Consider the following 576,716-nt stretch of genomic DNA (forward strand, 5'->3'; position numbering starts at 1 on the left):
ACGTCTCTGGGGATAAGAATGGCTCGGCACAGGGAAGGCACCTTTCACGTAGGAGATTTATTTCTTTTGGGAAGAAGGGCAAGAATGGAAGGAGGTCAGAGTGACCTTCCTACTTCTGCTGTTGTGTCAAACTTCTTCAGTTTAAGATATTCAATATGTCAAGTTGCCATTCTTTGGGGTAGCATGTCCTGAACCCCATGTATATTGCCTGAATCACTGCAGGTATAAAATTGACTTTCACACTTCGCATTTCAAAAATAAGTTGCCTGGGCATACAATTCTCAAAAATATTCAAGACTGGCACTGTGTACTGTCCTGGTAGTAAGAGTTGCGTACTGGAGAACTCACATGGATCAGTCAGATTAGTAACTGATTGTGGAGGGAATGAAGATGAGAGTAGAGGAAAAAAACAGAGACCTCTTCCTATTTTTTTTTTTTTTTCTGTTCCCCTTCCTCTCCACCCAAAGATACACAGTAATAGGGATAGTAAGAAGGAGAGAAAATCAATAGGGAGATGCTTAGAAGTCTAAAGGACACATCAGTTGTTTTGGGAAGTAGGTGAGAAAGAGGTCTTGCCAGGGTGATTCTTGAGTGTGCTTCCCACTTGGGCTCAAGGTGAATGCAATGCTTTTGAGATTATCCACCTATCGCACTGTTTTCCAATGAAAAGAATTTGCCTATTTGTTTCTTTTGAACTGGGAGCATCTCAGGGGGCATAGTGTTATGTTCAGCTTTGTACCTTCAACGCCTGGCACAAAAATGAAATGAAAACAGCAATGATAGAATTAAGGGCCATTTACATAAAAACAAACACAAAAAAAAAGTCCTTTCACATCCAGGGTGTTTGCTCTTTCTGAAAGCTTTTTAATGAAAAGAAACAGACAACACAGGGGAGGCTGAATCTTTAGGATGCCCCAGAATGCTTAATCACTGGTTCACCAATACCTTATTGTACAAGGCACTGGGCTGGGTATTAAAAACACACGAATGAATGTATCTTTCAGCCTTGGGGTGGCTCAGAGACCAACGAAGAAAACAAACGCATCTTCTCCAGTTATCTTCCCTTGAGGGCAAAGCCTGCTTCTGAGAGCACCCAGATTTGTAGAGGAACTTCAAAAGGCAGGCACTAGGCCTCATTGATCTGGTGGGACAACTAGCGTGGGAGTTTGCTGAATTAAGGTGGGGGTGGGGGGAGTCACTGTTGTACCAAATGAACTTTATAACCAAGATGGTGAATATTTAAAGTTCAGTTTTATTTTTAACAACATTCAGAAGCATCCATACTATTCCAAGGTAACATGCGACCCACGTCTTGGCTAAGACCAGCGGTCCTCTAAAGTTGACCTGGAATGCAAAATAAAATTTATTTCTATTTGGACTAAACGTATCCAAATGAGAGCATGAGAACAGTCAAAGATGGGCAAGTTTTAGAAATAACGGGGCCCCTGTGTTGAAGTCTGTAAGCGGGGAGAGGCTGCAGAGCGGAGACCGCCCTTGCCAGCGGAAGGTGACCTCCCCCGGTGGGGAGGGAAACAGCGTGTGCACACTTGAGCCCTTGTCCTTGAAGGGGATTGAGCGAGCCGAGGGGAGGGGTAGGCGGTGATCGAGTTTCCAATCACAATAGAGGAGACTAAGAGGCTGCGGCGCGCGTGGGCCCCGCCTCCTCCTCTCCTTGCAGATCCTGCGCCAGAGGAGACGCGCGCCGCGAACGTTGTCTTCTGCGCGGGCCCCTCCAAGCGGCTTCTCTCCGGTAGGTTTCAGTCCGGGCCCCCGAATCCGGGCTCGCGGGCCCCCGGGTGGGACGTGCAGGGGAGTCCTTGCGTAGCAGCACTGGGGAAAGGACCAGGAAGGACTGCTTTCCGGGGCCTTTAGCTCCGAGCATCAGGACTTGGGCCCTGACTCGCCCCTGGGGTTTGGGGCGGCAGGCCGTGCCCTCCGCTGGGGACCCGAAGTGCAGCGAGGAGGCTGCCCCTGAGCCCCGGCCTTGTCCTCCCCGCCACAGAGGTCGACCTCCAGCCTGGGCTGGATCAGGGGAGAGACTTGTTGCGTTTGCAGCTAAAACCGGGGTTCTGCATGCCCTTGATGGGTTTACGTTGGCCGCATTCTTCTTACCATCCCCCGCCCACGGCCCTGCTGGCCGACCCGGGGCACGTGCTTGAGGAACTGAGGAACTGGGGGCGGGAGAGGGAACCGAGTACCCTGTGAGGCCTGGCGGATCTCGAGCCTGGGTGTGGGGATCTACCACCAGGGTAATGGACAATCGCCCCCGCTTCTGCGGGGAGGCGGGTGGAGGTTGGTCCGCAGGTTTGGCCCTGCGCTCCAGTTTTTGCCCCGCTACGGATGCAGGCCTGCTTGGAGATGCAGGCCTGTTCTTCTCCGGCCTCTTTTCCTGATGCTTCGGGTGTTTTGTTTACTTGGCCAGCCTTGGGTGTAGAGAGGAAGGAAGGTTGGAATTTTCCCTAGAGATTTTCTCCTGGGAGATCAGGGGCGGCTGCCCTCCCTTGTGACCTGCGGCTTCTGGCCCAGCCGCCGGCAGAAAGAGGTGGCCTGCTGGCGGCGAGCTACGCCAGCTGCGATTAGGGCACGTGGTTAGTGGGGGAATTAGATGGCAACACCTGGCTTTTTAAAAGGTGAAAATCGAGGGATGGTCTGCAAAGAGGGTCTTTGTTCCTGAACTTAAGGCCCTGGTTGCTTGGCTCATTTCTGATGTTTTACATCCGCAGGGAGGTGGGGGATCGCCCTCGCTCCCCCCAGCGGGGGGCGCTGGGCCTAAGCGGGGTGGAAAGGACCAAGAACCGCCGATTTTGACCCTATTTTCCAGGTTTTCCCCCTGCAGCCACCACTCGGATCGTGGCGCTGTCCTGCATATATAATAGAAAACATTTTCTAATATAACTGTTAAGGAGAAAAAAAAAAATTAAAGCACTTTTCTCCAGCAAGATCTGAAAGAAACTATGTGCTGGCTTGAGCCTCTAACTGGTTTCTGAAGTTTCCAGAAATTACTTTAGGTCTGTACAAACGACTCATCTGTATATAGCAGCCATTTCTGGATTTTTGTTTTCCAGGGCTTGCAGGCTTCTATCTGTAGGCATCCCAAACCAGTTAACGAAAATAGACTTCAAGGAGAAAAGTGCAGCAAGAGAAGGTGCAGTGTTCTGATTCTGGATTCTGCTCAGAAAGCAGGACGTGTGGGACTTTCTTTGTCAGGCCGGTTGAGGAGGCAGTTGTCCCAGGCTGCCAATTTTTTTCTTTAGCATTCGTGAGAAAACTGCAGATGAGCTCTGCAAAGTAATCTCTACATTTCGTTCCTACAGTTGAGGGGTGGGCAGTATTTTTTGGTGGGAAAATAGCTACAGGACAATAGTCGTTACATAGTTGTGTCCAAATTCACGTACTTCATTCCAATTCACAGCCTTCCGAACTCAATGTACATAGTCACTGAACTAGTAAACTTAGGTTACTTAGTCCATTGCAGGTGAGAAACAAAAAGGGGACTAGAAAGCAGGGTACAGTTTGAAGTAGGTACAGGGCTGTGGATGACACAGTCTAGCATAAGAAGTAAAAGGAAAACTAAAATCATATTGGGTGACAATTATAAGTGATACTTAAATATGCAGAAAGGGCTTAATTATGACCTGCACCTTCTCTGTTTAAGAAGGCAGGGTAGTAGGTTTTATGTACTAATTTGCCATGGAATTTGGGAAGGTTCTTTAACAATTTAAGTAACTTTTTGCCATTTTAGTTATCTAAAAAATGGAGCTGATGATCTGATGGCACAGATAAATTTGGTGTTAGTATATGGAATGTTTTCCAACAGGTTTTCTTCCTCCCCCGCTTTTTTTTTTTTTTTTTAATGGTTGGAAAGTAACAGATTCAAAGGTTGATATTCTATTGTGACTCCCTGAAAGGAAAATGTATTACATGTGTGCCCACCTTCCAGTTAGCTTCCAAGGTACACTGAATGGAATTTAGAGTAATATTTCTGAAGATTCTGCATCAACATTCACACCATTTTCATGTCACTGTATTTATAAAGTAACCTTTATGTCCAGTACACTGTGACCAGTTTTAAGTGAGACTTAAAGTAGAAGAACCAGTCCCTATCTTCAAAGAGTGTTAATAACCATTAGTAATAGAAACTATATCCATAACTGGTTATTAATTCTTGTACACTGAGCTGAAATACAGGTTAGTACAGGGCCCTAATTTAGTTTGCATAGTTACATATAAGTTCTTTATGAGGGGAATGGAAACAAGTAGGCTAATCTAAATGTAATATTCATTTCTTTCAGCCAGTAAATGAAGAGCCCCAAGACAGAATTGTTATAACATGTTAAGTACTAGCACAGAATCTTAGGCGGAAGAGAAGAACCCAAATTCGCGTGGCTTCATGGAAGTTCTTGTTTTAATTAAATTCTCCGTTAGGCGGGTTGCGTGGCTCTTTAAAACGTATTTTATCTTGGGGAGTATTGTTAGGCTCATTTTCAACTGTGCTGTGGTTCAGAATTGCAACAGTAACATTTTATGGATTATTCCTGTTTGGGTTTTATATGTGGGTGTATGTATAATGTTTTGATTCTTTTCTTGCAGGGCACAATGGCAACTCTTAAGGAAAAACTGATTGCACCAGTTGCAGAAGAAGAGGCAGCCGTCCCAAACAATAAGATCACTGTAGTGGGTGTTGGACAAGTTGGTATGGCCTGTGCCATCAGCATTCTGGGAAAGGTACATTTTAAGAAAACCAGACACGATCATTTCAGTTTATGTATACAGTCTCTTTAGGCACTTCAGGATTTTATTCTATCTTTAAAAGATTTTTTTCCTGAACGGTTTTGTTTTATTAAAGATTTTATTTATTTATTAGAGAGAGTGAGTACACATACGTACGAGTGGGAGAGAGCAAGAGTAGGGTTGTGGGGGGAGGGAGAAGCAGACTCCCTGCTGAGCAGGGAACCCAGTGTAGGGCTTGATCCCAAGACCCTGAGATTCTTACCTGAGTGGAAGGCAGACACTTAACCAACTGAACCCCCCAGGCGCCCCATTTCCTGAACAATTTTAAGTAAATTATAGACATCATGACACTTCACCTTTAAGTACATGAGTGTGTATTTACTGAGAACACTGTCCCTATATGACAATACAATTACCACACTCAGGGAAGTTGACATTGATATAATACTATTATCTAATATACAGTACCTGGAGTTAAAATTCTCCCACCTGTTTTATAGTTTCTTACAACTGTTTCCACCCCAGTCCAAAATCATATCTTTTATATACTTGCCCCCTCTCTTTCATTCTTCTCTAATTTGGAGCTGTTGCTCAGCTTATTTTGCCTCCACATCATTGACTTTTTTGTAGAGTGCAAGTCAGTTATATAGAACGTCACTCTGTGTTGATCTGATGTTTCCTTGTCCTTAGGTTCAGGTTAAATGTTGGGGTGGGGTTATGACCAGGCAATGGCATCACATCAGAGGCATGTGATGTTCAACTTTTTATTCCTGGTAGTGCCCAAGACGCCCTGGGTTGAAGTGGTGAGTGCAGGACTTCTCCACTGCAAAGGTCACTTTACTCTCTCTCATTAATAAGTAATCTGCACAAGGGCTCTGCAGGCTTGTGAAAATGACCTTCTAAGTCCTTCCGAGTACATTTCTAAACAGACTTAAATTCTGGCATAATCAGCATCAGATATTAACACTGATGTCATACCGTTACCACCTTCCACTCCTGCAGACTTTCTTCCCTGTATACCTCCTTCCCTGTATACCTCCGCAGACTCCCGGCTTGCCTTCCATACACACCCCATGTAGGTCACGCCATCGCTGTTTTTAGTCTCCAAGGACTTCTGAGGAAAGAGGCCCTTTATTGTTTACCTCACTGAATTGATTCTTGATCTTTTTGAAGGCTGCCTTAAATGTAGGAACCCTGCCCCCCTAAAAAAAATTTGCTATTTTGCCTTCAGTAGAGGACACTGCGCCTTTGTGCCATATCTGAAGGCTGCCTGAATAACGCCTCGCCAGGCATGTTTCTGTTTGCAGAGCTTAAATTCTCAAGGAACAGATTAAAAGCTATCAGAGAAATCAACTAAAATACATAGTATGCACCAATGAAGGTTTTATTCTTTTGCATTTTTTTTCTAGTTTTGACTAGGTGCTTATTTGTAATAGCTGCTTCTCAAGTCACAGGGAATTTAAGTAATTACAATTTAGTGTTCACTGTTCATGCCAACGAGAATGAAAAATCTTCCAGCTTGCGTTTCTTTCAAAACATTTATTGACTATACACCAGATGGAAGTAAGTGTTTAATAAAACCCTTTATATTAAACAACAACCTCAGAATAGGCGGTGTTCGCATCTTGTTTTCAGATGAGGTGGCTGAGCTGTGAAGAGATTAACCAACCTGCCCACAGTCACATAGCTGAAGTGGTAGAGCTGTATTTTGTTTTTTAATTTTTTTTTTTTTGTTTGTTTTAAGTAAATTCTGCCCCCAGTGAGGGGCTCGAACTCTTGATCCCAAGATCAGTGTTACCCTGAGCCAACAGGGCACCCCAGTAGAGCTGTATTCTGAACCCAGGCTCTGAACTCTTAACTATGGGGACTCCAGTTTCCTTTTATTCTAAGCTAGTATTTAGGCAGTTAAAAACATCAGGGTAGGGGCACCTGAGTGGCTCAGTGGGTTAAAGCCTCTGCCTTCAGCTTAGGTCATGATCGTGGAGTCCTGGGATCGAGCCCCACATCGGGCTCCCTGCTCAGAAGCGAGCCTACTTCCCTTCCTCTCTCTCTGCCTGCCTCTCTGTCTACTTGTGATCTCTATCTGTCAAATAAATAATAAAATCTTAAAAAAAAAAAATCACATCGGGGTATTAGTGAAATGCTAGCTAAAGATACTTCTTTTCTCCTGCTCATCTCAAAATTTAGACATTGCAGGAAAGTACATCTAAGTTACCAGGATTCTGTAAGGAGTACCTCTGTGGTTTTCATTTAAACTTAAAATCATCTTCGGTAAATAAGCTTGGGGCTGTACTTGCGTTATGTAATACTTTGGCCTAGTTTGAGTGCTAAAGAACAGACCCTTCTGCTAACACATTAGGAGTCTTCCAATTTAGATGCCGTGAGGGAATGACTGCCTTGCTCAAAGACCATTTTATGAATTAAAAATGTTTAAGTCTTATTTTAATGGGTGAAGATTAAAGTGCTTCAAAATTGTTACTAATATTTGGGAATTCTAAACCCTGTTCGTTTAACAGAGGAAAGAAAATACAGTGCCCTGCTCTGTGAGGTGTTTGTATTACTCCTTTTACTCCTTCCCAAAAGCTGGTGGGGTGTTTCATCTATGTATTACCGCTGGAAAGAAATAGTAGGAAGATAGAGCTGGTAAGTTCCTGATCCAGTCTTTGAGTCCGTCACTGGGCTGCTATGCTTCACAGAGAATGCACATTGCTTTCTCCCCAGGAAGTGAGCCAGCCTCGGGCATCAGAGACGAAGGTTCGGAGGCCCACACTCAGGCCTCAGAAGGCTACTGAGGCCCTCAGTGCAATGTCCCATCACTACAAAAACTCAGTTATCTTTTGCTTCTCTTTCCTACTCTCCCCAGTGTCATGGCCTTCCGATGAACTCTGTAGTAAGCTTCAGTAAGAACTGTAGCCCTTGTATATAAACTTTCCACTAGTTTCACAGGACGCATAGACATGTGTACATCAAAATTGAGATGTCACAGATGTCTCCTGTCTGTCAGAACAAGGTGGTGTTGGGGCGCCTGGGTGGCTCAGTGGGTTAAAGCCTCTGCCTTCAGGTCAGGTCATGATCCCAGGGTCCTGGGATCAAGCCCCACATCGGGCTCTCTGTTCTGCGGGGAGCCTGCTTCCTCATCTCTCTCTGCCTACTTGTGATCTCTGTCAAGTAAATAAATAAAATCTTAAAAAAAAAAAAAGAACAAGGTGGTGCAATGGGGGCACCATTCACATAGTGCCAGCAGCGCCTTACCATCTCTGACTTACTGCTTGCCGTCTGTCCTCCTCCTCCGAAGTACCTAGCTCATTTCTGCTTAAAACCCATTTCCTTACACTTTCACCTGGACTGTTCTACCCTAGACCACCTGAGTTGACTTCCTCCTCCATATCACGGCTTTGTAGGCAGGCAGTCACTGCTCACTGTCCAAGTAAACTTCCTTCCCGGGAACTTCACATCACCCTGCGTTATGGTCTCTGTAGCACTGCCGCTGTCAGAGGTCGTCTTCAGTGGTTCACTTAATTCCCATTCCCTAGTCCCATGAGAGAAGGGACTTCCCTGAATTTGTTCATTGCTATGTATGTTCCTAATTAGTAGAATAATGTCTGGCGCACTTAGTAATAAGCATGTGTTACATAAATAGATGCTTCTACTATTCTTAATCACATTTTGTCAGGTTTTGATCATAGCTTTTCCCTTCTCGTGGCTTCTGTGCCACGTGTCACTCCTGCCCTACCACCCATCACAGGCTCCGCACTTGAGCTGTCGAGAGAGGGCTCTGAGTAGCCGCCTCATCGTGTCGTCAGGGTTGGCAGAGCTGCCGTGCCCTTGGCCACTGTGTCCAGCTGTCTTTGAGTCTCTGTCCTCACTCAGGTCGGCTAGCCATGTTCTTGTGGTGCGGGCACAGCCTAGGGAGTCTCTTCCGAGCAGTGTAACTGCAGACGGGTGGGGAAGTAGTTTTAGCGGTGCAGGCGGGCCTTGGCTTAAAAGTAAGACGTCATTGACACTTGGTCTCTGTACAAGAATTGACTGTGTAATAAACTGGGCCGAAAGCCCAGGAAAAGGCCCAAACAGTGTTTAATAATACGATAGAAGTGGCATTCCACTCATCACTGAATAAAAGGTTCTTGTCTGTTTAGTTTGTTACTTGGAAAAAGCTGACACCTTTTCTCTCCACAAAAGTTCATGCTGATGAGATGCTTGAATATAGAAATGCAGCGATCGGGGCGCCTAGGTGGCTCAGTGGGCTAAAGCCTCTGCCTTCGGCTCAGATCATGATCCCAGAGTCCTGGGATCAAGCCCCACATCTGGCTCTTTGCTCAGCAGAGAGCCTGCTTCCCCCTCTCTCTCTGCCTGCCTCTCTGCCTACTTGTGATCTCTCTCTCTCTCTCTCTCTCTCTCTCTGTCAAATAAACAAAATCTTTAAAAAAAAAAAAAAGAAAATGAGGCGATCAAATGCTAAGGCATTGGTGGCAGTCATTAATCGGCCATGAGGGTAGGGAGGCAAATAGGGCCACCTCTGGTCCACAGGGGACTTCAGATTAGAAGATATTTTTGTTGTACGTTAAATAAGTGGTCAGGCTCAACAGCCATGTTCTTGCCTTCTACCTGACCTTGTTCTCACTGATTAAGAAGCAGTAAGAACAGCAGTTCAGCCTTGCTGTTCAAACAATTTTAAATACGTTTACAGCTTAAGTGGCTTCACAGGCTTTACAATCCGGGTACTCCTGCTTTTTCACAGTTCATGTTCTGCCACTTTGCTTTTACTGAAGACCCCCCACCCATTAGTTGCTGTTTTTGCTAACCAAAAGAAATCCCCAAATTTTACCTTTTATCTCAAAAAGGTAAAAAGTGAAAAGCGGCCAGAGTTTATTTTGTTACAGAGGCAGCACACATCCCAAGCAGTGAGAGTGGTCCCACCAGATTTCCTTCCCCAGGAAGGAACCACACCTGCTCAGCCTCTGGGCATTAGGCTGCAGGAGCTTTGAGCTGTGTGAGCATCTGGGCTTTACCTCAGTTTACTTTGTGCCTCTGTTAGCAAGATGTGTCCTAAGGTTCAGAAAAGCCTAAGAGAGGGGCGCCTGGGTGGCTCGGTAGATGGAGCATCTGCCTTTGGCTCAGGTCATGATCCAGGGTCCTGGGATCGAGTCTCACATCTGGCTCCCTGCTCAGTGGAGAGCCTGCTTCCCCTCCCTGTGCTTGCCGCTCTGCCTACTTGTGCTCTCTCTATCAAATACATAAATAAAATCTTAAAAAGAAAAAAAAAGTTAATTTGCTTTCCTGTGGTATCAGCAATGAACATGTAGAATTTGATTTTAGTATATGTGCTGCGGAAGTGAGCACAAACGTGGGGAATTTGAAATTAAAAACATAATACTATAAAAAAGAAAAGAAAAGCCTGAGAGACGTTATTGGGATCTGAGAATTCTCAAAAATTTCCCATATAAGTTAATGGTAATTGATGTTTCTGCTTTACACCATTTCTGCTTACAAAAGGTTTAGTAGGAACATTCTACTTTGGGATAGCGGGGGAAACCTGTGTAGGAATACAGAAGGCGATTTATTTCAGTCAAACACCAGTGCTGACGCTTAGTCACACATGTTCTGGGTTGCCTGCCTCCACACTTGGAGGATAGTCCGCTGTGCAGAAGCAGCTAAATTCAGTGCTACAATTCTTTTTTTCAAGTGTTGGATCTCTTCCTTCCTTGCCAACTGAGGGTGCACTTGTCAGCCAGTCCTCCACACCCACTGGCTGAAACAAAAGACAGGATCTCAGATCCTGTGACATCCTTTTCCACTTAACCCCGGAATTGTTTTGCCACGCTGACTTTAGCAGCACACATGTTATGTGACTAAAATAAAAGGGATACTCCTGCTGCTCAGTAGCTTGCCAGAACATGATGGCTATTACTAAGTTATAATGTACTCACTGAAGGTTTAGAAAACACAAATAAGGTTTATGTGATCTTGTCAGACTGTAGAGGAACCAAACCATTAAAAAGTATCAAGTTTTTAAATAAAACTTGTGAAAGTTGGGGCGCCTGGTTGGCTCAGTGGGTTAAGTCTCTGCCCTCGGCTCGGGTCATGATCTCAGGGTCCTGGGATCAAGCCCTGCATCGGGCTCTCTGCTCGGCAGGGAGCCTGCTTCCCCCTCCCTCTCTGCCTGCCTCTGCCTACTTGTGCTCTCTGTCAAATAAATAAATAAAATCTTAAAAACAAACAAACAAACTTGTGAAAGTTAATGCCAGTATTGGATAGGTGTAGAAATGAGGAAATGGTTGCTAAATAATTCCCAACTCACAAAAAAATCATTGCAGAAGTTTGCAAGTAAATCTGTTGCTTGGAAGTAAGAGCACATTGGGAAGCTTGAGTCTCAGAAACTCACCAGCAAGACTGTTGTAACTCACTTTTTGAGACTAGCAGGCCACTGGGATTCGAGGTCTGGGCGGTGCTCATTCCTTGGCTCCCACAGGGAGTGGGTCTGCTTTGGCTGGCAAACTACAGAAGGTCAGGTTTTTGTACTGGCTTCTGCCTCTGCTGGTCAGTGCCTTCCAGATAAACTCCCGTTACACCCTAGGCTACTCTACCCTTTTCCTTCACACTGTTTTTTTTTGTTGTTGTTGTTTTTAAGACTATTTTTTAGAGAGAGAGCACGCATGTGGGAGCCACAAGCTGGGGCATGGGAGAGGGAGAAGCAGGCTCCCCACTGAGCAAGGAGCCCAATGTAGGACTCAATCCCAGAACCCTGAGATCATGACCTGAGAGTGGAAGGCAGCCGCTTAACTAACTGAGCCAAAGTGACTTCTGAGCCCAATTACCTACTTTTTTCCCATCAACAGTACTCTCCTGTATAGCTGATCACACTGTCCTTAGAAGAGGTATCCTCATTTTTAAGTGGGCATCAGTATTGATATATCCTAGTAAGCTAATTATTTTGCTAATAGCCCTAAAAACAGTAAAGGCAAGGACTCTAGTGATACTTCAGTGAGAGGGATAATTACTTTTTATAAATTTTGCAAGTTATGGGTTTCCATAAGATAATGGAATTTCAGAGCTGAAAGCTTGTTTGGGTGCATCAAGACTGACAACCTGCACCCTCCCCTATTTTTTACAAGAAGTATTTGGTAAAGAGAGTGCTGTAAATGAGTGATAAAGGGAGAACCCAAGGCTCTGTTTTCTGCCAGTCTTCATGTAGGGATATAGAGAACATATAAACATAAAATATGTTACATATTAAACATTTTATAGCTTATGTAAAATTAAGACTAGATCAAGATTAAATAGTGTATTTGTTGATCTAGATTTTTACTTTGAATGAGTGACAGAGGATGACAACTGCAATAGAAAACGAGAGCCCAGAGAATTAGGCTGATCACAGGAGAATGACTAGTCCCAGATCCCACCATCCGTAGGATACCCCTTCCTTTCCCCCATCAAGACATGCACATTGGTTCAACCCAGTCTGAGGAGTTAGGCTACAGATGGGGGTTCAAATCCTGCTATTGATAGCTTAAACCAAATCTACCCTCTGAAAAACCCTCCAAACTGGAGATGATTTCAGAGATGGATACTGGGTCTGGGTGAGTCTTCACCACCCCTCACTCACTGGAAGACTTACATATCCTGAGACCACCACTGAACTGTTGGTTTCATGAGGGGTCTTTGTCTGCATACTCTTAAGTGATTTGTATCATGATATTGAATCCTAGTTGAGTACTAGAAGGTGAAATTTAGAAAAATCTGTGTGTTAAATATTAATAGTTCATTCAAGACTTTGTCATGCAGTTGTTTAAAGGGTTCAGCTGATTCCCTGGTCAAACTCTCAAGGTTTTTAATACTTGGTGCTTAGCCATTTAAAAAGGGTCTCTGTTAAGGGGGCATCTGGGTGGCTCAGTCCCAACTCGGTCTCATCTCAGGTCCTGATAGAGTTGTGAGTTCAAGCCCTGTGCTTAAATAAATAAATGGTCTCTGTTGGGTTGTGAGTTGAGGTGCACCGGAGTGGCTTAGGGTACTAACGCCTGTTATTGTATTTCTAGTCCCTGGCTGATGAACTTGCTCTTGTGGATGTTTTGGAAGATAAACTCAAAGGAGAAATGATGGATCTACAGCATGGGAGCTTATTTCTTCAGACACCTAAAATAGTGGCAGATAAAGGTGATCTAATCATAGACCTCGCTTTCACGGAAAATTAGTTTTACATCTTGGTGAATCTAGTGTTGGCAGTTTTTCTTTCCTTCTCCCTCCCATTCATCCTTGAGGACCAGCGCAAGTGTTACCTCTATAAACTTCCCATGTGACTTCCACACATTTGACACATAATATTTTAGGAAGTTGTATCATACTGCTTGTTTACCTATGTTTGAGAACAGGAATGTTATAGAAACTTTGAAAAAACTAAATAAAACTCATACTCTAGCTGTCTCTGTTCTGGATGAGCACGTTTACATGGTGGTACCACCATCAGAGCAGGGCTGTGTGGAAAACGGACCTCAAATGTGACCTCAAAATAAATTCCACTACGGAATGGCTGAAATGTGGACCTCAAAATAAATTCCACTACTACTACTAGTGGCTGCTGTTCATCGAGTTATTAGCATTCTGGGTGCTATGAAATTTTTGAATGTCACATTTTACCTCATATTCACAACAAACCTATGAAAGGTAGGTCCTCCACATAGCATTGATGAAAGGTCTGAATAACTATCAAAAGTCACTTAGAAATAGTTTATTATGTGACCCATTCCACAGCTATTGTCTCTGATGGTCACGTCAGGTTATAATGTCTGTATTTGGGAAGTGACACTTCCTTGAAGAAAAAAATACTCTCCAGAGAAACTCAATTGCTAAAATGATTAGGCTTCCTTAAAATATTGAGTATTAGAAAATAGTTTCTGGCGGAGAACAAACACTGATGTGCCTTCCTTCCCCTCTGTAGATTGGATTAACAAAGCCTAGAAGTGTCCTTTAAGGCCCTTTTTTTTTTGTTGGAGGAGTTCCTGCTGGACTTTGGACTCACTGTTTACGTTTTATCAAATTACTAGCAATCTAATATTCTAAAGTCAATGGCATTTTTAATTTCTTAGCCAGAAACATAATTTGGGGCCTTTTTTACGTTGGTCCATTCTCTGTGCGAGTTTTATGGTTGGATTATTTCTGTGTAACTCAAAAAGGAGGAAGCTATTTCTCTTGAGAAGAGCGTTATACTTTAAAACCTTATAAAATGGGAATTCTTGGAGCATGTAATGCCTGTGTAAGTCCGAGAAGCTTACAGGTGTTTAGGTTTCTGGAGCATATCATAGATAATATATTTTGATAAGAGTTGTCTTTACAGTACCTTCCCCCCCCTTCTCTTTCAAGATTACTCTGTGACTGCCAATTCTAAGATTGTGGTGGTGACTGCGGGAGTCCGCCAGCAGGAGGGAGAGAGCCGGCTCAATCTGGTGCAGAGGAATGTTAATGTCTTCAAATTCATTATTCCACAGATAGTCAAGTACAGTCCTGATTGTATCATAATTGTGGTTTCCAACCCAGGTATTTGATTGATAAGAATTGTCTTAAGGTTCACTGCTGTGAAGTTAAATGCTTTGGGTATCTGTTTTATTTTGTTTGGCTTTTAAAGATTCTGTTCTAGGATTTGCTAGCAGAAGCAATTCTTGTGTCTTCTGTTAGTAGCCGCAAAAGAGTGGTGTTTGCAAAAACGAATGGCAGAGTTCTGGGCCAAATGTTTGAAAATGTGAGAAGTTATATATAAAACAGTTGCAACTGTTTGTCTCATCAGTTTGTTGTAGAGCCTAGAAGCTTTTTAAATTTTCTAGGAAGATTATCCTGAGATGTGTAATGAAACATTTAAATGTGGCTTCAATTTGTAAGAAACATTGTAGCGTTTCTGATCTTCTTTTGGCCAAGAAGTGTATTCTAGGGGTGGTGAATTTGAGAATAGTTTAAAAGCTGTTAATCAGTCCAGTTTTAAAGATAGAAGTAGACTGTCCATAGACAAATAACATGCTAATGCCAAATGTTATAACTTAAATGTTGCCTTTTTTTTTTTTTTTTCCTAAATCAACATTTGCAGAATAAGCATTAAAACTTCTGGTTAGAAAGAATTGCATTATTTAACCAAAATAGTCAGAATTCACTCTATTTCACACTTCTTTTGTCTGTAATTTGCCACCAAACAGACCATTTATCAGTGAGCATAGTAGATACATTGATAAAGTGGTAAAACTGTTTCTGACACTTCACATAGAGGAAAGATTGTGAATCAGAACGAGGGAGATCTTTATAGTTTATGGAATATTGAGAATTGGGGGCCAGCAAGGACAGATTATTTTAGTAGTGTTCTGTGCAGTCCTGGATTGGGGGTTACTAAATAGCTCAGTCTTGTGTATAAATATGTAGTGATAGGTAGACTTGGAAGGAACAAGAACGACAAATAGCTGGTATATAGGAAGTTCCTGCATCCTGGGACTAAGACAGACATCATTAGCTCATTATACAACTTTCCAGGTATAGCTTCAAAGTCTCAACTCCAGAGAGTCAATGCCCACTGAATCAGAGTTGCTAAGGAAGAGGTTTATTATACCCAATCCAAAATGACCTTAAAATATCTCCACACATCTGTGTGTGGAGGTGGAGATGGCAAGATTAACCTCTTGCCTGCCTTGTGTGCACATTTTCTCCTTTTCATGGTTTAGCCTAGAAGTTCTGTCTCCACCAGCAAGTTTTACTCTTTGAAGTCTTAGGGCTGTGGCACACCAGAATAAAGGTTCTATCATAGAGGTCCTTTCATTAAATAACTAGAAAATGTCAGTCCCTTGTATTATCACAATTGCTTACTGAATAGTGCCTTGTGCCCCGGGAAATTTATAGTAGTATGCCTTAGTAATTTAGTAACCCATGGCTTTTGGGTTATGATGATAGTCATTATCATCATGGAACATTACCATCAGAGGAGCATGTGTGACCATTGGTTCTCTTATCTCCATTATCTCTGAACTCTGTAAAGTCAAAGTATTCAGTCTTTCCAGCTACATCTCAGACTGGAAAAATTGGGGAGAAGGAAGACAGGACACTTGCTAATTGACACAGCAGTTGAAATCAGTTTTGATTTACTCACATGTATTACTTCTAACCATTTTAGTGGATATTCTCACATATGTTACCTGGAAACTAAGTGGACTACCCAAGCACCGTGTGATTGGAAGTGGGTGTAATCTGGATTCTGCAAGATTCCGCTATCTTATGGCTGAAAAACTTGGCATTCATCCCAGCAGCTGCCATGGATGGATTCTGGGAGAGCATGGTGATTCAAGTGGTAAGGGAAAAAAAATCATAATCTAATGTGTACTTATGGTATTATTCTTGTTATTCTGAATTTTTTAAATTTTAATTTCACATACTTCACATTACAAATAAGCAATTTGGGGGAGAATACTCTGATAGCGACTAGGTAACTATCTATATAGTCCTTATCAATTTTTTGCCTGCGAAGTTTAGAATCCATTGGTACTTCTTGATTAAGTAAATTACTACTGTGATAGTTGTCAAACACAATATTCAGTCATTTCTTCTATATTTATTATATTCTGCTGTAAAAGAAAGCTTTCTCTTCCTCATTTATGTATTCATTTGTATCAGTGTGCACCCAGATTTTTATTTTATTCCACAAATGTTCTTTTACCATCTTTGTAATGCAGAAGTTGCCCCAGATTTGGAAAGTAATAGACTTTTCAAACTGGCTCCTATGTCTTTTTGACATTTCCCAGCATTTTTTGAGTCCTTTTCTCTGGGACAAGGAAATGTGCCACATTGGTGTTTTACTTCCCATTTCCCTGTAATAGAAGCATCTCTTTCTCCAGTGAGCCCTGTTTCCTTCTGAGGGGAATGGTATTTAGAAACCAAGATCTGGGCATAGGTGTGCTCATGCTTCTTGTATAGGTCTTTCCAGGGGACATAGGTATTATATCCATCATGTATAGTGAAGGGAATAAATTGGGTAACAAAAGCTTTTCCATAACCGGTATCCACTACTCTTTAGTGTAAAATATTGCTTTAAATGAAATCTGATTTTGGGGCACCTGGCTGGCTCAGTTGGTAGGGCATCTGTCCGACTCTTGATCTCCGAATTTTGAGTTAAAGCCCCATATTGGACCATGGAGCCAATTAAAAAAAAAAAAAAGATAAAGTAAATGAAATCTGATTTTTAATATGCCATTAATAACTGTCAATCATTTAAGTAGTAAGAGACCATTTGGTAAATACCTCAGATATTTTCTTTAGGAATTTAAATCGAATTGTTAGTCATTAATTATTGTAGAAAGACCAACATTAAAGTTACATTGCACTTCTGTTTCTTTTATAATGCTTTGTTTTGAAACAATTAAGGGGCCCCTGGGTGGCTCCATTGATTAATCACCCGATTCTTGATTTCAACTGAGGTGATGATCTCAGGGTTATCGGATTGAGGGGGATGGAGCTCTACCCGGGCCCTGTGCTCAGCAGGGAGCCTGCTTCTCCCTCTCCCTCTGCTCCACCTGCCCTCTACTCTCTCTCACTAATAAATAAATAAAATCTTAGAAAGAAAAAACAGAACACTATTTATTTAAGTTAATTAAGTCTCTTTTCATTTAAGTTAATATCTCTGTTCTGTGGCACACCTGGCTGGCTCAGTCAGAAGAACATGACACCTCTTGATCTTGTGAGTTCAAGCCCCATGCTGGGTGTAGAGATTACTAAAAAGTAAACTTTAAAGAAATTTAAAAAAATAATAATATTTCTATTCCAAACAATTTATATAAAAACACTTATGAACAATTCTGATTGTATCTTATAACTCTTAAGCCTGTTTATTAAACTAAAATACATTGAATAAGCTAATGGTATAAAACTGTAATTATCCAGAACACTTGAATAATAACGATAATCTTTATTTTACTAAATTTGTATCTGCCCTATATGCAAAGAAATATTTTCTCCCTAAAAGGTTTAGGTGTAAATATTCTTTTGATATTAATGAGCATATGTAATGTGATTTTAGGAAAGAGTTTGTTATGGGTATAAGAATTTGGTCTTACAAACTGTTGAATTTGTGCTATTTTATACAAGAGTTCCTTATATCCAAGGATTTGTTTGAATTTATGTCCTATATAAAAAACTCACAATATCTAGTGTGCAGCGAAAGGTCAGTCAATGCTAGTTACTACAAATGTACAATAATGAGAACCACAGATATGGAGATGATTTTACATGTCCTCTGGTTTAAGGCTTGCATTATAGTGAAGAAGGAATGAGGAAAAGCAGGCGTAGTGGCCAGTGGCTTGTTAGAGATCCATTAGCTACTTAGTGGCACAACTACAACTAGAATCATGTCTTTGGACTCCTGTCCAATCTTCTGTTTACTCATCACTGTGTCATTTTTTTCCAATACACCTTTTTTCCTATTTCTACATTGACCTGTATGGAGTGAAAGAGAATTAAATTGTGCTCAACCCTGACATAATTATGTAGAGTTCATAGTTTCATCAAAAGCCGTAGAAGTACCTTAGTTTTCTCAACAATTAGCCTGAATTCCCAAGACTTGTGGACTTTCAGAGGAGTCTTACTTGGACATGGGCAGCTCTGCCTGTCGTAGCTGGTTTCAGCCATACTAGACTCTATCCCATGCTTTTGCTCTTATTTCCTGAGTTCACAGTGCTCTCCTCCAAAGGCCCCTGTGGGCCATACTTAGTTTTTAAGGTCCAGTTCAAATACCTATTTTTGTAGCCCTTTCTGACAACCCTTCACCCCTAATTAAAGTAGATTCTGAATTTACGTGTTTTTTTTTTTAATTTATGTTTTATAATGCTTTCTCCATGCGTCTGTGGTAGCTCATCCCATTGCTTAGTTTCCTTTGCCCGTTTCCCAGTAAATTCTGAACTTGCCCACAGCACAGACCATGCCCTTACTCATTTTTTATATGCCTGCATCTTCAGTATATACTTCGGTCTGGCTTAGAAGGTGTTAAGAATAAGTAAAGGTGTTCTGATGCATCATGCCCTCCAAAAGATACAGCTGATGACTGAGAACACCTTTGCTGTGCTTCTGGAGGCATTCTTGGAAGGAAATATTTGATCTGTTTAAGACCAGAAAAATTCACTGTGGTTGTTACATGGAGTTTGTTTCGAGAGATAGACTGGACTTAGGGTACAGAGAAGAGATAACTGGAGTGTATTTGGACCTTACCCCAGAATTTTTTTTTTTTTTTACTTCGCTCCAAAAGAAAGGGCTTTATGTAAGAAGAGTGAGTAGGAGTGAAGTTAAAAATTTCTCAAATTGAAAGTTTAAGATAGTTCTGAACTGGAAGCCCTTGTGATTTTACAAACTAGGGGAAGGCAAAGAATTTCACATTCTCTGTAAGTACGACGCAACAATTCTATTTTGCACCAAAATGGTTGAAAGTTAAAATGTCCGCTGTATGGCTGAAGGCACATGCCAGCCTCTGGGGGAAAGCGGACTGGGGCAGCTGTCTCTGGAGCTGCTCTAGCCGGTATTCAGTAACTTGCCTCGGGGGTGAACTCTGAACTTAGAGAATAAAGGATTTTTTAAAATAGTGTCAGAAACATATGACATGTTTTGGACACCTGGGTGGCTCAGTCGTTGGGCATCTGCCTTTGGCTCAGGTCATGATCCCAGGGTTCTGGGATCAAGCGCCGCATCGGGCTTTTGCTCAGCAGGAGCCCTGCTTCTCCCTCTCCCACTCCCCCTACCTGTGTTCCCTCTCTTGTTGTGTCTCTGTCAGATAAATAAATAAAATCTTAAAAAAAAAAAAAAAGAAGAGAAATGTATGACATGTTTATCCTTTTTCTCCAGTGGCTGTGTGGAGTGGAGTGAATGTGGCCGGCGTTTCTCTTCAGGAACTGAATCCAGATATGGGAACAGACAATGACAGTGAAAATTGGAAGGAAGTGCATAAAATGGTGGTGGAAAGGTAAGGGGCGGGGGGCCTAAGATGATTAATTTTATCTTGATAAAATTATCAAAATTTCCATGACTGTCTGCTCAGGTGAGCTCTTAGTATAGTAAACATGCAGGGCGCCTGGGTGGCCCAGTGGGTTAAGCGTTTGCCATTGGCTCAGGTCGTGATCCCAGGGTCCTGGGATCGAGTCCCACATCAGGCTCCCTGCTCAGTGGGGAGCCTGCTGCTTCCTCTGCCTCTCCCCCAGCTCATGTGCTGTCTCATTTTCTCTCTCAAATAGAGATAAATTAATTAAACATTTTAATATATGTATATAGTAAACATGCAGCTGTTCTCTTCTGAAGCAGGTAAGACTAACTTACTGGTCAAACCTACCATGCAGGTCTCTGTGGGGAGAGCAAGCGTTTTTCTAGAGAAATCCTACTATATAGGGAACAGGAGTAAAACATGGAATTAACAAGTGAGAATGGCTTTCAAAATGCCTCTTACGGATAAATAAGGTTGACTTGTCTAGAACCTAGACACTCTTAGTCTCATAATTGCCTAAAATAAGTACTTGCTGATTGATTACTGTGTTGAAGCTGTGCCGTATTTACCTTTCCACACCTAACTGAAGATGTCTCCCTCTTTTTCCTTTTTTCACTCTTACTTACTAACCACCCTTTCCTGTGACCTTTGTGCTTACAAGGTGTCATTGTGGAATAGACTAAAGACTAAGGGCTTGAATTCAAATCATAACACTGGCACTTAATAAATGCCATTTAACTTCTAAGTTGATTCTCAGTTTTGTTCCCTCTGAAGTCATATGGTATTAGAATTATTACAAAAATTGAGTAAAAACACAGAATAATGCTGGTGAACATTCAGTAAATGTCAGCTATTACTATTTTGCAGATAATTATTGCAAGACTTCCTCAAACATGGAATTGTTTTCGCTTAGTTTAAATGTAATGATATTTGTTTTCTGGAATTTGACCTGTGCATGAAGGAAAAGATTGTCTAAAAATGTGAGAGGCTCCTTAGCATTTTATTGACTTAATCCCTTTATTTTACAAATGAGAAAACTAGGGGTCACTCATATAATATTATAACTTGGTCAAGGTCTTATAGCCAGTGATTGCATTAAATTCCAATTTCCTAAATTCTCATTTTGGTTACTCCTGTGACCTTTTAAGGACCAGGACCTTTGTGGGTTTCAAGGTGTGAAATTTACTTTCAGAAAATTGCCAGGCAGGTATTGTTCTCACTCTGCTGTTATATTAGTTGGTATCGTATTTTAGGTGACAGGGTAAGTGGGACCTTGAAATCAAGGTATATTTTTGTCCTTAGAATGTGAAGGTCCACCCTGCCTAGGTGAGTGGGGTGGGTATCTTTATGATAATCAACCAACAAAGAATAACCAGCCCCTAAAAAGGAAATAAGCCACTGAAGGTGTTATCAACAGAGATGTGAAAAGGATTTAAGTTCCCTGGGTTGCTTTCTATAAAAGACCAACCCTAGGGGGGCCTGGGTGGCTCAGTGGGTTAAGCCTCTGCCTTCAGCTCAGGTCATGATCTCAGCGTCCTGGGATTGAGCCCCACATCGGGCTCTCTGCTCAGCAGGGAGCCTGCTTCTCCCTCTCTCTCTGCCTGCCTCTCTACTTGTGATCTCTCTCTCTGTCAAATAAATAAATAAAATCTTTAAAACGAAAATAAAAAAAGACCCTAAAGGCCCTCTTTGGGGGCGCCTGGGTGGCTCAGTGGGTTAAAGCCTCTGCCTCTGGCTCAGGTCATGATCCCAGGGTCCTGTGATCTAGCCCCGCATCGGGCTCTCTGCTCAGCAGGAAGCCTGCTTCCCTTCCTGTCTGCCTTTCTCTCTGCCTACCTGTGATCTCTGCCTGTCAAATAAAGAAATAAAATCTTTAAAAAATAAATAAATAAAATAAAGGCCCTCTTTGGCAACCTTCTCGAAACCGCCTCCCACTCTTGAGGGTTTTTTCTTTACCTTCACGTAATAAACTTCTGTTGCTTTACTCACACACACACACATACACACACACACACACACAATAAAGAATGTGATGGTCCTTTTATTTTCATTGTTTCCTGATTTCATTAATAACTTTGGAAATATTCATGTTTATGAATATGAAGATTGGTTCAGAAAAAGTATGTTTTTACCACTGTGACTTAATAAATATGCATGCATATAATAAGTTATTTTAAGATTTATTTATTTTTGAACGAAGTGAGCATGGGGAGGGTCAGAGGGAGAGAGAGAAACTCCAGCAGACTTCTTGTTGAGCGCACAGCCCAATTCGGGGCTAGATCTCAAGACCCTGAGATCACGACCTGAGCTGAAACCAAGGTCGAATGCTTAACCTACTGCACCAAACGGGCCCCTCAAAAACCTATTTAAATTTATCACAGCAGTCATGTAGAGTCTACTGGGTAGTGTTTCCAGTTGCACGTTTTAGATACCATTGTTGTCCTCATTTTACAGAAGAGGACACTGAGATAAGAAAGGCTTACTGAAGATGACACAGTTTAACGAGACAGAGCAGAAGTCAAGCCCAAAGAGTCCAGTTTCTATAACTATTGAGTGTGATTTCAGTGACTTCTATGATTTCTTTCTTTCCTTAGTGCCTACGAAGTCATCAAGCTAAAAGGATATACCAACTGGGCTATTGGATTAAGTGTGGCCGATCTCATTGAATCCATGTTGAAAAATCTATCCAGGATTCATCCAGTGTCAACAATGGTGAAGGTACGATAAACGTACAAGTATCATCTCCAGTATTCTTTTCTGGGAATAGATTTCAAGAAGGACAAGGCGGTCTCAGTCTACTTTTTTCTGAATCTCAAAATTTTGTGGAAGCTTCTCTCTTTTCTCCCTTGTATACTGTGGCAGATTAAATATCAACTGAGTCTTTTTTGACACATTTTCAAAAGTATAATAGCTTTATTTCAAGTTGGGGCATTAATCTATAGATTGTCTTTGATGCAGTACTTGATATCTTAGTAAATTTAATTCAGTTTAAAAGCTATGAAGCAGGGGCACCTTGGGTGGCTCAGTCAGTTAAGCATCTGCCTTCAACTCAGGTTATGATCTTGGGGTCCTGGGATCAAGCCCCAGTGGGGCTCTCTGCTCAGGAGAGAGTCTGCTTCTCCTCCCTGTCTCCCTGCTCATACACATGCTCTCTCTCAAATAAAATCTTTAAAAGTAAAAGCTATGAAACACTTAGGTAGAAATTCATTTTTTTCAATAAAATTGATTGTATTAAAATATTGTATAAGAAAACTGATTTCCATAAGTCAATGGCAAGGGTGAAAATGTAAGGGGAAAATGCAGTAGATTAAAAGAAACGTGGAAAAGAGAAAGATATAGAAGTATTTGGTGGTAAAATGTGATGTCAGGTATTTTTGGTTTTGTTGTTTTAAATAACTATAACAAAATTTCATAAAGTATGTATAGCAAAAATTGGATCATTGCTCAGTCTTGGAGTACATATTTGGAATTTGCTTATTTATCTCTACTTTGGTTTATGTACAAAAATTTTGGAATTAAAAGTTTAGAAAATAGGAGCGTCTGGCTGCCTCAGACGAAAGAACATGCAACTCTTGGTTTCAGAGTCATGAACTCGAGCCCCAAGTTGGGTGTAGAGATTACTAAAAAGAAATAAACTTTTTAAAAAAGGTTTGAAAAATATATTTAACTTGTTTAAAAATAATTAAATAATCCAGCTAATTGTATGGTTAAATTGACCCTGTGAATAAATTAATTGCTTTATAGAAACTGATAAAGTGGGAAATTATACTATTTTTTTAGCAACTCTTGGATGTTACAGAAATCTTGCCTTTGAGTGGCTTCCAACTACTTTTTCTGGACTTACTGGACAGCTACCATCTGAAATTCCCTCCTAAACTAAAGAATTTTTTAAAATTTGGATTTCATGAAAAGTAACCCATTAAGAAACACATTGGTAGTATATCTAAGCAGAGAGAGATGTGTCAATAAGTTCAATAAAAAACTTACTACTTTCTTTAAAATTTCTAGTTTATCATAATGTATATTTGCATATTCTGTGTATAAAATCGTATTCAGAATGTAAGTATTTGGAAAATAAGGGCCTGTATGTGTTGAAAATCAAAGAATGAGTTTGTGCTCAACTGTATTTTCTACATGCCTCTTTGCTTGAACATGGTATCAGTGATCATTCTTCCTGTGATTTTATTTTTCCTTTTTTTAAAAAAGATTTTTTATTTATTTATGAGAGAGAGTGCACACAAGCAGGGGGAGAAGCAGGCTCCCTCCTGATCAGGGAGCCTGATGCGTTCCCAGGACCTTGGGATCCTGACCTGAGCTGAAGTTAGACGCTTAAGTGAGCCACCCACGCACCACTGTTTCTTAATCGAATTGTTACTTAATCGAATTTCTTAATTCTTAAGCATTAAGGATTTCTTAATCGAATTGTTTTCTCTTGTTCTGTCAGGGGATGTATGGCATTGAGAACGAAGTCTTCCTGAGCCTTCCTTGTATCCTGAATGCTCGGGGCTTAACCAGTGTGATCAACCAGAAGCTGAAAGATGATGAGGTTGCCCAGCTCAAGAAAAGTGCAGATACCTTGTGGGACATCCAGAAAGACCTAAAAGATCTGTGACTCCTGGCTTCTAGACTGTAGAAATTTAAAACTACAATATGATTAACTGTGAGCCTTTAGTTTTTCATCCATAGACATGGATCGCAGTTTGCTTTTATCTTCCTAAATATGTGAATCTGGGCTCACAGAATCAAAGCCTGTGCTTGGTTTAATGCTTGCAATATGAGCCCTTGAACAAATAAAATTAACTATTGTAGTGTGCTTCTATTTCTGGGACTCCTTTTTTAGTGATCTGAAAGATTTCCGTCAATATTTCAAATTAATTCTCCTCCCCCCATAGAATGCCGTAAATTCTATCTATTCCATTTTCTGTATTCATTCCTCCAAATAGCACAGCCATTCTTCGTCACAGTATATGCCATGATCTTGTTATTGTTGTCCTGAGAATATGATTACCCTTTTAAAGACATAATTTTTTTAGAGCAATTTTCGGTTTACAACACAATTGAGAGGGAAGATACAGTAATTCCCTATACACTCCTTGCCTCCACACCTGATGGTTTCAGTGTCATTCACCAAATGGTACACTAGTTACAGTCCATGAAACATTATTATCCAAAGTCCATAGTTTATGTCAGGGTTCACTCTTGGAGATGTACATTCCATGGCTTTGAACAAACGTATAGTCACATATTTCCACCATTCTCATGTGCAGCGCATTTCACTCCCTTAAAAATTCTGTGGTTTTCACTTTAAGGCTGCAACTGAAGGTGGAACTAGAGGCAACAGATGGCATTTACAAGAAAGTCCATTTTAATTCCCAAAAAGGAAGAACCTCTAGAACAGGTTTTCTAGAATTGGAATTAACGCTGTTGGAGTTACTTCCTCTTGATAATGAAGAAAAGTAAAAGTTGGGGCTGAATTATCCAGAGCCAGGTACTGGGACACAGCATAATGTGGGAGTTAAGAGGGGAACTTAATGCAGACTTCCTTTAATGAAGAGTTTCCAACTTACCTATAATGTTCAGGGGTCAGTGTTGAAAGTATAGGAATTGTCCAATAAACCTGGGTTTCAGTGCAGGTTTGATCAGATAACTGAGTTGGGGCAAGCTACCCAAGCCTCAGTTTCCTTACCTATGGAACAGTGATAACAATGGAACCTCTTTGATGAGTGTTGTATAAATTGAGAAAATATAAAACTCGTAACACAATGCTTAGTCATAATATTAACTAACATTCAGATAGTGCTTACTGTTTCAGGGCTTTACATACTATTACCTCATTTTAATCACCCTATCATAAGAGGTAGTGTTTGTCAACCTTGATGCTGTTGGCTCTTGGGGCCAAAATCATTCTGGACTGCCGTATGTCGTATGATGTTTAGCAGTGTCCCCAGGGTGGGCCCATTAGATGCCACTAACCCCTCCTCCTAGCTGAGTCAAACACAAACATCTGCAGACCTGCCCCATGTCCCCCTGGGGAGCAAAACCACTGCTCTAAATTATTTGGTTCCTCCTTGTATAGGTAAGGAAACTGAAACATTGGTCAGTAGAGGGTAGAAGTCACACAGCTAATAAGTAGCAGAGATGGGATTCAGTACAGATACTATAGCTTCTTCATCCCTGATCTCGAGCACAGTGTACTACATTGCAGTAAACGTTGGTTACTGTTACATTTTTATATCTTTAGGATTTACTAAATATCAAAATCATTCTTTCATTTAATATTCCAGCATGTTATGCTATGATGGTATTATTCTGTATTCTAGAAAATGAGACAAAGACAGCTGTCAAGAACCTCTCTCAGTCACATTTCCAAACTGACTCAATCTTGGTGTAACGCTCCACATCTAGATGTAAGCGGGAAGGTTTTAGAAGGTGGGGGAGAGACCAAGGATTCCCCAAACCGAGAAGTTACTTTGAGGCCAGAATATGCAGTAGGTGACCCCGTAGAGTTTACAGTTTTATTCAGGGTACTCACTGCCGGGGGAGAAGGCGGAGAATGGTCCATTGAATGGTCCATTTCCACTGTGTAGCTATTCTCTGCAAAATCCAGACCTTAGTCCTCTGACGTTATAGAACAAGGGATATACAGAAGAGCACTGTAGTGAGATCAAAGGGTTCTCATACACCTAACTGAAGCTAACCTTAATTAGATCTCCAGGCACCGCCTGTGCTTCAGGAAGAGGAAAGACTTCGTTATCTCTAACAGATTCCTGGGAGACCAAAACAAGCCTCCCCATTTTGGACTTGGTGGGCATTTCTGAGGTATATATATCAGTCTCTAAGGGGCCTGGCATGTGTAGCCCCAAGAGGCCATCGAGCCAACATGAACGAGATGGAGGGCCAAAGATGGAGTCAGTCTTGTCTGCCCTCCTGCAAAGGGTATTCATTGTTCCAACTTCTATGTGAATGCTGGATTTGCAATAAGCCAGTAATTTCCAAGCTTGAACTCAGGGACCAGTTTAAAAGTTTTAAAACTACATGGGGTGCCTGGCTGGCTCAGTCGGTGCAGTGTGTGACTCTTGATCTGAGGGTTGTGAGTTCCAGCCCCACACTGGGGGTAGAGTTTACTTTGTCAGGGATGGGTAATGAGTACCTGTGTTGAGTGAGGCAGGGGTCTCAATTCTCTTTTGCCAAATAAGGATGTGGAGAAAAATATATATATTCTTACTATCATACAGAGAAATAAGACATTTTAATGGCAAGAGAATGGGAAGACTGTAATCTTAAATTTATCAACTATCGTGGACCAAGAGCAGAAAAGCAAAACTGTTGGGATGAGGAGCCAAGAGCTGGAAGAAGTCTGGGGTCCTTGGGTTTTGTGGAGCTGTTACACTAGCTATTCATTGCTTTTACATTACAAGGACACACACTCCTTGCACTGTTATTTTGGCTGTCTCTCCCAGCTAGCCAAAGTTCATTCTTAGTGACACACTGGGTAAGACTTGACTGGGAACAATCAACCATAGGCAAAGTAATCTTTTGTCTAGTTGAGATACACACGAATTAATAGTAATAAACCAAGGTGCTATAAAATAAAAAAAAAAAAAAACTGAGTCCTCACATATTCAACTGGGGCGCCTTAGTTATTGTTCTCTGAGGAAACACGGAAAATGAAACTGTTAACATTCTCTGGGAATAGAGTAACACCTGCGTGGTTAATACAGAGATTCAGATATCCCGTAGGTCAATAGCCCAAATGCAAATATAACGGTTTGGGGACTGACATAGTGTACTCAAAAACGAGATGTTATCCCGTATAATTTTAACATGGGAAGTACCCTCCTTCCAAGCTCTTTTACAGAGGAGAAGCTGAGACCCAAGTACTAATCTGATTTGCCTAAATGCAACGAAATTATTTTGTGGATCTATTGGTGAGTTGGTACTCCTTCAAGCTGCCTAAAGCAAAACAAAAAGGAGGGAAAATTTATTTGTCTACCTCACTGAAAAGCCTATAAATAAAACTGGCATTAGCAAGACTATGTTGAGAAACAACAGAAGAAATGTCACCAGGTTGTCAAGTTTCTCTCCAACTCTCCGCTTAATTCTTGTCTTTTCTATTTAGATTCTCAGGTTTTGTGGTGAATTGTCTACAGCAACTCCAATCTCAGATCCTCTTGTATTCAGCTCTAGTAGAGAACTGTACCTACTGCTTTTCTAGAAACTCCAGAAAAATATTTCTTTGCACCTTATTGCATTTTACTGCATTTCACTAATGAAATACACATCCCCGAACCGACCTCCTGGGCCTGGGAGGTGCAGTGCTCTCATTGACTAATGACTTGGCTTTTCTGGAGCCAAAGCCATTAACTGAGAGAGGTGAAAGGGGTGGGTCCCAGCAGAAATTTAAGTTATGATTACCGTATTACCACTGGGGGAAATATGTGCTAGATGAAAAATAAAATAAATGTCTTCCAATCTTGACACAATCTCTAATCCTTTCCATGATCCCATTACTGTCCCCCAGTAACTATCTAATAAATGCTTTCAGTTTTATCTGGATTCTGCCTTAAAGTTTTTAGGTCAAATGCAGACCTTTTGAGGGAAAAGCCACTACATTTTTCATTCTAGAATCTGGTTCAGTTTGGTTCCTGTTATTGAAACTCCCACATAGAAACATGAGTCATTTCTTTAGAGGACTGTGAGGTCAAAGGAAAGGAGGAACCCTTTATGTAGTTATAGAGCAAACAGGTCTATGTGAACAAAATTAAGCAGAGAATTAGCACAGAGGAAGTCATAATACAATAAATTAGCCAATAAACAGATGTTTATTGGAATATATTCTGTGTTTCACGGTAATATATTCTGTGTTTCACGGTAATCTGAATCTAACATTGAGACGTGTGTTTCCTTATTTCTAGAACCCATAGGAGTTAATGATGAAAGAACCACCATTCTTTTTAAATATCCTGTGTGACTTCTTGCTCAGATAATAGTGGACAGAATTTACATTGTTAAAACTAATAGATTTAACTGGCTGATATGGAGGAAAAACAAATTCTTACATCCCTAGAAGACAGATTTAATTAAACTTATTTTAATGCAACCAAGAAATTGCATTACTAAGGCTCAGAGAAGAACAGATATATAGGTGATGAGATCATTCTGGAATCTGGTTTGGGATAAAAACAATGCTCTAAGAAACAGAAAACCCTGAGGTTTTGAAGGGTTTAAAGGGAGGAGGGAATTAGACCATGATGACAACTCACTTCTCAGGTTATCTCTTGTTTGCTCTAGTGACATGGTATTTGCCACTCACATTACAAAACACTCACGGTTGCCAGGCAAGTCCTCCTAGCAATGAGGAACTAGAAGGCTGCTTGGAAATTGTGACTCCCACCTGACAGCAGGCAGCTGGTGCTTTCAATTCATGCCGAGTCTTAAATAGTCCTTTCTAATCAGCTACATAATTCTAAGAACAATGCACAGGATATTTTTAACAGTAGACAAAAATAACACACATATTAACCAAGGACTTTGCAAGGAGACATCATGAGGTTACTTAAGACTTAAAGATTTATTACACTTTGTTTCTTTCACTAATAATAGTGCGGGGGAATGGGAGAGAGAAGTATGCTGACACAAGCAGGCTTTTCTTGAAAGTTAGTTCAACTTCATATTAACAGAACATATTTTTAGGTTAAAAGACCCATTTTATTTATTTTTTATCAATTTATTTAAAAAAATTTTTTTTTAAAGATTTTATTTATTTGACAGAGACACAGTGAGAGAGGGAACATAAGCAGGGGGAGTGGGAGAGGGAGAAGCAGGCTTCCCACAGAGCAAGGACCCCGACACGGGGCTCTATCCCAGGACTCTGGGATGATTACCTGAGCCAAAGGCAGACACTTAATGACTGAGCCACCCAGGTGCCCCAAAAGACCTATTTTATACTTAAATATTATGTATACTTAAAGAGCCACAAGAAAACATTTTTTCTCAATGTTAATTTTATTTAATTTTTTTCTTTTTTAAAAAAGACTTTATTTGACAGAAAGAGACAGCGAGAGAGGCAACCCAAGCAGGGAGAGTGGGAGAGGGAGAGCAGGCTGAGCAGGGAGCCTGACGTGGGGCTGATCCTAGGACCCTGGGATCATAATCTGAGCCGAAGACAGATGCTTAATGACTAAGTCACCCAGGTGCCCCTCTGTGTTAATTTTAAACACGTTGTAAGCTCATTAATATGTTTACGTCTTATTTTATTTTGTTATTTTGTTTTATTTTATTTATTTTAGAGAGGGAGATAGATAATCTTAAGCAGGCTATGCACCCAGCACAGAGCCTGACTCAGGGCTGAATCTCAAACCTTGAGATCATGACCTAAGCCGAAATCAGGAGTTGGATGCTTTACTGACTGAGCCACCCAGGCGCCCCTATTAATGTCTCATTCTAAAATTAAATGTCAAAAAAAAATTAAAATTAAATTAAATGTCACTTGGGGCGCCTGGGTGGCTCAGTGGGTTAAGCCTCTGCCTTTAGCTCAGGTCATGATCCCAGAGTCCTGGGATGGAGCCCCAATTCGGGCCTCTGCTCAGCAGGGAGCCTGCTTCCTCCTCTCTCTCTGCTGCCTCTCTGCCTACTTGTGATCTCTGTCTGTCAAATAAATAAATAAAATTAAAAAAAATAAAATAAATGTCACTTAAAAACTTTCCTCCATGTCTCAACTTGTATAATAAATAGTGATGTCATTCAAACTTTAATAATAAAAATGTAGACACATAAAACCCTTTTATTTTTATTTTTTAAGATTTTATTTACTTATTTGACAGTGTGCATGCATGAGCTATCGTGGGAGGAGGGACAGAGGGAGAAGAAAAGGGAATTTGAGGCCAACCCTGCACTCAGCTCAGCAAAGATCCCTGCACTGGTCAATCCCACAACCAGGAGATCATGACCTGAGTCAAAACCAAGAGTCAGATGCTTAACTGACTGAGCCACTCAGGTGCCCCTGACACATAAATCCCTTTTAAAGATAAAAACAAGGGCACCTGGGTGACTCAGTAGGTTAAGCATCTGCTTTGGCTCAGGTCATAATCCCAGGGACCCTGGATGGAGCCCTGGATGGGGTTCCCTGCACAGTGGGGAGTCTGCTTCTTTCTCTGCCCCTCATACCGCTCATGCTCTCTCTTTCTCTCTTTCCCCTTATAATTCTTTTTTTAACCCTGCCTCAGAATTGTGCTATCTCCTTGTTCTTGTATACATTATTGTAAACTGTTTGAAATATTATATAAAAATGTATATCGTAAGTAAATAAAACTGCCTAAAAACCCACAGCAAATGAAACCTCCAGACTTAATATTATGCTCCAGATATTATGCTAGAAACTAGGAATCACAGATGAAAGCAAGACAATTCCACCTTTGACAGGCTTGTTGAGAAGAAACAGATGCAAACAGAAAACTGTTATAAAATGCAGTGTGACAAATGTAGCCAGGAATAAGCACAGGGTATTAAAGAACATTGAGGAGGACTGTCTACCGGAAGCTAGGACAGTGGAGCCTAAGGAACCGTTGGTGTGGTGACACCTGGAGGATGAAAGAGGAGTTGGCCAAGGGCAGAATGAGCAGTCCACAGACTGGGCCTGCCAGAGGGGACAGTACCAGCACAGGAAGGGAAGCAGGTCACAGCGTGTATGGGGGCTTTGAGACACAGCCTGGTGTTGCTAGAGCATCCGATTCCTGGTTCTGAGTGTTAGATGAGACAGGAGCCAGGGGCCGGGACCAACTTGCAACGGAGATAGTTCCTAGAGGAAGTTGTAGTGGTGCAGCTCACTGAGCATCTCAAAATCTGCAGAGAATGCTAACAACGTTTAGGCTATTTGAACAGTAACGATCTTTCAGGGTTTTTGGATTTAAGAATAATATAGTCATTAAACTGTCTAAAAAAGATATTCATTGACACAAATATATCCTATAAGAGATAAAGAATTTCTCCTCTCCTTTCCTCCATTCCTTAACCTGAGAACTGACTGCTGTGATGTTAGTATGTATGGGGACATTTGACACAGGAAAGAAAGCCACCATTTCCAGAAGGAGGGATTCTCCCTGGGAAGGCAGAGCTCCTGGTCCTGAAAGGTGCTTTCAACTTTCTTTTATGGTAGGTTAGAAAGCCTTGAATGTGTCTCCACATTGTTCTTTCCCTTCCTCTTTTTATCCTTTGCTCAATCATTTCCAAATCTTCTATATTTTTCCCTAGAAGAAACCTTCAGTATCTTTGTAATTGCGACGTTTCAACATTTTACTCATGCTTGATGACTGAAACTTGCCTAATCTTGCTTTTAAGTGCCTAAACATGAAGAGTTCTACCTGTGCCTCTAGATATAGATATATTCATGAATCTAGTCATTAATTTTGATTGAACATTTATGTACCAAGCACTGTGATAGGCTCTCAACAAAGAGTGGAAAGCAACACACATGAAGCCTAGTGGGAGAAAAGACATGAATCAAATAATCACCCAACTAGTTACATATAATTACAAACTGCATTAAGTATTATGAAGGAGAATAGCAGGATACTCACAAGAACTTTTAACTGAGGAACCTGACCTATTCTGGGAACCACAGAAACTTCCCTCAGGGTAGTTGCATTGGATCAGATGGTGAAAGATAGGCAAAGCATTCCAGGAAGAGAGCACAGCATGTACAAAGGCTATGAGGTGCAAACGGTCATGGGCTCTTCAAGCAACTGAAAGACAGTCAGTGTGGTTTGGGCTTAGAGGGGAAAAAGAGAGAGATTGAAAAAAAAAAAAAAAAAAGAAAGAAAGAAATTGCTGCAAAAGTACACATTAACGGGGTGCCTGGGTGGCTCAGTGGAGTAAAGCCTCTGCCTTAGGCTCAGGTCATGATCTCAGGGTCCTGGGATCGAGCCCCGCATCAGGCTCTCTGCTCAGCAGGGAGCCTGCTTCCCTTCCTCTCTCTGCCTGCCTCTCCGCCTGCTTGTGATCTGTCTGTCAAATAAAAAACAAAACAAAACAAAAAAAAAGTATACATTTACTATATTCTGCAAAATCCTGGAAACTAGGTCTGGGATCTGAATATTTAACCTAAGAGAATTTGGAGGCAATTGTGTGTTTTGAGTATATGACTTGATCAGATTTGTATCTTCAAAAAGCACTATAGTTTTCAAGTGGCAAGAGTGGGATCTTGGAAACCATTAAAGGAGATGATTATAACTTAGCACCAGGTGGTCATAGAAAAGTAGAGAAATGGAAGAAGTCTGGAGATATCTGCAAGGCTACACTGAGAGCACTCAAAGCAACAAGCCATGCTTAGGCTGAAGTCGTCAGGGGTGATTCTAGAGCCGGGCTGCCTGATACGAATCCTAGCTCTGACACTGGTTGGCTCTATGACTTTAAACCATTTCATTAATCTTAGCCTTGATTTTTCATTACTGTAAAATGGGCAAACATACTGGTAATTCCCACCCAGGATTGCTGTGAAAACTAAATACTTAAAAGACATAAATCCTCTAGCACGCTGGTTGACACATGCAAGTTCTCTAGGAATGTTTGATATTATCAAACATTGGGGAGGGGAGTGTAGATGGAGAAGAGGAGTCGTCTTAGAAATGTATCTATTGCCTTCAAACCTTCCATTAACAAATGGAAGAAAAGAAGTAGAATTCATAAAGTAAAAAAAAAAAGACAAAATTAAGAAAATTTACTGAGTATGAGAAAGGCTGTATTTCAGATGTCAATAGTAAATATTGTATTAAAATATCAAGAGTAATGTCATTAAAGTCAGGAAAACATTATAGTTGCTTGTCGTTGCTATTTAGCAATGCTTGGTATATTCTAGCTATTGCAACCAAACAAAAAGGAAATGGGTTAAAAATACTGGGAAAGAACTATTTTTAGATGCTTGCCTCCTAAAAAAATGAAACACCATTAAAAAACCTATCAGTGCTATGAGACAATATAATAAGATGGCAGATACAAGATAACTATATAAACATCAATGGCTTTCTTTTATACTAGAAAAATTCAAAATGGAAGTGAAAAAATCTTATTTCACTTATATCACACTAATGATAAAGTCTTGAAAATACGTATGAATAAATTAAATAAGAAAAGTAAAACAAAAGTAAAATCTCACATGAAAAAATTATAAAAATACTATTATAAATACTATAAATATAAATAATATTATAAAATACTATTATAAATTATAATAAAATAACTTCATGTTATAAAATATGCTGATGAAAAGGCTGAACACAGACATACTTCATATTCCTGGGTGAAAAAACAACATGTTAACAATATCTGTCCTTCCCAATATGAAATTACTTGAACTCCAAGCAGAATCTGAATGAATGGATGCTTTTGTTTTTGCTTTGGTGGAGTGAAAGGTTTGAAGGGAGGGTGGTTGTTTTGGTGGTGGTGGATTTATCCTAGTGCAATAGAATTAGATGAAGCATTAAAAGTACAGTAGAAACATGGTTCTAGTTTCCTATTAAAATGATCATGTCAACTGCTACATGGAAAATGGATTGTATGTGTTTGTGGCAGGGGGAAGAGCCAGCTTAATGTGGGGAGCCTAGTTAGGAAGAGTGAGAAGGCTAAGTCAGTTAACAGGTTAGAAATGGACCATGGTGACAACAGAGGCAACAGAGAGAAATGGGTTCTTGAGATGTAATGACCCCCAGTAGAGAGTTACCATGAGACAGATTGCCAAGGAGCATTAAAGAAAGCATCAGTAAAACTTGGACATCTCAAAAGAAGATGCAGAAATGATGAGAAGACTTTTCTCTCAACCACAACTAGCTAAGGGCTTTCAGCATTCCTTGCGAAGAAGAAACTAGAAATTAGTAATGGAATTATCATTTGCTTTTGCTGTGTAGATTATGCTTCAGTGAAATGCTTAAAACTTGTTCATATTATGGGGCGCCTGGGTGGCTCAGTTGGTTGGGCATTGGACTCTTGATTTCAGCTCAGGTCATGATCTCAGGGTCGTGGGATTGAGCCCCGAGTTAGGCTCCACGTTCAGTGTGGAAACTGCTTGAGATTCTCTGTCCTTTTTCCTCTGTTCGCCCCCATTCCATGCACGTTCTATAAATAAATAAATCTTTAAAAAATTGTTCATGTTATTAATGGCATTCCTTGGGAACTACTTCCGGTTTACAAGAACAACTTGTTTTCTAGTCAAAGTGCAAGTGAAATTGCTAACTACATAAAGTAATATTTCAAGAGTGTAGCACTTGAGAAATAACACTAAATTGATCTCATGAGAGAGAAGTTTTTAAAAACACTTTAAATGTGGGGGCGCCTGGGTGGCTCAGTGGGTTAAAGCCTCTGCCTTCGGCTCAGGTCATGATCCCAGGGTCCTGAGATCGAGCCCCACATCGGGCTCTCCACTCTGCGGGGAGCCTGCTTCCTCCTCTCTCTCTCTGCCTGCCCCTCTGCCTACTTGTGATCTCTGTCTGTCAAATAAATAAATAAAATCTTTAAAAAAAAACACTTTAAATGTGAATGTAATCTAATCTTAAATTTTACAACCTGGTTTTCCCGCAGAATTGTGTTTATATTAGGTCTAGGTGTTTTGTGTTAGGTCTAGGTGTTTATATTAGATGTCTAGGACTATTATGACTTTTCCTTTTGTTCTGACACCATCACATCCAGGATTTGTGTCTATTGAGAATAAGCATTTATGCCTTCTACAGACAAAAATGGAAATTCATAAGGTTGATAGAGCTAAATAGAAAAATACAGGATCTCAAGGAGATATTTGATGAACATTCATGATAACCCAGCAGAAACTGATTTAGTGCAATGGCCCTACTACCCTTAGAGTTTCTTCCATTATATTTTAAAAAACAAGTAAATATTACTAAATCAACTGTTTTCATGATACCATTTTGGAAGGAAAATAATTCAACACCACCACATACATTATTTGATGTGTTATCCTTGTCATATTTAGCATTAACATTATATATATGTATGTTCGATATGCTTCTGCATAGTATATACACCCGTGTTTAATATGAAATCACTATGTAAAAATATTTGGCAATGCTTTACATGCTGAATGTGGTGGTGCTGTGCAAAAGCTTTTGATCTTGATGAAGTCCCAATAGTTCATTTTTGCCCTTGCTTTCCTTACCTTTGGTGATGTTTCTAGAAAGAAGTTGCTGTGGCTGAGGTCGAAGAGGTTGCTGTCTGTGTTCTCCTCAAGAATTTGGATGGATTCCTGTCTCACATGGAGGACTTTCTTCCATTTTGAGTCTATTTTTGTGTGTGGTGTAAGGAAATGGTCCAGTTTCATTTTTCTGCCTGTGGCTGTCCAATTTTCCCAACACCTTTTGTTGAAGAGACTGTTTTTTTTTTTTCCCATTAGACATTCTTTCCTACTTTGTCAAAGATTAGCTGACCATAGAGTTGAGGGTCCATTTCTGGGCTCTCTATGTCTTTTGATCTATATGCCTGTGTTTGTGTCAGTACCATACTGTCTTGATTAGAGCTTTGTAATATAACCTGACATCTGAAATTGTGATGCCACCAACCTTGGTTTTCTTTTTCAACATTCCTCTGATTATTCAGGTTTTTTTCTGGTTCCATATAAATTTTAGGATTATTTGTTCCATTTCTTTGAAAAAAAATGGATGGTATTTTAATAGAGATTGCATTAAATGTGTAGATTGCTCTAGGTAGCATAGATATTTTCACAATATTTGTTCTTCCAATCCATGAGCATGGAACATTTTTCCATTTCTTTGTGTCTTCCTCAATTTCTTTCATCAGTACTCTATAGTTTTCTGAGTACAGATTCTTTGCCTCTTTGGTTAGTTTTTTTCCTAGGTATCTTATGGTTTTGGGGGCAATTGTAAATCGGGTCCACTCCTTAATATCTCTTTCTTCTGTCTCGTTGTTGGCGTATAGAAATGCAACTGATTTCTGAGCATTAATTTTATATTCTAACACTCTACTGAATTCCTGTATGAGTTCTAGAAGTTCTGGAGTGGAGTCTTTAGGTTTTCCACATAAAGTATCATATCATCTGCAAACAGTGAGAGTTGCACTTCTTCTTTGTTGATTCAGATGCCTTTTATTTCCTTTTGTTGTCTGATTGCTGAGGCTAGGACTTCTAGCACTATGTTGAATAGCAGTGGTGATAGTGGAGAGCCCGGCCGTGTTTCTGACCTTAGGGGAAAAGTCCTCAGTTTTTCACCTTTGAGAATGATATTCACTGTGGATTTTTCATAGATGGCTTTTATGATATTGAGGTAAATAGCCTCTATCCATACACTGTGAAGAGTTTTGATCAAGAAAGGATGCTGTACTTTGTCAAATGCTTTTTCAGCATCTATTGAGAGTATCACATGGTTCTTGTTCTTTCTTTTGTTAATGCATTGTGTAACATTGATTGACTTGCAGATGTTGAATCACCTAGCAGCCCAGGAATAAATCCCACTTGGTCATGGTGAATGATCCTTTTAATGTACTGTTGGATCCTATTGACTAGTATTTTGGTGAGAATTTTCACATCTATGTTCATTAGGGATTCTGGTCAGTAATTCTCCTTTTTGATGGGGTCTTTGTCTGGTTTTGGGATCAAGGTAATGCTGGTCTCATAAAATGAGTTTGGAAGTTTTCCATCCATTTCTATATTTTGGATCAGTTTCAGGAGAATAGGTATTAATTCTTCTTTAAATGTTTGGAAGAGGGGCATCTGGGTAGCTCAGTCATTAAGTCATTAAGCATCTGCCTTTGGCTTGTCATTCTGCACGGGGCTCCCTGTTTGGTAGGAAGCCTGCTTCTCCCTCTCCCACTCCCTCTGCTTGTATTCCTTCTCTTGCTGTCTCTCTCTGTGTGTCAAATAAATAAATAACATCTTAAAAAAATAAAATAAATGTTTGGTGGAATTCCCTTGGGAAACCATCTGGTCCTGGGCTCTTGACTGTTGGGAGATTTTTTATTACTTCTTCAATCTCCTTACTGGTTTGGGGTCTGTTCAGGTTTTCTATTTCTTCCTAGTTCAGTTTTGGAAGTTTATATGTTTGTAGCAATGCATCCATTTCTTCCAGATTGTCAGATTTGCTGGTGTATAGTTGCTCATAACATGTTCTTATAATTGTTTATATTTCTTTGGTGTCATTGTGATCTTTCCTCTTTCATTCATGATTTTATTTATTTGGGTCATTTCTCTTGTTAGAAGTCTGGCCAGGTGTTTATCAATCTTATTAATTCTTTCAAGGAACAAGCTCCTAGTTTCGTTGATTTATTCTACTGTTCTTCTGGTTTCTATTTCATTGATTTCTGGTCTGATCTTTATTACTTCTCTTCTTCTGCTGGGTTTAGGCTTTCTTTGCTGTTCTTTCTCCAGCCTCTTTAGGTGTATGGTGAGGTTGTGTAGTTGAGAACTTTCTTGTTTCTTGATAAAGTCTTGTATTGCTATGTACTTTCTTCTCCGAATTGCCTTTGCTGTGTCCCAAAGATTTCAAACAGTTATGTTTTCATTATCATTTGTTTCCATGAATTTTTTCACTTCTGAAGTTTCCTGGTTGACCCATTCATTTTCTGGTAGGATGCTCTTTAGCCTCCATGTATTTGGGTTCTTTCCAACTGTCCTCTTGTGGTTGAGTTCTAGTTTCAAACCACTGTTGTCTGAAAATACACAGGGAATGATCCCAAACTTTTGGTACTGGTTGAGACCTGATTTGTGACCCAGGATGTGACCTATTCTGGAGAATGCTCCATGTGTACTGGAGAAGAAAGTGTATTCTGTTGCTTTGGGATGGAATGTTTTAAATATATCTATATGTACATCTGGTCCAGTGTGTCATTTAAAGCCTTTATTTCCTTGTTGATCTTTTGCTTAGATGATCTGTCCATTTCAGTGAAGGGGATGTTAAAGTCCCCTACAGTTATTGTATTATTGTCGATGTGTTTCTTTTGATTTTGTTAATTGGTTTATATAATTGGCTGCTCCCATGTTAGGGATGTAGATATTTAAAATTGTTAGATCTTTTTGTTGGACAGAGCATTTAAGTATATTATGGTGTCCTTATTCATCTCTTACTGTAGTCTTTGGCTTAAAATCTAATTTATCTGGTGTAAGAATTGCCACCCCAGCTTTCTTTGGATGTCCATTAGCATGCTAAATTGTTTTCCACCTCCTCCCTTTCAATCTGGAGGTGTCTTTGGGTCTGAAATGAGTCTCTTATAGACAGCATAAGGATGGGTCTTGTTTTTTTACCTGATACCCTGTGTCTTTTGATTGGGGCATTTAGCCTATTTCCATTCAGGGTAACTCTTGAAAGATATGAATTTGTAAGGTGTCACCTTGTAAGGTGACTGTTAATGTATATTTTCTCTGTTCCTTTCTGATCTGTTACTTTTAGGCTCTCTCTTTGCTTAGAGAACCCCTTTCAATATTTCCTGGAGGGCTGGATTAGTGTTTATAAATTCTTTTAGTTTTTGTTTGTCCTGGAAGCTTTTTATCTCTCCTTCTATTTTCAGTGATAGCCCAGCTGGATATAGTCTTCTTGGCTGCATATTTTTCTCATTTAGTGCTCTGAATATATCATGCCAGTCCATTCTGGCCTGCCATGTCTCTGTGGATAGGTCTGCTGCCAATCTAATATTTCTACTATTGTAGGTTATAGACCTCTTGACTCTAGTTGCTTTCAGGATTTTCTTCTTGTCACTGAGACTTGTAAGTTTTACTTTTAGATGATGGGATGTTGACCTATTTTTATTGATTTTTGAGGTTCTTCTCAAAATCTTCTGGATTTTCATGCTTGTTCCCCTTGCCGTATTAGGGAAATAGTGTACTATAATTTGCTCCAATATAACTTCTGCCCCTATCTCTCTTTCTTCTTCTATCTGGGATCCCAATTATTCTAATATTGTTTCATCTTATGGTATCACTTATCTCTTGAATTCTTACTTCATGGTCCAGTAGTTGTTTATCTCTCCTTTTTTCAGTTTCTTTTTTCTCCATCATTTGGTCTATTATATCACTAGTTCTCTCTTCTGCCTCATTTGTCCTAGCAGTTAGAGCCTCCATCTTTTATTGCACCTCATTAATAGCTTTCTTGATTTCAACTTGTTTAGATTTTAGTTCTTTTATTTCTCCAGAAAGGAATTTTATTTCTCCAGTAAGGGATTCTCTAGTATCTCACATGCTTTTTTCAAGCTCAGCTAACATCTTTATAATCATCATTCTGAGCTCTAGCTCTGACATTTTACTAATGTCTGTATTGATTAGGTCCCTAGCCTTCGTTACTGCCTCTTGTTCTTTTCTTTGAGATGAGTTTTTCCACCTTGTTGTTTTGTCCAGAGAAGAATTAATGAATGAGAGAATGAAATACTAAAAGGGTAACAAAAACCTGAGAAAAATATACTAACCAAGTTGGAAGAGACCTGAAACCAGGGGGAGAAGAATGGAGGGGAAAAAAAATTATATATATTAGACTGGTGAATAGAAGAGAGCCATACACTTGATTTGGGGCATATTTTGGTCTGTTAGAAGAAACTGCCTCCCAAAATTTTAAAGAAAGAAAAACTTAGATATATATAAAAATAAAGGTAAACACAATGAAGGGATAGAATATGACTGTAAATATGAAACTTGTAAAAGGTTTTAAAAAGGGAATTGATAAGTTGGTTAAAAAAAGAAAAAAGAAAGGATAGAATGTGATCAGACTGGAGCCTAGAACAAAGCCATGTGCTAGGTTGAAGGTATATTTTGGTCTGTTAGAAGAAACTGTATCCCAAAATTTTAAAGAAAAACTTACATGTATACAAAAAATAAGGTTAAATACAATTGGAAGGGATAGAATATGACTATAACAATGAAAATTTAAAAAGATTTTTAACAAGGTTGATAAGATAAAATAGTTAAAATAAGTTAAAGCAGGAAAGAGGAAAAATTCAAAAAAATAGAAAAAGAAAAAAATAATGAAAATTAAAAAAATTTAACTTTGAAAGACTAAAGGATCATGGGGGAAAAGCCATGAATTTTATGTGTTGCTTTCCCCTAGCTCTAGAGTTCTGCAGTTCTCATTGATTGGTGAACTTGGTCTTGGCTGGATGTTCTTGCTGATCTTCTGGGGAAGGCACTTGTTGCAGTGATTCTCAAATGTCTTTGCCTGAGGTGGAATTGCACCACCCTTGCCACAGGCCAGGCCAAGTAATCTGTTCCAGTTTGCTCTCAAAACCTTTTGTTCCCTGAACACTTTCCATACAGCTTTGGAGGACGGGAATGAAGATGGTGGCCTCCCAATCTCCAGCCCAGAGGAGATGAGAACTCAGGGCCCCATTCTTCAGTGAGCCCTCAGAGAAAAGTAGTCAATCCCTTCCATCTCCCTGGTCTCTGGTCATGCTCCAAGCTCACCCAGCCTGTGACTGAGCATTTCTGTCTCTGGCACATGGCCCCGTTTGGAGTCTCCAAACCCAGCAGATTCCTGCCAAGTACTCCTATGCTGCTACACCTGGGGGGAGGAAGGTGAGTCTCCCCAGATCCATCCTTTGTTGGGCCCCTCCTCTAAGAGTAGTGGCTTGTCTGTGCCTCGTATCATGGTTTAAGGTAACCCCAAGTTGAGAGCCATTCCTCTGTTCCATCTCTGTAGCTGGCTTCCCTGCTCTGATACCTGGGAGCTCTGCCATACTCAGAGACCCCTGGTCTTTCTGTGACCCCAAGGGTCTTGAGACCACACGGACCCAGCGAGGACTCCACCCCTTGCCTAGCCACCAGAGTGACGTCCTTCAGGGGAACAGACTTCCAAAAGTTCTGACTTTGTGCTCTGCTCCTCTCTCACTTGCTGGTTAAGTGGCTGACAGAGGCTCCCTCTCTCCACGGTCTATCTTCCCAAATATCACCTCAGATTCTTTTCTCTGCATGTCCTACCTTCCAGAAAGTGGTTGCCTTTCAGCTCATAGAATTGTTTCTATCCTTCTCTTTGATCTCCTGTTGAGATTGTAGGTGTTCAGAGTGGTTTGATAGCTATCTAGCTGAATTCCTGGGACCAGGAGGTCTTCTACTCCTCTGTCATCTTGCTCCTCCCACAGGGACTGTCCATTTGGATACAATGTTAATTTAAGGATAATTATTTCCTCCTTCTTTGGCCACTTCCTGGTCATCAACTGCAAATGTACACAGAAAAAATTTAAAAGTCAAGATTCTTATATTTCTAGAGATGTGACAGTGTAAATGAGTGATGTAGCCCCAAGAAACTAAGGTCTAAAGTGGCAGCTAAAAGGACAGATTTACCCAGTTCCAGCAGATTGTTGCCATACAGGTAGGAAAATAAGGTTTAGGTTTTGTAAATTTTAGAAATTTTTAGAAAAAATAGAGATCTAAAGTTTTATGTGAAATCTCCCTTGTTGAGAAATAATATACCTTTTGTGTTTGTTGTATTGTCCCTACCACATAAAACCAATGGCACCATATCCTTGCCTTTGCCCTAAGAGTTGAACTTTCTGGAGCAATATACCTTGTCCTTCCAGGTCAGTTTACCCTGCTCATTCTGTACTCCCTCTTCCTGAGATCTCACTACTCCCATGGCTTTAGTTATTAGCCAAGTCCCAGATTTCTCATCTGAGCTTCTGGGTAGGCAGAAATATCTAACTTTCTGCATCTGGCTGGTATCCCAAACTCACCATGTCTAAAATGGAAGTCACTATCTAATCTCTCAAATAAATCCATTCTTCCCCCATATTTCTTATTTTAGTGCACTACATGACAAACTGCCTTGTTTGATAGGTACCAAACTATACTTACTTTTCCACACCCCATCAATTCCAAGAAGTGCCAATTGTTAACACACATCCCATTACTCACTTCTCTCTAAATTCACTGCTATTACTTAGTGCAAGTTGTTACCGTCTTTTGCATAGAGTATAAAATTTTTTAAAAAAGATTTTATTCATTTATTAGACAGAGAGATCACAAGTGGGCAAAGAGGCAGGCAGAGAGAGAGGGAGGGGGAAGCAGACTCCCCGCCAAGCAGACAGCCTGATGCGGGGCTCGATTCCAGGACCCTGAGATCATGACCTGAGCTGAAGGCAGAGGCTTAAGCCACTGAGCCACCCTGGCACCCCTTGCATAGAGTATATTGGAGATATTTTTACTTAAGTTGGGGTCTGTAGCTGTCATACAAATGGGAAAATGTATGTCAAACCTCAGGCACAGGGTGCCTCGGTGGCTCAGTTTGTTAAGCAACTGCCTTTGGCACAGGTCATGATCCCTGGGTCCTGGGATCAAGTCCTGCATTGTGCTTCCTGCTCAGCAGGGAGTCTGCTTCTCTCTCTCTCTCTCTCCCTCTGCCCCTCCTTCCTGCTTGCTCTCTCTCTCTCTCAAATAAACAAAATCTTAAAACAAAACAAAAACCCAGAAAAACAACAACATAAAAACCTCAGACACGTTCAGCCAGTGAGATACTCAGACTATGGAAAACCGAATGTAGGAACTGTCGTTTCCTAGTTTCTTCCCATCGGGGCATCCTCTCTCCTTTTTACATGGGTTCTCAAAAGCTATTTAAATTGTTCTCTCTTGTTCTTTCTATTTTCTCTTTGTCTAGCTGATACAGTTGCATTTCTAGAAGTTAAATGTTCATGTGGTGCACATCCAAATCCTGCAAACATATCTTTAGTCTTGACTGTTGCAAAGAATGCCCCAATGACTCAGGAATGCAGATCTCTTTTTGAGTTAGTGCTTTCATTTCCTTCGGATAAATAAATACCCAGAAGCAGAATTGCTGGATCACATTGTAGTATTACTTTTAATTTTTGGAGAACCTCCATACTGTTTGCATTCCCACCAACAAGGTGCTAGGTTTCCCTTTTCCTGCAGATTTTTAGGGTTGCCTCTTATTCATCCTTTGTGTCTCAATTCAAATATCATTTTCGCAGAATGATCTTCCCAGCACTCCTAGCTAAGGCACTCATTTCACTGAATGGCACTATCACTTTACAGTTTTTCTTCTTCAGAAAGAGCAACACCTGAAGTATTTTTTATTTGTTTACATGATGAATGTCTACGTGTCCACATGAAGGCAAGCACTTGTTTACTGCTTATTAAAATACTTTCCATTTCCAGAGTAACAGCACATAGTAGGTGTTCCATAAATACATTAACCGACTCTTTCTGAATATGCAGGTGCAGGCTAATTAAGTCTTCAGTATCCTAAAGACTTATAAGAAGATTACACACTGTCAAAGCAAATGTGTGCTTTTCTGAATGTATCTAGTGACCTCTGCTGGAATTTTAGAGGACAATATTCAGGAATATGGAAAGCAGATAATTTTTTTTTCTGATTCCTCTCCAAATCTTATTACAGAATTTATCCCCTTTCTCCTCTCTCTCTCTCTCTCTCTCACACACACACACACACACACAGAGGAAAGAAGAGGATTCACCCACATAACATGGATAGAGGAGGATATATCCTGTAAACAGATCTCAGATGATTCAATTTATTTCCCTCTTCTTGACTCAAAGGAGCAATTTGGAAAATGCCATTCGTTATTTAAAAGAATTGGTAAAGGGTATCTTCCTGTTGGAAATTATAGGATCGAAAGTGTTACATAGGTCATTGAGGTCATTGAGGGTCATTAGGAGATGAGGTGTTGCTAAGAATGCTGGTGCTTGAGGCAAAAACCCCGAATGAGAATTGAGGACCAGGAATTTCAAAAAGTCAGAGTAATAGAATGGGAGTGAGTAAAACAATCATCAGGTAATCTGATTAAATTTTGAAAACAGGTTTTTAAAAAAAATTATCATTGACCAGTCAAGATTAAATTCTTTGTATGTTATACTAAAACACACACTGGAATTTATACATTTTCATAGGGAAATTTTTAAGAAAATTAATTAAGAGGAGGGGAACCAAGATCTATGCCTACCATTAAAATTTAGATTATAAATATAGACTATAGTAACTAGGAATAATTTTTTTTAATGCTCTAGAAACAGGAACCAAAAGCATACTTAGGAAATCTAAAGGGATTTAAAGCATAGAAACAGTCCCAGCGAATTCTTCATGGAATCTAAAGTGGTCTGCAAACTTAATAAGGGGAATTGCTGATCTTGGATCATTTTGGAAGTGATGAAATAAACACTGATGACTGCATGAGTCTAGGAGTTTGGTCAAAAGGACAAGGGCTAAAGGTCTGGATTTGTGTCATGCTCAGCCTATGAGGATTCTACCACCCGAAGGTGTGCTTGCCTAAGCCCCGAACCTGAGGATTTTACATGTGATTGAGTTGCTCAGGTTGATACTGATTGGAGATACTGTCCTCCCTGGACCTGCCCAGAAAGACTGTAAAGAGGAGCTGAGAATTCGTGCTTAAACTGAGAGTTCTCATTAGAACTCATTAGAATTCATTAGAAGCACATTAGATTTCCTTGGACTGGTTTACACACACCTAAGAGAAGTTCCCCAGCCTGAGATCTTCCTCCCTGAACCTACACAGCTCTCAGCGAACTGCTCCTGGGATCCCAGTGTACTGAATAAAGGATTCAGAAAAGCTTCAGAGGACTGCAAAAAGAATGCTCCGAGGCCGATCTCTATCTGTGACATCTCTGAGTGGACTTCCTCAGTGGGAAGTTGAAGAACTTCCTGTGGAAGATTTACTGCTTTTTGAAGTCGCTTGGGAAGTAACCAATAAAGGTTTGTACTGCCCTGGAAGGTGGCTATTTGCCAGATTGGTGAAGAATGTAGATTAAGATGTCCCAGGTGACTTTAGTGAGCATGAATTGACAGGGAGAAGGAATGTAAACTTACTGAATGTCAATTCTGGTTAGGTTTAACCTTGTCTGTTTCAACAGGCGGCTATAACTTAGATGTGGCTGTGTGTTGGAGGGAGAGAACGTTGAAAATACTACTTGTTGCCAGGGAATGTGCATTTAAGCTGAAATTTGAAATACAGGTTATGACAAAACAGGAATAGAGAGCTAATATTTCATTTTTCGATTTTATGATTTCTCTCAACAAAGAAGCATAACCATGTACTTTATTTTAAGGAGAACCATATGCGATCGGGACCAATGACAGACTTTAATGTCATATACTGTAAAAGGTTATATGACATACTTAGTAATATTGCTAATAATTCACAATTAGCTTGGAATTACAGTTTTAACTTAGCATCTGCTCAGAAGGCATTACATCAAGCTCCTATAAGAAGAATGAGAGTATTTCAGACTTAGAGGAATTATATTTGGCATCTGTTCTAATTTTCACCTTATGCTAAGTGTTCAGAGTTCTCACATGTACATAGTCACAAAATTCATAAAATCTTTTTTAAATAAAATTCATAAAATCTTGAAATCCCAAAAGTGAAAATTGATCCTGCTTATGTACACATGCAGGAAGGAAAGTGAGAGAACAAAGCAGTCTTCTACTCTGTAGTTTAGTGAGGTGGAAACAAAGAGAGCAGAAACCTTATTATAGAGAAGTGTTTTACGAAGAGCTGTATCTAATGTACTTTTTCCTATGGTGTTTAAATATGTCCACAGTTCCAGGGAACAGAGTCGTCTTTGTTATTCATGGATCCCAGAGTAAGACTTGAAAGAAGGTTTTCTCTACAGAGTAGGCAGGAACTCAAGGATGTAGCTTGTCAGTGGAAAAATTGGGGGGATTCTTTAGCACCAGGAATCAGTTCAGAGGACCTCTGTGTGTGTTCCAGCACCTAAACAGAGTTCTTCTCCTTCCTTCTTTCTTCCTTTTCTCTCCATTTAGCAAACATTAATGGAGCATTGTTTGCCGGTGCTAGGAGTACACTGGCGAGCACTGTTATCCCATGGGGTTTATACATCCAGGTCCTGTGTGGGCTGATCTCAGGGCCTAGAATGGTGACTGGTGCACAGAAAATGCTCAGTGGATTTTTTTTCTTTGCAATGAAGGAATGAATACATTTTGCTTTCAGCCCTCACTGCCTTTGAAACTTATTTTCTTTCATTTCCCCTACAAGGGAAAGGAAATTTTTTTGTGTGGAGAAGGGAACAACAAAATTTTACCCAGCTGACAACATCTCCAACATGTCTTTATTTTAATATCTATTACGGTCGTATCTTTTATAAAGTTTTATATAAATGGACAATTATTGTGTTCATCCCTGACAATACATTGACACTCTATACATAGCTTTTTTTTTTTTTTAATTAACTTTGAACTTTTACTACCCTGCAGTTCATGGCAGTGATAGGAGGCATCTTAGAATCCAACTCCTCTATTTCAAAAATGAAATGGATGACTAAGGCATTAAATGATCAAGTAAATGGAAGGGTTGGAACTAGCATTTAGGTCTTCTTCAAGGTCACTTCTCTTTTTTACTACCCACAAGAATTAAAAATTAATATCACCGCCTAAGGAAATGTCCTATAGATGAAGGAACATAGGACTTGCGATCAAAGGCCATAAATTTCTAAGACTTTGAAAGAACATTCTTTAAACTGTCTGAATATCAAATTTCTTCATGAATGAAATAAATGTACTGTGATCCAGCCATCTTATGATGTTTTGTGGCAAGCAAGGAAATCTATTCATATCCAAGAAAACAAAAGATTTCTGACAGGGAAAAAAAAATCCATTCTGCTAGAATTCTGTCAGTATAAAATAGACATGTGTATAATATAAAAATGAGAGTCACAGTTAAATTACTGGATATTAATTCTCAGACTTCAAAATAACACTTTCTACTTGTTCATATTACCCTTGGCATTTATTGCTTTTATTCATTTATCCATTTATTATTGCTATTTATTGTTATTCAATAAAAATTCATCAGGTGTTTATTAGGTGTCAGGCACTGGGAAATGAAGAAGATAGAGTTTACAACACGGAATTGATTCCCAGTCTTCCAGAATTTACAAACTTGTAGGTAGACATTGAACACACAATTATAGTCAAATGTGATAACAATAAGAATAAGAGAAGGAGGGACTCTAGTATATACATTGAGAACCCATAAGAGATTCTTAACCATAGGAAACAAACTGAGGGCTGCTGGAGGGAGGAAGAGTGCAGGGATGGGGTAACTGGGTGATGGGCATTGAGGAGGGCGTGTGATGGCATGAGCACTGGGTGTTGTATGGAACTGATGAATCACTAAATTCTACCTCTGAAACTAGTAATACACTGTATGTTGATTAATTGAATTAAAAAAAGAAAAAGACTACACGTTGGGGGCTGGGGAGGGGAGGTTTCTACCTAAATCAGTGTTAGGGAAAAACACCTCTGTGGGGAAGAGACAGTTGAGCTGACACCTGGAGGAGGAAAAGCCACTGGGTAAGGCTGAGGGAACAGGGATAAGGAGGAGACAGTGTTCTCCTCCTTTGAGTATCCTCCTTTGAGTATCCTCCTTTGAGGGAGGGCTATATGCCAATAGGCAGAGGCGATAGAGTGTACTCTGTTCAAAGATCTGAGGGAAGCTCAGAAAGGGGAAAGGAGTGGAGGGTGGCTGCAGATGGGAAGGACCAGCAGGGGGTAGTTTGTGAAGTTTATGGTTAATGATGGGAAGTTCTAAGTAGTAAGAAGTGCTAAGTGGTCTGGTGTGTTTTGAAAAACACTATTACTAGTTGCATGAGAGGATAGCAGGAAAGAAAGAGACAAGTTAGAGACTGTTGCTTGGCCTACGATGAAGAGTTTTACCCATATGTCAGAAAAAAAAGTTCACTTTTTCCTTTGTTTGCGACTCATTACAATGATTTCTTCTCCACAGACCTGCCCAAATCACAGTAGACTATGGATCAATTGTTATGTTGAGGACATCTGAGATTATTAAAAGACTTTAATGGATATTGTCACAAATAATGATTGGTAATTTAATACATTTGAACAACTCTGAAATGTAGATGCTGAATGAATGCTTCTTTTTTAAAATGTACTAAAAATAGGGGTGCCCGGGTGGCTCAGTCAGTTAAGCATCCAACTCTTGATTTCAGCTCAGGTTATGATCTCAGGGTGGTGAGATCTAGCCCTAAGCCAGGCTGAGCACTGGGCCTGGAATCAGCTTGGGGTTCTCTCTCTCCTTCTCCCTCCGCCCCTCCCCTTACCATGTATGCTCTCATGTGCTCTCTCTCTCTCTCTCTCAAAAAAACAAACAACAACAACAAAAATTAAAAACAGTTCATTTTCGCCCAAAGCCAGCAAGTAATATGATACATATAATACTTTTACTTTCTCCCTTCTCAAACCAGACACCATAGGTCTGGGTCACGTGGTGTGAACAGCGTATGGAAAAACATGAAGACTGCCCTTAGAATGGTGAGGTAGAAACTGATTATAATTGTGAGTCTGCTCTTTTTTTTTTTTTTTAAGATTTTATTTATTTATTTGACAGAGAGAGATCACAAGTAGACAGAGAGGCAGGCAGAGAGGCAGGCAGAGAGAGAGGGAGGGAAGCAGGCTCGCCGCGGAGCAAAGAGCCCGATGCGGGACTCGATCCCAGGACCCTGAGATCATGACCTGAGCCAAAGGCAGCGGCTTAACCCACTGAGCCACCCAGGCACCAGTGAGTCTGCTCTTCTGAGGCAGAGGTTCTGAAGGTGGGACCTGGATAAAAGCGGGCTTCGAGGAGTTTGTAAACCTTTAAAATTGTATCTGAAAATGGTATGTGTAAGTCCTCTTTTCAGGAAAAGGACTGAATGCCTTCATTAGATTTCCAAAACCCTCCATGACAGATATGAGAACCTGCTTGCTAGTTATCTAAGCCCTGGGTTCCTTTTTTGTTAAGAGGAAGTGCCAAGAGCCAAAATGAAAACCTATTTCCCATAAGTATTGTTTCCCAAATGGCTTTTCTCGAGGGTAGAATAGAAAGGATTCCACCTTCCCCAAGACCTAAGATAACTGGTTTTTCTGCGACACTGCTCATTTTCTTCTTCTGTCCCTCCCACCCACCGCTTTCAAAAACCCATCACTATATTGCTCCAGACAGTTATCTACAGTTTGGCTGTTTACAGCCTGTGGACTCTCGAGTCAGACTTCCTGGACTGGAATCCCAACTCCATCATTACCTGTGTGATGTTGGATCAGTCTCATAGCCTCTCTCTGCCTCAGTTTGCCCATTTAAAGTAAAGGTAATAATAGCACGTATCTATAATGGTGTTGTGAAAACTAAAACAAATACCAACTGTAAATCACTTAGAACAGGGCCTCGCATTTAGTAAACGCTCTGTCGGTGTTAACTTATCATTATTTCTTCATAAACTGTATTCATCAAAGGAGGAAGTTGGGTCATTCGTTTTCATACTGCCTTTCACTTTGACCAATTCCATGATTCTGTTTTCAAATGCAAAACCAGAAAGGGGGGGAAAGAGGTATGGATCAGGATTACAGTAAGTAGGGGTGTGGTCCCTTTGCCTGGCATGGATTCGAGGTGGCCATGTCAGTGGCATCCCGAGCCTCACCACAAGAAACATAATCCACGCAAACACTATGCTCCACACATCCACAGCTTCAAGAGGAGCCCTGTGTCCTCACTTCCTTTTCACTCAGATGATCCTGTCAGAGCCCCTCCTGTCGAGAACATTTGCATTTACCATTGTGGTACAGACAGGGTGGGTGGATATTGGCTTGTTCCAAGCTGTCATCTCCCACTGACCAAGACTGTTGATGCTTTATTTTGAAGCTACAGACCCAGCAAAGTTCTGGACACATCAACATTTGTTGACCATGGTCGTCGTTCCTATCAGGTTTGCTGCCTCAGAGAAGGATGTCTAACTGTAGGATGACTACCCTTGTTCCGCAGGTGTCTTGAGATGGGAAGGCCAGATTAGTAGCTCTGTATACTGAAGTCATATAACCTCCCAATTCTGTAATCTTTAAACATTTTTAAAAAGTAATGAAGATTGTCCCAGTTTATATATAAAATACAGTTGATCCTTGAATAACACAATTTTGAGTGCATGGGTCCACTTCTATGCAAACTTTTTTAATAAATACAGAACAGTAAATGTATTTTCTCTACATTAGGATGTTTTTGAACAATATTTTCTTTTCCTAGCTTGTTTTATTGTAAGAGAAGAGTGTAAAATACATATAGCATACAAATATAGGTTAATTGTTTATGTTATCAGTAAGGTTTCAGGTCAACAGGATATTAGTAGTAATGTTTTTGTGGATTCAAAAGTTATATTTCGATTTTTGATTGCATGGGAGATTGGCACCCTAACCATTCCTTGTTCAAGGGTCAAACGTAAATCCTTATTATATATAATATATATAGGGCATAATAATATACAATATCTGTGTGTGTGTACACACACACACACACACACACACACATACACACTTTGGCTGGTGTCCACATTCGATACTACTTTGGAGTCCCAATTTTAGCAATAACAGCAGTGTTTCTATATGAAAACTTGGAGTTTTAGCTATCTCCATGGCATATGCCATAGGACCTCATCTTTCCTTTCTTATGAAAGACCTGATACTTTGCCCTCACACAAAAGATAGCTCCCATGTTGTTTCAGGAAAATATAGATCAATAAAATACAAAGTCCATGTTTGAAAGTGAAGGGTAAGTCAATTCAATGTAATTCAATGACCTACACTGGTAAAACAATAAATCATTAAAAAATATGGGTTGGGGAACCTCTGGCATATAGTCCAAATTTGAAAATAGGAATGACTCTATTTCTGTGCCATCACACTCACCTATAAATAGCATGCCAGGAGAGGAGTTTTGGGTAAATGTGGTATATAGACAAAGTAAAGGCTGAGGGAAATACAAATATGGGGAGACAGAGAGAAGTTACAATGAACCTTGAGCATATGAAATAGTGGTAAGATGACCTCCCCATGGAAAGACTATACATGAAGTAGTCTAGGGGGGAATGCTTCATTTACTCTGAGGTCTCAACCAATATAGGATTGACTATTTTTTTTTATTTTATGTTTTTATTCCTGATACACTGAAAGAGCATAGCCATAGCATTTATGAACCCTTTAAGGTTACTTGGTGACTATTTCTATCAATGTCAAAGGCCTCAAATGGGAAAAAGAAGCAGCAAATTAACTAACAATGTTTAATTTTGCATCTCAATTCCCACATCTAATCATTTTTTTTTTTGAGTAAAGAATTTCTCTTCTCCTTTTTGTCCTTTAGCAAATAAAAATGTGTTTGCATTTGCCCTAGTGTATTTGAATTTGAAACACATAGTCTAACAAACAAGGATATCCTAGTATCTCTGGGCAAGATACATAGTTGTAAATAAAAAGAGTTTTAAGAATAGAAATGTGAATAAAGCAAAAATAAATGCATGCCATCAGAACCCAATAACATAGCCCCTTTATAAGATGAAGGTGAAGGAAATAAGTCTACAGAAGAAATTATTTGAAAATTTTGTGTTTTTATGGATCGTGAGTATGGATAAAGCTTATGTGTATATAAATACATTGGTAAGATGTGGCTCGTACACTTTAAAGAAAAAAATACTTAGTTTTTGCAAATTTTTTCTCTAAATCTGTTTTCTTAACAAATGTTTTTGACAGTTCATGACATTTTCTGAAATTTGGAGAACTATTTAGGCATACTTGATTCTGGCTTCAATTTATGTAGCCTCAGATTCATTGCTGATTGGGTAATTGAATTATTTCTGTTCTGGTCTTTTCTGGAAGCCTCTGGGAGATAGATCATCTTCATGTGTCCCATGCTATTTTCATCACCTGCCATCTGAGTTGTGATTGAAAGTTCTTATTGTTCTTTGTTCAAGTGACAGTTTTAAGTTTCTTTAAAGTTTCTGTAGCCATGCAGTCTTTTTTTAGACATGCAGTTCTTAAAGACAAGAAGTTTATGTAGGCTCATGTGAAAATTGTTTGCATGAAATAATTACAAGTTGGGAATTCTATTAGAGCTACCTTTTTATGAGTTAATGAATCCTATTGGTATTTATATAACAGTACCAACATTTGCATTTTGTGTCTCATGTCTTAAAAGGTAGTTCACCAAAAAGTATACTTTGAGTGGTTCAGGCTTAAAGAAAAATTTGCAGATGGCAAATTCTACCTTTTGGCCATAGAATGTGACTATTAATAAGATTTATCATTTATGTACCCCTGGGGCAAATAATACATTATATGTTAATAAAAAAGATTTTTCATTTAAAGTCTAAATTACAGAAATGATTTAAGAGATACAATTGCTATCGAACCCTATATCCTGATGAATTGAAATAACTTATGAAAAACTGGAGTAAAAATAGAAAACTTTTAAAAAAAATATACAAGTAATAAAATCACTCTAGGAATTAGAGCCAAAGATTGGTGTCAGGATTTGTGTTGGCTCTGGGATTTCACACAGCATTTTTTTTTTTAAGATTTTATTTATTTATTTGACAGACAGAGATCACAAGTAGGCAGAGAGGCAGGCAGAGAGGGAGACAGAGGGAAGCAGGCTCCCCGCTGAGCAGAGAGCCCGATGCAGGGCTCAATCCCAGGACCCTGAGATCATGACCCAAGCTGAAGGCAGAGGCTTAACCCACTGAGCCACCCAGGCGCCCCTCACACAGCTTTCTTGCGTTGTTTCCTCACCTATATCTCATGGACAGAGTACTACTCAAGAAATTGATTCAGACTGCTTCATATTCTCATACAAGATGATCGCTTAGAGCCAGCACAAGATATCCTGCCTGAGTTTACCGAAGGTCTTCTGCTCGGTCCTCCCTATTCCTCCTGCCTAGTTGCTACATCTCAAACCTTCCCTTTTGAATGCCTATTATCCTCCCCTTGTCCACTGTGCGCTCAACTTGGGGCCTTGGCTCTAACTCATGTCTTTGCCTAAAAAGTTCTTCTTCATAACTGCTTGCCTAATTTCTTCACCCTTTTAAGTACTTACTTGAATACTACTTTGCACTGAGCCTTAGTCTTTAACACTACTGCTACAACCTCCCTTTTGCCTCCAAGCTAAGTAATATTTTATCTCTGCTGAACAAATGAGCTAATTGAGCCTTAGACCGGTTGATTTAACGAGTTCAATTTAGTTGTTCCCAATTTTTCACCATTATAATGCTTCCATAAATAACCCAATACACATGTCTTTTGACACTCTTCTTATTTCCAAGAACAATATTCTAGATGTAGACATGCTGGAACCCAGGGTGCACATAATTTTGGACTCTGTGTTTTAATAGTCATGGCAGCAATGCCAGAGGGGAAACGAGACACCACATGAAAATATGTATGCGAGGGTGCCTCAGTTGCTCAGTCGTTAAACATCTGCCTTTGGCTCAGGTCATGATTGCAGGGTCTTGTGATTGAGTCCCACATTGGGCTCCCTGCTTGGCCAGGAGCCTGCTTCTCCCTCTCCTTCCTGCTTTCTCTCTCGATATCTCTTCCTCTCAAATAAATAAATAAAATCTTTAAAAAAAGAGAAAATATGAATGTGAATCATTGGGCTTGACATGAGGGTTGGGCCAAGCATTCCCCCCTCAAAATCTATCATTTCTTTTCTCTTGTCAAAAGGTACCTTGTTGGGTACCTTCCAAGGTAAGTGGCTCTTTAGCTTGAAAGTTTTATTCATAATTTAGCAGTGGCTGTTACTTGGACATACGCTAGCCCCTTCTGGAGCAGTGTAGGAGAAGGAGTAAAAGGTAATTACAGAGGCTGAGGGTGTGTGTTCTGACAACAGCTGTTGGAACCCACTTTGAAACTTCAGTGCAAATAGAGCTTTAGGTCAAGTTCTGCTTTCTTCTATCATCTCTTCAGATTTCCTGGAAATACTTGTATTTCTTGGCTGCTGCCAACCTGCTGTTCTATGAAATACATGAACTGAACCAAATAATAACTATTTGTTAGTGTCCTTTAAAAAATTTCTTCTAGAAAGTTAAGGAAACCCTTGTACTTGATAAATCCTAAATGCTAACTTAAAAATGAGAACTCGTTTCCATGCCTTCATCGCTTACTAACTATGAAATACTAACCTGAATGATAAATGGAATCTTTTCTTTTTAACAGTTGGTGGCATCTATACTGTGATTCAGACGAAGGCCAAAACCACAGCAGATGAATGGGGAGACAATTATTTTCTGATTGGACCATATTTTGAGCATAATATGAAGACTCAAGTAGAACAGTGTGAACCTATAAATGATGCTGTTAGAAAAGCAGTGGACACAATGAATAAACATGGCTGCCAGGTAAGGGACACTGACTGAAACTTCACTCTGCAGGACTAGTAGACTGTTATAGGAGAACAGACCACCATTCACATGAGCTCACAAGAGAAGACTACCTACCTAGGGAAAAGAAGCAGGTTTGTGAGAAAGAGGATGAATTTGACTGGAAATAGGTTACATTTGAGGCATGTTATAAAAACTGTCAAGAAATGTCTAATAGGATAATAGTTTGAAGCTCAGCAGAAGGTAGAGGATAGACTTGTTTTTGGGAAAGTCATTTGTATTTAAATTGTAGTTGACGTTATTGGCATTGATAACAGTATTCAGTGGAAGTTTATAGACAAAGAGCAAATGTTTTGAGCCAAACCTTTGGAAATGTCAACATGTTAGAACATCTACCTTGGAAAAAAGAACTCAGAGATTGCACAAGTACAAACACAGCTAGTGATATAGAATCAAGGGTGGTGTGCAAATCCTAATCCTCAGAGCCTGTGAATATGTTAACTTATATAACAAAAGGATTTTGTAGATTTGGATCATGAGGTGGGGAGATTCTCCTGGGTTATCTAGGTGGGCTCGATGTAATCACAGGAGTCTTTATAAAAGAGAGGCAGTAGAGTTAGAACCAGAAAGAAGATGTGCCAATGGAAGTAGAGGTTGGCCTGATGAGCTTTGAAGACAGATGAAGAGGTCACAAGTCAAGAAATGCCTGTAACCTCTGGAAGCTGGAAAAGACCAGGAAACAGATTCCCCTAGAGCCTACAGATGGACTGCAACTCTGCCAACATGTTGATTTTAACCCCAAAGACCTATTTCAGATTACGGACTCCTAAACCTGAAAGATCATAAATTTGTGTTGTTTTAAGCTACTAGGTTTGTGTCTTAATCTGTTGCCATCACAATAGCAATAGGTCAAAACAAGGGAGGAGAGAGTTTCAAGTATGAAGGAGAGATTAAGTCAATGAAAGGTTTAACCAATCTCAATTGGGGTTAGCAATATTCAGGTCATTCATGGTAATCTTATGAAATATAGCCTTGAGGGAGAAGAGGGTTAAATCAGATTACAGTGGATTGGGGAATGAGTGAATGGTGAGGAAAAGGTACAGAAGTTGTGGCAATAAGATTTTTCTATGAAGAAAAAGGATCATTAAGTATGATTATAGGACTGACTGAATTAATGGTTGAATTGATGAACAGTTGCATTTGAAATGGGTAGGAAAGGAAGCAAAGCCAGAAAGGAGGCAATGATATAGGAAAAAATGGAGGGTTCCAAAAACTAGAGGTCTTGATGACAGAAAAAGGAATATATATTCTGGGAGAAACAGAGTGAGAGAAGTGGAGGTATAGATGTTGTAGTCAAGTAACAGAATTCTCAGGCTGAATATCTCAGAGAAAGTATAGTCTCGGTTTTGACAAGGATAACAGTGTAACCATGAGCTTGTGTAGCTGGAATGTCATGGACATGAAGTTCTTTGAAGTCAATAAAGTCAGAAAACTATGAGGTTAACTGTGTAGGATAAAAAATTGGATATTGAAGTTGCCCAGAAAAAGGTGGAAAAGTAGCCAGATGATTAATAGGACAAGGAAAAGTAGTGTATTTGGATAATATAAATTTCAAAGATATCTTTATACACAAATAAGTTTCAGCGTGATTTTAAAAGATCTAAACTTTCAGGGTGTCTGGGTGGCTCAGTCATTGAGCGTCTGCCCTTGGCTCAGGTCATGATCTCAGGCTCCTGGGATCGAGCCCCACATCGGGCTCCTTGCTCTGTGGGAGGCCTGCTTCTCCTTCTCCCACTCCCCCTGCTTGTATTCCTTCTCTTGCTGTCTCTCTCTGTGTCAAATAAATAAATAAAAATCTTTTTAAAAAAATCCAAACTTTCTTTATACTCACCCCAGGAATAGTTTCTGGGGGTGAAAACATGAGAAGCCTTCATTGAGATGTCCATGTGAGTAGCAGTGTCTACAAGGTCTATGCAAAGCCTAAGATGCAGGAGATTTAAATGAAGGGAACTTGAGGTCCCAGAGGGCACCAGGGAAACCTTTCATAGTGAGTGTAGCATAGAGAACCTAAGAAAGTAAGAGAGGGATGCATGTTGTACTACTGGGATGAAAGAGTGAGACTTTGGAGGGGGCTTGTATTTGAAGCTCATGAAAGAAGACAGAGATGAAAAGCATAAAGGTCTAAATGGTTTCAAAGTTCTAAATGGATTTCTGATGTAAGGATATTTCCGTGTCATAGCCAAGAACTCACTGGAAGTCAAAAGAAGCTGGCTTACATTCTCCAGTGTCAGTATTGATTCTCTATGATTTCAGCTCACTGTATCATATGTCATACATTAGGCAGTTAGTAACTATTCATTGAATGAATACATAAATCAATGAATGTCTTAAAGAGAAAACAACTGAAAAGGAAAACTCAGTCTGGAAAGGGAAGAGTGCCATGATGCTTATTAATTACAGTGGAAGCAACCGACAGATAATGGGGTCTTTCAGAGTTGTTCAAGGCTAGATGGCAGAGATATCGCCATATATTTCTGGGTCCTGTGGAAGAGAATAATGATCAAAAATGGGCTTTCAAGTTCCCCAAATTCAGCCTTGGGTAGAGTCACCGGGTCAATATCTAAACAATGTGGACATGTTCAGTTTACTAGAGAGGCCCAGATACCAATGAGAAGATCTTAGCTTTTGGCAACTTCCAAAAAGGGTTTGAAGTGACTTATGGAGTTGTATACCATGTAATTGGAGAATAAACCTAAATAAAAGTCAAGACAAAAGAATGAGTAAATTACTATAGAAAAATAGAAACCAAAAAGAAAGTTAAAACTTGGATGTACAACTGATTATGTAATTACAATTGGGGAAAAAAATGATATAGCTAACACATTAGAACTTATATAAGAAAAAACAGGAATAAAAGAATTCAATTTGAAGAATGAAACAGGATTAGACTTTGAGCTGTTAGATTAATCAACTGAGCCACCCAGGCATCCCTGAGCTGTTAGATTAAAGAGATAAAGTAAGTTGGGCAATATATTTAGTTAAGACACCTGGCAGCACCCATGTTGGGAAACACTTTGTGTCACTTTTTTTTTTTTTTGATAGGAGGAATGAGAGAAATCATATACATTTGTTTATAGAAATGAATTTTTCTAGTGTGAAATAGAGTCCTGTTACATAAAGTAAAATAACTGACACTGTAGACATTATATCCAACTACAAATCAAAGATACAGAGCAGTTCATCTTACAGCTCTATCACAAAAACATGCATGATATTAAATCCTAAAACCATGAGCTCTAGATCACAGGAGGGGAATAAGAAAAAGAAAGACAAAAATTGGGCCACCTGGGTGGCTCAGTAACTGAAGGTTCACCTTTAGCTCAGGTCATGATCCCAGGGTCCTGGGATCAAGTCCTGCGTCAGACTTCCTGCTCAGCTAGGAGCCTGCTTCTCCTGTTTCCTCTACCCCTCCCCCTCACCCCCATGTGCTGCCTCTCTCACTCTCTCATGCTCTGTCTCTCAAATAAATAAATACAAATCTTTTTTAAAAGGACAGAGGTTACATAATCTAGATACTTCATTTTTAAATGACTGAATTTACTGAAGGATAAGAACTTGGAGGTTAAAAAAAAAAAGAACTTGGAGGTTTAGGTGATTAGATGCAAGGTCATTCCATGTTCAGGCTCAAATAACATCTGATATCAGATGTTTTGTGTTACCACTACAGTTTCCTGTATAGCTTGCATAGTCCGCTGTTGAATTCTAAATAAAGTTTATATGCTCTAAGCACATATACCGGTTTTTCTCTCGCATTGCCTGGTATTACTGCAAAGCTCTGTGTTCTTTACACGGCAGGTGCACTTTGGAAGATGGCTGATAGAAGGGAGTCCTTACGTGGTGCTCTTTGACATAGGCTATTCAGCCTGGAACCTGGACAGGTGGAAGGGTGACCTCTGGGAAGCTTGCAGTGTCGGCATCCCTTACCATGACCGAGAAGCCAACGATATGCTAATATTCGGATCTTTAACTGCCTGGTTCTTAAAAGAGGTATGGTTTATTGTATAGTCATACAACAGATGAGGAACGTAATTGTACCTGTGCTCAGCAATGACCCCATGGTTTTTAGATCATGCTAAAGGGGATGATGCTTTGTGATCATCCTAAAACATCAAAAGAATCTGAGAAAATGTTCAGTCTTCCTCTAAATCCTAGCTCTTGGAACAGGTTAATATCGTGCTTATTAATATATACCTCATATCAGATTTAAATAGAATGATGTGTATAAAACAACCAATTATATTCCCTGATACATAGATGGTAATATATATACAAGCAAAAACCAGTATATGTCATGCACTAAAGACCTGAATTCTAGATGTATGGGAATAGAAAATAGCTTGAAATATTTGGTTTTGTTTATGCATGAGTACTTGGGCAACTGCAGTGGCTTTTAGGTATTTTCATCATTTTCTAAGGGCTGAGTGATCTCAGCAGTTGCTAAGGATCTGTAGAAGTGAAATATCCACCCCCCCAAAAACCAACTTTCCCAAACCCCAAAAGACCCCAAGAACGTTAGATATCTATCCTTGTGAAATGAACCAAGCCCACACTCTCATGAGTTCTCAAAGGAGGATTTCTTTGCATTCCTTGCATTACTTCAAAATGATTGTACTTAACTTAAACATCAGACGGTGAAGGAAGAGCATTTCTAGCAAAGTGGGGGTGTAGTCTGAGGACAAATCACAGAACTGTTGGCAGCGCATCCCCTTGACCAGCCTTTCTTACTGGTACAGTCTTATTCCTGCAGCCACAAAAGGCTGCCTTGAAGTGAAGGGGAAGGTGGAGGGGCAGTCCCATTGCTTTGTGTTGGTGACTTAGGAGAGCAGGGTGAGGGTGCTGAAGAGATCTGGCCTAAACAATAAGCAGTCTTGTTGTAGCATCAGTTGGTGGAACCAACTCTTCCTATGCAAACTGCCTCCTTGAGCCAAGGCCCTCGGGGATGAGGCCAGCCTGTGTGTGTGTGTGTGTGTGTGTGTGTGTGTGTGTGTGTGTGTCCACGCTCTCTCATCCTTTCTGTTAAAGGGAACTAGAGAGGAGAGAAGCAAGAAAGTGAAAGTCCCAGTGTTCTCTGAATTAAAACTGTTACAGAAACAGACATTTTCTTTGATTCAAAGGGCAAATAAAGACATTAACACCCCAAGGCTCCTGAGCAAGCCCTGTTTCTGTAATTACCTCTTGGCTGCTACTGGTCTGTGCACTTGTTAGTTACCATGAAAACTTTTTGAAGAACAAGTACTTTAAACTACAAAGGTTCTAGACTAAGTCAGTGGTTCTCAAAGAGTATTTTCATGTACCACCAGCAGCAGCATCACCTGCAAATTTTTAAGACATGCAAACTCTTGCCCCCAGCCCAGAATTAGATTGCTTGGTAATGGGACCCAGATGTCTCTATTTGACCAGCGTTCCAGGTGACACTGATGTCCTCCAAGTGTGAGAACTGCCTTCTTGTGTGAACTCTTGATTTCCCAGTCCTTGAATGCTCAGACTCCTTGAATGCACATGTTATTGCATGATCAATTCTATTCCCACACTGAGGGAATAAGCTGTCATAAGGAAAGTGGAATGTAAATACTAAATTTCTGGAAGGGTGAAACAAGGTAACTTAAAGGCAAGGAAACTGACCCCCTGCCTGGTTTTAGAACTAGACCCAGATTATACCTGCGTCCTCAGTGTGTGACTAAATTAGGATTTGCTTCCAAGCAAGTTATTCACCTCTTTCTTCCCAGTTCCGTATTCTTAAAATAGTATGTTAAAGTGGTTTTGACTTCAATTACAGAAGATCCAAATAAGACTGACTTAAAACAGGAAGTCATGTTTTATTTATTTCAAAAGAAGCTTGTAAGTGGGTAGTCCCCCTTGATCAGCTGCTCAGTGATATCTTCAAGGGTGTTATTGCTATTATTCATTTGTACATTCGATGAATATTTATGGAGTGCCTACTGTGCATTTGTTCTATGAGGCCCCTCTGTAGCTACAAAAGTAAGTCTGATTCCTTCCTGAAAGAGAGGATTATGCCATACAAGTATATGGGCTTTATGAGCATGCAGTAAATCCAATAAAACAATTCTGCTTTCTAAATCTGCATACTTCATGCTTACCTCTCTTTAGATTTTGCTAAACTTTACAGGCACAAACGATAACTTTCCTTCACCTGTGGGCCACAGTCAAGATCAAGCTTTACCAACAACTGTTCTAAATGCTTCTTTTCGGATGTAGGTGACAGATCATGCAGATGGCAAGCATGTCATTGCCCAGTTCCATGAATGGCAGGCAGGAAGTGGACTGGTCCTTTCTCGAGCTCGGAAACTTCCCATCGCTACAATATTTACCACTCACGCCACACTGCTTGGGAGGTATCTCTGTGCAGCAAACATTGATTTCTACAACCATCTTGATAAGGTAAAGAGTCCTCCCTCTCCCCCGACCCCCACCACTTTCTTTTCTGATCCTTGACACAGAAGGATGAGGAGTATTGATCTTTTCATTTCATCTGCCAGCCAGATGGCAGAAATGCCCTTTTAACTAATCAATATTCATGACAAAGCCTCCCCTGAAGTGACAGAGAGTTGTTGTGGTTTAACTTTGTCAGAGTGCAGTAGAGCATAGCGGTGACAGACCGGATGTATGTCTACTTTGCAGCAACCGATCCAAAATCCCAAGATCCAAAGAGGCATGGTGGGTGGAAGGGGGTTGCACTCCTGTGTATCCTAAAGCTGAGGAAACACCATGTGGAGCTGGGTTCACACGTAGCCCTGAGTGGCAGCTACAGACCAAGGCTTCTAGACATACAACTTGCCCTGTGGGGCTCCCTCTCTCCTTCAAGTGAAAACATGGTGAGATTTCTCCTGTAACTGCAAGGTGTAGGTAGAGTCGGTGTAGGGGTCGAATAAGACAGCTATTTAAAACAGGGATGTGGGTCCTTGGTGACCAAAGAGTCGGGTTTCCTTATCTTAGAAGACTGCTGAACTCTATGACCAAAGTCATTCAGTTTTCACTTTTTCTTTTATTTGCTGACAGTTAAATCAGATTAATAAAAATATATCTTTTATATCACCATGTCAGTAACACCAACAAAGCATTTGAGTACCAGAAAGTCAGGGTTTTACAGATTTGGTATCTATACTGACAATCAAATCAACTTAGCATTTGAGGGTTCCATTTACTATCAGGAAAATGAGGAAGTTGGAAAGTTGATTTCTAAAGAATTTCCCAGTTTAGAAAAAAGTTCTAGGATTCTAGAAACAGAATATGTGCATGTGTGACTGTGTGTGTGTGTAAAACATGAACACTTACATAATAATAGTGGAAAGAGGTCCTACTATCCCGAAGATCCTTTGAGTGAAAGAAAGTTCTTTCTAACAAACTTCAGCATTTGCAAAGCAGTGTGTGGTCCTAAAGAGAGCTTTCCTGTAAAAAGGTCAGCCTAACCTAAAGGTCAAATTGTAAACATAAGATGTACATTTAAAATAAAGTCACCAAGGAATTCAGAAATCAGATCAGGGAAATTTCCTAACGGTGTATGATAGTGGTAGACGAATAAGGCCAAACCAGTGATCTGTGATAGGCTCAGCAGCTTTGTTTCCCAGAAAAGAGCAGACTTTGATTTTTTGTGAAAGAGAAAATATTGGAGAGGCACATCAAATATTTCACTTCAGAATACCTAAGACCATTATACGGTAACAATGAATAAAAACAACTAATAAAATTCATCAGATATTATTAGCCGTTTTCAAATAACAAATGGGGGCACCTGGGTGGCTCAGTGGGTTAGGTCGCTGCCTTCGGCTCAGGTCATGATCCCAGGGTCCTGGGATCGAGTCCCACGTCAGGCTCTCTGCTCAGCGGGAAGCCTGCTTCCCTCCCTCTCTCTCTGCCTGCCTCTCTGCCTGCTTGTGATCTCTCTGTCAAATAAATAAATAAAATATTTAAAATAAATAAATAACAAATGATTATAGTGTCTAGTTACATATTAAACAATTTTATCCTTTGGCTCCAAGGTCAGTATTTACAATGTATTATTTTCAAATATTTATACCTTACTATCTTCACCATGTATCTCCCCAACTTAAAGCTCTTCTCTGGTTGAAATATATGAGCTTAGTCAGCCCCAGTCCACCTTGCTCGTAAAATATCCTGCCCAGCAGGGAGACTAGTAGATCAAATGTAGGTAGGAGCTAGATTTTGAGTGAAACTCATAATCATTTTTCACAGAAAAGGCCCCCATGATCATTTTCTACAGCATACCCCCCCGCCCCATGATCACAGTAGGTTTAGCATCTGGATGTTATATAGTAACAATGAGTTATATGCATGAAATTCTTTTAAAAGTTCAACAGAAGAAATGAGTCATAATTTAGTCTTTGATGCAAGAATCAGTTGCGGTATGTTTGGGCTCAGGCAAATAAACCTGGGGGAAGAATAGGAACAAGAATGAAAGCACCCAGCTTTATAAAAACAGAAAGAGTAGTATTTACCCAAATACTAATTGTCAACTGAAAACACGTTTTCTAAATAGCCAACTCACAGGACTTTGATTTAAGTTGGTTAAGCTGTTTAAGTTCTTAGTTAAATGTGTTAACTAAAATAGCATATCAAGCATTTTCAATCAGCATATGAATCTTCTGAGACTCTCCAAGAAGGTATTTTTTAAAAATTATTTATTTATTTATTTATTTATTTGAGTGGGAGAGAGACCCATGTGAGCAGGGGGAAGGGCAGGAGGAAGCCAGGTCTCTGCTGAGTGAGGAGCCTAATGAAGAGCTCAAAGCAGGGCTCCATGTGGGGCTCCACACAGGGCTTGGTTCCACAACACCGAGATCCTGACCTGGGCCGAAACCAACAGTTGGGCCTTTGACTGACCCAGCCACCCAGGCACCCCTCCAAGATTTTTGGGCAAATTCATTCTATGAGTCCAGACACTGACTGATTTTTTTCCCCTCAGCTATCATGGCTACATAACTATAGCTTTAAAAAAAAAAAAAAAAAAAGGGCCATTGACTTTCTTATGCTTTGGCCTCTCTTTCCTTGATGGCATCTGGCTTTCCTGGATGGAAATGTAAGGGATCAAAAAACTGTGAAAGAACCCATAGACAGTTGCTTGATGGATTTTAACTCTTTCATCTGACCAAGTTTTGAGCTCATCACCTTTGGCCATAGGGTAATCCTCCTCTGTCACTGGATTGTGCTTTATTGACTAATATATACTTTGCCTCATTTTTTATTCTTTTGTACACATTTTCCTGAATTCAACAAAAAGTAATGAGATACATGAAAATATAGGAAAGTAAGATCCTTTGTCACAATAACCAGGACCAGATATGTCCTAGATGTTGGAATTACTGGGCAGAGATTTTATAGTTTTTTTCTTAAGATTTTAATTATTCATTTGGAAGAAAGAGAGCACACGTACGGTGCGGGGAGGGGCGGAGGGAGAGGGAGAAGCAGACACCTCACTGAGCCAGGACTCTGGGATCATGACTTGAGTCAAAGGCATCCCCCACACAGAGATTTTAACAGACTATCATATATATGTGGGAAAGTGGACAACATGTATAAATACCGGGGTTGCTGTAAACCACAGTTTTGGTCATGTATATGGCAGGCCTGGGAGGTAAGGGGCCCCACGGGACCAGGAAAAGGCATATGCCTGTCTTTCTGGGAAGCTTTCTTGGGTTCTCCAGGCCTCTGCTGTCCTCCCTTTATATATCCGCATACTTGGTTTTCTCATTTAGAAACCCCATCTTCTTATCCCTATATATCCATATGTTAAATGCCATCCCACATATGAAATCTTATTCCTCTCACAATAACAGCAGCAGCCATATTAGTAATGATAGCTAAAGTTATGGGGCCAGGTACTTTTCTAACCATCTGATGCGTGTTATCTCTTTTCATCTTCATAAAAGCTCTGTAACATAGGAAACATTTCATACTTTTTCCAGAGTTAGCGTTCCTAAGCATAGGCTGCCTTTATCATATGTTTAAATAAACCCTTTCAGGGCTTTCCCTTGTATACAAGACAAAGGTTAACTTTCTAGCTTGTCTGTCATCTTATCATGTCTCCTACATCCTATACCCAACGCTGTAGTTCCATCAGGTGTAATTTCCTGCACATGCTATGTGACTTAATATACCTGTTCCTTAGGGCAGCTAATTTTTCAATCCAAATAAACTTTCCCCAAATTAAACTTTCATGTCCCAGTCCAAATGCCATTTTATTCATCCAGTCAGTTTGGAGGTACAAAGATTAATAAGTCATGGTCCTTGCCCTTGAAAATCTTACACTCCAGAGGTGATGCTGACAATGCAAACACTTGCATAGTATGAGATAAGTTTCTCTATCTCCCCAGAGAGAATCAGTCCCACTCTGATCCTACACCTTCCTCAGGCACTTACTCATTCCTGCTTAACTTTAACCTGTATTCTCACTAATTTATAAGCTCTTTGAAGGCCACAGAAACAATAAATTACTCAACAAATGTTGGTTGGATGAGAGATGTGGTTGAATAAATGACACCAGCCAAATAGAGCTTTTTGGAAAACATCGGCTGATTAAAGGATGCCACATAGAGCCATTCTTCAAACATTTTCAGAGAAATATTACAGCTATTACAGTCAAGAAAGAATGCTCTAGGACTTTCTTCTTTGCAATCTTTAGAATCACCTAGTGAGTCTTTTTCAGTACTTTCTTCTATAGAGCTCAGTCATTGCTGGGCCTGTCTTGCTGGTCGAGCTAGAGTCTAAAGAGTATAAAAGCAGCAGAGTGCACAAGCTTGGAGTCAGACTGATTTGGGATCATTTCAGGGCTCTGCTAAGACAGTTAATGAGAATGTGATCTTGGGCAGGTGTCCTAACCTCTGCAAGCTTCAGTTTTCCCTCCATGAATAGAGGACAAAATACAAGCCACAGTGGTTTATGAGGATTAAATATGATACATGCTTAGAAAAGAGCCCGATGCATAGTGTTGAGCTTCTAATACTCTTCATTATGAAAAGCACCTGCTAATATAATGCCAAAAACTTTATATGCTTTTCTCTCACAAACACTGTTAGTTTCATCTGCAGTATATGATACATAACAATGTTCAGCAACTGAGCAAAATGGCAAAAGCTCACAACAGCTTCCAACTATTTAATTAATTGTTTGGTGCTTGGCATGTTGGTTTTTAAAGGTTTGTTTTTTACAGTTAAGATACCCAGAATAAAGGATGATTGCATAATCTAACATACCATCCAATTAAAGTAACTGTACATCCCCTTGAAATTATACGGTTCTTCAAACATATACAACCCTAGAAAAGCATTTGTCTCTTCTCTTTGTTGGATATCTTTTCAGTGAATTAGGAGTGATAATGATTATCCTTATTTTCAGTATTGAGCCAAATGTCAGTTTTGTTTCTTTGTTATGGGAGAAATATGATAAAGAACAGGGTGAAAGGAATTAGTTCAATATTTATAAGATGTAAGGTAAGTAAATATAATTAAAATACAAAAAAATTATGAATTCTAGTAATTATAGTAAAGTAGAAATATTTAGAAGTTTAGCAGTTTAGAAGCAGAAATGAATAGTAGTTTTTTTTAAAGATCTTATTTATTTATCTGCCAGAGAGAGTGGGAGAGAGAGAGTGAGAGTACAAGCAAGGGAGCAGAAGGCAAAGGGAGAAGCAGGTTCCTGCTGAGCAGGGAGCATGATGTGGGACTCAATTCCAGAACCCTGGGATCCAGACCTAAGCTAAAGGCAGGTGCTTGACTGACTGAGCCACCCAGGTGTCTCTGAACAATATTTTTTAAAGCATAAGTGGCTGTGCATTTTAGTAATAGATTTAATAAAAAGTTATCATTACTTTATTGTGGTCCTAAGACTTTACACAGCATTGAGAAAAAACAATATATGATTTTGTTTTGCTTATATAGAAGGATCAATACAGTTGATCCTTGAACAACACAGGTTTGAAATGCGTGGGTCCACTTGTACCTGAATTTTTTTTAATAAATATTGTACAGTCTGGTAAATGTTTTCTCTTCCTTATGATTTTCTTACTAGCATTTTCTTTTTTCTAGCTTACTTTATTATAAAAATACAGTATATAATACATGTAACATATAAAATATTTGTCAATCAACTGTTTTGTCATTGGTAAGTCTTCTGGTCAACAATAGACTATTAGTAGTTAAGTGTTGGGGGAGTCAACAGTTAAATGTAGATTTCTAACTACATAGAAGATTACTGCCCCTAACCCTGTGTTGGTCAAGGGTCAATTGTATGAGAAAATGTATATCAAAAGTATATGTGCTTTTGCTTTTGCCTTTTTCTTTCTTTCTTTCTTTCTTTCTTCCTCTTTCTTTCTTTCTTTCTTTCTTTCTTTCTTTCTTTCTTTTTCTTTCTTTCTTTCTTTCTTTCAGTTTAACATAGACAAAGAGGCTGGGGAAAGGCAGATTTACCACCGGTATTGCATGGAGCGGGCCTCTGTCCATTGTGCTCATGTGTTCACCACGGTATCAGAAATAACAGCAATAGAAGCTGAACATATGCTGAAGAGGAAGCCTGGTAATTATCTCTGAGTTTGTCACCTGCCTTTCAGTCCTAAATGACATTAGAGTCTAAAAGTCTTGTTTGAATCAAACAAAAAGCATAAAATAATAGAGGAAAAATTGCATTCACTATTACAATATACCCAAATCTTTACACGTTTTAATTGTCAATGTCAGTAGTTCTGTAGTAACACCAATTCTAAGCTATATCCAGAACACGGTAGTATTCAATCTGTGCTTGTTGAATAAATGAGCTATCCCAGAAATGGGCCTATGCCCTACGGTTGTCACAAGTGACCTGGTGTGTGTAAGCAAGGTAACTTTTCTATTTGAAGGAAATGAAAGTTCAGAAAATATCAGAAATTTGTATGAGATTCTCCCAGTCCTACATCTTATGACATTGCTTCACTGGTTCTGTTTAGTACAAACCTATTGTTTTACCTCTCCCACGACCTTGAAAGCTTTTCTGGGAACTATCCCCAGACCCATCCAGAGGTCGCAATGCCAAGAGGCTTGTTCAGAAAACATGACCCTGTCACTTGGCCAAAGCTGATTGGTCCAGAGGTAGATACCCAGCATAAACCAACCAATAAGAATGCTCCCACAGGAGGGAGTCTAAGCAGATGAGTCCGCAGGGAGGCACTCTTGAAGGGTAGGTGTGTCAGCTTTGCAGCTGTTGGCAGTGTTCATTTTTCTTTTATGTTGCATGGGATGCAAAGAAGGCTAAACTGGGTCACCTGGGTGGCTCAGTCAGTGAGGTTCCCTACTCTTTTTTTTTTTTTTTTAAAGTTCCCTACTCTTAATTTCAGCTCAAGTGTTGTGAAATCTCCCAGTGGGGCTTCCTGCTCAGCGGGGTGTCTTCTTGAAATTCTCTCTCCCCCTTTTCCCCTGCCCCTCCCCCACGCATGCACACCCACACACACTCTTTCTCTCTCAAATAAATAAATAAAATCTTTTTAAAATTAAAAAAATAAAAAAGAAGGCTAAACTACAATGAAATACAATGAAAAACAAAAACAGACTGAGAGGGCTCTAGATTCTGCACAGTGATTTAAACTAATGGTTTAAACTAATTCCGGAAGCCTAGGTAAATCTTTGCCATGAGGCACTCTAGCATTCCATGAACAAATTCTTCATTATTATAGGTAAGCCAGTGTTAGTATCTAGTTACCCAGTGTTAACACTGGGTCTATTATTTGCTACCAAATAGTTCTAATGAATATATCCTCTTTCTTTAATCCTTGTGATCTTGTCTCTATTTGTCTTTCTTCCAGATACTAGTTGAATGTCTGGAGGAGGTATTTCAAGGTGCTAGATTTTTTTTTTTTTAAAGAAGAATCCAAGAAATTTGAATAATGACAGCATACAGGTTCTATGTTCTTCTTTTGTCTTTCCAAATACTCCCTAGGGTTCACTTGGATTCTCACTGTCGTGTCCCTTACAGAAGTTTACTCCATCAATATGCTATTTCTTTCTTGCATCTTTCTTGTTTCTTGTCTACAGTATCTTTTCTGTGCTTACAAAATGCTTTGTTTTTTTTTCCTATTCTAAAATAAAACTTTCTCTTGAGGCTACTCTTTTATCGAATGTCCACACAATCTTATCCTTCCTCCTGCTGCCAAATATAACTTCGTTTGTGAAACACTGGAAAAATTCCAGAGGAATTAAAGTCATAATAAAGTGATATTAATATACATTCTTGGCTTCTATATCTTTTGGACAAAACAGCTGACTGTCACAGTGGATAAAGGTGTAGACCTCAGAGCCAGACTGCCTTAGTTTTATTTTAATTTATTTTAAAGATTTATTTATTTATTTTAGAAAGAGAGTACATGGGGTGTGGGGAGCGGTAGAAGGAGAGAGAGACTCTCAAGTCAACTCTGAGCTGAGAATGGAATCTGACACAGTGCTCAATCTCATGACCTTGAGTTCTAGACCTGAAGGAAATTAAGAGTCCAAAGTTTAGCCAACTGAGCCATCCAGGTACCTCCAGGCTGCCTTGGTTTTAAATCCTACCTCTCTTACTTTGTAATTACTTGATCTTGGGCAAATAACTTAACCTCTCTATACGCTAGATTCTTCTCCTATAAAATGTGGATAGCAAAATAAGTTACTTTATATGATTTTATAAAAATGAAGCTAATATTTGTCAAATACACTAGAGTCTAGAACAAAGCACTATATAATGTTATGGAAAGGGAAATACATTGTAAGAGGGGATTGTCTACTGTCCTATAGGAATCATTCACATGAGGGTTTTCACTAGAAACTTTGGCAACCTAAAATTGACTCTGCTGTGGAGTATAGAATTTGCCCAGTTACTTAGTAAAAAATCAGAAGAATCGGCAGTTTGCTATTGCTATGACCAGGAAGCCTGGGTTGATTTTCTGGAACCATTTCAAAAGATAGCTTGTTAACTCTAAAATATCCTTTGAAATAATGGCACACTTACAATTCTAGCTCAAATCTCCATTGTAAAAATGCCCATTGCCATGTGTTAAATTTTTTTGGACATAGCTTCTTTTTTTGAATTTCATTTGTTTTTGCAGCAACCCATGTATTCAAGTCACTAGGTAGTTCACATCTTGTACCCTGAGGAGTCTCTGTCTTATTACAGGCTGATTATTCTGGAAAACCAAAAATGTCTTCCTGCTTGTGTAAAATCTTCTGGGAATTAGAAATAAAGGACTGCCTTTCCAATTTTCCAGATAGAACATTTTTCACACACTTGGCCAAACAAGATGCTAGGAGGTAGTTTCATGCACACCATGGCTAGAGACACAACATGTGGAGGCAGACTGCATGGGATTCTACTCCTACCGGTATTTGTGTTCTCTGACAGATTCCTTAACAGCTCTGGGCCTGTTTAGGCGTCTGAAAATGCAGATAAGAACATCTACCCCATTGTTTCTTGCAAGGATTAGATGAGTTATATTTTAAAGCGTTTTGAGCATTTAGGGCAATAGTAAGCCACCAAAACTTGAAAACTATCGCACTCATTATTTGTGCTTTTAATTAGATATTTTGTTGTACTAGTAATGTTATTTTGGTCACACACCCCTAATTTCCTATTTTGGCAATTTATTGTGATGTTTTATGAATTTTTAGTTGTATGATAGAAACTAGAAATGTTAAGGAATGTCTAATTTAGTTAATTAATTAATTTATTTATTTTTAAGTTTAATATATTAAAGCACACTATTTTGCTACAATGGTACCCTCTCTCAAAAGATTTTTGTGATGATTTTTTTTTGCTTTTCCAGATGTAATTACTCCAAATGGCTTAAATGTTAAGAAATTTTCAGCAGTGCATGAGTTTCAAAATCTACATGCCATGTACAAGGCCAGGATCCAAGATTTTGTTCGAGGTCATTTCTATGGGTATGCTCTTCTTTATTTAAAAAAGCCTATGGCATAGAGAAAACAAAATTGTTATAGTAAATGTTTATCTTTCGCAGCCCCCTTTGAACTTTAACAGAATTCGTTTGTACATTTTGTTGCTGTTGCCTTATTTCATTTGAAACTGTTTTGTTTTGTTTTAGTCATCTGGACTTCGATCTTGAAAAGACTTTGTTCCTTTTCATTGCTGGGAGATATGAGTTTTCAAACAAAGGAGCTGACATCTTTCTAGAAGCCTTATCCAGGCTAAATTTTCTGCTGAGGGTAAGAATGCTATAGAACACTGTGCAATACTTTTACAGGAGGACTTCCTTCTGTGGGAAGTACAGAACTTTCTGGCTACTTAAGAAGTTTCTAACAGATATATGATTGTGAATACTTAAAATGACAACCTTCTTCTAAGAACAGCTCCAGCCTTTCAAGTTACATATTGGGATCACCACTTTGTCCACTCGTGTATCTGTCTATGTTATCAGGTATTTTTTAAGAGAGCCATGAGTTTATTGTGTTCGGTTTTAAGATGACATTATAACATTCCTTCTCCTGTCCCAAGAGTTAACCAGTTGAGAGATACATATGAAGAAATCAAGCAAATGGAGAACAAGATTCACCATTTTAAAAACCAATAAAGACGTAATGGGAGATGTAGTTTGTTAAAGGACACCCATAGGCTTCCTGATATTGAACCTGCTGGTAGACCTGGCTAGCTCATCTCATTGCTGTGCTCCCCCAATCAAAGAAGGCCTGCAGAGGAACCTGCACCACACTGCAGGCAACCAAGCAGTTGTTTTCTGTATAAGAGGGAAAGCACACACAAATGCTATTCCTCTCCCTACTCACCAGCCACACGTCCTCCCTGAGATTAAGGTTTGAACTATGAAACCAGGAGATGTCCCACATCATGGAAACAAGGAGGGGAAAAGAGGTTCCCACTTCCATGTGGAATCCATCAATTTTTGTTCAGGAAGGTGGGACTTGATATAGGTTCCAATTAAGCCATCAATAAAACCTGTGCCAATAGAAGGAGCTATACAAAATGGTACCATGTAATAGCTAGTGATTAAATTATATTCTAATCCTATCATGTAAAAATATAGAATAAATAACAGTAAGCTATAGGAGACCAGTGTAGAATTTCAATCCTACTGAGATACCAAGACAACCTAAACTTTCCTGAGCTTGTACTGTTCTCCAGTTAATTTTTTTTCCCTTGGACATAGACTTATTTTTGCTTTAGAGCAGACATCTTACCAAGTATCCTGAAGGATTTACTGATACCACTTAATAAGGAAATAATAATTAATAAAACCCAACTCTGTAAAATAAGACTGAAGACCATAGAGAGTATTCTAGAATAGGCTGGAGTAATCTTATTCCATAATATTTCTGGTATGTATCTATTCAACAAGCTTTATAGATGGACTCAAAGTTATATTAAACATGTATCATGTTTAGGGATATTATTAATCAATTTTTCTATACATTTATTAAATAATCACTTTAAGTATGAAGCAAAGGCCAATTACTATTCTAGATATCAAAGATCATTACAATTACTTGAAGAAATTAAAAGAAAGCATTCTCTTTCATATAGTATATTTATTTTTTCATAACATGTTGGCTACTCTGGAGTGAGTTTCCTAGTCTCTGACTTCCACAGATTATCTTAACAGACTGTCAGGCCTCTGAGGGGCCACAAAGTATGAGTGCCCACACTTAGGAGATAGTCATTTCCAGAACACATGAAAATACGTATGTGCGCTGTTTTAAGTAAGTTTATGCTTCCACTCTCATAGCTGTTTGGGTATGTCATTTCCTTCTGAGATGTGCTAGGGAAGAGGAAGAGAAAACAGTATAGAATAAAAAAACACCAGTTTGAATCTTAGCTTTGCCAATGATCTGTTATAGGAACTCAGACAATTGAAGCACTCACACCACTCTTTCAGTTAGTAAAATGAAGAGCATGCTAGCTCCTGTGCATGGATATTATGAGGCTTGGGTTAAGTTAAGCTTTTAAAGCATCCGGAACTGCCTGCCACCAGACGGGCTGGGCATATGCTTGTTCCTGTGCTTTAGGACCAGAAAAACAAAATGCAGCATTATGACAAGACTTTTAAAGGAAAAGTGTAAGTCATCTATTTGTGCAAATTATTGTGAGTAAACTAGAAAAAAGAAAATGAAACAAAACTAAATCCCTATAAATTTTCCAATCTGAAATTTTAAAGAACTAATTTTGGCTTTGTAACATTAACTCACATTCATGTGACCTTTTTCTTAACACCAAAAAAGCACTGTGATACCACTAGCAATTGCTATGTATTTTACCTGCTTAAGGAAAATATTTTATGTATGAATTTTCAAATTGTTAATCAAAAGATCAAGACTAAAAACCAGATTTAAATTAATATTTCTGAGTAAAGCTTCAGGAAGGTGGGTTTAATTTCTCTGTAAATCATAAATATTGTTTTTATTTAAAGATAATTTAAAACACTTTTTTTTAAGTTTAAGGTCCATCTGTTGATGTTTCCTTTTACCTTTGGTAGTTGACTTGTTGTGTTTCCTAATCCCCCACTAGATGCATAAAAGTGATGTCACAGTGGTGGTGTTTTTCATCATGCCTGCCAAGACAAATAATTTCAATGTGGAAACGCTGAAAGGCCAAGCAGTACGGAAACAGCTATGGTAATCTCATGCCTTGTAAATGCTCTCAAGCAATAAGTGCCAACAGATTTTTTTAACATGCGTAATTTCTGATTTATGTCCTTAAACTTTTTTCTTTAAGATATAATTACTATAACACATGGGCACCTGGGTGGCTAAGTTGTTAAGCGTCTGCCTTTGGCTCAGCTCATGGTCCCAAGGTCCTCGGATCAAGCCCCGCATCGGGGCTCCCTGCTCTGCGGAAAGCCTGGTTCTCCCTCTCCCACTCCCTCTCCCACTCCCACTCCCTCTCCCACTCCCACTCAAGAACACAAGAGTGCTTGTGTTCCCTCTCTCACTCTCTCTCTCTGTCAAATAAATAAATAAAATATTTAAAAAAAAAAACCATTATTATAGCACAAAGGGTACCTGGGTTGCTCAGTCAGTTGAGCTTCTGCCCTTGGCTCAGGTCATGATCCTGGGGTTCTGGGATCAACCCTCCACGTTGGGTGGGGGGGGGGCAGTCACTGCTCAGCAGGGAGTCTACTTCTCCCTCTCCCTCTGACCCTCCCCCTCTGTTTCTGCTCTCTCACAAATGAATAAATAAAAAATCTTTTAAAAAAAGATTATTATAGCATAAGTGCTGCTTGGTTCTCTTCTCATAGACTACTATGTCAGATTATGTAGTGCCTATCAAACTGTGTTACTATAAAAACATTGGAATGAGCCACCATGGAAGGATTAAAAACTCTGTGGAAATATTTAAAGATAGGTTGAATTTATTTTTAATTTTATTGTGAAAATTTTAAAATGAAAGCTAAAGTAAAGACGTTTAGTATAATGACCCCCTCCATGCCCATAGCACACATTCAACAATCACCAATGAATTTGCCATCTTGTTACATCTATATTTCCATCCACTACCCCACCCTGCCCTTCACCCTGGCCTGAGTATCATCAGGCAAAAAAATGTTAAGCTCTGTCGGGGGCTCAGGATGTTCTGCTGCCTCAGCTCTGGAGGTCTGAACTCAAGCTAAATGGGCAACTAGGAAAAACAGGTTTCCACAAAAGAAACCTGTTAATGTCGAAGGATACACTGACAAAACATCAGCATGGTCACGGCAAACAGATTTTAAATTGCAACAATGTTTAATTTATAAATCTTCCAATTCATACAGGGACATTGCACATTCTGTGAAGGAAAATTTTGGGAAAAAACTCTATGATGCATTGTTAAGGTAGGTGCTGAGACTATTTAACACTTCAAATATGTTAGGGCTTCATTATTGAAATTTAACAACTTATACACTATCATGTATTTCTTTTGTTCTGAATAAAAAGGAATTATTAGCCTTTGAATATGTATTATATTATGGGAATGGGTTTTGTTTTATCCATCGTCTGACAAATACTTATAAATGGGTTGCACAAACGCCAACATATTCACATAGGCAAATTAGGTTCTAATTCAATGGGACTCTCATTAGGGGTTAATATGTCCAAGTGAAACTGATGGAGATTTTGTAAAACTTATAAGTCAAAATATATATTGACTTTATATATTAAATACCTATATTTATTTATATACTAAGTTAAAATATTTGTTAATATTAAGTAATGTTAAGTAACCTATATTTACTTAATGAATAATAAACATTTAAATACATAATAAAATAAATGAAATATATAAATGTATTAAAAATTCTAAATAATTAAATCAAATCAAAATATATTATAAAATAATAATAATATATATAAAATATATGGATTTTATTAGAATATGAAGAGAAAGCTGGTTGTTTCCTGATTGTGGCAGGCATGCATCATTTCCTTTTACCAGTAAAAATATCAAATTATAGATGGACAGTTATGGCCACTTGTGAACATACTCAAGAGTAGCCAAATATGATGAAAGTGTCCTCCTGATGGTCAACATTAATGCTTTAAAAATGAGTTTTAAGGGACATCTGGGTGGCTCAGTCCTTAAGCATTGGCCTTTGGCTCAGGTCATGATCCCAGAATCCTGTCTGCTTTTCCTCTCCCACTACCACCCCCCCCGCTTGTGATCCTGTTCTCACTATCAATCTCTGTCAAATAAATAAAATCTTTTTTAAAAAGAAGTTACAATTAAAAAAATTTAAAAAGGAATTTTAACTTTCTTCTATCAAAATTATTCTTTTATCAAACTTCTTCATGCTCTGGGAATTTGTCTTTGAGTGTCATCAGGAAACCATGTTTGCCTTATATTTATTTTTAAAGTGCTTAGAACACTATCTGACTCATGGAGACATTGAATTTGTGCCAGTTATTTTTATTTTTCTTATTAATATTATTTTGCCCCACAGAGGAGAAATTCCTGACATGAATAATATTTTGGATCGAGATGATGTAACAATTATGAAAAGAGCCATCTTCTCAACTCAGGTAGTGAAGAAAAGAGTGCCCAACATTCCCAAGATTGTTAAAATCAATTTAGATCAATATTTTAACTTATTGGAATGGGCTAGTTTGGGAAATGTATAAACCCAGCAGCTAGAAAATCTTTCTTATGCATTTACCTAAATGAGAACTTTACTTGTTTTTTGGGGGTGCTTTTCAGTGCTCTTTTAAAAAATTTCATGAATTTATCTTGTATCCACTTGAAAATTCCTTCGGAACCCATACATCCATTTGAAAAACTGTATATTGCAATGACAACAAAATAGTCCCTACAATCTTTGAAAAGCATAGCATTTTGAGTCATGATCAAGAAAAGGTGAATGTTTCTCAGCTGAGAGGACTTTTCGTAAAAATGGAAGATAGGCATGCACCAACATCTTGTCATAACAGTGAGGCATCAGGTACCATCAGAGGACAGGCCTGCTAGAAGGATCCAGGAAAGGAGTTAATCTTGAGTCACAACTTCAGGACACCTTCATTCCAAACAGGCCTTAAGAGTGGTCAAGAAGTCTAGGCCTTTCATGTAGTGGCCGCAGGTGAGAAACAGAAATATCATGTGTTCATAATTCCCAAAGGAAGTTCTTCAAGCCTTTGCCTTTTTCTGAAACCTGCACAAAACTTAGTCATCATCATTAAAATGTCTCCAAAAGATGGTAGGCATAAAGGTTGGATGACATGTTGCCAATGACCTATTGTTGAAATTAGTCACACTTATTAATTCATCCCACAATTGACATTTTCTTTCGTCTATGACTTCAGCGACAGTCTTTGCCTCCAGTGACCACTCACAACATGATTGATGACTCCACTGATCCCATCCTCAGCACCATTAGACGGATCGGACTTTTCAACAGCCGCACAGACAGAGTCAAGGTAGAACTAATTGTTTACGTAAGGCACTTCAAAATGACTTAGTATATACTTTTTTCAGAATTTATCAGAAGACTCCTGTATTTGTTTTGATACCTTTCAGAAAGATTTCAAATGATATTTCTAAAAAAATTAATTCTGTTTCCTGTTTTGGGTAATTAAAATATAAAAGATAATGACTATTTTAGTATCATTTGTAAGATTGTACAATATCAACAGTAAGAATAGGAAAATTGTTTAATTTTTAATGATACAAACATATTCTAAGAATTGTTTTTTAGATTCACTAAGAATTTAATGAATACCTGAAATGAAAATGAATTGTCTTTGCTTCTTCTTAATAAAGTTCAACTTTAAGGGGATAATACGAGAAGCTTCCAATTTCAGACAGTGTGGCTCATGGTATTTTTATGGAATTTTCTATAGACCAATTCATTATGTTGACACTTGAGTTTCTAAATGATTAAGCACAATGTGAGTTGTATGAATAAGACCTGATTTCTGCTCTTGTGGAGCTTAGTCTCTCAGGTGTGTACTGAGGGGGTACTATGCTCAGGCATAGTGCTAGGTGTGGGCATAATGGTGAACATGTAAACAGACAGTTGCTTATCTCTACTCAATCCCATTCAGCAGTACTTAAGATCGGGTTGTCACAAGCTTTTGCCAATCTTTTCAAAGGTCCCACTTTTTCTTCTTTCTTTCACCTTTAGCAGATGACCTGAGAATTCAGTGTACAAACTCCTTAGGTGCCCCTCAAATATAGATCTTTTACCTATTCTCACTTCTTTTCCTTTGGGTTCTGAGGATTGCTCTGGGATCTCATTCCCTCTGACATTCTTGGGAAACTTACCCTGTTAACCTTCCATTATACTGCAGGTTTACTAGCTCCTTCCCTTACTGTCTACCAATATTCTTTAAATTTTCTCGCATTAGAGGGACACCTGTGTGGCCCAGTTGGTTAAGGGACTGCCTTCGGCTCAGGTCATGATCCCGGAGTCCCAGGATCCAGTCCCGCATTGGGCTTCCTGCTCAGCGGGGAGTCTGCTTCTCCCTCTGACCCTCCCCCACTTCATGCTCTCTCTCTCAAATAAATAAATAAAATCTTTAAAAATTTTTTTTTCTCACATTACAAAGCAAACAAACTTTGCTTTAACCTGGTCTCCTCTTGATGTTTTTGAATGTTTTGGTCCTTTCTATTCTTCCCCGCAAAATCTCTTGGAAAAAAATAGTCTATTTGAAATTAATTCCTCCTGCTGCATTTAGTATTCGGTATAGGCATGAGTAGATGTGGTGGAGGGAGACAAGTTAGGGACCCTCTGCCACAGAACAGGTGAGAGATGATAAGGGACCCTTACAAAGGTCATGCCAGAAGTGCTAGAAACAACAGAATAATGGGAGAGGCAGCTGCATATAGAAAAGATCATACTTTGTAACCAAAGGTCATTGGGATTGAAAAAGAGGGCGAAGGCAAGGATGATAACCTTCAGGCTTCAGTATTTAGTCAGTACTATCTAAAAACTAAGAAAAGGCTTTATCAGAGTTGGCTTGAGGATCGCATCAAGAATTGAGTTCAGTTCTTGGTAGATTGTGTTTGAGTTTTATGTGAGTTATTCAAGTTAAGATGTTTCATGGGTACTTAGAAAACATAAGACATTCATGAAGGGAACTATCAGTGGAGGGGCAGCGGGGGATGCCGGGGAATGATGACCCTGCCATGCTGAAAGACCAGACTGAATGAGAAAAGAAAAGTGTGGATCCAAGAGAGTCTCAAGATTTAAGAGGAGATTAGAGGAGGAAAAATCAGTGCAAGAAAGGAGCAAGAATTAGAAGAGAAAAATATCTCAGAAATCAGGGCAGGGAAAATTTTCATGATGGTAGATAACAATAGCTCCTAGTACAGAACTAAATGATACAAGCTGACTTTTTTTTTTTAAGACTTTATTTATATGTTAGAGAGAGAGAGATTACAAGTAGGAGAGAGGCAAGCAGAGAGAGAGAGGGGGAAGCAAGTTCCCTGCTGAGCAGAGAGTCTGATGTGGGGCTTATCCCCAGGATCCTGAGATCATGACCTGAGCCAAAGGCAGAGGTTTAACCCACTGAGCCACCCAGGCACCCGATAACAAGCTGTTTATAAAATGTCCCTTGTGGTGTTATCCCATCCATTTTAAACATGTTCTCCACACACGCATGTGTACATACATACATACACACATATTTGTGTACATTTCCCTGTGACATAGAATTATGGGTGACTTTTATTTTCTCATTTGTGTTTCTACATTTCCAAAATTTTTACTCCCAGCACACATCCTGTAATAGGCTACACATTTTCCCCTGGAAATGCAGGGACATATCTCTCAAGGGTGCATCATCCTTCACATTTTCCCCCACGACTGGATCTGCAGAAACTTACCTCCCTTCAGAGTGTATCAGCACTAATTTGATCTCATTTTCATGTAGTTTAGACCAGTCCTTGTCAATTTTTTTTTCTCTTGGAAAGGAAATAGTAATGGAAAGAAAGTCTATTATTTTCCTGTTGCTTTCTGTTTTACAGAACTTTGTCACACCTATATTTTTTTTTCTTTTTTTTAAATTTTATTTATTTTTTCAGTGTAACAGTATTCATTCTTTTTGCACAACACCCAGTGCTCCATGCAAAACGTGCCCTCCCCATTACCCACCACCTGTTCCCCCAACCTCCCACCCCTGACCCTTCAAAACCCTCAGGTTGCCCCAACCTCCCACCCCTGACCCTTCAAAACCCTCAGGTTGTTTTTCAGAGTACATAGTCTCTTATGGATCGCCTCCCCTCCCCAATGTCCATAGCCCGCTCCCCCTCTCCCAATCCCACCTCCCCCCAGCAACCCCCAGTTTGTTTTTGTGAGATTAAGAGTCATTTATGGTTTGTCTCCCTCCCAATCCCATCTTGTTTCATTTACTCTTCTCCTATCCCCCTACCCCCCCATGTTGCTTCTCCATGTCCTCATATCAGGGAGATCATATGATAGTTGTCTTTCTCCGATTGACTTATTTCACTAAGCATGATACGCTCTAGTTCCATCCACGTCGTCGCAAATGGCATGATTTCATTTCTTTTGATGGCTGCATAGTATTCCATTGTGTATATATACCACTTCTTCTTTATCCAGTCATCTGTTGATGGACATCTAGGTTCTTTCCATAGTCTGGCTATTGTAGACATTGCTGCTATAAACATACGGGTACACGTGCCCCTTCGGATCACTATGTTTGTATCTTTAGGGTAAATACCCAGTAGTGCAATTGCTGGGTCATAGGGTAGTTCTATTTTCAACATTTTGAGGAACCTCCATGCTGTTTTCCAGAGTGGTTGCACCAGCTTGCATTCCCACCAACAGTGGAGGAGGATTCCCCTTTCTCCACATCCTCGCCAGCATCTGTCATTTCCTGACTTGTTAATTTTAGCCATTCTGACTGGTGTGAGGTGATATCTCATTGTGGTTTTGATTTGTATTTCCCTGATGCCGAGTGACGTGGAGCACTTTTTCATGTGTCTGTTGGCCATCTGGATGTCTTCTTTGCAGAAATGTCTGTTCATGTCCTCTGCCCATTTCTTGATTGGATTGTTTGTTCTTTGGGTGTTGAGTTTGCTAAGTTCCTTATAGATTTTGGATACTAGCCCTTTATCTGATATGTCGTTTGCAAATATCTTCTCCCATTCTGTCAGTTGTCTTTTGGTTTTGTTAACTGTTTCCTTTGCTGTGCAAAAGCTTTTGATCTTGATGAAATCCCAATAGTTCATTTTTGCCCTTGCTTCCCTTGCCTTTGCCGTTGTTCCTAGGAAGATGTTGCTATGGCTGAGGTCGAAGAGGTTGCTGCCTGCATTCTCCTCAAGGATTTTGATGGATTCCTTTCTCACATTGAGGTCCTTCATCCATTTGGAGTCTATTTTCGTGTGTGGTGTAAGGAAGTGGTCCAATTTCATTTTTCTGCATGTGGCTGTCCAATTTTCCCAGCACCATTTATTGAAGAGGCTGTCTTTTTACCATTGGACATCCTTTCCTGCTTTGTCGAAGATTAGTTGACCATAGAGTTGAGGGTCGATTTCTGGGCTCTCTATTCTGTTCCACTGATCTATGTGTCTGTTTTTGTGCCAGTACCATGCTGTCTTGATGATGACGGCTTTGTAATAGAGCTTGAAGTCCAGAATTGTGATGCCACCAACTTTGGCTTTGTTCTTCAATATTCCTTTGGCTATTCGAGGTCTTTTCTGGTTCCATATAAATTTTAGGATTATTTGTTCCATTTCTTTGAAAAAAATGGATGGTATTTTGATAGGGATTGCATTAAATGTGCAGATTGCTTTAGGTAGCATAGACATTTTCACAATATTTATTCTTCCAATCCAGGAGCATGGAACATTTTTCCATTTTTTTGTGTCTTCCTCAATTTCTTTCATGAGTACTTTATAATTTTCTGTGTATAGATTCTTAGTCTCTTTGGTTAGGTTTATTCCTAGGTATCTTATAGTTTTGGGTACAATTGTAAATGGGATTGACTCCTTAATTTCTCTTTCTTCAGTCTTGTTGTTGGTGTACAGAAATGCAACTGATTTCTGTGCATTGATTTTATATCCTGACACTTTACTGAATTCCTGGACAAGTTCTAGCAGTTTTGGAGTGGAGTCTTTTGGGTTTTCCACATATAGTATCATATCATCTGCAAAGAGTGATAGTTTGACTTCTTCTTTACCAATTTGGATGCCTTTAATTTCTTTTTGTTGTCTGATTGCTGAGGCTAGGACTTCTAGTACTATGTTGAATAGCAGTGGTGATAATGGACATCCCTGCCGTGTTCCTGACCTTAACGGAAAAGCTTTCAGTTTTTCTCCATTGAGAATGATATTTGCGGTGGGTTTTTCATAGATGGCTTTGATAATATTGAGGTATGTGCCCTCTATCCCCACACTTTGAAGAGTTTTGATCAGGAAGGGATGCTGTACTTTGTCAAATGCTTTTTCAGCATCTATTGAGAGTATCGTATGGTTCTTGTTCTTTCTTTTATTAATGTGTTCTATCACATTGATTGATTTGCGGATGTTGAACCAACCCTGCAGCCCTGGAATAAATCCCACTTGATCGTGGTGAATAATCCTTTTAATGTACTGTTGAATCCTATTGGCTAGTATTTTGGTGAGAATTTTTGCATCTGTGTTCATCAAGGATATTGGTCTGTAGTTCTCTTTTTTGGTGGGATCCTTGTCTGGTTTTGGGATCAAGGTGATGCTGGCCTCATAAAATGAGTTTGGAAGTTTTCCTTCCGTTTCTATTTTTTGGAACAGTTTCAAGAGAATAGGAATTAGTTCTTCTTTAAATGTTTGGTAGAATTCCCCTGGGAAGCCGTCTGGCCCTGGGCTTTTGTTTGTTTGGAGATTTTTGATGACTGTTTCAATCTCCTTACTGGTTATGGGCCTGTTCAGGTTTTCTATTTCTTCCTGGTTCAGTTGTGGTAGTTTATATGTCTCTAGGAATGCATCCATTTCTTCCAGATTGTCCAATTTGTTGGCATAGAGTTGCTCATAGTATGTTCTTATAATTGTCTGTATTTCTTTGGTGTTAGTTGTGATCTCTCCTCTTTCATTCATGATTTTATTGATTTGGGTCCTTTCTCTCTTCTTTTTGATGAGTCTGGCCAGGGGTTTATCAATCTTATTGATTCTTTCAAAGAACCAGCTCCTAGTTTCATTGATTTTTTCTATTGTTTTTTTGGTTTCTATTTCATTGATTTCTGCTCTGATCTTTATGATTTCTCTTCTCCTGTTGGGTTTAGGGTTTCTTTCTTGTTCTTTCTCCAGCTCCTTTACGTGTAGGGTTAGGTTGTGTACTTGAGACCTTTCTTGTTTCTTGAGAAAGGCTTGTACCGCTATATATTTTCCTCTCAGGACTGCCTTTGCTGTGTCCCACAGATTTTGAACTGTTGTGTTTTCATTATCATTTGTTTCCATGAATTTTTTCTTTTCTTTTTTTTTTTTTTAAAGATTTTATTTATTTATTTGACAGAGAGAGATCACAAGTAGGCAGAGAGGCAGGCAGAGAGAGTGAGAGGGAAGCAGGCTCCCTGCCGAGCAGAGAGCCCGATGCGGGACTCGATCCCAGGACCCTGAGATCATGACCTGAGCCGAAGGCAGCGGCTTAAACCACTGAGCCACCCAGGCGCCCCCATGAATTTTTTCAATTCTTCTTTAATTTCCTGGTTAACCCATTCATTCTTTAGAAGGATGCTGTTTAGTCTCCATGTATTTGGGTTCTTTCCAGCTTTCCTCTTCTGATTGAGTTCTAGCTTCAGAGCATTGTGGTCTGAAAATATGCAGGGAATAATCCTAATCTTTTGATACCGGTTGAGACCTGATTTGTGACCCAGGATGTGATCTATTCTGGAGAAGGTTCCATGTGCACTAGAGAAAAATGTGTATTCTGTTGCTTTGGGATGAAATGTTCTGAATATATCTGTGATGTCCATCTGGTCCAGTGTGTCATTTAAGGCCTTTATTTCCTTGTTGATCTTTTGCTTGGATGATCTGTCCATTTCAGTGAGGGGAGTGTTAAAGTCCCCTACTATTATTGTATTATTATTGATGTGTTTCTTTGATTTTGTTATTAATTGGTTGATATAGTTGGCTGCTCCCACGTTAGGGGCATAGATATTTAAAATTGTTAGATCTTCTTGTTGGACAGACCCTTTGAGTACGATATAGTGTCCTTCCTCATCTCTTATTATAGTCTTTGGCTTAAAATCTAATTGATCTGATATAAGGATTGCCACCCCAGCTTTCTTCTGATGCCCATTAGCATGGTAAATTGTTTTCCACCCCCTCACTTTCAATCTGGAGGTGTCTTCGCGTCTAAAATGAGTTTCTTGTAGGCAACATACTGATGGGTTTTGTTTTTTTATCCATTCTGATACCCTGTGTCTTTTGATTGGGGCATTTAGCCCATTAACATTCAGGGTAACTATTGAGAGATATGAATTTAGTGCCATTAGTAGCCTGTAAGGTGACTGTTACTGTATATTGTCTCTGTACCTTTCTGATCTACTACTTTTAGGCTCTCTCTTTGCTTAGAGGACCCCTTTCAATATTTCCTGTAGAGCTGGTTTGGTGTTTGCAAATTCTTTCAGTTTTTGTTTGTCCTGGAAGCTTTTTATCTCTCCTTCTATTTTCAATGATAGCCTAGCTGGATAGAGTATTCTTGGCTGCATGTTTTTCTCGTTGAGTGCTCTGAATATATCATGCCAGCTCTTTCTGGCCTGCCAGGTCTCTGTGGATAAGTCTGCCGCCAATCTAATATTTTTACCATTGTATGTTACAGACTTCTTTTCTCGGGCTGCTTTCAGGATTTTCTCTTTGTCACTAAGACTTGTAAATTTTACTATTAGGTGACGGGGTGTGGACCTATTCTTGTTGACTTTGAGGGGGGTTCTCTGCATCTCCTGGATTTTGATGCTTGTTCCCTTTGCCATATTAGGGAAATTCTCTCCAATAATTCTCTCCAATAGACCTTCTGCTCCCCTCTCTGTTTCTTCTTCTTCTGGAATCCCAATTATTCTAATGTTGTTTCGTCTTATGGTGTCACTTATCTCTCGAATTCTCCCCTCATGGTCCAGTAGCTGTTTGTCCCTCTTTTGCTCGGCTTCCTTATTCTCTGTCATTTGGTCTTCTATATCACTAATTCTTTCTTCTGCCTCATTTATCCTAGCAGTGAGAGCCTCCATTTTTGATTGCACCTCATTAATAGCTTTTTTGATTTCAACTTGGTTAGATTTTAGTTCTTTAATTTCTCCAGAAAGGGCTTTAATATCTCCAGAGAGGGTTTCTCTAATATCTTCCATGCCTTTTTCGAGCCCGGCTAGAATGTTCAGAATCGTCATTCTGAACTCTTGATCTGACATATTACCCATGTCTGTGTTGATTAGGTCCCTAGCCTTCGGTACTGTCTCTTGTTCTTTTGTTTGTGGTGATTTTTTCCGCCTTGTCATTTTGTCCAGATGAGAGAATATGAAGGAGCAAATAAACTACTAAAAGGGTGGCAAAGACCCCGGAAAAATGCGCTGTAACCAAATCAGAAGAGACCCCAAATTGTGGGGGGGAGAAAGGGGATAAAAACAGCTTCTGAAAAAAAAAGAAAAAAAAAAAAAGAAAGAAAAAAATTTAAAAAATAAAACAAATAAAAAATATAAAAAAGAAAGAAAAAATATATATATTTAGATGAACTAGTCAAAAAATGTTAAAAAAGAAAAGGGTAAAAGTTTAAAAAAAATTTAGCAGAAGAAGAAAAAAGAAAAAAGAAAAAAAAATTGAAAAAAGAAAAAAAAATTGAAGTAGCCGCAAGACTAAAGAATCATGGGGAGAAAGCCATGAGTTCCGTGCTTTGCTTTCTCCTCCTCTGGAATTGCTCTGCTGTCTTAGGAATTGAATCTGCTTTCTCCTTGATAGATGAACTTCGTCCTGGCTGGATATTTTGTTGATCTTCTGGGGGAGGGGCCTGTTGTAGTGACTCTCAAGTGTCTTTGCCCGAGGCGGGATTGCACTGACCTTACCGGCGGCCGGACTAAGTAATCGGCTCGGGTTCGCTTTTGGGAGCTTCTGTTCCCTGAACGCTTTCCGTAGAGTTCCGGAGGACGGGAATGAAAATGGCGGCCTCCTAGTCTCCGGCCCGGAGGAGCCGAGAGCCTGGGGCCCCACTCCTCAGTGCGCCCCCAGAGGACAGCACCCAATCACTCCCGTATCCCCAGCCTCTAGCCGCGCTCCGAGCTCACCCAGCCCGTGACCAGTTCAAGGTAACCCGGAGCTGAGAGTTTAGTCCTTGGCTCTGTCTCTGAAGCCGGCTTCTCCGTTCTAATACCTGCGAGCTCTCCGACACTCCGACACCCCCGATCCTTCTGTGACCCTGCAGGGCCTGGGGCCACGCTGGCCCCGCGTGGGCTTCACCCTGGTTTAGCCCCTGGAGCAATGTCCCTCAGTGGAACAGACTTTTAAAAGTCCTGATTTTGTGCTCCATTGCTCCGCCGCTTGCCGGGAGCCGGCCCCTCCCCCCGCGGTCTATCTTCCCGTCGTTTTAGATTCACTTCTCCGCCAGTCCTACCTTTCAGAAAGTGGTTGATTTTCTGTTTCTAGAGTTGCTGTTCTTCTTCTCTTCGCTCTCCCGTTGGATTTGTAGGTGTTTGCAATGTTTAGATAAGCTATCGAGCTGATCTCCTGCTACCTGATGTAGTCTCAGGCTGCTACTTCTCCGCCATCTTGACTCCTCCCCTGTCACACCTATATTTAAATCTGCAGCTCTTCCTCTAATGATCTGTCAGGTGCCTGGCACATGATTTGTATCATAAATATAGACAGAAAAGGGGACATGGAGCCATGACTATGGTTCATGCTTCCTTTATTTTGGGGGAGGACTGAGTTTAGAAGGTCTCCTGAAATTGGCAGCTCTGAACAAAGTATGCTTTGCTGATCTGTGTGTGTATGTGTGTGTGTGTTTTGAAGTACAGTAACAGTGAAGCCATTTCTCAGAAATGGACAAGTACATTATTTCCTAAGTACATTAAAGACTTCATTCCTCTGTGTCTTTGCTGATGTTACTCTCTCTTTCTGAACTGCCCTTATCTCAGCCATCCTAATAGCTCCTTTGGGATCCAACCTAGAAGTCATCCCCTCCTTGTGTTTGTCCTTAATGTGCATTCATCTACTCCAGACAGAGCAATCACTTTCTTTTCTGGATTCTCAAGATGCTCTATATCTACTACAAATATAGGAATCATCGCATCAAGTTATTTGTATTTTTAAAATATGTACGTTCTTTCCTCCAGTGAGACTGTGAGTTCTTTGAGGTAATGATCATATCTCATATATATTTTCTCAGTATTCATTCTCTGAAAAGCAGACACCAAGACAGGATTAGATGTGAAAACACTTATTGGTAAAAATGCCTGTGCAAGATAGAGACTGAAAGCAAAATCAGGCAGGGAGGGATAGTTTACACAGTGGAAAGAGGAGGAAGGAAGTTTGAGGAGGGAAGACCCACAGACTGCAGCCCAGTGCTAAACACCTCTCAATCTTTTTTTTTTTTTTTTTACAGAGAGTCAAATGTCATTAACAAAAACTAGAATCAATAAAAATTAACAAATGCATGAAAAATATACACACCTATCAGCACTATGTGGTGACTTATAAAGGGAAAAAGCTGACCACTAACATGGCTGGTCAGCTAGGGGAAGGAAACACACAAACAGAAACACGTGCACTCCTGTGTCCACAAAAAAAAAAAAAAAAAATCATTTTCAACAGTACAATCAATCTATAGCTTAGGTAGATTCCAAATTATTTTCCAACGCTTTCTTTCTTAACACAAAAGATGCCTCTGTGGGTGTGGGTGTGTGTGTGTTGTGGTTTACTGTAACTTATTTTAGGTATATTAGCATTACTACATACATCATTTCCCTATATCTAAACCTTTCTTTTATGTTTTACTTTCGTGTGGTTCATTCACCAACCAATCAGTTTCAAGTTGGTGGGCAGACAAGTGCCTTCTTCTATGAGCAATCACAAGCAATAACTTTAATAGGGATTCCTATTAGAGTAGGGGTTTTCCAAACAAAAGTTGTCCAAAAGAGTCACTGGTTGTGCAGAAATGAGCTGGCACTAGAATCCATCCCTGCCAGGTCTAAAGGCTGGAACAACTGCTGTAGCTGCTCAAGAGGGGAAGCAGTTGGGGCTGTCAACCAAGATCCGTTGTCTGCCTTTAAATCTCCGCCCCTTAATCAATTTGCAAATTTACTTAATCTACCTCAGTCTTCTCATCTGTAAGATAGTGGTAAGATAGGCCTACACTCACAAAACTGTTGTGAGGCTTAAATAAGTAATAGATGCTGCAATTAGTGCAGACCATGGCACGTGGTGAGCACATGATAGATGTCAACTTTTATCTGTACTTAGCCCGGTACCTAGCATGTGCTGGGTACTCAATAACTTTTAGAAGACAGGTGTAAACAGTTTGATGAGAGTAGAAAATGGAGGATTTCTCTCTGCCTGGAGAATTGGAGACATGTTAGCTAGATCCGGTCTGGTGAGCAGGCGTTTATCACACATAGAACAGCTCATCCTGCAGAAAGCCAGCAGCAGTAGATAAGAAAGCACAGAGATACAGAAGTACATGGCTTCTGCACAGTGAATGGAGAAGGGAGTTTGTCTCACACAAATCATGTTTATATAGATAAGCTCATAAAGAGTTTGAGACTTTCACTGGTTATTATCATAAAGCAAACGCACGCACAAGAAATAAAAGAATAACCCCTTCACAACAATATATGCTCCAAGCACTGAGATAAGTCTTGGTCAATTCAGAATTATGTATTTTATTTACGACTAGTATCCTTTAAAAAGGTTAACACTGACTCATTTGATCACCTGCGTATTTACATAATTCTATCCAGTGGTTCTTAACTTTTAAATTAACAAGCGCCTTTATATGAATGCAACCACTTGATCCAGGAAATGTTACAGATTGTTTCGAAGTTGAATGTATCATCAATTCTGCCTTGGCAGTGGACATAGTGAGAAAACCCTACAGTGCAGACTCCAGCTTCTGACCTGGTGCCAGCACTCTGTGAAAGCAAATTAACTTCGAGGGATCTTAATTCCCTCACAGGATAAATGTGGTTAGACAGCATTTTGGTTTTGATTTTTTTTTTTTTCTTCCTGATCCAGGATCTGCTGTGAGTCAGGTGCTTTGCTGGGGGCTTTGTATATAGGATCTCACCTTATCCTCTCGGTAACCTTGGGCTGACCTCTAACATCCTTTCCTCCGCCCTGGCCTCTGTCTTTGGCTGTTCAGGGCCCAGAGTAGCTGCTTTCATATTTTAGTTTTGCTGTTCTGTTTGGCTGAAACAAAATGAATGAGCCATGATATTCTCATGTTCAAAAATGGGCTTTGGAGAGTACAAATTTTCCCAGGCTTGGAAAAGCCAACATAGGCACAATGAATTTTGAATCCCTGTTTGCTGATATCTGCCAGGGACATAGTGGGCTGCTGATTTGATGATTGCCTGGACACAGGATCTGTGCCTTTGTCTCTTTTCCTTGTGCAGTACTTTGCACGTGATAATAAGAACTCAAATCGTGTTTTATGGAGGAAAATATTTTATCTATTTTTACTTTGGGATTTGTGATTCTTGTGATTGAGTGAACTATCATTTTTAGATACTAGTTTTGGATATTTTACCATTTTACTGCTTAAGTTTAACCTAGGTCCCATTTGTGGGTCTCCTGACATGTAACTAATGTATATAATTTCTTTATAATATATTTCTAAAATTAGAGTAATGAGAATATCATGATGTTGCTAGGATTAAATGAAATAATATATGAGAACATTATTTATAATATATAAAGTATCATATAACTGTTATCATTGTTGTTATATATCCAAATTGGGGTTTTTCTTCACAGTAATCTCTTTGGAAAAATATAGTTATTCTTTTATTATATTATATATGTTATATTATGTATATATATATAATTTAATAATATATATTTTATATGTATATTATATGGCAAATACTATATACTATATAATATTATGTCCTATATTATAACATATAATATATACAGTATACATATATAGTATATATCATATATTATGTATTTTGTATATGGTGTATATTATTTATATGTGTACAATATAAATACTACATTGTATATTGTATATACTACATATATACATAGTATATACAATGCTTTTAAATCAGATTTTATTGATTTTTAATAACTACTTAACTATGAGGAGAGGCTGACAAATTACCTAATAATGGTTCAAGAAAAACTTCAATAAATAGGAGAAATTGGAGAATTCTTTCATCCAGGTGACCACTTAAGTAGCTGTTCTACAGCTTTCCAATGATAGTCATTCTCTCTCTTGTCTCTGTCTTTACATAACATTACAGGCAGTCTAGTCTCAATACCGGCTCATACCAGCACATGAGAGCTCAGAAATTTTGTGAGCCAGTTTTTAAAATAGCCATTTTTTAAAATTAAATTGTATCAACTTAAAAATATAAATCAACTATATTAAAGTGAAAGGTAATGCTCAAAACTCATCACATCCTAATTGTTAATTCTACATTTTATGATGATCTATACATTTAAAGTTATGTATGGCTATTATACCCACATGGTAGGTATATTCTATAAGGGTGAGCTACTGCTTTCCCCATCTCTAGTTCAGTGACATCACATTGGTAACGTGAAACCGACCATAGTAGGAGTATCTAGAGAGTGAAAATAGGTGAACACTCTACATCATGGGTTGTGTTTCAAGTCATTACACAAAATTGTGAGTGGCACAAAAATACAAGGACACATTTTTCCTGTATTCAAAAGCTAATATCCAACTGAGGAAAGAAGTCACTATGCCACTGATGAACCTATGAAGTTCTGACGTGTATCTCTGAAAGGATCAACATTCACCTCACAACTACGTTCAGTCCTCAGTTGAAACCAGAAATTGGTTCTGAATACAAGATTTTGTCAAAAGTCAACAAAAGCATTTGAGAGCATTTAACCATCTAAAATTTATAATAAGGAGTGTATTACATATATTTCAATAGACTTCATTCTTTAGAATAGAAAAGTTTTCGGTTCACCGTGAAGTTGAGCACAAGTACAGACAGTTCCCATGTACCCCTGCCCTCCCACACATACAACATCCCGCACTGTCCATATATCATACCAGGATCTTATATTTGTTACAACTGAGGAACCTACATTGACACACTATTATCCACCAAGATTCATAGTTTAGAGTAAATTATGCTCTTGGTGCTTTACCTTCTGTGACTTTTGATAAATGTATAATGACATGTATCCACCATTACAAAATCACACAGAACAGTGTTATTGCCCTAAAATTCCTCTGAGCTCTGCCTATTCATCCCTGCCCCCATCCAAGGACTGATCTTCTTTCTGTCTCCATAGTTCTGCCTTTTCCAGAATGTCATATAACTGGAATCATATAGTGTGTGGCCTTTCAGATTGGCTTTTTTCACTTAGTAATGTATATTTAATTTTTCCCATGTCTTTTCTGGCTTGATAACCTGTTTCTTTTTAGCACTGAATAATATTCCATTGTCTGGACAGTTTATTTATTTACTCACCTATTAAAGGATATCTTGATTGCTTTCAAGTTTTATCACTTATTAGTAAAACTGATACAAACATCTGTGTAGAGGTTTTTGTGCACACATTTTTTACCATTTGGAAATTGTATGCTATACTTTCTTTATATCAATAAAATGTATAGTAAACTTATGTACAAATATATACTTATATTTTAGTTTTTTCTTCTTAAGCATGTACCAGAACACCATTGCTTAAAGGTCATGGTAAATACTTCGGCTTTTACTGAGTGAAATGGAAGCTACTGAAGGATTTTGAGCAGGGGAGTGTCTGGCACTTTTGAATGTTCACTCTAATTGTACTGAGTAGAGACCTTGGCAGAATAGAAGCAGGGAGATAGGTTAGGAGGTGATTACCTCCGGGTGAGAGAGGATGCTGACTTTGGTGAAGGCTTCTAGTCTGACCTAATCTAGATGAGATTCCTAGTGCATCTCTGTCCCTTAGTTCCATTTCCCTGGGCTACCTTGTGTCTGGCACAATGGAGGTCAGCCTGTTACAAAGCTCCCCTCTTTCCTGCTCCAGATAGGAGCAAATTGAGAAAAAAGACAGCAATCAGCCATTAGGAAACAAAATAAACCTTTTATTGTGACGGTAACTGGTGGACTCCATTGGTACAGTGTGTGTGTGTGTGTGTGTGTGTGTGTGTGTGTGTGTGTGTGTTTAAGATTTATTTATTTATTTGACACAGAGAGAGACTTCTCACATAAGCAGGGGGAGCAGCAGGCAGAGGGAGAAGCTAACTCGCTACTGAGCAGGCAGCCTGATGCAGAGCTCCATCCCAGGATCCATCCCAGGCAGACACTTAACCGACTGAGTCACCCACGTGCCCTGAGAGCATGTGACTCTTGATCTCAGGGTTGTGAGTTTGAGCCCCATGTTGGGTGTAGAAATTATTTAAAAAATAAAATCTTTTTTGGGGGGGCGCCTGGATGGCTCAGTGGGTTAAAGCCTCTGCCTTCGGCTCAGGTCATGGTCCCAGGGTCCTGGGATCGAGCCCCACATCGGGCTCTCTGCTCCGCAGGGAGCCTGCTTCCTCCTCTCTCTCTGCCTGCGTCTCTGCCTAGTTGTGATTTCTCTCTGTCAAATAAATAAAAATATTAAAAAAATTAAAATGAAATAAAATCTTTTAAAAAATACCTTATTGTCAATACAGTCTGGGTTGAGGGATGTAGCTTAGCATGGGAACAGAAATGGTCGTATTAACTCCCTTGACTCCAATCTAGGCCTTGGAACCTGAGAGAAAGTTAGTCTACGGAGTAGAAAATACACTGAATGGAAAGAGATGAAAAAAGCACCCAAGCTTATCTCTTTTTCTTTTTTTCTCCTCTTTCTTTCTCCCTGAATGTAGACCACAAGGATTCTACATATCAAAATACCAAACCGTAGGAGATTTTTTGCTTTATTTTCTTCTCTTCTTTTTTTGCTCATTAGAATTCTCCTTTTTAGGTGATTTTGCACCCAGAGTTTCTATCCTCCACCAGCCCCTTACTACCCATGGATTATGAAGAGTTTGTCCGAGGTTGTCATCTTGGAGTATTTCCCTCATACTATGAACCATGGGGCTATACTCCAGGTATGTGGCATGTATAGATTATGGAATGTTTTAAATCTTATTAATCTATTATTTTATGCACATGGATATAATATTCAAAGTTGATATGTAATTTCTACTAAAGTTAAATTATAATAATATATTGTATTACAAGAAAAAAATGTGTTATAAAGAGTATATATTATTGAGTTATCTCTCCGAGTCCCAACTATTCATATAAAGGAGAAATTGAGTGCAGGTAGGTTTAAGATAAGAAACAGTGGTCCAGCAACAGTGTTCTCTAAAACTTATTTCAAAATTTTTAAAAATTAATGGATGTATTTAATTTTTAATAGGTACCACAGTCACATAGTTAAAGAAACAAATAGTATAAGAAAGTAAACAATGAGAAGTCTTCACACCATAGTCACTCCTAAAGGAGGTACTTTTAAGATAAAATGTCAATTCAGTGACAGGTATTGTGACCCTGACATCATTCCATTCAGACCCTCCACCTCTTCATCTGCCTTTTTTTTTTTCTCCCCAATGGTAGATTCCCAGATGGACTACCTATATTCTTTTTGTCCCCTCTGAGTATGTTTGTCACTGGTATCAAGAGCGATCAATTTGTATTTGGACTGAAATGCCTAACTAAAAAGGAAACAAATACTTCAAAATTTAAAAACAAATACTTTAAATAAATGCCAGTGGAAAGAATATAATATTGATCTTTCTATCTCATATTAGTAATCTGAGATTTCCCTTTTTATTTAAATATAATGCCATTTATAATTTTAAAACAAAAGGTTCAGAAAACATTTTTATGCATAATTAATAAATTTTGCTTTCTGATCTCAGCGTCGTCCTTGCCCAACTAAGGGGTAGCTGTAGTCAAGGTTAGGGAGATCATGGTTGAAATATGAAGAGGAAGAATTTTTCTAATCTTTGTATTCTGATCCCAGAATTTTAATATAGTATTTAAATTCTATATAAGTAGGATCTTTACATAAGAAGCAACATGAAATCGCTGCATCTTTTGACATAAGATCCTGTTCTGTTGCTCCAGGTTCCACCAAGAATAGTTTGCCAGCAGCTGTAAAAATATTAAAACTTCTGGGGAAAATAGATAAAATATTATCTCCTCTTGAAACATGACACAGAAAAGCTATTGATCTAAAAAAAGAAGAAAAGAAAAGCTATTGATCTAATTCTTCTAGCTCTCTCTTTCCTAGTTTTAAAAATTGTTACGGGTATCAGTTGTCACTTTTATAAACATGGTGTCTTCTTACTTATGAAATACCCTCAGATTATCTTAAATTGCTTATAATTGAGTGTCTATCTTTAAGATACATAAAATGCATATTTCATAAAATGAACTTAACATTTTGTTATTGACTTGTGTTCCTATTATTTCTAGTAAGTAACATAATTTATTATCAAGGAAGTTTCAAAAATAGAGAAGCATAAAACCAAAGCCCGAGTGACTGAAGGATGTGGGAGACCATTATGTTGGGTAAAGAGAATGTTCTATAACTTACAGCAGACTTTCCACCAAATGCTTTACCCAAAATGATAGAGGAGATACATCTAGTATTTTAAGATAAAGACCAGCAAAAGTGTTATAAAAGATAAGCAGGTGGAAAAAGAAGTTTGAGAATGAGTCATTTTCTGTTTTGAATTAACCAAAGGAAGTTGACCATTCCTCACCTAACCTGTAGTTACAGAAATAACAAGACCTCTGGTGGACTAAGTTTGGTGTTGGCATATTAGATGATTCTAATTTTTTTAGAATAACTTTTTATTTGATGCTAAGTTTAACACACTCCAGAAAGTATTCGTTTAAGTCTGTGTTTTGAGAAAATCCAATGAATATAAATACTTATTCCATTAAATTCATTCAACGAAGATTTGCAGGGAGTATGGGTACCTAGTATTTCATTACAGTAATGAGTATTTAATAAAAATAAGTTTCTGCAAAATTCCGTGGAATTGTAGGCAAAATTCTTTCTACATATATGCATAAGGATTTTTCTGGGGATGAGTTCTAGATTTTCATCAGATTCTCATGTTGATCAAGAATCCCCGTCCCATTTTCTCCTCCACCAGTCCCTCCAGAAACTAGGAAACCACATCTCCCTAGAGATAAGTCATGAGGCAATACTTGCAGAGCAGAAGAAAAGGCCACTCTCTAAACTGCATTACTTCTTGATTAGTGGGGAAATCTTTTTTTTAAACCCATCCCCACCAGCCAACCAAGTTTAATTCCATAATCATATATAAATTCCTTATAAAAATGCAAACATCCTTGTGAAAAGTAATACTTCTTAAAAAAACATATCCACTATTCTATGAAAAACAGGTTTTGACTAGAAGGGGAGAGAAGACTAGGGAAGGTATGGGTACATTGGACACTTGGGGAAGTGGAGAGATTTGTGGCAAGGGAGATTAATATCATGAGAAGAGTTGCTCATGTCCAAAACCCACAAACTCACCACATGCTTAGACACAGCTTAGAATGGAGAAAAAAACACACACACACACACAAAACAGCTGGAATGAGAGAGGCAGGATAGAACAGCAGTTCCAAAGAGGAGCCCTGGAGCCAGGCACCTGGCTTCAAATCCCAACTCTACCCCATTCCCTGGCTGTGTGACATTGGGCAAATTATTTAACCTCTCTGTGCCTCAGGTTCTTCATCTGTAAGATGGAGATAATGGCAGTTTCATTTCACCGTAGTTGTTGAGATTAAATGAGTTAATACCCATGAAGAGCTTAGTACTGTGCCTGATACAAAATAAACATCGCTATTATTAGGCAGATGTGGGCTTCTCCCCCATCTCTGTGCATAAGTGGATATAGGAGCTGTTCTGAAGCCAAGCCCTTGTCTGTTTCCCCCGGCAGCTGAATGCACCGTGATGGGTATCCCCAGTGTGACAACCAACCTTTCTGGCTTTGGCTGTTTCATGCAGGAGCATGTGGCTGATCCTACTGCGTATGGTGAGGTTTTTCATCATTCACCCGGCTTAGGGAGAAGTAACCTCTAACAAAGCACAGGGTCTTTAGGGAGCCTAACTCTAGAGCTATCTTGATGATTAAAGTAATGTTTATACTTCTTGTTTAATGGAAAATAGATTTAATGATGTGATTCATAGAAAAGATAAAAATGCTATTAATATTAAGTATATTGGTGTTATAGTAACTATGGCCTTAGAGTACATAGATTGGTCAGTGTCATTATTTTAAACGTCTGGGCCAAGTTAGCAAAATTCACTAGAAATTGTTTAAGATGGCAGAAGAATTTGCATACCGCCATCTCTGTGTCCGTGTTGCTTAGCACCAAGAAAAGCGAGATAGGATGGATCATCTGCCTACACATTGCCAATTTCCTGGTGTTCTGCAGTCTCCTTGTCACAGTTCTCTTTCCTCAGGCTAGAGCTGTGGTTCTCAGCCAGGGCTGCATGGTGGGAAAACTGGGGAGCCTAAAAATCACTGGTCCCCAAAGATTATGGTTAATGAGCAGTACCAGGGAGAATCATAGATCCAGGGTATTCCCTCTACTGTCAAATTTCTTTAGCAAGATCCATTTTGTTGCCTGTCTGTTGGTGACAGTTGTAAACCCATAGAAGATCACAGAAGAAATACAGTACTGGAAGGGAAAAGATAAAACAGGCAGTAGGGGAGGGGCGCCTGGGTGGCCTAGTGGGTTAAAGCCTCTGCCTTCAGCTCAGGTCATGATCCCGGGGTCCTGGGATCGAGCCCCGCATTGTGCTCTCTGCTCGGCGGGGAGCCTGCTTCCTCCTCTCTCTCCCTCTCTGCCTGCCTCTCTGCCTACTTGTCATCTCTATCTGTCAAATAAATAAATAAAATCTTAAAAAAAAAAAAAAAACAACAGGCAGTAGGGGAGTCAGGGAGTAGATAATGCGTGTGGTGGTCTGTGATGGAACCTAACGAATGGGAGAAAGATTGTTCTAAGGTGAGCCCTGTGTTTACCCGGGCTTTGGTTTTTGTGCTCCTCAGGTATTTATATTGTTGACAGGAGATTCCGCTCTCCGGATGATTCCTGCAATCAGCTGACTCAGTTTCTCTATGGATTTTGCAAACAGTCACGCCGCCAAAGAATTATTCAGAGAAACCGAACTGAGAGGCTTTCTGATCTTCTGGATTGGAGATACTTGGGCAGAGTAAGTTAAGTTTGGGATCAAGAGAACCGCTTTAAAAATCCCACTAGACTGGGGTCCTTGGGTGGCTCAGTTGGTTGGGCACCTGACTGTTGATCTCATCTCAGGTCTTGATCTTGGGATCGTGAGTTCAAGCCCTGCGTTGGGATCTGTGCTGGGTGTGGAGTTTACTTTAAAAAAAAAAAAAAAAGAATATCTCACTGGACTATAAAAATATAGATTCTAGTCATCAACTGCAAAGTCAACTCTGTGACATAATTGTTAAACTCTCATGTGATGTTTTCATGTACTTTTTAACTTAAAACAAGCTGGCAAAGTCCTAAACCCAAATTTCATATTTAGTTTGAGCTTTTAACAGCAAGTCTATCAGATCTAGCTGGGGTATTACTAATCTTTTGTCAGTGGTTAACTTGATGCATTTCAGGTATTGTTTCATGAATATGAGGAAAACATCTAAAGAAACATTTTTATTTTGTTTGACCCTAAGCAATAATGTGACCATATTCCTTAAGCATAGTGAAAGTGTGAATAATATTGTTTTTAAATGACAAGTACAGGAAATACCTCCTTTCAATTATAAAACAGATTTATAAATACCCAGATGTCATGTATCTTAGGACTGGATGATTTAATGAAAAATAAATTGACTTTGCCTTCAGATCATGTATCTGCTTAGATGCCACTAAACTCTCCTTGACAAATGATAGATGCTGCCATTTGCCGAGTCCCCATACACAGTAATGCCAGTGCTCATCACAATCCCGAGTGATTCACTGCACTGTCTACATTTTACAATGAAAGCAGAATGATAAGGCTCTTAAAAGTTATGTTTCTTTCTTTTTTCTTTAAGATTTTATTTGTTTATTTGAGAGAGAAAGAGAGAAAGAACACAAGCAAGGGGAGGGGCAGAGGGAGAAGCAGGCTACTCGCTGAGCAGGGAGCCCAATGTGGGGTTCCATCCGGGGACTCTGGGATCATGACCTGAGGCAGAGACCCAACTGACTGAGCCGCCCAAAGGCCTCAGAAGCTATGTTTCTTATCTAAGGTTTCAAGCAGGATTTAGATCCAGTTTGTGATTATTCAGGGCCCAGCTTTCCCTCTGTCATACTGGTTCTCTGTAAAATGAAGCCAATGTTTTCAGTCCTCTTAGCACTGAATTCAGAGCTTTCAGTAAGAGCAGTATAGCTGTTCTCTTCAAAATTTTGTAATATTTCTTTTACTTATTCTCTGGAAAACAATAAAACTATAAACTATCAGTTTTTTTCTGATTCCTAAAATTAGGGTGAATAGGTTCTGCCACTTTAAGAATGTGTTTTATAACTAGGAGAATAAGATTTTATATAAGTTGGTTCTTGAGATAATTTTTTTTAACCATGAGATGGTTTTTCTATCACAGTATTATCAGCACGCCAGGTACCTGACATTAAGCAGAGCTTTTCCAGATAAATTCCATATGGAGCCTACATCACCACCCACGGTAACTATTTTATGTGTTGTGTATTTATTTCAGAAGTTAAATTTCTTATGCATGCTAAGTCCTCCCAATACCTTTTTATTTAGAATTAGTTAAGGACAGAAACTTTTATATTTTTTCATAATGTTGCCTTAAAGCAAGGAATTAAAAAAAAAAAGCAAGGAATAGAGGAACTAACAAATCAGATCAAGTCAAAGCCCTTGATTCTGAGTTAGCCTAATTTAGAGGCTGAGCCAATGGTCAGCTAATTCATGTCACTGGAGAAGCACTTTCATATTAAAACTCTCCCTGCCTTGGTACTTGAAACTGCTGTGTTAGACACACATTCTTTTGAGAATTATTGAGAAATGAACTGGCCTGCTTTCACAGCAGGTGAATTCGCTATTCAAGGAAATGTTTGAGTATCAGTTGACTCCTTGGCAAGTGAATTCAGGAACCCCAGGAGGCAGTGGACTAGATGAGTATTTATGTTCCAGTCAGCGGTGTCCGGCAGGGAGTCTTCTGAAGCTCTCTTAGACATTTATATTTATGAGACGAGCATAGCCTACTTGTCCCACATTCACTTAGAAGGATATAAGATAGGCAACGCAGCTTGAAGTAGGACAGCATCAGACATTTCTCTTCAGTGCAATCAGTCCTTAGAGCAGTCTGTGCAGCAGTCCAAAAGCTATACTTTACCCCGCTCCACCCCCACCAGGCGAAAGCTTAGGTGCAAAAAGATAAGACCCTTGTCATTAGGTATGAGATCTATCTTAGCTTAGTAGTTTCGTGCCCCACAGGAGTCAAGATGTCATGTAAATCTCCACAGATCAGTGTTCATGGCCTCCACAAGGAATATGTACAAGTACCAGTCATCCAATTTAGGGATTCCCCAAAACTGCTGAGTTCAGATGCAACTTGTCAATCAGGAGTCCCTTTTACCATAATCAGTTTCTTAATAACACAACTTATATTCCATCTATATCAAGTGTCAAGGGCAACAGATCTCAAAACTTAGGCCAGGGTAAAATTCCCTCATGCAGAAGGTGATAGGGTTTTGAAAACTCTTCAAAATACTAATTCCAGCTTTCCTATTCAGGATTAATTGCTTAGCTTGATTAGAGGCAGTTGCTGGACTTGATAATTCAGCTATATTCATTCACTTGTTCAACTGATTCAATTAATAAGTATTGAGCTCCTACTCTGAGCCAGGTCCTAAGTGAACAAATCAACTTCCCCAACCTTTTTTTAAATTGCTTTTGGGGCCAATATCTGAACCTTGAAATGATCGTATAGGTATGACATGGTAATAATGAACACAAGTAGTTGAAATACAGACTGGTAAGTGCTGCAACTATTTCATACAGTTGTTCTCCCCAGTCAAACATGTGCTCTCTCCAAGGGAAAGAATCACATTTTTCTTCTTTGCTTCCTCAGTGGCATTATGGTGCCTGACCCATAGTTGTACTTCACACTCATTGATCAGATGATCTATCTCCATGAATCTTAAGTGGAAGGGCAATTTTATTAAAACCTAGTGACATTTGCTCATGTACTGAAATAAAAGTAACTGGTAGAATTTCAGGATCAGCCAAGTGGCCTGGCTTCAGGATTCGTTCTAGTGGTAACTGTCCATGGTATGTCCAGATGCCCCTGTTCTGTAATTTTGTTGAGCAGACCTGCAAAGTGGCATGGGGACTGACAGTACCAATGGTGTAACATGACAGTTGATATTAAAAGCTAGGGAGTGATCACAACCCTGGTACACATCTTTGTTCTATCACTTACATGCTGCATGATCTTGGGCAAGTCATCTGGCCTAACTCTCAATTTTCTTCTATAAATGGGAAAAACACATTTATTGGTGTTATTACAAAGATTAAATAAGATTATATATATACATACATACACACATATGGCACCTGGCACATTTCAGTGCACAAGAAAAGAAAGCTATTTATTTAATGAATTTCTCTTAAGCTTGGTGGTACCACAATCAAAAGGAATCAAAGATAGTAATAGCCCATGAACAGACCACAAAAAAAATCCAACTATGTTTTGTATCAAATGCACATGCAAAGTGTTTACATCATTATAATGTTCGTGACTTACTTTTGTCTTTGGCAGACGGAAGGATTTAAATACCCCAGGCCTTCCTCAGTTCCACCTTCTCCTTCAGGGTCTCAGGTCTCTAGTCCTCAAAGCAGTGATGTGGAAGATGAAGAGGAGGATGAGCGATACAATGAGGAAGAGGAGGCTGAAAGGGATCGGTTAAATATCAAGTCGCCATTTTCTCTGGGCCGTGTTCCTCGTGGGAAGAAAAAGCTTCATGGTGAATACAAGAACTGAATTCCATGCTTGTTGCTCAGAGCTAATGTAGTAAGAACAGAATAAGAGTCATCATTTAAAGAAATGAAAATGCTACAAATTTCATTTTCTTCTTCTAAGTGTGACAAAGGGATTTATTCTCCACCTACCAAGGGGAAAAGATTAAGTGAATGGCAATTTGGTAATTTCTATTAAATCCAAGTTATTTTCCCCTACTCCCTTCCCCCAGTAAATTTAGGCACGAGGAAGAATGTTCATTAAAGGAGGAAGACTGGAAGTGTTTTTATAATGTTAATTTAAGCAATAAGAATTTTCATTTGCTAGTATTTATTTTTAAATTATCATCACCACAATCCTGTGCTTAGTATTTATACAGTGCCATATCTACCAAATAAACCTCCCATTTTTCCTGCAAAAGATCCTGATCTGAGCCCCGGACATGCCCTACATACATATTTTAAATAATTCTGTCTTTAGTGATTATGTTCATGTTTCACATGATTCAGAACCATGAGTTTCTATCTTTGCACACAATCAAAATCCATAAGAAAAAAAGCTATCTTAAATTGAGATCCTGATACATATTAACACATATTTACAAGATCATTCCTCAATGATCAGTGGGAAGATGTTACCATATGTGCTATACCATCTGACTGTAACAATTTTTCTGTTCTTTAAAAGGAAAGCTTTCTGGAAAACTTGGTCAATCTTCTATAACTGATAATTGTTAAACCCAAATGAACTAATATATGGATATATAACTTAATATCAATATCAATGTATTAAGCTTTTGTTGATGTCTTATTTATAATTCTTTAGATATCTAAATGAGATAACCTGTATAAAACACCTGCTATGAAATAGTGTCTTATAAAGGATTATATTTAAAGCTGTCCTTCAAAAAATTAGCAAAAAGAAAATACAGAGTCTTCCTAATTATAATAAGGACAGTGTCTCTAAACATCCATGATGTGCTTAGAGACATTGTTGCATGATTGTAGTTTAACATATTTATGTTTTAAATATAATGAAATCTAAATAGGCAAAAAACAAAACAAAAAACCCTCCTTCCCTCTTGGATTGTTCTTTTCCACAACTTGAGTATTGTTACACTTAGATAATAATGAATACCTTGATTGGCATACCAGTTCACCTGAGTCTGCAGAGATTTTTAAAAACTTTTAGTCTGGGATGCCTGGCTGGCTCAGTTGGTGGAACACACGACCCTTGATCTCAGGGTTGTGAGTTCGAGCCCTGCGTTGGATGTGGAGATTACTTAAAAATAAAATCTTTGAAAAAAAAGAAAAATTTTTAGTCTGCCCAGTGCTGGATTATTGATGGCGACAAGGGAAGGGTAACAATGGCCATGTGTGAGGTGGTTCAGGACTAGTAGAAGATGTTAATCCAGCTCCCCTACTGCCTGTCCCATTGTTCAGAAAAAGTAGATGATTGGTGGATATAAGCCTCAAATCAGGCCAGAGTGGAAGATGGTTGCGAACTCACCTCATTTAGAAGTTCAGAAAGGAGAGAAATAAATTACCTAAAACCTAATCCTTGAAAAATGTCTGTTAATGCCAATTAACCCAACATCTGCAGAACAGTTTGGGAAAGCCTGCCAAGGAAGTCAGAAAATATGACATGGATTTGTCTTTTATTATAAATGCACATTTGCAGAAGTGTCAGGAAGATCACATGATAAAAAGGGGTTTCAAAGTTACAATAACCATGAAAATATATTCCTAGTAAAGTGACACAATGTGTGTATTCAAGTGATACCCTTTGTTGGTACCTGGTTAGTCCACTGTTATTGAAAACACGAGGTTTCCTCAGCAAAATGGCTCGGTAAAACATATATATATATATATATATATATATAAAAAACATATATATATATATATATATATATGTTTTACCGAGCCATTTTGCTGAGGAAATATATATATATATATACATATATATATATATTTAAGTATTCTCTACGCAAACGTGGGGCTCATACTCGTGACCCCGAGATCAAGAGTGGCATGCTCCTTTGAGCCAGCCAGGAGCCCCAGAAAAATAGCTTTTTAATATAAAACTTGAAAATCCAAGTGCTTTTTTTGAACAGAAGAATAGTTCTCTGATTAGAAATGAATACAAATGATAGAGCAGATGGAAACTCATGGACTTGCAAACACTGGGTGTTGAAGGGTGTGTTTCTCCCCTGCACTCACCCCTCCATTCAGACAGTTGCTGCCACTGGACTCCATCCCCTTGCTCCAATCCTTCCTCCTTCCCAGGTGAGGAGCAACAGGTAAGGATCGTTCATAGATGACTGTGTCTAGCACAGTGCCTTATACATAGTAGCTGCACAAATGGATGATCTCATTGGGAGAAATAAAGGTACAAAAATTGGTGTTTTTAAAGAATGTATGTATGCATAAGTTGGAGTAAAAGAACTATAGAAAATAGTTAATGTGTGCCTGACCAGCCCCCAGAAGACTTTTTTTTTATGCATTGTCCCACCTGCCTTCCATGTTCAAGAGTTAGGGTGAACAGAGCAGGTTTTACATGTACTGATGAGAATATAAAGTGTTACAAGTGCTCTGCTAATAGTTTCCCAGGGCACAAAGAGGACTCAGGAGAGGGACTGGTCTAGGGCATGTGGGGAGGTCCAAAGGGTTAGGATACACTTCTGTGAATTCACATTACAAGTGCTGGCTTCACATGGTGGATATAAGGATCAGATCACAGTAGAAATAAACTCCTACTAATGGAATTCATAGTCCAGTAGGAGGGGACCAATGGGTTACATATCCAACTTCCCTGTTTCCTGTGGCTGAAGCAAACAGTGTAACTCAAGGTGGATAGGATATAGACTTTTATTTCTCATAACCAGATAAAGGGGAAATGCCAGTTGGAGGCTGATTTTAACAGTCTAGGGCCTCTGCCTTCTCTCCTCTCTTGGGATCATAATGGTGCTGTTGGGGTGGAGGGAGGGAGAGGAGGCATCCACTGGGGAGACCCGGGGAAACAAAGTAATTGAGAGCCCAAGCTGGAAGGCAGAGAGCCACAGGGGAGGAAGGATTTGGACACAAAGAGCCTAAGAGCAGCAGGAGCTGCGAACAGAGGGGCCACCAGTCCCACCTGGAGGTATTTTAGTACCTGGTGTGCCTTGCGGGGAGGTATTTCCCATTTTTAAAAATATAAGGCATACAATTTGTTCATTTCAATTTTGAAAAAGAAATATAGAGAATTGCAAAGATAGTCCAAGAGGGACAGAATGTTGTAGCAGGTGGGCATAGAGGACTGTATAAAACTACTATGCTTTTTTGTTGTTGTTGTTGTTTTTGCAACTTTTTTTTCATTTGCATGGGAGGGGGGAATTGAGTGGGAGGAGGGGCAGAAGGAGTGGAGAAGCAGACTCCCCGTGAGCAGGGAGCCTGACTCTGAGCCCCCCAGGTGGCCTGCAACTACTATGTTAATCAGCACATCTGTATGGCAGAACAACATGCAAGGAATTCAAGCACCTATCAATAATACTTGATATTATATACAATGCTATTAGTCTTCTAATATGATACTGTATTATTTTAATAGTTCTTGGTCATTTAGAAAGTTTTTAAAAACTTTGTTTTAGTGTGAAACACTTGAGATTGTTCTATTTAGTTGTGGGTAGAATTATTTCATATGTTGTTTTAAAATAGTCTTGGAATAAGCATAATGTTTAAATAGCCAGTATGTACACCTCTATGTCAGATGAGTAAAATCTCAATAAACTGGACATATGCACTATCTAGAAAATCCACTTAAATCATAATAAATGACAAGTGCCTATTATGATACCACTTTTTTTAATGTTAGCATTTTATTTTTGGAAGAGCAGTGTTACAATTACTTGAATATAGTTTCATTATTCAATTATGATAACAAGATACAGACAAATCGTATAAGCAGGGTTTTGACTTCATAACATAGTGAAATTGTAATTCCCAGGTACAGATCCATTCACATAAAGATAACCTTTAGCTACTGAATAATAGCTATATACTGATAACAATAAGAATTAACAATACTTTCCACTTATGACATTTATCAAAAACAACTCTCAACTAATTAGGTCAAAAAAATGAACATGTTGATCATATTGTAACTCCAAATAAATAGGTTATTATGTTCACTGTGGATGTGTGTGTGTGTGTGTGTGTGTGTGTGTGTGTGTATTTTTTCAGATTGTTTTAAAAGTTTTCAGAAGGAGCAGATGAGGCATATCACCGTGTACTGATGTTATCAGGGTGCCTTTATATAATGTTTTAATGTAAAATAAAGCCTAGAGTTCTAGTCAATTACAAGAAGCAGTCTTTGAGTCTGTTTAGCTGTGAAACATGAGTTACCTCTGAAAAACTGGTTTGTTCCTTTTATACAATGTACCCAGGAGCAGAGCTGTCTCCATCTGCTTATTTCCCAGTAACTCCCTGAATTCAGGGAGATCCCCAAAGAGCACAAAGGGGAGCTCCCCACTATGGAACCTTCTACTGGCCTAACAGGTCCTCTGTCCCCCCCTTTCAGCAACTACAGTGAAGTGTTCTTATCACGGGCTTCTTCCCAGTCACCTCCCTTCCCCTTCCCTTCTTAACAACTTACTCTAAAATGAACTAAAAGAAGACACTCTGCTCTTTCCCCTCCAGCTTTCTCCCCTCAACCCCCATGGAGACTGGGGGAGAGGGGGGAGGCAGAAAAGAGAGAGTACTGCTGAGTACAGGACAATGCAAGGGTAAAGGAATGAAAAAGCCAACAACTAAGACTCACTACATCAAGACAGATACTTGTAACAAATAGAAAACACACTCTAAATAGTCTCCAGTCTTATAATTACAAATGGGAGTAAGATACATGGTGACCTAAATAGGACCTGAAGCCCTGAAAGAAGGCCATGATGTTCCCAGCTAAGAACCCTACATTCCTTTGCTTCTGGAAAGGATAAAACTGGTTATGCATGTTCCTAACATTACAACTGAAGTAAAAAGGGTCCAAGGGCTTTATTTACATGGTTCATGTTTTCAACAAGAATGGAACTATATTTAAATGTAACTTGGTCTACTTTCACCAGTTTAGTAGACTGTCTTCTAGGACTCTGGTTTGATCAAAGTTTTCTTCTCTAGCTGTAAGAAAAAAAGAAAAAGTACATAAAATAAACACACTTCTCTGTGTTTTAAAAGGGGAAAGGATAAGATCTAGAGAACCTTAAGAAATAAACATTTAGTTTCCTAAATTATGTTAACTCCTACACTTTGCTACTGAGAATCAAAAAAAAGTGTGCTTTGATTGTTTTGATTTAAAAATCTTCCTCCTGAGCTCAAGACACATAAGGGAACTCACATTTCACATCTGATTCTCCAGAATGAATGAAACTATAACGTGGTATGCTTGGTAGAAATCTGAAAAGGCCTCATGTCCTGCTCTAAGTGTGCCCCTTCAGGTCTTTAAAACCCACCACAAGAACCATTCAATTGCATCAAGGTACTGCCTCCTGTTAAGTTACTGTTTCCTGTTAATAATGCATCTTACTTGGGAAACATGACACAGGAACACTTTTGCTCATATTCTCTTATTAGGTGAGCTAGACTAGACCTGGGGAAGAAATGAGACAAAAGGAAAGGACACTTGTTAGCTGGATGGGATTGGAAAACTTTAGTACATGAGGTATCACTTAGAGGCAGAGTGAGTAAGCAGTCAGACTATCGCAGGTTCCTGGGACTGTAACAATGAGTAGAAGAGCTAAAACCTCCCAGAGGTAGGGAGAGGAGGTTGCCAGAGAATGCCTCTCCTAACTTTCTCTAAGGTTATCTCTACATAAAACCACATTCCTTTAGTTAGTTACAATATAATTTTCATGTCTGAGTTACATTTTAACCTGAATTGCTGGCACATTTTAGAATACGACAGATGATGGGCTGTTCTTTAAGGAAAAAAAAAAACAACAACTCAGTAAGAAGTGTATCTTTTTACATTGGTCACTAAAATAAAAACTCACTATATAAAATAAGAGCCTCCTAACGCTTAGGGACTCTAGAATGAAAATAGTAAAGGTATTTAAAATAGTAATGAATATATCATATGGAAATTAAAAACTTTTCCTTCAATTTAAACTAGTAGACTTTGTTTCCTTATTTCATCATCAGAACCAAACTACTCTGGAAACTTTAATGATCAAAAAATTACATTTATTTTCCAAAAAAAAAAAAGACTTGAAATTGAGACCTATCATCACACACATTCTTCCCTAAAGTTTCTTTTTTTAAATTTAAATTTGAGTTAGTTAACATATAGTACAGTATTGGTTTTCTGGAGCCCTCCTTAAAGTTGCTAATGAAAATCCTTCTTCCCCTCTTAAAATTAACTTCTCCCCATTCCATTTTAGTTCGCTTTTTTTTTTTTCTGGATCCATACCTCTTTCCAGCAACCAAATCTAAAACTTCTCTTTTGACCCATCTTCGCCAGCACTCTCTTCCTACTGATTTCAACAAATAGTAAATAGTACTATAGTAATAGTACTATTACTATCCTATACTATATAGTTACTATTTCAACAATAGTAAATAGTAAATAGTACATTTACAAATAGTAAATGCACTGAATGTGGAATTTAGAATAGAGTTCTAGTCAATTACAAGAAGCACCTTGGCTGTAGCATCTTCTACCCATTAGCAACCATTTCTTACCTTTTCATTGCAAGAGCTCTGAGAGCCATGCTGGCTAGTACCTGCTTTTTTCTTTTCACAAATTCCTTCTAAACAAGGTTTCAGGAGGGGCATGGCAGTAGCAAGCAATATCACTGGGCAGGAACTGAGCAGAAATCTTGTGAACTGCTGTTCAATGACCTCTCATAGCCAGCACGATCTTCCTTTCCTGTTGACTTCTGCTCTCTCATTAACCATTCTGCTACATGTGCTGCTTTAATCACTCTTTCCTTGAAACTCTCCACCCTTGCTTTCTGGAAATGCTGTTGTCCTGGTTCTCCTCTTGCATTGCTGCCTTCTCCTTGGAATGCCCCTTCACTGATAGGATGGTCCTCCTTTTCCCTTCATCTCTCGGTATTCTCTAAGGCAAATCCTTTATTACATGCCTTTCTCCTGCTCTATTTGAGGCCTAGAAGAGATTTCCATTTTCATGATTTCAGTTTAGTAACTGGCTCTGAATTTCCAGTTGTTCCCATATCAGGCTGATCATCAGAATCATTTGGGGGAACTTCTCAAGGATACAGATTCTGAGATCATTCAACTTTCACAGAATCATAATCTCTGGGTCTAAGGCTGAGAAAACTGTATTTTGAGTAAGTCCTCCGGTTAACTCCAATGGAATCAGTCCATAGGTGGATAGTTGAGAACCGCTAACCTACGCACTTTTACTCACTAGACTATTTCTGTTACCTCAAACCGAACCTTAATTATATCCACATAAATGTTCATTCATCACCAGTATCACCATTTCAAAATGTGTTGGACTCTGGATTCCCTTTTATACCCTCAGTAAATTGCTATCTATTTTATCTATTCTTCCTTCCAGGATCCCTCAGACTTGAGCGTCCCCATCAATTCCCATGACTGACAGCACCCCCCTGCTCACTCCTGTGGTTTCCTGTCACGTTCCTTGGCTTCTCCCTGATTCTCTTCTACGGGTCTTTCCTCTTGGACACAATGCATTTGAGAGCTGGCATGGCATAATGGAGAGAGTTGTAGAGTCGCATGGACCTGAGTTAAAATCCCAACATCCCAACATCAATAATGGTGTGACCCTGGGAAAGTAAACACACTTCATGAACATTCAGTTTTCTGAGCTATGAAGTTTCACATCCATATCTGACACACAGCGGACCTTCCTATATTGTAGCTATTGTTACAGTTCTTATTGTTATTCCCTGTGCCATGATCAGACATCCTCCTTCACCACGTCGTCCCTCTGCTGCCAATCCAGAAGGCATCTTCCTGATTCTCAAAGAGTAAATTACTTTTGTTCTTCACCCCAGTTCCAAAAAATACCTGTTATGCAATAGTGGGCAAGCTACTTAATCTTTCTATGCCTCTATTTCCTCACCTGGAGGGTGGATAATAATGTGCTTACCTCCCAGGGTCACCATTAGGGTTAAATGGATTAATGCATATGATGTGCTGAGAACAGTGCTTGACTCCCTGCATTACGGTAAGCCCACAACAACTATTAGCTCCAGGTAGTGGTAATAAAAGCAGGTGATCATTGTCCTAGCTCTAACATAACCACTCCTCCTGCATTCTGCTATTCCACTGACTGCTCACGCTATCTTTTTTTTTTTCTGAGATTTTATTTATTTATTTGAGAGAGCGCACATGGGAGCACAAGTGGGGGTGAGGGACAGAGAAAGAAGCAGGCTCCCCGCTGAATCCCAGGACCCCGGGATCATGACTTAAGCTGAAGGCAGATGCTTAACTGACTGAGCCACCCAAGCACTCCTCACCCTATCTTTTTGCTACAAAGGTCGTTCTCATTCTTGCTTACCCTCAATCTGCTTTCTTCACTGCCTGCTCTGGTAGCTGGTACCTCGCAGGCGTAGTGCACATAATCCCGTCTACCCCCACAGGAGCCCCAGCCTTGCTCTGAATTCAGAAGACACCCAATGCCAGTCTCTTGGATTTGCTTTTCATTGGTATCTTTTTCACAAGAAAACTATAAGCTTGAAGCCAGAAAGTATCCTTTGCTCTCTTCTCCTTGCAGGGCCCTCCCCATACAAGGCACTGAGGATGTATATGTCTTCTCCATTAGCATAAGTGTCAGAGCACTAGGCCAGCAGCAACCTGTGCTTTGACCACCAGACCACTTGCTATATATTTTTAAAACACTTAAACATTTAAATTATGTCACAATATGGCATCATTACAATTTTTGAGAGGGAAAAATTCTGGGTCTGTTTATTATGCTTTGATGACCTCTATTGTTAATAGTAACTAAAATTATGTACCTTGTTTCAACCGGGTCTCATAGCAATCCTGCACATGGGTATCATTATTCCATTTACCAATATGAAACGAAGCCTCAGTGTCATCCAGCTTGTAAAGCAGCAGAACCAGGATTTGAACCCTGTTATGTCCTCCAAAGCACTGGCGTATATAGCAGCAAGATGCCTTAATTCAACTTGTGATTTCAATAAGACATGGACAAAATGTCCCTATTTGAAAAGTACACCTAATCTTCATACAGAAGGAGCTGTACAATGGAAATTACACAGGCTTAGAATCAGAACTGGCCCATATCTATTAGGATGTACCACATAACAATGCTATATATGCAAATAAAAATATTTCATTTTCAGCAATTTCATTTGGTTCTAAGTGAAATAAGGTTACAGTAGGCTCTGGATTATGAAATTAGTATGCAATTCCCCAGCATCATCAAAGAAATGTTTTTATGTTCCTGGGGACTCTCCTTAATGAGAAATGTACTAGTGTTTATATAATAAACATGTCTGAGTTTCTGGAGTCAGGGGACAACTGTTAATTATATTTAAAAATCTGAATAAAGGCAACTTTGTTGTATTGAACACAGAATCCCAAAAGTAATCAAAGCTTCCCTGTGCTGCAGCTGAAAGAAGTCCCTATACTTGTACCTTCTTGTGGTTTCTGCAAAGAAGCCAAGAGCAGAGCTGCTGCCTCTCCAAGAATTAGTAGCTGGGGATTTGGGCTGCGTCTTTCTGGAGAAACAAAAGCATGTACAGATTCTATTACCATTTAAGTACCCCCTATTCTGATATGCTATAAATAGAAAAACCTTTATGAAATAGATTTTTGATCTCTCAGCAACCCCCCCCCACCCTTTATACAGAAGACTGATTTTAAAGAATTGAAACATTTTACACTTCCTGTATATGTTACTTACAATTGGTTATGGTGTGTATTACAGGTATGGAAGAGAATTTAAACTACAGACTACAGAGAACAACACGAATGGAGGGTGGATTAAGGTAAAGAACCCTGAATGATTTCACCCTTCAGAGCTTAAAATGGAATGTCTGGGCAGAAACATTTAGACGTAATGGGTACTCCTGGGAGCCTGGGCTACTTCCTCTCTCCTTCCGTCCAAAGCTGTTAGAAATAATAATCTGCATTCCTGGCCACACATAAGGCTCGCTCGTATCAGCCCTGGCCCTATTCTTAATGGTCCCTACCTATTAACTATTTCTCTCTCTCTGTGTGTGTGTGTGTGTGTGTTTAAGATTGTATTTATTTATTTGACAGACAGAGATCACAAGCAGGCAGAGAAAGAGGGCGGCATGTGGGGAGCAGGCTCCCCGCTGAGGAGAGAGCCCATTGTGGGGCTTGACCCCAGGACCCTGGGATCATGACCTGAGCCGAAGACAGAGGCTTTAACCCACTGAACCACCCAGGTGCCGCATAACTATTTCTGCTTTTGAACGGCTTTATAGCCCCTTCTGGTAATGTAATAGGGGCGTACATTTGATGTTTCCACGTAAATCAGTACTTTAATAACAACAAAAACATTTAAGAGGAAACCGTTTAAACATCTTGGCATAAACGGGGAGGTACATTTTGGGAGTAGTTGCACGGTTCTCGCCCCCCCCCCCCCTTTACTCCTGTTAGGTGAACCCCCAGGCCTGGCCTGTCCTCGGATAACTCCCCCTGGACCTCTGCACTCCCGGCGGCCAGAGGGCGGTCCGAACAGCCCAGACCGAGTTCGGCTTTAGTGAGAGGCGCCGCGGCTGCCAGCTTAAGCTCGGGCCCTGGCCGGCTCTCCCCCAGGGCGGCCCCGGAGTTGCTTCTCAGCCGGAGCGAAGCCGCTGTGAGCCGGGCGCAGGGCGGAGCGCGTCCGCCTGCTGGGTCCTGCTGCGGGTCGCCGCCCCAGTCTCCTCCTCCCTCGCTCACTCACCCGGCGGCGGGCGGTCGGAGAGGTCCTTCTTCCGGCTCTGGTCCGAGATGAAGCGACGCCCCTCTGCAAAGGCGAGACGCGGGGCTCAGCGCCTCCCAGGTGCTCAACAACCGGGGTTAAACTTGGGCTCGGCGCCTAGAGTCCGCAGGCTCGGAGGGGTGGGGCGGCGCCGCCACGGCAGGGGTCGCGGAGGACTGCCTGCTTTCCCGCGTTCCGCCTGCAGCCCCCGCCCTGCCCGCCCCCTGCCCCTGCGCTGCCCGCGCCCTGCCCCTGCGCTGCCCGCGCCCTGCAGCGCCCTGTCCCCGCGCCTGCCCGCGCCCTGCCAGCCCCGGCAAATGGGTTCTGAGCAGTGGTTGGGTTCCAGGGTCCTTGCGGCATTTCCCAGGCAAGAGCCAGCAACCCTCCAGTTCAGAATGGAAAAGTTCTAATAATCAGGGAGTCTTTCTCTTCCCTGCCAGATCTCCCATCCCTTTTCTTTGACGGAGACCAGGCTGACCTCGATTATTTAAGGGAACACACTCGATATTACTCTCTCCCCACACATCTGTCCCATGGATTCATGCACCCCGAAGGTTCCTCCTTTATTGTTGTAGGAAAAACAAAGTATTTGGAACATACGTGCACCCTTCAGATAGAGCATAGACTGAGGAGTCCAGTTCCGTCTCTCAAAGAGTCCCTACAACCCAGGGAGAAGAGAAAAGCAGTTAGTAAGACATTGTAGCTCAGTCCTCTGTTAGAAAAAAGAAAGGAAGAGAGGGAGGAAGGAAGGGAGAAGAAACAGAAGGAAGGAAGGGAAAGTAAGGAAGGAAAGGAACAAAAAAGAAACAACATCCAGGAGCCCCAGTTTTTGCGTTTGATTACCTGTGGCGCACTACTGGAATTTCCCAAGAAAGAAAACACTAAGAAAAGAGCCAAGGTTGTTGCCACCAGACTTCTGAGTCTCTATAAGAAAAGAGCAAAGAAAGTAATTTCTGTGCCTATGGGATCTTCTACTTCTGTGACACCTGGAAAATTACGAACTTCTTAACTTTTCCATGTGCTCTGTTTTAATTATACTCAGTATGTAGAGGAGAGGGGGATTACCGAGGCTGCCTTCTAGTTAAACCACAAAAGAATTATCTTTTAAAAAAATTTTTTTAGAAATATGTTACTTTCATTACTTTGCCCAAAATGAGTAATCTTTTTTTTAGCAAAATCATATGATTCTGATATTTTAAGGTGTATTGTTTCAATATCATTTGGCCTATAAAATGCTTATTAAAGGTAAAATAGGCAAAAAGCTATAAAACTTTTCGTAAACAGCTTAAAATTCTCGAGTAAATAAAACTTTCACTTACCTTCATGTTCAGCTCCTTTCCAGAACCTGCAATAACTGTAACTTTACCTACCAGTTTTCTAATCTTGTTCTGAGAGTGGGGCTTTTAAATCTTAGTGTCAAGGATCCCTCCTGATCTTCACTTAGAGTTAAGGAGTCCATAGGGATTTCTTGTCAGTATTCAAGATTGAGAGGATCTGACAGTTTTTCCAGGGAGATTCATTTGCAGGAAGTAAAGAAATGATTGATGAGTGCACATCATTTATTTAGATACTGACCACCTCAGCCAGGAGATATTAGGAATATATCAGCATCATTGTTTTCACTTTTCCTGCTAGCTTCCCAATTTATTATTAGTAGTAGAGAAAATGATTAACAAGCCTGAGTTGAATCAAAAGTAAACAAATAAAGTAAGCAAACTTGTCTTGGGTAGCTTGTTATCAAGCTGATGACTGACTAAACATGAATCTTTGCGTAGAAATAAAAAGGTTAGGGAATCTCAGTGGAATTCTACATCATTCCTTCACTTCTGTACCCATTCAATTATTTAACAAACATTTATTGAATCCCTACTATGTATCAGACATTTCTCCTTCTAGTTGAAGGGACACAGCCATGCATTAAAAAGACACTGTCTCTGCTGTGATCAAGCTTATCTTCTAGTCAGGGGAGAACTTCTGTAAAACTAGTCAACAGGTAAACAAGGTAATTTTAAGATGTTTTAAATGTTTTATAAAGCAAAAATAAGTGAGGTGATGTGATAAGTAGTGGGATACTTTAGGGAAGGTAGAAGTTGAGAGGTTTCTGGAAAAATCAGGTAGAGTCAGACATGAGATGAATGAGTGAGAATTAGGATAATAGGAGGAAAAAAGAAAAATGAAATCTTGGATGGCAAAGAGCTTGGCTTGTTTGAGGAATAGGGAGACCAATGAGTGGTCATGGGGTGACAAGGGAGAGTAATTTGAAATGAGGTCATAGAGGAAGAAATGATTCATATGGAAACATGATTATAAGCAAAGGATGATGATGGCTTAGACTTAGGAAGGACTTGCAGGGAATTGAGAGCTGTAGATGAATTTGGGATTCTTGTTGGAGGTATAAAATTTAGAACCTGTGGATAAATGGGATATGAATGTATAAGAAAAATAAATCAAGGATGAGTCTTGGGTTTCTGGCTTAAACACTGGGTATGATAAAGCCATTTACTGAAATTGGGAGACTTCATAATGAGCCAGTTTAGAAAGATGAATTAAATTGAATATTAAAATTTAAATATACATTAAGGATCTAAATTGAAGTGTGAAGTAGGCAGTTGGAAATGCAAAACTCTACAGAGCTCAGCAAAGAGGCCACCAGCCTACAGCTTTTTTTCTAAAGGCAGAAATGGTCAAATTTAAGAATTGTAAGAATTTTAAGACAGGAAAGGGATTGGGATTGAACAAGAACAGTTTGAGAGTGAATGGAATTAAAGAAGCGAATCAGGAACAGGGCTATGAAAACAAACTTGCAGAGATGAGCAGAGAGAGAGCCAGCTAAGCAAGTTGAAGTGAAGCTATCAGAAAGAAAAGAGAAATTCCTGGAGACCATGAGGCCATGGAAACCAGCAGAATATTCAGCGACCCTGAGAGGTTATGGTAGATGAGCGCCAAGAAGTGTGTACTGGATTTGGAAATAAAATGGTTTTTGAGGACATAAGCTACACTGGAGAGGGTTGAAAGTGAATAGGATATGAGGAAATAAAGACAAGTGCAGATAGCATTTTAAAGTTAGCTTCACTACATTTCACTGAAAGGGGGAAAGGAAAAATGAATTTTTTTTTAAGGTAAATGCTTGAGTGTGGTGGAAGTATATTATTATTTTTTGACCTTTCAGTAACAACTGAACTCTTTCATTTTTAGGGAATTTCTAAAATTCCTTAAATTATGAGTTATGGCATTATGAATCTTGGTGGGAGGCAGAGCCTGACTTCTGTTCTACAAGGTGGAAATGTCAGACACTCATTTTCCCAGCCTCCCCTGCAGGTAGGGTGTTAGCATGTGACACAGTCTTCACCAATCAGACAGACCCACTTGGATGGGAAATCTGGAGCTAGGATGGAGGAAAGTGGGACTCAGGAGAGACATTTTCTGATGTAGCAGTGGTTGTGTTAGGCTTGAGTTTGCAGGGGCAATACTGCCTATGGTGCTTATGTCAGACTGCAGGATGGGAAAACCATCTGCAGTGTCCTACTAGAATCAGGTTAGTTGATTTTTCCTAATGACAACTAACAAACCATTTGCAGAACATGTATGCTGATGGTGATGATCAGGAGAAGGAAACACTGATGATGCTGAAGAGAAAGTTACTGCAAAAAGGAATGTGTAGAAAGCAAGAGGGAGAGGATGCCAAGTATATCAATACCCAGGTGAAACGGTTACATACATAGGCAGATACTGAAGGACCTGAGTATCCACTATAGGCTAGGGTACTCTAGGTAAGAAAGATAATCCCTTTCCTCTAAAAGTTAGAGTAGTGCTCCTCAGGAATTAATATGCATATCAATCACCTGGGAACCTTGTAAAGATGCAGATTCTGACTTAGTACAGGTAGGGTGACATCTGAACTTTGGCATTTCTTTTCTTTTCTTTCCTTTTTGTTTTTCCAAAGATTTCATTTATTTGAAAGAGAGAGAGCATGAGTGGGTGGGAGGGGCAGAAAGAGAGGGAGGAGCAGGCTCCCCGCCAAGCAGGAGCCTGCCTCAGAGCTTCCTTCCCCGGGCTGGGGGATCTTGACCTGAGCCTAAGGTAGGAATTTAACCATCTAAACCACTGAAACTCTGCATTTCTAATAAACTCCCAGGTGACGCTGATGGATGTTAAGCCACTGATCATAGGACATTTTGAGTAGTAAGGCTTTAGAGGATTTAGGTGATAAAAATGGAACTTCAGAGTCTCTGTGGCTAAGAGAATGGTTACCATAGAAATATTAAGGAGTATGGGGAGAGAACAAATAAATTTGATTTGGGATTGAAGTTTGAGGGGCTGATGATATCTATCTTCAAATAGATGTAAGAGAGATTGCAATTTGGGTGCTTGATATTTAGACTTGCTAGCCTGTGAAGACATGAGGTTTGGTTAGTAAATGAGAGTGAAATACAGAAAGTTGTCTGTACGTAGAAACTTGTGGAATATTTACTCCTTTTATTTTTTTTAAGATTTTATTTATTTATTAGACAGAGAGAGAGAGAGATCGCAAGCAGGCAGAGAGGCAGAGAGAGAGAGGGGAGGAAGGAGGCGCCTCGCTGAGCAGAGAGCCCGATGTGGGGCTTGATCCTAGACCCTGAGATCATGACCCAAGCCGAAGGCAGAGGCTTAACCCACTGAACCACCCAGGCGCCCCTATTTACACCCTTTAAAGCATAAGTCAAGCCAGAAGGAGTCAAAGTCATTACTATAGTGTTTCCCACAATCCTAGAAGACAGGAAAGAATAAAAACCATGGACTAATAGGTTAACACCAAAACTGGATAAAATCTTAACATTTCTTTAAATATCAGACTTCAGAATTTTAGAATTTAATTTCAAGGGATTATAGCAACTTCCAAAAAAGGGCAATAAAAGAAATAAAATTATACATGGGTTTGTTTCAAACGAACTTGTAAGTGAAACTCAACTGCTAGGTCACCTAACAAACAAGCAAAATACCTATTTCCCCCTCTCCGTACCAAAAACACATAAACATTTTAGAAAGGGGGACAGGAAAATGAATCACCGAAAAAACCACGTTTCGAATTTACAATTTTAAGGAAAAGGCATAATGTGGTTTGTTTATAAAAGCTTAGCTAATGAATTCACGAGAAGATGCTTTACGTCAAAGCTGCCATTTTCAGCATAATATGCACAAATGAGAATGGTTTTGACATATTATCAATATTGTAGTCTTATCAAAAGCAACATGCTAGAATGCATTTGTCTAAAATGGCATTGCCTCCTAATACGATTTTATTAAATCACAACACTCTAGGACTTAAACAGGTGCAAACTTAGAGATGGGCGAAGAGAAGCTCTTGACGGATAAAACCACTGAATTTTGTTCTGCTGATATTATGACCAGGCAGTGGGCACTGGACAAATTAAGATACACCTTTTTTTAAAGGCATATTCAATGGAGACCATTTTGCCTGTATCAGTTCTTCCAGTTGACTGAATTGTGCCCAGGTCCATTTACACAATAATGGTCATTGTTTAAATTGTTATTTTACAAGGTTAGTGATAATTGTGTTCACATAGAAAACACTCCTATCTCAGGTCACTACCTGGATAATGGCTGTTATGATAATAAAAGATCCAAATTACTCCTTTGATGACAGAGGATTTGGGTATAATATGAATGAGGTCATTGGTTCATTCTCCTAACTTTGCTTTATTCTATGCTAGGGTGGGTGGGTCTGCCCTATAGGCCGGCCAGCTGTCTCACAAATAGAAGTCACTTTCTCAAAGGCCTACCTGACATTCAGGGGCACAGAGAAGGCCTGCTCTGCAAAATAAAACTTCCCACTCATTGGTCAGCGTCTACAGTCTTCCTCCTCGAGGCTTTGAATCTTGAAAATCTCTCTTGTAATCAAATACTTTAAACAAGTGGAAAGTTCTATGAGAGGACAAGGATGGACCAGCTGTTTTGCTATAGTGAGTCAAGAGCGGTATGACAGAGGTGACCTTTTGATTAGAGAGCTAGTAGAGGTAAGGTTGTGGAGAAGTGTGCCAGTCGTTGAATTTGGGGCATTCTACTTCTGTTTCCTAGTTCCTCCATGGGGTACAGGTAGCAGAAGGGTAGAGGTTGGAAACTTTCAGCACAGAGGACAAAGTTAGAAATCTGTTAAAAAGATTTAAGACTTCTGGCTCACCAGACAATAGTCAAGACCTGCAGTTCAAGTACTGGATTCAACAAATACTTATAGGGTACTTTAAGTGGTACACATGGCTAGTGATTTTTAGCCATACCAAAATTTATAATCAAGACAGCGAAGTGGTTTTGTCTGTCACAAATACTTATATTATTATTAATGTTGTTAGCCAATTCTTTTCATTTTGAGAAAAAATAAACATTTTTCCCATTATTTCTAAGTTCACTGCCCACTTTTTTTTAAACCTGAAATCCATTTCTATTTATGATTACATTTAAACAATTTAGAAATGGAAAATATGACCATTTTATTTTTAAAAAAAGGGAAACTGCATATAAGGCTAATTTTAAAAAAATGAGGTAACCGTGCAATGCTAAATTAATTTTTTGAATTTCATTATAGAGATACATTTCACCATGGTTAAGGACTGAATATGTATCTTCCCCAAATTCATATATTGAAGCCCTAACCACCAATGTGAGGGTATTTGGAGGAGGGGTTTTGGGGAAGCAATTAGGATTATGAAGATGAATCCCCTTGCCCCATGACAGGATTGATGTCCTTTTAAGACAAAGAGACTAAAGCTTTCTCTGCCTTATGAAGATGTAGCAAGAAGGCAGTTGTCTGAAAGCTACAAAGAGGGTCCTCACCAATAACCAAGTCTACCCTCGCCTTCTTTTTGGACTTCCCAGCATCCACAACTGTGAGAAACAAGTGTCTGTTTAAGCCGCCCAGTCTACAGAATTTTGTTAGAGTAGCCCGAGCTAAGACAACCACCAATTAATAGAAAAGTACCCTTTTATTGAGAGGTAAGACAAGTGTATTTACAATATTCAATTTTTAGATCATATAATCTGACTGTGAGACTTTTTAAAGCAGCAAAATTACAATTTATAAGGGGAAAAGAAAAACATTGCAAGTATGTTTTTGTTACAGAAAATACATTTGAACAATGCCAGGTACACTTAAGGCTAAGTAGTATTAGACCTTTCCTCCATCTTCATAGCGATAATCAAAGTATATTTTTGTCACAAAGACAGAAGGCTAACTTTGGAAAGAAAGAAACTATATAATGTACAGTGCTTTCTGTCAGAAGACTAGTATGTTTAAAAACAGAGCCTCATCAGTGGTTCTGAGAAGAAATATACAATGCTGCCAAGCAGCCCCAAACTCACATTTGAAATTAACTGTGGACTCTTTGAAAACTGAAAACTGCTCTAGCCTCTCAATCTTACTAAGGACTGGGAGATTATCAAATCCTTTACACAACTTCTAATAACGATTCTGAAGCAAGATTTTGAAAAAGAGATCTGTTACAGTGCAAAGAACATTTTGATAGAAATTCATGTCTACAAAGGAGTTAAATAATACAGATGTTCCTTACATTAACAGATACAGTTCTTGTTCTAAAAAGATAGAATTATCTAGTCACTGAAAATAATATGGATCAGTCAAAAATATGTATAAGAGTCCTACAGGGCAACTTGTATAAGTCGATCCCCAAAATATGTATATATTTGACACTCTCCAAATGAGGATATTACTTTTTTGAAGAACATTAGACACAACACTAGATCTCTTATTATTCCATGAACTATTGAGGTAGGAGTCTCATTTCATCAATATCATCTAGTTTCACAGATTATGTCATAAGTCAAATGCCAGTACCAAAAGGCAGTAATCCACAAGACTGAACCATTGAACTATATACCAAGTCTTATCTTCTTTAGACAAGCAAGGATGGGTGTTCTCTGTGCATCAAGATTTAACTAAAAATAACATAAGCTGTGATATATTTTGTAGACCTGTTTGAAAGTAAAAATCACAAATTTCAGTTATGATTCTGTGCGTTAAAAAGCTATGCAACTGTTAAAAAAAAGTAAATAGTGCAATCATTAGTGGTAAAACAAGTAGTACTCTGTTAAAACGTGTTCTTACATCTACCAGAAAAGCAGCCACCTCAGAAAACTAATGAAGAAATGGCCATTGTTTCTTTCTGCCAGACAAGCATCAATGGTAGAAAAAAAAACACATTTTTTTAGTGTCATGTTTTTAAGAAACTATAGTCTGTTTAATTATAATAAACTAACTTTAGCATGTGAATTCAGATATTTTTCTCCATGAACTCAAGACAAAGAGTGATCTTATGAAGGATTCATCATGCATATTGATTTTGATGTCAGGAAAAAGCTAAAAATAAAGGAAAACTCAGCTTTACATGAAAAGCCCTTAACAAATGTAAATTTAACATTTTAACATGTTATATCTTAAACATTATCAATAGTTATTTAATTTATGAAAAGGAAAATGATAAAATCACTACAAAAGTAAAAAACAAAAACCAAAAAACAACAAAACACAAAAAAGAAAAACTACACCATGACGGAAAAATCCATTTGACTTGCATCATTTGGTATCTTAAATAAAAGACTATTCAATGAAAAAAGGTATGTAACAGACTACTTAATGGTTTTTGTTAGATGCTTACATGTAATGAAGGATACAGATAATTAGATCAGACTCTCAAGAAGTATGAGTAGTTCTGGAGTGTTTAGTTATAAAGAATGACCTTTGCATATTCTGTCAGTGAATATCTAGTTCAGATTTTCATCTGGCTTTAAAATATTAAGAATCAGAAGAACCACAAATGTTTTATTTTAACCATATGTTTACAAAAAAAAGTGATTAATACATCAAAACTGGGTTTTCCTTAGTTTTAATACATTAAATGACATAATCCAATCTAACTCATGCATCACTTTCAGACACACAGTGCAACTGGAAATACTTTTGCCACTCCAATGGATATTTCTAAAAAGCAAATGCCTACGGGTGCTCCTGCGCCTTCAAAAGAAGAAAAGAAACAGGCCCCACAGTTCTCCAAGGATGGCTGTGTTTCGCGTATTGTGGATAAACAATAAAAATCGCCTTCAAGAGTTTCAATAAGTATTGTAACATAGATTCATCTCCTTTAGTTTGCTTGCTGACTTCTTAGCTCACTTGATTAGAAGCCTGTTCTCATGGCTTCTTTGTTAACTGTTATTGGTACTCTGTAGACTACACGTTTTAAACTTCTGTAAAGAACATTACAAGCTATTTCATGTAATTTAATTTTGTGCTGAATATTCTTCAAAGGATTTTATAAATAATACAATATTTTAAATGAGTCTTCAATTCACTTGTTGTTATACCATATTGTTGCTTTCTCCAACTTTATCTACAAACTGCAAGGAGAAGAAAACAGGTAATTAAAAGAAAGCCCACAGCATTATAAAAACATTGTATCAACATTTTAAATGTTGATTAAAATACCCAGCTATATAAGATTCGTGGAAATTTAAGGTGTGACTGACAATGGTTAATCCAGTACTACTCACCACAATCTCCTGACATGTAAATGTGTATAAAAAAATTTTCTTTGCTAAGATTGTTTTTGCATGACATGTTATGCATATGACTTTAAGGGTACAACATGAGAAATGCAACACAATGAATAAAAAAATTGGATAAAATGAAGTTAACACTGCTAGCTTAACAAAAAATAAAAAAAATAAAATAAAAAGCTGAAATGTCAGCCATTCATGCATTAATGAACCCAATAAGATATTTCAACTGACCATTACTGAGGATCTCTTCTGGGCCTATGTAGTCTTTGAACAAACAGATTTAACTCCATTAAGTTCAGTAATTAACAACATCTATTGACTAAAAATACTTTAAATGTGTATTCTGGACTTCAGACTGAAAGTGGCAATGACATTAAAAATAGATGTAATGAGGCAAGCATAAATTTATAGTTACTGAATATAAATTTTAACACACGTTAATGTAAGTGGTTATTTACTTTGGCTACTCCACCCCAAATGTAAAGCAACTGGGCCTTCTTCAGCATTCCAGATGGTGATGCAAATATTAAAACAAAATAATTAGTGGAGACATATTAAAAGTTATGTAACCCAAGTGGTCATAATACTATCAAAATCTAGCAATCATTTAGCCCTTCCTTTCATTTCACTATTCACATTTTTACTGAACCATTTATTATAATGAAGTAATAATAATAGGAAACATAATTTATAGTACTGGCTGTCCACTTACGCAGATACTGAAGAATCCTTAAATTAAGGATATGAATAATGTTTACAACTGTATAACTAGAAGTTTCGGTAAATTCAAAAGCCATTGTAAAAATTCATAAGTAAAAATAACATTGACTACAGTATGAGTTTGGAGATTAATGTAAATGAAATCTGGACATAACCCCCTATCAGCCCAAATTCCAACATTTTGTATCATTATAAATAGGTGATTGGCACGTCAAAACTAAAAGCTGCTTTGAAAGTACCATGGATTCATTAGGATTTTAAAGCAAATTTAGGAGGAGAGAAAGCATAACGTTCTCTCCTCAAAGTAACTTCAAATATCTAGGTTGTCTAGGCTATAAGATTCTGACTATAAAATTGACTTGAGGTTGGAAATGAGATTTTGTCTTAAAGCAAAACCCATTCTTCAGTGGGTTTAGCTCTCTGAGAGAGAGCTACATCCTTTAGCTCTCTGAGAAACCAGTTAAGGCTACGGATTATCTCTCTACAAACATCTACAAACGTCTGTAAACAACTTTACGAAGTTGATGGCCCATCTTGAAGGAACAGATTTGAGGTCATTCAAACTGTGGAGAGAGCTGGAAACAGAATTTTATCATCTGACTTACAGTATAATTGTGATTGATTTAATTGTCTTAATGCACGCTATTTGGTGATACAGTCTAAGAAAGGAAATCTTATTAGAAATAATGATGTCCTGGGGTGCCTGGGTGGTTCAGTGGGTTAAGCCTCTGCCATCAGCTCAGGTCATGATTTCAGGGTCCTAGGATCGAGCCCTGCATCGGGTTCTCTGCTGAGCAGGGAGCCTGTTTCCCTCTCTCTCTCTGCCTGCCTCTCTGCCTACTTGTGATCTCTGTCTGCCGAATAAGTAAATAAAATCTTAAAAAAAAAAGAAAAAAGAAATAATGACGTCCTTTTTAAATAATGACTTCTAAGATTAGAAATCATATAAAGTACCGTGAACTCTCAGAGAAAGGTGGCATAGCATATCAGTCTGAGTTACATTTTAAAAAATCAAGAATATTAAAAATGGATATAGTGAAACAAAATTTCAGGTTTCTTACAGTTAGCAATGATTATTTTCTCTGGTATTCATGGTAACCATGATCTATGGTGATGTAACAATTTATATCATAATAAAAACTTATCAATCAGGTATTGATTATTGTATTCCTTGAGGAGCATCAAAGAGTATTATTTTGATGGTTTAAAAATTTTATTTTTAATACATGATAACTTACTGATCTAATTCCAGGTAAATTCAAGAGGGATCCAAGGACTGGCACTCTTCTAATAAAGCCAATGACCACAGGAAAAAAGCCCCTAGGAAGAAGGAAAAAATGGTTTTCAGAACTTACAGATTCTTATGACCAAAATCAACTGCTAACCAAGTAAAAAGAAAAGATCTAGTTAAACTTTTGAATGTTCTGGAGATTTCAAATTTCAAATGTTACCTTTAGTGGTAATGTTTCTTACCTCTCCCCAGATTTCATCTCTTTATTATACTTCTATAGTATTGTGCTTATACATCTGTAACACATTACTACTATACCCTGCTGGTCTTTTTATAGTCTATTTCCCATTATCAGAAATGAGACATTCTCTAAAGCAGATTTGATACTTACTTTGGTTTTATGTCTCCCGTGAATGACACAGTATTTGGCAGATAAGAAGACAAAGGATATGGTTCGCCTCCGAGGGGAGGCGAACCATAAGAGACTATGTACTCTGAAAAACAACCTGAGGGTTTTGAAGGGTCAGGGGTGGGAGGTTGGGGCAACCTGAGGGTTTTGAAGGGTCAGGGGTGGGAGGTTGGGGAACAGGTGGTGGGTAATGGGGAGGGCACGTTTTGCATGGAGCACTGGGTGTTGTGCAAAAAGAATGAATACTGTTACACTGAAAAAATAAATAAAATGAAAAAAAAAAAAAAGAAGACAAAGGATATATGTGTCTTGAATAAATAATTAAACCAACCTTATTTAAGAGGTATTTCCTCACATAGAATACTGTTGTTTATTCACTTAGTAACTAGCATTTGTAAAACACTGATCAAAATCTACCATACTGTGTTTGGTAAAAAAATTTTCTAATATGTGTATGTACTAAAAGAATTGTCATCCAGTGGCAGTAACTATGCAGTATCAGGTTCTATGAATTAAAATACTGTATGTATGTATGTATCACTGTTTAGTTGCTAAAAATAACAAAGTGCTTTAAATGCAAAGTGCCTTCAATAGAAAGATAATGCTTTAAATTCCCAATAAAAACCAATTTTATCATGTTGAAAATACAAGACAGTGACCCTACTGGCAATCATCTACATTTAATAAATATTTTTATAGTTGACTGAATTATCTAATAAGAGATTCAATAAAAGATTCAATGTAAAAAAAATCCATTTGAGAAAATTATGGTCTTTGTACTCATGCTGATGCAAATGTCTAGGTTTTTGTAATAATTAATTATCTGGTATACTAGTTTATTGAAAGAGAAAAAGTAAAATAAAATAATTGTCTTACCTGAACAAGAGAAAGAATCCATAGATTTCAAAGATCATGCCTATCAAAGGCCAACCAATAAGGACTACAAATACTCCACCCAGGAAAAATCCTGTAGCTTTCATTTTATGTTTTTGGAAGAAGAATCTGAATGTTCTTTCTAAACCAATGACAAAAGCCAAGCCAGCTACAAATAAAACCTAGAAGAGAAAGAAGATGCAAGATAGAAAAAGTAGTTAAACACACTGCATAAATTTGAAAAGCAAGGTCAAAGCAGCACATCTGGCTCTCAGTGGGGGCAACTGGCTGGAGGAAACTATGATGCACGCCAAGAGGCAGAATTAAGGAGTGGGCTAAGCATGGGAAAGCTGGAGTTGGATTCCACTCTTCTCAGTCCTCTTCTATCTTGATTAAATGGAGAAAAAGAATATCAAAGAAAGATCAGATGTTACCAAAAGGCAGGTGCATATGCAGTGGTTTCCCAGATAAGCGAGATGGAGAGGGCTTTAGTTAAGCTGAGGAGTGGCAGAGCAAAAGAGGAAGGCAGCCTATAAACATGCCACCCGGAAATACACTTCACCATGGGCTACAGGAGTTCCTGTGGATGGGAGAAATACTGACATGGCCAAGCTGATAGAGGAAACCATGCAAAGCCAGGAAGAAGATTTTAGTCTTACTTATCTCAGAATCTATGGTGGCAGCAGAAATAAAAATTAAGCTGATGTTCTCAAATATACACATATTTTGTATGTTTTCAGATAGCGAGCAAAAATGGTCATCTATTAAAAGCTTGCTTTTCCCCAGGTTTTAACCCTAATACTTGCTTTTGTAACTATCTTTAATGTTTGAGCCTAAACAGTTAAGCTTCATATTCTAAACAGTTAAACTTCATATTCTCAGAGAGCAATGGTGCTTATATTATTAACTAAAACATCAATTTTGAATAGTTTTGTTAACCTTATATTTTCTAATTTCCAATTAAAAGCTCTATGATAATGTATACTTCGAAGATATTTAACACTATTCAGTAACTTTGTTGTCTTCTTAAAAGGGTTATGATTTATTTCTAGAACTCCTGCACAACCTTCACACATGGACAACAAAGTACACATTCCAAATAAACAATACACATACTTTTCTCAGCAAATCAACTCTTAATATACAGGTATATTAAGAGGTTTAAGTGGTTTTTAAAAAAATCTGTTTATTTTATGCTACTGAACCAAATGTTTCAAGTCATATGTTCTAAGTTAGACATATTAATAAATTTACCAAGATATGGGGGCTACCAAGTCATCTACTTTGAACTCTTATCTAAAGGCAGCCTTGATTTAATCTATTGTATATTACATATCAAACACTCAACAGGGTAGTCATTCAAAAACCTCTTTAAAAATGAAATCTTGCCATTTGCAACGACGTGGATGGAACTAGAGGGTATTATGCTTAGCGAAATAAGTCAATTGGAGAAAGATAACTATCATATGATCTCCCTGATATGAGAAAGTGGAGATGCAATGTGGGCGGTTTGGGGAGTAGGAAGGGAGGGAGACAAACCATGAGAGACTCTTAATCTCACAAAACAAACTGAGGGTTGCCAGGGGGAGCGGGGGAGGGAGAGGGTGTTGGGGTTATGGACATTGGGGAGGGTACCTGTACCCCTGGGGCTAATAATACATTATATGTTTATAAAAAAATAAAACAAATAAATAAAAAAAAAACTCTTTAAGTGTTTATCTTTTATTTAAACAGGTTTTGTTGGTTTGTTTTGTTTTTACAGATTTTATTTATATGAGAGAGAGAGAGAGCACAAGCAGGGGGAGGAACAGGCAGAGTGAGAGGGAGAAGCAAGCTTCCCACTGAGCAGGGAACCCCTGATGTGGGGTCCATTCCAGGAACCTGAGATAATGACCTGAGCCAAAGGCAGGTGCTTAATCAACTTAGCCACCCAGGTCGAAACAGGTTTTATTACTAAGGCAAACAGAGAAGACAATAGGAATCTTAACATGAGTAACAGTGAATTATTTCCCCCAAAATTTAATAGCAGGCAATAATTCATTTGTAATTCAAGTTTCCTTTTGACTTCAGTTAAAATATATGTTGAAAAACTCACATTTCCAATAGCCAGTAGAGCTTTGTCAAAAAAGAGAATCATTCCAAAGAACAGGAAAAACACTCCAAATCCTGTTAATCCCATTCCAATTTCTGCAATATAAGTTATATAGTTAAGGGCAGAGAAAAATATAAGTTACGTTAAGATCCCCGTAAACTTAGAAAATTTTTCAGTTTTTCTTTTGGCTGATATAAGAAAGTAGTTCTCAGCATTGCAGGTTAACTTTATGACATTCATTAAGATCTATAATAGATTAAACTAATAGCAGCAAATAACCTCAAAATTTAAGATATAAATGGAAATCTCTAATCCTTACATGACAGATAGCACTTCTCACAAACATACGCATGACAGAGAAAGATCGTCACGATTCTAAACCTTTGATTATATACTTTTTCCCTCCCGAGAACGCCTCTGGCATCAAACATAACTATATGGGTTTTCTTTTACTATTTATCTCCTTTCATATTCTAGGACTATTACTTATATGCACAATATCTACAGTTACCTCCTTCCCCTCTTAAATTAATCCCTTCTTTAACCTAGTAGAAATGCTATCATAGGTCAGCACAATATACTTCACTCCACGACACACTGCTTCTCACAAGGGCAGGATTTTGAGAAGCACATGGTTGTCTCCTCAAAAGTTAATTTTCAGGACGTAGGCATCAATTTTAACTTCTTGATGATATGTTTTTATCGTCTATAAATTATCTAACCCATGAATACATTCACACAATTAGTGTCTAAGTACTAATATCAGCTCTCCAAACGTTTCAAAGAACAGTTTTACTTAATATTAATGTGCTGGGGTTTTATTCTTTTCATTCAAAAACAAAGAATCAACTCCTAGATGACAGCATCTCTTCTAGGTATGGAGTGTATAGTGGTGATCGAAGTGTAAGCATTGAAGTTTATGTTCATCCTTATATAAAACCAATGATTTTATTACCTTTACATTCTCTTGGCCTTATCTTTTTATTCTGAGGATTCTTAACTTTCTAAGATTATAGTTGTCCTTTTCTGTTAATGCTAAAAGCCTAAGCCACTAAGTCACCTCTTTGATCATTTTAGTTTTGATTTCAGGAAATACTTACCAAATCTTATTTTATCCAGATATATACTATCTACATGAAATAATGAAACAGAGCAGAAACCACCATATTTTTAGAAACCCAATTTTAAATACACTATTTATGGTTTCTGATCTGTTACTTAACTTTTTGGCTTTGGCTCCAGAAAGCCAAGATCTAGGTCACAGCTACGCAAAAAAAATTTTAAGCCATGTAAAATGTCCTTGTAAAATGACAGAGTTGAACACTTCTATCATTTATTTTTCTACATCCCCGACCTCCTCAATTTACAGTTAACTACTGCCTTCCATTCCAAAAACCTTTTCCCCCAAAGTTAGCCTAAAAGAATTCAGGTACTGGTATATAAATATATATATTTATATATAAATATAAATATTATAAGTGTATTCAACAGACAAAGATAAGTGTACTCAACAGACAAAACCCTACGAAAATGTGAGGCTAATGCTTTTATGCTTAAATCCCTTAAGAGAACTGACCAAAATGACCGTTGAGCTGTGATAATTTACTGGAAGAAAATATGGACAAAAGAACAAGTAAAATTCCATTGTATAACTTTTTAGTAGTTAGGATTTAGTCACTGGCAGTTGAGTGATTTAAATAGGACTAATTTCTACCTTTTCATAAATTATCCTAATGATTACATGAAAACTTTGAGGTTTTTTTTTTTTTTTTTTTTTTTTTTTCCAAGAGTTTATTTTAGAGAGAGAGAGAGGGAGGGAGACAGCCTGGATGGGAGGAGGGGCAGAGAGGCAAAGAATCTCACACAGACTCTGTGCTGAGTGGGGAGCCTGACGAAGGGCTCAATCTCATGACACTGAGATCATGACGTGAGCTGAAATCAAGAGTTGGATGTTTAAGGGACTGGGCCATGCAGGCACCCCCAAATTTTTGAGATATTTGTTATCAGACAGGAAATTATATGGAAGTACACTTGCTATGTACTGAGAATTTGCCATGAATTATCCATGATGGGGCACTTTACATACTTTATATTACTTAATCCTTCCCATACTACTGCAAGGTGGGTGAGATTACATCCTTTTAGAAATGGAGGAAATTGAGGTTTGGAGAAACAACTTTGTTTGCCCAGAGTCACACTTCTGGTTGAGGATTTTAACTCAGTCCCTATGCTGAACTATTACATCATACTGCTTCTTATTCTTTTTTTTTTTTTTTTTTTAGGTTAAATATGTTTGATTAAATGAAACTCAAGGGCACTGAAGCATACTGGACATCTGGGGGAAGCACCGTTAGGTGATTCAAGTTTAAAAGGATTAGTTGTTATCTAACAACCAAGTAGGTATTAGTAGAAGTATTAAAAATTGACTGCAGTGAAAAAGACAGTATCTGGATATGGTTTCACATTCACTGCAATGTTTATACAAATATGTTGCAATTCCTTTAACAAAGCTGTGAGGTGAAAAGTAGCACCAGCCCCATATTTCACAGACTCAGAGATTTGTAACTTATCCTTGCTCATAAAATCAGCAAATGTATGTATGTGTATGCATGGTGGGGAGCGGCACAGCGGCTGGACAGGAAGAGTGGTGGTTGTGGGGAGTCAGGCTAGAATTCAAACTCAGTTTTTGGACTGGACAGCTTACAACTGTAACATGGGCACCACAACATTTGTACTATTTCATCCAGTGTAAGCCCAGGAAGAGACAGTTGCCTGTAACATATTTGCCAGAACTCGCACTGGCATGATGTTGCCAAGTATTTCCTGGTCTAAGGGGGCCAAAAGTCTCTAACTGGACTCACTGTGCCCTTTTTCATCTCCCGAATTCCCATTTTCCCTGTCTATGCATTCATAAGCAAAGCCCTACACAGAGTTGCCTGCTCAGCACCAGAATCATACCCAGTAAAATAAATTTAATTTTCTCTGGCGCAATTATCAAACCTGCATTCCTTTTGCCTATTTATGAGAACATTTTTCTTAAAAGAACAATTTGCTAAAAGCAGTTTAATACAATTTGTCTAAAATGAAAAAAAAATCTTTTTGTGGAAATTTTACAAGGAAAGATGCTTAATCCAATAGCAATGACTGTTAGCATTTTGATATCTTAGTTGAAAATTTTAATATTAGCTTTCTCTTTCCTACTATGTGTTTTAAAAAACAGAAAATTTCATAATAAAGAACTGGACTGAATATCAACCAAGCTGAACAACTCAACTGAACATCATGGTAGAATTCCACGCAAAGTGACATAATGAAGTAAAGATCTAGAGGCAGCATGGGAACTAGGCTACTGTCCCCCTCAATAAATCTTGTGTTTTTATGGAGGGGGGTGGGGAGAGTGTTATTACAGAATCCCTTAAAACAATTATGAATTGCTTTTTTTTTTTTTTTTTTTCTGTTCAGTGCTTGGTCACTCTCTTCCAGAACCAGAGTCCCAGAATAATCTTGGTAAATCACTTGAATGATGGTCAATTTCTGTAGTTAAACACACACACACACAAACACCATTTGAAATCCAAAGAGCTTTTGGTTCACTAACCATTTAGTGTTCCAATCCACTGTCCTACCAAAACATTTGGCAAATAAGAAACAAAAAAACATAATTTCATCTTCTTCATTGCTTTAATGGAGGAGGATGCTCCCTATTCTGCCCACATTCCAATCCAATCCCTTTGTTCTGGATTTTGGAAGAATGTAAATCAGGCACTTGTCCCTATAAGAAGTCTTTAACAGAAGAAAATCTCTATGCAAAGGATACATAGTTCATATTTTTAATCTATGTAATAATCAGACTCAGAAAGGAGAAGTAATAATACTTCACAGATAGATAAGCTGTGTAAAGATTAAGTACTTTCTCTAATTAGTAGAATTAGAAGTAAGTTTTAGCAATTTATGGATACAATTCTAATTTTCTTGGACAACCTAATTTTAAGTTTGGGTTTCAATCGAGAGAAATAGGATGCTATCACAAAGACAATAGACTCTGAATAATCCTACACAATCTCTCAAAAAAATCAATGCATAATTTTATAGATAAATACCTAATGTTGTATCTATTTTTGCTATGAAAGAGCCACAGTATTCCAGGACAGCTCTCAAATAAATTTTATACCCGGTTTTCTTAGATGCTAGTAGGGTCAAGTGGACACAAAGGTTTCTGAGCCAGCAGACCTGGGATCAAGTTTTCTTTCTGTCATTTTCCTTATGACCATACAATGAATTTCTTTTCAGCATCTTTTAATTTATAAAAGAGCTATACTTCTTCCTGCCTTATAGGGCTCTTATAAAAAAGTAATGGTTTATATTGAAGCACTTGGTAAAATGAAAGAAGATGCCTTCATACAATTGCTAGTTCCTATTATAACAGTAAAAGAAAGAAAGAAAGAAAGAAAGAAAGAAAGAAAGAAAGAAAGGGACTTTATGTGTTTTCTGATCAGAACAGGCCAACAGACCAAAACGGGTACCCTTCCTAGGCCAGTGCAGGTGGCTCCAAAGTGCAGACCCATCCAACCACAGGAATGAGAAGAGCCTGACTGGGTTGGTAGAGTATATGAGACCTGAGAAGTTCTGTCAAGTTCAAGTCAGCCATGACTTCCACCCAAACCTTAAGACTCCACTTTAAAGTAGGGTATTTACAATGAAATTCTATTTATTTATTTATTTATTTTTAAAAAAGATTTTATTTATTTACTTGACAGACAGAGATCAAAAGTAGGCAGAGAGGCAGGCGGAGAGACAAAAGGAAGCAGGCTCCCCGCAGAGCAGAGAGCCCGATGCCGATGCCGGGCTGGATCCCAGGGCCCTGGGATCATGACCTGAGACAAAGGCAGAGGCTTTAACCCACTGAGCCACCCAGGCGCCCCTGAAATTCTATTTTTAACAGACTATTTAGTTCTTAAAATCCTGAAAATCAAACTAAGTTAAGCAGAATAATAAATGAAGATCATAGCAGATAAAGCAATGTGAGACAAAAAGACTATCAGATCATTAAAGGATAGGACCCACACGGTTGGGCAGATATGTAAATATGAAAATGATTAAGGTTGACAAAAGGGTAGAAATAAGAGTGTTATAACGAAAGAAACGGAAACAGATAAAACGCTAACCTTAGACATAAGCTAGGCCTTGAGAACTCTGTGGTAGGCAGAAAGAGATGCTAAAATAATAAAACAAGCCACAAAGCACAATACACAATATTAAGGAAAGAAATCGTTTCACTGAACACAAGGTGGCTTTTTTACTACAGTGGAAACATTAGGTGGTAGAAGAGTGAAGTCGTTTCAAGGAATCTTTGGAAGGTCGTTTCCAGAGGTGGCGAAAGGCGAAATACTCGAAATATTTAAGTGTGACCATATATACATATATATGTGTATGTATTTAAAAGACCCAAACCTATACTAGGTGACACTTAAAATACCGCCTCCTGAACAACCGGCCAGTAAAGGACCCCCAGCCTGTTATGTGCACAAATATTCCCAAGTGTGAACCACGGGCACCGCGCATCAAACTTTCTCTTGTGACCACCTGCAGGAACAAAGCCCCCATCTCACTGGGAGTGAGAACAGCGGGACCCTGGTGCAAGGCTCAACAAAGACTTCTCCCTCCCCAGATCCCACTGACCCTCCTCCCACGTCGGCCACTGCAAATCCAGCTCCCGCCCCCTCAAGGCACCCCTCCTAGTCCCGCATCCCTTGCTCAGTCCCGCAGGCCGCCGCCCCCAACACGGAGCTTCATTCATTGACCCGGAGAGAGGGGCTGGGGGAGACGAGCTCAAGGAACGGGTGTAAGAGGATCCGGGGCAAGTCCTTACTCTGGGTGTCTGTTAAGGAGATCATGGCTGCGGTAGTGAGGGCAGCGGCTACCGGACCTCTGGGCGCCCAGGGCGTGAAGCAAAGTCGGGAGAAAAGAAGCCGGGAAACAGCCCAGGGGAGAGCCGCCACGTCTTCCGGAAACACGCAGCCTCCCCCACCCCAGCTTCAAGAACGCTTCCCATTGGTTAAGCCCGCCCCCAATGTGAACCAATCATCCGTAGTCTTGTTCGATGACGCACATAGTGGTTGCCCCTCTTCACCAATTAGAGAAGGGAGTCACTTGTTATTGGTTGAAGAAACCTTACCGGAAGGGCGGGTGCTCGCAGCTGGAGGAAAAGGAAGGCTGGTGGCGGGAAGTTTTCACGGGAGAGCGGCAGAAATCGGTAAGTAGTGGTCCGGGGGGCCGGCGGGGGAGGTCGGAGAGCGAGGCAGCTGGGCTGGGTGGGGTGAAGGGGTCCTTTAATCCCTGGGGAAAAGTTCGGGGTAAATGTGCTCTGAGAGGGCTCATTTTGCCTTTCCCTCCCTGAGGGTGAGGCCGGTGTGTCGCGGGTCACTTCCGCTCACCGATACATCGGTGGAACTTGGTCCTTGAGGGGCGCGTCTGACTGCCTCCCCCTCTCCCCCCAGCCTTGTCCACGCAAGAAGCTAGGTTACCGGAGTCTGTATACAGGCAGCACCACCGGGGGACGCTCGAGCATAGGGGAGCTGTTGTTTTCTAAAGGCCGGTGCTGGGGAGAGGGGGGCGGGCGTCTGCTGTAGCCTGTGGTTCCTCATCGGTGTTTGTTCCAGGCCCAATGACGGGCTGTGACTCCGTGAAGTATTTACTGTGGCGCTGTTGGGAGTTCGGAAATAGCAGACGGAACACCAGTGGGTCCCTGAAGTAGTCATTAGTAAACGTCTGTTGTGCACCCACCACAGAACAGCTGGGGAACCGGGAGCGCTCAAGCCAAAACGGGAATGAGGATCAGGGGTATGTTGTTCCAAAGCAGCTTAGAGAGTAAGCAGTCTCGACAGTGATTAGAATAGTAACATTTCCTGAGGTGACAGGGACTTGGTTAGTGGTTACCTCATATCAACCTTGGGAAACGGCTTTTGCTTGCATTTTCCAACGGTATAAACAAGTAATTGTCTAGCTGAAGTTAGTCTTAGAAAATAAGCTCAACTGAGCTTTGTATGACCAAACTGGTTTTGTCTGCTCTGGGAATTTTTAAGACTGGTTTGCTTTTTATTTTAACGATTCCCTCTTTTTGGTTATTCTCATCAACCAGTGTAGAGTAATTTTCAGGTTCCTTTGTTGATGTATTCAGGCTGAAGAGTCACATATTTGCTGTTGCCATTAGTTGAGTCATTAGGCTCAGGCATCATGTCACCATCTTCATCATTTATGTGGTTATTGTTGATTTCCTCCAGTTGTCTGATCTGATGGATACCATTTGGCATGGGAGTGGCCGCTGACCCATCTTTAAAACCCTTGAGAGTATGCAGCACATTAGAGAGGTAAATATGATTTAAGGAGAAATTCCCAGAGGATATTCCCCAGAGGTGATTGCGCTGAGTGACCAGATAGCATAGGCACATTGTCCTCCTCACATGCACTCTTTTGGGTCCTTTCTCTGAAGTTTATATCCAGTTGTCCAGCTTTAGCTTGCATGGCTTTGGGAAAAGGGCCATTTTATTTTTATAGTGATTCCAAGTCAGAAGAGTGGGAGGAAATTGGAAATGTTAGTTTGTAGACTTCTAGCCAGATTTTGGAGGAAACTAGAATTTAGGATCCAGCCCAGTTTATAAGTAGAAAATAAAACCTGAAGGGCAGTTACCAGCAGTAGAATCTGATAGCCACAGAAGTGTATTACTGAAATATAGTTTTTCTCTATAATCATCCCAGTTCTATCAAGATAACTACAGTTAGACTAATTTGTTTGCAAACTGAGTCTAGTTTCAATAAATTTGGCCTGAATATTTATATAAGTGTAGCAGAAATGGTGATGATATAAGCTCTTTTAAATCTACTTCGCTGGAACTTTTCATAAAGAATCTTAAAAAGAAAAAAAAAATTAGATTGAATTTTTCAAGGCTCTTTGGGCTAAAGCAGCCAAGCTAAGAACTTGTCTAATATTGTCCTATTACAAGGAAGTCAGATTGAGTTTATGTAAATATATATAGTCATGAAAAATAAGAATATTTAATAAGGGTTTCTAAATTCTGGCAGTATCAGGTAGGGAGAAAAAGGTAAATGTTTCAACTGTTGATGACAGAAGTAGGTTTTACTGAATCATCATTATAAGCTATCGATAGCCTAAAGGAGAAAAGAGAGACTTAAATCTGGAAAACAAAACACTGAAGAACCATCATTGTTTTAAATGAAGTCATAAAAAATTATAATCATCTTCATTAGTTCCTTGAGTCTCCTGTAATTCTTGTTTTGATTCATCTTGGATTAATAATTTTATGAATCAGTTTTCCACTAGACTTTTAGAAATTCTTACTCAGTTCAGTGTCATGATAGTAAAATTAACAGAAACCTCTACTTGTCAGAGTCTTTTCCATGAGTCTCTGGAGATAAAGTACTTTTGTGGGAACAGTTTTGCAAGAACTTAAGTCCATTTGAATCTTAGCTAGACCACACATAAAATTCCTTTTTCAGTTCCTTTTCCATGAGACTTCTACAACTTTAAAAAAAAAAAAGATTTTGTTTGGGGTGCCTGGGTGGCTCAATTGGTTAGGCAACTGCCTTCAGGTCAGGTCATGATCCTGGAGTCCCTGGATTGAGGCTCCCAGCTCCATGGGGAGTCTGCTTCTCCCTCTGACCCTTCTCCCCTTTCTCTCACTCTCTCTGTCTCTCTCAAATAAATAAATAAAATCTTAAAAAAATTTTATTTATTTATTTGAGAGAGAGAGAGAGCGAGAGCACGCAGAGCAGGAGGAAGGGGCAGAGGGAGGAGAAAAATACTCCCCACTGAGCGGGGAGCCTAAAGACATGTGACTAGATGCCAGGACTGTGGGATCAGGACCTGAGCCAAAGGCAGTTACTTAATTGACTGAGCCACCTAGGCACCCTCTACAATTTTTTATATCCATCCAGTTTTTACTTCATTTTTTTCCCCTTCTCATTCTGGAATTATCATTTTACTTTCAGACAAAATTACTTTCCTTTTTCCCTTACCAAAACAACAGCATATATTTTCATATATTTCTTTGTCCAAAAAACACGTTATATTTTCTTTAACTGCTTTTCATATACTGTTGTTTTCTTTCATCCTTATTATTTCTAGGAGCTTTAATTACATATATTATTTAGAATTCTTAACTCTTATAATCTTTAGTTGCTAGTAAAAACTAAGAAGTAGGGGCGCCTGGGTGGCTCAGTAGGTTAAAGCCTCTGCCTTCGGTTCAGGGCATGATCCCAGGGTCCTGGGATCGAGCCCTGCATCGGGCTCTCTGCTCAGCAGGGAGCCTGCTTCCTCCTCTCTCTCTGCTTGCCTCTCTGACTACTTGTGATCTCTCTGTCTCTGTCAAATAAATAAATAAAATCTTTTAAAAAACCAAACAAAACAAAAAACCAAAAAGTAAGCAATTTTGGACTGACAAATTTATAAATACACAGTTACAAAAACTTTTTAGAGACATTCATTTTTTTAATAGTATAGTTTTTAATGTGGCAAAGGACATGGTTATTAATAGACCCAGGGATCTTTTTTCTCTCTGCAAATATTAAAAAGTCAAAAGTTGGTGTGTTCTGATGAATTGTAGGCTACTAAAGCATGAGTGACTCTTTCAAGACTGTGTGAGCAAGCCAGGGTAGGGTAAAAGTATTGGCAGGTGCCAATAGAATATAGTGATTTCTTATAAATGAAGGGATAGTTGCTGTAGCTTGAATTTATTCAGAATTTATTTTGCTAGAAGATGAAGAACTAGATTTAGGTTACCTTGTAGCAGATGATGCAAATGAAAGTAGAAATTAAACATAAATAAGAACCTTGCATAGTAGCACAAGGGAGGTGCTTAATAAAAACCATTCAGTCTAAGGTAAATTTGCGTCAGTGTGGTAGTACTGATTGATAACCATGACGGGAACCCATTCAGAGAACAAACTTACATGGGTTTAAATGGCATTTCCAAAACACTGATTTACTGAGGTCAATTTTAGTTGGCACCCAGACATGATAAAAAGTATATTGGATCACATAGCAATAATTATTTCCTTTTTAACTTTTTTTAATCCTTATTAGTTTTAGGGAAAAATTATTAGTTGTCTTTAGTAATTCTCTTAGCCTGCTAATGATTCATTTTAACAAAAAGCATTACCGCAATCTCCAAACTCCAGCAGGCAAAAATATCATTGGTTTATATTTATTACAGTTATAGGTGTGGTTATATTTTACTCCTAGCAAGTGATAGGTTGTGTTTTTTTTTTTTTTTCCATTTTTGGTGGTAATGTATAGTTTTATTTCAGTATAAGTTTAAAGTTAGTTCTTTAAATAAAATATTAGTAGTACTACAATACTGCATAGAAAAAAAAAGCCTGAAGTAGGTAAACTTATGTTTGGTATTTTATGATTTAGTATATTATCTCATTTGGAAGTGATTTAGATATTCAAGGAATATTCATTATTTAGTTTAACTTGGTACAAACTTTTCCTGTTTACATTTCTTTAAATTATTATTTTTTTTTATTTATTTATTTGACAGCGAGAGACAGGAGATCACAAGTAGGCAGAGAGGCAGGCAGAGAGAGAGAGAGGGAAGCAGGCTCCCCGCGGAGCAGAGAGCCCGATGTGGGACTCGATCCCAGGACCCTGAGATCATGACCTGAGCCGAAGGCAGCGGCTTAACCCACTGAGCCACCCAGGCGCCCTAAATTATTTGTTTTTAACAATTATGCTTGGATTAGACATTAAGCAGATAACCATCATCCTAAATTATTTTTCTTTTTGACAGATTTTGAAGACATGCTTGCTTTTATTAAGCCAACAAACTTAAACTAAGTTTTACTTTCCACAGGTTATGTCAAGTCCTGTGAACTTGAAAAACGTTTGGGTTAGTTTTTGTTTCTGAGGGTTTCAAGAATACTTTATGAGTGCTTATTTTTCTTTAAGACAGTTATATAGAGCTTCTTACACATTAGTTTTGGCGATACCATCTGGACTTAGAAAATATCACACATGTATAATGTGTATACATAGACATACAGAAACATACAGATAGATGCAAATGGATCTTATAGCTTTTGTTTAGAGAAATTTAGTCATGAGCTGATAGCCATAATAATGCAAAACTCACTAGTTCATAAAAGAACAGTTGGATCCCAATTGTATTTCTGGCAGAGGGACTAAGTTGAGGTTACTGCTTGTATAGCAGAGTGGATTTTTTTCCAGTGAAGTTTCTTTTGTTTACATGATGTAAGGATTTTTTTTTAATTTTTAATTTTTTAAAGTATTTTATTTATTTACTGGCACAAACGGGGGAGCAGCAGCGGGAGAGGGAGAAGTGGGCTCCCTTCTAATCAGGGAGCCTAATGTGGGGCTAGGACGTGAGCTGAAGGCTGATGCTTAGCTGACTGAGCCACCCACGCACTCCTATAAGGATCTTTTAAAGCTATTTTTGCAGTTATTTTGTCTGCTTATCAATCAAAGGATGCATTCTATTGTCACTGAGAGATTGAAATCCTCTCTTTTCAAAGACACAGCTCAAGATCCACTTCTCTAAGTTACAGTTGCTTTATGGTGGCCACTACAATTCCACAAGTTCACCCATTTTCCAAAAAGACATAAAATCCTGGTCCATAGACTAGGTGGAACCCATCTTTGGTTTTATAAATTCCCTAAGAGTTCTTAACTATGAGGAACCCTATTTTCTAAAAGCTGTTCCAAAACACAGGGAACCAACCATGTGCTTCCCTTTCCTCCTCCCTTTGGAACAAAATAGGATGATTTACCAAGAAATTTCAAGAAACAAAATGTAGGTATGCAAGTTAAAGTCAGCTCAAAATGGAAAGAACAGAGCTCAGATATAGGAGAGACCTCCAGACTCTAGGGTCACTGAGAAAGCAGTGAACTCAGTGGACTCTGTGGGTTCCATCACCATAGCCTCAGAATTGAGGGGGACGATGGGAGGGGGTGTCTTGTTTGAATCCCATTTTTATACCATAAATTGTCAAAAATTTGGAAATAACAGAAGTAAAACCAATGAATCATTGAAGTGTAGTAATCAGTAAAAGTTTATTGTGCACTCACCAAAAAGACAGTTTGCAAACCAGGAGTATTCAAACCAAAACATGGAAGCTCAGAGGTATATTGTTATAAAGCAGCTTATATAGTAAGAAGTTCCTACCCTCAAGCCTCCTCTCCTTCCATTTGCTCATGTGTGCTCTTAAATTTTAGCCATTTAGAGGTATTTGAAGTTTCTTAATTGCATATCCTGTGTTTTCCCTATGTCTGACCTTTTCATGTTCTCTCCTGAAATCTAATCCCTCTATAAAATACCAGTTCCTCTTTTTTTTTTTAATTTTTTTATTTGTTTATTTACAGCATAACCGTGTTCATTGTTTGGCATAACACCCAGTGCTCCATGCAGTACGTGCCCTCACTATTACCCACCACCTGGTTCCTCAACCTCCCACCCCCCCAACCCCGTCCCTTCAAAACCCTCTGGTTGTTTTTCAGAGTCCATAGTCTCTCATGGTTCATCTCCCCTTCCAGTTTCCCTCAACTCCCTCTCCTCTCCATCTCCCCATGTCCTCCGTGTTATTTGTTATGCTCCACAAATAAGTGAAACCATATGATACTTGACTCTCTCCGCTTGACTTACTTCGCTCAGCATAATCTCCTCCAGTCCCGTCCATGTTGCTACAAAAGTTGGGTATTCATCCTTTCTGATGGAGGCATAATACTCCATCGTGTATATGTACCACATCTTCCTTATCCATTCATCCGTTGAAGGGCATCTTGGTTCTTTCCACCAGTTCCTCTTTTAAGATTAACTGAAATTGTAACTCTTTAAGCAAGTATTCAATAAAATGTTGAATGATTAATCGGAGTAATTATGTGGATGGATTTTGCCCAATGTGGGGCATTTGAATCTCTTATTTGTAAGATAGGTTTTATCATCCCAATTTTACAGGTAAGGAAAGAGGCTAAGAGGAACAGGTTGTTTAACTTTTCTAAGATCATACGGTAATTTAGTGTGAACACTGTTTAGCCCCTTTGTTTTTTTTTGCTAATCACTTTCTATGTGGTATTTAAGTGTTATTGATGTTATCACTTGTTAATGTGATTTTTGGACACTTCTCTGAAATCTAGAGAATTCTTCATAAAAACCAGTGTGGGAATAATCATGTTAACCTTCTTTTAAAAGTCACTACAGTAGGGGCGCCTGGTAGCCCAGTTGGTTGAGCATGTGACTTGATCTCAGCTCAAGTCTTGATCTGAGGGTCTGAGGGTCTGAAGTTCAAGCCCCCTTGAACTTGGGCTCCCACTGGGTGTGGAGCCTACATTAAAAAAAGAAAAGCATAAAAGTCGCTACAATATATAATTTACTTTGTAGTATTTTTCATGCTTAGTAGTGAAAAATTATTGTTGGTTAGGCATTATCAATATAGTATAGTTTAAAATTTTTTCTATGATTTTTCTTTCATTTTTAGAAAGACATTTGGATCTCCAATTCAGTTTTAGAATGGCATCCATTTCAGGTTAGTGGAAATGATTACATTTTATATAGTACATTTGGTTTTGTTTTTAAGTGCATGTTCTTTGAAAAAAATTGTTTTTCTCTGTATTTTCCTCTCAGTTTTGCTGTGAACCTGTGATTTAACAGGAAAGTCTTAACAAAAATAAAGAAACATAAATCATAATAACGTTTGTTTGTATGAATTTGACTACTCGACTGATTTGAATACTCATGTAAGTGGCCTCATACAGTATTTGTCCTTTTGAGTCTGGCTTATTTCCCTCAGCATAATGTCTTTTAGCTTCATCCATTTGTAACATTTTTCTTTTTAAGGCTGAATAATATTACAGTGTATGTATGTATCCCCTTTTGTTTATCAGTTTGTCAGTGGATATGTGGGTTGTTTCATCTTTGGCAATTGTGAATAATGCTGCTATGAGCATTGGAGTACAAATGTGTTTGATTCTGTTTTCACTTCTTTTGGGTATATACCTAGAAGTAGAATTGCTGAATCCCATGGTATTTTTGTTTTTAATTTTTCAGGAACTGCCATAATTTTTTCTATACTCACTGTTCCATTTTACATTCCCACCTGTTCCCACCCGCAATGCAAAGGGGTCCAAGGCATGATATGTTTTTTGACAGAGTTATAGGAGCCTAAGAAATCACAAAGTAGAAAATATAAATCACTCCGAATCCCTCTATTCAAATTAACATAGATGTATTATTTTCAACAAATATTTTTAGTTTGCAAAGATTTTTTATTTTTTTAATGAAGTACAATTAATGTGTGTTATATTAGTTTTAGAGTATGACATATTACCCAATTCTGTCCATTAATCAGGGCTTAGCATGGTAAGTGTCACTATCGGTCACCATACAACATGGTTATAATATTAATGACTTTATTCTAAAGTTGTACATTTCATCTTTGTGACTTATTTATTTTATAACTGGAAGTTTGTACCTCTTAATCCGCTTCACCTATTTTCACCATTCTCTCTACCTACCTCCCATTTAGCAACTACCAGTTTATTCTCTGTATTTAAGAGTTTTTTTGTTCGTTTGTTTGACGATTTTATTTATTTATTTGAGAGAGAGAGAGAGAGAACGTGCACATGTGGGCATATAAGCTGGGGGGAGGGGCAGAAGGAAATGAAGAAGCAGACTCCCTGCTGAGCAGGGAGCCAGATGTGGGGCTTGATCCCAAGATCATGAGATCATGACCTGAGCTGAAGGCAGATGCTTTACCAACTGAGTCACCCAGGTGCCCCTGTTTGTTTGTTTTTATTATTCCACATGTAAGTGAAATCATATGGTATTTGTCTTTCTCAGCTTATTTTATTTAGCCTTGTACTTCTTAGGTACATTCATCTTGTTTCAAATAGCAAGATCTCATTCTTTTTCTTGGCTAAGTAATATTCCATTACACACACACACACACACACACACACACACACACACACACACGTATGACTCTTAATTTATCCATTTGTGGATCCAGGACATTGGATTGGTTCCATATTTTAGCTATTTTAAATAACACTGCAATGAATGTATGTTACATCTTTTTGAATTAGTATTCTCATTTTCTTTGGGTAAATATCCAGAAGTATAATTGCTAGATTATATGATATTTCTATTTTTAATTTTTTGAGGAATCTCCATACTATTTTTCATAGTAGCTATACCAGTTTACATTTCCACTGCAGAGTGTGAAGCCTCTTTTTTCTTCACATTCTTGTCAACACTTGTTACTTCTTTGTTTTTGATATTAGCCGTTTGAATTGGTGTGAGGTGATTTTGTTTTTTTGTGATGTTGATTTGCATTTCGCTGATGATTAGTAATGAACATCTTTTCATGTGTCTTTTTGCTATCTCCATCTTTGGAAAAATGTGTTTTCAGGTATTCTGTCTATTTTTTATTGGATTTTTTGGGTGCTAACTTGTGTAAGTTCTTTATGAATTTTGCATATTAATCCCTTATAAAATATATCATTGGCACATATATTCTATCATTTACTTGGTTGCCATTTTGTTTGTTTGTTTTTTTTTTTTAAAGATTTTATTGATTTATTTGACAGAGAGAGAGATCACAAGTAGGCAGAGAGGCAGGCAGAGAGAGAGGAGGAAGCAGGCTCCCTGCAGAGCAGAGAGCCCAATGCGGGGCTCGATCCCAGGACCCTGAGATCATGACCTGAGCCGAAGGCAGTGGCTTAATCCACTGAGCCACCCAGGCGCCCCGCCATTTTGTTTTATTGATGGTTTCCTTTGCTGTGCAAAAACATTTTATTTTGACGTAGTCCCAGTAGTTTATATTAGCATTTGTTTTCCTTGCCTGAGAAGACATATCCTTAGATATGTTGCCAAGGGTAGTGTCTAAGAGATTGATGTCTCTGTTTTCTTTTGGGAGTTGTGTGGTATCACGTCTCACATTTAGGTCTTTAGTCCATTTTGAGTTTGTGTATTGTGTAAGAAAGTGGTCCAGTTTGATTCGTTTGCATGTAGCCATCCAGTGTTTTGAACACCATTTATTGAAGAGACTGTCTTTTCCCCATTGTATATGCTTGCCTCTGTTGTCATAGATTAATTGACTGAGTAAGTGTGGCTTTATTTCTGGGGTCTCTTGTCTGTTCTATTAATTTGTGTCTGTTTCTGTGATAATAGCATACTGTTTTGATTACTTCAGTTGTATATCTTGAAATCTGGGATTGTCCAGCTTTGTCCTTTCTGAAGATTGGTTTGGCTATTCAGGGTCTTTTGTGGTTCCATAATTTTGGAATTATTTGTTTTGGTTCTGTGAAAAATACTGATGGGATTTTAGTAGAAATTGCATTGCATCTGTAGGTTGCTTTGGATATTATGAACATTTGGATAATATTCTTCCAGTTTTTGAGCAGAACATATCTTTCCATTTATTTGTGTTTTCTTTGATTTCTTTTAACAGTGTTCTCTAATATTCAGTATATAGGTCTTCCCCTTTATGGTTAAATTTATTCCTGGGTATTTTATTTTTGGTGCAGCTGTAAATGGGACTGTTTTCTTAATTTCTCTTTCTGCTACATTATTATAAGCATATAGAAGTGCAACAGATTTCTATACATTGGTTTTGTATTATGCAGCTTTCCTGAGTTCACTTGTCACTTCTAATAGTGTTTTGGTTGAGTCTTACAGTTTTCTAGTGGTATGTCACCTGAAAATAGTGACAGTTTTACATATTCTTTACCAATTTGAGTGCCTTTTTATCCTTTTTTTTTTTAATTGTCTAATTGCTGTGTCTAGGACTTTCAGTACTATGTTGAATGAAAGTGGTGAGAGTGGACATCCTTCCTTGCCTTTTCTTTTTTTAAAGATTTTATTTATTTATTTGAGACAGAGAGAAGAGTGCGAGAGCAAGGTGGGGGGCAAAGGGAGAGGAACAAGCAGACTCCTCACTGAGCAGGGATCCTGATCATCCCAGGACCCCAAGATCATGACCTGAGCCAAAGGCAAGTGCTTAACCCACTGAGCCACCCAGGCACCCTGCCTTTTCTGGAAATAGAGGAAAATCTCTCAGTTTTTCACCATTTGAGTATAATGTTAGTGTGGCTTTATATTATATGACCTTTATTATGTTGAGGTATGTTCCCTATAAATCCACTTTGTTGTGAGTTTTTATCGCTGAATGGATGTTGAATTTTGTCAAATGTTTTTTCTGCATCTGTTGAGATAATCGTATGTTTTTATTCTTCATTTTTTTAATGTGATATATCACGTTGGTTGATTTGTGAATATTGAACCCTTATTGCATCCCTGGAATAAGTCCCACTTGATTATGGTGAAAGACCTTTTAAGGTATTGTTAAATATGCTTTACTGATACTTTATTCAAGATTTCTACATCTGTATTTATTGGGGATTTGGTCTGTAGTTTGTTTTCTTTCTTTCTTTTTTTTCTTTTTTTTTTGTAGTGTCTGTGTGGCTTTGGTATCAGGATAATGCCAGCCCTGTAGAATGTATTTGGAAGCTTTACTTTCTTGTCTTTTTGAATATTTCAGGAGACCAGGTATTGACTCTTCTTTAAATGCTTAATAAAAAAAAAAATGCTTTGTAGAAATCACTTGTGAATTCTGCTCTTAGATTTTCCTTTTTTGGTATTGTTTTGATTACTGATTAAATGTGTTACCTAGGGGCGCCTGTGTGGCCCAGTGGGTTAAAGCCTCTGCCTTTCGCTCAGGTCATGATCCCAGGGTCCTGGGATCGAGCCCTGCATCGGGGTCTCTGCTTGGCAGGGAGCCTGCTTCCTCCTCTCTCTCTCTCTCTGCCTGCCTCTCTCCCTACTTGTGATCTCTATCTGTCAAATAAATGAAACCTTAAAAAAAAAATAAATGTGTTATCTATAATTGGTTTGTTTCTATTTCTTTCTGATCAGTTCAGAAGGTTTTAAGTCTGGGAATTTATCCATTTCTCTTAGTTTGTTCTATTTTATTTGGTTCTTTCCCCTGCCCCTCTCGCTCTTGCCTTTTTTTTTTTTTTTTTTTTTTTGATGAGTCTGGCTAAAGGTTTATTAACTCTTTGTCTTTTCAAAGAACCAGCTCTTTGAAAGCACTAGTTTTATGGATTTTTTTTTTTTTAACCTTTCTTTCCTTTTTGAGGGGGGGAGGCAGTCTCTATTTCTTTTATTGCTCTTATGGTTTTAATTATTTCTTTTTACTAACTTTGGTCTTCATTTTTCTTTTTCTAGTTCTTTTAGATTAAGGTTAGATTGAGATTTATCGTGGTTTTTGAGGCAGGCCTCTAGCACTATAAATTTTGCTCTTAGAACTTCTTTTGCTATGTCCCAAAGATTTTGGACCTTTGTGTTTTTATTTTTGATGGTCTCAATGTAGCTTTTGGTTTCCTCTTTTGTTTCCTTGTTGAACTGTTAGTTGTTTAGTAGCATGTTGTTCAGGCTCCATGTGTTTGTGGGTTTTTTCCCTATTCTCCCACCCTCCTTTTTTCTTGTAATTGATCTATGGGTTCATACTGTTGTAGTCAGAAAAGATGCATAGTAAGATTTTAATCTTCTTAAATTTATTGAGGCTTTTTTGTGACCTTACGTGTTGAATTATCCTGAAAAACGTTCCATGTACACTTGAAAAGAATGTGTATTCTGTTTTGGGATGGAATGTTCTGTATGTATGCTAGCTCCATTGCTGTAATGTGTAATTCAAAGATACTATACCCTTATTGATTTTTTTGCCTTAATGCTTTGTCTCTTGATGTCAATGGGGTGTTATATTCTGCTACTGTGATTGCATTACCATCAATTTCTTTCTTTATTCTCAGTATTTGATTTATGTGTTTAGGTGCTCCAGTTTTGGGAACCTAGTTATTTATAATTGCTATATACCGTTTGTTGTATTGATCTCTTTATCATCATGTAATTCTGTTCTTTTCGTTTGTTTTTAAGACTTATTTATTTGAGAGCGAGAGACAGCGTGCGCACACACACACACACACACACACACACACGCATGTGTGATCAGGGGAAAGGGCAGAGGGGGAGAGAAAAGGCTTAAGCAGATTCTGGCTGAGCACGGAGCTGACTCAGGGCTCAATCATACGACCATGAGATCATGACCTGAGCTGAAATCAAGAGCTGCTGCTTAACCAAGTGAGCCACCCAGGTGTCCCTGTTCTTCGTTTTATAATATGCTCTGTTTTAAAGTATATTTTGTTTGATAAAATCATGTATGATAAAATTATTCCAGTTTGTTTGTTTCTGTTTGCATGGAATATCTTGTTCCATCTCTTTACTCATAGTCATTTAGTCTTTTTAGGTCCGAGTAAGTCTCTTGTAGGCAGCATATAGGCATATAGATGGGGTTTTTTTTTTTTTTTTTTGGTATACATTTAGTCACCCTATGTCTTTTGATTTGAGAACAATTAGATCAGTCACATTTAAAGTAATTATTAATAGAGATATACTTATTGCCATTTCATTACTTATTTTCTGGTTGTTGTGGTTCTTTGTTCTCTGTTCTTTTGCTCTTTCCTGTGATTGATGATTTTCTTTAGTGTTATACTTAGCTCTCTCTTTTTAAAATTATTATTATTTATGTATCTACTAGAAGTTTTTGTTTTGTGGTTACCCAGAGGTTCATATATAACATCTTATGTGTATAGCAATTTTTATTAAGTTGATGGTCATTTAAGTTTGAACACATTCTAGAAGAACTTCAATTTTACTATCCTTCCTCACATTTTATGTGTGTGTTGTTATATGTTACATCTCTTTATTTTGTGTTTCCCTTAATTTTTTTTATTTTTTTATTTTTTTCGGGTAATAATTGGGATTCTTTTTTTTTTAATTTAAAAATTTTTTTTTATTTTTTAATAAACATATATTACTAGCCCCAGGGGTACAGGTCTGTGAATCGCCAGGTTTATACACTTCACAGCACTCACCATAGCACATACCCTCCCCAGTGTCCGTAACCCCACCATCCTCTTCCTACACCCCTCCCCCGGCAACCCTCAGTTTGTTTTGTGAGTTTAAGAGTCTCGTATGGTTTGTCTCCCTCCCGATCACATCTTGTTTCATTTACTCTTTTCCAACCCCCAAACCCCCGACGTTACATCTCCAGTTCCTCATATCAGGGAGATCATATGATAGTTGTCTTTCTCGGATTAACTTATTTCGCCAAGCATAATACCCTCGATTTCTATCCACGTCATCACAAATGGCAAGATTTCATTTCTTTTGATGGCTCCATAGTATTCCATTGTATATATATACCACACCTTCTTTATCCATTCATCTGTTGATGGACATCTAGGTTCTTTCCGTAGTTTGGCTATTGTGGACATTGCTGCTATAAACATTCGAGTGCATGTGCCTCTTCAGATCACTATGTTTGTATCTTTAGAGTAAATACCCAGTAGTGCAATTGCTGGGTCATAGGGTAGCTCTATTTTCAACTTTTTGAGGAACCTCTATGCTGTTTTCCAGAGTGGTTGCACCAGCTTGCATTCCCACCAACAGTGTAAGAGGGTTCCCCTTTCTCCGCATCCTCGCCAGCATCTGTCATTTCCTGATTTGTTAATTTTAGCCATTCTGACTGGTGTGAGGTGGTATCTCATTGTGGTTTTGATTTGTATTTCCCTGAGCCGAGTGATGGGGAGCACTTTTTCATGTGTCTGTTGGCCATCTGGATATCTTCTTTGCGGAAATGTCTGTTCATGTCCTCTGCCTATTTCTTGATTGGATTATTCTTTGGGGGTTGAGTTTGATAAGCTCTTTACAGATTTTGGATACTAGCCTTTTATCTGATATGTTGTTTGCAAATATCTTCTCCCATTCTGTCCGTTGTCTTTTGGTTTTGTTAACTGTTTCCTTTGCTGTGCAAAAGCTTTTGATCTTGATGAAGTCCCAATAGTTCATTTTTGCCCTTCTTCCCTTGCCTTTGGTGATGTTCCTAGGAAGAAGTTGCTATGGCTGAGGTCTAAGAGGTTGCTGCCTCTGTTCTCCTCAAGGATTTTGATGGATTCCTTTCTCACATTGAGGTCCTTCATCCATTTGGACTCTATTTTCGTGTGTGGTGTAAGGAAATGGTCAAATTTCATTTTTCTGCATGTGGCTGTCCAATTTTCCCAACACCATTTGTTGAAGAGGCTGTCTTTTTTTCATTGGACATTCTTTCCTGCTTTGTCGAAGATTAGTTGACCACAGAGTTGAGGGTCTATTTCCTGGCTCTCTATTCTGTTCCCATTGATCTGTGTGTCTGTTTTTGTGCCAGTACCATACTGTCTTGATGATGACTGCTTTGTAATAGAGCTTGAAGTCTGGAATTGTGATGCCACCAACTTTGGCTTTCTTTTTCAGTATTCTTCTGGCTATTTGGGGTCTTTTCTGGTTCCATATAAATTTTAGGATTATTTGTTCCATTTCTTTGAAAAAAATAGATGGGATTTTGATAGGGATTGCATTAAATGTGTAGATTGCTTTAGGTAGCATAGACATTTTCACAATATTTGTTCTTCTAATCCATGAACATGGAACATTTTTCTATTTCTTTGTGTCTTCCTCAGTTTCTTTCATGAGTACTTTATAGTGTTCTGAGTATAGATTCTTTGCCTCTTTGGTTAGGTTTATTCCTAGGTATCTTATGGTTTTGGGGGCAATTGTAAATGGGATTGACTCCTTAATTTCTCTTTCTTCTGTATTGTTGTTGGTGTAAAGAAATGCAACTGATTTCTCTGCATTGATTTTATATCCTGGCTACTGAATTCCTGTATGAATTCTAGCAGATTTGGAGTGGAGTCCTTTGGGTTTTCCACTTATAGTATCATATTATCTGCCAAGAGTGATAGTTTGACTTCTTCTTTGCTGATTTAGATGCCTTTAATTTCTTTTTGATGTCTGATTGCTGAGGCTAGGAATTTTAGTACTATGTTGAATAGCAGTGATGATAATGGACATCCCTGCCATGTTCCTGACCTTAGTGGAAAAGCTCTCAGTTTTTCCCCATTGAGAATGATATTTGTGGTGGGTTTTTCATAGATGGCTTTGATAATATTGAGGTATGTGCCCTCTATCCCTACACTTTGAAGAGTTTTGATCAGGAAGGGATGCTGTACTTTGTCAAATGCTTTTTCAGCATCTATTGAGAGTATCATATGGTTCTTGTTCTTTCTTTTCCCTTAATTAATTTTTTAGATAAAATTGATTTTACTACTTTTATCTTTTAACTATACTAGCTTTATAAGTGATTTCTCTATTATCTTACTGTATGTTCAGTTTCACTCATAACATTTTTTCCTTGTAATTATGACTTGCTCTTTCCCACTTGAAGAATTCTGTTTAACATCTCTTATAAGGCCAGTTTAGTAGTGATGAACTTTTTTTTTATCTTTCTTTGTCTGCAAACTCTATTTCTTCTTCACTTCTGAATGATGGTTTTGCTGGGTAGACTATTCTTGGTTTTAGGTTTTTTTTTTCCCTTTCAGCACTTTGAGTGTAACATGCCACTCTCTTTTGGCGTGCAAAATTTCTGCTGAAAAATTTCTGATATTCTTATGGAGTTTCCCTTCTATATAACTTTTTGCTTCTCTCTTGCTCCTTTAAAAACTCTTTCTTTATCTTTAATGTTTGCCATTTTAATTATTATATGTCTTGATGTGGCCCTCCTTGTGTTCATCTTTTAAGGGCTCTCTTTGCTTCTTGAACTTGGATGTCTGTTTCCTTCCCTAGGTTAGGGAAGTTTTCAGCTATTACTCCTTCAAATAAATTTTCTGCCCCTTTTCTTTCTCCTCTGCTTTTGAGACCCCCTATACATGCAAATGTTATTATGCTTGAGGTTATTGTAGAGGTCCTTTAACCTATCCTGTGATCTCTTGATTCCTTCTACTATATCTTTTTATTTCAGTTATTCTGTTCTTCACCTCTAATTGGTTTCATTTTGTATTTTGTATCTCTTGTTGTTCTCACTGAATTCATCCACTCTTCTTTCCAGTCCAGTGAGCGTCTTTATGACATTACTTTGAACTCTTTATTAGGTAGACTTGGTATTTCCATTTCATTTAGTCCTTTTTCTGAGGTTTTGTCTTGTTCTGTTTGGACCATATGCCTCTGTCTCATAATTTTGACTTTTTGTTTGTTTCTATGAATAAGGTAGAACAGCTACTTCTCCTAAACTTGAAGGAATGGTCTTGTGTATGTATGATTATCTGCTGTGCAGACTGTGTGTCTGATGACTTTCATCGGCTACCTGAGCTTTGGCTGGTGTGGGCCAGGGCTTCTGGGGCAGCCTGTGCTGGTGCTGCCTTTGGATAGCCAGAGCTGAACTGGACATTGGCTGGACAGTCCCAGGCCTCTCTGTACAGATGGTGCCCTGGCAGGAGAGCTGAAACTGAAATGGGTACAAGCCAGGGTATTTATATTTATATTGGGGTATTTAGTATAGGTGGTGCCTGGAAGGTGTGGCTGGACCTGAAGTGGACATGAGCTGGTTATACTGAGGCACATGCACATGTGGCATCTTGGCAGGGCTCCTGGAACAGAGGCAGAGTGTGTGTGTTGGGGGCGGGAGTCCCAGGACATTCCATTAGGGTGTGCCCTGGCAGGGCAGTAGTAGCCAGGGTGAGGGCAAGCCAGTGTTCCTGTGGCACTCTGTGTAAGTGGTGCTCTTGTAGGGTGGCTGGAGTGGAAGAGAGCATGAGCCAGGAAGTCATGGGGTGGTGTGCACTGTGGTATTCCAGCAAGTCATATGGAGCCAATATGGTGCAGGTCTGGATTGTTCAGGGTGCTTTGTGCCTGTGTCACTTTGGCAAGACGGCTTTAGCTGTAGTGACTGCTGACCAGAAGTATCCTAGCATACATTGCACTATGGCTGTCTTGGTAGGATGTCTTGGAATGATGTGGGCTAGGGGCCCAGGGCTCACTGAGGCAGTAGGTCAGCTAGGGTGCCTGGACTGTGCTCCCATTCACATAATCAAGGTCGAGGGGAATGTAAACTCTGGCACTCACCAACTCCTCCAATCCAGAGAGATTTCCAGCAGCTTTTCTGCCATTTGGTGAAATTCTAGGGCTTGGATCCTTTATATGCTAGTTGTTCTTTTAAACTGTGGCCCTTTTTCCTGTGTCCCAGGAGATCCAGGGCTGGTGTGGCCTGGGGCTCATTGAGGCAGCAGGCCAGCAATGACATCTGAAACCTGTTCCTGTCTGTGTTGTCAAGGTGAACTGGGAACGTAAACCATGGAACTTGCCGGCCCCTCAGATCTGGAGAGAGTTCTCAGAGCTACCCCGCCATTTAGTAGGGTCCTAAGGCTGGTTCCTTTATTTTCTAGTTTCCCTCTCAAACTGTGCTTTTTTTCTGTGTCCCAGGGCAGATGAATCTGCTTACAGCCCCTCAGTGCTATCCTCTCACTGTAGTTCTACAACATTCGAGGAGGGTGGGGGGGGTGGTGTTTCCTTTGTTAGGGTGTGTCTGTCTGTCTTGTTCTTTATGTGGTCTTTGTATCTTTTATTGTAGTGAAGCTGTTCAGTCTATCCCCCGTTCTTCTTTAGGAGGAATTGCTCTGTTAATTTGTTGTGTCTCTGGAGGAGATGAGTTCAGGCTCTTCTTATGTTGCCATCTTGAATCAGAAGCTGAGAGCTATACAATCTGGAACTGCGGAAATAACCGCAGAGTGGATTAAAGAATCTCCTGAGCCCACTGTGTGATGGACCTGAGGAAAACAGCACTGATCATGTGACTTGGATAAGTCCAGTCCCTGTTCTCACTGGTCGATCACCATGACATTTTAGTTGTCCAGGAACTATCAGTTAAGAGTTAATGTCCAATAATTTCTGAGAAGTTATTTTCCTTCCCCACTACACAGTTACCCTGATAAGTTGCTCTAGAGAACAGTGGTGTGAAGATTTACCACATAAATTTTTAGTTGTATAATAGAGGCCTTCCTCAAAGGGGTCCAATCTCCACTTTATTAAAGGGACTCTGGGTCTATATATTGACTCATTTCTGGGAACTGGTTGAAGACTGTGACTCTTGTAGTGATTCGAGTCAAACTTATGTGTACTGGAATCAGGGCTTTGTATTCTGCATTTTTAAATCAATTTGTTTCAAGGACATCATGGTCAACTAACCAATTCTGAGTTGTCTGTGGTTCAGACTCTTCTGTTTACTGCTTCTGCTATGTTGCCTATTATAGCAACCACATGTACCTTTTCTCTGGTTGTGAACTGAATGCTACCATTAAGTACCATACCTTGGAATCCATCATTCTCATTGATTCCCCCACTGTCATTCCTAGCTTACAGACAACAGCCTTGAAGAGCTCTTCAGGGATGCCAGAGTGGGGAGGCCCTCATGAATATATGAATATATTTCTCAGCCTTGGTGAAAGGAATGTCCTCTGGATCATCCTGGGGGACAGCAGGAGAGTGGATGGTCATTCTGCCTGATAATCTCCTCTAGCATTCCCATCTCCCGAAGCCTCTGGATCCCCTCCTTTAGTGTATACCCAGGAAGTTCTAGCCCTTCAATATCATTGGAATCTACACCTGTGGTATTCCATCCCAATTTTCTGATATTCATCTTTCAGCCAGGTTTCTGCCAACCAACTAAATTATTAGAGCCACTCCTGGCCACTGTATTTAGTGCACTAAACCAAAGTGGATTTTTTAAAAAAAGATTTTATTTATTTATTTGGCACAGAGAGAGAGAGAGAGCGCACGAGCAAGCGCACAAGAGGGGGGAGCAGCAGGTAGAGGGAAAGCGAGATCTCAGGACTCTGGGATCATGACCTGAGCCAAAGGCAGATGCTTAACTGACCGAGCCACCCAGCACCCCTAAACCACAATTTCATATTGAGTCCATATCTGTAAATTTAGCTTCATTTGATATCTTATTTTGTTTACTCTGATTTAGTACCCTTAGGAATCTATTCTCACACATATTCCCTACTTTTCTGTTGATACAGGGATACCTCAGTGATATTATGAGTTTGTTTCCAACCATTGCAATAAAGCCAGTTTCACAGTAAAACAAGTCAAATAATTTTTTGATCTGGTACATGTAAAAATTATGTTTACACTATCCTGTGGTCTGTTAAGTGTGCAGTAAAGTATCTTAAACAACAATGTTCACAACTTAATTAAAAATACTTTATTGCTGGGGCGCCTGGGTGGCTCAGTTGGTTAAGCATCTGCCTTTGGCTCAGGTCGTGATCCTGGGGTCTTGGAATCGAGCTCCACATTGGGCTCCCTGCTCAGTGGAGAGTCTGCTTCTCCCTCTCCCTCCGCTCCTCCCACTTGCTTATGTTTTTCTTTCTCTCTCAAATGATTAAAAAAGAATCTTTAAAAAATGTTTTATTGCTGAAAAATGCTAGCTATCGTCAGAGTTTTCAGTGAGTCTTATGTTTTTGCTAGTGGAGGGTCTTGCCTTGATGTTGATGGCTGCTGCCTGATCAAGGTGGCGGTTGCAGTTTCTTAAAATGACACAACAGTGAAGTTTACCACATTAATAGATTTTTTTTCCTTCCATGAATGATTTCTCTGTACATGTGATAGCATTTTTGCCACAGTAGAACTATCAGAATTAGAGTCCGTCCTCTCAAAACCTGCTATTGCTACTTTATTATCTAAGTTTATGTAATATTCTCAATCCTTTGTTGTCCTTTCAACAGTCTTCACAGCATTTTCACTAGGACTAGATTCCATCTCAAGAAACTATTTTCTTGGGAGGGAGACAAACCATAAGAGACTCTTAATCTCACAAAACAAACTGAGGGTTATTTGGGGGGGGGTGGGGGAGGTAGGGATGGAGTGGCTGGGTTATGGACATTGGGGAGGGTATGTGCTATGGTGAGTGCTTTGAAATGTGTAAGCCTTATGATTCACTGACCTGTATCCCTGGGGCAAATAATACATTATATGTTGATTTTTTAAAAAAATCAATGACATAAAAAGTTAATTGGAATACACATTTAAAAAAAAAGGAACTACTTTCTTTGCTCATTTAAAGTTTTGTCATGAGAATGCAGCAATTCAGTCACATCTTCAGGCCGCACTTCTAATCCCAGTTCTCTTGCTGTTTCCACCAGTGAAATCTTGAAACTGTTAAGTCATCCATGAGGGTTGGAATCAGCTTCTTCCAAACTTCTGTTAATGTTGATATTTTAGCTTCTTCCCGTGAATCATGAATTTTCTGAATGGCATCTAGAGTGACAATCCTTTCTAGAGGTTTTCAGTTGATTTTGCCCAGATCCATCAGAGCAAGCACTATCTGAGTCAATTATAGCCTTACAAAATCTATATTATAAAAAATAAGTCTTGAAAGTAAAAAATTACCCCTATTATTAAGTTGGCTGTCCTATATGGGTGTAGTTTGTGGTTCCCCAAAGCAATTACAGTTGTAGTATCAAAGAGTACTGATCACAGATTACCATGACAATTGTACTAATAGTGAAAAAGTTTCAAAAATTGCAGAAATTACCAAAATGTGACATGAACTGAGCAAAGAGTATTAGAAAAATGGCGCCTGTAGACTAGCTTAACATAAGTTGCCACAAACTTTCAATTTCTTGAAAAGCTCGGTATTTGCAAAATGCAGTAGAGTGAGGAATGTTTATATATATATTGGCAAGTGCAACTCTTGGTGTGTTTCATATCTTTTCATGAATCAGTCATTTGTACATTATTGTCTAGGGCTTCCTAGGTCTTGAAGCACTGAGAGGTGGCAGGGCAGATTCTTAGTAGGCCTTAGCAGTCCCTTCCTTACAAGGCCACTTTCAAAAACAACAACAGCAACAAAAGCAACAAAAACTATCATAGGCATTTGGACAGGAGGAGACTGAGAAAGAAGAGGAAGGGCAGGAGAGACTTGGCAGAATTTAGTATTTTAAGGTCCCCTGCCTGCCCCATTGGAATCTGCCCAGATGTTCCCTTCGCAATCGCAGAGTCTCACTTCTTCCTAATCAGTGCCCTAAGTTTAACATAAGAGCCTGTGCAAGGCTGGGAGTTCAGTCTGCATTGTAATTCAGCCCCTACAAAATGTTGGTATTTGGTAATCTTGGTCCGGTAGCTACAGGAGATAAGGGGTTCTTTTAGGACGGTCATAGAGACTTTGAGGTCCCTTTATGCAGATCCTGCATTTCTCTCAGGTTCTTCAGTATATTCAGGAGCAGGCAATCAACCCTATTATTCTCAAAAAATGTTCTGTGACAGCAAACACTTGGTCACCCAGCGCCTTTCGCTCTCTAGATAACTTAATTACTGGTGTCTAGATTATAATTCACATAACTTTGTCTACTGTGCATCATGGAATACCACTGTCCCTTTTACCACTACAAGGGTCATTAATGCCTCTAAATCTTTAAATCAGAGACTATTCTAGGTGGCATAGAAGCAATTGAGAGAACCTACTTTTAACTTTCTTTTCCTCTGGAACAACATTTGGTGTTGGTTAGGGTTCATTCAGAGAAGCTGAATCATTGTGAGTGATATAAGGGATTTATAGGAATCAGTTCCTACATGATCATGGCATGTGGTTAAGCAGTCCATTACTCGTCCTGAAGTCAGCAGTGCTAGCAATAGAGACGAAGATGGAGAGCAAGTGTAGCAGGGTGAAAAAGAGCTGAAACCAGTGAGCACAAAGTGGAACCTGTCTGGCTCTCCCTTGGACTCTGTTGGTCTGTCATTGCCTTCAAAGCTCTGATTGCCAAGATGCTGGTGTCCTGCAGAAGAGCTGGCACATTTGCCATAGAAAATTGTACAGGAACATGGCCAACGATCCAGGGAAGCTGAAGAAGCTGTGGGCCATCCTGCTGCCCCAGAGAGATTCAGCAGGAGATGGAGAAACTGGCTTCTGCCACCTGCCAAGAACGAATGAGCCCCAGCCGCACCTGACATTATGCCAACCATCTGAATGTAATGTAAAAGGTGGTTTCTCTTTCATTTTTACCTTCCAAGTCCAAGAGTTCACTTGTGGCCACTCCTAACCCAGAATATTTCAGGGAAGGCAGTTCAGATAGTTGGTATAATACAAAGCCACCATAGTATCCTACTTTAAATCATAACCATGAGGTTTCATCTTATGAAAATTTCCAGCCTTCAAGCTGGATTAATGCAGATTGATGTTTTAGAAAGCACCAAGGACATCTTTAAAAAATTTTTAGTTTCTATTGTGTCAAAAGTAATCTCACTTTGGCTTTAATACTCAGATTGCATAGAAGGTTGCTTTATAATTTAGTTATGATGGAATTATAATGTCATTTACAGTAGTACACTTGATTTCTCCTTTAATTGTTATATCAGCTTGTTTCTAATCCCGACTCTTTATCATGCTAACATACGAACCCAGATATGTGTGTTTTTGTGAGATAGTATCTGAGTAGTTAGGGGATTACTTTGTTTTTTATTTATTTATTTTTTAAAAAAGATTTTTATTTATTTATTTGACAGAGATCACAAGTAGGCAGAGAGGCAGGCAGAGAAAGAGGAGGAAACAGGCTCCCTGCCGAGCAGAGAGCCCCGACTTGGGGCTCGATCCTAGGACCCTGAGATCATGACCTGAGCTGAAGGCAGAGGCTTAACCCACTGAGCTACGCAGGCGCCCCTAGGAGATTACTTTAAAATGCTTTCTTTTTGTTTCAAAGTCTGATCACTTTACTTAAATGACTTAGAAGATTGTTGGACCACTGTCCCACAACACAGTAAAAGTAACCATGATCTTTAATTAAATGCACAACTGTGTGCCGGGTACTATGTTAAGAACTTTTTATCTCACTTAATTCTTTAAAACAGTACTATGAAAGCTAGATATTATTATCCCCATTTTCCAGATGGGGAAATTGAGGCTCACTTAAGTACTTAGCCTGAGCTAAGAAGGGGACCTAAGATTTAACTCAGGCCTGTGTGACTCCCAACACACATGCCCTTAACTACCCTGCTATACTACTGTAAGTGTCTGTAATTTTAATGGTGAGGAATATCCAAAAATCAGTAGGGAAACCTAAAACTAATTATTTAGTCATTGTATCTTTTTTTTTTCCCTTCCTTATAGGTCTAACTGAAGAATTGGATTCTATAACCAATGAGCTACATGCAGTAGACATTCAAATTCAGGAGCTTTTGGAAAGGCAACAAGAGCTTATTCAGAAAAAGAACATCCTAACAAACCGAATAAAGCAACATTTAGAGGCTCCTGATGCTGGGGAAAGCAGTGAATGGGATTCTTCACCTGCTGCTTGGAATAAAGAAGGTTTACTCTGTTTTCTTTGCTAGTTTTATTTCTAACTTATTTCTTTATGTAGGAGTTAAGTCATGGTTCCTGGATCAGTGCTTTCCATCGGCTTAGAGGGAAACTGGCCACTCTTTAAGGGGTATGGGAAGCCAGTAGGCAAACCATTCTTTTTTTTAAAAAAATATTTTATTTATTTGACAGAGAGAAATCACAACTAGGCAGAGAGGCAGGCAGAGAGAGAGGAGGAAGCAGACTCCCCACGGAGCAGAGAGCCCGATGTGGGGCTCGATCCCAGGACCCTGGGATCATGACCTGAGCCAAAGGCAGAGGCTTTAACCCACTGAGCCACCCACGCGCCCCTAGGCAAACCATTCTTACTCATGTTCTTTTTGAATGAAACTTTATTTTTCAGACTTCATTATTTTTTTTCCAAATATAGTTCTAACAGCATCAGTCAATGCTTGGAAAAGATTTTTAACTAAATTTGTAAAATTTTAACTAGAAGAAAATTAAACCATTAAGAAAAAAAAAATAGATTCAGACTTCTTGCCAAAGTCTAGTTCATTTTCCTGCCCTAGTGAACACAACTTTCTTGATTCAAGATCTTGCCAACCATCATGTTTATCACTAGCTGTCACATTCAAATGGAATACTATGACTCAAAATTGCAATGCTTTTATGGGCCTTGTTTTCCAGGGATTCACTTCTAAACAAGATATTTACATAAATTCCATGTAATTGTTAACTTGATGATATTTGAGATTTTTATGATACTATGAATTCCCTGGTCAGCATTCAGATTGTTGTTGTTGTTTTTTTTAAAGATTTATTTATTTATTTGACAGACAGAGATCACAATTAGGCAGAGAGGCAGGCACAGAGAGAGAGAGAGAGTGAGAGGAGGACGCAGGCTCCCAAATAAGCAGAGAGCCCAGCGTGGGGCACGATCCCAGGACCCTGGGATCATGACCTGAGCCAAGGGCGGAGGCTTGACCCACTGAGCCACCCAGGCGCCCCAACATTCAGATTGTTTTTTGAATATCTGTCAAGTACTTTCCTCTTATTTGTAGGTTAATTCTCAACTGGCAAATGTTTTCATTTTTTTTCTGGTGTACTGTTTCTTATGTATCATTAAATGTATTTTTGCTTAGCTTTGTGAGCTAAACTAATCTCAAAATTGTCAGTATAAAAGTTAAATCGTTAACAGTATTTAAAGTCTTATATAAATTCTTACCTGTTTTTCTCTAGTATAAAAGCGGCCATTCATGTTTGTATCTCATTTACAATCCTAAATAGTTCTAATATATGTAACCTATTTTTCTCTGTCTAGATTTTCCCTGGTCTGGTAAAGTTAAAGATGTTCTGCAAAATGTCTTTAAACTGCAGAAGTTCAGACTGCTTCAGCTTGAAACTATTAATGTAACAATGTCGGGAAAGGAGGTATTTCTTGTTATGCCTACAGGAGGTGGAAAGAGCTTATGCTATCAATTACCAGCATTATGTTCGGATGGTATGTATTAATAAAGATTCATTTAAGTTGAAGAAATGCCAATTCTCTTTTAATTCTTTAAAAAAAATAATTTCTAATCATACCTGTATAAAAACCAAGTGCATTGTTATTTTATCTTTATGTTAATAGACATTTTGAAGGGTTCATTTAAAGAGAGACTGTTAAAGACTTTGAGTGGAATTAGTTATTTTATCTTGTTCTTAAGACATAATTAAAAATCCATGGACCTGGATTCTAGTACCAGATCTTTATTGAGTATTGGCTGTGGTATTAAGCGCGGGAGGTAAGAGTAGTGAGCAAAATGGGCAAAGTTCTAGTTTTCATAGAGCTCGTGGTATAAAGTAGTGCTTTCTCAAACTGTAACGTGTAAGAATCACTGGTCATGTGATTAACATGCAGATTCTGAGTTTGTGTGGGATGTTTGTGTAGACGTCTTGCATGTCTAACAGGCTTCCAGGTGACACTGATGCTGCTCTTTGGGGACTAGCAAGGGTATAGAGCAGGGGTCAGCAGACTTTTCCCTTAGTCAGTAAATGGGATAGGTGTGGTCCATATGAGGCAGCTACCGAACTCTGCCATTGTAGCATGAAAGTAGCCTGGGACAGGATGTAAACTAATGGATGTGCCCAGTGTTCCATTAAAACTTCAATTACCCAGACAAGCAGCTAGTCCTTAGTGTATTGACCCCAGTTTAGAGAATAGGTTATTGTAAGCAATTGCAATAAAGGTTTTGTGATAGAGATTTTAATAGGGAATTAAGTTAGTACAAAGATCTGGCCTAGGGGCTGTTAGAGAAAGCTGTCCTGCCAATGTGGCAAAGAATGTCATTTAAGAAATTCTTTAAATTCTTTAAATGACATTAAGAATGTCATTTAAGACAAAGGGTGGCATTTAAGTTACAAGTTGAAGGATCAGTAGGCAAAGTTGGAACAGGGGAGTAAGGAAGAGTGTTCGTGCAGGGGAGCAGTATTTCTGAGCCCAAAAGAAAGAACATGCATGGTAGTGGGTATTCAGTAACCTGGAAGAATTTCAGTGTGGCAGGCAGTGAGGGGCAAGACTTGTGGAAAGAATCTTGAAAGATACTATAAAAACTTCCTTAGATTAGTGGGAAACCATTGAAGGGTTTTATATAGGTAAGAGACTAGTTAGGATTGTGCTTTAGAAGATAGAGGAATTCTAGAAATAATTAGGAGGTAGATTCAGTAGGACTTGTTTTCATTTTATGTATGGTGGTGGGGGTGGTAGGAGAAGGGATAGTCTAGAATGATGTCCAAATTCTAGGCTAGGATAAATGGTGAAGTTGTTCACTGAAATAGGATACATTTGGAGAAAGAACTTCTGTCGGAATGGAGAGAGAGGGAAGATGAGTTGAGGAAGTAGAACTAGTGAATGGGACATTCTTTGCAAAGAATTGTTATGCAGGGAAAAAGAGGGGGCCCTAAATGTTTTAAAGGATGTTTTAAAGATGAGAGGGCTTGCCAGTGTTTAAATATAATGAGAACGTACCACTATTGAAGGAGAATGTGAAAATACAGCAGAGAGAGTATTTGAGATGGCAGATCCTGATAAAATCTGAATCTGAGTCTATTTTTTAATTGGTCTGCTCTCTGTCTCAGGTTATTTTAAGGAACAATCTATGGAGACATAAGTTAATGTAGAATAACTCTTAACAGCTGTGCACAATTTCAGTAATAAGAGAAAGGGAATATACTATCAGCATTTCATTCCATCAGTAAACTGTTCACTGATTTCTACTCAGCATGTATGAATCTGGTACAGTAAGTAGAAGAATATTCAAGTCACTATCATTTGTAATTATACAGATTGCTGTGTTTTCTTTGGAAAGCCTGGGAATAACTTTTTCCTCATATAACTGGACAGTATTTGACTAGATTTACAGTATTTTGCTAACATACCCAATAATGATAAGTAAAAATGCAGAATGATATGTTTTTATTTTTATAATATTGAATAGGGAAGAGATTTCTTCTAATCTTATATATGCTTATTTGGCTAATGGTCATTTATTTATATCTATCTCTTCTATTAATGAGGATGAGAAATAGGTAGTATATTGCTGTTGTGATGCCCTCAGGTGAGTGGTTGAAACTTATTCTGGAGGTAGTGTAAAATTTAAAGTAGATACTTTCTCTTTTAGGTTTTACCCTTGTGATTTGCCCATTGATCTCTCTTATGGAAGACCAGTTAATGGTTTTAAAACAATTAGGAATTTCAGCTACCATGTTAAATGCTTCTAGTTCTAAGGTATGCTTCTGTGGCTCTTTTTTTTTTTTTTTTAAACTCTTCACTGATGTAGGAGCCTTGGTTTCTACTGAGTTAGTTATAAAATTATAAAATAACTATATCTGAAGTTACAAACTACTGTTGATGGGCCAGTGTTAGCCCATTGCCTATTTTTATATGGTTGTGAGCTAAGAATGGTGTGTGTGTGTGTGTGTGTGTGTATTCATCTTTTTATTTATGTTCTAGTTAACATCAGTGCAATATTGGTTTCAGGAGTAGAATTCAGTGGTTTACCACTTACATGCAACACCCAGTCCTCATCATAAGATATGCTCTTCTTAATAGCTATCACCCATCTAGCCCATCCCCTACACACCTCCCTCTGTCAGCCCTCAGTTTGTCAACCCTCAGTTTGTTCTCTATGGTTAAGAGTCTCTTATGGTTTATTTCCCTCTCTTCCCCCTACCCTCAGTTTGTTTTCTATGGTTAAGAGTCTCTTATGGTTTATTTCCCTCTCTTCCCCCTCCCATCTGTTGTTTCTTTTCTTTTTTTTTTTTTAAGATTTATTTGTTTTAGAGAGAAAGTGAGTGCAAGCAGGGGGCGGGGCACAGGGGGAGAGAGAGAGAGAGAGAGAGAATGCTTCAATAGACACCCTGCTTAGCACAGAGCTTGATGCGGGACTCGATCCCACGACCCAAAGATCATGACCTGAGTGGAAACCAAGAGTCAGATGCTCAACCAACTGAGCCACCCAGTCACTCACCCCTGTTTTGTTTCTTAAATTCCATATATGAGTGAAATCATATGGTATTTGTCTTTCTCTGACTGACTTATTTTATTTAGCATAGGACACTCTAGCTCCATCCGCATCCTTGAAAATGGCAAGATTTCATTCTTTTTATGGCTGAGTAATATCCCATTATACATATATGTACACACACAGACACACACCCACACACACCATCTTTATCCGTTGATCAGTTATGGACATTTCGTCTCTTTCCATAGTTTGGCTATTGTTGATAATGCTGGTATAAATAGCAGGGTTCATGTACCCCTTTGAATCTGAATTATCCTTTGAGTAAATACCTAGTAGCACAGTTGCTGGATTATAGGGTCATTGTATTTTTAACTTTTTGAGACACCTCCATACTGTTTTCTACAGTGGCTATACCAGTTTGCAGCCCTACCAACAGTGCAAACTCCTCCACATCCTCGCCAACACCTATTGTTCCTTATGTTGTTAATTTTAACCATTCTGACAGGTGTGAGGTGGTATTTCATCATGGTTTTGATTTGTGTTTCCCTGATGATGAGTGATGTTGAGCATCTGCATGTGTCTATTAGCCATCTGGATGTCTTCTTTGAAAAAATGTCTGTTTGTGCCAACTACTCATTTCTTAACCAGATTTTTGGGTGTTGAGCTTGGTAAGTTCTTTATAAATTTTGGATACTAACCCTTTATCAGATATATCATTTGCAGATATCATTTCCCATTCCATAAGCTGCCTTTTAGTTTTGTTGATTGTTTCCTTTGGTGTGCAGCTTTTTATCATGATGAAGTCCCAGTTGTTCATTTTTCCTTTGTTTCCCTTGCCTCTGGTGTTGTGTCTAGGAAGAAGTTGCTATGATTGATGTCAGAGACTTTGCTGACTGCATTCTCCTCTAGGATTTGGATGGTTTCTTAACTTACATTTAGGTCCTTTATCCCTTTTGAATTTATTTTTGTGTATGGTGTATTGAAGTGGTTCAGTTTCATTCTTCTGCATCTTGCCATCCAGTTTTCCCAAAACCATTTGTTGAAAAGAGTGTCTTTTCTCCATTGATACTTTTTCCTGCTTTGTCAGAGATTAGTTGAACATAGATTTGTGGGTCCATTTCTGGGTTTTCTGTTCTACTTCATTGATCTATATGTCTTTTTTTGTGCTAGTACCATACTATCTTGATGACTACAGCTTTGTAATATAACTTGAAATCTGGAATCATGATACCTCCAGTTTTGGTTTTCTTTTTCAGGGTTGGTTAACTATTTTGTGTGTGTGTGTGTGTGTGTGTGGTTCCATACAAATTTTAAGATTGTTTGTTCTAGCTCTGGGAAAAATGCTAGTGGTATTTTGGTAAGGATTACATTAAATATGTAGATTTCACGGGATAGTATAGACATTTTAACAATTTTCTTCCATTCTTCCAGTCCATGAACATGGAATGTTTTTCCATTTCTTTGTGACGCTTCGATTTCTTTTTAAGTCTTTATAGTTTTCAGAGTACAGATCCTTTACTTCTTTGGTTATGTTTATTCCTAGGTATCTAATAGTTTTTGGTGCAATTGTAAATGGGCTTGATTCTTGATTTCTTTTTCTGTTGTTTCATTATTGGTGTGTGGAAATGGAATGGATTTCTCTACATTGCTTTTATATCCTTTGACTTTGCTGAATTGATGTATTAGTTCTGGCAATTTTTTGTGGAGTCTTTTGGGTTTTTCTACATAGAGTATCATGTCATTTGCACATACTAAAAGATTGACTTCTTTCTTGCCGATTTGGATATCTTTTATTTCTTCTTCTTGTCTGATTGCTGAGGCTAGGACTTCCCTTACTATGCTAAATAGTAATGCTGAAAAGTGGATATCTGTCTTGATCCTGACTGTAGGGGAAAACTCTCAGCTTTTCCCCATTAAGGATGGTATTAGCTGTGGGTCTTTCTTACATGGTCTTTATGATAGTGAGGTATGTTCCATCTACCCCTACTTCATTGAGGGTTTTTATCAAGAATGGATGCTGTATTTTGTCAGATGCCTTTTTTACATCTGTTGAGAGGATCATATGGTTCTTATGCTTTCTTATGTTAATGTGGTGTATCACATTGATTGATTTACGAATATTGAACCAGCCCTGCAACCCAGGAATAAATCCCACTTGATCATGGTGAATAACTCTTTTAATGCACTGTTGGATTCAATTTGCTAGTATCTTGTTGAGAATTTTTGGATCCTTGTTCAGGGATATTGGTCTGTAATTCTCCTTTTTAGTGGGGTCTTTGGTTTTGGAATCAAGGTCATACTGGCCTTGTAGAATGCGTTTGGAAGTTCTCCTTCCATTTCTGTTTTTGGAGTAATATGAGAAGAGTAGGTATTAACTTTTCTTTTAAATGTCTAGTAGAGGGTGCCTGGGCAACTCCGTGGGTTGGGCCTCTGCCTTCAGCTCAGGTCATGATCTTGGGGTCCTGGAATTGGGCTCTTTGCTCGGCGGGGAACCTGCTTCCTCCTCTCTCTCTCTGCCTACTTGTGATCTATCTCTCTTAAAAAAAAAAAAATATCTGGTAGAATTCTCTTGGGAAGCCATCTGGCCTTGGACTTTTGTTTGTTGGGAAATAGTTGATTACTGATTCAATTTCTTTGCTGGTTATGGGTCTGTTTAAATTTTCTGTTTCTTCCTGTTTCAGCTTTTGTTGTTTGTATATTTCTAGGAATTAGTCCATTTCTTCCAGATTGCCTAGTTTGTTGGCCTATAATTTTTCATAAATTCTCTTATAATTGTTTTTCTGTAGTGTTGCTTGTGATCTCTTTCATTTGTGATTTTGTTGATTTTGTTTTTGGGTCCTTTCTCTTTTCTTTTTGATAAGTCTGTCTAGGGGTTTATCAATTTTATTAATTCTTTCAAAGAACTAGCTCCTGGTTTTTTGTTGATCTGTTTGTTACATTTTCATTTGCTTCTGTGTACTTTTTAATTTCATCTTAAATTTCCTGGTTGAACAATTCATTCTCTAGTAGGATGTTCTTTAACTTCATGTACTTGTGATCTTTCCAAATATTTTCTTGTTGACTCCAGGTTTCATAGTGTTGTGATCTGAAAATCTCAGTCTTTTTGTACTTGTTGAGGGCTGATTTTGACCTAGTATGTGGTCTGTTCTGGAGAATGCTCCATGTGCACTCTAAAAGAATGTGTGTTCCGAATATATCTGATAAGTCCATCTGGTCCAGTGGGTCATTCAAAGCCATTGTTTCCTTGTTAATTTTCTGCTTAAATGATCTGTCCATTGCTGTTAATGCCCTCTACTGTTACTGTATTATTGTCAATGAATTTCTTTATGTTTGTTATTAATTGGTTCATATATTTGGGTGCTCCCAAGTTGGAGGCATAAATATTTATAACTGTTAGATCTTCTTGATGGATAGACCCCTTAATTTATGATATCAGTGCCCTTCTTCATCTCTTGGTACAGTCTTTGGTATAAAATCTAGTTTGTCTGATATAAGTATGGCTCCTCTGGCTTTCTTTTGACATCCATTAGTGTGTTAGGTGGTTCTCTATCCCCTCTCTTTAAATAAGCAGGTGTCTTTAGGTCTAAAATGAGTCTCTTGTAGATGGGTCTTGTTGTTTTATCCATTGTGATACCCTGTGTCTTTTGATTGGAGCATGTAGTCTATTTACATTCAGAGTGATCATTGAAAGATATGAATTTAGTGCCGTTGTGTTACCTGTAAACTTGGTGATTTTGGTGGTATTTGTTCCTTTCTAGTCTTCCTGCTTGGTATGTATGTATATAAATAAATAAATAAACAAATACACACAATTTAAAGTTTTATCTATTTATTTGAGAGAGAGAGAAAGAGCATGCATACACGGGCGGAGAATCAGAGGGAGAGGGAGATGGGGAGCACATTTCCCACTGAGCGTGGAACCTGACATGGGCTCACTCCCACAATCCTGGGATCACAATCTGAGCTGAAACTAATAGTCAGACACTCAAACAGCTGAGCCACCTAGGCACCCCTTGATTATTATATTTTTGAATGTTTAAAACAAATTAAAAAAATGAAAGTACTTTGTGAAGTGTGAAAATTATATGAAATTTAGATTTCAGTGTCCATAAAGTTCTATTGGAATACAACCTGGCTTGTTCATTTACATGTTGTCTACCACTGTTTCACAGAATAATGGCAGAGTAGTTATGGTGGATATTATATGGCCAACAAAACCCAATATTTACTATCTGGCACTTTACAGTAAACATTGGCTGACCTGTTTTATATTTTCTATTAGAAAATGGTAAGCAAGAATTTCTAATTACGGAATGTAATTAAATACAAATGGTGCATTACTAGCAAGGTATGCTTTCCCTGTGGAATTACATCTGTTTGGAAATGGACTCTTACCTTCATCTGTTGAATAGCCTTTTTCACCTATTCTTTTTTAAAAAGGATGTTACTGAAATTTTGAAAAGATAGAGAAATAGAATCATAATGCAACTGCCAACTACCCATTAGCCACCTTTAACAGTTAACAACATAGGACTAATCTTTTTTCATTTGTATACCCACCTTCTTCCCTCCTGCTTTATTTATTTGAAACAATTCCCAGAGATTTTATTATTTTAGTTGTAACTCCTTCAGTATGAATGAGAAAGATATAATTACAATGACATCATCACACCTAAAAAATTTAGTGTTGATTCATTAACATCATCAAGTAAAAATATTCTCATCAAAGCTTACTCTTTTTTTGAATTGTGTTCCAGAATAGATTGATGGATTATGCTGTGTTTTGTTGATTTTTCTGTAGGTTCCCCTTTTTCTTATTTGTTTCCCATGCAAATTTAAATTATTTGTTGAAGAAATTAGGGTCTTTGTTTTGGTTTTGATTTTCTGTAGTTGGCCTTTTTCTTTTCTTTTTCAACAGTATATTTCCCATGGCATGACTCAGGAGGTACATCATAACCTGGTTATTTTGTATGATGTTAAGCTCGGTCAGTGGGTTCAGTGATATCTGCCCATTACAGAAGTTCTCTGTCCCCTTTTCATCTAATGGCTTTAGAGCTGTGGATTATTGCCTGACTTAAACACCTCTAATTAGGGGGTTACAGAGTGATGATTTCTCATTCTGTCACTCTTATATCAGCTAGACTTTTTCTATAAAGAACTTTTTCTTTATTAACTCTTGCAGATTATAAATTTTTGTCAGAAAGAGTTGCTTTCCTAGCATTCTCCAAAGGTGGTCTGTAAGATTTTATTTTAAGTATCGTTATAAACTTATGGACATTTAACATATTTGATAGATCTTAATCCATATTATTCTTTATTATGCCCTGTCCTTAGGCAGTGAGCACCTCTTCAGGTTGGCCCCTGAATCTTTTTTCTTCACCTTGTAGTTTCTGACTCCTTGCTTGCTTTTATGAGAAGTTACTCCATGCTTATTTTGCATATTTCCTTCCAGACCTGGTGTCAGCCATATATCCAGGTAGCCATGGTTCCTTTAGTTTTTCTCATCTGCTTCTGTTTTATTTAAACTCTCATGTCCAGGCTGCTGTCCCATTCAATAGAGTGAATGTGGAGAACATTGCTTTCTACCACTGTATTTCCTTAACCTTGAAAAAGAGAGTAATAATAATAGAAAATAGCTGTAAATTGCTGATAAGTAGAGGTTCATGCCACATCACTGCTGTTTGAAAAACTGGGGAGGCAAAAAGGGAAAGGATAGGTTAAGTCCAGTTTTCTGTTTGCTTCCACTAGCAGTTTATAGGCTGTGAATACAGCTTCTTTTCTCAACCTTGCTTCTCCACTTATTCTGCCAGAAGTTCTGGAGAGTCAGACCTTTTTTTTCTTGGTTAAAGATTTTGTTTATTTATTTATTCATTTATTTGATAGCGAGAGAGCGGGAATGGTGGGGAGGAGCAGACAGAGAGGGACCAGCAGACTCAGCACTGAGCGCATAGCTGATGTGGGCTTGATCCCATGACCCTGAGATCATTACCCAAGAGTCAGACACTCAACCGACTGAGCTACCCAAGTGCCCCAGAGTGTTTTCATTTTTATTTTTTGTTCTTTTTTTTGTCAAATGAAATTATTCTGGGCGCCTGGGTGGCTCCTTCAGCTCAGGTCATGATCCTGGAGTCCTGAGATCGAGTCCCATATGCTGCTCAGCAGGGAGTCTGCTTCTCCCGCTGACCTCTCTCCTCTCATGCTCTCTTTCTCATTCTCTCTCTCTCTCTTTCTCAGATAAATAAATCTTTAAAAAAAGACACACCTCCCCCAAAATGAAATTATTCTTTTATCAATATTTGGATACAAGTAAACATCTAAAATGCTTTTTACAGTTGACTTGAAGTTTAGTACTGGGACATAGTCTCAGTTTTAATGAACTCAGCATCTGCTAAAACAGTCCAAAGCTCTTGTTTTGAGTAACAAGCATCTTCATTTATTGCTTAGTATGCCAGTCTGCAAGCTTAGTTCCATCATTGTGTCTGTTTTTGCTTTCAACAGGAGCATGTGAAATGGGTTCATGCTGAAATGGTAAATAAAAACTCCAAGCTAAAGCTAATTTATGTGACTCCAGAGAAAATCGCAAAAAGCAAAATGTTCATGTCGAGACTAGAGAAAGCCTATGAAGCGAGGAGATTTACCCGGATTGCTGTGGATGAAGTTCACTGCTGTAGCCACTGGGGACACGATTTCAGACCTGGTATGTATGATATATGTAGAATACTCCGTGATATTAGGGATTATTTTCTTACTCACTCACATGAAGGAAATCCCTGGTTTCATTAAAATTATTTCCTCAGCCAGTTATTACTCATTTTCTCTTGCCTTAGTATAAGGGGAGCCAAGAGGCAGTCTTCAGTCTCTTTACTCCTCCCGCGCTTAGTCTGATTGCGTTTATCCCGTGAAATGCATGTTTCTTAGCGACATGATTCTCTCCCATGGTTAGCCATAAAGGTTTAGTGACACCCAAGTTCTCTCTCGCATCCATTGAGGAATCCATATCTGCTTCAGAGCAGTGTTCTTTAATCATCAGAGTCTCCAGCATCCACTTCCAGGTCTGTACCCAGCTACCACCACAGAATTACAGTGCTGTGGGATATTTTAGTAACCCTGCCTTTGTTCCTCCAACCTATTCCTGCCATCATAGCCAGAAGCAGATCACCCAGACTTGTTCTGCGCAGAATAACCTTAAATTTTAAGAAATGCAGCTCATGATTTCAATGTCATTTCTTTCTGAACTTGCTTTCACATGGATATAGACCCCTGGTATCTCCTTTAATTCCTCCTCCTATTTGTCCATGGCTCCAGATGCCACTTGATGGTCCCTCTCTCCATCCAGACTCTGCTGTTGCCACTTCGGTTTCTTGTGGATTGCTTGGCATTTTACCTGCCTCAGGCTCTCTGGCAGACTGAGCTGCTGGACTCCTCCTGGCTTCTGCTTCCCCCATTCCTGCTGTTACAGTACTAAATGCTGGCAGGAAAAAAAATTGCATGGCTACATTCATTTCCACCTCACATCAGCTCTCATCAGATTCCACTGTGCTTTTACTTATTCCTGATGTGTCTCCTGTAAGCATTTCTCCCAGCAAGCTTTCTGTGCCTTAAACTTCCCTTTAGGTCCTACCTCCTACTGGTCCCCAGGAAATAGATGCCAACTTGTCTGGAGGTCTCCTCTTTCTCCTTCCAAACATTAGTAATCTTGTTTTTTCTTCTTAGGGTAAAAGATCAGTTCTTATAATGGTTACCATGACTCCTCCCACTTCATCCTTTCTTGCATTCTTAAGATCTCGCTCTGCCAAAGTCTTCACTCCTGCATCTTTAAAAAAATTTTTTTTAATTTTAAAATTTTTTAAAAAGGTTTATTTACGAGAGTGAGAGAGAGAGAGAGAGAGAGAGAGTGTGTGTGTATGAGCAGGGGGGGAGGGGCAGAGGGAGAAGCAGGCTCTCAGCTGAGCAGGGATCCTGATGGGGGGACTCAGTCCCAGGACTCTGGGATCATGACCTGAGCCAAAGGCAGACGCCTGACTGACTCAGCCACCCAGGTGCCCCATCTTTTTTTTTTTTTTTTCCTTAAGATTTTTATTTATTTATTTAACTTGAAAGAGGGAGAGAGTGAGCAAGCAAGTAAGTAGGAAGGGGAGGAGCAGAGGGAGAGGGATAAGCAGACTTTGCCCTGAGCCCAGAGCGGATCACTGGGCTGGATATCACAATCTTGAGATCATGACCTGAGCTGAAATCAAGAGTTAGACACTCAACGAAGCCTCCAGGTGCCACTCCTGAATCATGAGATTCCCTAAAAACAAAGATAGAAACTGAAATAGTCTTCGACCTTTCCCACCCCTTTAGATGTTGTCCTATTTCTGCTCTTCCTTTCACCTCATCCTCTAAACTCACCATCTGTTTCTTACCTTCCTTCCCTTCTGAATTCACTGAGTCACTTATGCCTCCACCACTCTGCTTACAGGTGACTGTGGCCCCTCACTCTTCACTGGCTTAATCCTTGGGGCTTATCTGCATTCCTCTTCCATTTCCTGTGTTCACCTCTCTCCTCAACACTTGTCCTTCCTGTGGTTACTGTGAGGGAGGCTTTGATGTGGTTCCTTTCCATTCTTACTGCCATTGTTCTCCTTCCTTTACTGCCACCCTAAATGTTAGTGTTCCCTATGGTTCTTATCTATTTTCACCTTTTCTTATACTTTCCCAGACATGGTGGACTCGTGGCCTGAAGACACAGTTCTCTACCTTCAGAATTATTTGGGGCACAGTTATTTTTTTCATTTTGACTTAAATGCCTTAAGCAGTATATATACTGCCCTTTCTACTAGAGACCCCACCATGTTAATCAGACTACTCCAAAGAGTTGTTATCTGTAGCTACTAGGTTTCTCACCTTTGCCCTCTATTTCCAACCTCAGTGGTCTGATCACTTAGGATGAGAACCTTTGCTTGTGTGTTACCATCACTTGCATTGCCTCTGTAGATTAGTTGCCAGCTGTCATCAGTTGTTCCCATATCTAGTCTTCTTCCTCTTCAGCTGCAATTTATATTCCTAATTGTTTATTGGAAATGTGTACCCATTTTTTAAAAAAATGTTTAGTTGAGGCATAATTGACATACAACCTTGTATGAGTCTTCGTTGTATAAGATAGTTGTATAACTAAAAGTTTGTACTTTTTGACACTCCCTTCACCCATTTAGCTTTGACACTTCCTTCACCCATTTTGCCCACCCCCATCCCTCACCTCTGGCAATCACCAGGGTGTTCTCTGTATCTTTGAGGTTTTTTGTTTTTGTTTTTGTTTTTCTTTTTTTAGAGATTCCACATATAAGTGATATATTAGTGTTTGTCTTTCTCTGACTTACATCACTTAGCGTAATGCTAAGTTGTTGCAAGTAGCAGAATTTCCTTATTTTTAAGGCCAAATAGTATTGTATTGTACATCTATGTGTATATATACACCATATTTTCCTTATCCGTGTATCAGTGCACACTTAGATTGTTTCCATGTGTTGGCTGTTATAAATAATGCTCCAGTGAACATAGAGGTGTAGACATCTTTCAAGATAGTGGTTTGCTTTCCTTTGGATAAATACCCAGAAGTGGAATTGTTGGGTCATCTGGTAGTTTTATTTTAAAATTTTGAGGAACCTCCGTACTGTTTCATTTTGTTTTTTCTCTTTTTAAAAGATTTATTTTAGAGAGAGAGTGCACACACTTGCACTAGTAGAGGGAGGGACAGGGAGAAGAAGGAGGCTCCCCACACAGAGCCTGTTTCAGGGCTTGATCTCATGACTCTAAGATCATGACCTGGGCTGAAATCATGAGTTGGATGCTTCACTGACTGAGCCACTCATGTGCCCAATGGTACTGTCTTCTGTAGTGGCCGTACCAATTTACTTTGCTACCAACAGTGTACCGGGGTTCTCTTTTCTCCCACACTTATTTCTTATATTTTGATAACAGCCATTCTTACAAGTGTGAAGTGATATTTCATTGTGGTTTTGATTTGCATTTCACTGATGATTAGTGATGCTGAAAATCTTTTCAGGTACCTGTTAGCTACTTGTATGTCTTCTCTATAGAAAAATGTCTATCCAGATCCTTTGCCTGTTTTTCAATCGGATTTTTTGGGTTTTTTGCTATTGAGTCAAGCAAGTTCTTTGTGTAGGTTATGTTAACTTTTAATCAGATAGTTATAAATATTTGCTCCTAGTCCATAGGTTTCTTTTTCATTATGTTGATGGTTTCTTTTGCCGTACAAGTGTTTTCTAGTTTCATGTAGTCCCACTTAACACATTTTTGCTTTTGTTGCCTTTGCTTTTGATGTCAAATCCAGTAAATCATTGCCAAGATTAGTGTCTGGAGCTTATTCCCTATGTTTTCTCTGGTAGTATTATGGTTCCAGGTGTTATATTCAAGACTAACCCATTTTGAGTTGATTTGTGTATGATATAAGCTTCTAGTTTCATTCTTTTGCCATGTGGCTGTGTAATTTTCCCAATACCATTTATTGAAGAGTCTGTTGGTTATCTCCATTGTATATTCTTGATGCCTTTGTCATAAATTAATTGACTGTATATGGGTGGGTTTATTTCTGGGTTTTTAATTCTGTTTTGTTGATCCATGTTTGTATTTTAACACTAATACCATACCATTTTGATTACTATAGCTTTGTGATATGGTTTGAAATTAGGAAGTTAGATGCTTGCTTTTAGCTTTGTTCTTTCTTAAGATTGCTTTGGCCATTGGGGTCCTTTTGTGGTTCTGTATACATTTTAGGTTTGTGTTTCTAGTTCTGTGAAAAATGCCATTGGACTCTTGATAGGAATAGCGTTGAATCTGTTGATTGCTCTGGGTATGTGGATATTTTAACAGTGTTAAGTCTTCCAGTTCATAGACACAGAATATCTTTCCATTATTTGTGTTATTTTCAGTTTCTTTTATCAGTGTCTCACAGTTTTCAAGTGTATAGGTCTTTTATTTGCTTGGTTGAATTTATCCATTGGCATTTTATTCTCTTGATGCAACTGTAAATGGAATTGTTTTCCTAAATTTTCTAATAGTCTATTATTAGCATATAGAAATATAACAAGGGTGCCTGGGTGACTCAGTCAATTAAGCACCTGCCTTCGGGTGAGGTCATGATTCCAGAGTCCTGGGATTGAGCCCCACATTATGCTCCCTGCTCAGCTGGGAGCCTGTTTCTCCCTCCTCCTCTGCTGCTCCCCCTGCTTATACTCTCTTTGTCTCTCTCTGACAAATAAAATATCTTTAAAAAAAAAACCTGATTTTTTTGTATTAATTTTTTTTTAAAGATTTTTTATTTATTTATTTGACAGAGAGAGATCACAAGTAGGCAGAGAGGCAGGCAGAGAGAGTGAGGGGAAGCAGGCTCCCCGCCGAGCAGAGAGCCCGATGCGGGACTCGATCCCAGGACCCTGAGATTACGACCTGAGCCGAAGGCAGCGGCTTAAACCACTGAGCCACCCAGGCACCCCTCTATTAATTTTTTGTTCTGCAAATTTTCTATGTGTAATTGCATGTCATCTGCAAATAGTGACAGTTTTACTTACTCTGTTTCAATTTGGATGCCTTTTATTTTTCTTGCCTAATTTCTCTGGCTAGGAGGAATGTTCAATAAGAGGAGTAAGAGTGGACATTCTTATCTTGTTCCTGAATGGGAAGATAAGGTTGGAAGTAATAAGCTTGAGAGAAGGGTCTTTGTGGAGCTGACATTCCAACCTCAGAGGAGGCACAGCTCCCTGGTGCTGGTGTCTGTTAGTGGAGGCAGAGGTTGGGGGGAGCCTGTGATGAAGCAGGCTCCCCAAAGCTTGGAAAAACAGTCAGCTGTATTCAGCTGCTCCTTTGAAGACACAGTGCTGCTGCAGGGATGAAGAAGCCTTCTGGGGTGAGGTTCTTGAGAACACAAGCAAGCCCACAGGAAGCAAAAAGGAAGGAGCAAAACCCTTCTTCCTCCCCCAGCCTCATACTCTGTCTTTCCACTGCCAGCTGGCAAAGCAGAAATGGAGTGTGCAGATTCCCCGCTCCAGCGCCGCAGAGCAGGGTATAGAAGGGTTCAGTTGGAGCTGAGGACAAATAACGTAATAGTGGCACATCCTGCTTGGTTTATCCTGCTTCTGCAGAACCAGACCATCACCAAGTCCTGTCCACTCTTCCTCTGAACCAAATGTCAAGTTTGTCCACTTCTCTTTGTCTACTGCTGTCTCTTAGATCCACTTGGGCTCCTTTCCACTGGCCTACTACATTGTCTCCTTCACTAGTCTGTGATTCTAGTCTTAACCCTTTTGTAGTTCATTCCCCACATAGCAACCAAAGTGGTCTTTTCTACATACAAATCAAACCCTGTACTTCCGCTCCTAAACTACCTGGCAGATTGTCTTCATATTTAGAATAAATTCCATATTCTTAACTGGGGTCCATAAGGCAGTATGTGTCTGTGCCCTTTGTCTCTGTCCAATTTCCTCTTCTTCCTTACTCTCTCCTTATATTGCTACTGCCCTGGGCTTACCACTAGGAGCCCTTCTCACTCTCTGATAATAACATACTTATTGGTTTACTCTGTTTTGTCTGGTTTCTTTGCTTGAATTGTACTTCCATTTGCATAGCATCCTTGTTTTGTTTACCACTTAATCCTCAGTGTCTGGAGGCATGCTTGGCACAAACGGATGAATCTTGGACTCTTTCCCTCCCTTTCCCTTCTGCTGCTCCTCGCTCCACCTCTCCAGGGCCCATATCCCGGTAGTCACCAGAACCTGTGGGGTTCTAGTACTTGGGCTTCTCTTCAGCCTTTTCTTTCTGCTCTATTCTCATTGTCATGCCTTGTTTCCTGTTCTTACTGGGTTTCTGGTCTGCTGCTGCCATCTTTGAACTGATTTCCCTTTCCCTAGTCTTTGTTTTTTTCCAGCCCCTACCATGCACTGCCACCAAAAGATGAGTCTATTTATATCCCTTATGTGCTTTAAAAATTACATAGTGACTCATTTCCTAGTTCCTCAGAATCAGTGAACCATGTTGTTCCCAGTAGTACTTAAGCCTGACTTTCTGTGCTCTTTAGTGTAATGGTTTCAGTCGAGGGGTAGGCAAGGAAGCAGAGCTACTGTGAATGGCAGGTGATCAGGGATTTATTTTGGGAAGTAGACCCTGTACGATGGTGTGAGGAGTAGGGGATGTGAAGGATGGAGAAGCAGAGAAAAATCCCTGGTTTCCTGAAGCACTGGTGTGGGAGAACAGTGGCGCTTATAGGGGAATCCAACTGGCATGGCTTGTGCCAGAGGGAGCCACAAAGGGAAAAGCTCATGAGAGGTCTCTGGTAAAGCTCTGGGTATCTGTCAGTGCTTTGGGTCAGTGCTGCCAAGCATCTCGTGGGACCTGTTGCTGGGCAAGGCTTACATTTGGGAAGAAGAACTGAAAGAAGACTGGAAAAAAAGTAGGACAGGCTAGAACTGGCTGTGCACCTCTGCATCTGTCCCTTATCCTATCTGCCTGGAGAGATCTTCAGAGAGTCATGGCGGCTGGTTCACTTCTGCCTGCCCCACCTTGCACACGGTCCTCTTTTGGGCCAGCTCTCACCTGGAGCCAAACAGGGAATGTGGTTCCCAGCTTCCTGGAGTTGACAGTAGGTGCACCCAGCTCGACACTGTGGGTTATCCCAACAGACCTGCTAGCTGTTGTCTGACTGTGCCGGGTCATTTCATGCTAGTGTCTTTGCAGTTTATGTGTTGAGTCTCTGCCTGGTGGTTTCTTCTGCCCTTCCTAGTGAGCTTCTGCTTGTCCTTCAGGACCCAACTCAAATGTTACTTCCTTGAAACCTTCATGACTTCCCCAACAGCAACCTTCTCTGTTTTCATAGTAGTCCTCTAGCTTTGCATTTAGCAGTTTCGACCATAGTTCTTTCCACTTTCTCCAAGTCGTTCAAGTACTTTAGGACAACTCATTTAGTGATGGAAACATTCATGAGAAATATAATAAATCCTATAAAAACTAGCACCTTCACCAAAAGTTTTCTGATCTGAATTTGCCACACTTGGAGGATAGTGGTGGGAGAAAGGGCTTGGCTGATGGCCTCTTTTGTCAAGTTGGAAGAGATTCACAAGCTATGGCCAGTCCCACTGCCTCTTGAAGCCACTGGTCAGAGGTTGTGGACCAACACACAACTGACTGGAAATATTTTAGTATTCCCTCTCTTTAGCAGCAAGTTCTGCATGCCAGAACAGTGTTTCTGAAGAACCAGTTAGAAGTAGCCTGCTTACTCAGAAAGCCCAGGTAGCAACTGCAGATTAGATTTTGGGAACCAGGGAAAGAAAATCCAGCAACCATTGCTTAACTACATAATGGTAAGGAGTCATTCACTCCTTAAGGGTAGAAAGTGGGCCACTTGGTGTTTTCTCTTTTCCAGATTACAAGGCACTTGGTATCTTGAAGCGGCAATTCCCTAACACAGCACTAATGGGGTTGACTGCAACCGCGACAAGTCATGTTCTGAAGGATGCCCAGAAAATACTCTGTGTAGAAAAGTGTTTTACTTTCACAGCTTCTTTTAATCGACCGAATCTTTATTATGAGGTGTGTAACTCCTATGTCAGTTTATTACTTTCATGAAGGATTGCCACGGAAGTGACCTTTTCATTGTGTTTACTTACGTGAGTAACAGTAACTCTTAAAAGTTTTTAAAATCAGGAGGTCATTATAAGCAGATCAGTTATTAATGCTTTCTTTGTGTATCTCTGTTGCTGCATAGTCCTTTGCTGGGTTAAATAAAAGACATCACCTTGTGAAATTGATGCACATTCTTGTGCAGGGGTGGAGGGAAGGCATAGATTGACACCAAGGACCCTAATGACATCTCTTAAAGTTACTTAGAAAATAATACAACATTAATATGCCATTAAAGATTTGTCAATACTCAATTTAGATTATATAGCTTAACAGCTGTTTTTTTTTTCTTTCTTTCTAATCCTTTTAAAAGAATAGATAATATTTTTCTGAGTTTTCACCAAAGTTATTTATGTCATGGTTTATGTTTTTATAAAAGTAGCATCAGAAATAGGGGTCCCTGGGTGGGTCAGTCAGTTAAATATCCAACTCTTGATCTGACCTTAGACCTTGATCTCGGTTGTGAGTTCAAGCCGCATTGACCCCACACTGGGCATGGAGCCTATTTAAAACAAAAAACAAAAAAAAAACCCCAGAAAATAAAAAGGTCTCCATCTTTTACAAGTGCCTCTTCTTCCCTGGTAAATTCAAAACCAAGAATCAAGAAGAGTCAGGAAGGTGAATATAAGAATAAGAGAAAAAGCACTGTGCCCATAAAAGTATGGCACCCTGAAAATTGTTAAGTAAATAGCTACATGGATGGTACTCATTCATTTACTTTGTAATAAGTTAGTTTTTTCTTAGATTCGGCAGAAGCCCTCCAACACCGAAGATTTTATTGAGGATATTGTAAAGCTTATTAATGGGAGATACAAAGGGCAATCAGGTAATATAAAAACAAACCATCTTTGAAGATTGGGAACTTTTGAAAAGTAATTAATATTACACTGATCTACTGATAAATTATTTGCAGCCAAAAATATTAGTGCATGGCAAAAGGATACTTGATAGGATAAATTAATTTGCTTGGTGATCTTAGAAATTGGGTGTGTCATTTGCTCATGGGACAGATTATAAGGGTCATAAAACTTTATTTTTGTTTATTTGCACCTAATTGCTTTAAATAGTGGACCTAATGATATAATGTTAATTATCAATAGCACATATTTAGTAACTATACACTGTGTAGAAAAGAGAAGGTTAAACAGTGATTTTCTGAAGGGATGTAATATACAGTCCTTTATAGTAAAGGGTACATTAAGGAATAAATAGTATGTATTGAATGAGTTAACTGTAGATGGAGTTGAGAGTATTTGTCTACCTGTTCCAGGATTAATGCATAGACAGGTGTTACTGCAGCACAGAGTTTGTGAAAAGTAGCATTTCAAAGCTGTTCTACAGATTTTTAGGGGATATTAATGGGTGAAAGGAGCTCCAGGGTCAAATTTGAGAAAGGCTGCAACTCTGTATCCCTGCTAGAGCTTCCCAGCGTGTATCAGTCAGCACATAAGACGTTCTTGTCAGCCCTGCAAATAGAGAAATCTGTTACCTGTGTTCAGTGCAGAGCCCCAGTCACTTGTACTTGAAACTTTTTACATCAGACTTGAGAGAAAAAAGAGGTAATGGGAACAACAACACTGGTGGCCCAGGGCTTATCTGTGCTTTAGAGCAAGCTGCTGATCAAATCTTGAATTATATGAGAAAACCATTATGTGTTCAGGACCTTGGAATTTTTCCTAAATTTTTTTCTTCCATGCAGTATATTAATCAGTATCTTAAATGTGTGTTAAAAATTATATCTAACATTTGAACGTATTTTACTACAGGAATCATATATTGCTTTTCTCAGAAAGATTCTGAGCAAGTTACAGCTAGTTTACAGAAACTGGGAATTCAAGCAGGTGCTTACCATGCCAATATGGAACCAGAAGATAAGACCGATGTTCATCGGAGATGGTCAGCCAATGAAATTCAGGTCAAGTATATATCTTCCATAGAAGCCTCGTTAACATTTTAAAATATTTTAATTTGATTTAATTAACATAAAATGTTAAAACATTTTAGGTAGTAGTGGCCACAGTTGCATTTGGTATGGGAATTGATAAACCAGATGTGAGGTTTGTTATCCATCATTCAATGAGTAAATCTATTGAAAATTATTACCAAGAGAGTGGACGTGCAGGTATGTACAACTCCTATCCAGAAATAAATTTTAATAAAGCTTTTCTAAAAAACACACTATAGATGAGGTTTAATAATTCTGTGTTTTTAATCTTCTTTATTAGCTAGTATTTTACAAAAAAGTCATTTTTGCATTTTTAAAATTTAAAAAAATTTTTTTTGCAGTTTTGTACTTATTTGTACTTATGTACTTAAATGCTTATCTTACTTAGATGGGAGCATTATGAGTTGTTTGCTATGTTTGCTAAGATAATTTGAGACCCATCTTTGCCTTCTGAAGTCTTAATTAGTGGTTTCAAGTTTATAACTTCAATAACTAGATTTTGTTATAAAGCTGATTGTTGGTAGGTCTCTTTGGTCATTTTTTTTCCTTTTATAATTTGAGGGCCACTGTTAAAAATTAACTTTCATTTCTCTGAAATTTCTAGATGTGATATATGTAGACCGTGAAGCATTGTCAGCTGATTTTATACTTATTTTTGCATATTTTGAAATTTTCAAGTAATTATGCAATTTCAGGATTTCTTACACTACAGGTCGAGATGACTTGAAAGCAGACTGTATTTTGTATTATGGCTTTGGAGATATATTCAGAATAAGTTCAATGGTGGTGATGGAAAATGTGGGACAACAGAAGCTTTATGAAATGGTGTCATACTGTCAAAACATAAGCAAGTAAGCCATATAACCTTTTTATAACTTGTCATTTAAACATAAGCACTATATGAAATTACTTTGAGTACTTGCTCAGTAAGTAAATACACTGCTGGAATATCAAGGACAAACCTGTAAAAGCAAATGTCAGTACATGAACCCTCATGTACGTGTACGTGCCTTAATTCAAGATGAGAGATTCTCTCTCCCTGATAGTTCTCCAAAAGTATATTTTATTGGAGTTTTTTTTATTTTAAAGTAAAACAAGCATATTGAGATGATAATTTTAATTAAAGAATAATTGACATTCAATATTATATTAATATCAGGTATAAAACATAGTGAATCAGTATTCATATACATTATTAAATGGTCACCACAGTGAGTCTAGTGACCCTCTGTCCACCTACAGAGACGTTACAGTATTAAGGACTATATTCCCTCTGCCGTATATTACATACCCTGGTCATCTTTATTTTATAACTGGAAGACTGTACCTATTAATCCCCTTAATCTTATTTCATCTATCCCCCTTTTACTGAAAGTTTTGATATAAATGAGCCCAAGCCTTTTCTGTCTGGCTCTGGAATATAGTTACATGCTTTACTAATTTTGAAAAGGTATACACAGTAGGCATTTTGAGAACTGAGCTTGGTAGCAGGTACCATCTCACCAGCTGATGGGCTGATGAAATAGCTGAGAGCAGGGTGAAGTTTCTCCTTAAGAAATAAATTTAAATCTATATAGGGTGGTTTTAGTTAGACCATATAATTCCCTCATGGCTTTTTTTCAGTATTAGTCATTTTTATACTCTTATTGCTCAAACTAATAAGGACTCAAAAGTTTTGAACCGATAAACAGTTATTGGACTGTGACAGAAAATGTCATTTCTTTCCTATAGATGGTGCAACAATCTAGTTAAAGAAATATGAATGTGAAAATTTCCTTAGATATCCAGTAGACTCCCAAGAAGCGTCTTTTGGGTTTTAGTGTCACATACAAGAAACTACTAAAATACAAGAAACTGCTTTGCTATCAGGAAAATTCTCTTAATTTTTGCACAGTATTGAATCTTAAAGGGAATCTTAGACAACTTTTAAAAGAAGTATTTATCAAATACATATGGAAAAAATTATATATGGTAGGCAGAAGAATAGTCCTCCAGATAATAGGGTATGACCCTGGGTTGTTTGGATAGGTCTGGTATAATCACAAGTCTCCTTAAATGTGGAAGGAACCAAGGAAGGTCAGAATGATACTTGTTGGCCTTGAAGATGGGGGGAAGGGAGGCATCAGCCAAGGAATTCATGCATTCTCTAGAAACTGGAAAGCACAAGGAAACAGATTCTCCCTTAGAGCCTCCAGAAGAAGTCCATCCCTGCTGACACCTTGATTTTAAGCCAGAGAGACCCATGTCAGACTTCTCTAGAAATACAAGATAATTTGTGTTCTTTTAAACCACTAAGCTTGTGGTGATGTTACGACAGCATTAGGAAACTAATATAAGTTATAACTCTGTGTTTTGAAATAGGGATTTAGTAGGCATTTACTTACTAGGTATTTAATAATTTGTATCTCTAAATGTGTTTGCAGGTGTCGCCGTGTATTGATAGCTCAACATTTTGATGAAGTGTGGAATTCAGAAGCTTGCAACAAAATGTGTGATAATTGTCGTAAAAACATTTGTGAGTTCACAGTTTTTCTAATGAAGTAGATTTGACATACAGTGTTACATTAGTTTCAAGTGTACAACACAGTGATTCCTTAAGTTTTTGCACTGTGCTGCCCACTACAAGTGTAGCTACTGTCACCATGCAATGCTGTTAGACTACCATTGACTATATATTCCTTGTGCTGTACCTTCACTCCATGACTTACTCTTTCCATGACTGTAAGCCTGTGCTCCCACTCTCCTTCATCCATTTTACCCATCTCCCTCACCTCCCTTTCCTCCTAGCAGACATTGGTTTGTTTTCTGTATTTGTGAGTCAGTTCTCCTTTCTGTTTATTCCTTTGTTTTGTTTCTTAAATTCTACATATAAGTGAAATCCTAAGGTATTGTCTTTGTCTGACTTATTTCCCTTAGCATAATACCTTCTGTCCATTCATATGGTTGCAAATGACAAGATCTCATTCTTTTTTATGGCTGAGATATATATATATTATATATATTATATATATACCACAAAGACCTGTCAGTGGACTTGGTATATGTGCTGCCAAAGCGAGCACTGTCAGTGGACACTTGGGATGCTACCATATCTTGGCTATAAACATAGTGATACATGTATCTTTTCAAATTAGTGTTTCTGTTTTTTGGGGGTAAGTACTTGGTAAGGGAATTACTGGATCGTGTGGTAGTTCTGTTTTTAATTTTTTGAGGAACCTCCGTACTGTCTTCCACAGTGGCTGCATCAGTTTGCATTGCCGCCAACAGTGTACAAGGGTTCCATTTTCTCCACATCCTCACCAACACTTGTTTCTTGTGTTTTTGATTCTAGCCATTCTTACAGGTGTGAGGTAATAATCTGACTGTGGTTTTGATTTGCATTTCCCTAATGATTAGTGATGGTGAGCATCTTTTCATGTGTTTCTTGGCTGTTGGTAGGTTTTATTTGGGAAAATATCTATTCAGGTCTTCTGCCCATTTTTAATTGTAGTATTATTATTATTATTTGGTTTTGAGTTGTGTAAGTTCTTTATATATCTTGGATACTAACCCTTCATCAGATATGTCATTTGCAAATATCTTCTCTCATTCAGTAGATTGTCTTTTAGTTTTGTTGTTGGTTTTCTTCACTGTGCAAAAGCTTTATGGTTTGCTCTGATCCCAGTAATTTATTTCTGCTTTTGTTTCCCTTGCATGGGGAGATAGAGTCAGAAAAATGTTGCTATGGCCGATGTCAGAGAAATTAGTGCCTATGTTCTTTTTTATGATTATAGACCTTACATCTTATGGTTGTAGGTCTTACCTTTAGGTCTCCAATCCATTTTGAATTTGTTTTTGTATATGGGAAGAAAGTGGTCCAGGTTTCCCGACACCATTTAGTGAAGAGTATCTTTTTCTGTATATTCTTCCATCCTTTGTCATAGATTGACCAGATACTAAGTGTGGGTTTACTTCTGGGCTATTCTTTTTTCCATTGATCTGTGTCTATTTTTGTGCCAGTACCATATTGTTTCATTACTGATTTGTAGTATATCTTGAAATCTGGGATTTAAACTAGCTTTGTTTTTTCTCATGATTTCTTTGACTGAGGTCTTTTGTGGTCCCAAAATTTTGAGATTATTTATTCTGCTTCTGTGAAAAGTGGTGTTGATATTTTGATAGAGATTACACTGAATTTGTAGGTTGCGTAGTAGGTATTTTACCAGTATTCTTCTAGTCCATGAGCATTGAATATCTTTCCATCTGTTTGTGTAATCTTCAGTTTCTTTCATCAGGGTTTTATAGTTTTCAGAGTATAGGTTCTCTTGCTTCCTTGGTTAAGTATATTCCTGGGTATTTTATTATGTTTGTTGCAATTATAAATGGAATGGTCTCTTTATCTTTCTGCTACTTCGTTATTAGTGTATAAAAATATAACTGATTTCTATGGATTAATTTTGTATCCTGCAACTTACTGAATTCATTTATTCTAATAGTTTAGTGGAGTCTTTTAAGTTTTTCCATGTGTAGTATTTGTCACCTACAAATAGTGATATTTTAACTTCTTCTTTACCAATATGGGTTTATTTCTTTTTCTTGCTGTGGCTAGGACTTCCAGTATTATGTTGAGTAAAAGTGGACATCCTTATCTTGCTCGTGACCCTGGAGAAAAAGCTGTTTTTCACCATTGAGTGTAATGTGAGCTCTAGATTCTTCATGTATGGCCTTTATTATGTTGAAGTACATTCTTTCTACACCTATGGAGTTTTTATCATGAACAGATGTTGAATTTTGTCAGATGCTTTTCCTGAACCTATTCAGATAATACATGGCTTTTATTCTACCTCTTGTAAATGAGCATCACATTGATTGATTTGCAAATATTGAAACATCCGTGTATCCTGGGAATAAATACCACTTCATTCTGGTGAATGATCCTTTTAATGTGTTGTTGAATGTGATTTGCTAATATTTTTTTGAGAAATTTTGCATCTATATATATAGGTTATATTGGCCTGTAGCTTTCTTTTTGTGTGTTGTCTTTGGTTTGGTATCAGTGTAATTATGGCCTCATGAAATGTATTTGGAAGCTTTCCTTTTTCTGCTTTTTGGTACAGTTTGTGGAGATACATGTTAGGTAGAATTCATCTGTGAACCCATCTGGTCTTGGATCTTTGTTTGTTGGTAGTTTTTTGATTATCACTTTTGCATATTGTTACTAGTACTTAGTCTGTTCAGACTTTGCTTTTTCCTGATTCAGTTTCAGAAAATCATGTCTCTAGCAATTTATCCATTTCTTCTAGGTTATCCAATTTGTTAGCATCTGATTTTTCATAATATTCTCTGACAGTCCTTTGTATTTCTGTGGTGTCAGTTTTTACTTTGCTTTCATTTCTGATTTTATATGGGTCCTCTTGTTTTTTCTTGAAAATGTGTGGGTAAAAGTTTATCAATTTCATTTACCATTTCAGAGATCCAGCTTTTTAGTTTCCTTGATCTTTTCTTTTTTTTTTTTAATGTCTATTTCATTTCTTTCTGCTTTGATTTTTATTATTTCCTTCCTCTACTTACCTTGGGTTTTGTTCTTTTTCTAGCTCCTTTAGGTATAAGGTTAGATTGTTTATTGAAGATTTTTCTTGAGTTAGTCTGGTATCAGTAATAAATTTCCCTCTTAAAACAAAACAAACAGCTGCTTTTGCTGTGTCCCAAAGATGATTTTTTTATTTCAAATTTATTTTGACTTCTAGTTTACAGACATCTCCAGAGATTTTAGACAGTTGTGTTTGCATTTTTATTTGTCCCCATGTATTTTTTTAAAGTCCTTATCTGTTGACACATTCATTGCATAGCAGCATTTTAGCCTCCACATATTTGTGTGTTTCCTAGTTTTTTTCCTGTGATTGATTTCTAGTTTCATACTGTTATAGTTGGAAAAGTTGAATGAGGATTTCCATGGTCTTAAATTTATTGAGACTTATTTTGTCCCTTAATGTGTTAGGTCCCAGAGCATGCTCCATGTACACGTGAAAAGAATGTGTAATCTTCTCTTTTTGGATAGAATGTTCTATATGTATTATGTCCATCTAATCTAATGTGCCATTCAAAGACAGTTTCCTTGTTGACCTGCCTGGATGATCTATCCATTGATGTAAGTGGTGTGTTAATGTTCCTTTCTGTTATTGTGTTACTGTCAGTTTCTCTCTTTGGTTATATTTATGTATTTACATGCTCCTATGTTGGGTGCATAAATAATTACATTTCTTAAATCTTCTTGTTGGATTGGTTCCTTTCTGTTACAGTCCTTGTTTTTTTTAAAGTCTGTTTTATCTGATTGATGTACTGCTACGTGGCTTTTCTTTTTGCTTCCATTTTGCCTATGTTTTTCCATCCCTTCACTTTTAATCTGTATGTGTCTAGGTCTGAAGTAAGTCTCTTATAGGCAGCACATAGATGAGTCTTTTTTTTTTAAAGATTTTATTTACATATTTGACAGAGAGCAAGAGAGCGAGAGCAAGCAGCAGCAGATGGAGAGGGAGAAGCAGACTCCCCACTGAGCAGGGAGCCGGATGTGGGACTCAGTCCTGGGACCCTGGGATCAAGACCTAGGTGGAAGGCAGATCCTTAACCAACTGAGCCACCCAGGCACCCTGAGTCTTATTTTTTAAATTAATTCCAGCATCCTATGTTTTTTGAGTGGAACATTTAAACCATTTACATTTAAAGTAATTATTGATAGCTGTGTATTTACTGCCACTTTGTTGATTGTTTTCTGATTGTTTTTGTAGTTTTCTTGCTTTCTTTGTGATTGATGACTTCCTGTGGTATTATGTTTGGCTTTCTATTGTTACTTTTTTTCCACATTTAAGTTTGCCTTTTTAGTTTATTTTATTTATTTATTTATTTATTTTTTAAAGATTTTATTTATTTATTTGACAGACAGAGATCACAAGTAGGCAGAGAGGCAGGCAGAGAGAGAGGAGGAAACAGGCTCCCTGCAGAGCAGAGAGCCTGATGTAGGGCTCAATCCCAGGACTCCGGGATCATGACCTGAGCCGAAGGCAGAGGCTCTAACCCATTGAGCCACCCAGGCGCCCCTGCCTTTTTATTTTTAAAAAATTTTTAAAAAGTAATCTTTATGCCCAGTTTGGGGCTCAAACTCACAATCCTAAGATCGAAGGTTGCATCCTCCACTGACAAGCCAACTGATAGCCCCTGTTTTTTAAAAATTTCTTATTTCTTTTCATTTATTTGAGTTAATACAATGTTACATTGGTTTCAGATGTACAACATAGTGATTCAGCAACTCTGTAAGTTATGCTCTGCCCATCACAAGTGTAGCTACCATCTGTCACCATGCATCACTGTTACAGTACCACTGATTATATTCTGTATACTGTATTTTTTCCCCTTTATTTTACCTATTACACGTGTTGGGTTTATGGTTGCCATGAGCTTCATATATAACATTCTAAGTATAAAGCAGTGTATATTAGATGATGGTCATTTAAGCTTGGACGCATTCTAAAAGAACTTTTTCATACCCCCTCCATTTTATGTTTATGTATATGTTGCCATGTTTTATTTTTTTTTTTTTAAGATTTTATTTATTTATTTGACAGAGATCACAAGTAGGCAGAGAGGCAGGCAGGGGATGGGGGGTGGGGAGGCAAGCTTCCCGCCGAGCAGAGAGCCCCCTGGGCTCTATTCCAGGACCCCAGGACCACAAGCCAAAGGCAGAGGTTTTAACCCACTGAACCACCCAGGCGCCCCTATCTTTTTTTTTTTTTTTTTTAATGGTAATTTCCTACATCTCATTGTGGCCTTTTCTTTTCCACTTAAAGAAGTCCCTTTAGCATTTCTCGTAAGGCCAGTTTAGTGATGATGAACTCCTTGATGTTTTGTTTGTGAACTCTCTCTCTTCTTCAATTCTGAATGATAATCTTGCTGGGTATTCTTGATTGTAGGTTTTTTTCCCTGTCAGCACTGTGAATGTATCATGCCACACTCTTTTGGCCTGTAAATTTTCTGCCAAAAAGTCAGCCAGTAGTCTTACATGGTTGTTCTTGTAGGTAACTTTTTTTTTTTTTTTAAAGATTTTATTTATTTATTTGACAGAGAGAGAGAGATCACAAGTAGGCAGAGAGGCAGGCAGAGAGAGGTGGGTGTCGGAGAAGCAGGCTCCCTGCTGAGCCTGATGTGGGGCTCGATCCCAGGACCCTGAGATCATGACCTGAGCCGAAGGCAGAGGCTTAACCCACTGAGCCACCCAGGTGCCCTTTGTAGGTAACTTTTTGTTTCTTTCTTTTACAATTTTCTCTTTGACCTCCACATTTTAATTTTGTGGTGTGGACCTTCTTGAGTTCATTTTGTTAAGGGGCTCTATGTGCTTCCTGAATCTGGATGTCTGTTTTCTTCCTTAGGGAAGTTTTCAGTTATTTCTTCAAATTTCTGCCCCTGTATTCTCTTTCTGGGACCCTTATAATATGAATGTTCACTTGATACTATCTGACAGATCCCTTAACTTATCCTCATTTTGAAAAATTATTATTGCTGGTCAGCCTGGATGCTATCCATTAACTGATCTTCCAAATCATTGATCTGTTCTTCTGTATCCATTAATCAACTGTTGAGTCCCTCTAATGTATTTTTTATTTCAGTTGTTGTACTCTTCAGCTCTGGTTCTTTGTATTTTCCAGCTCTTTGTTGAAGTTTTTAGAGTTTTTTTTTTTTTTTTTCTTCAGTCCAGGAAGCATTTTTAAGATCATTAAAGTCTTTGTCAGGCATATTGTTTATTTCCATTTCATTAAGTTCTTTTATTGAGATTTTGTCTTTTTTGTTTTGGAGCATATTCCCTTGTTTCCCCATTTTTGCATGACTTTGTATTTGTTTCCATAAATTAGCCAGTAACTGCTACTTATCCCAAATTTGAAGGAATGGTCTTGGTTTGTAGTTGTCCTGTGTATGTAGATAGTATATGCCTAGTGAGTTTTGTTGATGGACTACAGCTGTGGCTGGCATGGGCTGGAGGTTGCAGGGGACTCTGTAGTGGGGTTGCCTTGGTGGGATGGTTGGAATTTAAGTGGGTGTGGGCTGGAGCATTCCTGAGTCTCTATGCATAGGGCACCCTGGCAGGGTGGCTGAAACTAAAGTGGGTGTAAATTGGGTTATTCTTGCATGCAAAGAAGGTGCCCTGGTGAGGGCAGGTAGAGCTGTGGTGGGTTGTTGTCTGGGGAGGTCCCTGGGTACTTTGTCCAGTGGATGACCTGGCAGGTCAGCTGTAGCTGTAAGGGTGTGGGCTGGAGCATTTATAGGGCTCTCTGCACAGATGGTTCCCTGGAAGGACAGCTGAAATGAATTCAAGCCTGGTTGTCCTGGCAGGGCAGCTAGGAGTTTCCCTAGAAAGCTGTCTGAAGCCAAAGTGGTACAGACCCAGAGCTGTCCTTGTGGGACAGCTGGGGTTGGTGTGGGTTGGGGGCCCAGGACTCACTGAGGTGGTAGGCTGGTTAGAACACCTGGACCCTGCTCCCATCTATGCTGTGAGGGTGGTGAGGGAACGTAAACTGTGGCACTCACTGGACCCTCCCACCCAGAGACCATTGCAACAGCTCCCTTGCCAGTTAGCAGGGTTCAATGGCTAGCTCCTTTATATTCTGGTTGCTCTTTTAAGCCATGGCTTTTATTTTCTGTGGCCCACAGTAGACATATCTGCTCCTGGTACCTCATTAAACTATTTTCTGCACTGCAGCCTGCAGCATCAGAGGTGGGGTCACCCTTTGTTATCACGTCTCAATCTCTCTTACTGTTCTGTGGGTGGTCTATCTTGTTGTACAGAAGCTGTTCAGTCAGCCCTCAGTTGTTTTTCAAGACGAATTGCCTATAAATAGATTTGGTGTGCTGGTGGAGGGGAGTTCAGGATCTTCCTGTGTCACCATCTTGGACTAGAACACTCCCTACTTCATTGTTCTTTAAACTTAAAAGGCTAATATATATAGCAAGGACTACAGGAGGGCAATAGTAGGCCCCAAAATGGATTAAGTGAGCTGTGAATAGCATTTTCTAGATTTAAAAGTAACAACTCAAAAGTTTTAAAGCAAAGGTAAATAAAAGGAAAAGTGCTGTGTGGATGTACATATCTTACATTGCTATATTATAGGCATGTTAAATTTTTAAGAAGTGAAGGAAGGTTTAAATTCTGAGTGGTATAATGCTATTATAAGAAAAGGCTACTCACTGATTGGGAAGAGAAATTTAATGCAAAGGAGAGATTATGGTCAATCATTTCTGATCTAGATAATGGCTAACCATTCAGACACTAATTTAGCAGTGTTGCTAAACTTTGGTGCTGCATTTTAACTTTTTTCATCCTGTGTTGTGTCTGAAGAGTTGGACTGACCAGTTCCCTCATAGTTTTGATGTCTTGGGTGAAGGTCAATGTAATTTTAACTGCAGCTAGAGAACTTGTATGAATATTGCATTATACTCACCACACTGACAGTCTGATAAATATATATATATATATAACAAAGTACTAGAATCAATAATTAGGAATCTGACCAGGACATTCTGTCTCTAAATCAGAGTACAGAGGAAGCCATGGTTTTCAAAATATTGCTTAATGAGCACAAACGGAGTAAATACAAAAAAACAGATTGATTCTCTTACAAATCTGTCATGTCTGGCACACACTCTGGTTCATAGAGCATACCCAAGGCCTTCTGGTGACCAGCTTATTTCCTTTAGATTACTGCAAATTCAGTAATGTCTTACAGAGACTATAACTTAGTTCGGTGACTGACTTAAGGAATAGCCTAGTTCTAATGCAGAATGAAACAGGGTGGGTGGCTGATGTTGATGACTCATTTTAAACCACTTCGACTAGCCTGTGCTTGCTCTGATTTCTAAATCCCAGTTGCTGGTGTCATTATAGCATGTGAAAGGAAGAATGTCACGGCACACTGCAGAGATCTAATCAAGATCCTGAAGCAGGCAGAGAACCTGAATGAAAAGCTCACACCACTGAAACTGATTGATTCTTGGATGGGAAAGGGTGCAGCAAAATTGAGAGTGGCAGGTGTTGTTCCTCCCAAACTTCCTCGTGAAGATCTGGAGAAAATTATTGCACACCTTCTTCTACAGCAGTATCTTAAGTATATACAAATCCATTTCTTGTCCTTTGGTGGTGTCTTTATGATTGTTTCTCGTAACTGCAACAGAATAAGTAGTTTTCCGGTTGTTTCATGTAAAACTGTTAAATGCCATATAAAATTTATTTAATAAAATCCAACTTCAACTGATCACTGCCAAGTAAGGAAAAAATGCAGTGTATAGAAAGTATTTGTTTTGTGCAAGTTTCATTCCCTATCAGTGTATTAAAATTAGTCCATTTATGGTTTTTTTTAATAAATTTTTTTTTTCTGAAAACCTTTCTGATTTTTGGCCTTTATCTTCCACAGAGAAGACTACAGTTTTACAGCGTATGCTACCATTTCATATTTGAAAATAGGACCTAAAGCTAATCTTCTGAACAATGAGGCACACGTCATAACCATGCAAGTAAAGAAGCCCACAGAGAGCTGTTTCAGGGTAACTGCCTGTTAATTTCTACCTACTGAAAAAAAAACAACAGAGCTTAAGGGATACTGTTCCTCTCCAGTGGAACACAAGAAGAGAGAAGCAGTTTTCTTCTTAGAATCTGAGCATGGAAGAGAGAAAACATACCTTTGCTTTCTGTAGAGCTTATAATATAATTATAGAGTAATAATTTAAGCTAGTCTACCTTTTAATATAGACTAGACTTTCCAACCTTTTAGAATGTGAAAAATCCATTTTAGTGTTGTCTAATTTGCGATATACTCTACCCTGGTTGATCAACACTGGTTGAGAAGTCGGCCTGTGCAGCAGAGGTCGAGAACCAATGACTCTCACATATTAAATAACTCTCAAGCCTGCAAAAGCATGCCACGTACCACTGTGTCTCTGACAGCATATCCTGTCAGGATAGGACTCATATGAAGGAGCAGTGAATGGGTTTATTAATCTGGAAAGAAAATGGGAGAGCTGAATTTTGACCAGAGTGTTTTGCTTTGTTTTTATTTGTAGATGGAATCACCTCAAACTTGTCATTCTTTTGAAGGAGCTGATAAAAAAAGGGAAGAAAAAAATTCAAGTAACTTCCAGAAGTCTGCAAACATGCTTCAGCAATCTAAGCATACAGGGACTAAGAAAAGAAAAATTGATGATGCATGAATGTTTCTAAATTTTCCAAGAAAATGGTTTATGCATGCATACAACATTATTTTGTAGTTAAAAGCTTAAGACAATTTTATTAATATTTTATACATATGGAACTTACCTCCAAAGTATTGAAGACTTGAAAATTCAAGATCATGAATTATGTAAATTTACAGTATGGAGAAAAATAATTTTAATGTAAAATATTTAGGAAGTGAGTTGGGGGAAATTGGAAGGGGGCACGAACCATGAGAGACTGTGGACTCTGAGAAACAAACTGAGGGTTTTGGAGGGGAGGAGAGTGGGGAGTTGGGAGGGCCTGGTGGTAGGTATTAAGGAGGGCACGTATTGCATGGAGCACTGGGTGTGGTGCATAAGCAATGAATTTTGGAACACTGAAAAAAAAATTAAATTAAAAAAATAAAATCAGATTCCCCCTCTCAAAAAAAGAATGAGTTCACATATCTTAAATCCTTTATCCCTTGACATACCTTCTGATAGCAGTGTTATATGGAATATTTTACATAGGCCTATCACAGAAAGGGAATGATTTCCACTCCTAACAGCTATAGAATCCAAATGTAAAAGGAATGAGTTATCAATACAAATGATATTAACAAGGAAGCTATTGCTATATCTCTTAAGTAAAAAGTGCCCTGTGATTGGGGACCAGCATTAACTTGGAGACTAGTTAAAAGCACTCAAACAGACCAAAAGATGTTTAGGGGCAAGTGGAGGAACTGGGTAGTCATTGGCTGGGCCTAAGCCCACAGACCCAGGACGGTCACCTCCAGAGACCACCCGTGCCAGAAAGAGTCTGGTGGGAGTGTCCAGTGTTCCCTGAGCCCACGGCTTTCCGCTGCTTGCACCGCTGCTGGGGCTGGGCGCACTCCTGCCTAAGCCTGAGAGAACCTGGCATGAAAACTGGTTGGCATCATTTGGCCCCACAGTCTTTCATGACCTGTGCAGCCCACAGGATCTGAGTGCACCCAGCCCATGCCTGAGAGAACCCTGCACAGACTACAGTTAGGATCCCTTGGCCCACAGATTTCCATGAACTCCAATTCCACCTGTTGCAAGTGCACCGGGCATAGTGTGGATCTCAGACAGCAGTCCCGGCAACTGTAGTCACCTGGGTTCCAGCTCGCTGGGACCAATATTGCTTGGTGTTTTAGTGGCACAGGGGTGCAGACACAAGTGAGGGCCTTGGGCAACCACTGGGATGGTGGCTGGGGGTGCCCATGGCCTGTAGGAAGCTGTGGTGTTCAGTGGAGTTTGCAGAGAGGAGTCTGTGTGTTCTGGACCACCCAGAGGGGAACAGTCTGCGTCTTCTCTCTGAGGCGGAGGTCTGGGTGCAGACAGATTTTGCTCTGATCCTCCAAAAAACTGCAAAAAGCCGCCAAAGAACAAAAACCTCCAGAGAGCAATAGCCTGAAAAACCGATTTCCACAAAGCCAAACCCCTTGACGGGGCAGAGCGACTCAGCCCAAGCAGGACTGACTGAAAAACAACCTGGCAGGCCCCTCCCCCAGAAGACAAGACAAAAGAAGAGGACAACCACCCCAGGGTCCCCAACAAACTGTAAAACCCCAACATCAGGGGAAAACAATATATTAAGCTCCCAGTATTGCCCCCAAACCTATATATTTCAGAGATACAACTTTTATTTTTTTATTTTTTTTAATTCGTTCTCATGATTCTTGTTCTTTGAATTTTTTTAACCTACTTACCATTACAACTAGAGGTTTAATACAACATTTTCCATAATTTTTTTTTAAATTTATTTATTTGACAGACAGAGATCACAAGTAGGCAGAGAGGCAGGCAGAGAGAGAGGAGGAAGCAGGCTCCCCGTTGAGCAGAGAGTCTGATGCGGGACTCGATCCCAGGACTACAACCTGAGCTGAAGGCAGAGTCTTTAACCCACTGAGCCACTCAGGCACCTCCCCCCCATAATAACTTTTTAACTTGAACTTTTTTCATACATATACCTGTGTTTCTTTTTCTTTTTTTTTTTTTTTTAATACATATAGATATAAGCTTCAAGGTCACTGTTTTCCCCTATTTGATACTGTCCATACATATAAACCAGTATTAATTTTCCTGCATCTCTGGAAAGTTGAGTCCCTTAACAAAGATAATAGGATTCACCCAGGAAGAAGTGAAATAACCTTCCTCTCCCACATTGAGGGTTTATAACTATCTTCCCATCTTATTCTTCTGTTAGTGTTTCTGTGTATTTGTTTTTGTTTTTGTACTATATAAATCTTATTCTTGGGGTTCATTTTGGCTGGACTTTTCTTTCTTTTTTTTCTCTTTTACTTATGTTGGTCTTTTTAGTTTGTTCGTTTTTGTTTATGTATCTTATAAATCTTACTTTTGGGGCTCATTTTGGCTCGGTTTTTGCTTTTTCTCTCTTTGGTGGTGACTTCCGATTAATCCAAAACATTCCAAGGTGCACTTGCCTAGATCGTGAGTGATATATTCAGCTATACATCCCCTCAACCACTCTCACCAAAATGATGAGAAGGAGGAACACCCAATAGAGGAATAATTCAGAGACTGTGCTCTCTTCCACAGAACTTTTGGATATAGATATAAACAGTATGTCAGAAAGGAAAGTGAGGGTAACAATTATCCAGGCAATGGCTAGGTTGGAGAAGACCATTAGTGGCAACATAGAAATTCTAAGGGTGAAAGTGAGGGCTGATCTGGCAGAAGGATAAAAATGGTATCAGTGAGGTCTGGTCTAATCTAAATACTCTTAACAGCTAGGTAACTGAGATAGAAGATTGAATTAGTGATCTAGAAGATAAACTGGCAGAAAAGGAGGATTGGGAGGAGGCCTGGAACAAACAGCTTAGAAGCCATGAAAACAGAATTAGGGAAAAATGACACCATGAAAAATTCAAACATCAGAATTATTGGGATCCCCAAGGGAGTGGAGAAAGAGAGAAGACTAGACGATATAGCTGAATGAATTCTGGATGAAAATTTCCCTAGTCTGGGGAATAGTGTTTGTGTCCTAGAGGCAGGAAGGACACCCCCTAAGGTCAACTAATCTAGAAAGACCTCCAGACACTTAATTCTGAAATTCACGAATCATAATTTTAGACAAGAGGTCCCAAGGACAATTATGGGGAAGAGATCCCTTAGGTACAGAGGAAGGACCATGAGAATAATGCCAGACCTGTCCAAAGAAACCTGGCAAGCCATTCAGAGCACCAAATGAGAAGAACATGCAGCCAAGAATACTATATCCAACAAGGCTGACATTCAAAATGGATGGAGAGATAAAAACCTTCCAAGACCAGCAAGGTTTAAAAGAGTATGTGACCACCAAGCTGACACTATAAGAAATACTAAGGGGAGGGGGGTTCTATAAAAGAAAAAGAACCCAAGAATGATACAGAACAGAAATTTACAGAGACAATCTATAGAAACAAGGACTTCACAGGCAACATGATGTCAATAAAATCTTTCAATAATCACTCTCAATATGAATGGCCTAAATGCTTCCCAGAAATGGCAAGGGCTACAGACTGGATAAAATGACAGGACCCATCCATATACTGTTTACAAGAGACACATTTGAAACCTAAAGATACATCCAGACTGAAAGTGAAGGGGTGGAGAACCATCTTTCATGCCAATGGGCCTCAAAAGAAAGCTGGGGTAGCAATTCTCCTATCAGATAAATTAGATTTTAAACTAAAGACTGTAGTCAGAGATACAAAAGGACACTACATCATTCTTAAAGGGTCTACCCATCAAGAAGATCTAACAACTGTAAATATTAATGCCCCCAATATGGGAGCAGCCAACTACATAAGACAACTGTTAATCAAGATAAAGAGTCATATTGATATGAATACATTAATAGTAGGGAATCTTAACACACCACTCTCAGTAATAGATCATCCAAGCAGAAAATCAATAAAGAAACAAGAGCATTGAATGACACATTGGACCAGATGGACCTCATAAATATATACAGGACATTCCACCCTAAACCAACAGAATACTCATTCTTCTTGAGTGCACATGGAACTTTCTCCAGAATTGGCCAGTTACTGGGTCACAAATCAGGACTCAACTGATACCAAAAGATTAAGATTATACACTGCATATTCTCAGATCACAATGCTTTGAAACTGGAACTTAACCACAAGAAAAAGTTCAGAAGGAACTCAAACATCTGGAAGCTAAAGACCACCTTGCTTAAGAATGCTTGGATCAACCAGGGAATCAAAGAAAAAAACAATTCATGGAAACCAATGAAAATGAGGACACTTTGGTCCAAAACCAATGGGATACAGCAAAAATGGTCCTAAGTGGGAAATACATAGCCATCCAAGCCTCCCTCAAAAAAACCAAAACCAAAAACAAACAAAAAACAAACAAACAAAAACAACAACAACAACAACAACAACAAAAAAACAAAGGAAAAAACCCAGAATACAGCAGCCCTCTTTACACCTTAAAGATCTGGAGAATCAACAACAAATTAAGCCAACCCCACACACAAAGAAGGGAAATAATAATGATTAGAGCAGAGATCAATGAGATAGAAACTAGAGATACAGTAGAATACAACAATGAAATAGAAGCTGGTTTTCTGAAAGAATCAATAAGATTGATAAAACATTGACCAAACTAATCCAAAAGAAAAGAGAGAAGACCCAAATTAATAAAATTATGAATGAAAGGGAGAGATAACGACCAACACCAAGAAAATAGAAACAATCATCAGAAATTATTATCAACAGCTATATGCCAATAAGTTTAGCAGCCTAGATGAAATGGATGCATTCCTGGAAAACTATAAACTTCCAAAACTGAATCAGGAAGAAATTGACAACCTGAATTGATCAATACCTAGTAATGAGATTGAAGCAGTGATCAAAAACTTTCCGAAAACCAAGAACCCAGGACCTGATGGATTCTCTGGGGAATTCTACCAAACTTTCAAAGAAGAAATAATACCTATTCTCCTGAAGCTGTTTCAAAAAACTGAAGCAGAAGGAAAACTTCCAGACTCTTTTTATGAAGCGAGCATTACCCTGATCCCCAAACCAGGTAAAGTCCCCACCAAAAAGGAGAATTTCAGACCAATATCCCTGATGAATATGGATGCTAAGATACTCAACAAGATCAATAGGATCCAACAGTACATTAAAAAGATTATCCACAATGACAAGGTGGGATTTATCTCTGGGTTTCAAGCATGTTTCAACATTCAGAAATCAATCGATGTGGTAAAACAATAAGAGAAGAGAGAAGAAACACATGGTCCTCTCAATTGATGCAGAAAAAAACATTTGACAAGGTACAGCATCAATTCCTGATTAAAATTCTTCAAAGTATATGGATAGAGGAAACATTCCTCAACTTCATCAAATCTATCTATGAAAAACCCACAGTAAATATCATCTTCAATAGAGAAAAGCTGACAGCCTTCCCTTTGAGATCAGGAACACGACAAAGATGCCCACTCTCACCACTCTTGTTCAACATAGTATTAGAAGTCCTAGCAACAGTAGTCAGACAACAAAGAGAAATAAAAGGTATTCAAATTGGTACTGAAGAAGTCAATCTCTCTTCACAGATGACTTGATACTTTATATGGAAAACCCAAGATTCCACCCCCAATCTACTGGAAATCATTCAGCAGTTCAATAATATGGCAGGATACAAAATCAATGTACAGAAATCAGTTGCTTTCTTATACACTAACAATGAAAATACAGAAAGGGAAATTAGAGAATCGATTCCATTTACTATAGCACCAAGAACCATAAGATACCTGAAATCTAACCAAAAGGTAAAGGATCTGTACTCAAGGAACTACAGAACACTCTTGAAGGAAATTGAAAAAGGCACAAAAAGATGGACGACCACTCCATGATCATGGATTGGAAGAATAAACCTTGTTAAAATGTCTATACTGCCCAGAGCAATCTATACTTTCAATGCTATTCTGATCAAAATTCCACTGGCATTTTTCAAAGAGGTGGAGCAAACAATCCTAAAATTTGTATGGAATCAGAAGAGACCCCGAATTGCTAAGGAAATGTTGAAAAAGAAAAACAAAACTAGGGGCATCACATTGATTTCAAGCTTTACTCCAAAGCTATGATCACCAAGACAGCATGGTACTGGCACAAAAACAGACACATAGACCAGTGGAACAGAGTAGAGAGCCCAGATATGGACCCTCAACTCTATGGTCAACTAATCTTTGACAAAGCAGGAAAAATTATCCAGTGGAAGAAAGACAGTCTCTTCAAGAAATGGTGCTGGGAAAACTGGACAGCTATGTGTAGAAGAATGAAACTCGACCATTCTCTTACACCATACACAAAGATAAACTCAAAATGGATAAAAGACTTCAGTGTGAGGCAGGAATCCATCAGAATCCTAGAGAGGACAGAGGCAGTAACCTCTTCGACTTCGGCCACATCAACTGCTTTCAAGATATGTCTCCAAAGGCAAAGGAAACAAAACTGAAAATGAACTTTTGGGACTTCGTTAAGATCAAAAGCTCAAAAGTTTCTGCACAGCAAAGGAAACAGTCAACAAAACAAAGAGGCAACCCACGGAATGGGAGAAGATATTTGCAAATGACAGTACAGACAAAGGGCTGATATGCAAGATTTATAAAGAACTCCTCAAACTCAACACACACAAAACAGATAATCATGTGAAAAACTGGGCAGAAGACATGAACAGACACTTCGCCAATGAATACATACAAATGGCTATCAGACACATGAAAAAATGTTCATCGTCATTAGCCATCAGGGAGATGCAAATCAAAATCACATTGAGATACCACCTTACACCAGTTAGAATGGCCAAAATTAACAAGACAGTAAACAACAAGTGTTGGAGAGGATGTGGAGAAAGGGAAACCCTCTTACACTGTTGGTGGGAATGCAAGTTGGTACAGCCACTTTGGAAAACAATGTGGAGATTCCTTAAGAAACTAAAAATAGAGCTACCTTATGACCTTGCAATTGCACTACTGAGTATTTACCCCAAAGATATAGATGTAGTGAAAAGAAGGGACCTCCGTATCCCAATGTTCATAGCAGCAACGGCCACAGTCGCCAAACTGTGGAAAGAACCAAGATGCTCTTCAGCAGGTGAATGGATAAGGAAGATATGGTCCATATAAACTATGGAATATTATGCTTCCATCAGAAAGGTTGAATACCCAACTTTTGTATCAATATGGATAGGACTAGAAGAGATTATGCTGAGTGAAATAAGTCAAGCAGAGAGAGTCAATTATCATATGGTTTCACTTATTTGTGGAGCATAAGGAATAACACATGGGGAGATGGAGAGGAGAAGGAGTTGAGGTAATTTGGAGGGGGAGAAGACCCATGAGAGACTGTGGACTCTGAGAAACAATCTCAGGGTTTTGGAGGGGAGAAGGGGTGGTAAGTTGGGTGAGCCTGGTGGTGGGTATTATAGAGGGTACGTATTGCTTAGGGTACTGGGTGTGGCGCATAAACAATGAATTCTGGAACACTGAAAAGAAATTGAAGAAAATTAAAATTAAAAAATAACTTCTTGTGAAAAATTCATAGGAGGTTAAAATTGAGTGTATTGTTCTTAAGATATTTATTTATTTAGAGAGCCAGTGGGGAGGAGGAGCAGAGGGAGAGGGAGAAGCAAACTCCCTACTGAGCAGGGAGCCCAACATGGGACTTGATCCCAGGACCTTGGTTCAGGGCCTGAGCCAAAGGTGATGCTCAACAGACTGAGCCACCCAGGTGCCCACAAGTGAGTGTTTAATACAATCTCACAGAACAGGGCAAATTCTCCAGGCCCCTGGCAGCTGACAACCCAGATAGCACAGGGTGTGCAGAGAACACAGTATGGTCAGTGAGGAGACTGTTTGCTGAAGTAAGTTGACTTTCTGTCCTGGAACTCAGAGAGGGAGGAGACAGAAGGAATTGTTTTGGTTTTGAGCTACTGAGCTAGGTGGCTTGTTTCTTTTCTTGTTGCCCATCACACTGTCATACCTATGGACATAAAAAAGGTAGTGAATATTTATTTGGTTACTTTGGTGATGTTTACTGAATGTCAGATTTCACAAAATAGCCTTCCTGCCTCCTCTCCCATCTCAGTCATGGATCCTGGGTTGGCTGCTGCCCTCATTTCTCCAGTGTTTTTTACAGAGAAGCCTATTCCTCTCCTTCTTGCAGGTGGTTATGAAGGCCCTGTCCCTTTCTCTCTCATCCTCTCTGTTCACAGCACCCCTGTTGGCCTAGTGGGTAAAGAGAAGGGGTGGACTGTACATTTTTGGCCATCAGTACTGCTGAATGGATGATGCAGAATGAGGAAAAAGGGGGCCTACGAGTTTTGAGACTGAGAGACCAATATTTGTATTTTAAACTCAGGTGATACATAAAAAAATGCGTCTGTAATTGCAACAAGGCCCTCTAGTCCATGAATTAATGTATCATAACTCAAGCACTGCACCCAACCTGCCTGTGAATTATTGGACAATACCGTCATGCCCTGTTGTGTTTTACCACCCAATAGATATGGTCCATTATCAAAGGAACGAGACTGAGACAAAGTAAAAGTTATGCAAAGCTTTATTCTATGCCAAGCATTAGAAGTCAGACTGACCGGCCAGGGCCACCTCCAAAGAGAATGACCACCCCTTGGTCTTACAGGCTAGTTTTATAGGGCACAACCACAGACCTCTACATATGTGGCTTTGGCTGATTGGATGTCTCCTACCTGTCTGCCCTTATTTTAGGTGTGTGTTTTAGCAACGGTTACCCTTCCCTGGAACCGATACCAGTAACTGCTGAGGTGTTTATTAAACAACAAAATGGCTACCTAGGCAACATGGAGTCACTCTGGCTAAGCAGACTCAGGCAAGCCCTAGGGGTTTAACAGGTTTTAAGTGGAATCAGCCCCAACACCAATTAGTACACAAAGCTACATGACTTTTGAACTCAAATGAGATTATGTCATGTGATGTATAAAGAGAATGTTGGGGTGCCTGGGTTGAGTCTGACTCTTCATATTTGCTCAGGTCTTGATCACAGGGTTGTGAGTTCAAGCCCCAGCTTGGGGTCCATGCTGGGCATTGAGCCTGCTAAAAAATAAAGGTTAAAAACAAAGCAGAATGTTGGGAGTATTTGGTACTTTTACTGGGTGGAAAATAGGATTGATTTTTCTATGATGTCTTTTGGTGTCATTTCTATATTACTTGAGCTGCAACAAGTTATGTGTGACTTTGGAGTTTCAGCTGATTGGTTGAACACCATTGTTCAGTAAATATTTATTGTTTCCCTAGGAATTACGGAAGGATAGCATGTACTGAAGAAATATGAAGCAGCAGCTTTGAAGCCTGAGCAACAGATCTCAGCAGCCCCAACCCAGCTTGGCTTAACTCAGCCTCACTGATCCAGATCAAACACTCTTGGCTCCTTGGGCTTGCTCCAGCTCTCTGATCCTTAGAATCTTCTTCAATTCCAGCTAGAATGCTGCGTCAGGCACTTCGCAGATTTGGTCACAAGTTGGTACACAAATGTCTGCTGGAGCAAGAAGTGCTTGAGTTTCCATTTGGAAGAAGAATGAGCAGTTTGGATTTAGTGGCCCTGGGACACCCAGGCCACACAGTGGGTGTTGGTGTGTACTTACTGGCTAATGAGGTAGCAAGTAATCAAGCAGGACCATCTACTGTGATCTGCTTTTTGGTGGCAAGCCTGCCTTCATTGTTGGTTGGACTGTGCTATGCGGAGTTTAGTGTCCGGGTTTCCCATTCTGGCTCAGCGTATCTCTACAGCTATGTTACTGTAGGTGAACTCTGGGCTTTCATCTCTGGTTGGAATCTCATCCTCTCCCTTGTTGCAGATGCATTCGTTGTGATCCAGTCCTGGACATTAATTTTTGACAACTTGATTTGGAACTGAGTTTCTGATTCCCAGCATGAGAGTATCTCACACCACGTTCCCCAAGTCTTTGCAGACAATCTAGGCTACTTTGCGGTGGTCTTTCTGTTGTTTCTCACAGAAATTCAAAGTCTGAATTATAGTTGGTTCTTCAGAATTTTCAAAGTGTTCACATTGGTGAAAATTTTGGTTCTCAATTTTGTCATCATCTCTGGCTTCATGAAGGGGGACCTACACAACTGGAAGCTCACAGAAGAGGACTACATACAGGCTGGACTCAATAACACTTCTCAGTTGGGCCCTCTGGGCTCTGGAGGATTTGCGCCTTTTGGCTTTCAGGGGATTCTCCATGGATCAGCTACCTGTTTCTATGCATTTATAGGTTTTGGCATTATTGTTACCAAAGTCAAAAAATTACACAATCCTGAGTGTTCCATCCCCAGGGGCATTACAATTTCACTGCTCATCTGCTTTTTTGTGTATTTTGCTGTCTCTGCTGCACTTACACTCATGGTTCCTTACTACCAGCTTTGACCTGGGAGCAAGCTTGCCTGAAGCACTTCTCCATATTGGCTGGGTCCCTGCCTACTACATTGTATCTTTTGCAATTTTCTGTAGTATTTTTGTAGGCATCTATTGGGGCTTTATTTTCCCAATACAGTGGGTGATACACTTGATGGCAGAAGATCGTCTCCTGTCCCCAGTGTTTTCTAAGATCCTTACTGCCACATACGCCTCCATCATGTTCATTATTATCTTTGTCATTATTGCAGCAATTATGGCATTCTTCTTTGGATTCGCTGATCTCATGGATCTCAGGTCAGTTGGCACACTGATACCTTATTCCCTGGTAGCTCTTTGTGTTCTCATCATCAGGTATTGGCCTGAGAGGAAGAATGAGGAAAATGAAACACAGATGCAGGAGACCACACCTTCAGCAGAGAAGCTGACTCTACAGAGACTATTTTTTCCAGGCAGCCCCACCCCCACTCCACTCTCTGACTTGGTTGTCTTGTGTTTGCTCCTTACTGCTTGCTCTGTTGCTGACTCTTCTCTGCCTGGTGCTGGCCCACTGACCAGGTCTGCTTTCTGGAGACCCAATACCAGTCACAGTGGTTGTGCTGCTTCTGGTGTTCACCACTGGAGTCACTGGGGTCATCTGGAGACAGCCACAGATCTCCACTCCCCTTCCCTTTAAGGTCCCTGCTCTGCCTCTTCTCCCACTCCTGAGCATCTTTGTGAATGTTTGCCTTATGATGCAGATGTCAGCTACCACCTGGGCCCGGTATGGTATCTGGATGTTGACTGGGTTTTTTATCTACTTGAGCTATGGGATCCAGCACAGTTTTAAGGCCCCAAACTATAGACCTTGAACTCATCACTGCAAGTACATATTTGGATTGACATCATCACACCTGAATGCAGTCTGGTCCCCCTACAAAATAATGGAAAATATTCTCAAGCACTTGGAAATCTAGGGCCTCAGTGAGATATTGGTGGGGGAACACTAATAGAGCACTGTATTTATCGTACAGTGAAGGTTGTGTCTTTGCTCTTTCTTCTTCCTCTTCTCCTTCTTCTTCTCCTCCTCTTCCTCCTACCTCTTCTTCTCCTCCTCTTTCTCTTCCCCATCCCCCTTCTCCCCTCCCCCTCCTTCTCCCCCTCTTCCTCCTTCTCCCCTTTTTCCTCCTCTCCCTTCTCCTCCTCCTCCTTCTTGTTCCCGTTCTTCTTCTCCTTTTCTTCTCCTCCTCCTCCTTCCTCCCCTCCTCCTCCTCCTTCTTCTTTCTGCTTTTTAATTGTGTCTATAGCTGCTTACTGGCTTTTACAAAATTAGTATGAAAAGAAACTTGAGGAGCTCCTGGGTGGCTCATTCAGTTAAGCATCTATCTTTGGCTCAGGTCATGATCTCAGACCCTGGGATTCAGGGTTTCTTGCTCAGTGGGGAGACTGCTTGTCCCTCTCCCTTTGCTGCTCCCCCTGTTTGTGCTCTCTTTCTCTGTCAAATAAATGAATAAAATCTTCTTAAAAAAGAAAAAAAACCTTGAAAAAGTTTTTTCCTCTTTTTTGGTTAAATATCCACTAGTGAAGGAGTTGACTCGCTGGCTCAGTCAGTAGAGCATGACAGTTGACCTCAGGCTGGTGAGTTTGAGCTCCACATTGGCTGAAGATATTATTTAAGAAAATATCCAGTAGCAGTGTTACTGGATCATATGGTAGTTCTCTTTTAAATTTTCTGAGGAACATCCATACTGTTTTCCATAATGCCTGCATCATTTGACATTCTCACCTATAGTGAGAATGAGGGTTCCCTTTTCTCCATATCTTTGCCAACACTTGTTTTTCTTGTCTTTTTTATTTTAGCTGTCCTAAGAGGTATAAAGTGATATCTGATTGCAGATCAGTTTTAATCTGATATCAGTTTTAATTCATATTTACCTGATGGATTAATGATGCTAAGCATCTTCTCATGTATCTGTTGGCCATCTGTATGTCTTCTTTGGAAAAATATTTACTCAGGTCCTCTGCCTATTTTTTAATTGGATTATTTTTTTTTCTATTGAGTTGTATATGTTCTTTATGTTTTTTGAATATTAGCTCCTTATTAATATATCATTTGCAGATATCTTCTCCCATTCCGTAGGTTGCCTTTTTTGGTCAATGGTTTCCCTTTCTGTGTGAAAGAGTTTTAGTTACATGAATTTGAAAAGACATATGGAGCCCTGTGTTTTTTTCAGCACTATTTACAATATCTAGGCTTGGAAGCAACCCTAGTATCCACTGATAGATGAAAAGATAAGGAAGAATGGGTCTTGCTATTTGAAAAACATGGAGGGACCAGGTGGGTATAATACTAATTGAACTATATCACTCAGAGAAAAATAAATGCCATATGTTTTCACTCTTATGTAGACTTCAAGAAATAAAAAAAAATAAAAAGAAGAAAGTAAAAGGAGAGACAAACAAAAAACACCCCAGACCATTAAATTCAGGGAAAAAAAATGGTGGTTGCCAAAGAGGATATGGGTAGGGGAATGGATGACTTAAATAAAGGGAATTAAGAGCACTCTAATCTTGATGAGCACTGAGAAATATGTGGAATTGTTCAATTCTATTGTACACATGAGAGTAACAAGCAACATGGTGTGTTATGTTTCATTTCAAAGAAATGAAAGAAGCTAGAAAAAGACCAAAAAATATGAAATATAGCCCCTTCACATAAGAAGCTGATATCCTAACACAAGGGTAAAGTATAGCTATAACATAAAATAGAACATGTTGTCATAAGTAATGTACAAATCATGTGTCTTGGGAATTCAGAGTGGAGGATGATCGTTTGTGGTGGGAATAGAAGTGAGTGTTGATTGTTGAAATCAGAGAAGACATTGTACAGGAATGGCATTTGAGCTGGCTCTCTTCAGGGATGAGATTTGCCACACATGTGTAGCAGGGAGAGATAAATGGTAGGCAGAGAGAACAACAAAGGAAAAGCACAGGAAAAGGAAGCTATGTTCAGAGTGCACTGAGCGGGCTATGTAGCTTGAGTCTTGGCTGTGTGAGGGGACAACAGAGCATGCACAGGTGACTGGAGCCAGAGTTTTCTCCTGGGCACAAAGCACTTTGCTTTGAACCCACCACCCATGCTAAAGATCCTGGGATTGTTTCTTCTACTTGGCCATATCTGCATTCTTGGACTTTAAAGTTTCTCTGCTATTATCTGCTTTGGTCCACCTGCTTAGAAAGCGCACAGCGGAGAGCCACGGGTCCTGGATTCCCTTCCTGTTTCCACCACTAACTAGCAATGTGGCCTTGAGGAAGCTGCTTATTTCCTTCCATGCTCTGCTTATTTATCTGTAATAGGAGAGGTCACAACTGATCATTTCTAAAGTTCTGTTTCCTTAAAAAATTCTAGGATTTCCTCTGGTTCTTTGATCTTGTTATTCTCTTAACTAGGTCTCCTTCCTACACATGATCTGAACTTGCATCCTGCCTACTTTTCACTACAACCCATAGTTGGAGCTGTAGAGGTCCAATAAATAACACCCCAATTCCTCCTCCTGTGTTTGGAACCTATTTATAATGATGACATAGAGACAGACGACTAAACCATCACCTGTAGATCTGCAGCCTACTTGGCTCGCTAATTTGTCATCCCTGCCTTTGACAGACTTCTCATCACAAGCAGTGCTGAGTGTCCCTGGCCTACCACCACAGGAGATGGACTTCTTTAATTACTTTTTCTCCTGTATGAGCAGGTTGGATTGCATATGTCCAGTAGGCAGTAGTTCTGGACAAAAAAAGAAAAGCAACAAAACATTGGAAGAACTAACTGGCTATGCTCAGTGTTATGTCTTCACTGAGTTAATCAAGGTCCCAGTGAGAGAGGGCCCTGTGGAGAGTGGCCAGGAATAGTATCCTGCTCAGTGGTGCTCAAACCTCAGGGGTCACCACGACTCCTGGAGAGCTTGTGGAGATGGATTGCTGGGTCCCTGTCCTCAGTGTTTGGAATTCAAGGGGTCTGGGTGGGGCCCAGAACTTGTACTTCTAAACAAGTTCCCAGGAGATATTGGTGCCTCTGGTCCCACTTTGAAAACCAGAGCTCCAGTTGAAGCCTCTTCATGTGTAAAGTTGAAGTGAGGGAAACAAAAGTGCCCTTTGTTCACTCACCTTCATTTAATGAAACATGCGGGTTAAAAATACTGTCGTTAGTGCTTTCTAGTGGGCAAATCATAATGAATAATTTCACAAGTATTTGTGTATCAAGTTTACAATATGTACACTTCAAATATCTTACAACTCTATATGTCAACTTTACCTCAATGAATCTGTGTGTCTTTCTTTCTTTTTTTTTTTTTTTTGTTTCTGATTATAGATCATACATAAGGAGTGTATCTTGCTCACTGCCCCAGAGCATCCAGCTTGGGGCCAGGCACATAATGAACATTTAATAAATTCATCTTAAATTGAATTGAGCTTTACACATTTCTTTGGCACAGAAAATTCTCCTTCCTTTCAGACTAGCAGTATGCTGATCCTTTAAAACTATCTTCTGAGAGACTTCCTTGGCAAACAGCATGTCTCCCCATCCAGAGCTGTCTGTACCCAGCATCTAGAGCTATACCCAGGTGCCTATATTTTTGCCTTTGTGTGGCTATGCCTGAGTTATGGTAACTGTCCTGTCTGTTCCATCCCTGTGGAGTCTTGCTTAGGAAAAGAAGTAAGTTCTATATTTCCTCTGGATCCAACAGTAAGAACAGTGTTGTTCATTCAAAGAGCAACAGGGAAAATACAGCTCTGAGGCAGGAGAATTCCTGACATGACATCCTTTGGTCCTGCTCCATCTCTTCCCATGGGATGTGGGGAGGGGCTAGAAGGAGTGAAATTGATAGAAGACCCAACCAGTTCTACCTGACTCCAGGGAATCCCTGAGGGTGAGACGGGCTCCAGTGTGGGCACAACACTGGCATTCTTCTTGATCCAGTCACTTTTATAACTATACAGGAGGGCCAGTGTTTTTCTATTGTCTTTATGCATGGGGCTTGCCCCGGGAGGGAAGATACTTTCTTACTTGCTGAATTTCTCATCTTCCCAAAGGATGCAGGTGTCTGCAGGAAAGCCTGCCAGAGGCAAGATTACCCATATACTTACCTATTCCTTTAGGTGGTTCTTTGGCGGACTGGTGCAAAAACCTTGTGAGAATATCTATGATTCTTTGGGGAGAGAGAATTGACACTGTGCATGAAGAGAAAAATGGATTGCAATAGGAGGAATTCAGAACTAGATATACATTAAGACATCATTACTTTGGAAGAGGAGGTCTGAGTATAAACTGAGAAAGAGGTATTGGCCAAGAGACACTTTCTGGAGGAGGCTGACTATGGAGCAATTTGGGAAATAAAAGCCAGGGGAGTTGGAAAAGAAATGGGACAGTAATTCTGGCTACATGGACCTTTAGGAGTCATGAAATGTGGGGCGCTTGGGTGGCACAGTCGTTAAATGTCTGCCTTTGACTCAGGTCATGATCCTGGGGTCCTGGGATGGAGTTCTACATCAGGCTCCCTTCTCAGTGGGAGGCCTGCTTCTCCCTCTCCCACTTACCCTGCTTGTGTTCCCTCTCTCACTGTGTCTCTCTCTGCTGTTAAATAAATAGAAGGTTAAAAAAAAAAGAGTCATGAAAGATGAGAGTTTTGTGATGGATATGTTTTCACATTTGAAGGGATTTATGAGCCAGGTTTGTATTGTGTGTTGTGCTATGGAGAGCTTCCTGAATCAGGAAGGGACGAGACATGATTCTCCCAGCTATCTGAAGGATAGACAGACAGAAGGGTGGGGACAGTTAGACCCCTATTGGGAGACAGTTGTAGCACCTGCTACAGTCATCTAGATACTGCTCTTCAAAGTGTGGTCCATGGACCAGCAGTCAGGGTGTCACCTGGGATTTTGTAGAAATTCAGATTGTCAGGCCCCAGCGCAGAAGTGCTGAATCAGAATCCCTATTTTTAACAGGCTCCCAGGTGATTTGTATGGTCTTTCAGATTTGAGAAGCACTGATCTGAGATGATCGATGATAGGTATCTGGCCTCGGACGAGCACTACGGAAGGTGTGAAAACTTTGGAATTGGGAACACAAAAGGAGGGGCTTGGGCTGGAGAAGTTGAATTTAGGGATGAGGGAGAAGTGTGGTATCTGACTTCCCTCCTATCTCCAGCCCTCCCATGGCAGTCACCATGCCAGGGTTTAGCAGTCTGCCTGCTGCGGGCCTGCAGAGCCGTCTCTCGAGTCTGCCTGGTCCTCAGGGGCCCTCTAGGGCAAGCATTGGGTGAGTGGAGACTGCTGCCAATTCTGTTTCCCCTCCTTCATATGATGGCCTGAAAGGGACTAGGAAGGTTATATTTGTCATGCACCACCTCAGGACTGTACTGTCCCCTAGTCAAATGGGTGATAACTTGAGGAGGCTATGGAGTTTGGGAGGATTGAATTAGGAGTTCTTAACTATCTGTCCTGGAAATTAGGATACTTCCATCTTTCAAATGCTTTCAGGAGAGACAAGATGTCTACCTAAGGGCTTATACTCTGGTAGAGACCAAATTAATGCTTTTTAAAAGGATCTTTTGATGATTTTTGGTGGGTTAATAACAAACTACATGCGACCTATAATTCCAGAGACCCGTACTGATGGACAGTGGAACAATGTTATCAGGTGGGCATTTGGGAATTTTTTTATGCTTTTGAGGATTTGTGTAGCTCATCCCCTATAAGAATAGGTGATAAAAGAAGCCAATATTAAAGGAAAATAGATGGAGATTGATATAAGGAAGACTTTTCTGAGATGAGAGGGTGACAGAAAAGATGGAAGGAGGGCACAGGCTCTGTGGCTGTGTGCATGGCTGTCTCACTTGGGTGTGGAATGCTTCCGATGGACTCCTGCCTAGAAACAAGGAAATGTACACAATGAATTCTCAAAATATTTGTTATCCCATGAATTCTCCAGTTAACTTCTTAAATGAGAGGATGCGGTGGATGTGTGGTGTAGGTAGGTGGTGAGGCATGGGGATGATGAATGACAGAAGAAAAAACACAATCTTATTAGAGCACTGAAAGCTACTATCAGTTCTCCTAAATCTCCTAAAGAACATATTGAACACTAGGACTCAAACAGAGTTTTAAGCTTACAGGTGCTTCCTCTCTCCATGTATTTAACTTGTGTCATAGGAGATTTTAAAACCTCCTAAGGGAAAGGAACATCTCTCTCATGCATTACTTCCTTCTATGTCCACAATCCCACAGTGATGATGATGATTATATAGCTACCATTTGTGAGTACTCCAGGCACTTTACATAATCACCTATTTCATACAAAGTTGAATGAAGTGAGTGTCATTGTGTTCATTTTACAAAAGTGAAACTAAGGCTCAGAGAGGTTCAGTAATTTGTGCAGAGTGAGTAGTGAAGCTTGGATTTGTACCACGTTTGAGCAGAGTCTTGTACCTGTAACCCCTGAGCTATACTCTGCATGGAGTAGTGGCTACGAAAGGATTAGGGGATCATTGAAACTTGATGGCATAGAGGTAATTGAAAGACAGTGGATAATTCCCAATAGTGAACAATGAGAAAACAATTTCTATGTGTTTTGGGGCATGTGGTTCAGAGATACATTTAGTGACACATACAGCTCATAGTCAGACAATATCTCCTGGACCCCACCCTGTAGTCAGGAGCCTGGAAAGGGTTCGAGGCCAGGGATATATAGTCATAAAGTTACTCATTGAAAGTCATATGTGTGCACCAAATGTATGGACATTTGTGTTTGAAATTTGAGTGGAAATACGCATCAAGGAGTGGGGTATTTTCCTCTCAGTATGTCTACAAACACAGGCATTTTTTAAAAAGACCTTTTAGGTATGATGTGTGATATGTGTGTGTGTGTGTGTGTGTGTGCGTGTGCGCGTGTGTGTACGCATGCACGCACCCGCAGGAACACAAACCCTAAAGGTTTCAACCAGCACTAGGAAAGGAGGAGTCTTCCACTCTGGTCATGGTTGGTGTGTTTCTTCCAAACTTTGATATTTATTTTTCATCACCTCTCAAGGAAACCCTAATGAGTTTCTTTCTAGGAAGTTCATGGCTAAGATGCTGGGCTGCCGTGGAGCCCTATCCATCTGCTACAGTCAGAAGAGGTTCAGAGAGAAAGAGCAACAGCAGCCTCAAGGAAACCCCTCCTGTGTTTTACCCTCTAACCTCATACACAGCTACAGTTACAGGCACACCCCCCACATCAACACCTCATCTCCCCTAGAAGACCCTCAGGGAAGGTCCTCAGAGAAGCCCTTGTATTTACCTCTTCCCTTCCCTTGGAGCCACCCCAGGAAGAGGAGAATCAAAATTTGTACTAATTAAGGAATCTGGAGTGGAGATTGTGAGAAGCTGGTCATTCATGGAACTAATTTCATAAAATCCAGTGAGCTCTGACAGAAACAACGATGGTAAGAAGAGTTGAATGTCTCTGTTTCCTTCTGTAGAAAACCTGAAGCGAAGGTTCTGGAAGCAGGAGGCAGGACCCGCAGGTGGTTTGAAGGCAGAACAGCCCAGGAAGCCCCTTCTCCACTTGCCAGTGCCAGTTCTTGGGAGACAGTTTTGTGAGGGATTTTTTTTTTATTAATTTATTTTTTTCAGCGTAACAGTACTCATTGTTTTTGCACAACACCCAGTGCTCCATGCAATACGTGCCCTCCCTATTACCCACCACCTGTTCCCCCAACCTCCAACCCCCAACCCTTCAAAACCCTCAGGTTGTTTTTCAGAGTCCATAGTCTCTTATGGTTCGCCTCCCCTTCCAATTTTTTTTTTTTAATAAACATATAATGTATTTTTATCCCCAGGGGTACAGGTCTGTGAATCGCCAGGTTTACACACTTCACAGCACTCATGATAGCACATACCCTCTCCAATGTCCATAACCTCTTCCTCCTCTCCTGACCCCACCTCTCCCCAACAACCCTCAGTTTGTTTTGTGAGATTAAGAGTGATTTATGGTTTGTCTCCCTCCCAATCCCATCTTGTTTCATTTATTCTTCTCCTATCCCCTTAACCCCCCATGTTGCATCTCCATGTACTCATATCAGGGAGATCATATGATAGTTGTCTTTCTCCGATTGACTTATTTCACTAAGCATGATACCCTCTAGTTCCATCCACGTCGTCGCAAATGGCAAGATTTCATTTCTTTTGATGGCTGCATAGTATTCCATTGTGTATATATACCACCTCTTCTTTATCCATTCATCTGTTGATGGACTTCTAGGTTCTTTCCATAGTTAGGCTATTGTAGACATTGCTGCTATAAACATTCGGGTACACGTGCCCCTTCGGATCACTGCGTTTGTATCTTTAGGGTAAATACCCAGTAGTGCAATTGCTGGGTCATAGGGTAGTTCTATTTTCAACATTTTGAGGAACCTCCATGCTGTTTTCCAGAGTGGTTGCACCAGCTTGTATTCCCACCAACAGTGTAAGAGGGTTCCCCTTTCTCTGCATCCTCGCCAGCATCTGTCATTTCCTGACTTGTTAATTTTAGCCATTCTGACTGGTGTGAGGTGATATCTCATTGTGGTTTTGATTTGTATTTCCCTGATGTGGAGTGATGTGGAGCACATTTTCATGTGTCTGTTGGCCATCTGGATGTCTTCTTTGCAGAAATGTCTGTTCATGTCCTCTGCCCATTTCTTGATTGGATTGTTTGTTCTTTGGGTGTTGAGTTTGCTAAGTTCCTTGTAAATTTTGGATACTAGCCCTTTATCTGATATGTCATTTGCAAATATCTTCTCCAGTTCTGTCAGTTGTCTTTTGGTTTTGTTAACTGTTTCCTTTGCTGTGCAAAAGCTTTTGATTTTGATGAAATCCCAATAGTTCATTTTTGCCCTTGTTTCCCTTGCCTTTGGCGATGTTCCTAGGAAGATGTTGCTGCGGCTGAGGTCGAAGAGGTTGCTGCCTGCGTTCTCCTCAAGGATTTTGATGGATTCCTTTCTCACATTGAGGTCCTTCATCTATTTGGAGTCTATTTTCATGTGTGGTGTAAGGAAGTGGTCCAATTTCATTTTTCTGCATGTGGCTGTCCAATTTTCCCAGCACCATTTATTGAAGAGGCTGTCTTTTTTCCATTGGACATTCTTTCCTGCTTTGTTGAAGATTAGTTGACCATAGAGTTGAGGGTCTATTTCTGGGCTCTCTATTCTGTTCCATTGATCTATGTGTCTGTTTTTGTGCCAGTACCATGCTGTCTTGATGATGACAGCTTTGTAATAGAGCTTGAAGTCCGGAATTGTGATGCCACCCACTTTGGCTTTCTTTTTCAATATTCCTTTGGCTATTCGAGGTCTTTTCTGGTTCCACATAAATTTTAGGATTATTTGTTCCATTTCTTTGAAAAAAATGGATGGTATTTTGATAGGGATTGCATTAAATGTGTAGATTGCTTTAGGTAACATAGACATTTTCACAATATTTATTCTTCCAATCCAGGAGCATGGAACATTTTCCATTTCTTTGTGTCTTCCTCAATTTCTTTCATGAGTACTTTATAGTTTTCTGCTTATAGATTCTTAGCCTCTTTGGTTAGGTTTATTCTTAGGTATCTTATAGTTTTGGGTGCAATTGTAAATGGGATTGACTCCTTAATTTCTCTTTCTTCTGTCTTGTTGTTGATGTACAGAAATGCAACTGATTTCTGTGCATTGATTTTATATCCTGACACTTTACTGAATTCCTGTACAAGTTCTAGCAGTTTTGGAGTGGAGTCTTTTGGGTTTTCCACATATAGTATCATACCATCTGTGAAGAGTGATAGTTTGACTTCTTTGCTGATTTGGATGCCTTTAATTTCTTTCTGTTGTCTGATTGCTGAGGCTAGGACTTCTAGTACTATGTTGAATAGCAGTGGTGATAATGGACATCCCTGCCGTGTTCCTGACCTTAGTGGAAAAGCTTTCAGTTTTTCTCCATTGAGAATGATAGTTGCAGTGGGTTTTTCATAGATGGCTTTGATAATATTGAGGTATGTGTCCTCTATCCCTACACTTTGAAGAGTTTTGATCAGGAAGGGATGCTGTACTTTGTCAAATGCTTTTTCAGCATCTCTTGAGAGTATCATATGGTTCTTGTTCTTTCTTTTAATAATGTGTTCTATCACATTGATTGATTTGCAGATGTTGAACCAATCCTGCAGCCCTGGAATAAATCCCACTTGATCGTGGTGAATAATCCTTTTAATGTACTGTTGAATCCTATTGGCTAGTATTTTGGCGAGAATTTTTGCATCTGTGTTCATCAAGGATATTGGTCTGTAGTTCTCTTTTTTGGTGGGATCCTTGTCTGGTTTTGGGATCAAGGTGATGCTGGCCTCATAAAATGAGTTTGGAAGTTTTCCTTCCATTTCTATTTTTTGGAACAGTTTCAGGAGAATAGGAATTAGTTCTTCTTTAAATCTTTGGTAGAATTCCCCTGGGAAGCCGTCTGGCCCTGGGCTTTTGTTTGTTTGGAGATTTTTGATGACTGTTTCAATCTCCTTACTGGTTATGGGCCTGTTCAGGTTTTCTATTTCTTCCTGGTTCCTTTGTGGTAGTTTATATGTCTCTAGGAATGCATCCATTTCTTCCAGATTGTCCAATTTGATGGCGTAGAGTTGCCCATAGTATGTTCTTATAATTGTCTATATTTCTTTGGTGTTAGTTGTGATCTCTCCTCTTTCATTCATGATTTTATTTATTTGGGTCCTGTCTCTTTTCTTTTGGATGAGTCTGGCCAGGGGTTTATCAATCTTATTGATTCTTTCAAAGAACCAGCTCCTAGTTTCATTGATTTTTTTTGGTTTCTATTTCATTGATTTCTGCTCTGATCTTTATGATTTCTCTTCTCCTGCTGGGTTTAGGGTTTCTTTCTTGTTCTTTTTCCAGCTCCTTTACGTGTAGGGTTAGGTTGTGTACTTGAGACCTTTCTTGTTTCTTGAGAAAGGCTTGTACCTCTATATATTTTCCTCTCAGGACTGACTTTGCTGTGTCCCACAGATTTTGAACCGTTATGTTTTCATTATCATTTGTTTCCATGAATTTTTTCAATTCTTCTTTAATTTCCTGGTTGACCCATTCATTCTTTAGAAGGATGCTGTTTAGTCTCCATGTATTTGGGTTCTTTCCAGTTTTCCTCTTGTGATTGAGTTCTAGCTTCAGAGCATTGTGGTCTGAAAATATGCAGGGAATAATCCTAATCTTTTGATACCGGTTGAGACCTGATTTGTGACCCAGGATGTGATCTATTCTGGAGAAGGTTCCATGTGCACTAGAGAAGAATGTGTATTCTGTTGCTTTGGGATGAAATGTTGTGAATATATCTGTGATGTCCATCTGGTCCAGTGTGTCATTTAAGGCCTTTATTTCCTTGTTGATCTTTTTCTTGGATGATCTGTCCATTTCAGTGATGGGAATGTTAAAGTCCCCTACTATTATTGTATTATTATTGATGTGTTTCTTTGATTTTGTTATTAATTGGTTGATATAGTTGGCTGCTCCCATGTTAGGGGCATAGATATTTAAAATTGTTAGATCCTCTTGTTAGACAGACTCTTTGAGTAGGATATAGTGTCATTCCTCATCTCTTATAGTCTTTGGCTTAAAATCTAATTGATCTGATATAAGGATTGCCACCCCAGCTTTTTTCTGATGCCCATTAGCATGGTAAATTGTTTTCCACCCCCTCACTTTAAATCTGGAGGTGTCTTCGTGTCTAAAATGAGTTTCTTGTAGGCAACATACTGATGGGTTTTGTTTTTTTATCCATTCTGAAACCCTGTGTCTTTTGATTGGGGCATTTAGCCCATTAACATTCAGGGTAACTATTGAGAGATATGAATTTAGTGCCATTATTAGTCTGTAAGGTGACTGTTACTGTATATTGTATCTGTTCCTTTCTGATCTACTACTTTTAGGCTCTCTCTTTGCTTAGAGGACCCCTTTCAATATTTCCTGTAGAGCTGGTTTGGTGTTTGCAAATTCTTTCAGTTTTTGTTTGTCCTGGAAGCTTTTGATCTCTCCTTCTATTTTCAATGATAGCCTAGCTGGATAGAGTATTCTTGGCTGCATGTTTTTCTCATTTAGTGCTCTGAATATATCATGCCAGCTCTTCCTGGCCTGCCAGGTCTCTGTGGATAAGTCTGCTGCCAATCTAATATTTTTACCATTGTATGTTACAGACTTCTTTTCCCGGGCTGCTTTCAGGATTTTCTCTTTGTCACTAAGACTTGTAAATTTTACTATTAGGTGACGGGGTGTGGACCTATTCTTGTTGACTTTGAGGGGGGTTCTCTGCATCTCCTGGATTTTGATGCTTGTTCCCTTTGCCATATTAGGGAAATTCTCTCCAGTAATTCTCTCCAATAGACCTCCTGCTCCCCTCTCTCTTTCTTCTTCTTCTGGAATCCCAATTATTCTAATGTTGTTTCATCTTATAGTGTCACTTATCTCTCGAATTCTCCCTTCGTGGTCCAGTAGCTGTTTGTCCCTCTTTTGCTTGGCTTCTTTATTCTCTGTCATTTGGTCTTCTATATCACTAATTCTTTCTTCTGCCTCATTTATCCTAGCAGTGAGAGCCTCCATTTTTGATTGCACCTCATTAATAGCTTTTTTGATTTCTACTTGGTTAGATTTTAGTTCTTTAATTTCTCCAGAAAGGGCTTTTATATCTCCAGAGAGGGTTTCTCTAATATCTTCCATGCCTTTTTCGAGCCCGGCTAGAACCTTCAGAATCGTCATTCTGAACTCTTGATCTGACATATTACCAATGTCTGTGTTGATTAGGTCCCTAGCCTTCGGTACTGCCTCTTGTTCTTTTGTTTGTGGTGATTTTTTCTGCCTTGTCATTTTGTCCAGATAAGAGGATATAAAGGATCAAATAAAATACTAAAAGGGTGGCAAAGACCCCAGAAAAATGCTCTGTAACCAAATCAGAAGAGACCCCGAATTGTGGGGGGGAGAAAAGGATAAAAAGAGGTTCAGAAAAAAAAAAGAAAAAAATTTAAAAAATAAAACAAATAAAGAAAAAATATAAAAAAAGAAAGAAACAATATATATATTTAGATAAACTAGTCAAAAAACGTTAAAAAAGAAAAGGGTAAAAGTTTTAAAAAATTTAGCAGAAGAAGAAAAAAGAAAGAAAAAAAAATTGAAATAAGAAAAAAAAATTGAATTAACTGCAAGACTAAAGAATCATGGGGAGAAAGCCATGAGTTCCGTGCTTTGCTTTCTCCTCCTCTGGAATTCCGCTGCTGTCTTAGGAATTGAACCTGCTTTCCTTGATAGATGAACTTCGTCCTGGCTGGATATTTTGTTGATCTTCTGGGAGAGGGGCCTGTTGTAGTGACTCTCAAGTGTCTTTGCCCGAGGCGGGATTGCACCGCCCTTACCGGGGCCGGACTAAGTAATCCGCTGGGGTTCGCTTTTGGGAGCTTCTGTTCCCTGAACGCTTTCTGTAATGTTCTGGAGGACAGGAATGAAAATGGCGGCCTCCTAGTCTCCGGCCCAGAGGAGCTGAGAGCCCGGGGCCCCACTCCTCAGTGCGCCCCCAGAGGACAGCACCCAATCACTCCCATATCCCCAGCCTCTAGCCGCGCTCCGAGCTTACCCAGCCCGCGACCAGTTCAAGGTAACCCTGAGCTGAGAGTTCAGTCCTCGGCTCTGTCTCTGTAGCCGGCTTCCCTGTTCTAACAGCTGTGAGCTCTGCGACACTCCGACACCCCCGATCCTTCTGTGACCCTGCGGGACTTGTGAGGGATTTTTATGACAAACTTTACTTTACATTTGACACTCTTGTCCAGAGAAGGAGGAAATACAGATAATTATTGATACAGAGTATCAGAAGATCTAGGAAAATTAACTATGGAGATGGAAGGAGGAGGGAGTTCTCCTTTTCCCCAGGTAAGCAAATTAATTAAGTTAATTTGTGTAGTATGTGCTTTTCTGTGCTTTGGTCTCTTCTCAGCAATGAGATTAAGAAATCCTTTCATGCCCTTCAACAGACTAATGGATAAAGAAGATGTGGTCCATATATACAATGGAGTATTATGCCTCCATCAGAAAGGATGAACACTTACTTTTGTAGCAACATGGATGGGACTGGAGGAGATTATGCTGAGTGAAATAAGTCAAGCAGAGAAAGTCAATTATCATATGGTTTCACCTACTTGTAGAGCATAAGGAATAACAGGGAGGACATTGGGTGAAGGAGAGGAGAAGCAGTTGGGGGAAATGGGAGGGGGAGAAGAACCATGAGAGACTGGACTCTGAGAAATGAACTGAAGGGTTTGGAGGGGAGGGGGCTGTGGGGTTGAGAGGGCCTGGTGGTGGTTATTAAGGAGGGCACGTATTGCATGGAGCATTGAGTGTGGTGCACAAACAATGAATCTTGGAACATTGAAAAAATAAACTAAAATAACAACAACAACAAAAAAGAACTCAGTGGGGGGAAAGAGGAGATCAGAGACATACAGATAGAGCTATAATGGGTGCTTTCTCCCATTTGAACCATTGTCTGTTCAATAAGATCAGGTGAAGTGGAGAGAAATGGACCCTGAGTTGGGACCCATGTCATGGCACCTGTCTTCTGTATTCAAAGCCTCCAGAGTCTACAGCCTTCTCTTAAATTTCCCTGGTTCTTGCATTTTACTCTCTCATGAGGAACAGAAGTTTGATATTTCACGATGCCCAAAGTCAAGAAATCCTTCCCAGTAACAGTGTCTTTCCTTGGAATTCTGTCCTCGCAATCTCTGACTACTGAAATCCTATACAATCATCAAGGTGCACTATAAAAGTGACCTCTGCCTACGTCTCCCTGGGTTATCTGCCTCTGAAGAAATTGATTTCATTTGATATCTTCTAATCCTTTGTGTCACTCTCACCATAGCTGTCTCTCTGCACTGTGTTCAACTGTAGTTACCCTGTGTCTTCTCTTTCTCCCTCACTCACCTGTAAGCTTCTGGTGTGGGGAGACTATGCCCTGTATATTTTTATATTCTTTCCACTGTCCTTAATACAGAGCTAAAGAAGTGCTAAATAGCATTCATGTGTTGTATTAAATAGAGGGAAAGAGCCCATGAAGAGAGATGCAGAAGGAGAGGTATTATGAATACTGATGAAGGATAATTATTGTGATTGTAGGTCTGCACATGATACTTTCAGATATGGATCATCTTATTAGGAATTGTTGATCCCCCAGTAGATTTATTCCATATAACATATCCATTGTTCATTCTTCCTCTCATTCAAATATAGAGCTTTTCCAAGAAGGTAACAGACAATAAGCAAGAAAACAAATGTTCAGTAATTCGAGAGTGTGAGGAACCCCAGAAGGATATAAACAGGGTCTTGTGATCAAGAATAACAGGGAGTTTTGTTTAGATAGGGAAGCTAGGAATGGCTTTTATGTCACTGTCATGTATTTACCCTACTACGTTTATGAGTCAATTCAATTTCTAACTTGAAGAACAATTACAATAAAATCAGGAGAATATAAGTGTTCCTACAAGGGTGTGTGTTTGTCAACCCAAACTTAGGATTGGTTCCTCTTTGGTCCAGTTTCCAACATCTCCCCTGCCTTGGGAAGAGGGGAAGTCAGGGCCCTCCCCTTGCCTCAGGATGGACCCAGACCCCTCTTCTCCAGCCTGCAAGCAAAACAGGGGTTGAGACCTTTGATCTTGCTAGAGACTTGGAGACAGATCAAGGCAGAGACCTTTGAAATAATATCCCAGGATATGAGGAGCTGGGGAAGAGATGAAGACAAAAGTTCACAAAGAGAGAGGCTAATTGCTGTCACACAGACTCCCTCTCACCTCCCACCTCAGTCTTAGTGGGTTCTGGGCTCTATACTTCTTGGAGGAACTGCTCAGAGTTTTAGGGCTTTTGGGGAGGGGGAAGATACCCCTAGTGCCTTAAGAGAAAATCTCCAGCCCGCAGTCATTCCTGGATCCCAGCTCAAGGCTGAAAACAACCCAGACGGTGAGGAGCAGGCTGTCCCCCAGAATCCCAGCAGCCTCAGCTAGTTCGTTCATTACCAGGGTCTTCCTTTGACTACTTTCCTGTCCCCCCTTCCTGGCACAAGTTGGTAGCATTAGTTTCTTGCTCTCGCAGAGCAGGGCAAAGTCTTGAGAATGAGTAACAGGAATCTGAAACTGGTACCTGGAGCTTTTACACCCACTAATGCTTTCCTGAGCCTGCTTTCTCTTGGGATAACAAGTTTGGGTTATACATACTGTAAGTATATTAAGAAAGATTAGTTAATCATCATATGAGCTAGGGATATTGTCTAAACCTTAGAGACCACTATGTTGACTCTAGGAACCCAAGAGACTTAAAGATGTCACCTAAGATTCTGCCAGAATGGGGGCATTCAGGCTGGTGTGCAAGGTGAGGGGTCTGAGATCTGGAAGCCCTGACTGAAGAGAGGGTGTGTCAGGTTGGTGGGGTAGGGCACAGTGGCTGGACTCTTGGGGGGTGGGTGTCCTGGTGTCCTGAGCTGGGTGGAGGAGGGTGGAGGAGGGCACCCCTCAGCCTAGGGAGGATCAGGCTCAGGCCTTGTCTTAGAACACATTCTCTCCAGGTGGCCCAGAGGGGAAGGGAAGAGAATGGGGAGGAGCCATTTCAGACCAGTCCAGCCTCATTCCTTCCCCTCACCCTCCCTTACCAACCTAAGCCCAGCTCCTCAATGGACCATTTCACACTTAACTACACACCTGCTGTGTGCACAGAGCTCCAAAGTGTTCTCTGGCCATTCACAACCTGGTAAACAAGTACTGCCTTCCCTTTGCAGGCCAGGCAGATATTCAAGACTCCTCATCACCTGGATTGACCCTCAGGTCCAGAAGGCTCCTCTGAAGCCTGGGATCTGACACCTAGGTATTTGGGACAAGCACGGAGAAGCTGAAGAAGTAGGGAGAAGGGGAAGGTTGGGAGAGAGCCCCACAATGTTCCCGGACAGTAGGATTACTTACAGCAACAAGAAGGATTAAAGTGGAAGGAGAAGAAGAACTTCCCAGGAGCAGACAGCACTGCTTGTTTTCTGAAGCAGAAATTCTGGGTCTGATATGAGGAGGACAGCATGAAAGGGACCCACAGAGGGAGATCCTCTCCCAAGTAGTGCTGGGTTTCAGCAAGATGTGCCGGGGGTGGGGGGTGGGGAGAGAGGGAGACTGCATAGGGCAAACAGGCAGAAAATGAGGTGAGACTCTGGGAGCAATCTTTGGCTTCCACATGGAGACTGGAGTCCTGTCACACACACCCAGGGTCTTTTCTAACCACGCGCCCTCTGCTGGGCTCTCAGCTGTCACTGCTCTGCAGGGAGAAAAGACTCACAGGCTGTGCAGAGTCCTTTCTCTTCTGCAAACCTGTGCTGGGAGTGAGGGAGAGTCTAGCTTCAGCTGTAGTGGAGGCCGGGATGGTGGGATGACCAGATGGGAAACAGTCCCCATTTGCCTCTGTCCTCTCCTGAGACAGAGTGGGCTTGGGGTGACCAGGTCATCAGGCCATCCTGAGATCCCAGGGCTGCCAAAGTCCCTTCCAAACTGGGGCAGAGCAGTGCAGAGCTGTGGGCTGACCAAGCCCTGCTCCCTCTAGGGCACTCAGGAGGGGGCGGGGCTCACCATGGTGGGTGAGATTTCCCCAGGTAGGACTGAAGGTTTCCTCTGGACACCATCTTCCTTTGCACATCAGTCCATCACTCTGCTGATGGGGAAATGTTTCTTCAGCTCGGCACGTGACCTGGTCTGCCTGCAGAAAGGCGGCGGTGGGGAGGCAGGCAGAGAGCAGGAGGAGAAGGGAACAAATGTCCTTCCTTTCGTTGGGCTCTGAGCCCTGCTCTACTCCCTAGATTCTGAAGGATGGGAGAGGAGTGAAAGCAGATGTGGAAATGACTTGAAATGGGGCAAAATGGTAGGATACAGCTGGGTGGAGAAATGGAGGTAATGGGAAGGTGGAGCCCAGTGGGAGGTGGAGTGTCTGGGGAAGTGAGCCGGGGGTGGGGGGGAAGGGAGGCAGGCTGAGTAGGGTGAAAAGTTGTCCAGGTGGGAAGGGACAGAGTGGGAGGTGGACAGGGGAGGGGTCAGAGGGAAGAGGGTGGAGAGAGAGGGGAGGTGGAGACTCCAGGATGGGAAATGGCAGATGGAAACTCAGAGATGGTCAGGGCGACCAGTTGTCTGGAAGGAGGACTGGGAGAGGATCCCACTGGGAGGGGGGAAGCAGACAGCAGTTGCCCAGCAGTCAGAGCCTTGGAGGATGTAGGTAATAAGGCTGTGGCGGGAAAACCAAGGGTCTTTGTGGGTCCTTGGAGGGTTCCAAGAAGGTGAGGTAAAACCTCAGAACCACTTCCCACTTATTCTGAGAACTGACTCTGGAGGTGAAGTGAGGAGGCCACTTGAGCAGCAGGGGTAGGGGTGAGATCTCTGCTCCCCTTTAGTCTCAGGCTTATCTGGGTGGAGCTGGGCTGGGCTGCTTCCAGCTCTGAGCACAAAATCTAGCAGGGTTTCCTCTGAGTGATGGTTTAGTGTTCGTGGGGTGATGCAATCTCTCTCGACTGCTTAGCACAGCAAGCCTTGTCCTATAACTATATCCTGCACTGTGTCCATAAAGAATGTTTTAAAATTGGTGTAATTCAAGGGGCGCCTGGGTGGCTCAGTGGGTTAAAGCCTCTGCTTTCGGCTCAGGTCATGGTCCCAGGGTCCTGGGATCGAGCCTGACATCAGGCTCTCTGCTCAGCAGGGAACCTGCTCCCCCCCACAACCCCCCGTCTCTCTGCCTACTTGTGATCTCTGTCTGTCAAATAAATAAATAAAATCTTAAAACAAATAAAATAACACTGGTGTAATTCAGAGAAGTAAAGACCATTTTCCATGGGACAGCCCTGTGGAGGCTGATGAACCCTTCAAGTCCATCTGATGCACAGGCACAGCCCTCCACTGGGAACATCAGGGCTATGGTCAGCAACAGTAAAGGTTATTATGGGAAATGTGACCTGTGAAGGGGAAAGAGACATGATGGCAGGAGAGGAGGGAGTGATTGGGGCTGGTGAGTCAGATGGAGCTGGCCTAGATCAAGTTTCCCCAAGTGTGGGCACCTGGTGGTCTGAACCTCAAGGAGATGGGGTTTCTATTTCAGGGATAGCAGGACTGGAAGGGTGTTGGGGAGATGCTCACCACAGGGATGGGGAATGGAGTGGGTGATTTTCGTGGGTGCACACATTGCTGATGGAAGCTACACCTGTCTTAATCTCACACATTAGGTAAATTTTGTTAATCCTACTTTACAGGTGATAAAACTGAGGCTCAGAGAGGTGATGTCAAGGGCCCAAGTAGCACAGCATATGAAGAGGCAAAGGAAGGATTTTAACTCAGGTACTTGGTTCCTCATCTCTTGCTCTCCCCCTCACCCTACCACTGGGCAGAAGGTCTTACTCTTCTATGTGTCTGCCTTGGCTACAGGCCAGAGGGCGCGTGTGGGGTGGGGGTGGCACTTAGGTTCTCTGAAGTGTTTGTTGTTTGAAGGACTGAGTTATCTCTGCAGGTTGCACTCCCACAGTGTGGGTCACAGTCCTAGAGACCCTGGTGACAGGAAGGGGGATATGGCAGAGGAGCTCTTGTGTGGGCCAGGAAACTGGAAATAGCTTTCCTGTGGGTTTCCCTGCTTTTCCCCAAACATTCTAGATCTCTAGGATCTAGAGGACTGGGCTCTGGGTCCTTAGAAGAAAGGACTAGAGTGGTATGCATGTGTGCACAAGTGTATTTGATGAGTGTATGAGACTGTGTAAGTCTGGGTGTGCATGCCTGTCACTGTAGGAGTTTGTATGTGTCTTTGTGTTGTATACACATGAAAATGTTTGTGATGTGTGGGTGTGTACATGTTTGTAATTTGAGGGTATGTGTATGTGTATATACATGAGTGTGAGCATGTGTGTGTGTGTGTGTGTTTCATTCTAGGGGAGCCTGAAGACCCATAATGGCAGATATCTTTGATTTGTGCACATTTCCAGTAGGTTCCAGGCTGTGCTATGATGTGGGGGCAGGGGGAGGCCAGGAGAGGAAGGCTGTTAGTGCTGGGGTGTGAGGGAAAAGGAGTCTGAGCATTGGGTGTCTCTGCCCTGCCAGGCACAGGGGATGGCATCAGGGTGTTGGGTCAGAGACTGGATGGAGACCGGGTCCTGAGGCGTGCACTCAGGGCTTCACTGGAAGAGCTCAGAGGCCTGCTCTGACCAGAGAGGGCCATAAAGAGGCAGGGCCAGGGTAGGAGGGAGGCCAGACAGTGGAGGGTTCAGGCCTGCTCTCTCCCCATCCCCACCAGGCTGCAGCTCCTAACTCTAGGCTCCACCCATTCTGCCTGAGGGACTGAGAGTCCCCAGAAGTCCCTGTGTGGTCCCTCTGAGGCTGGGCTGACCAGAATCACACTGAAAACCTCTGTCTCTAGTTGGGACTACCCAGACAGGTCCAGAACAAGTCCTTGTCTTCTAGAGGCATCTGGTGAGGCCATGTGTGCATTCCTACCGAATGTGACAGCAGCTGAGGCTGTCAGACCCCTAGTGCTGGGAAGTTCTCACTGAGTCTAACTCAAGCAGGTACTTCCTGCTCCAAGTATGAACCCAGCACCTCCACTCCCCAGCATGGAAGGAGTTTCTTCTGGATGGGAAGTGGGTCAGAGTGTACAGACACTTAGAGGGTGTGGGGTAAAGCCCAGTGGTTCACAGATGGTCAGAGCTTTCCTGGGCAGAAGGGCAGTGATCAGTAGGTCAGTTTCAGAGAAGAGAGCTCAGAGATCACCAGTTTTCCCCGTTTCCCCTGTCACCCCAGACAGTGCCAGGGGACCTGGAAACGGGCTGTGGTAGGAGGGAGCAGATGAGAACGGGGAAAGGGCTGCCCTGTCTGCAGCTGGGAAGTAGCCTCTGGAAACAGGGCAAAGAGCAGATGATGAATGAGAGAAGTTCCTCTCGAAGCTCAGGAAGTAGGAGGAGAGGGTCAAGGCTGTGGGGCTCTGAGGCCCAGAGGGTGTGTGTGCTCAGGGTGGGAGTGCGCACAGCATGGAGTGTGTGGCCTCATGTCTGTGCTCCGTGGCTGACAGTCCTCTGTGCCCGGTTCTGGGTGTAAGCATATGTCACGTGGGGAAGGGGGAGCTCTGACATGGATGTTTAAACCCAGGACTGTGAGATGGCACCCCCTGGGGTCTACGAAGTATGCTTATTTTGAGGAGCAGAGGTCAGCACCAATGGGAAGACCCTGGACTGGGGATCAAGAACACGTGGGTTCCAGCTCCGGCTCCGTTTCTCATCTGGGCCCCTGTGAGCCATCACCAAGGGCGTGGGGATGTCACCTGTTCTCCAACCATAAAGGAAAAACCAGGTGGCCCTTCTGTGCCAGCAGCCCCAGGGCTGGGGGCCAGAAAAGGGAAGGGGGCTGGAGCAGGGAATGGCATTTCAGGGTCTGAAGGAAATAAGGCATGCCAGTGGGAAGGGCGGTGGGAGGGGATTTCTGTGTTTGGAAATTCCTGGGATCTTGCAAGAGCCCCAGACCCCCAGCCCAGGTAGCCCAGCCTTGTCTCAGCATCCAGAGCTCAGGGCTGGCTCTGCAGAGAGCACTGTTCTCCTCTGCCCTCTTGTGGCCTCTGAGCCCTTCGCAGGCCTCTGCTGAGAAGCTTCCCCCTAAGTCCTCAGGGCCTTGTCCCTTGACCCTCTATGGTCTCCCAAGTCCATCTTCCCCCCACCTCTGGTTTCTGGAGGTATCAGCATCTCCTGAAGGCTGGGAACGTCTTCCTGAGATTTCACCCTCTTTGCCATTGACCAAAGTGTGAAGTTGTGATTTGGGGGATGGGCGGTAGAGACAAAGGGTTGAGATGAAGAGATTGAGCAGAGAGAGCAAATTCTCTTCCCCTTGGGCTCCATCTACAACCTTAGTGCCCAGGGTCATCTGGAGTTTTCAAAGAAAATGGAAGGGATATGACAGTCCTGGAGAAAATGGGTTGGGAGCAGACCAGGCATTATGATTCTAGGCTTTTGTGAGTTCACACTTGAGCTCAGTCCATTAGCCTCAGCAGGGGATGGACTGGCAGGAGCCAGGGGGGAGTAGATAAGGATGCTGGAGGGAGATGGCCTATATGAGAGGTGCTGGCAGGACTCCTTATCTCTGGCTCTGGAGTCCTGTCCCCCGACCAGGCTGCCCTTGGCCCTCCCCTTTTAGTGCTCAGTGCTCATTAGTGACTGCCTGTCTTTAGAGAGACCCCCAGGGGACCAAGCTGTATTGGATGGGCAAAGAGGGGGGAAAGGATGAGGGAGGGGCAACAGGTAATGAGATAGGAGGAGGGGGTGAGATAACTGGGATTTGAGCTGGGGTCCCATGATCACTGAGGTGCTGGAAAGGCTTGGCAGGAGACACTGTCCTGGGGGCAGATACTGAGGGGCTGAGGGTGAGTCAGTGCGTGTGGGGGTGGGGAGGAATATTGGAAGGGACTGAGATCCACTGATTTAGGGGCTTATTTGGGGACACCTGGTGAAATAGGAGCCAATGACTTTATGCAGAGCTTCCATTGGGCAAGGAAGGGTTACAGGTGCCATGAGGGGGTAAAGGAGGGACGCACATAGTTTCTGTTCCCCTTCCTGTACCTGCAGACCTGTCAGAGCTCCCTCCTGGCCTGGGTGCCCCCTGTGTGTCTGTCTGAGGGGTGCACGGACCGTCTGGCACTTCTCCTGTGGGATGCAGAGTGAGCTCCCAGACTCTCTGTGGTGCACACAACCCCCCTCACCCCTCAGCGAGCATCTCCAGTGAGCCCAAACTCTGTCCTCACTCCTCCTCTCAGAATGCCCAAGACACAGAGAGAGCTGACTGAGGGGACCTGGAGTGCCCTCCCAGAATTTTCCGTGGCTCCCAATGGATGCACTGGGGCAGGTCAGGGCCAAGCCTCAGGGCTTGACCAGGCAGCATAGCAGGCAGAGAGGAGACCTGCATCCGGAGTCCTGGAGAATGTTCTGTGAGGAGCAGAGTGCTGCAGTGGAGCTGTGCTGTCCCCTAGATGGTCAGCCATCCATCCTCCACACAAAGGGCTGCCTACTGCGTCCCCTCTGAGCCCTCACCCCCAGCCCACGCTCTCATAAAGGAGGTAGATCTAGGAAGAAGAGGAAGAGAAAGACACAGTGGCTGGGACAGAAAGGACCCATATTGCAGCCAGGTCCTACAGACTGGAACCAAGAAGGCAGAGCCAATCTGAGCACCCTGGAGAGTCCAAAATACCCATAAACAGTCAAGAGAGACAGACAGTGGGCAGTGTAATGGAGAGACCAGGAGCAGTACCAGAGACAAGGGAGAAGGAAGAGAGGAGCCTCCAGAGATCAGAGCAGAAGATGCAAGACAGATGCAGAGAGATATGCAAGGTTAATGGTAGCAGAGACAGGGACTCAGAGACACAGACGGGACACAGGCTCAGAGGAGCCATGGACCCAGAGCCCAAGACAGATTTGTGGACACGGGGCCAGGGTGAGTAGACCACCAGAGAAGTGTGCACAGAGAGGTGTCTGTGTGTGTGTAACCCTCCAGTTCAGAGCTCTAGTCACAAAGCCAGAGTCTTCTGGTGCTGAAGGAACCCCCCACATCCCCTCCCTCTGCAGCCCCTGCTCTGAGCAGTAGGGGGCGGGGTGGGGGGACAGAAACCAGATGCAGGTTAGAGACAGACAGCAGGGAAAGAAATGGCAGAGCCCAGACTGAGATCAGTGGGAGAGAAGCTGAGAGTGAGGAAGGGAGCAGAGAAAGGGACAGAGAGGGACAGAGGTGGAGAAGGACACTGGTGTTGGCAGGGGTGCAGGAGAGACAGGGGAGGGAGGGTGCCTCTCACTGCAGGAGAGAGAGGAGGACAGGGAGAGGCAGGGCTGTGGAGAAGCAGATCAGGGGCAGGGGGGAGGCAAGCAGGTCTCCTGTATTCCCAAAGTGCTGGGCTGGGTTGACACAACCCTGGGGTGAGGTGGGGAGGTGGTCATGCATGCTTCTCAGGGTGACTTTGTCCCTCTCTCCTGGGTTCAGTACAGTGAACTTGTCTCCCTGCCTGCCACCTTCTTTCTAGTGGTGCTGACAGTGACCTCTGCAGGATGTTGGTTCATGCTGGCTTCCTCTGCGGGGATCCCTTCCCAGCCTGCAGGGCTGCTCTGAGCCTCCTCACCAGGGCCACATGGGTGTCCTTTAGGGCAGGCCCAGTGTTCTCTGAAGCTGGAGAAGGTGGTGAGCACCCCACTGGGAAGCAGTATTTCCAGGGGAAAACGAGGTGGATGTGGGAAGACAGTGGAGGATGTGCCTCGTCCCACATGGCTCTGGAGGTCATTGTGAAAGTGACACTTGCAGCCTGTGACACAAGGGGACATTCCGGGTGGCTGCAGCAGCCCTGGTGTCATTTCTCTGTGTGTTTGATACAACCAGGTAGCAGATCTTGGGAACATATCCAGCCTAGTACTGGGGGTGGGGGGAGGCCTGGCATTTGCCTGAAATATTGGGTCAAGGGGTCCTGCCCTTGGGGAGCTCACAGTCCCCTCCCTGCCCACTCATATGCAGAGTAATCCGGTGACACTTACCCAGCACACACCCACAGGTACATAGGACTAGGGTGAATTCAGAATCAGAGCCGGTGTGTTCATCAGGGAAGGCTGCCTGGAGGAGAGGAGTCAGGAGGGGGTGTAGAAGGGAAACCCAGCAGGGCAGGGATGGAGGAGAAGAGGAGGAGAAGCTCTCTCTGTTGCTTCTGAAGCAGGACAAGCCAACCCTATGCCAGGCAGGAGACAGATGAGCTGGGCGGGAAACAACAGCTGGACTGGGGCACCAGGATGAAGGGGAGAGGAGGGATGCAGATGCTCACAGCCAGACTGAAGTTGCTGGAATTGGAAATGAGGACATTGGAGGGAGCTGTGAGATGTGTTAGGCAGTGATGTGTGTGTGCACAGGTGTTTGGAGAAGTGTGTGCCCAAGTGAGCATGATATGTGTTTGTGTGTGTCTCTGTGTGTGTGTGCTTGCGCGTGCATGTCTATGTGTGTGTGTGTGTGTCTCAGGTCCTGGCATTGATCTACCCTACATTCAAGGGAACTCCTTGTGTTTTCTAAATTTCTTCTGCTGCAATTGAGCCCACCTCTATGGATGCAGTTTCAAACATCCAGGATGTGGTTAGGTGTGTTTCATAAAAGATGTGTGTCCATGGGGAAGGAGGAAGCTAAAAGGTTCAACTTGGAGAAGAAATGTAATTACGAGCTCTTGGCTGTTATTATGTGGAAGACCTGGATATTCTGAACGTTATTACACTTGTAAGTGTGCACGGGAATGGGATGAACCTGGGGGGTTTTGCTCCCAGGTCTTCTCTGCAGGACTTCTCTGGAAGGTTGCCTCTCCACCCTCCCTATCCACAGATGTTCTGGGGTCTGAGATGTCGCAGGAGTCAGGACTAGGTCTGCTCTCAGATCACCCTTCTGGCTGTCCCCCTCCCTGTGCCCCTCCCTCACTGTCTGGGGGTCTCTCTTCCCATCATATCTGAGTCTCACTCTGTGAGCCTGTCAGTGTCTCCTCCGCATCTCCTCCTGTCTGTGTCCTGTGCCGCCTCCCTCCCCAACCCTTGGTCCCTCTCTGCAACCCTTCCCAGCTTCTCTTATCTCTTATCTCCCTGTATCTCTGGCTCACAATGCTGCCCCCTCCACTCTCTCTTCCTCCCCCAACCTCAAGGTGCAGACACTTCCTGTGACATCACCTGGGTGGGCTCCACCTGCCAGTTCCCCCATTCTGTCCCCCTCCTCCAGGAGAGACTTCTGGCCCCAACTCTGCATCCTTTGCATTCTCTCAGGCCTGGTCCAGCATTTTCCTTCTTTTTTAAAAAATTTAGATTTACGGGGCACCTGGGTGGCTCAGTGGGTTAAAGCCTCTGCCTTCGGCTCAGGTCATGATCCCAGGGTCCTGGGATCGAGCCCCACATCGGGCTCTCTGCTCAGCCGGGAGCCTGCTTCCTCCTCTCTCACTGCCTGCTTCTCTACATACTTGTGATCTCCGTCTGTCAAATAAATAAATAAAATCTTAAAAAAATTTTTAGATTTATTATAATAGGTCCATGCAATAGGAAGGATAAAGGGTGGGAACATGCAGGGGACATGGGAACAAGATGACATGGCCAGGGACACAGCTTGTCTCCTATGAACTGAATGAAAAGAAAAGGTCAGGGATAGAGTTTGGGGGAGTGGGGATGGGGGTCACAGAAGGTCTAGGCTGTCCACTTCCAAGAAGGTCCTGTAGTGACTAGATTCCCCGTTTACCCTAAAATTCTGTCTCTTATCCCGCCTCTGGCTCTAGTGACTCCTTATTTTGTCTAGAGCCTGAACTCAAACAGCCCCACCTTCTGCAGATTGTATCCTTGTCTTCCCTGCTTCTCTCTTCTCCAATCTTACCACTTCCCCATTTGGGACAGAATCTATGATTCCCCTCCTTCCTCCTGTCTCTCCCCTGGTAAGAATCAAAAGCAGTAAGTCCCTGGAGAGTCGCAGACAGTAGTGGGAGGGGTGAGGAAGGAGGGGAGCAAGGAGCATCATGGAGAAGGCTCACAGACCTGGAATGGCAGGGCACAGGGTACAGAGAGGAGAGGGGTGAGGGCAGTGGTCACTCCTGTCTTCTGTACCCCTGCCCACAGTCCAGGGGCTTCAGCACAACCGAGGGTACAGGTGTGTGGGGTCAGGTCTGCCAGGCCCCTTTCACCACTGCTCTCCTAGGACAGAGCTCAGGGGTACGTTTGCTGCAGAGCTCACAGACAGGGTGACATCCTGGCAGAGCACCTGCGTGTGGTCGGAAACGGAAGCCGTGCTTGGCGTCTTGCCACACACGTGACACTGCACCTTCTCCCCGTGTGGTACCGGGTGTGCTGCAGTAGGTCCTTCATAGCAAAAGCTGTCACACATGTCACATGTGAAGGGCCATCTGTGGAGGGCACTGTGGAGCGTGACTGCTGAGAGGAAGCTCTGGCCACCTTGGGAGCGGCTGTATGGCTTGTGCACGGTAGCTCACAGGGTCCTCGTGCTTGCAGCGCCGCGGGCACACCAGGAACAGGCAGGACTCCTAGTCCAGCACCCCAGCTCCTGTATTTTCAGATGGAAGACACCGCGGAAGGCTTGCTGCACCTCTCACAGTTGTTCTCCCCCAGGTGCTCCCTCCTGAGATGCTCACTGTCACCTGTCACCTGCCATCTGTGGTCCCTGTGCCCCCATGGCCTCTCCACTCCCTACAACCCCATCCGCCCATCCCTGGTGTCTCTGCTCAGCTGGGGATACTCAGGAGGCTCCAGTGCACCATAGTGGGCATCTCCATAGCAACCGGGGGACCTGGCCATCCTTGGCTCCCGGGTGGATGGCCTCTACCTCCTGAGTTTGTAGCTGTTCTGGAACTCCTTGGTGCACAAGGCACACGTGTAGGGCCCCTTGCTCTTCATCTTCTTCTCCCAGAAGGATGACACCCTGGTCGTGGCAACCTTCGAGGTTGTGCCTGCAAAGGCTGCAATGCTGGCTGCCTTGATGGTGGTAGCAGAGATAGACTAGGCCTGTACAAGGGCCGATAACACGAGTGGGGGAGGCAATGGGAGCTTCAGAGTTTTGTGTCCACTGTGGGGCCGGCTGAGCCAGGGGCACAGCTGCAAGGGCAGCAGAGATGACCACGGACTCCTGAGCAGCAGGGAGAACCAGGAGCAAGTGCACCCTGAGAACCTTGGCCTTGGTGCTGGGGTGTGGTTGAGGGTGCTGGCACCGCCTGGAATGGACTCTGGGAACAGGCCTGAGAGGCCAAGAAGGGGGTCTGAAGCTCAGCTCCAGCTTACAGGGGTCTAGGCATGCTCCTGAGGGGGCTAGAAGGGGTTCAGGAGGCTTCCCTCTCCATGGAGCCTTAGGGTGGGCAGTAGCCTGTAAGGGAACAGAGGGATCAGGGCCTCTGCTAATGTGGGGTCTCTGGGGCTCAGTGGGGGCTGGAGGCATGTGGCCTGTACTGTCAAGGCTCAAGGCACCACTCCTGAACCGCTGGTCTGTGTCATGCCTAATGCAAGGCCCTAGGACCTCTAGGCTGCCAGCCCACAGCAGTGGCCAGTGGGAGATACTGAAAGAAGAGCCTGGGCCAGTTCTTTTCATTACCTGGTGACTGAGGGCCCTGGGCTTTCCCCCAGTCTCCTGCCCTCTACCCAGCAAGCAGCGAATAGCACAGGGAGAAAGGAAAAGGGATTGATCTGGGGACCAGATGTATGGGTAGACAGACCTTCCCCTGCATCTGCCCTTGATGCCCTCAAGCAGGTGCACATCTGGGGAAATCCCAGCTGAGGCAGGGGACACAGCCTAGGACTGGTGGAATAGACACAGATCAAATACCCAGATGCCCCTCCCCTACTGTTCTGTCACATCAGCCATTCCTTCCAGTCCTGCCTGTCTCCTTTGCCTCTAGGAATTCTGGCTCTGTATTTTTGACTGGGCCACTCATCCCCACCCCACATAACACCTGCCTAGGACCCAGGACCTTGGAAAGCTTTTTTACTTTTAAATTCACATAACACCTGAACACAGGAGTAGCTCAGTTATTGCCCTTGGTCCATGTCTCCTGCAGATGTGTTTGGACAGGGTCAGTGTGATTGGTGGGTTTTCCTCAGTTGGAGATTCTTCCAGAGATCTGAAGCGCTTCTTTCTGCTCCAAGTTCAATGCTCTGTTTTAGTACAGTTAGCATAGACTCTGTCCCTTTAGGAACCAGCTGTTGACCTCCTCTCCCCTCCCCCCACTCCACCCCAAGTCTTTGAGGCACAGAACTGAGGGTTTAGAGGCATGTCAGCAGTGACAAGTAGAGACAGTTCTGCCCCTTTCCTTGTGACCCATGGATTGTGGGCCCATCACTTGTGCATTCAGCCCTGGGTCTCTAAGCAGTTCCTGCCTTCTCCACCTCTGAGAAGTCTTGCTTCTGTTTGAAGATTAACATTCTGAAAGAGGAAGCACCTTCCTTTGATCACTGTTTCAGGGTCCTGGGGTCTCTTCATTATGATCGTCTACAGCAGGAAGCTCTGCAGGCAGGACCACGTGTTTACTTCCTCCAGTGCAAGGCTGATGCTCATTCAGTCAGAATATGCTGTGAACGCTGAGTGACTGTCTCAGGAAATCCGTCGTGGTGAAGCTTAAGACAGGTCCCTTTTAGTCTTACTCCTGGTGTGATTGGAAATGTGGCTGAGGGGCCAGATTGGATGGTGGTGGTAGAGGAAGCTGTAGAAGACGCTGGGAGATGCATCTGGGTCAGGGGAGGCACTTCTGTGCTTGATTACAGGACTGCTGAGTGGGCTTTTTCACTGGATCTGGGACTGGTCTCCAAATCTCCACAGGCCGGGCTCCACCAGGCTCCCCATACTCGCCACTTGCCAGCTAGACCTCCACCCCATCCAGGACCTTGGAAAGTTTTTTACTTCTAAATTCACAGCTAAAAATTCACACAACAAAGTCCCATTTAAGCCTCAGTGCACCACCTCATCCATGCAGGGCCCCACTGGTCTTCCGTTGCCGACCTTTATCCTTCCTCTAGGATTCCTGCTAAACCACCTCCTTCCTACTTTCATATTCTTCCCAGTCCCCGTCTGCACTTTGGCCCCAACTCCCTGAGGCCCAGCCTTGTTAGTGCTCACACTCCTGAGGCTAATCCTCCAAGAGGACCTTTCCTCCCCAGGGCCTCAACTCCCTGAACGCACCCTTTGAGCTCTCCTCCAAGTCGTGACTCTGCTTGGCCAAGCTCCTTCCCTGTCCCTGCGTTTGGTTTGCATTTTCTTCCTGTTTCTCCTCTGAGACAGAGAAAGCCCATGGGTAAGTGATTTCTCCTATCTATAGAGTTGGCAGGAAACTGAGAAAAGTTGGAGGAAAACTTCCTCCAGGGAAGAAGATGGCTGGGCTAGGAATGCCACTTCCTATAGAAGCCCTGGGGGGTTGAGCAGAGGTTATTTTATGGCACTAGAGCTAGAGTTTGGTTGGGGGTTGTTAGACCAGCACCATGAACATTTGGGAACAGCAGGTAGGTTTGTTTGGGTCAGAAGGATTTGGAAACCTACACATTCTCCTCCAGCCCAGAAAGGTTCTCAGCTCTGATGAGAAAAATATGAGTTAGGGGAGGTTATTTCTTGGTGCTTCCCCTCCAGCTTCCTTCCAACCTCTTTGCCCTGCCCTCCTGTGTGGCCTTTCCTTGCTCACCTAGTGCAGAGCTTCCTTTCTTCATCTTTGTCTTTCCCACAGGGCCCAGCACATAGTATGCTTAGACATGTTCATGGAATGAATGAAGATTTTTTTCATTTGTCTTTGCTGCCTCCTTCATGTTTTACCTCGTTTCTCACTGGATAATCTGAAAGTCTCTGTGTCTTATCTTCTTAGGGAGGACTTTGGTGTGCACTTTGCAGAATAGCAGGTCCAGTGTGATAAGGGGTCCCTCATCATCAGAGAGGATTTGAGGGTTTTCTTCCTCCAGGCTCAAGGAGCTAGATATCTATTTTTATACCAGTTGAGAATATCCCCTGCCTTTCTTTCTTACCTAATTTTAAAAAGTTATGGTGGGGATTGATTATAGACTAGGTCCAGCTGTAGGACGAAAGATTACCAATGTCCCCTGGGGTGTGGCTGCCTTGTGCTCATTATAACTCTGAGTCACCAAGACGTGGTTTGCTGTTATCACAAACATATTTTCAATCCTTTTTATTTTGAAGGCTCTTGGACCTTAAACGGTTCTCCACCCTCCCCACCTCCAGACTGCCACGTACACTGCAGGCAGCACCCCAACCCCAGAAGCCCAGACAACACTGCACATCCATGCAGGACACCAGTGTTTTTTATTACATGTGGCCAATGTTGATTTCTTTTTTTTTAAGATTTTTATTTTATTTATTTGACAATCAGAAATCACAAGTAGGCAGAGAGGCAGGCAGAGAGAGAGGAGGAAGCAGGCTTCCTGATGAGCAGAGAGCCCAATGGGGGGCTCAATTCCAGGACCCTGAGACCATGACCCGAGCTGAAGGCAGAGGCTTAACCCACTGAGCCATCCAGGTGCCCAGCCAACGGTGATTTCTAGGTTATCCTTCTCTCGCCCTCTAGTAGTTCTTGGGCTGCTTCTCTCCATTATAAATTGATATGTGTTACATGCTTTCAGAAGGCAGATTCATCTTAACCTTAGTTGAAGCAAAATATGTGGAAAGGCCAATTTCTTCACCAAGTATATTCCAAATTGAAAAATATGATTTTGGATGCTATTCATTTGGCTTATCATTGTCCCTTTTTTCTTTGATGATTGCAGAAATCACAAAACAGAATGGGGATGGGAAAGAATTAGGAAGAAGGATGCACAACACCCTGTAAGAAGTGGTGTCAGAGGCTCTTAGTTGTATATTGTGTTGCCTGAGCCGGGGTGAGGCAGGTGGGTCTTGGTGGAGAAGTTGTGTGGATCTATATTTGGAGAAGAGCTCAGGACTTTGAGGTGAATACAACTTTCATATGACTGAGATCATCTGATATCTTTCTTGCAGCAAAACAATTAAGTTTCCAAGGGTGATGGTGGTGTGGAGCAGCCACCGAGGGCTCTTTCAGAACAAAGCCAAGCCTGGTGAGACAGGATGGAGAGATAAATATAGCTGAGTACTCTCATAGGATGATAGAAGGACACACTTAAAGATATGAAGAAAGATATCCAGAGAGACAGTTGGCCTTTCCTAAGCTGACTTGTGTTCAGTGTATTACTGAGAGGGTATATTTGGAAGAGGTTCATGGAAGGAGGAGACATGGGCTCTGACCACTCACAACTCCTAGTCTAACAGCAGACTCAGAGTATGGTGATGGATGGGACCACTGGATGGATTTCTGGATTCCGTGCTTACAAGGAAAGGAAGGATTTGGGTGAAAAACAAAGCTGTTTAGTAAGGTTTCCTGGAAAAAATGACTGTGGATCAGTGCTCTCCTACATTATAGCCATAGTTTGGAAAATGAGATGGACAGGCAGATGGATTATGTTCTACTGCTTTCTCCTGAGGACTTTTATTAGGTGCTCTGTGTTGGCAGGATTCAGGATTGAGAAAATGGAGTAGAGAATCATAGGGGGAACTAGAAAAGAAAATGATTATTACTGTTGACATATGGGTATCCATTACTTTCTAATCCCTTAATTGAATGCCCTTCCTGGCTTTCCCAGCTCTTTCTGTTTCCTGTTTGGAAAATCTCATTCTGGTTCTTCCTGGTAGCCCATCTAGGTTCTGAAGACCTCTAGAAGCATAAGCTCAGGCTTTTCTGATTTCAAGTTGATTTCTTATTTTGCTGTGATGGAAATGTGAAGAATTTCCAGAACTAGATTCTGACTGAAACTAATCCTATAAATGTGTCAAATCATGAATGAGGAACATTGCATTTCACTATGTCTTTTGTAATGTTAATCCAGAGGGATTAAGAAAAGGCACCTGTTCACAACCATCCCAGAATGATACTGGTGAGTATGAAGTCTATACAGCCTCTAGAGAACCTCTGGCTGTCTGATTGCTTACTCAAATAACGGTGCAATGATACTAGCCTACTGATGCTGTCAGCAGGGCCTTCATCTGATTTTGTAGGGGGGAAGTAAAATGTTTGGGTCTATATCTACATTGATTTTTATCTACATTAGTGTGGATGGATTTGGTCTACATACAGTTAGTTTGGAGCATGTTGGTCTCCATCAGGATGGGTTTTTAGTGACTTGGCTTTCAGCTTCCACCAGTCTGGGATGGGATTTGAGAAATGTAGTCATAGGGGTGGTAATGTAGGTATGTGAGTTGGAGGAGGTGGCTATGTTTCCTCTTGATCTAATGAGCAGACAGTTTGGGGGCTGCCATGCTTTCACGTTCAAGTCTTGGTTGCACCTAGTAAGTATTACTTGCAGAATTTGGGTTTCTAGCCTCATGGAGAGAACATGAAACAGGTTCTAGTCTAAGGAGTTTTTACTTCAGAAAGGGAGACAAAGGATTCTTCCAGGTAACATGCAAACAGAATGTAGTCCAAAGTAAGGTCCTAGGTGGGAGTATGCCTGGTAAGTGATCCGTTTGGTGAGGTTGTTTCTGGAAGACTCCTGGGAGATAAGTTGGGATATTTATTTTCTTTAGCATGAGCTGAATTTGGTTACTTCAGCTTTTTTTTCAAACTTTCTGGAAAGTTATCTGACCTTTACTTCTCTTTCCCTAAGATGAAAGTTAGGCATTTATTATTACTGCAATGGTTTCTCTCTTCCTTTTCTGCACACACCTGGACTGAGAATTATTATTACTATCATTATTATTAATATTACATATTAGAATCTTGATCTGTATTAGTATCTGTAGCAAATATTTAACTGGATCCGTCTAGTTGGCAAACTTGATTTGCTGGCTTGAGGTGTGGTGGAGTTTGTTTTGTGTTTTTGGTGGGGGGTACTCAAGAAAGGCTTAAAGAGGCTGTATTTATTGGATCATGACCAAGCTGAAGACACTGCTTGAACTGATGTTTTCTGAGGAAAGAGTTATACACAATGTCTTGATGGGGGTAATTCCAGCCTCTTCCATGCGGACTTCTTAGGCTGACCCACAGTGCATAGATTTTTACTAGTCTTGCCAACACTGGAAAATGTGATCCTTAGTACTCTTACCTTTCATCAGCCAGTAAGCCATGTGGGATCTTGACATGGCCTTGACTTGACTGTTCATTTCTTACTAAAGAATATCCTTCCTGTTTCACAGTTTATGTATCTTTTACTTATTTGGACAGGTGGGGAGGTATTCATGAAATGAATTGTAAGTTCACTAAACTGTAAGTTCTCAGAGAGAATTCTGTATATGCCACCACCCTCTTGCACAGTGTGTAACTGAGTGTGTGATGATTTGGCGGTAATGCTGGTGGTGTTGATAAATTGAGGAAGAGAAACGGTACTTTTGCTTCAGTTCTTTTGCATAAAGAATCTCTGTAGTTCCTGAATTTTCCTTTGTATTCATTTATACTTAGTTGAAATCTGGATTTTAACAGATTGAACCCAGTCTTTGTCACTTAGAAACTTGTGTGGTTTCTACTTGATAGACCATCCAATTTCTCTGTTTAGACGGTGTAGTTATTACAGACAGTGCAGGCAAATGGTAGCAAATACAGAAACATCTTTTCTCTGGGAGTTTACGCTACAAGGATACTTCCCTATCCTCCTGAGAAAAGTGAAATCCTATTCTACACCCATTTAATCCTTTCACTATTGTCCCACTCTCCCTTCTGCAGATGAACCTTACTTGTAGTTATTGCAGTGGAGAACCACGTCATGTCGCCCAATGTCAAAGCAGTAGGTAGTCTGTTTTCCAAATAAAGTAAAGCAGTGGAAGGAATAAAACTCCACATTGTCCATCTGTTCATTTGTCACACATCAAGAGCGTGACACTGGAGCAAATCACAAACGTCACAGATAGTGCACTTTGTCTAGGCTGCCTTGGGTTACTTCCCTTGTGCTTCCACTTTCTTGTGGTGAAAGAGACTTGGATTTCAGTTCTTGTGTCAGACTCTGACTTTGCCAAACTGGCCTGTAAACCCCCTGGAGGTACTTCCTTGGCTGTGTGCAGTTAACTCTTTGTACCCCAGGCTTCAGCTGGGGAAGGAAAGGCAAGCTGGAAGCATCATCAGGTAGAAACTCTGCTCCTGGGCTTCACTCACCACCTCCTACTCCTGCCCTCCTCTCTAACCTGGATCTCTCCCAGTGCAGAGTTCTAGCCCTGAATTCTGCCACCGGACATCAGTGAGGGGAGAGCAGGGGGCAAGTGGAACATACTGGAGAGATCCAATCCTATCTGTAGGTGTGACCAAGCCATTTCTGGAAGTAGTGTCATGTTGAACAGGGTTTGGAAAGAGTGTTTTTAGGGAAAGAGGGACAGTCTGTGTAAGGTCTCATGTTCATGCCAGCAAGATATGCGTGTGTGGGGAAAGATTTGTCCTGTTCAAGCAGAAGCCCCCAAAAAAGTGGTGAGAATGTGAAAAGAAAGTCTTAGAAATATGATCTTAGAAGTTTGGATTTGATAGAGAGCTGGAAACTGCCTGTTTGGGAGTGGCTTTGTGTGAGTGTGTGTCTGTGTGCGTCTTTTTGAGACTTGAGGAGAGTGTCATTTTCCAGAAGGTTGGTAGAGAGTACTCCCACCTCAGTTGTGTGGGGCACTGTCGTAGACAGGAAGAATGTGATAGGGCTTTATTGTATTTCAAGGTAGGGGAGCACTCTCTGATGGCTACTAGGTGAATCTGACTGAGAAGTGAGAGCATGTTGTTGTTAGAGTTACTAATTTTATGGACCAAGAGGGTGGACCAAGTAGTATAGCAGGTGCCTGGCCCTGGATATGCAGTATTTGCAAACCGTAGGAACCTACTAGTAGAGGAAGTATGAACAAAGTCCTAAGTGTCTATGTGATTTCATGTGAGCTGAATTGAATTGAGGACTAGGTTGGTGATCTCCAAATATCTGAAACCAATGATTTCAATTGGAATTCCTTGGATTTATTCAAAACTTTTATGTAATTACTTGGAATGAAGTCCTTAATAAAAATCAACAAAGAGGTATAATGATACCTGATGTCCATTGGTCCTTATGATTATTTCAATGAGTGATCAATAAATATTTTTATTTAATTTTAATTAATTCATGTATAATATAATACTGGTTTCAGAGATACAGGCCTGTGATTCATCAGTCTTATATAACACCCAGTGGTCATTACATTACATGTTCTCCTTAATGTCCATCACCCAATTTCCCCATCACTTGATCCCCCTCCCCTCCAGCAACCCTCAGTTTGTTTCCTATAATTAGGAGTCTCGTATGGTTTGTGTCCCTCTCTGGATTTTTCTTGTCTCATTTTTTTCTTTCTTCCCCTCTGGATTTTTCTTGTCTCATTTTTTTTCTTTCTTCCCATATGATCCTCTTCTTTGCTTTTAAATTCCATATATGGGTGAGACCATATGATAATTGGCTTTCTCTGATTGACTTATTTCACTTAGCATAATACCCCCTAGTTTCATCCATGTCATTGCAAATGGCAAGATTTCATTTTTTGATGCCCACTCTGTGTGTTTGTGTGTGGGTGTGTGTGTATACATACACATAGACATACCACATCTTCTTTATCCACTCATCTGTTGATGGATATCTAGATTCTTTCCATTGTTTGGCTATTGTGGACATTGCTGCTATGAACATGGGGTACAAATGACCCTTTGGATCACTACATTTGTATCTTTGGTATAAGTACCTAGTAGGGCAATTGCTGGGTCATAGGATAGCTCTATTTTCAACTATTTGAGGAACGTCCATACTGTTTTCCAGGGTGGCTGCACCAGCTTGCATTCCCACCAACCGTGTAGTAGGGTTCCCCTTTCTCCACATCCTCATCAACATCTTTTGGTTCCTGTCTTGTTAATTTTAACTATTCTGACTGGCATGGGGTGGTATCTCATTGTGGTTTTGATTTGTATTTCTCTGCTGATGAGTGATGTTGAGCATTTTTTCATGTGTCTGTTGCCCATTTGTATGTCTTCTTTGGGGAAATGTCTGTTCATGTCTTCTGACCATTTCTTGGTTGGATTATTTGTCCTTTGGGTGTTGAGTTTTATAAGTTCTTTATATATTTTGAATACTAGCCCTTTACCTGCTATGTCATTTGCAAATATCATCTCCCTTTCTGTCAGTTGTCTTGGTTTTGTTAACTGTTTCCTTTGCTGTTCAAAAGTTTTTATCTGATGAGGTCCCAGTAGTTCATTTTTGCTTTTGTTTCCCTTGCCTTTGGAGAAAGGTCTAGTAAGAAGTTGCAGTAGCCAAGGGCACAAATGTTGCTGCCTGTGTTCTCCTAGAGGATTTTGATGGATTCCTATCTCACATTTAGGACTTTCATCTATTTTTGAGTCTATTTTTTGTGTATGGCCTACAGAAATGGTCCAGTTTCATTCTTTTGCATGTGGTTGTCCAATTTTCCAGCACCATTTGTTGAAGAGACTGTCTTTTTTCCACTGGATATTCTTTCCTGCTTTGTCAAAGATTAGTTGGCCATAGAGTCAAGGGTTCATTTCTGGGTTCTCCCTTTTCTATTATTGATCTATATGTCTGTTTTTGTAGTGGTACTATACTATCTTGATGATTATAGCTTTGTAACAGAGCTTGAAGTCCAAGATTGTGATGTCATCAGTTTTGGTTTTCTTTTTCAACATTCCTTATGCTATTTGGGGTCTTTTTTTTTTGGTTCCATATAAATTTAAGGATTATTTGTCTCAGTTCCATGAAAAAAGTTGATAGTATTTTGATAAGATTTGCCCTGAATATGTAGATTGCTCTAGGTAACATAGACATTTTAACATTTGTTCTTCCAATTCATGAGTACATAATGTTTTTCCATTTCTTTGTGTCTTCCTCAGTTTCTTTCATATGTGTTCTAGAGTTTTCTGAGTACAGATCCTTTGTTTCTTCAGTTAGCTTTACTCCTGGGTATCTTAATGTTTGGGGTGTGATTGTGAATGAGATTGACTCCTTAATTTCTTTTTCCAGTCTCATTGTTCATGTATAGGGAATGCTACTGATTTCTGTGCATTGATTTTATATCCTCCCAGCTTACTGAATTCCTGTATGAGTTTTAGCAATTTTGCAGTGGAGTTTTTTGGGTTTTACACAGAGTATTATGTCGTCTGCTCAGATTCAGAGTTCAACTTTTTCTTTGTCAATTAGGATGAGTTTTATTTCTTTTTGTTGTCTGATTGCTGAGGCTAGGAATTCCAGTACTATGTTGAACAGCAGTGTTGACAGTGGACATCCCTACCATGCTCCTGACCTTGGGGGAAAAGCTTTCAATTTTTCTCCATTGAGAATGATATTCACTGTGGGCTTTTCATAGATGGCTTGTATGATATTGAGGTATGTCCTTCTATCCCTACACCATAAAGAGTTGTAATTAAGAAAGAATGCTCTTCTTTGTCAAATGCTTTTTCTGCCTCAATTGAGAGGATCCTAGGGTTCATCTCCCCCTCCAATTTCCTCTGACCTCCTTCTTCTCTCCTTCTCCCAATGTCCTCCGTATTATTCCTTATGCTCCATGGGTAAGTGAAACAATATGATAATTGACTCTCTCTGCTCGACTTATTTCACTCACCATAATCTCCTCCAGTCCTGTCCACATTGATACAAAGGTTGGGTATTTATCCTTTCTGATGGAGGCATAATATTCCATTATATATATGGACCATATCTTCTTCATCCATTCATCTGTTGAAGGGCATCTTGGCTCTTTCCACAGTTTGGTGATTGTGGCCATTGTTACTATGAACATTGGGGTACAGATGGCCCTCCTTTTCACTACATCTAGATCTTTAGGGTAAATACCCAGTAGTGCAATTGCAAGGTCATATGGTAGCTCTATTTTTAATTTCTTAAGGAATCTCCACACTGTTTTCCAAAGTGGCTGTACCATCTTTCATTCCCACCAACAGTGTAAGAGGGTTCCCCTTTCTCCACATCCTCTCCAACACTTGTTGTTTGCTGTCTTGTTAATTTTGGCCATTCTAACTGGTGTAACATGGTATCTCAATGTGGTTTTGACTGGAATCTCCCTGATGGCTAATGATGATGAACATTTTTTCATGTGTCTGATAGCCATTTGTATGTCTTCACTGGAGAAGTGTCTGTTCATGTCTTCTGCCCATTTTTTGACATGATTATCTGTTTTGTGTGTGTTGAGTTTGAGAAGTTCTTTATAGATCCTGGATATCAACCTTTTGTCTGTACTGTCATTTGCAAATATCTTCTCCCATTCCGTGGGTTGCCTTTTTGTTTTGTTGACTGTTTCCTTTGCTGTGCACAAGCTTTTGATCTTGATGAAGTCCCAAAAGTTCATTTTCACTTTTGTTTCCTTTGTCTTTGGAGACACATCTTGAAAGAAGTTGCTGTGGCTGATATCGAAGAGGTTACTGACTATGTTCTCCTCTGGGATTCTGATGGATTCCTGCCTCACATTGAGGTCTTTTATCCATTTTGAGTTTATCTTTGTGTATGGTGCCATATATATGGATGGAGATATATATATATGTCTCCATCTTCTTTATTATTAATCAGTTGATGGAAATTTGGGCTCTTTCTATAATTTGGTTATTGTTACTAATGCTGCTATAAACATCAGGGTACAGGTTCCCCTTTGAATCAGTATTTTTGTATCTTTTGAGTGAATACCCAGTAGTAAAATTGCAGGATGAAAGGGTAGTTCTATTTTTAACTTTTTAGGAACCTCCATATTGTTCTCCAGAGTGGCCGCACAAGTTTGCATTCCCACCAACAGTGTAAGAGGGTTCCCTTTCTCCACATCCTCACCAACACCTGTTCTTTTCTGTGTTGTTAATTTTAGGTATTCTGCCAGGTGTGAGGTGGTGTCTTATCATGGTTTCAATGTGTATTTCTCTGAGTGTGAGTTATACTGAGGATCTTTTCATGTGTCTGCTAGCCATCTGAATGTCTTCTTTGGAAAAATGTCTGTTCATGTTTTCTGCCCATTTCTTGATTGGATTATTTATTTTGGGGGTTTAGAGTTTCACAGGTTCTTTATAAATTTTGGATACTAGCCTTTTATCAGATATGTCCTTTGCAAATATCTTCTCCCATTCTGTAGGTTGTCTTTTAGTTTTTGTTGATTGTTTCCTTTGCTGTGCAAAAGTTTTTTTTATCTTTATGAAGCCCCAGTAATTCAGTTTTTTTTCCCTTTGCTTCTAAAGATGTGTTTATAAGATATCGCTATGCCTGAGGTCAAAGAGTTTACTGGCTTTGTTCTTCTCTAGGATTTTGATGGTTTTCTGTCCCACATTTAGGTCTTTCATCCATTTTCACCTTATTTTTGTGTATAGAGTAAGAAAGTGGTCCAGTTTCATTCTTCTGCATGTTGCTGTCCAGTACCCCTAACAAAAATTGTTGAAGAGACTGTCTTCATTCCTTTGTATATTTTTTCCTGCTTTGTTGAAGATTAATTGGCCATAGAGTTGTGGGTCCATTTCTGGGTTTTCTATTCTGTCCCACTGATCTAGTACCAAACTTTCTTGGTGACTGTGGCTTTGTAATATAGCTTGAAGTCCAGAATTGTGATGCCTCCAGCTCTGCTTTTCTTTTTCAAGACTACTTGGGCTCTTTGAGTTCTTTTGCAGTTCCATTCAGACTTTAGGATTCTTTGTTCTAGTTCTGTGAAAATGCTTGTCGTATTTTGATAGGTATTGCATCCAATGTCTAGATTTCTTTGGGTGATATAGACATTTTAATGATTTTTTTTCCAGTCCATGAGCATGGACTGTTTTTCCATTTCTTTTTGTCTTCCTCAATTTTTTCATAAGTATTGTATAGTTTTCAGAGTACTGATGTTCAAAAATCATAAGATACCTGAAATAAATCTAGACTTATCGATTTTATCATTAGGTTTAGGTTACACATTTTGGGCAGGAATATTATATAAGAACATTGCTAAATATAATTAGTACCATGTAGGCAGGGAACACATCTTTTTCCTCTCCATTGTGTACATAGCATCAGTTACTAGGACTGGCATTTAGAATGTGCTTACTATTTATTGAATAAATGGATGATGAATGACATTAGACTTTCACTGCTACTTAGGTCTATTATTTTTCTACTTGAGGACAGGCGAATGATCAGTCTTCTCCTATATTATAGTCCCATTTTTATAATACCTCTTTGAAGGTTGAAGGTAACCCAAGACCTCTATTAAGAGCCCACAGAAGGGCACCTGGGTGGCTCAGTGGGTTAAGCCTCTGCCTTCAGCTTAGGTCTTGATCTCAGGGCCCTGGGATCGAGGCCTGCATCAGGCTCTCTGCTCAGCGGGGAGCCTGCTTCCCTCTCTCTCTCTGCCTGCTTCTCTGTCTACTTGTGATCTCTCCTTGTCAAATAAATAAATAAAAATCTTTTTAAAAGAAAAAGAAAAGAGTCCACAGAAAGGGGAAGTAATAAGAGGAATATAATATGAGGCAAACTGTGGAGTCTCTTTGCACTAGGGTGGGTGGTGATCATATACATTGAAAGTGGAGGATCAATAAGCTTGTCCTCAGCTGGAAAGAAACAGCAAAAAGAAAAAAGGACTCCATGGCCTGTTGCCTTACTGAGAGAAATTATTTATTTTGGTTTCTAGATTTTACTATCCTTCCCTCCCCTGCCACTGGAATCCTAAAATGTCATAATGGGAATTCATTTTTATCTCTCCTCCTTTCCCAGGAGGGACAGCCCCATGATTCTGTCTTCTACCCTCCATCTCCCACAAGCCCCCTCCACACACATAAGCATATATTTTCTTTTTTTAATATTTTATTTATTTATTTGACAGACAGAGATCACAAGTAGGCAGAGGCAGGCGGGGGGTGGGGGGTGGGGGAAGCAGGTTCCCCAGTGAGCAGAAAGCCCAATGCAGGACTCGATCCCCGGATGCCTGGATCATGACCTGAGCCAAAGGCTTTAAACCAATGAGCCACCCAGGTGCCCCTAGCATCTATTTTCTAATATTTATGTTTGGTGGTTAGACAGCCATTCATGCCAGATTATTTGTAGTTGAGAAACTATATAACTCCTTGGACTTCTTATTTGGATGTAGATTTCATCCTTGTTGCCCAGAGAGGTGAGCTTATGAGAGTATTTTTTGCTTCATAGAAACATGTTTTCAGATTTCCCTTTGAGGATCTACTTCTCTCTAGCTCTGAGTATTTCAGACATTTCTGGCAGTCCAGAACTTTGGTTTGGGACTGGATTCATCTATTTAATTCTGCACTTGTGAGTGCTTGATTCACACGGTTTCTGTCTCCTTTCTGAGAGCCTACCTATCTGTGTGTCTTTGCAGTCCTAAATTTCACCAAGTTCCAGATAAAAGCACTGTCTATCTCCATGTCAGCTCTTGATTATCCACAATACTGGTGGGAAAAACCTAAAGTAGTGAATGACACTAAAATGACTTTTGTTTGATTTTCAAGTGATGGAGTCCTGATTGGAGATAATCTAGACTATGAGCAGCTCCAGTTAAGGCAATCAGTCATTGTCTTATGAAATGAATATGAAAATCAGTATGCAACATGTGAAACTCTCAGTTTCTCTAGGGCTTCCATGACACCCAGAGTAACAGGCAAAGTCCTCACAGTGATTCTCAGGCCCTCTGTGAAGGATCTGGGTTCCTGCTTTCTCTCTAACTTCACTCCCTACTACTTTCCCATTACACACTGTGTCCTCACCCCCCAGGACTCCTTGTTATTTCTCAAAACCAGCCAAGTGCCACTTCACTCCCATTAGGATGGTGGCTATTAAGAAACAGGAGGATAATGAGTGTTGGCAAGGAGGTGAAGAAAATGAGATACTTGTGCATTGCTGGTGGGAATGCAAAATGTGCAGCCACTGTTGAAAAACAGTAACGTGACTTCTCAAAACTTACTTATATAATTACCATGTGATCCACAATCCCACTTCTGGGTATATATCCCATGGAAATGAAAACAGAAAAAAGATATTTGTATACCATATTCATAACAGCATTATTCATAACAGTCAATAGTTAAAATAACCAGCATGGCCATCAGTGGGTAAACAGATAACCTGGATGTGAGGTATACACACCATAGAATATATATTCTCCCTTAAAGAGAAAGGATATTTTGATATCTGCTACAACAAGGATGAACCTTGAAGACATTATGTCCAGTGAAATGAGCCTGTCACAAAAAGATGATATTGTATGATTCCACTTACATGGGTACCTTGATTAGTTAAATTCATAGAGACTCAAAATAGAATGGTGTTTGAAAGGGGCTGTGGAGAGGGAAGAATGGGGAGCTACTGCTCAATAGTACAGAGTTTCAGCTGCAGAGGATGAACAAATTCTGGAGATGGCTGGTGGTGAAAGTTGCACAACAATGTGAAGGGGAGTCTGTCTTGGACCACCCATTTTAAAGTCACAGCACTCACTGTTAGCACAGCCTAAAATTTGCTTGCTTTCCTTTTCTCTGTAGCACTGATTGCCAATTTAATAACACAATATATAAACTTGTTACTAATGTGTTAGTTAGTTTGTTAGTTTGTTTGTTTATTTTGCTTCCTACTGCAAAAATATAAGCAACTTCAGTGGAGGAGGTTTTCCTTACTTTATCCATAGTACTAAATAAATAGGGAGAAGTTTATTTGTTGAATTAACAAATGACAGACCATGTTTGGATACACTCTTCTAGAGAGGCACAAACGAAAAGAGAAAATTGGAAAATTACATATTTCTTTTTTTTTTAAAGATTTTATTTTTATTTGACAGACAGAGATCACAAGTAGGCAGAGAGGCAGGCAGAGAGAGAAGGGGAAGCAGGCTCCCTGCTTGAGCAGAGAGCCCGATGCGGGGCTCGATCCCAGGACCCTGGGAATATGATCTGAGCCGAAGGCAGCGGCTTCACCCACTGAGCCACCCAGGTGCCCCGGAAAATTTCATATTTCATTTGATTTTGTGAATGATTTTTTTTTCGCTTGAATTAAGACTCAGGCCCAGTTTCCATGGTGGCTTTCATTCTGTGTACTGTTTCCTATATTTTCCTGAACTGTTTCCATGATGGAGGTGCTGGTTACATATGAACCACACAGGATTATTTCAAACTCTTGCCCTGAATGCAAAGCATCTATTCTTGTGTTCCTGATTGTCTCTTACCAGAATCCAGGGCTGCTTGAGTTAGGACTTGAGAAATTCTGGGAAACTCCAGCTATCCAAAAGACTTCATCCTTGCTTGTTTTGGAGCCATTGGTTTGGATGGCTCTGGAACTTCTTGTCTTGAAATTTTAAGGAGGATGAGAGTATTTATACACTTTAGGAGTATGAAAGAGCTGTGCTTGGATATAGAGGATTAAAATAATCTCTGGAGATGTTGCATTTACAGTCCATGTCTCTGAAACTTTGAGAACTTGAAAACACTTATTTAATGGCACCATTAGCCTTCCTCTCAAGACTTTATCAAACTTCTTTCAAAACAATTGATACCCACACTATCTTTGAAGCTATTCAATAGAGGCCACAGGCCAACTTCCTGAGTGGCTGGAGTATTAACTCCCTGCCATAGAAACCAGTGGCAGTTACTGCCTTGGAAAATGTTTTGAAAAGGAAATGTCCAGAGTGAGGTCAATTCCATTCTTAGAGACAGAGGAGGGAACATAATGACCTCTAAAGTCTAAGGAGAGTGGATGGGGCTGGCTGGGAAAGCAAGACAGCCTGCTCTTCTGGGAGTGGATTGTTGGACTTGACAAGAGTTCTTCCAGGAAACATGGGATGGATCTTTTGTTTTGGAGTTGGAAGGAGCTCAGAGACTGAGAGAAACACAAGGAGAAGGTGAGAGGGAAGGGGGATCCAGGGTCATTATGGAATCCATACAAGCTGCTTCATATGTTCCCTGGCCCCTGTCTTCGTTTCTTTAAGCCCCTCCCCTGAGCAAGCACCTCTTTAGGGAGAGACTGTTTCCCATGAAACTGAGATTCACAGACCCAGGCTCCTCATTAGGAAATGTCCTCAGGACACTCTTAAAATACATGATGGTGCATGTTCTAGTTTCCTGTTTACACCTTTCTTTGGCCCTTTCTCTCTTTCCAAAAACAAAACAAAACAAAACAACAGCACTTTTTCAAGGAATCTCCAGTTATAGTAGTTATTCAATACATCTATATATTCATTTTCTTTGTTCTAAATGTCTCTTTTGGTTGCTTGTTACAATCATGAGCAGATCCTTGTCCCATGTAGGGAGGGTTGGAGATGAGAGTGTCAAATGCAGAAGGAGGAGGTATTTAGATCCTGGCCCTACCCTCTGGAAGCTCTTAGACTATAAAGGAATGTAAGGAACACACTCAGGTCACCAACTGACAGATAGGGAAAATTAGTTTCAGCTGGCCATGAGGATGGGCAGTAAGTGCTAGTGGGAAGGGGAGGAAGGCTGGAGATGGGGATCGGTCAGGGTGGCTTAGCAAAGGCTTCCTAGATGCAGGAAAGGTTGTAGAATAGGGCTAAGAAATGCTGCAGGGTCAAGACTGGGCTGAAAGGAGTGTGTAGTCCTCCCTGGCAGGGTAGGTCACTTATCCTCGCCACTGGCTCATCCCAGGAAGGATAAGTCAGGGTAAGTCGGGATGTGAGAAGCTGAGTTAAGAAGGAGGTGATGTAAGGAGATTAGTTAAGAAGGGCAAGAATTAGGGTGGGGCTCTGACAGCTGGGTCAGAGAGCTTGAGCTGAATATAAACCATTGGCATAACTGTAGATTATTGCAAGAGAATGGGGATATCTGAACATGGCATTTGAAGATAACGTTTCTCTGTGTTGTTACAAACTGGATTTGTGGTAGGCTCTCTCAGGCTTTCCAAACATGGGTATCCTTTCTCTTCTGTATATTTGGTGTCCATTTGTTGTTCTGCCTGCACCTGTTGGAGTCATAAAAAATGATTATTTAATTCCCAGATGTTTTGTTCTTTGGGTTTCTTCTCTGGTATCTTAATACTTTGTCTGTAGGCCCACTTTCCCTCATCTTTAGAAAAGGTGTGAAGAGCACAAGGACCACCCTGTACAACACAGTTGAAGGAAATATAAACTATCAAGCATTACCAGTCTCTGATCCTGCCATTCAGATGGTCCTCCACTAGGATTCCTGCTCAGTGTCCATGGATGCACTTTAGAAGATTGTATGACTTTTTTTGAAGTGACCAACCTCAGAGGGATCTGTGATCCACAAATCTTGAGAACCACTGTGTGTCTTTGTTGAGTGGCAGGTGGCTGTAGATGGTTCCCAGAGAGAAAAATGTGACAGAAGTATCTTTAGTGCCAATTACAAGAACCTCCATAGACAGCTGAAGGAGCTGGAAGAGAGAGGAAGTGGATTCAGTGGGAACTAGTAGTGGGGGTGGCCCATCTTTCCTGTTCTTCACCCTCTTTTAGCAGGTATTCCTTCTTTGTATTCTCCATATCCTGGCAATTACAGGATTCCACTTCCATTTTCAATTTCAATAAACTGAATGTCTCTCATTTACCAGGTTCTGTACCAGGTGCTCTAACAACATTGTCTCCTGCAGTCTTGTGTTGAACCTGCAGTGCACAGAATGGAGTCAGTCCCTCCCTCAGTCATAGCATGTTTGTACCATTGCTTCCTGTCAGGCCCCTTTTCTTTCTTTTTTTTTAATTTTAATTTTTTTATTATGTCCAGTTATCCCCTTTTCAATGCATTTTATTATCCTGTTTCATCCTTATCTCTATTTGCATTTCCCTTCCTCACTAGAGGCCCTTTCTTTAGTTATTTAACAAATGCTGTTCCAGTCCACATTCTATGTTTGTTTTAAGTACATTCACCCATTCAACCACTACAGGGTCCAATTGTGTATGCATTCTGAATTCCACTACAATTGTGCTTCAGGTGGTGCCTTGGTGACACTGCCACCAGCAGTGTGTATTAGTTTGTATCTTCTTAAGGCATTCTTGTGAATTCTTGTGGAATTTATGGGGAGTTCTTATGGAACTCTCATGAGGGAGTTTAAATAAGGTTCCTAGTGGGTGAGTCATGGAGATAGTAGAGAAATTACCTGTGTTCATTTCATTGCGAGGAAAGGCCAGTGCTCACATCTAACATTTCTGACCAAGTGTTCATTGTTTTTCTCCCTATAGTACTCAGAACTGCTTGTTCCAGTTGATGCATCTGTAAACAAAGATACTGTTATTATTATTATTATTATTGTATTGTATCCTATTTGTATTATTGTATTGAGCCTTTTAGTTCTAGATTCCAGATTCAACTCTGTGAGCCTAGGACCCCCATGCGTTAGCACCAGCATGGATAAAGATGTCTAATTAGAGTCCTTAGCATTTGAAGGTAAATCATATGGAATAAGACTTTTTCATTGTCTTGTGAGAGAGAACCAAGAAGCTCGAGGTTTTGTGGATGATTTTGAGCCTCAACATTTATAAAGACTGGTTGACAGTGGAACAGAGTAGAGATCCCAGATATGACCCTCAACTCTATGGTCAAATAATCTTCAACAAAGCAGGAAAAAATATCCAGTGGAAAAAAGACAGTCTCTTCAATAAATGGTGCTGGGAAAATTGGACAGCTATATGTAGAAGAATGCAACTCAGCCATTCTCTTACACCATACACAAAGATAAACTCGAAATGGATAAAAGACCTCAGTGTGAGGCAGGAATCCATCAGAATCCTGGAGGAGAACATAGGCAGTAACCTCTTCGATATCAGCCACAGCAACTTCTTTCAAGATATGTCTCCAAAGGCAAAGGAAACAAAAATGAAAATGAACTTTTGGGACTTCATCAAGATCAAAAGCTTGTACACAGCAAAGGAAACAGTCAACAAAACAAAGAGACAATCCACGGAATGGGAGAAGATATTCGCAAATGACAATACAGACAAAAGGCTAATATCCAGGATCTATAAAGAACTTCTCAAACTCAACACACACAAAACAGATAATCATGTCAAAAAATGGGCAGAAGACATGAACAGACACTTCTCCAGTGAAGACATACAAATGGCTATCAGACACATGAAAAAATGTTCATCATCATTAGCCATCAGGGAGATTAAAATGAAAACCACATTGAGATACTACCTTACACCAGTTAGAATGGCCAAAATTAACAAGACAGTAAACAACGTGTGTTGGAGAGGATGCGGTGGGAATACAGCTTGGTGCAGCCACTTTGGAGATTCCTAAGAAATTAAAAATAGATTAAATAATAAAAATAATAGTAGTAATAATAATATAGTAAAAATAAATACATTTTAAAAAAGACAGTGTTTGGCTACTTTGGATCAGATTTCAATATTAAGTACTTGGTAGATGATATTAAGTCCGTATAGTTTGGGAGGCATTGAGCAACGCATTTACAGATACCATTTAACTTCTTCCTCACAACTGACCTGTGAGGTACTTACTTTTTTTTTTAAATTTTTTTAAAATTTCTTTTCAGTGTTCCAGAATTCATTGTTTATGCACCACAGCCAGTGCTCCATGCAATACATGCCCTCCATGATACCCACCACCAGGCTCACCCAACTTCCCACCCCCTGCCCCTCCAAAACCCTCAGATTGTTTTTCAGAGTCCATAGTCTCTCATGGTTCATCTCCCCCTCCAATTCCCTCCCCCAACTCCCTTCTCCTCTCTATCTCCCCATGTCCTCCATGTTATATCTTATGCTCCACAAATAAGTGAAACCATATGATAATTGACTATCTCTGCTTGACTTATTTCACTAGCATAATCTCTTCCAGTCCCATCCATATTGATACCAAAGTTGGGTATTCATCCTTTCTGATGGAGGCATAATACTCCATAGTATATATGGATCACAACTTCCTTATCCATTCGTCCATTGAAGGGCATCTTGGTTAATTCCACAGTTTGGCGACTGTGGCAATTGCTGCTATGAACATTGGGGTACAGATGGCCCTTCTTTTCACTATATCTGTATCTTTAGAGTAAATACCCAGTAGGGCAATTGCAGGGTCATAGGCTCTATTTTTAATTTCTTAAGGAATCTCCACACTGTTTTCCAAAGTGGTTGTACCATCCTCCATTCCCACCAACAGCGTAAGAGGGTTCCCCTGTCTCCACATCCTCTCCAACACTTGTTGTTTACTGTCTTGTTAATTTTGGCCATTCTAACTGGTGTAATATGGTATCTCAATGTGGTTTTGATTGGAATCTCCCTGATGGCTAATGATTATGAACATTTTTTTCATGTGTCTGATAGCCATCTGTATGTCTTCATTGGAGAAGTGTCTGTTCATGTCTTCTGCCCATTTTTTGACATGATTATCTGTTTTGTGTGTGTTGAGTTTGAGGAGTACTTTATAGATCCTGGATATCAGCCCTTTGTCTGTACTGTCATTTGCGAATATCTTCTCCCATTCTGTGGGTTGCCTCTTTGTTTTGTTGACTGTTTCCTTTGCTGTGCACAAGCTTTTGATCTTGATGAAGTCCCAAAAGTTCATTTTCACTTTTGTTTCCTTTGCCTTTGGAGACATATCTTGAAAGAAGTTGCTGTGGCTGATATCGAAGAGGTTACTGCCTATGTTCCCCTCCAGGATTCTGATGGATTCCTGCCTCACATTGAGGTCTTTTATCCACTTCAAGCTTATCTTTGTGTATGGTGTAAGAGAATGGCTGAGTTGCATTCTTCTACGTATAGCTGTCCAATTTTCCCAGCACCATTTATTGAAGAGACTGTCTTTTTTCCACTGGATATTTTTTCCTGCTTTGTCAAAGATTAGTTGCCCATAGAGTTAATGGTCCATATCTGAGCTTTCTACTTTGTTCCACTGGTCTACGTATCTGTTTTTATGCCAGTACTATGCTGTCTTGGTGATCACAGCTTTGGAGTAAAGCTTGAAATCAGGCAATGTGATGCCCCCAGTTTTGTTTTTCTTTTTCAACATTTCCTTAGCAATTCGGGGTCTCTTCTGATTCCATACAAATTTTAGGATTGTTTGCTCCAGCTCTTTGAAAAATGCCAGTGGAATTTTGATCAGAATAGCGTTAAAAGTATAGATTGCTCTGGGCAGTACAGACATTTTAACAATGTTTATTCTTCCAATCCATGAGCATGGAATGGTCTTCCATCTTTTTGTGTCTTCTTCAATTTCCTTCAAGAGTGTTCTTTAGTTCCTTGAGTACAGATCCTTTACCTTTTGGTTAGATTTCAGGTATCTTATTGTTCCTGGTGCTATAGTAAATGGAATCAATTCTCTAATTTCCCCTTTCTGTATCTTCATTGTTATGTATAAGAAAGCAACTGATTTCTGTACATTGATTTTGTATCCTGCCACATTATTGAATTGCTGAATGAGTTCCAGTAGTTTGGGGGTGGAATCTTGGGTTTTCCATATAAAGTATCAAGTCATCTGTGAAGAGAGAGAGTTTGACTTCTTCAGTACCAATTTGAATACTTTTATTTCTCTTTGTTGTCTGACTACTGTTGCTAGGACTTCTAATATTATGTTGAACAAGAGTGGTGAGAGTGGACATTCTTGTCGTGTTCCTGATCTCAAAGGGCAGGTTGTCAGCTTTTCTCTATTGAAGATGGTATTCACTGTGGGTTTTTCACAGATAGATTTGATGAAGTTGAGGAATTTTCCCTCTATCCCTATACTTTGAAGCATTTTTAATCAGGAATTGATGCTGTATCTTGTCAAATGCTTTTTCTGCATCAATTGAGAGGACCATGTGTTTCTTCTCTCTTCTCTTATTGATTTGTTTTACCACATTGATTGATTTCTGAATGTTGAAACACACTTGAAATCCAGGGATAAATCCCACCTTGTCATTGTGGATAATCTTTTTAATGTACTGTTGGATCCTATTAGCTAGGACCTTGTTGAGAATCTTAGCATCCATATTCATCAGGGATATTGGTCTGAAATTCTCCTTTTTGGTGGGAACTTTACCTGGTTTGGGGATCAGGCTGGCTTCATAAAGAGTCTGGAAGTTTTCCTTCTGCTTCAATTTTTTGAAACAGCTTCAGGAGAATAGGTATTATTCCTTCTTTGAAAGTTTGGTAGAATTCCCCAAGGAATCCGTCAAGTCCTGGGACCTTGTTTTGGGGGAGGTTTTTGATCACTGCTTCAATCTTGTTACTAGATATTGGTCTAATCAGATTGTCAATTTCTTCCTGATTCAGTTTTGGAAGTTTATAGTGTAGGGGCCTGGTTAGGCAGAGGGAGCCATTTGGTTGTAATCTTAGATTGACCCCGCCCCTCCCAGAGGAACTTACTTGCAAACCCTGTATATAGGGGCAGGCCAGGCCGGATGGAGACATCCAATCAGTGGGGCATGTATATATTTAATGTGGTGAATTGAAATTCAATTGGTCACCCGTATTGCCGACAGAGCATGACTGTGCAGTTTTCCCTGTGTGTTGCAATCTCATTGGCCACCTGTGTGTGGGCCGGGCTCAACCACCTCTATAAAGGTTAGTCTGTGAGGCTGGGTTGGGGGAATAGTAGTCAGAGTAATAGTCATCGGGAGTGGTGCTGCCCCGAGCGGCCTCACCAGGAGAGTAGTTGTCGGGGTTGTAGTCATTAGCGTACTCATCGGGGAGCGGCCTTATCCTGGGAGGGGCCTCATCGATAGCGGCATCATGGGGAGCAGAGTCTGCATTGTCAGGGTTGTTGTCCCCATCGTTGTCGCCTCTTCTTCGTTGGGAGCAGCATCGTGTGGAGTGTCAGGATTGTCAGGAGCGTCATGAGCGTTGCCAGTGAGCGGCCTCACCAGGGAGCGACCTCGTCCGGGGAGTAGCCTCATTGGGGTCGTCATTGCCTCTTTGTAAGAGACGGCCCCTACTGTTCAGTTTGATTTTCGATGCTTGGTGCGAAATAAAGCTTTGCTTGACTTTCGCTTTACATCTGTCTTGTTCCTTTGATCACAGACCCTAACAATAGTTTTCCAGGAATGCATCCATTTCATCTAGATTGCTTAACTTATTGGCATGTAATTGTTGATAATAATTTCTGATGATTGTTTCTATTTCCTTGGTGTTAGTTGTTATCTCTCCCCTTTCATTCATAATTTTATTAATTTGGGTCTTCTCTCTTTTCTTTTGGATTAGTTTGGTCAATGTTTTATCAATCTTATTGATTCTTTCAGAAAACCAGCTTCTATTTCATTGTTGCATTCTACTGTATCCCTAGTTTCTATCTCATTGATCTCCGCTCTAATCTAGATTATTTCCCTTCTTGTGTGTGGAGTTGGCTTAATTTCTTGTTGATTCTCCAGTTCTTTAAGTTGTAAAGAGGACTGATGTATTCTGGATTTTTCCATTTTTTTGAGAGAGGATTGGATGGCTATATATCTCCCCCTTAGGACCGCCTTTGGTGTTCCCATAGGTTTTGATCTGAAGTGTCTTCATTCTCATTGGTTTCCATGAATTGTTTAAGTTCTTCTTTGATTTCCTGGTTGATCCAAGCATTTTTAAGCAAGGTGGTCTTTAGCTTCCAGGGTTTGAATTCCGTCTGAACTTTTTCTTGTGGTTGAGCTCCAGTTCCAAAGCATTGTGATCTGAGAATATGCAGGGAATAATCTCAGTCTTTTGGTATTGGTTGAGCCCTTATTTGTGACCCAGTATGTGGTCAATTCTGGAGAACGTTCCATGTGCACTCAAGAAGAATGAGTATTCTGTTGTTTTAGGGTGGAATGTTCTGTATATGTCTATGAGGTCCATCTGGTCCAATGTGTCTTTCAAAGTTCTTGTTTCTTTATTGATTTTCTGCTTGGATAATCTGCCTATTACTGAGTGGCAAGTTAAAATCCCCTACTATTAATGTATTCATATCAATATGACTCTTTATCTTGATTAACAGTTGTCTTATGTAGTTGGCTGCTCCCATATTGGGGGGCATAAATATTTACAATTGTTATGTCTTCTTGGTAGATAGAACCTTTAAGAGTGATGTAGTGTCCTTTTGTATCTCTCTTTTGTACAGTCTTTAGTTTAAAATCTAATTTATCTGATATGAGAATTGCTACCCCAGCTTTCTTTTGAGGCCCATTGGCATGAAAGATGCTTCTCCATCCCTTCACTTTCAGTCTGGATATATCCTTAGGTTCAAAATGGGTCTCTTGTAGACAACATATGGATGGGTCCTGTCGTTTTATCCAATCTGCAACCCTGTGCCATTTTATGGGCACATTTAGGCCATTTACGTTGAGAGTGATTATTGAGAGATACATTTTTTTTGACGTTGTGTTACCTTTGAAGTCTTTGTTTCTATAGATCATCCTCAAATTTCTGTTCAATGGTATTTGTTAGGGTCCCCCAATAATGGATCCGTGATCAAAGGAGCAATACTGATGCAAAGTGAAGGTCAAGCAAAGCTTTATTTCATGCCAAGCATCAAGAATCAAACCGACCAGTTGGGGCCATCTTTTACAAAGAGGCGACAACCCTTCTCAGCCTCACAGACTAACTTTTATAGAGGTGGCTGAGCCTGGCTTATACACAGGTGGCCAATGAGATTTCAATACACAGGGAAAACTGCACAGTCATGCTAGGTCAGCAATACCAGTGGCCAATTGAATTTCAATTTACCATAGTAAATATATGCACGCCCTACTGATTGGATGTTTCCACCTGGCCTGATCCACCCTTTTATCTGGGCTTTGCAAGTAAGTTCCTCTGTGGGGGGGCAGGGTCAATCTAAGTTTACAACCAAATGGCTCCCTCTGGCTAACCAGACCCTTACATTCCCCCCTTTTCTTTGGAGATTAGTAAAATCCTTGACTTTTCAGCGAGTTCTATGTTCTCCTATTGTAAGGGGTTATATTGAGCATGTAAGACTAACATTTTTATCGCTCTAATTTTCTTTTGTACAAATGACATAGGGCGTTTATAATGCAGGGGCCAAAAAATAACATTAGTGGACAGTCGGCTGATGAGTTAGCCATTCTCCACTTTGTATAACATTTTTATTTTTCCTAATTCTGTTTGTCTAATTTCCCACCTATACTTTTTTGTCTTATTAGTTGAGTCAGAAGCTCTTACACAAACAGGTAACTATAGGGACAACAATGAACTCATGGTATTTTGAGTCTTAGCTTTAGTCCATTGTCAGCGGGGTCCACTGGCTGCAGCTTCCATCTCTGGGGGGCATCCTTGTCCTTGGCTCATTTGACGTGACCTGCCTGAATATAGGCCCTGATGCCTTCTACTTTTATTGCCATGGGGGTGGTCAGAATTTCAGTAAATGGTCCCTTCCAGCGAGGCTCCAAATTTCCCACTTGATGGTGATGTATCCAAACCAAGTCCCCGGGTTGGTAAGGATGTGGTTCCACCTCCATCTCTGTCTCAGTGTGGGCAGTTTGGATCCCCGTGTAGGCTCTTTATAAGACAGACTGTAATGCCTGCAGTGAGTGGAGTACAGACTGATCAGTCCTTTCTGCTAGGGCAACCTCTTGTAGCCAAAGGCAGAGCAGGGGGGGTCTCCCAAACATTATTTCAAATGGGGTCACCTTGTTTAAGTAGGGTGTACACCGTGCCTTGAGGAGGGCGAAAGGAAGGAGATCCACCCATCCACCGCCAGTCTCCAGAATTAGCTTTGTCAAGGTTTCATTAAGAGTCTGGTTCATTTTCTCTACTTGCCTGGAGCTCTGGGGCTGGTAGGCACAATTTAGTTTCCAATTAGTGCCCAGGGCCTTGGCCAATGCCTGTGAGACTGAACTCACAAATGCAGGGCCATTGTCTGACCCGATTGTGAGAAGCAGCCAAACCTAGGAATTATTTCTTCTAGTAGCTTTTTGGCTACCACTCCTGCCATCTCATCTTTGGCGGAAAAAGCCTCTACCCAGCCTGAAAAGGTATCTACAAAAACTAACATATACTTGTACCCATATTTTCTGGGTTTCATTTCTGTAAAATCTATTTCCCAATAAATTCCTGGTTCCTTACCTCTTTCTCTTTTCCCTCTTCCCATTCTAGTTCCTCCCACATTAACTGCCTGGCACTGAGCATATCTATCAACTACATCCTGAACCATACGCCCTAATTTAGAAACCTGGAACTGCTTACCTCTAAGCTCCTTGAGTTTTGTGTCCCCAAATGAGTATCCTGATGTATCTGGTCTACTAACTTCTTACCTAGTCTTCAAGGAAGAATTATTCTTCCTGCTTTAGTCTTAGCCCAGTTCTGTTCATAGTCCAATTTAGCCCATTTTTGTAAATACTTTAAATCTTCCTCTAAATAGTCCGGTTTTTCTGGTAGGGCTGGAGCCAGGAGTATAACCAGCTCTTGCACTGTTTCTCAGGTTGCTTGCTTTGTGGCTTGATCTGCTAATTGATTTCCTTTTGAAATCAGATCAGTCCCCTTTTGGTGTCCCAGACAATGCATAACGGCCACCTTTTGGGCCCCAATAGCCTGGAGGAGAGCCAATATTCCTCCTCTGTTTTTAATTCCTTTTCCTTCTGATGTTAATAGGCCCCTTTCTTTATAAATAGTCCCATGTATATGGAGAGTAGTAAAGGCATACCTGCTGTCCGTATAGATATTGGAGTTTTTACCTTTGGCCATCTGCAGTGCCTTGGTGAGTGCAATCAGCTCCGCTTTTTGCACCGAGGTTCCGTGTGGCAGGACTGCCATCCAGAGTTCCTGCTCAGGGGAAACCACCGCAGCCCCCGCATACCTCTTTCCATCAACCATGTAGCTACTCCTGTCTGTGAACAGAGTCATCTCTGCATCCGTAAGGAGAATGCCTCTGAGGTCCGGCCTTACTCCTGTGACTTGGGTTAGGACCTCACCGCAGTCGTGAGGGTGGTCAGCCAGCCCCTCTGGCAGCAGCATGGCTGGATTTAGCACCACCAGGGGCTAGAATGTCACTCTTGGTTTGTTGAGGAGGAGGGCCCAATACCTTGTCACTTGGGCGTTCATCATCCATTGGTCTGGTGGAGTCCAGAGAAGGCCCTCGATAGTGTGGATGGTGGTCAAGATGAGATTTTTGACTCAAAGTCTATTTACTTATATCCTTGGCCAGGAGGGCTATGGCAGCAATTATGCGGAGGCATGGGGGGAACCCAGCCGCTACTGGATCTAGTTTCTTGCCAAGATGGTCTACTGGCTTTTGCCAAGGCCCCAGAGTCTGAGTCAAAACTTCTTTGGTCACCCCTGCTTTTTCATCCACATACAAGTGGAAGGGCTTGGTAACGTCTGGGATGGCCAATGCTGGGGCACTCAGTAAGGCTGTTTGTAATTTCCAAAATGCTCCTTCTGCCTCAGCTGTCCACTCTATCATAGTGAGCCCCCCTTTTGCCAGTTTGTAGAGAGGTCGGGCAATCTCTGCAAACTGCGGTATCCACAGCCTACTGTAGCCCACCATCCCAAGAAACTCCCTCACTTGTCAGGACATGGTGGTAGGGGTATTGGGTGATCACCTGTTTCCTGGACTCAAACAGTGAACGCACTCCCTCATGGAGATCAAAGCCTAGATAAGTGGTGTGGCTCTGACAGAGCTATGCTTTCTTTGTTGACACCTGATACCATTTTTCCTGCATAGTCTGTAAGGGAGCTCTCATCCCCTGCAAACACAGTCCTCAGTGGCTATTAGCAAGTCATCAACATACTGTAACAGAGTGACTCCCAGGTTGGAGGTTCTGTACTCACACAAATCCTCATGTAGGGCCTCATCGAAGATAGTAGGTGAATTCTTGAATCCTTGGGGAAATCTTGTCCAGGTAAGCTGGTCTTGGAATACTTCCTGTGGGTCAGACCTCTCAAAAGCACCAAAAGGGGCTGAGATTCCCTTGCTAAAGATATGCAGAAAAATGCATCTTTGAGATAAATAATGATGAAAATTGGGCTCCCGTGTCCACCAAAAAATCAATTGATTTCCCCCTACTTCAACTTTTACCCGAGGTTTGGGGAAGGGCTCCGAACCACAGCCCCTTCAGTCTCTGGTGGCCAGCATTGCCATCTTTCTTTTGGGGCACTCCCTGGCCCAATGTCCTTTATCCTTACAGTAAGCACACTGATCTGAATCTAAGTCTTCCCGCCTGCCTTCTCTGTGCTTAGGCTTTTCCTTCCATTTGTCATCCTCTACTTGCCTTTTCCCTTTCCATTGACCTCTTTCTCCCTGTGTCCTCCCCGCCTCATATAATGCCAAAACCTTAACCAGTTCTTTTTTTCTGTTTTTCATCCTCTTGTGCATCCTTGTTGTTAAGCACCTTTTCTGCTATTCCCACCAACTCAGTCAGAATCTTCCCTTCAAATCCTTTAATTTTATGAAGTTTCCTCCTTATATCTGGGGCTGACTGGCAAAAGCAAGATTCACTGCCCTCTGATTTTTGGGTGCCTCAGGGTAGATCAGGCTATACATTTTATAGGTTTCAATAAGCCTTTCTAGGAAAGCTCCTGGAGACTCATTCTTATGTTGAGTCACCATAATTTACATCTCTGTAAGTTACAGATAACTTAAGAAAAATTTTCCCTAGTCTGGAAGAGCAAACATTACAGAACCAGGAATGCTCAAAATAAGACAAAACATCAAGAGACACAACATTACAATCTTTCAGTTTGTCTAGTCCTATGTTACTAATTCTGGCCTAGTCCGAAGGCAGCTATTGCTTCTAGAAATTCCCACCCATTTCAGTTCCAGGATTCCAACATATCAAAGACCTGCACCTGTCCTGAAAGTCCTTCCACATGAATTTCCTTTAAGGCGGAAGCCATTTTACAAGAGAATTCTTAGAAGTCAAATTTATGAATCAGTTAAGCACAAAACATGTTCACCAACAGATTTCAAAAGCACAAACCCAGTTCCAGCACCAACATTCTAGCATTTTTATCCCATTTGGTTATGACCTAGATGTCTAACAAATTTAATTCCATTTGTCATTCAAGCAAACCTTCACAGTTTCAGGTTACCACAGACTTTGAGAGCTACTTTAACAATTACCCATTAAAACCCTGAGACAGGCAATTAATCATCAGTTTAGTCATTTCTTTGTTAACAGATGTTAACAAACAACACGAGCTTATTTGACCTTAAGTAAAAACTTTGAAGTTTCACATTTACTGCTGTTAACTCAAAAGACATGTTCATCCAAACAAACTTAAGAGAAAGGGTTCCCAGTTCCAGAGCTCATCAGCTCCAAGAAAGGGGCAGATGCCATGCTTTCCTGCCAGCAAGGGGGAGGGGCTAGGCAGTCCACATTGGGCCAGAGAAGACAGGAACTTCCCCCAAACAAAGGGAGTTTCAGCAGCTGCTTGGGAATATTCCTTAAAGTCTCTGTCTTGAGTTAGACTAACCACAGTTGGCTCCAGTTATAGCCATTAAAAGTCAGAGTCCCCTCACTCTCTGCTTGCCCCATTTCTTAAAACACAGCAAACAACACAACAGACTTCAAAAAGACAAGAAAAAGATAACCACAGGCCCAGCGGTCCTTACCCAGAACCTGACACTGGGAGGGACTTTCTTGACCTTCTGACCGCCTAGGGGGACTCAAACCCCCCGACTGCCCAGGGGGACTCGAACCCCTGACCACCCAAGGGGACTCAAACCCCCTGACCGTCTAGGGGGACTTGAACCCCCTGGCGATCTACCAGTGGAGGGAAGGGGCGTCCCCACATCCAACTCCAGCCCTGGAGAGCATGACTGCATCCAGCTTTTCCCCAGGGGCCATACCCTGGAGCTCCACAACTAGACAGACAGACAGGATCCCAAGATCTTACCTCCGGAGGCTTTTTCCCAGAAATTCTGATGCTGGCTCAGGTCTCGTCGTTTGATCCTGGATGAGCCCCCAATGTTAGGGTCCCTCAGTAATGGGTCCATGATCAAAGGAGCGATAATGATGCAAAGTGAAGATCAAGCAAAGCTTTATTTTGTGCCAAGCATCGAGAATCAAACCAACCTGTCAGGGCTGTCTCTTTCAAAGAGGCGACAACCCTTCCCAGCCTCACAGACTAACTTTTATAGAGGTGGTTGAGCCTGGCTTATACACAGGTGGCCGATGAGATTTCAATACACAGGGAAAACTGCACAGTCATGCTAGGTTGGCAATACTAGTGGCCAATTGAATTTCAATTTACCATAGTAAAAATATGTGCGCCCTACTGATTGGATGTCTCCACCCAGCCTGGCCTGCCCTTGTATCTGGGCTTTGCAGGTAAGTTCCTCTGGGGGGGCAGGATCAATTTAAGTTTACAACCAAATGGCTTCCTCTGGATAACAAGGCCCTTACAGTATTCTTGTTTTTTTTTTTTCCCTCTTTTATAGAACCCCCCTTAATATTTCCTGCAGTGTTGGCTTGGTGGTCACATGCTCTTTTAATCCTTGCTGGTCTTGGAAGCTCTTTATTTTTCCATCCATTTTGAATGTTAGTCTTGCTGGATCAAGTATTCTTGGCTGCATGTTCTTCTCATTTAGTGCCCTGAATACATCTTGCCAGCCCTTTCTGGCTTGTCAGGTTTCTGTGGACAGGTCTGACATTATTCTGATGGGCTTTCCTCTGTATGTAAGGAATCTCTTCCCCCTAGCTGCTTTCAAGTGCTCCTGTCTAAAATTATGATTCATCAGTTTCACAATCAGGGGTCTCAAGGTCTTTCTAGATTCTATGATTGTAGGGGCAGTCCTTTCTGCCTCTAGGACATGAATGCTGGTTCCATTTGGCAGTTTGGGAGATTTTTCATGGAGAATTTGTTCAACCATATCCTTTAGTCTTCTTTCTTTCTCCTCCCCCTCAGGGATTTCAATAATTCTGACGCAGGAATGTTCCATGGAATCATTTATTTCCCTAATTCTGTTTTCATTGCTTCTAAGCTGTTTGTTCCTCTAAGCTGTTTGATCCTTTTTCTCTATGAGTTTGTCCTCTAGATCACTAATTCTATCTTCTGCCTCAGTTACCCTAGCTGTTAGAGAATTTAGATTAGACTGGAACTCATTGATAGCATTGTTAACATCTTCCCCGGTGGCTTTCACTTCTGCCCTAATCAATTCCATTTTGTCATTAGAGGCTTTCTCCAACCTAGCCATTGCCTGGATAATTGTTAACCTGAATTTCCTTTCTGACATACTGTTTATGTCCATATCAAATAGCTCTGATGGAGAGGTCACAGTCTCTGAATTTTCCCTCTGGTGGGCATTCCTCCTCCTAGTCATTTTGGTGAGACATGGCTGAGGGGATGTGTAGCTGAATGTATCAACCGTGGTGCAGGCAAGGTGCACTCTGGAACGCTTCTGAGCAATTGAGAGTCCCCACCAAAAAGAAAGAAGAAAGAAAAAAAAATAGAGAGAGAGAGAGAGACAGGGGAATAAAAAAGAGAGAGAGAAGACCCAGTCTGAATGGGCCCCAAAGGTAAGATTTATAAAGTATACAAACAAAAACAGACAAACAAAAAGACCAACAAAAGTAAATGACAAGGAAAAAAGAACCCAGCCAAAATGAACCCCAAATATAAGATTTATATACTACCAGAACAAAAACAAATACACAGAAGCACTGACAGACGAAAAAGATGGGGGAGGGTGGTTATAAATTCTCAGTGCGGGTGAGGAAGGTTATTTTGATTCTTCCTCGATGTATCTTGATATATTTGTTAAAGGACTCAACTTTCCCGAGATAAAAGGGGATTAAAACTGGTTTATATATAGGGGTAGCTTTGATTGGGGAAAGGGGGTTACCTTGAAGTTTATCTCTATATGAATATTAAAAAAATAAAATAAAATAAAATAATAAAAAACAGAAAAGCAAAAGAAAAACACAGGTATATGTATCAAAAAAGTTCAAGTTAAAAGGTTATTATGGAATTTGTACTGAACATCTCATTGTGATGATAAATAGGTTAAAAATTATAAAAAAATTGAAAAAAATGAAAATAGTGGGAACGAATTAAAAATAAAAGTTGTATCTATGAAGTAGTGGTTGTGCGTTTTTGTTTTTGTTTTTGTTTTTGGTCTGGCGTAGGGTCCTGTTGTGTGATTTTTCAGGCAGTCTTGCTAGAATTGAGTCCTCCTGCCCCATATAAAAGGGCTGGGCTCTGAGGAAACCAGTTTTTCAGGCTTTTGTTCTCTGGAGGTTTTTTTTTTTCCCTCCTCTCCCCTTGTTGGCTTTTAGCGGTTCTTTGGAGGTTTAGAGGAAAGCAAACTGCACTGAGATCTCCATCTCAGAGAGACAGCTCAGTCTCTTCCCCCCTTGGTGCGCCAGAGTACACAAATTCCCCCTATGCCACGTCCCCAGTCAAGGCCTCAGGGGTCGCAGGAACTCCTGCTTGTACCCAAAACCACAAGAAATACTAGTCCAGAGAGCTCATCTCTGGTGGCTACCTCTGCTGTAGCTGTCTGGGCAAGTCCAGACCTCCAGAGAGGTCCCAACCAGAGACAGTACACTGAGATTTTCATGCTGGTCTGGGCTGGGAGTGTTCAGAATCTCATGGTTCTAGAGAGCACCAGCTAGTACCTGCACGGACCTCTGTCAATGGAGGGTGTGGAGACCCTCAGACTCCAGTCACGCAGAGCATGTGCAGAGTGCAAAAGGCTGTGGTTCTAGAGAGCGCCAGCTGGCATCCACACCAGACTCTCTCATGCACGCCACCACCCAGATGCTCTCACAGGTGCTAGCAGCTCAGGAACCAAGACCTGGCTTCTTCACTGCACTCTCTCTGGCTCAGTGCCATCCGTGGCCATCCTGGGTCTGTGGGCTAAAGCCCCTGTTCCTAACCGCCCAATTACATCAAATTCCCCTTAAGATCTTTTGCTCTTTTTGAGTCCTTTCAACCAGAGTCCAAGTTAATGCTTATCCCCAATCACAGGGCACTCTCATATTGGGGTATTACTTTCCAATGGGTCACTTCTGGTGGCTCCATCCCCTTTTTGTTTATCTTCCAATATCAGTTCAATATTCCCACTCTGCTTTACCTGTCCACTGGCATCTTCTGCCTCCATAGAGATCCAGAAGTGCGTAATTCAAATCTCAGGCTGATTTCACAGGTGATCAGATTTCTTTGGTAGATAATCAGCTCACTTTAGGGGACCAGTTGAAACAGCACCTCCTACTTCTCTGCCATCTTGTCTCCTCTCTGAGGTACTTACTTTTACTCCCATTTGACTGTTGCACAAACTAAAGCCCCTAGAGGTAAACTAATTTAACCAGTCACTGGGTGTGAGACTGAGGTGTGATTTGAACCTGAACAGTCTACCTACAGAGCTTTACTCCTAACTACTAAACTGCACTGCCTTCCTGTGAAGGCACCTTTTAGAATCTCTTCCCCCTTGAACCTGAGGACAATCTCTTGTCAGTTGGGTGATTTAGAGCAGTCATGGGAAGTACAGGGCCTGTGGACAAGAATCTCCAGAGGGAGAGGATCTAAAGTTGGAAAATGTCCCCAGGTATCTACTTATGCCCTACTCTGTCCCTCAAAGTGAGAACATCTGACTTATGATATCCTACCTGGATTATAGGGCCTGAACATGATGCCTTCAAAACAGTAGGGATTCTCTAACTGGGTGTGGGTGGTTGGTTACCCCAACCCCCCGGGAGCCTAATATTTTTAAACAAGTGTCCTCAAAGGCAAATGATTCTTTATCACCCAGTGTGACTCATATCTGCCATGAATGATGGGCAGTCAAGGTTTTATCACCGTTGGTTTTCCTTTCATACTATCCATTTTGCTCCCCTTCCACAAGGAACGTAATACCATGTATATCTCTACATGAGCCTGAATTATAAGGGTTACTTGGCTACAAAGTATGTATTTCAATGTCCAGTATATAAGAATTCTGGATTATGGCCTCTGTCAGGTTTCTTTTCTAAGCATGGTCATTTCTTCAACAAATACTTACTGAGTACCTTCCACACAGTCTGATGGAGGAGACCAGCACCTGACCTGGAATTTGGATACATTAGGATCAATGACATGTGGGGGAAGCCAGGTGCTAGGAGAGCACATAGGAAGGGCAGCATAAGGGTCAGGGGAGAATTTCTGAGTAAACAACTGCTGAGCAGTGAACTGAAAGAGAAGTGGGGGTTAGCTAAGTGAAGGGGCCAAGAAAGCAGTAGAGGCAAGGGAACAGTGTGAGTGTCAAATTTCACAGGTGGAGCAGGAACTGGGCAGGGGATGGGGCTGGAGGAATAAGCACAGATCATATTATAAACAAAGGAAAGGGTAAGAAAGAAGGGCAGTGTGGAAGCACAGAAAAGTTTGAAGCCTGGTGTAGGGCTGGGAAAACCTCAGACAGTTAAAAAGATTCCATGAGTTAAGAATGGACACTTGTTGGGGCTCCTGGGTGGCTCAGTGGGTTAAAGCCTCTGCCTTCGGCTCAGGTCATGATCCCAGGGTCCTGGGATCGAGCCCCACATTGGGCTCTCTGCTCGGCAGGGAGCCTGCCTCCCCCTCTCTCTCTGTGCCTACCTCTCTGCCTACTTGTGATTTCTGCCTGTCAAATAAATAAAATCTTAAAAAAAAAAGAATGGACAGTTGTTATCTATCTCCTGTGCTTGTTTGTAAATCATAGCATTGGAACTGGTGAGTGGCAAATAAGGAGTCTAGATGGATTTGTAGACAGAAAGTCTGGCCCATAACCCAAGGGTTCTCTTTCATCATTTATAGAGTAGACTTTCCAATTTTGACTGGTATTTCTGCCTCTAAAATCTTCTGAGATCATTTCCTAAATTTCTCTTAAGACTGAAGCATGAGTAGGGTGGACAGTGGGGGGTTGCATGACTTTGTTTACTCTGTTCTCCACTTCTCATTTCTTGGACATATCTGTGAATTGTTCATCCAGAGTCTAGCTCCCCTTGTGGAGGGGCCATTTGAAAAGAAGTAGGAGAGAAGGAGTAAGAGGGAATCACACACAAGAGTCCTTCATTAAGAAAACTTTCAGACAACATTTTTAATGAGTTAAAAGTAACTCCCTGTGAAAAATTCATAAGAAGTCACAAGTGAATTTTAATACAAGCTCACAGGGCAGGACAGATTCTCCAGGCCCCTGGCAGCTGACACCCCAGATGGCACAGGATGAGTAGAGACCACAATGTGGCCAGTGAGGAGATTGTCTGAACAAATGAGTTCACCTTCTCTCCTGGAACCCAGAGAAGGAGGAAACAGAAGGAATTTTCTCCGTTGAGAGCAACAGAGCTAAGGGACTCATTTCTTTTCTCCTTACCTATCACACTGTCACACTGTGGACATAAAAAAGGTAGTGAATTTTTGTCTGGTTGTTTTGGGTGAGGTTTATTGAACATCAGAAATCACAACATAGCCTCTCTGTCTCCTCTCCCTTTTCAGTCATGGATCATGGGTTGGCTGCTGCCCCCATTTCTCCCAGACAGTCTGGTCCTCTCCTTCTTGAAGGTGGTTATGAAGGTCCTGTCCCTTTCTCCTTCCTCTTCTCTGTTCAAAGCACCCAAGTGGGCCAAGTGGATAAAGGGAAGGGGTGGATTGTACATTCTTGGCCATCAGTATAGCTAAATAGATGATGTAGAATGAGGAAAAGGGGGCCAAAGTGATTCTAACCTTGGGTAGCAGATTTTGGGGCTGAGAGTTTTAAGACAGAGAGAACTAATATTTGCACTTAAACTCTGATGATATATAAAGAATGGGTCTGTAATTGCAAAGAGGCATCTAGTCCATGAATTAAGGTGTCATAACTCATGCTCAAGCAGTGGGCACACATCCCGCATGTGAATTCTTGCACAATATATTAATACCCTGTTGTGTCTTACTACCTAATTAACCCAGGAAGTTATGTGACTCATGAACTCACAGAGGATTATGTTATGGGGAGCATGAAAAAGGAAAATTTTGTGGTGCTTTGGTGGCTCAGTTTGTTGAGACTCCAACACTTGGTATCGGCTCAGGTCTTGATCTCAGGGTTGTGAGTTCAGTCTCCATGTAGGGCTCCATGCTGGGCATGGATCCCACTGGAAAATAAATTAAAAACAAACAGAATGTTGGGAGGAATTTAGTACTTTTATTGGAGGGAAAGCAGCATTAATTTTTCTATGGTGTCTTTTGGTGTCAGTTTCTGTGATAGTTGGGCTGCAACAAGTTACATGCAATCTCAGTTGATTGGTTGAACACCATTGTTTAGTAATTATTTATTGTTTCCATAGGCATTCTGGAAGGATAGCATGTACCAGAAGAATCCTGGAACACTGAAAAAAAAATAAAATAAAATAAAGATAAAAAATAACCAGTAAAATTTTAAAAAGAAGATAAAAGAAGAAGAATTATGAAGCAGAACTCTAAAGCCTGAATAAAGGACCCCAGCAATCCACACCCAACCTGGCTTAACTCAGACTCACTTAAGTAGATCCAACATTCTTGACTCCCTGGGCTTACTACAGCTCTCTGATCCTTAGAGTCTTCTTCAATTCCAGCTCAAATGCTGCGTCAGGCCCTTTGCAGACTTGGTCAAAAGCTGGTGAGCAGACGCCCATTGGAGAAAAATGTGCTTGAATTTAAATCTGGCAAAAAACTGAGCACTTTGGATTTAGTGGCCCTGGGTGTGGGCCGCACAGTGGGTGTTGGTGTGTACTTCCTCGCTAATGAGGTGGCCAGTAATCAAGCAGGACCATCCATTGTGATCTGCTTTTTGGTGGCAGGTCTAACATCACTGTTGGCTGGGCTGTGCTATGCGGAGTTTAGTGCCCGGGTTCCCCATTCTGGCTCGGCATATCTCTACATTTATGTCACTGTAGGTGAACTCTGGGCTTTCATTACTGGCTGGAATCTCATCCTCTCCTTTGTTGTTGATGCATTCGTTGTGGTCCAGGCCTGGATCTTAACTTTTGACATCTTCATTGGGAACCGGATCTCTGAGACCCAGCATGAGACCATCTCACAGTATGTTCCCCAAGTCATTGCAGACAACCTACATTACTTTTTTGTCATGTTTCTGTTTTTGTTCATGGAACTGCAATATATAAGTCGGCGTGGGTTCTTCAGAGTTTTTGAAGTGGTTACATGGATAAAACTTTTGTTTCTCAGCTTTTTTATCATCTCTGGCTTCATTAAGGCAGACCTGCACAACTGGAAGCTCACAGAAGAGGACTACATACAGGCTGGACTCAATGACACCTCTAGCTTGGGCCCTCTGGGCTCTGGAGGATTTATGCCTTTTGGCTTTGAGGGCATTCTCCGTGGATCAGCTACCTGTTTCTATGCATTTATAGGTTTCAGCATTATTGTTACCAGAGTCAAAGAATCCCACAATCCTCAGCGTTCTATCCCCATGAGCATTGTGATTTCACTGCTCATCTGCTTTTTTGTGTATTTTGGTGTCTCTGCAGCACTTACACTCATGGTTCCTTACTACCAACTTCAACCTGGGAGCACCTTGCCTGAAGCATTTCTCCATGTTAGCTGGGCCTCTGTCTACTATGTTGTAGCTTTTACAATTTTCTTTAGTCTTTTTGTCAGCACCTATTGGGGCTTTACGTTCCCCATACATTGGGTGATAGCCATGATGGCAGAGGATTGCCTCCTGTTCCCTTTTCTTGCCAGATTTGTTTTCAAAACATATTCCCATATCATGTCCACTGTGATCTTCATCATTATTGCAGTAATCATGGTATTCTATTTTAGACTCACTGATCTTCTGGACCTCAGGTCAGTTGGGACCCTGATATCTTACTCCTTGGTAGCTTTTTGTGTTCTCATCATCAGGTATCAGCCTGAAAGGAAGAAGGAGGAAAATGAAGAAGAGCTGCAGGGGGAGAATGGGGGAAATGTAGCACAGATGCAGGAGGAGACTGCACCTGCAGCAGGGAAGATGACTCTACAAGGACTATTTTTTCCAGGCAGCCCCACCCCCACTCCACTCTCTGGCCGGGTTGTCTGTGTTTGCTCCTCACTGCTGGTTCTGCTGCTGACTCTCCTCTGCCTGGTGCTGGCCCACTGGCCAGGTCTGCTTTCTGGAGATGCAGGGCCGATCACAGTGGTTGTGCTGCTCCTGGTGCTCATCATTGGGATCACTGGGGTCATCTGGAGACAGCCACAGAGCTCCTCTCCCCTTCCCTTTAAGGTCCCTGCTCTGCCTCTCCTCCCACTCCTGAGCATCTTTGTGAATGTTTGCCTTATGATGCAGATGTCAGCTGGCACCTGGCTGAGATTTGGTGTCTGGATGCTGATTGGGTTTGCTATCTACTTCAGCTATGGGATCCAGCATAGTCTGGTAGCTTAACCCTTCTTATGGACCCAAAATCTTGATCTTGAACTCAGCAATACCAGTATGTATTTGTCTTGACATCATCTCACCAGAAGGCAACCTGGTCCCCTACACAATAATTGGGTGTACTCCTGAGAACGTGGAAATGTGCGCTCCTATGAGATATTGGTGTGGGAACACTAATAGAGCTTCATATTTAAGGTACAGTGAAGGATGTGTCTTTGCTCCCCCACCTTTTTTTTTTTTTTTTTTTACTTTCTATTCTTCAAGTGTGTCTATAGCTGCTTATTGGCTTTTACAAAATTAGTATTAAAAGAAACTTTAAAAAAGTGTTTTCTTTTCCTTTGGTTAAATATCCACTGGTAAATGGGGGTACCTAGCTGTCTCAGTTAATAGAGCACGATTCTTGTTCTCAACATGTCTTATTCTCGGGCTTGTGAGTTTGAACTCCTCATTGGCTGTAGAGCTCACTTAAAAAAATATCCAGTAGCAGAATTAATGGATCATATGGTAGTTCTTTTTTAAAAAATTTTAAGAAATCTCCACACAGTTTTCTATAATGCCTGCACCAGTTGACATTACCACCAACAATGCATGAAGATTCCTTTTTCTCCATATCTTTGGCAACACTTGTTTTTCTTGTCTTTTTTATTTTAGCCATCCTGACAGGTATAAAATCACATCTGATTGCACTTTTCAATTTAATTTAATTTAATTTTTTCAGTGTTCCAAGATTCATTGTTTACGCACCAGTATATATATATATATATATATATATATAGAGAGAGAGAGAGAGAGAGAGAGAGAGACAGCACCCAGTGCTCTATAGAATACGTGCCCTCCTTAACAACCACCACCAGGCTCACCCAACCCCCCACCCTCCTCCCCTCCAAAACCCTCAGTTTGTTTCTATGAGTCCACAGTCTCTCATGGTTCATCTCCCCCTCTGATTTCCCCCAACTCACTTCTCCCCTTCACCCAATGTCCTCCGTGTTATTCCTTGTGCTTCACAAGTAAGTGAAACCATATGATAATTGGCTCTATCTGCTTGACTTATTTCACTTAGCATAATCTCCTCCAGCCCCATCCATGTTGATACAAAATCAATGTACAGAAATCAGTTGCTTCCTTATACACTAATATGAAAAATATAAAAAGGGAAATTAGAGAATTGATTCCATTTACTATAACACCAAGAACCATGAGATACCTTGGAATAAACGTAACCAATGAGATAAAGGTTCTGTACTCAAGGAACTACAGAACACTCATGAAAGAAATTGAAGCAGACACAAAAAGATGGAAGACAATTCCATGCTCACAGATTGGAAGAATAAACATTGTTAAAATGTCTATACTGTGTAAAGCAATCTATACTTTCAATGCCATCCTGATCAAAATTCCACTAGCATTTTTCAAAGAGCTGGAGCAAACAATTCTAGAATTTATATGGAATCAGAAGAGACCCTGAATTACTAAGGAAATGTTGAAAAAGAAAAACAAAACTGGGGATATCATGTTGCCTGATTTCAAGATTAACTACAAAGCTGTTATTGCACTTTATAAAAAGAGTTTAATATGTTTATTTTTTTTGTTCAGTTAGCAGACATATAGTAATCATTTGTATTTCCCTGATGATTAGTAATGCTAAGCATCTTTTCATGTGTCTGTTGGCCATCAGTATGTCTTCTTTAGAAAAATCTCTCTTCAAATCCTGTGACCATTTTTTAATTGGATTTTTGGTTTTTTTTTGTATTGAGTTGTATAAGTTCTTTATGTGTTTTGAGTATTAACCCCTTATTGACATGTAATTTGCAAATATCTTCTCTCTAGTAGGTTGTCTTTTTTGTGTGTGTGTGTTATTGATGGTTTCCTTTTCTGTGCAAAAGTGTTTTTGTTTCATGAATTTGAAAAGATATATGCACCCCTATATTTATGGTAGCATCATTTACAATAGCCAGGATATGGAAGCCACCTAAATGTGCATTGATAGAAAAATGAATAAAGAAGATGTGGTCTAGAATGGATAAGGAAGATGTGGTACATATACACGATGGAGTATTATGCCTCCATCAGAAAGGATGAATACCCAACTTTTGTAGCAACATGGACGGGACTGGAAGAGATTATGCTGAGTGAAATAAGTCAAGCAGAGAGAGTCAAGTATCATATGGTTTCACTTATTTGTGGAGCATAACAAAGAATATGGAGGACATGGGGAGATGGAGAGGAGAAGGGAGTTGTGGGAAATTGGAAGGGGAGATGAACCATGAGAGACTATGGACTCTGAAAAACAACCTGAGGGTTTTGAAGGGGCGGGGGGTGGGAGGTTGGGGAACCAGGTGGAGTGTAATAGGGCACATATTGCATGGAACACTGGGTGTGGTGCAAAAACAATGAATACTGTTACATTGAAAATAAATAAATAAATTAAAAAAAACACAAAACAAAACAAAACAAGAAGATGTGGCCTATATGTATATCCAATGGACTATTACTCAGCCACAAAGAAGAATGGAATCTTGGAATTTGTAATAGCATGGATGAACTGCATGAGTATAACGCTAATTGAAATATATCAGTCTGAGAAAAACAAATGCCATAGGTTTTTACTCTAAAGTAGAATTAAATTAATAAGAAAATTAAAAAGAAAAAAGAAAACAAGAGAGACAAACAGCAATACCAAAAATAAAATAAAATAATGAAAAATCACAACACCCTGGACTGCTAAATAAAGGGAACAAACTTGTGGTTGCCAAAGGAGAAATGGGTAGGGGAATGGGTGATTTAAATAAAGGGAATTAAGAGTACACTTATCTTGATGAACACTGAAACACATGTGGAATTATTGAGTCATTGTATTGTGCACCTGTGAGTAATACATCAACTCTGCATGTTCATTACACTTACATAAAAAAAAGAAACTAGAAAAAGATAAAAAAAATGAAATATGGCCTCTGCACTTAAGAAGCTTATATTCTAATACAAAGGGAGTGTTGTTATAAGTAATATACAAATAAAAAGTCTTGGGAATTCAGAGTGAAGGATGATCATTTTTGGCTGGCACAGGGGTGAAGGTTGATGGTGAAAGCAGAAAATACTTTGTAGAGGAATGGCTTTTGAGTTGGCTCACTTCACGGATAGAATTTGCCACATATGGGTGGTGGGTAGAGACTGTAGGCAGAAAGAACAACACTAGGAAAAGCACAGGAAAAGGAAGCCGTGTTCAGAGCACACTGAGTGGGCTGAATAGCTTGAGCCTTGGCTGCGTGAGGGGACAACAGAGCATGCACAGGTGGACTGGAGCCAGAGCTCTCCCCTGGACACAAAGCACTTTGGCTTTAAAGCCACTGCCCATGCTGAAAATCCCTGGGTTGGAATTTTTTAGCACAATCTTCATTCTTGGACTTTAAAATTCTCTACTGTTGTCTGCTTTGGTCCACCTGCTCAGAAAGTGCACAATTGAGGGCCACATGGCCTGGGTTCTCTTCCTGTTTCCACCACTAAGTAGCATTATGACCTTGAACAAGGCACTCAGTTGTTTCCATGCTCCATTTATGTGTAGCAGGAGAGGTCACAACTTGTCATTTCTCTAGTTCCATTTCCTTAATAAATTCTAGGATTTCATCTGGTTCTTCTGTCCTGTTATTCTCTCAACTAGGTCTCTCTACTGTACATGATCTGAACCTGCATCCTGCCTACCTTTCACTACAACCAACTGTTGGAGCTGTAGAGATACAATAAATAACACCCCACTTCCCCCTCCTGTGTTTGGAACCTACTGATAATCATGACATAATCAGACATGATTAAACTATCAGTTGTAGATCTGCAGTCTACTTGGCTTGCTAATCCTGCATGACTAATTAGACAGATTTACTCCTCATCACAAGTAGAGCTGAGTGTCCCTGGCCTACTACCATAGGAGAGAGACTTCTTTAATTAGGTTTTCTCCTGTATGAGCAGGTTGTATTGCATATGTCCAGTGAGCAGTTTTGTTCTGGACAAAAAAAGAAAACCAACAAAACACAAAAGATGCTAACCGGCTATGCTCAGTATTATGTCTTCACTTCGTTAATCAAGATCCCAGTGAAAGAGGGCCCAGTGGAGTGTGGCCAGGAATACTATTCTGCTCAGTGGTGCTCAAACGTCAGAGGTGCCATGACACTTGGAGGGATTATGGAGACAGATTGCTGGGCCCTGTCTCCAGTGTTTGGAATTCAGGGGGTTCAGGTGGGGCCCAGAGCTTGTACTTATAACATGTTCGCAGATGATGTTGATGCTGTTGGTCCAGGGACCAAACTTTGAACACCAAAGCTCCAGCTGAAGCCTCTTCATGCATAAAGTTGAAGTGAGAGAAACAAAGGCACCCCTTGTACACTCACCTTCATTTAATGAAATATGTAGATTAAAGTACCATCGTTAGTGCTTTCTAGTGGACAAATCATAATGAATATTTCACAATTATATGCATAACAAATTATCACCATGTACAATTTAAATACCTTAGAACTTTATATGTCAACTGTATAATAATTCAGAAATTTAAAAAATAGCATAGCACAGTTATCTGTGTCTTTCTTTTCTTTTCTTTCTTTCTTTCTTCCTTTCTTCCTTTCTTTTTTCTTTTTCTCTTGATTATAGACCATAGGTAAGTACTGTATCCTGTTCACTCCTAGAGAGCATCAGCTGAGGCCAGACACATAATGACCGTTTAATAAATTCATGCTAAATTGAATTGAGCCCTACACATTTCATTGGTACAGAAAATTCTCCTTCACTTCAGGATAGCAGTGTGATGCTCCTTTAAAACTGTCCTTGGGAAACCCTTAACACACATTTGTCTCCATCCAGAACTCTCTGTGCCCAGCGTCTAGAACTGTGCCTAGGCGCCTGTAGTTTTGCCTTTATGTGGCTATGCCTGATTTCTGGTGTCTGTCCTGTCTGTTCCATCCCTGTGAAGTCTTGCTCAGACCAAGGAGTAGGGTCTACATTTTCTCTAGATCCAACTGTAAGAATAGTGTTGTTCATTCAAAGAGCAACAGGGAAAATACAGCTCTGAGGCAAGAGAATGCCTGACATGACATCGTCTGGTCCTGTTCCATCTTTTCCCATGGGATGTGGGGAGATGCTAGAAGGAGTGAAATTAATAGCAGACCCAACCAGTTCTACCTGATTCCAGGGAATCCCTGAAGATGAGACTGGCTCCAGTGTAGGCCCAAGAGGGATCCTTCTTGATGCAGTCAGTTTTATGCTTATAGTATAGGAGGGTCAGTGTTTTTCTATTATATTAATGTATGGGGTGTGCCCTGGGAGGTAGGGAGGAAAGATACTTTCTCACTTGCTGCATTTCTCAACTTCCCACTACCAAGTAGGTGACTCAAGGGAAGCCTGTCAGAGGCAAGATTACCCATATACTTACCTACTCCTCTATATGCTTCTTTGAGGAACCGGTTCAATAACTTTCTGAAAGAAGAGGAAGCAAGATGGCAGAGGAGTAGGAGACTCAAATATAATCAGGTCCCAGGAGTTCAGCTAGACAGTTATCAAACCATTCTGAACACCTATGAACTCAACAGGAGATAGTAGAGAAGGAGAGCAGCAATTCCAGGAACAGAAAATTGACCATTTTCTTGAAGGTAGGATGTGCAGAGAAGTGAATCCGAAGTGGCGGGAAAAGAGACCGAGTGGGGAGGGGCCAGCTCCTGGCAAGCAGTAGAATGGTGGAGCATAAAATTGGAACTTTTAGAAGTCTGCTCCACTGAGGGATGTCACTCCAGAGGCTAAGCAGGGGGTGGAGCCCTCCTGGGGACAGTGTGATCTGCAGACTCATGGGGTCACATAAAGACCAAGGGTGTCTGAGAGTGGCAGAACTCCCAGGTTTCAGAGTGGGGAGTCTGGCTACAGAGATGGAGCTGAGGAGGGGCTCTCAGCTTGGGGTTACCTTAAACTGTGATCCAAGACACAGTTGGGCCACTGCTCTTTAAGCAGGAACCCCACAATTGGCAGATCTGGGGAGACACCCTCCTTCCTCCTCCAGGATGAGCAGCGCAGGAGAATGCTGCAGAAATATGCTGGGTTTGGAGACTCCAAATAGGGCCATGCACCAGAGAAAGAAATGCTCAGTCACAGGCTGGGTGAGCTCGGAGTGTGGCCTGAGACCAGGGAGACAGGAGGGATTGATTGCTTTTCTCTGAGGGCTCACTGAGGAATGGGACCCTGAGATCTTGGTCCTATGGGCCAAAGATTGGGAGGCTGACATCTTCATTCCCATCCTCCAAAGCTGTAAAGAAAACAGTGAACCCAAGCAGATTGCTTAGACTGACCCCTGGCAAGGGCAGTGCTGTTCTGCCTCAGGCAAAAACATTTGAGAATCACTGCAACAGACTCCTCCCCCAGAAGATCAGCAAGAATATCCAGCCAAGACCAAGTTCACCAATCAATGAGAACTGTGGAATTCCAGAGCTAAGGGAAAGCAACACATAGAGTTCATGGCTTTTTCCCATGATCCTTTAGTTTCTCAAAGTTAAATTTTTAAAATTTTATTTTTTTCTTATTCTACTTTTTTAAACTTTTCCTCTTTCCTACTTTAGCATTTTAAACTATTTTATCTCAGCTTATCTTATTTTATCTTTATCTTATCTTACCTTTTCTAAGAAATCTTTTTAAATTTTCATTGTTATAGTCGTATTTTATCCCTTCACTATATTTAACCTTATTTTTTTTTGTATACATATAGGTTTTTTTTTCTATTTTGGGATACAATATCTTCTAATAGATCAAAATATACCTAAATCTAGCACATGGCTTTGTTCTAGTCCCCAGCCTGATCACATTCTCTCTTATTTTTTTTTCTTTTTCCAACCAACTTCTTACCTTATCAATTCCTTTTTTATAATCTTTTTAAATTTTCATCTCCTACAGTCATATTCCATGCCTCCATTGTGTTTACCCTTATATATATATGTATATATATATGTTTTTTTTCTTTAATATTTTGGGGGGTTGTTTCCTCTAAGAGACCGGAACACACCCCAAATCAAGTGGGTGACTCTGTTCTATTCACCAGTCATATATATATATATATATTTTTTTTTTTTAATTTTTAATTTTTAATTTTTTTCTCCTTTCTTCTGCCCCTGGTTTTGGGTCTCTTCCAATTCGGTTAGTGAATATTTTTCTGGGGTCTTTGCCACCCTTTTAGTATTTTGTTCCCTCATTCATCTATTCTTATCTGGATAAAATAACTAGGTGGAAAAACACACCACAAAAAAAAAAAAGAATAAGAGGCAGTATCAAAGACTAGTGACCTAATCAATACAGATGTTAGTAATATGTCAGAACTAGAGTTCAGGATGATGATTATCAAGGCGCTAGCTGGGCTCGAAAAAAGCCTGGAAGATATTAGAGAATCCCTTTCTGGAGAAATAAAATCTCTTTCTGGAGATATAAAAGAACTAACATCTAACCAAGTTGAAATAAAAAAAGTTATTAATGAGGTGCAATAAAAAAATGGAGGCTCTTACTACTAGGATAAATGAGACAGAAAAGAGAATTAGTAATATAGAAGACCAAATGATGGAGAATAAAGAAGCTGAGGAAAAGAGAGACAAACAACTTCTGGATAATGAGGGGAGAATTTGAGAGATAAGTGATACCATAAGATGAAACAATATTAGAATAATTGGGATTCCAGAAGAAGAAGAAAGAGAGAGGAGGGCAGAAGGTATATTGGAGCAAATTATAGCACAGAATTTCCCTCATATGGCAAACAGAACAAGCATCAAATTCCAGGAGGCACAGGGAACCCCTTCAAAATCAACAAAAATAGGTCCACACCCTGTCGACTAAGGGTAAAACTTACAAATCTTAGTGACAAAGAGAAAGTCCTGAAAGCAGCTCAGGACAAGAGGTCTGTAACATACAATCATAGAAATATTAGATTGGCAGCAGACCTATCCACAGACCTATCTACAGAGAGCTGGCAGGCAAGAAAGGACTGATATATATATATATATATATATATATATATATATATATATATATCATGGCATGATATAGTCAGAGCACTAAACAAGAAAAATAGAAAACCAAGAATACTATATCTAGCTAAGCTATCACTGAAAACAGAAGGAGAGATAAAAAGCTTCCAGGACAAACAAAAACTAAAACAATTTGTAAACACCAAACCAGCCCTCCAGGAAATGTTGCAAGGGGTCCTCTAAGCAAAGAGGGAGCCTAAAAGTAACATAGACCAGAAAGGAAGAGAGACAATATACAGTAACAGTCACCTTATAGGCAATACAGTGAAGCTAAATTCATATCCTTCAATAGTTACCCTGAATGTAAATGGACTAAATGCCTCAATCAAAAAACACAGGGTATCAAAATGGATAAAAAATAAGCCCCATCAATATGTTGTCTACAAGAAACTCATTTTAGGCCCAAACACACCTCCAGATTGAAAGCGATGGGGTGGAAAACAATTTACCATGCTAATGGACATCCAAAGAAAGCTGGGGTGACAATCCTTATATCAGACAAATTAGGTTTTAAGCCAAAGACTATAATAAGAGATTAGGAAGGACACTATATCATACTCAAAGATCTAACAATTTTAAATATCTATGCCCCTAACATGGGAGCATCCAACTATATAAACCAATTAATAACAAAATCAAAGAAACATGTCAACAATAATACAATAATAGTAGGGGACTTTAACACCCCCTTCACTGAAATGGACAGATCATCTAAGCAAAAGATGAACAAGGAAATAAAGGTCTTAAATGACACACTGGACCAGATGGAAATTACAGATGTATCCAGAACATTCCATCCCAAAGCAACATAATACACATTCTTCTCCTGCACATGGAACATTCTCCGGAATAGATCACATCCTGGGTCACAAATCAGTTCTCAACTGGTACTAAAAGATTGGGGTCATTCCCTGCATATTTTCAGACCACAATGCTCTGAAACTAGTACTCAGTCACAAGAGAAAAGTTGGAAAGACCTCCAGTACATGGAGGCTAAAGAGCATCCTACTAAAGAATGAATGGGTCAACGAGAAAATACAAGAAGAATTTTTTAAAAATTCATGGAAACAAATGAAAATGAAAACACAAGTTTTCAAAATCTTTGGGATGCAGCAAAAGCAGCCCTGAAAGGAAAGTACATAGCAACACAAGACTTTCTGAAGAAACAAGAAAGATCTCAAGTACACAATCTAACACTAAACCTAAAGGAACTGGAGAAGGAACAGCAAAGAAAGCCTAAACCCAGCAGTAGAAGAGAAATAATAAAGTTCAGAACAGAAATCAATGAAACAGAAACCAAAAGAACAGTAGAACAAATCAATGAATCTAGGGACTGGTTCTTTGGGAATTAATAGGATTGATAAACCCTTGGCCAGACTTATCAAAAAGAAAAGAGAAAGGATGCAAGTTAATAAAATCATGAATGAAAGAGGAGAGATCACAACCAACACCAAAATAATACAACCAATTATAACAAAATATTATGAACAACTATATGCCAGCAAATTTGACAATCTGGAAGAAATGGGTGCATTCCTAGAGACATATAAACTACCAAACCTGAACCAGGTAGAAAAGAAGACCCAAATAGACCCACATCCAGTAAGGAGATTGAAGCAGTCATCAAAAATCTCCCAAAAAACAGGAGCCCAGCCAGATGGCTTCCCAGGGGGAATTCTACCAAACATTTAAAGAAGAATTAATACCTATTCTCCTGAAACTGTTCCAAAAAAATATAAATGGAAGGAAAACTTCCAAACTCATTTTATGAGGCCAGCATTACCTTGATCCCCAAACCAGACAAAGACCCCATCAAAAAGGAGAATTACAGACCAATACCCTTGATGAACACGTTGCAAAAATTCTCACCAAAATACTAACAATAGGATCCAACAGTACATTAAAAGGATTATTCACCACGACCAAGCAGGATTTATTCGTGGGCTGCAAGTTTGGTTCAACATCCACAAATCAATCAGCGTGATACACTACATATGATGAACCATATGATACTCTCAATAGATGCTGAAAAAGCATTTGACAAAGTAGAGCATCCTTTCTTGTTCAAAATCCTTCAAAGTGTAGGGATAGAGGGTACATACCTCAATATCATTAAAGCTATCTATGAGATACCCACAGTGAATATCGTTCTCAATGGGGAAAAACTGAGAACTTTTCCCCTAAGGTCAGGAACACGGCAGAGCTGTCCACTATCACCACTGCTATTCAACATAGTACTAGAAGTCCTAGCCTCAGCAATCAGAAAACAAAGAGAAATAAAATGCATCTGAATCAGCAAAGAAGTTAAGCTCTCACTCTTTGCGGATGATATGATACTTTATGTGGAAAACCCAACAGACTTAACTCCAGAACTCCTAGAACTCATACAGGAATTCAGTAAAGTGTCAGGATTAAAATTAATGTACAGAAATCATTTGAATTTCTATAAATTTCTATAAACCAACCACAAGACAGAAGAAAGAGAAATTAAGGAGTCAATCCCATTTACAACTGCACCCAAAACCATAAGATACCTAGGTATAAACCTAACCAAAGAGGCAAAGGATGTGTACTCAGAAAACTATAAAATAGTCACAAAGGAAATTGAGGAAGACACAAAGAAATGGAAAAATGTTCCATGCTCATGGATTGGAAGAATAAATATTGTGAAATATTGTGAAAATGTCTATGCTACCTAGAGCAATCTACACCTTTAATGCAATCTTTATTAAAATACTGTCATTTTTTTCAAAGAAATGGAACAAATAATCCTAAAATCTGTATGAAACCAGAAAGGACCCTGACTAGCCAGAGGAATGTTGAAAAAGAAAACCAAAGTTGGTGGCATCACAATTCCAGACTTCAAGCTCTATTACAATGCTGTAATCAACCTTATGCTCCACAAGTAAGTGAAATCATATGATAATTGACTCTCTCTGCTTGACTTTTTTTACTCAGCACAATCTCCTCCAGTCCCATCCATGTTGATACAAAAGTTGAGTATTCATCCTTTATGATGGAGGCATAATATTCCATTGTATATATGGACTATATCCTCTTTATCCATTCATCTGTTGAAGGGCATCTTGGTTCTTTCCACAGTTTGGTGACTGTGGCCATTGCTGCTATGAACATTGGGGGTACATATGGCCCTTATTTTCACTGCATCTGTATCTTTGGGGTAAATACTCAGTAGTGCAACCACAGGGTCATAGGGTAGCTCTATTTTTAGTTTCTTAAGGAATCTCCGCACTGTTTTCCAATGTGGCTTCACCAACTTGCATTCCCGCCAACAATAAAAGAGGGTTCCCCTTTCTTCACATCCTCTCCAACACTTGTTGTTTACCGTCTTGTTAATTTTGGCCATTCTAACTGGTGTAAGGTAGTATCACAATGTGGTTTTGATTTGAATCTTTCTGATGGCTAATGATGATGAACATCTTTTCATGTGTCTGCTAGCCTTTTGTACGTCTTCTTTGGAGAAGTATCTTTTCATATCTTCTGCCCATTTTTTGACATGAGTATCTGTTTTGTGTGTTGAGTTTGAGAAGTTCTTTATAGATCCTGGATATCAGCCCTTAGTCTGTAGTTTCAATTGTGAATATCTTCTCCCATTCCATGGGTTGCCTCTTTGTTTTGTTGACTGTTTTCTTTGCTGTGCAGATGCTTTTGATAGGAGAAGGAAAGGAAAAGTTAATTGAGAGAAATTAGCTGAGGAGATGAACCACAAGAGAGTGTGGACTCTGAGAAACAAACTGAGGGTTTTGGAGGGGTTTGGGTGGAGGGTTAAGTGAGCCTGGTGATGGGTATTAAGGAGGGCATGTATTGCATGGAGCACTGGGTATGTTTCATAAACAATGAATCTTGGAACACTGAATAAATAAAATAAAATAAAAACATAGTTGTAATCATCAAGACAGTATGGTACTGGCACAAAAACAGACACATAGATCAATGGATCAGAAAAAAAAGTCCAGAAGCAGACCCTCAATTCTATGGTCAACAAATCTTTGACAAAGCAGGAAAGAATGTCCAATGCGAAAAAATACAGTCTCTTCAACAAATGGTGTGGGGAAAATTGGACAGCCACATGCAGATAAATGAAACTGGACCATTTCCTTACACCACACATGAAAATAGAATCAAAATGGATGAACTACCTCAATGTGTGACAGGAATCCATCAAAATCCTTGAGGAGAACAGAGGCAGCAACCTCTTTGACCTCAGATGCAGCAACTTCTTCCTAAAAACATCACCAAAGGCAAGGGAAGCAAGGGCAAAAATGAACTATTGGGACTTCATCAAGATCAAAAGCTTTTGCACAGCAAAGGAAATAGTCAGAAAAACCAAAAGACAACTGACAGAATGGGAGAAGATATTTCCAAATGACATATCAGATAAAGGGCTAGTATCCAAAATCTGTAAAGGACTTATCAAACTCAACACCCTAAGAATAAATAATCCAATCAAGAAATGGGTAGAAGACATGAACAGACATTTAGGCAAGGAAGACATCCAGATGGCCAACAGACACATGAAAAAGTGCTCCACATCACTCGGCATCAGGGAGATACAAATCAAAACCACAGTGAGATACCACCTCACACCAGTCAGAATGGCTAAAATTAACAAGTCAGGAAATGACACATGTTGGTGAGGATGCAGAGAAAGGGGAACCCTCCTACACTGTTGGTGGGAATGCAGTCTGGTACAGCCAATCTGAAAAAACAGTATGGTACAGCCAATCTGAAAAAACAGTATGGAGCCAATCTGAAAAAACAGAAAAAAAATCCTCAAAAAGTTGAAAGTAGAGCTACCCTATGATCCAGCAATCACACTACTTGGTATTTACCCTAAAGATACAATGTAGTTATTTGAAGGGGAATGTGCCCCTGGAATGTTTATGACAGCAATGTCCACAATAGCCAAACTATGGAAAGAACCTAGATGTCCATCAACAGATGAATGGATAAAGAAGAGGTAGTACATATCTACAATGGAATACTATGCAGCTATCAAAAGAAACAAAATATTGCCACTTGCAATGATGTGGATGGAACTAGAGGGTATTATGTTGAGTGAAATAAGTCAATCAGAGAAAGACAGTTATCATATGGTCTCTCTGATATGAGGAATTTGAGAGGCAGGGCGGGGATTGTGGGGAGTAGGGAAGGAAAAAATGAAATAAGATGGGATCAGGAGGGAGACAAACCTTAATCTCATGAAACAAACTGAGGGTTTTCTTGGGGGATAGGGATAGGGTGGTTGGGTTATGGACATTGGAGAGTATATGTGCTATAGTGACTGCTGTGAAATGTGTAACCGTGATGATTCACAGACCTGTACCCCTGGGGCAAATAATATGTCGTATGCTAATTTTAAAAAACCCTCTGAAAACACCTAAAATTCTCTGAGGAGAGAGAATTGATACCCCTGCATGGGGAGAAAAATGGACAGAAATAGGAGGACTAATAATTGAGGCATCATTATTCTGGAAGGGAAGGTATGATTTGAAACTGAGAAAGAGGTATTTGTTACAAAACACTCCCTGGACAAGGTTGTCTATGGAAAAATTTGGGAAATGAAAGCCAGGGGAGTTGGTGGGGTGCCTGTGTGGCTCAGTGGGTTAAAGCCTCTGCCTTCAGTTCAGGTAATGATCTTGGGGTCCTGGGATTGAGCCCAGCATCATGCTCTCTGCTCAGTGGAGAGACTGCTTCCTCCTCTCTCTCTCTGCCTGCCTCTCCACCTACTTGTGATATCTCTGTCAAATAAATAAATAAAATCTTAAAAAAAAAAAAGCCAGGGGAGTTGGAAAGGAAATGGGACAGTAATTCTGGGCTACATGGACCTTTAGGAGCCATGAAAGAATGAAACTCTTTTGAGGGATGTGTTCTTTCACACTTGAAGGAAATTTATGAGTCACATTTGTATTGCATATTGTGTATTGTGTATTGTGTATTGTGCCATGGAGTGACATTCTTGAATAAGGAGGGATGAGATATGATTTGTATTGCCACTGGAGGGTAGACAGAAGGAAGGGTGTGGACAGATGTACTCTTCCTGGAAGACAGTTGTACCAACTGCTGCAGTCATCTAGATCCTGCTCTTCAATGTGTGGGCCATGGACCTGCAGCCAGGGTGTCCCCTGGGAGCTTCTTAGAAATATAGAATCTCAGGTTCCAGTGTGGACCTGCTGAATCAGTATCTGCATTTTTAACAGGCTCCCAAGTGATTTGTAAGGTCTTTTAAGTTTGAGAAGTACTGGCCTTAGATGTGAGATGACAGGTGTCTGGCCTCAGATGAACACTATGGAAGGTGTGAAAACTTTAGAACTGGGACACAGGAGGAGGGGCCTAGGTTAGGGAACTGAATTTGGGGAAGAGGGAGAAATGTGGCACTCGACTGCCCACCTATCTCCAGGACTCCCATACCAGTCACTATGGCAGGGTTTAGCACTCTGCCCATGGTGGGAAAATAGCCTGTGGGGCCCTCCTTCAAGTCTGCCTGGTCCTCAGGGGCCCTCTGGGCAAGCGTTGGATTGGTGGTGACTGATGCCAATTATATTTCCCCTCCTGCATATGATAGTCTTAAAAGAACTGGGGAGGTCATAATAGTCATGTCCCAATTCAGGGTTGTACTGTCCCTTAATCAAATGAGTGATAATCTGAAGATACTAATTGATGAGGTTATGGAGGTTGGGGGATGAGATAGGAATTCTTAACTATCTGTCCTAGAAATTAGGCAACTTTCATCTTTTGAATGCTTTCAGGAGAGAACAGATGTCTACATAAGGGGTTTTACCCAACCCGATAGGGAACACATTATGCTTTTTAAGGGATCTTTGATGATTATTAATTGGTTAATAATAAATAGTATGAGACCTATAGTTCCAGACACCTGGACTGATGGGCAATGGAACAATGTTACCAGGTGGGCAATGGAGAATTTTATTTTCCTTTAAAAAAAATTTTTTTTTTTTTTGAGAGAGAGAGAGGACAAACAAGCTGGGAGGAGCGTCAGAGAGAAGGAGAAGTAAACCCCCCACTGAGCAAGAAGCCCAAGATCCATAAGACCACAACAAGAGCCAAAGGCAGATGCCCAACCAACCAAGCCACCCAGGTGCCTCCATTGGAGAATTTTCTTAGCTTTTCAAGGGTTTGTGTACCTCTTTTCTTATAAGAATATATGATAAATAAGGGCCAATATTAAAAGAAAATAGATGAAGATTGAACATAATGAAGAATTTTCTGAGATCAGGAGGTGATGAGGGAAATGGGAAGGCTAGGCTCTGTGGCTGTGTGCATGCCTGTCTTACTTGGGTGTGGAATGCCTCAGATGGGCTCCTGCCCAGAAACAGGGAAATGTACACAATGAACTCTCAAAATCTTTGTTATCCCATGACTTCTCCAGTCAACTTCCTAAATGACGGGCTGGGTGTATATAGGTATATATAGGTGGTGAGTAATGGGGATGATGAATGGCAGAAGAAAAAACACATCTTATTAGAGCACTGAAATCTGCTATCAGTAACTCTCCTTGATTTGGGAGAATATATTGGAATTAGGGCTCAAACAGATTTTAGGTTTACAGGTGCTTCCTCTCTCCATGTATTCATCTTGTGTCATAGGAGATTTTAAAACCTCCTAAGGGAAAGGAACATCTCTCTCATGCATTACTTCCTTCTATGTCCACAGCCCCATAGTGATGATGATGATTATATAGCTACCATTTGTGAGTACTCTAAGCACTTTACATAATCACCTATTTCATACAATGTTGAATGAGGTGAGTGTTGTTGGGCTCATTTTATTTTATTTTTTTAAAGATTTTATTTATTTGACAGACAGAGATCACAAGTAGGCAGAGAAGCAGGCAGAGATAGAGAGAGAGAGAGAGAGAGAGGAGCAGGCTGCCCAGTGAGCAGAGAGCCTGATGTGGGGCTCGATCCCAGGACCCTGAGATCATGACCCGAGCTGAAGGCAGAGGCTTAACCTACTGAGCCACCCAGGCAACCCTGTTGGACTCATTTTAGAAATGTTGAAACTAAGACAAAGAGAGGTTAAGTCACTTGTACAAAGTGAGTAGCTTGGATTTGTACCACGTTTGAGCAAAGTCTTGTACCTGTAACCCATGAGCTATACTCTGCATGGAATATCAGCTGAGTGAGGGACTGCTGATCAGTGAAACTTGATGGCATAGAGGTAATTGAAAGACAGTGGATAATTTCCAATAGTGAACAATGAGAAAACAATTTCTATGTGTTTGGGGGCATGTGGTCAGAGACACACTTAGTGACACATACAGCTCATAGTCAGACAATCTCTCCTGGGCCCCACCCTGTAGTCAGGAGCCTGGAAAGGGAACAAGCTGGGAAGATGTAGTCATAAAGCTCCTCACTGAAAGTCATGTGTGTGCACCAAATGCATGGATATTTGTGTTTGAAATTTGAGTAGAAATATGCATCAGGGAGTGAGGTATATTCCTCTTGGTATGTCTACAAACATGGGCATATTTTTAGACTTATCGGGTATGATTGTGTGTGTGTGTGTGTGCGCGCGTGCGCGCGCACGTGTGTGTGTGTGTGTGCAGGTACACAATCCCTGAAGGAGTTCAACCAGCACTAAGGAACCAGGAGCCTTCCAACCCTGGCCATGGTTGGTGTGTTTCTTCTAAACCCTGATATTTATTTTTCATCACCTCTCAAGGAAACCCTAATGAGTTTCTTTCTAGGAAGTTCATGGCTAAGATTCTGGGCTGCTGTGGAGCCCTATCCATCTGTGACAGTCAGAAGAGGTTCAGAGAGAAAGAGCAACAGCAGTCTCAAGGAAACCCCTCCTGTGTTTTACCCTCTAACCTCATACACAGCTGCAGTTACAGCCACACCCCCCACATCAACACCTCCTCTCCCCTAGAAGACCTTCAGAGAAGGTCCTCAGAGAAGTCCTTGTATTTACCTCTTCCCTTTCCTTTAAGCTACCTCAGGAAGAGGAGAATTATAATTTGTACTAATTAAGGAATCTAGAGTGGGGATTGTGAGAAGCTGGTCATTTGTGGAATTAATTTCATAAAATACAGTGAGCTCTGACAGAAACAATGATGGTAAGAAGAGTTGAATATCTCTGTTTCCTTCTTTAGAAAACCTGAAGCAAAGGTCCTGGAAGCAGGAGGCAAGACCTGCAGGTGGTTTGAAGGCAGAACAGCCAGGAAGCCACTCCTCCACCTGCCAGTACAGTTCTTGGGAGGCTATTTTGTGAGGGATTTTTATGACAAACTTTAGTTTATATGTGACATTTAACAGCATCTCTGTCCAGAGAAGGAGGAATTTTGTTAATCCTGCTTTACAGGTGATAAAACTGAGGCTCAGAGAGGTGATGTCAAGGGCCCAAGGTAACACAGCATATGAAGAGGCAAAGGCAGGACTTGAACTCAGGTCCTTGCTGCTGAGCTCTTGCTCTTTCTCCCCCACCACTGGGGAGAAGTTCTTACTCTTCTATGTGTCTGCCTCAGCTGCAGGTTGGGGGTGGGGCTGAGTTGGGGGTGACAGGTGGTGCTCTGAAGTTTTTGTTGTGTGAAGGACTAAGTTATCTCTGTACTCCCGCAGTGTGGGTAACAGTCCTAGAGACCCTGGTGGCAGGAGGGGGGATAGAGCAGAGGAGCTCCAGTGTGGGCCAGGAAACTGGAAATAGCTTTCCTGTGGGTTTACCTGCTTTCTCCATATGTTCTAGATCTCTAGGATGTAGAGGACTGGGCTCTGTGACCTTAGAAGAATGGACTAGAGTGGAGCGTATGTGTGCACAAGTGTGTTTGATGAGTGTACAAGAGTGTGTAAGTCTGGGTGTGCATGCCTGTCTGTTAATGAGTTTGTGAGTATGTGTCTTTATGTTGCATACATGTGAGAATGTCTGTGATGTGTGGGTGTGTATATGTGTGCAATTTGAGGATATACATCTGTGTATAAGTGTGAGCGTGTGTGTGCATATGTGTGTGTGTGTATGTTGTAACTAGGGGAGCCTGAAGAACCATAGTTGCAGGTGTCTTTGATTTGTGCACATTTCCAGCAGGTACAGCTTTGGGGTAGGGGGTGGGGGAGGCTAGGAGAGGAAGGCTGTTAGTGCTGGGCTATGGGGGATGAGGAGCCTGAGCATTGGGTGTCTCTGCCCTGCCAGGTACAGGGGATGGCATCAGGGTGCTGGGTCAGAGGCTGGGTGGAGACTGGGTCCTGAGGCCTGCTCTTAGGTCCTGAGGCCTGCTCTACAGTGGAAGAGCTCAGAGGCCCTGCTCTGACCAGAGAGGGACATAAAGAGGTGGCACCTGGGTGGGAGGGAGGCCAGACAGTGGAGGGTTCAGGCCTCATCTCTCCCCACCCCCACCAGGCTGCAGCTCTTAACACTAAGCTCCACCCATTCTGCATGAGGGCCTGAGAGTCCCCAGAAGTCCCTGTGTGCCCCCCGATGAGTCTGGGATGACCAGAGTCACACTGAAAACTTCTGTCTCTGGTTGGGACTACCCAGGCAGGTCCAGAACAAGTCCTTGTCTCTTGGAGGCATCTGGTGAGGCCATGTGAGCATTCTTACTGAATGTCACAGCAGCTGAGGGTGTCAGAGCCCTTGTGCTGGGAAGTTCTCACTGAGTCTAACTCAAATCCACTTGTGGCACTTCCTGATCTATGAGTATGAGCCCTCCCATCCCCCAACATGGAAGGAGTTTCTTCTGGATGGGAAGTGAGTCAGAGTGTAGGGACACTGAGAGGATGTGGGGTAAAACCCGGTGGTTCACAGATGGTCAGAGCTTTCCTTGGCATGATGGCAGTGATCAGCAGGTCAGGTACAGAGAAGAGAGCTCAGAGAGCACCAGTTTTCCCTCTGTTTCCCCTGTCACCCCAGATAGTGCCAGGGTTACTGGAAAAAGGAGGGAACAGAAGAGAACAGGGAAAGGGCTTCTCTGTCTGCAGTGGAGAGGAGTCTCTAGAAACACAGGGCAAAGAGCAGATGATGAATGAGGAGAAGTTCCTCCTGCAGCTCAGGATGTAGGAGGTGAGGGGCAGGGCTTTGGGCCTCTGAGGAGCAGAGGGGGTGTGTGCTGAGGGTAGGGTGTGCAGAGCACAATGTGTGTGGCCTACATGTCTGTACTCCATGGTTGACAGTCCTCTGTGCCCCAGTTCTGGGTGTAAGCATATGTCACGTGGGGAAGGGGGAGCTCTGACATGGATGTTTAAACTCAGGGCTGTGAGCTGGCTTCCCACTGGGGCCTAGGAAGTATGTTTTCTTTGAGGAGCAGAGGTCAGCACCAATGGCAAGACCCTGGCGTGGGAATCAAAAACACATGGGTTCCAGCTTTGGCTCCAGTCCCCCGCTAGGCCCTTGTGAGCCATCACCTCTGGGAGGGGGAATTTTACCTGCTGTCCAACCATAAAGGAAAAGCCAGGTGGCCCTTCTGTGCCAGCAGCCCAGGGCTGGAAAGAGGAAAAGGGAAGGGGGCTGGAGCAGGGGATGGCATTTCAGAGGCCAAAGGTAATACAGGATGCCGGTGGGAAGGGTGGTGGTCGGGGAGACCTACGATGAAGTTTCAGAACATAGGTGAGGTCAGAGCCAATCCTGGAATATCGCAATCCCGGACCTGTAGATCTGCTTCCTTCCAGACATTGGAAGGGATGGTAGGGTATGGTTTTAGCTCTCCAGAAGTTGAAGAGAACAAGCTGTACCCCTCTACAGTAAGAGCAAATCGGCTACTCAGTTTATACATTAAGTCTCATCCAAGTGATGGAGTGGGACAAAATGGAAGGACTAGAAAAGCATGAGTGACCAACCGACTTTTATATTTACCGGTTAAGGACATTGTCTGATGGCATGTTTTAGTTTTCCCTTCTATGCCAACAACTTGAAAGTTAGAAATACAAGTAGGGCCAGAGTACTGAATAAGGACAGAGTAAGTGGCTTCTGTATCAATAAGAAAATTGAGAAACTTAACTCCCACATCCAGGGTAATCCAGGACTCAGTCATCTTGATGTCAAAGGGAGCCGGACTGGCCTCAGGGCCCTGTCATGGCAGTTCCTCCAGCTTCGACTCTCAGGCAAGGAGGTGAGTTTCTGTCTTCCTCTCTCTCTGGAGATGAGGAAAGTCTCTCTTCCAATGTCCTGTTTCTTTACAGACAGGACACTGCCCTAGGGGAAAGCACTGGATTGGACATTCTCTGCTCCAATGTCCGATCTGGCCACATGTCAGCATGGGGACTTACAGCATTTTCTGTCTGTTGCCGGCCTTTTCTTTTGCCCCTGGTTACTCCATGGGGAATCCGCAATAGCAGCAGCCATTATTGGAGCCTGTATCTTACCCTGTAATTTAGTTCTCCAGTCCTTTTCCTTGCCTTAAGGCCATATCTCTATTATTAAAGACTTCGGTCGGTACTTCTAATAGGTGCTAGATGGAAGTTTGAGGGCGTAAAGCCATTTTAGCTAGTTTTTGGTGGATGTCAGGTGCCGACTGGCTTATAAAATGCATATTTAGTATGGTTACTCCCTCAGGTGAGGCTGGGTCTGAATTTATATATTTATAGATGGCCTCTACCAATCATCCCTGAACTAGAGCTGGATTTTTGTCAGCTTCTTGCGTAACTTCCTGAAGTTTATCAAAGTCTGCAAGTTTAGAAAATACCTTTTTCAGTCCTTCTATTAAACAAGGGATCATATAGTTTCCTTTTTCTCTCCCTGGACGATCCTCCTGATAGTTCCAGTGTGGTTTGGTGCTAGGGACAGCAGCACCCCCAGCTGGGTAACGTTCCCTATCTCCCATACCCAGTTCACCAGCGAACTCTTGTGCTCCCTCCCAGATTCGTTGCTTTTCCTCAGGGGTGCAAAAATGAGTTAAAAAGATATATATATCCTTCCAGGTCAAATCAAACATAATAGATACTTCTTGAAAGCCTTCAATAAGTTGAAAGCGACTTTCAGAATACCGTCCTAATTGTTGCTTTACCAGAGCCAGTCTCCCATGGAGAATGGGACATGGACCCTAATTGGGCTCACTTCACCATTAGCCACTTCCTAGGAGTATCCCACAGTTAGGTGGAGCTCCTGGAAGATAGGGAGTCCCACTCCTGGTACAACCAGTGGGGCTGGGAGCAGAGGGGTCTTGGGCTTTATAAGGAGGAGGGAAAGCAACAGAGTCAGTGTCCTCTTTCGTCAGACTGGCTGGCAATTCCTCCAACATTCCAGGTTCATTAAGAGGAATTGAACTATTTAGACATTCATTATCCAATATGTCCAGGGGTGGGGGTGGGTCTGTTAACTTGGCTGAGGGTTAGACATACTCTATCAGAGGCCACAGGTCTGGATCCTGATTTAGGGCCATAAAAGCTTGGATGTACCGGACGTCAGTCCATTTGCCCTTCTCCTTGCAAAGGAGGTCTGATAGATTGACTTGAAACTTAAAGTCCCATTTATCGGCCACTTTTCCTCACCTCCTAAGGAGTACTGAGGCCATTCAGTGTTACAGAAGAAGCTCCTTTTTTTCTTTCTTAAATCTTGCAGCTTGAATTGATTCCAGTGTGTTGAAAGGTATCCCGAGGGAGAATCCTTTTCCTAGGAAAGTAAAGAAGGTCCATTACCAAAACCCCCCGACTCCTGGGTGGCATCCCACACAGGGTATGTCAGAGGTTCCAGTGTTAAAAGCGATCAGAGGTGTTACTCAATAGAAATCACTATTGGGCACCATCCTGCCTTCCCGTGAAGGCATTCCTGCTGTAAAAGGCCCTGGATGGGTACCGGCATCCCTCCCCTCCCCCTCACATTCTAAGCTACAGATGGGTGTTTGGTGAATGGACTAAGGTACTGTGCCATCCTATACTCTGGAAGTTGTGTTATTGCCCTGCCATTTTTAAACCATGGAAAATACTAGATACATTTTACAAGGGGAAATTACCCAATTTTGTAGCTTTAAGTAGTTAGTAAAGGGCACTGACAGGAAACAGTAAAGATTGAAGCCCATCATGGTCTAAGCAACATTCCACACACGTGATCTTACAGCCAGCTTCCTTAGGAAAGGGTCTCCAGTTGGATTTTATTTCAGTTGGGTACTGGTTTCGGCCGGCTTTCAATGGAGGGCCCATGGCCAGAAGTGGCCAGACCAGGGATGTGGAGGGGATCACATTAGATCAACCAGAAGGAAACTTCGCATGGGAGTCTTAAGATTGGCAGCCATCCTGGTGACTTAGGTGGCTGTCCCGTGCCCAAAACAGACAAGTTTGTATAAGAACAGGCATAAAGAGAGGACATCAGTTTCTGGATCTTACTACCATTCTGGCCAAGGTACTGACTTCCAGCCAAAAGGCAGGCTTTCTCCTCCCCCTAGAGTAGGCATGGGTAGAGGATTGCAGCCTCAACAACTGACATGAAAGTGTTCCAATAAGACCATACTCCTTGAAAAGCTCCTGAAATGAGAGTAAAGGAAGAGGAGAGAAAGTACTCACCAATTTTGTGCCAAAGCTCAGAGTCCAGGTGTTAAAACTCATGCCCCATGTTCGGGCACCATATAATGAAGTTTTACAAAATAAGTGAGGTTTGGTGGGGTGAGATACAGAGCTGATGACCAGGAAAGAATTCTTGAGACATCTTTGGTGCAAAATGCTGGTTTATTAAAGCAAGGTGACAGGATCCCAAGGCAGGAAGAGTTGCTGCCCAGGGGTTGTGAGGGATGGAGAGTTATACAATGGGGTAAGGCAAAAGAAGGTTTCAATAGAACTTTCATATGCTAAAGAAGACCTACAGGATACCTGATACCAGAGGCCTTGTCATTGTCGAGGTTCTTTTTCCCTTCTTCGCAAGATAGATAGTTGGGAGATTCCTAAAGAATATCATACAGGTCCGACTAAGGAGTTGGGGGTGGGGGGAGTTTGTGGGTTGTCAGCCTTTGCTTTGTCCTCAGCCAGTCTTTTGCTCCCTCATCACTACATTCAGAAATTCCTGGGATCTTGCAAGAGCCCCAGACTCCCCAGCCAGGACAGCCCAGCTTTGTCTCAGCACTCAGGGCCCTGGGCTGTTCTGCAGGGAGCACTGTTCTCTGCTGCCCTCTTGTGGCCGCTGAGCCCTTCGCAGGCCTCTGCTCAGAAGTTTTCCTGAAGTCCTCAGGACTTCGTCCCTTGCTCCTGGTGGAAATTGCATTTATCAGGAAGAGATCTTGGGTCTCCAAAGTCCATCTTTCCCCAATCTCCTCTGGTTTCTGGAGGCATCAGCATCTCCTGAAGGCTGGGAACGTCTTCCTGAGATTTCACCCTCTTTGTCATTGACCAAAGGGTGAAGTTGTGATTTGGGGGAAGGGCGGTGGAGACAAAGGGTTGAGATGAAGAGATTGAGCAGAGAGAGCAAATTCTCTTTCCCTTGGGCTCCATCTACAGCCGTCGTGCCCAGGGTCATCTGGAGTTGTCAAAGAAAGCGGCAGGGGTATGGCATTCCTGGAGAAAATGGGTTGGGAGCAGACCAGCCATTATGATTCTAGGCTTTTGTGAGTTTGCACTTGAGCTTAGTCCATCAGACTCAGCAGGGAATGGACTGGCAGGAGTCAGGAGGGAGTAGACAGGGATGCTGGAGGGAGATGGCCTGTGTGGCACGTGCTGGCAGGACTCCTTATCTCTAGCTCTGGAGTCCTGTCCCGCAACCAGGCTGCCCTTGGCCCTCCCCTTCTAGTGCTCAGTGCTCATTAGTGACTGCCTGTCTTTAGAGAGACCCCCAGGGGACCAAGCTGTATTGGATGGGCAAGGAGGGGGGAGAGGGCAAAGGAGGGGCAACAGGTAATGAGATAGGAGGAGGGGGTGGGATAACTGGGATTTGAGCTGGAGTCCCATGATCACTGAGGTGCTAGGAAAACTTGGCAGGAGATACTATCCTGGGGGCAGATACTGAGGGACTCAGGGTGAGTGAGTTGGGGTGGGGGTGGGAAGGAATATTGGAAGGGACTGAGTCCCACTGATTTAGGACCCTATTTGGGGACACCTGGTGAAATAGGAGCCAATGACTTTATGCAGAGCTTCCATTGGGCAAGGAAGGGTTACAGGTGCCATGAGGGAGTAAAGCAGGGAGCCATATACTTTCTGTTCCCTTTCCTGTACTTGCAGACCTATCAGAGTTCCTCCCTGGCCTGGGTGCCCCATGCGTGTCTGAGGGGTGCAAGGAGCCACTGGGCACTTCTTCTGTGGGATGCAGAGTGAGGTCCCATGCTCTCTGTGGTGCACACAACCCCCTCGCCCCTCAGCAAGCATCTCCAGTGAGCTAACCCCTGTCCTCACTCTTCCTCTCAGAATGCCCAAGACATAGAGACAGCTGGCTGAGGGGACCTGCAGTGCCCTCCCAGAATTTCTAGTGGCTCCCAGTGGATGCATTGGAGCAGGTCAGGGCCAAGCCTCAGGGCCTGACCAGCCAGGACAACAGGCAGGGGGGAGACCTGCATCCGGAGTCCTGGAGAATGTTCTGTGTGGAGCAGAGTGCTGCAGTGGAGCCGTGCTGTCTCCTAGATGGTCAGCCATCCATCCTCCACACAAAGGGCTGCCTGCTGTGTTTCCTCTGAGCCCTCACCCCCAGCCCACACTATGATAACGGAGGTGGCTCTGGGAAGAAGAGGAGGAGGAAGACTGACACAGTGACTAAACAGTAAGGACCAGTACTGCATCCAGGTCCTACAGACTGGGACCAAGAGGGCAGAGCCAGTCTGAGTGCCCTGGAGAGTCCTAGAGACAGACACGTAGTCAACAGAGACACACAGCGGTCAGTGGAATGCAGTGATGCGGACAGAGACGGGGAGACCAACCCAGAAACAGGAGAGAGGAAAGAGAGGAGCCTCCAGAAACCAAAGCAACAGATCCAAGACAGATGCAGAGAGATATGCAAGGCTAATGGTAGCAGAGACAGGGACTCAGAGACACAGGCTGGACACAAGCTCAGAAGGTGGGAAAGCCATGACCCAGAGCCCAAGACAGATCTGTGGACAGGGGGCCAGGGTAAGTAGCCAGAGAAGTGTGCACAGAGAGAGGATCCTATCTGTATGTGTGTGTTTGTGTGCGCATGCGTGTGCCCACGAGCAGAACCCAGCAGTTCAGAGCTCTAGTCACAAAGCCAGAGTCCTCTGGTGCTGAAGGGACCCCACAACCCCCTCCCTCTGCAGCCCCAGCTCTGAGCAGTAGGGGTGCTGGGGGACAGAAACCAGATGCAGGTTAGAGACAGACTGAGCTGGGAAAGAAATGGCAGAGCCCAGACTGAGATCAGCAGGAGAGAAGCTGAGACTGAGGAAGGGATCAGGGAGAGGGACAGAGGACACAGAGGGACAGAGGTGGAGAAGGAAACTGCTGGAGGCAGGTGTGCAGGAGAGACCGGGGAAGGGAGAGCACCTCTTACTGCAGGAGATAGAAGGGGGTAGGGAGAGACAGGGCTGTGGAGAAGCAGATCAGGGGCAGGGGGGAGGCAAACAGGTCTCCTATCTCCCCAGAGAGCTGGGGAGTGAGTGAGCTGACACAACCCTGGGGTGAGGTGGACAGGTGGTCATGCATGCTTCACAGGGTGACCTTGTCCCTCTCTCCTGGGTTGAGTACAGTGAGCCTGTCCCCCATTGTGCCACCTTCTTCCCAGTGGTGCTGACAGTGGCCCCTGCAGGAGGCTGGCTCATCATGGTTCCCCTATGCGGACCCCTTCCCAGACTGCAAGGCTGCTCTGAGCTTCCTCACCAGGACCACATGGGTGTCCTTTAGGGCGGGCCCAGATTCTCTGAGACTGGAGAAAAGGGTGAGCACCCCTCTGGGAAGCAGTATTTACAAGGGAAAACGAGGTGGACGTGGAGGATGTGCCTCCTCCCACATGGCTCTGAAGGTCATTGTGAAGGTGACACTTGCAGCCTGTGACACAAGGGGACATTCTGGGTGGCTGTAGCAGCCCTGGTGTCATTTCTCTGTGTGTTTGCTACAAACAGGTAGCAGTGTTCCCAGGAACATCCTCAGCCTAGTATGGTTGGGGGTGGCGGCTGACATTTGTCTGAAATACTGGGTCAAGGGGTCCTGCCCTTAGGGAGATGACAGTTGCCTCCCTGCCCACTCATATGCAGAGTAACCCAGTGACACTTACCCAGCACACACCCACAGGTGCATAGAAGTAGGGCACATTCAGAATCAGAGCCAGTGAGTTCATCAGGGAAGGCTGCCTGGAGGAGGGGAGTCAGGAGGGGTGTAAGAGGGGAGGAGAAGCTCTCTCTGTTGCTTCTGAAGCAGGATGAGCCAACCCTAAGCCACATAGGAGGCAACTGAGCCGGGAAGAAATCAACAGCTGGACTGAGGCACCAGCATGAAGGGGAGAGGAGGGAGGCAGATGCTCACAGCCAGGCTGGCATTCTTAAGTTGCTGGGATTGGAACTGAAGCCCCTGGAGAGAGCCCTGAGATGTGTTAGACAGTGACGTCTGGAGAAGTGGGTGCCCATGTAAAACATGATCTCTGTGTGTGTGTGTGTGTGTGTGTGTGAGAAGTCCTGGCATTTATCTACCCTACCTTCAAGGGGACTCCTTTCCAAAGTATATTCTAGATTTCTTCTGCTGAAGTTGAGCCCATCTCTAGTGGAGGCAGTTTCAAACATCCAGGATGTTTCAGTGTGTGTTTTAGTGTGTTTCATAAAAGATGTGTGTCCATGGGGAAGGAGGAGGCTAAAGGTCCATCTCTGAAACAAAATGTAATTGCTAGCTCCTGACCATTATTACATGGAAACCCTGGACATTCTGAACTTTATTACACTTCTAAGTGGGCACAGGAGTTGGACAGACCTGGGGGGTTTTGCTCCCAGGTCGTCTCTGCAGGACTTCTCTGGAAGGTTGCCTCTCCACCCTCCCTCCTGCTGCTACAGAGACTCCTTGGGCTCTAGGTGTCAGTAGACATCTGGCTTCTGGGACCTTCACATATCGCTGCAGGGAAGGGGACAGAGAGAACAATCCCCTTTAGATTGCTTCAGTTAATGTTCTTAGGTCTCCCCTGGCCCTGAGAGGATCTGGGGGAGCTGGTCAGTGCAGAATTCCAAGAAAGCCTGGGGGAAGAGGCAGGGTCCACCTGACATGCTAAGTCTTAGGGTTCACACTTGGCTGGTTGTTTCATCCCTGGTCCCTTAAAGCCTAGGTTTCAGCATATACATTGATCTCAAGGTTACTATTCTCTGCCTCTGTTTCTCCTTTTGTGGGTTCATCTGTGTATTTGTGGGGGCCCTTTAGTGAGGAGCTGCTTGAGTCATGGATGATGACTGCTCAGAAGGTGTCTACACTGTTGACCCCAAGTTAACGGACAGTCACTAGTAGGTTATTTGCTCATACTGTGCGTTGTGCTTCTCCAGCTCTCCATGCAGACCCAGTCCCAGACCTCTCCACCTTTCCTCCCTCTCCTCCGTGGGATCCCTAACCAGTCTGTCCCATCACCATTTCCAGAGCTTGTCGGCCTCCCTTGCCTGCCTGCCTCAGTTTCTCTTTCTCCTTGGCCCCCACTCCCCTGCACTGGGCGTGTCAGGCTGCATGAACCCTGAGAAATGAGGGCCACGCTCAGGTCTTTTTGCATGGCAGCACTGTGGGATGAGAGGAGGCAGTGTTCACACCCATGCAGGTCTCTGGGACCCTCAGGTGGGTACTGGGAGGCAGCCCTGCCCTCTCAGCTTTCTGGGCCCTTCCAACAGCAGCAGCGGCTCCTGAGAGGGGCCTGGACTCAGCAGGAGCCAGGTGAGAGGGAAGAGGCTCCTGGAGCAAATAGGCATCCCCCTTCCTGCCTGACTCTCCCCTCCTGCTGCACTCCTGCCTCCTTCTCTCTCTCTGCTTCCCTCCTCCTTCCCTCCTCCCTGCAGCCCTGTCTGCTTCCTTCCATCTCGGCCTCGTTCACCTTCATCTCTGTCAGCACATCTGTCTACCTGTGTGTCTGTCTGTCTTGTCTGACTGCAGATATTCAGTGGTCTGAGATGTCCCAGGACTGGGTCTGCCCTCAGTTCTCCCTTCTGGCTGTCCCTCTCCCTGCACCCCTGCCTCAGTGTCTGGGGGTCTCTCTTCCCATCACATCTGTCTGAGTCTCACCCTGTGAGCCTGTCAGTGTCTCCCCTGCATCTCCTCCTGTCTGTGTCCTGAGCTGCCTCCCTCCCAGACCCTTGGTCCCTCTCTGCCCTCCTTCCCAGCTCTCTCCCTGCTTCTCTTATCTCTGTGTCTCTCAGCCACTTCCACTGTGTCTACCTCACACCCCTGCCTTCTCTCCTCTCCCTTCCTCCCCACTCCCAAGGTTCAGACACTTCCTGTGACATCACCTGGGTGGGCCCACCTGCCAGTTCCCCTTATTCTGTTCCCCCTCTCCCAAGGAGGGACTTCTGGCCCCAGCTGTGTATCCTCTGCATTTCCTTAGCCCTGCACTGCTTATTGCAGTAGGTCCATGCAATCGGAGGGATGAAGGGTTGGAACATGCAGGGGACAGGGCAGGGCCATAGCTTGTCTCCTGAGAGAACTGGATTGAAAAAAAAGGTCAGGGATGGAGAGCGGGGGGACAGGGGATGGGGGTCACTGAGGATCTAGTCTGTCCACTTCCAGGAAAGTCCTATAGTGACTGGATCCCCCTATTTACCCTGGTGCCTTAAAATTCCATCTTTTGTCCCGCCTCTGGCTCTAGTGGCTCCTTATTTTGTCTAGAGCCTGACCCCAAACATCCCCACCTTCTGAAGGTTGCATCCTTGTGTTCCCTGCTTCTCCCCTTCTCCAATCTTATCACTTTCCCACTTTGGGACAGAATCTGTGATTCCCCTCCTTCTTTTCCTCCCTTTCCTGGTTAAAAAGAAATGCAGTAACGCCCCAGGAACTAACAGACAGTAGTGGGAGAGCTGTGGAAGGAGGGGAACAAGGAGCATCATGGAGAAGGCTCACAGACCTGGAAGGGCAGGGCAGGGGTAGAGAGAGGAGAGGGGCAAGGGCAGTGGCCGCTCCTGTCTTCTGCCATCCCTGCCCACTGTTCAGGGGGCTTCAGCACAACCGAGGGGACAGGTGTGTGGGGTCGGGTCTGCCAGGCCCCTTTCACCACTGCTGTCCTAGGACAGAGCTCAGGGGTACGTTTGCTGCAGATCTCACAGACAGGGTGACAGTGCACCTGCGTGTGGTCGGAAACGGAAGCCGCGCTTGGCGTCTTGCCACACACGTGACACTGCACCTTCTCCCCGTGTGGTACCGGGTGTGCTGCAGTAGGTCCTTCATAGCAAAAGGTGTCACACATGTCACATGTAAAGGGCTGTCTGTGGAGGGCACTGTGGAGCGTGACTGCTGAGAGGAAGCTATGGCCACCCTGGGAGAGGCTGTAGGGCTTGTGCACTGCGCCTCCTGTCCTGCGCGCACTCGCGATAGTTCACGGGGTCCTCGTGCTTGCGACGCCGCAGGTACACCGTGCACGGGCAGGGCTCCAGGTCCAGCGCCACAGCTCCTGTGGTTTCAGATGGAAGACACCGCGGAAGACTTGCTGCACCTCTCACAGGTGTGCTCCCCCAGGTGCTCCCTCCTGAGATGGTCACTGGCACCTGGCACCTGTCACTTGTGGTCCCTGTGCCCCTGAGGTCTCTCCGCTTCCCACAACCCCGTCCGCCGCTCCTCTGATGGCTCCGCTCAGCTGGGGACTCTCAGGAGGCTTGGGCTCACCAAGGTGGGCATCTCCATAGCAACCAGGGGACCTGGCCATCCTTGGTTCCGGGTTGGATGGCCTCTGCCTCCGGAGCTTGTAGCTGTTCTGGAACTCCTTGGAGCACAGGACGCACGTGTAGGGCCCCTTGATTTTCATTTTCTTCTCCCAGACGGTTGAGAGCCTGGTCATGGCGACCTTCGAGGATGTGGCTACGAAGGCAACGGTGGTGGCTGCAGTAATGGTGGTGGCAGAGATGGACGCCGCCTATACAGTGAGCACAACACCAGTGAGGGCAGCAGGGGGCGCTTCAGAGCTGCTCTGTCCACTGTGGGGGAGGATGGGCGGGGTGGGGGGGTGGTACAGCTGAAGGGCAGCAGGGCCTCAGACTCCTGAACAGCAGGAGTCCGCTGAACAGCACGGAGAGTCAGGAGCAAGTCCACCTTGAGGGTCTCTGCCTTGGTGCTGGGGCGTGGTTGAGGGCGCTGGCACCGCCTGGAATGGACTCTGAGAACAGACGTGGGAGGCCAAGAAGGGGGTCTGGAGCTCAGCTCCAGCTTGCAGAGGGTCTAGGGATGCTCCTGAAGGGGCTAGAAGGAGTTCAGGGGGCCTTAGGGTGGGCAGTAGATTACAAGGGAACAGAGGGATCAAGGCCTCTGCTAATGTGGGGTCTCTGGGGCTCAGTGGGGGCTGGAGGCACGTGACCTGTAGTGCCAAGGCTCAAGGCACCACTCCTGAACCGCTGGGCTGGGCCGTGCCTAATGCAAGGTCCTCGGGCCTCCAGGCTGCCAGCCCACAGCAGGTGGCCAGTGGGAGATAGGGAGAGAAAGGCCTGGGCCAGTTTTTTTCATTACATGGTGATTGGGGGCCCTGGCCTTTCCCCCCACTCTCCCATCCTCTTCCTAGCAGGCAGCAAATAGCACGGGGAGAAAGGAGAAGGGATTGATCTGGGGACCAGATATACAGATAGACAGACCCTCCCCTGCACCTGCCCTTCTTGCCCTCAAGCAGGTGCACGTCTGGGGAAATTCCAGCTGAGGCAGGGGATACAGCCTAGGACTGTTGGAACGGATACAGATCAAATACCCAGATGTCTGTCATGACAGACTGTCATGACAGCCATCCTTCTAGTCCTGCCTGTCCCCTTTGCCTCAGGAATTCTGGCTCTGTAGTCTTGACTGGGCCACTCATCCCCTACCCCACATAACACCTGAAACACAGGAGGTGCTCAGTTATTGCCCCTGTCCATGTCTCCTGCAGATGTGTTAGGACGGAGTCAGTGTGATTGGTGGGTTTTCCGCACATAACTGAGGGTTTAGAGGCGTGTCAGCAGTGACAAGTAGAGACAGTGCTGCCCCTTTTCCTTGTGACCCATGGACTGTGGGCCCATCACTAGTGCATTCAGCCCTGGGTCTCTAAGCAGTTCCCGCCTTCTCCACCTCTGAGAAGTCTTGCCTCTGTTTGAAGATTAACATTCTGGGAAGGAGCAAGCACCTTCCTTTGATCACTGTTTCAGGGTCCTGGGATCCCGTCATTATGATCGTCTAGAGCAGGAAGCTCTGCAGGCAGAGACCACGTGTTTACTTCCTCCAGAACAAGGCTGATGCTCATTCAGTCAGAATATGCTGTGAACGCTGAGTGACTGTCCGGGAAATCTGTCGTGGTGAAGCTTAAGACAGGTCCCTTTTAGTTTTATTTCTGGTGTGACTGGAAACGTGGCTGAGGGGCCAGGATGGGTGGTGGTGGTAGAGGAACCTGTAGGCAGCTGGGTGGGGGGAGGTGCTTCCATGCTCCTTTACAGGACTGCTGAGTGGGCTCTTTGGGAAATCACCACAGGCTTGCCTCCAACAGATTCCCCACACTCTCCTCCTAGCAGCTAGACCTCCTCCACACCCAGGACCTTGGAAAGTTTGTTTACATCTAAATTTACATCTTGCTGCCAACAAAGTCTCCAGCAAAACCCCATTTAAGCCTGCAGCCCACTACCTCACCCCTGCAGGGCCCTATTGGTCTTCCAGTGCCGACCTTTATCCTTGCTCCAAGATTCCAGCTAAACCACCTCTGTCCTACTTTCATATCCTTCCCAGGCCCCTTCTGCACTTTGGCCCCAACTCCCTGAGGCCCAGCCTTGTCAGTGCTCACACTCCTGAGGCTCCTCCTCCATGAGGACCTTGTCTCCCCAGAGCCTCAACTCCCTGAGGGCACCCTGTGAGCACCACTCCTAGTCCTGACTCTGCTTGGCCAAGCTCCTTCCTGCTTCCTGGGTTTGTCTTGCACTTTCTTCTGAGTCAGAAGAAGCCCACGGTAAGTGACGTCTCCTGTTTGTAGAGTTGGCAGGAAAGCTGAGATGAGCCGGGGAGGAAGAAGCCTGGGCTTGGAATGCCAGTGGCTATAGAAACTGTGTGGGGTTGGAGCAGACGGTATTTCATGGCACCAGAGCTAGACCTTGGCTTGGTGTAGACCACTACCTTGTGAGTTTTGAAGGGCAGGTAGGTTTGCTGGGGTCAGAGTGATATGGAGGCCTACACTCGGTTCTCCTCCATCCCAGAAAGGCTCTCAGCTCTGATGAGCAAAATATGAGTTAGGGGAGGTTATTCCTTGCTGCTTCTCCTCCAGGGTCTTTTCCATGTCTTTGCCCTGCCCTCCTTTGTGGCCTTTCCTTGCTCACCTGGTTGAGAACTTCCTTTCTTCGTCTTTGTCTTTTCCACAGGCGCACAGTATTCTTACACATGTTCCTGGAATGCGTGAAGATTTTTTCATCAGGCTTTGCATGAAGATTTTTTCATCAGGCTTTGCTTCTTCCTTCATGTTTTACCTTGCTCCTCACTGGAGAGTCTGAAAGTCTCTACGTCATATCTTCTTAGGGAGGACATCGGTGTGCACTTTGCAGAATAGCAGGTCCAGTGTGACAAGAGGGTCCCCCATCACCAGAGACCACTTGAGGGTCTTCCTCCTCCAGGCTCAAGGAGCTAAATTTCTCTTTTTACAGCTGCTGACATTATCTCCCTGCCTTTCTTATCTAATTTAAAAAATCTCTGGTGGGGATGGATTATAGGCCAGGTCAGGCTGTAGGAGGAAAGATTACCAAGGTTCCCTGGGGGTGTGGCTGCCTCCTGGTGATTAAAACTCTGAGTCATCAAGAGGTGGTTTGCTGTTATCACAAAACATATTTGCAACTCTTTAGTTTCAAAGACCCTTGGAACCTTAAACTGTTCTTCACTCTCCCCCTACCCCGCTGCGATGCACACTGTGTGCAGCACCCCAATATCAGAAGTCCAGACAACACTTATCCATGCATCACACCCGTTTTCTTGTATATGTGTGGTGAATGTTGATTTCTAGGTTGTCTTTCTCTTTCCCTATAGCAGTTCTTACTTCTCTCCATTATCAATTGATATGTGATATGTGCTTCCAGAAGGCAGATTCATTTTAAGCTTAGTTGAAGCAAAACATGTGGAAAGGCCAATTTCTTCACCAAGTATATTCTAAATTGAAAAATATGATTTTGGATACCATTTATTTGGTTTATCATTGTCCCTTTTTCTTTGATTATCGCAGAAATCACAAAGCAGAGTGGGGGTGGGAAAGAACTAGGAAGAGGGATTCACAGTGTCCCTTAAAAAGTGGTGTCAGAGGCTCTTTGTTGTAGATTATGCTGCCTGAGCTGGAGTGAGGCAGGTGAGTCTTGGTGGAGAAGTCGTGTGGATCTGTATTTGGAGAAGAGCTCAGGACTTTGAGATGAACACAACTTTCATATGACTGAGATCATCTGGTAATCTTTCCTGCAACAAAACAAAACAAAACAATTAACTTTCCAAGGGAGACGCTGGTGTGGAGCAGCCACCGAGGGCTCTTTCAGAACAAAGCCAAGCCTGGTGAGAAAGGACAGGGAGACAATCAAGTCCTTTCACAGGAGGACAGAAGGACACACGTAAAGATATGAAGGAAGGTATCCAGAGAGACAGTTGGCCTTTCCTAAGCTGCCTTGTGTGCAGTGTATTACTGAGGGTGTGTTTTGGGAGGAGGTTCATGGAAGGAGGAGCCGTGGGCTCTGAACACTCACAACTCCTAGTCTAAGAGCAGACACAGAGTATAGTGATGGATGGACCGCTGGGTGGATTTCTGTATTCTGTGCTTACAAGGAAAGGAAGGATTTGGGGGAAAAAACAAAACTGTTTAGTAAGTGCCCCAATAATGGGTCCATGATTAAAGGAGCGAGACTGATACAAAGCGAAGGTCGAGCAAAGCTTTATTTCGCACCAAGCATCAAGAATCTAACCGAACGTTCGGGGCCGCACCTCTTAGAGGAAAGGGAGACACTTCTCTGTTTCACAGACTAGCTTTTAAGGGCAAAGGCCATGCGTTTGGGCCTGGCCACGCACAGGTGGCCAATGAAATTGCAACACACACAGGAAACTCCACAGTGATGCTAGGTGACCAATTGAATTACAACTTACCTTAGTAGACATTTGAACCAGCCTATTACACCTTGATTAGGATTGGCGCCAAAAAGGCTCCCAGAAGGGGGGGGGGGGTCCCTATTCCTTGGTAACCAGGGAGACAGTATGCAACCCCCCACTGATCGGATGTCTCCACCTGGCCTGACCCACCCTTGTATCTGGGCTTTGCTACCAGGAGCTGATTTCCGGGACTTGTTTCCAAGTAAATCCCCTGGGGAAGGGGAGCAGGGGCAGTTTCTAAATAGGTCCTTACAGTAAGGCTTCTTGGAAAAAAATGACTGTGGATCAGTGCTCCCCTACATTATAGCTATAGTTTGGAAAATGAGATGGACGGACAGATGGATTACGTTCTACTGCTTTCTCCTGAGGACTTTTATTAGGTACTCTGTGTTGGCAGGCTTCAGGATTAAGAAAGTGGAGTAGAGAATCATAGGAGGAACTAAAAAAGAAAGTGACTTTTACTGTTGACATCTGTGTACCCATCACTTTCTGATCCCTTAATTGAATGCCCTTCCTGGCTTTCCCAGCTCTTTCTGCTTCCTGTTTGGAAAACCTAATTCTGATTTTTCCTGGTATCCTTTCTGAAGACCCCTAGAAGCAGAAGCTCAGGTTTTTCTGATTGGTAAAGTTGATTATCTTCTTTTGGTGTTATGGAAATGTGAAGTATTTCCAACACTGGATTCTGACTGAAATTAATCCTGTAAATGTGTCAAATCATGAATGAGGAAAGCTGCATTGCACTCTGCCTTCTCTGACATAATCCCAGAAGAATTAAAAGGCACCTGTTCACACCTATCCCAGAATGACACTAGATAAGAGAGTCCATTCAGCCTCTAGAGAGGCTCTGGCTATCTGTGTTTACCCAAATAATGGTGTAATGATACTAGCATACTGTTGTTGCCAGCAGGGGTTCCGTATATTTTGTGGGAAGAAAACAAAATGTTTTGTTCTCCATTTACATAGATTTTGCGTTGCATTTTGGTGGATAGATTTGGTCTACATACAGCTGGTGTGAAGCATGTTAGTCTCCATCAGGATGGGTTTTAGTGACTTGGAATTTAACTTCTGCCAGACTGGGATGGGATTTGAGAGGTGTAGTCGTAGGGGTGGAAAGGTAGGTAGGTGAGTTGGAGGAGGTGGTTGTGTTTCCTCTTGGTCTAATGTGCAGACAGTTTGGAGGCTGCCATGCCTTCAAGATCAAGTCTTGGTTGCACCTAGTAAATATTATTTGCAGAATTTGGGTTTCTAGCCTCATGGAGAGAACACGAAGCATGCTCTAACCCAAGGAATTTTACTTTAGAAAGGGAGCCAAAGGGGCACCTGGGTGGCTCAGTCATTAAGCTTCTGCCTTTACTTAAGGTCATGATACCAGCCTCCTGGGATTGACCCCATGTTGGGCTACCTGCTCAGCAGGGTGCCCGTTTGTCCTTCTCCCACTCTCCATGCTTGTGTTCACTCTCTTGCTGTCTCTCTCTGTCATAAATAAATAAAATCTTAAAAAAAAAATAAAAAAGGGAGACAAAGGATTCTTCCAAGTAACAGGCAAACAGAATATAGCCCAAAGTAAGATCATTGCTGGGATGATGCCTGCTAAGTGATCCATTTGGTGAGGTTGTTTTCACATGGCTCCTGGGTAAGTGAGGATATTTATATTCTTTAGTGTGAGCTGAATTTGGTTACTTCGGCTTTCTTTCCAACCTTTCTGGAAAGTTATCAGACCTTTATTTCTCTTTCCTTAGGAGGGAAGTTACACATTTATTACTGCTGTGGTTTCTCTCTTCCTTTTCTGCACAGACCAGAACTGAGAATTACTATTACTATCATTATTAATAATATAATATCTTAGTATCTTTTTTCCTTTTTTTAAAAAAAGATTTTATTTATTTATTTGACAGAAAGAGATCACAAGTAGGCAGAGAGGCAGACAGAGAGAGAGGAGGAAGCAGGCTCTCTGCCAAGCAGAGAGACCAATGTGGGACTCCATCCCAGGACCCTGGGATCATGACCTGAGCCAAAGGCCGAGGCTTAACCCACTGAGCCACCCAGGCCCCAATATCTTAGTATCTTGATCTGTATTAGTATCTGTAGCAAATATTGAACTGGATCTGTCTAGTTGGGCAAACCATATTTACTGGCTGAAGGTGTGGTAGAGTTTGGTTTGTATTTTTGGTGGGGGGGCATAGAAGGAAGGCCTAAAGAGGCTCTATTTTTTAGATCATGGCCAAGCTGAAGGCAAGCTTGAACTGATGTTTTCCTGGGAAACAGTTATACACAATATCAGTATGGGGTAGGAGCACCTGGGTGGCTCAGTCGTTAAGCATCTGCCTTTGGCTCAGGTCATGATCCCAGGGTCCTGGGATCAAGTCCTGCATCAGGCTCCCTGCTCAGCGGAAAGCCTGCTTCTCCCTCTCCCCCTCCCCCTGCTTCTGTTCCCTCTCTCACTATCTCTCTCTCTTTCAAATAAATAAACAAAAACTTAAAAAAAAGATGGAATAATTGCTGCCTCTTCCAGGCAGACTTCTCAGGCTGATCCACAGTGCACAGAAGATTCTCACTAATATTGCCAGCCCTGGAAAATGTGGTCCTTAGTACACTTATCTTTCATTAACTAGTAAGCCATGTAAGATCTTGACATGCCCTTGCTTTTACTGTTCACTTCTTATTTAGGATACCCTTTCTGGTTCATAGTTTATGCATCTTTTACTTATTTTGGCAGGTGAGGAGGTGTTCATGAAATGTGCTAAAATGTAAGTTCCCAGAGAGGAGAATTCTGTATACGTCACCATTGCCTTGCACTGTGTGGAAATGAGTGCATGATGATTTGGGGGTAATGGTGTTGGTGGTGATAAATTAGGGGAAGAAAATGTTGCTTTTGCTTGAGTTCTTTTGCACAAAGAATCACTATGGTTCCTGAGTTTCTAATTTGGAATTTGCCGTTGTATTCATTTGTACTTAGTTGAAATTTATCTTAAAGAGATTGAATCCAGTCTTTCTCACCTAGAAATTTGTGCAGTTTCTACTTGAGGGACCATCCAATTTCTCTGTTTAGACCCAATCCAAAGTACACTGAACATATCTGTGTAATTATTTATAGACATTACAGGAAAAGTGGTAGCAAATTCAGAAATATCTCTTCTCTGGGAGCTTACACTACAAGGATACTTCCCTATCCCCCTGAAATAAGTGAGCAAGTGAACCGAAACAGTGAAACAACTGCATGGCATTCCATCCTTTGACTATTGTCCCACTCTCCCTTCTGCAGGCTACACTTACTTGTAGTTATTGCAGTGGAGAACCACGTCATGTTGCCTAATGGGAGGAGAGGGAAGACATAGGTAGAGGGTGACCTGGTCACAAAGATAATTGGCTCAAATACTCCTTTATTAGCCGTGCCCTGGAGTCTTGGTCTAAGACGAGGGTGCTACAGGGCAAAGAACATGGTCATTGAAGTAACAAAGAACCAAGGCCAAATTCTAGCTTTTCTTTGTACTGGCTACATGAACTTGGGCTAATTGTCTAACCTCTCAGTCTATAAGTAGATAATAAAACTATGTCATTGGGTTGTTATGGGGGTTAAATGAATAACATCTGTGCATTACTTGCAGCTCATCAAATTCAGGTTCCCTTTCACCCCTCTGTCCATGTAACCCTAAATATTGCACATATACCCAGTATCCCTATTTGCTAGATACCATTTTTTCTTTGCCTCTAGCTAATGTTCCCCCATCCTTCTAGAGTTCAAGGTTTGGACCCTGGTGTCTCAGTTTGTATTAGTCCCACAAAATGACGGTAAGTGAATAGAGTTTTCATAACCATACTAATGTGAGCCAAGGTTGTAGTTTCTTTCCAGGAATCTTTGCTTGCTGACAAATTTGGTTGTAAATCAAAGCCAAGGGAGTCCTATCTTCCAATGCACTCCTCTGATCTAATGTTCCTGATTTGAGGCTAGATCATTCTGGTGGGATTTGGTTCCAACCAAAAGTGATGGCAATCTTGTTTATAAAGGATATTTAGGGAAGGGGAAACTATAACCTTTACTACTGGGACATTGTTGTTTTCCTCCTATCTTTTAAGTTTGACAAATGTCAAACCTATAGAAAATTGCAAGAAGAATAGCCTTAACACTCCTTTATCTTTCAATGGGATTGAGCAGTTGTTAATATTTTGACACATTCATTTGCTCTTTCCAATGTGTGTGTGTGTGTGTGTGTGTGTGTGTGTGAAATATGGTCCTTATGCAAAATTTACTAATTGTTCAAATTTTTATGGTAAAATGTTTCTTCCTCATCCAGGTGAAATCCAGGCCCTGCACTGCCTCTCCTTGTCATATCTGTTTGTTCTCTTTTAATCTGCAACAGTTCTTCAGCCTGCCATTTCTGACATTACAGTTCTGAACAGCATAGGTCAGTTGTTGTGTTTAATTTTATTTTTCAGTGTTCCAAGATTCATTGTTTATGTACCACAGCATAAACAATGCTGTATTGCTCCATGCAATACGTGCCCTCCTTAGTCAATTGTCAGTTGTTTTATAGAAAGTCAACTTTCTGTGGAAAACTGTTCTATAGACTGATTATTTTTTTATTTCAAGTTTTTATTTAAATTCTAGTTAGTTAAGACATATGGTAAAATTGGATTCAGATGTAGAATTTAGTGATCCATCCCTTACCTCTAACACCCAGATTTCATCACAAGTGCCTTCCTTGAAACCCATCATGCATTTAGCCCCCCCCACCCACTTCCCTCCAGCAACCCTCAGTTTGTTCTCTACCATTAAGAGTCTCATGATTTCCTTCTTTCTCTGTTTTCATCTTATTTTATTTTTTCCCTTCCCCTATGTTTACCTGTTTTGTTTCTTAAATCCCACATTTGAGTGAAATCACATAAAGTATGTGTCTTTCTGTGACTGACTTATTTCCCTTAGCGTAATACCCTCTAGTTCCATCCACATCATTGTAACTGTCAAGATTTCATTCTTTAAGATGTTGGAGTAATAGTCCATTGTACATAAATACCACATCTTCTTTATCCATTCATCAGTTGATGGAAATTTTTGTTCTTTCCATAATTTGGCTATTGTTGATTATGCTGCTATAAACATCAGAGTGCAAGTTCCCCTTTGAATCTATATTTTTGTACCCTTTAGTAAATACCTAGTAATACAATTGCTGCATAGAAAGGCAGTTTTATTTTAGCTTTTTAAGGAACTACCATACTGTTCTCTAGAGTGGCTGCACCAGTTTACATTCCCACCAAGAATGCAAGAGAGTTCCGTTTTCTCCACACCCTAGGCAACACCTATTGTTTTTTTGTGTTGTTAATTTTAGCCATTCTGGCAAGTGTGAGGCAGTATCTCATTGTGGTTTTGATTTGTATTTCCCTGATGATGAGTGATGTTGAACATCATTTCATGTGTCTCTTAGCCATCTGGATGTCTTTGGGAAATGTCTGTTCATGTCTTCTGTCCATTTCTTGACTGGATTATTTATTTTTGGGGTGTTGAGTTTGACATAATCTTTATAGATTTTGGATACTAACCCAGATATCAGATACCTCCTTTACAACTATTTTCTCCTATTCCATAGATTTTCTTTTAGGTTTTATTTTTTTAAAAGATTTATTTATTTATTTGACAGACAGATATCACAAGTAGGCAGAGAGGCAGGCAGAGAGAGAGGATCTCTCTCCCAATGTGGGGCTGGATCCCAGGATCCTGAGATCATGACCTGAGCAGAAGGCAGAGGCTTAATCCACTGAGCCACCCAGGCACCCTCTTTTAGTTTTTTTTTTTTTTTTTGGAAGATTTTATTTATTTATTTGACAGACAGAGATCACAAGTAGGCAGAGAGGCAGGCAGAGAGAGAGAGAGAGAGAGAGGAGGAAGCAGGCTCCCTGCTGAGCAGTGAGCCCAATGCAGGGCTCAATCCCAGAACCCTGAGATCATGACCTGAGCTGAAGGCAGAGGCTTTAACCCATTGAGCCACCCAGGTGCCCCTCTTTTAGGTTTTTTAAATAAAGATTTTCTTCATTTATTTGAGAGATAGCGAAAGAGAGTACACACAAGGAGCAGGGGAAGGACTGATAGAGAAGCAGACTCCCCACTGAGCAGGGAGCCTGATGCAGGGCTTGATCCCAGAACCCTGAGATCATGACTAGAGCAGAAAGCAGCTGCATAACTGATTGAATCACCCAGGTGACCTATGTATCTTAGTTTTGTTGGTTGTTTCCTTTGCTGTGAAGAAATTTTCATCTTGATGAAGTCCCAATGGTTCACTCTCTCTTTCCAAAAAAACAAAACAAACCAAAACCAAAACCAAAACCAAAACAAAACAAAAACCCCAAACAACCCTTCTTCTTGGAATCAAGATATAGTAGTTTAAAATGCATCTATATATTCATTTTCTCAGTCCTAATTGCCTCTTTCCTTTGCTTGCTACAACTATGTAGTTGTAGTAGTGAGGGTTGGAGATGGGAGTGTGGAATCCAGAATGAGGAGGCATATAGATCCTGGCCTAGCCCTCTGGAAGCTCTTAGACTATAAAGGAATGTAAGGAACACACTCAGGGCTCCAACTGACAGATAGGGAAAATTAGCTTCAGCTGGCCATCAGGATGGGCAGTTAGTGCTAGTGGGAAGGGGAGGAAGGCTGGAGATGGGATCAGTCAGGGTGACTTAGGAAAAGGCTGGAGATGGGATCAGTCAGGGTGACTTAGGAAAAGAATAGGACTGAGAGAGGCTGCAGGGTCAAAATTGGGCAGAAAGGAGTGAGTAGGGAATCCCTGTCAGGGCAAGTCACTTACCCAGGACACAGGCTCATCCCAGGAAGTCAGGTGGTGAGGAGCTTAGTCAGGAAGGAAGTGATGTATCTGAAGGTAGGGGGAGAACTAGGGTGGGGCTCTGACAGCTGGGTCAGAGAGCCTGGACTGAATATAAACCATTGGAATAACTGTAGATTATTGCATGAGAATGCAGATATCTGAACATGGCATTTGAGGACAAGGTTTCTCTATGTTGTTAGAAACTGGATTTGTGGTAGGCTTTCTCAGGCTTTCCAATTATGGGTGTCTTTTCTCTTCTGTATGTTTGGTTGTTCATTTGTTTGTTCTGCCTGCACCTGTTGGAGTCATAAAACATGATTATTTAAGTCCCAGATTTTGTTTTTGTTTTTGTTTTTTATTTGTTTATTTACAGCATAACAGTGTTCATTGTTTTGGCATCACATCCAGTGCTCCATGCAGTACGTGCCCTCCCTATTACCCACCACCTGGTTCCTCAACCTCCCACCCCCCCCGCCCCTTCAAAACCCTCTGGTTGTTTTTCAGAGTCCATAGTCTCTCATGGTTCATCTCCCCTTCCAGTTTCCCTCAACTCCCTCTCCTCTCCATCTCCCCATTTCCTCCATGTTATTTGTTATGCTCCACAAATAAGTGAGACCATATGATACTTGACTCTCTCTGCTTGACTTATTTCGCTCAGCATAATCTCTTCCAGTCCCGTCCATGTTGCTACAAAAGTTGGGTATTCATCCTTTCTGATGGAGGCATAATACTCCATTGTGTATATGTACCACATCTTCCTTATCCATTCATCCGTTGAAGGGCATCTTGGTTCTTTACACAGTTTGGCGACAGTAGCCATTGCTGCAATAAACATTGGGGTTCAAATGGCCCTTCTTTTCGCTACATCTGTATCTTTGGGGTAAATACCCAGCAGTGCAACTGCAGGGTCATAGGGAAGCTCTATTCTTAATTTCTTCAGGAATCTCCACACTGTTCTCCAAAGTGGCTGCACTAACTTGCATTCCCACCAACAGTGTAAGAGGGTTCCCCTTTCTCCACATCCTCTCCAACACACGTTGTTTCCTGTCTTGCTAATTTTGGCCATTCTAACTGGTGTCAGGTGGTATCTCAATGTGGTTTTAATTTGAATCTCCCTGATGGCTAGTGATGATGAACATTTTTTCATGTGTCTGATAGCCATTTGTATGTCTTCGTTGGAGAAGTGTCTGTTCATGTGTTCTGCCCATTTTTTGATATGATTATCTGTTTTGTGTGTGTTGAGTTTGAGAAGTTTTTTATAGATCCTGGATATCAACCTTTTGTCTGTACTGTCATTTGCAAATATCTTCTCCCATTCCGTGGGTTGCCTTTTTTTTTTGTTGACTGTTTCTGTTGCTGTGCAGAAGCTTTTGATCTTGATGAAGTCCCAAAAGTTCATTTTTGCTTTTGTTTCCTTGGCCTTTGGAGACATATCTATGAAAGACCCACAGCAAATATCATCCTCAATGGGAAAAAGCTTGCAGCCTTCCCATTGAGATCAGGAACACGACAAGGATGCCCACGCTCACCACTCTTGTTCAACATAGTATTAGAAGTTCTAGCAACGGCAATCAGACAACAAAGAGAAATAAAAGGTATCCAAATTGGCAAGGAAGAAGTCAAACTCTCTCTCTTCGCAGATGACATGATTCTTTATATGGAAAACCCCAAAGACTCCACCCCCAAACTACTAGAACTCATACAGCAATTCAGTAACGTGGCAGGATACAAAGTCAATGTACAGAAATCAGTGGCTTTCTTATACACTAAGAATGAAAATACAGAAAGGGAAATTAGAGAATCGATTCCATTTACTATAGCACCAAGAACCATAAGATACCTGGGAATAAACCTAACCAAAGAGGTAAAGGACCTGTACTTGAGGAACTACAGAACACTCATGAAAGAAATTGAAGAAGACGCAAAAAGGTGGAAGACTGTTCCATGCTCTTGGATTGGAAGAATAAACATTGTTAAAATGTCTATACTGCCTAGAGCAATCTATACTTTTAATGCCATTCTGATCAAAATTCCACTGGTATTTTTCAAAGAGCTGGAGCAAATAATCCTAAAATTTGTATGGAGTCAGAAGAGACCCCGAATTGCTAAGGAAATGTTGAAAAAGAAAAACAAAACTGGCGGCATCACGTTACCCGATTTCAAGCTTTACTACAAAGCTGTGATCACCAAGACAGCATGGTACTGGCATAAAAACAGACACATAGACCAGTGGAACAGAGTGGAGAGCCCAGATATGGACCCTCAACTCTATGGTGAAATAATCTTCGACAAAACAGGAAAAAATATTCAATGGAAAAAAGACAGTCTCTTCAATAAATGGTGCTGGGAAAACTGGACAGCGATATGTAGAAGAATGAAACTCGACCATTGTCTTACACCGTACACAAAGGTAAACTCGAAATGGATAAAAGACCTCAACGTGAGACAGGAATCTATCAGAATCCTAGAGGAGAACATAGGCATTAACCTCTTCGATATCAGCCACAGCAACTTCTTTCAAGATATGTCTCCAAAGGCCAAGGAAATAATTCCCAGATGTTTTGTTCTTTGGGTTGCTTCTCTGGTATCTTCATACTTCATCTGTAGGCCCACTTTCCCTCATCTTCAGTAAAAAGTGGGAAGAGCACAAGGATCACCCTGCACAACACAGTTGAGGGAAACATATTATCAAGCATTACCAGTCTCTGACCCTGCCATTCAGATGGTCCTCCTCTAGGATTACTGCTCAGTGTCCATGGATGCACTTCAGAAGAGTGTATGACATTTTTTTTGCAGTGACCAACCTCAGAGGGTTCTGTGAATCAACAAATCTTGAGGACCACTGTTGCGGTCCTTGTTAAGTGGTGGGTGAATGGGATTGGTTCCCAGAGAGAAAAACATGGCAGAAATATCCTTAGTGCCAACTACAGGAGCCTCCAAAGACAGTTGAAGAGGCTGACTGAGAAGAATTGGGAAAAGAGAAATGGATTTAGAGGGAACTAGTAGGGGGGAAGCCCCATCTTTCCTGTTCTTCACCTTCTTTCTAGCAGGTATTCCTTCTTTGTATTCTCCATATCCTAGCAATTACAGGATTACACTTCCATTTTCAATTTAAATCAGCTGAATGTCTATTATTTACCAGGCTCTGTACCAGGTGCTCTAGCAACATTATCCCCTGCAATCCTGTGTTGAACCTGCAGTGCACAGAGTGGAGTGAGTCACTTCTTCCGTCATGGTATGTTCACACCATCTCTTCCTGTCGGACAGCCTTTCTCTCTTTTCTTTAATTTTAATTTTTTTTATTATGTTCAGTTAGCCCCTTTCCAATGCATTTTATTATCCTGTTTCATCCTTATCTCTATTTGCATTTCCCTTCCTCACTGGAGGCACTTGCTTTAGTGTATTTAACAAATGCTCTTCCAGTCCATGTTCTATATTTTTTTAAGATACATTCTCCATTCAACCACTACAGTGGCCTATTGTCTATGCATTTTTAATTCCACTAAGATTGTGATTCAAGATGGTGCCCAGTGACACTCCCACCCACAGCATGTGATAGTTTGTATCTCCTTATGGAATTCCCATGTTGATACAATGAAGGAAGTCAAATAAGGTTCCTAGTGGATGAGGAGATGGAGGCTTAGAGAGCTTAAGCAAATTACCTGAGCTCATTTCGTCATGAGGAAGGGCCAGGGCTCACATCTAGCATTTCTGACCAAGTGTTCATTGTTCCTCTTGCTATAGTAAGCAAAGGTGTTATTACTATTATTGTATTGAGCCTTGCATTTCTAGATGCCTGATTCAACTCAGGAAGCCTAGGAACCACCATGTGTTGACACCAACATGTATGAGGGTATCTAATTAGAATCCTAGCATTTCAATGTGAATCATATGGAATAAAACTGTTTTCATAGTCTCGTGAGGACTAGTTAACAAGCTTGAGTTTTAGTGGATGATTTTGACCCTGCTTATTTATAGACTGGTTGTTTTCAATATTTGGTTACTTTGAGCCATTTTTGATATTAAATACTAGGTAAATGATATTAAGTCTGTATTGTTTGCTAGGCACTGAGCTATATACTTACAGACATCATTTCACTTACTTCTCACAACTGCCCTGTGAGGGATTTACTTTTACTCCATTTGACTATTGTGGAAACTAAAGCCCTGAGAGGTAAGCTAATTTGTCCAGAGTCACCAGATTGGAGGTTGAGGTGTGATTTGAACCTGAACAGTCTACCTGAAGAACCTTACTCCTAGATACTCAACTGTGCTGCCTTCCTGTGAAGGAAGATTTTAGAATCTCTTCCCCTTGAACTTGAGGAGAGTCTCTTGTCAGTTGGATGATTTAGAGCAGTAATGGGAAGTACAGGGCTTGTGGACAAGAATCTCCAGAGGGAGAGGATCTAAAATTGGGAAATGTCCCCAGGTATCTACATTATGCCTCCCTCTGTCCCTCAAAGTGAGAAGCTCTGACTTAGGATATCCTATTGGATTATAAGGCCTGAGCTTGATGACTTCAAAAAGTAGGGATTCTCTAACTGGGTATGGGTGGTTGGTTGCCCAGGGAGCCTGATATTTTTAAACAAGTGTCCTCAAAGGCAAATGATTCTTTATTTCCCAGTGTGACTCTTACCTGCTATGAATGGTGGGCAGTCAAGGTTTCATCACAGTTGGTTTTACCTTCTCACTATCCATTTTGCTCCCCTTCCACAAGGAAGGTAATACCACATGTATCTCTACATGAGCATGATTTATAAAGGTTGCTTGGCTACAAATTATGTATCTAAATGTTGAGTATATAGGAATTCCAGATTATGGCCTCTGTCAGGTTTCTCTTCTCAGCATGGTCATTTCTTCAACAAATACTTACTGAGTACCTACCTCACAGTCTGATGGAGGAACTAGCATCTGACCTGGAATTTGGATACAGTAAGATCAATGACACATGGTGGAAGCCAGGTGCAAGGAGAGCACATAGGAAGGGCAGCATAAGGGTCAGTGGAGGATTCCTGAGGAAGTAACAGCTGAGCAGTGAACTGAAAGAGAAGTGTGAGTTAGCTAAGTGAAGGGGCCAAGAAGCAGGAGAGCAAGGGAAGAGTGTAAGTGTCAAATTTCACAGCTGGAGCAGGAACTGGGCAGGGGATGGGGTTGGAGGAATAAGCACATGTCATATTATGAACAAAGGGAAGACTATGAAGGAAGGGGAGTGTAGAACCACGGAAGGGTATGAAGCCTGGTTGTGGGCTGGGAACACCTCAAATAGTATAGAAAGAGTCCATAAGTTAAGAATTGACACTTATCATCTATCTCCTGTGCTTGTTTGTAAATCATAGCATTTGAACTGGTTAGTGGCAAATAAGGAGTCTAGATGGATTTGTAGACAGAAAGTCTGGCCCATAACCCAAGGGTTCTTTTTCATCATCTATAGAGTAGACTTTCTGATTTTGACCAATATTTCTGCCTCTAAAGTCTTCTGAGAACATTTTCTAAAATTCTCTTAAGATAGAAGCAAGAGTAGGGTGGAGAGTGGGGGTTGCATGACTTTGTTTTCTCTGTTCTCCACTTCTCATTTCCTGGGCATAGCTGTGAATTGTTCATCCAGAGCCTTGCTCCCCTTGTGGAGGGGCCATCCGAAGAGAAGTAGGGGAGGAGGAGTAAGAGGGAATCACACTCAGGAGTCCTTCATTAAGAAAACTTTCAGACAACAGTTTGAATGAGTTAAAACTAACTCCTTATGAAAAACTCATTGGGATTTACAAGTGAGTGTTTTAATACAAGCTCACAGGGCAGGACAGATTCTCCAGGCCCCTGGCAGCTGATATCACAGATGGTGCGGTGTGTGTATGGAGTGCCGTGTGGCCAGTGAGCAGAATGTCTGCAGAAGCGAGTTCACCTTTTCTCCTGGAACCCAGAGAAAGAGGAAACAGAAGGAATTTTCTCGGTTGAGAGCAACTGAGCTGAGGGACTCATTTCTTTTCTCCCTGCCTATCACACTGTCATACTGTGGACATAAAAAAAGCAGTAAATTATATGGTTTCACTTAATTGTGGAGCATAAGGAAGAACATGGAGGACATTAGGAGAAGGAAAGGAAAAGTGAATTGGGGAACACTGGAGGGGGAGACAAAACATGAAAGACTGTGGACTCTGAGAAACAAACTGAGGGTTTTATAGAGGAGAGGGTTGGGCAGGTGGGTGAGCCTGGTAGTGGGTATTAAGGAGGGCATGTGTTGCATGGAGCACTGGGTGTGCTGCATAAACGATGAATCTTGGAACACTGAAAAAATAAAATAAAAATTTTTTTAAAAATGTAAATTTTTTTATTCTTTTTTTTTTAAATTTCTTTTCAGCGTAACAGTATTCATTGTTTTTGCACCACACCCAGTGCTCCATGCAATACGTGCCCTCCCCAATACTCACCACCTGGTTCCCCCAACCTCTCACCCCCAACCGCTTCAAAACCCTCAGGTTGTTTTTCAGAGTCCATAGTCTCTAATGGTTCAACTCCCCTTCCAATTTCCCTCAACTCCCTTCTCGCTCCATCTCCCTATGTCCTCCATGTTATTTGTTATGCTCCACAAATAAATGAAACCATATGATAATTGGCTCTCTCTGCTTGACTTATTTCACTCAGCATAATCTCTTCCAGTCCTGTCCGTGTTGCTACAAAAGTTGGGTATTCATCCTTTCTGATGGAGGCATAATACACCATCGTGTATATGGACCACATCTTCCTTATCCATTCATCCGTTGAAGGGCATCTTGGTTCTTTCCACAGTTTGGCAACCGTGGCCATTGCTGCTATAAACATTGGGGTACAGATGGCCCTTCTTTTCACTAAAAATGTAGTAAATTTTTATCTGGTTGTTTTGGATGAGGTTTATTGAATGTCAGAATTCACAACATAGCCTTTCTGGCTATTCTCTCTCTTCAATCATGGATCATGGGTTGGCTGCTGGCCCCATCTCTCCAGTGTTTCCTTACCAGACAGTCTGGTCCTCTCCTTCTTTAAGGTGGTTATGAAGGTCCTGTCTCTTTCTCCCTCCTCTTCTACGTTCATAGCTCCCCTGTGGGCCAACTAGGTAAAGAGAAGGGGTGGACTATACATTATTGGCGATCAGTAGAGCTAAATAGATGATGCAGAATGAGGAAAAGGGGGCCAAAGTGATTCTAACCTTAGGGAGCAGATTTTGGGGCTGAGAGCTTTAACATAGAGAGGCTAATGTTTGTATCTAAACGCTGATAATACATAACTAATGGGTCTGTAATTGCAAAAAGGCATCTAGTCCATGAATTAATGTGTCATGCAGTGGGCATGCATCCCACCTATGAATTCTTGCACAATACATTCGTACCCTGTTGTGTCTTACTACCTAATTAGCACACAGTGCAACATGATTATGAACTCAAATGGGTTTATGTCTCATAGTTTGTAAAGAAGAAAAATGTTGTTGTGCCTTGGTGGCTCAGTTGGTTCAGACTCTAATAATTGGTTTTGGCTCAGGTCTTGATCTCAGGGTTCTGAGTTTGGGCCCTGTGTTGAGCCCCATGCTTGGCATTGAGCCTGCTGAAAAATAGAATTAAAAAAACAAAACAAAACAAAACAAAACAGAATGTTGTAGGTATTTGGTACTTCTTCTGGAGGGAAACCAAGATTAATTTTTCTATAGTGTCTTTGGAGTCAGTTTCTGTGGTACTTGGGATGCAATGAGTTACATGTGGCCTTTGATTTCTGGTGGGTTGGTTGAACACCATTGTTCAGTAAATATTTATTGTTTTCATAGGCATTCTGGAAGGATAGCATGTACCCAAAGAAATATGAAGCAGCAGCTTTGAAGCCTGAGCAACAGACCTTGGCAACACCATCCAACTTGGTTTAGCTCATTGTCACTTAACCAGATCTAACACTCTTGGCTCCCTGAACTTGCTACAGCTCTCTGATCTTTGGAATCTTCTTCAATTCCAGCTAGAATGCTGCGTCAGGTGCTTTACAGGTTTGGTCAAAACCTTTTACACAGACGTCCACTGGAGAAAGAAGTGTATGAGTTTAAATCTGGCATAAAACTAAACACTTTGGATTTAGTGGTCCTGGGTATGGGCCGCACAGTGGGTGTTGGTGTGTACTTCCTGGCTAATGAGGTGGCCAGTAATCAAGCAGGACCATCCATTGTGATCTGCTTTTTGGTGGCAGGTCTAACATCACTGTTGGCTGGGCTGTGCTATGCGGAGTTTAGTGCCCGGGTTCCCCATTCTGGCTCGGCGTATCTCTACATCTATGTCACTGTAGGTGAATTGTGGGCTTTCATCACTGGCTGGAATCTCATCCTCTGCTTTGTTGTTGATGCATTCGCTGTGGTCCAGGCCTGGTTCTTAACATTTGACATCTTGTTTGGGAACCAGATCTCTGAGACCCAGCATGAGACCATATCACAGTATGTTCCTGAAGTCATTGCAGACAATCTAGGCTACTTTTTTGTCATCTTTCTGTTTTTGTTCATGGAACTGCAATATATAAGTCGGCGTGGCTTCGTCAGAGTTTTTGAAGTGTTTACATTGGTGAAGCTTTTGGTTCTCAGCTTTTTCATCATCTCTGGCTTCATTAAGGGGGACCTACAGAACTGGAAGCTCACAGAAGAGGACTACATACAGGCCGGACTCAATGGCACCTCTAGCTTGGGCCCTCTGGGCTCCGGAGGATTCATGCCTTTTGGCTTCCAGGGGATTCTCCGTGGATCAGCTACCTGTTTCTATGCATTTATAGGTTTCAGCATTATTGTTACCAGAGTCAAAGAATCACACAATCCCAAGCGTTCCATTCCCATGGGCATTGTGATTTCACTGCTCATCTGCTTTTTGTTGTATTTTGGTGTGTCTGCAGCACTTACACTCATGGTTCCTTACTACAAGCTTCCACCTGGGAGTACCTTGCCTGAGGCATTTCTCCATATTGGCTGGGTCCCTGCGTACTATGTTGTAGTTTTTGCAATTTTCTGTAGTATTTTTGTTGGCATCTATTGGGGCTTTATGTTCCCCATACGTCGGGTGATACACATGATGGCAAAGGATGGTCTCCTGTTCCCAGTCCTTGCCAGGTTCACTTATGGCACATATGGCCGTATCGTGTCCACTCTGATCCTTGGCATTATCACAGCAATCATGGTATTCTTCTTTGGACTCACTGATCTTCTGGATCTGAGGTCAGTTGGGACACTGGTATCTTATTCCCTGATAGCTTTTTGCGTTCTTATCGTCAGGTACCAAATTGAGAGGAGGAAGGAGGAAAATGAAAAAGAGCTGCAGGAGGAGGATGGGGGAAATGAAGCACAGGTACAGGGGGAGAATGGGGGAAATGTAGCACAGATGCAGGAAGAGACTGCACCTGCAGCAGAGAAGCTGACTCTACAAGGACTATTTTTTCCATGCAGTCCCACCCCTACTCCACTCTCTGGCCAGGTTGTCTGTGTTTGCTCCTCACTGCTGGTTCTGCTGCTGACTCTCCTCTGCCTGGTGCTGACCCACTGGCCAGGTCTGCTTTCTGGAGATGCAGGGCCAATCACAGTGATTGTGCTGCTCTTGGTGCTCATCACTGGGATCACTGGGGTCATCTGGAGACAGCCACAGAGCTCCTCTCCCCTTCCCTTTAAGGTCCCTGCTCTGCCTCTCCTCCCACTCCTGAGCATCTTTGTGAATGTTTGCCTTATGATGCAGATGTCAGCTGACACCTGGCTGAGATTTGGTGTCTGGATGCTGATCGGGTTTGTTTTCTACTTCTGCTCTGGGATCCAGCAAAGCCTGTCACTTAACGCTACTTATGGACCCAAACTTTAGACCTTGAACTCAGCAGAGCCGGTATGTATTTGGCTTGACATTATCACACCTGAATGCAGTCTGGTCCCCTATACAATAATGGGGAGTACTTCTGAGCACATGGGAATATGGGCTTTTATGAGATATTGGTGCAGGAACACTAATAGAGCTTCATATTTATGGTATAGTGAAGGATGTGTCTTTGCCGCCCCCCCTTTTTTTTTACTTTCTCCTCTTCAATTGTGTCTATAGCTGCTTACTGGCTTTTGCAGAATTAGTATTAGGAGAACATTGATAACATGTTTTTATTTTCTTTAGTTAAATATTCACTAATGAAGGAGATGCCTTGTTGGCAGAGTCAGTAGACCATGACTCTTGCTCTCAGGCTGTTGAGTTTGAGCTCCACATTGAATGTAGAGATTACTTAAGAAAATATCCAATAACAGAATTACTGGATCATACGGTAGTGCTGTTTTAAACTTTTTGAGGATCTTCCACTCTGTTTTCTGTAAGGCCTGCACCAATTGCCATTCCCACCAACAGTGCATGAAGATTCCTTTTCTTCCGTATCTTAAGCAACATTTGTTTTTCTTGTCTTTTTGATTTTAGCCTTCATGACAGGTATGAAGTGACATCTGATTGCACTTATTTAAAAGAGTTTGATATATTTTATTTTTTTATGTTCAGTTAGCTAATATATAGTAATCATTTGTATTTCCCTGATGATGAGTAACACTAAGCATCTTTTCATGTGTCTGTTGGCCATCTGTATGTCTTCTTTGGAAAAATATCTATTTAGGTCCTCTGCCCATTTTTAATCTGATTTTTTTGTTTTTTTGGTATTTACTTATAGAAGTTAATTATGTATTTTTAGTATTAACCCCTTATTGACATATCATTTGCAAATATCTTCTCCTATTCAGTAGGTTGCCTTTTTTTTTTTTTTTTTGGTTATTGATGGTTTCCTTTTCTGTACAAAAGTGGTTTTGTTTCATGAATTTGAAAAGGTATATGCACCACTGTGTTTATTGCAGCATTATTTACAATAGGCAGGATATGGAAGGAACAGAGGTGTGCATCAATAGAAGAATGGATAAAGAAGATGTGGACTATATGTACATCCAATGGACTATTACTCAGCCATAAAGAAGAATGTAATCTTGTCATTTGTAACAACATGGATGAACTGGGTTGGCATAATACTAATTTAAATATGTCAGTCTGAGAAAACCAAATGCCATGTTTTCAGGCTTATGGAGAATTAAAGAAATAAAAAAAATCAAAACAAAAAAAGAAAAAAGAGAGACAAATAAGAGACAAAATATAAATAAATAAATAAATAAATAAATAAATACAACACCCTAGACCCCTAAATAAAGGGAAAAAACTCGTGGTTGCCATAAGGGAGATGGGTAGGGGAATGGGTGATTTAAATAAAGGGAATTAAGAGTACACTAATCTTTATGAGTCCTGAGAAATGTGTGAAATTGTTGAATCATTGTATTGTGCACCTGTGAGTTATACATCAACATTGCATGGTCATTATATTTATATATTTAAAAAAAAAAGATAAAGAAGCTAGGAAAAGACCAAAAAAAAAAAAGATGAAATATGGCTTTGAAATATGGCTTTTGCATTTAAGGAGCTTACTAGAGCGTGTTGTCATAAGTAATATAAAAATAAAATGTCTTGGCAATTCAGAGTGGAGGATGATCATTTGTGGCTGGTACAGAGGTGAGGGTTGATGGTGAAATCAGAGGAGACTTTGTAGAGGAATGGCTTTTGAGTTGGCTCACTTCAGGGATGGATTTGTCACATCTGGGCAGCAGGGAGAGATTGCAGGCAGAGAGAGCACCACGAGGAGAAACACAGGAAAATGAAGCCGTGTTTAGAGCACACTGAGTGGGCTGTGTAGCTTGAGCCTTGTCTGTGTGAGGGGACAACAGCGCATGCACAGGTGCCTGGAGCCAGAGCTCTCCCCTGGACACAAAACACTTTGACTTTGAGCCCACTATCCATGCTGAAAATCCCTGGGTTGATACTTCTCTTAGAAACATCTGCATTCTTGGACTTTAAAGTTTCTCTACTGTTGTCTTCTTTGGTCCACCTGCTCAGAAAGTGCACAGCTGGGGTGCCTGGGTGGCTCAGTGAGTTAAGCCTCTGCCTTCAGCTCAGGTCATGATCTTAAGGTCCTGAGATGGAGCCCCACATCGGGCTCTCTGCTCAGTGGGGAGCCTGCTTCCCTGTCTCACTCTCTCTCTGCCTGCCTCTCTGCCTACTTGTGATCTCTCTCTCTGTCTGTCAAATAAATAAATAAATAAATAAATAAAATCATTAAAAAAAAAGTGCACAGCTTAGAGCCATGGGTCTGGGGTTCTGGTCTTCTTTCCACCACAGTTAGCAATGTGACTCGAGGAAGCCACTCAGTTCCTCCCATGCTCTGCTTCGTTATGTGCAGCAGGAGAGGTCACAAATGATCCCTTTCTCAAGTTACATTTCCTTAAAATATTCTAGGATTCCTCTGGTTTTTCTGTCCCGTTATTCTCTCAACTAGGTCTCCTTACTGCAAATGATCTAACTGTATCTTGCCTACTTTTCACTACAACCCATTGTTGGAGCTGTAGAGGTCCAATAAATAACACCCCATTTCCCCCTCCTGTGTTTGGAACCTATTGATAATCATGACATGGTGACAACTGACTAAACTGTCAGCTGTAGATCTGCAGCCTAGTTGACTTGCTAATCCCACATCATTAAATTAAACAGAACTACTCATCACAAGTAGTGAGTGTCCCTGGCCTACCACCACAGGAAAGAGACTTCTTTAATTAGTTTTTCTCCTGTATGAGCACGTTAGATTGCATGGGTCCAATGGGAATTTTCGTTCTGGACAAAAAAGGAAAAATGACAAAACATTCAAAGAAGCTAACCGGTCATGCTCAGTGTTGTGTCTTCACTTCATTAATCAAGGTCCCAGTGAGAGAGGACCCTGTAGAGAGTGGCTAGTAATAGTATTCAACTCAGTGGTGCTCAGACCTCAGGGGATACCATGACTCCTGGAGGGCTTGTGGAAAGATATTGCTGGACCCCTGTCCTCAGTGTTTGGAATTAAGGAGGTCTGGGTTGGGCCCAGAACCTGTACTTCTAACAAGTTCCCAGGAGATGCTGATGCCACTGGTCTAGGGACCACACGTTGAACACCAGAGCTCCAGATGAAGGTTCTTCAGGTGTAAAGTTGAAGTGAGGGAAACAGAGGTGCCCTTTGTACACTCACCTTCATTTAATGAAGCATGAAGATTAAAATTCCATTGATAATGTTTTCCCATTGGGCAAATCATAATGTATCATTTCATAATTATATGTATATCAAATTAGCACTGTGTATACTGTAAATACATCACAATTTTATATGTCAACTGTACATCAATAAATCTGAAATTAAAAAAAATAGCATAACACAGTTGTCTGATTCTTTCTTTTCTTTTCTTTTTCTTTTTTTTTTTATTGCCCCTGATTATAGATCTTGGGTAAGTAGGATATACTGTTCACTCCCAGAGCATCCAACAGGGGTCAGGCACCTAATGAGCAATTAATAAATTCATGTTCAAGTGAATTGAGACTAACACATTTCATTGGTACAGAAAATTCCCCTTACTTCAGGCCAGCATGTGCTACTCCTTTCAAGTATCTTCTGGGAGACTTCCTTGGCAAGCAGAATGTCTCTTCATCCAGAGCTGTCTATACCTCGCATCTAAAACTGTGCCCAGGCACCTGTGGTTTTGCCCTTGTGTGGATATGCCTGAGTTATGGTAACTGTGTTGCCTGTTCCTTCCCAGTGGAGTCTTTCTTAGGACAAGGAGTAGGTTCTTATTTCCTCTAAATCCAACAGTAAAAACAGTGTTGTTCATCCAAAGAGCAACAGGGAAAATACAGTCCTGGGTCAGGAGAAAGCATGACATGACCTCCCCTGGTCCAGCTCCATCTCTTCCCATGGGATGCGAGGAAGGGCTAGAAGAAGTGAAACTGATAGAAGGCCCAAGCAGTTCTACCCGATACCAGGGAATCCCTGAAGATGAGGCTAGCTCCAGTTGGGCCCGAAAGGCATCCTTCTTGATGCAGTCAGTTTTAAGCTTTGGTATAGGAGGGCCAGTGTTTTTCTATTGTATTAATGCATGGGGTCTGCCCTGGGAGGGAGGGAGGGAAAGTACGTCATTACTTGCTGAATTTCTCATGTTCCCACCAGGAAGTAGGTGACTTTAGGGAAGCCTGCCAGAGGCAAGATTACCCATATACTTATCTACTCCTGTAGATGCTTCTTTGAGGTACTGGAACAGAAAAATTCTGAAAGCAGCTACAATTCTTGAGCAGATAGAATTGATACTGTACATGGGGAGGAAAACGGGCTGAAATAGGAGGATTAAAAACTGGATAGGGATTGAGGCATCATTATTCTGGAAGGGAAGGTATGAGTTGATACTGAGAAAGAGGTATAGGTCAAGAAACACTTCCCGGAGAATGTTGTCTATGGAGTAATTTGGTAAATAAAAGAAAGATGGGTGAGATGGAAGAGAAAGGGGACAGTAATTCTAGTCATATGGACCTTTAAGAGTCATGAAAGAATGTATTGTGTATTGCTGTATACAATACAATGTTGTGTATTATGCCATGGCATGAGATTCCTGAAACTGGAAGAAAGAGACATGATTCTCACAGCCATCTGGGGCATTGACAGAAAGATGGGGACAGATGGACTCTTCCTGGGAGACAGTTGCAGCAACTGCTGTATCATCTAGATCCTTGCTCTAGTAGCATGGTTGTCACCTGGGAGCTTGTAGAAATGCAGATTCTTATGCCCCAACCCAGACCTACTGAATCCAAATCTGCATTTTTAACAGGCTTCCAGGTGATCTGTGTGGTCATTCAGGTTTGAGAAACACCAGAATTAGGTATGGGATGACAGGTGTCTGGCCTCAGATGGGCACTATGGAAGGTGTGAAAACAAGAAGTGGGGCATCAGTTAGGGAATTGAATTTGGGAAGAGGGAGAAGTGTGGGGTCTGACTGCCCACCTGTCTCCAGGACTCCCAAGGCAGTCACGATGGCAGGGTTTAGCACTCTGCCCACAGTGGGGAAAAAGCCTTCAGTGCCCTCGCTCAAGTCTGTCTGGTCCTCAGGCCCCCTTTGAAGCAAACATTGGGTGGGTGGTGACCACTGCCAATTCTATTTCCCCTCCTTCATATGTTGGCCTGCAAGAGCCCAGGGAGATCATATTGCTCATGCCCTGACTCAGGGTTGTACTGTTCTTAATCAAATGAGTGATTACTTGATGATATGAATTGAGGAGGCTGTAGAGGTTGGGGTATGAAATAGGAATTCTTAATTATCTGTCCTGGAAATTAGGCAACTCTCATCTTTCAAATGCTTTCAGGAGAGACAAGGTGTCTACATAAGAGACTATACCCTAATAGGGACCAAATTATGCCTTTTGAGGGATCATTGATGATTTCCAGTTGGTTAATAATAAAGTATATGAGACCTTTAACTCCAGACAACTGGACTAATGAGCAGTGAAACAATGGACAAGGTGGGCATTGGAGAATTTAATTCTTTTTTTTAATTTTTTGAGAGAGACAGAGAATGAGAATGACCAAGTGGGGAGCATGGTCAGAGAGAGAGGGAGAAGCAGACCCCTTGCAAAGCATGGAGCCCGATACCAGTCTTGTATCCAGGACTTCCTGACCATGACCCAAGCCAAAGGTAGACGCCCAACTTACTGAGCCACTCAGGTGCTCCCATTGAAGAATTTTCTTAGCCTTTCAACGGATCTCGTACCTCATCCCTTATAAGAATGGGTGAGAAATAGAAGCCAATATTAAAGGAAAATGGATGGAGATTGAGCCTAAGGAAGAATTTTCTGAGATCAAAGGGTGACGGGGGAGATGGGAGGGCTAGGCTCTGTGGTCATGTGCATGGCTCTCTCACTTGGGTGTGGAATGCCTCAGATGGGCCCCTACCCAGAAACAGGGAAATGTAGAAAATGAATTAACAAAATCATTGTTATCCCATGAATTCTCTAGTTGACTTCCTAAATGAGGGGCTGGGTGGATGTAGGTGTATGTAGGTGGTGAGGCATGGGGATGATGAATGACAGAAGAAAAAACACAATCTTATTAGAGCACTGAAATCTGCTATCAGTTCTCATAACTCTCCATGGATTTAGGAGAATATATTAGACATTAGGACTCAAATAGAGTTTTAGGTTTACAGGTGCTTCCTCTCTCCATGTACTCATCTTGTGTCATAGGAGATTTTAAAAACCTCCTAAGGGAAAGGAACATCTCTCTCATGTATTACTTCCTTCTATGTCCACAACCCCACAGTGATGATGATGATTATATAGTTACCATTTGTGAGTACTCCAAGCACTTTACATAATCACCTATTTAATACAAAGTTGAATGAGGTGAGTGTTGTTGTGCTCATTTCAGAAAAGTTGCAACTAAGGCAAAAAGAGGTTAAGTCATTTGTACAAAGTGAGTAGTGAAGCTTGGATTTGTACCATGTTTGAGCAAAGTCTTGTACCTGTAACCCATGAGCTAAACTCAGCACAGAGTATCAGCTGAGTGAGGGATTACTAATCACTGAAACTTGATGGCATAGATGTAATTGAAAGACAGTGGATAATTCCCAATAGTGAACAATGAGAAAACAATTTCTATGTGTTTTGGGGCATGTAGTCAGAGACACACTTAGTGACACATACAGCTCATAGTCAGACAATCTCTCCTGGGCCCCACCCTGTAGTCAGGAGCCTGGAAAGGGGACAAGCTGGGTACATATAGTCATAAAGCTCCTCACTGAAAGTCATGTGTGTGTACCAAATGCATGGATATTTGTGTTTGAAATTTGAGTAGAAATATGCATCAGGGAGTGAGGTATATTCCTCTTGGTATGTCTACAAACATGGGCATATTTTTAGACTTATCAGGTATTGTGTGTGTGTGTGTGTGTGTGCACGCGCACGCGCACACGCGTGCAGGTGCACAAACCTTGAAGGAGTTCAACCAGCACTAAGGAACCAGGAGCCTTCCATGGTTGGTGTGTTTCTTCTAAACCCTGATATTTATTTTTCATCACCTCTCAAGGAAACCCTAATGAGTTTCCTTTTAGGAAGTTCAAGGCTAAGATGCTGGGCTGCTGTGGAGCCCTATCCATCTGTGACAGTCAGAAGAGGTTCAGAGAGAAAGAGCAACAGCAGCCTCAAGGAAACCCCTCCTGTGTTTTACCCTCTAACCTCATACACAGCTACAGTTACAGGCACACCCCCCACATCAACACCTCCTCTCCCCTAGAAGACACTCAGGGAAGGTCCTCAGAGAAGCCCTTGTATTTACCTCTTCCCTTCCCTTTAAGCCACCCCAGGAAGTGGAGAATTACAATTTGTACTAATTAAGGAATCTAGAGTGGGGATTGTGAGAAGCTGGTCATTCATGGGATTAATTTCATAAAAATGCAATGAGCTCTGACAGAAACAACGATGGTAAGAAGAGTTGAATGTCTGTTTCTCTCTTTAGAAAACCTGAAGCAAAGGTCCTGGAAGCAGGAGGCAGGATCTGCAGGTGGTTTGAAGGCAGAACAGCCCAGGAAGCCCCTCCTCCACCTGCCAGTGCCAGTTCTTGGGAGGCTGTTTTGTGAGGGATTTTTATGACAAACTTGAGTTTACATGTGACATTTAACAGCATCTCTGTCCAGAGAAGGAGGGAATACAGATATTTATTGACATAGAGTGTCTAAATATCAAGGAAAATTGACTATCGAGATGGAAGGAGAGATTTCTCTCTTTCCCCAGATACACAAATTACCTAAGTTTATTTGTGTAGTATATGCTTTTCTGCCCTCTGTTCTCCTCTGGGTAATGAGATTAAGAAATACTTTCATTATTATTAAATAACTCAGTGGAGGGAGAGTGGAGATCAGAGATATACAGACAAAGACATAGAGGGTTCCCTCTCTCATTGGAACCATTGCCCCTTCCAAAGATCAGGTGCAGGAGAAGTGGGGAGAAATGGACCCTGAGCTGGGACCCAGGTCCTGGCACCTGTCTTCTGTCCTCAAAGCCTCCAGATTCTGCAGTTTTCTCTTAAATTTCCCTGGTCCTCGCATTTTACTCTGTCATGATGAACAGAAGTTTGACATCAAACGATGCCCAAAGTCAAGAAATCCTTCCCAATAACAGTGTCTTTCCTTGGAATTCTGTCCTCGCAATCTCTGACTACTGAAATCCTATACAATCATCAAGGTGCACTATAAATGTGACCTCTGCCTATGCCTTCCTGGGTTATCTGCCTCTGAAGAAATACATTTCCTTTGATACATTCTACTCCTTTGTGTCACTCTCACCATAGCTGTCTCTCTGCACTGTGTTCAGGTGTAGTTACCCTGTGTCTTCTCTTTCTCCCTCACTCACTCACCTGTGAGCTTCTGGCATGGGGAGGCTGTGCCCTGTATATTTTTATATTCTCTCCACTGTCCTTAATGTAGAGATAGGGAAGTGCTACATAACTTTCATGTGTTGTATTAAATAGAGGGAAAGAGCCCATGAAGAGAGATGTAGAAGGAGAGGTATTATGAACATTGACAAAGGATAATTACTGTGATTGTAGGTCTGCACATGAAGCTTTCAGGTATGGATCATCTTATTAGGAAGTGTTGATCCCACCAGTAAATTTATTCCCATATAATATATTTATTCATTGTTCATTCTTTGTCTCATTCAAATTTAGAGCTTTTCTTGGAGGGAAATAGAAAGAAGCAAGAAAACAAATCTTCAGTAATTCCAGAGTGTCATGAATCCACAAGGGAATAAACAGGTTTGTGACAAAGAATAACAGGGAATTTCCTGCAGATAGGGAAGCTAGGAATGGCTTTTATGGTCACTGTCACATATTTACCCTACTACAATTATGAGTTAATTCAATTTTTAACCTGAAGAACAATAACAATAAAATCAGTAACAGAAGGAGAATAAAAGCCTTCCCACCAGGGTTTGTGTTTGTCAACCCAAACTTAGAACTGGTTCCTTCTTTGGTCCAACTTCCAGTACCCACCCCCATCCCCTGCCTTGGGAAGAGGGCAAGTCAGGGCCCTTTCCTTGCTCAGGATGGACCCTGTCCCCTCTTCTCCTCTCCAGGAGTCTGCAAGCAAAACAAGGGTTAAGAGCTTTGATCTTGCTAGAGACTTGAAGACAGATCAAGGCAGAGGTCTCTGAACTAATGCCCCAAGATATGAGGATCTGGGGAAGAGATGAGGACAGAAGTCCAGAAAGAGAGAGGCTAATTGCTGTCACACAGACTCTCTCTGCTTCCACCTCAGTCTCAGTGTGTTCTGGGCTCTCTATTCCTTGGGGCAGTAGGTCAGGGTTTTGGGGCTTTAGGGAAGGGGAAGGTATCCCCTGAATGAGTTTAGAGACCAGTCATTTCTGGATCCCTGCTGCAAGGCTGAAGAGCCCCTGTGCTGTGAGGAGCAGCCAGTCCCTGTGGTATCCCAGCAGGCTCAGTTAGCTCTTTCATCACCAGAGTCTTTCTTGGACTACTTTCCTGAACCCTCCTCCTGCCACAAGTTGGGAGTATTAGCTTCTGTCCCTTGCAGAGCAGGGGACCCATTTAGAAAGGTTTAGGAGTGGGTAAGGGGAATCTGAGACTGATACCTAGAGCTTTTTCACCTATCCCCTGTACCCTTTCTCACCTGCCTAAACCCAGCTGCTCAGTGAACCATTTCACACTTATGATACTGCTATTGTATGCACAGAGCTCCAAAGTGTTCTCTGGCCATTCGCACCCCAGGAACCGATACATTCTCCTTGCAGCCCACGCAGATGCTCAGCACCCTTTTCCTTGAGCTCCAAGCCCAGAAGTCGCCTCTGAATCCTAAGATCTGACACCTAGGTATTTGGGACAAAGCACAGAGAAGGTGAAGAAGTGGGGGATGGGGAAGGTTGGGAATAAGCCCCACAGTTTCCATGGACAGTCTGATTACTTAGCAGCAGCAAGAAAGACTAAAGAAGGAGAAGAGGAAGGACTTCCTGGGAGCAGACACCGCTGCTTGTTTTCTGGGGCAGAAATCCTGGGTCTGATACAGGGAGAGATAGCATGAAAGGGACCGTAGAGGGAGAACTGATCCCCATCAGTGTTGGGGTTCAGCAAGATGCAGTGGGGGGAGGGAGACCACATAGAGCAAACTGGCAGAAAATGAGGTGAGACTCTGTGGGGGAATCTTTGACTTCCAAGTGGAGGCCCGAGTCCCTTCCTGCACGCAGGGTCATTGCTAAACATGCGCCCTCTGCTGGTCTCCCAGGTCTCACTGCTCTGCTGGGAGAAAAGACCCAGAGGCTGGGAGGTGGGGTTGTCTGTGGATGTGAGCCAGGAGGGAGGGAGGAAGGCTGGGTGGGGGTAACTTTGTCTAGGTGGGAAGAAACAGAGTGGGAGGTGGAGGCACCAGGATGGGCAATGGCAGATGGAAATTCAGAGATGGTCAAGGCGACCAGTTTTCTGGAAGGAGGACTGGAGAAGGATTCCACTCAGAGGAGGGGAAGCAGAGAACAGTTCCCCAGCAGTCAGACCCTGGGAGGATGTAGGGAGTAAAGGCTGTGTTGGGGAAACCAAGGGTGTTTGTGGATCCTTGGAAGGTCCCAGGAAGTTAAGTGTAGGGCTTCCACAGCCCCTTTCTGCTCACACTTGAGGCCTGACTCTCCTGGGAGTTGAGGAGGCCAGTTGAGCAGCAGGGATGGGGTGAGATCCCAGCTCCACTTGGCCCAAGACACCTGCAGGGGGTGCCCATCTAGGTGGGAGCCATGGGGCTGCTTCCCAGTCTGAGAACAGAATCTAGTGGAGTTTCTTCCAAAGGATCATTTCATATTCATGGGCGACACAATCTCTCCCTTGACTGCTTAGTACAGCAAGTCCTGTTCTATAACTGTGTCCCACACTGTCTGTCCATAGAGAATGTCTTGGAATTGGTGTAATTCAGGAACATTAGGGATGACTTTCTGCAGGACAGCTCCTTGGGGCTGATTAACCCTTCATATCCATCTGCTGTGAGGGCTGAGTGCTCCATCCCAAACTCTTTCTCCATGGCCAGCTGCTTTAAAGGTCATTAGAGAAAGGGCTACCTGTAAAGGGGCAAGAAGCACTAGGGGACTAGGAGTGGTGCGGGTGGGGACACAGCCTAGGGAGTCAAATGAACTGGCCTAGTCAGAGATCAAGTTTCCCCAAGGGTGGGTACCTGCTGATCTGAGCTTCAAGGAGATGGGGTTTCTGTTTCAGGGACAGCAGGACTGGAAAGGTGTTGGGGAGATGCTCACCACAGGGGTGGGGAATGGAGGGGGAGACTTTCTATCCGCGGCCACATTGCTGATGGAAGCTGCACCTGTCTTAATCTCACATTAGGTAAATTTTGTAAATCCTACTTTACAGGTGATAAAACTGAGGCTCACGGAGGTGATGTCAAGGGCCCAATAAACACAGCATATGAAGAGGCAAAGGCAGGACTTGAACTCAGGTACTTGCTACTGAGCTCTTGCTCTTTCCCCCACACACTGGGCAGAAGGTCTTACTCTTCTATGTGTCTGCCTCAGCTGCAGGCCAGGGGTGGGGCTAGGCTAAGGGTCGCAGGTTGTGCTCTGAATTGTTTGTTATGTGAAGGACTGAGTTATCTCTGCATTCCTGCAGTGTGGTTCACAGTCCTAGAGGCCCTGGTGGCAGGAAGGGGGATAAGGCAGAGGAGCTCCCGTGTGGGCCAGGAAACTGGAAATAGCTTTCCTGTGGGTTTCCCTGCTTTCCCCAGATGTTCTAGATCTCTAGGATGTAGAGGACTGGGCTCTGGGTCCTTAGAAGAACGGACTAGAGTGGCGTGCATGTGTGCACAAGTGTGTTTGATGAGTGTGTAAGAGTGTGTAAGTCTGGGTGTGTATGCATGTCTGTTAATGAGTTTGTGAGTATGTGTCTTTGTGTTACATACACATGAGAATGTTTGTGATGTGTGGGTGTGTCTATGTGTGTAATTTGAAGGTATGTGTATGTGTGTATGTATGAGTGTGCACGCGCGTGTGTGTGTGTGTGTGTATTTTGTCCCAGGGGAGCCTGAAGACCCATAGTGGCAGGTGTCTTTGATTTGTGCACATTTCCAGCAGGTACCAGATTGTGCTATGGGGTAGGGGTGGGGAAGGCCAGGAGAGGAAGGCTGTTAGTGCTGGGCTGTGGAGGGTGGGGAGCATGAGCAATGGGTGTCTCTGTCCTGCCAGGCACAGGGGGAGGACATCAGGGTGTCAGGTCTCAGGCTGGGTGGAGACTGGGTCCTGAGGCCCGCACTCAGGGCTGCATTGGAAGAGCTCAGAGGCCTGCTCTGACCAGAGAGGGCCATAAGGAGGTGGGGCCACGGTGGGAGGGAGGCCAGACAGTGGAGTGTTCAGGCCTGATCTCTCCCCAGCCTTACCAGGCTACAGCTCCTAACTCTAGGCTCCACCCATTCTGCCTGAGGGACTGAGAGTCCCCAAAAGTCCCTGTGTGCCCTCTGCTGAGGCTGGCATGACCAGAGTCACACTGAAAACCTTTTGTCTCTAGTTGGCATTACCCAGACAGGTCCAGAACAAGTCCTTGTCTCTTGGAGGCATCTGGTGAGGCCATGTGTACATTCCAACTGAATGTCACAGCAGCTGAGGCTGTCAGACCCCTAGTGCTGGGAAGTTCTCACTGAGTCTAACTCAAATCCACTTGTGGCACTTCCTGATCTATGAGTATGAGCCCTCCCATCCCCTGACATGGAAGGAGTTCCTTCTGGATGGGAAGTGGGTCAGAGTGGAGGGACACTGAGAGGATGTGGGGTAAAGCCTGGTGGGTCAGATCTTTCCTGGGCAGAAGGGCAATGATCAGCAGGTAAGTTTCAGAGAAGAGAGCTCAGAGAGCACCAGTTTTCTGTCTGTTTAACCCTGTCACCCCAGACAGTGCCAGGGGAACTGGAAACAGGGGCCGTGGTAGGAGGGAGCAGATGAGAACGGGGAAAGGGCTTCCCTGTCTACAGCTGGGAGGAGCCTCTGGAAATACAGGGCAAAGAGCATATGATGAATTTACTTTTAGATGCCAGAACCCTCTTAAAAGCAACTAACATCTCCCTTTTCCCCTCTTCAGAGGATTCTGATTTTGGATCCTGGATAAGCAGCCGGGCCCCATCCCCCACTGGCCCAACTCCCAGCGTGTACTGCTCTGTCGTCTCTGTCTGCTCCTGCCTGGTGGTTACCACATCCATGTGTGCTTCTGAACTTGGCCTTTCAGCTCTGGCACCTGCCCCTCCAGCTGTAGCTTCACCTGCATCAGGTCATTCCTCTCTTGCTGTCATGCAGCTGGCTCAGTGAGGGGCAGGATGAGGAGAGGTTTGTGCTTGTGAAATGTCCATTCTAACGTCCCATCTCATTGCTGCACAGATGCATTCTGGGGCTGGGAAGTTACAGTAGTACAGGCTATAAAGAGGTGAGTCAGGGCGCCTGGGAAGTTACAGTAGTACAGGCTATAAAGAGGTGAGTCAGGGCGCCTGGGTGGCTCAGTGGGTTAAGCCGCTGCCTTCAGCTCAGGTCATGATCTCGGGGTCCTGGGATCGAGTCCTGCATCAGGCTCTCTGCTCAGCGGAGAGCCTGCTTCCCTTCCTCTTTCTCTGCCTGCCTCTCTTGTGATTTCTCTCTGTCAAATAAATAAATAAAATCTTGAAAAAAAAAAAAAAAGAGGTGAGTCAGGGCAGGCTTGATGCACTACTCAATCCTACCCTCCAACCCTCAGCTCTGATCCTCTTGGAAGATTTCTCAATCCACACAGACAGAAGACATGGCTCCCCTCATTTTACTCTATCCTGATGTGAGTTTAAATATCCAATGCAATTTTTACTAAGTGTGTCACCTTGAGCGAATTATTTAACTTCTCTGAGTCTCTGTTCTCATTTTGTTAAAAGATTTCTTAGTCTAAGTTGTTGAGAGCTAGTGGTCATGAGAATAACGAATATAAAAACAGAACATGAGGAGGGGCTCACATATCTCTCTTACGTACTATATAAACATCTTCTCTCTGTTCTTGTTCGGATTCCATGTGTTTACATTACAGCATTCTAGAAGACAACAGTTTACCCAAGTCATAGAAAAGCTACTCATTCTAACCTCCTGAGTCTCACCTTCCTGACGTCTGTCCTCTTGTCTGGGGCATGTGCGTGCTCCCCACCTGTCCCTGTCCCTTCTCTTCCTTCAGAAAGTTCTCCTTGCCAACATCTGTCCTGCTCTCTAATTCTTCCCTCTTTGGTCTATTTGATCCAATAGAAAAAGAAGGCAAGCCACATACATACCTTTAAATTTTCTAGTAGACGCTTAAAAAGCAACAGGTGAAATTCATTTTAATATTTTATGTAACACACTTTATCCAAAATGTTGTCGTTTCAATATGTAATCAATATAGAAAAACATTGAGATCTTTTACATTTTTTTCAAATATGAAGACTTCAAAATCCTTTGTGTATTTTACCCACCCAGAACAAATCAGTTTGGACCAGTCACATTTCACGTGCTCAAGAGTCACCTGTGGGCAGCTCCTCCAGGATTGGGCAGTGCAGGCCTGTGGCCCTACCATCTACCCTCACTCCTCACCTCTACTGGAAGTCAGCCTCATCCTCTCCTTCCTCTAAACATTTCTTTCCTGGAGAGGCCTCCCTCACCCTTTGGATCTTCTTCTAGGTCCTAGGACAGAACACAGCAGTTGAGAGAAAGAATCCTCAAAAAGTTCTTAAGAAATCTTGAGTGACATTAGCCTGGATGGCTTGCTTTCCTACCCTACATGTTTGTGTTTATGTTAGATCAAGACTTTCTCAATGGCAAGACTGTAACTCCCAGTGAGGTCACCAGTTAAGGTCACGGCCAAGGGGAGAATGAAATGAGAAGGGACCCCTTATGGTGCTGCCCTCTCATTTCCTTCCCCGGGAGCAGCCCTGTTGCTCTGTTCTCACCCTCAGCACAGTGGCCTTGGGGACAACCAGCAGGATGTCAACGCCACCATCAGTCTTCTCCACAGTCACCTCTTCATCCATGGGCCTTGGCTCTTGGAACTGGAGAAGGGGGCTCTGCCCGTATAGACAGCCCTGGCATTTCACATATTGGAAGTGGTAGAACTGGGCTCTGAGTCTGGGCAGGTAGCTGGCTGTGGAAAGAAGAAGAGAACCAGGGCACCAGTATGATCTCAGGGCCTCAAGTGCTTGGCAGGTCACCTCCCCCACCCCATCCCCTTGATGTGTCTTATCTCCCACTGTCCTTGGTTCCAACCCCTTGCAGTGTATGCAATAGGGAACTTTCCTCTTCACTCCCCACAGGCTATTTATGTTCCCTAGGATACTCTTCTCCAGTCTTTCTCCCTAGCCCTGTCCTTCCTCTCTTTCCTGAACCTACACTCCTTAATCATCATCATCATCATCATCATCATCATCATCACCACTTACGGAGTGCCCACCATGTATCAGACATATGTTAACCCTTTACCCACATCACGTTAAACCCTTTTGTCCCTATAAACCAGGCATCCCTGTTTACTGCTAAGAGAACAGACATGGAGAGATTAAGTAATTGGTCTAAGTCATGCAGATTGTTAGTATTAAAGCTGAGATGTGAACCCAGGTCGTTCAGAACCTAGAGATAACCTTCTCCTCAAATAGGACACCATTTTCCTTCTTCTTTATACCTGGTTCCCTAAAGGACTTCCTTTTTTTTTTTTTTTTTTTTTTTTTTTTGTAGGAGGCAGGACTAGTGGCTCTCTATAGTTCCTTCCACTTCAAAGTAGATGACTCTGTAATAATCCCATGAGTTTTTGTCTGCTGAACCCTGATGGATTGGGTTCTTATTTTATTTATCTGCACTTATATTTCCTTTCCTCTGTGCCTAATTTTTGTTTCTGAGCCTTTACCCTCCTCTAAACCTTTATTCCCTTAGCTCCTCCCTTCCTGTTTTCCATCTTACCTTGTCCATTAGAACTGGATATTGGCATGGGCTAAAGACCACATGAATGTGTGGTGATCCTTCTGCCAGATCAGCTCTACTTTCGCTCTTAGAGATTCTGTGTTGTCGCCAATGATATTCTCCAACCTGGCCATTGCCTGTATAATTATTACCCTGATTTCCCTTTCCAACATACTGTTTATGTCCATATCCAATAGTTCTGTGGGAGAGGGCACAGTCTCTGAATTTTTCCACTGTTGGGTGTTCCTCCTGCTAGTCATTTTGGTGAGAGGTGGTTGAGGGGATGTATAGCTGAATATATCACCCCAAATCCAGGCGAGGTACACCCTGGAAAGATTCAGAGCAATCAGAAGTCACCACCCAAAAGGGTCTGTTGCATTTTTCTCCCATCAGTCTTGCTTAGGTTGAGTTGCCCTGCAGGTTATCAAGGGGCTTGTCTCTGTGAAAACTGATTTTTTAGGCTTCTGTTCTCTGGAGGTTTTCATTCTTTGCCCGCTTTTTGTGGCTTTTCAGAGGGTCAGAGCAAGAGAAGAATCTGTCTACACCCAGACCTCCTCCTCAGAGAGAAGCCTCAGTCTGCTCCCCTCTGGGTAGTCCAGAACACACAGACTCCCCTTCTGCAAATTCTGCTAAACTCCCCAGCCTCCCACAGGTGGTGCGCACCCCAGCCACCATCCCAGTGGTCGCCAAGACCCTTGCTTGTGTCTGCACCCCCGTGCCACTAAAGCTATGAGCAATATTGGTATGGGGAACCCCAACTAAGGTGAGCGCCATTGCTGGGACTGCTCTCTGGGGTCCATGGCATGTCTAGTGCTCTTGCATGCAGTGGGGATGCATGCGCATGTTGTGGAAAGCTGATGCAAAGAGATCCCAACCAGAGATTGTTCCTGGTTCTCTCAGGCTTATGTTGGAAGCATTCATACCCTCAGCTTGTCCTGGAAGGCTGCGGTCCTAGATGCTGTTGGCTGATGCCCATAAGGGATTCTCTCAGTGGCAGGTGGGAGTGTGCCCAGCCCAGTGGTGGTGCAAGCAGTGGAAAGCCACAGGTTCAGGGACTGCAGACTGAAGGCCCAGCCAGACTTTCTCTGCTACTGGTGGTCACTAGCAGGGGCTGTCTGGGGTCCATGGGCTTAGGCCTGTGCCCAAGACCACCCGATTGCACCAGCTATCCCTTAAGATCTTTTGCTCCTTTTGAGTGCTTTTAACCAGACTCCAAGTTAATGTTGCTTCCCAATCACAGGGCATTTTGATATTGGGGTATTACTTTCCAGTGGGTTGCTCTGGTGGCTCTCTCCCCTTTCTGTTTATCCCCTAGTATCAGTCCGAGTATTCCCACTCCATGTAACCTCTTCACTGATGTCTCCAGCCCCCGTAGAGACCCAGGAGTTTATAATCTTACATCTCAGGCTGATTTCATGGGTGCTCAGAATGTTCTGGTAGAAATTTAGCTCACTTTAGGGGACCGGTTGAAACATGGGGTCCTACTTCTCTGCCATTTTGTCCCTCGTAGATATTTTTCTGAATATGTGGGATCCTGAACACTGGCAGCCTCTACCTGTGAGAGCCCATGGTAGGAGAGGGGTGTGCTGATGCAACTACCAGTGAGAGAGGGCAGAAAGGGCTGAGAGATTGAATGGGGGCAGGATGCAGTTATAGAGGCAAGGATGATGACAGACATGGAGTGTCGAGGGACACTAATATGGAGGAAAGAGGAAGGCTAAGATGGGGAGAAGATGAGCTTCGCTTACCCAGATGGTCTCTGTCATCTGTGACATCGTTCTCCCTTCTTCTCTATCAACATGATGTTGAGAACTCAAGAACTAAGTCATTGCCCCATTCCAACCAACCCATGGTCCATAAATCTGAGCCAAAAGGAGCTCCAGGGAGTCCTTGCAGGTGCCAATCTAGTCAGTGGCACTGGGCATGGAGCCTGGGGAAAGGGTATAGTGACATTCCACCTTGGTGTTGGGGATGTCTGTCCAGGCTACATTCCGAAAGTTGGCTCCACCTCAGGATGATGCCAGGCTAGTGATGATTCCTCCATCCTGCCCTCAGATATCTGCCCTTCTGTGAAAAAAATGGTTAATATTCTAAAATCTCTCCAATCCATCACTTCTCCCTCCCAACTCCATCCCCACCCACCTACAGCCTCTGCCACTACACCTGGAGATGAAGGTGTATCTGGCTTCCAGCCCCTGAGGGTCACATGACTCTTTGGAGGTATCATTCTTAGTCTTAGGACATAGGTCTGGGCTTCTGAGAAAGTCCCCATCCTGCCTCACTCTGGACTCTCTCTAGGCTCTTCCTAGTGTTATGATTTCTCTCATTTCTGTTCCCTTTCCACAGCCCCATTGACTAAGTCTCAGTATCTGAGACTTTGCCCCTGCAGTCCCTCCTTTCCCACCTCCTAATACCCTTGAGCACTCCAAATTCTTCAGCCTCCATTTCCCCATCCCATCCCCCATACCTTTTGGTTCTTAAATTCAAAATCCTACAGAAGTCTGGGGCCTGTTCTTTCTGAGAAAGTCTTGCCCACCCCAGCTGTATCCAGGAATATTTAATAATACCTGAAAACAGACACAAGTGTCTGAAAGTAATGAGTGAGCCTTCAGAGCTGGATAATGGCTGAGGGATCCAACCGCCCAATCCTCAGGCACCTGAAGTCCCAGTTCTTTCCGTCTCCCAGTCTCCCAGTTGTCTACCTTCCGAATTGAAAAAAAAAAAAAAAAAGCGTTTGCTCTCATTCAAGAGATGGAGGGAAAGGGAGAATATAGGGAAAGAAAGGTTCTTTCTCTTGACTCTACTGCTCCAGGAAGTCAAGAATTCTGGAGGCAGCTGCTTCAAGGGTGAAGAGAAATCCTCAGCAGGAACTTGGTGAGGCAGGGAGTTGGGAAGTGGGAACCTAGAGCTGGGAAAGGCATAGGAGTTAGGGGATAGACTGGAAGGTGGGAAGTAAGGGGGCCTGAGAGGGGAAAATGTATACATGATGCTGCGAAGGGAGAGAGAGTTCAAAAACAACCTGACATTCTTTAGACTAGGTCTTGCCAGGAGCAGGACTAGAAACCAACCGGTTTGACTGAGTGTTAGCCAAGCTCTAGTATTTCCCTCCCATTTTCTCTCTACTCCATTTAGCCTCAATTCTAAGTGCCTACATGGGTAGATGGAGGCATGTTATAAGATGGGATTGAGAGGAAGAAGTATTGTAAGTTAGGTGGGGAGAGTTAGTTGGGAACTATGGGGGCAGGGTGAGGAACAACAATCAGGAGAACTCAGCCCAGGGCTGTGAGATGGTCTTTTCATTGATCTTTTTCAGTCACTAATCTTCATCCTATGTCAAGCAAAGAGGACAGCATCCACTCAACCATGGTCACTCATCATGCGCATACCCCCAACCATCACAACCCTGTGCCAGACTAAAGTGGGGGATGGGGAAGTAGGGAGTGTAGTAACTTTAAAGGCAACAGGAACTCAATAGAGGAAAGGTGGGCCACTTACACACACACACACACACACACACGCACACACACACACACACACAGAAAGAGAGAGAGATAGAAAAAAAAAAGAAACAAACGGGGGACTTCTCCCTCTAAAATAAGGATTGGATTGAGAATAAGAAGTTTCTTTGGGTTTTCATCTCTGGAAAAATCCCTGGTTAAAATTATTCCATGTTTGGGGCACCTGGGTGGCTCAGTGGGTTAAAGCCTCTGCCTTCGGCTCAGGTCATGATCCCAGGGTCCTGGGATCGAGCCCCACATCGGGCTCTCTGCTCTGTGGGGAGCCAGCTTCCTCCTCTCTCTCTGCCTGCCTCTCTGCCTAGTTGTGATTTCTCTCTGTCAAATAAATAAAAAAATAAAAAATAAAAAAAATAAAATTATTCCATGTTTTCTCCAAATACAATTTTTCTGGGTTTCTAAGTGGGGATGACTTGTCCCCACAGATCTAAGCTTGGGAACTCTAACTACTGCCAACAAATAAAATCTGTAACAGCTGGAAACATTCATCAGATGTGTAATAATGCTTATGGTGGGGGAAGATTTAGGGCTCTAAGGCCTTCTTTCCAATGCCTTAAAGGGGCAGAATGCTTTGTTGTGCATTCTCCCATTTGCTCTTGCCAACAGGCTGGGGGATAGGTATCATTGTTACCCACACTTTACAGAGTAGGAAACTATAGCCCAGGATGGTTATGGAATTGATCTAAAGCAACAAAGCAATGAGATGGTAGATCTCCACCAGGGGTGCCAGACTCCAAGGGCAGTGCTCTTGCCAGTATGTTATGGCTACTACTATATAGGGGACAAGGAACTACTAGCTATGGTAACAGTTTCTTCTTTGCTTCAACCTCAGGGACAGCCCATATAAAAACTGTGTGCTGTGCATAGATATTTTTTTTTTCTTTTGCCAACTTAGTTTCAGTGCCAGGGGCCTGCCAGTACTCACACAGCTGGATTGGGCTCCCCTAGATTGGCCTCTAGGTCTAGGAAGAGGATCCATTGCCTGAGGTGATGACAGTGATGGGGAGGTGAAGAAAGAATGAAGTTGAAAATGGGGCCTGATATATAACTCAGGAGCAGTCACAACTCCTAAACAAGCCACTTGAGGGCCTGGTTTGCCCAAGCCTTTTTCTGGTTTAAATGATTTGGGATAGCAGCACCTGTTGTTGGTCCTGTCTTTATTTAGGAGAAGTAAAGGATTCACTCGTCCCACAACCCAAGTCAAGTTATGGACTTGGGCATCCTTCTTTCCCCTGCCCTTGCCCACTCCCTTCCCAGAGCCCCCAAGAGCATCTGAGGCCTTCCAATGATCTCTCTCCCTGTATCCGTGTTCAGGGATGACAGTTGAAGGATTGACTTGCTCTTCCGGGGGCCTGCTTTAATCCCCTGCTGTACGAAGTTATGAAGCCTCTGCTTTCCCTACATGTTTTGGTCCTATTTTGCTGTTATGACTAAATAAGGTGTCTGGTGCCTGCCTGTTGGGTGCCTTTCACCTGAAAATCTCTGTGTGCTTAACAGTAAGTCGCTGGGCTCCACAAACATTAAGGTGACATGTCTGTGTCATTAGTCAGGATTAGTCTTCCCCACAGAATAAAGGCTGGAAGAAAAATGTGGTCTCATTCTCTTAAACCATACACAAAGATAAACTCTAAATGGATAAAAGACCTCAACGTGTGGCAACAATCTATCAAAATCCTAGAGGAGAACATAGGCAGTAACCGCTACAACATCGGCCATACCAGCTTCTTTCAAGACATGTATCTATTTTTTTTTTTAAAGATTTTATTGATTTATTTGACAGAGAGAGAGATCACAAGTAGGCAGAGAGGCAGGCAGAGAGAGAGGAGGAAGCAGGCTCCCCGCAGAGCAGAGAGCCCAATGCGGGGCTCGATCCCAGGACCCCGAGATCATGACCTGAGCCGAAGGCAGTGGCTTAATCCACTGAGCCACCCAGGTGCCCCTCAAGACATGTATCTAAAGGTAAAGGAAACAAAAGCGAAAATGAACTTTTGGGACTTCATCAAGATCAAAAGCTTCTGCAGAGCAAAAGAAACAGTCAACAAAACAAGGAGGCAACCCACGGAATGGCAGAAGATATCAGCAAATGACACTACAGACAAAGGCTGATATCCAAGATCTATAAAGAACTCCTCAAACTCAACAACACAAAACAGATAATCATATCAAAAAATGGGCAGAAGATATGAACAGACACTTCTCCAATGAAGATGAACAAATGGCTAACAGACACATGAATAAGTGTTCATCATCATTAGCCATCAGGGAGATTGAAATTAAAACCACATTGAGACACCACCTTACACAAGTTTGAAGGGCCAAAATTAACAAGACAGTAAACAACAGGTGTTGGAGAGGATGTGGAGAAAGGGGAACCCTCTTACACTGTTGGTGGGAATGAAAGTTGGTGCAGCCACTTTGGAAAACAGTGTGGAGATTCCTTAAGAAATTAAAAATAGAGATACCCTATGACCCTGCAATTGCACTACTGAGGATTTACCCCAAAGAAACAGATGTAGTGAAAAGAAGGGCCATCTGTATGGATGGCCACAAACATCAAACTGTGGTAAGAGCCAAGATGTTCTTCAGCAGATGAATGGATAAAGAAGATATTTTCCATATATATAACAAAATATTATGCCTCCCTCAGAAAGAATGAATACTCAACTTTGTATCAACAGGGATGGGACTGGAGGAGATTATGCTGAGTAAAATAAGCCAAGCAGAGAGAGTCAGTTATCATATGGTTTCACTTACCTGTGGAGCATAAGGAATAACACTGAAGACATTGGGAGATGGAGAGGAGAAGTGAGTTGGGGTAAATCGGAGTGGGAGACAAACCATGAGAGACTGTGAACTCTAAGAAACAAACTGAGGGTTTTGGATGGGAAGGGAGGTGAAGGATTGGGTGAGCCTGGTGGTGGGTATTATGGAGGGCACGTATTACATGGAGCACTGGGTGTGGTCCATAAACCATGAATTTTGGAACACCGAAAAAAATAAAATGAAATAAAATTTAAAAATAAAAGAAAAGAAGAAAACAGGTCTCAGCTAGAGTTAAAATTAATTACAATTTCCGTATATTGGGTGCTTGCAATGTGCTTATGCTAAGAATTTTTTCCATTTAATGCAACAGTATATAGTAGGCCCTCTTTTTATCCACATTTTACATGTGATACTAGCTCCCATTGTTCTAGGAAACACTTCTATTAATCAAGGGAGAATGTTTACTGAGCATTTGTGTCTAAGGCTCAGGTGATGTGAAATAGGTTCATTCAGCAACTACGTCTGTGAGGGACTGTGCTAGGCATTCAGTGAATTTCATTGAAAGAATGGACATGAAATGTAGATCCTTGAAGGATGGATTGGCTTTGGATAGTCTGGCAAGAGAAGGTCTAGGAAGGCTGAGCTTATTTCAGACTGAATTAAATATTCAGAGATGGGAATCTGTAATGTTTATGGAAACCTATGAGGTCACAGAAGTACAGCATATCAATTTTAGAGGTATCATTCCTTTTGCTTCACCTGGAGTATTAGCAACGACTGCCAGAAATGTGTTCAGAAGGATGCTGAGGAAAGTGTGCTGGGAATAATGAGTAATGTCTATCAGGTACCATGGATGGAGGGGAGCATCTCTAATAGATTGATGTATTGTTTGAAATTAGTTATTTTCTCCCTCTGAACCTATTGCCATGTGACTTGACGTATCTCCTGCTGGAGTATATACGTCTCATTTAATTGACTTTGGACTTGGCCATGGTTCCTATTTTGGCCAATGGGATATGAAAAGGCATTTGCCATGTTTGCATGTGAGAATTTCCACTTTCTTGTTCTTCTTCTCGGCTACCAGAAGGGGCATATTCCACATAAGAACTGTTCCTTCTGCCTGGGTCATGGAATGAGAAGACCCATGGAGCAGAGCTATAGCCTGCCTAGAGTCTGCATATACCTAAGTCAGAAATAAACGTTAAGGAGGGCATGTGCTGTGCTGAGCACTGGGTGTTACACTTAATGAATCATTGAACACTACTCAAAACCTATGTATCATGCAGTGGTTAACTGAACATAATTTAAAAAAAAGAAAAGAAAGGAAAAAAGTAAAAACAACTTTTGTTGCTGTAGGCCACTGAGATTTGGGGGTTGGTTGTTACTTCAGTAAAGCTGACGAATATCTATACCTGCATAATGGTATCAAGTTTGAAAGGTAAAGGCTATCAAATTTGAGAGATCAAATATAAAAGGTAAATTTAAAGCCAAGTGTGGAGAACTTTGTATGCCAGGTGAGGCGAGCCTGCTATGTATTTATAAGAATCTCTTGCCTTCTTTTTCTTGGACACACAACTGAATCCCATTTTTTCCAATTTCCTTTGAGTGACATGTTCCACTTTCAGGCTTGGCCCATGAAGCCTCCCAAGGCAGATTCTTCATGTTCTTTTCTTTGTGATTTGATGCAAATGCCCATAAGCACACTGACTTTGAAGGCCAGATGTTGAGGAGAGGACAGTTGGGCCACAAGTTAGAAGCAACCCTGCATCACCACTATGCAGAGAACTGCCTATTAAACATGTATTTTAGACTTTACTTGACCAATAAATCCATTTCTGTTTGGGCTCTAGGTTATATAGTAGTTAATGTTTTGTTAACCAATATGTCATGTTAAAAGGTTTGGACTTGATTCCCACTAGGAATAGGAAGGTTGGAACATCTGAGTGGTTCAGTCACTTAAGCGTCTGCCTTCAGCTCAGGTCATGATCTCAGGGTCCTGGGATCAAGTCCCACATCAGGCTACATCCTCAGCAGGGATCCTGATTCTCCCTCTGCTGCTCCCCCTGCTTGTGCTCTCTCTCTCTCTCTGACAAACAAATAAAATCTTTAAAAAATTAAAAAAAATTTTAAAAGGATTAGGAAAGTATTCCCTGATGATTTTTTTTTTTTTTTTTTAAGTAGGGGAATACTACCGTGAGGACCAGTGGAAGCTACAGTTAAGGGCTGAAGAATGCTTGCTGAGTGAAGTTGTGAGATCTTGGAACTGTTGGTGTAGGAATACAGATGAAGTCCTCACTGGGGCTGGGAGAAGGTGGACATGATTTCAAAAGTCTCTCCAGAGGCTGTGGAAGAAGCTGCTGCAAGATGAATCCTATTTTCTGAAGTTTAAAGCCTCTTTTCTCTTTTGTAGAGGTCCCAGCTCTGGTAGTGCCTCACCTAGCCCAGTGCCTGATATGTATAAATGCTGAGTGGATGGATGCTGGTCCTGGACTCACCACTAGCTGAGGGCCTAGGTATGGAGAGGGCTCTTTCACACCCAGAATCATTGCAATGACTTTCAAGATGCTGGTCAGTTTTATAGGTGAAGAGATGTAAATTCTAAGGGTAACTTAGAATCTTACTCTGAAACCCATATCTTTTCCACTATAACAGGATGTCTTCTCAGAAAAATCACAATGCTAGTATTTCCTGAGTGTCTGCATGGGCCAGACGCTCTGCTGGGTGCTTTGCAAACATGCAGAAGCAGCTGGTGTATCAGATACTGTAGGCTGTTACTAGTGTTTCTAAACTGTGGCCTCTGTGGGAAGTAGGCATCCCTATTCGCTGGGGCTGCCATAACAAAATATGGTAGGCTGGGTGGCACACACAACAGGGATTTATTTTTCACATTTCTGGGTGCTGGCTGATTTGGTTCTTGATATGGACTCCCTTCCTGGCTTGTAGACAGCTGATTTCTCAGGGTGTCCTCACCTGTCCTCACCTTTCTGGTCTCTACTCATAAGAGCACCAATTCCAGCATGTTGGCCCCACCCTTCTGACCTCACCTAACCCTCCCTGATTGCCTCCCCAAAGGCCCATCTCCAAATCCCATCACACTGTGCTTTGGGGCTTCAACATACACATCAGGGATGGGCACAAACATTCAGTCCATAACAGTAGGAGATACGTTAACATAATTTTAGGGCAAAGTCTGATTTTTTGGATTGTTTTAGGGTCCCTTATCCATTTTCTTTTGTCCTCCCAGTTCTTGGGACTGGGTGGAGTGGTTTCAGGTTCTCACTAATGCCCTACTCTTGTATCTCCCACTTCACCCCAAAGACCCACAGACCCAGTCTGATCACATGGTGCTCAGATCACCCTGGTCCTTCCCTTATTAGTGAGGAGCAAGATGTGGTTCCAAGCACTCCCCACCCATTTATTTCATCCCTTCATTCATATTTGTTTATTCAACACATTTTTAATAAGCATGATGTGTCACCTGTTGGAGTGATGGCCAATCACATGTGTAGCCCCTGATTTCAAAGGCCTTTTACATTCTTGGACTCTTTTGATCCTCACAACCATTACTGTGAAGTGTGTCATATTGTTAACATGAATTTGTATCACTGAAGAAACCCAGGCTGAGAAAGGCTAAAGAACTTGCCTAAAGTCACACAGCAGGATGAGATTCAAAGAACAATTCTCTGCCTTCCACGCATCACAGACCAAATCTGCTGTGCCTCCAGCCCCCTGGTTTGCAGCTGTGGTCTCATTACTTTGATTGGTGCATGACATAGGGGGCATCTAACAGCTACAAAGGACAACCTTTAGACCGCAGTGGCTTCCCACAATAAACATCTGTTTCACATCGTCCACTGTAGAGGCTGTGGTCAGGTAACTCAGGAATCCAGACCTGCTGGAGCCGTGGATCTGCCATCTCAAATACGGGGCTTCAGGTGATGTAGGTGTCCCTCTGCCAGCGGGGGGTGGGGTGGGTGGGAGGGGGAGGCAAGTGGGGAAGGCACAACCACTCCCAACTTCTTCAGCCCTGACATTTATGTCCCCCAGTCTGACTCTGGGCACAAGCTACCTGGTGGTGGCCATCAGCCTGACCTCTTGCCCATGCATTATAGCCTCTGAGGCCAGGCCCTCACAGGTATTACAAAGAACTTCTGCCAGGCGGGGCCCCCCCAAGGCTAAAGTGGTGGAGGGCCTGGTGGTGGGGATTAAGGAGGCACCTATTGCCTGGAGCACTGGGGGTGTTGCATACACAGTGAATCTTGGAACAGTGAAAAAAATTGAATGAATGAATGAATAAATAGGGTGACGAGGAGTCCTATGGAGAGAGCACACTCCGGCTGGTAACCGGTTGCCAACATATACCCTTTGATGGTGGAAAGTGGTGTCTGTTCCTTGGGGAGGACGAATGAGGCACGAGGCTGTAGTTCATGGAGGAGCACCTCCATGTGCATTTGGGCTCGGGTAAGGAGGAGGGGACTGCAGTGGTTGCCATGGTGTGAAGGAGACTCCCTACCAGAGCCTAGGGCGTGTTTCTACCTCTGCGTCCGTGTCCGTGCACAGCCTGTGGACTTGAGGATGTTTCCTACCGTGGCTGTACCCCCAGGTAGGAGTGTCAGCAGGGCTCTGATCTTAGAGGGGGGGTGGAGCTGAGCTGTTCCCCGGCCGAGCCTGGGGTGGGGGGGAACTGGAGTGCACATTGCAGGTCGGGATATCTGACTCTGTCCTGTGTGGCAGTGACAGCTGTCACACTGCTGTTAGGGCTGGGGCCTACAAGCACGGCTGAGGCATGGGACCTTTCAGTCCCCCCGCAGGGACCCGCTGTATATACTATATGGAGCAGGTGGACCCCAGTTGTGGAAGACCCGTGCCCTCAGTCCTGACAGCAGTGGCCTGTGCAGGGGGGCGACCGGATCTGAGCATGCGCAGTGAGGGCCGGTCTTGGTGAATTGGACTTCCGCGGGGAGTACTGCGCATGCCCTGCCTTTAAGCTTGAGTTGTACGTTCAAATACCTGAGTCCCCTGTAGAAATGTTGGGTGGAGAGGGGGGCGGGAAGTCTGAAAAATGTGGGGAATTTATGAACTGCTTTTTGTGGGTAGACAGTCTCAGTGAAGAAAATTCAATTTTCGGCAGCTCAGACAGTCCATATGTTAAATCTCAGAGAAACTGAGGAGTGAGCAAAATGACAAAGTCAGTGGGAAGGACTTTTGGGGTTGGGGGGCTGTCTAGCTGTGTCTGCAGTGAGGCTGCCTCCTCTCTGTTCCCTTGAACTGCCGCTGGGGGGCAGGAGGGAAGCAGACAGCTGAGTTCCTCAAACTGCCCTTTCTCCCTTTCTCCCCCATCTGGTGGCCATCATCTCCTGCCTCCTGCTTATGTGAGGAGAAAGGTGCCCTCTCCCAGCCCCATCCTACGGGAGCAGCTCCTCAGGAAGTCCTTCGTGGAGTTTAGCCAACACTCCCTCTTGCTGCAGTTACTAAATGCAGAGTCTGTTTATAGCCCAAAGTGATGGGTAAGAAAATCCTCTTTTCTTTCTAACTCTTCCTTCCCACTCCTCCCTCAGCTACTCCACCTCTGGCCTCCTGTTCCCCAGCAAGTTTCAACGTTTCTCCAACCAGTTTTTCCAGCATCCTGTTCCATAAGCAGGTACTGTTGGGGGTGGGCTGGAGAGTGGGAGAAGGCAGCTGGGGATTCCTCTGTGAGCCACAGTGTCAGCACAAGTGATGACTAGCTAAGCAGCTGGCTGTGAAGTGGGTATGTGCCCGCATCCCGGGGTCAAGATGTGTCAGTAGCGGATCCCTGTGTTGTGCTGTGATGAGATCCTGCCTATGGCTGGTTGCACAAGCGAATTAATTAATGCTCCTCTGCTGTCTGGGAATGAGGAAGATCCAAGGGAGTTGGTGGTGCCAGTGTCTCAAAGCCCAAGAGCTCAGCTTTTCAGAGCCCAGAGTGTTACTGAGACCCCAGTTCGGCTGCCCATCACTCGAAATGCTCATACTGAAGACAAGTTTTGATTGCAAAGGAATATGAGCTTTATTCAGGAAGCCTGCCAGCTGGGGAGAATGCAGACTCTTTGTCCAAAGGCCAGCTCTGAGATTTCTCCCTGGCCCTGGGGTTATTAAAGGAGATCAGGGTAGTTAGTCAGTAAAGAGAGAATAGTGTTCTCTGAAATTTCTTGATTACAAGCAGACAAGATGGTGAGAGCTACAGAGAGCATCTCAGTGCCCTGAGGTTGTGCAAGACTCTTTGGTTTCTGTTTCATGATGTGCAGAAGGGCTCTGTCATTTTCTAGGAAATAATGCATGATCTATAGGGATGTGGAGAAACATTAGTTAATAATCATGTGGGCTCAGGGTGCTGACTAAAGCTTAAGAACTACTAGGTTGACTGCTGAGGCTTAGGAGCGTCAAGAGGTCACCTAAGAGTCTGTGAGAATGTGGGCATTCAGGCTGGTGTGCAAGGTGAGGGGTCTGAGATCTGGGAGCCCTGACTGAAGAGAGGGTGTGTGGGGTTGATGGGGAGGGGCAACAGTGGTTGGGCTCTTGAGGGTGGATGCCCTGGTGTCCTGAGCTGGGTGGAGGTGGATGGATAGGAGGACACCCCTCAGCCTAGGGAGGACTTCAGGCTCAGGCCTTGTCTTAGAACACATTCTCTCCAGTTGGCCCAGAGGGGAAGGGAGGAGAATGGGGAGAAGCCATTTCAGAGCAGTCCAGCCTCATTCCTTTCCCTCACCCTCCCTTACCAACCTAAGACCAGCTTCTCAATGGACCTTTCACGCTTATTACACACGTGCTGTGTGCAAAGACCTCCAAAGTGTTCTTTGGCCATTCGCACCCTGGTAACCAAGCATTGCCTTCCCCTTGCAGGCCAGGCAGATACTCAGACTCCTGTCTTGACCCTCAGGTCCAGACCCTCCTCTGAAGCCTGGGATCTGACACCTAGTTATTTGGGACAAGCACAGAGAAGCTGAAGAAGTAGGGAGAAGGGGAAGGTTGGGAGAGAGCCCCACAATGTTCCCGGACAGTAGGATTACTTACAGCAGCAAGAAGGATTAAAGCAGGAGGAGAGAAAGAACTTCCCAGGAGCAGACAGCGCTGCTTGTTTTCTGAAACAGAAATCCTGGGCCTGATAGGAGGAGGGACAGAATGAAAGGGACACATAGAGGGAGATCCTCTCCCAAGTAGTGCTGGGGTTCAGCAAGATATGGTGGGGCGGGGGGTGGGAGACCGCATACAGCAAACAGGCAGAAAGTGAGGTGAGACTCTGGGGGCAATCTTTGCCTTCCATGTGGAGACTGAAGTCCTGTCACACACACACAGGGTCTTTGCTAACCATGAGCCCTCTGCTGGGCTCTCAGCTGTCACTGCTTTGCAGGGAGAAAAAACCCACAGACTGTGCAAAGTCCTTTCTCTTCTGCAAACCTGTGCTGGGAGTGAGGGAGAGTCTAGCTTCAGCTGTAGTGGAGGCCGAGATGCTGGGATGACCCAATGGGGAACATTCACCATTTGCCTCTGCCCTCTCCTGAGACGGAGTGGCTTTGTGGAACCAGGTCATCAAGCCATCCTGAGATCCCAGGACTGCCAAGGGTCTCTTCCAAACAGGGGCACAGAAAAGCAGAGCTGTGAGCTGAACAAGCCCTGTCCCCTTGATGTCACTCAGGAGGAGGCGGGGCTCCCTGTGGTGTGTGGGACTTCCCCAGGTGGGACTGTAGGGCCCAGCAGGTTTTCCCTGGTCACCCTCTTCTTCTGCACACCACAGTTCATCACTCTGAGGATGGGGAAATGTCTCTTCAGCTCAGCATGTGACCTGGTCTGCCTGCAGGAAGAGGGTTAGGGGAGGACAGGCAGAGGGCAGGAGGAGAGAGAAGGGAGCAAATGTCCTTCTTTTCATTGGGTCTGAGCCCTGCCCTATTCCCTAGATTCTGAAGGATGGGAGAAGTGTGAAAGCAGATACAGAAATGACTAGAAATGAGCCAGAATGGTGGGATGCAGTAGGCTAGAGAGATGGAGGAAATGGGAAAGTGGATGTACTGGGTGGTGGGGAGTCTAGGGAGGTGAGCCAGGAGGGAGGGTGGCAGGCTGGGTTGGGGAGAAGGTTGTCCATGTGGGAGGGGACAGAGTGGGAGGTGGGCAGGGAAGTCGTCAGAGGGATGGGGGTGGACAGTGAGGGGAGGTGAAGGCACCAGGATGACAATGGCAGATGAAAACAGAGATGATCAGGGCGACCAGCTGTCTAGAAGGAGGACTGGAGGAGGATCCCACTGGGAGGAGGGGAAGCAGACAGCAGTTCCCCAGCAGTCAGCATCTGGGAGGATGTAGCAAGTAAAGGTTGTGTTTTTATGGTCCTTGGAAGGTCCCAGGAAGGTGAGGGTAGGACCTCCTGAGCCACTTCCCAGTCATTCTGAGGCCTGACTCTGGAGAGGAGCTGAGGAGGCCACTGGAGCATCAGGAGTAGGGGTGGGATCTCTGCTCCCCCCTAGCCTCAGGCACCTGCAGGGGATACTCATCTGGGTGAGGTTGGGCTGGGTTGCTTCCAGCTCTGAGCACAAAACCTAGTGGGATTTCCTTGAGGGATGGTTCAGTGTTCATAGGGTGATGAAATCTCTCCCTTGACCACTTAGCACAGCAATCCCTGTCCTACAACTGTCTCCTGCACTGTGTCCATAAAGAATGTTTTAAAATTGGTGTAATTCACAGAAGTAAAGACCATTTTCCATGGGACAGCGCTGTGGAGGCTGATGAACCCTTCAAGTCCATCTGATGCACAGGCACAGCGCTCCCCTGGAACATCAGGGCTACGGTCAGCAACAGTAAAGATTATATGGGAAATGTGACCTGTAAAGGGTCAAGAGGCAAGGTGGACCAGGAGAGGGTGATTGGGGCTGGGGAGTCAGATGGAGCTGGCCTAGTCAGAGATCAAGTTTCCCCAGGTGTGGGCAGCAGGTGGTCTGAGCCTGAAAGAGATGGGGTTTCTGTTTCAGGGACAGCAGGACTTGAAGGGTGTTGGGGAGATGCTCACAGTAGGGGTGGTTAAAGGAGGGGGTGACTCTCCATCGGTGGCCCCATTGCTGATGGAAGCTACACCTGTCTTAATCTCACACATTAGGTAAATTTTGTAAATCTTACTTTACAGGTGATAAAACAGGCTCAGAGAGGTGATGTCAAGGGCCCAATAAACACAGCATATGAAGAGGCAAAGGCAGGACTTGAACTCAGGTACTTGCTGGTGAGCTCTTGCTCGTCCCCCCACACAATAGGCAGAAGGTCTTACTCTTCTTTGTGTCTGCCTCGGCTACAGGCCTGGGGGTGCGTGTGGGGTGGGGGTGACAGTTAGGTGCTCTGAAGTGTTTTTTGTTTGAAGGACTGAGTTATCTCTGCATATTGCATTCCCACAGTGTGGGTCACAGTCCTAGAGACCCTGGTGGCAGGAAGGGGGATAAGGGAGGGGAGCTCCAGTGTGGGCCAGGAAACTGGAAATAGCTTTCCTTTGGGTGTTCCTGCTTTCCCCCAGATGTTCTAGATGTCAAGGATGTAGAGGACGGGACTCTGGATCATTAGAAGAATGGACTAGAGTGGTGTGCATGTGTGCACAAGTGTGTTTGATGAGTGTATGAGAATGTGTAAGTCTGGGTGTGCATGCCTGTCTGTTAATGAGTTTGTGAGTATGTATCTTTGTGTTGCATACACGCGAGAATGTCTGTGATGTGTGGGTGTGTATATGTGTGTAAATTGAGGATATGTATCTGTGTGTTTGCATGAGTGTGAGCATCTGTGTATTTGCATGTGTGTGTGTGTGGATGTATGTGTTTGTTTCCCTGGGGGAGCCTCAAGACTCAGCTGAAGATGTCTTTGATCTGATTTGAGGAAATTTCCAGCTGGTTCCAGGCTTTGCTATGGTGTGGGGGAGGAAGGAGGCCAGGGTCCTCCGCTGGGCCCCTGTGAGTCATCACCTCTGGGAGCTGGGGTGTCACCTGCTCTCCAACCATAAAGCAAATGCCAGATGGTCTTTCTGTGCCAGCAGCCCCAGGGCTGGGGACCAGAAAAGGGAGGGGCCTGGAGCAAGTGATAGCATTTCAGGGGCTGAAGGGAATAAGGCAGTGTAGGGGCGGGCCAGGCCAGCTAGAGGAGAAGGCCAATCAGCGGGGCATGCATAAATTTACTGAAGTGAGTTGCAATCCCATTGGCCACCTGTGTGTGGGCCGGGATCACCTCTATAAAGGCTGGTCTGTGAGGCTGCAAGGGGCAGGGGCGTAGTAGCAGGAGGAGTTAGGGTATCCGGTAGCAGGAGCCATTGGGAGCCATGAGGGTAGTGGTAGTGTCGGTGTTGTGGAGAGTGACAGTGCCCTTTTCATCTTCGGGAGCGGCAATGCTGGGAGCCTCGCCGCCGCGAGCAGCCTCGCCGCCCCAAGCAGCGGCACCGCCGGGATCGGCCTTGACAGGAGCGGCATTGCTGGAGGCTTCACCACCCCAAGCAGCGGTGCCGCTGGGAGTGGCCCCGTCCGGAGAGGCCTCATCACCAGCGGCCTCATCACAGCGGCCTCATCCCGGGGAGCGGCCTCATCTGCAGCAGCCTCGCCGCCCGAGCAGTGGCGCTGGTGGGAGCGGCTTTGTCAGGAGCAGCCTCATCAGGAGCGGCCTGTGGTACAGTGAGGGTGAGGAAGGGAGCCTCCAGGAGGGACCCCAGGGCAAGGAGGCGGTGGCCCCCAGCAAGGCTCAGGCACCTATCGGTCAGTTTGATTTCTAATGCAAGGGGCTCGGGCACCTACCGGTCAGTTTCATTTCTGATGCATGGCACGAAATAAAGCTTTGCTTGGTTTTCGTTTTGTGTCAGTCTCGTTCCTTTGATCACAGACCCTAACAGGCATGACAGTGGGAAGGGTGGCAGGAGGAGACTCCTGTGTTCGGAAATTCCTGGGATCTTGCAAGAGCCCCAGACCCTCCAGCCCAGGCAGCCCAGCTCTGTCTCAGCACCCAGGGCCCAGGGCTGGCTCTGCAGGGAGCGCTGGTCTCCGCTGCCCTCTTGTGGCCGCTGAGCCCTTCACAAGCCTCTGCTGAGAAGCTTCCCCTCAAGTCCTCAGGGCCTTGTCCCTTGCCCCCTAGTGGAAATTGCATTTATCAGGAAAAGAGATTTTTGATCTCCCAAGTCCATCTTTCCCCCAATCTCCTCTGGTTTCTGGAGGCACTCAGGATCTCCTGAAGGCTGGGGATGTCTTCCTGACATTTCACCCTCTTTGCCATTGACCCAAGTGTGAAGTTGTGATTTGGGGGATGGGCGGTGGAGACAAAGGGTTGAGATGAAGAGATTGAGCAGAGAGAGCAAATTCTCTTCCCCTTGGGCTCCATCTACAACCTTAGTGCCCAGGGTCATCTGGAGTTTTCAAAGAATGTGGCAGGGGTATGACAGTCGTGGAGAAAATGGGTTGGGAGCAGACCAGGCATTATGATTCTAGGCTTTTGTGAGTTCACACTTGAGCTCAGTCCATCAGCCTCAGCAGGGGATTTACTGGCAGGAGCCAGGGTGAGTAAAGATGGATGCTGGAGGGAGATGGCCTGTGTGACAGGTGCTGGCAGGACTCCTTATCTCTAGCTCTGGAGTCCTGTCCCCCGACCAGGCTGCCCTTGGCCCTCCCCTTCTAGTGCTCAGTGCTCATTAGTGACTGCCTGTCTTTAGAGAGACCCCCAGGGGACCAAGCTGTATTGGATGTGCAAGGAGAGGGGAGAGGACAAGGGAGGGGCAACAGGTAATGAGATAGGAGGAGGGGGTGGGATGACTGGGATTTGAGCTGGGGTCCTATGATCACTGAGATGCTAGGAGAGCTTGGCAGGAGACACTGTCCTGGGGGCAGATACTGAGGGGCTGAGGGTGAGTCAGTGGGTGTGGGAGTGGGGAGGAATATTGGAAGGGACTGAGTTCCACTTATTTAGAGGCTTATTTGGGGACACCTGGTGAAATAGGAGCCAATGACTTTATGCAGAGTTTCCATTGGACAAGGAAGGGTTACAGGTGCCAGAGGGGTAAAGGAGGGACGCACATAGATTCTGTTCCCCTTCCTGTACTTGCAGACCTGTCACAGCTCCTCCCTGGCCTGGGTATCCTCTGTGTGTCTGTCTGAGGGGTGCAGGGAGCTACTGGGCACTTCTCCTGTGGGATGCAGAGTGAGCTCCCAGGCTGTTTGTGGTGCACACAACCCCTCTCGCCCCTCAGCAAGGACCTCCAGTGAGCCTAACCCCTGTCCTCACTCCTCCTCTCAGAATGCCCAAGATGTAGAGGCAGCTGACTGAGGGGACCTGGAGTGCCTTTCCAGAATTTCCCGTGGCTCCCAGTGGATGCACTGGGGTAGGTCAGGGCCAAGCCTCAGTGCCTGACCAGGCAGCATAGCAGGCAGGGAGGAGACCTGCATCTAGAGTCCTGGAGAATCTTCTGTGAGGAGCAGAGAACTGCAGTGGAGCCGTGCTGTCCCCTAGATGGTCAGCCATCCATCCTCCACATGAAGGGCTGCCTGTTGTGTTCCCTCTGAGCCCTCACCCCCAGCCCACGCTCTGATAAAGGAGGCAGCTCTGTGAAGAAGAGGAGGAAGAGGAAGACTGACAGAGTGACTGGGACAGAAAGGACCCATATTTCAGCCAGGTCCTATAGACTGGGACCAAGAAGGCAGAGCCAGTCGGAACACCCATAACCCAAAACACCCAAAACGCCCATAAACAGTCAAGTGGGACTCAGTGGGCAGTGTAATGGAGAGATCAGGAGACAGAAGGAGACAAGGAGAGGAGCAAGAGGAGCCTTCAGAGAGCAGAGCAGAAGATCTGAGACAGATACAGAGACATGCAAGGTTAATGGTAGCAGAGACCCAGACTAGACACAGGCTCAGGGGCTGGGAAAGCCGTGGACCCAGAGCCCAAGACAGATCCATGGACATGAGGACAGCGTGAGTAGACCGCCGTAGAAGTATGCACAGAGAGGATCCTCTGTGTGTGTGTGTGTGTGTGTGTGTGTGTGTGTGTGTGTGTTTAACGCAGCAGTTCAGAGTTCTTGTCACAAAGCTGGAGTCCTCTAGTACTAAAGGAACTCCCCATGTCCCCTCCCTCTGCAGCCCCTGCCCTGAGCAGTAGGGGTGCGGGGAGACAGAAACCAGATGCAGGTTAGAGACAGACTGATTTGGGAAAGAAATAGCCAAGTCCAGACTAAGATCATAGGGAGAGAAACTGAGAGTGAGGAAGGGAGCAGAGAAAGGGACAGAGGACAGAGAGAGACAGAGGTGGAGAAGGAAACTGCTGGAGGCAGGGGTGCAGGAGAGACAGGGGAAGGGAGGGCACCTCTCACTGCAGGAGGGAGAGAAGGGTTGGGAGAGGCAGGGCTGTGGGGAAACAGATCATAGGCAGGAGGAGGCAAGCAGGCTCCTGTCTCCCCAGAGAGCTGGGATAGGCTGACACAACCTTGGGGTGAGGTGGGCAGGTGGCCATGTATGCTTCACAGGGTGACTTGTCCCTCTCTCCTGGGTTGAGTACAGTGAGCCTGTCCCCCAGCGTGCCACCTTCTTCCCAGTGGTGCTGACAATGTCCCCTGCAGAAGACTGGCTCATGATGGCTTCCCCTATGAGGGCCCCTTCCCAGACTGCAGGGCAACTCTGAGCCTCCTCACCAGGGCCACATGGGTGTCCTTTAGGGCGGGCCCAGTGTTTCCGAGGCTGGAGAAGAGGGTGAGGATCCTGCTGAGAAGCAGTATTTCCAGGGGAAAACGAGGTGGATGTGGGAAGACACAGTGGAGGGCATGCCCCGCCCCATGGCTCTGAAGGTCATTGTGAAAGTGACACTTGTAGCCTGTGACAGAAGGGGACATTCTCAGTGACTGTCAGAGCCCTGTGTCATTTTTCTGTGTGTTTGCTACAACCAGGTAGCAGTGTTCCCAGGACCATCCCCAGTCTAGTATGGTTGGGGCGGGGGCTGCTGGCATTTGTCTGAAATACTGGGTCAAGGGGTCCTGCCCTAGGGAGATGACAGTTGCCTCCCTGCCCACTCATATGCAGAGTAACCCAGTGACACTTAACCAGCACACAGCCATGGGTGCATAGGAGCAGGGCAAATTCAGAATCAGAGCCAGTGAGGTCATCAGGGAAGACTGCCTGGAGGAGGGGAGTCAGGAGGGGTGTAGAAGGAGAAACCCAGCAGGGCAGGGATGGAGGATAAGAGGAGGAGAAGCTCTCTCTGTTGCTTCTGAAGCAGGATGAGCCAATGAGCCAACCCTATGCCAGGCAGGAGACACCTGAGATGGGCGGAAATCAACAGCTGGACTGGGGCATCAGCATGAAGGGGAGAGGAGGGAGGCAGATGCTCACAGCAGGGCTGGGGGTTCTGAAGTTGCTGGAATTGGAAATGAGGACATTGGAGGGAGCCCTGAGATGTGTTAGGCAGTGATGTGTGTGTGCACAGCTGTCTAGAGAAGTGTGTGTCCAAGTGAGCATGATATACGTGTGTGTGTGTGTGTGTCTCAGGTCCTGGCATTGATCTACCCTACCTTCAAGGGAACTCCTTTCCAAAGTGGATTCTAAATTTCTTCTGCTGAATTTGAGCCCACCTCTATGGAGGCAGTTTCAAATGTCCAGGATGTGGTTCAGTGTGTTTCATAAAAGATGTGTGTCCACAGGGAAGGAGGAGGCTAAAAGTTTCAACTTGGAGAAAAAATGTAATTACGAGCTCCTGGGTGTATTACATGGAAGCCCTGGACATTCTGAACGTTATCACACTTCTAAGTGTGCACGGGAGCGGGATGAACCTTGGGGTGTTTGTGCTCACAGACAGGGTGACCATCCTGGCAGAGCACCTGCGTGTGGTCGTAAACAGAAGCCGTGCTTGGCGTCTTGCCACACACAAGACACTGCACCTTCTCCCCGTGTGGTACCATGTGTGCTGCAGTAGGTCCTTTGTAGCAAAAGGTGTCACACATGTCACATGTGAAGGGCCATCTGTGGAGGGCACTGTGGAGCGTGACTGCTGAGAGGAAGCTCTGGCCACCCTGGGAGAGGCTGTAGGGCTTGTGCACTGCGCCTCCTGTCCTGCGCGCCCTTGCAGTAGCTCACAGTGTCCTCATGCTTGCCGCACTGTGGGCACACCGCTGGGGGCTCCGCTCAGCTGAGGTCCTCAGGAGGCTCAGGGGCACCATGGTGGGCATTTCCATAGCAACCAGGGGACCTGGCCATCCTTGGAAACCGGGTGGATAGCCTCTGCCTCCGGAGCTTGTAGCTGTTCTGGAACTCCTTGATGCATAGGGTGCATGTGTAGGGCCCCTTGCTCTTCCTCTTTTTCTCCCAGACGGATGAGAGCCCGGTAATGGTGTCCATCGAGGATGTGGTTATGAAAGCAATGGTGGTGGCTGCCGTGATGGTGGTGGCAGAGATGGATGCGGCCTATACAGTGGGCAACAACACCAGTGGGTGGGGCAGGAGGCCCTTCAGAGCATTGTGTCCACTGTTGGGCCAGCTGGACTGGAGACACAACACTAAGGGCAGCAGAGATGGCAGTGGACTCCTTAGCAGCAGGGAAAACCAGGAGCAAGTCCACCTTGAGAACCTTGGCCTTGGTGCTGGGGTGTGGTCGAAGGCTCTGACACCTCCTATAATGCACTCTGGGAACAACCCTGGGAGGCCAAGAAGTGCGTCTGGAACTCAGCTCTAGCTTGCAGGGGGTCTAGGCATGCTCCTGAGGGGGCTAAAAGGAGTTGAGGAGGCTGCCCTCTCCATGGGGCCTTAGGGTGGGCAGTAGACTACAAAGGAACAGGAGATCAGGGCCTCTGCTAAGAAGATCAGGGGCTCAGCAGGGGCTGGAGGCACGTGGCCCATAGTGCCAAGGCTCAAGGCACCACTCCTGAACCGCTGATCTGTATCATGCCTAATGCAAGGCCCTAGGGCCTCCAGGCTGCCAGCCCACAGCAGGTGGCCAGTGGGAGATACGGAAAGCAGAGCCTGGGCCAGTTCTTTTTATTACCTGGTGTCTGGGGGTCCTGGGCTTCCCCCCAATCTCCCACCCTCTACCCAGCAGGCAGCGAATAGCACAAGGGAACAGGAGAAGGGATTGATCTGGGGACCAGATGTATGGATAGACAGACCCTTCCATGCACCTGCCCTTATTGCCCTCAAGCAGGTGACATCTGGGGAAATCCCAGCTGAGGCAGGGGACACAACATAGGACTATTGGAACAGACACAGATCAAACACCCAGATATTTTTCCTTCTGTTCTGTCATGACAGCCCTCCTTCCAATCCTGCCTGTCACCTTTGCTTCTAGGAATTCTGGCTCTGTAGTCTTGACTGGGCCACTCCTCCCCTACCCCACATAGCACCTGGAACACAGGAGGTGCTCTGTTTTGCCCTTGGTCCATGTCTCCTGCAGATGTGTTAGGACAGGGTCAGTGTGATTGGTAGGTTTTCCTCAGTTGTAGATTCTTCCTCAGATCTGAAGCGCTTCTTTCTGCTCCAAGTTCAATGCTCTGTTTTAGTATAGTTAGCATAGACTCTGTCCCTTTAGGAACCTGCTGTTGACCTCCTCTCCCCTCCCCCCACTTCCACCCCAAGTCTTTGAGGCACAGAACTGAGGGTTTAGAGGCATGTCAGCATTGACAAGTAGAGACAGTGCTGCCCCTTTCCTTGTGACCCATGGACTGTGGGCCCATCACTTGTGCATTCAGCCCTGGGTCTCTAAGTACTTCCTGCCTTCTCCACCTCTGAGAAGTTCTGCCTCTATTTGAAGATTAACATTCTGGAAAGGAGCAAGCACCTTCCTTTGATCACTGTTTCAGGGTCCTGGGGTCTCTTCAATATGACTGTCTAGAGCAGGAAGCTCTGCAGGCGGGACCACATGTTTACTTCCTCCAGTGCAAGGCTGATGCTCATTCAGTCAGAATATGCTGTGAACGCTGAGTGACTGTCTCAGGAAATCCGTCGTGGTGAAGCTTAAGACAAGTTCCTTTTAGTTTTATTCCTGGTGTGATTGGAAATGTGGCTGAGGGGCCAGGATGGATGGTGGTGGTTGAGGAACCTGTAGGAGATGCTGGGAGAGGCAGCTCTGTGGGGGCAGGTGCTTCTGTGCTTGATTACAGGACTGCTGAGTGGGCTCTTTCACTGGATCTGGGACTGGCCTACAAATCTCCACAGGCCGGGCTCCACCAGGCTCCCCACACTCTCCTCCTACCAGCTAGACCTCCTCCACACCCCAGACCTTGGAAAGTTTATTACTTCTAAATTCACAGCTAAAAACATCACCCAACAAAGCCCCATTTAAGCCTCAGTCCACCACCTCACCCATGCAGGGCCCCACTGGTCTTCCGTTGCCGACCTTTATCCTTGCTCCAGGATTCCAGCTAAACCACCTCCTTCCTACTTTCACATCCTTCCCAGTCCCCTTCTGCACTTTGGCCTCAACTCCCTGAGGCCCAGCCCTGTTAGTACTCATACCCCTGAGTCCCCTCCTCCAAGAGGAACTTTCCTCCCCAGGGCCTCAACTCCCTGAACGCACCCTTTGAGCTCTCCTCCAAGTCCTGGCTGTGCTTGGCCAAGCTCCTTCACTGTCCCTGGGTTTGGCTTGCATCTTCTTCCTGTTTCTCCTCTGAGACAGAGAAAGCCCATGGGTAAGTGACTTCTCCTATTTATAGAGTTGGCAGGAAACCGAGAAAAGTTGGAGGAAATCTTCCTCCAGGGAGGAAGATGGCTGGGCTAGGAATGCCACTGGCTATAGAAGTCCTGTGGGTTTGAGCAGAGGTTATTTTATGTCACCAGAGCTAGAGTTTGGTTGGGAGTTGCTAGACCAGTACCATGAGCATTTGGGAACGGCAGGTAGGTTTGTTTGGGTCAGAAGGATTTGGAAGCCTACACATTCTCCTCCAGCCCAGAAAGGTTCTCAGCTTTGATGAGCAAAATATGAGTTAGGGAGGTTATTTCTTGGTGCTTCTCCTCCAGCTTCCTTCCCACCTCTTTGTCCTGCCCTCCTGTGTGGTCTTTCCTTGCTCACCTGGTGCAGAGCTTCCTTTCTTCATCTTTGTCTTTTCCACAGGGCCCAGCACATAATATGCTTAGACATGTTCATGGAACGAATGAAGATTTTTTTCATTGGTCTTTGCTGCTTCCTTCGTGTTTTACCTTGTTTCTTACCGGAGATTCTGAAAGTCTCTGTGTCTTATCTTCTTAGGGAGGACTTTGGTGTGCACTTTGCAGAATAGCAGGTCCAGTGTGATAAGGGGGCTGCTCATTGTCAGAGAGTGTTAGAGGGTTTTCCCCCCAGGCTTAAGGAGCTAAATATCTATTTTTATACATGTTGAAAAAATCTCCATGCATTTCTTACATAATTTTAAAAAGTTATGGTGGGGATTGATTATAGACCATGTCAGGCTGTAGGAGGAAAGATTACCAAGGTCCCCTGGGGTGTGGCTGCCTTGTGCTCATTACAACTCTGAGTCATCAAGAGGTGGTTTGCTGTTATCACAAACATATTTTCAATCCTTTTTATTTCGAAGGCTCTTGGACCTTAAATGGTTCTCCACCTTCCCTGCCTCCAGACTGCCATGTACACTGCGGGCAGCACCCCAACCCCAGAAGCCCAGACAACACTGCACATCCATGCAGGACACCTGTGTTTTTTATTACACGTGGCCAATGTTGATTTCTAGGTTGTCCTTCTCTCGCCCTCTAGCAGCTCTTGGGCTGCTTCTCTCCATTATCAATTGATATGTACTTCCAGAAGGCAGATTCATTTTAACCTTAGTTGAAGCAAAACATGTAGAAAGGCCAATTTCTACACCAAGTATGTTCCAAATTGAAAAATAGGATTTTTGGATGATATTCATTTGGTTTAACCTCGTCCCTTTTTTCTTTGATTATCGCAGAAATCACAAAGCAGAGTGGGGTTGGGAAAGATCTAGGAAGAGGGATTCACAGTGTCCTGTAAAAAGAGGTGTCAGAGGCTCTTTGTTATAGATTCTGTTGCCTGAGCTGGGGTGAGGCAGGTGGTTCTTGGTGGAGATGTCGTATGGATGTATATTTGGAGAAGAGCTCAGGACTTTGAGGTGAATACAGCTTTCATATGACTGAGATCATCTGGTATCTTTTCTGCAACAAAACAAAACAAAACAAAACAATTAACTGTCCAAAGGAGATGGTGGTGTGGAGTAGCCACCAAGGGCTGCTTCAGAACCAACTCAAGCCTGGGGAGACAGGATGGAGAAACAGAGATAGCCGAGTCCTTTCACAGGAGGACAGAAGGACACACGTAAAGATATGAAGGAAGGTATCCAGAGAGACAGTTGGCCTTTCCTAAGCCACCTTGTGTGCAGTGTATTACTGAGAGTGTGTATTGGGAGGAGGTTCATCGTAGGAGGAGCCATGGGCTCTGACCACTCACAACTCCTAGTCTAACAGCAGACACAGAGTTGGTGATGGATAGGACCACTGGATGAATTTCTGGATTCTGTGCTTACAATGAAAGGAAGGATTTGGGTAAAAAACAAAGCTGTTTATAAGTCTTCTTGGATAAAATGACTGGATCAGTGCTCCCCTACATTATAGCTATAGTTTGGAAAATGAGATGGTTGGGCAGATGGATTACGTTCTACTGCTTTCTCCTGAGGACTTTTATTAGGTGCTCTGTGATGGCAGGATTTAGGATTGAGAAAATGGAGTAGAGAATCATAGGGGGAAATAGAAAAGAAAGTGATTTTCACTGTTGACATCAGTGTCTAATCCCTTAACTGAACACCCTTCCTGGCTTTCCCAGCTCTTTCTGCTTCCTGTTTAGAAAATCTCATTCTGGTTCTTCCTGGTAGCCCATCTAGGTTCTGAAGACCTCTAGAAGCTTAAGCTCAGGCTTTTCTGATTTGTCAAACTGACCTCTTGTTTTGCTGTGATGGCAATGTGAAGAATTTCCAGAACTAGATTCTGACTGAAACTAATCCTATAAATGTGTGAAATCACGAATGAGGAAGATGCATTTCACTATGTCTTTACTGACGTTATCCGAGAAGGACTGAGATAAGGCACCTGTTCGTAACATCCCAGAATGATACTGGATAATATGAAGTCTATACAGCCTCTAGAGAACCTCTGGCTATCTGATTGCTTACTCAATAGCGGTGCAAGGATGCTAGCCTACTGATGCTGCCAGCAGGGCCTTCCTATGATTTTGTAGGGCGAAGAAAATGTTTGGCTCTACATCTACATTGATTTTGATCTACATTGGGTGGATGGATTTGGTCTACATACAGTTGGTGTGGAGCATGTTTGTCTCCCTCATGATGGGTTTTTAGTGACTTGGCATTCAGCCTCTGCCAGACTCGGATGAGATTTGAGAGGGTAGTCGTAGAGGTGGAAAGGTAGGTAGGTGAGTTGGAGGAGGTGGCTGTGTTTCCTCTTGATCTAATGGGCAGACAGTTTGGGGGCTGCCATCCCTTCCCATTAAAGGCTTGGTTGCACCTAGTAAGTATTATTTGTAGAATTTGGATTTCTAGCTTCGTGGAGAGAACATGAAACAGGTTCTAGTCTAAGGAGTTTTATTTTAGAAAGGCAGACAAAGAATTTTTCCAAGTAACATACAAACAGAATATAGTCCAAAGTAGGTCTTAGGTGGGAGGATGCCTGGTAATTGATCTGTTTGGGGAGTTTGTTTCCTGAAGACTCCTGGGAAATAAGTTAAGATATTTATTTTCTTTAGCATGAGCTGAATTTGGTTACTTCAGCTTTTTTTCAACCTTTCTTGACAGTTATCTGACCTTTACTTCTCTTTCTCTAAGAGGAAAGTTAGGTATTTATTATTACTGCAATGGTTTCTCTCTTCCTTTTCTGCACAGACCGGTACTTAGAATTATTATTACTGTCATTATTATTAATATTATTTATTAGAATACTGATCTGTATTCATATCTGTAGCAAATATGTAATTGGATAGGACTAGCTGGCAAACTGGATTTGCTGGCTTGAAGTGTGGTGGAGTTTGTTTTGTGTTTTTGGTGGGGGGCATGGCAGGAAGACTTAAAGAGGCTCTACTTTTTGGATCATGACCAAGCTGAAGATACTGCTTGAACTGATGTTTTCTGAGGAAACAGTTATTCACAATGTCTTGGTGGGGTATTTCCTTCCTCTTCCATGCAGACTTCTCAGACTGACCCACAGTGCACAGATTTTTACTAGTCTTGCCAACAATGGAAAATATGATCCTTAGTTCTCTTACCTTTCGACAGCCAGTAAGCCATGTGGGACCTTGACATGCCCTTGCCTTGACTCTTCATTTCTTACTTAAGAATGTCCTTCGTGTTTCACAGTTTATGTATCTTTTACTTATTTGGATAGGTGGGGGAGGTATTCACAAAGCACTAAATTTTAAGTTCCCAGAGAGGACAATTCTGTTTTGCCACCACCTTCTTGCACTGTGTGTAACTGAGTGTGTGATGATTTGGGGGTAATGGTGGTGGTGTTGATAGATTAGGGAAGAGAAATGGTGCTTTTGCTTGAGTTCTTTTGCATAAAGACTCTCCATAGTTCCTGAATTTTCCTTTGTATTCATTTATACTTAGTTGAAATCTGAATTTTAACAGATTGAATCCAGTCCTTGTCACTTAGAAACTTGAGTGGTTTCTACTTGATAGACCATCCAATTTCTCTGTTTAGATGGTGTAGTTATTACAGACAGTGCAGGCAAAATGGTAGCAAATACAGAAACACCTTTTCTCTGGGAGTTTACACTACAAGCATACTTCCCTATCCTCCTGAGAAAAGTGAAATCTTATTCTACACCCATTCAATCCTTTCACTATTGTCCCACTCTCCCTTCTGCAGACGAACCTTACTTGTAGTTATTGCAGTGGAGAACCACGTCATGTCGCCCAATGTCAAAGCAGTAGGTAGTCTGTTTTCCAAATAAAGTAAAGCAGTGAAAGGAATAAAACTCCACATTGTCTGTCTGTTCATTTGTCACACATCAAGAGCGTGACACTGGAGCAAATCACAAACATCACAGATAGTGCACTTTGTCTAGGCTGCCTTGGGTTACTTCCCTTGTGCTTCCACTTTGTTGTGGTGAAAGAGACTTGGATTTCAGTTCTTGTGTCAGACTCTGACTTTGCCAAACTGGCCTGTAAACCCCCTGGAGGTACTTCCTTAGCTGTGGCCAGTTAACTCTTTGTACCCTAGGCTTCAGCTGGGGAAGGAAAGGCAAGCTGGAAGCATCATCAGGTAGAAACTCTGCTCCCAGGCTTCACTCACCACCTCCTACTCCTGCCCTCCTCTCTAACCTGGATCTCTCCCAGTGCAGAGCTCTAGCCCTGAATTCTGCCACTGGACATTAGTGAGGGGAGAGCAGGGGGCAAGTGGAACATACTGGAGAGATCCAATCCTATCTGTAGGTGTGACCAAGCCATTTCTGGAAGTAGTGTCATGTTGAACAGGGTTTGAAAAGAGTGTTTTTAGGGAGAGAGGGACAGTCTGTGTGAGGGCTGATGTTTATGCCAGCAAGATTTGCATGTGTGGGAAAAGATTTGTCCTGTTCAGGCAGGAGTCACAGAAAAAGTGGTGTAAAAATGAAAAGAAAGACTTAGAAATACAATCTTTGATGTTTGGATTTGATAGAGAGCTGGACACTGCGTGTTTGGGAGTAGTTTTGAGTGAGTGTGTGTCTGTGTGTGTCTTTTTGAGAGTTGAGGAAAGTGTCATTTTCCAGAAGGTCACTCCAGTTGTGTGCGGCACTGTCATAGTCAGAAGAATGTGATAGGGCTTTATTGTATTTCAAGGTAGGGGAGCACTCTCTGATGGCTACTGGTCTTTTGTGGTTCCATACACAATTTAGGATTCTTTGTTCTAGTTCTGTGAAAAATGCTGGTGGTATTTTTTTTATAAACATATTATGTATTTTTGTCCCCAGGGGTACAGGTCTGTGAATCGCCAGGTTTACACACTTCACAGAACTCACTATAGCACATACCCTCCCCAATGTCCATAACCCCACTCCCCTTCTCCCAACTCCCTTCCCACAAGCAACCCTCAGTTAGTTTTGTGAGATTAAGAGTCACTTATGTTTTGTCTCCCTCCCAATCCCATCTTGTTTCATTTATTCTTCTCCTACCCCCCTAAGCCCCCATGTTGTATCTCCACTTCCTCATATCAGGGAGATCACATGATAGTTGTCTTTCTCCAACTGACTTATTTCACTAAGCATACCCTATAGTTCCATCCACGTCATCGCAAATGGCAAGAATTCATTTCTTTTTTTAAAATTTTATTTATTTATTTATTTATTTATTTATTTATTTATTTATTTATTTTCAGCGTAACAGTATTCATTGTTTTTGCACCACACCCAGTGCTCCATGCAATACGTGCCCTCCCTCTTACCCACCACCTGGTTCCCCAACCTCCCACCCCCGCCCCTTCAAAATCGTCAGATTGTTTTTCAGAGTCCATAGTCTCTCATCTCCACTTCCAATTTCCCTCAATTCCCTTCTCCTCTCCATCTCCCATGTCCTCCATGTTCTTTGTTATGCTCCACAAATAAGTGAAGCCATATAATACTTGACTCTTTCTGCTTGACTTATTTCACTCAGCATAATCTCTTCCAGTCCTGTCCATGTTGCTACAAAAGTTGGTATTCATCCTTTCTGATGGAGGCATAATACTCCATCGAGTACATGGACCACATCTTCCTTATCCATTGGTCCATTGAAGGGCATCTTGGTTCTTTCCACAATTTGGCAACTGTGGCCATTGCTGCTATAAACATTGAGGTACAGATGGCTCTTCTTTTCATTACATCTGTATCTTTGGGGTAAATACTCAGCAGTGCAATTGCAGGGTCATAGGGAAGTCTATTTTCAATTTCTTGAGGAATCTCCACTCTGCTCTCCAAAGTGGCTGCACCAACTTGCATTCCCAGCAACAGTGGAAGAGGGTTCCCCTTTCTCCACATCCTCTCCAACACACGTTGTTTCCTGTCTTGCTAATTTTGGCCATTCTAACTGATGTAAGGTGATATCTCAATGTGGTTTAATTTGAACCTCCCTGATGGCTAGTGATAATGAGCATTTTTTCATGTGTCTGATAGCCATTTGTATGTCTTCATTGGAGAAGTGTCTGTTCATATCTTCTGCCCATTTTTTGATATGATTATCTGTTTTGTGTGTGTTGAGTTTGAGGAGTTCTTTATAGATCCTGGATATCAACCTTTTGTTGGTACTGTCATTTGCAAATATCTTCTCCCATTCCGTGGGTTGCCTTTTTGTTTTGTTTACTGTTTCCTTAGCTGTGCAGAAGCTTTTGATCTTGATGAAGTCCCAAAAGTTCATTTTTGCTTTTGTTTCCTTTGCCTTTGGAGACATATCTTGAAAGAAGTTGCTGTGGCTGGTATCGAAGAGGTTACTGCCTATGTTCTCCTCTAGGATTCTGATGGATTCCTGTCTCATGTTAAGGTATTTTATCCATTTTGAGTTTATCTTTGTGTACAGTGTAAGAGAATGGTCGAGTTTCATTCTTCTACATATAGCTGTCCAGTTTTCCCAGAACCATTTATTGAAGAGACTGTCTTCCTTCCACTGTATATTTTTTCCTGTTTTGTTGAAGATTATTTGACCATAGAGTTGAAGGTCCATATCTGGGCTCTCTACTCTGTTCTACTGGTCTATATGTCTGTTTCTATGCCAGTACCACGCTGTCTTGGGTGATCACAGCTTTGTAGTAAAGTTTGAAATCAGGTAACGTGATGCCGCCAGTTTTGTTATTGTTTTTCAACATTTCCTTAGTAATTCGGGGTCTCTTCTGATTCAATACAAGCTTTAGGACTATTTGTTCCAGCTCTTTGAAAAATACCGGTGGAATGTTGATAGAAATGGCATTAAAAGTATAGATTGCTCTAGGCAGTATAGACATTTTAACGATCTTTATTCTTCTGATCCAAGAGCATGGAACAGTCTTCCATCTTTTTGCGTCTTCTTCAATTTCTTTCATGAGTGTTCTGTAGTTCTTCGAGTACAGATCCTTTTCCTCTTTGGTTAGGTTTATTCCCAGGTATCTTATGGTTCTTGATGTTATAGTAAATGGAATCAATTCTCTAATTTCCCTTTCTGTATTTTCATTGTTAGTGTATAAGAAAGCCACTGATTTCTGTACATTGACTTAGTATCCTGCCACGTTACTGAATTGCTGTATGAGTTCTAGTAGTTTGGGGGTGGAGTCTTTGGGGTTTTCCATATAAAGAATCATGTCATCTGCGAAGAGAGAGAGTTTGACTTTTTCCTTGCCAATTTGGATACCTTTTATTTCTCTTTGTTGTCTGATTGCCGTTGCTAGGACTTCTAATACTATGTTGAACAAGAGTGGTGAGAGTGGCCATCCTTGTCATGTTCCTGATCTCAAGGGAAGGCTGCAAGCTTTTTCCCATTGAGGATGATATTTGCTTTGGGTCTTTCATAGATAGATTTTATGAAGTTCAGGAATGTTCCCTCTATCCCTATACTTTGAAGCGTTTTAATCAGGAACAGATGCTGGAGTTTGTCAAATGCTTTTTCTGCATCAATTGAGAGGACCATATGGTTCTTCTCTCTTCTCTTATTGATTTGTTCTATCACACTGATTGATTTGCGAATGCTGAACCATCCTTGTAACCTAGAGATGAATCCCACCTGGTCATGGTGGATGATCTTTTTATTGTGCTGCTGGATCCTATTTGCTAGGATCTTGTTGAGAATCTTAGCATCCATATTCATCAGTGATATTGGTCTGAAATTCTCCTTTTTGGTAAGGCCTTTGCCTGGTTTGGGGATCAGGGTAGTGCTGGCTTCATAAAAAGAGTCTGGAAATTTTCCTTCTGCTTCAATTTTTTGAAACAGCTTCAGGAAAATTGGTGTTATTTCTTCTTTGAAAGTTTGGTAGAATTCTCCAAGGAATCCGTCAGGTCCTGGGCTCTTATTTTTTGGGAGGTTTTTGATCATTGCTTCAATCTCGTTACTAGATATTGGTCTATTCAGTTGTCGACTTCTTCCTGGTTCAATTTTGGGAGTTTATAGTTTTCCAGGAATGCATCCATTTCATCTAGGTTGCTTAGCTTATTGGCATATAACTGTTGGTAATAATTTCTGATGATTGTTTCTATTTCCTTGGTGTTCATTGTGATCTCTCCCTTTTCATTCATAATTTTGTTAATTTGGGCTTTCTCTATTTTCTTTTGGATTAGTGTGGCCAGTGGTTTATCGATCTTATTGATTCTTTCAAAAAACCAGCTTCTAGTTTCATTGATACATTCTACTGTATCTCTGGTTTCTACCTCATTGATCTCTGTTCTAATCTTGATTATTTCCCTTCTTTCCTGTGGAGTTGGTTTGATTTGTTGTTGATTCTCCAGTTCTTTAAGGTGTAGAGACAGCTGGTGTATTCTGGATTTTTCAATTTTTTTGAGGGAGGCTTGGATGGCTATGTATTTCCCCCTTAGAACCGCCTTTGCTGTATCCCATAGGTTTTGGACCAAAGTGTCTTCATTCTCATTGGTTTCCATGAATTGTTTGTTTTTCTTTGATCTCCTGGTTGATCCAAGCATTCTTAAGCAAGGTGGTCTTTAGCTTCCAGGTGTTTGAGTTCCTTCCAAACTTTTCCTTGTGATTGAGCTTCAGTTTCAAAGCATTGTGATCTGAGAATATGCAGGGAATAATGTCAGTCTTTTGGTATCCGTTGAGTCCTGCTTTGTGACCCAGTATGTGGTCTATTCTGGAGAAGGTTCCATGTGCACTTGAGAAGAATGAGTATTCTGTTGTTTTAGGGTGGAATATTCTCTATATGTCTATGAGGTCCATCTGTTCCAATGTTTCATTCAATGCTCTTATTTCTTTATTGATTTTCTGTGTCGATGATCTATTACTGAGATGAGAGAGGCGTATTAAGATCTCTGACTATTAATGTATTCATATCAATATGACTCTTTATCTTGATTAATAATTTTCTTATGTAATTGGCTGCTCCCATATTGGTGGCGTAGATATTTACAATTGTTAGATCATCTTGGTGGATAGTCCCTTTAAGAATTATGTAGTGTCCTGGGGCGCCTGGGTGGCTCAGTGGGTTAAAGCCTCTGCCTTTGACTCAGGTGTTGATCTCAGAGTCCTGAGATCGAGCCCCGCATTGGGCTCTCCACTCAGCAGGGAGCCTCCGTCCCTTCCTCTCTCTCTCTGCCTGCCTCTCTGCCTACTTGTGATCTCTGTCAAATAAATAAAGTCTTAAAAAAAAAAGAATTATGTAGTGTCCTTCTGTATCTCTGACTACAGTCTTTAGTTTAAAATCTAATTTATCTGCTGTGAGAATCGCTACCCCAGCCTTCTTTTGAGGCCCATTGGCATGAAAGATGCTTCTCCATCCCTTCACTTTCAGTCTGGGTGTATCCTTAGGTTCAAAATGGGTCTCTTATAGACAACATATGGATGTGTCCTGTCGATCTGCAACCCTGTGTCATTTTATGGGTGCATGTAGGACATTCACATTGAGAGTGATTATTGATAGATACGTTCTTATTGACGTCGTGTTACCTTTGAAGTCTTTCTGTCTGTAGATTGTCTTTATATTTCTGTTCAATGATATTCTTAGGATTTTTTCTCTTTTACAGAACCCCCTTAATCTTTCCTGCAGTGTCAGCTTGATGGTTGCATAGTCTTTTAAGCATTGCCAGTCTTGGAAACTCTTTATCTCTCCATCCATTTTGAATGTCAGGCTTGCTGGATAAAGTATTTTTGGCTGCATATTCTTCTCATTTAGTACTCTGAATATATTTTGCCAGCCCTTCCTGGCTTACCAGGTCTCTGTGGACAGGTCTGACATTATTCTAATGGGCTTTCCTCTGTATGTAAGGAGCTTCTTTGTCCTAGCTGCTTTTAAGAGGGTCTGTCTAGAATTGTAATTCTTCATTCTAACTGTCAGGTGTCATGAGGAGTTTTGAGAATCTAAAATCTTTGGGGGAAACTGCTCTGCCTCTAGTACATGAACATTGTTTCCATTCGTGAGATTGGGAAAATTTTCATAGACAACTTGTTCCTCTATATCTTCTAGACTTCTTTATTTCTCCTCCCCTTCAGGGATTCCAATAATTCTGATGTTGGAACATTTCATGGCATCATTTATTTTCCTGATTTTGTTTTCATGGCTTCTGAGCTATTTGTTCCAGGCTTTCTCCTGATCCTTTCTCTCTGTTTGTCCTCCAGATCACTAATTCTATCTTCTATCTCAGTTACCCTAGATTTTAGAGAATTTAGACTGCTTGGAATTCATTGAGAGCATTTTGAACATCATCCCTGGTGGCTTTCAGTTCTGCCCTAATCAATTCCATTTGGTCATTCATGGCTTTCTCCAACCTAGCTATTGCCTGGATAATTGTTAGCCTGAATTCCTTTTCCAACATATTGTCTATGTCAATAGCCATTAGCTCTGTTGCAGAGGGTCCATCCTCTGTATTTTTCTTCTGTTGGGCATTCCTCCTCCTAGTCATTTTGGTAAGAGATGACTGAATGGATGCAGATGGATGTATCGACTGTGGTGCAGTCAAGGTGCACCCTGGAATGCTTCTGTGCAATCAGGTTTCCCTCCCAAATGAGAGATAAAAGAAAAGAAAAAGAAATAGAGAAAAAAAAGAAAAAAAGAGAGGGAGAGAGAGACAGGAAAAAAAGGGAAGATAAAAGAGAAGGCTCAGCCCAAAAGGGCCCCAATGTAAGATTCATGAAGTATACAAACAAAAGCAGACAAACAAAAAGACTGATAAAAGTATATGACAAGAGAAAAAAATATATATATAAGCAAAAAAAAAAAAAGGAAGAACCTCATCAAAAAGAACCCCAAGTATAAGATTTATATACTATCAGGACAAACACAAATACACAGAAACACTGGCAGAAGGAAAACATGGGAGAATGGTTATAAATTCTCAGTGTGGGCCAGGAAGGTTATTTTGATTCTTCCTGGATGTATCTTGATGTCTTTGTTAAGGGACTCAACTTTCCTAAGATAAAGGGGGATTAAAAATTGGTTTGCCTATAGGGGTGGCATTAATAGGGGAAAGGGGATTACCTTGAAGTTTAACTCTATATGTATATTAGAAAATAAAAATTAAAAAAGAATGAACTAGACTAAACTAAATTAAAATTTAAAAAAAATTTAAAAAATGGAAAAGCAAAAGAAAAACACGGTGTATGTAACAAAAAGTTCAGGTTAGAAGGTTATTAAGGATTTTGATGTACTGGATATCTCACTGTGATGGTAAATAGGCTTAAAAATTATTTATATGTATAAAAAATGAACCAGAATAGTGGTAAAGAGTTAAAAATAAAAGTTGTATTTATGAAGTAGTGGTGGTTGTTCTCTTGTCTTTTTTTTTTTTTTTCCTTCCTTCCTGGTTGGTTTTCTGGGGGAGGGGCCTGCCACGTGGGTTTTCAGTTAATGATATTCCCTGAGTTAGGTCCTCCCGCCCCCCTCAAGGGGGTGGGCTCTGAGGAAACCAGTTTTTTCAGGCTTATGTTCTCGAGGTTTTTATGTTTGTTCATCTGTTTTCTCTCGCCTTGACAGCTTTTGATGGTTTTTGGAGGTTTAAAGGAGAGCAAACTGCACCCAGACCTCCCTCTCAGAGAGAAGCCTCAGAATGCTCTGCAGAGCTGCTGGAAGAGTAGGTTCTGAGTCACAGTCCCTGGGGATGCAGGATCTCCTCCTTGTACCCTCCTTGTACCTTGTGCCACAGCAGCGGCAGCTGTCTGGGCAGCTACAGACCCCCAGAGAGGTTCCAAGCATCGATCGCACACTGGGATTTTCCCACTGACCTGGGCTGGGAATGCTGGTTTTTCCAGGTGCCAGAGCTCCTGGCTAGCACCTGTGAGCACCTCTCCCAGAGGAGGGTGTGGGACGTGCGCATTTCAGGAATGCCGTTTGGCAAGGCTCCCATCCCCTCACGGGAGCCAGACCCCATGCGTTCTCCGGTGCGCTGGAGGCTCAGGTGTGCTGGCGGCTCAGGGACCAAGACCTGGTTCCTCTACCACACTCTCTCTGGCTCAGCACCAGGGGAGGCTTTCCTATGTCTGGGGACTTAAGCCCCTGTCCCTAACCGCTCTGATTCCCACAATTTCCCCCAGCGATCCTTTGATCTTTTTTTTTTTTTTTTGAGTGCCTTCAACCAGACTCCAAGCTAATGCTGGTCCCCAGACACAGGGCATCCTCGTACTGGGGTATTACTTACAAATTGGTCGCCTTGGTGGCTTCCTCCCCCTTTTGTTTATCTTCTGATATCAGTCTGACATTCCCACTCTGCTTTCCCTGCCCATTGGCATCTTCTGCTCCTGTAGAGATCCAGACATGTATAATTCTGATCTCAGGCTGATTTCATGGGTGACCAGAGTTCTTTGGTAGGTAATCAGCTCACTTTAGGGTACAGGTTGAAACAGCGCTTCCTCCTATTTCCCGGCCATCTTGACTCCCCCTAGCGCAAGTCAAGATTTCATTTCTTTTGATGGCTACATAGTATTCCATTGTGTATATATACCACATCTTCTTTATCCATTCATCTGTTGATGGACATCTAGGTTCTTTCCATAGTTTGGCTATTGTAGACATTGCTGCAATAAACATTTGGGTGCACGTGCCCCTTCGGATCACTGCGTTTGTATCTTTAGGGTAAATACCCAGTAGTGCAATTGCTGGGTCATAGGGTAGTTCTATTTTCAACATTTTAAGGAACCTCCATGCTGTTTTCCAGAGTGGTTGCACCAGCTTGCATTCCCACCAACAGTGTAGGAGGTTCCCCTTTCTCTGCACCCTCGCCAGCATCTGTCATTTCCTGACTTGTTAATTTTAGCCATTCTGACTGGTGTGAGGTGGTATCTCATTGTGGTTTTGATTTGTATTTCCCTGATGCCGAGTGATGTGGAGCACTTTTTCATGTGTCTGTTGACCATCTGGATGTCTTCTTTGCAGAAATGTCTGTTCATGTCTTCTGCCCATTTCTTGATTGGATTGTTTGTTCCTTGGGTGTTGAGTTTGCTAAGTTCCTTATAGATTTTGGATACTAGCCCTTTACCTGATATGTCGTTTGCAAATATCTTCTCCCATTCTGTCAGTTGTCTTTTGGTTTTGTTAACTGTTTCCTTTGCTGTGCAAAAGTTTTGATCTTGATGAAATCCTAATAGTTCATTTTTGCCCTTGCTTCCCTTGCCTTTGCCAATGTTCCTAGGAAGATGTTGCTGCAGCTGAGGTCGAAGAGGTTGCTGCCTGGATTCTCCTCAAGGATTTTGATGGATTCCTTTCTCACATTGAGGTCCTTCATCCATTTTGAGTCTATTTTCGTGTGTGGTGTAAGGAAGTGGTCCAATTTCATTTTTCTGCATGTGGCTGTCCAATTTTCCCAGCATCATTTATTGAAGAGGCTGTCTCTTTTCCATTGGACATTCTTCCCTGCTTTGTCGAAGATTAGTTGACCATAGAGTTGAGGGTCTATTTCTGGGCTCTCTCTTCTGTTCCATTGATCTATGTGTCAGTTTTTTGCCAGTACCATGTTGTCTTGATGATGACAGCTTTGTAATAGAGCTTGAACTCTGGAATTGTGATGCCACCCACTTTGGCTTTCTTTTTCAATATTCCTTTGGCCATTCAAGGTCTTTTCTCTTCCATATAAATTTTAGGATTATTTGTTCCATTTCTTTGGAAAAAATGGGTGGGATTCTGAGAGGGATTGCATTAAATGTGTAGATTGCTTTAGGTAGCGTCGACATTTTCACAATATTTATTCTTCCAATCCAGGAGCATGGAACATTTTTCCATTTCTTTGTGTCTTCCTCAATTTCTTTCATGAGTACTTTATAGTTTTCTGCATATAGATTCTTCACCTCTTTGGTTACATTTATTCCTAGGTATCTTATAGTTTTGGGTGCAATTGTAAATGGGATTGACTCCTTAATTTCTCTTTCTTCTGTCTTGTTGTTGGTGTACAGAAATGCAACTGAGTTCTGTGCATTGATTTTATATCCTGACACTTTACTGAATTCCTGTACAAGTTCTAGCAGTTTTGGAGTAGAGTCTTTTGGGTTTTCCACATATAGTATCATTTCATCTGTGAAGAGTGATAGTTTGACTTCTTCTTTGCCGATTTGGATGCCTTTAATTTCCTTTTGTTGTCTGATTGCTGAGGCTAGGACTTCTAGTACTATGTTGAATAGCAGTGGTGATAGTGGACATCCCTGCTGTCTTCCTGACCTTAGCAGAAAAGCTCTCAGTTTTTCTCCACTGAGAATGATATTTGTGGTGGGTTTTTCATAGATGGCTTTGATAATATTGAGGTATGTGCCCTCTATCCCTACACTTTGAAGAGTTTTGATCAGGAAGGGATGCTGTACTTTGTCAAATGCTTTTTCAGCATCTATTGAGAGTATCATATGGTTCTTGTTCTTTCTTTTATTAATGTGTTGTATCACACTGATTGATTTGCGGATGTTGAACCAACCTTGCAGCCCTGGAATAAATCCCACTTGGTCGTGGTGAATAATCCTTTTAATGGACTGTTGAATCCTATTGGCTAGTATTTTAGTGAGAATTTTTGCATCTGTGTTCATCAAGGATATTGGTCTGTAGTTCTCTTTTATGATGGGATCCTTGTCTGGTTTAGGGGTCAAGGTGATGCTGGCCTCATACAATGAGTTTGGAAGTTTTCCTTCCATTTCTATTTTTTGGAACAGTTTCAGAATAGGAATTATTTCTTCTTTCAATGTAGAATTCCCCTGGGAAGCCATCTGGCCCTGGGCTTTTGTTTGTTTGGAGATTTTTGATGACTGTTTCAATCTCCTTACTGGTTGTGGGCCTGTTCAGGTTTTCTATTTCTTCTTGGTTCAATTGTGGTAGTTTATATGTCTCTAGGAATTCATCCATTTCTTCCAGATTGTCGAATTTGTTGGCATAGAGTTGCTCATAATATGTTCTTATAATTGTTTGTATTTCTTTGGTGTTGGTTGTGATCTCTCTCTTTCATTCATGATTTTATTTATTTGGGTCCTTTCTTTTTTCTTTTTGATAAGTCTGGCCAGGGGTTCATCAATCTTATTAATTTTTTCAAAGAACCAGCTCCTAGTTTCATTGATTTTTTCTATTTTTTTTTTTTTTTTAGTTTCTATTTCATTGATTTCTGCTCTGATATTTATGATTTCTCTTCTCCTGCTGGGTTTAGGGTTTCTTTCTTGTTCTTTCTCCAGCTCCTTTACGTGTAGGGTTAGGTTGTGTACTTGAGACCTTTCTTGTTTCTTGAGAAAGGCTTGTACTGCTATATATTTTCCTCTCAGGACTGCCTTTGCTGTGTCCCACTGATTTCGAACTGTTGTGTTTTCATTATCATTTGTTTCCATGAATTTTTTCAGTTCTTCTTTAATTTCCTGGTTGACCCATTCAGTTTTTAGAAGGATTCTGTTTATTCTCCATGCATTTGGATTCTTTCCAAATTTCCTCTTGTGATTGAATTCTAGCTTCAGAGCATTGTGTTCTGAAATTATGCAGGGAAAGATCCTAATCTTTTGATACCGGTTGAGACCTGATTTAGGACCCAGTATGTGGTCTTTTCTGGAGAAGGTTCCATGTGCACTAGAGAAGAATGTGTATTCTGTTGCTTTGGGATGAAATGTTTTCAATATATCTGTGATGTCCATCTGGTCCAGTGTGTCATTTAAGGCCTTTATTTCCTTGTTGATCTTTTGCGTGGATGTTCTGTCCATTTCAGTGAGGGGAGTGTTAAAGTCCCCTACTATTGTTATATTATTATTGATATGTTTCTTTGATTTTGTTATTAATTGGTTTATAGAGTTGGCTGCTCCCATGTTAGGGGCATAGATATTTAAAATTGTTAGATCTTCTTGTTGGACAGACCCTTTGAGTATGATACAGTATCCTTCCTTATCTCTTATGGTAGTCTTTGGCTTAAAATCTAATTGATCTGATATAAGGATTGCCACCCCAGCTTTCTTCTGATACCCATTAGCATGGTAAATTGTTTTCCACCCCTTCACTTTAAATCTGGAAGTGTCTTTGGGTCTAAAATGGTTTTCTTGTAGGCAACATATAGATGGGTTTTGGTTTTTTTATCCATTCTGATACCCTGTATCTTTTGATTGGGGCATTTAGACCATTAACATTCAGGGTAACTATTGAGAGATATGAATTTAGTGCCATTATTAGCCTGTAAGGTGACTGTTACTGTATATTGTATCTGTTTCTTTCTGATCTACTACTTGTAGGCTCTCTCTTTGCTTAGAGGACCCCTTTCAATATTTCCTGTAGAGCTGGTTTGGTGTTTGCAAATTCTTTCAGTTTTTGTTTGTCCTGGAAGCTTTTTATCTCTCCTTCTATTTTCAATGATAGCCTAGCTGGATATAGATTCTTGGCTGCATGTTTTTCTCATTTAGTGCTCTGAATATATCATGCCAGCTCTTTCTGGCCTGCCAGGTTTCTGTGGATAAGTCTGCTGCCAATCTAATATGTTTATCACTGTATGTTACAGACTTCTTTTCCCGGACTGCTTTCAGGATTTTCTCTTTGTCACTAAGACTTGTAAATTTTACTATTAGGTGATGGGGTGTGGACCTATTCTTGTGATTTTGAGGGGGGTTCTCTGCACCTCCTGGATTTTGATGCTTGTTCCCTTTGCCATATTAGGGAAATTCTCTCCAATAGACCTTCTGTTCCCCTCTCTCTTTCTTCTTCTTCCGGAATCCCAATTATTCTAATGTTCTTTCGTCTTATGGTATCAATTATCTCTCGAATTCTCCCCTCATGGTCCAGTAGCTGTTTGTCCCTCTTTTGCTCAGCTTCTTTATTCTCTGTCATTTGGTGTTCTATATCACTAATTCTTTCTTCTGCTTCATTTATCCTAGCAGTGAGAGCCTCCATTTTTGATTGCATGTCATTAATAGCTTTTTTGATTTCAACTTGGTTAGATTTTAGTTTTTTAATTTCTCCAGAAAGGGCTTTTATATCTCCAGAGAGGATTTCTCTAATATCTTCCATGCCTTTTTCGAGCCCGGCTAGAACCTTGAGAATCATCATTCTGAACTCTAGATCTGACATATTACCAATGTCTGTATTGATTAGGTCCCTAGCCTTCGGTACTGCCTCTTGTTCTTTTATTTTGTCGTGAATTTTTCCACCTTGTGGAAATTTTCCTTGTGGAAAATTTTGTCCAGATAAGAGTATATGAAGGGGCAAGTAAAATACTAAAAGGGTCGCCAAGACCCCAGAAAAATGTGCTTTAACCAAATCAGAAGAGACCCCAAATCATGGGGGCGGGGGGAGAAAGGGGATAAAAGAGGTTCAGAAAGAGAAAAGAAAAAATTAAAAAAAGAAAACAAATAAAAAATATAAAAAAGAAAGGAAATATATATATTCGATAAACTAGTTTAAAAACGTTAAATAAGAAAAGGGTAAAAGTTAAAAAAATTAGCAGAAGAAGAAAAAAAATTGAAAAAAAATTAAATTAACAAGAAGACTAAAGAATCCTGGGGAGAAAGCCATGAGTTCCGTGCTTTGCTTTCTCCTCCTCTGGAATTCCGCTGCTGTTATTGGTATTGAACCTGCTCTCTTTGGTAGGTGAACTTGGTCCTGGCTGGATTTTTTGTTGATCTTCTGGGGGAGGGGCCTGTTGTAGTGACTCTCAAGTGTCTTTGCCTGAGGCAGAATTACACCGCCCTTACCAGAGGCCGGGCTAAGTAATCAGCTTGGGTTCACTTTCGGGAGCTCTTTTTCCCTGAATGCTTTCCGTAGAGTTCTGGAGGACGGGAATGAAAATGGTGGCCTCTCAGTCTCTGGCCCAGAGGAGCCGAGAACCTGGGACCCCACTCCTCAGTGTGCCCCCAGAGAATAGCACCCAATCACTCCCGTAACCCTGGCCTCCAGCCATCCTCCAAGCTCACCCAGCCTGTGACAGGTTCAAGGTAACCCCGAGCTGAGAGCTCAGTCCTCAGTTCTGTCTCTGTAGCCAGCTTCCCTTTTCTAATACCTTCAAGCTCTGCAAAACTCTGACACCCCCGATCCTTCTGTGACCCTGTGGGACCTGGGGTCACGCTGACCCCACGTGGGCTTCACCCCGGTTTAGCCTCTGGAGCGATGTCCCTCAGTGGAACAGACTTTTAAAAGTCCTGATTTTGTGCTCTGTTGCTCCACCGCTTGTCAGAGGCTGGCCCCTCTGCCCGCAATCTATCTTCCCGTCATTTTGGATTCACTTCTCCACCAGTCCTACCTTTCAGAAAGTGGTTGATTTTCTGTTTCTAGAATTGCTGTTCTTCTTCTTTTTGATCTCCTGTTGAATTTGTAGGTGTTTGCAATGTTTAGATAAGCTATCTAGCTGATCTCCTGTTACCTGATGTAGTCTCATCCTGCTACTTCTCCGCCATCTTGACTCCTCCCCCTCTTCCCGGTGGTATTTTTTATAGGGATTGCATCCAATGTGTAGATTTCTTTGGATGTATAGACATTTTAACAATGTTTTTCCTTCTAGTCCACAAGCATGGACTGTTTTTCCATTTCTTTGTGTCCTCCTCAATTTCTTTCATAAGTATTCTATAGTTTTCAGAATACTGATGTTCAAAAATCACAAGATACCTAGGAATGAATCTAGACTTATCAATTTTATCATTAAGTTCAGGTTACACATTTTGGGCAGGAATATTATATAAGAACATTGTTAAATATAATTAGTACCATGTAGGCAGGGAACACATCTTTCTCCTCTCCATTGTGTACATATAGCATCAAGCAGTAGGCTGGCATTTAGAAAGTGCTTACTATTTATTGAATGAATGATGAATGACATTAGACTTTTCTGCTACTTAGGTCTATTATTTTTCTACTTGAGGACAGGAGAATGAGCAGCCTTCTCCTATATTATAGTCCTGTTTTTATAATACCTCTTTGAAGGTTGAATGTAACCCAAGACCTCTATTAAGAGCCCACAGTAAGGGAAGTAAGAAGAGGAATATGATGTGAGGCAAACCTTGAGTCTATTTGCCCTAGGGTGGGTTGAGTGGAGGATGAATAACGTGGTCCTCAGCTGTAAAGAAACAGCTGAAAGAAAATAGAAATCCATGGCCTGTTTCCTTGCTAAGAGAAATTAGTTATTTTGGTTTCTAGATTTTACTATCCTTCCCTCCCCTAACTGCCATTGGAGTCCTAAAATGCCATAGTGAAAATTCATTTTTATGTCTCCTCCTTTCCCAGGAGGGACAGCCCCATGATTCTCTCATCTACCTTCTATCTCCGACCAGCCCCCTCTACACACATAAGTGTATATTTTATAATATTTGTATTTGCTGGTTAGGCAGCCATTCATGCCAGATTATTTGTAGTTGAGAAACTATATAACTCCTTGGACTTCTTATTTGGATGTTGAAGATTTCATCCCTGTTGCCCAGAGAGGTGAGCTTATGAGAGGTATTTTTTGCTTCATAGAAACATGTTTTAAGGCTTCCCTTTGAGGATATATTTCTTTTTAGCTCTGAGTATTTCAGATATTTCTGGCTGTCCTTGCTGAGGTATCTGGGGCTTGGGACTGTATTCATCTATTTAATTCTGCCCTTGAGAGTGCCTGATTCACATGGTTTCTGTCCCTTTTCTATGAGTCTACTTATCTGTGTCTTTGCAGTCCTTAATTTCACCAAGTTCCAGAAAAAAGCACTATCTCCATATCAGTTCTTGATTATCCACAATACTAGTGGGAAAAACCTAAAGTAGTGAATGACACTAAAATGACTTTTGTTTGATTTTCAAGTGATGGAGTCCTGCTTGGAGATAATCTAGACTACGAGCAGCTTCAGTTAAGGCAATCAGTCATCATCTTATGAAATGAATATGAAAATCGACACACAACATGTGAAACTCTCAGTTTCTCTAGGGCTTCCATCACACCCAGAGTAACAGGCAAAGTCCTCACAGTGATTCTCAGACCCTCTTGAAGGATCTGGGTTCCTGCTTTCTCTCTGACTTTACTCCCTACTGCTTTCCCATCACTCACTGTGTCCTGGTCCCCCAGAACTCCTTGTTATTTCTCAAAACCAGCCAAGTGCCACTTCATTCCCATTAGGATGGTGGCTATTAAGAAAAGGGAGGATAATGAGTGTTGGAGAGGAGGTGAAGAAAATGGGATGCTTGTACATTGCTGGTGAGAATTTAAAATGGGCAGCCTCTGTTGAAAAACAGTAATGTGACTTCTCAAAACTTACATATATAATTACCATGTGATCTGCAATCCTACTTCTGGATATATATCCCAAGGAATTGAAAACAGAGCCTCAAAAAGATATTTACATACCATATTCATAACAGCATTATTCATAACAGCCAATAGTTATAATAACCAGCATGGCCATCAGTGGGTAAACAGATAAGCTGGATGTGAGGTATACAGACTATAGAATAATATTATGCCTTAAAGAGGAAGGATGTTTTGATATCTGCTACAACATGGACATTATGCCCAGTGAAATAAGCCTGTTACAAAAAGATGATATTGTATGATTCCACTTAAGTGATGTTATCTTGATTAGTCAAATTCATAGGGACTCAAAATGGAATGGTGTTTGAAAGGGGCTGTGGAGAGGGAAGAATGGGGAGCTACTGCTCAATGGGTACAGAGTTTCAGGTGCAGAAGATGAACAAGTTCTGGAGATGGCTGGTGGTGAAAGTTGTACAACAATGTTAAGGGGAGTCTGTCTTGGACCACCCATTTTAAAGTCACAGGACCCACTGTGAGCACATCCTAAAATTTGCTTGCTTTCCTTTTCTCTGTAGCACTGATTACCAATCTAATAACACAATATATAAACCTGTAACTAATGTGGGGTTTTTTGTTTGTTTGTTTTTTGTTTGCTTCCTACTGCAAAAATATAAGCAACATGCATGGAGGAGGTTTTATTTTTCCTTACTTTATCCACAGTACTAAATAAATAGGGTGTAGTTTATTTGTTGAATTAATAAATGACAGACCATGTTTGGACACACTCTTCTAGAGAAGGCACACAAAAAAGAGATAATGGGAAAATTACATGTTTCATTTGATTTTGTAAACTATTTCTTTCCCTTGAATATGAGACTCAGGCCCAGTTTCCATGGTGGCTTTTTTTTTTTAAGATTTTATTTATTTATTTGACAGAGAGAGATCACAAGTAGGCAGGCAGAGAGAGAGGAGGAAGCAGGCTCCCTGCGGAGCAGAGAGCCCTATGTGCGGCTCGATCCCAGGACTTTGAGATCATGACCTGAGCTGAAGGCAGCGGCTTAATCCACTGAACCAGGCACCCCTCCATGGTGGCTTTCATTCTGTGTACCATTTCCTGTTTTCCTGAACTGTTGCCATGATGGGGGTGCTCGTTACACATGCACCACACTTAGGATTATTTCAAACTCTTGCCCTGAATGCAAAGCCTCTATTCTTATATTCCAGATTGTCTCTTACCAGAATCCAGGGCTGCTTGAGTTAGGACCTCAGAAACTCTGGGAAACACCAGCTATCCAAAAGACTTCATCCTTGCTTGTTTTGGAGCCACTGGTTTGGGTGGCTCTGGAGCTTCTTGTCTTGAAATTGTAAGGAGGACAAGAGTATTTATACACTTTGGGAGTAAGAAAGAACTGTGCTTGGATATAGAGTATTAATATAATCTCTGGAGATGGTGCATTTACAGTCCATGTCTCTGAAACTTTGAGAACTTGAAAACACTTATTTAATGGCATCATTAGCCTTCCTCTCAAGTCTTCATCAAACTTCTTTCAAAGCAATTGATACTCACACTATCTTTGAAGCTATTCAGTAGAGGTCACAGGCCAACTTCCTGAGTGGCTGGAGTATTAACTCTCTACCACAGAAACCAGTGGCAGTTACTGCCCTGGTGAAATGTTTTGAAAAGGAAAAATCCAGAGTGAGCTCAATACCATTCTTAGAGACAGAGGAGGGAACATAATGATATCCAAGACTAAGGAGAGTGGGTGGGGAAGGCTGGAAATGCAAGACAGCCTGCTCTTCAGGGAGTGGATTGTTGGACTTGACAGAAGTTCTTCCAGGAAACATGGGATGGATCCTTTGTTTTGGAGTTGGAAGAAGATCAGAGATTGAGAGAAACTAAGGAGGAGGTGGGAGGGAAGGGGGAACTGGGGCATTATGGAATCCATACAAGCTGCTTCATGTTCCCTGGCCCCTGCCTGTATTCCCTTAAGCCCCTCCCTTTAGCAAACACCTCTTTTGGGAGAGACTGTTTCCCATGAAACTGAGATTCACAGACCCAGGTCCCTCACCAGGAAATGTCCTCAGGACACTCTGGAAATTCGTGATGGTGCATGTTCTAGTTTCCTGTTTACACCTCTCTTTGGCTTTTTATCTCTTTCCAAAAATAAAACAAGACAAAGCAAAACAAAACAACACTTCTTCAAGGAATCTCAAGTTATAGTAGTTATTCAATACATCTATATATTCATTTTCTCTGTTCTAAATGCCTCTTTTGGTTGCTTGTTACAATTATGAGCAGATCCTTGTCCTGTGTAGGGAGGGCTGGAGATGGGAGTGTGGAAATCAGAATGAGGAGGTATTCAGATCCTGGCCCTGCCCTCTAGAAGCTCTTAGACTATAAAGGAATGTAAGGAACACACTCAGGTCACCAGCTGACAGATAGTGAAAATCTGTTTCAGCTGGCTATCAGGATGGGCAGTAACTGCTAGTGGGAAGGGGAGGAAGGCTGGCGATGAGGATCAGTCAGGGTGGCTTATGGAAGGTCTTCCTAGATGCAGGAAATGATGTAGAATAGGGCTAAGAGAGGCTGCAGAGTCAAGAGTGGGCAGAAAGGAGTGAGTAGGGTATGCCTGGCAGTGCAGGTCACTTACCCAGGACACAGACTCATCCCAGGAAGGATAAGTCAGGATGTGAGGAGCTGAATCAGGAAGGAGGTGATGTATCTGAGAGTAGGGGGAGAATTAGGGTGGGGCTCTGACAGCTGGGTCAGAGAGCTTGGACTGAATATAAACCATTGGAATAACTGTAGATTATTGCATGAGAATGCAGATATCTGAACATGGCATTTGAGGATGATGTTTCTCTGTGTTGTTAGAAACTGGATTTATAGTAGGCTCTCTCAGGCTTTCCAATCACGGGGTCCTTTCTCTTCTATATGTTTGGTTGTTCATTGTTTGTTCTGCCTGCACCTGTTGGAGTCATAAAATATGATCATTTATTTCCCAGATGTTTTGTTCTTTGGGTTGCTTCTCTGGTATCTTAATACTTCGTCTGTAGGCCCACTTTCCCCCATCTTCAGAAAATGTGGGAAGAGCACAAGGACCACCCTGCACAACACAGTTGAAGGAAATATAAATTATCAAGCATTACCAGTCTCTTACCCTGCCATTCAGATGGTCCTCCTCTAGGATTCCTGCTCAGGGTCCATGGATACACTTCCGAAGATTGTATGACTTTTATTTTTGAAGTGACCCACCTCAGAGGGGTCTGTGATTCACAAATCTTGAGAACCACTGTAGTGTCTTTATTGAGTCGTAGGTGGCTGCAGATGGTTTCCTGAGAGAAAAACATGGCAGAAGCATCCTTAGTGCCAACTACAAGAGCCTCCAAAGACAGTCGAAGGGGCTCAAAGAGAGAGGAAATGGGTTCAGCGAGAACTAGTAGTGGGGGAGCCCCATCTTTCCTGTTCTTCACCCTCTTTCTAGCAGGTATTCCTTCTTTGTATTCTCCATATCCTGGCAATTACAGGATTCCATTTCCATTTTCAGTTTCAATCAACTGAATGTCTCTCATTTACCAGGTTCTGAACCAGGTGCTCTAACAACATTGTCTCCTGAAGTCTTGTGTTGAACCTGCAGTGCACAGAATGGAGTTAGTACCGCCCTCAGTCATGGCATGTTTGCACCATCGCTTCCTGTCAGGCCCCTTTTCTTTCTTTTTCTTCATTTTTATTTTTTTTTATTATGTCCAGTTAGCCCTCTTTCAATGCATTTTATTATCCTGTTTCATCCTTATCTCTATTCACATTTCCCCTCCTCACTAGAGGCACGTTCTTTAGTTATTTAACAAAGGCTGTACCAGTCCATGTTCTATGTTTGTTTCAGATACATTCACCCGTTCAACCACTACAGTGTCCAGCTGTGTAAGCATTCTGAATTCCAGTAAGATTGTGCTTCAGATGGTGCTTCAGTGACATTGCCACCAGCAGCATGTATTAGTTCGTATCTTCTTATGGAATTCTCATGTTGATCCAGTGAGGGAGGTTAAGTAAGGTTCCTAGTGGATGAGTCATGGAGATATTAAGAAATTACCTGTGTTCATGTCATCATGAGGAAGGGCCAAGGCTCATATCGAACACTTCTGGCAAGTGTTCATTCTTCTTCTCTCTACAGTACTCAGCACCGCTTGTTCCAGATGAGGCATCTGTAGACAAAGATGCTGCTGCTGCTGCTGCTGCTGCTGCTGCTGCTGCTGTTGTTATTATTATTATTATCATATGGAGCCTTTTAGTTCTAGATGCCTGATTCAATTCAGTGACTCTAGGACCCCCATGTGTCAGCACCACCCTGGATGAAGTTGTCTAATTAGAGTCCTTAACATTTCAAGGTGAATCATATGGAATAAGACTGTTTTCATTGTCTCATGGGGGAGAACTAAGAAGCTTGAGCTTTTGTGGATGATTTTGAGCCAGTACATTTATAAAGACTGGTTGATTTTCAGTGTTTGGTTATTTTGGATCAGATTTCAGTATTAAGTAGTTGGTATATGATATTAAGTCCGTATGGTTTGCTAGGCACTGAGCTACATACTTACAGACATGATTTCACTTACTCCTCACAGCTGGCCTATGAGGTACTTACTTTTACTCCCATTTGACTGTTGAAGAAACTAAAGCCCCAAGAGGTGAACTAATTTAACCACAGTCACTGGGTGTGAGACTGAGGTGTGATTTGAACCTGAACAGTCTACCCACAGAGCCCTACTCCTAACTACTGAACTACACTGCCTTCCTGTGAAGGCAGATTTTAAAATCTCTTCCCCTTCAATTTGAGGACAATCTCTTGTCAGTTGGGTGATTTAGAGCAGTTATGACAAGTACAGAGCTTGTGGACAAGAATCTCCAGGGAGAGAGGATCTAAAGTTGGGAAATGTCCCCAGGTATCTACATCATGCCCCCCTCTGTCCCTCAAAATGAGAACCTCTGACATAGGATATCCTACCTAGATTATAGGGCCGGAGCATGATGCCTTCAAAAAAGCAGGGATTTTCTAATGGAGTGTGGGTGGTTGGTGGCCCAGAACCCCCGGGAGCCTAATATTTTTAAACAAGTGTCCTCAGAGGCTGATTCTTTATCACTTAGTGTGACTAATACCTGTATGATAAATGATGGGCAGTCAAGGTTTTATAACAGTTGGGTTTCCTTTCACCCTATCCATTTTGCTCCCCTTCCACAAGTAATGCCATGTATATCTCTACATGAGCCTGAATTATAAGGATTGCTTGGCTACAAAGTATGTATTTCAATGTCCAGTATATAAGAATTCTGGATTATGGTCTCTGTCAGTTTTCTCTTTTCAGCATGGTCATTTCTTCAGCAAATACTTACTGAGTACGTACCTCACAGTCTGATGGAGGAGACCAGCAGCTGACCTGGAATTTGGATACATTAGGATCAGTGACACATGGGGGAAGCCAGGTGCTAGGAGAGCACATAGGAAGAGTAGCACGAAGGTCAAGGGAGGCTTCCTGAGGAAGCAACTGCTGAGTTGTGAACTGAAAGAGAAGTGTGAATTAGCTAAGTGAAGGGGTCAAGAATGCAGTACAGGCAAGGGAACAGTGTAAGTGTCGAATTTTACAGCTGGAGCAGGAACAGGGCAGGGGATGGGGCTGGAGGAATAAGCACAGATCATATTATGAACAAAGGAAAGAGTATGAAGAAAGGGGAGTGTGGAACCAAGGAAGGGTATGAAGCCTGGTGGTGGGTTGGGAAAACCTCAGATAGTGTAAAAAGTTTCCATGAGTTAAGCATTGACACTCATTATCTATCTTCTGGGCTTGATTATAAATCATAACACTGGAACTGGTGAGTGGCAAATAAGGACTCTAGATAGATTTGTAGACAGAAAGTCTGGCCCATAACCCAAGGGTTCTTTTTCATCATCTATAGAGTAGACTTTCCAATTTTGACCAATATTTCTGCCTTTAAAAACTTCTGAGAACATTTCCTAAAATTCTCTTAAGACTGAAGCAAGAGTAGGGAGGAGAGTGGGAGGTTGCATGACTTTGTTTACTCTGTTCTCCACTTCTCATTTCCTGGGCATAGCTGTGAATTGTTCATCCAGAGCTTAGCTCCCCTTATGGAGGGGCCATCTGAAGAGAAGCAGGGGAGAAGGAGTAAGAAGGAATCACACCCAGGATTCCTTCATTAAGAAAACATTCAGACAGCAGTTTGAATGAGTTAAAAGTAACTTCTTCTGAAAAATTCATAGGGAGACACAAGTGAGTGAGCTTGTGAGTTTAATATAAGCTCACAAGCTTGTATTAGTACAAGCTTAATACGAGCTCACAGAGCAAGGCAGATTCTCCAGGACCGTGGCACTGACACCTCAGATGGCACAGGGTGTGTATAGAGCACAGTGCAGCCAATGAGGAAACTGTCTGCAGAAATGGGTTCACCATCTCTCCCGGAACCCAGAGAAGAGGGAAACAAAAGGATTTTCTTGGTTGAGAGCAACAGAGCTAAGTGAAACATTTCTCCCCCCCCCCCCCCCCCCCCCCAGCTATCACACTGTCATATTGTGGACATAAAAAAGGTAGTGAATTTTTGTCTGGTTGCTTTGGGTGAGGTTTACTGAATGTCAGAAATCACAACATAGTCTCTCTGGCTCCTCTCCCTTCTCAGTCATGGATCATGGATTGGCTGCTGCCCCCATTTCTCCAGTGCTTCCTTCCCAGGCAGTCTGGTCTTCTCCTTCAGGTGGTGATGAAGGTCCTGTCCCTTTCCCCCTCCTCTTCTATGTTCACAGTGTCCCAGTGGGCCAAGTGGGAGAAGGGAAGGGGTGGATTGTACATTCTTGGCCATCAGTACACTAAATAGATGATGTAGAATAGGAAATGGGCAGAAGTGATTCTAACTTTGGGTAGCAGATTTTGAGGCTCAGAGTTTTAAGACAGAGAGAACTAATATTTGTATTTAAACTCCAATGATATATAAAGAATGGGTCTGATATTGCAAAGAGGCATCTAGTCCATGAATTAATGTGTCATAACTCATGCTCAGGCAGTGAGCACACATCCTGCATGTGAATTCTTGCACAATACATCCATACCCTGTTGTGTCTTACCACCTAATTAACACAGGAAGCTATGTGACTCGTGAACTCACATGGGATTATGTTATGTGGAGTGTAAAAAAGGAAATTGTTGGGGTGCTTGGGTAGTTCAGTTGGTTGAGACTCCAACACTTGATATCACCTCAGGTCTTGATCTCAGGGTTGTGAGTTCAGGCCCCATGTAGGACTCCATGCTGGGCATGGAGCCCACTGAAAATAAATTAAGAAAAAAACAAAACAAAACAGAATGTTGGGAGGTATTTTGTACTTTTACTGGAGAGAAAGCAGGATTAATTTTTCTGTGGTATCTTTTGGTGTCAGTTTCTGTGATACTTGGCTTCAACAAGTTACATGCAGCCTTTGATTATCAGTTGATTGGTTGAACACCATTGTTCAGTAAATATTTATTGTTTCCATAGGCATTCTGGAAGGAAAGCACATACAAGAAGAATCTTGGAACACTGGAAAAATAAAATAAAATAAAGATAAAAATTATCCAATAAAATTTTGAAAAGGAAAAAAAAAAAGAAGAAATATATAAGCAGCAGCTCTGAAGCATGAGCAAAGGACACCAGCAGTCCTCACCCAGCTTGGCTCAACTCAGCCTCACTTAACCAGATCCAGTACTCTTGGCTGCATAGGCTTGCTACAGCTCTTTGATCCTTAGAATCTTCTTCAATTCAAGCTAGAATGCTGCATCAGGCACTTCGCAGGTTTGGTCAAAGGCTGGTATACCAACGTCCACTGGAGAAAGAAGTGTATGAGTTTAAATCTGGCATAAAGCTGAGCACTCTGGATTTAGTGGCCCTGGGTGTGGGTCGCACAGTGGGTATTGGTGTGTACTTCCTGGCTAATGAGGTGGCCAGTAATCAAGCAGGACCATCCATTGTGATCTGCTTTTTGGTGGCAGGTCTAACATCACTGTTGGCTGGACTGTGCTATGCGGAGTTTAGTGCCCGGGTCCCCCATTCTGGCTCGGCATATCTCTACAGCTATGTCACTGTAGGTGAATTCTGGGCTTTCATCACTGGCTGGAATCTCATCCTCTCCTTTGTTGTTGATGCATTCGTTGTGGTCCAGGCCTGGATCTTATCTTTTGACATCTTCGTTGGGAACAGGATCTCTGAAACTCAGCAAGAGACCATCTCACAGTATGTTTCCCAAGACATTGCAGACAATCTAGGCTACTTTTTTGTCATCTTTCTGTTTTTGTTCATGGAACTGCAATATATGAGTCGGTATGAGTTTTTCAGGGTTTTTGAAGTGTTTACATTGGTGAAGCTTTTGGTTCTCAGCTTTTTCATCATCTCTGGCTTCATTAAGGGGGACCTACAGAACTGGAAGCTCACAGAAGAGGACTACATACAGGCCGGACTCAATGGCACCTCTAGCTTGGGCCCTCTGGGCTCTGGAGGATTCATGCCTTTTGGCTTCCAGGGGATTCTCCGTGGATCAGCTACCTGTTTCTATGCATTTATAGGTTTCAGCGTTATTGTTACCAGAGTCAAAGAATCCCACAATCCCCAGCGTTCCATCCCCATGGGTATTGTGATTTCACTGCTCATCTGCTTTTTTCTGTATTTTGGTGTGTCTGTAGCACTTACACTCATGGTTCCTTACTACCAGCTTCAACCTGGGAGTACCTTGCCTGAGGCATTTCTCCATATTGGCTGGGTCCCTGCGTACTATGTTGTAGCTTTTGCAATTGTCTGTAGTATTTTTGTTGGCATCTATTGCAGCATTACGTTCCCCATACGTCGGATGATATACATGATGGCAGAGGATGGTCTCTTGTTCCCAGTCCTTGTAAGGTTCACTTATGGCACGTATGGCCGTATCATGTCCACTCTGATTCTTGGCATTATCACAGCAGTCATGGTATTCTTCTTTAGACTCACTGATCTTCTGGACTTGAGATCAGTTGGGACCCTGGTATCTTATTCCCTGATAGCTTTTTGCATTCTTATCGTCAGGTACCAGACTGAGAGGAGGAAGGAGGAAAATGAAGAAGAGCTGCAGGGGGAGAATGGGGGAAATGTAGCACAGATGCAGGAGGAGACTGCACCTGCAGCAGGGAAGATGACTCTACAAGGACTATTTTTTCCAGGCAGCCCCACCCCCACTCCACTCTCTGGCCGGGTTGTCTATGTTTGCTCCTCACTGCTGGTTCTGCTGATGACTCTCCTCTGCCTGGTGCTGGCCCACTGGCCAGGTCTGCTTTCTGGAGATGCAGGGCCGATCACAGTGGTTGTGCTGCTCCTGGTTCTCATCACTGGGATTACTGGGGTCATCTGGAGACAGCCACAGAGCTCCTCTCCCCTTCCCTTTAAGGTCCCTGCTCTGCCTCTCCTCCCACTCCTGAGCATCTTTGTGAATGTTTGCCTTATGATGCAGATGTCAACTGGCACCTGGCTGAGATTTGGTGTCTGGATGCTGATCGGGTTTGTTTTCTACTTCTTCTCTGGGATCCAGCAAAGGAAGCTTAACCCTGCTTATGGACCCAAACTCTAAACCATGAACTCAGCAGTACCAGTACATATTTGGCTTGACTTCATCACATCTGAATGCAGTCTGGTCCCCTACACAATAATGGGCAGTACTCCTGAGCACATGGAAATATGGGCTCCTATGAGATATTGGTGCAGGAACACTAATAGAGCTTCATATTTATGGTACAGTGAAGGATGTGACTTTGCTCTCCCCTCCTGTTTTTACTTTCTACTCTTCGGTTGTGTCCATAGCTGCTTACTGCCTTTTACAGAATTAGTATGAGAAGAACCTTGTTAAAATGTTTTTCTTTTCTTTAGTTAAATATTCACTAATGAAGGAGATGCCTTTTACAGAATTAATATGAGAAGAACCTTGTTAAAATGTTTTTCTTTTCTTTAGTTAAATATTCACTAATGAAGGAGATGCCTTTTTGGTGGAGTCAGTAGACCATGACTCTTGCTCTCAGGCTGGTGAGTTTGAGCCCCACATTGGAATGTAGAAATTACTTAAGAAAATATCCAGTAGCAGAATTACTGGATCATATGGTAGTGCTGTTTTAATCTTTTTGAGGATCTTCCACACTGTTTTCCTTAAGGTCTGCACCAATCAACATTCCCAACAACATTGCATGAAGATTCCTTTTTCTCCACATCTTTCGCAACAGTTGTTTTTCTTGTCTTTTTGATTTTAGCCTTCATGACAGGTATGAAGTGACATCTGATTGCACTTATTTAAAAGAGCTTGATATATTTTATTTTTTTTATGTTCAGTTAGCTAATATATAGTAATCATTTGTATTTCCCTGATGATGAGTAACACTAAGCATCTTTTCATGTGTCTGTTGGCCATCTGTATATCTTCTTTGAAAAAATATCTATTCAGGTCCTCTGCCCACTTTTTAATCAGATTTTTGCTTTTTGGTATTGGCTTGTAGAAGTTCTTTATGTATTTTGAGTATTAACCCCTTATTGATATATCACTTGCAAATATCTTCTCCTATTCAGTAGATTTCCTTTTTTTGTTATTGATGGTTTCCATTTCTGTACAAAAGTGTTTTTGTTTCATGAATTTGAAAAGATATATGCACCTCTATATTTATTGCAGCATTATTTACAATAGCCAGGATATAGAAGGAGCAGACTTGTGCATAAATAGAAGAATGGATAAAGAAGATGTATTCTGGGGTGCCTGGGTGGCTCAGAGGGTTAAAGCCTCTGCCTTCAGCTCTGGTCATGATCTCAGGGTGCTGGGATCATGCCCCACATCGGGCTCTCTGCTCAGCAGGGAGCCTGCTTCCCCCCTCTCTCTGCCTACCTCTGCCTCTCTCTCTCTCTGTCAAATAAATAAATAAAATATTTTTTTTAAAAAAAGAAGATGTGGTCTATATGTACATCCAGTGGATTATTACTCAGCCATAAAGAAGAATGGAATCTTGACATTTGTAACAACACGGATGAACTGGGTGGGTATAATGCTAATTTAAATATGTCAGTCTGAGAAAACCAAATGCCATGTTTTCAGTCTTATGGAGAATTAAAGAAACAAAAAAAATCAAAATGAAAAAAGAAAAAAGAGAGAAAAATAAGAGACAAAATAAATAATCAAACAAAAAACACAACACCCTAGACCCCTAAATAAAGGGAAAAAACTTGTGATTGCCAAAGGTGAGATAGGTAGAGGAATGGGTGATTTAAATAAAGGGAATTAAGAGTACATTAATCTTTATGAGCCCTGAAAAATGTGTGAAAGTGTTGAATCATTATATTGTGTACCTGTGAGAAATACATCAACACTGCATGTTCATTATATTTATATAAAAAAGAAAAGTTAAGGAAAGATGAAAAAAGATAAAATACGGCTTCTGCATTTAAGGAGCTTATATTCTAATATGAGAGGTAAAGCATTGCTACAACACAAAGTAGAACGTGTTGTCATAATTAATATAAAAATAAATGTCTTGGCAATTCAGAGTGGAGGATGATCATTTGTGCCTGGTACAGAGGTGAGGGTTGATGATAAAATCAGAGGAGACCTTGTAGAGGAATGGCTTTTGAGCTGGCTCACTTCAGGGATGTATTTGCCACATCTGGGCAGCAGGGAGAGAATGCAGGCAGAGAGAGCACCAGGAGGAGAAGCACAGGAAAATGAAGCCGTGTTCAGAACACAGTGAGTGGGTTGTGTAGCTCGAGCCTTGTCTGTGTGAGGGGACAATAGTGCATGCACAGGTGACTGGAGCCAGAGCTCTCCCCTGGACACAAAATACTTTGGCTTTGAGCCCACTGTCCATGCTGAAAATCCCTGGGTTGATACTTCTCCTAGCAACATCTGCATTCTCGGACATTAAAGTTTCTCTACTATTGTCTGCTTTGGTCCACCTGCTCAGAAAGTGCATAGCTGAAAGTCACATATCCTGGTTTCTGGGCTTGTTTTCATCACAATTAGCAATGTGACCTTGAGGAAGCCACTCAGTTCCTTCCATGCTTTGCTTAGTTATGTGTAGCAAGAGAGGTCACAACTGATCCCTTTCTCAAGTTACATTTCCTTAAAATATTCTAGGATTCCTCTGGTTTTTCTGTCCCGTTATTCTCTCAACTAGGTCTCCTTACTGCAAATGATCTGAACCTGTATCCTGCCTACTTTTACTACAACCCATTGTTGGAGAAGTGGAGGTCCAATAAATAACACCCCATTTCCCCCTCCTGTGTTTGGAACCTATTGACAATCATGACAGAGTGACAGCTGACTAAACTGTCAGCTGTAGATCTGCAGCCTAATCCCACATCATTAAATTAAACAGAACTACTCATCACAAGTAGTGAGTGTCCCTGGCCTACCACCACAGGAGAGAGACTTCTTTAATTAGTTTTTCTCCTGTATGAGCATGTTGGATTGCATGGGTCCAGTGGGAAGTTTCATTCTGGACAAAAAGGAAAACTGACAAACATTGGAAGAAGCTAACCGGGCATGCTCAGTGTTAGGTCTTCACTTCATTAATCAAGGTCCCAGTGAGAGAGAGCCCTGTGGAGAGTGGCCAGGAATAGTATCCTGCTCAGTGGTGCTCAAACCTCAGGAAATGCCATGACACCTGGAGGGCTTGTGGAAAGAGATTGCTGGACCCCTGTCCTCAGTGTTGGAATTCAGGAGGTCTGGGTGGGGCCCAGAAACTGTATTTCTAACAAGTTCCCAGGAGAAGCTGATGCCGCTGGTTCAGGGACCACACATTGAACACCAGAGCTCCAGATGAAGGTTCATCATGTGTAAAGTTGAAGCGAGGGAAACAGAGATACCCTTTTTAAACTCACCTTCATTTAATGAAACATGTAGATTAAAATTTCATTGTGGGGTGCCTGGGTGGCTCAGTGGGTTAAGCCGCTGCCTTCGGCTCAGGTCATGATCTCAGGGTCCTGGGATCGAGTCCCACATCAGGCTCTCTGCTCAGCAGGGAGCCTGCTTCCCTCTCTCTCTCTCTTTCTCTGCCTGCCTCTCTGCCAACTTGTGATCTCTCTCTGCCAAATAAATAAATAAAATCTTAAAAAAAATAAAATAAAATTTCATTGTGAATGCTTTCACAGTGGGCAAATCATAATGTGTCATTTCATAATTATATGTATATCAAATTAACACTGTATACTGTAAATATGTCACAATTTTATATGTGAACTGTACATCAATAAATCTGAAAATTAAAAAAAATAGCATAACACAGTTGTCTGATTCTTTCTTTCCTTTTTCTTTTTTTTTAATTGCCCCTGATTATAGATCTTGGGTAAGTAGTGTATCCTGTTCACTCCCAGAGCATCCAGCATGGGTCAGGCAACTAATGAGCATTTAATAAATTCATGTTCAAGTGAATTGAGATTAAGGCATTTCATTGGTACAGAAAATTCTCCTTCCTTCAGGCCAGCATGTGCTACTCCTTTCAACTATCTTCTGGGAGACTTCCTTGGCAAGCAGAATGTCTCTCCATCCAGAGCTGTCTGTACCCCACATCTAGAACTGTGCCCAGGCACCTGTAGTATTGCCGCTGTGTGGCTATACCTGAGTTATGGTAACTGTGTTGTCTGTTCCTTCCCAGTGGAGTCTAAGGACAAGGAGTAAGTTTTTATTTCCTCTAAATCCAGCAGTAAGACCAGTGTTGTTCATCCAAAGAGCAACAGGGAAAATACAGTCCTGGGTCAGGAGAAAGCATGACATGACCTCCCCTGGTCCAGCTCCATCTCTTCCCATGGGATGAGAGGAGGGGCTAGAAGGAGTGAAACTGATAGAAGTGCCAACCAGTTCTACCTGATACAGGGAATCCCTGAAGATGAGGCTGGCTCCAGTTGGGCCCAACAGGCATCCTTCTTGATGCAGTCAGCTTTATGCTTTGGTATAGGAGGGTCAGTGTTCTTCTATTGTATTAATGCATGGGGTCTGCCCTGGGAGGCAGAGAGGGAACGTACTTCCTTACTTGGTGAATTTCTCATGTTTCCAACAGGAAGTAGGGGACTTCAGGGAAGCCTGCCAGAAGCAAGATTACCCATATATTTCCCTACTCCTGTAGATGCTTCTTCAATGTACTGGAGCAAAAACCTTCTGAAACCACCTACAATTCTTGGCAGAGAGAATTGATACTGTACATGTGGATGAAAATGGGCTGAAATAGGAGGATTAATAACTGTATAGGGATAGAGGCATCATTATTCCGGAAGGGAAGGTATTAGTTGAAACTGAGAAAGAAGTATAGGTCAAGAAACACTTCCTGGAGAAGGTTGTCTACGGAGTAATTTGGTAAATAAAAGACAGATGGGTGAAATGGAAAAGAAAAGGGACAGTAATTCTAGTCATATGGACCTTTGAGAGTCATGAAAGAATGTATTGTGTATTGTTGTGTACAAAATAATGTTGTATATTATGCCATGGTTTGAGATTCCTGAATCAGGAAGGAATGAGATGTGATTCTCACAGCCATCTGGGGCATTGACAGAAAGATGGGGACGGATGGACTCTTCCTGGGAGACAGTTGCAGCAACTGCTATATCATCTAGATCCTTGCTCTAGTAGCATGGGTGTAACCTGGGAGCTTGTAGAAATGCAGATTATTGGACCCCAACCCAGACCTACTGAATCCAAATCTGCATTTTTAACAGGTTTCCAGGTGATCTGTGTGGTCATTCAGGTTTGAGAAACACTGGAATTAGATGTGGAATGACAGGTGTCTGGCCTCAGATGGGCACTATGGAAGGTGTGAAAACTGGTACTGGGAACACAAGAATAGGGTTCTGGGTAAGGGAATTGAATTTGGGAAGAGGGTGAAGTGTGGGGTCTGACTGCCTACCTGTCTCTAGGACTCCCAAAGCAGTCACTATGACAAGGTTTAGCACTCTGCCCACAGTGGGACAAAGCTTTCAGTGCCCTTACTCAAGTCTGTCTAATCCTCAGGCCTCCTCTGAAGCAAACATTGGTCGGGTGGTGACTGCTGCCAATTCTATTTCCCATCCTTCAGGTGTTGTCCTGCAAGAGCCCAGGGAGATCATATTGCTCATGCCCTGACTCAGGGTTGTACTGTTCTTAATAAAATGAGTGATAACTTGATGACATGAATTGAGGAAGCTGTGGAGGTTGGGGTATGAAATAGGAATTCTTAATTATCTGTCCTGGAAATTAGGCAACTCTCATCTTTCAAATGCTTTCAGAAGAGACAAGATGTCTACATAAGAGACTATACCCTAATAGGGGCCAAATTATGCCTTTTAAGGGATCATTGATGATTTCCAATTGGTTAATAACAAAGTATATGAGACCTTTAATTCCAGACAATTGGACTGATGAGCAGTGGAACAATGGACAAGATGGGCATTGGAGAATTTACTTTTTTTTTTTTTAATTTTTGAGAGAGACAGAGAATGAGAATGACCAAGTTGGGAGCATGGTCAGAAAGAGAAGGAGAAGCAGACCCCCTGCAAAGCATGGAGCCTGATAAGGGTCTTGTATCCAGGACTTTGTGACCATGACCCAAGCCAAAGGTAGATGCCCAACTGACTGAGCCACTCGGACTCCCATTACAGAATCTTCTTAGCCTTTCAAGGGATTTTGTACTTCATAGCTTATATGAATGGGTGAAAAATAGAAGCCAATATTAAAGGAAAATAGATGGAGATTGAACCTAAGGAAGAATTTTCCGAGGTCAGAGGGTGATGGGGAGATGGAAGGGCACAGGCTCTGTGGCCATGTGCATGGCTGTCTCACTTGGGTGTGGAATGCCTCAGATGGGCTCCTGCCCAGAACCAGGGAAATGTAGAAAATGAATTATCAAAATCATTGCTATCCCATGAATTCTTCAGTCGACTTCCTAAATGAGGGGCTGGGTGGATGTGTGGTGTATGTAGGTGGTGAGGCATGGGGATGATGAATGACAGAACAAAAAACTCACAATCTTATTAGAGCACTGAAATCTGCTATCAGTTCTCATAACTCTCCATGGATTTAGGAGAATATATTAGACATTAGGACTCAAATAGAGTTTTAGGTTTACAGGTGCTTCCTCTCTCCATGTACTCATCTTGTGTCATAGGAGATTTTAAAACCTAAGGGAAAGGAACATCTCTCTCATGCATTACTTCCTTCTGTGTCCACAACCCCACAGTGATGATGATGATTATATAGTTACAAATTGTGAATACTTCAAGCACTTTACATAATCACCTGTTTTGTACAAATTTGAATGAGGTGAGAGTTGTTGTGCTCATTTTAGAAATGTTGAAACTAAGGCAAAGAGAGGTTAAGTCATTTGTACAAAGTGAGTAGTGAAGCTTGGATTTGTACCACATTTGAGCAGAGTCTTGTACGTGTAACCCCTGAGCTATACTCTGCACAGAGTATCAGCTCAGTGAGGGACTGCTGGTCACTGAAACTTGATGGCATAGAGGTAATTGAAAGTGGATTATTCCCAATAGTGAACAATGAGAAAACAATTTCTATGTGTTTTGTGGCATGTGGTCAGAGACACACTTAGTGACACATACAGCTCATAGTCAGACAATCTCTCCTGGGCCCCACCCTGTAGTCAGGAGCCTGGAAAGGGGACAAGCTGGGTACATATAGTCATAAAGCTTCTCACTGAAAGTCATGTGTGTGTACCAAATATATGGATATTTGTGTTTGAAATTTGAGTAGAAATATGCATCGGGGAGTGAGGTATATTCCTCTTGGTATGTCTACAAACATGGGCATATTTTTAGACTTACTGAGTTTGATGTGTGTGTGTGTGTGTGTGTGTGTGTGTGTGTGTGTGTGTGCAGGTACACATCCCTGAAGGAGTTCAACCAGCACTAAGGAACCAGGAGCCTTCCAACCCTGGCCATGGTCAGTGTGTTTCTTCTACACCCTGATATTTATTTTTCATCACCTCTCAAGGAAATCCTAATGAGTTTCCTTCTAGGAAGTTCATGGCTAAGATGCTGGGCTGCTGTGGAGCCCTATCCATCTGCGACAGCCAGAAGAGGTTCAGAGAGAAAGAGCAACAGCAGCCTCAAGGAAACCCCTCCTGTGTTTTACCCTCTAACCTCATACACAGCTGCAGTTACAGCCACACCCCCCCACATCAACACCTCCTCTCCCCTAGAAGACCCTCAGGGAAGGTCCTCAGAGAAGCCCTTGTATTTACCTCTTCCCTTCCCTTTAAGCCACCCCAGGAAGTGGAGAATTACAATTTGTACTAATTAAGGAATCTAGAGTGGGGATTGTGAGAAGCTGGTCATTCATGGGATTAATTTCATAAAAATGCAATGAGCTCTGACAGAAACAACGATGGTAAGAAGAGTTGAATGTCTGTTTCTCTCTTTAGAAAACCTGAAGCAAAGGTCCTGGAAGCAGGAGGCAGGACCTGCAGGTGGTTTGAAGGCAGAACAGCCCAGGAAGCCCCTCCTCCACCTGCCAGTGCCAGTTCTTGGGAGGCTGTTTTGTGAGGGATTTTTATGACAAACTTTAGTTTACATGTGACATTTAACAGCCTCTCTGTCCAGAGAAGGAGGAAATACAGATATTTATTGACATAAAGTGTCTTAATATCAAGGAAAATTGACTATCAAGATGGAAGAGTAGTCAAGATGGCGGAGAAGTAGCAGGCTGAGACTACATCAAGTAACAGGAGATCAGCTCAATAGCTTATCTAAACATTGCAAACACCTACAAATCCAACGGGAGATCGAAGAGAAGAAGAACAGCAATTCTAGAAACAGAAAATCAACCGCTTTCTGAAAGGTAGGACTGCTGGAGAACTGAATCTAAAATGACGGGAAGATAGACCGCGGGGGAGGGGCCGGCTCCTGGCAAGCAGCGGAGCAACGGAGGACAAAATTAGGACTTTTAAAAGTCTGTTCCACTGAGGGACATTGCTCCAGAGGCTAAACCGGGGTGAAGCCCACGCGGGGTCAGCGTGGTCCCAGGTCCCGCAGGGTCACAGAAGGATCACGGGTGTTGGAGTGTCACAGAGCTTGCAGGTATTAGAACAGAGAAGCCGGGTACAGAGACAAAGCCTAGGACTGAACTCTCAGCTCGGGGTTACCTTGAACTGGTCGCGGGCTGGGTGAGCTCGGAGCGCGACTGGAGGCTGGGGATACCAGAGTGATTGGGTGCTGTCCTCTGGGGGCGCACTGAGGAGTGGGGCCCCGGGTTCTTGGCTCCTCCAGGCCGGAGACTAGGAGGCCGCCATTTTCATTCCCATCCTCCGGACCTCTATGGAAAGCGTTCAGGGAACAGAAGCTCCCAAAAGCGAACCCGAGCGGATTACTTAGTCTGGCCCTGAGTAAGGGCGGTGCAATCCTGCCTTGGGCAAAGACACTTGAGAGTCACTACAACAGGCCCCTCCCCCAGAACATCAACAAAATATCCAGCCAGGATGAAGTTCATCTATCAAGGAAAGCAGGTTCAATTCCTAAGACAGCAGCAGAATTTCAGAGGAGGAGAAAGCAAAGCACGGAACTCATGGCTTTCTCCCCATGATTCTTTAGTCTTGCAGTTAATTCAATTTTTTTTCTTTTTTCAATTTTTTTTCTATTTTCTTCTTCTGCTAAATTTTTAAAAACTTTTACCCTTTTCTTTTTTAACGTTTTTTGACTAGTTTATCTATATATATTTTTTCTTTCTTTTTTATATTTTTTATTTATTTGTTTTATTTTTAAAATTTTTTTCTTTTTTTTTCTGAACCTCATTTTATCCCTGTTCTCCCCCCCCCCCCCCACCATTTGGGGTCTCTTCTGATTTGGTTACAGCACATTTTTCTGGGGTCTTTGCCACCCTTTTAGTATTTTATTTGATCCTTCATATCCTCTTATCTGGACAAAATGACAAGGCAGTAAAAATCACCACAAACAAAAGAACAAGAGGTAGTACCAAAGGGTAGGGACCTAATCAACACAGACATTGGTAATACGTCAGAACAAGAGTTCAGAATCATGATTCTGAACGTTCTAGCCGGGCTCAAAAAAGGCATGGAAGATAATAGAGAAACCCTCTCTGGAGATATAAAAGCCCTTTCTGGAGAAATTAAAGAACTAAAATCTAACCAAGTAGAAATCAAAAAAGCTATTAATGAGGTACAATAAAAAATGGAGGCTCTCACTGCTAGGGTAAATGAGGCAGAAGAAAGAATTAGTGATATAGAAGACTAAATGACAGAGAATAAAGAAGCCGAGCAAAAGAGGGACAAACAGCTACTGGACCACGAGGGGAGAATTCGAGAGATAAGTGACACCATAAGATGAAAAACATTAGAATAATTGGGATTCCAGAAGAAGAATAGAGAGGGGAGCAGAAGGTCTATTGGAGAGAATTATTGGAGAGAATTTCCCTAATATGGCAAAGGGAACAAGCATCAAAATCCAGGAGATGCAGAGAACCCCCCTCAAAGTCAACAAGAATAGGTCCACACCCCATCACCTAATAGTAAAATTTACAACTCTTAGTGACAAAGAGAAAATCCTGAAAGCACCCCTGGAAAAGAAGTCTATAACAGAGAATGGTAAAAATATTAGATTGGCAGCAGACTTATCCACAGAGACCTGGCAGGCCAGAAAGAGCTGGCATGATATATTCAGAGCACTAAACGAGAAAAACATGCAGCCAAGAATACTCTATCCAGCTAGGCTATCATTGAAAATAGAAGGAGAGATCAAAAGCTTCCAGGACAAACAAAAACTGAAAGAATTTGCAAACACCAAACCAGCTCTACAGGAAATATTGAAAGGGGTCCTGTAAGCAAAGAGAGAGCCTAAAAGTAGTAGATCAGAAAGGTACAGAGACAATATACAGTAACAGTCACCTTACAGGCTAATAATGGCACTAAATTCATATCTCTCAATAGTTACCCTGAATGTTAATGGGCTAAATGCCCCAATCAAAAGATACAGGGTATCAGAATGGATAAAAAACCAAAACCCATCAGTATGTTGCCTACAAGAAACGCATTTTAGACGTGAGGACACCTCCAGATTTAAAGTGAGGGGGTGGAAAACAATTTACCATGCTAATGGGCATCAGAAGAAAGCTGGGGTGGCAATCCTTATATCAGATCAATTAGATTTTAAGCCAAAGACTATAATAAGAGATGAGGAAGGACACTATATCCTACTCAAAGGGTCTGTCCAACAAGAATATTTAACCATTTTAAAATCTATGCCCCTAACGTGGGAGCAGCCAACTATATAAACCAATTAATAACAAAATCAAAGAAACACATCAATAATAATACTATAATAGTAGGGGGTTTAACACCCCCCTCACTGAAATGGACAGATCATCCAAGCAAAAGATCAACAAGGAAATAAAGGCCTTAAATGACACACTGGACCAGATGGACATCACAGATATATTCACAACATTTCATCCCAAAGCAACAGAATACACATTCTTCTCTAGTGCACATGGAACCTTCTCCAGAATAGATCACATCCTGGGTCACAAATCAGGTCTCAACCAGTATCAAAAGATTAGGATCATTCCCTGCATATTTTCAGACCACAATGCTCTGAAGCTAGAACTCAATCACAAGACGAAAGCTGGAAAGAACCCAAATACATGGAGACTAAACAGCATCCTTCTAAAGAATGAATGGGTCAACCAGGAAATTAAAGAAGAATTGAAAAAATTCATGGAAACAAATGATAATGAAAACACAATGGTTCAAAATCTGTGGGACACAACAAAGGCAGTCCTGAGAGGAAAATATATAGCGGTACAAGCCTTTCTCAAGAAACAAGAAAGGTCTCAAGTACACAACCTAACCCTACACCTAAAGGAGCTGGAGAAAGAACAAGAAAGAAACCCTAAACCCAGCAGGAGAAGAGAAAATAAAGATCAGAGCAGAAATCAATGAAATAGAAACCAAAAAAAAAAAAAAATAGAAAAAATCAAGGAAACTAGGAGCTGGTTCTTTGAAAAAAATCAATAAGATTGATAAACCCCTGGCCAGACTCATCAAAAAGAAAAGAGAAAGGACTCAAATAAATAAAATCACAAATGAAAGAGGAGAGATCACAACTATCATCAAAGAAATACAGACAATTATAACATACTATGAGCAACTCTATGCCAACAAATTTGACAATCCGGAAGAAATGGATGCATTCTTAGAGACATATAAACTACCACATCTGAACCAGGAAGAAATAGAAAACCTGAACAGGCCCATAACCAGTAAGGAGATTGAAACAGCCATCAAAAATCTCCAAACAAACAAAAGCCCAGGGCCAGACGGCTTCCCAGGGGAATTCTACCAAACATTTAAAGAAGAACTAATTCCTATTCTCCTGAAACTGTTCCAAAAAATAGAAATGGAAGGAAAACTTCCAAACTCATTTTATGAGGCCAGCATCACCTTGATCCCAAAACCAGACAAGGATCCCACCAAAAAAGAGAACTACAGACCAATATCCTTGATGAACACAGATGCAAAAATTCTCGCCAAAATACTAGCCAATAGGATTCAACAGTACCTTAAAAGGATTATTCACCACGACCAAGTGGGATTTATTCCAGGGCTGCAGGGTTGGTTCAACATCTGCAAATCAATCAACGTGATAGAACACATTAATAAAAGAAAGAATAAGAACCATATGATACTCTCAATAGATGCTGAAAAAGCATTTGACAAAGTACAGCATCCCTTCCTGATCAAAACTCTTCAAAGTGTAGGGATAGAGGGCACATACTTCAATATTATCAAAGCCATCTATGAACAACCCACCGCAAATATCATTCTCAATGGAGAAAAACTGAAAGCTTTTCCACTAAGGTCCGGAACACGGCAGGGATGTCCATTATCACCACTGCTATTCAACATAGTACTAGAAGTCCTAGCCTCAGCAATCAGACAAAGAAGAAGTCAAACTATCACTCTTCGCATATGATGTGATACTGTATGTGGAAAATCGAAGACTCCACTCCAAAACTGCTAGAACTTGTACAGGAATTCAGTAAAGTGTCAGGATATGAAATCAATGCACAGAAATCAGTTGCATTTCTGTACACCAACAACAAGACAGAAGAAAGAGAAATTAAGGAGTCAATCCCATTTACAATTGCACCCAAAACTATAAGATACCTAGGAATAAACCTAACCAAAGAGGCTAAGAATCTATATGCAGAAAACTATAAAGTACTCATGAAAGAAATTGAGGAAGACACAAAGAAATGGAAAAATGTTCCATGCTCCTGGATTGGAAGAATAAATATTGTAAAAATGTCGATGCTACCTAAAGCAATCTACACATTTAATGCAATCCCTATCAAAATACCATCCATTTTTTTCAAAGAAATGGAACAAATTATCTTAAAATTTATATGGAACCAGAAAAGACCTTGAATAGCCAAAGGAATATTGAAAAAGAAAGCCAAAGTGGGTGGCATCACAATTCCGGACTTCAAGCTCTATTACAAAGCTGTCATCATCAAGACAGCATGGTACTGGCAAAAAACTGACCATAGATCAATGGAACAGAAGAGAGAGCCCAGAAATCCACCCTCAGCTCTACGGTCAACTAATCTTCGACAAAGCAGGGAAGAATGTCCAATGGAAAAAAGACAGCCTCTTCAATAAATGGTGCTGGGAAAATTGGACAGCCACATGCAGAAAAATGAAATTGGACCACTTCCTTACACCACACATGAAAATAGACTCCAAATGGATGAAGGACCTCAATGTGAGAAAGGAATCCATCAAAATCCTTGAGGAGAATGCAGGCAGCAACCTCTTCGACCTCAGCTGCAGCAACATCTTCCTAGGAACATCGCCAAAGGCAAGGAAAGCAAAGACAAAAATGAACTATTGGGATTTCATCAAGATCAGAAGCTTTTGCACAGCAAAGGAAACAGTTAACAAAACCAAAAGACAACTGACAGAATGGGAGAAGATATTTGCAAACGACATATCAGATAAAGGGCTAGTCTCCAAAATTTATAAGGAACTTAGCAAACTCAACACCCAAAAAACAAACAATCCAATCAAGAAATGGGCAGAGGACATGAACAGACATTTCTGCAAAGAAGACATCCAGATGGCCAACAGAAACATGGAAAAGTGCTCCACATCACTGGGCATCAGGGAAATACAAATTGAAACCACAATGAGATATCACTTCACACCAGTCAGAATGGCTAAAATTAAGAAGTCAGGAAATGACAGATGCTGGCGAGGATGTGGAGAAAGGGGAACCCTCCTACACTGTTGGTGGGAATGAAAACTGGTGCAACCACTCTGGAAAACAGCATGGAGGTTCCTTAAAATGTTGAAAATAGAACTACCCTATGACCCAGAATTTGCACTACTGGGTATTTACCCTAAAGATACAAACATAGTGATCCGAAGGGGCACGTGTACCCGAATGTTTATAGCAGCAATGTTTACAATAGCCAAACTATGGAAAGAACCTAGATGTCCATCAACAGATGAATGGATAAAGAAGATGTGGTATATATACACAATGGAATACTATGCAGCCATCAAAAGAAATGAAATCTTGCCATTTGCGACGATGTGGATGGAACTGGAGGGTATCATGCTTAGTGAAATAAGTCAATCGGGGAAAGACAACTATCATATGATCCCCTGATATGAGGATGTGGAGATGCAACATGGGGCGTTGGGGGATAGGAGAAGAATAAATGAAACAAGATGGTATTGGGAGGGAGACAAACCATAAATGACTCTTAATCTCACAAAACAAACTGGGGGGGGGGGCGCCTTGGTGGCTCACTGGGTTAAGCCGCTGCCTTCGGCTCAGGTATGATCTCAGGGTCCTGGGATCGAGCCCCGCATCGAGCTCTCTGCTCAGCAGTGAGCCTGCTTCCCTCTCTCTCACTCTGCCTGCCTCTCTGTCTACTTGTGATCTCTCTCTGTCAAATAAAGAAATAAAATCTTTAAAACAAACAAACAAACAAACAAAAACCAAAAAAAAAACAAACTGGGGGTTGCTGGGGGGAGGTGGGGTTGGGAGATGGGGAGGGGGTTATGGACATTGGGGAGGGTTGTGCTATCGTGAGTGCTGTGAAGTGTGTAAACCTGGCGATTCGCAGACCTGTACCCCTGGGGATAAAAATACATTATATGTTTATAAAAAAAAAATTGGAAGGGGAGGCGAACCATAAGAGACTATGGACTCTGAAAAACAACCTGAAGGTTTTAAAGGGTCGGGGGTGGGAGGTTTGGGGAACAGGTGGTGGGTAATGGGGAGGACACATATTGCATGGAGCACTGGGTGTTGGGCAAAAACAATGAATACTGTTACGCTGAAAAAAATAAATAAATTTAATAAAAAAAAAGATGGAAGAAGGAGAGATTTCTTTCTTTCCTGCAGATACACAAATTGCCAAAGTTTATTTGTGTAGTATATGCTTTTCTGCCCTCTGTTCTCCTCTGGGTAATGAGATTAAATAACTCAGTGGAGGGAGAGCGGATATCAGAGACATACAGACGAAGACATAGTGGGTTCCCTCTCCCATTGGAACCATTGCCCCTTCCAAAGATCAGGTGCAAGAGAAGTGGGGAGAAATGAGCTGCGACCCAGGTGCTAGCACCTGTCTTCTGTCTTCCAAGCCTTCAGATTCCACAGTTTTATCTCCTATTTCCCTGGTCCTCAAATTTTACTCTGTCATGATGAACAGAAGTTTGATATCAAACAATGCCCAAAGGCAAGAAATCCTTCCCAATGGTAGTGTCTTTCCTTGGAATTCTGTCCTCACAATCTCTGCCTACTGAAATCCTATTCCATCATCAAGGTGCATCATAAATGTAATCTCTGCCTACGCCTTCCTGGGTTATCTGCCTCTGAAAAAATATATTTCCTTTGATCTTTTCTACTCCTTTGTGTCACTCTCACCATAGCTGTCTCTCTGCACTGTGTTCAACTGTATTTATCCTGTGTCTTCTCTTTCTCCCTCACTCATCTATAATCTTCTTGCTTGGGGAGACCATGCCCTGTATACTTTGATATTCTCTCTACTGTCCTTAATACAGAGCTAAAGAATTGCTAAGTAACTTTCATGTATTGTATTAAATAGACGGAAAGAGCCCATGACAGGCTGTGGAAGGAGAGGTATTATGAATACTGATAAAGGATATTACTGTGATTGTAGGTCTGCACATGATGCTTTCAGGTATGGACCATCTTATTAGGAAATGTTGATCCCACCAGTAAATTTATTCCCTATCATATATTTATTCATTGTTCATTCTTTGTCTCATTCAAATTTAGAGCTTTTCTTGGAGGGAAATAGACAAGAAGCAAGAAAACAAATCTTCAGTAATTCCAGAGTGTCATGAATCCACAAGGGAATAAACAGGTTTGTGACAAAGAATAACAGGGAATTTCCTTTAGATAGGGAAGCTAGGAATGGCTTTTATGGTCACTGTCACATATTTACCCTACTACAATTATGAGTTAATTCAATTTTTAACCTGAAGAACAATAACAATAAAATCAGTAACAGAAGGAGAATAAAAGCCTTCCCACCAGGGTTTGTGTTTGTCAACCCAAACTTAGAACTGGTTCCTTCTTTGGTCCAACTTCCAATACCCCACCCCCACCCCCTGCCTTGGGAAGAGGGCAAGTCAGGGCCCTTTCCTCGCTCAGGATGGACCCTGTCCCCTCTTCTCTCCAGGAGTCTGCAAGCAAAACAAGGGTTAAGAGCTTTGATCTTGCTAGAGACTTGAAGAAAGATCAAGGCAGAGGTCTCCGAACTAATGCCCCAGGATATGAGGTTCTGGGGAAGAGATGAGGACAGAAGTCCAGAAAGAGAGAGGCTAATTGCTGTCACACAGACTCTCTCTCAGCTTCCACTTCAGTCTCAGTGGGTTCTTCTCTCTCTATTCCTTGGGGAGTTGGTCAGGGTTTGGGGGCTTTTGGGAAGGGGAAGCTATCCCCTGACTGAGTTTAGAGACCAGTCATTTCTGGATCCCTGCTGCAAGGCTGAAGGGCCCCTGTGCTGTGAGGAACAGGCAGTCCATCTGGTATCCCAGCAGCCTCAACTAGCTCTTGCATTACCAGAGTCTTCCTTGGACTACTTTCCTGCCCCCTCCTCCTGACACAAGTTGGGAGTATTAGCTTCTGTCTCTTGCAGAGCAGGGGGCCCATTTGGAAAGGTTTGGGAGTAGGTAAGGGGAATCTGAGACTGATACCTAGAGCTCTTACACCTGTCCCCTGTACCTTTTCTCACCTGCCTAAACCCAGCTGCTCAGTGAACCATTTCACACTTATGATACCACTATTGTGTGCACAGAGCTCCAAAGTGTTCTCCAGCCATTTTCACCCCAGGAACCGATACCTTCTCCTTGCAGACCACGCAGATGCTCAGCAGGCCCTTCCCTTGAGCTCCAAGCCCAGAAGGCTTCTCTGAATCCTAAGATCTGAAACCTAGGTATTTGGGACCAAGCACAGAGAAGGTGAAGAAGTGAGGGAGAAGGGGAAGGTTGGGAACGAGCCCCCAGGTTTCCGTGGGCAGTCTGATAACTTAGCAGCAGGAAGAAAGACTAAAGCAGGAGAAGAGGAAGGACTTCCTGGGATGGACACCCCTGCTTGTTTTCTTGGGCAAAAAGCCTGGGTCTGATACAGGGAGAGATAGCATGAAAGGGACCGTAGAGGGAGAACTGATCCCCATCAGTGTTGGGGTTCAGCAAGATGGGTGGTGGGAGGGAGACCATGTAGACCAAACAGGCAGAAAATGGGGTGAGACTCTGGGGAGGATCTCTGGCTTCCAATGGGAGGCTTGAGTCCCCTCCCACACACAGGGTCATTGCTAAACACGCGCCCTCTGCTGGGCTCCCAGCTGTCACTGCTCTGCTGGGAGAAAAGACTCAGAGGCTGTGCAGAGTCCTTTCTCTTCTGCAAACCCACGCTGTGAGTAAGGGAGAGTCTTCCTTCAGCTGTAGTGGAGGCGGACATTGTGGGATGACCCCATGGGGATAAGTCACCATTTGCCTCTGTAGTCTACTGAGAAGGAGTTCCTTTGAGGTGACCAGGTCATAGGCCCTCCCAAGGTCCCAGGGATGCCAAGGTTCCCTTCTGACCTGGGCAAAGCCAAGCTGTGGAGGGTCCTGGTCACCCCTGAGGACACTCAGGAGGGGGTGGGGCTTATCGTAGTGGGAACAACCTGTTCCTCTGTGCACCCCAATCCCTCACTCTGCTGATGGGGAGATGTCTCTTCAACTCTTGGTAACATCTGACCAGGTCTGTGCTCAGGAAGAGAGGGGGGATGGCAGGCAGAGGGCAGGAAGAGAGAGAAGGGGGGAAATCTCCTTCCCTTTATTGGGCCCTAAGCCCTGCTCTACTCACTAGATTCTGAAGCATGGGAGAGGTGTGAATGCAGATGTAGAAATGATTTGAAATGGGGCAAAATGGTGGGATGCAGCGGGCTGGAAAGATGGAGGTAATGGGAAGGTGGAGCCCACTGGGAGCTGGGGTTGTCTGTGGAGGTGAGATAGGAGGGAGAGAGGAAGGCTGGGTGGGGGTAAGTTTGTCTAGGTGGGAAGGAACAGAGTGGGAGGTAGGCAGGGGAGGGATCATAGTGAAGGGGGTGGACGGTGTGGGAAGGTGAAGGCACCAGGATGGGAAATGGCAGATGGAAATTCAGAGATGGTCAGACCGGTTATCTGGAAGGAGGACTGGAGAAGGATCCCACTAGGAGGAGAGGAAGCAGACAGCAGTTCCCCAGCAGTCAGACCCTGGAAGGATATAGGGAGTAAAGGCTGTGTTGGGGAAACAAAGGGTGTTTGTGGATCCTTGGAGGGTCCCAGGAAGTTAAGTGTAGGGCTTCCACAGCCCCTTTCTGCTCACACTGAGGCCTGACTCTCCTGGGATATGAGGAGGCCAGTTGAGCAGCAGGGGTGTGGTGAGATCCCAGCTCCACTTGGTCCAAGGCACCTACAGGGGGTGCCCATCTAGGCGGGAGCCACTGAGCTGCTTCCCAGTCTGAGAACAGAATCTGGTGGAGTTTCTTTCAAAGGGGCACTTAGTATTTATCTCTCCCTTGACTGCTTAGCACAGCAAGTCCTGTTATATATATGTGTCCCATACTGTCTGTCCATAGAGAATGTCTTGGAATTGGTGTAATTCAGGAACATTAGGGATTACTTTCTGCAGGACAGCTCCTTGGGGCTGATTAACCCTTCATATCCATCTGCTGTGAGAGCTGAGTGCTCCATCCCAAACTCTTTCTCCATGGCCAGCTGCTTTAAAGTTCATTAGAGAAAGGGCTATCTGTAAAGGGGCAAGAGGCACTAGAGGACCAGGAGTGGTGGGGGTGCACAGGGGCTAGTGAGTCAGATGGAGCTCGCCTCATCAGAGATCAAGTTTCCCCAAGTCTGGGTACCTGGTGGTCTGAGCCTCAAGGAGATGGGGTTTCTGTTTCAGGGACAGCAGGACTGGAAGGGTGTTGGGGAGAGGCTCACCACAGGGGTGGGGAATGGAGTGGGTGACTTCGTGGGTGCACACATTGCTGATGGAAGCTGCACCTGTCTTAGTCTCACACATTAGGTAAATTTTGTAAATCCTACTTTACAGGTGATAAAACTGAGTCTCAGAGAGGTGATGTCAAGGGCCTAAGGCAACACAGCATATGAAGAGGCAAAGGCAGGACTTGAACTCAGGTCCTTGCTCCTGAGCTCTTGCTCTCTCATCCACACACTGAGCAGAAGGTCTTACTCTTCTATGTGTCTGTCTCAGCTACAGGCCAGGGGTGGGGCTGAGCTAGGGGTGGCAGGTAGGTGCTCTGAAGTGTTGGTTGTGTGAAGGATTGAGTTATCTCTGCAGGTTGCACTCCCACAGTGTGGATCACAGTCCTAGAGTCCCTGGTGGCATGAAGGGGGAGCTCCAGTGTGGGCCAGAAAACTGGAAATAGCCTTCCTGTGTGTTTCCCTGCTTTCCCCAGATGTTCTAGATCTCTAGGATGTAGAGGGCTGGGCTCTGGATCCTTAGAAGAATGGACTAGAGTGGAGTGTATGTGTGCACAAGTGTGTTTGATGCGTTTGTAAGAGTGTGTAAGTCCAGGTGTGCATGCCTGTCTGTTAATGAGTTTGTGAGTATGTGTCTTTGTGTTGCATACACGTGAGAATGTCTGTGATCTGTGGGTGTGTATATGTGTGTAATTTGAGAGTATGTGTGTGTATGTATGAGTGTGAGTGTGAGTGCGTGTGTGTGAGTGTGTGTGTGTGTTGTCCCAGGGGAGCCTGAAGACCCATAGTGGCAGGTATCTTTGATTTGTGCACATTTCCAGCAGGTACCAGACTGTGCAATGGGGTAGGGGGTGGGGGAGGCCAGGAGAGGAAGGCTGTTAGTGCTGGGCTGTGGGGGGTGGGGAGCATGAGCAGTGGGTGTCTCTGTCCTGCCAGGCACAGGGGGAGGGCATCAGGGTCCCAGGTCTCAGGCTGGGTGGAGACTGGGTCTTGAGGCCTACTCTCAGGGCTGCACTGGAAGAGCTCAGTGCCCTGCTCTGACCACAGAGGGTCATAAAGTGGTGGGGGAAGGGTGGGAGGGAGGCCAGACAGTGGAGGGTTCAGGCCTGATCTCTCCCCAGCCTTACCAGGCTACAGCTCCTAACTCTAGGACCACCCATTCTGCCTGAGGGCTTGAGAGTCCCCAGAAGCCCCTTGTGTTCCATTCTGAGGCTAGGATGACCAGAGTCACACTGAAAACCCTTTGTCTCTAGTTGGGACTACTCAGACAGGTCCTGAACAAGTCCTTGTCTCTTGGAGGCATCTGGAGAGGCCATGTGTGCATTCCTACTGAATGTCACAGCAGCAGAAGCTCTCAGACCCCTTGTGCTGGGAAGTTCTCACTGAGTCTAATTCAAATCCACTTGTGGCACTTCCTGCTCTATGAGTATGAGCCCTCCCATCCCCTGACATGGAAAGAGTTTCTTCTGGATGGGAAGTGGGTCAGAGTGGAGGGACACTGAGAGGATATGGAGTAAAGCCTGGTGGGTCAGACCTTTCCTGGGCAGAAGGGCAGTGATCAGCAGGTAAGTTTCAGAGAAGAGAGCTCAGAGAGCACCAGTTTTCTGTCTGTTTCCCCTGTCACCCAGACAGTGCCAGGGGAACTGAAAACAGGGGCTGTGGTATTAGGGATCAAATGAGAAAGGGGAAAGGGCTTCCCTGACTGCAGCTGGGAGGAACCTCTGGAAACACAGGGCAGAGAACAAATGATGAATGGGAGAAGTTACTTTTAGATGCCAGAACCCTCTTAAAAGCACACTAACATCTCCCTTTTCCCCTCTTCAGAGGTTTCAGATTTGGATCCTGGATAAGCAGCCGGGCCCCATCCCCCACTGGCCCAACTCCCAGCGTGTACTGCTCTGTCGTCTCTGTCTGCTCCTGCCTGGTGGTTACCACATCCATGTGTGCTTCTGAACTTGGCCTTTCAGCTCTGGCACCTGCCCCTCCAGCTGTAGCTTCACCTGCATCAGGGGATTACTCTCTTGCTGTCATGCAGCTGGTTCAACGGGGGGGGGGGGGGGGGGGGGGGGGGCAGGATGAGGAGGAGTTTGTGCTTGTGAAGTGTCTGTTCTAACATCCCATCCCATTGTTCCGCAGATGCATTCTGGGGCTGGGAAGTTACAGCAGTACAGGCTATAAAGAGGTGAGTCAGGGCAGGCTTGGTGCATTACTCGATCCTGCCCTCCAACCCTCAGCTCTGATCCTCTTGGAAGATTTCTCAATCCACACAGACAGAAGAGGTGGATCTCCTCATTTTACTCTATCTTGGAGTCAGACAGATGAGACTTTAAATCTCCAATACAATTTTTACTAGCTGTGTCACCTTGAATGAGTTATTTAACTTCTTTGAGTCTCTGTTCTCATTTGTAAAGTGATTTCTTAGTCCAAGTTGTTGAGAAATAGTGGTCATGAGAATAACGAATATAAAAACAGAACATGAGGAGGAGCTCACATATCTCTCTTACGTACTATATAAACATCTTCTCTCTGTTCTTGTTCGGATTCCATGTGTTTACATTCTAGAAGACAAGAATTTACTTAAGTCATAGACAAGCTACTCATTCTCACCTCCTGAGCCTTCCTGAAGTCTGTCCTCTTGTCTGGGGCATGTGCGTGCTCCCCACCTGTCCCTGTACCTTCTCTTCTTTCAGGAAGTCCTCCCTTCAACATCTGTCCTGCTCTCTAATTCTTCCCTCTTTGGTCTATTTGCAATAGAAAAAGAAGGCAAGCCACATACATACCTCTAAATTTTCTAATAGACCCTTCAAAAAGGTAACAGGTGAAATTCATTTTAATATTTTATCTAACACAGTCTATCCAAAATGTTGTTGTTTCAATACATAATCAATTTAGGAAAGCATTGAGATCTTTTACATTTTTTTTCAAATATGAAGTCTTCAAAATCCTTGGTGTATTTTACCCACACAGAACATCTCCATTTGGACCAGTCACATTTCAGGTGCTCAAGAGCCACCTGTGGGCAGTGCCTCCAGTACTGGGTGGTGCAGGCCTGTGGCCCTACCGTCTGCTCCCACTCCTCACCTCTACTGGAAGTCGGCCTCATCCTCCCCTTCTCCTAAACTTTCCTTTCCTGGAGGGGTCTCCCTCACCCTTTGGATTTTCCTCTGGGGCCTAGGACAGAACACAGCAGTTGAGAGAAAGAATCCTCAAAAAGTGTTCAAAGTCACTCAAGAAATCTTGAGTGACATTAGCCTGGGTGGTTTGCTTTCCTACCCTACATGTTTGTGTCTATGTTAGATCAAGACTTTCTCAATGGCAAGACTGTAACTCCAAGGAAGGTCTTCAGTTAAGGTCACCCTCTAGGGGAGAATGAAGTGAGAAGGGACCCCTTGTGGTGCTGCCCTCCCACTTCCTTCCCTGGGAGCAGCCCTGTTGCTCTGTTCTCACCCTCAGCACAGTGGCCTTGGGGACAACCAGCAGGATGTCAATGCCACCATCAGTCTTCTCTACAGTCACCTCTTCATCCATGGGCCTTGGCTCTTGGAACTGGAGAAGGGGGCTCTGCCCATATACCCAGGTCTGCCATTTCACATATTAGAAGTGGTAGAACTGGGCTCTGGGTCTGGGCTGTGGAAAGAAGAACAGACCCAGGGCACCAGTATGATCTCAGGGCCTCAAGTGCTTGGCAGGTCACCTCCCCCACCCCATCTCCTTGATGCGTCTTAATACCCACTGTGCTTGGTTCCAACCCCTTGCAGTATATGCAACAGGGAACTTTTCTCTGCACCTTCCACAGTCTATTTCTCTTCCTCAGGATACTCTTTTCCAGTCCTTCTGCCGAACCCTGTCCTTCCTTTCTTTCCCAAACCTACCCTCCTTAATCATCATCATCACCATCATCATCACCACCACCACTTACTGAGTGCTCACCATGTACCAGACATGTACTAACACTTTACAAACATCACCTTAAACCTTCACATTGTCCCTATAAACTAGGCATCCTCCATTACTTCTAAGAGAACAGACATGGAGAGATTACATAATTTGCCCAAGGTCAAACAGATTGTAAGTATTAGAGCTGAGATGTGAACTCAGGTCCTTCAGAACCTAAAGACAACCTTCTCCTCAAATAGGACACCATTTTCCTTCTTCCTTATACCTGTACCCAAAGGGCTTCCTCCTTTTTTTTGGTAGGAGGCAGGACTAGTGGCTCTCTATAGTTCGTTCCACCTCTAAGTAGATGACTCTGTAATAATCCCATGAGTCTTTGTCTGCTGAACCTTGATGGATTGAGTTCTTATTTTATTTATCTGCACTTATATTTCCTTTCCTCTGTGCCTAACTTTTGTTTCTGAGCCTTATATCCTCCTCTAAATCTCTATTCCTTTGGCTCCTCCCTTCCTGTTTTCCATCTTCCCTTGTCCCTTAGAACTGGATACTGGCATGGCCTAAAGACCACATGAATGTGTGGTGATCCTTCTGCCAGATTGGCTCTCACTTTCACCCTTAGAGATTCTGTGTTTTCACTAAAGGTTTTCTCCAACATGGCCATTGCCTGGATACTTGTTACCCTGAATTCCCTTTCCAACATACTGTTTATGTCCATATCCAATAGTTCTGTGGGAGAGGGCACAGTCTCTGAATTTTTCCACTGTTGGGTGTTCCTCCTGCTAGTCATTTTGGTGAGAGGTGGTTGAGGGGATGTATAGCTGAATATATCACCCACAATCCAGGCAAGGTGTGCTGTGGAAAGTTTCAGAGCAATCAGAATTCACCTCCAAGAAGAAAGAAAAAAGAAAAAAAAAGAGAGAGGGAGAAAGAGAAAAAAAAAGAGCCACAAAGGGTCACAATGAGCCCCAAAAGTAAGACTTATAACGTATATAAACAAAAATGAACAAACAAAAAGATTGACAAAAGTAAATGACAAGAAATAAAAGAAAAACCCAGCCAAAATGAACCCCATGAATAAGACTTATATAATACCAGAACAAAAACAAATTCATAGAAACACTGCAGAAGAATAAGATGGGAGGGTGGTTATAAATCCTGGATGTGAGCGAGAAAACTTGTTTTGGTTCTTCCTGGGTGAATCTTGTTATCTTTGTTAAAGGACTCAACTTTCCAGAGATACAGGGAAATTAAAATTGGTTTATATATGGAGGTAATATTAAATAGGGACAAAGGATTAACTTGAAGCTTATGTCTATATGTATATTTATAAAAAAAATAAAGAAAAAGAAACACAGATGTATGTATGAAAAAGTTGAAGTTAAAAAGTTATTATGGAATACATTGTATTCAATTTCAAGTTGTAAAGGTAAGTAGGTTAAAAAAAATAAAAGAACAAGAATCGTGAAAACGTATTAAAAAATTGTATCTATGAATATACAGGTATTAGGGCAATACAGGGAGCTTAGTGTATTGTTTTTCCCTGATGATGAAGTTTGACAGTTTTATGGGGACCTTGTTGTTGTTGTCCTCTCACTCTTTTGGCTTGCCTTCTGGGGGAGGGGCCTGCTACATTGTTCTCCCATCAGTCCTGCTTGGGTTGAGTTGCCCTGCAGGTTATCAAGGGGTTTGGCTCTGTGAAAACTGGTTTTTCAGGCTTCTGTTCACTGGGGGTTTTTGTTCTTTGGCTGCTTTTTGTGGCTTTTCAGTGGGTCAGAGCAAAGGAAGAATCTCTCTGCACCCAGACCTCTGCCTCAGAGAGAAGCCACAGTCTGCTCCCCTCTGGGTGGTCCAGAACACACCGACACCCTCTCTGCAAACTCTGCTGAACACTGCAGCCTTCCACAGGCCATGTGCACCACAGCCATGGTCCCCGTGGTCGCCCGAGGTCCTCGCTTGTGTCTGCACCCCCGTGCCACTAAAGCTGCGTGTGATATTGGGCCAGGGAGTCTGAACCCAGGTGACTGCCATTGCTGGGACTGCTGTGTGCGGTCCACGACCATGGCTGGTGTGCTTGCACCAGACAGAGGCGCAGGTTGTGGAAAGCTGCTGCTAAGAGATCCCAACCAGAGATTGTGTTGGGTTTTCTCATGCTTGGGCTGGAAGCATTCAGTCCCTCAGCTTGTCATGGAAGGCTGCAGTCCTAGAGGCTGCCATCTGGCCCCCACGCTGGGTTCTCTCAGGGGCAGATGGGACTGCACCCAGCTGAGCAGTGGTGCAAACAACAGAAAGCCCCAGAGTCCGGGACATGGACTGGAGGCCCCACCAGACTTTCTATGGCATGAGTGGTCACTGGTGGTGGCTGTCCTGGGCCCATGGGCTTAGGCCTGTGCCCATGACCATCTGATTTTCTAGTTGCCCCTTAAGATCTTTTGCTCTTTTTGAGTGCTTTTAACCGGACTCCAAATTAATGCTGGTTCCTAATCACAGGGAACTTTCATATTGGGGTATTATTTTCCAGTGGGTCACTTCTGGTGGCTCTCTCCCCCTTCTGTTTATCCTCTGACATCAGTCCAAGTATTCCCACTCCACATTACCTGTCCACTGATGTCTTCTGCCCCATAGAGATCCAGATGTGTACAATCTTACATCTCAGGCTGAGTTCATGGGTGTTCAGAGTGTTCTGGTAGATATTTAGCTCACCTTAGGGGACAGGTGGAAACAAGGTCTTCTACTTCTCTGTCATCGTGCCCCTCATAGATATTTTTCCAAATGTGTGTTGATCCTGAACACTGGCAGTCTCCACCTGTGAGAGCCCATGGTGGGAGAAGGGTGTGCTGATGCAACTACCAGTGAGGGAGGGCAGAAAGGGCCGTGGGATTGAATGGGGGGGCAGGATGCAGTTATAGAGGCAAGGATGATGACAGACATGGAGTGTGGAGGGACACTAATATGGCGTGAGAGCAAGGCTAAGATAGGGAGAAGATGAGCTTCACTAACTCAGATGGCCTCTGTCATCTGTGACATCTTTCTCCCTTCTGTTCTATCAACATGATGTTGAGAACTCAAGAACTAAGTCATTGCCCTTATTCCAACCAACCCATGGTCCATAAATCTGAGCCAAAAGGAGCTCCAGGGAGACCTTGCAGGTGCCAATCTAGTCAGTGGCAGTGGTCATGGAGCCTGGGGAAAGGGTATAGTGACATTCCACCTTGGTGTTGGGGATGTAGGTCCAGGCTACATTCAGAAAGTTGGCTCCACCTCAGGATGATGCCAGGCTAGTGATGATTCCTCCATCCTGCCCTCAGATATCTGCATTCCTGTGAATCAAAGGGTTAATATTCTAAAAATCTTCCCAATCTATCTCTTCTCCCTCCCAACTCCATCCCCACCCACCTACAGCCTCTGCCACTACACCTGGAGATGAAGGTGTATCTGGCTTCTAGGCTCTGAGGGTCACATGACCCTTTAGAGGTATCATTCTTAGTCTTAGGACATAGGTCTGGGCTTCTGAGAAAGTCCCCATCCTGCCTCACTCTGTACTCTCTCTAGGCTCTTCCTAGTGTTATGATTTCTCTCATTTCTGTTCCCTTTCCACAGTCCCATTGACTAAGTCTCAGTATATGAGACTTTGCCCCTGCAGTCCCTCCTTTCCCACCTCCTAATACCCTTGAGCACTCCAAATTCTTCAGCCTCCATCTCCCCATCCCATTCCCCATATCCTTTGGCTCTTGAATAAAAATCCTACAGAAGTCTGGGGACTGCTCATTCTGAGAAACTCTCCTTGCCCACTCCAGCTTTATCCAGGAATGATTTATAATAACTGTGAACAGACTCTAGTGTCTGAAAATAATGAGTGAGTCTTCAGAGCTGGAAAATGGCTGAGGGATCCAACAGCCCAATTCGCAGGTCCCTGAAGTCTCAGTTTTTTCCCTCTCACAGTTGTCTACCCTCTGAATTGAAAGAAGAAAAACAAAAACAAAAAAGCTTTTTTTCCCATTCAAGAGATGAAAGGAAAGGGAGAATATAGGGGAAGAAAGGTTCTTTCTCTAACTCTACTGCTCGAGGAAGTCAAGAATTCTGAAGACAGCTTCTTCAAGGGTGGAGGGAAATCCTCAGCAGGAACATGGCAGGGTGGGGAGTTGGAAAGTGGAAACCTAGAGCTGGGAAAGGGTTAGGAGATAGGGGATAGACTGGAAGGTAAGAAATAAGGGGCCCCGAGAGGGGGAAATGTATACATGATGCTGTGAAGGGAGAGAGAGTTCAAAAAGAACCTGACATTCTTTAGACCAGGTCTTGCCAGGAGCAGTACTAGAAACTCACTGGTTTGGCTGAGTGTTAGCCCAGCTCTAGTATTTCCCTCCCATTTTCTCTCTACCCCATTTAGCCTCAATTCTAAGTGCCTAGATGGGTAGATGGAGGCATGTTATAAGATGGGATTGAGAGGAAGAAGTATTGCAAGTTAGGTGGGGAGAGTTAATTGGGAACTATAGGGGCGGGGTGAGGAACAACAATCAGGAGAACTCAGCCCAGGGCTGTGAGATGGCCTTTGTCATTGATCTTTTCCAGTCACTAATCTTCATCCTATGTCAAGCAAAGAGGACAGCATCCACTCAACCATGGCCACTCATCATGCACACACCCCCAAGCATCACAACCCCATGCTAGACTAAAGTTGGAGGTGGGGAGGGAGGCAGGGAGGATTGGAACTTTAAAAGGCAACAGGAATTCATAGAGGAAAGGTGGGCTGCTTCCAAATTAAAATAATAATAATAATAAAATTTAAAAAAGAGAGAGAGAGAGAGAAGAAAAAAGGGGGTCTTCTCCCTCTAAAATAAGGATTGGATTGAGAACAAGAAGTTTCTTAGGGTTTCATCTCTGAAAAATCCCTGGTTAAAATTAGTCCATGTTTTCTCCAAATACAATTTTTCTGGTTTTCTAAGTGGGGATGACTTGTCCCCACAGATCTAAGCCTAGGGAACTCCAACTACTGCCCACAAATAAAATCTGTAACAGCTGGAATCATTCATCAGATGTGTACGGTGCTCATGGTGGGGGAAGATTTAGGGCTCTAAGGCCTTCTGTCTAATGCCTAAAAGGGGCAGAATGCTTTAGTGTGCATTCTCCCATTTGCTCTTGCCAACAGGCTGGGGGAGAGGTATCATTGTTACCCACACTTTGCAGAGGAGGAAACTACAGCCCAGGATGGTTATGGAACTGATCTAAAGCAACAAAGCGATGAGACAGTAGATCTCCACTAGTGCTGCCGGACTTCAAGGGCAGTGCTCTTGCCAGTATGTTATGGCTACTACTATATAGGGGACGAGGAACTACTAGCTAGGGTAACAGTTTCTTCTTTGCTTCAACCTCAGGGACAGCACCTGTAAAAACTGTGTGCTGTTCATTGCTTTTTTTTTTTTTTTCTTTTACCAACTTAGTTTCAGTGATAGGGGCCTGCTAGTACTCACACACCTGGATGGGCTCTCCTAGAGTGGCCTCTAGGTCTAGGAAGAGGATCCATTGCCTGAGGTGGTGGCGGTGAGGGAGAGATGAAGAAAGAATGAAGTTGAAAATGGAGCTTGATACATAATTCAGGAGCAGTCACAACTCCTCCCATCCAAGTACTAATCCAAGTACTGCAGTCACAACTCCTAAACAAGCCAATTGAGGGCCTGGTTTGCCCAAGCCTTTTACCGGTTTAAACGATTTAGGATAGAAGCACCTGTTGTTGGCCCTGTCTTTATGTAGGAGAAGTAAAGGATTCACACTCGTCCCACAACCCAAGTCAAGTTATGGACTTGAGCATCCTTCTTTCCCTTTCCTTGCCCTTGCCCTTGCCCACTCCCTCCCCAGAGCCCCCAGAGCATCTGAGGCCTTCCAGTGATCTCTCTCCGTGTCTCCGTGTTCATGGATGACAGTTAAAGGATTGACTTGCTCTTCCAGGGGCCTGCTTTAATCCTCTGCTGTACAAAGTTGTGGAGTCTCTGCTTTTCCTACTTTTTTTGGTCCTTTTTTGCTGTTATGACTAAATAGGGTGTCTGGGCATGCCCAAGGGTGTCTTTCATCTGAAAATCTCTGCGTGCTTAACAGTAAGTCACTGGGCTCCACAAACATTAATGTGACATGTCTGTGTCATTAGTCAGGATTTGTCTATCCCCCAGAATAAAGAGGTGGAAGAAAATGTGGTCTCAGCTAGAGTTAAAATTAATAACAATTTCCATGTACTGGGTGCTTACAATGTGCTTATGCTAAGAATTTTTCCTGTAATACAATGGACTTATACAGCAGGCCCTCTTTTTTTTTTTTTTAAAGATTTTATTTATTTATTTATTTGTCAGAGAGAGAGAGAGAGTGCACAAGGAGGCAGAGTGGCAGGCAGAGGCGGAGAGTGAAGCATTCTCCCAGCCGAGCAAGAAGCCCAATGTAGGACTCGATCCCAGGACTCTGGGATCATGACCTGAGCCAAAGGCAGCGACTTAACTGACTGAGCCATCCAGGTGCCCCAGCAGGCCCTCTTTTTATCCACATTGTACATATGATACTAAATCTCATTGTTCTAGGAAGCACTTCTATTAATCAAGGGACAAATTTCACTGTGCATTTGTGTCTAAGGCTCAGGTGATGTGAAATAGGTTCATTCAGCAACTATATCTGTGAGGTACTGTGCTAGGTGTTCAGTGAATTTCATTGAAAGAATGGAAATAAAATGCAGATCCTTGGGGCGCCTGGGTGGCTCAGTGGGTTAAAGCCTCTGCCTTTGATTCAGGTCATGATCCCAGGGTCCTGGGATTGAGCCCCACATGGGGCTTTCTGCTCTGCAGGGAGCCTGCTTCCTCCTCTCTCTCTGCCTGCCTCTCTGCCTAGTTGTGATTTCTCTCTGTCAAATAAATAAAATATTAAAAAAAAATGCAGATCCTTGAAGGATGGATTGGATTTGGATAGTCTGGCAGGAGAAGGTCTAGGAAAGCTGAGCTTATTTCAGGCTGAAGCAAAGATTCAGAGGTGGGAATCAGTAATGTTAATGGAAATCTATGAGGTCACATAAGTACAGCCTATCAGTTTTAGCTTTTTGTTTCACCTGGAGTATTAGCAACGACTGCCAGAAATGTGTGGAGAAGGATGCTGAGTAATGTGCGCTGAGATTAATGAGGAATGTCTATCAGGTACGTAGATGATGGGGAGAAGTTCTGATAGATTGATGTATTATTTGAAATTAGTTACTTACTCCCTTTGAGCCCATTGCCACGTGACTTGAAGTATCTCCTGCAGGAGTATATACGTCTCATTTAATTGACTTTGGACTTGGCTGTGGTTCTTATTTTGGCCAATGGATGTGAACAGACATTTACCATGTTTTCATGTGAGAGTTTCCACTTTCTTCTTCTTCTCAGCTACCAGAAGGGGCATATTCCACATGAGAACTGTTCCTTCTGCCTGGGTGATGGAATGAGAAGACCCATGGAACAGAACTACAGCCTGCCTAGAGTCTGAATATACCTAAGTCAGAAGTAAACTTTGAGAGGGTATCTGGGTGGCTCAGTGGGTTAGGTCTCTGTCTTCAGTTCAGGTCATGATATCAGGGTCCTGAGATTGAGCCCCGCATTGGGCTCTCTGCTCAGCAGAAAGCCTGCTTCTCCCTCTCTCTCTGCTTGCCTCTGTGCCTACTTGTGATCTCTCTCTCTCTGCCAAATAAATAAGTAAATCTTTTAAAAAAAGTTAACTATAAACAAAGAAATTTTGAGGAGGACATGTGCTGTGCTGAGCACTGGGTGTTATACTTAATTAATGAATCATTGAGCACTACATCAAAACCTATGTATCATGCAGTGGCTAATTGAATATAATAAACAAAAAAGAAAAGAAAAGAAGAAAGAAAAAACAAACTTTTGTTGCCGTACGCCACTGAGATTTGGGGGTTGATTGTTACTTCAGCAAAGCTGACCAATAGCTATACCTGCATAATGGTATCAAGTTTGAAAGGTAAATGCTATCAAATTTGACAGATCAAATATGAAAGGTGAATTTAAGGCAGAGTGTGGAGAACCTTGAATGCCAGGTGAGGTGAGCCTGCTATGTATTTATTAGAATCCCTTTCCTTCTTTTCTTGGACACACAACTGGATCACACTTTTCCAACTTCTTTTGAGTCATGTGCTCCACTTTCAGGCTTGGCCCATGAAGCCTCTCAAGGCAGATCCTTCATGTTTTTTCTTTGTGGTTTGATGCAAATGCCAGTTAAGCACACTGATCTTGAAGGCCAAATGTTAAGGATGGATGGGCCACAAGTTGGAAGCAACCCTGAATCACTGCTTCGCAGAGAACAGCCTATTAAACAGGAACATGTATTTTGGACTTACTTGACCAATAAATCCATTCCTGTTTAGTTTAACACTAAAAGTTTGGGCTCTTGGTTATGTAGTAGTTAATATTTTGTTAACCAATATGTCATGTTAAAAGGTTTGGACTTGATTCCCACCAGGAATAGGAAGACTGGAATGTCTGAGTGGTTCAGTCATTTAAGAATTTGCCTTCAACTCAGGTCACGATCTCAGGGTCCTGGGATCAAGTCCCACATTAGGCTACATCCTCAGCAGGCAGCCTGCTTCTCCCTCTGCTGCTCCTCCTGCTTGTGCTCTCTCTGACAAACAAATAAAATCTCTAAAAAAATTTTAAAAATTTAAAAAAGGATTAGGAAAGTAATCCCTGTTGATTTTTTTTTTTTTTTTAATTAGGGGAATACTACCATGAGGACCAGTGGAAGCTAGTTAAGAGCTGAAGAATGCTTGCTGAGTGAGGTTGTGAGATCTTGGAACTGTTGGTGTTAGAATACAGACAAACTCCTGACTGGGGCTGGGAGAAGGTGGACATGATTTCAAAAGTCTATCCAGAGGCTGTGGAAGGAGCTGCTACAAGGTGAATCCTATTTTCTGGAGTTAAAGCCTCTTTTCTCTTTGGAGAGGTCCTGGCTCTGGTAGTGCTTCATCTAGTCCAGGGCCTGATATGTAATAAATGCTGAGCGGATGAATGCTGGTCCTGGACTCACCACTAGCTGAGGGCCTAGGTATGGAGAGGGCTCTTTCACACCCAGAATCATTGCAATGACCATGCAGGATGCTGGTCAGTTTTATAGGTGAAGAAATGCAAATTCTAAGGGTAACTTGCTCAAGATCTCTTGGATCAATCTTACTCTGAAACCCATATCTTTTCTAATATAACAGGATGTATTCTCAGAAAATCACAATGGCTGGTATTTCCTAAGTGTCTGCATGGGCCAAATGCTCTGCTGGGTGCTTTGCAAACATGCAGAAGCAGCTGGTGTATCAGATATTGTAGGCTATTAGTAGTGTTTCTAAACTGAGGCCTCTGTGGGAAGTAGGCATCCCCGTTTGCTGGGGCTGCCATAACAAAATATGGTAGGCTGGGTGGCACATGCAATAGGGATTTATCTTTTACATTTCTGGATGCTGGGAATCCCGAGATCAAGGTGCTGGCTGATTTGGTTCTTGATATGGACTCCCTTCCTCGCTTGTAGACAGCTGATTTCTCAGTGTGTCCTCCCATATCCTCACCTTTCTGGTCTCTACTTGTAAGAGCACCAATTCCAGCATGTGGGCCCCACCCTGTTTAGCTCACCTAACCCTCCCTGATTGCCTCCCAAAAGTCCCATCTCCCATCCATCACAATGTGCTTTAGGGCTTCAAAATACACATTTGGGGTGGGCACAAACATTCAGTCTGTAACAGTAGGAGAAACGTTAACATAATTTTAGGGCAAAGTCTGATTTTTGGGACTGTTTTAGGGCCCCTTATCCATTTTCTTTTGTCCTCCCAGTTGTTGGGACTGGGTGGAGGGTGGTTTCAGGTTCTCACTAATGCCCTGCTCTTGTAGCTCCAACTTCACCCAAAAGACCCACGGACCCAGTCTGATCACATGGTGCTCAGATCACCCTGGTCCTTCCCTTATTAGTGAGGAGCAAGATGTGGTTCCGAGCACTCTCCACCCATTTATTTCATCCCTTCATTCATATTTGTTTATTCAACACATTTTTAATAAGCATGATGTGTCACCTGTTGGAGTGATGGCCAATCACATGTGTAGCCCCTGATTTCAAAGGCCTTTTACATTCTTGGACTCTTTTGATCCTCACAACCATTACTGTGAAGTGTGTCATATTGTTAACATGAATTTGTATCACTGAAGAAACCCAGGCTGAGAAAGGCTAAAGAACTTGCCTAAAGTCACACAGCAAGATGAGATTCAAAGAAAAATTCTCTGCCTTCCACGCATCACAGACCAAATCTGCTGTGCCTCCAGCCTCCTGGCTTGCAGCTGTGGTCTCATTACTTTGATTGGTGCATGACATAGGGGGCATCTAACAGCTACAAAGGACAACCTTTAGACCGCGGTGGCTTCCCACAATAAACATCTGTTTCACATCGTCCACTGTAGAGGCTGTGGTCAGGTAACTCAGGAATCCAGACCTGCTGGAGCCGTGGATCTGCCATCTCAAATACGGGGCTTCAGGTGATGTAGGTGTCCCTCTGCCAGCGGGGGGTGGGGTGGGTGGGAGGGGGAGGCAGGTGGGGAAGGCACAACCACTCCCAACTTCTTCAGCCCTGACATTTATGTCCCCCAGTCTGACTCTGGGCACAAGCTACCTGGTGGTGGCCATCGGCCTGACCTCTTGCCCATGCATTATAGCCTCTGAGGCCAGGCCCTCACAGGTATTACAAGGAACTTCTGCCAGGCGGGGCCCCCCCAAGGCTAAAGTGGTGGAGGGCCTGGTGGTGGGTATTAAGGAGGGCACCTATTGCCTGGAGCACTGGGTATGGTGCATACTCTTGGAAGACTGAAAAAAATTGAGTGAATAAATGAATGAATGAATGAATGAGCAAAATAAATAGGGTGACGAGGAGTCCTATGGAGAGAGCACACTCCGGCTGGGAACCTGTTGGCAACATACACCCTTCAATGGTGGAAAGCGGAGTCTGTTCCTTGGGGAGGACGACTGAGGCACAAGGTTGTAGTTCATGGAGGAGCACCTCCATGTGCACTTGGGCTCGGGTAAGGAGGAGGGGACTGCAGTGGTTGCCATGGTGTGAAGGAGACCCTACCAGATCCTGGGGCGTCCGTGTCCTCTGCGTCCGTGTCCGTGCACAGCCTGTGGACTTGAGCATGTTTCCTACCGTGGCTGTACCCCCAGGTGGGAGTGTAGGCAGGGCTCTGATCCTAGAGGAGGGGGACCCTTAGCTGTTCCCCTGCCGAGCCCGGGGTGTGGGGGAACTGGAGTGCGCATTGCAGGTCAGGACATCTGATTCTGTCCTGTGTGGCAGTGACAGCCGTCGCACTGCTGTTAGGGCTGGGGCCTGCAAGCACGGCTGAGGCATGGGACCTTTCAGTCCCCCCGCAGGGACCTGCTGTATATACTATATGGAGCACATGGACCCCAGTTGTGGAAGACGCGTGCCCTCAGTCCTGACTGCAACAGCCTGTGCAGGGGTCGACTGTATCTGAGCATGCGCAGTGAGGGACGGTCTTGGTGAATGGGACTTCCTCAGGGAGTACTGCGCATGCCCCGCCTTCATGCTTGAGTAGTACGTTCAAATACCTGAGTCCCCTGTAGAAATGTTGGGTGGAGAGGGGGCGGGAAGTCTGAAAAAGATGGAGAATTTATGAACTGCTTTTTGTGGGTAGACAGTTTCAATGAAGAAAATTCAATTTTCGGCAGCTCAGACAGTCCATATGTTAAATCTCAGAGAATCTGAGGAGTGAGCAAAATGACAAAGTCAGTGGGAAGGACTTTTGGGGTTGGGGGGCTGTCTAGCTGTGTCTGCAGTGAGGCTGCCTCCTCTCTGTTCCCTTGAACTGCCGCTGGGGGACAGGAGGGAAGCAGACAGCTGAGTTCCTCAAACTGCCCTTTCTCCCTTTCTCCCCCATCCGGTGGCCATCATCTCCTGCCTCCTGCTCATGTGAGGAGAAAGGTGCCCTCTCCCAGCCCCATCCTACAGGAGCAGCTCCTCAGGAAGTCCTTCCTGGAGTCTAGCCGGCACTCCCTCTTGCTGCAGTTACTAAATGCAGAGTCTGTTTATAGCCCAAAGTGATGGGTAGGAAAATCCTCTTTTCTTTCTAACTCTTCCTTCCCACTCCTCCCTCAGCTACTCCACCTCTGGCCTCCTGTTCCCCAGCAAGTTTCAACGTTTCTCCAACCAGTTTTTCCAGCAACCTGTTCCATAAGCAGCTACTGTGGGGGGGGGGGGGGGCTGGAGAGTGGGAGAAGGCAGCTGGGGATTCCTCTGTGAGCCACAGTGTCAGCACAAGTGATGACTAGCTAAGCAACTGGCTGTGTAGTGGGTGTGTGCCGGCATCCCGGGGTCAAGATGTGTCAGTAGCAGATCCCAGTGGTGTGCTGTGATGAGATCCTGCCTATGGCTGGTTGCACAAGCTAATCAATTAATGCTCCTCTGCTGTCTGGGAATGAGGAAGATCCAAGGGAGTTGGTGGTGCCAGTGTCTCAAAGCCCAAGAGCTCAGCTTTTCAGAGCCCAGAGTGTTACTGAGACCCCAGTTTGGCTGCCCATCACCCGAAATGCTCATACTGAAGACAAGTTTTGATTGCAACGGAATATGAACTTTATTCAGGAAGCCTGCCAGCTGGGAAGAATGCATACTCTTTGTCCAAAGGCCAGCTCTGAGGTTTCTCCCTGGCCTCAGCGTTATTAAAGGAGACTAGAGTAGCTTCTCAGTAAAGAGAGAATAGTGTTCTCTGAAATTTCTTGATGACAAGCAGACAAGATAGTGAGAGCTTCAGAGAGTATCTCAGTGCCCTGAGGTTTTGCAAGACTCTTTGGTTTCTGTTTCATGATGTGCAGAAGGGCTCTGTTATTTTTTAGGAAATAATGCATGATCTATAGGGATGTGGAGAAACATTAGTTAATCATCATGTGGGCTCAGGGTGCTGGCTAAAGCTTAAGAACTACTAGGTTGACTCTGGGGGCTTAGGAGCGTCAAGAGGTCACCTAAGATTCTGCCAGAATTTGGGCATTCAGGCTGGTGTGCAAGGTGAGGGGTCTCAGATCTGGAATCCCTGGCTGAAAGAGGGTGTGTTGGGTTGATGGGGAGGGAGAACAGTGTTTGTGCTCTTGAGCGTGGTTGTCCTGGTGTCTTGAGCTGGGTGGAGGTGGATGGAGAGGAGGATACCCCTGTAATGGCCTATTTAGCCAGAGCGACTCCATCTTGGTTAAAAAGCCATTTTGTTGTTTGTGCAGTAGAATTGAAAATGAACCTGTCCCCTCACCACCCCAAGAAACTTACTTAGAAGCAAGTCTGGGAAACCAGTAAAATATGGTCGGCTGGTTCCTATTAACAGAGCCCATTATACAAGGCCAGGTCAGCCAGTTCCTGAAAGCAGAGTCCAGAAGACAAGGATGAGTCAGGACAGGTGGAGACCTCCAATCAGTAAAAACTCACATATTGTCTCCCTAACCACCAAAGAATGTAAACCCCTCCTTTTGGGCGCCAAACTTGAGCACCAATTCTGACCAGAGTAATAGGTTAGTTCAAACAGCTACTAAAGGGTAAATTGTAATTCAATTGGCCACCTGCGTGTGGCCTAACATGACTATGCAATGTTACAATCTCATTGGCCACCTATGTGTGGTCAGGCTTTTGCTCTATAAAAGTTAGTCTGTGAAGCTGGGAGGGTCGCTCTCTTCGGAGGTGGCCCTGACTGGTCAGTCAATTGATTCTTGAGCCTGTAAGCTGGGGGTGGTCGCTCTCTTTGGAGACAGCCCTGGCCGGTCACTCTGACTTCTAATGCTTGGCATATAATAAAGCTTTACATAACTTTAACTTTGTTTCAGTCTCATTCCCCTGGCCAACCAGTCTGACTTCTAATACTTGGTATAAAATAAAGCTTTAAATAATTTTTACCTTGTCTCAGTCTCGTTTAATAAGGGACCTAACAACCCCCTCAGCCTAGGAGGACTCCAGGCTCAGGCCGTGTCTTTTTATTTTATTTTATTTTATTTTATTTATTTATTTGACAGAGAGAGATCACAAGTAGACAGAGAGGCAGGCAGAGAGAGAGAGAGAGAGGGAAACAGGCTCGCTGCTGAGCAGAGAGCCCAATGCGGGACTCCATCCCAGGACCCTGAGATCATGACCTGAGCCGAAGGCAGCGGCTTAACCCACTGAGCCACCCAGGCGCCCCTCAGGCCGTGTCTTAGAGCACATTCTCTCCAGGTGGCCCAGAGTGGAAGGAAGAGAATGGGGAGGAGCCATTTCAGACCAGTCCAGCCTCATTCCTTTCCCTCACCCTCCCTTACCAACCTAACCCCAGCTCCTCATTGGACCATTTCACACTTATTACATACATATTGTGTGCAGAGATCTCCAAAGTGTTCTCTGGTCTCTCCCACTCTAGTAACCGACTACTGTATTCCCTTTGCAGGCCAGGCAGATACTCAAGACTCCTCAGCACCTGGATTGACCCTCAGGTACAGAAGGCTCCTCTGAAGCCTGGGATCTGACACCTAGGTATTTGGGCCAAAGCATGGAGAAGCTGAAGAAGTAGGGAGAAGGAGAAGGTTGGGAGAGAGCCCCACAATGTTCCCAGACAGTAGGATTACTTACAGCAGCAAGAAGGATTAAAGCAGGAGGAGAGAAAGAACTTCCCAGGAGCAGACAGCGCTGCTTGTTTTCTGAAGCAGAAATCCTGGGCCTGATAGGAGGAGGGACAGCACGAAAGGGACCCATAGAGGGAGATCCTCTCCTGAGTAGTGCTGGGTTTCAGCAAGATGTGCTGGGGTGGGGGGTGGGGAGAGAAGGAGACTGCATAGGGCAAACAGGCAGAAAATGAGGTGAAACTCTGGAGGGGGGATCTTTGGCTTCCACGTGGAGACTGGAATCTTGTCCAACACACACAGGATCTTTGCTAACCACACACCCTCTGCTGGGCTCTCAGCTGTCACTGCTCTGCTGGAGGAAAGACCCAGAGGCTGTGCAGAGTCCTTTCTCTTCTGCAAACCTGCTCTGGGAGTGAGGGCGAGTCTCCCTTCAACTGTAGTGGAGGGCGGGATGGGAGGATGACCGCATGGGGAACAGTCACCATTTGCCTCTGTCCTCTCCTGAGACGGAGTGGCTTTGGGATAACCAGGTCATCAAGCCATCCTGAGGTCCCAGGGTTGCCAAGGGTCCCTTCCAAATGGGGGCAGAGCAGAGCAGAGCTGTGAGCTGACCAAGCCCCGCCCCCTCGAGGCCACTCAGGAGGGGGCGGGGCTCGCAATGGAGGGTAGGACTTCCCCAGGTGGGACTGTAGGGCCCAGCAGGTTTTCCCTGGACACCTCATCCTCTGTGCACCACAGTCCATCACTCTGAGGATGGGGAAATGTCTCTTCAGCTCAGCATGCGACTGGTCTGCCTGCAGGAAGAGGGTTGGGGGAAGACAGACAGAGGGCAGGAAGAGAGAGAAGGAACAAATGTCCTTCCTTTCATTGGGTCTGAGCCCTGCTCTACTCCCTAGATTCTGAAGGATGGGAGAAGTGTGAAAGCAGATGCAGAAATGCCTAGAAATGGGGCAAAATAGAAGAATGCAGTAGGCTGGAGAGATGGAGGTAATGGGAAAGTGGACCTACTGGGTGGTGGGGAGTCTGGGGAGGTGAGCCAGGAGGGGAGGGAGGCAGGCTGGGGTGGGGGGAAGGTTGTCCATGTGGGAGGGGACAGAGTGGGAGATGGGCAGGGAAGTCATCAGTGGGACGGGGTGGACAGTGAGGGGAGGTGAAGGCACCAGGATGACAATGGCAGATGGAAACAGAGATGGTCAGGGTGACCAGCTGTCTGGAAGGAGGACTGGAGGATCCCACTGGGAGGAGGGGAAGCAGATAGCAGTTCCCCAGCAGTCAGCGTCTGGGAGGATGTAGCAAGTAAAGGTTGTGTTTTTATGGTCCTTGGAAGGTCCCAGGAAGGTGAGGGTAGGACCTCCTGAGTCACTTCCCAGTCATTCTGAGGCCTGACTCTGGAGAGGAGCTGAGGAGTCCTCTTGAGCAGCAGGGGTAGGGGTGGGATCTCTGCTCCCCCCTAGCCTCAGGCACCTGCAGGGGATGCTTATCTGGGTGAGGTTGGGCTGGGTTGCTTCCAGCTCTGAGCACAGAATCTAGTGGGATTTCCTTGAGGGATGGTTCAGTGTTCATAGAGTGATGAAATCTCTCCCTTGACCGCTTAGCACAGCAATCCCTGTCCTACAACTGTCTCCTGCACTGTGTCCTCTCCTGGTCCACCTTGCCTCTTGACCCTTTACAGGTCACATTTCCCATATAATCTTTATTGTTGCTGACTGTAGCCCTGATGTTCCAAGGGAGCACTGTGCCTGGGGCATCAGATGGACATGAAGGGTTAATCAGCCTCCACAGGGCTGTCCATGGAAAATGGACTTTACTTCTGTGAATTACACCAATTGTCCCTTGCCCCCTGGTGGAAATGGCATTTATCAGGAAAAGAGATCTTTGGCCTCCCAAGTCCATCTTTCTCCCAATCTCTGATTTCTGGAGGCACTCAGGATCTCCTGAAGGCTAGGAACGTCTTCCTGATATTTCACCCTCTTTGCCATTGCCCAAAGTGTTAAATTGTGATTTGGGGGATGGGCGGTGGAGACAAAGGGTTGAGATGAAGAGATTGAGCAGAGAGAGCAAATTCTCTTTCCTTGGGCTCCATCTACAAACTTAAAGCCCTGGGTCATCAGGAGTTTTCAAAGAAAGCGGCAGGGGTTACAGTCCTGGAGAAAATGGGCCGGGAGCAGACCAGGCATTAAGATTCTAGGCTTTTGTGAGTTCACACTTGAGCTCAGTCCATTAGCCTCAGCAGGGGATGGACTGGCAGGAGCCAGGGGGAAGTACACAGGGATGCTGGAGGGAGATGGCCTGTGTGGCAGGTGCTGGCAGGACTCCTTATCTCTAGCTCTGGAGTCCTGTCCCCCGACCAGGCTGCCCTTGGCTCTGCTCTGCCAAATCAAATCCAATCCTCTTCTAGTGCTCAGTGCTCATTAGTGACTGCCTGTCTTTAGAGAGACCCCAAGGCGACCAATCTGTATTGGATGGGCAAGGAGGGGGGAGAGGATGAAGGAGGGGCAACAGGTAATGAGATAGGAGGAGAAGGTGGGATGACTGGGATTTGAGCTGGGGTCCAATGATCACTGAGGTGCTGGGAGAGCTTGGCAGGAGACACTGTCCTGGGGGCAGATCCTGCGGCACTGAGGGTGAGTCAGTGGGGGTGAGGGTGGGGGTGGGGAGAAATATTGGAAGGGACTGAGCCCCACTGATTTAGGGCCCTATTTGGGGACACCTGGTGAAATAGGAGCCAACGATTTCATTTAGAGTTTCCATTGGGCAGGGAAGGGTTACATGTGCCAGAGGGGTAAAGGAGAGATGCACGTAGTTTCTGTTTCCCTTCCTGTGCTTGCAGACCTGTCAGAGCTCCTCCCTGGCCTGGGTCCACCAGGTGTGTCTGCCTGAGGGGTGCAGGGGGACACTGCACACTTCTCCTGTGGGATGCAGAGTGAGCTCCCAGACTCTCTGTGGTGCACACAACCCCCCTAGCCCCTCAGCAAGCATCACCAGGGAGCCAACCCCCTGACCTTACTCCTCTTCTCAGAATGCTCAAGATGCAGAGATATCTGACTGAGGGGACCTGGAGTGTCCTCCCAGAATTTTCAGTGGTTCCCACTGGATGCACTGGGGCAGGTCAGGGCCAAGCCTCAGGGCTTGACCAGGCAGCATAGCAGACAAGGAGCAGACATGCATCCGGAGTCCTGGAGAATGTTCTGTGAGGAGCAGAGTGCTGAAGTGGAGCCGTGCTGTCCCCTAGATGGTCAGCCATCCATCCTCCACACAAAGAGCTGCCTGCTGCATCCCCTCTGAGCCCTCACCCCCAGCCCATGCTCTGATAAAGGAGGCCTCTCTGGGGGTAGAAGAGGAGAAGGAGGAAGACTGATATAGTGACAGGGACAGAAAGGACCCAGACTGTAGCCACGACCTACAGACTGGGACCAAGAAGGCAGAGCCAGTTTAGGCACACTGGAGATTCCAAAGCACCCATAAACAGTCAAGAGGGACAGACAGTGAGCAGTGTAATGGAAAGACCAGGAGACAGAAGACGACAAGGGAGAAGAAAGAGAGGAGCCTCCACAGAGCAGAGCAGAAGATCCAAGACAGATGCAGAGAGATAATGCAAGGTTAACAGTAGCAGAGACAGGGACACAGAGACACAGATTGGACCCAGGCTCAGGGGGTGGGAAAGCCATGGACCCAGAACCTAAGACAGATCCATCGACATGAGGCCAGGGTGAGTAGACTGCCAGAGAAGCGTACACAGAGAGAATCCTGTGTGTGTGTGTGTGTGTGTTTAACCCAGCAGTTCAGAGCTCTTGTCACAAAGTCATAGTCCTCTAGTGCTAAAGGAACCCCTCATATCCCCTCCCTCTGCAGCCCCTGCTCTGATCAGTAGGGGGGCAGGGGGACAGAAGTCAGATGCAGGTTAGAGACAGACTGAGCTGGGAAAGAAATGGCAGAGCCCAGACTGAGATCAGAGGGAGAGAAGCTGAGAGTGAGGAAGGGAGCAGAGAAAGGTACAGAGGATAGAGAGAGACAGAGGTGGAGAAGGAAACTGCTGGAGACAGGGGTGCAGGAGAGACAGGAGGAGGGAGGGCACCTCTCACTGCAGGAGGGAGAGGAGGATAGGAGAGGCAGCACTGTGGAGAAGCAGATCAGGGCCAGGGGGGAGGCAAGCAGGGCTCCTGTCTCCCCAGAGGGCTGGGCTGGGCTGACAGAACCCCGGGGTGAGGTGGGCAGGTGGCCGTGCATGCTTCACAGGGTGACCTTGTCCCTCTCTCCTGGTTTCGGTACAGTGAGCCTGTCCCCCTGAATGCCACCTTCTTCCCAGTGGTGCCAACAATGTCCCCTGCAGAAGACTGGCTCATGATGGCTTCCCCTATGAGGACCCCTTCCCAGACTGCAGGGCAACTCTGAGCCTCCTCACCAGGGCCACATGGGTGTCCTTTAGGGCAGGCCCAATGTTCCCGACGCTGGAGAAGGGGTGAGGATCCCGCTGAGAAGCAGTATTTCCAGGGGAAAACGAGGTGGATGTGGGAAGACACAGTGGAGGATGTGCCTTCTCCCACATGACTCTGAAGGTCATTGTGAAAGTGACACTTGCAGCCTGTGACAGAAGGGGATATTCCTGGTGGCTGCTGGAGCCCTGTGTCATTTTTCTGTGTTTGCTACAACCAGGTAGCAGTGTTCCCAGGAACATCCTCAGCCTAGTATGGTTGGGGGTGGGGGCTGACATTTGTCTGAAATACTGGGTCAAGGGGTCCTGCCCTTAGGGAGATGACAGTTGCCTCCCTGCCCACTCATATGCAGAGTAACCCAGTGACACTTACCCAGCACACACCCACAGGTGCATAGGAGCAGGGCAAATTCAGTATCAGAACCAGTGAGTTCATCAGGGAAGGCTGCCTGGAGGAGGGGAGTCAGGAAGGTGTGTAGAAGGGGAAACCCAGCAGGGCAGGGTTGGAGAAGAGAAGGAGAAGCTCTCTCTGTTGCTTCTGAAGCAGGACCAGCCAACTCTACGCCAGGCAGGAGACAGCTGAGCTGGGAGAAAGTCAACAGCTGGACTGGGGCACCAGGATGAAGGGGAGAGGAGGGAGGCAGGTGGGATGAACCTTGGGGGTTTGTGCCCAGGTCTTCTCTGCAGCACTTCTCTGGAACGTTGCCTCTCCACCCTCCCTATCCAAGATATTCTGTGGTCTGAGATATCCCAGGATTGGGTCTGCTCTCAGATCACCCTTCTGGCTGTCCCCCTCCCTGCGCCCCTCCCTCAGTGTCTGGGGGGTCTCTCTTCCCATCACATCTGCCTGAGTCTCACCCTGTAGCCTGTCAGTGTCTCCTCCGCATCTCCTCCTGTCTGTGTCCTGTGCTCCCCAACCCCTGGTCCCTCTCTGCCTTCCCTCCCAGCTCCCTGCTTCTCTTATCTGTGTCTCTCAGCTTCTCCCCATATCTCTGCCTCACACCCCCTTCCTCTCCACTCTCCCGTCCTCCCCCCACCAAGGTGCAGACACTTCCTGTGACATCACCTGGGTGGGCTCCACCTGCCAGTTCCACCTATTCTGTTCCCCTCCTCCAGGAGAGACTTCTGGCCCCAACTCTGCATCCTTTGCATACCCCCAGGCTTGGCTGAGTATTTTCCTTCTTTTTAAAAAATTTAGATTTATTATAATCGTTCCATACAATAGGAGGGATAAAGTGTGGGAAAATGCAGGGGACATGGGAACAAAATGACATGGCTAGGGACAGAGCTTATATCCTGTGAGAACTGGATGAAAAGAAAAGTTCAGGGATGGAGTGAGGGGGACTGGGGATGGAGGTCACAGAAGGTCTAGGCTGTCCTTTTTCAAGAAGGTCCAAAAGTGTCTGGATTCACTATTTACCCTAAAATTCTGTCTCTTATCCTGCTTCTGGCTCTAGTGGCTCCTTATTTTGTCTAGAGCCTGACCCCAAACATCCCCACCTTCTGCAGATTGTACCCTTGTCTTCCCTGCTTCTCCCCTTCTCCAATCTTATCCCTTCCCCATTTGGGACAGAATCTAGGATTCCCCTCCTTTCGCCTGTCTCTCCCCCTGGTAAGAAACAAAAGTAGTAACTCCCCAGGAACTAACAGACAGTAGTGGGAGGGGTGAGGAAGGAGGGGAGCAAGGAGCATCATGGAGAAGGCTCACAGACCTGGAAGGGCAGGGCAGGGGTATAGAGAAGAGAGGGGCAAGGGCAGTGGCCGCTCCTGTCTTTGGTACCCGTGCTCACTGTCCAGGGGGCTTCAGCACAGCTGAGGGGACAGGTGTGTGGGGTCAGGTCTGCTGGGCCCCTTTCACCACTGCTGTCCTAGGACAGAACTCAGGGGTACGTTTGCTGCAGAATTCACAGACAGGGTGACATCCTGGCAGAGCTCCTGCGTGTGGTTGGAAACGGAAGCCGTGCTTGGCGTCTTGCCACACACAAGACACTGCACCTTCTCCCCGTGTGGCACCGGGTGTGCTGCAGTAGGTCCTTCAGAGCAAAAGGTGTCACACATGTCACAGGTGAAGGGCCGTCTGTGGAGGGCACTGTGGAGCGTGACTGCTGAGAGGAAGCTCTGGCCACCCTGCGAGAGGCTGTAGGGCTTGTGAACTGCGCCTCCTGTCCTGCGCGCCCTCGTGGTAGCTCACAGGGTCCTCGTACTTGCGTGCATGGGCAGAGCTCCTAGTCCAAGGCCATAGCTACTGAGGATTTAGATGAATGACACCGCGGAAGGCTTGCTGCCCCTCTCAAAGGTGTGCTCCCCCAGTGTGTCCTCCTGAGATGGTCGCAGTCGCCTGCCACCTGTGCACCATGTGTCACTGCAGCCTCTCCACTCCCCACAACACTGTCTGCCCTTCCCCAGGTGTCTCTGCTCAGCTGAGGTCCTCAGGAGGCTCAGGGGCGCCATGCTGGGCATCTCCATAGCAACCAGGGGACCTGGCCATCCTTGGCAACTGGGTGGATAGCCTCTGCCTCTGGAGCTTACAGCTGTTCTGGAACTCCTTGGTGCACAGGGCGCACATGTAGGGCCCTTGCTCTTCATCTTTTTCTCCCAGAAGGATGAGAGCCCGGTGATGGCGACCGTTTGGATGTGGCTACAAAGGCGACGGTGGTGGCTGCCGTGATGGTGGTGGCAGAGATGGATGCGGCCTATAGAGCGGGCAACAACACCAGTGGGTGAGGCGGGAGACCCTTCAGAGCATTGTGTCCACTGTGGGGCCAGCTGGACCAGGGGTACAACACTAAGGGCAGCAGAGATGGCAGCGGACTCCTGAGCAGCAGGGAGAACCAGGAGCAAGGCCACCTTGAGAATCTCCACCTTGGTGCTGGGGTGTGGTTGAGGGCGCTGGCACTGCCTGGAATGGACTCTGAAACAGCCCTGAGAGACAAAGAAGTGGTTCTGGAGCTCAGCTCCAGCTTGCAGGGGGTCTAAGCATGTTCCTGAGGGGGCTAGAAGGAGTTCAGGAGGCATCCCTCTCCATGGGGCTGTGGGGTGGGCAGTAGACTACAAGGGAACAGAGGGATCAGGGACTCTGCTAATGTGGGGTCTCCGGGGCTCAGCAGGGACTTGAGGCATGTGGCCTGTAGGGCCAAGGCTCAAGGCACCACTCCTGAACCGTTGGGCTGTGTCATGCCTAATGCAAGGCCCTAGGGCCTCCAGGCTGCCAACCCACAGCAGTTGGCCAGTGGAAGATACAGAAAGAAGAGTCTGGGCCAGTTCTTTTCATTCCCTGGTGACTGGGGGTCCTGGTCTTCCCCCCTGTCTCCCACCCTCTACCCAGCAGGCAGCGAATAGCACAGGGAGAAAGGAGAAGGCATTGCTCTGGGGACAAGATGTACAGATAGACAGACCCTCCCCTGCATCTGCCCTTCTTGCCCTCAAGCAGGTGCACATCAGTCCCAGCTGAGGCAGGGGATACAGCCTAGGACTGTTGGAACAGACAAGATCAAACACCCAGATATCTTTCCCCTTCTGTTCTGTCATGACAGCCTTCCTTCCAGTCCTGCCTGTCTCCTTTGCCTCTAGGAATTCTGGCTCTGTAGTCTTGACTGGACCACTCATCCCCTACCCAAATAACACCTGAAACACAGGAGTAGCTCAGTTATTGCCCCTGTCTGTCTCCTGCAGATGTGTTAGGACACAGTCAGTGTGATTGGTAGGTTTTCCTCAATTGGTGATTCTTCCTCAGATCTGAAACGCCTCTTTCTGCTCCAAGTTCAATGTTCTGTTTTAGTATAGTTAGTATAGACTCTGTCCCTTTAGGAACCAGCTGTTGACCTCCTCTCCCCTCCCCTTACCTCCACCCCAAGTCTTTGAGGCACAGAACTGAGGGTTTAGAGGCGTGTCAGCAGTGTCAAGTAGAGACAATGCTGCCCCTTTCCTTGTGACCCATGGACTGTGGGCCCATCACTAGTGCATTCAGCCCTGGGTCTCTAAGAAGTTTCAGCCTTCTCCACCTCTAAGAAGTCTTGCTTCTGTTTGAAGACTAACATTCTGGGAAAGAGGAAGAACCTTCCTTTGATCACTGTTTCAGGGTCCTGGGGTCTCTTCATTATGATTGTCTGGAGCAGGAAGCTCTGCAGGCAGGACCACATGTTTACTTCCTCCAGTGCAAGGCTGATGCTCATTCAGTCAGAATATGCTGTGAACGCTGAGTGACTGTCTCAGGAAATCCGTCGTGGTGAAGCTTAAGACAAGTTCCTTTTAGTTTTATTCCTGGTGTGATTGGAAATGTGGCTGAGGGGCCAGGATGGATGGTGGTGATAGAGGAACCTGTAGGAGATGCTGGGAGAGGCAGCTGGGTGAGGGGAGGTGCTTCTGTGCTTGATTACAGGACTGCTGAGTGGGCTCTTTCACTGGATCTGGTACTGACCTACAAGCCACCACAGGCCGGGCTCCACCAGGCTCCCCACACTCTCCTCCTACCAGCTAGACCTCCTCCACACCCAGGACCTTGGAAAGTTTTTTACTTCTTAATTCACAGCTAAAAACATCACCCAACAAAGTCCCATTTAAGCCTCAGTCCACCACCTCACCCATGCAGGGCCCCACTGGTCTTCCGTTACGACCTTTATCCTTGCTCCAGGATTCCTGCTAAACCACCTCCTTCCTACTTTCACATCCTTCCCAGTCCCCTTCTGCACTTTGGTCCCAACTCCCTGAGGCCCAGCCTTGTTAGTACTCATACCCCTGAGTCCCCTCCTCCAGGAGGACCTTTCATCCCAGGGCCTCAACTCCCTGAACGCACCCTTTGAGCTCTCCTCCAAGTCCTGGCTGTGCTTGGCCAAGCTCCTTCCCTGTCCCTGCGTTTGGCTTGCATCTTCTTCCTGTTTCTCCTCTGAGACAGAGAAAGCCCATGGGTAAGTGATTTCTTCTATTTATAGAGTTGGCAGGAAACTGTGAAATGTTGGAGGAAATCTTCCTCCAGGGAGGAAGATGGCTGGGCTAGGAATGCCACTGGCTATAGAAGTCCTGTGGGTTTGAGCAGAGGTTATTTTATGGCACGAGAGCTAGAGTTTGATTGTGGGTTGTTAGACCAGTACCATGAGCATTTGGGAATGGCAGGTAGGTTTATTTGGATCAGAAGGATTTGGTAGCCTATATATTCTCCTCCAGCCCAGAAAGGTTCTCAGCTCTGATGAGCAAAATATGAGTTAGGGGAGGTTATTTCTTGGTGCTTCTCCTCCAGTGTCCTCCCCACCTCTTTGACCTGCCCTCCTGGGTGGCCTTTCCTTGCTCACCTGGTGCAGAGCTTCCTTTCTTCATCTTTGTCTTTTCCACAGGGCCCAGCACATAGTATGTTTTGACATGTTCATGGAATGAATGAAGATTTTTTTCATTGGTCTTTGCTGCCTCCTTCGTGTTTTACTTTGTTTCTCACTGGAGATTCTGAAAGTCTCTGTGTCTTATCTTCTTAGGGAGGACATCGGTATGCGCTTTGCAGAATAGCAGGCCCAGTGTGATAAGGTGGTCCCTCATTGTCAGAGAGGATTTGAGGGTTTTTTCCCTCCAGGATCAAGGAGCTAAATATGTATTTTTATACTTGTTGAAAAAATCTCCGTGCATTTCTTACCTAATTTTGAAAAGTTAGGTGGGGATTGATTATAGACAAGGTTGGGCTAGGAGGAAAGATTACCAAGGTCCCCTGGGCTGTGGCTGCCTTGTGGTCATTAAAACTCTGAGTCACCAAGAGGTGGTTTGCTATTATCCCTAACATATTTGAAACCCTTTTTATTTCGAAGGCTCTTGGACCTTAAATGGTTCTCCACCTTCCCCACCTCCAGACTGCCATGTACACTGCGGGCAGCACCCCAACCCCAGAAGGCCAGACAACACTGCACATCCATGCAGGACACCTGTGTTTTTTATTACATGTGGCCAATGTTGATTTCTAGGTTGTCCTTCTCTCGCCCTCTAGCAGCTCTTGGGCTGCTTTTCTCCATTATCAATTGATATGTGTTATGTGCTTCCAGAAGGCAGATTCATCTTAACCTTAGTTGAAGCAAAACATATAGAAAGGCCAATTTCTACACCAAGTATATTCCAAATTGAAAAATAGGATTTTTGGATGATATTCATTTGGTTTATACTCATCCCTTTTTTCTCTGATTATCGCAGAAATCACAAAGCAGAGTGGGGATAGGAAAGAACTAGGAAGAGGGATTCACAGTGTCCCATAAAAAGTGGTGTCAGAGGCTCTTTGTTGTAGATTATGTTGCCTGAGCCAGGGTGAGGCAGGTGGTTCTTGGTGGACAAGTCGTATGGATATATATTTAGAGAAGAGCTCAGGACTTTGAGGTGAACACAACTTTCATATGATTGAGATCATCTGGTATCTTTCCTGCAACAAAACAAAACAATTAACTTTCCAAAGGAGTTGGTGGTGTGGAGCAGCCACCGAGGGCTATTTCAGAAGCAGGCCAAGCCTGGTGAGACAGGATGGAGAGATACAGATAGCCAAGTCCTTTCACAGGAGGACAGAAGGACACACGTAAAGATATGAAGGAAGGTATCCAGAAAGATAGTTGCTCTTTCCTAAGCCACATTGTGTGCAGTGTATTACTGAGAGTGTGTTTTGGGAGGAGGTTCATGGAAGGAGGAGCCGTGGGCTCTGAACACTCACAACTCCTAGTCTAACAGCAGACACAGAGTATGGTGATGGTTGGGATCACTAGATGGATTTCTGGATTCTGTGCTTACAAGGAAAGGAGGGATTTGGGTGAAAAACAAAGCTGTTTAGGGGCACCTGGGTGGCTCAGTGGGTTAAGCCGCTGCCTTCAGCTCAGGTCATGATCTCAGGGTCCTGGGATCGAGTCCCACATCGGGCTCTCTGCTCAGCGGGGAGCCTGCTTCTCCCTCTCTCTCTGCCTGCCTCTCTTGTGATTTCTCTCTGTCAAATAAATAAATAAAAAATCTAAAAACAAACAAACAAACAAAGCTGTTTAGTAAGACTTCTTGGAAAAAAAAACAACTGTGGATCAGTGCTCCCCTACATTATAGCTGTAGTTTGGAAAATGAGATGGACAGGCAGGTAGATTATGTTCTAGTGATTTCTCCTAAGAACTTTTATTAGGTGCTCTGTGATGGCAGGATTCAGGATTCAGAAAATGGAGTAGAGAATCATAGGGAGAAATAGAAAAGAAAATGATTATCAATGTTGACATCTATGTATCCATCACTTTCTTTTTTTTTTTTTTAATTTCTTTTCAGCGTAACAGTGTTCATTGTTTTTGCACCACACCCAGTGCTCCATGCAATACATGCCCTCCCCAATACCCACCACCTGGTTCCCCAACCTCCCACTCCCTGCCCCTTCAAATCCCTCAGGTTGTTTTTCAGAGTCCATAGTCTCTCATGGTTCATCTCCCCTTCCAATTTCCCTCAACTCCCTTATCCTCTCCATCTCCCCATGTCCTCCATGTTCTTTGTTATGCTCCACAAGTAAGTGAAACCATATGATACTTGACTCTCTCCGCTTGACTTATTTCACTCAGCATAATCTCTTCCAGTCCCGTCCATATTGCTACAAAAGTTGGGTATTCATCCTTTCTGATGGAGGCATAAATACTGTATCGTGTATATGGACCACATCTTCCTTATCCATTCGTCCATTGAAGGGCATCTTGGTTCTTTCCACAGTTTGGTGACTGTGGCCATTGCTGCTATAAACATTGGGGTACAGATGGCTCTTCTTTTCATTACATCTGTATCTTTTTTTTTCCATTTTATTTATTTTTTCAGCGTAACAGTATTCATTGTTTTTGCACAACACCCAGTGCTCCATGCAAAACGTGCCCTCCCCATTACACACCATCTGTTCCCCCAACCTCCCACCCCTGACCCTTCAAAACCCTCACGTTGTTTTTCAGAGTCCATAGTCTCTTATGGTTCACCTCCCCTTCCAAAAAATTTTTTTTTAATAAACATATAATGTATTTTTATCCCCAGGGGTACAGGTCTGTGAACCGCCAGGTTTACACACTTCACAGCACTCATGATAGCACATAACCTCCCCAATGTCCATAGTCTCCTCCCCCTCTCCCAATCCCACCTTCCCCCAGCAACCCCCAGTTTGTTTTGTGAGATTAAGAGTCATTTATGGTTTGTCTCCCTCCCAATCCCATCTTGTTTCATTTATTCTTCTCCTACCCCCCAACCCCCCATGTTGCTTCTCCACGTCCTCATATCAGGGAGATCATATGATAGTTGTCTTTCTCCAATTGACTTATTTCACTAAGCATGATACCCTCTAGTTCCATCCACGTCGTCGCAAATGGCAAGATTTCATTTCTTTTTATGGCTGCATAGTATTCCATTGTGTATATATACCACCTCTTCTTTATCCATTCATCTGTTGATGGACATCTAGGTTCTTTCCATAGTTTGGCTATTGTAGACATTGCTGCCATAAACATTCGGGTACACGTGCCCCTTCGGATCACTATGTTTGTATCTTTAGGGTAAATACCCAGTAGTGCAATTGCTGGGTCATAGGGTAGTTCTATTTTCAACATTTTGAGGAACCTCCATGCTGTTTTCCAGAGTGGTTGGACCAGCTTGCATTCCCACCAACAGTGGAGGAGGGTTCCCCTTTCTCCACATCCTCTCCAGCATCTGTCATTTCCTGACTTGTTAATTTTAGCCATTCTGACTGGTGTGAGGTGATATCTCATTGTGGTTTTGATTTGTATTTCCCTGATGCCGAGTGACGTGGAGCACTTTTTCATGTGTCTGTTGGCCATCTGGATGTCTTCTTTGCAGAAATGTCTGTTCATGTCTTCTGCCCATTTCTTGATTGGATTGTTTGTTCTTTGGATGTTGAGTTTGCTAAGTTCCTTATAGATTTTGGATACTAGCCCTTTATCTGATATGTCGTTTGCAAATATCTTCTCCCATTCTGTCAGTTGTCTTTTGGTTTTGTTAACTGTTTCCTTTGCTGTGCAAAAGCTTTTGATCTTGATGAAATCCCAATAGTTCATTTTTGCCCTTGTTTCCCTTGCCTTTGCCGTTGTTCCTAGGAAGATGTTGCTTCGGCTGAGGTCGAAGAGGTTGCTGCCTACGTTCTCCTCAAGGATTTTGATGGATTCCTTTCTCACATTGAGGTCCTTTATCCATTTGGAGTCTATTTTCGTGTGTGGTGTAAGGAAGTGGTCCAATTTCATTTTTCTGCATGTGGCTGTCCAATTTTCCCAGCACCATTTATTGAAGAGGCTGTCTTTTTTCCATTGGACATTCTTTCCTGCTTTGTCGAAGATTAGTTGACCATAGAGTTGAGGGTCTATTTCTGGGCTCTCTATTCTGTTCCACTGATCTATGTGTCTGTTTTTGTGCCAGTACCATGCTGTCTTGATGATGACAGCTTTGTAATAGAGCTTGAAGTCCGGAATTGTGATGCCACCCACTTTGGCTTTCTTTTTCAATATTCCTTTGGCTATTCGAGGTCTTTTCTGGTTCCATATAAATTTTAGGATTATTTGCTCCATTTCTTTGAAAAAAATGGATGGTATTTTGATAGGGATTGCATTAAATGTGTAGATTGCTTTAGGTAGCATAGACATTTTCACAATATTTATTCTTCCAATCCAGGAGCATGGAACATTTTTCCATTTCTTTGTGTCTTCCTCAATTTCTTTCATGAGTACTTTATAATTTTCTGTGTATAGATTCTTAGCCTCTTTGGTTAGGTTTATTCCTAGGTATCTTATAGTTTTGGGTGCAATTGTAAATGGGATTGACTCCTTAATTTCTCTTTCTTCTATCTTGTTGTTGGTGTACAGATATGCAACTGATTTCTGTGCATTGATTTTATATCCTGACACTTTACTGAATTCCTGTACAAGTTCTAGCAGTTTTGGAGTAGAGTCTTTTGGGTTTTCCACATATAGTATCATATCATCTGCGAAGAGTGATAGTTTGACTTCTTCTTTGCCGATTTGGATGCCTTTAATTTCCTTTTGTTGTCTGATTGCTGAGGCTAGGACTTCTAGTACTATGTTGAATAGCAGTGGTGATAATGGACATCCCTGCCGTGTTCCTGACCTTAGCGTAAAAGCTTTCAGTTTTTCTCCATTGAGAATGATATTTGCGGTGGGTTTTTCATAGATGGCTTTGATAATACTGAGGTATGTGCCCTCTATCCCTACACTTTGAAGAGTTTTGATCAGGAAGGGATGCTGTACTTTGTCAAATGCTTTTTCAGCATCTATTGAAAGTATCATATGGTTTTTGTTCTTTCTTTTATTAATGTGTTGTATCACATTGATTGATTTGCAGATGTTGAACCAACCCTGCAGCCCTGGAATAAATCCCACTTGATCGTGGTGAATAATCCTTTTAATGTACTGTTGAATCCTATTGGCTAGTATTTTGGCGAGAATTTTTGCATCTGTGTTCATCAAGGATATTGGTCTGTAGTTCTCTTTTTTGGTGGGATCCTTGTCTGGTTTTGGGATCAAGGTGATGCTGGCCTCATAAAATGAGTTTGGAAGTTTTCATTCCATTTCTATTTTTTGGAACAGTTTCAGGAGAATAGGAATTAGTTCTTCCTTAAATGTTTGGTAGAATTCCCATGGGAAGCCGTCTGGCCCTGGGCTTTTGTTTGTTTGGAGATTTTTGATGACTGTTTCAATCTCCTTACTGGTTATGGGCCTGTTCAGGTTTTCTATTTCTTCCTGGTTCAGTTTTGGTAGTTTATATGTCTCTAGGAATGCATCCATTTCTTCCAGATTGTCCAATTTGTTGGCGTAGAGTTGCTCATAGTATGTTCTTATAACTGTCTGTATTTCTTTGGTGTTAGTTGTGATCTCTCCTCTTTCATTCATGATTTTATTTATTTGGGTCCTTTCTCTTTTCTTTTTGATGAGTCTGGCCAGGAGCTTATCAATCTTATTGATTTTTTTCAAAGAACCAGCTCCTAGTTTCATTGATTTTTTCTATTTTTTTTTTTTTTTTTGGTTTCTATTTCATTGATTTCTGCTCTGATCTTTATGATTTCTCTTCTCCTGCTGGGTTTAGGGTTTCTTTCTTGTTCTTTCTCCAGCTCCTTTAGGTGTAGGGTTAGGTTGTGTACTTGAGACCTTTCTTGTTTCTTGAGAAAGGCTTGTACCGCTATATATTTTCCTCTCAGGACTGCCTTTGTTGTGTCCCACAGATTTTGAACCGTTGTGTTTTCATTATCATTTGTTTCCATGAATTTTTTCAATTCTTCTTTAATTTCCTGGTTGACCCATTCATTCTTTAGAAGGATGCTGTTTAGTCTCCATGTATTTGGGTTCTTTCCAATTTTCCTCTTGTGATTGAGTTCTAGCTTCAGAGCATTGTGGTCTGAAAATATGTAGGGAATGATCCTAATCTTTTGATACCGGTTGAGACCTGATTTGTGACCCAGGATGTGATCTATTCTGGAGAAGGTTCCATGTGCACTAGAGAAGAATGTGTATTCTGTTGCTTTGGGATGAAATGTTCTGAATATATCTGTGATGTCCATCTGGTCCAGTGTGTCATTTAAGGCCTTTATTTCCTTGTTGATCTTTTGCTTGGATGATCTGTCCATTTCAGTGAGGGGAGTGTTAAAGTCCCCTACTATTATTTACATCTGTATCTTTAGGGTAAATACCCAGCAGTGCAATTGCAGGGTCATAGGGAAGCTCTATTTTTAATTTCTTGAGGAATCTCCACACTGTTCTCCAAAGTGGCTGCACCAACTTGCATTCCCAGCAACAGTTGCAGAGGGTTCCCCTTTCTCCACATCCTCTCCAACACACGTTGTTTCCTGTCTTGCTAATTTCGGCCATTCTAACTGGTGTAAGGTGATATCTCAATGTGGTTTTAATGTGAATCTCCCTGATGGCTAGTGATGATGAACATTTTTTCATGTGTCTGATAGCCATTTGTATGTCTTCATTGGAGAAGTGTCTGTTCATATCTTCTGCCCATTTTTTGATACGATTATCTGTTTTGTGTGTGTTGAGTTTGAGGAGTTCTTTGTAGATCCTCGCTATCAACCTTTTGTCTGTACTGTCATTTGCAAATATCTTCTCCCATTCCGTGGGTTGCCTTTCTGTTTTGTTGACTGTTTCCTTTGCTGTGCAGAAGCTTTTGATCTTGATGAAGTCCCAAAAGTTCATTTTTGCTTTTGTTTCCTTTGCCTTTGGAGACATATCTTGAAAGAAGTTGCTGTGGCTGATATTGAAGAGGTTACTGCCTATGTTCTCCTCTAGGATTCTGATGGATTCCTGTCTCACATTGAGGTCTTTGATACATTTTGAGTTTATCTTTGTGTACGGTGTAAGAGAATGGTCGAGTTTCATTCTTCTACATATAGCTGTCCAGTTTTCCCAGCAGCATTTATTGAAGAGACTATCTATTTTCCACTGTATATTTTTCCTGTTTTGTCAAAGATTATTTGACCATAGAGTTGAGGGTCCATATCTGGGCTCTCTACTCTGTTCCACTGGACTATGTGTCTGTTTTTATGCCAGTACCATGCTGTCTTGGTGATCACAGCTTTATAGTAAAGTTTAAAATCAGGTAATGTGATGCCGCCAGTTTTGTTTTGTTTTTCAACATTTCCTTAGCAATTCAGGGTCTCTTCTGATTCCATACAGATTTTAGGATTATTTGCTCCAGCTCTTTGAAAAATACCAGTGGAATTTTGATCGGAATGGCATTAAAAATATAGATTGCTCTAAGCAGTATAGACATTTTTTTTCCCCCTTTTATTAATTTTTTCAGCGTAACAGTATTCATTCTTTTTGCACAACACCCAGTGCTCCATGCAAAACGTGCCCTCCCCATCACCCACCACCTGTTCCCCCAACCTCCCACCCCTGACCCTTCAAAACCCTCAGGTTGTTTTTCAGAGTCCATAGTCTCTTATGGTTCGCCTCCCCTCCCCAATGTCCATAGCCCGCTCCCCCTCTCCCAATCCCACCTCCCCCCAGCAACCCCCAGTTTGTTTTGTGAGATTAAGAGTCATTTATGGTTTGTCTCCCTCCCAATCCCATCTTGTTTCATTTATTCTTCTCCTATCCCCCTCCCCCCCCATGTTGCTTCTCCATGTCCTCATATCAGGGAGATCATATGATAGTTGTCTTTCTCTGATTGACTTATTTCACTAAGCATGATACGCTCTAGTTCCATCCACGTCGTCGCAAATGGCAAGATTTCATTTCTTTTGATGGCTGCATAGTATTCCATTGTGTATATATACCACATCTTCTTGATCCATTCATCTGTTGATGGACATCTAGGTTCTTTCCATAGTCTGGCTATTGTAGACATTGCTGCTATAAACATTCGGGTACACGTGCCCCTTCGGATCACTATGTTTGTATCTTTAGGGTAAATACCCAGTAGTGCAATTGCTGGGTCATAGGGTAGTTCTATTTTCAACATTTTGAGGAACCTCCATGCTGTTTTCCAGAGTGGTTGGACCAGCTTGCATTCCCACCAACAGTGGAGGAGGGTTCCCCTTTCTCCACATCCTCTCCAGCATCTGTCATTTCCTGACTTGTTAATTTTAGCCATTCTGACTGGTGTGAGGTGATATCTCATTGTGGTTTTGATTTGTATTTCCCTGATGCCGAGTGACGTGGAGCACTTTTTCATGTGTCTGTTGGCCATCTGGATGTCTTCTTTGCAGAAATGTCTGTTCATGTCCTCTGCCCATTTCTTGATTGGATTGTTTGTTCTTTGGATGTTGAGTTTGCTAAGTTCCTTATAGATTTTGGATACTAGCCCTTTATCTGATATGTCGTTTGCAAATATCTTCTCCCATTCTGTCAGCTGTCTTTTGGTTTTGTTAACTGTTTCCTTTGCTGTGCAAAAGCTTTTGATCTTGATGAAATCCCAATAGTTCATTTTTGCCCTTGCTTCCCTTGCCTTTGCCGTTGTTCCTAGGAAGATGTTGCTGCGGCTGAGGTCGAAGAGGTTGCTGCCTGCGTTCTCCTCAAGGATTTTGATGGATTCCTTTCTCACATTGAGGTCCTTCATCCATTTGGAGTCTATTTTCGTGTGTGGTGTAAGGAAGTGGTCCAATTTCATTTTTCTGCATGTGGCTGTCCAATTTTCCCAGCACCATTTATTGAAGAGGCTGTCTTTTTTCCATTGGACATTCTTTCCTGCTTTGTCGAAGATTAGTTGACCATAGAGTTGAGGGTCGATTTCTGGGCTCTCTATTCTGTTCCACTGGTCTATGTGTCTGTTTTTGTGCCAGTACCATGCTGTCTTGATGATGACAGCTTTGTAATAGAGCTTGAAGTCCGGAATTGTGATGCCACCAACTTTGGCTTTGTTCTTCAATATTCCTTTGGCTATTCGAGGTCTTTTCTGGTTCCATATAAATTTGAGGATTATTTGTTCCATTTCTTTGAAAAAAATGGATGGTATTTTGATAGGGATTGCATTAAATGTGTAGATTGCTTTAGGTAGCATAGACATTTTCACAATATTTATTCTTCCAATCCAGGAGCATGGAACATTTTTCCATTTTTTTGTGTCTTCCTCAATTTCTTTCATGAGTACTTTATAATTTTCTGTGTATAGATTCTTAGTCTCTTTGGTTAGGTTTATTCCTAGGTATCTTATAGTTTTGGGTACAATTGTGAATGGGATTGACTCCTTAATTTCTCTTTCTTCAGTCTTGTTGTTGGTGTACAGAAATGCAACTGATTTCTGTGCATTGATTTTATATCCTGACACTTTACTGAATTCCTGTACAAGTTCTAGCAGTTTTGGAGTGGAGTCTTTTGGGTTTTCCACATATAGTATCATATCATCTGCGAAGAGTGATAGTTTGACTTCTTCTTTACCAATTTGGATGCCTTTAATTTCTTTTTGTTGTCTGATTGCTGAGGCTAGGACTTCTAATACTATGTTGAATAGCAGTGGTGATAATGGACATCCCTGCCGTGTTCCTGACCTTAATGGAAAAGCTTTCAGTTTTTCTCCATTGAGAATGATATTTGCAGTGGGTTTTTCATAGATGGCTTTGATAATATTGAGGTATGTGCCCTCTATCCCTACACTTTGAAGAGTTTTGATCAGGAAGGGATGCTGTACTTTGTCAAATGCTTTTTCAGCATCTATTGAGAGTATCATATGGTTCTTGTTCTTTCTTTTATTAATGTGTTCTATCACATTGATTGATTTGCGGATGTTGAACCAACCCTGCAGCCCTGGAATAAATCCCACTTGATCGTGGTGAATAATCCTTTTAATGTACTGTTGAATCCTATTGGCTAGTATTTTGGCGAGAATTTTTGCGTCTGTGTTCATCAAGGATATTGGTCTGTAGTTCTCTTTTTTGGTGGGATCCTTGTCTGGTTTTGGGATCAAGGTGATGCTGGCCTCATAGAATGAGTTTGGAAGTTTTCCTTCCATTTCTATTTTTTGGAACAGTTTCAGGAGAATAGGAATGAGTTCTTCTTTAAATGTTTGGTAGAATTCCCCTGGGAAGCCGTCTGGCCCTGGGCTTTTGTTTGTTTGGAGGTTTTTGATGACTGTTTCAATCTCCTTACTGGTTATGGGCCTGTTCAGGTTTTCTATTTCTTCCTGGTTCAGTTGTGGTAGTTTATATGTCTCTAGGAATGCATCCATTTCTTCCAGATTGGCCAATTTGTTGGCGTAGAGTTGCTCATAGTATGTTCTTATAATTGTCTGTATTTCTTTGGTGTTAGTTGTGATCTCTCCTCTTTCATTCATGATTTTATTGATTTGGGTCCTTTCTCTTTTCTTTTTGATGAGTCTGGCCAGGGGTTTATCAATCCTATTGATTCTTTCAAAGAACCAGCTCCTAGTTTCATTGATTTTTTCTATTGTTTTTTTGGTTTCTATTTCATTGATTTCTGCTCTGATCTTTATGATTTCTCTTCTCCTGCTGGGTTTAGGGTTTCTTTCTTGTTCTTTCTCCAGCTCCTTTACGCGTAGGGTTAGGTTGTGTACTTGAGACCTTTCTTGTTTCTTGAGAAAGGCTTGTACCGCTATATATTTTCCTCTCAGGACTGCCTTTGCTGTGTCCCACAGATTTTGAACTGTTGTGTTTTCATTATCATTTGTTTCCATGAATTTTTTCAATTCTTCTTTAATTTCCTGGTTGACCCATTCATTCTTTAGAAGGATGCTGTTTAGTCTCCATGTATTTGGGTTCTTTCCAGCTTTCGTCTTGTGATTGAGTTCTAGCTTCAGAGCATTGTGGTCTGAAAATATGCAGGGAATAATCCTAATCTTTTGATACCGGTTGAGACCTGATTTGTGACCCAGGATGTGATCTATTCTGGAGAAGGTTCCATGTGCACTAGAGAAGAATGTGTATTCTGTTGCTTTGGGATGAAATGTTCTGAATATATCTGTGATGTCCATCTGGTCCAGTGTGTCATTTAAGGCCTTTATTTCCTTGTTGATCTTTTGCTTGGATGATCTGTCCATTTCAGTGAGGGGAGTGTTCAAGTCCCCTACTATTATTGTATTATTATTGATGTGTTTCTTTGATTTTGTTATTAATTGGTTGATATAGTTGGCTGCTCCCACGTTAGGGGCATAGATATTTAAAATTGTTAGATCTTCTTGTTGGACAGACCCTTTGAGTAGGATATAGTGTCCTTCCTCATCTCTTATTATAGTCTTTGGCTTAAAATCTAATTGATCTGATATAAGGATTGCCACCCCAGCTTTCTTCTGATGCCCATTAGCATGGTAAATTGTTTTCCACCCCCTCACTTTAAATCTGGAGGTGTCTTCGCGTCTAAAATGAGTTTCTTGTAGGCAACATACTGATGGGTTTTGTTTTTTTATCCATTCTGATACCCTGTGTCTTTTGATTGGGGCATTTAGCCCATTAACATTCAGGGTAACTATTGAGAGATATGAATTTAGTGCCATTAGTAGCCTGTAAGGTGACTGTTACTGTATATTGTCTCTGTACCTTTCTGATCTACTACTTTTAGGCTCTCTCTTTGCTTAGAGGACCCCTTTCAATATTTCCTGTAGAGCTGGTTTGGTGTTTGCAAATTCTTTCAGTTTTTGTTTGTCCTGGAAGCTTTTGATCTCTCCTTCTATTTTCAATGATAGCCTAGCTGGATAGAGTATTCTTGGCTGCATGTTTTTCTCGTTGAGTGCTCTGAATATATCATGCCAGCTCTTCCTGGCCTGCCAGGTCTCTGTGGATAAGTCTGCCGCCAATCTAATATTTTTACCATTGTATGTTACTGATTTCTTTTCTCGGGCTGCTTTCAGGATTTTCTCTTTGTCACTAAGACTTGTAAATTTTACTATTAGGTGACGGGGTGTGGACCTATTCTTGTTGACTTTGAGGGGGGTTCTCTGCATCTCCTGGATTTTAATGCTTGTTCCCTTTGCCATATTAGGGAAATTCTCTCCAATGATTCTCTCCAATAGACCCTCTGCTCCCCTCTCTGTTTCTTCTTCTTCTGGAATCCCAATTATTCTAATGTTGTTTCGTCTTATGGTGTCACTTATCTCTCGAATTCTCCCCTCATGGTCCAGTAGCTGTTTGTCCCTCTTTTGCTCGGCTTCCTTATTCTCTGTCATTTGGTCTTCTATATCACTAATTCTTTCTTCTGCCTCATTTATCCTAGCAGTGAGAGCCTCCATTTTTGATTGCACCTCATTAATAGCTTTTTTGATTTCAACTTGGTTAGACTTTAGTTCTTTAATTTCTCCAGAAAGGGCTTTAATATCTCCAGAGAGGGTTTCTCTAATATCTTCCATGCCTTTTTCGAGCCCGGCTAGAATGTTCAGAATCGTCATTCTGAACTCTTGATCTGACATAGTACCAATGTCTGTGTTGATTAGGTCCCTAGCCTTCGGTACTGTCTCTTGTTCTTTTGTTTGTGGTGATTTTTTCCGCCTTGTCATTTTGTCCAGATAAGAGGATATGAAGGAGCAAATAAACTACTAATAGGGTGGCAAAGACCCCAGAAATGCGCTGTAACCAAATCAGAAGAGACCCCAAATTGGGGGGGGGGGAAGGGGATAAAAAACAGGTTCTAAAAAAAAAAAGAAAAAAAAAAAAAAAGAAAAAAATTTAAAAAATAAAACAAATAAAAAAATATAAAAAAGAAAGAAAAAATATATTTATTTAGATGAACTAGTCAAAAAACGTTAAAAAAGAAAAGGGTAAAAGTTTTTAAAAAAATTTAGCAGAAGAAGAAAAAAGAAAAAAGAAAAAAAAATTGAAAAAAGAAAAAAAAATAAAAAATTGAAAAAAGAAAAAAAAATTGAAGTAGCCGCAAGACTAAAGAATCATGGGGAGGAAGCCATGAGTTCCATGCTTTGCTTTCTCCTCCTCTGGAATTGCTCTGTTGTCTTAGGAATTGAATCTGCTTTCTCCTTGATAGATGAACTTCGTCCTGGCTGGATATTTTGTTGATCTTCTGGGGGAGGGGCCTGTTGTAGTGACTCTCAAGTGTCTTTGCCCGAGGCGGGATTGCACCGCCCTTACCGGCGGCCGGACTAAGTAATCGGCTCGGGTTCGCTTTTGGGAGCTTCTGTTCCCTGAACGCTTTCCGTAGAGTTCTGGAGGACGGGAATGAAAATGGCGGCCTCCCAGTCTCCGGCCCGGAGGAGCCGAGAGCCTGGGGCCCCACTCCTCAGTGCGCCCCCAGAGGACAGCACCCAATCACTCCCGTATCCCCAGCCTCTAGCCGCGCTCCGAGCTCACCCAGCCCGCGACCAGTTCAAGGTAACCCCGAGCTGAGAGTTCAGTCCTCGGCTCTGTCTTGGCAGCCGGCTTCTCCGTTCTAATAGCTGCGAGCTCTCCGACACTCCGACACCCCCGATCCTTCTGTGACCCTGCGGGGCCTGGGGCCACGCTGGCCCCGCGTGGGCTTCACCCCGGTTTAGCCCCTGGAGCAATGTCCCTCAGTGGAACAGACTTTTAAAAGTCCTGATTTTGTGCTCCGTTCCTCCGCCGCTTGCCGGGAGCCGGCCCCTCCCCCCGCGGTCTATCTTCCCGTCGTTTTAGATTCACTTCTCCGCCAGTCCTACCTTTCAGAAAGTGGTTGATTTTCTGTTTCTAGAGTTGCTGTTCTTCTTCTCTTCGCTCTCCCGTTGGATTTGTAGGTGTTTGCTATGTTTAGATAAGCTATCGAGCTGATCTCCTGTTACCTGATGTAGTCTCAGCCTGCTACTTCTCCGCCATCTTGACTCCTCCCCCAGTATAGACATTTTAACAATGTTTATTCTTCCAATCCAAGAGCATGGAACAGTCTTCCATCTTTTTGTGTCTTCTTCAGTTTCTTTCATGAGTGTTCTGTAGTTCCTCAAGTACAGATCCTTTACCTCTTTGTTTAGGTTTATTCCCAGGTATCTTATGGTTCTTGTTGCTATGGTAAATGGAATCGATTCTCTAATTTCCCTTTCTGTATTTCCATTTTTAGTGTATAAGAAAGCCACTGATTTCTGTACATTGACTTTGTATCCTGCCACGTTACTGAATTGCTGTATGAGTTCTAGTAGTTTGGTGGTGGAGTCTTTGGGGTTTTCCATATAAAGAATCATGTCATCTGCGAAGAGAGAGAGTTTGACTTCTTCCTTGCCAATTTGGATACCTTTTATTTCTCTTTGGTGTCTGATTGCCATTGCTAGGACTTCTAATACTATGTTGAACAAGAGTGGTGAGAGTGGGCATCCTTGTCGTGTTCCTGATCTCAATGGGAAGGCTGCAAGCTTTTTCCCATTGAGGCTGATATTAGCTGTGGCTCTTTCATAGATAGATTTTATGAAGTTCAGGAATGTTCCCTCTATCCCTATACTTTGAAGCATTTTAATCAGGAACGGATGCTGGATTTTGTCAAATGCTTTTTCTGCATCAATTGAGAGGACCATGTGGTTCTTCTCTTATTGATTTGTTCTATCACATTGGTTGATTTGTGAATGTTGAACCATCCTTGTAACCCAGGGATGAATCCCACCTGGTCATGGTGGTATCCATCACTTTCTAATCCCTTAATTGAATGCCCTGCCAGGCTTTCCCAGTTCATTCTGCTTCCTGTTTGGAAAATCTCATTCTGGTTCTTCCTGGTCGCCCATCTAGGTTCTGAAGACCTCTCGAAGCATAAGCTCAGGCTTTTCTGATTTGTCAAACTGATCTCTTGTTTTGCTGTGATGGAAATGTGAAGAATTTCCAGAACTGGATTCTGACTGAAACTAATCCTATAGATCTGTCAAATCATGAATGAGGAACATTGCATTTCACTATGTCTTTTTGAACGTTATCCCAGAGGGATTAAGAAAAGACACCTGTTCACAACTATCCCAGAATGATACTGGAGAGTATGAAGTCTATAAAGCCTCCAGAGAATCTCTGGGTGTCTGATTGCTTACTCAAATAATGGTGCAATGATACTAGCCTACTGATGCTTCTAGCAGGGCCTTCATATGATTTTGTAGGATGGACGTAAAACATTTGGGTCTACATCAACATTGATTTTGGTCTACATTGGGGTGGATGGATTTGGTCTATATACAGTTGGTGTGGAGCATGTTGGTCTCCATCAGGATGGGTTTTTAGTGACCTGGCATTCAGCCTTTGCCAGACTGGGATGGGATTTGAGAGGTGTAGTCGTAGGGGTGGTAACGTAGGTACGTGAGTTGGAGGAGGTGGCTGTGTTTCCTCTTGGTCTAATGGGCAGACAGTTTGGGGGCTGCCATGGCTTCAGATTCAAGGCTTGGTTGCACCTAGTATTAGTTGGAGAATTTGGGTTTCTAGCTTTGTGGAGAAAACATGAAGCAGGTTCTAGTCTAAGGAGTTTTATTTTAGAAAGGGAGACAAAGGATTCTTCCAGGTAACATGCAAACAGAATATAGTCCAAAGTAAGGTCCTAGGTGGGAGAATGCCTGATAAGTGATCCGTTTGGTGAGGTTGTTTCTAGAAGATTCCTGGGGGATAAGCTGGGATATTTATTTTCTTTAGCATGAGCTGAATTTGTTTACTTTAGCTTTTTTTCAACCTTTCTGGAAGGTTATCTGACCTTTACTACTATTTCCCTAAGACGAAATTTAGGCATTTATTATTACTGCAATGGTTTCTCTCTTCCTTTTCTGCACAGACTGGGACTGAGAATCATTATTACTACTACTATTATTAATATTATATATTAGAATCCTGATCTGTATTAGTATCTGTAGCAAATATTTAACGGATCCATCTAGTTGGCAACTTGATTTGCTGGCTTGAGGTGTGGTGGAGCTTGTTTTGTGTTTTTGGTGGAGGGCATGGAAGGAAGGCTTAAAGATGCTCTAGTTATTGGATTATGGCCATGCTGTAGATAGTGCTTGAACTGATGCTTTCTGAGGAAACAGTTATTCACAATGTCTTGATGGGGGTAATTTCTGCCTCTTCCATGCAGACTTCTCAGGCTGACCCACAGTGCACAGGTTTTTACTAGTCTTGCCAACCCTGGAAAATGTGATCCTTAGTTCTTTTACCTTTCATCAGCTAGTAAGCCATGTGGGATCTTGACATGCCCTTGCCTTGACTGTTCACTTCTTACTTAAGTATATCCTTCCTGTTTGGCAGTTTATGTATCTTTTACTTATTTGGACAGGTGGGGAGGTATTATTCATGAAGCCCTAAATTGTAAGTTCCCAGAGAGTAGAATTCTGTATATGCCACCACCATCTTGCACTGTGTGTAACTGAGTATGTGATGATTTGGGGGGAATATTGGTGGTGTTGATAAATTGGGGAATGGAAACGGTGCTTTTGCTTGCTTTCGCACAGAGAATCTCTGTGGTTCCTGAATTTTCCTTTGTATTCATTTATACTTAGTTGAAATCTGGATTTTAACAGATTGAACCCAGTCTTTGTCACTTAGAAACTTGTGTGGTTTCTACTTGATAGACCATCCAATTTCTCTGTTTAGAAGGTATAGGTATTACAGACAGTGCAGGCAAATGGTAGCAAATACAGTAACACCTTTTCTCTGGGAGTTTAGACTGCAAGGATACTTCCCTATTCTCCTGAAAAATGTGAAATCCTATTCTACTCCCATTCAATCCTTTCACTATTGTCCCACTTTCCCTTCTGCAGACTAGCCTTACTTGTAGTTTTTACAGTGGAGAACCATGTCATGTTGTCCAATGTCAAAGCTTTAGATAGTTTGTTTTCCAAATTAAGTAAAGCAGTGGAAGGAATAAATCTCTGCATTGTCCATCTGTTCGGTTGTCACACATCAAGAGCGTGACACTGGAGCAAATCACAAACGTCACAGATAGTGCACTTTGTCTAGGCTGCCTTGGGTTACTTCCCTTGTGCTTCCACTTTGTTATGGTGAAAGAGACTTGGATTTCCATTCTTCTGTCAGACTCTGACTTTGCTGAACTGGCCTGTAAACCCCATGGAGGTACTTCCTTGGCTGTGGCCAGTTAACTCTTTGTACCCCAGGCTTCAGCTGGGGAAGGAAAGGCAAGCCGGAAGCATCATCAGGAAGAAATTGCTCTGGGCTCCACTCACCACCTACTATTTCTTCCCAGCGCAGAGTTCTAGCCCTGAGTTCTCCCACCGGACATTAGTGAGGGGAGAAAGGGGGGGCAAGTTGAACATACTGGAGAGATCCAATCCTATCTGTACGTGTGACCAAGCCATTTCTGGAAGTAGGGTCATTTGAACAGGGTTTGGATTGAGTGTTTTTAGGGAGAGAGGGAGTCTGTATGAGGACTGATGCTCATGCCAGCAAGATGTACATGTGTGGGAAAAGATTTGTCCTGTTCAGGCAGGGGCCACAAGAAAAGTGGTGAAAAAGTAAAAAGAAAGACATAGAAATACAATCTTTGATGTTTGGGTTTGATAGAGAGCTGGAAACTGCTTGTTTGGGAGTGTTTTTGTGTGAGTATGTGTCTGTGTGTGTCTTTTTAATACTTGAGACTGTGTGTGTCATTTTCCAGAAGGTCGGTAGAGAGTACTCCCACTTCAGTTGTGTGGGGCACTGTCATAGTCAGAAAGAATGTGATAGGGCTTTATTGTATTTCAAGGTAGGGGAGCACTCTCTGATGGCTACTGGGTGAATCTGACTGAGAGGTGAGAGCATGTTGTTGTTAGAGTTATCAATGTTATGCACCAGGAGGGTGGACAAAATATTGTAGCAGGTGGCTGGCCCTGGCTATGCAGTATTTGCAAACCGTAGGAACCTACTAGGTAGAGGAAGTATGAACAAGGTCCTAAGTGTCTATGTGACTTCATGTCAGCTGAATTGAATGTGGGCTAGGTTGGTGATCTCCAAATATCTGAAACCAATGATTTCAGTTGGAATTCCTTCAATTTATTCAAAACTTTCATGCAATTTTTTGGAATGAAGTCCTTAAAGACTGCTTTGTCAATCTCCTTGTTTATGGACATTTTTAGGGTTTTCTTTGTTTGAAGCTAAAATGGAAAGGCAATCCCTTATCTTATCTGTAGATCTTCCCATACTAATGGCATGTTCACAGTGGCCATTCTTTCTTATGTCAAGTCCCTATTTGTTAATAACTTTAAAAGTATGGTGATGTGATCCAAAAATAGACAAGGAAGTATAATGATGCCTGATGTCCATTTGTCCTTATGATAATTTCTATGAGTGATCAATAAATATTTTTAAACATTTTTATTTAGTTTCAATTAATTAACATATAACGTATTAGTGGTTTCAGAGATACAGGCCTGCGATTCATCAGTCATATATAACACCCAGTGGTCATTACATTACATGATCTCCTTAATGTCCATCACCCAATTTGCCCATCCCTCAATCCCCCTCCCCTCAAGCAACCCTCAGTTTGTTTCCTTTAATTAAGAGTCTCATATAGTCTGTGTCCCTCTCTGGATTTTTCTTGTTTCATTTTTTTCCTTTATTCCCATAGGATCTTCTGCCCTGTTTTTTAAAATTCCACGTATGAGTGAGACCATATGATAATTGGCTTTCTCTGATTGACGTATTTCACTTAGCATAATACCCTCTAGTTCCATCTGTATCATGGCAAATGGCAAGGTTTCATTTTTTTATGCCTGCACAATATTCAAGTGTGTGTGTGTGTGTGTGTGTGTGTGTGTGTGTGTGTGTGTTGTGTATATACCACATCTTCTTTATCCACTCATCTATTGATGGACATCTAGGTTCTTTCCATTTTTTGGCTATTATGGACATTACTGCTATGAACATTGGGGTACAGATGTCCCTTTGGGCCACTACATTTTTGTCTTTGGGGTAAATACCTAGTAGTGCAGTGCTGGGTCATAGGGTAGCTCTATTTTCAACTTTTTGAGGAACCTCCAGACTCTTTTCTAGAGTTGCTGCACCAGCTTGCATTTCCACCAACAGTGTAGGAGGGTTCCCCTTTCTCCACATCCTCATCAACATCTTTTGTTTCCTGACTTGTTAATTTTAGCCATTCTGACTGGCATGAGGTTGTATCTCATTGTGGTTTTGATTTGTATTTCTGATAATGAGTGATTTTTGAGCATTTTTTCATGCGTCTGTTGCCCATTTGTGTGTCTTCTTTGGGGATATGTCTGTTCATGTCTTCTGACCACTTCTTGGTTGGCTTGGTTGGATTATTTGTCCTTTGGGTGTTGAGTTTGATAAGTTCTTTATAGATTTTTGAATACTAGCTCTTTACCTGCTACATCATTTGCAAATATTGTCTACCATTCTGTCAGTTGTCTTGGTTTTGTCAACTCTTTCCATTGCTGTACAAACTTTTTTATCTTGATGAGGTCCCAGTAGTTGATTTCTGCCTTTGTTTCCCTTGCCTTTGGAGAAATGTCTAGCAAGAAGTTGCAGCAGCCAAGGGCACAAAAGTTGCTGCCTGTGTTCTCCTAGAGGATTTTGATGGATTCCTATCTCACATTTAAGACTTTCATCTATTTTTGAGTCTATTTTTTGTGTATGGCCTAAGGAATTGGCCCAGTTTCATTCTTCTACCTGTGGTTGTCCAATTTTCCAGCACCATTTGTTAAAGAGACCGTCTTTTTTCCACTGGATGTTCTTTCCTGCTTTGTCAAAGATTAGCTGGCCATAGAGTCAAGGGCTCATTTCTGGGTTCTACATTTTTTTTATCATTGATCTATATGTCTTTTTTTGTAGTGGTACCATAGTGTCTTAATGATTATAGCTTTGTAACAGAGCTTGAAGTCCAAGATTATGATGTCATCAGGTTTGGTATTCTTTTTCAACATTGCTTTTGCCATTTGGGGTCTTTTTTTAATTTTTAATTTTTATTAACATATATTGTATTAATTAGCCCCAGGGGTACAGATCTGTGAATCGCCAGGTCCACACACTTCACAGCACTCACCATAGCACATATCCTCCCCAGTATCCATAACCCAATGACCCTTTTCCTACCCCCCTGCCCCCAGCCACCCTCAGTTTGTTTCATGAGATTAAGAGTCTCAAGAGTTTGTCTCCCTCCTGATCCCATATTGTTTCCTCTACTCCTTTCCTACCCCCCAACCCTCCCATGTTGCCTCTCAACTTCCTTGTCTCAGGGAGATCATATGATAGTTGTTTTTCTCTGACTGACTTATTTCGCTAAGCATAATACACTCTAGTTCCATCCATGTCATTGCAAATGGCAAGATTTCATTTCTTTTAATGACTGCATAGTATTCCATTGTATATATATATATGCGACCTCTTCTTTATCCATTCATCTGTTGATGAACATCTAGGTTCTTTCCATAGTTTGGCTCTTGTGGACATTTATGGTATAAACATTTGGGTGCACACCCCTTTGGATCACTACATTTGTATCATTAGGGTAAATACCCAGTAGTGTGGTTGCTGGGTCGTAGGGTAGCTCTATTTTCAACTTTTTGAGGAAACTCCATGCTGTTTTCCAGAGTAGTTGCACCAGTTTGCAATCCCACCAACAGTGTAGGAGGGTTCCCCTTTCTCCACATCCTCGCCAGCATCTGTCATTTCCAGACTTGTGAATGTTAACCATCCTGACTGGTGTGAGGTGGTATCTAATTGTGGTTTTGATTTGTATTTCCCTGATGCGGAGAGATGTGGAGCACTTTTTCATGTGTCTGTTGGCCATCTGTATGTATTCTTTGCCAAAATGTCTGTTCATGTCCTCTGCCCATTTCTTGATTGGATTATTTGTTCTTTGGGTGTTGAGTTTGGTAACTTCCTTATAGATTTTGGATACTAGCCCTTTATCTGATATGTCATTTGTAAATATCTTTTTCCATTCTGTCAGTTGTCTTTTGGTTTTGTTAACTGTTTCCTTTGCTGTGCAAAAGCTTTTGATCTTGATGAAGTGCCAATAGTTTATTTTTGCCCTTGCTTCCCTTGCATTTGGTGAAGTTCCCAGGAAGAAGTTTTGGCAGCTGAGGTCAAAGGGTTTGCTGGTTTGATGGCATTTTGATGAGGATTGCCCTGAATGTGTAGATTGCTCTAGGTAACATAGACATTTCAACATTTGTTCTTCCAGTTCATGAGCACATAATGTTTTTCCATTTCATTGTGTCTTCCTCAGTTTCTTTCATATGTGTTCTAGAGTTTTCTGAGTACAGATCCTTTGCTTCTTCGGTTAGGTGTACTCCTGGGTATCTTAATGTTTGGGGTGTGATTGTAAGTGAGATTGACTCCTTAATTTTCTCTTTTTCCTGTCTCATTGTTCATGTATAGGAATGCTACTGATTTCTGTGCATTGATTTTATATCCTGCCACTTTACTGAATACTTGTGTGAGTTCTAGCAATTTGGGGGTGGAGTATTTTGGATTTTACACATAGAGTATTATGTCGTCTGCTCAGCTTCAGAGTTCGACTTCTTCTTTGCCAATTAGAATGCCTTTTATTTCCTTTTGTTGTCTGATTGCTGAGGATATGAATTCTAGTACTGTGTTGAACAGCAGTGTTGATAGTGGACATCCCTACTGTGTTCCTGACCTTTGGGGGGAAACTCAATTTTTCCCCATTGACAATGATATTCACTGTGGGCTTTTCATAGATGACTTTTATGATATTGAGATATGTTCCTTCTATCCCTACACCATGAAGAGTTGTAATTAAGAAAGAATGCTATACTTTGTCAAATGCCTTTTTTGCCTCAATTGAGAGGATCCTATGGTTTATGTCCTCCTCCAATTTCCTCCAACCTCTTTCTCCTTTCCTTCTCCCAATGTCCTCCATGTTATTCCTTATGGTCCGCAGGTAAGTGAAACCATATGATAATTGACTCTCTCTGTTTGACTTATTTCACTCACCATAATCTCCTCCAGTCCCGTCCGTGTTGATACAAAGGTTGGGTATTGATCCTTTCTGAGGGAGGCATAATATTCCATTATATATACGGACCATATCTTCTTTATCCATTCATCTGTTGATGGACATCATGGCTCTTTCCATGATTGTGGACATTGCTGCTATGAACATTGGGGTACAGATGGCACTTCTTTTCACTACATCTAGACCTTTAGGGTAAATACCCAGTAGTACAATTGCAGGGTCATAGGGTAGCTCTATTTTTAATTTCTTAAGGGATCTCCACACTGTTTTCCAAAGTGACTGCACCAACTTACATTTCCACCAACAGTGTAAGAGGGTTCCCCTTTCTCCACATCCTCTCCAACATTTGCTGTTTCTTGACTTGTTAATTTTGGCCCTTCAAACTGGTGTAAGGTGGTATCTCAATGTGGTTTTGATTGGAATCTCCCTGATGGCTAGTGATGATGAACATTTTTTCTTAGCCATTTGTTTCACTTAGCCATTTGTTCCTCTTCTTTGGAGAAGTGTCTGTTCACATTTTCTGCCCATTTTTTGACATAATTAACTGTTTTTTGAGTGTTGAGTTTGAGGAGTTCTTTATAGATCTTGGATATCAGCCTTTGTCTGTAGTGTCATTTGCGAATATCTTCTCCCATTCCGTGGGTTGCCTCTTTGTTTTGTTGACTGTAATCCTTTGTTTGATCTTGATGAAGTCCCAAAAGTTTATTTCGCTTTTGTTTCCTTTGCCTTTGGAGAGATTTTTTTTTAAAGATTTTATTTCTTTATTTGACAGAAAAAGATCACAAGTAGGCAGAGAGGCAGGCAGAGAGAGAGAGGAGGAAGCAGGCTCCCCGCCGAGCAGAGAGCCCAATGTGGGGCTCAATCCCAGGACCCTGGGATCATGACCTAAGCCGAAGGCAAAGGCTTTAACCCACTGAGCCACCCAGGCACCCCACCTTTGGAGAGATTTCTTGAAAGACGTTGCTGTGGCCGATGTTGAAGAGGTTACTCCCTGTGTTCTCCTCTAGGATTTTGATAGATAAAAGATTTTATTTAAGAGAGAGTGAACAAGAACATGATCAGGGCAGGGGGAGAGGGAGAAGCAGATTCCCCACTGGGCAGAGAGCTAGACCCAGGGCTGGGTCCCAGGAACCTGAAATGGTGACCTGAGCCAAAGGCGGGCAGTTAACTGACTGAGCCACCCAAGCTCCCCAAGGATAGAAATATTGTAACTATACTTACATGAACCACAGTTGTAGTTTCTTTCCAGGAGTTTTTGCTTACTGACAAAGGGAACCAAGAGAGCCAAGGGAGTCCTATCTTCCCACACACTCCTCTGATCTAATGTTCCTGATTTGGGGCTACATCATTCTGGGTGGAATTTGGTTACAACCAAAAGTGATGGCAATCTTGTTTGTAAAGGACATTTAGGGAAGGAGAAACCATAATGTATACAACTGGGACATTGTTGTTTTCCTCCTATCCTTTAAGTTTGACAAATATCAAACCCATAGAAAGTTGCAAGAAGAATAGCATTAACACTCCTTTTTCTTTGAATGGGATTGAGCAACTGTTACTATTTTGGCACATTTGCTTGCTTTCTCCAGTGTGTGTGTGTGTGTGTGTGTGTGTGTGTGTGTGTGAAATATGGTTCATATGCAAATTTTAGTAATTATTCAATTTTTATCGTAAAATGTTTCTCCCTGATCAGGAGCAATCCAGGGCCCTGCTTTGCATCTCATTGTCTTGTCTCTTTATTCTCCTTTACTCTGCAACAGTTCCTCAGCTTGCCATTCCTGACATTGACAGTTTTGATCTGCACAGGTCAGTCGTTTTCTAGAAAGGCAACTTTCTAGAATGTGGAAAACTGTTTATAGACTGGTATTTTTTTTTAATTTCAAGATTTTATTTAGATTTTAGTCAAATAAGACATATGGTAAAATTGGATTCAGTTGTAGAATTTAGTGAGTCATCCCTTACATCTAACACCTAGTGCTCATCAAGTCCCCTCTTTAAACCCATCATCCATTTAGCCGACCCTTACCCACCTTCTTCCAGCAACCCTCAGTTTGTTCTCTGTAATTAAGAGTCTCTTATGGTTTATGTCTCTCTCTGTTTTTGTCTTATTTTATTTTTCATTCCCTTCCCCTATGTACATCTGTATTGTTTGTTAATCACACATATGAGTGAAATCATATGATCTATTTCTTTCTGTGAGGGACTTATTTCACTTAGAATACTAAGCTCTAGCTACCTCCACATCACTGAAAATGGCAAGATTTCATTCTTTTTGGTTTTGGAGTAATGTTCTATTGTGTATATATATACATGCACACACACATGTAAAACCTCCATCTCCTTTTTTCACTCATCAGTTGATGAATATATATATGAATGACTGATGATCATGAATGAATGATATGATTCATCATATGAATCATGATGTGATTATGATATATGAATGACAAGCAGAGGATGGAGGAAGAAAAAATAGTATCTGGCATGAATCTATTCATCATTCTTTCATATATATATATGTATATACAGATGTATATAATATATCCATCTTCTTTATTATTAATCAGTTGATGGAAATTTGGGCTCTTTCCATAATTTGGTTATTGTTATTAATGCTGCTATAAACATCAGGGTACCCTGATGTACCAGGTTCCCCTTTGAATCAGTATTTTTGTATCCTTTGCATAAATACCTAGTAGTACAATTGTAGGATCAAAGGATAGTTCTATTTTTAACTTTTTAGGAACCTCTATATTGTTCTCCAGAGTGGCCACACAACTTTGCATTCTCACCAACAGTGTAAGAGGTTTCCCCTTTCTCCATATCCTCACCAACACCTTTTCTTTTCTGTGTTGTTAATTTTAGGTATTCTGGCAGGTGTGAGGTGGTATCCCATCATGGGTTCTATTTGTATTTCTCTGAGGATGAGTGATACTGAGCATCTTTTCATATGTCTGCTAGCCATCTGGATGTCTTCTTTGGAAAAATGTCTGTTCATGTCTTCTGCCCATTTCTTGATTGGATTATTTATTTGGGTGGTGTTGAGTTTGATAAGTTCTTTATAGATTTTGGATACTAACCCTTTATCAGATATGTCCTTGCAAACATCTTCTCTCATTCTGTAGCTTGTCTTTTAGTTTTGTTAATTGTTTCCTTTGCTGTGCAAAAGGTATTTTTTATCTTGATGAAGCCCCAGTAATCCAGTTTTGCTTTTTTACCCTTGCTTCTGGAGATGTGTCTGTAAGATATCACTATGCCTGAGGTCAAAGAGGTTACTTGCTGTGTTCTTCTCTAGGATTTTGATAGTTTTCTCTCTCACATTTAGGTCTTTCATCCATTTTCACTTTATTTTTGTGTATAGAGTAAGAAAGTGGCCCAGTTTCATTCTTCTGCATGTTGCTGTCCAGTATCCCTAACACAAATTTTTCTAGAGACTGTCTTCATTACTTTGGATATTCTTTCCTGCTTTGTTGAAATTTAGTTGGCCATAGAGTTGTGGGTCCATTTCTGGGTTTTCTATTCTGTCCTGCTGATCTAGGTGTCCGGTTTTGTGCCAGTACCAAACTTTCTTGGTGACTATGGCTTTGTAATATAGCTTGAAGTCTAGAATTGTGATGCTTCCAGCTCTGTTTTTCTTTTACAAGACTACTTTGGCTCTTTGGGGTCTTTTGTGGTTCCATACAGACTTTAGGATTCTTTGTTCTAGTTCTGTGAAAAATGTTGGTGGTATTTTGATAGGGATTGCATTAAATATGTAGATTTCTTTGGGTGGTGTAGACATTTTAACAATGTTTTTCCTTCCAGTCCATGAGCATGGACTGTTTTTCCATGTTTTTGTGTCTTCCTAAATTTCTTTTGTAAGTATTCTATAGTTTTCAGAATACTGATGTTCAAAAATCATAAGATACCTAGGAATAAATGTAGACATTGATTTTATCATTAGGTTCAGGTTACACATTTTGAGCAGGAATATTATATAAGAACATTGCTAAATATAATTAATACCATGTAGGCAGGGAACACATCTTTCTCCTCTCCATTGTGTACATAGCATCAAGAACTAGGGCTGGCATTTAGAAAGTGCTTACTATTTATTGAATGAATGAATGAATGAATGAATGATGAATGACATTAGATTTTCACTGCTACTTAGGTCTATTATTTTTCTACTTGAGTACAGGAGAATGAGCAGCCTTCTCCTATATTATAGCCCCATTTTTATAATACCTCTTTGAGAGTTGAAGGTTACCCAAGACCTCTATTAAGAGCCCACAGAAAAGGGAATTAAGAAAAGGAATACGATGTGAGGCAAACAGTGAAGTCTCTTTGCCCTAAGGTGTGTGGTGATCATACTATGTTGAGAGTGGAGGACGAATAAGATGGTCCTCAGCTGGAAAGGAACAGCAAAAAGAAAATAGAAGTCCATGGCCTGTTGCCCTGCTGAGAGAATTTAGTTATTTTGTTTTCTAGATTTTACTATCTTTCTCTCCCTTCACTGCCAATGGAATCCTAAAATACCATCGTGAAAATTAATTTTTATCTCTCATCCTTTCCCAAGAGGGACAGTCCCATGATTCTCTCCTCTACCCTCCATCTCCCACCAACCCCCTCCACACACATAAGCATATATTTTCTAAAATTTATATTTGTTGGTTAGGCAGCCATTCATGCCAGATTATTTGTAGTTGAGAAACTATATAATTCCTTGGACTTTTTATTTGGATGGAGAACCTTTCATCCTTGTTGCCCAGAGAGGTGAGCTTATGAGAGGTATTTTTTGCTTCATAGAAACATGTTTTCAGGCTTCCCTTTGAGGATATATTTCTTTCTAGCTCTGAGTATTTCAGATATTTCTGGCTGTCCTTGCCGAGGTATCTGGGGCTTGGGACTGGATTCATCTATTTAATTCTGCCCTTGTGAGTGTTTGATTCACATGGTTTCTGTGCCCTTTCTAAGAGTCTACCTATCTGTGTCTTTGCAGCCCTTAATTTCACTAAGTTCCAGAAAAAAGCACTGTGTATCCCCAAGTCAGCTCTTGATTATCCACAGTACTGGTGGGAAAAACCTAAAGTAGTGAATGACACTAAAATGACTTTTGTTTGATTTTCAAGTGATGGAGTCCTGCTTGGAGATAATCTAGACTATGAGCAGCTTCAGTTAAGGCAATTGGTCATCATCTTATGAAATGAATATGAAAATCGATACACCACATGTGAAATTCTCAGTTTCTCTATGGCTTCCATCACACCCGAGTGACAGGCAATGTCCTCACAGTGATTCTCAGACCCTCTTGAAGGATCTGGGTTCCTGCTTTCTCTCTGACTTTACTCCCTACTGCTTTCCACTCACTGTATCCTCACCCCCTAGGACTCCTTGTTATTTCTCAAAACCAGCCAAGTGCCACTTCACTCCCATTAGGATGGCTGCTATTAAAAAGGAGAGGATAATGGAAAGTGGGTTGCTTTTGCATTGCTGGTGGGAATATAAAATGGACAGCCACTGTTGAAAAACAGTAATGTGACTTCTCAAAAACTTACATATATAATTACCATGTGATCTGCAATCCCACTTCTGGGTATATATCCCAAGGAATTGAAAACAGAGCCTCAAAAAGATATTTGTATACCATATTCATAACAGCATTATTCATAATAGAATATTATTCTTCCTTAAAGAGGAAGGGTATTTTGATATCTGCTACAACATGGATGAACCTTGAAGACATTATACCCAGTGAAATGAGCCTGTCACAAAAAGATGATATTGTATGATTTCACTTACATGAGTACATTGATTAGTTAAATTCATAGGGACTCAAAATAGAATGGTGTTTGAAAGGGGCTGTGGAGAGGGAAGAATGAGGAGCTACTGCTCAATAGTACAGAGTTTCAGCTGCAGAGGATGAACAAGTTCTAGAGTTGGCTGGTGGTGAAAGTTGTACAACAATGTGAAGGGGAGTTGTCTCGGACCACCCATTTTAAAGTCAGAACACCCACTACAGAGGACATCCTACAATTTGCTTGCTTTCCTTTTCTCTGTAGCACCAATTACCAATTTAATAACACAATATATAAACCTGTTAGTAATATGTTTTTTGGATTCTTTTTCTCCCTACTGCAAAAATACAAGCAACATGCATGGAGGAGGTTTTGTTTATCCTTACTTTATCCATAGTACTAACTAAATAGGGAGCAGTTTATTTGTTGAATTAATACATGACAGACCATGTTTGGCCACACTCTTCTAGACAAGGCACAAACAAAAAGAGAAAATGGGAAAATTACATATTTCATTTGATTTTGTAAACTATTTTTTCCCTTGAATATGAGACTCAGGCCCAGTTTCCATGGTGGCTTTCATTCATTTAATTTCCTATCTTTTCCTGAACTGTTGCCATGATGGAAGTGCTGGTTACGCATGCACCACACTTAGGATTATTTCAAAATCCTGCCCTTAATGCAAAGCCTCTATTCTTATATTCCTGATTGTCTCTTACCAGAATCCAAGGCTGCATGAGTTAGGACTTCGGAACTCTGGGAAACTCCATCTATCCAAAAGACTTCATCCTTGCTTTTTTTGGAGCCACTGGTTAGGATGGCTCTGGAAATTCTTGTCTTGAAATTTTAAGGAGGACGAGAGTATTTATACACTTTGGGAGTAAGAAAGACCTGTGCTTGGATAGAGAGGATTAATATAATCTCTGGAGAAGGTGCATTTATAGTCCATGTCTCTGAAACTTTGAGAACTTGAAAACACTTATTTAATGGCATCATTAGCCTTCCTCTCAAGTCTTCATCAAACTTCTTTCAAAGCAATTGATACCCACACTATCTTTGAAACTATTCAGTAGAGGCCCCAGGCCAACATCCTGATTGGCTAGAGCATTAACTCCGTGGCAGTTACTGCCCTGGAAAAACGTTTTGAAAAGGAAAGGTCCATAGTGAGCTCAGTACCATTATTAGAGACAGAGGAGGGGACATAATGACCTTTAAGACTAATGAGAGTGGGTGGGGAAGGCTGGGAAAACAAGACAGCCTCCTCTTCAGGGAGTGGATTGTTGGACTTGACAGGAGTTCTTCCAGGAAACATGGGATGGATCTTTTGTTTTGGAGTTGGAAGCAGCTCAGAGACTTAGAGAAACACAAGGAGGAGGTGGGAGGGAAGGAGGAACCAGGGTCATTATGGAATCCATACAAGCTGCTTCATGTTTCCTGGCCCCTGCCTGCGTTTCTTTAATCACCTCCCATGAGCAAGCACCTCTTTTGGGAGAGACTATTTCCCATGAATCTGAGATTCACAGACCCAGGACCCTCATTAGGAAATGTCCTCAGGACACTCCTGAAATACATGATAGTGCATGTTCTAGTTTCCTGTTTATACCTCTCTTTGGCCCTTTCTCTCTTTCCAAAAACAAAACAAAACAAAACAACACTTCTTCAAGGAATCTCAAGTTATAGTCATTATTCAATACATCTATATATTCATTTTCTCTGTTTTAAATGCCTCTTTTGGTTGCTTGTTACAATTATGAGCAGATCCTTGTCCTGTGTAGGGAGGATTGGAGATGGGAGTGTGGAATCCAGAAGGAGGAGGTATTTAGATCCTGTCCCTGCCCTCTGGAAGCTCTTAGAATATAAAGGAATGTGAGGAACACACTCAGGTCACCAGCTGACAGGGAAAATTAATTTCAGCTGGCCATCAGGATGGGCAGTAACAGCTAGTGGGAAGGGGAGGAAGGCTGGAGATGTGGATAGGTCAGTGTGGCTTAGGAAAGGCTTCCTAGATGCAGGAAAGTTGTAGAATAGGGCTAAGAGAGACTGCAGGGTCAAGACTGGCCAGAGAGGAGTGAGTAGGGCATCCCTGGCAGGGGAGGTCACTTGCTCTGGCCATTGGCTCATCCCAGGAAGGGTAAGTCAGGATGTGAGGAACTAAGTTAGGAAGGAGGTGATGTATCTGAAGGTAGGGGGAGAATTAGGGTGGGGCTCTGACAGTTGGGTCAGAGAGCTTGGACTGAATATAAACCATTGGAATAACCATAGATTATTGCATGAAAATGAGATTATTGCGTGAGAATGTGAACATGGTATTTGAAGATGATGTTTCTCTGTGTTGTTACAAACTGGATTTGTGGTAGACTCTCTCAGGCTTTCCAAACATGGGTGTCCTTTCTCTTGTGTATATTTGGTTGTTCATTTGTTTGTCCTGCCTGCACCTGTTGGAGTCATAAAAAATGATTATTTAATTCCCAGATGTTTTGTTCTTCGGGTTGCTTCTCTGGAATCTTGATACTTTTTCTGTAGGCCCACTTTCCCTCATCTTCATAAAATGAGGGAATAGCACAAGGACCACCCTGCACTACACAGTTGAAGGAAAAATAAACTGTAAAGCATTACCCCCTCTTACCCTGCCATTCAGATGGTCCTCCTCTAGGATTCCTGCTCAGTGTCCATGGATGCACTTCAGAAGAGTGTATGACTTTTTTTTTTTAAGTGACCCACTCAGAGGGGTCTGTGATTCACAAATCTTAAAAACCACTGTTGTGTTGTTGAGTGGCAGATGGCTGCAGATGGTTCCCATAGAGAAAAACATGAGAGAAGCAGCCTTAGTTCCCACTACAAGAGCCTCCAAAGACATTCGAAGGGGATGGAAGAGAGAGGAATTGGGTTCAGCAGGAACTAGTAGTGGGGGTACCCCATCTTTCCTGTTCTTCACCCTCTTTCTAGCAGGTATTCCTTCTTTGTATTCTCCATATCCTGGCAATTACAGGATTCCATTTCCATTTTCAATTTCAATCAACTGAATATCTGTCATTTACCAGGCTCTATACCAGGTGCTCCAACAACATTGTCTCCTGCAATCTTCTGTTGAACCTGCAGTTCACAGAATGGAGTCAGTCCCTCCCTTAGTCATGGCATGTTTGCAACATCACTTCCTGTCAGGCCCCTTTTCTTCCTTTTTATTAATTTTTATTTTTTTTATTACACCCAGTTAGCCCCTTTTCAATACATTTTATTATCCTGTTTCATCCTTATCTCTATTCACATTTCCCCTCCTCACTAGAGGCTCTTTTTTTTAGTTATTTAACAAATGCTGCTTCAGTCCATGTTTTATGTTTGTTTCAGATACATTCACCTATTCAACCACTACAGTGTCCATTCTAAATACCACTAAGATTGTGCTTCAGATGGTGCCTCAGTGACACTGCCACCAGCAGGGTGTATTAGTTTGTAACTTCTTAGGGAATTCTCATGCTGATCCAGTGAGGGAGGTTAAGTAAGGTTCCTAGTGGTTGCGTCATGGAGATATTGGGAAATTAGAAATTACCTCTGTTCATGTCATCATGAGGAAGGGCCAAGGTTCATATCGAACATTTCTGACCAAGTGTTCATTGTTGTTCTCTCTACAGTACTCAGCACTGCTTGTTCCAGATGAGGCATCTGTAGATAGAGATACTGTTATTATTAATGTATTGACCCTTGCATTTCTAGATGCCTGATTCAATGCAGTGAGCCTAGGATCCCCATGCACCCCAGCACCAGCTTGGATGAAGGTGTCTAATTAGAGTCCTTAGCATTTCAAGGTAAGTCATAAGGAATGGGACTATTTTCAGTTTCTCATGAGGGAGAACTAAGAAGCTCAAGCTTTTGTGGATGACTTTGAGCCAGCACATTTATAAAGACTGGTTGATTGCAGTGTTTGGTTACTTTGGACCATTTTTAATATTACGTACTTGGTACATGATATTAAGTCCGTATGGTTTGCTAGGCACCTAGCTACATACATACAGACATCATTACACTTACTCCTCACAGCTGGCCTGTGAGGTACTTACTTTTACTCCCATTTAACTGTTGCAGAAACTAAAGCCCCAAGAGGTAAACTAATTTAACCACAAGTCACTGGGTATGAGACTTAGGTGCGATTTGAACCTGAACAGTCTACCTACAGAGCCTTACTCCTAACTACTGAACTGCACTGCCTTCTTGTGAAGGAAGCTTTTAGAATCTCTTCCCCTTGAACTTGAGGACAATCTCTTGTCAGCTGGGTGATTTAGGGCAGTCATGGGAAGTACAGGGCTTGTAGACAAGAATCTCCAGAGGGAGAGGATCTAAAGTTGTAAAATGTCTCCAGGTATCTAAATTATGCCCCTCCACCCCATCCCTCAAATTGAGAACCTACCAGGATATCCTACCTGGATTATAGGACCTCAGCATGATGCCTTCAAAAAAGTAGGGATTCTCTAACTTGGTGTGGGTGGTTGGTTGCCAATAACCTCCAGGAACCCAATATTTTTAAACAAGTGTCCTCAAAGGCTGATTCTTTATCACCCAGTGTGACTCATACCTGCCATGCATGATGGGCAGTCAAGGTTATATCACAGTATACATCTAACACACTATCCATTGTGCTCGCCTTCCATAAAGAAGGTAATACCATGTATATCTCTACATGATCCTGAATTATAAGGATTGCTTGGCTACAAAGTAAGTGTCTCAATGTCCAGTATATAAGAATTCCAGATTATGGCCCCTGTCAGGTTTCTTTTCTCAGCATGGTCATTTGTTCAACAGATATTTGTTGAGTACCTTCCTCTCAGTCTGATGGAGGAGACCAGCAGCTGACGTGGAATTTGGATACAGTAAGATCAATGACACATGGGGGAAGCCAGGTACAAGGAGTGCACGTAGGAAGGGCAGCATAAGGTTCAGTGGAGGCTTCCTGATGAAGCAACTGCTGAGCAGTGCACTGAAAGAGAAGTGAGGGTTAGTTAATTGAAGGGACCAAGAAAAGAGTAGAAGCAAGGGAACAGTGTGAGTGTTGAATTTCACTACTGGAGCAGGAACTGGGCAGGGGATGGGGCTGGAGGAATAAGCACAGATCATATTATGAACAAAGGAAAGAGTATGAAGGAAGGGGTGTGTGGAGCCTTGGAAGGGTATGAAGCCTGGTGGTGGGTTGGGAAAACCTCAATGTAAAAAGTTCCCATGAGTTAAGAATTGACACTCACTATCTATCTCCTGTGCTTGTTTGTAAATCATAGCACTGGAACTGGTGAGTGGCAAATAAGTAGTCTAGATGGATTTGTAGACAGAAGGTCTGGCCCATAACCCAAGGGTTCTTTTTCATCATCTATAGAGTAGACTTTCCAATTTTGACTGATATTTCTGTCTTTAAAAACTTCTGAGGGGCGCCTGGGTGGCTCAGTGGTTTAAGCCGCTGCCTTTGGCTCAGGTCATGATCTCAGGGTCCTGGGATCGAGTCCCATATCGGGCTCTCTGCTCGGCAGGGAGCCTGCTTCCCTCTCACTCTCTCTGCCTGCCTCTCTGCCTACTTGTGATCTCTCTCTGTCAAATAAATACATAAAATCTTAAAAAAAAAAAAAACTTCTGAGAACATTTTGCAAAATTCTCTTAAGACTGAAGCAAGAGTAGGGAGGAGAGTGGGGGCTGCATGACTTTGCTTACTCTGTTCTCCAATTCTCATTTCCTGGGCATTGTTGTGAATTGTTCATCCAGAGCCCTGCACCCCTTGTGGAGCGGGGCATCTGAAGAGAAGTAGGAGAGAAGGAGTAAGAAGGAATCACACACAGGATTCCTTCATTAAGAAAACATTCAGATAACATCTGCATGAGTTAAAAGTAACTTCTGAAAAATTCATAGGGAGACACAAGTGAGTGAGCTTGTGAGTTTAATACAAGCTCACAAGCTTGAATTAATACAAGCTTAATACAAGCTCACAGATCAGGGCAGATTCTCCAGGCCCCTGGCAGCTGACACCCCAGATGGCATAGGGTGTGTATAGAGCACAGTGTGACCAGTGAGGAGACTGTCTGCACAAATGAGTTCACCTTCTCTGATGGAACCCAGAGAAGGAGGAGACTGTTAGGGCCAATTTAATGTTAAAACCTGTTTAACTATTAGGGTCTGCTTAGCCAGAGCAAATCCATATTGCCTAGGTAGCCATATTGCTGTTTACATCCACAGACTTCATTCCAGGAATAAATGCCCCAGGAGTTCCTGGTATGGTTTGGGTATCGATTCCGGGAGTAAACTCCTTAACAATAGAAGCCACATACCTTGGGTCTACAGTTATGCCCTATAAAACCAGCCTGTGAGATCAGGAGGGGGGTCACTCTCTTCGGAGGGGGCCCTGGCTGGTCAGTCTGACTTCTAATGCTTGGCATAGAATAAAGCTCTACATAACTTTCACTTTGTCTCAGTCTTGTTCCCCTGGCCGGTCAGTCTGACTTCTAGTGCTTGGTATAGAGTAAGGCTTTGCATAACTTTCACTTTGTCTCAGTCTTGTTCCCCTGGCCGGTCAGTCTGACTTCTAGTGCTTGGTATAGAGTAAGGCTTTGCATAACTTTCACTTTGTCTCAATCTCCTTCCTTTGATAATGGACCCCAACAGAGATGAAAGGAATTTGCTTGGTTGAGAGCAGCTGAGCTAGGTGATTCATTTCTTTTTCCCCTACCTATCACACTGTCATTTTGAGGACATGAAAAAGGCAGTGAATTTCTGTCTGGTTGTTTTGGGTGAGTTTTACTGAATGCCAGAAATCACAATATAGCCTCTCTGTCTCCTCTCCCTTCTCAGTCATGGATCATGGGTTGGCTGCTGCCCCCATTTCTCCACTGTTTCCTTCCCAGACAGTCTGGTCCTCTCCTTCAGGTGGTGGTGAAGGTCCTGTGCCTTTCTCCCTCCTCTTCTAAGTTCACAGTGCCCCAGTGGGCCAAGTGGGAGAAGGGAAGGGGTGGATTGTATATTCTTGGTCATCAGTAGAGCTAAATAGATGATGTGGAATGGGGAAAAGGGGGCCAAAGTGATTGTAACTTTGGGTAGCAGATTTTGGGGCTAAGAGTTTTAAGGCAGAGAGAACTAATATTGGTATTTAAACTCCGATGATATATAAGGAATGGGTCTGTAATTGCAAAGAGGCATCTAGTCCATGAATTAAGGTGTCATAACTCATGCTCAAGCAGTGGGCATACATCCCACATGTGAATTCTTGCACAGTACATCCATATCCTGTTGTTTACTACCTAATTAACAAAGGAAGCTATGTGACTCATGAACTCACATAGGATTATGTTATGTGGAGTGTAAAAAAGGAAAATGTTGGGGTTCTTAGGTAACTCAGTTCGTTGAGACTTCAACACTTGATATCAGCTCAGGTCTTGATCTAGAGTTGTGAGTTCAGGCCCCATTTAGGGCTCCATGCTAGGCATGGAGTCCACTGAAAAATAAATTAAAAAACAAAAACAAAAACAAAACCAGAATATTGGGAGGTATTTGGTACTTTTTCTGGAGGGAAAGCAGGATTAATTTTCTGTGGTGTCTTTTGGTGTCCGTTTCTGTGATACTTGGGCTGCAACAAGTTATATGCAAACTTTGATTCTCAGTTGATTGGTTGAACACCATTGTTCAGTAAATATCTATTGTTTCCATAGGCATTCTGGAAGGATAGCACATACCAGAAGAATCTTGGAACACTGAAAAAATAAAATAAAATTAAATTAAAAAAATTAAAATATCCAATAAAAATTTTAAAAGGAAAAATAAAGGAAGAAATAAGAAGCAGCAGCTCTGAAGCCTGAGTGAAGGACCCCAGCAGTCCCCACCCAACTTGGCTTAACTCAGCCTTACATAACCAGATCCAGCACCCTTGGCTGTCTGGGCTTGTTACAGCTCTCTGATCCTTAGAATCTTCTTCAATTCCAGCTAGAATGCTGCGTCAGGTGGTTCACAGGTTTGGTCAAAACCTGGTACGCAGACGTCTGCTGGAGAAAGAAGTGTATGAGTTTAAATCTGGCATAAAACTGAGCACTCTGGATTTAGTGGCCCTGGGTGTGGGCAACACAGTGGGTGTCAGTGTGTACTTCCTGGCTAATGAGGTGGCCAGGAATCAAGCAGGACCATCCATTGTGATCTGCTTTTTGGTGGCAGGTCTAACATCACTGTTGGCTGGGCTGTGCTATGCGGAGTTTAGTGCCCGGGTCCCCCATTCTGGCTCGGCATATCTCTACATCTATGTCACTGTAGGTGAATTCTGGGCTTTCATCACTGGCTGGAATCTCATCCTCTCCTTTGCTGTTGATACATTCGTTGTGGTCCAGGCCTGGATCTTAACTTTTGACGTCTTCGTTGGGAACCGGATCTCTGAGGCCCAGCAAGAGACTATCTCACAATATGTTCCCCAAGTCATTGCAGACAATCTACGCTACTTTTTTGTCATCTTTCTGTTTTTCTTCATGGAACTGAAATATGTAAGTCGGCATGGGTTCCTCAGAGTGTTTGAAGTGTTTACATTGGTGAAGCTTTTGGTTCTCAGCTTTTTCATCATCTCTGCCTTCATTAAGGGGCACCTACAAAACTGGAAGCTCACAGAAGAAGACTACATACAGGCCGGACTCAATGGTACCTCTCGCTTGGGCCCTCTGGGCTCTGGAGGATTCATGCCTTTTGGCTTCCAAGGGATTCTCCGTGGATCAGCTACCTGTTTCTATGCATTTATAGGTTTCAGCATTATTGTTACCAGAGTCAAAGAATCACACAATCCCAAGCGTTCCATCCCCATGGGCATTGTGATTTCACTGTTCATCTGCTTTTTGTTGTATTTTGGTGTCTCTGCAGCACTTACACTTATGGTTCCTTACTACCAGCTTCAACCTGGGAGTACCTTGCCTGAGGCATTTCTCCATATTGGTTGGGTCCCTGCCTACTATGTTGTAGTTTTTGCAATTTTCTGTAGTATTTTTGTTGGCATCTATTGGGGCTTTATGTTTCCCATACGTCGGATGATACACACAATGGCAGAGGATGGTCTCCTGTTCCCAGTCCTTTCCCGGTTCACTGACAGCACATATGGCCATACCCTGTCCATTCTGATCCTTGGCATTATCACAGCAATCATGGTATTCTTCTTTAGACTCACTGATCTTCTGGACCTGAGGTCAGTTGGGACCCTTGTATCTTATTCCCTGATAGCTTTTTGCATTCTTACCGTCAGGTACCAAATTGAGAGGAGGAAGGAGGAAAATGAAAAAGAGTTGCAGGAGGAGAATGGGGGAAATGTAGCACAGATGCAGGAGGAGACTGCACCTGCAGCAGAGAAGCTGACTCTACAAGGACTATTTTTTCCAGGTAGCCCCACCCCCACTCCACTCTCTGGCCGGGTTGTCTATGTTTGCTCCTCACTGCTTGTTCTGCTGATGACTGTCCTCTGCCTGGTGCTGGCCCACTGGCCAGGTCTGCTTTCTGGAGATGCAGGGCCGATCACAGTGGTTGTGCTGCTCCTGATGCTCATCACTGGGATCACTGGGGTCATCTGGAGACAGCCACAGAACTCCTCTCCCCTTTCCTTTAAGGTCCCTGCTCTGCCTCTCCTCCCACTCCTGAATATCTTTGTGAATGTTTGCCTTATGATGCAGATGTCAGCTGGCACCTGGCTAAAGTTTGGTGTCTGGATGCTGATTGGGTTTGCTATCTACTTCTGCTCTGGGATCCAGCAAAGCCTGGTAGCTTAACCCTGCTTATGGACCCAAACACTAGACCTTGAACTCAGCAGTACCAGTACATATTTGGCTTGAATCATCACACCTGAATGCAGTTTGGTCCCCTACAAAATAATGGGAAGTATTCCTGAGCACATGGGAATATGAGCTCCTATGAGATATTGGTGTGGGAACACTAATAGAGCTTCATATTTATGGTACAGCGAAGGATGTGTCTTTGCTCCCCTCCACCCTTATTTTTACTTTCTTCTCTTCAATTGTGTCTGTAGCTGCTTACTGGCTTTTACAGAATTGGTATTAGAAGAAACTTGATAAAATATTTTTCTTTTCTTTAGTTAAATATTCACTAATGAAGGAGATATACATTTGGTGGAGTCAGTAGACCATGACTCTTGCTCTCAGGCTGGTGAGTTTGAGCCCCACATTGAATGTAGAGATTACTTAAGAAAACTCTGAAAACAACCTGAGGGTTTTGAAGGGGCGGGGGTGGGAGGTTGGGGGAAGCAGGTGATGGGTAATAGGGAGGGCACATATTGCATGGAGCACTGGGTGTTGTGCAAAAACAATTAATACTGTTACACCTAAAAAATAAATTAAAAAAAAGTGAATGACTCTAAAAAAAAAAAAAAGAAAGAAAGAAAGAAAAAAACATCCAGTAGCAGAATTACTGGATCATACGGCAGTGCTGTTTTAAACTTTTTGAGAATCTTCCACACTGTTTTCCATAAGGTCTGCACCAATTGACATTCCACCAACAGTGCATGAAGATTCCTTTTTCTCCATATCTTTAGCAACACTTATTTTTCTTCTCTTTTTGATTTTAGCCTTCATGGCAGGTGTGAAGTGACATCTGATTGCATATTTAAAAGAGTTTATATATTAATTTTTTTATGTTCAGTTAGCCAACATATAATAATCATTTGTATTTCCCTGATGAGTAACACTAAGCATCTCTTCATGTATCTGTTGGCCATCTGTATGTCTTCTTTGGAAAAATATTTATTCAGTTCCTCTCTCCATTTTTTAATAGGTTTTTTTTTGTATTGGCTTGTAGAAATTCTTTATGTATTTTTAGTATTAATCACTTATTGATATATTATTTGCAAATATCTTCTCCTATTCAGTAGGTTGCCTTTTTTTTTGTTGTTATTGGTGGTTTCCTTTTCTGTACAAAAGAGGTTTGCTTCATGAATTTGAAAAGATATAGGCACCTCTATGTTTATTGCAGCATTATTTACAATATGCAGGATATGGAAGGAACAGAGGTGTGCATCTATAAATAAAGAAGATATGGTCTATATGTACATCCAATGGACTATTACTCAGCCATAAAGAAGAATGAAATCTTGCCATTCGTAACAACGTGGTTGAACTGGGTGGGTATAATGCTAATTTAAATATGTTAGTCTGAGAAAAACAAATGCCATGTTTTCAGTCTTAAGGAGAATTAAAGAAACAAAAAAAAATCAAAATGAAAAAGAAAAACGAGACCAATGCAATACCAAAGTAAATAAATAAATAACACAACAGCCTGGACCCCTAACTAAAGGGAAGAAACTCGTAGTTGCCAAAGGGGAAATGGGTAGGGGAATGGGTGATTTAAATAAAGGGAATTAAGAGTACACTAATCTTGATGATCCCTGAGAAATGTGTGAAATTGTTGAATCCGTGTGTTGTGCACCTCTGAGTAATACATCAACACTGCATATTCATTATATTTATATTAATAAAAAGAAAAAGAAGCTAGAAGAAGACCGCAAAAAGCCAAAAATGATGAAATATGGCTTCTGCATTTAAGGAGCTTATATTCTAATACAAAAGGTAAAGCATAGCTGTAACACAAAGTAGAACGTGTTGTCATAATTAATATAACTGAATATAATTGAATCTTGGGAATTCAGCATGGAGGATGATCATTTGTGCCTGGTACAGAGGTGAGGGTTGATGGTGAAATTAAAGGAGAACTTGTAGAGGGATGGCTTTTGAGCTGGCTCACTTCAGGGATGAGATTTGCCACATCTGGGCAGCAGGGAGAGATTGCAGGCAGAGAGAGCACCAGGATGAGAAGCACAGGAAAATGAAGCTGTGTTCAGAGCACAGTGAGCGGGCTGTGTAGCTTGAGCCTTGGTTGTGTGGGGGGAAAACAGAACATGCACAAGTGACTGGAGGCAGAGCTCTCCCCTGGACACAAAACACTTTGACTTTGAGCCCACTGTCCATGCTGAAAATCCCTGGGTTGATATTTCTCTTAGCAACATCTGCATTCTTGGACATTAAAGTTTCTCTACTGTTGTCTGCTTTGTTCCACCTGCTCAGAAAGTGCACAGCTGAAAGCCACATGTCCTGGGTTCTGGGCTTGTTTCCACAACAATTAGCAATGTGACTCGAGGAAGCCACTCAGTTCCTTCCATGCTCTGCTTAGTTATGTGTAGCAGGAGAGGTCACAACTGATCCCTTTCTCAAGTTACATTTCCTTAAAATATTCTAGGATTCCTCTGGTTCTTCTGTCCTGTTATTCCCTCAACTAGGACTCCTTACTGCAAATGATCTGAACCTGTAACCTGCCTACTTATCACTACAACCCATTGTTGGAGCTGTAGAGGTCCAATAAATAACACCCCACTTCCCCCTCCTATGTTAGGAACCCATTGATAATCATGACATGGTGACAGCTGACTAAACTGTCAGGTGTAGATCCACACCATTGTTGACTTGCTAATCCCTCATCATTAAATTAAACAGAATTACTCATCACAAGTAGTGCTGAGTGTCCCTTGCCTGCCACCACAGGAGAGGGACTTTTTTAGTTAGTTTTTCTCCTGTATGAGCAGGTTGGATTTCATATGTCCAGTGGGCAGGTTCGTTCTGGAAAAAAAAAGAAAACCAACAAGACATTGGAAGAAGCTAACCAGGTATGCTCAGTGTTATGTCTTCACTTCATTATTCAAGGTCCCAGTGAAAGAGGGCAGTATGGAGAGTGGCTAGGAATAGTATTCTGCTCAGTGTTTCTCAAACTTCAGGGGTGCCATGGCACCTGGAGGGCTTGTGGAAAGAGATTGCTGGACCCCTGTCCTCAGTGTTGGAATTCAGGAGGTCTGGGTGGGGCCCAGAACCTGTACTTCTAACAAGTTCCCAGGAGTAGCTCGTCCAGGAACCATATGTTGAACACCAGAGCTCCAGATGAAGGCTCTTCGTGTGTAAAGTTGAAGAGAGGGGAAAAAAAGCACTCTTTTTACACTCATCTTCATCTAATGAAACATGTAGATTAAAATTCCATTGTGAATGCTTTCACAGTGGGCAAATCATAATGTATCACTTCATAATTATATGTATATCAAATTAGCACTGTGTGTACTGTAAATATGTCACAATTTTATGTCAACTATACATCAATAAATCTGAAATTTAAAAAAATTACATACCACAATTGTCTGTGTCTTCCTTTTCTTTTTTTTATTGCCCCTGATTATAGATCTTGGGTAAGTACTGTATCCTGTTCACTCCCAGAGCATCCAGCTGAGGCCAGGCACCTAATGAGCATTTAATAAATTCATGTTCAAGGGAATTGAGACTAACGCATTTTGTTGGTACAGAAAATTCTCCTTCCTTTTGGCCAGCATGTGCTACTCCTTTCAAGTATCTTCTGGTCGACTTCCTCGGCAAGCAGAATGTCTCTCCATCCAGAGCTGTCTGGACCCCATATCTAGAACTGTGCCCAGGCACCTGTAGTATTGCTGTTGTGTGGCTATGCCTGAGTTATGGTAACTGTGTTGTATGTTCCTTCCCAGTGGAGTATTTCTAAGGACAAGGAGTAAGTTTTTATTTCCTCTAAATCCAGCAGTAAGAACAGTGTTGTTCATCCAAAGAGCAACATAGAAAATACAGTCCTGGGTCAGGAGAATTCATGACATGACCTCCCCTGGTCCAGCACCATCTCTTCCCATGGGATGTGACGAGGGGCTAGAAGCAGTGAAACTGATAGGAGGCCCAAGCAGTTCTACCTGATACCAGGGAATCCCTGAAGATGAGGCTGGCTCCAGTGAGGTCCCAACAGGCATCCTTCTTGATGCAGTCAGTTTTATGCTTTGGTATAGGAGGATTAGTGTTTTTCTATTGTATTGATGCATGGGGTCTGCCCTGGGAGGGAGGGAGGGAAGGTACTTCCTTACTTGCTGAATTTCTCATGTTCCCACCAGGAAGTAGGTGACTTCAGGGAAGCCTGCCAGAGGCAAGATTACCCACATACTTGCCTACTCCTGTAGATGCTTCTTCAATGTACTGGAGCAAAAACCTTCTGAAAGCACCTACAATTCTTGGTCAGAGAGAACTGATACTCTACATGGGGAGGAAAACGGGCTGAAATAGGAGGATTAATAACTGGATAGGGATTGAAGCATCATTATTCTCGAAGGGAAGGTATTAGTTGAAACTGAGAAAGAGGTATAGGTCAAGAAACACTTCCCGGAGAATGTTGTCTATGGAGTAATTTGGTAAATAAAAGAAAGATGGGTGAGATGGAAAAGAAAAGGGACAGTAATTCTAGTCATATGGACCTTTAAGAGTCATGAAAGAATGTATTGTGTATTGTTGTGTACAATACAATGTTGTGTATTATGCCATGGTATGAGATTCCTGAATCAGGAAGAAATGAGACATGATTCTCACAGTCATCTGGAGCATAGACAGGCAGAAAGATGGGGACAGATGGACTCTTCCTGGGAGACAGTTGCAGCAACTGCTACATCATCTAGATCCTTGCTCTAGTAGCATGGGTGTCACCTGGGAGCTTTTAGAAATGCAGATTCTTGGGTCCCAACCCAGACCTACTGAATCCAAATCTGCATTTTTAACAGGCTTCCAGGTGATCTGTGTTGTCATGCAGGTTTGAGAAAGACCGGAATTAGATATGGGATGACAGGTGTCTGACCTCAGATGGGCACTATTGAAAGTGTGAAAACTGGTACTGGGAACACAAGAAGAGGGGGCTTGGTTAGGGGATTGAATTTGGGAAGAGGGAGAAGTGTGGGGTCTGACTGCCCCTGTCTCCAGGACTCCCAAAGCAGTCATGATTGCAGGGTTTAACACTCTGCCCACAGTGGGAAAAAGCCTTCAATGCCCTCTCTCAAATCTGTCTAGTCCTCAGGCCTCCTCTGAAGCAAACATTGGGTGGGTGGTGACTACTGCCATTCTATTTCCCCTCCTTCATATGTTGGCCTGCAAGAGCCCAGGGAGATCATATTGCTCATGCCCTGACTCAGGGTTGTACTGTTCTTAATCAAATGAGTGATTACTTGATGATACGAATTGAGGAGGCTGTGGAGGTTGGGGATGAGATAGGAATTCTTAATTATCTGTCCTGGAAATTAGGCAACTCTCATCTTTCAAATGCTCTCAGGAGAGACAAGATATCTACATAAGAGGTCCCTACCCTAATAGGGACCAAATTATGCCTTTTAAGGGATCATTGATGATTTTCAATTGGTTAATAACAAAGTATATGAGACCTTTAATTCCAGACAACTGGACTTATGGGCAGTGGAATAATGGACAAAGTGGGCATTGGAGAATTTGCTCTTTTTTTTTTTAATTTTTTGAGAGAGACAGGGAATGAGAATGACCAAGTGGGGCGGATGGTCAGAGAGAGAGGTTGAAGCAGACCCCCTGCAAAGCATGGAGCCTGATAAGGGTCTTGTATCCAGGACTTGGTGACCATGATTCAAGCCAAAGGTAGATGCCCAATTGACTGAGCCACTCAGGTGCTCCCACTGGAGAATTTTCTTAGCTTTTCAAGGGATCTTGTACCTCATCCCTTATAAGAATGGGTGAGAAATAGAAGCCAATGAAAGGAAAATAGTTGGAGATTGAACCTAAGGAAGAATTTTCTGAGATCAGAGGGTGATGGGGAGATGGGAGGGCTAGGCTCTGTGGCCATGTGCATTGCTGTCTCACTTGGGTGTGGAATGCCTCAGATGGGCTCCTGTCCAGAAACAGGGAAATGTAGAAAATGAATTCTCAAAATCATTGTTATCCCATGAATTCTCCAGTCAACTTCATAAATGAGGGGCTGGGTGGATGTGTGGTATATGTAGGTGGTGAGGCATGTGCATGATGAATGACAGAAGAAAAAAAACACAATCATACTAGAGCACTGAAATCTGCTATCAGTTCTCATAACTCTCCTTGGATTTAGGAGAATATATTGGACATTAGGGCTCAAATAGATTTTAGGTTTACAGGTGCTTCCTCACTCCATGTACTCATCTTGTGTCATAGGAGATTTTAAAACCTCCTAAGGGAAGGAACACCCCTCTCATGCATTACTTCCTTCTATGTCCACAGTCCCACAGTGACGATGATGATTATATAGCTACCATTTGTGAGTACTCCAAGCACTTTATATAATTACCTATTTGATACAAAGTTGAATGAGGTGAGTGTTGTTTTGCTCATTTTAGAAAAGTTGAAACTAAGGCGAAGAGAGGTTAAATCATTTGTGCAAAGTGAGTAGTGAAGCTTGGATTTGTACTACGTTTGAGCAGAGTCTTGTACCTGTAACCTCTGAGCTATACTTTGCATGCAGTATCAGCTGAGTGAGGGACTGCTGATCACTGAAACTTGATGGCATAGAGGTAATTGAAAGACAGTGGATAATTCCCAATAGTGAATAATGAGAAAACAATTTCTATGTGTTTTGTGGCATGTGGTCAGAGACACACTTACACATACAGCTCATAGTCAGATGATCTTTCCTGGGCCCCACCCTGTAGACAGGAGACTGGAAAAGTTTCAAGGACAGGGACATATAGTCATAAACTTCCTCATTGAAAGTCATGTGTGTGCACCAAATATATGGACAATTATGTTTGAAATTTGAGTGGAAATATTCATCAAGGAGTGGGGTATTTTCCTCTCAGTATGTCTACAAACATGGGCATTTTTAAAAAGACCTTTTAGGTATGATGTGCGATGTGTGTGTGTGTGTGTGTGTCTGTGTGTGCAGGAACACAAACCCTGAAGGTTTCAACCAGCACTAAGGAACCAGGAGCCTTCCAACCCTGGTCATGGTTAGTGTGTTTCTTCCAAACTCTGATACTTATTTTTCATCACCTCTCAAGGAAACCCTAATGAGTTTCCCTCTGGGAAGTTCATGGCTAAGATGCTGGGCTGCTGTGGAGCCCTATCCATCTGCTACAGCCAGAAGAGGTTCAGAGAGAAAGAGCAACAGCAGCCTCAAGGAAGCCCCTCCTGTGTTTTACCCTCTAACCTCATACACAGCTGCAGTTATAGGCACACCCCTCACATCAACACCTGTCTCCCCTAGGAGACCCTCAGGGAAGGTCCACAAAGAAGCCCTTGTATTTACCTCTTCTCTTCCCTTTGAGCCACCCCAGGAAGAGGAGAATCAAAATTTGTACTAATCAAGGAATCTAGAGTGGGGATTGTAAGAGGCTGGTCATTCGTGGCATTAATTTCATAAAATGCAGTGAGCTCTTACAGAAACAACAATGGTAAGTGTAAAGGCCCCACCCCAGTTGAGCTGCCATTTTGTTGTAAAACTTAATTTGACTTTGCCCACCACCCCTCCCCTCAGGGGAACTTACTTAAAAACAAGTCCCAGAAACAAGTCTCAGGTTAAAAAAAAAAAAAAAAAACAAGCCCAAATACAAGGGTGGGTCAGGTCAGGTGGAGACATTCAATCAGTGGGGGGGCGCATACTGTCTCCCTGGTTACCAAGGAGTATGGCCCCCACCCTTTGGGCACCTTTTGGGTACCAATTCTGACCAAGGTGATAGGCTGGTTCAAATGTCTACTAGGGTAAATTGTAATTCAATTGGTCACCTAGCATGACTGTGCAGGTTTCTCTGTGTGTTACAACTTCATTGACCACCTGTGCATGGCCAGGCCCAACCACATGGCCTTTGCTCTATAAAAGCTAGTCTGTGAAACAGAGAGGGGTCATCCTCTCTGTAAGGGGTGGCTCCGACCTGTCTGTTTGACGGTCCATTTGATTCTTGGTGCTTGGCGTGAAATAAAGCTTTGCTTGACCTTTGCTTTGAATCAGTCTTGCTCCTTTAATCATGGACCCATTATTGGGGACCCAACAGTAAGAAGAGTTGAATGTCTCTATTTCCCTCTTTAGAAAATCTGAAGCAAAGTTTCTGGAATCAGGAGGCAGGACCTGCAGGTGGTTTGAAGGCAGACACAGCCCAGGAAGCCCCTCCTCCACCTGCCAGTGCCAGTTCTTGGGAGACTGTTTTGCGAGGCATTTTTATGACAAACTTTAGTTTACATGTGACATTTAACAGCATCTGTGTCCAGAGAAGGAGGGAATACAGATATTTATTGACATAGAGTGTCTAAATATCAAGGAAAATTAACTATCGAGATAGAAGGAGAGACTTTTCTCTTTCCCACAGGTACACAAATTACCTAAGTTTATTTGTGTAATATATGCTTTTCTGCCCTCTGTACTCCTCTGGGTAATGAGATTAAGAAGTCCTTTCATTATTAATAAATAACTCAGTGGAGGGAGAGCGGAGATCAGAGACATACAGACGAAGACGTAATGCGTACACTCTCCCATTAGAACCATTGCCCCTTCCAAAGATCAGGTGCAAGAGAAGTGGGGAGAAATGGAGCCTGAGCTGGGACTCAGGTTCTGGCACCTGTCTTCTGTATTCAAAGCCTTCAGATTCTGCAGTTTTATCTTAAATTTCCCTGGTCCTCACATTTTACTCTGTCATGATGAGCAGATTTGATATCAAACGATGCCCAAAGTCAAGAAATCCTTCCCAATAACAGTGTCTTTCCTTGGAATTCTGTCCTTGCAATCTCTGCCTACTGAAATCCTATACAATCATCAAGGTGCCCTATAAATGTGACCTCCTCCTATGCCTTCATGGGTTATCTGCCTCTGAAGAAATATATTTCCTTTGATCTCTTCTACTCCTTTGTGTCACTCTCACCATAGCTGTCTCTCTGCATTGTGTTCAGCTGTAGTTACCTTGTGTCTTCTCGCTCTCCCTCACTCACCTGTAAGCTTCTGGTGTGGGGATACTGTGCCCTGTATATTTTTATATTCTCTCTACTGTCCTTAATACAGAGCTAAAGAAATGCTAAATAACCTTCATGTGTTGTATTAAATAGAGGGAAAGTGCCCATTAAGAGCTGTGGAAGGAGAAGTATTACGAATACTGATAAAGGATAATTACTGTGATTGTAGGTCTGCACATGATGCTTTCAGGCATAGGTCATCTTATTAGGAAATGTTGATCCCACCAGTAAATTTATTCATATATAATATATTTATTCATTGTTCATTCTTTCTCTCATTCAAATTTAGAGCTTTTCTTGGAGGGAAATAGAAAGAAGCAAGAAAACAAATCTTCAGTAATTCCAGAGTGTCATGAAACCACAAGGGAATAAACAGGTTTGTGACAAAGAATAACAGGGAATTTCCTTCAGATAGGGAAGCTAGGAATGGCTTTTATGGTCACTGTCACATATTTACCCTACTACAACTATGAGTTAATTCAATTTTTAACCTGAAGAACAATAACAATAAAATCAGTAACAGAAGGAGAATAAAAGCCTTCCCACCAGGGTTTGTATTTGTCAACCCAAACTTAGAACTGGTTCCTTCTTTGGTCCAACTTCCAACACCACCCCCCACCACCGCCTTGGGAAGAGGGTATCAGTCTCAGGATGACCCTTGCTCCGGATGGACCCTGTCCCCTCTTCTCCTCTCCAGGAGCCTGCAAGCAAAACAAAGGTTAAGAGCTTTGATTGCTAGAGACTTGGAACAGATCAAGGCAGAGGTCTCTGAACTAATGCCCCAGGATATGAGGTTCTGGGGAAGAGATGAGGACAGAAGTTCAGAAAGAGAGAGGCTAATTGCTATCACATAGACTCTCTCTCAGCTTCCACTTCAATGTCAGTGGGTTCTGGGCTATCTATTCCTTGGGGGAGTTGATCAGGGTTTTTGGGCTTTTGGGAAGGGGAAGGTATCCCATGACTGAGTTTAGAGACCAGTCATTTCTGGATCCCTGCTGCAAGGCTGAGGAGCCCCTGTGCTGTGAGGAGCAAGCAGTCCATCTGGTATCACAGCAGCCTCAGCTAGCTCTTTCATTACCAGAGTCTTCCTTGGATTACTTTCCTGCCCCCTCCTCTTGCCATAAGTTGGGAGTATTAGCTTCTGTCTCTTGCAGAGCAGGGGGCCCATTTGGAAAGATTTGGGAGTAGGTAAGGGGAATCTGAGACTGATACCTAGAGCTCTTACACCTGTCCCCTGTACCTTTTCTCACCTGCCTAAACCCAGCTTCTCAATGAACCATTTCACACTTATGATACCGCTATTGTGTGCACAGAGCTCCAAAGTGTTCTCTGGCCATTCTCACCCCAGGAACAGATACATTCTCCTTGCAGCCCACGCAGATGCTCAGCAGCCCTTCCCTTGTGCTCCAAGCCCAGAAGACTCCTCTGAATCCTAAGATCTGGCCCCTAGGTATTTGGGACGAAGCACAGAGAAGGTGAAGAAGTGGGGAAGAAGGGGAAGGTTGGGAACAATCCCCAAAGTCTCCATGGACAGCCTGATTACTTAGCAGCAGCAAGAAAGACTAAAGCAGGAGAAGAGGAAGGACTTCCTGGGAGCAGACACAGCTGCTTGTTTTCTGGGACAGAAATCCTGGGTCTGATACAGGGAGAGATAGCATGAAAGGGACCGTAGAGGGAGAACTGATCCCCATCAGTGTTGGGGTTCAGCAAGATGGGGGGGAGGGAGACCACGTAGAGCAAACAGGCAGAAAATGAGGTGAGACTCTGGGGGAGGATCTCTGGCTTCCAATGGGAGGCCCGAGTCCCCTCCCACACACAGGGTCACTGCTAAACACGCGCCCTCTGCTGGGCTCCCAGCTGTCACTGCTCTGCTGGGAGAAAAGACCCAGAGGCTGTGTAGATTCCTTTGTCGTCTGTGAACCCAAGCTAGGAGTGAGGGAGAGTCTCCCTTCAGATGAAGTGGAGGCTGACATGGTGGGATGACCCGATGGGGACGAGTCACCATTTGCTTCTGTAGTCTACTGAGAAGGAGTGGCTTTGGGGTTACCAGGTCATCAGGCCCTCCCAAGGTCCCAGTGATGCCAAGGTTCCCTTCTGACCTGGGCAAAGCCAAGCTGTGGAGGGTCCTGATCACCCCTGAGGACACTCAGGAGGGGGTGGGGCTTATCATAGTGGGTGGGGCTTCCCCCAGGTGGACTGAAGTGCCACAGTCCATCCTGTCCTCTGTGCAACCCAGTCCCTCACTCTGTTTTTGGGGAGAAGTCTCTTCAACTCTTGGTAACATCTGACCAGGTTTGTTGTCAGGAAGAGATGTGGAATGGCAGGCAGAAGGCAGAAAGAGAGCGAAGGCGAGAAATGTCCTTCCCTTTATTGGGCTCTGAGCCCTGCTCATTAGACTCTGAAAGATGGGAGAGGTGTGAAAGCAGATGTAGAAATGATTTGAAATGGGGCAAAATGGTGGGATGCAGCAGGCTGGAGAGATGGAGGTAATGGGAAGGTGGAGCCCACGGGAGTTGGGCTTGTCTGTGGAGGTGAGCCAGGAGGGAGGGAGGAAGTCTGGGTGGGGGTAAGTTTGTCTAGGTGGGAAGGAACAGAGTGGGAGGTGGGCAGGGGATGGATCATAGGGAAGTGGGTGGATGGTGAGGGGAGGTGGAGGCACCAGGATGTGCAATGACAGGTGGAAATTCAGAGATGGTTAGGGAGACCAGTTGTCTGGAAGGAGGACTGAAAAAGGATCCCACTCAGAGGAGGGGAAGCAAAGAGTAGTTCCCCTACATCCTTCCAGGAGTAAGGCCTGTGTTGGGAAAACCAAGGGTGTTTGTGGATCCTTGGAGGGTCCTAGGACATTAACAGTAACACTTTCAGAGCCTCTTCCCACTCACACTGAGGCCTGACTCTCCTGGGAGCTGAGGAGGCCAGTTGAGCAGCAGGGATGGGGTGAGATCCCAGCTCCTCTTGGTCCAAGGCACCTGCAGGGGGTGCCCATCTAGGTGGGAGCCACTGGGCTGCTTCCCAGTCTGAGAACAGAATCTAGTGGAGTTTCTTCCAAAGGGTCATTTCATATTCATGGGCGACACAATCTCTCCCTTGATTGCTTAGCACAGCAAGTCTTGTTCTATAACTGTGTCCTATACTGTCTGTCCATAGAGAATGTCTTGGAATTGGTGTAATTCAGGGACATTAGGGATGACTTTCTGCAGGACAGTTCCTTGGGGCTGATTAACCCTTCATATTCATCTGCTGTGAGGGCTGAGTGCTCCATCCCAAACTCTCCACGGCCAGCTGCTTTAAAGGTCATTAGAGAAAGGGCTACTTGTAAAGGGGCAAGAGGCACTAGGGGACTGTAAGGTTTTATAGGTGAAATAAATAGGACACCAGGCGAGGTAGGCACAGGGCAAGATTTATTAAAGGCACTCTCTGGCGAAGTTTCAGGGCTCAGGAGGAGGGGAGCCAGGAAAGTCGCACTGGGAGGAGGTGGGCACCCTCAGGGGAGGTTCCCGACTCTGGAAAGTGGAGTCAGGAAGTCGTGCTGGGAGGGAACTGGTGGGGGGTCTTTTATTGGGTCAAGGCAGGGCATGGGCTCACATCCATATATGGTAGGGTATTTGGTGATGGGACGGTATGGGGTGGGGGGTCCTGATACTTCTGTTTCCCGCATAGGTATTGGGTTACCTATGGAGACATGACCTGAGCATACATCCTTTGGGCAGGAGAGTCATGGGTTAAGGAAAGGGCGGTGAAGGGGCTGGAAGATGGCCATCCCTGGCAGTCATTTCTATTGTTCCTCCTGCAATCCTGGAGCCACCGACCCAACATTCTGACCTTTTTGGTGTAACAGGGCAGAGATTCAGATCTGGCTACTTCCTGCTGGCAAAGGGGCATCGTTATAGGGTCCTTTGGATGTGGGTAGGCGGGTATAGAGATGCGGGAGGATTGGTTGACAGTGACCGTGGAAACCTTGATGATGCGATCCTGAATGACGTGAAGAACATAGGGGGTGATTAGTGCTAATAGGGAGAGGAGAATAAGGGGATGTAGGATCAGAAGGAACCAGGTCATTAAGGGAGAGAGCCACCATTGAGAGGGGTTTATTCCAGGGCGATGCCGGCCACCAAGGGAGTCGTGGATTTTACTGATATTAGTTTTGACTATGCCGGATTCGTTGATATAATAGCAGCATTCTTCATTGAGGAATAAACAGGTTCCTCTCTTGTCTGCGGGGAACAGGTCCAGGGCTCGCCGGTTCTGTAGGGCTACCTGGGCCACTGAGGTAATCTGTTGTTGTAGGGATGCCAAGGACTAGGCTGAGGCCTCTACAGCTGTTCGGAGCTATTTGGATAAATCTCGGGTAGCATCTATGGAGTGTGCTAGGGCCCCGGTGCCCAGCCCGGTGGCCACCAAGGATTTAGGTGATAGGGGATATGGAGTCTCTAAGTGATGTTGAGGCTTTTGGAGATCTGTTGTGTGATGCTGGAAATGAAGGCCAGTCCATTGTCCGATTGTAGGGTTCAAGGGAGTCCAAACCTTGGGATGATGTGCTCAATGAGAACTGCAGCGACCACGTCTGCTGTTTCCCTAGCGGTGGGTGATGCCTCGATCCACCCTGTGAAGGTGTCCGTGAGAGTTAGCAGGTATCTGAAGGTTTTGTGTCAAGGCATGTGAGTGAAGTCAAGTTGCCACTCCTCGCCTGATGCCCTCGGAGCTGGTGGGTGGGTCCTGGTCTGCGGAGGCTGCCCTGGGTGTTGACTGCAGAACAGGTTCTGCAGGCCTGGTGTACCTCCTTAATTGTCTTTTGGCGGAGGAGGTGAAAGAGAGGTCAGAGAAATTGGTATAGGGCCTTTGGACCGATGTGGAGAGACTGGTGGATGTCAGTAATGAGGGTGTGGATTAGGCTGTTCAGGAGGGCAATTTTGTCCTGGACATAATACCATCACCCCCAACCTGCCACCTAATGTTTTGATGGCCCGAGTCTCCTCATCAGTGTATGAGGGACTGTGGGGAGTGTTGAGAAACAGGAGAGGGGCTGGAGAGGAGTTTAAGGCCGTCTGTCCGGCAATAGAGTCAGCCTTGTTGTTCCCCAAAGAGGTGGGGTCCTTGGAGGCCTGATGGCCATGGCAGTGGATGATAGCCACCTCAGTAGGGTAATTGAGAGCTTCGAGGAGTTTGGCAATAAGAGGCCCATTGACTATGGGGGTTCCCTTGGTCATGAGAAATCCTCTGGAGGAAGTACCATCAATTCCCATAACTGCAACTGGGGAGGGATGAGTAGGACCCAAGTAGGAAGGCAGGACAGAATAGGTAGCCCCAGTGTCCAACAGAAAGGAAATGGACTTACCCACTACCTGGAGTGTGACCCTGGGCTGGCATGGTTGAGAGGGGTGTCCCATCTGGGTCCGTCAGTCATCCTCCAAACCAAGAAATTGGAAGGCAGGACTTACCATCTCAGGGTCTCCCCTGCATGGAGGTGCCGGGAATCCCCCGAGGCTGGGGCAGTCCGATTTCCAGTGGCCCATCATACGGCATTGAGGGCATGGCCTAGTAGGCACTTTTGGATTGGGGTATTGATGGGCCCAGTGTCCCTTGGATCCACTCTTGAAACAGGCCCCTGGAGGGACATGGTTAGGTGCTCCCTTCTGTTGACCCCAGAACCTGCCAGCCTCAGGGCTGCTACCAGAGCTTGGGTCTGCAGTTGGACCTTCTGTTGGGGGTCTGGCTTGGCGCTTAAGTTCTGTTGCCTCCTCTTGGGAGTTAAAGACTTTAAATGCCATTTTCACCAGATCAGAAATGGGAGTTTGAGGGCTTTCCTCCACTTTCTTTATTTTTTTCCGAATGTCAGTGGCTGACTGAGAAAGTGGGTAGCTGAAACAGTCACCCCTGCCAGAGAGGCTAGGTCTCAGCGAGTGTATTGAGTCAGTGCCTCAGTAAGTCAGTTAAGAAACATGGCCGGGTTTTCATTGGGTTCCTGAATGATTTCCCTTCATAAACCTTCTACAACTTTCGTACATACAGGATTTGTCCCAAGTCATTTCATTTAGGACAAAATTACCTCCTTTTACTTTCAACAAAATGTACTCCCTTTCCTTAATTCTTTCTTACATATCTTCTACTTTCCTACATACAGAGTTGCTTCCTTTATTTCCATCAGTCTTATAGTTAGCAGAATTTTTTACTCTTAGAAACACCTTTAGTTATTAACCTCTAGTCAGTTATTAATCAATTGTGAACGGTTATAACAGAATTCTTTAGATGCTAATTTATGAATCAGTTAAGCACCAACCATGCTTACCAAGATTTAAATATTCTTATTTTCTTTGCTGTAAGAAGTCAAAAGCACAAAATTATGTTCAGTAATCAATGACTTGGCATTTTACCTCTTTGGAAAAGACCTAAATGTCCTGTTAGGTACATTATTAAATGAAACGAGACTGAGACAAAGTGAAAGTTATTTAAAGCTTTATTTTATGATAAGTTTTAGAAGTTAGACTGATCGGCCAGGGGAACGAGACTGAGACAAGGGGAAAGTTATGCAAAGCTCTATTCTATGCTAAGCATTAGAAGTCAGACTGACGGCCCAGGGCCATCTCGGAAGAGAGCGACCACCCCCAGCTTACAGGCTCAAGAATTGACTGACTGACCAGTCAGGGCTGCCTCCAAAGAGGGCGAACCCTCCCCATCTTACAGGCTACTTTTTATAGAGTAAAAGTCTGGTCACACATAGGTGGTCAATGAGATTGTAGTCATGTTAGGTCACACGCAGGTGGCCAATTGAATTACAATTTAGCCTATAGTAGCTGTTTGAACTAACCTATTACTCTGGTCAGAATTGGTGCTCAAGGTTGGCGGCCAAATGGCGGGGTTTACATTCTTTCGTGGTTAGGGAAAAAGTATGTATGTTTCTTACAGAGTGGATGTCTCCACCTGGCCTGACTCGTCCTTGTATTCTGGGCTCTGTAATCAAGAACTGGCCGACCTGGCCTTGTATTCTGGGCTTCTGGGCTCTGTTAATAGGAACTAGCTGACCATATTTTACTGGTTTCCCAGACTTGCTTCTAAATAAGTTTCTCTGGGGGGTGGGGGGCAGGGTCAGTTTCAGTTTTACTGCACAAACAACAAAATGGCTTTTAACCAAGATGGAGTCACTCTGGCTAAACAATCCAACAAATTTAATTCCATTTGTTATCCAAGCAAAACTTTAAACTTTCAGGTTTACCAAAGACTTTGAAAGCTATCTCAGCAATTACCCACTAAAACTTTGAGACAGACAATTAACCATCAGTTTAGTCATTTCTTTGCTAACAGATTTTATCAAGTAGCACGAGCTTATTTGACCTTCAGTAAACTTTGGTTGAAGTTTCACGTTTACTGTGGATAAGTTTGTCAGGAGTGGGATAGGAGTGGCGAGGGGCAGGGTAGATGAGGGTGCCGGTTCATAAATCCTGAACATAAGGGATCTTGGCCCATCTGCCTTGGTGTCTGCTGAGGTTATTTAGGTCCATGAGAACCTGATAATTAAACGTGCCTTCCAGAGGCCATTGGGACTGATTGTCTAATTGGTATTGTGGCCAAGTGACAGTACAGTGACATCGTTTTCACGGGTCCTGGTCCAGTTCCAGGGTTTTAAGATTGGCCAACAGGCCTAAAACACCGCAGGGATGTTTTAGGGTCGAATTTGGACTGGGAGGTCCCCATGATTCATTGCCGGGCAAGCTGAGGGCTGGAGGAAGGCATCCCCTTGTCCATCACTGGGTTGTGGAAAAACTGTGTGGACTGCCTTAGAGGTTAGGACATCTCCCAGCCTCTCTGAGTTACAGAGGTCATCTGGTGACCGGCGGGGTCCGCCCTGACTCGGCCACAATTAGGGCAGGGCTTTCAGGATGGAGGCACGGAATCTGGGGAAATTCACCATGACTTTGGAAGTGGTGTTCAGAAAGGCAGGTCCAGGTCTGGCTAGGGAGGGGAGAGAGCCTCCCCACTAGGGTGGAGGCTTAATCTCCCCCCCCGGGTTTCAGGCACCAAATGTAAGATTTTATAGGCGAGATAAACAGGACACCAGGCGAGGTAGGCGCAAGGCGAGATTTATTAAAGGCAATTTCCGGTGCAGTTTCAGGGCTCAGGAGAAGGGGAGTCAGGAAAGTCATGTCAGGAGGAGGAGGGCAAGCTCAGGCGAGGTTCCCTGACTCTGGAAAGTGGAGTTGGGGAAGTCACACTGGGAGGGAGGTGGCGGGGGTCTTTCATCGGGCCAATGTAGGTCATGGGCTCACATCCACATATGGTAGGGTATTTGGTGATGGGAGGGTATGGGGTGGCGGGGTCCTGATACTTCTGTTTCCTGCATAGGTATAGGTATGGAGACATGACTTGAGCATACGCCCTTTTGGCCAGAGAGTCAAGGGTTAAGGAAGGGGCCCGGGATGGGGCTGAAAGATGACGGGCCCTGGGCTGTCATTTCTATTTTTCCTCCTGCACTCCCAGAGCCCCCAACCCAAGAGTGGTGGGGGCGGGGACACGGGCTAGGGAGTCAAATGGAACTGGCCTAGTCAGAGATCAAGTTTCCCCAAGTGTGAGTACCTGCTGGTCTGAGCCTCAAGGAGATGGGGTTTCTGTTTCAGGGACAGAAGGACTGGAAGGGTGTTGGGGAGATGCTCACCACAGGGGTGGGGAATGGAGTGGGTGACTTTTTGTGGGTGCACACATTGCTGATGGAAGCTGCACCTATCTTAATCTCACATATTAGGTAAATTTTGTAACCTACTTTACAGGTGATAAAACTGAGGCTCAGAGAGGTGATGTCAAGGACCCAAGGTAACAACATATGAAGAGGCAAAGGCAGGACTTGAACTCAGTTCCTTGCTCCTGAGCTCTTGCTCTTTCCCCCACACAGTGGGCAGAAGGTCTTACTCTTCTATGTGTTTGCCTCAGCTGCTGGCCAGGAGTGGGGCTGAGCTATGGGTGGCAGGTAAGTGCTCTGAAGTGTTGGTATGTGAAGAACTGAGTTATTTCTGCAGGTTGCACTCCCACAGTGTGGATCACAGTCCTAGAGTACCTGGTGGTAGGAAGGGGAATAAGGCAGGGGAGCTCCAGTGTGGGCCAGGAAACTGGAAATAGCTTTCCTGTGGGTTTTGCTGCTTTCCCCAGATGTTCTAGATCTCTAGGTTGTAGAGGACTGGGCTCTGGATCCTTAGAAGAATGGACTCGACTGGTGTGTATGTGTGCACAAGTGTGTTTGATGAGTGTGTGAGAGTGTGTAAGTCTGGGTGTGCATGCCTGTCTGTTAATGAGTTTGTGAGTACGTGTCTTTGTGTTGCATACATGTAAGAATGTTTGGGATTTGTGGGTGTGTATATGTGTGTAATTTGAGGGTATGTGTGTGTGTATGTATGAGTGTGAGTGTGTGTGTGTGTTTTGTCCCAGAGGAGCCTGAAGACCTATAGTGGCAGGTGTCTTTGATTTGTGCATATTTCCAGCAGGTACCAGACTGTGCAATGGGGTAGGGGGTGGGGGAGGCCAGGAGAGGAAGGCTGTTAGTGCTGGGCTGTTGGGGATGGGGAGCATGAGCAGTGGGTGTCTCTGTCCTGCCAGGCACAGGGGGAGGGCATCAGGGTCCCAGGTCTGAGGCTAGGTGGAGACCGGATCTTGAGGCCTGCTCTCAGGGCTACACTGGAAGAGCTCAGAGGCCCTGCTGTGGCCAGGGAGGGCCATAAAGTGTTGGGCCCAGGGTGGGAGGGAGGTCATACAGTGGAGGGTTCAGGCCTGATCTCTCCCACCCCTTCAAGGCTGCAGCTCCTAACTCTAGGCTCCACCCATTCTGCTTGAGGACTTCAGAGTCCCCAGAAGTCCCTGTGTGTTCCCTTCTGAGGCTGGAACGACCAGAATCACGCTGAAAACCTCTGTCTCTAGTTGGCACTACCCAGACAGGTCTAGAACAAGCCCTAGTCTCTTGGAGGCATCTGGTGAGGCCATGTGTGCATTCTTACTGAATGTCACAGCAGCTGAAGCTGTCAGACCCTTTGTGCTGGGAAGTTCTGACTCAGTCTAATTCAAATCCACCTGTTGCACTTCCTGCTCTATGAGTATGATCCCTCCAATTCCCTGACATGGAAGGAGTTCCTTCTGGATGGGAAGTGAGTCTGAGTGGAGGGACACTGAGAGGATGTTGGGTAAAGCCTGATGGGTCAGACCTTTCCTGGGCAGAAGGGCAGTGATCAGCAGGTCAGGTACAGAGAAGAGAGCTCGGAGAGCACCAGTTTTCTGTCTGTTTCCCCTGTCACCCAGACAGTGCCAGGGGAACTGGAAACAGGGGCTGTGGTAGGAGGGAGAAGATGAGAATGGGGAAAGGGCTTCCCAGACTGCAGCTGGGAGGAGCCTCTGGAAACACAGGACAAAGAGGAAATGATGAATGGGAGAAGTTGTTTTTAGATGCCAGAACCCTCTTAAAAGCACACTAACATCTCCCTTTTCCCCTCTTCAGAGGTTTCTGATTTGGATCCTGGATAAGCAGCCGGGCCCCATCCCCCACTGGCCCAACTCCCAGTGTGTACTGCTCTGTCAGTTCTGTCTGCTCCTGCCTGGTGGTGACCAGATCCATGTGTGCTTCTGAACTTGGCCTTTCAGCTCTGGCACCTGCCCCTCCAGCTGTAGCTTCACCTGCATCAGGGGATTACTCTCTTGCTGTCATGCAGCTGGTTCAATGGGGAGGGGCAGGATGAGGAAGGATTTGTGCTTGTAAAGTGTCCATTCTAATGTACCATCCCATGCATTCTGGGGCTGGGAAGTTACAGCAGTACAGGCTATAAAGAGGTGAGTCAGGGCAGGCTTGGCGCACTACTCAATCCTGCCCTCCAACCCTCTGATCCTCTTGGAAGAAATCTTTCTCACTCCACACAGACAAAAGAGGTGGCTCCCCTCATTTTACTCTACCCTGGAGTCAGACAGATGTGAGCTTAAATCTCCAATGCAATTTTTACTAGCTGTGTCAGCTTGAGGGAGTTATTTAACTTCCCTGGGTCTCTGCTCTCATTTTGTAAAGTGATTTCTTAACCTAAGTTGTTGAGAGGTAGTGGTCATGAGAATAATGAATATAAAAACAAAACATGGGGAGGGGCTTACATATCTCTCTCACATTCTATATAAACATCTTCTCTCAGTTCTTGTTCGGATTCCATGTGTTTATATTAGAGCATACTAGAAGACAAGAATTTACCTATGTCACAGATAAACTACTCATTCTCACCTACTGAGCCTTCCTGAAGTCTGTTCTCTTGTCTGGGGCTGTGTGTGTGATCCCTACCTGTCCCTGTCCCTTCTCTTCCTTCAGGAAGTCCTCCCTTCAACATCTGTCCTACTCTCTAATTCTTCCTTCTTTGGTCTATTTGATCCAATGGGAAAAGAAGGCAAGCCACAATCATAGCTTTAAATTTCCTAGTAGAGACTTAAAAAAGATAATAGATGAAATTCATTTTAATATTTTACCTAATACAGTCTATCCAAAATGTTGGCATTTCAATATGTAATCAATTTAGAAAAACACAGATCTTTTACATTTTGTTCAGATATGAAGACTTCAAAATCCTTTGTGTATTTTACCCACACAGAACATCTCCATTTGGACCAGTCACATTTCAGGTGCTCAAGAGCCACCTGTGGGCAGCACCTCCAGTATTGGGCAGTGCAGGCCTGTGGCCCTACCATCTACTCTCACTCCTCATGTCTACTAGAAGTCAGCCTTCTATTCTCTTTCCTCTAAACGGTCCTTTCCTGGAGGGGCCTCCCTCACCCTTTGGATCTTCCTCTAGGGCCTAGGACATGGCACAACAGTTGAGAGAAAGAATCCTCAAAAAGTTCTTAAGAAATCTTCGGTGACATTAGTCTGGATGGCTTGCTTCCCTACCCTATGTATTTGTGTCTATGTTAGATCAAGACTTTCTCAATGGCAAGACTGTAACTCCAAGGAAGGTCTTCAGTTAAGGTCACCACCAAGAGGAGAATAAAGTGAGAAGGGGCCCCTTGTGGTGCTGCCCTCCCACTTCCTTCCCTGAGAGCAGCCCTGTTACTCTGTTCTCACCCTAAGCACAGTGGCCTTGGGGACAACCAGCAGGATGTCAACACCACCATCAGTCTTCTCCAAAGTCACCTCTTCATTCATGGCCTTGGCTCTTGGAACTGGAGAAGGGGGCTCTGCCCATATACTCAGCCCTGGCATTTCACATATTGGAAGTGGTAGAACTGGGCTCTGAGTCTGGGCAGGTAGCTGGCTGTGGAAAGAAGAAGAGACCCAGGGCACCAGTATGATCTCAGGGCCTCAAGTGCTTGGCACGTCACCTCCCCCACCCCATCCCCTTGATGCGTCTTAATACCCACTGTCCTTGGTTCCAAACCTTTGCAGTATATGCAATAGGGAATTTTCCTCCTCACTTCCCACAGGATATTTCTGTTCCCTGGGATACTCTTTTCCAGTCTTTCTCCCTAGCTCTGTCCTTCCTCTCTTTCCCAAACCTACCCTCCTTAATCATCATCATCATCATCATCATCATCATCATCATCATCACCACTTACCGAGTGCCCACCATGTAGCAGATATATGCTGACCCTTTACCCACATCATGTTAAGCCTCCATATTGTCCCTATAAACCAGCCATCCCCGTTTACTACTAAGAGAACAGACATGGAGAGATTAAGTTATTTGTCTAAGGTCGTGCAGATTGTAAGTATTAGAGCTGAGATGTGAACCCAGGTCTTTCAGAACCTAAAGACAACCTTCTTCTCAAATAGGACACCATTTTCCTTCTTCATTACACCTGGTTCCTTTTTTTTTTTTTTTTTTTTTTTTTTTGGTATGAGGCAGGACTAGTGGCTCTCTATAGTTCCTTCCACCTCTAAGTAGATGACTCTGTAATAATCCCATGAGTTTTTGTCTGCTGAACCCTGATGGATTGGGTTCTTATTTTATTTATCTGCACTTTTATTTCCTTTCCTCTGTGCCTAACTTCTGTTTCTGAGCCTTATACCCTCCTCTAAACCTCTATTCCCTTGGTTCCTCCCTTCCTGTTTTCCATCTTCCCTTGTCCCTTAGAACTGGATATTGGCATGGCCTAAAGACCACATGAATGTGTGGTGATCCTTCTGCCAGATCAGCTCTACTTTCGCTCTTAGAGATTCTGTGTTGTCGCTAATGATCTCCAACCTGGCCATTGCCTGGATAATTATTACCCTGAATTCCCTTACTGTTTATGCCCATATCCAATAGTTCTGTGGGAGAGGGGACAGTCTCTGAATTTTTCCACATTGGGTGTTCCTCCTCCTTGTTATTTTGGTGAGAGGCATTTGAGGGGATGCATAGCTCAATATATCACCCACAATCCAGGCAAGGTGCACCCTGGAAAGATTCAGAGCAATCAGAAGTCACCACTAAAACGGGCCTGTTGCATTGTTCTCCCATCAGTCTTGCTTGGGTTCAGTTGCCCTGCAGGTTATCAAGGGGCTTTTCTCTGTGAAAACTGGATTTTTAAGCTTCTGTTCTCTGGAAGTTTTCATTCTTTGGCCGCTTTTTGTGGCTTTTCAGAGGGTCAGAGCAAGAGAAGAATCTGTCTACACCCAGACCTCTACCTCAGAGAGAAGCCTCAGTCTGCTTCCTTCTGGGTGGTCCAGAACACACAGACTGCCCTTCACAAACTCTGCTGAACACTGCAGCCTCCTACAGGTGGTCTGTACCCTGGCCACCATCCCAGTGGTCGCCGAGGCCCTTGCTTGTGTCTGCACCCCCGTGCCACTAAAGCTGTGAGCAATATTGGTCCAGGGAGCCCCAACCAAGTTGAGCGCCATGGCTAGGGCTGCTATCTGGGGTCCATGGCATGTCTAGTGCTCTTGCACGCAGTCGGGGCGCAGGTTGCGGAAAGCTGATGCAAAGAGATCCCAACCAGAGATTGTTCCTGTCAGGCTTATGTTGGAAGTGTTCAGACCCTCAGCTTGTTTGAAAGGCTGCTGTCCTAGAGGCTGTTGACTGGTTCCCACAAGGGGTTCTCTCAGAGGCAGGTGGGAGTGTGCCCAGCCTGGTGGTGGTGTAAGCAGTGGAAAGCCACAGGCTCAGGGACTACAGACTTGAGGCCCTGCCAGACTTTCTCTGGCACTGGTGGTCACCAGTGGAGGCTGTCCTGGGTCCATTGGCTTAGGCCCATGCCCAAGACCACCATATTCCACCAGCTATCCCTTAAGAATTTTTTGCTCCTTTTGAGTGCTTTGAAACAGACTCCAAGTTAGTGTTGCTTTGCAATCACAAGGGCACTTTCATATTGGGGTATTACTTTCCAATGTGTCACTTCTGGTGGCTCTCTCCCCCTTCTGATTATCCTCCGATATCAGTCCGAGTATTCCCACTCCATGTAACCTGTCCACTGATGTCTTCAGCCCCCGTAGAGACCCAGAAGTGTATAATCTTATATCTCAGGCTGATTTCATGGGTGTTTAGAATGTTCCGGTAAATATTTAGCTCACTTTAGGGACCGGTTGAAACAAGGTGTCCTAATTCTCATCTTGCCCCTCGTAGATATTTTTCTGAATATGTGGTGACCCTGAACACTGGCAGCCTCTACCTGTGAGAGCCCATGGTGGGAGAGGGGTGTGCTGATGCAACTACCAGTGATGGAGCACAGAAAGCGCTGTGGGATTGAATGGGGGCAGGATGCAATTATAGAGGCAAGGATGATGACAGACATGGAGTGTGGAGGGACACTAATATGGAGGTGAGAGCAAGGCTAAGATAGGGAAAAGATGAGCTTCGCTTATCCAGATGGTCTCTGTCATCTGTGACATCTTTCTCCCTTCTGTTCCATCAACATGATGTTGAGAATTCAAGAACTAAGCCATTGCCCCTATTCCAACTAAACCATGGTCCATAAATCTGAGCCAAAAGGGGCTCTGGGAGACTTTAAAGGTGCCAATCTAGTTAGTGTCAGTGGTCACGGAGCCTGGGAAAATGGTATAGTGACATTCCACATTGGTGTTGGGGATGTAGGTCCAGGCTACATTCAGAAAGTTGACTCCACCTCAGGATGATGCCAGGCTAGTGATGATTCCTCCATCCTGCCCTCAGATAATCTGACCTCCTGTGAATCAAAGGGTTAATATCCGAAAATCTCTCCAATCCATCACTTCTCCCTCCCAACGCCATCCCCACCCACCTATAGCCTCTGTCACTATACCTGGAGATAAAGTTGTATCTGCTTCCAGTCCCTGAGAGTCACATGACCCTTTAGAGGTATCATTCTTAGTCTTAGGACATAGGTCTGGGCTTCTGAGAAAGTTCCCATTCTGCCTCACACTGTATTCTGTCTAGGCTATTCTAGTGTTACAATTTCTCTCATTTCTGTTCCCTTTCCTCAGCCCCATTGACTAAGTCTCAGTATCCGAGACTTTGCCCCTTCAGTCCTTCCTTTCCCACCTCCTGATACCCTTGAGCACCCCAAATTCTTCAGCCTCCATCTCCGCATCCCACCCCCATACCTTTTGGTTCTTTTTTTTTAACAATTTTTTAAAAGATTTTATTTATTTATTTGACAGAGAGAGAACACAGGTAGATAGAGAGGCAGGCAGAGAGAGAGAGAGGGATGCAGGCTCCTTGCTGAGCAGAGAGCCCGATGCGGGACTCAAACCCAGGATCCCGAGATCATGACCTGAGCTGAAGGCAGTGGCTTAACCCACTGAGCCACCCTGGCGCCCTGGTTCTTGAATTCAAAATCCTACTGAAGTCTGGGGCCTGTTCATTCTGAGAAAGTCTCCTTGCCCACTCCAGCTGTATCCAGGAATGTTTAATAATACCTGAAAACTTACTCAAAGGGTCTGTCCAACAAGAAGATCTAACAATTTTAAATATCTATGCCCCTAACGTGGGAGCAGCCAACTATATCAACCAATTAATAACAAAATCAAAGAAACACATCAACAATAATACAATAATAGTAGGGGACTTTAACTCTCCCCTCACTGAAATGGACAGATCATCCAAGAAAAAGATCAACAAGGAAATAAAGGCCTTAAATGACACACTGGACCAGATGGACATCACAGATATATTCAGAACATTTCATCCCAAAGCAACAGAATACACATTCTTCTCTAGTGCACATGGAAGCTTCTCCAGAATAGATCACATCCTGGGTCACAAATCAGGTCTCAACTGGTATCAAAAGATTAGGATCATTCCCTGCATATTTTCAGACCACAATGCTCTGAAGCTAGAACTCAATCACAAGAGGAAAATTGGAAAGAAGCCAAATACATGGAGACTAAACAGCATCCTTCTAAAGAATGAATAGGTCAACCAGGAAATTAAAGAAGAATTGAAAAAATTCATGGAAACGAATGATAATGAAAACACAATGGTTCAGAATCTGTGGGACACAACAAAGGCAGTCCTGAGAGGAAAATATATAGCGGTACAAGCCTTTCTCAAGAAACAAGAAAGGTCTCAAGTACACAACCTAACCCTACACCTAAAGGAGCTGGAGAAAGAACAAGAAAGAAACCCTAAACCCAGCAGGAGAAGAGAAATCATAAAGATCAGAGCAGAAATCAATGAAATAGATCCCCCCCCCCAAAATAGAAAAAATCAATGAAACTAGGAGCTGGTTCTTTGAAAGAATCAATAAGATTGATAAACCCCTGGCCAGACTCATCAAAAAGAAAAGAGAAATGACCCAAATAAATAAAATCATGAATGAAAAAGGAGAGATCACAACTAACACCAAAGAAATACAGACAATTATAAGAACATACTATGAGCAACTCTACGCCAACAAATTGGACAATCTGGAAGAAATGGATGCATTCCTAGAGACATATAAACTACCACAACTGAACCAGGAAGAAATAGAAAACCTGAACAGGCCCATAACCAGTAAGGAGATTGAAACAGTCATCAAAAATCTCCAAACAAACAAAAGCCCAGGGCCAGACGGCTTCCCAGGGGAATTCTACCAAACATTTAAAGAAGAACTCATTCCTATTCTCCTGAAACTGTTCCAAAAAATAGAAATGGAAGGAAAACTTCCAAACTCATTGTATGAGGCCAGCATCACCTTGATCCCAAAACCAGACAGGGATCCCACCAAAAAAGAGAACTACAGACCAATATCCTTGATGAACACAGATGCAAAAATTCTCGCCAAAATACTAGCCAATAGGATTCAACAGTCCATTAAAAGGATTATTCACCACGATCAAGTGGGATTTATTCCAGGGCTGCAGGGTTGGTTCAACATCTGCAAATCAATCAACGTGAAAGAACACATTAATAAAAGAAAGAACAAGAACCATATGATACTTTCAATAGATGCTGAAAAAGCATTTGACAAAGTACAGCATCCCTTCCTGATCAAAACTCTTCAAAGTGTAGGGATAGAGGGCACATACCTCAATATTATCAAAGCCATCTATGAAAAACCCACCACAAATATCATTCTCAATGGAGAAAAACTGAAAGCTTTTCTGCTAAGATCAGGAACACGGCAGGGATGTCCATTATCACCACTGCTATTCAACATAGTACTAGAAGTCCTAGCCTCAGCAATCAGACAACAAAAAGAAATTAAAGGCATCCAAATTGGCAAAGAAGAAGTCAAACTATCACTCTTCGCAGATGATATAATACTATATGTGGAAAACCCAAAAGACTCTACTCCAAAACTGCTAGAACTTGTACAGGAATTCAGTAAAGTATCAGGATATAAAATCAATGCACAGAAGATAGTTGCATTTCTGTACACCAACAACAAGACAGAAGAAAGAGAAATTAAGGAGTCAATCCCATTTACAATTGCACCCAAAACTATAAGATACCTAGGAATAAACCTAACCAAAGAGGCTAAGAATCTATACGCAGAAAATTATAAAGTACTCATGAAAGAAATTGAGGAAGACACAAAGAAATAGAAAAATGTTCCATGCTCCTGGATTGGAAGAATAAATATTGTGAAAATGTCTATGCTACCCAAAGCAATCTACATATTTAATGCAATCCCTATCAAAATACTATCCTTTTTTTTTTTCAAAGAAATGGAACAAATAATCCTCAAATTTATATGGATCCAGAAAAGACCTCGAATAGCCAAAGGAATATTGAAAAAGAAAGCCAAAGTGGGTGGCATCACAATTCCGGACTTCAAGCTCTATTACAAGGCTGTCATCATCAAGACAGCATGGTACTGGAACAAAAACAGACACATAGATCAGTGGAACAGAATAGAGAGCCCAGAAATCGACCCTCAACTCTATGGTCAACTAATCTTTGACAAAGCAGGAAAGAATGTCCAATGGAAAAAAGACAGCCTCTTCAATAAATGGTGCTGGGAAAATTGGACAGCCACATGCAGAAACATGAAATTGGACCACTTCCTTACACCACACATGAAAATAGATTCAAAATGGATGAAGGACCTCAATGTGAGAAAGGAATCCATCAAAATCCTTGAGGAGAACGTAGGCAGCAACCTCTTCGACCTCAGCCACAGCAACATCTTCCTAGGAACAACGGCAAAGGCAAGGGAAGCAAGGGCAAAAATGAACTATTGGGATTTCATCAAGATCAAAAGCTTTTGCACAGCAAAGGAAACAGTTAACAAAACCAAAAGACAACTGACAGAATGGGAGAAGATATTTGCAAACGACATATCAGATAAAGGGCTAGTATCCAAAATCTATAAGGAACTCAGCAAACTCAACACCCAAAGAACAAACAATCCAATCAAGAAATGGGCAGAGGACATGAACAGACATTTCTGCAAAGAAGACATCCAGATGGCCAACAGACACATGAAAAAGTGCTCCACGTCACTCGGCATCAGGGAAATACAAATCGAAACCACAATGAGATATCACCTCATACCAGTCAGAATGGCTAAAGTTAACAAGTCAGGAAATGACAGATGCTGGCGAGGATGCGGAGAAAGGGGAACCCTCCTCCACTGTTGGTGGGAATGCAAGCTGGTGCAACCACTCTGGAAAACAGCATGGAGGTTCCTCAAAATGTTGAAAATAGAACTACCCTATGACCCAGCAATTGCACTACTGGGTATTTACCCTAAAGATGCAAACATAGTGATCCGAAGGGGCACGTGTACCCGAATGTTTATGGCAGCAATGTCTACAATAGCCAAACTATGGAAAGAACCTAGATGTCCATCAACAGATGAATGGATAAAGAAGAGGTGGTATATATACACAATGGAATACTATGCAGCCATCAAAAGAAATGAAATCTTGCCATTTGCGACGACGTGGATGGAACTAGAGGGTATCATGCTTAGTGAAATAAGTCACATGCTTAGTGAAATAAGTCAATCGGAGAAAGACAACTATCATATGATCTCCCTGATATGAGGACATGGAGAAGCAACATGGGGGGTTAGGGGGATAGGAGAAGAATAAAGGAAACAAGATGGGATTGGGAGGGAGACAAACCATAAATGACTCTTAATCTCACAAAACAAACTGGGGTTGCTGGGGGGAGGGGGTTTGGGAAAGGGGGGTGTATGGACATTGGGGAGGGTATGTGCTATCGTGAGTGCTGTGAAGTGTGTAAACCTGGCGATTCGCAGACCTGTACCCCTGGGGATAAAAATACATTATATGTTTATAAAAAAAAAATTGGAAGGGGAGGCGAACCATAAGAGACTATGGACTCTGAAAAACAACCTGAGGGTTTTGAAGGGTCAGGGGTGGGAGGTTGGGGGAACAGGTGGTGGGTAATAGGGAGGGCACGTTTTGCATGGAGCACTGGGTGTTGTGCAAAAACAATGAATACTGGTACGTTGAAAAAATTTATAAATTAAAAAAAAATAATACCTGAAAACAGACACTAGTGTCTGAAAGTAATGAGTGAGTCTTCAGAGCTGGAAAATGGCTGAGGGATCCAACAGCCCAATCCTCAGCCCCCTGAAGTCCCAGTTCTTTCCCTCTCTCAGTTGTCTACCCTCTGAATTGAAAGAAGGGGAAAAAAAGCTTTTGCTCTCATCAAGAGATGAGGTGAGCAAAAAAGCTTTTGCTCTCATCAAGAGATGAGATGAGCAAAAAACTTTCTGCTCTAATTCAAGAGATGGAGGGAAAGGGAGAATATAGGGAAAGAAAGGTTCTTTCTTGTGACTTTACTGCTCCAGGAAGTCAAGAATTCTGGAGGCAGCTGCTTCAAGGGTGGAGAGAAACCCTCAGCAGGAACTTGGTGGGGTGGGGAGTTGGGAAGTGGGAACCTAGAGCTGGGAAAGGGTTAGGAGATAGGGGATAGACTGGATGGTAAGAAATAAGGGGGCCTAAGAGGGGGAAATATATACATGATGCTGTGAAGGGAGAGAGAGTTCAAAAAGAACCTGACATTCTTTAGACCAGGTCTTGCCAGGAGCAGGACTAGAAACCTACTGGTTTGACTGAGTGTTAGCCAAGCTCTAGTATTTCCCTCCCATTTTTTCTCTACCCCATTTAGCCTCAATTCTAAGTGCCTAGATGGGTAGATGGAGGCATGTTATAAGATGGGATTGAGAGGAAGAAGTATTGCAAGTTAGGTGGGGAGAGTTAATTGGTAACTATAGGGGCGGGGTGAGAAACAACAATCAGGAGAACTCAGCTCAGGGCTGTGAGATGGCCTTTGTCATTGATCTTTTCTAGCCACTAATCTTCATCCTATGTCAAGCAAAGAGGACGGCATCCACTCAACCATGGTCATTCATCATGCGCACATCCCCAACCATCACAACTGCATGCCAGATTTAAGTGGGGGGTGAGGAGGTAGCGAGAGTAGTAAACTTAAAAGGCAACAGGAACTCAATAGAGGATGGTAGGCCACTTACACACACACAGAAACACAACACACACACACACACACACAGAGAGAGAGAGAGAGAGAGAAAGAGAGACAGAAAAAAAAAAAAGGGACTTCTCCCTCTTAAATAAGGATTGGATTGAGAACAAGAAGTTTCTTTGCGTTCTCATCTCTGAAAATCCCTGGTTAAAATTACTCCATGTTTTCTCCAAATACAATTTTTCTGGTTTTCTAAGTGGGGATGACTTGTCCCCACAGATCTAAGCTTGGGAACTCTAACTACTGGCAACAAATAAAATCTGTAACAGCTGGGGGCACCTGGGTGGCTCAGTGGGTTAAAGCCTCTGCCTTCAACTCAGGTCATGATCTCGGGGTCCTGGGATCGAGCCCCACATCGGGCTCTCTGCTCGGCAGGGAGCCTGCTTCCTCCTCTCTCTCTGCCTGTCTCTCTGCTTGCTTGTGATCTCTGTCAAATAAATAAATAAATTAAAAAAAAATCTGTAACAGCTGGAAACTTTCATCAGATGTGTAACGATGCTCATGATAGGGGAAGATTTAGGGCTCTAAGGCCTTCTCTCTAATGCCTTAAAGAGGGCAGAATGCTTTGTTGTGCATTCTCCCATTTGCTCTTGCCAACAGGCTGGGGGAAAGGTATCATTGTTACCCACATTTTACAGAGGAGGAAACTACAGCCCAGGATGGTTATGGAACTGATCCAAAGCAACAAAGCGATGAGATGGTAGAACTCGTTCGGTGCTGCTGGTCTCCAAGGGCAGTGCTCTTGCCAGTATGTTATACCTACTACTATATAGGGGACGAGGAACTACTAGCTAGGGTAACAGTTCCTTCTTTGCTTCAACCTCAGGGACAGCCCCTGTAAAAATTGTGTGCTGTGCATAGATTTTTTTTTTCCTTTTGCCAACTTAATTTCAGTGATAAGGGCCTGCCAGTACTCACACACCTGGACTGGGCTCCCCTAGAGTGGCCTCTAGGTCTAGGAAGAGGATCCATTGCTTGAGGTGGTGACAGTGATGGGGAGGTGAAGAAAGAATAAAGTTGAAAATGGAGCCTGGTATAGTTCAGGAGCAGTCACAACTCCTGAACAAGCCAATTGAGGGCCTGGTTTGCCCAAGCCTTTTACTGGTATAAATGATTTAGGATAGCAGCACCTGTTGTTGGTCCTGTCTTTATTTAGGAGAAGTAAAGGATTCACACTTGTCCCACAACCCACGTCAAGTTATGGACTTGGGCATCCTTCTTTGCCCTGCCCTTGCCCACTCCCTTCCCAGAGCCCCCAAGGGCATCTGAGGCCTTCCCATGATCTCTCTCCCTGTATCCGTGTTCCGGGATGACAGTTGAAGGATTGACTTGCTCTTCTGGGGGCCTGCTTTAATCCTCTGCTGTACGAAGTTATGAAGCCTCTGCTTTCCCTACATTTTTTGGTCTTATTTTGCTGTTATGACTAAATAAGGTGTCTGGTGCCTGCCTGTTGCTGCCTTTAACCTGAAAATCTCTGAGTGCTTAACAGTAAGTCGCTGGGCTCCACAAACATTAAGGTGACATGTCTGTGTCACTATTCAGGATTTGTCTTCCCCACAGAATAAAGGCTGGAAGAAAAATGTGGTTTCATTCTCTTAAACCATACACAAAGATAAACTCAAAATGGATAAAAGACCTCAATGTGAGGCAACAATCTATCAAAATCCTAGAGGAGAACATAGGTAGTAACCTCTTCGACATCAGCCATACCAGCTTCTTTCAAGACATGTATCCAAAGGCAAAGGAAACAAAAGCGAAAATGAATTTTTGGGATTTCATCAAGATCAAAAGGTTCTGCACAGCAAAGGAAACAGTCAACAAAACAAAGAGCAGTCCACAGAATGGTAGAAGATATCGGCAAATGACACCACACACAAAGGCTGATATCCAAGATCTATAAAGAACTCCTCAAATTCAACACACACAAAACAGATAATCACGTCACAAAATGGGCAGAGGACATGAACAGACACTTCTCCAATGAAGATAGACAAATGGCTAACAGACACATGAAAAAGTGTTCATTATCATTAGCCATCAGGGAGATTCCAATCAAAACCACATTGAGATACCACCTTACACCAGTTCGAAGGGCCAAAATTAACAAGTCAAGAAATAGCAAGCATTGGAGAGGATGTGGAGAAAGGGGAACCCTCTTACACTGTTGGTGGAAATAGAAGTTGGTGCAGCCACTTTGGAAAACAGTTTGGAGATTCCTTAAGAAATTAAAAAGAGAGCTACCCTATGACCCTGCAATTGCGCTACTGGGTATTTACCCCAACGATACAGATATAGTGAAAAGAAGCACCACTTTTATGAATGGCCACAAACATCAAACTGTGGTAAGAGCCAAGATGTCCTTCAACAGACGAATGGATAAAGAAGATATGGTCCATGTATACAATGGAATATTATACCTCCCTCAGAAAGGATGAATACCTAATTTTGTATCAACATGGATGGGATTGGAGGAGATTATGCTGAGTGAAATAAGCCAAACAGAGAGGGTCAGTTATCATACGGTTTCACTTACTTGTGGAGCATAAGGAATAACACCAAGGACATTGGGAGATGGAGAGGAGAAGTGAGTTGGGGTAAATCGGAGGGGGAGACAAACCATGAGAGTCTATGGACTATTAGAAACAAACTGAGGGTTTTGGAACAGAAGGGAGGTGAAGGATTGGATGAGCCTGGTGGTAGGTATTATGGAGGGCACGTATTAAACGGAGCACTGGGTGTGGTGCATAAACAACGAATTTTGGAACACTGAAAAAAATAAAATTAAATTAAAGTAAAAAATAAAAGAAAAGAAGAAAACAAGGTCTCAGCTAGAGTTAAAATTAATAACAATTTCCATGTATTGGGTGCTTAAAATGTGCTTATGCTAAGAATTTTCCATTCAATACAACAGACTTATATAGTAGGCCCTCTTTTTATCCACATTTTACATGTTATACTAGCTCCCATTGTTTTGGGAAACATTTCTATTAATCAAGGGACAATGTTCATCGAGCATTTGTGTCTAAGGCTCAGGTGATGTGAAATAGGTTCATTCAGCAACTATATCTGTGAGGTACTGTGCTAGGTATTCAGTGAATTTCAATGAAAGAATGGACATGAAATGCAGATCCTTGAAGGATGGATTAGATTTGGATAGTCTGGCAGGAGAAGGTCTAAGAAAGCTGAGCTTATTTCAGGCTGAGGCAAAGATTCAGAGATGGGAATCTGTAATGTCTATGGAAACCTATGAGGTCACAGAAGTACAGCCTATCAATTTTAGCTTTTTGTTTCACCTGGAGTATTAGCAACGACTGCCAGAAATGTGTTGAGAAGGATGCTGAGGAAAGTGTGCTGGGATTAATGAGTAATGTCTATCACCTACCATAGATGGAGGGGAACAGCTCTAATAGATTGATGTATCATTTGAAATTAGTTATTCTCTCCCTCTGAGCCCATTGCCATGTGACTTGAAGTATCTCCTGCAGGAGTATATACATCTCATTTAATTGACTTTGGACTTGGCCATGGTTCCTAATTTGGCCAATGGGATGTGAACAGACATTTGTCATGTTTGCATGTGAGACTTTCCACTTTCTTGTTCTTCTTCTCGGCTACCAGAAGGGGCATATTCCACATGAGAACTGTTCCTTCTGCCTGGGTCATGGAATGAGAAGACCCATGGAGCAGAGCTGCAGCCTGCCTAGAGTCTGCATATACTTAAGTCAGAAATAAACATTAAAGAGGGCATGTGCTGTGCTGTGCTGAGCACTGGGTGTTACACTTAATTAACGAATCATTGAACACTACATCAAAACCTATGTACCATACAGTGGCTAACTGAACATAATTAAAAAAAAAAAAAGAAAAGAAAAGAAAAAAGAAAGAACTAACTTTTGTTGCCGTAGGGCACTGAGATTTGGGGGTTGGTTGTTACTTCAGCAAAGCTGACCAATAGCTACACCTGCATAATGGTATCAAGTTTGAAAGGTAAAGGCTATCAAACTTGAGAAACCAAATATAAAAGGTAAGTTTAAGGCAGAGTGTGGAGAACTTTGAATGCCAGGTGAGGTGAGCCTGCTATGTATTTATAAGAATCTCTTTCCTTCTTTTTCTTGGACACAAAACTGGATCACATTTTTCCAATTTCCTTTGAATGACGTGTTCCACTTTCAGGCTTGGCCTATTAAGCCTCCCAGGGGAGATCCTTCATTTTCTTTTCCTTGTGGTTTGATGCAAATGCCCGTGAGCACACTGACATTGAAGGCCACATGTTAAGGAGAGGATGGTTGCGCCACAGGTTAGAAGCAACCCTGCATCACCACTACGCAGAGAACTGCCTATTAAACATGTATTTTGGACTTTACTTGACCAATAAATCCATTTCTGTTTATTATAACACTACAAGTTTGGGCTCTAGGTTATATAGAAGTTAATGTTTTGTTAACCAATATGTCATGTTAAAATGTTTGGACTTGATTCCCCCCAGGAATTGGAAGGCTGGAATGTCTGAGTGGTTCAGTCACTTAAGCGTCTGCCTTCAGCTCAGGTCATAATCTCAGGGTCCTGGGATCCATTCCCACATCAGGCTACTTGCTCAGCAGGAAACCTGCTACTTCCTCTGCTGCTCCCCCTGCTTGTGCTCTCTCTTCTACAAATAAATAAAATGTTTAAAAAAATTTTTAAAAAGGATTAGGAAAATAATCCCTGGCGATTTTTTTTTAAGTAGGGGAATACTACCGTGAGGACCAGTGCAAGCTGCAGTTAAGGGCTGAAGATTGCTTGCTGTTATGAGATCTTGGAACTGTTGGTGTAGGAATACAGACAAACTCCTGACTGGGGCTGGGAGAAGGTGGACATGATTTCAAAAGTCTCTCCAGAGGCTGTGGAAGGAGCTGCTGCAAGATGAATTCTATTTTCTGAAGTTTAAAGCCTCTTTTCTCTTTTGTAGAGGTCCCGGCTCTGGTAGTGCTTCATCTAGCCCAGGGCCTGATACGTAATAAATGCTGAGCGGATGGATGCTGGTCTTGGACTCATCACTAGCTGAGGGCCTAGGTATGGAGAGGGCTCTTTCACACACAGAATCATTGCAATGACCGTGCAGGATGCTGGCCAGTTTTATAGGTGAAGAGATGTAAATTCTATGGGTAACTTGCTCAAGGTCTCTTGGAACAATCTTACTCTGAAACCCATATCTTTTCCAATATAACAGGATGTCTTCTCAGAAAATCACAATGGCTAGTATTTCCTGAGTGTCTGCATGGGCCAGATGCTCTGCTGGGTGCTTTGCAAACTTGCAGAAACAGCTGTTGTATCAGATATTGTAGGCTGTTTGCTGGGGCTGCATAACAAAATATGGTAGTCTGGGTGGCACACACAACAGGGATATATTTTTAACATTTCTGGATGTTGGGAAGGCCAAGATCAAGGTGCTGGCTGATTTGGTAAGGATTCTCTTCCTGGCTCGTAGACAGGTGATTTCTCAGTGCATCCTCACATGTCCTCACATTTCTGGTCTCTACTTGTAAGGGCACCAATTCCATCATCTGTGCCTCACCCCGTTGACCTCAACTAACCCTCCCTGAGTGACTCTGAAAAGTTCCATCTCCAACAACCATCACACTGTGCTTTAGGGCTTCAACATACACATCAGGGATGGGCACAAATATTCAGTCCATAACAGTAGGAGAAACATTAACATAATTCTAGGTAAAAGTCTGATTTTTTTACTTTTTTAGGGCCCCCTTATGTATTTTCTTTTGTATTCCCAGTTCTTGGGACTGGGTGGAAGGGTGGTTTCAGGTTCTCACTAATGCCCTGTTCCTGTAGCTCCCACTTCACCCCACAGACCCACGGACCCACACTGATCTCAGGGTGTTGAGATCACCCTGGTTCCTCCTCGTACAACTACAAGTCTGTAGTTTCATGAGGACCAAGATGTGGTTCCAAGCACTCCCCACCCATTTCTTTCATTCCTTCATCCATATTTGTTTATTCAACACATTTTTAGTAAGCATGATGTGTCGCCTGTTGGAATGATGGCCAATCACATGTGTAGCCCCTGATTTCAAAGGCCTTTTACATTCTTGGACTCTTTTGATCCTCACAACCATTACTGTGAAGTGCGTCATATTGTTAACATGAATTTGTATCACTGAAGAAACCCAGGCTGAGAAAGGCTAAAGAACTTGCCTAAAGTCACACAGCAGGATGAGATTCAAAGAAAAATTCTCTGCCTTCCACGCATCACAGACCAAATCTGCTGTGCCTCCAGCCTCCTGGCTTGCAGCTGTGGTCTCATTACTTTGATTGGTGCATGACATAGGGGGCATCTAACAGCTACAAAGGACAACCTTTAGACTGCAGTGGCTTCCCACAATAAACATCTGTTTCACATCGTCCACTGTAGAGGCTGTGGTCAGGTAACTCAGGAATCCAGACCTGTTGGAGCCGTGGATCTGCCATCTCAAATACATGGCTTCAGGTGATGTAGGTGTCCCTCTGCCAGCGGGGGGTGGGGTGGGTGGGAGGGGGAGGCAAGTGGGGAAGGCACAACCACTCCCAACTTCTTCAGCCCTGACATTTATGTCCCCCAGTCTGACTCTGGGCACAAGCTACCTGGTGGTGGCCATCAGCCTGACCTCCTGCCCATGCATTATAGCCTCTGAGGCCAGGCCCTCACAGGTATTACAAGGAACTTCTGCCAGGCGGGGCCCTCCCAAGGCTAAAGTGGTGGAGGGCCTGGTGGTAGGGATTAAGGAGGCACCTGTTGCATGGAGCACTGGGTGTGGTGCATACACAATGAATCTTGGAACACTGAAAAAAATTGAATGCATAAATGAATGAATGAATGAATAACTAACTAACTAACTAACTAACTAAATAAATAAATAAGGTGACAAGGAGTTCTATGGAGATAGCACACTCCTGCTGGTAACCCATTGCCAACATACACCCTTTGATGGTGGAAAGTGGTGTCTGTTCCTTGGGGAGGACGACTGAGGCACGAGGCTGTAGTTCATGGAGGAGCACCTCCATGTGCACTTGGGCTCGGGTAAGGAGGAGGGGACTGCAGTGGTTGCCATGGTGTGAAGGAGACTCCCTACCAGATCCTAGGGCGTGTTTCTACCTCTGCGTCCGTGTCCGTGCACAGCCTGTGGACTTGAGCATGTTTCCTACCGTGGCTGTACCCCCAGGTGGGAGTGTGGGCGGGGCTCTGATCCTAGAGGAGGGGGACCCTTAGCTGTTCCCCCGCCGAGCCTGGGTCTGGGGGGGGGGGGGAACTGGAGTGCACATTGCAGGTCAGGACATCTGACTCTGTCCTGTGTGGGAGTGACAGCTGTCACACTGCTGCTAGGGCTGGGGCCTACAAGCACGGCTGAGGCATGGGACCTTTCAGTTCCTCCGTAGGGACCCGCTGTATATACTATATGGAGCACGTGGACCCCAGTTGTGGAAGACGCGTGCCTTCAGTCCTGACTGCAACAGCCTGTGGGGGTGGCGCCACTGCATCGGAGCATGCGCAGTGAAGTCCGGTCTTGGTGAATGGGACTTCCGCGGGGAGTACTGCGCATGCCCCGCCTTTAAGCTGGAGCTATACCTTCAAATATGTGACTCCCTTTGAGAAATGTTGGGTGGAGAGGGGGCGGGAAGTCTGAAAAAGGTGGGGAATTCATGAACTGCTTTTTGTGGGTAGACAGTCTCAGTGAAGAAAATTCAATTTTCGGCAGCTCAGACAGTCCATATGTTAAATCTCGGAGAAGCTGAGGAGTGACAGCAGAATGACAAAGTCAGTGGGACGGACTTTTGGGGTTGGGGGGCTGTCTAGCTGTGTCTGCAGTGAGGCTGCCTCCTCTCTGTTCCCTTGAACCACGGCTGGGGGCAGGAGGGAAGCAGACAGCTGAGTTCCTCAAACTGCCCTTTCTCCCTTTCTCCCCCATCCGGTGGCCATCATCTCCTGCCTCCTGCTCATGTGAGGAGAAAGGTGCCCTCTCCCAGCCCCATCCTACAGGAGCAGCTCCTCAGGAAGTCCTTCCTGGAGTCTAACCAGCACTCCCTCTTGCTGCAGTTACTAAATGCAGAGTCTGTTTATAGCCCAAAGTGATGGGTAGGAAAATCCTCTTTTCTTTCTAACTCTTCCTTCCCACTCCTCCCTCAGCTACTCCACCTCTGGCCTCCTGTTCCCCAGCAAGTTTCAATGTTTCTCCAACCAGTTTTTCCAGCATCCTGTTCCATAAGCAGGTACTGTGGGGGGTGGGCTGGAGAGTGGGGAGAAGGCAGCTGGGGATTCCTCTGTGAGCCACAGTGTCAGCACAAGTGATGACTGGCTAAGCTGCTGGCTGTGTAGTGGGTGTGTGCCCACATCCCGGGGTCAAGATGTGTCAGTAGCGGATCCCAGTGGTGTGCTGTGATGAGATCCTGCCTATGGCTGGTTGCACAAGCTAATTAATTAATGCTCCTCTGATGTCTGGGAATGAGGTAGATCTGAGGGAGTTGGTGGTACCAATGTCTCGAAGCCCAAGAGCTCAGCTTTTCAGAGCCCAGAGTGTTACCGAGACCCCAGTTCGGCTGCCCATCACTCGAAATGCCCATAATAAGATGAGTTTTGATTGCAAAGGAATATGAGCTTTATTCAGGAAACCTGCCAGCTGGGGAGAAGGCAGACTCTTGTCCAAAGGCCAGCTCTGAGGTTTCTCCCTGGCCCCGGGGTTATTAAAGGAGATCAGGGTAGTTAGTCAGTAAAGAGAGAATAGTGCTCTCTGAAATTTCTTGATGACAAGCAGACAAGATAGTGAGAGCTTCAGAGAGTATCTCAGTGCCCTGAGGTTTTGCAAGACTCTTTGGTTTCTGTTTCACGATGTGCAGAAGGGCTCTGTTATTTTCTAGGAAATAATGCATGATTTATAGGGATGTGGAGAAACATTATTTAATCATCATGTGGGCTCAGGGTGCTGGCTAAAGCTTAAGAACTACAAGGTTGACTGCCAAGGCTTAGGAGCATCAAGAGGTTACCTAAGAGTCTGTGAGAATGTGGGCATTCAGGCTGGTGTGCAAGGTGAGGGGTCTGAGATCTGGGAGCCCTGACTGAAGAGAGGGTGTGTGGGGTTGATGGGGTGGGGGAACAGTGGTTGGGCTCTTGAGGGTGGATGCCCTGGTGTCCTGAGCTGGGCAGAAGTCGATGGAGAGGAGGACACCCCCTCAGCCTAGGGAGGACTCCAGGCTCAGGCCTTGTCCTAGAACACATTCGCCCCAGGTGGCCCGAGGGGAAGGGAAGAGAATGGGGAGGAGCCATTTCAGAACAGTCCAGCCTCATTCCTTTCCCTCACCCTCCCTTACCAACCTAAGCCCAGCTCCTCAATGGATCATTTCATACTTATTACGCACCTGCTGTGTGCACAGATCTCCAAAGTGTTCTCTGGCCATTAACACCCTGGTATCCAAGCACTGTCTTCCTCTTGTAGGCCAGGCAGATACTCAAGACTCCTCAGCACCTGGATTGACCCTCAGGTACAGAAGGCTCCTCTGAAGCCTGGAATCTGACACCTAGGTATTTGGGACAAGCACAGAGAAGCTGAAGAAGTAGGGAGAAGGGGAAGGTTGGGAGAGAGCCCCACAATGTTCCCGGACAGTAGGATTACTTACAGTAGCAAGAAGGATTAAAGCGGGAGGAGAGGAAGAAGTTCCCAGGAGCAGACAGTGCTGCTTGTTTTCTGAAACAGAAATCTTGGGCCTGATAGGAGGAGGGACAGCATGAAAGGGACCCATAGAGGGAGATCCTCTCCCAAGTAGTGCTGGGTTTCAGCAAGATGTGCTGGGGTGGGCGGTGGGGAGAGAAGGAGACTGCATAGGGCAAACAGGCAGAAAATGAGGTGAGACTCTGGGAGCAATCTTTGGCTTCTACATGGAGACTGGAGTCCTGTCACACACACCCAGGGTCTTTGCTAACCAGGCGCCCTCTGCTGGGCTCTCAGCTGTTACTGCTCTGCAGGGAGAAAAGACTCACAGGCTGTGCAGAGTCCTTTGTCTTCTGCAAACTCATGCCTGGAGTGAGGGAGAGTCTTGCTTCAGCTGTAGTGGAGGCCGAGATGGTGGGATGACCCCATGGGGAACAGTCCCCGTTTGCCTCTGTCCTCTCCTGAGACGGAGTGACTTTGTGGTAACCAGGTCATCAAGCCTTTCTGAGGTCCAAGGGCTGCCAATTCCCTTCCAAACTGGGGCAGAGCAGAGCAGAGCAGAGCTGTGAGCTGACCAAGCCCCGCCCCCTGGAGACCACTCAGGAGGGGGCGGGTCCGCCATTTTGTGTGGGACTTCCCCAGGTGGGACTGTGGGGCCTGGCAGGTTTTCCCTGATCACCTTCTTCCTCTGCATACCACAGTTCATCACTCTGAGGTTGGGGAAATGTCTCTTCAGCTCAGCATGTGACCTGGTCTGCCTGCAGGAAGAGAGTTGGGGGAAGACAGACAGAGGGCAAGAAGAGAGAGAAGGGGCAAATGTCCTTCCTTTCATTGGGTCTGAGACCTGCTCTACTCCCTAGATTCTGAAGGATGGGAGAAGTGTGAAAGCAGATGCAGAAATGACTAGAAATGAGCCAAAATGGTGGGATGCAGCAGGCTGGAGAGATGGAGGAAATGGGAGAGTGGACCTACTGGGTGGTGGGGAGTCTGGGGAGGTGAGCCAGGAGGGGACGGAGGCAGGCTGGGTTGGGGGGAAGGTTGTCCATGTGGGAGGGGACAGAGTGGGAGATGGGCAGGGAAGTCATCAGTGGGACGGGGTGGACAGTGAGGGGAGGTGAAGGCACCAGGATGACAATGGCAGATGGAAACAGAGATGGTCAGGGTGACCAGCTGTCTGGAAGGAGGACTGGAGGATCCCACTGGGAGGAGGGGAAGCAGATAGCAGTTCCCCAGCAGTCAGCGTCTGGGAGGATGTAGCAAGTAAAGGTTGTGTTTTTATGGTCCTTGGAAGGTCCCAGGAAGGTGAGGGTAGGACCTCCTGAGTCACTTCCCAGTCATTCTGAGGCCTGACTCTGGAGAGGAGCTGAGGAGTCCTCTTGAGCAGCAGGGGTAGGGGTGGGATCTCTGCTCCCCCCTAGCCTCAGGCACCTGCAGGGGATGCTTATCTGGGTGGGGTTGGGCTGGGTTGCTTCCAGCTCTGAGCACAGAATCTAGTGGGGATTTCCTTGAGGGATGGTTCAGTGTTCATAGGGTGATGAAATCTCTCCCTGACCGCTTAGCACTCCTACACTGTGTCCATAAAGAATGTTTTAAAATTGGTGTAATTCACAGAAGTAAAGACTATTTTCCATGGGACAGCCCTGTGGAGGCTGATTAACCCTTCAAGTCCATCTGATGCACAGGCACAGCCCTCCACTGGGAACATCAGTGCTACGGTCAGCAACAATAAAGATTATTGTGGGAAATGCGGCCTGTAAAGGGTCAAGAGGCATGATGGACCAGGAGAGGAGGGGGTGATTGGGGCTGGGGAGTCAAATGGAGCTGGCCTAGTCAGAGATCAAGTTTCCCCAGGTGTGGGTACTTGGTGGTCTGAGCCTCAAGGACATGGGGTTTCTGTTCAGGGACTGCAGGACTGGAAGGGTGTTGGGGAGATGCTCACAGTAGGGGTAGGGAATGGAGGGTTTGACTCTCCATCGGTGGCCCCATTGCTGATGGAAGCTACACCTGTCTTAATTTCACACATTAGGTAAATTTTGTAAATCCTACTTTACAGGTGATAAAACTGAGGCTCAGAGAGGTGATGTCAAGGGCCTAAAGTAACACAGCATATGAAGAGGCAAAGGCAGGACTTGAATTCAGGTCCTTGCTCCTGAGCTCTTGCTCTTTTCCCCATACACTGGGCAGAAGGTCTTACTCTTTTATGTGTCTGCCTCAGCAGCGGGCCAGGTGTGGGGCTGGGCTGGGGTGGCAGGTAGGTGCTCTGAAGTGTTTGTTGTTTGAAGGACTGAGTTATCTCTGCATATTGCATTCCCACAGTGTGGGTCACAGTCCTAGAGACCCTGGTGGCAGGAAGGGGGATAAGGCAGGGGAGCTCCAGTGTGGGCCAGGAAACTGGAAATAGCTTTCCTGTGGGTTTCTCTGCTTTCCCCCAGATGTTCTAGATGTCAATGATGTAGAGGATGGAACTCTGGATCCTTAGAAGAATGGACTAGAGTGATATGTATGTGTGCACAAGTGTGTTTGATGAGTGTATGAGAATGTGTAAGTCTGGGTGTGCATGCCTGTCTGTTAATGAGTTTGTGAGAATGTGTCTTTGTGTTGCATACACGTGAGAATGTTTGTGATGTGTGGGTGTGTATATGTGTGTAATTTGAGGGTATGTGTCTGTGTGTTTGCATGAGTGTGAGCATCTGTGTATTTGCATGTGTGTGTGTGTGTGTGCATGTATATGTTTCCCTGGGGGAGCCTCAAGACTCAGCTGAAGATGTCTTTGATCTGATTTGAGGAAATTTCCAGCTGGTTCCAGGCTTTGCTATGGCGTGGGGGAGGGAGGAGGCCAAGGTCCTCCGCTGGGCCCCTGTGAGCCATCACCTCTGGGAGCAGGGATGTCACCTGCTCTCCAACCATAAAGGAAATGCCAGGTGGTTTGTGCCAGCAGCCCCAGGGCTGAGGACCAGAAAAGGAAAGGGGGCTGGAGCAGGGGATGGCATTTCAGGGGCTGAAGGGAATAAGGCATGCCAGTGGGAAGGGTGGCGGGAGGGGATTCCTGTGTTCAGAAATTCCTGTGATCTTGCAAGAGCCCCAGACCCTCCAGCCCAGGCAGCCCAGCTCTGTCTCAGTGCCCAGGGTCCAGGGCTGGCTCTGCAGGGAGCACTGATCTCTGCTGCCCTCTTGTGGCCGCTGAGCCTTTCGCAGGTCTCTGTTGAGAAGCTTCCCCTCAAGTCCTCAGGGCCTTGTCCCTTGTCCCTGGTGGAAATTGCATTTATCAGGAAAAGAGATCTTTGGTCTCCCAAGTCCATCTTTCACCCAATCTCCTCTGGTTTCTGGAGGCATCAGCATCTCCTGAAGGCTGGGGACGTCTTCCTGACATTTCACCCTCTTTGCCATTGCCCAAAGTGTTAAGTTGTGATTTGGGGGATGGGCGGTGGAGACAAAGGGTTGAGATGAAGAGATTGAGCAGAGAGAGCAATTTCTCTTCCCTTGGGCTCCATCTACAAACTTAAAGCCCAGGGTCGTCGGGAGTTTTCAAAGAAAGTGGCAGGGGTATGACAGTCCTTGAGAAAATGGGCCGGGAGCAGACCAGCCATTATGATTCTAGGCTTTTGTGAGTTCACACTTGATCTCAGTCCATCAGCCTCAGCAGGGGATTTACTGGCAGGAGCCTTACTCCTAACTATTGAACTGCACTGCCTTCCTGTGAAGGAAGCTTTTAGAATCTCTTCCCCTTGAACTTGCGGACTATTTCTTGTCAGTTGGGTGACTTAGAGCAGTCATGGGAAGTACAGGGCTTGTGGGTAAGAATCGCCAGAAGGAGAGGATCTAAAGTTGGGAAATGTCCCCAGGTATCATCATTATGTCCCCATTTGTCCCTCAAAGTGAGAAAATCTGACTTAGGATATCCTACCTGGATTATAGGCCTGGGCATGATGCCTACAAAAAAGTAGGGATTCTCTAACTGGGTGTGGGTGGTTGGTTGCCCATAATCCCCAGGAGCCTAATATTTTTAAACAGGTGTTCTCAAAGGCAAATGATTCTTTACCACCAGTGTGAGTCATACATGGATGATGAATGATGGAGAGTCAAGGCTTTATCACAGTTGGTTTTCCCTTCACACTATCCATTTTGCTCACCTTCCACAAGGAAGGTAATACCACATATGTCTCTACATGAGCCTGAATCATCAGGATTGCTTGGCTACAATGTATGTATCTAAATGTACAGTATATAGGAATTCTGGATTATGGTCTCTGTCAGATTTCTCTTCTCAGCATGGTCATTTGTTCAACAAATAATTACCAAGTACCTTCCTCACAGTCTGAGGGAGGAGACCAACAGGTGACCTTGAATTTGGATACAGTAGGATCAGTGACACATGGGGGAAGCCGGGTGCTAGAAGAGCGCATAGGAAAGGCAGCATAAGGATCAAGGAAGCCTTCCTGAGGAAGCAACAGCTGAGCTGTGAACTGAAAGAGAAGTAGGGGTTAGCTAAGTGAAGGGGCCAAGAAAGCTTTGAGCTTGTACTAAAACACTTGTGACTCCCTATGAATTTTTCACAAGGAGTTACTTTTAACTCATTCAAACTGTTGTCTGAATGTTTGTTCCCTTGCCTACAGCAAGGGAACAATGTGAGCATCAAATTTCACAGCTGGAGCAGGAACTGGGCAGGGGATGAGGCTGTAGGAATAAGCACAGATCATATTATGAACAAAGGAAAGACTATGAAAGAAGGGCAGTGTGGAAGCACAGAAAGGTTTGAAGCCCGGTGGTGGGTTGGGAAAACCTCAGATATTTAAAAAGTTTCCATGAGTTAAGAATTGACACTTGTTATCTATCTCCTGTGCTCATTTGTAAATCATAGCACTAGAACTGGTGAGTGGCAAATAAGGAGTCTAGATGGATTTATAGACAGAAGTTCTGGCCCAAACCCAAAGATTCTCTTTCATCACCTATAGAGCAGACCTTCCAATTTTGACTGATATTTCTGTCTTTAAAAACTTCTGAGAACATCTTCTAAAATTCTCTTAAGATTGAAGCATGAGGGGCACCTGGGTGGCTCAGTTGGTTGGGCAGCAGCCTTCGGCTTGGGTCATGGTCCTGGAGTCCTGGGATCGAGTCCCACATCAGGCTCCCAGCTCCATGGGGAGTCTGCTTCTTCCTCTGACCTCCCCTCTCATGCTCTCTCACTCTGTCTCTCTCTCAAATAAATAAATTAATAATTAAAAAAAAAGACTGAAGCATGAGTAGGGTGGACAGTGAGGGCTGCATGGACTTTGTTTTCTCTGTTCTCCACTTCTCATTTCCTGGGCATAGCTGTGAATTATTGATCCAGATCCTAGCTCCCCTTGTGGAGGGAGCCATCTGAAGAGAAGTAGGGAAGGAGGAGTAAGAGGGAATCACACACAGGAGTCCTTCATTAAGAAAACATTCAGACAACAGTTTGAATGAGTTAAAAGTAACTCCTTGTGAAAAATTCATAGGGAGTCACAAGTGTTTTAGTACAAGCTCAAAGAGCAGGGCAGGTTCTCCAAACCCCTGGCAGCTGACACCCCAGATGGCACAGGGTGTGAGGGTAAAGAGCACAGTGTAACCAGTGAGGAGGCTGTCTGCAGAAATAAGTTCACCTTCTCTCCTGGAACCCAGAGAAGGAGGAAACAGAAGGATCTTTCTTGGTTGAGAGCAACTGAAGTAAGTGACTCATTTCTTTTCTCCCTACCTATCACAGTGTCATACTGTGAACATAAAAAAGGTAGTGAATTTTTGTCTGGTTGTTTTGGGTAAGGTTTATTGAACATCAAAAATCATAATATAGCCTCTCTGGCTCCTGTCACTTCTCAGTCATGGATCATGGGTTGGCTGTTGCTCCCATTTCTACAGTGTTTTCTTCCCAGACAGTCTGGTCCTCTCCTTCTTGCATGTGGTTAGGAGGTCCTGCCCCTTTTTCCCTCCTCCTATATGTTTAGCACCTCTGTGGGGCAAGTTGGTAAAGGGAAGGAGTGGACTGTACATTCTTGGCTATCAGTACAGCTAAAGGATGATGCAGAATGAGGAAAAGGGGGCCAAAGTGATTCTAACCTTGGGTAGCAGATTTGGGGGCTGAGAGTTTTAAGACAGAGAGACTAATATTTGTATCTAAAATCTGAGGATACATAGAGAATGGGTCTGTAATTGCAAAGAGGCATCTAGTCCATGAATTAATGTGTCATAACTCATGCTCAAGCAGTGGGCATATGTCCCGCATGTGAATTCTTGCACAATACATTCATACCCTGTTGTGTCTTACCACCTAATTAACACAGGAAGATGTGTGACTCATGAAATCACATGGGATTGTTATCTGGTATGTAGAAAAGGAAAATGTTGGGGTGCTTGAGTGGCTCAGTTGGTTGAGACTCCAACACTTGATATCAGCTCAGGTCTTGATCTCAGAGTTGTAAGTTCAGGCCCCATGTAGGGCACCATGTTGGGAATGGAGCCCACTGAAAAATAAATTAAAAAAAAAAAAGAACAGAATGTTAGGGGTATTTGGTACTTTTTCTGGAGGGAAAGAATAATTAATCTTCTGTGGTGTTTTTTGGTGTCAGTTTCTGTGATACTTGGGCTTCAACAAGTTACATGCAGCCTTTGATTATTAGTTGATTGGTTGAACACCATTGTTCAGTAAATATTTATTGTTTCCATAGGCATTCTGGAAGGATAGCATGTACCAGAAGAATCTTGGAACACTGAAAAAAGAAAATAAAACATAAGAAACATTAAAAATAACCAACAAAATTTTAAAAAGAAAAAAAAAGAAGAAATATGAAGCAGCAGCTCTGAAGCCTGAGCAAAGGACCCTGGCAGTCCCCACCCAGCTTGGCTTAACTCAGCCTCACTTAACCAGATCCAGTACTCTTGGCTGCCTGGGCTTGCTCCAGTTCCCTTATCCTTAGACTCTTCTTCAATTCCAGCTAGAATGCTGCGTCAGGCACTTCACAGGTTTCTTCAAAAGCTGGTAAGCAGACGTCCACTAGAGAAAGAAGTGGATGAGATAAAATCTGGCATAAAACTGAGCACTTTGGATTTAGTGGCCCTGGGTATGGACCGCACAGTGGGTGTTGGTGTGTACTTCCTGGCTAATGAGGTGGCCAGTAATCAAGCAAGACCATCCATTGTGATCTGCTTTTTGGTGGCAGGTCTAACATCACTGTTGGCTGGACTGTGCTATGCGGAGTTTAGTGCCCGGGTTTCCCATTCTGGCTCGGCGTATCTCTACAGCTACAGCACTGTAGGTGAATTCTGGGCTTTCATCACTGGCTGGAATCTCATCCTCTCCTTTGTTGTTGATGCATTTGTTGTGGTCCAGGCCTGGATCTTATCTTTTGACATCTTCTTTGGGGACTGGATCTCTGTGATTCTGCATAAGATCATCTCACAGTATGTTCCCCAAGTCATTGCAGACAGTCTACGCTACTTTTTTGTCATCTTTCTGTTTTTATTAATGGAACTGCAATATATAGGTTGGCATGGGTTCTTCAGAGTTTTTGAAGTGGTCACATTGATAAAACTGTTGGCTCTCAGTTTTTTCATCATCTCTGGCTTCATTAAGGGGGACCTGCACAACTGGAAGCTCACAGAAGAGGACTACATACAGGCCGGACTCAATGATCCCTCTAGCCTAGATCGTCTGGGCTCTGAAGGATTCGTGCCTTTTGGCGTTGAGGGCATTCTCGTGGATCAGCTACCTGTTTCTATGCATTTATAGGTTTTAGCGTTATTGTTACCAGAGTGAAAGAATCCCACAATCCCCAGCGTTCCATCCCCAAGGGCATTGTGATTTCACTGCTCATCTGCTTTTTGTTGTAATTTGGTGTCTCTACAGCACTTACACTTATGGTTCCTTACTACCAGCTTCCACCTGGGAGCGCCTTGCCTGAGGCATTTCTCCATGTTGGCTGGCTCCCTGCCTACTATGCTGTAGCTTTTATAATGTTCTTTAGTATTTCTGTCGGCACCTATTGGAGCTTTACATTCCCCATACAGCGGATGATAGCCATGATGGCAGAGGATGGCCTCCTGTTTCCTTTTCTTGCCAGTTTTGTTTTCAGAACATATTTCTGTGTTGTGTTCACTGTGATCTTTACCATCATTGCAGGAATAATGGTATTTTACTTTAGACTCAATGATCTTTTGGATCTCAGGTCAGTTGGCACCCTTATATCTTATTCCTTGGTAGCTTTTTGTGTTCTCATCATCAGGTATCAGCCTGAAAGGAGGAAGGAGGAAAATGAAAAAGAGTTGCAGGAGGAAAATGGGGGAAATGTTGCGTAGATGCAGGAGGAGACTGCACCTGCAGCAGAGAAGCTGACTCTACAAGAACTATTTTTTCCAGGCAGCCCCACCCCCACTCCACTCTCTGGCCGGGTTGTCTATGTGTGCTCCTTACTGCTTGTTCTGCTGATGACCCTCCTCTGCCTGGTGCTGGCCCACTGGCCAGGTCTGCTTTCTGGAGACCCAGTGCCGATTACAGCAGCTGTGCTGCTCCTGGTGCTCATCACTGGGATCACTGGCATCATCTGGAGACAGCCACAGAGTTCCTCTCCCCTTCCCTTTAAGGTCCCTGCTCTGCCTCTCCTCCCAATCTTGAGCATCTTTGTGAATGTTTGCCTTATGATGCAGATGTCAGCTGGCACCTGGCTAAAGTTTGGTGTCTGGATGCTGATTGGGTTTGCTTTCCACTTCAGCTATGGGATCCAGCAAAGCCTGTCTAGATCTTGAGTTCAGCAGTACCAGTACGTATTTGGCTTGACATCATCACACCTGAATGCAGCCAGGTTCCCTACACAATACACAATAAGGGGAAGTCTCCTGAGCACATGGAAATATGGGGGATATGAGATATTGGGGGAGCACTAATAGAGCTTCTTATTTATGGTATAGTGAAGGATGTGTTTTGCCCTTCCTTTTTTTTTTTTTTTTTTTTTTTTTTTTTTTTTTACTTTCTGTTCTTCAAGTGTGTCTATAGCTCCTTACTGGCTTTTACAAAATTAGTATTAAGAGAAACTTGAAAAAAGTGTTTTCTTTTCCTTTGGTTAAATATCCACTGGTGTAGGGAGTACCTAGCTGGCTCAGTCAGGAGAGCAAAACTCTTGCTCTCGAGCTGGTGAGCTTGAGATCCTCATTGGCTGTTGAGATCACTTTAAAAATATACAGTAGCAGAATTACTGGATCATATGGTAGTTCTTTTTTAAATCTCTTAAGGAATCTCCATACCATTTTCTGTAATGCCTGCATCAGTTGACATGGCCACCGACAGTGCATGAAGATTCCTTTTTCTCCATATTTTTGTCAACACTAGTTACTCTTGTCTTTTTTTATTTTACCCATCCTGACAGTATAAAGTCACATCTGATTGCATTTTTTATTTTATTTTACTTTATTTTTTCAATTTTCACCAAGATTCATTGTTTATGCATCACACCCAGTGCTCCATGCAATACATGCCCTCCTTAATACTCACCTCCAGGCTCATCCAATCCCCCCATACCTCTCTGCTCCAAAACCCTCAGTTTGCTTCCCAGAGTCCACAGTCTCTGATTTCCCCCATCTCACTTCTCCTCTCCTTCATCTAATGTCCTCCATGTTATTCTTTATAGTCCACAAGTAAGCAAAACCATATGATAATTGGCTCCCTCTGCTTCACTTATTTCACTCAGCATAATCTCCTCCAGTCCTGTCCATGTTGATACAAAATCAAAGTACAGAAATCAGTTGCTTTCTTATACATTAATAATAAAACATAGAAAGGGAAATGAGAGAATCAAATCAATTCCATTTACTATAGCACCAAGAACCATGAGATACATTGGAATAAACCTAACCAAAGAGGGAAAGGATCTGTACTCAAGAACACTCAAGAACACTCATGAAAGAAATTGAAGAAGACACAAAAAGATGGAAAAGCAGTTCATTCTCATGGATTGAAAGAATAAACATTGTTAAAATGTCTATACTGCCTAGAGCAATCTATACTTTCAATGCCATCCTGATCAAAATTCCACCAGCATTTTTCAAAGAGCTGGAGCACACAATCCTAAAATTTGTATGGAACCAGAAGAGACCCCAAATTGCTAAGGAAATATTGAAAAAAAAAATGGGGACATCATATTGTCTGATTTCAAGATTAACTACAAAGCTGTTGTTGAGCTTTTAAAAAAGTTTAATATGTTTAATTTTTTTAATGTTCAGTTAACCAACATATAGTAATCATTTGTATTTCCCTGATGATTAGTAATACTAAGCATCTTTTTATGTGTCTGTTGGCCATCAGTATGTCTTCTTTGGAAAATATCTATTCAAATCCTCTGTTCATTTTTTTAAATTTATTTATTTTTTCAGTGTAACAGTATTCATTGTTTTTGCACAACACCCAGTGCTCCATGCAAAACATGCCCTCCCTATTACCCACCACTTGTTCCCCCAAACTCCCACCCCTGACCCTTCAAAACCCTCAGGTTGTTTTTCAGAGTGCATAGTCTCTTATGGTTCACCTCCCCTTCCAATTTTTTTTTTTTATAAACATATAATGTATTTTTATACCCAGGGTACAGGTCTGTGAATTGCCAGGTTTACACACTTCACAGCACCCACGATAGCACATACCCTATCCAATGTCCATAACCCCCCCCAATCCCACCTCCCCCCAGCAACCCCCAGTTTGTTTTGTGAGATTAAGAGTCATTTATGGTTTGTCTCCCTCCCAATCCCATCTTGTTTCATTTATTCTTCTCCTATCCCCCTAACCCCCCATGTTGCTTCTCCATGTCCTCATATCAGGGAGATCATATGATAGTTGTCTTTCTCTGATTGACTTATTTCACTAAGCATGATACCCTCTAGTTCCATCCACGTCATCACAAATGGCAAGATTTCATTTCTTTTGATGGCTGCATAGTATTCCATTGTGTATATGTACCACATCTTCTTGATCCATTCATCTGTTGATGGACATCTAGGTTCTTTCCATAGTTTGGCTATTGTAGACATTGCTGCCATAAACATTCGGGTACACGTGCCCCTTCGGATCACTATGTTTGTATCTTTAGGGTAAATACCCAGTAGTGCAATTGCTGGGTCATAGGGTAGTTCTATTTTCAACATTTTGAAGAACCTCCATGCTGTTTTCCAGAGTGCATTCCCACCAGCAGTGGAGGAGGGTTCCCCTTTCTCCGCATCCTCGCCAGCATCTGTCATTTCCTGACTTGTTAATTTTAGCCATTCTGACTGGTGTGAGGTGATATCTCATTGTGGTTTTGATTTGTATTTCCCTGATGCCGAGTGACATGGAGCACTTTTTCATGTGTCTGTTGGCCATCTGGATGTCTTCTTTGCAGAAATGTCTGTTCATGTCCTCTGCCCATTTCTTGATTGGACTGTTTGTTCTTTGGGTGTTGAGTTGCTAAGTTCCTTATAGATTTTGGATACTAGCCCTTTATCTGATATGTCGTTTGCAAATATCTTCTCCCATTCTGTCAGTTGTCTTTGGTTTTGTTAACTGTTTCCTTTGCTGTGCAAAAGCTTTTGATCTTGATGAAATCCCAATAGTTCATTTTTGCCCTTGCTTCCTTTGCCTTTGCCGTTGTTCCTAGGAAGATGTTGCTGCGGCTTAGGTCGAAGAGGTTGCTGCCTGCGTTCTCCTCAAGGATTTTGATGGATTCCTTTCTCACATTGAGGTCCTTCATCCATTTGGAGTCTATTTTCATGTGTGGTGTAAGGAAGTGGTCCAATTTCATTTTTCTGCATATGGCTGTCTAATTTTCCCAGCACCATTTATTGAAGAGGCTGTCTTTTTTCCATTGGACATTCTTTCCTGCTTTGTCGAAGATTAGTTGTCCATAGAGTTGAGGGTCTATTTCTGGGCTCTCTATTCTGTTCCACTGATCTATGTGTCTGTTTTTGTGCCAGTACCATGCTGTCTTGATGATGACAGCTTTGTAATAGAGCTTGAAGTCCGGAATTGTGATGCCACCAACTTTGGCTTTCTTTTTCAATATTCCTTTGGCTATTCGAGGTCTTTTCTGGTTCCATATAAATTTGAGGATTATTTGCTCCATTTCTTTGAAAAAAAATGGATGGTATTTTGATAGGGATTGCATTAAATGTGTAGATTGCTTTAGGTAGCATAGACATTTTCACAATATTTATTCTTCCAATCCAGGAGCATGGAACATTTTTCCATTTCTTTGTGTCTTCCTCAATTTCTTTCATGAGTACTTTATAATTTTCTGTGTATAGATTCTTAGCCTCTTTGGTTAGGTTTATTCCTAGGTATCTTATAGTTTTGGGTGCAATTGTAAATGGGATTGACTCCTTAATTTCTCTTTCTTCTGTCTTGTTGTTGGTGTACAGAAATGCAACTGATTTCTGTGCATTGATTTTATATCCTGACACTTTACTGAATTCCTGTACAAGTTCTAGCAGTTTTGAAGTAGAGTCTTTTGGGTTTTCCACATATAGTATCATATCATCTGCGAAGAGTGATAGTTTGACTTCTTTGCCAATTTGGATGCCTTTAATTTCTTTTTGTTGTCTGATTGCTGAGGCTAGGACTTCTAATACTATGTTGAATAGCAGTGGTGATAATGGACATCCCTGCCGTGTTCCTGATCTTAGCAGAAAAGCTTTCAGTTTTTCTCCATTGAGAATGATATTTGTGGTGGGTTTTTCATAGATGGCTTTGATAATATTGAGGTATGTGCCCTCTATCCCTACACTTTGAAGAGTTTTGATCAGGAAGGGATGCTGTACTTTGTCAAATGCTTTTTCAGCATCTATTGAGAGTATCATATGGTCCTTGTTCTTTCTTTTATTAATGTGTTCTATCACATTGATTGATTTGCGGATGTTGAACCAACCCTGCAGCCCTGGAATAAATCCCACTTGATCGTGGTGAATAATCCTTTTAATGTACTGTTGAATCCTATTGGCTAGTATTTTGGCGAGAATTTTTGCATCTGTGTTCATCAAGGATATTGGTCTGTAGTTCTCTTTTTTGGTGGGATCCTTGTCTGGTTTTGGGATCAAGGTAATGCTGGCCTCATAAAATGAGTTTGGAAGTTTTCCTTCCATTTCTATTTTTGGGAACAGTTTCAGGAGAATAGGAATTAGTTCTTCTTTAAATGTTTGGTAGAATTCCCCTGGGAAGCCGTCTGGCCCTGGGCTTTTGTTTGTTTGGAGATTTTTGATGACTGTTTCAATCTCCTTACTGGTTATGGGCCTGTTCAGGTTTTCTATTTCTTCCTGGTTCAGTTGTGGTAGTTTATATGTCTCTAGGAATGCATCCATTTCTTCCAGATTGTCCAATTTGTTGGCGTAGAGTTGCTCATAGTATGTTCTTATAATTGTCTGTATTTCTTTGATGTTAGTTGTGATATCTCCTCTGTCATTCATGATTTTATTCATTTGGTTCCTTTCTCTTTTCTTTTTGATGAGTCTAGCCAGGGGTTTATCAATCATTGATTCTTTCAAAGAACCAGCTCCTAGTTTCATTGATTTTTTCTATTGTTTTTTTTTTGTTTGTTTGTTTTTTTTTGGTTTCTATTTCATTGATTTCTGCTCTGATCTTTATGATTTCTCTTCTCCTGCTGAGTTTAGGGTTTTTTTCTTGTTCTTTCTCCAGCTCCTTTAGGTGTAGGGTTAGGTTGTGTACTTGAGACCTTTCTTGTTTCTTGAGAAAGGCTTGTACCGCTATATATTTTCCTCTCAGGACTGCCTTTGCTGTGTCCCACAGATTTTGAACTGTTGTGTTTTCATTATCATTTGTTTCCATGAATTTTTTCAATTCTTCTTTAATTTCCTGGTTGACCCATTCCTTCTTTAGAAGGATGCTGTTTAGTCTCCATGTATTTGGGTTCTTTCCAGCTTTCCTCTTGTGATTGAGTTCTAGCTTCAGAGCATTGTTTTCTGAAAATATGCAGGGAATGATCCTAATCTTTTGATACCGGTTGAGACCTGATTTGTGACCCAGGATGTGATCTATTCTGGAGAAGGTTCCATGTGCACTAGAGAAGAATGTGTATTCTGTTGCTTTGGGATGAAATGTTGTGAATATATCTGTGATGTCCATCTGGTCCAGTGTGTCATTTAAGGCCTTTATTTCCTTGTTGATCTTTGGCTTGGATGATCTGTCCATTTCAGTGAGGGGAGTATTAAAGTCCCCTACTATTATTGTATTATTATTGATGTGTTTCTTTGATTTTGTTATTAATTGGTTGCTATAGTTGGCTGCTCCCACGTTAGGGGCATAGATATTTAAAATTGTTAGATCTTCTTGTTGGACAGACCCTTTGAGTAGGATATAGTGTCCTTCCTCATCTCTTATTATAGTCTTTGGCTTAAAATCTAATTGATCTGATAGATGGATTGCCACCCCAGCTTTCTTCTGATGCCCATTAGCATGGTAAATTGTTTTCCATCCCCTCACTTTAAATCTGGAGGTGTCTTTGCATCTAAAATGAGTTTCTTGTAGGCAACATATAGATGGGTTTTGTTTTTTTATCCATTCTGATACCCTGTGTCTTTTGATTGGGCATTTAGCCCATTAACATTCAGGGTAACTATTGAGAGATATGAATTTAGTGCCATTATTAGCCTGTAAGGTGACTGTTACTGTATATTGTCTCTGTACCTTTCTGATCTACTACTTTTAGGCTCTCTCTTTGCTTAGAGGACCCCTTTCAATATTTCCTGTAGAGCTGGTTTGGTGTTTGCAAATTCTTTCAGTTTTTGTTTGTCCTGGAAGCTTTTGATCTCTCCTTCTATTTTCAATGATAGCCTAGCTGGATAGAGTATTCTTGGCTGCATGTTTTTCTCGTTTAGTGCTCTGAATATATCATGCCAGCTCTTTCTGGCCTGCCAGGTCTCTGTGGATAAGTCTGTTGCCAATCTAATATTTTTACCATTGTATGTTACAGACTTCTTTTCTCGAGTTGCTTTCAGGATTTTCTCTTTGTCACTAAGACTTGTAAATTTTACTATTAGGTGACGGGGTGTGGACCTATTCTTGTTGACTTTGAGGGGGGTTCTCTGCATCTCCTGGATTTTGATGCTTGTTCCCTTTGCCATATTAGGGAAATTCTCTCCAATCATTCTCTCCAATAGACCTTCTGCACCCCTCTCTCTTTCTTCTTCTTCTGGAATCCCAATTATTCTAATGTTGTTTCATCTTATGGTGTCACTTATCTCTCGAATTCTCCCTTCGTGGTCCAGTAGTGGTTTGTCCCTCTTTTGCTCGGCTTCTTTATTCTCTGTCATTTGGTCTTCTATATCACTAATTCTTTCTTCTGCCTCATTTATCCTAGCAGTGAGAGCCTCCATTTTTGATTGCACCTCATTAATAGCTTTTTTGATTTCAACTTGGTTAGATTTTAGTTCTTTAATTTCTCCAGAAAGGGCTTTAATATCTCCAGAGAGGGTTTCTCTAATATCTTCCATGCCTTTTTCGAGCCCGGCTAGAATGTTCAGAATCGTCATTCTGAACTCTAGATCTGACATATTACCAATGTCTGTGTTGATTAGGTCCCTAGCCTTCGTTACTGGCTCTTGTTCTTTTGTTTGTGGTGATTTTTTCCGCTTTGTCATTTTGTCCAGATAAGAGGATATGAAGGATCAAATAAATTACTAAAAGGGTGGCAAAGACCCCAGAAAAATGCGCTATAACCAAATCAGAAGAGATCCCAAATTGGGGGGGGGGGAGAAAGGGGATAAAAAGAGGTTCAGAAAAAAAAAAGAAAAAAATTTAAAAAATAAAACAAATAAAGAAAAAATATAAAAAAGAAAGAAAAAATATATATATTTAGATAAACTAGTCAAAAAACGTTAAAAAAGGAAAGGGTAAAAGTTTTAAAAAATTTAGCAGAAGAAGAAAAAAAGAAAAAAAGAAAAAAAATTGAAAAAAGAAAAAAAAATTGAATTAGCCGCAAGACTAAAGAATCATGGGGAGAAAGCCATGAGTTCCGTGCTTTGCTTTCTCCTCCTCTGGAATTGTACTGCTGTCTTAGGAATTGAACCTGCTTTCCTTGATAGATGAACTTCGTCCTGGCTGGATATTTTGTTGATCTTCTGGGGGAGGGGCCTGTTGTAGTGACTCTCAAGTGTCTTTGCCTGAGGCGGGATTGCACCGCCCTTACCGGCGGCTGGACTAAGTAATTGGCTCGGGTTCGCTTTTGGGAGCTTCTGTCCCCTGAACGCTTTCCGTAGAGTTCCGGAGGATGGGAATGAAAATGGCGGCCTCCTAGTCCCCACCTGGAGGAGCTGAGAGCCTGGGGCCCCACTCCTCAGTGTGTGCCCAGAGGACAGCACCCAATCACTCCCGTAACCCCAGCCTCTAGCTGCGCTCCGAGCTCACCCAGCCTGCGACCAGTTCAAGGTAACCCTGAGCTGAGAGTTCAGTCCTCGGCTCTGTCTCTGTAGCCGGCTTCTCTGTTCTAATACCTGCGAGCTCTGCAACACTCCGACACCCCCGATCCTTCTGTGACCCTGTGGGACCTGGGGCCATGCTGACCCCGCATGGGCTTCACCCCGGTTTAGCCTCTGGAGCAATGTCCCTCAGTGGAACAGACTTTTAAAATTCCTGATTTTGTGCTCTGTTGCTCCGCCGCTTGCCGGGAGCCGGCCCCTCCCCCCGCGGTCTTTCTTCCCGTCGTTTTAGATTCACTTCTCCGCCAGTCCTACCTTTCAGAAAGTGGTTGATTTTCTGTTTCTAGAATTGCTGTTCTTCTTCTCTTCGATCTCCCGTTGGATTTGTAGGTGTTTGCAATGTTTAGATAAGCTATCGAGCTGATCTCCTGCTACCTGATGTAGTCTCGGCCTGCTACTTCTCCGCCATCTTGACTCCTCCGCCATCTTGACTCCTCCCCCCTCTGCTCATTTTTTAATTGCATTTTTGTTTTCTTGGTATTTAGTTGTATAAGTTCTTTATGTATCTTGAGTATTAACCCCTTATTGACATATAACTGCAATTATCTTCTATCTAGAATATTGCCTTTCTTTGTTATTGATGGTTTCCTTTTCTGTACAAAAGTGTTTTTGTTTCATGAACTTGAAAAGATATATTCACCCCTATGTTTATTGCACCATTAATTACAATAGTCAGGATATGGAAGCCACCCAAATGTGCATCAACAGATGAATGATTAAAGAAGATGTGGTCTATGTGTATATCCAATGGGCTATTACTCAGCCATAAAGAAGAATGGAATCGTGCCATTTGTAACCACAGGGGTGAACTGGGTGGGTATAACACTAATTGAAGTGTGTCAGTCTGAGAAAAACAAATGCCATATGTTTTCACTGTAATATAGTGTTAAAGAAATAAAAAAAATTTTAAATGAAAAAAAGAAAAAAGAAAGACAAAAAGCAATACCAAAAATAAAATAAAATAAAGCCAAAGCACAGCACCCTGGACCACTAAATAAAGGGAACAAACTCGTGGTTACCAAAGGAGAGATGGGTAGGGGAATGGGTGATAAAGAAAGGGACATAAGTGTACACTAATCTTGATGAGCACTGAGAATATGTAGAATTATTGAATCATTGTATTGCACACCAGTGAGTAATATATCAACTCTGCATGTTCATTATACTTACATAAAAACATAAAAGAAACTAGGAAAAGACCAAAAAAAGAATAGATGAAATATGGCCTCTGCACTTAAGGAGCTTATATTCTAATACAAAGGGAGTGTTGTCATAAGTAACATACAAATAAAGAACAACACCAGGAAAAGGAAGCCATGTTCCGAGCACACGGAGCAGGCTGTATAGCTTGAGCCTTGGCTGTGTGAGGAGACAACAGAGCATGCACAGGTGAATTGGAGCCAGAGCTTTCTCCTCAAAGCAAAGCACTTTAGCTTTGAAGCCACTGCCCATGCTGAAAATCCCTGGGTTGGAATTTCTCATCAAAATCTTCATTCTTGGACTTTAAAATTTCTCTACTGTTTGTACATTGGTCCACCTGCTGAGAAAGTGCACAGCTGAGAGCCACATGTCCTGGGTTCTCTTCCTGTTTCCACCAATAAGTACCACTATATAAGTACCTTGAACAAGGTGCTCAGTTGCTTCTGTGCTCTGCTTATTTATGTGTAGCAGGAGAGGTCACAACTGGTCATTTCTCTAGTTCCATTTCCTTAAAAAATTCTGGTTTTTCTGTCCTGTTATTCTCTTAACTAGGTCTCTCTACTTCACACAACCTGAACCTGAATCCTGTCTACTTTTCACTACAACCCATTGTCAGAGCTGTAGCGGTCCAATAATTAACACACCATTTCCCCCTCCTGTTTTTGGAACCTATTGATTATCATGACATAGAGATAGATGATTAAACTATCAGCTGTAGATCTGCAGCCTACTCAGCTTGCTAATCCTGCATGACTAAATTAGACAGATTTCCTCTTCATCACATGTAATGCTGAGTGTCCCTGGCCTACCACCACAGGAGAAAGGCTTCTTTAATTACTTGTTCTCCTGTATGAGCAGGTTGGATTGCATGTGTCCAATGGGCAGTTTTGTTCTGGACAAAAAAAGAAAACCTACAAAACACTGTAAGATGCTAACTGCGTATCCTTAGTGTTTTGTCTTCACTTTATTAATCTAGGTCCCAATGAGAGAGGGCCCTGTGGACAGTGGCCAGGAATAGTATTCTGCTCAGTGTTGCTCAATCCTCAGGGGGTGCCATGACACCTGGAGGGCTTGTGGAAACAGATTGCTGGGCCCTGTCCCCAGTGTTTGGAATTCAGGGGGTCTGTGTGGGGCCCAGAACTTGTACTTATATCAAGGTCCCAGGTGATGTTGATGCTGTTGGTCCAGGTACCACACTTTGAACACCAAAGCTCCAGCTGAAGCCTCTTCATGCATAAAGTTGAAGTGAGAGAAACAAAGGCGCCCTTTGTACTCTCACCTTCATTTGATGAAACATGTAGATTAAAGTACCATCATTAGTGCTTTCTAGAGGACAAATCATAATGAATATTTCACAATTATATGCATAACTAATTAATGCTATGTACAATTTAAGTATCTTACAACTCTACATGTCAACTGTATAATAATTCCGATTTCTAAAAAAATGGCATAGCAGTTATCTGTATCTTTCTTTTCCTTTTTTTTTTCTTTTTTGCTCCTGATATAGACCATAGGTAAGTAGTGTATCCTGTTCACTCCTAGAGAGCATCAGCTGGGGACAGGCATATAATGACCATTTAATAAACTCATGTTGAATTGAATTGAGCCTTACACATTTCATTGGTACAGAGAATTCTTCTTCCTTTCAGGCTAGCAGGGTGCTGCTCCTTTAAAACTGTCCTCTGGGAAACCCTTAACACACATTTGTCTCCATCCAGAACTGTCCATGCCCAGCATCTAGAACTGTGCCTAGTCACCTTTGGTTTTGCCTTTATGTGGCTATGCCTGATTTCTGGTGTTTGTCCTGTCTGTTCCATACATGTGGAGTTTTGCTCAGACCAAGGAGTAGGTTCTACATTTTCTGTAGATCCAACAGTAAGAATAGACTTGTTCATTCAAAGAGCAACAGGGAAAATACAGTCCTGAGGCAAGAGAATGCCTGATGTGACATCCCCTGGTCCTGCTCCATCTCTTCCCATGGGATGTGGGGAGGTGTTAGAATGAGTGAAATTAATAGCAGACCCAACCAATTCTACCTGAATCCAGGGAATCCTTGAAGATGGAACTGGCATCACTGAGGGCACAACAGGCATCCTTATTAATACGGTCAGTTTTATGCTTTGGTATAGGAGGGCCAATGTTTTTCTATTACACTAATACATGGGGTCTGCCCTGGGGTGGAGGGAGGAAAGACACTTTATTACTTGCTGAATTTCTCAACTTCTCACCAGCAATCAGGTGACTCAAGGGAAGCCTGCCAGAGGCAAAATTACCCATATATTTACCTACTCCTTTAGATGCTTCTCTGAGGGACTGGTGCAATAACTTTCTGAAAGAGGAGGAAGCAAGATGGAGGAGGAGTAGGAGACTCAAATGTCATCAGGTCCCAGGAGTTCAGCTAGATAGTTATCTATCTAGCTCTGAATACCTATGAACTCAACAGGAGATGGAATAGAAGGAGAGCAACAATTCCAGGAACAGATAATGACCATTTTCTGGAAGGTAGGACATGCGGAGAAGTGACTCCAAAGTGATGGGAAGAGAGACCAAAGGGGGAGGGGCCAGCTCCTGGCAAGCAGTAGAACAGCAGAGCATAAAATCAGAACTTTTAGAGGTCTATTCCACTGAGGGATGTCGCTCCAGAGGCTAAGCAGGGGGTGGAGCCCTCACAGGGACAGTGTGGTCTCAGGACCCATGGTGTCACAAAAAGTCCAGGGTGGACAGGTCAAGATGGCGGGGAAGTAGGAGGAGGAACCATTTCAACATGTACCCTAAAGTGAGCTGATTACCTACCAAAGAACTCCGACCACCCATGAAATCAGCCTGAGATCAGAATTATACATGTCTGGATCTCTACAGGAGAGAAGACGCCAGTGCCAGGTAAAGCAGACTGGGAGCGTCGGACTGATATCAGAAGATAAACAAAAGGGGGAGGGAGCCACCAGAGGTCACTGATTGGAAAGTAATACCCCAACACGAGAGTGCTCTACGTCTGGGGACCAGCATTAACTTGGATTCTGGTTGAAAGCACTCAAAAAACAAAGAGCAAAAAGTCCAGGGTGTCTGAGAGTGGCAGAGCTCCCAGGTTTCAGAGCAGGGAGGTCAGCTACAGAGACAGAAATGAGGAGGGGGTTCCCAGCTTGGGGTTACCTTAAACCATGATCCAAATCATGGTCAGGCCACTCCATTTGAGCAGGGACCCCATAATTGGTAAATCCGGGGAGACCGCCTCCTTCCTCCTCCAGGAGGAGCAGTGCAGGAGCATATTGCAGGAATCTGCTGGGTTTGGAGACTCCAAACAGGGCCATGCACCAGAGAAAGAAATGCTCCGTCACAAGCTGGGTGATCTCAGAGTGCTGTCAGAGACCAGCAGACAGGAGGGATTGACTGCTTTTCTCTGAGGGCTAACTGAGGACTGGGGCCCTGAGCTCTTGTTCCGGGAGACTGGGAGGCCACCATGTTCATTCTGGTCCTCCAAAGTTGTACAAAAAAATTCAGGGAACAAAAGTTATTGAGAGTGAACCCCAGCAAATTGCTGACCTGGCCCCTGACAGGGGCAGTGCAATTCTGCCTCAAGCAAAGACATTTGAGAATCACTGCAACAGGTCCTTCCCCAGCAGATCAGCAAGAATATCCAGTCAAGGCCAAGTTCACCAATCAATGAGAACTGTAGAACTCCAGAGCTAGGGGAAAGTAACACATAGAGTTCATGGCTTTTTTCCCATGATCCTTAAGTCTCTGAAAATTAAATTTTTAAATTTTTTTTTCTTATTCTACTTCTTTAAACATTTCCTCTTTCCTATTTTAACATTTTTAAACTTTTATCTTATCAATACCTTTTTTAAAAATATTTTTAAATTTTCATTGCTATAGTCATATTTTATCCCTTTACTATATTTAACCTTATTTTTTGTACACATCGAGGTGTTTTTTCTCTAAAATTTTGGGATACAATTTTTCATAAAAGGTGATAATATACCCTAAATCCTGTGCATGGCTTTGTTTTCGTCTCTAGCCTGATCACATTCTCTCCTCTTTTTTTTTTTTTTCTTTTTCCAACCAACTTCTTACCTTATCAATTTATCTTTTAGAATCTTTTCAAATTTTCACCTTTACAGTCATATTCCATGCCTTCTTCATGTTTACCCTTATTTTTTAATGTGTGTGTGTATATATGTGTGTGTGTATATATATATATATATATATACATATATATATATATATATATGTTTTTTTTCTTTAAAATTTTGGGAGGTAGTTTCCTTTAAGAGACCAGAACACACCCAAAATCGAGTGGGTGGTTCTGTTCTATTCACCAGTCTAATATATATATATATATATATATTTTTTTTTTTTTTTAATTTTCCCTCTTTCTTCTGCTCTTCTGTTTTGGATCTCTTCTGATTTGGTTAGCATATATTTTTCTGGGGTTTTGGCCACCCTTTTAGTATTTTGTCTCCTCATTCATCTATTCATATCTGGATAAAATGGCAAGGTGGAAATACACAACATGAAAAAAAGAACAAGAGGCAGTATCAATGGGGGCGCCTGGGTGGCTCTGTGGGTTAAGCCGCTGCCTTCAGCTTAGGTTATGATCTCGGGGTCCTGGGATCGAGTCCCGCATTGGGCTCTCTGCTCAGCAGGGAGCCTGCTTCCCTCTCTCTCTCTCTGCCTGCCTCTCTATCTATTTGTGATCTCTCTCTGTCAAATAAATAAATAAAATCTTAAAAAAAAAGAGGCAGTATCAATGACTAGTGACCTAATAAATACTAGTGACCTAATCAGTGACAGCAGTAATATGTCAGAACTAGATTTCAGGATGACAATTATCAAGGTGCTAGCTGGGCTAAAAAAAAGCATGGAAGATGGTAGAGAATCCCTTTCTGGAGAAATAAAATCTCTTTCTGGAGAAGTAAAAGAACTAACATCTAACCAAATTGAAATTAAAAAACCTACTAATGAGGTGCAATAAAAAATGGAAACTTGTACTGCTAGGATAAATGAGGCAGAAAATAGAATTAGTGATATAGAAGACCAAATGACAGAGAATAAAGAAGCTGAGCAAAAGAGAGACAAACAATCACTGGATCACGAGGGGAGAATTTAAGAGATAAGTGATACCTTAAGATGAAACAATATTAGAATAATTGAGATTCCAGAAGAATAAGAAAGAGAGAGGTGCAGAAGATATATTGGAACAAATTATAGTCAAGAATTTCCCTAATATGGAAAAAAAAAAAAACAACAAGCATCCAAATCCAGAAGGCAAAGAATCCCCTCAAAAATCAATAAAAATAGGTCCACACCCTGTCAACTAAGGGTAAAACTTACAAGTCTTAGTGACAAAGAGAAAATCCTGAAAATAGCTCAGGACATGAGGTCTGTAACATACAATCATAGAAATATTAGATTGGAAGCAAACTTATTCACAGAGACCTGGCAGGCCAGAAAGAACTAGCATGATATATTCAAAGCACTAAATGAGAAAAATATGCAGCTAAGAACACTATATCCAGCTAGGTTACCATTGAAAATAGAAGGAGAGATAAAAAGCTTCCAGGACAAACAGAAACTAAAAGAATTTGTACACCAAACCAGCCCTCAAGGAAATATTCAAGGGGTCCTCTAAGCAAAGAGAGAGCCTAAAAGTAACATAGACCAGAAAGGAAGACAGACAATAGATAGTAACAGTCACATTACAGGCAATGCAATGGCACTAAATTCATATCTTTCAATAGTTACCCTGAATATAAATGGACTAAATGCCCCAATCAAAAGACACAGAGTTTCAGAATGGATTAAAAAAAATATACCCATCAACATGCTGTCTACAAGAAACTCATTTTAGACCCAAACACACCTCCAGATTGAAAGTGAGGGAGTGGAAAACAATTTACCATGCTAATGGACATCCAAAGAAAGCTGGGGTGGCAATCCTTATATCAGACACATTAGATTTTAAGCCAAAGACTATCACAAGAGATGAGGAAAGACACTATATCATAGATAAAGCTTCTTCTGTCCAACAAGAAGATCTAATAATTTTAAATATCTATGCCCCTATCATGGGAGCAGACAATTATATAAACCAATTAGCAACAAAATCAAGGAAACACATTGACAATAATACAAAAATAGTAGGGGACTTTAACACCCCCCTCACTGAAATGAACAGATCATCTAAGCAAAAGATCAACAGGAAATAAAAGCTTTAGATGACTCACTGGATCAGATGGACATTAAAGATACATTCAGAAGATTCCATTCCAAAGCAACAGAATACACATTCTTCTCTAGTGCACATGGAACATTTTCCAGAATAGATCACATCCTGGGTCACAAATCAGATCTCAACTGGTACTAAAAGTTTGGGATCATTCCATGCATATTTTCTGACCACAATGTTCTGAAACTAGTACTTAATCACAAGGGAAAAGTTGGAAAGAACTCCAATACATGGAGGCAAAGAGCATCCTACTAAAGAAGGAATGGGTCAACCAGGTAATTTAAGAGGAATTAAAAAAAAATTCATGGAAACAAATGAAAATGAAAACACAACTTTTCAAAATCTTTTGGATGAAGCAAAGGCAGTCCTGATAGGAAAGTACATAGGAACACAAAACTTTCTGAAGAAACAAGAAAGATCTCAAGTACACAACCTAACCCTACACCTAAAGGAACTGGAGAAGGAACAGCAAAGAAAGCTAAACACAGCAGGAGAAGAGAAATAATAAAGATCAGAACAGAAATCAGTGAAATAGAAACCAAAAGAGAGTAGAAGAAATAAATGAACCTGGGAGCTGGTTTGTTGAAAGAACTGATAAGATTGATAACTCCCTGGCCAGACTTATTAAAAATAAAAGAGAAAGGACCCAAATTAATAAAATCCTGAATGAAAGGGGAGAGATCACAACCAACACCAAAGAAATACAAACGATAATAATAAAATAATACATATTTTATTAAATTATCATTTAAGAATTTAAATATTATAATTATATAATAATATATATTATTAAATATATCATATATGAGCAACTATATGCCAGCAAATTTGACAATCTGGAAGAAATGGGTGCATTCCTAGAGATATATAAACTACCAAAGCTGAACCAGAAGAACTGAAAAGACCCATATCCAGTAAGGAGGTTGAAGCAGTCATCAAAAACTCCAAAAAACAGGAGCCCAGCCAGACGGCTTCCCTGGGAAATTCCAAGAAGAATTAATACCTATTCTTCCGAAAGCACATGATATTCTCAATAGATGCTGAAAAAGCATTTGACAAAGTACAGCATAATTTCTTGTTCAAAATCCTTCAAAGTGTAGGGATAGAGGGTACATAACTCAATATCATCAAAACCATCTATGAGAAACTCACAATGAATATCATTCTCAAAGCAGAAAAACTGAGATCTTTTCCCCTAAGGTCAGGAACATGGCAGGGATGTCCACTATCACCACTGTTATTCAACATAGCCTAGAAGTCCTAGACTCAGCAATCAGACAACAAAGAAAAATAAAAGGCATCCGAACCAGCAAAGAAGAAGTCAAACACTCACTCTTTGAAGATGATATGATACTTCATGTGGAAAACCCAAAAGACTCTACTCCAAAACTCCTAGAACTCAAACAGGAATTCAGAAAAGTATCAGGATATAAAATCAATGCACTGAAATCAATTGCACTTCTGTACACAAACAGCAAGATGGAAGAACAAGAAATTAAGGAGTCAATCTCGTTTACAATTGCACCCAAAACCATAAGATTTGGTTAGGCATAAACCCAACCAAAGAGGCAAAGACTCTGAATTCAGAAAACTATAAAAGTACTCATGAAGTAAAATCTATCTATGAAAGACCCACAGCAAATATCATCCTCAATGGGAAAAAGCTTGCAGCCTTCCCATTGAGATCAGGAACACGACAAGGATGCCCACTCTCACCACTCTTGTTCAACATAGTATTAGAAGTTCTAGCAACGGCAATCAGACAACAAAGAGAAATAAAAGGTATCCAAATTGGCAAGGAAGAAGTCAAACTCTCTCTCTTCGCAGATGACATGATTCTTTATATGGAAAACCCCAAAGACTCCACCCCCAAACTACTAGAACTCATACAGCAATTCAGTAACGTGGCAGGATACAAAGTCAATGTACAGAAATCAGTGGCTTTCTTATACACTAACAATGAAAATACAGAAAGGGAAATTAGAGAATCGATTCCATTTACTATAGCACCAAGAACCATAAGATACCTGGGCATAAACCTAACCAAAGTAGTAAAGGACCTGTACTCGAGGAACTACAGAACACTCATGAAAGAAATTGAAGAAGACACAAAAAGATGGAAGACTGTTCCATGCTCTTGGATTGGAAGAATAAACATTGTTAAAATGTCTATACTGCCTAGAGCAATCTATACTTTTAATGCCATTCTGATCAAAATTCCACCGATATTTTTCAAAGAGCTGGAGCAAATAATCCTAAAATTTGTATGGAGTCAGAAGAGACCCCGAATTGCTAAGGAAATGTTGAAAAACAAAAACAAAACTGGCGGCATCACGTTACCTGATTTCAAGCTTTACTACAAAGCTGTGATCACCAAGACAGCGTGGTACTGGCATAAAAACAGACACATAGGGGCGCCTGGGTGGCTCAGTGGTTTAAGCCACTGCCTTCGGCTCAGGTCATGATCTCAGGGTCCTGGGATCGAGTCCCGCATCGGGCTCTCTGCTCAGTAGGGAGCCTGCTTCCCTCTCACTCTCTCTGCCTGCCTCTCTGCCTACTTGTGATCTCTCTCTGTCATAAATAAATAAAATCTTAAAAAAAAAAAAAACAGACACATAGACCAGTGGAACAGAGTGGAGAGCCCAGATATGGACCCTCAACTCTATGGTCAAATAATCTTCGACAAAACAGGAAAAAATATTCAATGGAAAAAAGACAGTCTCTTCAATAAATGGTGCTGGGAAAACTGGACAGCGATATGTAGAAGAATGAAACTCGACCATTCTCTTACACCGTACACAAAGATAAACTCGAAATGGATAAAAGACCTCAATGTGAGACAGGAATCTATCAGAATCCTAGAGGAGAACATAGGCAGTAACCTCTTCGATATCAGCCACAGCAACTTCTTTCAAGATATGTCTCCAAAGGCCAAGGAAACAAAAGCAAAAATGAACTTTTGGGACTTCATCAAGATCAAAAGCTTCTGCACAGCAAAGGAAACAGTCAACAAAACAAAGAGGCAACCCTTGGTCTGGGAGAAGATATTCACAAATGACATTACAAACAAAGGGCTGATATCCAAGATCTATAAAGAACTCTTCAAACTCAACACACACAAAACAGATAATATCAAAAAATGGGCAGAAGACATGAACAGACACTTCTCCAACGAAGACATACAAATGGCTATCAGACACATGAAAAAATGTTCATCATCACTAGCCATCAGGGAGATTCAAATTAAAACAACATTGAGATACCACCTAACACCAGTTAGAATGGCCAAAATTAGCAAGACAGGAAACAACGTGTGTTGGAGATGATGTGGAGAAAGGGGAACCCTCTTCCACTGTTGGTGGGAATGCAAGTTAGTGCAGCCACTTTGGAGAACAGTGTGGAGATTCCTGAAGAAATTAAAAATAGAGCTTCCCTATGACCCTGCAATTGCACTGCTGGGTATTTACCCCAAAGATACAGATGTAGTGAAAAGAAGGGCCATCTGTACCCCAATGTTTATTGCAGCAATGGCTACTGTCGCCAAACTGTGGAAAGAACCAAGATGCCCTTCAATGGATGAATGGATAAGGAAGATGTGGTCCATATACACAATGGAGTATTATGCCTCCATCAGAAAGGACGAATACCCAACTTTTGTAGCAACATGGACAGGACTGGAAGAAATTATGCTGAGCGAAATAAGTCAAGCAGAGAGAGTCAAGTATCATATGGTCTCACTTATTTGTGGAGCATAACAAATAACATGGAGGACATGGGGAGATGGAGAGGAGAGGGAGTTGAGGGAAACTGGAAGGGGAGATGAACCATGAGAGACTATGGACTCTGAAAAACAACCAGAGGGTTATGAAGGGGTGGCGGGGGGGTGGGGGGGTGGGGTGGGAGGTTGAGGAACCATGTGGTGGGTAATAGGGAGGGCACGTACTGCATGGAGCACTGGGTGTGATGCCAAAACAATGAACACTGTTATACTGTAAATAAACAAATAAAAATTAAAAAAAGTACTCATGAAGAAATTGAGGAAGACACAAAGAAATGGAAAAATTTTCCATGCTCATGGATTGGAAGAACAAAATATTGAAAATGTCTATGCTACCTAAAGCAATCTACACATTTAATTCGGTCCCTATCAATATTCAATCATTTTTTTCAAAGAAATGGAAAAATAATCCTAAAATTTATATGAAACCAGAAAAGACCCTGAATAGCCAAAGGAATATTGAAAAAGAAAACCAAAGTTGGTGACATCACAATTCCAGACTTCAAGCTCAATTACAAAGCTGTAATCATCATTATGATACACAAGTAAGTGAAATCATATGATAATTGACTCTCTCTGCTTGACTTATTTCACTCAGCATAATCTTCTCCAGTCCTGTCCATGCTCATACAAAAGTTGGGTTTTCATCCTTTCTGATGGAGGCATAATAATCCATTGTATTTATGGACCATATCCTCTTTATCCATTCATCTGTTGAAGGGCATCTTGGCTCTTTCCACAGTTTGGGGACTGTGGCCATTGCTGCTATAAACATTGGGGTACAGAGGACCCTTCTTTTCACTACATCTGTATCTTTGGTGTAAATACCAGTAGTGCAATTGCAGGGTCATAAGGTAGCTCTATTTTTAATTTCTTAAGGAATCTCCACACTGTTTTCCAAAGTGGTTGCACCAACTTGCATTCCCACCAACAGTGGAAGAGGGTTCCCCTTTCTCCACATCCTCTCTAACGTTGTTTCCTGTCTTGTTAATTTTGGCCATTCTAACTCATGTAAGGTGGTATCTCAATGTGATTTTGATTTGAATCTCTCTGATGGCTAATGATGATGAACATTCTTTCATGTGTCTGTTAGCCATTTGTATGTCTTCTTTGGAGAAGTGTCTGTTCATGTCTTCTGCCCATTTTTTGATATTATCTGTTTTGTGTGTGTTGAGTTTGAAGAGTTCTTTATAGATCTTGGATATCAGCCCTTTGTTTGTAATGTCATTTGTGAATATCTTCTCCCAGACCAAGGGTTGCCTCTTTGTTTTGTTGACTGTTTTCTTTGCTGTGCAGATGCTTTTGATAGGAGAAGGAAAGGAAAAATGAATTAAGAGAAATTGGATGGGGAGAGAAACTGTTAGAGATTGCAGACTCTGAGAAACAAACTGAGGGTTTTGGAGGGGAGAGGGGAGGGGGTTAAGTGAGCCTGGTGATGGGTATTAAGGAGAGCATGTATTGTATGGAGCACTGGGTATGGTTCATAAACAATGATTTTCGAATACTGAAAAAATAAAATAAAGTAAAAATATAGTTGTAATCATCAAGACAGTATGGTACTGGCACAAAAACAGACACATAGATCAATCATCAGAATAGAGTGCCCAGAAATAGTCCCTCTATTCTCTGGTCAACTAATCCCGACAAAGGAGAAAAGAATGTCCAATGGAAAAAAGACAGCCTCTTCAACAAATGGTGTTGGGAAAATTGGACAGCCGCATACAGAAGAATGAAACTAGGCCATTTCCTTACACCACGCACACAAAATAGACTCAAAATGGATGAACTACCTCAATGTGAGACAAGAATCCATCCAAATCCTTGAGGAGAATTCAGGCAGGAACCTCTTCCACCTCAGCCACAACCATTTCTTCCTAGAAACATCGTGAAAGGCAAGGGAAGCAAGGGCAAAAATGAACTATTGGTACTTCATTGAGATCAAAAACTTTTGCACAGCAAAGGAAACAGCAAAACCAAAAGACAATTGACAGAATGAGCGAAGATATTCACAAATAATATATCAGATTAAGTGGTAGTATCCAAAATGTATAAAGGACTCATCAAACTCAACACCCAAAGAATATATAATCCAATAAGGAAATGGGTAGAAGACATGAACAGACATTTCTGCAAAGATATCCAGATAGCCAACAGACGCATGAAAAAGTGCTCCACGTCACTCAGCATCAGGGAAATGGAAGTCAAAACCAGAGTGAGATACCACCTCATACCAGTCAGAATGGCTAAAATTAATAAGTCTGTGGGTGCCTGGGTGGCTCAGTGGGTTAAAGCCTCTGCCTTCAGCTCAGGTCATGATCCCAGGGTCTTGGGATCGAGCCCCGCATTGGGCTCTCTACTGAGTGGGGACTTTTACTTCCCTTCCTTTCTCTCTGCCTGCCTCTCTGGCTCCTTGTGATCTCTGTCAAATGAATAAAATAATTAAAAATAAATAAATAAATAAATAAAATTAACAAGTCTGGAAAGGACAGGTGTTGGCGAGGATGCAGAGAAAGGGGAACCCTCCTACACGGTTGGTGGGAATGCAAGATGGAGCAGCCACTCTAGAAAACAGTACAGAGGTTCCTCAAAAAGTTGAAAATAGATGATGATTCAGCAATCACACTACTTGGTATTTACCCTAAAGATACAAATGTAGTGATCTGAAGGGGCACGTGCCCCTGGAATGTTTATAGCAACAATGTCCACAATAGCCATACTATGGAAAAAACCTAGATGTCCATCAACAGATGAATGGATAAAGGAAATGTGAGATATCTATCTATCTATCATCTATCTATCTATCTATCTATCTCACATCATACACACACACACACACACACACACACACAGGAATACTATGCAGCTATAAAAAGAAACAAAATCTTGCCATTTGCAATGACATGGATGGAACTACAAGGTATTATGTTGAGTGAAATAAGTCAATGAGAGAAAGACAATTATCATATGATCTGAAGAATTAGAGAGGCAGGGTGGGGTGTTGAGGGGAGTAGGGAAGGAAAAACTGAAACAAGATGGGATTGGGAAGGTGACAAAGCTTAAGAGACTCTTAATCTCATGAAAAAAACTGAGGGTTGCTGGGGGCTAGAGGATAGGGATAGGGTGGTTGGGTTATGGACATTGGGGAGGGTATGTGCTATGGTGAGTGCTATGAAATGTGTAAGCCTGATGATTCACAGACCAGTACCCCTGGAGCAAATAACACATTATATGTTAATTTAAAAAAAAAACACCTCTGAAAACACCTACAATTCTTTGAGGAGAGAGAATTAATACCCCTACATGGGGAGAAAAATGGACTGAAACTAATAACTGTATAGGGATTGAGGCATCGTTATTCTGGAAGGGAAGGTTGAATTGAAACTGAGAAAGAGGTATTTGTCACAAAACACTTCCTGGAGAAGGTTGTCTAAGGAACAATTTGGGAAATAAAAGTCAAGGGAGTTGGAAAAGAAATGGGACAGTAATTCTGGGCTACATGGACCTTTAGGAGTCATGAAAGAATGAAACTCTTATGAGGGATGTGTTTTTTTCACATTTGAAGGAAGTATTTTTAAAAGATTTTATTTATTTATTTGACAGAGAGAGAGATCACAAGTAGGCAGAGAGGCAGGCAGCAGAAGGTGGGAGGAAGCAGACTCCCCACTGAGCATAGAGCCCAAAGCAGGGCTCAATCCCAGGACCCTGAGATCATGACCTGAGCTGAAGGCAGAGGCTTAACCCACTGAGCCACCCAGATGCCCCATATTTGAAGGAAATTTATGAGTCACGTTTGTATTGTGTATTGTGTATTTTGCTATGGAGTAACATTCTTGAATCAGGAATTATTGTCACTGGAGGGTAGACAGAAGGAAGGGTGTGGACAGATGTACTCTTCCTGGAAGATAGTTGTAGCAACTGCTGAAGTCATCTAGATCCTGCTCTTCAATGTGTGGGCCACGGACCTGCAGCCAGGGTGTCCCCCGGGGAGCTTCTTAGAAATATAGAATCTCAGGTTCCAGTGTGGACCTGCTGAATCAGAATCTGCATTTTTAATAGGCTCCCAAGTGATTTGTAAGGTCTTTTTGGTTTGAGAAGCACTGGCCTTAGATGTGGGATGACAGGTGTCTGGCCTCAGATGGGCACTATGGAAGGTGTGAAAGCTTTAGAACTGAGGACACAAGAGGAGGGGCCTAGGTTAGGGAATTGAATTTGGGGAAGAGGGAGAAATGTGGCATCTGATTGCCTGCCTGTCTCCAGGATTTGCATATCAGTCACTATGGCAGGGTGTAGCACTCTGCCCATGGTGGAAAAGAAGCCTGTGGGGCCCTCCTTCAAGTCTTCTTGGTCCTCAGGGGCCCTTGAGGGCAAGCAATGGGTCGGTGGTGACTGCTGCCAATTTCATTTCCCCTCCTGCATATGATGGTCTTAGAGGAACTGGGAAAGTAATAATAGTAATGTCCCAACTCAGGATTGTACTGCACCTTAATCAAATGAGTAATAATCTGATGATACTAATGGAGGAGACTATGGAGGTTGGGGGATGAGATAGGAATTCTTAACTATCTGTCCTGGAAATTAGGCAACTTTCATCTTTCAAATGTCTTCAGGAGAGACAAGATGTCTACATAAGTGGTTTTACCCAACCCGACAGAGAACAAATTATGCTTTTTAAGGGATCTTTGATGATTATTAAATGGTTAATAATGAACTGTATGAGACCTATAATTCCAGACATCTATACTGATGGGCAATGGAACAATGTTACCAGGTGGGCATTGGAGAATTTTCTTGCCCTTAAAAAAATATATATATATATATATTTTTTTGGATAGAGAGAGGAAAAACAAGCTGGGAGTAGAGTCAGAGAGGGAGAAGTAGACCTCCCACCAAGCAAGAAGCCCAGGATCCTGAGACCACAACCCAAGCCAAAGGCAGATACCCAATCAAAGAAGCCACCCAGGTGCCCCCATTGGAGAATTTTCTTAGCTTTTCAAGGATTTGTGTACCTCATTCCTTATAAGAATAGATGATAAATAAGGGCCAATATTAAAAGAAAATAGATGGAGATTGAACACAAGGAAGAATTTTCTGAGATCAGGAGGTGATGGGGGAGATGGGTGGGGGCAGGCTCTTTGTCCGTGTGCGTGGCTGTCTCACTTGGGTGAGGAATGCCTCCGATGGGTTCCTGCACAGAAACAGGGAAATGTACACAATGAACGCTCAAAATCTTTGTTATCCCATGAATTCTCCAGTCAACTTCCTAAATGAGGGGCTGAGGTGGATGTGTGGCTATGCAGATGGTGAGGCATGGGAATGATGAATGACAGAAGAAGAAAAAACTCAATCTTGAAGAGACTGTCTTTTTTCCCACTGTATGTTTTTTCCTGTTTTGTCAAAGATTATTTGACCATAGAGTTGAGGGTCCATATCTGGGATCTCTACTCTGTTCCACTGGTCTGTGTGTCTGTTTCTATGCCAGTACCATGCTCTCTTAGTTATCACAGCTTTGTAGTAAAGCTTGAAATCAGGTAACGTGATGCCACCAGCTTTATTTTTGTTTTTCAACATTTCCTTAGCAATTCGGGGTCTCTTCTGATTCTATACAAATTTTAGGATTATTTATAAGCTTCAGCTCTTTGAAAAATACTGGTGGAATTTTGATCAGAATGGCATTAAAAGTATAGATTGCTCTAGGCAGTATAGACATTTTAACAATGTTTATTGTTCTGATCCAAGGGCATGGAATGGTCTTCCTTCTTTTTGTGTCTTCTTCAATTTCTTTCATGAGTGTTCTGTAGTTCCTCAAGAACAGATCCTTTACCTCTTTGGTTAGGTTTATTCCCAGGTATCTTATAATTCTTGGTGCTATAGCAAATGGAATCAATTCTCAAATTTTCCTTTCTGTATTTTCATTGTTAGTATATTAGAAAGCCACTGATTTCCATACATAGACTTTGTATCCTGCCACGTTACTGAATTGCTGTATGAGTTCTAGTAGTTTGGGGTTGGAGTCTTTGGGGGTTTCCATATAAAGAATCATGTCATCTGCGAAGAGAGAGAGTTTGACTTCTTCATTGCCAATCTGGATACCCTTTATTTCTCTTTGGTGTCTGATTGCTGTTGCTAGGACTTCTAATACTATGTTGAACAAGAGTAGTGAGAGTGGGCATCCTTGTCTTGTTCCTGATCTCAACGGGAAGGCTGCAAGCTTTTTCCCATTGAGGATGATATTTGCTGTGGGTCTTTCATAGATAGATTTTATGGAGTTCAGGAATGTTCCCTCTACCCCTATACTTTGAAGCATTTTAATCAGGAACGGATGCTGGATTTTGTCAAATGCTTTTTATGCATCAATTGAGAGGACCATGTGGTTCTTCTCTCTTCTCTTATTGATTTGTTCTATCACACTGATTGATTTGTGAATGTTGAACCATCCTTGTAACCCAGGGATGAATCCCACCTGGTAATGGTAGATAATATTTTTAATGTACTGTTGAATCCTGTTTGCTAGGATCTTGTTGAGAATCTTAGCATCCATATTAATCAGTGATATTGGTCTGAAATTCTCCTTTTTGGTAGGATCTTTGCCTGGTTTGGGGATTAGGGTAATGCTGGCTTCATAAAAAGAGTCTGGAAGTTTTCCTTCTGCTTCAATAAATGGTGCAGGGAAAACTGGACAGCTATATTTAGAAGAATGTAACTCGACCATTCTCTTACACTATACACAAGGATAAACTCAAAATGGATAAAAGACCTCAACCTGAGACAGGAATCCATCAGAATCCTAGAGGAGAACATAGGCAGTAACCTCTTCGATATCAGCCACAGCAACTTCTTTCAAGATATGTCTCCAAAGGCAAAGGAAACAAAAGCGAAAATGAACTTTTGGGATTTCATCAAGATCAAAACTTCTGCACAGCAAAGGAAACAGTCAACAAAACAAATAGACAACCCACGGAATGGGAAAAGATATTTGCAAATGACAGTACAGAAAAAAGGTTGATATCCAGGATCTATAAAGAACTCCTCAAACTCAACACACACAAAACAGATAATCATTTAAAAAAAATGGGCAGAACAGGGGCACCTGGGTGGCTCTGCCTTCGGCTCAGATCATGATACCAGGGTCCTGGGATCGAGCCCCACATCGGGCTCTCTGCTCCGCGGGGAGCCTGCTTCCTCCTCTCTCTCTGCCTGCCTCTCTGCCTAGTTGTGATTTCTCTCTGTCAAATAAATATTTAAAAGAAAAAAAATGGGCAGAAGATATGGACAGACACTTCTCCAATGAAGACATACAAATGGCTATCAGACACATGAAAAAATGTTCATCATCACTAGCCATCAGGGAGATTCAAATTAAAACCACATTGAGATACCACTTCACACCAGTTAGAATGGCCAAAATTAGCAAGACAGGAAACAACATGTGTTGGAGAGGATGTGGAGAAAGGGGCACCCTCTTCCACTGTTGGTGGGAATGCAAGTTGGTGCGGTCACTTTGGAGAACAGTGTGGAGATTCCTGAAGAAATTAAAAATAGAGCTTCCCTATGATCCTGCAATTGCACTACTGGGTATTTACCCCAAAGATACAGATGTAGTGAAAAGATGGGCTATCTGTTCCCCAATGTTTATAGCAGTAATGGCCATGGTCATCAATCTGTGGAAAGAACCAAGATGCCCTTCAATGGACGAATGGATAAGGAAGATGAGGTCCATATACACTATGGAGTATTATGCCTCCATTAGAAAGGATGAATACCCAACTTTTGTAGCAACATGGATGTGACTGGAAGAGATTATGCTGAGTGAAATAAGCAGAGAGAGTCAATTATCATATGGTTTCACTTATTTGTGGAGCATAACAAATAACATGGCGGGCATGGGGAGATGGAGTGGAGAAGGGAGCTGAGGGAAATTGGAAGGGGAGGTGAACCATGAGAGACTATGGACTCTGAAAAGCAACCTGAGGGTCTGAAGGGGCGGGGGGTGGGAGGTTGGGGGGACCAGGTAGTGGGTATTGGGGAAGGCACGTATTGCATGCAGCACTGGGTGTGGTGCAAAAACAATGAATATTGTTACACTTAAAAGAAATTTTAAAAAATAATAATAAAAGGGAAAAAAAAAGATGAGGAATATGATGTGAGGCAAACTGTGGAGTCTCTTTGCCCTAGAGTAGGTTTAGTGGAGGATGAATAAGGTTGGCCTCAGCTGTAAAGAAACAGCAAAATAAAATAGGAGCCCATGGCCTGTTACCTTGCTGAGAGAAATTAGCTATTTTGGTATTTGTAGTGAACATTCATTTTTATCTCTCCTCCATTTCCAGGAGGGACAGCCCCATGATTCTCTCCTCTACCCTCCTACTCCCACCATCCCCCTCCACACAAAAGTATATATTTTATTTTTTTTTAAAGATTTATTTATTTATTTATTTGACCGACAGAGACCACAAGCAGGCAGAGAGGCAGGCAGAGAGAGAGGGGGAAGCAGGCTCCCCACTGAGCAGAGAGCCCGACACGGGGCTCGATCCCAGGACCCCAGGACCACGACCCGAGCCGAAGGCAGAGGCCTCAAACCACCGAGCCACCCAGGCAGTGGTTATGCAGCCATTCATGCCAGAATATTCCTGGTTGAGAAACTGTATAACTCCTTGGACTTCTTATGTGGATGTAGAATCTTTCTTTCATCCCAGTTGCCCAGGGAAGTGAGATGATGAGAGGTATTTTTTGCCTCATAGAAACATGAGGATCTGTTTCTCTCTAGCTCTATTTCAGACACTTCTGGCAGTCCTTCCTGAGGCACCTGGGGTTTGGGACTGGATTCACCTATTTAATTCTGCCTAAATTAAATGTAAGTGCCTGATTCACATGGTTTCTGTCCCTTTTCTAAAGGTCTACTTATCTGTGTCTTTGCAGTCCACAATTTCACCAAGTTCCAGAAAAAAAGCGCTGTCTATCTCCATGTCAGCTGTTGATTATCCACAATACCGGTCGAAATAACCTAAAATAGTGAATGATACTAAAATGACTTTTGTATGGTTTTCAAGTGATGGAGTCCTATCTGGAGATAATCTAGATTATGAGAAGCTTCAGTTAAGACAATTGGTCATTGTCTTATGAAAAAATTTGAAAATTGGTATACAACATGTGAATTTTTTCCGAGGGTTTTTCTAGGGCTTCCATTATACCTACAGTTACAGGCATAGTCCTCACAGTGATTCTCAGATCCTCTGTGAAGGATCTGGTTCCCTGTTATCTCACTGACTTCACCCCCTACTGCTTTCCCATCACTCACTGTGTCCTCACCCTCCAGGACTCCTTGTTATTTCTCAAAACCAGTCAAGTGCCACTTCACTCCCGACAGGATGACTATTAATAAAAGTGAGGATAATGCCTGTTGGGCGGAAGTGAAGAAAATGGGATGTTTCTGTATTGCTGGTGGGAATGATTAAAATGGACAGGCACTGTTGAAAAACAGGAAGGTGACTTCTCAAAAAATTACATACAAATTACCATGTGATCTGCAATCCCACTTCTGTGTATATATCCCAAGGATTTGAAAGCAGAGCCTCAAAAAGGTATTTGTATATCATATTGATAACAGCATTATTCATAAAAGCCAGTAGTTAAAATAACCAGCTTGCCCATCAGTGGATAAACAGATAACCTGGATGTGAGGTATACACACCATAGAATATTATTCTGCCTTAAAGAAGAAGGATATTTTGATATCTGCTACAATATGGCTGAACCTTGAAGACTTTATGCTCATTAAAATGAGCCTGTCACAAAAAGATGATATTGTATGATTCCACTTACATGAGGTACCTTGATTAGTCAAATTCATAGGGACTCAAAATAGAATGGTGGTTGAAAGGGGCTGTGAAGAGGGAAGAATGGGGAACTGCTGCTCAATAGTACAGAGTTTCAGCTGCAGAAGATGAATAAGTTTTGGAGATGACTGGTGGTGAAAGTTGTACAACAACGTGAAGGGGAGTCTGTCTTGCACCACCCATTTTAAAGTCACAGGACCCACTGTGAGCACATCCGAAAATTTGCTTGCTTTCTTTTTCTCTGCAGCACTGATTACCAATCTAATAACACAATATATAAACCTGTTACTAATGTTTGTTTGTTTTTTTGTTACTTCTTACTGCAAAAATATAAGCAACATGTGTGGAGGAGGTTTTGATTTTCCTTACTTTATCCACAGTACTAAATAAAGAGGGAGCAGTTTATTTGTTGAATTAATAAATGAGAGACCATTTTTGGATACACTCATCTAGAGAAGGCACAAACAAAGAGAGAAAATGGGAAAATTGCATATTTCATTTGATTGTGTAAACTATTTGTTTACCTTGAACAGGAGACTCAGGTCCAGTTTCCATGGTGGGTTTCATTCTGTGTACTGTTTCCTATGTTTTTCTGAACTGTATCCATGATGGAAGTGCTGGTTACACATGCACCACACTTAGCATTATTTCAAACTCTTGCCTGAATGCAAAACCTCTATTCTTGTATTCCTGATCATCCCATACCAGAATCCAGGGCTGCTTGGGTTAGGACATCAGAAACTCTGAGAAATGCCAGCTATCCAAAAGACTTCATATTTTTTGTTTTGGAGCCACTGGTTTGGATGGCTCTGGAGCTTCTTGAAATTTTAAGGAGGATGAGACCATTTATACACTTTAGGAGTAAGAAATACCTGTGCTTGGATATAGAGGATTAATATAATCTTTGGAGATGCTGCATTTATAAGTCCATATCTCTTGAACTTTGAGAACTTGAAAACAATTATTTAATAGCCTTCCTCTCAAGTCTTCATAATCATTAGCCTTCCTCTCAAGTCTTCACCACACTTCTTTCAAAGCGATTGATACCCACACTATCTTTGAAGCTATTCAGTAGAGGCCCCAGGCCAACATCCTGATTGGCTGGTGTATTAACTCCCTACCATAGAAACCAGAGGCAGTTAATGCCTTGGAAAAATGTTTTGAAAAGGAAAGGACCAGAGTGAGGTCAGTACCATTCTTAGAGACAGAGGAGGGAACATAATGATCTCCAAGACTAAGGAGAGTGGGTTGTGCTGGCTGGGAAAGCAAGAGAGCCTGCACTTCAGGGAGTGGATTGTTGGACTTGAGAGAAGTTCTTCCGGGAAACATGGGATGGAACTTTGATTTTGGAGTTGGAAGGAGTTCAGAGACTGAGAGAAACCCAAAGAGGAGGTGGGAGGAAAGGGGGAGCCAGGGCATTATGGAATCCATACAAGCTGCTTCATGTTCCCTGGCCCGTGCCTGCATTCCCTTAAGCCATTCCAGTGAGCAAACACCTCTTTTGGGAGAGACTGTTTCCCATGAAACTGAGATTCACAGACCCAGGTCCCTCATTAGGAAATGTCCTCAGGAGATACGCGCTGGTGCATGTTCTATTCTCTCTCTTACACCTCTCTTTGGGCCTTTAGCACTTCCCAAAAACAAAACAAGACAAAACACACTTCTTCAAGGAATCTCAAGTTATAGTAGTTATTCAATACATCTATATATTCATTTTCTCTGTTCCAAATGCCTCTTTTGGCAGCTTGTTACAATTATGAGCAGATCCTTGTCCTATGTAGGGAGGGTTGGAGATAGGAGTGTGGAATACAGAAGGAGGAGGTACTTAGATCCTGGCCCTGTCCTCTGGAAGCTCTTAGACTATAAAGGAATGTAAGGACTATGCTCAGGTCACCAGCTGGCAGATAGGGAAAATTAGTTTCAGCTGGCCATAGGATGGGCAGTATCAGCTAGTGGGAAGGGGAGGAAGGCTGGAGATGGGATCAGTCAGGGTGGCTTAGGAAAGGCTTCCTAGATGCAGGAAAGTTTGTAGAATAGGGCAGATAGAGGCTGCAGGGTCAAGACTGGGCAGAAAAGAGTGAGTAGGGAATCCCTGGCAGGGCAGGTCACTTACCCAGGACACAGGCTCATCCCAGGAAGGGTAAGTCAGAACGTGAGGAGCTGAGTTAGGAAGGAGGTGATGTATCTGAAGGTAGCGGGAGAATTAGGGTGGAGCTCTGACAGTTGGGTCAGAGTGTTTGGACTGAATATAAGCCATTGGAATAACTGTAGATTATTGCATGAGAATGGGGATCTCTGAACATGGCATTTGAGGATGATGTTTCTCTGTGTTGTTAGAAACTGGATTTGTGGTAGGCTCTCTCAGGCTTTCCAATCATGGCTGTCCTTTCTTTTGTTGGTTTAGTTTGTTGAGTTGTTATTTGTTTGTTTCACCTGCACCTGTTGGAGTCATAAAACATGATTTTTTAATTCCCAGATGTTTTGTACTTTGGGTTGCTTCTCTGGTATCTTAATACTTTGTCTGTAGGCCCACTTTCCCTCATCTTCAGAAAAAGTGGAAGGAGCACAGAGACCAACCTGCACAGCACAACTGAAAGAAATATAAATTATCAAGCATTATCTCCCTCTTACCCTGCCATTCAGATGGTCCTACTCTTGGATTACTGCTCGGTGTCCAAGAATACCCATCGGAAGGGTGTATGATATATTTTTTTTTTTTTTTGAAGTGAGCAACCTCAGAAGGGTACATGATTCAATGAATCTTGAGAACCACTGTTGTGTCTTTGATGCATGGTAGGTGACTAATGTTGGTTCCCAAGAGAGAAAAACATGGCAGAAACATCCTTAGTGCCAATTCCAAGTGCCTACAAAGACAGTTGAAGGGGCTGGAAGAGAGAGGAATGGGGTTCAGTGAATCTATTAGAGGTGGAGCCCCATCTTTCCTGTTCTTCACCCTCTTTCTAGCAGGTATTTCTTCTTTGTATTCTCCATATCCTGGCAATTACAGGATTCCACTTCCATTTTCAATTTCAATCAACTGAATGTCTCTCATTTACCAGGTTCTATACCAGGTGCTCTAACAACATTGTCTCCTGCAATCTTGTGTTGAACCTGCAGTGCATAGAATGGAGTCACTATCTCTCTCAGTCATGGTATGTTTGCACCATCGCTTCCTTTAAGGCCTCTTTTCTTTTTTTTCTTAATTTTTAAAAATTTTTTATTATGTCCAGTTAGCCCATTTTCAATGCATTTTATTATCCTGTTTCATCCTTATCTCTATTCACATTTCCCCTCCTCACTAGAGGCACTTTCTTTAATTATTTAACAAATGCTATTCCAGACCATGTTCTTTGTTTGTTTTAGATACATTTACCCACTCAATCACTACAGTGTCCAACTGTATATGCATTCTGAATTCCACTAAAATTGTGCTTCAGATGGTGCCTCGGTGACACTGCCACCTGCAGCGTGTATTAGTTTGCATCTTCTTATGGAATTCTCATGTTGATCCAGTAGGGAGGTTAAGTAAGGTTCCTAGTGGATGAGAAGACTGAAGCATGGAGCTATTAGGGAAATTACCTGAGCTCATGTCATCACGAGGAAGGGCCAGGGCTCACATCTAACTTCTCTGACCAAGTGTTCATTGTTCTTATCTCTATAGTACTCAGCACTGCTTGTTCCAGTTGAGGCATCTGTAGACAAAGATACTATTATTATTATTATTGTATGGAGGCTTGCATTTCTAGATGCCTGGTCCAACTCAGTGAGCCTAGGACACTCATGTGTCAGCACCAGCATGGATGGAGCTGTCTAATTAGAGTCCTTAGCATTTAAAGGTGAATCATATGGAATAAGACTGATTTCATTGTCAGAGGAGTCAAGATGGCGGAGAAGTAGCAGGCTGAGACTACATCAGGTAGCAGGAGATCAGCTCGATAGCTTATCTAAACATTGCAAACACCTACAAATCCAACGGGAGATCGAAGAGAAGAAGAACAGCAATTCTAGAAACAGAAAATCAACCACTTTCTGAAAGGTAAGAGTGGCAGAGAAGTGAATCTAAAACGACGGGAATATAGACCGCGGGGGGAGGGGCTGGCTCCCAGCAAGTGGCAGAGCAATGGAGCACAAAATCAGGACTTTTAAAAGTCTGATCCACTGAGGGACATTGCTCCAGAGGCTGAACCAGGGTGTAGCTCACACGGGGTCAGAGTGGCCCCAGGTCCCACAGGGTCACAGAAGGATCAGGGGTGTCGGAGTGTCGCAGAGCTCGCAGGTGTTAGAACGGAGAAGCTGGCTACAGAGACAGAGCCGAGGACTGAACTCTCAGCTCGGGGTTACCTTGAACTGGTCGTGGGCTGGGTGTGCTCGGAACGCAGCTGGAGGCTGGGGATACGGGAGTGATTGGGTGCTGTCCTCTGGGGGCGCACTGAGGAGTGGGGCCCCGGGCTCTTGGCTCCTCTGGGCCGGAGACTAGGAGGCTGTCATTTTCTTTCCCATCTTCTGGAACTCTACGGAAAGCGTTCAGGGGACAGAAGCTCCCAAAAGCAAACCCGAGCCGATTACTTAGTCCAGCCACAGGTAAGGGCGGTGCAATCCCGCCTTGGGCAAGGACACTTGAGAGTCACTACAACAGGCCCCTACCCCAGAAGATCAACAGAATATCCAGCCAGAACGAATTTCATCTATCAAGGAAAGCAGGTTCAATACCTAAGACAGCGGCGGAATTCCAGAGGAGGAGAAAGCAAAGCACGGTACTCATGGCTTTCTCCCCATGATTCTTTAGTCTTGCAGTTAATTCAATTTTTTTTTCAATTTTTTTTCTTTCTTTTTTCTTCTTCTGCTAAATTTTTTAAAAATTTTACCCCTTTCTTTTTTAACGTTTTTTGACAAGTTTATCCAAAATATATATTTTTTCTTTCTTTTTTATATTTTTTCTTTATTTGTTTTATTTTTTAAATTTTTTTCTTTTTTTTTCTGAACCTCTTTTTATTCCCTTTCTCCCCCCCCCCCCCCGCACAATTTGGGATCTATTCTGATTTGGTTATAGCACATTTTTCTGGGGTCTTTGCCACCCTTTTAGTAATTTATTTGATCCTTCATATCCTCTTATCTGGACAAAATGACAAGGCAGAAAAAAACACCACAAACAAAAGAACAAGAGGCAGTACCAAAGGCTAGGGACCTAATCAACACAGACATTGGTAATATGTCAGATCAAGAGTTCAGAATGATGATTCTGAACGTTCTAGACAGGTTCAAAAAAGGCATGAAAGATATTAGAGAAACCCTCTCTGGAGATATAAAAGCCCTTTCTGGAGAAATTAAAGAACTAAAATCTAACCAAGTTGAAATCAAAAAAGCTATTAATGAGGTGCAGTCAAAAATGGAGGCTCTCACTGCTAGGATAAATGAGGCAGAAGAAAGAATTAGTGATATAGAAGACCAAATGACAGAGAATAAAGAAGCCGAGCAAAAGAGGGACAAACAACTACTGGACCATGAAGGGAGAATTCGAGAGATAATTGGCACCATAAGATGAAACAACATTAGAATAATTGGGATTCCAGAAGAAGAAGAAAGAGAGAGGGGAGCAGAAGGTCTATTGGAGAGAATTATTGGAGAGACTTTTCCTAATATGGCAAAGGGAACAAGCATCAACATCCAGGAGGTGCAGAGAACCCCCCTCAAAGTCAATAAGAATAGGTCCACACCCCATCACCTAATAATAAAATTTACAATCTTAGTGACAAAGAGAAAATCCTAATAACAGCCCGGGAAAAGAAGTCTGTAACATACAATTGTAAAAATATTAGATTGGCAGCAGACTTATCCACAGAGACCTGGCAGGCCAGAAAGAGCTGGCATGATATATTCAGAGCACTAAATGAGAAAAACATGCAGCCAAGAATACTCTATCCAGCTAGGCTATCATTGAAAATAGAAAGAGAGATCAAAAGCTTCCAGGACAAACAAAAACTGAAAGAATTTGCAAACACCAAACCAGCTCTACAGGAAATATTGAAAGGGGTCCTCTAAGCAAAGAGAGAGCCTAAAAGTAGTAGATCAATAAGGTATAGAGAAAATATACAGTAGCAGTCACCTTACAGGCTAATGATGGCACTAAATTCATATCTCTCAATAGTTACCCTGAATGTTAATGGGCTAAATGCCCCAATCAAAAGACACAGGGTATCAGAATGGATAAAAAACCAAAACCCATCAATATGTTGCCTACAAGAAACTCATTTTAGACGCGAAGACACCTCCAGATTTTTTTTTTTTAAGATTTATTTATTTGACAGATAGAGATTACAAGTAGGCAGAGAGGCAGGCAGAAAGAGAGAGAGGAGGAAGCAGGCTCCCAGCCAAGCAGAGAGCCCGATGCGGGGCTCGATCCCAGGACCCTGGGATCATGACCTGAGCTGAAGGCAGAGGCTTTAACCCGCTGAGCCACCCAGGTGCCCCGACACCTCCAGATTTTATAAGAACATACTTTGAGCAACTCTATGCCAACAAATTTGACAATCTGGAAGAAATGGATGCATTCCTAGAGACATATAAACTGCCACAACTGAACCAGGAAGAAATAGAAAACCTGAACAGGCCCATAACCAGTAAGGAGATTGAAACAGTCATCAAAAATCTCCAAACAGGGGCGCCTGGGTGGCTCAGTGGATTAAGCCGCTGCCTTCGGCTCAGGTCATGATCTCAGGGTCCTGGGATCGAGCCCCGCATCGGGCTCTCTGCTCCGCAGGGAGCCTGCTTCCTCCTCTCTCTCTGCCTGCCTCTCTGCCTACTTGTGATCTCTCTCTCTGTCAAATAAATAAATAAAATCTTTAAAAAAAAAAAATCTCCAAACAAACAAAAGCCCAGGGCCAGACGGCTTACCAGGGGAATTCTACCAAACATTTAAAGAAGAAATAATTCCTATTCTCCTGAAATTGTTCCAAAAAATAGAAATGGAAGGAAAACTTCCAAACTCATTTTATGAGGCCAGCATCACCTTGATCCCAAAAGCAGACAAGGATCCCACCAAAAAAGAGAACTACAGACCAATATCCTTGATGAACACAGATGCAAAAATTCTCACCAAAATACTAGCCAATAGGATTCAACAGTACATTAAAAGGATTATTCACTGTCTTCTGTTCACATCAGCCACACTGTGGATGCCTTTGGATGATATCAACATCTTAATATGAAAAAGAGCAAGTCCAGAAACAAAGCATGCATTGGTTCTTTGGCAAGTCTGGTGGGGGTCAGACAATCAGAGAGTTCTACGAGGGCTGACACCACCCCATGCATGAACAGAGACTGTCTCTCATTTGACAGCTGGAGTCTTCCCCTGGTTTCTGAAAGGGAATTCTATTGTAAAAAATAAAAATAGTGCATGTACAAAAAAAAAAAAAATGATTAGTCACCACGATCAAGTGGGATTTATTCCAGGGCTGCAAGGTTGGTTCAACATCCACAAATCAATCAATGTGATACAACACATTAATAAAAGAAAGAACAAGAACCATATGATACTCTCAATAGATGCTGAAAAAGCATTTGACAAAGTACAGCATCCCTTCCTGATCAAAACTCTTCAAAGTGTAGGGATAGAGGGCACATACCTCAATATTATCAAAGCCATCTCTGAAAAACCCACCGCAACTATCATTCTTAATGGAGAAAAACTGAAAGCTTTTCCATTAAGGTCAGGAACATGGCAGGGATGTCCATTATCACCACTGCTATTCAACATAGTACTAGAAGTCCTAGCCTCAGCAATCAGACAACAAAAGGAAATTAAAGGCATCCAAATCGGCAAAGAAGACAAACTATCACAATTCACAGATGATATAATACTATAGGTGGAAAACCCAAAAGACTCCACTCTAAAACTGCTAGAACTTGTACAGGAATTCAGTAAAGTGTCAGGATATAAAATCAATGCACAGAAATCAGTTGCATTTCAGTACACCAACAATAAGACAGAAGAAAGAGAAATTAAGGAGTCAATCCCATTTACAATTGCACCCAAAACTATAAGATACCTAGGAATTAACCTAACCAAAGAGGCTAAGAATCTATATGCAAAAAACTATAAAGTGCTCATGAAAGAAATTGAGGAAGACACAAAGAAATGGAAAAATGTTCCATGCTCCTGGATTGGAAGAATAAATATTGTGAAAATGTCTATGCTACCTAAAGAAATCTACACATTTAATGCAATCCCCATCAAAATACCATCCATTTTTTTTTCAAAGAAATGGAACAAATAATCCTCAAATTTATATGGAACCAGAAAAGACCTCGAATAGCCAAAGGAATATTGAAAAAGAAAGTCAAAGTGGGTGGCATCACAATTCTGGACTTCAAGCTCTATTACAAAGCTGTCATCATGAAGACAGCATGGTACTGGCACAAAAACAGACACATAGATCAATGGAACAGAATAGAGAGCCCAGAAATAGACCCTTAACTCTATGGTCAACTAATCTTTGACAACACAGGAAAGAATGTCCAATGGAAAAAAGACAGCCTCTTCAATAAATGGTGCTGGGAAAATTGGACAGCCACATGCAGAAACATGAAATTGGACCACTTCCTTACACCACACATGAAAATAGACTCCAAATGGATGAAGGACCTCAATGTGAGAAAGGAATCCATCAAAATCCTTGAGGAGAACGCAGGCAGCAACCTCTTCGATGTCAGCTGCAGCAACATCTTCCTAGGAACATTGGCAAAGGCAAGGGAAGCAAGGGCAAAAATGAACTATTGGGATTTCATCAAGATCAAAAGCTTTTGCACAGCAAAGGAAACAGTTAACAAAACCAAAAGACAACTGACAGAATGGGAGAAGATATTTGCAAGCAACATATCAGATAAAGGGCTAGTGTCCAAAATCTATAAGGAACTTATCAAACTCAACACCCAAAGAACAAACAATCCAATCAAGAAATGGGCAGAGGAAATGAACAGACATTTCTGCAAAGAAGACATCCAGATGGCCAACAGACACATGAAAAAGTGCTCCACGTCACTCGACATCAGGGATATACAAATCAAAACCACAATGAGACATCACCTCACACCAGTCAAAATGGCTAAATTAACAAGTCAGGAAATGACAGATGCTGGCGAGGATGCGGAGAAAGGGGAACCCTCCTCCACTGTTGGTGGGAATGCAAGCTGGTGCAACCACTCTGGAAAACAGCATGGAGGTTCCTCAAAATGTTGAAAATAGAACTACCCTATGACCCAGCAATTGAACTACTGGGTATTTACCCTAAAGATACAAACATAGTGATCCGAAGGGGCACATGTACCCGAATGTTTATAGCAGCAATGTCTACAATAGCCAGACTATGGAAAGAACCTAGATGTCCATCAACAGATGAGTGGATAAAGAAGATGTGGTATATATACACAATGGAATACTATGCAGCCATCAAAAGAAATGAAATCTTGCCATTTGTGATGACGTGGATGGAACTAGAGGGTATCATGCTTAGTGAAATAAGTCAATTGGAGAACAACAACTATCATATGATCTCCCTGATATGAGGACGTGGAGATGCAACATGGGGGGTTAGGGGGATAGGAGAAGAATAAATGAAACAAGATGGGATTGGGAGGGAGACAAACCATAAATGACTCTTAATCTCACAAAACAAACTGGGGGTTGCTGGGGGGAGGTGGGGTTGGGAGAGGTGGAGGGGTTATGGACATTGGGGAGGGTATGTGCTATCGTGAGTGATGTGAAGTGTGTAAACCTGGTGATTCACAGACCTGTACCCCTGGGGATAAAAATACATTATATGTTTATAAAAAAAAAAAAAGAAAGAGAGGATGAATCCCCAACTTTTGTAGCAACATGGACGGGACTGGAAGTGATTATGCTGAGTGAAATAAGTCAAGCAGAGAGAGTCAAGTATCATATGGTTTCACTTATTTGTGGAGCATATCAAATGACATGGAGGACATTGGGAGATGGAGAGGAGAAGGAAGTTGAGGGAAATTGGAGGGGGAGGCGAACCATAAGAGACTATGGACTCTGAAAAACAACCTGGGGGTTCTGAAGGGGCGGGGTGGTGGTTGGGGGAACCAGGTGGTGGGTAACAGGGAGGGCACGTATTGCATGGGGCACTGGGTGTTGTGCAAAAACAATGAATACTGTTACGATGAAAAAATAAATTAATTAATTAAAAAAATATTCTTCAAAAAAAACTGTTTTCATCGTCTCATGAGGGAGAACAAAGAAGCTCAAGCTTTTGTGGATGATTTTGACCCTGCACATTTATAAAAACTGGCTGATTTTCAGTGTTGGCTTACTTTGGACCATTTTCAATTTTAAATACTTGGTAGATGATATTAAGTCCATATTATTTGCAAGGCCCTGAGCTGTGTACTTATGGACATCATTTCACTTACTCCTCACAGCTGGCCTGTGAGGTACTTATTTTTACTCCAATTTGACTGTTGTAGAAACTAAAGCCCTGAGAGGTAAACTAATTTCACCACAGTCACTGGGTGTGAGACTGAGGTGTGATTTGAACCTGAACAGTCTACCTACAGAGCCTTACTCCTAACTATTGAACTGCACTGCCTTCATGTGAAGGAAGCTTTTAGAATATTTTCCCCTTGAACTTGAGGAGAATTTCTTGTCAGTTGGGTGACTTAGAGCAGTTATGGGAATCTCCAGAGGGAGAGGATCTAAAGTTGGGAAATGTCCCTAGGTATCTTCATTATGTCCACGTCTGTCCCTCAAAGTGAGAAACTCTGACTTAGGATATCCTACCTGGATTATAGTCCTGAGCATGATGCCTTCAAAAATGTAGGGCTTCTCTAACTGAGTGTGGGTGGTTGGTTGCCCATAATCCCCAGGAGCCTACTATTTTTAAACAAGATTCCTCAAAGGCAAATGATTCTTTATCACCCAGTGTGAGTCATACCTGGATGATGAATGATGGGCAATCAAGGTTTTATCACAGTTGGTTTTCCCTTCACACTATCCATTTTGCTCACCCTTCCACAAGGAAAGTAATACCACATATGTCTCTACATGAGCCTAAATTATAAGGATTTCTTGGCTACAATGTATGTATCTAAATGTCCAGTATATAGGAATTCTGGATTATGGCCTCTGTCAGGTTTCTTTTCTCAACATGGTCATTTGTTCAACAAATACTTACTGAGTACCTTCCTCACAGTTGGATGGAGGAGACCAACAGGTGACCTTGAATTTGGATACATTAGGATCAATGACACGCGGAGGAAGCCAGGTGCTAGGAGAGCACATAGGTAGGGCAGCGTAAGGGTCAGGAGAGGCTTCCTGATGAAGCAACTGCTGAGCAGTGAACTGAAAGAGAAGTGGGGGTTAGCTAAGTGAAGGGGCCAAGAAAGCAGTACAGGCAAGGTAACATGTGAGTATTGAATTTCACAGATGGAGCAGGAACTGGGATAGGGATGAGGCTGTAGGAATAAGCACAGATCATATTATGAACAAAGGAAATACTATGAAGGAAGGGGAGTGTGGAAGCATGGAAAGGTTTGAAGCCTGGTGGTGGGTTGGGAAAACCTCAGATAGTGTAAAAATTTTCCATGAGTTAAGAATTGATACTTGTTATCTATCTCCTGTGCTTTTGTGTAAATCATAGCATTGGAACTGGTGAGTGGCAAATAAGGAGTCTAGATGGATTTGTAGACAGAAGGTCTGGCCCATAACCCAAGGGTTCTCTTTCATCATCTGTAGAGTAGACTTTCCAATTTTGACTGATATTTCTGTCTTTAAAAACTTCTGAGAACATTTTCTAAAATTCTCTTAAGACCAAAACAAGAGTAGGGAGGGTAGCAATGTAGTGGGGGCTGCATGACTTTGTTTACTCTGTTCTCCACTTCTCATTTCCTGGGCATTGCTGTGAATTGTCCATCCAGAGCCTTGCTCCCCTTGTGGAGGGAGCCATCTGAAAAGAAGTAGAGGAAGAGGAGTAAGAGGGAATCACACACAGGAGTCCTTCATTAAGAAAACTTTCAGACAACAGTTTGAATGAGTTAAAATAACTCCTTGTGAAAAATTCGTAGGGAGTCACAAGTGTTTTAGTACAAGCTCAAAGGGCAGGGCAGGTTCTCCAGGCCCCTGTCAACTGACACCCCTGATGGCACACAGTGTACGTGTATAGAGCACAGTGTAGCCAGTGAGGAGAGTGTCTGCAGAAATAAGTTCACCTTCTTTCCTGGAACCCAGAGAAGGGGGAAGCAGAAGGAATATTTTTGGTTCAGAGCAACTGAAGTAAGTGACTCATTTCTTTTCTCCCTACCTATCACACTGTCATATTGTGAACATAAAAAAGGTAGTGAATTTTTGTCCTGTTGTTTTGGGTTAGGTTTATTGAATGTCAGAAATCACAATAGAGTCTCTCTGGCTCCTGTCCCTTCTCAGTCATGGATCATGGTTGGCTATTGCTCCCATTTCTACAGTGTTTGCTTCCAAAACAGTCTAGGCCTCTCCTTCTTGCAGGTGGTTATCAAGGTCCTGCCCCTTTCTCCCTCCTCCTATATGTTCATAGCCCCACTGTGGGCCAAGTGGGTAAAGGGAAGGGATGGACTATACATTCTTGGCTATCACTGCAGAGAAAGGATGATGCAGAATGAGGAAAAGGGGGCCAAAGTGATTCTAACCTTGGGTAGCAGATTTTGAGGCTGAGAGTTTTAAGACAGAGAGACAAATATTTGTATCTAAAATCTGATGATAATAAAGAATGGGTCTGTAATTGCAAAGAGACATCTAGTCCATGAATTAATGTGTCATAACTCATGCTCAAGCAGTGGGCATACATCCCGCATGTGAATCTGCACCATACATCAATACCCTGTTGTGCCTTATCATCTTATTAACACAGGAAGGTATGTGACTCATGAATTCACATGGGATTATGTTAGGTGGATTGTCAAAATGTTGGGGTGCTTGGGTGGCTCAGTTGGTTGAGACTCCAACACTTGATATTGGCTCAGGTCTTGATCTCAGAGTTGTAAGTTCAGGCCCCATGTATGGCACGGTGATGGGCATGGAGCCCACTGAAAAATAAATTCAAAACAAGACAAAACAAAACAGAATGTCAGGAAGTATTTGGTACTTTTTCTTGAGGGAAAACAGAATTAATCTTCTGTGGTGTTTTTTGGTGTCAGTTTTTGTGATACTTGGGCTTCAAGTATCATGTTACACTCAGCCTTTGATTCTCAGTTGATTGGTTGAACTCCAATGTTCAGTAAATATTTATTGTTTCCATAGGCATTCTGGAAGTATAGCACGTACCAGAAGAAACTTGGAACACTGAAAAAAGAAAATAAAATATAATAAACATAAAAAATAACCAATAAAATTTTAAAAAGAAAGAAAAAAGAAGAAATATAAAGCAGCAGCCCTGAAGCCTGAGCAAAGGACCCTGGATGTCCCCACCCAACTTGGCTTAACTCAGCCTCACTTAACCAGATCCAGCACGCTTGACTTCCTGGGTTTGCTCCAGTTCCCTTATCCTTAGACTGTACTTCAATTCCAGCTAGAATGCTGTATGCATCAGACACTTCACAGGTTTCATCAAAAGCTGATAAGCAGACGTCCACTGGAGAAAGAAGTGTATGAGTTTAAATCTGAGTTTAAAACTGAACACTCTGGATTTAGTGGCCCTGGGTGTGGTCCGCACAGTGGGTATTGGTGTGTATTTCCTGGCTAATGAGGTGGCTGGGAATCAAGCAGGACCATCCATTGTGATCTGCTTTTTGGTGGCAGGTCTAACATTATTGTTGGCTGGGCTGTGCTATGCAGATCTTAGTGCCTGGGTTCCCCATTCTGGCTCGGCATATCTCTACAGCTATGTCACTGTGGATGAACTCTGGGCTTTCATCACTGTCTGGAATCTCATCATCTCCTTTGCTGTTGATGATTTCTTTGTGGTCCAGGCCTGGATCTTATCTTTTGACATCTTCATTGGAGACTGGATCTCTGTGATTCTGCATAAGATCATCTCACAGTATGTTCCCTCAAGTCATTGCAGATGGTCTACACTACTTTTTTGTCATCTTTCTATTTTTTATTAATGGAACTGCAATATATAGGTTTGCATGGGTTCTTCAGAGTTTTTGAAGTGGTCACATTGATAAAACTTTTGGTTCTCAGCTTTTTCATCATCTCTGCCTTCATTAAGGGGGACCTGCACAATGGAAGCTCACAGAAGAGGATTACATACAGGCCAGACTCAATGACACCTCTCGCTTGGGCCCTCTGGGCTCTGGAGGCTATGTGCCTTTTGGCTTCCAGGGGATTCTCCATGGATCAGCTACCTGTTTCTATGCACTCATAGGTTTCAGCGTTATTGTTACCAGAGTCAAAAATCACACAATCCCCAGCATTCAATCCCCATGGGCATTGTGATTTCACTGCTCATCTGCTTTTTGTTGTATTTTGGTATCTCTGCCATACTTACACTCATGGTTCCTTACTACCAGCTTCAACCTGGGAGCACCTTGCCTGAGGCATTTCTCCATGTTGGCTGGCTCCCTGCCTGCTAGGTTGTAGCTTTTATAATGTTCTTTAGTATTTTTGTCAGCACCAATTGGAGCTTTACATTCCCTATACAGTGGGTGATAGCCATGATGGCAGAGGATGGCCTCCTGTTCCCTTTTCTTGCCAGTTTTGTTTTCAGAACGTATTCCATGTTGTGTTCACTGTGATCTTTACCATCATTGCAGCAATCATGGTATTTTACTTTAGACTCAATGATCTTTTGGATCTCAGGTCAGTTAGCACCCTGATATCTTATTCCTTGGTAGCTTTTTGTGTTCTCATCATCAGGTATCAGCCTGAAAGAGGAAGGAGGAAAATGAAAAAGAGTTGCAGGAGGAGAATGGGGGAAATGTGTTGCAGATGCAGGAGGAGACTGCACCTGCAGCAGAGAAGCTAACTTTAAGGAGAACTACTTTTTCCAGGCATCCCCACCCCCACTCTCCTCTCCGGCCAGGTTGTCTATGTGTACGCCTCACTGCTTGTTCTGCTGCTGACTGTCCTCTGCCGAGTTCTGGCCCACTGGCCATGTCTGCTTTCTGGAGACCCAGTGCCCATCAGAGTGGTTGTGCTGCTCCTGGTGGTCATCACTGGGATGGATCACTGTGGTCATCTGGAGACAGCCACAGAGCTCCTCTCCCCTTCCCTTTAAGGTCCCTGCTCTGTCCTCCCACTCTTGAGCATCTTTGTGAATGTTTGCCTTATGATGCAGATGTCAGCTGGCACTTGGCTGAGATTTGGTGTCTGGACGCTGATTGGGTTTGCTATTTACTTCAACTATGGGATCCAGCAAAGCCGGGTAACTTAACCCTACTTAGGTTACTCTACTCTACTCTAGACCTTGAACTCAGCTGTGCCAGTATGTATTTGGCTTGACACCACCTCACCTGAATGCAGTCTGGTCCCCTACACAATAATGGGGAGTACTCCTGAGCACATAGAAATATAAGCTCCTATAAGATATTGGTGGGGGAACACTAATAGAGCTTCATACTTATGGTACCGTGAAGGATGTGTCTTTGCCCTTCTTTTTTTTTTTAACTTTCTATTCTTCAACTGTATCTATAGCTGCTTACTGGCTTTTACAAAATTAGTATTAAGAGAAACTTGAGAAAAGTGTTTTCTTTTCCTTTGATTAAATATCCACTGGTGTAGGGGGTACATAGCTGGCTCAGTCAGTAGTGCATGACTCTTGCTCTCAGGCTAGTGAGTTTGAGCTCCTCATTGGCTGTTGAGATCACTTAAAGAATATTCAGTAGCAGAGTTACTGGATCATACGGTAGTTCTTTTTTTTAATCTCTTAAGGAATCTCCATACCGTTTTCTGTAATGCCTGTACAGTTGACATGGCCAGCAACAGTGCATGAAGATTCCTTTTTCTCCATATTCTTGTCAACACTTGTTACTCTTGTCTTTTTTATTTTAGCCATCCTAACAGGTATAAAGTCACATCTGATTGCACTTTTATATGTTATTTTATTTATTTTACTTTATTTTCTCATTGTTCCAAGATTCATTGTTTATGCATCACACCCAGTGCTCCATGCAATACATGCCCTCCTTAATACTCACCTCCAGGCTCACCCAACCCACCCACCCGCCTCCCCTCCAAAACCCTCAGTTTGTTTCACAGAGTCCACAGTGTCTTGTGGTTCATCTCCCCCTCTGATTTCTCCCATGTCACTTCTCCTCTCCTTCACCTAATGTCCCCCATGTTATTCTTTATAGTCCCAAAGTAAGCAAAACCATATGATAATTGGCTCTCTCTGTCTCACTTATTTCACTCAGCATAATCTCCTCCAGTCCTGTCCATGTTGACACAAAATCAAGGTACAGAAATCAGTTGCTTTCTTATACACTAACAATAAAATATAGAAAGGGAAATGAGAGAATCAATTCCATTTACTATAGCACCAAGAACCATGAGACACATTGGAATAAACCTAACCAAAGAGGTAAAGGATCTGTACTCAAGAACACTCAAGAACACTCATGAAAGAAATTGAAGAAGACACAAAAAGATGGAAAAGCAGTCCATGCTCATGGATTGTAAGAACAGACATTGTTAAAATGTCTATACTGCCTAGAACAATCTATACTTTCAATGCCATCCTGATCAAAATTCCACCAGCATTTTTCAAGGAGCTGGAGTACACAATCCTCAAATTTGTGTGGAACCAGAAGAGACCTGAAATTGCCAAGGAAATGTTGAAAAAGAAAACAAAACTGAGGACATCATATTGTCTGATTTCAAGATTTACTACAAAGCTGTTATTGAACTTTTTAAAAAGTTTAATATGTTTAATTTTTTTTTATGTTCAGTTAGCCAACATGTAGTAATCATTTGTATTTCCCTGATGATTAGTAATACTAAACATCTTTTTTTTGTGTGTCTGTTGTTGGTCATCAGTATGTCTTCCTTGGAAAAATACCTATTCAAGTCGTCTGCCCATTTTTTAATTTTTTTTTAAAGATTTTATTTATTTAGTTGACAGAGAGAGATCACATGTAGACAGGCAGGCAGAGAGAGAGAGAGAGAGAGAGGGAAGGAGGCTCGCCGCTGAGCAGAGAGCCCGATGCGGGACTCGATCCCAGGACCCTGAGATCACGACCCGAGCTGAAGGCAGCGGCTCAACCCACCGAGCCACCCAGGCGCCCTGCCCATTTTTTAATTGGATTTTTGTTTTCTTGGTATTTAGTTGTGTAAGTTCTTTATGTATTTTGAGTATTAACCCTTTATTGACATATAATTTGTAAATATCTTCTATCTAGTAGGTTGCCTTTCTTTGTTATTGATGGTTTCCTTTTCTGTAAAAAAGTATTTTTGTTTCAGGCATTTGAAAAGATATATGCACCCCTATGTTTATTGCAGCATTAATTACAATAGTCAGGATGTGGAAGTCACCCAAATGTGCATCAATAGATGAATGATTAAAGACGATGTGGTCTATGTGTATATCCAAAGGACTATTACTCAGCCATAAAGAAGAATGGAATCTTGCCATTTGTAACAACAGGGGTGAACTGCGTGGGTATAACACTAATTGAAGTACGTCATTCTGAGAAAAACAAATGCCATATGTTTTCACTCTAATATAGAATTAAAGAAATAAAAAATTTTAAAATGAAAAAAGAGAGAGACAAACAGCAATACCAAAAATAAAATAAAGTAAAGCACAACACCCTGGACTGCTAAATAAAGGGAACAAACTCGTGGTTGCCAAAGGAGAGATGGGTAGGGGAATGAGTGATAAATAAAGGGAATTAAGAGTACGCTAATCTTGAAGAGCATTGAGACTATGTGGAATTATTGAATCATTGTGTTGCACACCTGTGGGTGATACACCAACTCTGCATGTTCATTTTACTTACATAAAAACATAAAAGAAACTAGGAAAAGACCAAAAAAAGATGAAATATGGTCTCTGCTCTTAAGAAGCTTCTATTCTAATACAAAGGGAGTGTTGTCATAAGTAACATACAAATAAAGAGTCTTAGGAATTCAAAGTGAAGGATGATCATTTGTGGTTGGCACAGGGGTGAAGGTTGATGGTGAAATCAGAAAAGACTTTGTAGAGGAATGGCTTTTGAGTTGGCTCAATTTGCCACATATGGGTGGCCGGTAGAGACCCTAGGCAGAAAGCACAACACCAGGAAAAGGAAGCCATGTTCCAAACACACGGAGCGGGCTGTATAGCTTGAGCCTTGGCTGTATGAGATGACAAAAGAGCATGCACAGGTGAAATGGAGACAGAGGTTTTTCCTCAACACAAAGCACTTTGGCTTTAAACCCACTGCCCATGCTGAAAATCCCTGGGTTGGAATTTCTCTTAGCGAAATCGTCATTCTTGGACTTTAAAATTCTCTACTGTTTTCTGCTTTGGTCCACTTGCTCAGAATATGCACAGCTGAGAGCCACATGTCCTGGGTTCTCTTCCTGTTTCCAACAATATGTAGCACTATGACCTTGAACAAGGTGCTCAGTTTCTTCTGTGCTCTGCTTATTTATGTGTAGTACGGGAGGTCAGAACTGAGCATTTCTCTAGTTCCATTTCCTTAAAAAATTCTGGTTCTTCTGTCCTGTTATTCTCTTAACTAGGTCTCTCTACTTCACACAATCTGAACCTGAATCCTGCCTACTTTTCACTACAACCCATTGTCAGAGCTGTAGAGGTCCAATAATTAACACTCCATTTCCCCCTCCTGTGTTTGGAACCCATTGATTATCATGACATAGAGATAGATGATTAAACTATCAGCAGTAGATCTGCAGCTTACTTGGCTTGCTAATCCTGCATGACTAAATTAGACAGATTTGCTCTTCATCACATGTAATGCTGAGTGTCCCTGGCCTACCACCACAGGAGAAAGACTTCTTTAATTAGTTTTTCTCCTGTATGAGCAGGTTGGATTGCATGTGTCCAATGGGCAGTTTTGTTTTGGACAAAAAAAGAAAACCTACAAACACTGGAAGATGCTAACTGTGTATGCACAGTGTTATGTCTTCACTTCATTAATCAAGGTCCCAGTGAGAGAGGACCCTGTGGACAGTGGCCAGGAATAGTATTCTGCTCAGTGTTGCTCAATCCTTTGGGGGTGCCATGACACCTTGTGGAAACAGATTGCTGGGCCCTGTCCCCAGTGTTTGGAATTCAGGGGGTCTGTGTGGGGCCCAGAACTTGTACTTATATCAAGGTCCCAGGTGATGTTGATGCTGTTGATCAAGGGACCACACTTTGAACACCAAAGCTCCAGCTGAAGCCTCTTCATGCATAAAGTTGAAGTGAGAGAAACAAAGGCGCCCTTTGTACACTTACCTTCATTTGATGAAACATGTAGATTAAAGTACCATCATTGGTGCTTTCTAGTGGACAAATCATAATGAATATTTCACAATTATATACATAACTAATTAATGCTATGTAAAATTTAAATATCTTAAAACACTATATGTCAACTGTATAATAATTCTGAAATTAAAAAAATAGCATAGCACAGTTATCTATCTTTTTTCCCTTTCTTTTTTTTTTTTTTTTCATTTTTGCTCCTGATTATAGGCTATAGGGAAGTAGTGTATCCTGTTCACTCCTAGAGAGCATCAGCTGGGGACAGGCATTTAATGACCATTTTATAAACTCATGTTGAATTGAATTGAGCCTTACAAATTTCATTGGTACAGAGAATTCTTCTTCCTTTCAGGTTAGCAGAGTGCTGCTCCTTTAAAAATGTCTTTTGGGAAACTTCCTTGACACTTGTCTCCACCCAGAACTGTCTGTGCCCAGCATCTAGAACTGTGCCTAGGCACTGTAGTTTTGCCTTTGTATGGCTATGCCTAAGTTCTGGCGTCTGTCCTATGTGTTCCATCCCTGTGGAGTCTTGCTCAGGCCAAGGAGAAGGTTCTATATTTTCTCTAGATAGAGTTGTAAGAACAGGGCTGTTCATTCAAAGAGCAATAGAGAAAATACAGCCCTGAGGCAAGAGAATGCCTGACATGACATTCCCTCGTCCTGTTCCATCTCTTCCCATGGGATGTGGGGAGGTGCTAGAAGGAGTGAAATTAATAGCAGACCCAACCAGTTCTACCTGATTCCAGGGAATCCCTGAAGATGAGACTGGCTCCAGTGTGGGCCCAAGAGGGATCCTTCTTGATGCAGTCAGTTTTATGCTTTGGTATAGGAGGGCCAGTGTTTTTCTATCGTATTAATATGTGGGGTCTTCCCTGGGAGGGAAGGAGGGAAGATACTTTCTCACTTGCTGAATTTCTCAACTTCCCACTACCAAGTAGGTGAGTCAAGGGAAGCCTGCCAGAGGCAAGATTACCCATATACTTACCTACTCCTCTAGAGGCTTCTCTGAGGGATGAGTGCAATAACTTTCTGAAAGAGGAAGAAGCAAGATGGAGGAGGAGTAGGAGACTCAAATATCATGAGGTCCTAGGAGTTCAGCTAGATAGTTATCAAACCATTCTGAATACCTATGGACTCAACAGGAAATGTAATGGAAGGAGAGCAGCAATTCCAGGAAGAGAGAATCGACCATTTTCTGGAAGGTAGGACATGCGGAGAAGTGAATCCGAAGTCATGGGAAGAGAGACCAAGGTGGGAGGCGTAAGCTCCTGGCAGGCAGTAGAACAGCAGAACATAAAATCAGAACTTTTAGAAGTCTGTTCCACTGAGGCATGTCTCTCCAGAGGCTAATCAGGGGGTAGAGCCCTCACAGGGACAGTGTGGTCTCAAGACCCATGGGGTCACAAAAAGACCCGGGTTTCTGAGAGTGGCAGAGCTCCCAGGTTTCAGAGAAGGGAGGCCAGCTACAGAGACAGATATGAGGAGGGGGTTCTCATCTTGGGGTTACCTTAAACCATGATTCATGTCACGGTCAGACCACTCCATTTGAGCAGGGACCTCCTAATTGGCAAATCCGGGAGACCGCCTCCTTCCTCCTCCAGGAGGAGCAGTGCAGGAGCATGCTACAGGAATCTGCTGGGTTTGGAGACTCCAAACAGAGCCATGCACCAGAGAAAGAAATGCTCAGTCACAGACCGGGTGATCATGGAGTGCTGCTGGAGACCAGGCAGACAGGAAGGATTGACTGCTTTTCTCTGAGGGCTCACTGAGGAGTGGGGCCCTGAGCTCTTGGGCCTACAAGCTGGAGATTGGAAGGCTGCCATCTTCATTCCTGTCCTCCAAAGCTGTGCAGAAAACATTTAGGGGACAAAAGATAATGAGAGTAAACCCCAGCAAATTGCAAAGCCTGGCCCCTGGCAGGGGCAGTGCAATTCTGCCTTGGGCAAAGACATTTGATAATCACTGCAACAAGCTCCGTCCCCAGAAGATCAGCAAGAATATCCAGCCAAGACCAAGTCTCCGAACAATGAGAACTGTAGAACTCTAGAGCTAGTGGAAAACAACACATAGAGTTCTTGGCTTTCCCCCCAAGATCCTTGTCTCTGAAAATTAAATTTTTTTAATTTTTTTTTCTTATTCTACTTTTAAACTTTTCCTCTTTCCTATTTTAACATTTTTAAACTATTTTATCATATCAATACCTTTTCTTAAAAAAATTTTTTAAAATTTTCATTGTTATAGTCATATTTTATCCCTTCACCATATTTAACCTTATTTTTTGTACACATCTAGGTGTTTTTTCTTTAAAATTTTTGGATACAATTTTTTATAATAGATCAAAATATACCCTAAATTCTGTGCATGGCTTTGTTTTAGTCTCCAGTCTGATCACATTCTCTCCTCTTTTTTTTTTTCCTTTTCCAACCAACATCTTACCTTATCCCATGCCTTCATCAGGTTTACCCTTATTTTTGTTGCCCATATATATACCCATATATATATATATATATATATATATATATATATGGGTTTTTCTATTAAAAATTCGGGAGGTACTTTCCTTTCAGAGATCAGAACACACCCAAAATCAAGTGGGTGGCTCTGTTCTATTTACCAGTCTAATATATATATATTTTTTTTTTCAAGATTTCCCCCCTTTCTACTATTCATTGTTTTTGGTATTTTCTGATTTGGTTAGCATATATTTTTGGGAGTCTTTACCACCATTTTATTATTTTGTCTACTCATTCATCTATTCATTACTGGATAAAATGACAAGGTGGAAATACTCACATGAAAAAAAGAACAAGAGGCAATATCAATGACTAGTGACCTAATCAATACTAGTCACCTAATCAGTGACATCAGTAATATGTCAGAACTAGATTTCAGGATGACAATTATCAAGGTGCTAGCTGGGCTCAAAAAAAGCATGGAAGATGTTAGAGAATCTTTTTCTGGAGAAATAAAATCTAACCAAATTGAAATAAAAATCAATTAATGAGGTGTAATAAAAAATGGAAGCTTGTACTGCTAGAATAAATGAGGAAGAAAAGGGAATTAGTGATATAGAAGACCAAATGACAGAGAATAAAGAAACTGAGCAAAAGAGAGATAAACAACCACTGGATCATGAGGGGAGAATTTGAGAGATAAGTGATACCTTAAGACAATACAATATTAGAATAAGTGAGATCCCAGAAGAAGAAGAAAGAGAGAGAGGCACAGAAGATATATTGGAGCAAATTATACTAGAGAATTTCCCTAATATGGAAAAAAAAAACAAACAAACATCAAAATCCAGGAGGCAGAGAGAACCCTTTCAAAATCAATAAAAATAGGTCCACACCCTGTCAACTAAGGGTAAAACTTACAAGTCTTAGTGACAAAGAGAAAATCCTGAAAGCAGCTCAGGACAAGATGTCTGGAACATAAAATCATAGAAATACTAGATTGGAAGCAAACATTCACAGAGACCTGGCAGGCCAGAAAGGACTTGCATGATAAATGCAGAGCACTAAACGAGAAAAATATGCAGCCAAGAATACTATATCCAGCTACGCTATCATTGAAAATAGAAGGAGCGATAAAAAGCTTCCAGGACAAACAGAAAGTAAAAGAATTTGTAAACACCAAACCAGCCCTCCAGGAAATCTTCAAAGGGTATTCTAAGCAAAGAGAGAACCTAAAAGTAACATAGACCAGAAAGGAAGACAGACAATAGACAGAGACAATAGGCAATACAATGGCACTAAATTCATATCTTTCAATAGTTACCCTGAATATAAATGGGTTAAATGCCCAAATCAAAGACACAGGGTATTAGAATGGATCAAAACAAAACAAAACAAAACAAAACAAAACAAAAACAAAAACAAAAAACAAAACATCAATATGCTGTCTACAAGAAACTCATTTTAGACCCAAACACACCTCCAGATTGAAAGTGAGAAGGTGGAAAACAATTTACCATGCTAATGGACATCCAAAGAAAGCTGGGGTGGCAATCCTTATATCAGACAAATTAGATTTTAAGCCAAAGACTATCACAAGAGATGAGGAAGGACACTATATCATAGTTAAAGCTACTGTCCAACAAGAAGATCCAATAATTTTAAATATCTATGCCTCTAACATGGGAGCAGACCATTATATAAACCAATTAGTAACAAAATCAAGGAAACACATTGACAATAATACAAAAATAGTAGGGGACTTTAACGCCCCCCTCACTGAAATGAACAGATCATCTAAGCAAAAGATCAACAAGGAAATAAAAGCTTTAGATGACTCACTGGATCAGATGGACATTAAAGATACATTCAGAAGATTCCATTCCAAAGCAAAAGAATACACATTCTTCTCTAGTGCACATGGAACATTTTCCAGAATAGATCATACCCTGGGTCACAAATCAGATCTCAACTGGTACTAAAAGGTTGGAATCATTCCATGCATATTTTCTGACCACAATGCTCTGAAACTAGTACTTAATCACAAGGGAAAAGTTGGAAAGAACTCCAATACATGGAGGCTAAAGAGCATCCTACTAAAGAATGAATGGATCAACCAGGAAATTTAAGATGAATTAAAAAAAATTCATGGAAACAAATGAAAATGAAAACACAACATTTCAAAATCTTTGGGATGCAGCAAAGGCAGTCCTGATAGGAAAGTCCATAGGAACACAAGCCTTTTTGAAGAAACAAGAAAGATCTGGAGTACACAACCTAACCCTACACCTAAAGGAACTAGAGAAGGAGCAGCAAAGAAAGCCTAAACCCGACAGGAGAAGAGAAATAATAAAGATCAGAACAGAAATCAATGAAATAGAAACCAAAAGAGCAGTAGAAAAAATAAATGAACATGGGAGCTGGTTCTTTGAAAGAATTGATAAGACTGATAACTCCCTGGCCAGACTTATTAAAAAGAAAAGAGAAAGTATGTAAGTTAATAAAATCATGAATGAAAGAGGAGAGATCACAACCAACACCAAAGAAATACAAACAATTATAACAAAATATTATGAGCAACTATATGCCAGCAAATTTGACAATCTGGAAGAAATGGGTGCATTCCTAGAGATATATATACTACCACAGCTGAACCAGGTAGAAACAGAAGACCCAAAGAGACCCATATCCAGCAAAGAGGTTGAAGCAGTCATCAAAAAACTCCGAAAAACGGGAGGCCAGCTGGACGGCTTCCCTGGGGAATTCTACCAAACATTTAAAGAAGAATTAATACCTATTCTCCTGAAACCACATAATACTCTCAATAGATACTGAAAAAGCATTTGACAAAGTACAGCATAATTTCTTGTTCAAAATCCTTCAGAGTAAAGGGATAGAGGGTACATAACTCAATATCATCAAAACCATCCATGAGAAACCCACAATGAATATCATTCTCAAAGGGGAAAAACTGAGATCTTTTCCCCTAAGGTCAGGAACATGGCAGGGATGTCCACTATCACCACTCCTATTCAACATAGTCTAGAAGTCCTAGCCTCAGCAATCAGACAACAAAGAGAAATAAAAGGCATCTGAACCAGCAAAGAAGAAGTCAAACACTCATTCTTTGCAGATGATATGATACTTTATGTGGAAAACCCAAAAGACTCTACTCCAAAACTCCTAGAACTCACACAGGAATTCAGTAAAGTGTCAGGATATAAAATCAATGCACTGAAATCAGTTGCACTTCTGTACACCAACAGCAAGATGGAAGAATGAGAAATTAAGGAGTCAATCCCATTTACAATTGCACCTAAAACCATAAGATACCCATGCATAAACCTAACCAAAGAGGCAAAGACTCTGTATTCAGAAAACTATAAAAGTACTCATGAAAGAAATTGAGGCAGACACAAGGAAATGGAAAAATGTTCCATGCTCATGGATTGGAAGAACAAAAATTTTGAAAATGCCAATGCTGCCTAAAGCAATCTACACATTTAATTCAGTCCTTATCAAAATACAATCTTTTTTTTCAAAGAAATGGAAAAAAAAATCCTAAAACTTATATGAAACCAGAAAAGACCCTGAATAGCCAAAGGAATATTGAAAAAGAAAATCAAAGTTGGTGACATCACAATTCCAGACTTCAAGCTCAATTACAAAGCTGTAATCATCCTTATGCTACACAAGTAAGTGAAATCATATGACAATTGACTCTCTCTGCTTGACTTATTTCACAGCATAATCTCCTCCTGTCCCATCCATGCTGATACAAGAGTTGGGTATTCATCCTTTCTGATGGAGGCATAATATTCCATTGTATATATGGACCATATCCTCTTTATCCATTCATCTGTTGAAGGGCATCTTGGCTTTTTCCACAGTTTGGTGACTGTGGCCATTGTTTCTATGAATATTGGGGTACAGAGGAACCTTCTTTTCACTACATCTGTATCTTTGTTGTAAATACCCAGTAGTGCAATTTCAGGGTCATAAGGTAGCTCTATTTTTAATTTCTTCCAAAACCTATGGTATACAGCAAAGGTGGTCCTAAGGGGGAAATACATAGTCATCCAAGTCTCCCTCAAAAAAATTGAAAAATCCAGAATACACCAGCTGTCTCTACACCTTAAAGAGCTGGAGAACCTACAACAAATCAAACCAACTCCACACATAAGAAGGGAAATGATCAAGATTAGAGCAGAGATCAATGAGATAGAAACCAGAGATACAGTAGAATGTATCAATGAAACTAAAAGCTGTTTTTTTGAAAGAATCAA

General features: G+C 42.4%; 11 protein-coding genes, 1 long non-coding RNA gene and 3 pseudogenes across 35 annotated transcripts; 11 read left to right on the forward strand and 4 right to left on the reverse strand.

Annotated features, from left to right (window-relative positions):
* Positions 1–1,619: 1,619 nt before the first annotated feature.
* On the forward strand, positions 1,620–24,527 carry LDHB (lactate dehydrogenase B). The gene is made up of 8 exons (XM_046013448.1): positions 1,620–1,750; positions 4,591–4,725; positions 12,765–12,882; positions 14,086–14,259; positions 15,869–16,042; positions 19,576–19,693; positions 22,303–22,426; positions 24,153–24,527. The coding sequence occupies exons 2-8, from the start codon at positions 4,597–4,599 to the stop codon at positions 24,318–24,320; spliced, it is 1,005 nt and encodes a 334-aa protein (XP_045869404.1). The 5' UTR covers positions 1,620–1,750; positions 4,591–4,596; the 3' UTR covers positions 24,321–24,527.
* LOC123946362 (basic salivary proline-rich protein 2-like) lies at positions 1,631–3,400 on the reverse strand. Its single transcript, XM_046011806.1, has 3 exons — positions 3,396–3,400; positions 2,716–2,861; positions 1,631–2,334 (listed from the first exon to the last, which is right to left on the reverse strand). The coding sequence occupies exons 1-3, from the start codon at positions 3,398–3,400 to the stop codon at positions 1,631–1,633; spliced, it is 855 nt and encodes a 284-aa protein (XP_045867762.1).
* Positions 24,528–44,924: 20,397 nt separating the features above from the next.
* GYS2 (glycogen synthase 2) lies at positions 44,925–101,588 on the forward strand. The gene is made up of 16 exons (XM_046013832.1): positions 44,925–45,378; positions 54,670–54,851; positions 58,689–58,880; positions 61,110–61,292; positions 67,295–67,439; positions 70,687–70,804; positions 70,966–71,086; positions 73,398–73,504; positions 74,641–74,700; positions 75,808–75,886; positions 76,661–76,774; positions 92,421–92,547; positions 95,407–95,502; positions 96,523–96,686; positions 98,080–98,160; positions 100,264–101,588. The coding sequence occupies exons 1-16, from the start codon at positions 45,258–45,260 to the stop codon at positions 100,483–100,485; spliced, it is 2,112 nt and encodes a 703-aa protein (XP_045869788.1). The 5' UTR covers positions 44,925–45,257; the 3' UTR covers positions 100,486–101,588.
* Positions 101,589–104,067: 2,479 nt separating this feature from the next.
* Positions 104,068–112,703, reverse strand: SPX (spexin hormone). Its single transcript, XM_046011807.1, has 6 exons — positions 112,698–112,703; positions 112,222–112,302; positions 111,979–112,036; positions 111,361–111,423; positions 110,084–110,167; positions 104,068–105,608 (listed from the first exon to the last, which is right to left on the reverse strand). Exons 1-6 carry the CDS (start codon positions 112,701–112,703, stop codon positions 105,550–105,552), a joined length of 351 nt encoding a protein of 116 aa, XP_045867763.1. The 3' UTR covers positions 104,068–105,549.
* A 5,633-nt stretch (positions 112,704–118,336) lies between these two features.
* On the reverse strand, positions 118,337–132,276 carry GOLT1B (golgi transport 1B). Its single transcript, XM_046013942.1, has 5 exons — positions 132,137–132,276; positions 126,271–126,362; positions 124,179–124,357; positions 122,901–122,982; positions 118,337–120,780 (listed from the first exon to the last, which is right to left on the reverse strand). Exons 1-5 carry the CDS (start codon positions 132,159–132,161, stop codon positions 120,742–120,744), a joined length of 417 nt encoding a protein of 138 aa, XP_045869898.1. The 5' UTR covers positions 132,162–132,276; the 3' UTR covers positions 118,337–120,741.
* Positions 132,277–132,443: 167 nt separating this feature from the next.
* RECQL (RecQ like helicase) lies at positions 132,444–190,131 on the forward strand. Of its 4 annotated transcripts, XM_046013412.1 has the most exons (17): positions 132,998–133,107; positions 133,548–133,634; positions 139,777–139,824; positions 139,923–140,035; positions 156,328–156,525; positions 157,838–158,017; positions 160,176–160,282; positions 167,520–167,718; positions 175,435–175,601; positions 176,436–176,517; positions 177,458–177,606; positions 177,696–177,813; positions 178,349–178,487; positions 180,060–180,151; positions 188,525–188,762; positions 189,069–189,198; positions 189,715–190,131. In XM_046013412.1, the coding sequence occupies exons 6-17, from the start codon at positions 157,933–157,935 to the stop codon at positions 189,859–189,861; spliced, it is 1,653 nt and encodes a 550-aa protein (XP_045869368.1). In that variant the 5' UTR covers positions 132,998–133,107; positions 133,548–133,634; positions 139,777–139,824; positions 139,923–140,035; positions 156,328–156,525; positions 157,838–157,932; the 3' UTR covers positions 189,862–190,131. The 4 variants fall into 4 exon arrangements, with proteins under 4 accessions (XP_045869369.1, XP_045869368.1, XP_045869366.1 ...); XM_046013413.1 differs by lacking the exons at positions 132,998–133,107; positions 133,548–133,634 and adding an exon at positions 132,444–132,520; XM_046013410.1 differs by lacking the exons at positions 132,998–133,107; positions 133,548–133,634; positions 139,777–139,824; positions 139,923–140,035 and adding an exon at positions 143,750–143,846.
* Positions 190,132–197,989: 7,858 nt separating this feature from the next.
* On the forward strand, positions 197,990–201,145 carry LOC123946364 (annotated as a pseudogene).
* Positions 201,146–231,025: 29,880 nt separating this feature from the next.
* On the forward strand, positions 231,026–268,778 carry LOC123946626 (cationic amino acid transporter 3-like). Its single transcript, XM_046012218.1, has 2 exons — positions 231,026–231,148; positions 265,941–268,778. Exon 2 carries the CDS (start codon positions 266,213–266,215, stop codon positions 268,010–268,012), a length of 1,800 nt encoding a protein of 599 aa, XP_045868174.1. The 5' UTR covers positions 231,026–231,148; positions 265,941–266,212; the 3' UTR covers positions 268,013–268,778.
* On the forward strand, positions 231,092–476,940 carry LOC123946625 (cationic amino acid transporter 3-like). Of its 5 annotated transcripts, none has more exons than XM_046012215.1 (5): positions 435,514–435,641; positions 467,498–467,589; positions 471,460–473,152; positions 473,859–473,929; positions 474,752–476,940. In XM_046012215.1, exons 3-4 carry the CDS (start codon positions 471,736–471,738, stop codon positions 473,903–473,905), a joined length of 1,464 nt encoding a protein of 487 aa, XP_045868171.1. In that variant the 5' UTR covers positions 435,514–435,641; positions 467,498–467,589; positions 471,460–471,735; the 3' UTR covers positions 473,906–473,929; positions 474,752–476,940. The 5 variants fall into 5 exon arrangements, with proteins under 5 accessions (XP_045868170.1, XP_045868171.1, XP_045868172.1 ...); XM_046012216.1 differs by having other exon boundaries at positions 474,771–476,940; XM_046012212.1 differs by lacking the exons at positions 473,859–473,929; positions 474,752–476,940 and having other exon boundaries at positions 471,460–473,852.
* LOC123946621 (cationic amino acid transporter 3-like) lies at positions 299,833–351,776 on the forward strand. Of its 14 annotated transcripts, none has more exons than XM_046012197.1 (7): positions 299,834–299,976; positions 327,539–327,625; positions 330,227–330,311; positions 343,474–343,576; positions 346,622–346,704; positions 350,191–350,273; positions 351,416–351,776. In XM_046012197.1, exons 4-7 carry the CDS (start codon positions 343,525–343,527, stop codon positions 351,705–351,707), a joined length of 510 nt encoding a protein of 169 aa, XP_045868153.1. In that variant the 5' UTR covers positions 299,834–299,976; positions 327,539–327,625; positions 330,227–330,311; positions 343,474–343,524; the 3' UTR covers positions 351,708–351,776. The 14 variants fall into 14 exon arrangements, with proteins under 14 accessions (XP_045868159.1, XP_045868153.1, XP_045868154.1 ...); XM_046012201.1 differs by lacking the exons at positions 299,834–299,976; positions 327,539–327,625; positions 330,227–330,311 and adding exons at positions 343,248–343,374; positions 344,924–344,998; positions 345,365–345,524; XM_046012198.1 differs by lacking the exon at positions 327,539–327,625.
* Positions 358,531–390,142, forward strand: LOC123946623 (cationic amino acid transporter 3-like). 4 transcript variants are annotated; one of them, XM_046012210.1, is made up of 4 exons: positions 358,531–358,674; positions 386,800–388,487; positions 389,270–389,340; positions 389,975–390,142. In XM_046012210.1, exons 2-3 carry the CDS (start codon positions 387,071–387,073, stop codon positions 389,314–389,316), a joined length of 1,464 nt encoding a protein of 487 aa, XP_045868166.1. In that variant the 5' UTR covers positions 358,531–358,674; positions 386,800–387,070; the 3' UTR covers positions 389,317–389,340; positions 389,975–390,142. The 4 variants fall into 4 exon arrangements, with proteins under 4 accessions (XP_045868166.1, XP_045868165.1, XP_045868162.1 ...); XM_046012209.1 differs by lacking the exon at positions 389,975–390,142 and having other exon boundaries at positions 389,270–389,736; XM_046012206.1 differs by lacking the exons at positions 389,270–389,340; positions 389,975–390,142 and having other exon boundaries at positions 386,800–389,247.
* On the reverse strand, positions 432,429–433,913 carry LOC123946365 (annotated as a pseudogene).
* A 33,416-nt stretch (positions 476,941–510,356) lies between the features above and the next one.
* On the forward strand, positions 510,357–515,179 carry LOC123946631. Its single transcript, XR_006819640.1, has 3 exons — positions 510,357–510,468; positions 511,573–511,655; positions 515,142–515,179. It is a non-coding gene; the product is annotated as an uncharacterized LOC123946631 (long non-coding RNA).
* A 4,861-nt stretch (positions 515,180–520,040) lies between these two features.
* Positions 520,041–521,842, forward strand: LOC123946367 (cationic amino acid transporter 3-like). The gene is given in 2 exon segments (XM_046011808.1): positions 520,041–520,791; positions 520,794–521,842. Coding segments are annotated over 2 exon segments (1,800 nt in total).
* A 42,300-nt stretch (positions 521,843–564,142) lies between these two features.
* LOC123946368 lies at positions 564,143–565,939 on the forward strand (annotated as a pseudogene).
* The last annotated feature ends 10,777 nt before the right edge of the window (positions 565,940–576,716 follow it).

This window comes from Meles meles, chromosome 7, assembly GCF_922984935.1.
Source record: "Meles meles chromosome 7, mMelMel3.1 paternal haplotype, whole genome shotgun sequence".
Taxonomy (NCBI): domain Eukaryota; kingdom Metazoa; phylum Chordata; class Mammalia; order Carnivora; family Mustelidae; genus Meles; species Meles meles.

Coding starts and splice junctions, on each gene's coding strand:
- LOC123946362 (XM_046011806.1), bottom strand. Junction 2,335..2,715: donor TCCCCCACCTCCCTGCGGAT/GTAAAACATCAG, acceptor CTGCATCCGTAG/CGGGGCAAAAACTGGAGCGC.
- LDHB (XM_046013448.1), top strand. CDS start 4,597: ATGGCAACTCTTAAGGAAAAACTGATTGCACCAGTTGCAGAAGAAGAG. Junction 12,883..14,085: donor TAAAATAGTGGCAGATAAAG/GTGATCTAATCA, acceptor TTCTCTTTCAAG/ATTACTCTGTGACTGCCAAT. Junction 14,260..15,868: donor AATTGTGGTTTCCAACCCAG/GTATTTGATTGA, acceptor TAACCATTTTAG/TGGATATTCTCACATATGTT.
- GYS2 (XM_046013832.1), top strand. CDS start 45,258: ATGCTCCGAGGCCGATCTCTATCTGTGACATCTCTGAGTGGACTTCCT. Junction 45,379..54,669: donor TTGGGAAGTAACCAATAAAG/GTTTGTACTGCC, acceptor TCTTTTTAACAG/TTGGTGGCATCTATACTGTG. Junction 54,852..58,688: donor TGAATAAACATGGCTGCCAG/GTAAGGGACACT, acceptor TTTACACGGCAG/GTGCACTTTGGAAGATGGCT.
- SPX (XM_046011807.1), bottom strand. Junction 110,168..111,360: donor CTCCGACCGCCCGCCGCCGG/GTGAGTGAGCGA, acceptor TTGTTTCTCCAG/AAAGACGCAGCCCAAATCCC. Junction 105,609..110,083: donor TTTGCAGAAACCACAAGAAG/GTACAAGTATAG, acceptor TTTTTCTTACAG/CTAGAGAAGAAAACTTTGAT.
- GOLT1B (XM_046013942.1), bottom strand. CDS start 132,161: ATGATCTCCTTAACAGACACCCAGA. Junction 122,983..124,178: donor GGATTCTTTCTCTTGTTCAG/GTAAGACAATTA, acceptor CCTTCTTCCTAG/GGGCTTTTTTCCTGTGGTCA. Junction 120,781..122,900: donor ATTTACCTGGAATTAGATCA/GTAAGTTATCAT, acceptor TTCTCCTTGCAG/TTTGTAGATAAAGTTGGAGA.
- RECQL (XM_046013410.1), top strand. CDS start 143,795: ATGTATTTGGAAGCTTTACTTTCTTGTCTTTTTGAATATTTCAGGAGA. Junction 158,018..160,175: donor ACCAGCATTATGTTCGGATG/GTATGTATTAAT, acceptor TTTCTCTTTTAG/GTTTTACCCTTGTGATTTGC. Junction 175,602..176,435: donor GACCGAATCTTTATTATGAG/GTGTGTAACTCC, acceptor GTTTTTTCTTAG/ATTCGGCAGAAGCCCTCCAA.
- LOC123946626 (XM_046012218.1), top strand. CDS start 266,213: ATGCTGCGTCAGGCCCTTTGCAGACTTGGTCAAAAGCTGGTGAGCAGA.
- LOC123946621 (XM_046012192.1), top strand. CDS start 316,921: ATGCTGCGTCAGGTGCTTTACAGGTTTGGTCAAAACCTTTTACACAGA.
- LOC123946623 (XM_046012206.1), top strand. CDS start 387,071: ATGCTGCATCAGGCACTTCGCAGGTTTGGTCAAAGGCTGGTATACCAA.
- LOC123946625 (XM_046012214.1), top strand. CDS start 471,736: ATGCTGCGTCAGGTGGTTCACAGGTTTGGTCAAAACCTGGTACGCAGA.